This window comes from Poecilia mexicana, unplaced genomic scaffold, assembly GCF_051168715.1.
Source record: "Poecilia mexicana isolate PSO_F unplaced genomic scaffold, ASM5116871v1 scaffold_16, whole genome shotgun sequence".
NCBI classification, from domain to species: Eukaryota; Metazoa; Chordata; class Actinopteri; order Cyprinodontiformes; family Poeciliidae; genus Poecilia; species Poecilia mexicana.
In genome coordinates this window covers 22,909,651-23,482,315 of record NW_028263385.1, presented here as the reverse complement: position 1 = coordinate 23,482,315, position 572,665 = coordinate 22,909,651, and the positions used below count along the sequence as shown (strand labels likewise).

General features: G+C 38.7%; 15 protein-coding genes and 4 long non-coding RNA genes across 27 annotated transcripts in view; 8 read left to right on the top strand and 11 right to left on the bottom strand.

The window, feature by feature from the left end:
- The first annotated feature begins 24,016 nt into the window (after positions 1-24,016).
- Positions 24,017-32,627, top strand: LOC106904226 (protein lifeguard 1). The gene is made up of 10 exons (XM_014968449.2): positions 24,017-24,157; positions 24,998-25,166; positions 25,446-25,524; positions 25,927-25,980; positions 26,168-26,258; positions 26,368-26,405; positions 27,926-28,013; positions 30,357-30,446; positions 31,655-31,702; positions 32,289-32,627. Exons 1-10 carry the CDS (start codon positions 24,053-24,055, stop codon positions 32,439-32,441), a joined length of 915 nt encoding a protein of 304 aa, XP_014823935.2. The 5' UTR covers positions 24,017-24,052; the 3' UTR covers positions 32,442-32,627.
- Positions 32,628-33,643: 1,016 nt separating this feature from the next.
- On the bottom strand, positions 33,644-71,239 carry LOC106904225 (ankyrin repeat and IBR domain-containing protein 1). Of its 2 annotated transcripts, none has more exons than XM_014968447.2 (20): positions 70,605-71,239; positions 67,243-67,538; positions 65,466-65,766; positions 62,838-63,020; positions 61,999-62,116; positions 58,513-58,721; positions 56,821-56,909; positions 55,914-56,058; positions 55,230-55,396; positions 54,507-54,595; positions 53,518-53,648; positions 49,294-49,428; positions 48,310-48,396; positions 47,719-47,785; positions 46,452-46,597; positions 45,113-45,291; positions 44,948-44,999; positions 38,959-39,070; positions 37,026-37,069; positions 33,644-36,547 (listed from the first exon to the last, which is right to left on the bottom strand). In XM_014968447.2, the coding sequence occupies exons 2-20, from the start codon at positions 67,428-67,430 to the stop codon at positions 35,666-35,668; spliced, it is 3,324 nt and encodes a 1,107-aa protein (XP_014823933.2). In that variant the 5' UTR covers positions 67,431-67,538; positions 70,605-71,239; the 3' UTR covers positions 33,644-35,665. The 2 variants fall into 2 exon arrangements, with proteins under 2 accessions (XP_014823933.2, XP_014823927.2); XM_014968441.2 differs by lacking the exon at positions 70,605-71,239 and adding an exon at positions 70,352-70,573.
- Positions 71,240-73,302: 2,063 nt separating this feature from the next.
- On the bottom strand, positions 73,303-78,953 carry eomesb (eomesodermin homolog b). Its single transcript, XM_014967182.2, has 7 exons — positions 78,543-78,953; positions 76,742-77,420; positions 76,498-76,652; positions 76,211-76,332; positions 75,662-75,820; positions 74,799-74,860; positions 73,303-74,659 (listed from the first exon to the last, which is right to left on the bottom strand). Exons 2-7 carry the CDS (start codon positions 77,263-77,265, stop codon positions 73,879-73,881), a joined length of 1,803 nt encoding a protein of 600 aa, XP_014822668.2. The 5' UTR covers positions 77,266-77,420; positions 78,543-78,953; the 3' UTR covers positions 73,303-73,878.
- A 17,192-nt stretch (positions 78,954-96,145) lies between these two features.
- On the top strand, positions 96,146-103,218 carry cmc1 (C-x(9)-C motif containing 1). Its single transcript, XM_014967180.2, has 4 exons — positions 96,146-96,269; positions 96,656-96,748; positions 102,051-102,141; positions 102,336-103,218. Exons 1-4 carry the CDS (start codon positions 96,251-96,253, stop codon positions 102,454-102,456), a joined length of 324 nt encoding a protein of 107 aa, XP_014822666.1. The 5' UTR covers positions 96,146-96,250; the 3' UTR covers positions 102,457-103,218.
- Positions 103,219-105,062: 1,844 nt separating this feature from the next.
- azi2 (5-azacytidine induced 2) lies at positions 105,063-119,421 on the bottom strand. Of its 2 annotated transcripts, none has more exons than XM_014967178.2 (8): positions 118,730-119,421; positions 116,987-117,240; positions 115,948-116,064; positions 115,588-115,693; positions 114,813-114,946; positions 114,275-114,339; positions 110,646-110,770; positions 105,063-108,413 (listed from the first exon to the last, which is right to left on the bottom strand). In XM_014967178.2, exons 2-8 carry the CDS (start codon positions 117,203-117,205, stop codon positions 107,965-107,967), a joined length of 1,215 nt encoding a protein of 404 aa, XP_014822664.1. In that variant the 5' UTR covers positions 117,206-117,240; positions 118,730-119,421; the 3' UTR covers positions 105,063-107,964. The 2 variants fall into 2 exon arrangements, with proteins under 2 accessions (XP_014822664.1, XP_014822665.1); XM_014967179.2 differs by having other exon boundaries at positions 115,594-115,693; positions 118,730-119,420.
- A 1,335-nt stretch (positions 119,422-120,756) lies between these two features.
- On the top strand, positions 120,757-124,390 carry LOC148155086 (uncharacterized). The gene is made up of 3 exons (XR_015765682.1): positions 120,757-120,898; positions 121,353-121,447; positions 123,644-124,390. It is a non-coding gene; the product is annotated as an uncharacterized LOC148155086 (long non-coding RNA).
- Positions 124,391-146,077: 21,687 nt separating this feature from the next.
- Positions 146,078-146,782, bottom strand: LOC106912141 (uncharacterized). Its single transcript, XR_001416827.2, has 2 exons — positions 146,567-146,782; positions 146,078-146,398 (listed from the first exon to the last, which is right to left on the bottom strand). It is a non-coding gene; the product is annotated as an uncharacterized LOC106912141 (long non-coding RNA).
- Positions 146,783-147,727: 945 nt separating this feature from the next.
- LOC148155085 (uncharacterized) lies at positions 147,728-150,030 on the top strand. Its single transcript, XR_015765717.1, has 2 exons — positions 147,728-148,171; positions 148,266-150,030. It is a non-coding gene; the product is annotated as an uncharacterized LOC148155085 (long non-coding RNA).
- Positions 150,031-152,007: 1,977 nt separating this feature from the next.
- On the bottom strand, positions 152,008-153,066 carry LOC148155084 (paraneoplastic antigen Ma1 homolog). The gene is made up of 2 exons (XM_088014025.1): positions 152,123-153,066; positions 152,008-152,034 (listed from the first exon to the last, which is right to left on the bottom strand). Exons 1-2 carry the CDS (start codon positions 152,948-152,950, stop codon positions 152,008-152,010), a joined length of 855 nt encoding a protein of 284 aa, XP_087870151.1. The 5' UTR covers positions 152,951-153,066.
- Positions 153,067-153,519: 453 nt separating this feature from the next.
- LOC106919547 (uncharacterized) lies at positions 153,520-154,224 on the bottom strand. The gene is made up of 2 exons (XR_001418649.2): positions 154,009-154,224; positions 153,520-153,840 (listed from the first exon to the last, which is right to left on the bottom strand). It is a non-coding gene; the product is annotated as an uncharacterized LOC106919547 (long non-coding RNA).
- Positions 154,225-194,670: 40,446 nt separating this feature from the next.
- LOC106926239 (RNA-binding motif, single-stranded-interacting protein 3-like) lies at positions 194,671-326,705 on the top strand. 3 transcript variants are annotated; one of them, XM_088013827.1, is made up of 14 exons: positions 194,676-196,057; positions 238,730-238,902; positions 247,187-247,245; positions 257,030-257,121; positions 290,416-290,573; positions 291,874-291,953; positions 300,660-300,766; positions 302,278-302,321; positions 311,764-311,839; positions 313,429-313,479; positions 321,071-321,187; positions 321,606-321,692; positions 322,030-322,154; positions 323,205-326,705. In XM_088013827.1, exons 1-14 carry the CDS (start codon positions 195,983-195,985, stop codon positions 323,206-323,208), a joined length of 1,248 nt encoding a protein of 415 aa, XP_087869953.1. In that variant the 5' UTR covers positions 194,676-195,982; the 3' UTR covers positions 323,209-326,705. The 3 variants fall into 3 exon arrangements, with proteins under 3 accessions (XP_087869952.1, XP_087869953.1, XP_087869951.1); XM_088013825.1 differs by having other exon boundaries at positions 311,743-311,839; XM_088013826.1 differs by lacking the exon at positions 323,205-326,705 and having other exon boundaries at positions 194,671-196,057; positions 311,743-311,839; positions 322,030-322,158.
- A 157-nt stretch (positions 326,706-326,862) lies between these two features.
- On the bottom strand, positions 326,863-339,114 carry entpd3 (ectonucleoside triphosphate diphosphohydrolase 3). The gene is made up of 10 exons (XM_015001035.2): positions 338,983-339,114; positions 333,972-334,125; positions 333,273-333,390; positions 332,899-333,058; positions 332,392-332,551; positions 332,041-332,268; positions 330,610-330,873; positions 330,413-330,523; positions 329,727-329,864; positions 326,863-328,831 (listed from the first exon to the last, which is right to left on the bottom strand). Exons 2-10 carry the CDS (start codon positions 334,104-334,106, stop codon positions 328,643-328,645), a joined length of 1,503 nt encoding a protein of 500 aa, XP_014856521.1. The 5' UTR covers positions 334,107-334,125; positions 338,983-339,114; the 3' UTR covers positions 326,863-328,642.
- Positions 339,115-347,188: 8,074 nt separating this feature from the next.
- On the bottom strand, positions 347,189-367,943 carry ddc (dopa decarboxylase). The gene is made up of 14 exons (XM_015001033.2): positions 367,760-367,943; positions 365,883-366,171; positions 365,503-365,616; positions 365,254-365,373; positions 363,360-363,494; positions 361,220-361,363; positions 360,709-360,775; positions 360,259-360,353; positions 356,008-356,075; positions 353,042-353,118; positions 352,265-352,284; positions 352,077-352,175; positions 349,602-349,703; positions 347,189-348,664 (listed from the first exon to the last, which is right to left on the bottom strand). The coding sequence occupies exons 2-14, from the start codon at positions 366,081-366,083 to the stop codon at positions 348,464-348,466; spliced, it is 1,443 nt and encodes a 480-aa protein (XP_014856519.1). The 5' UTR covers positions 366,084-366,171; positions 367,760-367,943; the 3' UTR covers positions 347,189-348,463.
- A 2,518-nt stretch (positions 367,944-370,461) lies between these two features.
- On the bottom strand, positions 370,462-454,497 carry grb10b (growth factor receptor-bound protein 10b). Its single transcript, XM_015001030.2, has 17 exons — positions 453,644-454,497; positions 439,396-439,506; positions 427,915-428,011; positions 415,371-415,662; positions 405,333-405,477; positions 388,164-388,320; positions 383,771-383,886; positions 383,308-383,382; positions 379,085-379,222; positions 378,891-379,001; positions 378,551-378,649; positions 378,037-378,105; positions 377,215-377,331; positions 376,818-376,881; positions 376,610-376,697; positions 376,431-376,524; positions 370,462-376,021 (listed from the first exon to the last, which is right to left on the bottom strand). Exons 2-17 carry the CDS (start codon positions 439,444-439,446, stop codon positions 375,875-375,877), a joined length of 1,860 nt encoding a protein of 619 aa, XP_014856516.1. The 5' UTR covers positions 439,447-439,506; positions 453,644-454,497; the 3' UTR covers positions 370,462-375,874.
- A 3,283-nt stretch (positions 454,498-457,780) lies between these two features.
- cobl (cordon-bleu WH2 repeat protein) lies at positions 457,781-510,657 on the bottom strand. 3 transcript variants are annotated; one of them, XM_015001017.2, is made up of 18 exons: positions 510,485-510,657; positions 510,133-510,202; positions 497,770-497,964; positions 495,133-495,343; positions 492,893-493,121; positions 492,239-492,283; positions 491,506-491,594; positions 491,004-491,075; positions 485,948-486,130; positions 473,130-473,700; positions 466,173-466,482; positions 463,863-463,966; positions 462,686-462,874; positions 461,034-462,592; positions 460,727-460,948; positions 460,444-460,554; positions 459,218-459,511; positions 457,781-458,516 (listed from the first exon to the last, which is right to left on the bottom strand). In XM_015001017.2, exons 2-18 carry the CDS (start codon positions 510,159-510,161, stop codon positions 458,433-458,435), a joined length of 4,497 nt encoding a protein of 1,498 aa, XP_014856503.2. In that variant the 5' UTR covers positions 510,162-510,202; positions 510,485-510,657; the 3' UTR covers positions 457,781-458,432. The 3 variants fall into 3 exon arrangements, with proteins under 3 accessions (XP_014856503.2, XP_087869689.1, XP_014856506.2); XM_088013563.1 differs by lacking the exon at positions 492,239-492,283; XM_015001020.2 differs by lacking the exons at positions 510,133-510,202; positions 510,485-510,657 and adding an exon at positions 499,545-499,775.
- A 1,999-nt stretch (positions 510,658-512,656) lies between these two features.
- Positions 512,657-518,023, top strand: LOC106926234 (C-C chemokine receptor type 2-like). The gene is made up of 3 exons (XM_015001027.2): positions 512,657-513,924; positions 516,349-516,513; positions 516,601-518,023. The coding sequence occupies exons 1-3, from the start codon at positions 513,918-513,920 to the stop codon at positions 517,488-517,490; spliced, it is 1,062 nt and encodes a 353-aa protein (XP_014856513.2). The 5' UTR covers positions 512,657-513,917; the 3' UTR covers positions 517,491-518,023.
- Positions 518,024-519,887: 1,864 nt separating this feature from the next.
- LOC106926229 (C-C chemokine receptor type 8) lies at positions 519,888-524,319 on the top strand. Of its 2 annotated transcripts, none has more exons than XM_015001014.2 (4): positions 519,888-520,078; positions 522,598-522,734; positions 522,863-523,035; positions 523,222-524,318. In XM_015001014.2, exons 2-4 carry the CDS (start codon positions 522,602-522,604, stop codon positions 523,918-523,920), a joined length of 1,005 nt encoding a protein of 334 aa, XP_014856500.2. In that variant the 5' UTR covers positions 519,888-520,078; positions 522,598-522,601; the 3' UTR covers positions 523,921-524,318. The 2 variants fall into 2 exon arrangements, with proteins under 2 accessions (XP_014856500.2, XP_087870272.1); XM_088014146.1 differs by lacking the exon at positions 519,888-520,078 and adding an exon at positions 520,817-520,839 and having other exon boundaries at positions 523,222-524,319.
- A 3,076-nt stretch (positions 524,320-527,395) lies between these two features.
- ccr8.2 (chemokine (C-C motif) receptor 8.2) lies at positions 527,396-545,284 on the top strand. 2 transcript variants are annotated; one of them, XM_015001016.2, is made up of 2 exons: positions 527,396-527,534; positions 541,865-545,284. In XM_015001016.2, the coding sequence occupies exons 1-2, from the start codon at positions 527,500-527,502 to the stop codon at positions 542,964-542,966; spliced, it is 1,137 nt and encodes a 378-aa protein (XP_014856502.2). In that variant the 5' UTR covers positions 527,396-527,499; the 3' UTR covers positions 542,967-545,284. The 2 variants fall into 2 exon arrangements, with proteins under 2 accessions (XP_014856502.2, XP_014856501.2); XM_015001015.2 differs by lacking the exon at positions 527,396-527,534 and adding an exon at positions 538,104-538,499.
- Positions 545,285-550,320: 5,036 nt separating this feature from the next.
- triob (trio Rho guanine nucleotide exchange factor b) overlaps positions 550,321-572,665 on the bottom strand; it is a 99,532-nt gene continuing 77,187 nt past the window's right edge. Inside the window, exons 38-61 of the mRNA XM_088013894.1 lie at positions 563,893-564,179; positions 563,644-563,814; positions 561,884-561,979; positions 561,384-561,532; positions 560,438-560,504; positions 560,249-560,352; positions 560,021-560,090; positions 559,820-559,909; positions 559,630-559,722; positions 559,495-559,545; positions 559,290-559,367; positions 558,833-559,024; positions 558,418-558,595; positions 557,065-557,915; positions 555,964-556,220; positions 555,353-555,482; positions 555,220-555,247; positions 554,975-555,137; positions 554,769-554,890; positions 554,583-554,658; positions 554,274-554,474; positions 554,055-554,193; positions 553,687-553,873; positions 550,321-553,106 (exon numbers count right to left, since the gene is read on the bottom strand). Coding sequence (XP_087870020.1) covers positions 552,697-553,106; positions 553,687-553,873; positions 554,055-554,193; positions 554,274-554,474; positions 554,583-554,658; positions 554,769-554,890; positions 554,975-555,137; positions 555,220-555,247; positions 555,353-555,482; positions 555,964-556,220; positions 557,065-557,915; positions 558,418-558,595; positions 558,833-559,024; positions 559,290-559,367; positions 559,495-559,545; positions 559,630-559,722; positions 559,820-559,909; positions 560,021-560,090; positions 560,249-560,352; positions 560,438-560,504; positions 561,384-561,532; positions 561,884-561,979; positions 563,644-563,814; positions 563,893-564,179 — 4,190 coding nt within the window. The 3' untranslated portion in view covers positions 550,321-552,696. The remainder of the gene's footprint in view (positions 553,107-553,686; positions 553,874-554,054; positions 554,194-554,273; positions 554,475-554,582; positions 554,659-554,768; positions 554,891-554,974; positions 555,138-555,219; positions 555,248-555,352; positions 555,483-555,963; positions 556,221-557,064; positions 557,916-558,417; positions 558,596-558,832; positions 559,025-559,289; positions 559,368-559,494; positions 559,546-559,629; positions 559,723-559,819; positions 559,910-560,020; positions 560,091-560,248; positions 560,353-560,437; positions 560,505-561,383; positions 561,533-561,883; positions 561,980-563,643; positions 563,815-563,892; positions 564,180-572,665) is intronic.

The window sequence follows — 572,665 nt, the reverse complement described above, 5'->3', positions numbered from 1 at the left end:
GCTCAACAAAGTATTTATCATACAGGAATTCTTCAGTGAGGAGAGGCTTTTGTCTAAAAAGTCAGTAGTTTGGAGAAAAAATATATATTTTGATATCATTTGGGTCAACAGTTTTCTTTCTGATGAGTAATAAGTTAGCAATCCCTTTTCTTCCAACAACTGTTTCCCCAGAATATGTCAAGTTGGAACAAACATGGGCTAGTAGGTGGAAGAAGCTGAAAGCCTCACTTTTCCACTCATATTCTCTTCATGTTTTTACTCACGCATCTTTAGCTGCACTACAGTGATGCAGGTGCCAAAACATTAATCCACATCTTTCCCCACACCACTCAAAAACCGAAGGTTTACAGTTAGCTTTCTCAAAACATGTCATTTGGCCCTAAAAAGTTGCTTCACGCAAACGCTGTTTTCCGCTTGAAAGGGAAATCAAGATACCGATAAGAAAATCAGACGGCAGCTACAGTCTAACATCCTCATTCATCGACTCAGAACCTGAGAAAAAAGCGAGTCACTGCTCGGCTAATTACTGTGGGTAAACATGCAGGGGGGGAACATTTTGGAGAGAGCAGTTATTGATTTAGTTTTCTAACACAATCCATGACCTCCATCCAACATTTTGTTCTGCCAGACGTCGCAGAAGGAGGAGAAGCCACCCTGAAGCACATTTCCGCGCATTTAAAATTTGGTGGTCGTAAACAACAACGGGATTCTTTGTGGCTGCCGAGGCATCAACAGTGTTGGCTTTCCATTCAGTGTTTTAAACAACATAATTCAACTTTTTCTGCACTGAGGATATCTGAAGAGTGCAGGTGCTCACTTAATTCTTTTGTTGTGTTGCCAGGATGTGCCTACGCACCAGCTTCCTCACAATCAACACCTGCAATCTCCTTGATGGTTCAGATAATAAAAACATTAGACTAACTCTTTGCTCCCCTTGAAGTTAAGATTCTGCTTAGTGTTATAACAGAGAACACAGTGTTGGGTGGGTGGGGGAAACAAAACTGCCTACTTCTCTTTCACGACTCTCGCTCACCTTTTGTTTGTTTGCAGGATTTTTGGAGAAAAATCAGAAGCCTGGACCAATCCTGTTTTCTGTGTTGCCATAAGTGACCTTGCATCCATTTGGGATTGTCCATTTTAGTCAACAAAGCAATTCAGTTTCTGTTTAGAGGTTTTATTACTTATGTTCTGCTGTTTTATGCAATGGATTAGTCTGTGAAACACGATCCATACTGTCCAGTTCCTGTTTTAATGGCCTGCTTCTAAGGGCTATAATTATGGGGGAAAAAGAAATAAATCCTTTTTAAAAATTACTTAAAAGCTTTTTAAAAACAGCACAAAGGCTGTTTGTAATTTGTTTTACCACCCCAAAGGGTTGTAGAGTTTACTAAGATGTGATATTTAAAGAGTACCAATTCAATTTGCACATTTTATGTTGTTTATACTGGCAGTGGCTGAAATTCAGTGCAATCTGTAAAAGAAAAGAGAAATGTGTATTTGTTTTTATGCAGGCACCAGACAAAATGTTTGTTAATCAAACTTGTCCTGGTTTCCAAGGTGATGGGATTTTTGGGTTGATCGACTTCATGCATACAAGTCTATGAAATATACAGAAAGATAAATATGAAATAACTTTTTGATCTACTTTATCTTGCAAACTGCAATACTTGCACCATTCTTTTTCCAAACAACATAGATATGTAATTTTTCAGCCTTTGTGATGCTAACATTTCAGTTCATGCATTTCATTAGACTTGAGGATTTTGTCCACAAATGAAACAATTTTCCACGCACGTTGACGTGTGCACTCGCATATGTTAAAGAAGCCATTACATTCAGAAGGTGCTCAGAATGCAATATGTTCAAAATAATTTGAGTCATAAAACATGGAAGAGAGAGAAAATAGTTAGCTTTCTGCTGTAACTTTGTGACACACTGGATGAAAATAGATTGATTTGTCCCACAAAAGTATTATCGTCATATCGCTCATAGTTTGTCGGGATAATATGTCTTGAGATGAGATGAAGCAAATTGTGGTAATCATAGTGGAGACAGGCTGCAAGAGAGCATGATAGAAATACCAGAGGAAAAAAAAACTGAAAGACAGCAGAGCAGTCAAACACCTGAATGGTAGGAACTGGTTTGATTTGAGGCTCAGGTTAAGCACATGCTTTAATGTCTAAGCCTGGGATTTGTGTGCGCATTACTAATATTTGCCAGAAGGATTTCCAATTGAAATGACTCTGAAGCTTCACCGAGCAGATTCGGCCAACGGGATGATGGTGCGAGGTTAGCTGGTGGCAGGTGGAGATGTCGGAAAGCTCAGGGTGTTTTCTCACCGTGAGTGTACAACTCATTGTAATACAACACGGACTTGACCCGTGTTTGTTCCCCCGAACGTCGCTCTGCTTCATTAGCACTCCGGTTTCTGTGTCGGGGAATCCTCCGAGGGGCTCCTCTGGTGCCCGGTGACGGGTTCATGCCGCAGTTTCTGTACCATGTCATCCTTACAAATGCTTCATTCAGATTTGGTGACTGAGCAGGATGACGCAGTAAGGGGCACATGGGCAAAAACCATGAGTGAAACGGTCACTGGGACTGACTAGTATATATTCCATTGAGGGAATATAACTATAATATATTAATTTCTCGTATGTTAACATAAAGGCTCGTTTTGAAGTATAAGTTGCTACTTACAGGCATCGCTTCGAAGAATTCAGCCTGGAATGCGGCGTTCATAACAGACGCGTGTGTTCATCTGCTCTACCACTAGCAACCGTACTGAAAGTAGTTCCCTAAAAGTCCAACAGATGGCAGCAATGCGCCATGCAAAACAAAACACTCAGTTTACACACTTCCTGCTAAAGAGCCCCCTGGTGGTTGAAGAAAAATCCACATATAAACCTGAAAATAAAAAAAAATCTGAACGCTCTCTGGTATTGTTCAGGGGGCCGGACCAAACTTGGAGGCGGGCCGTAGTTGGGGACCCCTGCGGTAGATGATCCCCAAGGCGCGATGATTGCTGTTCTCATTTATAAAAAAAATTATTGTTTCTACTTAAATGTAAACAGCTATTATTGACTTGTGAAATAATATAAAATTGATTATAATTTTTAATCGTCTTTTAAGTCAAGTTTATTTGTTGGCGGTTGGCGGTTGCTTTACACCATAAAAGTAATAGTTTCTGATGTGCTTTTGTGCCAACAGAAGTATTTCATGTCTGTTTAGTGTGTATTCTCTAAGCTACATGGAACTAGAACTCTACTTTCCTAATTTCCCTGAGAATCCGAGCAGCAGCGTTCTGGATCATCTGCAGCAAGATTGATTGACTCGAGTAATCAATGCAACTAAAAGTAAACACACAGATGAGTTTCTCTAGATCTTGCTGGGACATTAGCCCTTCAATCCAAGGGATGGAAGACCAACTTTGTAATTGTCTTAATGTGTCTCTAGGTCTGAGTCGCTAAGCCCAGAGTTTAAGCCTGTTCACTAGTTTTAACCATATTTTCTATTGCTTGGATAAAACAACAATACATAAATGTTGTTAGCCCTGCTGTTGACTGCTCAGTCCATTTTTAGGTTATGAATTGTAATTTTAAAACAACTTTTCTTTAATAAGAATAATGATTAGCATGATGATGGCCTGTCAGTGTTTTTGTAGATATTTACAAACATTATTATTATTTATTTTTTTCTAAGGAGAAAAGTGAAGTAGCCATCCCTCGACAAGCAGAAGCAGAAAAACACTCTGGTCACTTTGTCACATTTTGTGGCAGCTTTTATGAAGGGGTTTCTAACAGTAAAAAAGGAAAACATGTAATGTCTGAGAATACCAGAGCCGCTTGGGTCTTTCATATGGGACTGACTGATGTATGGACTCCAGAGACACAGGCAGGGACAAAGGTCGAGACACCAGGGCTGAAGGAAGATGGTACAAGAATAGAGCCCAGCAGTCAGGATGTATGTGTGTGTGTGTGTGTGTGTGTGTGTGTGTGTGGCCTGAGGTCTTTATAAGATGCAGGTTTTTGAGTCCTGTAGGATTTCTTTATTGATCCTGCTCTCATTCCTCATGATTTGGTTGTTGCGATACAGGAGGCTGCAATTCGAAATAAAATCCATCGCTGTTCAACCGAGGCTGTGTCTGCAGAGCCTCTGTGGTCGGCACTTTGAAGACGACCACTAACAAATACAACTTTCTTTATTTTAAAACCTTGCTCTATACGGTGAAACAACGGTCTATAGCTTAATTTAAAAGATTTTCTTTATGCTTTTTTGATTTCTTTGCTCTCATACAGAAACTATGTATGTACATTGAAATGATCCTGCCCAAATTCTGCCAGTTTATTTCTTTTGGCCTTTTACATAATAATAATAAAAAAAAGTTTAAATACTAATTTCTAGCGAAAACATCAACACTTCCCGGTGTGACTAAGTGTTGATGACAAACTCCTCTGTCAGGCATTTTGTGTCTCGTGCCATCTTGTGTTTACAGTCGGAGGAATGAGTTAGTCAAGTTGTTGGTTTTCCTCCCATGTGCACGTCAAAGCGTAATGACTTGTGTTTGCTTTCATGGATCTTTTGCTTCTAATGTGCTGGACTGTCAGTTGACTAACTAGCCGCTTTCTCTGTGTGTATTTCCGTCTTCCACTAATGAGCCATTTTGCTCAGCACTCAGTGGCCAGATGTCCTCGGGGTGGTGGACTGTTCATGAATCAAATGGGAAGCTGTTGAGAAAAGAAAACCCCGAGGAACTATCAGTCACAGCTTATGACTATCAAACTGCAGGTAAGGCACTCAGAATTCAAACGAGACGGAGAGTGGTTTTAATTTGTGCTGCAAATTAGACTGGCCTTTCTGGCTAAAGGATCAAACCAAAGAGATTCGGTTCTGGAATATTTTAGCAGCATAAAAGCTTAATGTCACAAAGACAAAGTTGTAGCAATTTGCACGGATTTTTGCTTTGTTTGACCAAAGGAGTAAATGTTTCTTAAAGCGCAGTTTAAAAGAGTGTCGAATTTGATATACTCATTTTAATCTTAAAGTGGATGAATAATGTAAATTCTTTCATTACTGTTTAAGGAAAATCAATTTTTAACCCCCAGTTAAATTGCTCTGGGAAATGACCCGCAGTATACTAAGCAAGTCGGAATAAATTGAGGGGCGGTAAACGGAGGTCAAAAGGCATGAAGAATGCTATCATTAAACCAGTGAGGGGCACTGAGTGCGTGTGTGTGTGTGTGTGTGTGTGTGTGTGTGTGTGTGTGTTTGGGTGGGTGGAGATGGGAGACAAGATTGGTGTCAGTTTTTCTGAACATGAGGGATTTTCGGACGTACCTACAAGATGATTAATAACCATGCATCTCATCGTAAATCAGGAGAAAGATGCATAATGTAAAACTCCTCACTGCCTTGGATCACTGGCACATCACACACTGAGCTGAAATAATTAGAATATTCAGTTGAATATGTATCGCTGGAGTTTTTAACCTTGAAGCGTAAACCAGAAAGGAGGGATTTTTGCTGAAATGAAAAAGCAATGAAGAGCAGTGTGACAGCTGAGGAAATATTCATATCCTCGCCAGAGGGAGATGGGAGGATATCCTACTTGTTTCTGGTTGTCACTGTTGGGTGTCCACACAGCCCAGTTTTGTTATTTTTGTTGTTTTTGTAAGTGTACTTTCAATCTTCTATGAACTGAACAGTCATGCTCTGCAAGGTACACCAAGAAGGGAAAAGAAAAGTGAATTATTTATTCGAGATCCCTCTAGGAAGCTTCTCTGAGAACACGCGACCTTCACCTCCGCAACAGGAAACACCCCATCTCCAACGATGAAATTCTTCGAGTTGCTTGTTTTTCTTTGTAATTATTATAATTTGAGAGACATTTAAAATCTAAACACAATACAATTTATGTAATCTGAAAGTTGGCTATTGTCTCACACTAGAATAAATGTGGATAAATTTGAGCAAAACAACACTTGCACAATAATTACACTGTGCACCAATTACATGTCAGAATATATTTTTGAGTTCATTCTTCTTGGTTGAAGCGTGTGAGATTCTCTAGTTTATCTAAACTTTGGATGTCTTTATGCTGTTTTGTGTTTTTGGCTTAAAATTCAGCAGCAGACATACAAACATTATTTTTGTAATATTTACATAAATGCCTTAAGCTCCATAACGAATGTGCGACACAGATGTCTGTGGTGCGCGTTGCAACCTGCATAGTGTGAACACGATTGACATTTTAAAAGGCGCCTTTTAAAGCAACTGATGCACAGCAGAGACAATTACAATAAATGTACTCAATTCTGTCTGTGCCAGTTTCTGAGTGCTTCGCAGGCATATCGGCTGTCCGTATCAAATGTAAATCCATATTGTTGAAACGCATAAAATCATCAAGTCACTGAGAACTTGACGCATGACGGTAAATCCTCGATTAGATGATGACAAAAGTGACTCTTGCGACGAAACGGTAACCCGTTTTAAAAGTCAAACAATGTGCTCAAGCATCGTATGCTTACAAAAACCTATAATTGCACCTGCTGGGGCGTTTTTATCCACGCTTTAGTGGCAGCGCGCATCATAGGATGCACACAGGAGATCACAAAGCCTTTAACCAATCCCATGTGACCTTGATGCACGGTGGCCCCTCACAATGTGAACACCAAGTCTCCTTTCAGCACATGACAACATCGATCTAATTGCTCACAGGGTGTCAGGCTTGATAGCCCCCCACCCTTGTTTCCAGCAATTAATTGTGGAGATTTTTTTAATTAGCTCCTAATGCCTTGTGACATGCACCTGAAGGGAGCAGAGTCAGTCTGATGAGGAGAAAAACAAGTGGCTGCACACAGCAGGTTATTTTTGTTATTTTGAATGTTTACAAAAAACGAAACAAAAAAAACAGAAGTGTCCCTGTGATCCAGCGCTGGACTGGTGTAACATAAAATCCCTGTGATTGTAAAGTGGTCATGGACGCTGCTGTAACATCCAAGCCTTTACAAAGGATTTCATACAGTTAAAAACAAACAAACAAACAAACAAAAAAAAACACTTTTCTGACGCTTAGCCATAACAGCATTCCTGTGAAACATATATGTCTTATATTTAAGAATTCCCCTCCCAGGATTATTCACAGAAATGAAATCCACAACAAAAGAGCCTGAGCTTGTGATGGACTAATTGGACTACTTAAGTACACAGAAAGCTTTGTTGGCAAAGAGAAAAAAAGCTTTGAAGAAAATTCATCTTTTGTTGTTGTAGCATAATCTCACAGTGACATATTCCAAATAAAAAAGCCAACATTTAATTTGGCATTATGGCTGATACCCCTGCTGTTATCTGATTTGCCAAATGGACAGCGCATATGTAGACTTTTCACAATAATTCTCTTTGATGAGTCTTATTTTCACAATCTCTTTTAGTGGATTTTTCTTTGTTATGCTTGTTTCTCTTCAGCTCCCCCAAAATGTTTCCCAGGCGAATAAAGGATGGAGACGATGGACACCATGAACGAAGGTTCATTCTGAGACCGGTGAACATTTTGTTTTGTATTTTTATCCTATTATATTCTATTTGACCCATTTTTGCCTTACTGGTAACATTCAGGCAGGTTAGCAAGGTTTCCAAGGGGCACAGCATCATACATCCTCCACCATACTTTGATGGCGGGCAGGTGGTGTTTTTCTACATACTTTGTCTTTTACTCATGTTAGACTCACCTTGAATGTTTAGAAAACTCCATGTTTGTGTTTGCGATGGCAGGACAGAGAAACCTATCAGGGAAAGGCTCCTCGACAACCAGCTGAGCATGTAGGTAACGAATTGTTGTCATGACCCCAAGATGTCAATCTTTGCAGCAATCCTCTTACAGTTTTGAGGGAGTTTTTAATCTTCTTTACTCTCCTGGTCACTACTGTGTAGCTGTAAGATGAGTGTGTGTCCTCATCCAACCAACGGCAAAAAGAAATGACTCTTACCCTGCTAAATCTACACCGTATAGTAAAAATGGTTTACTGTAACAGTAAGTTGTTTTTTCACCATTAGCACTGCTGCAACATTAACACAAGCATGATTGACAGCATTAAAACACTCTTCCGGGCTCTGATTGGCTGATTGAGACCAAGTTTTGTATTTCTGCAGATGGCAGTAGGACCACAGGGAGGAGGCAGAGGAGCTTGATTATTTCACAGATTATCAGGATCCTTCTAAAAGCTACATAATGCAGCTTTAAAGAAATTACTCAGTTATACATTTTTATCAAGGATAGCAAAAACTATTTTACCAATAATTTTGTTAAGTATTTTTTAAATATCTTTTAACCCACTGAATACATGTACTGATCATAAATGCTGTATTTTTCAAATATTCTTCATGGGAAGTTTGCTTATGCAATACAAAACATTTTTTTTAATTTGTGTTCTGTTTTATTTTTACATTTTTAACGTTAAAAAAGATGACGAACATCCTGGTTTGACGTCATTGAACGTCAGATGAAACATGTCTTTTATACTCCATAGTTGTGGGGGGAAAAAAACAACACTAAACACTTTTCAGAATATTCATATTGCATCATTCTGGCAGACACAGAGGAGACAGGAGGGCTGCATTTATGAGCCATGAATTAATATGTGACATTTAATCTTGTCAATGAAAAGTTTGAGCTTAATGTACAACCTCTCGGTAAAGCAGCACGGCATGAATCATCGGACAGTGACATTTTGGATCTGTTATCAGGCATGCTCTGCAGACACTGCAACTCATTTTACCATAAAATTGAAGAGCAGGGAAAAGTGTGCAACAAATGATGCTATCTAAGCATATGACTGAACACATTTGTCCTGTGTGGAATAATTACACGGTCCTCTGTTGACACTAATGTGCCACATTGTTGCCTGCGGCGACTTTTAAGAGAGGACAGCTTAACTTGTCTGTTAAACAGACTAGTGAGAAAACTCCTGGCTTTTCGCAGCAGGGATTTGTGTCAACTAAGTGGAAAGACTAAGCTTGGGTTTTGTTTTTTGTCTTTATGTTGGTTTATTTTCTCCTCCTTTAGCTCAGGCGGAACATTTTGGTCACTAAGCGTGAACCTAAATACGTCTCTGTGGGAGGAAGGATGCTACGTGCGCAGTGTGTGAGTAGCTGGTAAGGGGGCAATTTCAGTGTCAAGGATGACTGGCTGGGTGCACAGATAAGGTCAAAAGCAGAAAAAATAAAAATAAAAATCTGGCTCCATTTAGGATTCAGGGCCATTTTGGCAAATAAGAGAGTTTTAAGCAAATGATCCAAATTACAAACCTTGCCGCTTTTTGTTTGTGTCACATATGAGCTGATTCATTCAACATGTTCATGCAGTGTATTGCACAGAAATGTTTTTAGGGAAATCGTTTTTTTTCTAAGATTTCACAGAGAATTTGATGGATGATCCAAACTGCTATTATAATCTGCAGCACTTTCTGAATGTCTGTTTTTTTTTTTTTTTTTTTTTTAGACCGGAGAAGCTGCATGACAAAATGTTTCTTCCTACTATATAAATAAAGACACAACATATTGAGCCAGAGAAGTCTTTTACAAGCACAAGGACTGAAAATTATATTACTTTGGAAAAACTCCATATAAGATGGGGGAATAATGTGGCCAAATAATTTTATATTCTAATATTACTTTGTAATCCTTTTCAAATAACAATATATTGGCAGAACAGAGTTTAAAATGTATGCATTTTTTTTATCTTTTAACCCTCCTGTTGTCCTCGGGTTAAAGATGTGCTGAAACTTTCCAGCCTTGAAAGCATCATTTTAGTTGGCTAACAGATCGGTATATTACTGGAAAATTATGGTAGCATTGTTAAAGAAAATAAAAAATAAAAAAACAGGTGGTGATGAGTTCAAAACTTTATCAAAACACTTTGAAATTTTTATAAGAATAGTAATTGCTTATGCTGTTTCTGTTAGTTGTCATGGCAACGTCTACAGTGAAAATTTACATCAAATTACAGGGTCTTGCACAGGTATTCATTACTCTTAGACCTTTCAGTATCTTTATTGGAATTTTATGTTCAACACACAAAAATAGATGATAATTGTGAAGTCAAAAGAAAAGGTGGTTCTGTTTTTACTTTTTTTTTTTTTCTTACATGGACCTGTTTGACAAGAGCGTCACATGTTGTTTTTGCACTGCCTATTTTCTGTGCCCTTTTCCCTGTTACACAATAAATAAGATCTGGGGCAATGCTTCACAGAAGTCATTAGTAAGAATGTAGTCTGCCTGTGTGTAACTTAAACTCTGTATAAACCTGGTTTTTCTGCCAAAGCCCCAGCAGTGTGCCAGAGAACATTAGTCAGAGGAACACAGAGACCGGTCACAGATAAAGTTGAGAAGTTTTATGCAGGATTGGGCCATGAAACAGCATCCAGCTCTTTGACCGTCTCACTCAGCATTGCTTCAAGTGTGAGATCACGATGTTCTCTTAAGAGCAAAATGCCAAAACAGAGGTGAATGACAAAATGTTCTTTTTTTTCTGCTGTTCTTGTCTCAAACCCACTGAATGTGTTTTTCAAGCCTGTTTTCTGACATTCGCTCAGATATCAACAATGCACTTTATTATTTTGAACTTTTTAATGTTTAAGCTATTAAGAATGCAGAACAGGCACCTAATATCAAAGTGGGCATATCTGGATTGAAAATGGGTTGATATTCCACCTGCATCTGAAAATTGCCAAACTGCAAGTCATCTGCCTAAGATGACAGGTGGGGCAAGGAGTGCTTTAAAGAGAAAACCACCCAAAGAAGCTATGACTTTCAAGTTCTCAGGTTTGAGAATATGTTCACAGCACAACTATAAGATATGCGCTTCATAAATCCGATATTCATTGAAGACTTTGTCGAAAGGAGTCCTCTGTGTAGTCCGTCGTACATGCTGTCCGAAACAAAAGTGTGGAAAAGCACTTTTGTCAGATGAGACCAAAGATGATCGTTTTGGCCTCCTTGCAAAAATGCTTAGTGTGGAAAATAACCAACACTCCACATCGCACTGGAACCCACTATCACCTTGATAGAACAACAGTGGTAGCAGCACGGACTGAGAGGATGGTTTTCTTCAGCACAGATGAAGAACATGAATGGACTGAAATATAAAACAGTTCTGGAAGAAAAGCTGTCAGAGATAGAAAATGACGTTCACCTTTGAACCAAGACAACGCTCTTTACTGAACGACTGACTGACAACGGCATGGTTTTATATCACAGCATTATTATATCAATTAAAGCAGTCCAGTCAAAGTCCAGAGTTAGATAAAATGGAAGACTGTTTTCTTTGACTTCACAATAATGCAGATTAGCTGTTGGTCTAACATGAAATCTTAATAAAGTTAAATGACATCAGTGGCAGAACTATGAATAAAAGGTCAAAAATAAAAGAAGTTCAAAGGTTTTCAATTCTTTGCAAGACACTATCTTGCCTGAAGCTGTTTTTTTTTTTCAGAAAAGGAGCTGTCACCTCAAATTTGTGCCACTCGTCTGTGTTTTCACAAACCACGAAAATGATGATTTCAAATAATCCTGATGTCTTCTTAATCCCACGAGTTCTCCTGTGCCAAAACTCATCAGTGTCCTCCACTCTTTTACTTCTTGAGGCCTTAATGAGCCCTTTAGATCTTTGTTTGATGACACCACCACAGAGTAACAGCAGAGACGGCTCCAGAACAGAAAGTCAGAAGTTTAAATGAGATGAGATCTGTATTTTAATTTCAAATGTCGGTCACTTTCACAAGTTACAATGTTTTTTTTCTGTTTTTTTTTTAAGGAGTTTACTTGTAGTAAATATGTTTTAAAATCTTATTGTTTCTATTTTGCTCCCTTTAAGTTTCAATATCACTTTGGAGCTCACTAAAAGGTTGAAGGTTTCTGCAGTGCAGGTGAACTGTGTTTATTCCCTCTGCTGAAGCATAACTGCAGGCGCAGATGGAAGTTGAATGTGATCTTTAGTTGAACCGGTCCTCCTCCTCCTCGGGTCTGCTGCAGACCAGTATTTTTCTTTGACCGCTGTTTGTTTAATAATCTTTTATTTTATTGTATTTTATTTCCATCCCCTGTTGGGGTACTGCACTCTAATCCAACACCACCACTCTTCCTATGCTCAGATTTTCAAAAAGTTGGCTGCTTAAAGCGAACATGTGGGAGACCTCCTCTGGTAACTCTTAGGTGCATCAAAAACTTTTTGATGCACTGCCTTGGAAAAACAAAAAAGAAAAAAGCGAAAAGAATCCTTTCCCAATGGAATTAATGAGCAGTCGGTGCAAAATGACTTGGACACTTTGCAGAGCTGCCAGCTGGTGATCTGTAAAGTCTCTTCATCTGTTCTGCTCTCCATTAGTCTGTCGGTTCGAGGACTAGATTATTCAGGATGTCTTGACAACTCCTGACTAGGTTACCATGGAATTTTCTGTAGATATTTAGCTTAAAAATAAGTGCTTTTAATGACCACTTCACCATGTGTCATCATGAGCCTGCCATTCTACTAATTTAGAGAGCTGGCTTCTTGTTGACCACTTCAGAAATCGGAGGCTTTACATGAACATTACTGTGGAAATTGAATTCAGTAAAATCATCCGGTTATTTGATATTTTTGCCCCCTTTTTTCTTTGTGCTGGTCATGTGTCATGATAGATGATTTAGGAACAATTTCTGTGTTAAACATTTTGAGTGGTTTTAAAGTATTTTGAGGGGCTAAGTAATATGAAATTTCAAGTAAAACTACCAGACCTGGTGTGTAGCATTAAGACACTCACCAGCAACTTTGTGTGAACAAACTGGAAAATCCTAGCCTGCTCTGATGAGTCTCAATTTCAGCTGTGCCATTCAGACGGCAGCACCACAAATCTAGAGTAAAGAACGTGAAAACATGAATCCATCAACAAGTCAGGTCATTGTGGGGTGAAATCACGTTTTGGGGCTCCTAAGTATCGTCTAAATGCCACATCTTAGCTCAGTGTTGTTCCTGCCATGTCCATTTCTCTATAAGCCCAGTGCGATCCCCTCCTGATGGCTACTTCCCCACGTAATACGACCCCACATCAAAAAGCTGCACAATTTTTTTTTAACATAAAAAATAATTTAAAATACTTCAGCAGCTTTCCAGTTAAGAAATCAAAGTGAAATAAAACAACATTTGAAGACGAATTTGCAGCAATAGTGTGATGTTCCAGAGTTAATGTGGACCAAAATATCAGAGGACCCATTAGCTTCTAACACATCTTATAAAGGTTTAAGGCAGTTCTTCAGGAACTTGATGGTCAAACTCTGAACTTGCAAGATGTCCCTGACATTTGTTAAGTGTTTTTGGTTCTAACCAAAGAAATAAACAGGTAAATCTTTTTTTCCTTAGTTTTCTTACAGTAACAATTGTATAAATGGTTTCCACACAACTGTGCGCCTGTTTCCTGTTTGGGGGACATGCTGACATTTTACCACCATATAGCGACAACAGCACTTCTTCCTGTCAGAGTCGTGGGAGCAGAGAAAGGCCGTTGTCAGTTATCATTCTGTCGTGATTATGACTTATGGGAAATCCATTTTCACAGTTTGAAGAAACTCTAGCAGGCAGAGAAAAGAACCAAACTCAAATCTTATCTGCCCTTTTATGGACAAAGAGCTTTGGACTGCAAATGGCTGCATGGCCTCTTCACAGATGAGACGTCCATCTGTCCTTGGCCTACTGACCACCTCTCACTGAGGCTTCATTTTCTTTTCAGTAGTTCTAAATTACCTTGGCTCTTCCACTTTTAATCATCTGCCACATTAGTGAAAAACGACTACTACCATCCAATCACAGTTATTAAGACATTTAAAGACAATAATGGTTTTTGTTTCTGTGGCCATTTTTTAATTTCTACACTGTGGAATTAGTGTAGAAATTAAAAATCAAAATGTCACAACTGCAGTCTTTCCATTAAATAAGAAATGCAATTAAAATCAAATGTGAGTGAGTTTGTTCACACAAAATCATCCTCCCACCACTTTCTGCCATCTTATTTGCCTTTTCTGCCTGTAGAAAAACAGAAATTTCAATACAGCTGAAAAGCCACCACATACCTCAGCGTTTTTTTTTTGTTTGTTTTTTTTTTATCAAAAAAGCATTTTTGTTTTTTAATTGGCATGCTTTGGTGGCTTCCATTAACCAAATTTATTTTCATAATTACAATTTGCGCAATTATATAGTCAATGGAAACATAGCTTGTCATAGAACATGCCTTTATAAATAATAACCAACAGATATAAATATAGCCTCTTCAGTTCTGTGTTATTAAAAAGATTTCTCTCCAGAAATCACTAGAAATCTGATCTCAAACTGAGGAAACAAATAATAATAAATGTAAGGCAGTGCAACACAGCTGTGGGGGCTGCGTATCCAGAAAGCCCTTAAGAGTGCCCATGTTGACCCTTTTAGCTTCCCGCTATGGTCATGCAAATGTCAGAACAAGACCATTAGTGCTTCAGCGCGATGATTAATATTCCTTTTTTCAACATATGAATGTCACTCTTTGTTCGCCGAGTACCTGGAGAACCGATGTCAGTAGGATGCACCAGTGGAAGAAAGGATCCCGTCACAGGATGTTGTTTTGACGCGTGCTACATTTACAGTTCCTCCCCGGAGGTTATAATCTCTCTCTGCTGGATGATGCACCTTGTCACACAATCTCAAACTATGTGTGTGGGGTGGATCTGAGCGCCTTTAACTTGGTTGCTAAATCCCTTCGACTTCAGTCTGATGGAGTGTGTTGGAAGACAAGTCCAGTCCACGGAGATCCCACTTTGCATCTCTGGTACTGAAAGGAAGTGCTCGGAACATCACAGTGCCCGACACTGTCTGAGGTCTTGGTGCACTTCAAACCTTGACAGGTCTGTTATGTTTTGGCAGCGCAAGGGTGGTCCGCGCGGCATCTCTCACGTCCTCTATGTTGCTATTGACTGTTGGATTTAATATCATTAGCTGCCATTCACACGGTAACAAACACCAGTAATTTGATCATTGTTTGGTGTGTCTGGTGCATAAAAATGAAGCATAAGTAAGGGGAAGAATTATCCGTGATGACAATTGGGCTCGACCCGCAGGGATTTCACAAAGCTCCAGCCTGTATTTGACTTGGCAGCATGTTCTCGGCTTGTCAGACTCTGCAATGGCTTTGAAGAAACTTTCCCTCCACCCTTTTTGTAGCATGACACTCCATTCCACTCTGAGTCAGAACAAACATCCCTCAGCAGCTCAGCATCCTGACGTGGTTGGAAAAGCAAGCAGCCACAATCGGTTCAGATGGTCAGATTAGGAGTTCATAGACTTTAATTATCAGGCTGATGCTGTGCTGTTGCAAATTGCAAACTGTCTCAACAAGGAAGCAAAAATCTGAATAATGCCTGTGGAAACGAACGGAAAAGTTCTTAAATTCAGTTGGTGTTATTCCAGTTTAATTATCATCTTCGATTATCCAGCCAAACAACAGATAAAGTGGGGACCAGATGTCCGTAATGTCCTAAATCCTTGATCAACAGTCATAGATGTTTCTGTGTGGTGACTCAGAGTGACTGAAACAAGGAAAGTCGTATTTATTTGCATTCTCATTGCTGGAGTTGATGTTTTGCTGGAGTAAACAAGAAGTTTGAAAGTTCTCAACATCAGTTAGGTTAATTTGATGCAGGTGGCGTTCTCCCGGCATTTCAAATCGGGAAATAAATGGAACGGTGAAGAAAGTTCATCTAGTTACAGACTGTGAATTTAAAATATTTCATATTTTGCTTGAATGACTTCATTTCATTTGTTTGTGTTTCCATTTTTGCATTTCATTTTTTTTTTGTAAATATATTTCATGCTTTTCACACTGAGGATGTTCTGACATTGGAGGTATTAAGTTATTGGGAGTTTGTCGGCCCATTCTTCAAGCTTGAAGCAAACTCTCCATGTTGTATTCAAATTAATTGAGAGGGTACTTATGAAACAGCATGCAGTCACAGATGTGTTAGTCATGTTGCCCATATGGTGTAGAAGATTAGCGTAATATATTCACCTTATTCCTGCATATTCAGATCATCCCTCCCAATATTTGAAGGAAACTGTTATGACGTTTTTACCCCTTTTAAGATGGAAAACTTGATGTAACAGAACATTTTTATTTTTTATGTTATTTGGTCGGTGAAAGTTATCCAGCGGGTGAGCATTAGCAGAAAATGCAGAGTTGGATCTATTCATTCCTGGTTAACTCTTAACCAAGCTGCACTTCTGGGACCGCTGCTCCCCACTCCCAACCCCTTTAGCTCGGCCAGATGCCCCCACAGCAGTCGGCCACGCAGCTCCTCCGCCATTCCCAGCCTTCTGGTGTCTTCCAAAATCCATCAGAGGTTATCATAATCTCAACTGAGATCAGAATAAAAACTCGTACATCGTAGTTACTGGACCTGAATATAAATGTACTTTTCCTGGAGCAACAGAGGCCACTGTGGAGATCCGCTGAGCCATTCCTGAAAACTGAGCACTGCTTAACATGCTGTCAAAGGCATCTGTGTGTCGGCAAATGCAGTTGTCACAGTCATTAATCCAAACTCCTAGTACCTTAAGTAACACCCGGTACACTCAGTACCAAATACTTACAACTCGTCAACTGTGAAGTTACGACAACTTTTTAAGAAGTCCTGAAAATTTCAGACTGCGAGTCAGTTTGTAACCTTCTTTTCCGGCCTGCTTTTGTGTCATATACCACACCTGTAACCAGGAGTGGAAGTTTATCAAACAAAAAAAAGACAAGACAGACAAAGCTAAAATAGAGAACATATCTCCTGGATACCATTTGGAAGAAAATTGAACTCAGAGTCTATTTAAACTTCAGTGCTGCATACCATCCAGTTTTATTTTATTATTCTCCTATGGGGTTGTGATACTCTGTCAGTCTGGAAGCATAAAGCTGAAAAATTAAGCAAAGGTGATGTGACACTGCTCATTACTCATTTACCAGCTGCTGCTTATCGGCATGGGCGAAGCGGCGGTCGGATAACGACTCGTGTCTGAACTTCAGCTGCTGCTTTCCTTTACTCATCGGTGTTCTAGAGACATCCAGATGTCCATGTTTAACCAACAGGGCCTCGACGACGTACCTCCTTTTTATTCGTGGAGCTCAGGAACAGATCCGACTGCGCACACAGTCAGTACAACCTCGCACAGCTGCTGCGTGTAGTCGTCGACACCCATTAAAAAACGAATGTCACAGCCAGAATCATAACAAGCCAAAGCTCTGTCGTTGCTACGGTCGCGGTGACAGCTGTGTCACCCCCCCACCCCCCTCACCCCAAGCCTGCAGTCATGATCACAGTTACAGCCTGTCCCAGCTGCGGTCAGGGATGGAGCTCCTCTTGTTTCCATCGACTTACACTAAAGACGTCTTCCTGAGACTCTGGCTGTAATAACCAGCAAGATTATATGAATACAAACAAATCCAGGTTAATCTTTAGGTCTAAATTAATAATTATGATTGGAGTGAACAGAAAGCATATGGCGACGTTAGAGAGACATGGATTGCCCGTCTTGTTGGCCTAACTCCAAACAGCTTAAGTTTCAGTTTCAGACTTTCATTTTTCCTGCGTTTGTTTTGATGTTTATAAGTATCGACGTTTTGTGTAGCTTTGAGGGATTTTTCTTTTGCTTGCCGTATGTATTATCTGGTGCACGAAAGAAGAGGATCGATCATTTTCAGTGTTGCCTTTTCTGACATGTCACGTGTACTCAGATATCCGAAGGCATCAAATGCCATTTGCTTGATAAATTCAGTACAATGTTTTATTGCAGTGTTTTCAAGGTCAGTATTTTCATTCCTGAGCTTGTTTTGAATGTGATTCACGAGAGAAATAAGAAAAGAGAAGCGTCTCGCCCAAGCTCTGTCAGCTCGTCTTTGAGAACAAACCCCCACTCCCCTTTTCAAACTTTCTGAAAACTTCTTCCTGCCTTCGCAGAATATTCAAGATCAAACTTTAAACCTTCCAAGAAACTTAACTGCTGGAAATGGCAATTTCTCGAATCTGTAGCAGCCCGAGTCCAAACCCAGAGTGGATTATTAGAGCTGACAGCATCCACTAGAACATAAAGGCCCGTCCGTGCCTTCCATCACTCTGGCGGCAACGAAACATATTAATGTGATGTTTAAATGAGCGTCATGATGCTTTTTCTGCTACAGCTTGTGACAGCAGTCTTAATATGTCAGACAGAGCCTCGGTTTCATCGCGACACAAGTCGGCACTGAATCCTGTCACTTTAATGGATGGGCATACTCTGTGAGTGGGAGTTAAATTTTCAAGGACCAGCTGTTTGGAAGAATTGAACAGATATGAAGCAAATAACAGGTTAAGTCAAATGTTCTCGGTTTCCTTTTGCAGCAGCTTCTGTTTCTGTGTGTCTGTTGTGTATTTGCTTTAGCATTTTGGTTTACTTGGACAGCGTTAGCTTTTCTTCTCATCTCTTTTTATAGTCCCACTGTAATTAACTCTGTTATTTACAGTTCATATTTGTAACTTGCAGACTGCCCCTCTGTTTGTGGAAATGCTGAGCTTTTGACTCGCACACACATTTTCTCGTATAATCCTCATTATTTAAGTTTTTTTTTTTCCCCACAATTTTCTACCTTCTGGCAGTTTTTGATTACATAGTGCATGAGACCCCTTGAGCAAATCTATAACAGCCTTAATTTTTCACTGTTTAAATACTGAAGGGTTGTGCCAAAAATGTATTGGACCAGTATTTCCTTTCATGTACTGAAGTTGAAGGTCAGCCAAGTTGCCGTGATTCAGAAAAGTTTGTTGTCAGAAGCGCTCTCAGTTTGAATCTATCTACATTTACATTGTTAGGGGTGAGACTGTAATGAGATTCCTTAAAAGTGTTTTCTGTGAGTTTATCGGTTTCAAACTGATCAGATGTCAGTGTTGACAAAATGCATGCAAAAGTATAAACTTTTTCATATTTTGCCACATTACAACAGCAACTCTAAGTATATTTGTTCAAGTTTTAAGGTAAAAGACTAACAATGTAGAGCATAACAGTGATACGATGTGAGGCTGCACTCAGCCTCCTTTACTCTGACAATCATGAATACAGTACAGAAGAAACAGGTGCTGACAGAAGTCCCCTAATAAATAATGATTTACTTATTTACTAATTTGCGTTATGCAAATAAACTTCACTTGACTTAATTAGAAAACCACTTCTGTGTAAATTACAGTTGTTCTCTGAAGACTTTGGAGGTTTGTTAGACAACATTACTGAACAAACAGCATCAGGGGCAGAAAGAAAGGCCATGTTGAAAGAAAGACATCAGTTCTTTTAATGTTGTTACAGGCCATGACGGATACATCAAAGATGTGAAAGAAATTGCTCTGACCAGATGATGGAGATGTAGCTTTTTGGCTTTATGCATGCAGAAACATAGCAGAAAATAACTAACACTGCAAATCACCCCGACTCAGTTGTGAATTTTGCTCTGAGCTATATGGGCAGTTGCCCAGGGCGGCCTTAAAAAGGGGTGTGGGAGAGCACTTAAGAACCATTAAATAAATATACTGTATCTCATCTGTTAGTTGTGCCCTGAACAATTTTGCTATTACTTGCATGCATGTGCAGTGGAGAATGTTTCCCTTGCCTGCTGCTGAGTGCTGGGAGAATAGGTTGCCTGGTTTCTGTTTGGAAAAAATAAAATAATTGCTTACCTTTTAGTTATTTTGGGGGTAGCAGAAATAGGGGCTTGCCAGATTTCTTTTGAACAGGTTGGTTTATTGGAGTTGTTTGGGATACTGTTTAATTTGACTTTTTTGAGCTTTATATCGTGATAAGATGTTATTCCCTTATCAAAAAGAAAAGAAAAAAAAACACAAAAAAAAAAAACTGATGTGTTGCTTTGAATCCTTCAAAGGATGTTTGAAAAGTCCTTGAATCTCCTGTGGCAACCATTCGGGGTGCCTGGCCAAACATGGAAAGACAGCATTCAGCTTCTGTGCACCACAAATCTGGAACAAACGTGCAGAAAAAGGACAAAACTTTAAAAAATTCTTTTAAATCAGGGCTTTTAAAACCCACATGCGTAGAGTTGCCTCTGATTAGTAGTAGCTGGAACACTGATCAACATATTTGTGCATTTGCTTGATGATTTTTACAATGGCATTTGAGAAAAGCCACTGAGCTGCCCTGTGGCTGAAATGAGTGCTCGTACAAAAGCTCTGCCTATTTTCACGTCGTTCCTTAATGTGGTTGGAGTACTTTTGTAAAAACACTCTGATTTCCTTCTTAAGTTATTTTCAAAGACAAATTGATGTGAGGGATGAAAAATAACAACTTTCACCTAATGCTGTCTACATATGATGGCACAGTTAATGATAATCCAATAAGCGCTTTGTGAAATATGTTTAAATGAAGTTTGTCTAGAATTATATATTCTCTTTAAACCAAGCGAATGTCAACGTTGTATCCGATGAGGATAAATTCTTAAGTTCAGTGATCATTGCCACAATGTAATGTATTCAGTTTAAAAAAAATTATAAGAAGCATTTATCCACTTAATCATGCCCATTTGTTAAACTACAGCTGTGTCTTTTGTGTTGTACTCATTTGCTTAATCAAGATAATGTAACTTCTCTGCTTCTAAAAACCAGTGCTGTGCTGATTTGGCTTCCATTGAGAGGGATTTTAAGTTTTGCTTGAACTAAACAAAAAAAACCAAAAAACCTTTCCTCACACCAGAGCCGAGGACGTCGGGCGTAAATTAGTGCAGTATGCCACGTAATTTACAGCAACACACTGTACAGCATGAGCCTTCGCTGAACTTTCTCATCAGCAATACATCCTGGAGAAATTCTACATTAGCAGCTCCAGAAGGGCAGTAAATTAGAAATGAAGGGGGCGTCTTGTAGCACAGATCCGCGGACCGGCGCTAGGGCTCTCTGAGGTCACACAAACCACACTTTCAATTCTTCAAATAAATCCTTCTGTGGGCAGGTCGGCCAGGAAGCAGTTATTCACAGCGGCATGCAAAAGCAGAAAGAGAGACTCTCTTGATGGCTACATCTCTTCTTCTCCGCTGACACCGAAACACTCCCCTCTGCCAGTCCCAGAAGCCCCAAAGAGCATCACAGCAGACAAAACAGGACTGTCACCACACGTTAGAGATACACCTCAGTATTTCTATCATCCTTTCTCCATCTTTTTTCTCTCTCTCTCTCTTTTTTTTCCTTCTTTCCTATCCTTTACATGTAGGCAGGTAGTCTGATGGATGGCTGGACAGACCCTATCTCTCTGTTCATCACACATTATGCTTCATGAGCCCCGCATTCCTCTGGTTTGGACAGCTCCGAGGCAATCTGAGCCATTTCAAATTTGGCCTCCCACTGATTGGTATGTCAACACAGGCTTGATTTCAACTGCCTGCTCAAATGTGACTGTGTTTGTTGTGCCGCCCATTCAAATCCAGCCGAGATCTGATGCAGAGGTGGGCGCGGGGCTCATCAGATTTGAGCAGGCATTGTAAATCCGGCCTGTGTTGACTGACACACCAATCAGCCGCGAACAGAACTGAGAGCCTGTGTTTGTGGCGCGAAACGCTGTCTGTGCCTTCAAAATATGACGTCTTCATTTTGTTCTCGCTTTATCTTATTTATTTATTTATCGCTTTGTGAACACAGGAAACGATGTGATTTGTTCTTGCATTTTTTTTGTTGTTATTTATTTATTTATTTATTTATTTTACTTTGGCAACGCTTTGAAAAGAGCACGGATATCAAACGTTGGCGACTGAAATGAAGGATTTGATCCAGCAGATAAGATGAAGAGGCAGCCGGGTTTTAAGAGAGCTCTCTGGAGGATTTGGAGTTGTTGGGTGGGTGGGTGGGTGGGTGGGGAGGTGACAGCATGTGAAGGGCCAGAGCCACAATCAAATGACTGCAATTAGCAGAGGAAGCACAGGAGACTAGTGCCCCCAAGTGTTCACTCGATGTATAAATACATAAACATGGCAGTCTGGGTGAAATTACCTGGAAGGAATCGTCTTGTTTTTGCTCCGTACGCCGACTCTTGTGTGTTGGCACCTGGATGCTCTGAAAATCGTCAGTTTAATTGTTGAAAGGTTTCTGTGTAATCACCACGTGTCTGTCACACCTCTTAATGTGAAATCAAAACCCGAGCTGCTCAGGCTGCAGATTTGCTGGAATGGGATTTAGTTCAATTTCCTTGAACATTTGTTTCTATATATCTTTCAAACTGTGTGTAATCAATTGTAATAGACAGTTTTATAGAAAGTAGGTTCACGCTTGGCTCCTCTCTGATTCATGGATGGATTCCTCTGTATAACCCTTTTAGCGGCAGTTCTCCGTGAAGAAGCACTAAGACTGTATTGACCTATATTATTTCATGTATTTTGGCTTCAAGTCATTCTTTTAGCCATTCTTCTCTCCTGGTGAGACCCGACAGCTGTAATCTTTTAAAACAGGACGGCCTGACGGCATGCATCACTCATCCGCTTCTTCGTTGGTGGATGACTTCCACAGGCAGAGCACTATCAATAAGTAACCAAGGTGAACCATGAAGGCCAGATGACTCAAACGATTTCAAAGACGGCCATTGTTGTTTTTTTTCCCTCTCTCTTTCTTTCTGTTTGTTCTGCAAAGCGGGGAAAGCCACAGACTTATCTCGAACAGCAAGCAGGTCCTCATGAAAGGACATTGACTCCAGAAACATACCTTTATTAAAGCAAGCATAAGCAATGCATATGAAATTATTCTAAAGGTCATAGTAAATCAATGTTGGTGAGGGAGAGAGAGAGAGAGAAAAAAAGAAAAGCTTAATTTATTCTGACTCAGTGTCGGCTTTCTTCATCGGAATATCCCATTAAGCCTAATGTTGCACCCCATCCTCTCCCTCAGGAGCTAAAGTCCTGTCTCTGTGGGAACCAGCTGATATCAGGTAGACTTTGCCCTAAAGAGGAACAACTGCTTCCTGGCTTTCACAGTGGAGGTAAGGCAATGCATTATGAACTACGGTTGTAATCAGCTTCTTTCAACAAATAGCATTAATTAAATACCTCTTAGAAGATTTTTTTAAATACACAAAGGGTTCTTTAAATATTTAAAAAAAAAAAAAGAGCTTTCTTTCTCAATCTGGAAATAATGGCGCTTTTAGAGTACGAACAGAAACCGAGTCCACTTCATGTCTTATCATGTAGTTTCACTTCATTGTGTTGGCTACCTGACAAATCTTACGGAGAGAACAGAAGAGGATTTTTATCTCTTAGATGATTCCTTATCAGAGCAAAAGATGAATTAATTTACAACCCCCCCCTCAACCCCCAAAAAACCCAGAGAATGAATGTTATTGTATCACTGGTGGGTTTATTTTAAAGTGCTACTGTTTGAAGCTATTCAGTGTGCTCTTTTACTGCTCCTCCTCATTGCTTTACCACCACTTTATATTGCATGGCACTGATCATTGTTGGGCTAATTATGACTTGCTGAGAAACACCAACTTAAAGGGGAAACATCTTTTATTTCCTTGCTACTTATGAAACCGAATCCTCAATATTTTTATTATTATTATTATTATTATTATTATTATTATTATTATTATTATTATTATTATTATTATTATTATTATTATTATTATTCGTCCTGTTCTGTGTGCCTTGTCTTTCATGACGACAGCTGGATTTCCTCTGAGATCAATTAACCACGTTTTCTCTGACCATTAAAAATACATACAGCTCTATTAAGTTGGGGGGGGGGGTTAGGGCCGTAATTATGGATGTTAGTCATGGCTCACTGTGTGTTTGTGCTATGCATCATTTTGTAATTACCCATTTATTTGTTCCCCGCTGACAGCACCCCATTTGCCAGTTTAGCATCACTGATGAAACCCCAGATACTGTCTAACAGGATGACTCTGGGCCTGAGCTATCACCCTAACTTACCTTCACGTGTGTCGTGTCTTCTGTCTCTCGTCAGTTTTGTTGATGAACTAAGTCGAGTTATTGAAATTAGTGAAATGGAGCAGACAAATAGCAGCACCAATGAAGGACACGAACTTCGCCCTCCTCCCTACAGCCCTTCGAACTATGACCAAAACTCCTACACAGGAACGGCATACCAGGTTAGTGACATCTGAGTACTAGAGGTAGTCTTGTAATGTACGCTGTAAACTGTATTTTAATTAAAGGTTAATGACGTAACTAATCTCAGGAAAACACATCGTCATCGTGATATCATAAAACATAAAGGAACACTTTATCCCAGTTGTAAAGTCTTTATGCTGACCTCAGGGGTCAGTGTTGCTGTTGCTGAAATGTCTTTTATAAATAAACTTGGCGTGGAAAGCCTCCCTGTCCAGTTGCAGTCTTGTTTTCCTTCAGTTTTGATTAAATTAGGTCTTTTGGAATCTTTTTGCTAATTATGGCTTTAGTTGAAGGATGCCAATTTTATGTTAGATAGCTTTATTTACTGATAATCAGGCTCCCTATAATTCATTATACAGACCCGTTCAATAAATATGAATATTTTTTGAAGAGTTATGGAGATTAAATAAACAAAGACTGATGCTTTAACTTATATCTTTCTTAATCAAGATGGTTTTCTTTTAACAGCTAATGAAAACATGACATTTAAAATCAAGATGTGACATTAGACCAATTTAAAAATATATTAAAAACAAAATTTTGGGCTTATTAAGAAGAATGTTTAATAGCTGCTTAAGGAGTTGGTGTTTTCAAAAAGTACTTTTAACCTGAGAATGAAGACTCATCAGGTTGATATCAGGTATCAAATCAACTACACTGAATGCAGAAACCAAATCAAAAGATACTTCAACAAGGCATAAGTCTAAGGATTTAAAAATTATTTACTAATCTCATATTTCTGCAATATGATGTGCATAAACTTTGGACCTACTACATGCTAATGATGAATTTCTGTAAACTTCTGACCGATGTTGTAGTTTGGCAAGGGGAACATTGCAGTCATCTCTCCTCCTGAGTCCTACAACAACACGATCCATCCGGACGACCCACCTGCATTTGGAGGTGACCAAATGCATATAGAGGCTCCGCCTCTATACAGCAGCGAATCAGAGGAGAATGGTTTCAGTGTCGCCGCGATACGGCGAGGTGAGAGCTAAAGAAAGAGAAGGTCAGAGGGGTGAATGTTTTACTCATGATCGAGGGTAAAACTGGATAAAATATGCTTACTCCATCGTTAGTGTTTTTGTTCTTCTTTAGGATTCGATGCAGAGTCACTGAAAAGAAATTTCATTTTTAATAGTGCACAGCATAAACAACATCGTCCTCCAGCCTGCATTCCTTTGACAAACTCTCCATGTTGTTGTGTCTTTTTCATTTCTCTCTGCTTTGCTTTGCTTTCCGTTTTCCTCTTCTTCCGTTTAACAGGTTTTATACGGAAAGTCTACCTGACCTTGATGATTCAGCTGCTGCTTACTGTTGGGATCATCTGCGCCTTTCTTTACTGGTGAGACACAAACTCTCTAAGGAGTTCTTTGAATCCGTGTCAGAAGTCCCTCCATAAAAATAGCCGCCGCGTGTGAAAGCACGCCTCACGCAAAAGTAACTAAAGTGGAGTTGCCACCACGGATATATGAGCAACACCACAGATATATGAGCAACATCATAGCTTGTCTCCTACAGTGGCACCTAATGGTACAGTAGAGATTATGTATTAGTTTGCATTAGATCGAAGCATGTGTGTTTCGCAGCGAAAGGCTGCAGCAGCATTTTCTGACATGATGTTCATCCCGTGCATGTGAAATGCTCTGTCCTGTGTTACGCTTGCAGCAGGCATTCATTCCTCTGCTTCTATTAAATAAATCATGCCTCTATTAAACAGTGCTCTGTTTTTCTTATCAAATAACAGGGACACACTGAAGACTTGGGTTCATGAGAACTACTGGTTCTCCTACACCATGATGTAAGCCGCCGAAACACTCAGTCGTAACCGTCTTGATCCTTGATCCATGCCATTTTTGGTTCATTAAAACCTTCCACGTAGCAACCCATGGAACCACCAGCTACACAGTGGTAGTTTCACTGCATTTGTCTTTTTATAGGCTGCTTATTTGATATTTATGATGCACGCTATGCTCACCGTTTAACAGGTCAGTGGTGCTGGTCCTTATTCTGGCTTTGTCCTGCTGCGGTAACATCCGTCGCCAAGTGCCCCTCAATTTTATAGCTCTGGGCTTGTTTGTGAGTAGAAGCAACACCATCCAGGCAGCAAATTAAAACACCACCATCCTTGCTCTGTTTAATGTTTTTTTTTTTTTCTGTCTGTTTGTCTCTTCTTTTTCTCCCTCAGACTGTCGCAGAGGGCCTGATGCTTGGATCTGTGGCAGCGTGAGTGTTTGTTTCAGAGGATAACCTCCACCTGATACCAACTCATTTGCACAATAATAATCCGATTTGATCCAAATCTGGCGACGTGCTCGATGCCAAGCTTGAAGGCATCTAACTAGATATCATTTTTGGTGGCCATCCAAAAAACGAAGGACACGGGATCACATTTTCTGGGCTTTTGGCTGGGGATAAACCAGAGGCATGACGGACTCAAACCAATTTCTCTGCACCAGAAGAATCTGTGTATTTACCTTTTATTTATTTATTTATTTTGTTCTGTCAGTCTGGTATCTCTTCTTTACCTACAAGTCAATCTGTTAGACATATCAGCCCAGGAGTGACTATCACTAACCCTGGGAAATTATCATATTTATAGAATTTTGCTCAAATTTTAGATATAGTGCCTTGCAAAAAAAAGAAAAGACACACACACACACACACACACACACACCTTTCCACATTTTGCCACATTGTAGCCACAAACTTTAATGTGTTTTATTAGCACTTTAAGTTGTAGACCAGCACAAAGCATCAGATAACTGTGGAGTGAAAATAATGCATGGTTTAAACATTCTGAAAAGTGTGGCATGCATTTGAATTCAGACCCCTTTAGTTTGATATCTTCAATTAAAAAAAAATCCACATATTGAATTATTGTGAGTAATTGAATCTTAGTGTAAATGCAGGTGTTGTTTAAAGGCATCAGAGGTTTGCATTAAAAAAACAACAACAGATCCAGGAACGTAGCAGACAGGTCAGAGAGAAAAGTTGTAGAGTTTAAAGTGAGGTTAGGCTGTAAAACAACAACCCTCAGGTCACTCTTCAATCTACCATTCCACAATGGAAATCCAACTGCAAATCTATCAAGGCTATTTCCAGGAACCTTAACTAAGAAGGCACTCATTAAATATTTTAGTTTTAATGCAAAACGCTAGCTGTGGCAAAACACTAATACTGTTCATCTTCTTTTATTGCATAACTTCCTGTTGACAAACCGTCTCCATCCTCTTGAGCTTTTTTGCCAAGAGGAATGGCCCAAAAAGAAATGAATAAAAAAATTAGTCTACACTTGTTAAAACCAGGAGATGTAATTGCTGCGATAAGAGGCTCTACAAAGCATTGAGTCCAGAGGCCGGATCCAAATTTCTGACTCAATTTCCAGATCTGATTTAGTAACAAAAAAATAATTATATCAATAAATCATTTTAATACCTCTTCGCAATTACATACTACTCTTTATCAGTCTTGCACAGAAATCCCAGGTAAAACAAACAAAAAAAAAAAAATAAAAAAAAAAAAAAAAATATATATATATATATATATATATATATATATATATATATATATATATATATATATATATACATATATATATATATATATATACATACATACATACATACATATATATATATATATATATATTGGAGTCTGCAAAATGCCAACTACTTACCAACAACTGGTTACTTTCAAGATGCATTTCCAACACGCAGCATCTGTTTTGATATTTCTGTCTGCAGGTACTTCGAAGCTGAGGCAGTTCTGTGGGCTGTGGGCGCGACGGCTCTTGTTTCCTTTGGCATGAGTCTATTTGCCATGCAGTCAAAGGTAAGATCAGTCACACACCCTGGGCTTGTGTTTTGCAGCACAGCCAAAAGTGACATTTTATAAACTGCAGCGGCTTATCGGCCTCTCATAAATATCCGCGCTGCGAGATGTGTTTCCGTTGCAGTCATCTGGAACGTGTTGGCCAGGTTTCCTGATGCAGCGCGGGCTGAGGTTTAATGCTTCGATGGGATTGCTGTCCAGGCAAAACTATGATTATTGCTGAAATCAGTGTTTGTGTCAGTCAAATAATTCCCCCCGTCCACCGGCTCGCCTGAACTCGTCTGGAGCTGAGGCTTTTCACTGTAAAGCTGTGATTACTTGCAAAGTCGCAGCATTTATAATGAATCTGCTAATAAATTCAGTTACTCAAAAAGAACTTGAGAAGAGATTTTGCTACTTTAGCCCCTAGAACCCGACGGACCCACCGGTGGGTCCAGCTGCCACTTGACCTCGGCTCGCTCTGTAAACAAAGGCTCCACGTGCCTTTAAATTTTTTTTTATTTTTTATTATCCGCTAAAAGAGGCTTTAATCTTTCAAAAACTATTCCGCATAAAGGTTTTGCCCAAAATGTTAAGATTTAAATGTATTTATACCCCCTGAGGGTGTAAGAGGTTAGTAACTTTCAGGTAAACAGTGATAGAATTTGCCTGAAGACCGCTGCAATATATGTTTACGTGTATGTGTGCGTTTTCTTTGTTACATTATGATGGGGATGGAAACTTTGTGTACATTTATATGATTGATAAGCCTATTTGCATACATATATGTTCTGTAAAAGTTGTGACTAAAAATCATTGCCTAATAGAGACAAACCGGTTGCTATAACTTTATTTTGGGGATTCGTTTTGGTTAGGTTGAGGAATGTCGCTTCAAATTATTAAGGTGTTGTGTGTGAACTGAAAAACACAACTATTCAGTTTTTGAAGGATTCCTGGAAGCAGATTTTGCTTTGCTTTAGAAAGAAAGAAATTTGTTTAGACACATTTCTGCATTGAGATACAAGATGCCTCAAAAAAAAAAAAAAAAAAAAAAACACAAAGTAGATTCTACATATTTTCCAAAATGAGCTAATGAGTTTATGGTGGAGTTGAATGGGGCGTCTGTTATTCTTTATCAGCTAAAGGTTTTGAGCAGTTACATAAGAAAATGTAATTTTGAAAAAAAGTCCAAGCAAATTAGTGGGGTTGCAGGTCATTTAATTTCTTTTTGCAGTTTTGTTCAAAATGCCTCCACACCTTTTATTTTGACTGGTTATTTACCCACTTTGACCACTGATAATTTAAAGTCATTTTATGTAATCTAATTTTGTCACTCTGATAGAAAGGAGATCACTCAGGTACTTTCTGGTTTGATCAAGAGTCATTCATATCTTATAGAAATTCCACAAAAAGACAAACATCAATGGAAAAAGGTTGTAGTATAAAGTGTTCATAAAATAATATTATGTGGGGAAAAAAAGTGTTAGGCATTTTTATGAATATAATTCACTATAAAGCTGATATGTGTTTCAAATTAAGTACACTGTCTTTGCATGACATAGAGGCAAAAGGACTATTATGTGGTATTTATGCTGCTCCACTCTTTATATCATTAGGGGAAATGTTATATATTTTCCCAATTGTAGACTGAATATTTAGTAAAAGCTGCTGTTTTTATGATTATGATTTTTTTTTTAACTGAAGGAGGGTTCTGGTTATAGTATGTTACTAATGTTCCTGGTTCTTATTAAGAATAAAACAACGTAGATCTAAATGAACACAAACTCTGTGTTGTAAAAAGTGACCAGCCCGCTCGGACCGTATTGGCAGAGTGAGTGGCCACAGTCACAACCAGTTAAGTTTTACAACTGGTCGTTCATCTCACAGCTCCTAACACCTCTTTTGCTGCAGTTCACACTACGCACAGAGCCTTTTGATCTCTGTCACTGCGAAGTAAATGTCAAGCAGGCCACCTCGCATGTTCAGCTCGTCGCTCCTCAGGTGATCAGTGTTCTTCCTGCAGGGGCCATCTTTTTACTGTCCGTTTGAAAAGGCCAGGCGGGCCAGCAGGTCGTATCCACTCTCCTCCTCGGTGCCTCGGCTGCAGCTTGTTGATTAATTGCTCTGGACAATTATATCCAGAGCTATTAGGATGTTCTTTTTATGTGGAACTCCAGTATGTCTTTGTCATTTCACTCTCTGCAGAGCCCCTCAGCTTCGCCGCAATGCCACAGACGGCCTTCAGGATAAATCAAAGAATTCCCGTGCAGCTTTAATTTATTCATTTTTTAATTTTTTTTTGTTTTCAGCGCTGTATCATCATATTTTTTTCTTTCTTTCCCTCTCCTGTTTTTCTGTCATCAGTGGGACTTTACCGCTGGATCCGGGTGCTTGTGGATGTTTGCCTGGTCCTTATTTTCCTTCTTACTGATGTGTGCCATCATCCGCTCACAGGTACCAATGTTGTGCTTATGCATGTATGTGGTAAGACCAGACAGGGCAGTAGAAATGTTTCAGAGTCTGCCTGGTTTTATTATCTGACTGTATTGCCAGTGACCTATAAGCTGAGTGGACTATAAAGATGGACACACGCCTTCCTAAACCTCCAAGGGGCGACACATCTCTTCTGAATGATGCATATCACTATAAAACCCTGTTCTTGGCATTTGCCGGTCATAATGTTTAGAGAATTAGCAAATGTCAACAGTGTTGAGTGTTTAAATTTGATAAAATGGAAGTGAAAATGATTTTACAGTAGCTCTAACTTCACTTTCCATGCAGTGCCTTGCAAAAGTGTTAGTGTTTATGTGATAGACCAAAGTAAGGCAAGTCAAGTTTATCTGTTCAACACATTTTAGCAAAGTGAAAGTGTGATGCATGATGAAAACATAAAAAGTAGAAGTTGAAGTCACTTCAGAAGTCACAGAAGCCAAAAAACAAACAAACAAAAAAACTCAAACAAAACAAAACAAAACAAAGAACAACGTTATGTGTGCACTTGAACCTGAGCACCCCAGCCACATAATGATGGTGGCAGCATCATGCTGTGGGGATGCTTTTCCTTCAGCAGGGACAGACAGGTAAGTTTTAGTGGTAAATGGATAGGAGATACTTTTTTTTAGATATTTATTTTGGTCATTTTTAACTTTTCCATCCACAAGTCAAAAACACACAACGCTGCAAAAACAAGACAAACAGAACAGAAAAAAAGACAAAACTAACACAGAAATAGATTAATGCTATTTAAATTCCTGTCAATGACAAGAGCACAAAGCACTGAAAGAAAACATATGTGAGGCTGCAAAATTTTCTGGACTGATTTTTATTGAACCTTATTAACCATGGCTTGGAATTTGGGTTGAAGAACAATCTGGATTGGGGTTGTAAGCAGAACTGGAATTTGGGTTAGAATGAGGGTTGGAAAATAGTTGGATGGAGGGTTTAGTAGGAGTTAGGGTTAAATTCCAACCCTCCTTCCAACGCCCCTTCAAATTTTCACCAAAAACATTCAGCTGACAGCATTCACACCACATTTTTATAGAAAAGGCATCTTTTTTCTGCTTGTAATTTGATATTTAAATGTGCTTTCATGCATTTGTGGAATAATTACAACGATGTGCTGTTACATCCTTGCTTATTTTACCTCTTGTTTCTTTCTGCAGTTTCTCTACATCTTTTACGCCTACCTGGGAACTGTGCTGTTTTCTTTGGTAAGTACACTCATACCCCCATGACAGTAAGAGATTGTCTGCAGCAATCTGCATCAAAAGTCAAATGACAACAAGTTTTGGAAAAGACAGAAACTGACATTAAAGAAGCTCTAAAGTCAAGCGAATGCCTGTGGCTGAGCTTTGATCCCACAGGCCACGTGGGCTGTCACCAGTGTTAGTCCCTGTCCTTACTGTAACTCAGATGCCCCCTGTGCTCTTTCATTTCAATTATGCACTTCAGAACAGCAGTGGGCTTCATTTCTGCAGCCACATTTCCTAAGTGCTTTTGGCATTAACAGCAAATGTTGTGACCCATCCCGTCAGCTAGCGGAACAGACTGCAACCTGCATGCAGAGCCGAACACGCTGTCAGCAGCAAGTCACAACTTATTTTCAACTGCAACACTCAAGCTGCACAATAATTTATGTCTGTTGTTTATATGCACAGTCTGATCCCTAGAAAAAAAAAAAGTCTGTTTGTTTTCAGAGCCTAGCTAATAAATGCTCTTTTCTCTTTCATCATATAAGTACACCGTCTTCAGATGTCAGGGATGTTACAGCGTCTTTGTCTGCCTGTCTCTCTGCAGTACTTGGTGTTTGACACTCAGCTAATTCTCGGGGGGAAACACAGGAAGTATGAAATCTCTCCCGAGGAGTACGTGTTTGCTGCTCTCAACCTCTATCTGGACATCGTTACCTTGTTCCTCTTCCTGCTGCAAATCATTAACCTCTGCCGCTGAACTTATTTTCTTCTTACACATAAAATCATTTTATATATCTCATATTACATGACGAAAGGTAGACATGTCACATTTAAATTCATACATCTGCTTTACATCATTATTGACGCTTGGAATACTTGTTGATATCCTAGTTTGTTTATAAATGGATGTAAAAACTTAAAAATAAAAATACATTTCATTCAATGTGCTTTCTTTTATTTTTTTTAGTTGTGATCAAGCTTGTAGCTTGCAGGGGTTTTTTATATCCGTGTTCAAAGATCAAAATACTAAAAAGAAAAGAAAAAAGCAAGCAAAAGGCATTTTCAGTTTCAGAGCAGTGATGACAATATGCACACATGGGAGAAGTGGGAAAAAAAACCAAACCCCGATATACAATCAAACACTTTACTCAGTTGGCTCAGACACTGACAAAAAAAAAAAAAAAGTCACTTCACCAGCCAAACGGTGTGCAATCACACAAGAGGAACATTTCAGGTAAGCATCTGATCTATTTAATATGAATTTGTAACATTTTGTACTGTAAAAAGTATACCTCACTTTTATAGTGGGTTTTGCACAATTGAAAATGTTTATACAAACAACATCCGTTGCCACTTTGTTGATCTAGGCTCCATGAGAGCAGTCTGTCCTCTCTGTGGCAGAGGCTGTGTTGCATTTTCTAGCCTCATCCTTGGGTTGTTCCTTCCCTTGAAACCAACTTTATAGTATTTTCATATTCTGGGCACGAGTGGTTTGTTTTCACCTTTAATAATCTCACTGCACAGAAACTTTAGGGGAAGTAAGAGAGCTCACTTATTTTTTTTCTTCTCTGTTGCCAGCAAGTGGTGCCAATTTGACACCACTCCTTTTGAAAGGGTGTTTTTTTTTTCTCCCCCGTCAAGATAACAATCCGTTTTTAGTTTGCAACAATAGGCTGTCACCTTGTACGGTTTGATGACAGATCATCAACCATATGTCGTTGTAGTGGAGTGGGACTCAAAAGGCTGTTTTTATGTAGAAAAAAAAACATGATTTAAAGTAACTTGTCTGATTTGACTAACAATGCTGAGGATGTTTTTTTCTTCCCCTATTAAGTTTTTTTTTTTTTCTTTCTCTTGGCTTTAAAATATTTGTGCCCTCAAGCAACTCAACTGATCCGAACAGGACTCCTTTGACTATTCAAAGATTTTTTTTTTTTAAAGTGACAACTACCAACACAGTAAAACTTAACACAGTTTATTGGCATCACACATCAAACAGTTTTCATATAAAGAGGAAATGTATCAAGTATAGACTATGAAAGTGCAAACAGCATTTTAAGAATTAGTTGCTTTACAATAGAAAATCTTAATGAGTTACAAAAAGTCATTTCTTAAAATAAGTCACCTAGAGATCAGAAGTAAAGTAGAACCTTCTTGAATTGCAACCATTACAAACCCAGCATACTATCTGACCAACAAACACGTCTCCTGTGGTTAGGACCCTTGAATCCATCATAGCTCCATCATCCGTATGGCACTGACAGTTTAAATACTTGAGCCTCTTATGAAAGCAAAAGAAAAAAAAATCTGCTGCTAGAATTAGTGTTCCTCTATGTGTCAACTTTTATAAAAGCTAATTTACTTGAATCAGACATGAGTCTGTACATAAAATGAGTTCTTTAACGTCAAACATGATTGTTTTTCATGTCGAGTTATTCACAAGTCATTAATAAAAGCAGAAATACCTACGTTATATTGCAACTTTCCTCAGATACATGATACACATACAGTCTGTGAACGTACTTCAATGATACAAATGATTTGCCTTTTTTTAATCAAATAAACGTAGGGCACAGGATACTCACAATATTTTAACAGTTACACATTTTATCAAACCATTTAACAATCCGTTTTGTCCATCAGTGTATCGTGTGAACGCACAAAAAGCATCATGCTACAAAGATCTGGATTTAAAAAAAAAAGATTGGAGTTTGTGTTTTCCCACCAAATGTCAGGAGAGAGACACTTCTTTAAGGTAACAGGTGTTTTTGTGTCTGTGTGAGTAGCACTCAGAAGAAGGTGGGGGAAAAAAAAAGAACCAAATCATGAAGACTGACATAAAGGCACTGTAATTTCAGCTTCACAGAGAAGTGCTTCAAAGATATGGATTCCCCAATCACACAGTTGGGAATTTCTTTATGCACTACCCTGCAGAGATTAATCCACCTAAGCACGACTTGAGCAGTAATAATTAATGAAAATAAGACTGGAAGTGATTGCCTTGTTTTCTTATTGGCTGACCTCCCCTGGTGCATACGAACCAGACCTCTCGTCTTTCACATTAAACATTCAGCTCAAACATTATTTTCACACGAGCTGCAACCGAATTCAAAGCATTCTTCTTCAGAACGTGGGAGCCGAATCAAACGGAGCGCTCCCCTTCGCCCCCTCTCTCCCTCCTCTGGATCTGTCAGCGTTTCTCATTTTTAAGCTCTGAGGACGCTTCCTATTCAGGGTGAACCTCTGAGATGAATAACCATTGTCAAGACCATTCTGAAATATTTTTGAGCAGGCCACCTGCTTTTTCAGTTGAACAAATAACCTTTTTTTTTCTCTCTCTCTCTCTCCTTGGAAGTTTCTCATAATATCCACTACTACTTCAGTTTCACACAGCACGCGAAAGCTTTTAGTGAGCGGGATTTGAAAAGAACACTGAACCACAAGCTCAAACAGAAATATGGCTCAGGATGTTCACATTTAGGGTTTCTGAGATTGTGATAATCAGGCACAATTTGCTTTAAAAAAAAATCCACTTGGTGACTGCAAACTGTGCTTTTACAAGTCAGTGTTTGGCACCTACGAAGAAAGAAGATTATTTGGACCGCTATGAGAACCATCTCTCTATCTGCATCCTATAGAAAATGTTGATGTATGGATATAACAGCAACATTTCATTTTCATCAAGACAGAATTTCTAATTTGTTTCAGATCATCTTGGTGCGTTCATTGCAGTGTGTGCTCACGATACTAAAAAAATAAAATAAAATATAAAATAATCAGTGGTCTGGTTTCACTGCTGGCCTACAGTTCCTGCACTGGATTTAAACTGTAAATGCTTTTTTACACGCTCCCTAGCAATGAATAGCCGACAAATTCTTCATTCGCAGTACATTCTACACCAGCAGCTCCAGCAAAGCTGCTTTCTGATCTGTAGTGGTTTTTGGACTTCAGTGAACCTCCTCATCATCCCAGCCAGGCGGCTCAAACCAAGTGCATGTGGTCCTCCCACTCAGAGGAGCTGGTGCTGGGCAGCTGGTCAGAGGCATAGTCAGAGCGTGGACTGTCAACATGGCAGCCCTTTGAGCGCTCGCCATGCTCTCCACTTCCATCAGGCGCCGCAGTGTAAGGTAGCTGCATGGTGTCCAACCCCACCAGATCCAACTGAGTGGGCCTCTCGGCGACGGCGCTCTCCTTCTCCTCCGTGTTGCTTGACCTCTGCATGCAAAACCCCGCGTCTGCCATCGCCTCCTGAGGTTTCCTGTCGTCCAGGAAGCCGATGAAGCCGCCTTTCTCGTTGCCTTGCGGGCATCCTTCTCCGCCTTCGGGAAGCGGAGCCACGTTGGGGTCGGTCGGTGGGACCAGGGTGATGCCCTGCGGATTCATGTCGTGAAACCAAGCCATGATGTTTCCAAGCAGATTAGCATTCGTCGTCAAGGCAGATGACGACGACGACTGGTCATTGCTGCCGCACGTGGTCGAGTCCGTGGAGGAAGAGAAAAGGCCAGTGGAGGAGTTGCTGCCCAACAGAGCGGCTGCTTTATGCGCCCGGAGACGGATGTCACAGTGCTCCACGTAGGGGAAGCTGGGGCCGGGAGAGTACTGGCTGCTGATGTTGCCCAGCCTGGCCAAGTTATCGGCTCGCTCCAGCAGTTCTGAGCTGCTGAGAGAAGCTCTGGGGAGGACGTCAACGCCCGCAGGGGCCTGCTCAAGTCTGGAAGGCAAGGAAGTACCGATTGCACCGAGCGAGGCTTCGTTGGCGAGGGCGTCATGATCGGAGCCGATCTCCGTCATCCTCGAGTCTTGGAGAGAGAGCTGGATGGCCAGCAAAATGTTTGGGTCATCCTCATCCAGGGAGTCCAGACCCTGCGAGAGCAAACAGGATGCAGGATATCAACAATGCAAGCTGAAAACTACCGTCTGTTTTAGGGGTCTGCAACCTGCAGCTTCAGAGCCACAAGTGGCTGTTTCCACAATGGCTCTTAATACCACTGGCTAAAAATGGACAGGAACAAGTTGATGTTTTTAAATAAAGAAACAACAAAAGCAGGATTTTAACTGTGTTTTTCTGAAATATTTGCACTCAATTTCCATAAAAGAAAACACAAAAGGTACCAGCAATGCTTCAAGGTGCGTTTCTCTTGTCACTACAGAAATCTGATAAAAAAGAAGATATCTCAAGCCTAAGTTGTTTTTTTTTTCAAAGAAACTGTTTTATTTTAATTAGGCTAATGCCAAAGTAAAGAGAGCATGCCACCTGTTGTAAATATTGATTATTTAACCTGAAATGGTTTCCCAGCTGAAAGCCTTGAGCTCATATGAACCCTGTTAAATGTGCACTCACCATCAAATGACCTTGTCTGCGGCCACCACCAACATCCTGGGCTTCTTTTGTTGGAAATAAATAGACAAAAAAATAATAAAAAAATACACACACACGTGTCAAAATTACAGTCATTAAGCCGACTCCACAGTTGCTCCTAAAAAGCAATTTAATTCATCAGCAATTATCACATGTGCTCCATTTATTCCCAGTTTAGAGCACATGGCTACAAACACCTGGCAAACTACTGACCTTCAGAGTTTAAGCAGAAAATGTACTAATTATGAGCATTTAACTGAAATGAATAAATGGTCCTTGGCACAGCAGTGCGTCTTTGCAGCCTTCTGAAATGGAAATCACCTCACACGGCCAAAATAAATGTGATGAACAAGACAGACTGATTTAAAATACTGGGTTGTTCAGTTGTAATTTTCCTGATTTTGTTTATTCAAATAAAGAAAAAAAAAGCTGGATTACTTTGGAAATTAGCTTTGAAGTTCAGGATATTTAAAGAGAAGTGCTAAATGCTTATAAGCAGTTAAAATCCAACTTGGAGTAGAAACTATCTTGGGGTCCAAAACTTTGTACAAATTCAAATTAGTTGGTCCAAGAGGATGAAAGTAAAGCTAGGCCACCTTCTCAGGTGTCATCATGCCCAAGTTGACATCCGAAATAAATAGTTAAATGTCTTCACCTAAATAAAATATGGTTTAGAAGTAAGTGTAACTAAAGAAATCTATGGAGTCTCTGGAGTAGTGCCTCTAAAGAACTTTTACAAGTAGGGATAAAATATTACAAATCAACATGTATGACACTGTTGATATTTAGGACACACCCTAAATATTATCTTTAGGGTGTGCCCACTTCTAATATCAGATTAGCTAAGTTAGTCTTGTTATAGTTTCTCTTTCATAAATTAGATAATCTGAATAAATGTCACATTAAATATGGAAAAAAGTACAGAAATAAGGATCATGGTTTTTCATTTTTTCTACAATTTTACAATAATCATAACAGAATGCACTTAAAATCTCCACATCTATGCATCTTTGTCCTGTTTTTTAATATACATATACAATTACCAATAGTAGGTGTCCAATTAGTTTAAACAATTTTCCTAATGTGGGAACAGGCAGCAAAAAAAGCAACACTCTTTAACTAAAGCGAGCAGCATGTGACGAATCAAGAAGAATCCACAGAAGAAATCTTGCTAGTAGCTGAGGACGATTCTCTGTTGATTTTTAACAAACATAACAAAAAGGGGACAAGAAAATAACAGCATGTTGTGACCCCTGGCCTCTTGAGGCTGTGCAGGTTCTTCTGTGTTATGCAGGTTCAGCTGGGAGAGCACACCTTTCTGATTGGCTGCCTGAGGGCTGCAGGAGAGCAGCTACTCCATTGGACCAGCAGAGGCTTGTCAAGCCAATCAGATGTTGATGAGGCTCACCTGCACCATATAAAAGGCTCCTGAAAACATTCCTCTAGGGGGGCAGCTAGTAGTAAGAGGTTTTGTTAAGCTGTCCCCCACCTTTGGTATTTGGAACTGCTTTGAGCAGTTCTGAAACATTTTGTTCCTGTTTGTTCTGCTAAAGCAGTTTGACTTTGTCGTAGTTTGCTTTCTCCAGCCAGAAGCTCGTGTTTGGGAGGCTTGGTGCTCCCCTTTGTGTTCCTTTTTCTACCCCCCCCCCCCCCCTTTTTGGCTTATTTTGAGTTTACTTTGAATTGACTTGTTTGGGCATTTTGTAATTTAATTTGCACTTAACATTCTTGAATTTGTTAGTCCTTTTGTTTTAATTGGGTTAAATTGTATTGTGTTTTGGTTTTGTGAAACCATCTTTTTTTTTTTTGTAATAAATAATTTTACATTCCACTTGTTGTCTCCGGATACATCTTTATGTTACACCCCCTGATCCCCTAGACCTCGGGGAGCGGCGGAGTCGTAACACAGCAGTACCTAAAGTGGAGTTGCTGAGATCATCAGGGTCAGGTGTGTTACTTCGGACACTGGACATGTCCCCTCGTCTTCGCTGCCGATGTCTCCTTCTGTACTGGAACTCTGCATATTCCTTTAAGCAAAACCAGGAAATGCCATTAACATTAGAACAACTAACCCCAGTAGCGTTTGTCATTAATAACCAAAAACGATCTGTAAAACTGGCCACTTTGACTCGTATGTTGAGTTTGATTGGCTTTACACGTGCCAGTCCAGTTCTCAAAGTGAGGCAAATACTTGAGTCCTTTTGTTCTCCAGACCAAGCCTGGAGTTACTGGATTCAGAACAAAAGAAGTGGAACGAAAACGTTTGGGAAGTTCTACTTGTTCAAAACTAACTCATCTCAGGGTAATACCTCAATGATTTTTCGACTGATTTCTAACTAGTGTTATTTTACAAATGGGAAAACATATTGAACGCATCTCCAGATGGTCGATGGTTTGCATATAGCATACATGCACCGTAGGCACTTCTCTCTTTCTCAGAAACAAGAAGCAGCAGCAGCCGAACCAGAGGTTTATGGTTTGATATATGAAACGGTCATAAACTGAACATCCAACCTTACAATTCATGTACCATTTCTTTGACATTTGCTACAGATTCACTTCTAATGGGCAGAAAGTAATGTAGCACCCAACGTTCAATTAGCCAAAAAGCCATCTTCTAATACAGTATTTCTCTTTATTACAGAGAGCGAGAGACTGTGCTGCACATCATCATTATAGAAAGACAATCCAGTGCAATGTGATACTAATGAAATGTACCACTCATTGGAGCATAAATGTTGCAGAATCAATTAAACAAATCTCTTAATGCGAATGCACAGTTTTTAATTGTGAGATAATCTATAAACATTTAACTGAGGAGTAATAATTGAACAATGTTAATATGATAAGGATAAAAGGACTGCGAGGCAATAATGGTATATATGAATTGCAGGTCTTTTATAACAGTGATGCACCTAATTTAATAGATGAAAACTTAAAAAAATAAAATAAAATGTATAACCCAGAACATCAAAGGATTTCCCATAAATATTACTCCTGGGTGATTCAATAGCCACCAACACTTCTGATCATTAAGTGTATGTGTGTGTTCAACAAAGTAATGAAAAAATAATGTTGATTTGCCTTCACAGTAAACTCAAGTTGATGTCAGTTTGGAGTTGAAGCTCTGAGTTTTGGAGCTGCTACATGGCCGAACGCTAAATAAATAAAAATTCCAATACATCTGCCATAACGCTCCCACAACTAGTTAGTGTTCTCATGAATAAGTTACACGTCCTGCATTTTTTAGATCCCGATATTTAAAACTTCAAAAAACGATCAAGAGTATTTCTCTCAGTCAATCTTCTCATTCATTAGCAAAAGTCACCGAGTCACATTCATATATAATCAAAAAGACTGTCAGCCAAATTCTGGCTTTTATGTTTCCGCTTGAGCTAAAAATAGCCCTACTATGAAGCGATGTGCCGGCATTGTAAGAAGCATGGAGCGGGCCCATCTGTAGCTGTGCCTGTGAGGCGGTGTCAGCCAGCTTTGATTAGTTACCACGGTGTTCCAATTAGCTGCTGCAGCAGAGAAACGGCAGCTCTTAATCAGGGGACGGAAATTTTAAAAAGCATCTGGTGAGAATATTTACTTTGTGCCATTAGAAACACAAGCCCATACTAATCTGACAACAAAGTAGCCTCCAACCCGGTTTGTTATTTAGAGGCATGAGAGAACAAGGAGAGGAGGTGAGATGACCATCTGATCTGCATGTGCACTGGTAATTTGTTCTTTTGAAGAGGCGCAACGCTTCTCTGCCTCATTAAATCTGTTCCCCTGCTTTGTGTACTTGTGCTTCAAATGGCCTTCAGATTACAGCGTACTTTGCTAAAAATGAAAATTATCACAACAACGATCTTAAAGAGTGATGGATAATAGTCTTGTAAAATCTCGTTCTGTTGCATTTACGGTGACGGATGCGTTGTGGGAAACTGAAGCGCCGTGGCAGGCGAGTCAGAGGTGACATTGTTTCATGCCAATTTGGAGGGCATTTTTCTACCCTAACATCAACCTAAGTGATCCACACTTTTCAACCCGGCTCTCACGGAAAGAAGATTACAGACCCTGTGCTGCGTAGAGATGCATGGCAAGAAGGAGTAAAATGCCTGAGCCTCCTCGTGGAAACACTCTGCTGTCAGTATTACCGCGGAGAGGCTGAGATAAAACATGAAAGACGATGTTAATATAGCAACAAAGGATTTTTTTTCCTCCCCTTATTTCTTCGGGAGCTGTTTGATACCAGCTTTCAACAAAATAATCTCTGGTCGTGGGTCTTATTATTGTTTTATCTACGGACAACTGCGGAGAAATTATTGGCAGATTTTCTGTTTATTATTATCCAGGAACACAAAGTTTACACACATTATTTATACTGAACTAAAACATTATTACAGTTCTAATATTAGCATTCATGTTTTGATACATAAACACGTGCAAGATAATAGTGTTTTGCCATCATTGCTTAACTTCAGCCACCTACTTAAAAGAACTAATTAATAAATCAGTATTTAACGACTGAGACCAATTTATAGTCTGGCGGCTGAAACAATAGGTCGCCTTGTTATATGTACTTTCTACTTCAGGAAATATACAATGTGATGGAAGACCAAAGAACAATCTTAAATAGGCGACTACTAAATTTAGTAGAAGTTTTGAAAAAAAAAAAAAAAAAATCTGTATATTGCACAGAATATCAGCTCACATTGAACCTGAATCTATTTTAGAAAAATTATAATCATAAACTGTCTCAGCTTGTTGTAATTTATTGTCAAATTGTTTGCACGTTATATATTCCACTTTTATTTTTGTTATTGTTGCCTACTTGTCTTGTCTAGGTCATGATTGTGACAGAGGTCTTGATCTCAATGGGTTTTTATCTGGTTAAATTAAGGTTTAACAAAAAAAAATAGGTTCCTGTTTAACCTCCACAGAGCTCTGTCCTCAATCCTATTAACAACACATAACCTATGATGAAATATTACTATGTTTCATAACTCAGGAAACAAACCAATTTAAGGGGACATTTGAATACAAATCAAGGTAAATGTTTATATTTGAGCTAACATATGATTTTAGCTTTCAGTGGATTGGAGAAATGCACAATAATTTAAAACTCCTTATTTCCAAAACTTCCCTAAGTTGTATGTCATCAGTCCACCATGAAAAAACACTTTTCATAAATACATGGGGAACATAATTAATATAAAAACCATGTCCATATTGGCTGTATATAAACTTCTGACCAGAATTGTAGTAAAGGAGTAGATTTCTCTATTAAGTCTGAAAAAAAAAAAAACTACGTGATCAGCACACATGGAAATTCAACATAAAAAATCCTGGGATTTCATTTTATATTTTAAGTAGATTTGCATAGATATGTGCATTTATGGTTTCAGTTGAGCATGCAGGAGAAATATATGTTTTTAACAAGCACCTGAGAAGAATTCTTGACATTTATTCTTTTGTCAGCTGACCTTTTTCACTGGCAGCGCAGCGGAGAGGGAAAAACTCTGAGGTATTGGTGATGGACACAGTTTAGACACAGGAGATCATTCTTTGTAAATACCGTTTCACTGAAACTGCTTTTTAGGTCATGTAATAGAACTGATCCATCATCAAAATCAATCTTTTTTTTTATATAAATTTAAAACTATACATAAAATAAAAAACTCCCACAGGGAATGACAACCTTACATTGTAGAGAATGAAAACAAAATATATTATTTAAAGACTACAGACTGAACAATACTTATGAGTCTGTGTGTTTATATAGTCTACAGCTCGAGTGAAAACCAAAATGTCCTGACCTAACTATATGGGTAAAGACGGTAAGACGATAATCGAAGCTGATAGTTTTATGACTAAGTGTTGACCACAAATATCTGTAACTAATGCGCTATTACCCAGAGACCCATACTCGGGTTTTTGCATGAGTGTAACACTTTTAATCATTGAAGAGCGCACAGGGGAACACTGTGCCATCTGGCCTGTTCCAGTGTGCAGAAAGCAATGGGGATCTTTGGACTGTCATGGTTTGTCAGTGCTGCTTCAAAGCACATGCTTTAAACAGGAATGGGAACAAGGTTTAGATGTTTGTTTTAATTTCATAAGAAGGTCTTGAGCTCCAGTAATCAACTAAATCAGCAATTTATTAACTGTCATTAGCTGTGATATTAATAGAGTAGTGGTACAAATACATTAAGCAAATTAAGCACCTTCCAATCAAAAATAATTTATACTAAGAAATCATGGGCATTGGAGTTATGCATGTTGCTTTACCACTTCAAATCTAAAGTAAGAGCTTGATTACTGAAGAGCCTTAATGAGCAATATAACTTAGCTTGTGGCAGGTTAAGTCTGCCACAAGCAGACTTAACCTGGAGTTGCAACCATTACCACAAATCAGTGTGCAAAACTGCAAAGGATTTATTTGACTCAATATTTGGTAGGGTGTAATAATAAAGATGTTATACATTTACCTTTTATATTAATAATATATTTGGCTAGTTGGATGGACCGCAACTGTCTTCAACACTCACAATGGATGTAGTTCATGAAGGGTGCTGGGCTAAGTGTGTTAAGTAAGTAATGTCCCACCACTGACATTTTTAATTGAAGAATATTTTCATTCCCAAAGAAGTTTCTCATAGGAAATGAAATCTCCTTCTTGAGAGATAGAACAATGTAAAAATGAACAGCATTTTTGAATGAAAAATACAAAAAACATGTCAAAAATTGTTTATACCCTTTTTAAATAACGTGTGTAAATCTTTTGGCATTGTAGCAACCGAATCACTAACAGATTAGCCAGCTTTCTGCCTGGTTACATAAGTCCTTTTTTTTTTGTTTGGAAAAACGTATTTGCTACAGACAGAGCTTCCCCAAGAACTACAGAAAGAAAAGCACAGCCACTCTGAAAGTGACCTCTGAGCAAGCAACTGAGGATAACCTGAACAACCCAGTAGCTGATAAGAAAAACAAGCTACCAAAGTGTTTGGGACATGAAACTGATCAGTTTAGAAGAGGCCTCCTCTTAAGATGAAATTGCCAGCAAACAAACACAGACCTAACACTTCAGTCGGTTCCAAAACACCATTCACCTGCCTTTCTTACTATCAAGAAGACTCTAAGGTTTTGGAAAACCACAACACAATGCCAACTATCATTACCGAGGACAGTTTCAAACAAATGTGAACATGTTAAAAAGATGTGATCAAGCTTTGAATGACAAAAATAAAAAAATACTTGAACAAGGAAATAATGAGTTCTACACTTATTAAACCTTGTTACTTCATGCCCTTTCATAAGGGTCAAAATAATCGATTTGCAGATCAGCCATTGACCTTTTTCACATTACAACTCGAGTCAAAATCAAACACTGGCTAATGTTTGCATCTTCTGCTAGAAGTTTTTAAGGTCAAGCAACCAATAAAATTTAAATTTTGTTGATTAGTATGCTGAAGTTTTGTATTTGACGGTTTGCATAAAGTATGTTCAGCCATTTTCAAAGCAATAATGAATATATTTAGACCAAAGCATCACATAAATATCTAAATTGATAAAAAAAAATATTATAATGCTTACTCAAAATACAATGCATCAAACCAAGATGCATCACTTTTATCAATGGTGATTACTGATTGATAAAAGTGGCAGCTGATTCCTTGTCACAACTTTTACTGTGCTGTACTTTTTGTTGTGTCTCGACATGCATGACTTTGTCACAAGTGTTAAGATGTACTGAAATAATTAGAAGTCACTTCAAAAGGACAAAAAACAGTTCTATGGTAAATTTCAATGATATGCATCAGTGAAATACACATTATTTGGCTGAATTTGTTATATAGTAAAACGAGTATATTCTTGAGCAGAGTAGGTATTTTAAACAAACAATCCTTTACCTCAGGTGATGCAAAGCCTAAATATTCCCAGTCCCATGTTCCACCTGCAAAACTGTTGGGAAAAAGACAGAAAATGATATTAATAAAATAATTATGCACAACTAACATCATAAAAATACATATAAATATTTAAAGCATTTAGTGATCTGCCTTTCTGTACTCTACCTGCGTCTGGGGGCTTCAGGAGAGTCATTTGGGGCCACTCCTCTTGCCACTGAGGCCAAAAACTCTTGTCTTTTCTGCTCTACAAGACATGCAGCACGGATGATCTTGTGGCGTGGAGTTCGCAGGTAGGGCCTGTTGACCTTCTGAGCCAAGTCCTCAGTCACCATTTCCAAGTCGGTCTAAGAGCAAAAAGATGGTGAGCTGGCTGAAAGACGGTTCCCGAGGAAAATTAAATAAGTGTCTTTAGGAAATGTAAGCAAAGTTTAAAGTTCAATATATCTATGTGTCCCAAGGTTACTCCAACAACACTCTGGTAATCATGTTTTTGCTAAGCAAAGAAAACTAAAACTGAACATTTTTCAGTACCAGCAAAGTACTCAAAAATTAATTCAGAGCCAGCAGAGAAATGTAGGAAGCTAATTAAAACGTAAAACTTTATACTGTAGTTATCTGTCTCTGACATTGAAAAATGTCTCCAACTGATTCAGGTTGCAAGAGAGCAAGACCTTCCCCAGATTTGAGGAAGGCTGGAGAATAATGAAGGTTTTCTGTTTTGTTTTTATGACTAATCTCTGTGCCATGAAACATGTTGGATTTGAAAAGGTTAGCAGTGTTTTGGAAAAGTCAGAGTGAAGGTGGAAATCAACATTTTTTTTTTTAGAAGAAACACAGAGACCTCTGTTTTACTAACACTTGCTGGATTAAGATGCAAAAGTTTAAAATGTTATATTCATAATAATTTTGTATTTATTTTTTAAAACATTATTAAAATCCTGTTTTACAGAATCACTGATTCTGATTTTTAAAAATAAGAGAAAACAAGAGAATAGCTAGAACAAGGGTTTTGAAGTTGTTCTAGCAGCTTCAAAACTCCCAAAGAAAAAAATATATACCGTCACATTTAAGTTGGTATTTAAAATGTATTAATCTTAGCACTGTTGCAAAGTAACTAGTTTGTCAGGAGTTTCACTGCTTAACCTTGTTCCCTGCCATCGCTCTATTCCAATGCTACAATTGACACATCAGATGGTGGCGGTGTACATTCTTCTGCCGACCATTTAATATCCAACATGCCTTAAGATCAAAACCTCTTCAGACCTATAAAAGAATCAGACATTTGTAGTACAAATAGTCAAATTGCAATACTTTAGAAAAGCCCATTCTGTGTCGGTACTGGTATTCATACATCCAATAACAAAAAGATGAGATGTGCTGGTTTAATGGTGGTATGTGGGGAAGATCATGAGCTATAAATCTTTAGCCCCCCATCTGTATTGGCCCATATAAGACAGCCTTGCTGTGGAAGTTGGTATTTCTTTTCAATAAGATGCTCTGAAACCTGCATAAGCTCGTAGATCTCCTTCTTTGTGCTTTTGGGCTCTAGAAAGAACCCATAAGGATAAGAGCACTTTAGGATGCGGCGGGTCTTCAGCAGCTCTAGGACCGCATCTTCGATGAACGTAGTATCAGGGGGGCCTCCTTCCCCTACACAAGACAAGTAGGAAGAGTCAGAAAACACAATTTAGCACAGCCTTTTAATCCCACCTACATTATTTCACTTTAGTTTTAGAAATCCGAGAAACAAAGCACCTATAGAAAATCAATTCCAGGTTTTGTCCTTTTAAGTTACAGATGGGGTGTCAAGAGGTGCACTGCCCTTTATGTGTTATGAATTTTAATTCTCTTGCATTACGCCGACACTAATTGTCTAATCTGAATACATTTCTTTCCCGAGAGGGCTCCGTAAGGAAAAAACTCTACATTTTACATTACCAAAACAGAGAAAAATGCAAGGAGGCACAGTCTTTTATTGGAGTTCAGAATTCAAACCTCTATCCATACAATAATACATACTAATTAGTAAATATGATGACTGGAGATGGTATCTCCAATTATCTAGGGGGGTGACTCTGAGGACGACATGATTTCATGCATCTGATTATAATAAAACTAAATTGCTTTGTATTAGAACAAAACCTACCTTTGCTAAACAGAAGCATATTTTTAGAGATTTCAGTTAAAATGTGTCTTGATGATTTCTAGAAACTGTGCTCAACTTATATTCCATATCTGGAATAAAAATGTTTGTCTTTTAGTTAATTGAGCAAATATCACGGCTCAGTGGTAAAGTTTGACGCATTCAGTGGTGCTCACAGGGAATTTGGGTGCAATTATCTGCAAAGTAAATATAAGCAAACAGTGAAATAGTGGTAATAAGCATCAGTCATTGCATCATTGCAATCTTCTTCATATGCAGCAGATGATATTTTGAGCTTTTCCTATCAACACATAGCATTGTGCAGTAAATCAGCAGGAAATGCTTCTGGCTATTTATGTTGTGTTCCATTAAGCTCTAGAGCTTGAATTTGGAAAATGGCAAAGTTCAAGTTAAGAAATCATAAATTCCAGCTCTGTACTTTTCAAACCTGTGCAGAAGCCCAGTATAGCCTGCTAAATATTGCAGGTGTACCTAATTAAGTGACTTTCCTAGGTATTTTTACTCTCATGTCCCACAGTTTACAAATGTTTAATGCCAAAGATGGCGACAAATTTGCAGATAAATGTGTAATAAAAATTCACACTGTCATGGCAGACTGAACACTCACTTCCACTGAGGGCTCGACTGAGCTGCTCCATCTTCTCTTTGGCCGTTTTTAACAGGCGCTGCTCGAGCTACGAGGAAGCCACAAGGTTGAATTGTTGCATTTAAACAGCATTGGGAGCTTTGCCTCACAAACAATGAACAGAGACAAAGTTAAACAGAGCAGTGCAGAGAAGAGATGGCTTCTGTAATAAGATTGATTTATAGACTTGATACGCCAATCAGCCATAAAATGACAACCAGCCACTGTTTCCTGAAAAGTTCCTTTGTCTTTATGCTTTTAGGACGATAAAGAAAAGCTTCTACTGAAACATTTATTACAATGACCTGTGTACACTGATTGTTAACATGGCGTCAGATGTTAAATACCAAGGTTGCAGTTGTAAAAAAAAAGTTAATTACTTCAGCTGTTACTTAATATCATTGCACATTATAACATTACAGCTGGATCATACAAAAAGGTTCCACCTTAGTAGATTAGGACTTCAGAATGAGTGCTTGTCTGTCTGCGAGATAAGTTTCCCCCAAGGTTTCTTGGCCTGCACGCCTGTCAGTATAATATGCAAATGAAACAACAGAGGGAGGCAAAGTTTACCTGATAGCTGTGCTCATGGTTCTTGAAGCGTGTGTAGTAGTGCATAAAACGATCAAGTTCCTGAAAGCTCTTGTGCTTCTTCTCTGCCTGCAAAACCGTGACGAGACAGTCACAGTCAATAAACTCCTGAACATGTTGTTCTCCCTAACAGACAAAGTGTTAATACCCTGCATCCGAGGAGTCAAAGGAAGCCGTGCCAAAGGTGAAATCTGTACTGATGATTGGGAGGAATGCAAACTGAGACTAAGAATGAGCTTCTTTTCACCTGTGAGCAGGAGACTTTGTGACGGGAAACGTGTGTAATTTGTGTTTTCAATGACTTTCCGCTCATACTATTAAGCAAAAAAGAAGAAGCACTCCTTTAAATTTTTTGATGAAGCATTGGATGATTAAATCAACAGGTTTAAAAGCTGCCCTTGACTACCCCTTAATGAATAAAATATGCGGTTCATGTGGTTTACTACATGTGTTTCTGTTTCATAAATAAGAGGATTAAGAAAAACCCTGTCAGTGCATTACAATTACCTTATTGTCAATATAATTCAACAAAAACACTGCCTTTGCTGGCATAGTTTATTGAGTGCTTTGACAAAATGTATGAACAATATTAACTGCACATATATTTGCCTTCTCATAATCCCCTTTCTAGTTCTTTTTACCATAACAATGCAAGCAGTACCTCCTCTTCATTTTTTCATATGAATCAAATTAAATACAGAGTTGTTCTTCAGTTTAATGCTTTCATGAAAAAAAAAACTAATAAACAGAGAAGAAGCTTGGCTGCCTGCGAAATATTTATTTTACATCATCGCAACAGGGGGCTACTCAAATAACAGCTGCCGTTACGCAACCGTGTCTGCTCCCTGTTGTCACACATGGCTGTGAAATCTTATTTAAGACGGTACATCTTACTGGGATGGAATCACTGCAAATAACGTACAACTCTTATATAACCGAATCCAATTCCAGTGTGGCTGCATGTACCTCCTCTGTCATTTCCTTCGACTGTTCCACCACCTGCTGGATGACTTCGTAACGGGTGCAGCGGTAGTAGCCGCCGGTTGACGAGCTGTGCTTCTTCCACTCCTCCAGGCAGATCCAGCAGAAGTCGTACTTACACTGGTGGAGCAGAAAAGCAATATCTCGTTTACAGCATCTGCTGCAATTAGATGCTACTCCTGAGACTAAAGAGCAAAGTAATAATATTCACTTGCCCTACCCTGTGGTAAATTAGAAGCTGAGATACAGCTCAATTGATTTAACTATTGATTTTTTTTTTACCACTTTAAAACCTTGAAAATTAATTGAATTACAATCAGTTACAAATGATAAGCTAATGGAAGAGTTTAAGTTAGAAAGTAAAATTATTTACTTGAACTAAGCTTCTCATTTATTTGTCTTAACAGACAGAGGATAAAGGAAAATGTATGTTTTGCATCATAACAGCAACTCTTAGGATGTCACAGTTCCTTGCAGTCTGCTGCCACCAGAAGGCACACCGACAACGTTAGCGACCAGTCCCATCGGCATTGCTGAATAACAAACGCATCAAGTGCTTGGATCTGCAGCGTGTTTGCATCTAAGTAATTTCTCTCTGTGTCACAAGTGCTTCTATGGGTGACAAGCTAGCCGACACAAAGGGCTGACATCTGTGTTGTCCTGGTAACGCTACACTTACATGACACTTCAGAAAAACCAATGCGAAAGCTAAGAAGTGGGGCGGAGGGGATGAAGAAGGGAAGGGTGGTAAATGGAAGTAAAGACACAAACAAAGAGGGTGTAAAATGGACAGACAATAGGGGAGGGGAAAAAAGTGCAACGAAAGAACAGAAGGAAGAAGATGGCAGTTCCTTGGCAACACTGTCTCCCATGTTTCCCAGCAGTGAGGTTAAAACCATTTTTTACGAGGTAATAACAGGTCAAGAGGCTCAGCCTCACATGGCCTTTCAGCTCGCGAAGGCAGCTCCATTTCACCAAAGTGAATAGCAAGTCTCTAGTCAGCCCCTTTAACCAGTGGAGGAAGCAACAGGACTGTCACATAGTGAAATAAGCAACATCCCGCCAGTATGACTGCAGTGTGGTTCTTTAAGGGAAACGTGCAACAGTGATAGGAGGAACTGTAGTTCGGACTTATCAGGTAACATGCCATCACAATTTCCCTTCATAAATCTAAACTTGAAACAAAAAAACCTTTAAAAAGTTTAGACAAAAAACAAATCTTTAGATTTTCACCCTTTGTTAAATTTTCACAAGCTGTGTAAAGTACAAATGAAATCGAACGCTTGGTTGAAGGCCATTCTTGTTGCACAAATTAAATTGCAAAAGTAAGAGGGAAAAAAAATCTTATCTGCAAAACAAAAACAGGAAAATACACAGAATCTGGCTTATAGAGAGGCCGGAGAAATCCATCAACATTTTAAACAGCTTTTATCTTTTAAACCCAACATGTTACAAAGTGAACACACTCTATCTCCTAAAAACTATAAAGTCATCTTTTAACATAAAGGCTCTTCAAATAAGAACCTAAATCCCTTATGTTCTAACACTTTAAATAAAGCACATATCTTAAGCAGTATTATTATTTGGCTTGCTACATTAGTCGGCTTACTCTGTTTTCTCTGGAGTTTGCTTCTTTTAGGGAAACGGCCACAGCCTTCAGTCAGAGCTCTCTACAGATTTGTTGTAAGACTGACTGCAACCGGGGATCCTTTCTGCCCACAGAATCACCATCTATGACGACTTGTTGAAGAAACTTGGCTTATATAATAATTACATTATTTATTCCAAAGGGAAATTAAAAGTATTTCTGGACTGAATTATAGTCTTTATAATCACATATTTTACTTTTTACCATGCTGTCATGTTGTGTTTTTGTTAAAAACAAGTCTCTCTGAAAATGAGAGTCAATATCTAAATAAGATTACTGGTATAAACAGTGTAGATGTTAAAGTTGCAAACTTTGAATCTGATCAAAGCTTTGTAAACTATCCTAGCTGAGAGTTTTAAAGGAAGCAGTCTCTCCTTCACACTTGCAAGCATGTTGGCAAAAAAAAAAAAAACCCACAGACTTATTGGTTAAAGGATTTGAACATTTTGGTGAAGCTGATCCCAAAGCCTTTTTAAAAGGTGGAGGTCAGATGACTAACAGAACACGGTCCTCCTTTTAAAGGGCTTGTTGTGCAGCAGAGTTTGGACTGAGTTCACTGTCCTTCAGCCTGACAACACTGAAACCTTTCAGATAAGTTCCTGAAGGTAAAACACAGCACAACTTGACAGAGTAATAAACATGTTGATTGAATATGCCTTGAAATGTGATTAAAAGCATCATCGGCTGGAACTGCATCAAAAACGCCCCCAAACCATCATTTATCTTCAGCTAGATGTGTTGCCTTAGCAATAAGAATTTATTTTTTTTTTTTTTTGGATCATCTGTCTGACACAAACTTTTCACCAGTTCTTCAGCCTCAACTACGTAGCAGACTGTCGTTAGTCATTGCCAGAATGGATGGTTCTTCACTAGCCTCTTCCTGTTATTTGTGAAATCGGTTTCTTCCAAGAAGTATTTTCTGTGTAAGCATGTAAACCTAAAGTCCTCTTCAGGCTGTTGATTCACAGTCAGCCGGTCGCCATTTGTTATTAAGTAGAGCTGTGAGATGGGAAAGGTTAATAATTCACGTTGGTAGTTTTAACTTTTGTGTCTCCATACTAGACGAGCCAGAACAGCACTAAGCAGAAGCTGAGCTGCATATAGATAAGACGTGTATAAATGAAGAAAAAAAAAAGTATGAATCACTGACTCCTTCAGATATTGCAACATTGCAGAGTTATTACTTGACTTCTCAAGAGGATCAAAGGAAATGTAGTATTCCCACATCTTGCCCCTCTGGAACATCTCAACAGTTTCAGGGATGGAGACTGTGTGTGCGAAAATGGATCAAGAGACTTCAAAAGATGTTCGACACTTCAGAATCACGACAGGTGTTCAGCAGAGTCAAAAGTATTTAGTCTGAAACTCCAAAGCTCTTTTTTATGTAAGGTTTTGTTACAGCCTTTTTTTTTTTTGACACTTCCAAATGTTAAAAAAGGTAAATTATTTAATCCATAAGATTAAATAAACCTTCTCATGTCTTGAGCACATTGCTGGGAAATAATCATGTAATTGAAAAACAGCGTAAACTCTGAAAAATGTACCTGGATGGTTTAAATAAAACATCAAAGCAAAAATTAAATGTATTGGTATCGAACAATAATCCACTTAGAGCTTAAAGGGATCCTAAATTTGCAAAAATAGGAAGAAGTGTGTCAGCATATGAGGTGTCAAATTGCTTTAGTGGTAGCTTATAAATTATCTATTCAGACCAAGTTGTTTTCTAAATATAATCTTAAGATTTTGGAGATTTACATCGGCTCATTATCTGCTTCATCAGGTTTAGTTATTTATGATGTTCTTTTTTCAGTTTGAGTTGATAACAAAATACACAATTCTGCAAAATCTTGCAATGACTATATCAGATCTTCATTATCTTCTTCCTTCCCCATCTCATCTGCGTTTCCTACACTGTCTGACCTTTAGCATTTTGAACAATGTCATGTCTATTTGGTGCGAGCGTCTACTACCGTGAAACGCCAACTGATTAAATGTTACATTAGCCTTCAAAATGCAAGTTCATAACAGTTGGTACATATTAGGCGACATATCGCAGATGCACTCCAGTCATTTGCAATATGAATATTGGACCTACTGATATTGTCAAGATGATATATTTGCAATTTACTGCACAACCTTAAGTCAATGAATTTTAAAAACAGGAATTAAATGCACATAATAATACCTAAAAGCTCAAATATTTGCATACATGCCCTTCAATATTCGGGTAAATGTCTCTAATCCAGTTGTACTCCAGGAGGCTGATGTTAATCGGCTTTTTCCTGCTACATCCAGTTATATTCCAGTTTTGATCTTTCTTAGGTTGGAACGTATCAAATTGCTTTCAAATTTTCTAAAGCAGTCATGCCAAGATGGAATTCTGAATAGTTTCTGTTTGATCCCTTAATTGTGGCCATGTATAAATAAGAAAAAAGAACACAGTATAAAGAACTTCTTAGATACTTGTAAAACTCAAAAAGAAAACTGAACTCAATGCCCAGTAGATGCTGTTTTATGTCACATTGGTAAGAAGTTTGTGGAAACCATCTTTTGTAGCGTACCTTAGCACACTGCATGTGATTGCAGCCCTCATTTTTCTGTATTGGAGACTTGCAGGTGGGGCAGGGTTTAGAATTGGAGAGCAACCATAAGCAATTCGCTGCATCCTCATAAGCTTCACTTACGCCAGCCACTGCAACAGGAGTGGGGGAGAGGAGGAGTAAACACAACAAATAAAAACGTAATGAGATCAAATGAGAATGACTATTACACCAGCATCAATACAAACTACTACGCTGAATGGGAACTTGCCCTGCCTGAGCAATGTGTGCTGCTCAGGTATTTCACAGACATCTCCCAGGACGCCGATGCACCCACTCTCAACACGTACACACATTTGAACAGTGTAATTGGCCATTAACAAAGCATCTCTGATCTGTCATTTGAAATGCCAGCATGAAAGAGAATCAGGGGAAATCGAACAGGAGATGGCACCAAAACAAAATAATTGCCATTATTTTTCTCCCGTCACATCAACAAAACTGGCACTCAGGAGCAACTTGGGTCATCTTAAATCATCTATTACATTGCTTACAGTCCAATTACTGCTCTTTGACATTGCAACAATTTTCCAATACATGGGTTAATCTTTTTAATTTATAATTTGTCACGAAAATGGTGCAATTTAATTTGTTTACCAAATTGCTTGTAATTACTATGAAGAAGTACCAGGCAATTTATTCCCAAATCTATCACTATTCCGCAGAAAAATAAACGATCTAAGCAATAACACACCAACTATTCTGTAAAAATAATGTACTACCCAGTAATCTAATAGGGTTCCCAGAACAGAAATTAATTGGAGACAAGCTAAAAACATATTAATAGACTATGCACACTCCGTAGTCATGTGTACAACCATTTCGAATTTAGTAAGAGTACAAATTACCCACATGTGATTTTGTCAGAATTGTGTATGAGCTGTTAAAACTGAAACAACGCAACACGCCTGGAAACTAATGGAAGTACAAGAACAGCTACAAATACTCACATTCTTCAGGTTTCATTTCAGTGACCTTCTGAAGCCACAGCTTCCACGTGTCACAGTCACAGGGTTCATGTGCCTCTCCTCGACATTCCCTAATAAAGTACATATAAATGTAAAGTAGGAAGAGCACGGTTTACATTCTGAATAAACATGAAGAAAGTCTAAAACAAGGCACTCAAACAAGAAAGGTCTTAAAAAATGATATTGAAAAAGCCTTGATTCACCTTCAGACGGCTAAATCTGCATTTCATCTCTACACCCTCCTTGTTATGGAAATGGCTAAAGCTGAACCCATGTTAGATCCGTTTCCCCTAACAAATGCTGTGTCAATTAAACTCCTGAGGGTACCCACCAGCCACTTTCAAGAACGCTATAATGAAGTGAGGTGCACTAAGCTATTATCATTATAAGTAGGTGGGATTAATCATGGTGGGCTAGAGGTTAGACCAGTGGGCAAGAAGGTAAATGCAAGGGCAGTGATGAATATGAAAAACAGAACCAACTCCAAACTTTCAAAAAGAATTAGCAACTAATGAGCTTATCTTAAGGTTTTCTTCAGTTCACAGAGAGCCATCTTCTCAACAAGAGAAAAACAAAACAAGTGTTCTTAAAACAGAAAACAAACTTTTCTTTCACCAGTATTATTTCTCAGCTAATTCTGAAAAGCCAAAACTGCCAATTTTATGAGCAGCATAAACCTAAAGCAGCACTATTCATCTTACTGACCAGCAGAAGAGGTGGCCCTTGCCGCAGTCTACTGCCGGGGCCCGAAGCAGGGGAAAGCTTAGAGGGTCTGCGTTGGAGGTTCCAGGGGCCTGAGCGTTTAGTCGTACTGCTCTCTCACATCCTGCAACAGGACACCAGTGTATCACTGGATTGTTTTCCACAAACGCCTTCAAAAAGGGAGAAAGAAAAGAAGATGTAAATTAGTCAGCAGTTCAACAAAACATTGGTGGTTTAGCTGATGGGGTTAATGAGAATGAAACGACTGTACCAGCTTACAGATTAAAACAGACTCTGAAATGTGAAATGCTGCCATATTTCAGGAGCACAAAGTCCTAATCTTGGTCTATGAATGACTGTATCACTAATGAAGAGATTTCTCGTTTATTCTGTGTTGTATAGAAGATCTTAGCCTTTTTTAATTAAAGACAGACAGGTATTGATTCAAATACACATGTTGACAGGTGAGGACAGAATTATTATTGTTTATTTGTGAGAGCTACTTCTTAAGAAATATATATAAAAGCTTGTTTCTGAGAAGAAACACTTATCTCTAGAAATCAATGTGGAAGTACAAATACAGTCTCAAACTAACATCAGTTTCCAAGATTTTGACCTGAACTCTGAGGTTTTCTCCTCAGAGTTCATCTGCATGAATAACAGAGATGCTTATTAAACTAAATGCACCTTTATGTCAAACTGCAGGTATCGCCTGTCCATCTCTCTGGAGACCACGCTTTCGATGACTTCTACTGGCACCAGCTGGTAACAATCATAGGCTGGACAGAAAATGTTGTGCGCTTCTCCCTCTTGGATCTTTAGATTGAGAAACCTTTCAAAAGGACACAGGTTTTACAGACGTCAATGATTTATGTATGTAAACACTAATGAAAACTTCACTGGTATCATAACTTCAACAAAATTTCCCCTTCAATTTTTTAAGATTGACATTTTAATTTAAAGCCTCAAAACAAATTTGGACACAAATGCAATTTCTCCATATATTTTGTAATATATGAAGCAACCAAAAGTTACTTATTCGCATAATAATCAGAGTAAACACAGACGGAGGAGCAAAACTAGGCTTCACCCTTCAGAGTTTACATTGAGCTCATAAGAAATGCTTAACCTTTGTGATGAAACTCATGAGAAAAAATATCTGAAGTATTTTTGCATCTTTATATTTTATTTGATTTTTTTTTTATCAAATAAAAATGAATATTTATCCTGAAAAAGCATCCATAGAAACACTGCAGTTCGTAGCAGGATTTTCCCTCTTATGCTGCTCTGCAACAGTAGACCAGATTAAACAAGGTGATTTAGAATAAATGAACCACCGACTAATGCTTCATTATTATTGGCATGTTATGATTAACATACTCATTTCACCAAAATAATTACTGTTAATTAAAGTACAAAGAAAACTGTAGTGTTCCCTTGATTAATGCATGTGCAGGTTGTTTTTCCTTCCACCGTTCTCTTCCTGTCTGATACCACAGAACAGCTTTTATTTATCCATGTCAGCCTTGACATTGGTGTTTGTAGGAGACCCACACTTGAAGCAAATCCAGATTTTTGGATTTCTGTTACTTACCCTTCCCAGCATGCTCTGCAGAAATCATGGCCACAGGACATGTCAACAGGTTCCTCAAAGAAGGAGATGGAAGACATGCAGATACCACACTGAGAGACAAAACATTAAGATAGAAAGATGACTACAAGGCCACAATGAAACTTCAAAGTCTTAGCATAGAATACATGCACCGGCTTGTCATTATGTTTGATTTGGGTTTTTTGTTTGTTTCGTTTGGAGTGTTGTATTCAAGCCTAAACACTAAGAGTATTCTTTCTGAGAAAACGTTCCAAAATATTTAGATGTGTAAATAGACTTCATTATCCTCTGGAATATAAACGGACGGGAAAGCGGTGACTAATCAGACGTGTCCGTGGGTGCGAGTCCACACGATAACAAAGGTCGGTTTATGAAAGATAACTCTGCTAAGATTACGACCTCTCAAAATCGACAGGGATCACAGATGACCGTTCTGTTAGCAGATGTATTTTCTCACACCCACGAAAAAAACAAACGGGGCCAGGCAGACAGGAGCTGTTATACTGGAGGACTGCCCCGCACAAAAAGACAAAGAGGAGGCAGTGTAGTTCAACAATGAAACTATTGATTTAGGCTGGAGAACATGATAAAAATCAACTTGCAGACTTAAATGAGTCCTTGAGTGCACTTGGCACAGTGCATTTACGCTCATGAAGAGCCAAGAGTGCAGACAGTGTGAGTCAAATGGAACAATTACTCACCAGACAATTAATAAATTACATTTGTAAGCTACAGTAATTATACACTGTGGTTCATTTTTAAGGCAAACTTGGACTGCCAATGAATGTCCCAGCCAACTACGTATAAATATATCCAGTCTCTTGATTTATAGTAACACTCTAAACTTTAAATTTCCACAGCTATCAATTTTAACTGCAGCATAAGGCAGCCTTTCATCACCTTTATCTTTATATCATAAGCACAGACGTCTTGGTCATTCATCAATAAGAACCCAAATCTTGCCTTTTTACCGTTTTCCGGAAAGCATGTCAATATTTACTCGATTCTCAACTTGTTTAAACCAAAATCATGGGGAAAGACGAGGATGGGTTCTGTTAGTGTTTATTTTTGTGGGTCAGACAACTGGCAAACAAACTTGTTACTACAAACAAACTAACTAATACTAACAAATAATGACTTCTAAACGAATGTAGATGTGCGAGAGCTAATACGATCGACTGGGAAAAAATTATGTGTTTGGAACCATGCAGACTTCATCCAAAATCAGCCAGATGTTACACTGAGGCTAGTATGCTCAGGGCAATTTGTCAAACTGGTCGGCAAAGCCTTATGCTCTCTCCGGACTGCCATTTTTGCATTTCACATCTCCACTAAATCTACAGCTGATTTTATCTGAATTAAAATAAAAAGAAAAAATACCAAACAACCTTCTTTTCAACCCCCTTCTTTGAAGCTAGTGCAAGTCAACTTATTTTCCAGATTTTTTGGAACAAATCCTTACTCATCCCCATGGCGTCTGCTGATGACAGACAGAGAACTACTAAAAGAGGAAAGGTAACGGAAGCCTCCATAAGAACTGTAATGCATTTATATCACAGTGCGTACTGAAGAGAAACCTTATTCCAACCTGAATGTTCTGTATTAAACAGATCAGCGCCAACAAACGTCTAAACTGGGAGAAAAAGGAAAAAAAAAACGTTGCAAATTTCTCACCAGAGAGGAATCGTCATCCCCCGCTAAGAGGCTGATTTGGTCTGGGGAAGTGACGGAGGAGCGGGTGGTGCGAGGTGTCCGGGGCGACGGCAGTGTGTCCCAAGCGTTGTAGCCACTAGGGGGTGGGTTGGGCATCTGCACCCCTGAACGTTGGCAGCATTCCTCGGCGTTACTCATCCAGGCTTCCAGAAGCTTCTCTCGGTCCCAGTCTGACAAAAACATGGAGATGAACTCATCAGGCTTTTTTCCCCTTTCGGTACTGACCTCCCAATTCAGACTTTTACAATTAATTTTTCTCATTCTGAAGGCAGCAACACACAATAGAAAAACTGAGGGCCCTTTGTTGCTGTGGTAGTTTTTAATCCAACTGACAATAAAAAACAAAATCTCCAATTTCCATACATTTATTCATCAAGGGTATCCAATAACTGGCTGATGGTCGCAGCATTTACAGATCAAAAATGGATTCAAAAAATGATGCATTTAATATATTGAAAAATGTTCCAATTTTTTCAGCATTTTACCTACCCATCACAAATTACAGTTGGTTAAGGGAAAAGTGTCAGGATTCATGTTTCTTTAAAAAACAAGCAAGTAAAGTAAGCAAGAGAAGAATTAAGAGTACAAATGATTTTAAGCTTTAATAAGTAATTGTAAGGACAACCAAAACAAAGAGATATAGATCCATAAATAAATAAATCCAAAATTCTTCGCAATTACATCATTTTCTACAAATAAAAAGGCCATAATGAAGTAGAACAAGATTACAGAAGAAGTGTTTTGAAAATGTTACAATGCAAAAAAAAACTAAATTGGGTTGGCCCAGTAAAAACAAATCGGTTTCATGAAGAAGTTTGCATTTTATTCACAAAAAAGTCATTTTAAGACATTCATTTAAGCCCATTTGCCAGGGCAATGCTAAATTAAAGTTGACATAATTTTGGGTTCAATAGACAGAAACTTGCTGCCACCTGGTTTTGTGTTTTAGAACAGCTCCCCTACTTACATAAACCTATTTGAGAGACTCTGAGGATAAACTGGGAGTGACTTGCAGACCGTGCCTCAGTCCAAATATTCTCCCCTCTTAAAATAAGGAACATGACCGGGTCAACTGCAATTAGGACGCTATCAGCCTCGAGACACGCTTCAGCAGCAATCAAATGCCTCCGACTCCAAATGGCCTCATTTAGATAATGAATGTCGCAACAATCCCCCCATTTCCATTCAATTAAAACCAATCAGTGAGCATAACCCTATCTTCCTCCCTTCAGCTATTAAATACGAGTCTGAAATTAAAAGTTTTGTTTCACATTTAGAAAATGTGAATTATTAGAAGCACAGAAAGACTGACAAGCAGGCAAGCAGCAGGAAACATGATAAGTCAACTAAAAAGGCTGATAATGAAACAGAAGTCAGTAAGTGTGGGAATCTGTGAAAGTTTCCAAAAGCGGCGGACGATAAGCCGTTCTTTTAGACGTTAACGAAAATCCTGAAGCGTTTCATCCTCTTCCGACCGCCAGGCGGTATTCCCATGACATAGGCGAGTAAATATAGCACTGCTTGATTTCCTCTAAGCTCCCACAGGCATGTCCTAGCGTCTGCAGCTCAACAGACAGCTACTGCATTTAAACCAGGTTCAATTAAAAAAAAAAAAAAAAAGACGACAGTTTTGAAAAGTTTCAAATCGAATAATGTTTTAAACATTACAAGCTTTTTAGAAGTTGTATCAAATGGCAGATGTTAAGTGAATCCACTTTGAGAATTGGTGTCGAAAGGCTGCAAATTAAATCTCAGCTCTAACACACCGACTCAGTAGTTAGTCCAAATCGACTTGATAAGGGAATCAGTGAACTAGTTCACACAGAGATTCTGACAAAAAAAAATCCAAATGTTTCTTTGTAATTATGTAAAAGTAGGATAATTTAGTTGGAAACATACCTTAGAAAATATGAGTACATTAATATTCAAGAAATTACAATATGAGGTTTGTGCATTTTGAAAATAACTTTTAAACATATCTACATTAAACATACTTCTCATTAAGTCCATATATCTGTACTGACATATGCTTTTATTGATGTGATATAATATTTTCATCTTAAATGTTGTGTTGTCATCATCTGTAAGCAAGAAACAAATGCTGTGTTTCTAACTGGTCTCCATTCAGTGAATGGAGTAACTGAAATAAATGAACTTTTCAATAATATTCTAATTAACTGAAGTCTGTAGATACTTACATTACCACAAATGTATCTAATTAAGATTAAGAAATTTAGAAACAAACAATAAATCATACATTTTGACCAATATTTCCCAAACCTCTAAGACTTTCAGAAAGTCAGGTGTTGCTTGAATACATTTGTAATCTGCAATGAAGTTTTTTTCCACAAATCTATTAAAAACAGACATTTAAACGTTTCTGGCCAGAGTTTGCTTAGCAAGGGTTTGGTTGTTATTGAAAACAATCTGACTAGAGTAAGGAGCATCAGATGTTGCAATCTTGCTGCTACTATGATGTCATGAGGGTGTGCAGGTTGCTCTCAGGGATTCAAATAATTCTGCTTTGTATCAAACAGTGCAGATAGTTTACATAGGGTCATAATTCAAAGAAAAATATCAACAAACCCACAAAGGAATGGTTCAAATGAAGAGACAACTGTCTTGCCAAAGCCCAGATTCAAATTACACCAACATGTTATGTGAACCAGATTTTTTTTAACAAGCAAAATAACAAAAATATCCACCTTGAGCAGGATTTTTTCAGAGTTAAACATTTGAGTCAGAGATCGATTGATGTCGTTTTTCTGATCGGCATTTTTGTTGAAGAACTGAAAAATAGGCTGGAGGCGGGAAACTAGCGATAGTCGGCATGAGTTACGTTATGGGTTCCCAGCTGGTCAGAATCTGGTCCATGAACTTACTGCAGCTGAGCAAAGACTTCAACTTAGGAACATCACTCTACAGTGTAAAAGTTGTTGCTGAAAGTAGAAAAGTGTTTTTTCAGTATTAGTGACTGGTTTAAAATGACGTTAGAGTATGAGAAACGATATGAAGTTGACAGGAAGAACTAGAGGGATGACCACTGCAACAGAGAGAAATTCAGTGGATAACAGGAAGGCTCAACCCAGAGTTGGTCTGTTCTTATCTTTTTGAGAATTCAGCCTATGTCATGGAGCAGGAATGTTTAGAAGATCCCTAAATTAAGATAGGATTCTACATGAATACTCACAGACAAATAGTAAAATTCTGTCTTATTGCAAACCTTCACAAAGGCAACTTCTCTCAGATATGCATAGTGTGACACACTTTTGCTCCTTACATACCGATTTAACCGAATACAAGTTCATGTTCAATAAAATATCCTTATTTTTGTAGTTTAGACATGCAATTTATTCACATATATGAGCTACTTGTTCAGATCCATTGCTCCATGAATGTAAAGGACAGAGATCTCAGATATGTGCCAGTGTTTGTGTCTCACTGTACCATGGGCACGTAGCAAAGCTTCTGCAGTGAAGAGAGGGGCTTGCAGCATGTCCGCTGTCTCCACTATCAGCATGTCCTTCAGCCTCCGCAGGTCCTGAGGCCGCAGGCCCTCATACAACTGAAAAGGAAAAAAAGGCCAGAGACAAGAGAAGAATTACCAAGTTTACGGATAGGAAGGGAAAGGATAGATGTTGAAGGTGGTTAGAAGGTTAAAACAGCAAATTTGACTGTAGCCAAATAAAAACCAAGAGTGTTAGTCTGATAATGGGTGACAAAAGCAGATGACAATGCAGATGAAAGTTCCACGAAAATGCTGATGAAAAGAGAGAACAGAGCAGTCTCTGTAAATGATTACAGGGACGTGACTGTACATTGACACAATAAAAGACACAAGATACAGATCACAAACTTTAGCGCAAATTAATTTCTGTCAATTTGTCTAGACAAGGCATCTCATACAGAAATATGGCAGCAATTCCTTTTTTTAGTATTGGACGTTTGTCTTAACTAGCAGCAGGGTTCATGAGTGCACTAATGTAACTGAAATAATAGATAAAATAAGAAAACTTTTTAAATAAATAGTAATTTTACACCACCAACAAACAAAGTGACACAAACTGTGTGGGTTTAGCAAGAGGAAGGTATCCAGTATGTGTTAACTTATAAAAAGAGCTGTGTCTGAAAGAGCAAGAGCAAAAAGCTGACACTTTTTTTTAGTGCTTTGTTATATTCTCAGCACTACAGACAAAGCTACACTAAACAATGGTCAAGGCAATGTTGTAAATCAAATCAGGCAGCGACAAACAAAATGAACCGTTTCTGAGGGTTTTATTCTGTACCTCTCTTCGATCGAGGGCTGCATACTCTGCTTCTATACCCTCTGCCTCAGGGGCCAGAGAGAAGACCATCTGCGACTCCAGGCTCAGGGCCAAATCCTTGTGGTGCTGCTTCTCGGCACAGTCACATGGAGTCTCACGGTTTTCGTTCTCCACAAACAGGTCTGCTCCTCTTTGCAGCAGTAACTGAGCAAGCGACAAGAAAAGAAAAAAAATGGCTTGAATTATAGGAGATGACTGAAAACACTTAAACCACAACAAGTGATGCAAGTTGTTATCACTTCACACGTCTTACACAGCATCTGTGGGAAGCTCTGCGTCTGCACTTGAACTCCTAACACAGGGCAATCAGTTCAGTTTAGTCAGGAAATTGGGATTGTTGGTTATCTGGGATCTTGACCAATCAACTGTAATCCAATCATATGTAAAATTAAATGCAATAGTATTGTTTTCAGAAGGCTTTATATTACACCCTATTTTCATATATTATTCTTCCCAAGGGCCAGACTTTGGCCCTTGAAATGATTTTATTCAGCCCCTGATAAGTCAAGAAAGGTCCAAATTTGGCCAACAAAGCAGAAAACAATTGATGACCAAAAAAAAAAAAAAAAAAAAAAAATGTGTCTTGGATCTTTAACAATATATAAATTTAATAAAAATTGTGTTTATTGTCGAGCAAGTAAAAAAAAAAAAAAAAAGAAAAGAGAAAAAAAAAATCACAATAAATACATTTTTGCATTTTTAATGTAATGAACTTTGTGGAACTTTTTAAATTTTCCAGTTTTGGCCCCCAGTGCAAAACGTTTGAACACCAGTGTTCAAACGTTACTTGACACTGGGTGACAGAAAATTACTTTAACTCAAAGCCCATCCCAAATGTCCCCATGACATATAAATTTAGGTATGCAAAAAGCTTCTGGGATTGTAAGTGGTGAAATGATCAGCACTTATAACACAAACAGATCTTTTGTGATTAAGGTTAGATTAATTAAGCACCAAAGGTTTTTGGTGATTCTACAAAACAATCATACGTATGAAATAAATGCAGTTTTCCAAAGTGCCAGTACGTGGCACAGTTACATTCCCTCTAGTTTCCAGCACAATGTAGATAAGGAAAATGACAACATCCTAAGAGAAGCGGAATGCAGCTTTGCTTATCTGGTATTTCTTTGCTTCTCGCTGATCATTTTTGGCACTAAATTCTGTGGTAAATAACGTGGTTCAGCAGTCATTCTATCAGTATGTGTTTCTTTGAGATTCCAGGCACACCTCCACATATGAGGAATGTTTTCTTTCTCTCCTCCTTTCTGCAGAACGAGTGCAGTCTCGCAACAACTCAAAGTCAAATCCGACCCTTGGTGAGTGCTTTGTTTTAGTGGGAACTACAACTGGCATCGAGTCACGTAGTGCAATGTTTAACGTTAAGTCTGTCTGATTGATTTGGCCTTTGTCTTGTGAATACATATGTGATAAAACCAGAATATTACTAATTCAACACTCCGTGTGCTGCTCTACCCCTGCATAACAAAAATAAGAACAGACTACTGCAACTTCACAACAGATGTCATCATTACAGCCCATCCAAGAGGTAGAACAAGCGGTAGAGTACTGTCCTGAAAGAAAAACACCACTCTCTTGAGTGCTGCACATATCTCCCCTGTACCACTCCTTCAGGGCAGCATCTTTGAGATACTGACAGCAGATTTGGGAGCTGATTTTCAGTCCTTTTTAGACCTAAAAATGCCCAACAAGCTCTCTCTTAATGAAAACTGCCATCTTCCAACCCAGCTGGCGCCTGACTTAAAGTGGTGCCCTGCATCCATTAGCGATCCAGCTGCAGGGTTCATCTATGTGCTCCATTAAGAGTCACTCTCACTTCATCTAGTCAGAATATGTCTTTTTAAAAATTCTGCCTCCTGGTGCTCCTCTGTAAAATCTTTTTTGGTTCAGCTCAGTGGTAGTTGTGCTCAAGTCTGCTCTACTTAAGTAATTCCCAATTGTTTCTAAATCTAAATACCATAGTTGCTCCAGAATTTTACACCAAAGTAAAGTTACTAGTATGATTTATTTTTGTATTACTATACGATTTAAAATAAATTTAAAAAAAAGATGCCCTACTTTTCCTTCAGGCCCAGTTTTTTAAGAATTTTGTACTGATTCTGTTTCTATCCCAACAGTAAGGGCCTGTCACAGCTGTTATGGGGCTACAATTCAGACTTACACCATATGGGTAAGTAATTTTAGTATCCAAATAAACTAAAATATTGTGGCGTAAACACACATGTGCTACTATATGCTATATACAATATTCAGCTGCAATATAATTTTACAAGTATAAGTCATTCTACATGTCATTCAGATTAATTAGAAAGTGCAGTGTGTTTTTTTATGATAAACAATAAGCTGTGCAGACATGAATAAAATGTATGTGTGCATTTGCTGTGTACAAAGAGCTGAAGGGAACTGTAGAGATAGCTTTTTTTCCTTTCTTCTTTCTTGGAAGACAAATCAAAGTTACTTTTATGATGAGCAACATCAGTTAAAACGATGCAATTTAACACTCAGCTCAGGTTTTTAAGTTATGGTTATAGCTTGGAATATGTTGAAGACAGTACGTTTTTAAAACCTCACCTCAACTGAGGTCCTCATGCCTGAGGCGGCTGCATAGTGCAGGCAGGTGTTTTTCTTGTTGTCCGTGGCATTGATTTCAGCGCTCTCATACTCTCCATGGTCCAGCTTCGCCCCGGTCCAAGACAAAATGATCTGGAGGCATTCCGTCCGACGTTGTTCGTCCTCGTAGGGCCGCGAGATCCGTGGCTGCAGCGCACCCTCTGAGGTCAGGATCTGAGGCCCCATGCAGAGGAGGTGCAGAGATGTCTCATTGTGCACGTTGCGCTTGTTAGGATTGCCATCTTTGTCTATGAGAAACGACCTAGAAGATAAAGGGAAATATAAACAAAGAATGTCAGTGGCTTAGCTCTGGTTTGGTATTTGGTCAATAAGCGCAGGGTTTCCTCCACATGTAATCGATCGTGGCGCACCGCCACAGCAAAATAAAAGCTGCCACACCCAGAATTAAATTGTTTTTTTGTTTTTTTTTATGTAAATATCATGAAACTTTAAAGTTTACTTTATTTTGAAAAACCAACACCTACGGACACTGAAGTAAGGGGAGACAAAAGTCAAAGGAAATGTACCTAAGGAAGGTAGAACTGAATGCATTTTCACTTCAAGTCATTTAGATGTTTAGTTCATATCTCAACGACAGTAACGTAGTTAATTAATACAATCTGGCCTTCATGCGTAATGTTTCAGATACACTTTGAAAAGGCTTTATGGCTTAATGTCTGGTCATTTGTTCCATTGAGACTCATTTCTCATCCAGAAATAGTCCCTTGCTCAGGAGAGCAAGGGGCCTGAGGAAAGCATTGAGGTTAGATGGAGATGCTCAGTGTTCTTTATTGGGATGCAGTTTCCTCAAGTTTTGAGAAATATAGAAATGATGAGTTCCCATAAAACACGGTCTTGGAGCTCTTTTTCATACAATGTTCCGCCAGGCTGCAAATTATGGTGTTAAGTTACTGGAGGACAGTTGTAATTTCAGTTGTACAGTGTGAATATAGTGAATAAGTGTTTTTCAGAAAACATTCAGTCTGAAATGCCCACAATTGAAACCATGTTGTTGAAAAAAAATCCTGGGGGAAACCCTGAAACCGTTTGCAATTCTCAATACCCATTATCATACTCTTATTATTTGAGCCTCTCTATCTAAAACTTTTTTTTTGACAGCTTAGCTCACTGGTAGTAGTTCTAGATCAAGCTCTTTAAAAGTTGATGATGTGCTCGACTTCACAGAAAAATCTACTTTGATTACAAAAACATCCTTTGAAAACTATAAATGAAATTGCTTTTAGTTTATACATTTAAATTAGTTTATATGGAAACTACAAAACTAAACAAATTTACAACCCTCCAATAATTTTAGTCAGGTAAAAATGCCACACAGTCAGGGCAATTTAGTTACAGAATAAAACTAATGGTCTCAGTGAGTCAACAACAAGTGAATACAAGGCTGTTAGCTTATAAGATGGAGAAGCTCTTGGAATCCAAACCTATTCCAACACAGCATGTTGCATTCCTGAGAACAGATGGCTGTACGGCAGGACAGATGGGAAAGGGACGTATAGAGACAAAACACCAACACTTTTCTCTTATAATACATTCATTTTGCACACATAATGATATGCCAGACAGCTATTCAAATAAAGCAAAGGCAATTATGTCTTCATCAATCAATCCTCGCTGACTTCACCTAGTGAAAAAAAAAAACAAGACTGGAAATTTAAATCAACTCTGTGGGGAAAAAAAAAACTTTTCATTACAATTCAACTTTTATTTGAGTTCTGACCTGAGTAGGCACATCATGGCGTGCCGGGCAGCGTAGTGCAGTGGAGTGTTGTGCTGGTAGGACTCTCCGTATGTGGCGTTGGGATCCAGAGCCTCCTTGAACTGTGGGTTGCTCTCGTAGAGCTGGCAGGCTAGCAGCTCGTCCCCGTTGATGAGAGCCTTACGGAACTTGGTCGCAGTGTTCCCCATGTCTTCGCCAGCTGTGGGTTCAAGCTCTCACCGAAGCACAGCCGCCTTTTAACTCTTCCTCAAGCTGTTCAAGTCAAATAAGCCAGCATGTTCCAAGTTCAGCATGCCCTAAAGGAGAGAACAGAAAATACTGTTGAATCCTATTGAGTCCAACAAGACCTTAATAGCTCAAAAATGACCATAAGCATACATCCTCACTGTTGCTCAAGCTACTCTGCGACCAATGCCGGTGTCAGCATCACCAGTGCACTGAAATTCTGTTGATTTTGTAGAACTGAACATAGTGAGCACAAAGCTCACACAGAGCGAAGGACAAGACTTCCTTTGGCATCACCAGGAACTTCCGCCTCCTTGTGCCAACGCTGCCCCTCCCACAGAGGCCAGAACTCATAATAAAGCCCCATAGCTCCACATGGGGAATGACATGCGGCAAGTCAGCATTCTGCTTCCACCAGAGCACCATATGGTCATGACAGTTTGGGCACAGAGAGGCTGATATGTACACGGCATCTACCTGATGCACAAATATGCAGAGAATTGCATCATGGGTACAAGATGCATGTGCTATACATGCTTCTCCACATACAGAAAATACCATCGCCAGAAACTAGTGTTATACTGTGTGATTCCTTGTCACAACGTTTTGAATCTTTTTACTGTCAGATTACAGCCAGATTATAACCACATACTTTAGTGGATTTTGTGTGACAAATCAACACAAATTAGTGCGTAAATGTCATTTAGAAGGACAATAACATATGTTCTTTAAGTATTTTTTTTAAGTTTGTATATTTAGTCCCATTTGCATCAATAACCCAAAATTTAAAAAGAAATTGTAATCAACTGTCCTCTGAAGTTACCGACATAAATAAAGGAAAACAGAGTCCACCAATGTGAAATTTGATTTCAGATGCATTGACATGAGAAACGGCAAATCACCCATTTCTTTCCCTCCCCCACCACCAAGCAAATACAAACAGGATAAGAGTGGCTCCCCGGGGTCACAGAACTTGAGCTGCAGTTTCATTTGTCTACACTTCTCATTGCTTTGGTGCCTTGTTATCAGCAGGCAGAATGCTGGCTGGAAAGGCTCGGAAATTTGTTCTGATAGAGCAAATAGAGAACTCGCGTGGAAATTACGGATGCCAGGAATGTTCATGTAAACTCTGTCCAGCATATTTCTGTCTTTGGTTGGGATGGGAGCTAAGTGGAGTTTAGGGAAAACATTTGAGATAAGTGTAAACACACACACACACACACACACATAGAAAAAAATAAAAAATCTCCATCAACAATAAAAATAACACTCAGTTGTTTGTCATGTGACTACTGATGACCTCACACAAGTCATGCTGCGTGTCATTCAGTTATCTGGTTACAATCTTGTGCTTTGTATTTAGGCAACAGAGGGAAAGGAGACAAGGCAAAGAAATGAGTGCATCTGCTTCACCAGTTACCTTCTTTACAGACAGAAAAACACTCCAGCCTGTGACTCAATGATCTGATTAACAAAACCTTCAGTGAGATTAACTGCTTGAATTTCAAAAGCTAATATGCACACATGGCACAAAAGGGAGTATCAGTTGGGAGCTGGATTTTCAACGGAGGCATATCGCCTGTTTATTTCAGCTGCCACAATGGAGATTTAGATATCAACAGGTAACAGGAAGCTGAAGGTGTGAGAGTAAAGTTGTTCCGCTTTTTCTGTCGGAAGAGTCCATTTTTGTGTTTCATGACACATGCTGGACTGAGAAATGTTTAGGAAATATCACATTTAAGATAAGGATGTACTGACTTGTACACACAGCCTGCTACTCAGAGTTTGTAATATTAACGTCGCTAAAATAAGACGTAAAAGACAGTTTAAGGACTGGGTACGTCGCATTTTTCAGTGATAGGATCTCAGAAACGACCTATTAAGGGGATTGAATATGTTTATATCAGTAACAGTTGATAATTAATCATTGAAATTGATCATAATGTGTTGTTTTATTGACTTTTTGCATCGTTCCAAACTGCATTTTCTTTTTTTTTTTTGCAACCAACACAACTTTGGTATGTTTTTCATCAGCCCTCTTACTGGAACAAGACTTATGGGGCATGGCCCAGGTGATGCGTTTGTTTGGAAAATCATGCCTACTCGGTTAATTTGCCCTCACTGGGACTCAAGTGGCATCCACCCACCACTAGATCTCACTGAGCCTCCTGTTAAGCTGTATTTGTGGATGTGCAATACCCTGTAGGATTTTATTGTCTCTGGAGGTCAGAGCTTATCAAACTTTTAGGAAATCAGCAACAAAATCTCTGAGTGTTTCATTTCCATTACACACTTTAACTATGAATATAACTGTAACAGATTAGGTCACCTGTTTACACCAACGAAGTATGAACACGCAAAGGTAATGTGCTTACAATTGAGGACAAAAGTATGAATTGTCTAAACAGTGCTGCTGCTCTGGAGCACGTTAAGTGTCAAACGTGTCATGTGGGGACAGAGATCACACACGATCACAAGACAAAACAGTCATTCTGCAGAAACAACACGTCGAGGAGAGACAGACTTGATCATTGCATGAACAAAAAAACACACTTGAAGAGTAACTGTCCAGATGTATTACTAATTAATCCGTCTGACAATAGTTAACGTCACTCCCCCAAAACAGCGCCAACCAGCCACATCTAACAGCAACTATCTAAACAGCTCGCTTTCATTACAGACATTAAATGCCAATTTGTCTGCTGAGCTTCAACTTCTCCCAGAACTCTTGATGTGGGCCTTGTACCCTCTCGTGTCGTGTGGTGTTTACCATTTTCGCTAGCTCAAACTGTCAGCGTGTTATGTTGTCATAATGAAAAACCCTCGATATTCGCCCTGTTGTGGTTACAGTTCTGGTCAATAAAGACATTCGCCACTTACTGACCTTAGTCTAGTTTAGCTGCAGATCACTCCGATTGTTGCCACCACTGCTATTCATGAGAAAACACAACGAGTATCGTTAGCAATGTGGTATTCAAAACAAAAAAAAACCCGTGACGCTAGCTTCTGCGTGGACGAACGTCAGTGCACGCGCTAGCTGGGAAGCTAAGGCGCTACCACCAATGCTAGCCAACTTGACGCTAACTAGAACAGTTGATAAACTCAGTAAACAGAGTGTGACAAGTACTGCGACTTACACAGATGGTGCTTCTCCCTACTGGAGACTTGACTTCGTGGAGTAGCTGCAGGTCACAACCGCCCAAAGGAAGGTTCTTCTCTAACGCAATCTTTGTGCAGAAACGCCGCTCAGAGGAGAAATGTAGCCCATGCCAAGTCCCCGTTCATTTTACTGGCTGACCATCGGGTTGCCAGGTTTCAGGATAACCCGGAAACAGGCACAGAGAAGATGTATTTGAGAAGCTATGTATACGTCAAGGACTGTTAGAACTGACTTTTATATAAGCATTTAATGTCATTTTGGTTCCATGGATAAGACTTAAACACATTGGAACTCTTGGTCCGTGCCAGATAATATGTTTTTTTTTTTTTTCTATTTTACCTAATTTGAAAGCAAAAGCAACTAAATAAGTATGGTCCAAACATTTTGATATGGGGGCGGCCAAAAACGTAAAGTTGAAAACCCACCACCTCCCGTGGGATTTTGTGCTTAAATCGCTGCAGATTTACAGATCACTTGTGTTGCATTGTGTTGCATGCCTGGATGCAACACAATATGAGCAGTCCACTTCTTTAACAATAATGGCTCTTGCAGGTTTGCAAGATTACACAAAAATCACCTAACTACTATTTTTTTAGATTATATTTTGTAGATGTTTTGCACGTGTGTGTGTGTGTGGGGGGGGGGGGTGTGCGTGTGTGTGTGTGTGTGTGTGTTTTCAGCAAAAAGAGACTGTAACACTTTATTTGAAGGGGTGTGCATAAGACTGAAATGACACTGTCATACACATGACATAACACCTGTCATGAACATAAAGAAGTATTTATGAATGTTTATGACTGTTGTCATGAAGTGTCATTCAGTAAATAAGGACACTTTTAATGCAAAGTTGCTCTAAAAGTTGCATTGAAAGTACATAAAAAATGCCAACTTTACATTAAATTATCATAATTTACAAAATCATGCAAAGTTGGCACTTTTAATGTACTTTTAACAATTTGTTTTGACTTGGGCAGTGATTTTTACTAAAATGCGGACTTGGGCAAAACAAGTCCGCATTTTAGTAAAAATCACTGGGTGTTTTTTGTCTTATTTTACTATTGAAAAAAATTTAATTCAAAGCAAAAACTTTGATAAATACTTCGTGTTCCGAGGGCCACAAATGGTCCCTGGGCTGCACTTTGGAGACCCTGAACTGAATCATGGAATATACATTTCAAAGCACTGTCAATATACCATCACAATTCATGCACATCCACTGCTCTTTTTCCTTTCATCCTGTTATAACTGTGGAAATGTGTGGTGCTAAATTGCTTACATGTCTATAACTTTGAATCAGCAAAGGAAGCAGTGTGGAAAATGGCATTTAATGCAAGAAAGTGAAATCAGTATCTCCATGTAATTCGACAGCGGATAGAACTATCATCTCTGACCGCTGTTGGTTACGTTCCTTCTTCAACCCCGTTTTTCCTTCCACTCAACTTTTCAAAGACATGCCTGGAAGCAATACAATCTGAGCAGTCCACTTCTTTAATAGTAGCAATTTATGACTTACCCACACCTGTTGCAGGTGTCAGAAACCAAAATTTTTTGAGGAATATTTGTTATTATTATTATTGTTTGTTGTTAAGTGGGATCTATTATCACAATTAACAAAAGTATAGTGCTTGAAATGTATAACTTTGTGTGCAGTAAATATGTCCTATTCCACTTATTGAACTGAGTTACTATAATAAGTTAAATCTTCCATAATATAGTTATTTATCTATGTCTATATATGCTAAGTGTATCACTTCATATGTTTATCAACCCTCTACACTACTGAATAAAGAGCAAAAAAATCATAATCTCTGGCTTTACACCAAAGATCATTGTGGTTAGATTTAACAAAACTCTAACCAGGATTTTTGTCTGTTATGACTGCAGCACACAATCAGCAACCTCTGTTGTTGATAATAAATTAACAAATATATATATATATATATATATATATATATATATATATATATATATATATATATATATATATATATATATATATAAAGGGTCTGAATATGTAGACTTCACCCTACATATTCAGTATGTCGGACTTATTTATTTATTTATTTATTTATAAATAAATAAATAAATAAATATTTATTTAATATATATATAATAATATATATTATTATATAATATATATAATATATTATATATATATTATATATATTATATATAATATATAAATAAATATATATATATATATATATATATATATATATATATATATATATATATATATATATATATATATATATATATATATATATATATATATATATATATATATATATATATATATATATATATATATATATATATATATATATATTCACTTTAAAAAAATAGATTAGATTCACAATATCATAGCAGACAGTTTTGGTTTAGGAAGGAAAATATCCAATAAATATTGGACTTGAATGATTAATGTAGCGGCCCATGTAATGACAAAATTACGCCACTAGAGTGCGACGCAGTCCACAAGACTATCAACCCCGGTTCGTCTGATGAAGTGCAGCTGACCAATCGCAATGCCTCGCGGGCGTCATATACCTGTAAACTTATGAGCTTCATTCATGCTTGAATAGAAATGCGAAATGCACACATTAACCCTTGATAGAGCAAGGAAATAACCTCGGATTTAAACAGCTCTCCTATACACAGGTTTAATGCACAGCTGAACACAAATGCCTTTTATTATCAAATATCCGAACTTTGAAGCAATATATAGCACATAATATTTTCACATTTTACTAGCGCACACATTTCATATAAACAGACCTTCAATAAATAATCTGAAAACACATAATCTGACTGCAAAGGTTGATGCTATAATGTATGCAACAAATAAGAAGTACATTTCTTTCTCTCTCTCTATCTTTTTTTTTTTTTTTTTAGAGAAAATGGTTACATTAATCACATGCTTTAGTACAAAATTCCAAATACACAAACTTTGTTGGGGAATTTGAAAATATTTAGTCCAGGAATAAGTCAGGCCACTAAAAGATTGAATAACTTCATTTCTGGATGATAAAGCTTATTTGTGTAGTCTGATAAATTGTTCTACATGTGCTTGATCATTTTATTTAAATGACAAAGGAAATTAAATGTTTCAGCCAAAACAAGATCAACAAAACAAAAACAAAAAAAAAATAAATAAGGAAAATGTTAACTCCTTATTACTGTGGCAGATGAAAAACCAAGCAAAGTGAGGCCCCTTGTTTTTAAAGTTTGACAGGAAAAGAAATATGAATTTAGGGGTTTGTGTAAAAAGGATAGTAAGACATGCTTTTTGTTGGTGGGGTCTCTTTGCTGTAGGGGCTACTGATGGTAGCAGCAGCCAACTCTTCACACTTGCCGTTTGCAGGTGAGTCTTCTGAGCTTGGGCCGTTAAGAGACAGACGCCTTCGCTTGCAGGCGATGGAAAATGAGTCAGCCTTGCTTGGTGAGAGGGCTGATGACTGAGTCTCTGTCCAGGAGCTGATCAGAGCTTCACTACCAGTCACCTCTTCTTGTACCTGCGGTTTAACCTTTACCGACTCTTCTGGGAAACCGGCAGTAGGGCTGGGCCGGGGTGACCATGGCAGACTTGGAGGGACTTTTCTTTGGTAGGCTGCTCTGGACCCCCACCCTGCTGACATCGTGGTGAAAGGAGAGTCTGGGTAGTAGCTGAGCGCATGGGTGGTCTGCATGGATAGCGATTTGATGCTATAAGGAAGGAGGGAGCTCGAGTACTCCCCCTCATACGGCGTCAAGTCGAGCTTGCTGCTGGAGGCGCTGCTGTTCCCCCCCTGCTGCATAGAGGTGACAAACCACCTCTGCGACGCGCAGTCTTCTGTCTGAGGTGAGAGGAGGCTGCTGGTCTGTGGCACCGCTCTCTCGCAGTTATAGAAGCGGTTCTGGGGGAGGTTGTTGACGAACTGGTCCTGGAAGAGGGGCTGCATGGTGTAGCGGGTGCCAGGCACAATCTGGTGGGCACGGGGAGAGTCGGTCGGAGACGGGGTGAGGCGGTCATTCTCCGGAGCTGTGTACATTCTGGAAAGAAATAATGATGAATTCAATATAATGCGTGTGTGAGATGGGGGGGGGGGGGGGATGCTTGCAATATGTGTTGCCAGATGCAATTATGTGACATGAATGCGATGTAAAAAATACATTTAAAAAAAATACTCACGAATCATAGTTATCTCTAAAACCTTTGGCAAATGGATTGTGATCAATTTTCAACTGTGTGATCTAAAAAAGAAGCAAAGCAAAATAATTAGATGCAGGCATTCAGAATAAAAACAAAGGTCATATTCTCTTTATATTTTTTGGACAACATAAATGTCAAACATATAACCATAATGGTTAGATTTAGGAAAGTATGGGACCCTCAACAGAATTGAAGCAGGGACATTCCAACAACAGCCATTATGTTCAAATGTTACTCATCATTACATCTAAAATGATAATGTTTGCAACTGGAGCAAAACATCAGCCAAATATCACATTGACTGACTTTACAACCAGTTGCATCTTTGCATAGTTTAAATATCCAAAGCCCATAAGATAGAGTGTCTAGGTTTAAGATATCCTTTTTAGTATTAACAGAAATTCAGTTGAGTTTTCTAGAGCTCAGAGAAGAAATTATCTAACAAACTATATCTTTCCTTTCTAGTTGGTTCTTTCAGAGGAACACAGATAATTTGAAGGGGGACACAATATTTTCTTTCCAGTAATTGTTCAGTCGAAAATTTATTTTCTAGTTCTAAAAAGAAAATCTAATCACTAAAATCTTTTAATTGAATATTTTACATAGTAAGAATTAGACATTTTGCTTTACAAATATGTATACACATTAGAGCACTAAATCTAAAGTGCCTAGTTTGCTTTTGCCTTAGAATAATAAATTACACACTCATGAAGTCCAATGAACCAAAAATCCTAAATTGCTAAATTATTAAATAGGTCATAGGTGCTATATTCCCTCTTTACCAAGTGAAGGAAAAGTACAGTCCAGTTGGATAATAAAATGACTTGTGTCCATATACTCACATCAGTGTTCTGGTAGGCAGTGACTGCTATGAACTGGGTTTCTGGAAAAGTGAAACACTGGGTCTTTACGTCACTGTTGATGTCCTCCACTCCATCTTCCGTCACTTCCACAATGTGCAGCCGGGGCTGGTATTTGTGAAGCGACTGGAGCACAATCATCTGTTTGTAGAACAAAAATGAAAATTAAAACACGTAAAAACAAACGAATCGATTTTTTAAAAAGTACTGTCCATTTGCTACCAAGACTCGTGAATTTATGCGCTGTTATAATTTGATGACTTTAATTGAGTATTGCTTTTGTGTTTGCCTAAAATCTGCACAAAAACATATGTTAAACTCTATCGTCAAATGTTTTCTACTAATAACACATTATTTTCTATTTATATCATTTTTGTCGTTGAGTAACAAAAACAAGTTATACACTTTGAACATTTAAAACAAACATTTCGTGCAGGATAATTTCATATGAATTATTTAGACATATTTCATATTTCATTAACGTTTCTTAATGAAAACTTTATATTTGAGTTTTTGGCGGCGCATTATTACCTGCGACGTGTTGTGGCTGGTCCCTTTGTTATTGGTGAGTTTTAATTTGCTGAAGGAGATCTCCTGTCTCATCCAGTGGGCCCCGGTGTTCGGTGACTCAGGGTGGATGTAGACTTTGTTTCCTGATAATATTTACAACATATAAGTGTATAAAACAAACAGGAATGAATGCTTAAAAAAATAATAATGTATTTATGTTTTGGTTATTTGTCTGCTTTAATCGAGGAGCAGATATATATAAGGAAAAATTCAAAATGTTTGGGGTCCCCCCCCCCAGCCTGGTTCACCTTGGTTGTTGTTGTCCGCCTTCCCACATGTGACCCACTTGCCACCTTGGAATCTCCAGTGGTTTGGATCTGCCAGCACCACCTCCACAAACACGTTATAATGCGCCGACACGTTCAAACCAGCCATGTTAAAACTGAGAAAGGGAAACATCCGTCTGGAAACACAAACCATCATTCATAAGCAAGGTAATTCCCATTGTAAAGTTTTTTTTTTTTTTTTTGAGTTTCACCCCTGCCTTCTAACCTGCCCTGCTTGGTGATAATCATCTCGGTCTGGTGCCGGTGAAACTTGAGCCAAAGCGGCCGATTGCAAAGGTAAACCTGGGCCCTCATCCCGGGCCCGGTCCCCGGCAGGGCGACGTTGCTCAGAGCGGAACCCGACGCCGTGTATGGATTGTAAATGCAGCCGAGGTTCTGCCCGTGTTGATAGGAGGCGCCGAAGTGGCTGCGCCCGGCGGCCGAGGAGGAATACCCCGCCGTTGGCAAGACGGATCCCAGGTGGAGAGACGACGAATACCGGGCCGCGCCGGACGGGGGGTACACGGCCCCGCTGGGGGTGTAGGGGATAAAGGAGCAAGGGTTCGCTGTTTCTGGGCTGTGCTTGGTAATCGTGGATGGGATGTAGAAGCGATCGGAGGGCATGCCGTGTTCCGGATACCTGTTGCCCGCCGGCTCATCTCCATCCACGGCTGGAGAGGCGCGCTTCTCGTCCGCCGCCGCGTCTTTTGCAGATGAGTACGCGCTGCTTTCTCCCTCACCGCCCAGCATGACTGCGCCTGCCGTCTCCCTCTCAGTGAGGATGCTTCGCAGCTTTGGTTTCTGTCTTGGACTCCCAGTGAAGACTGCGCTCTTCGGGGACGTGTCTTACCTCTAGAGTCAATAATTGGGCTCAAACCTCTTGAGGGTGTCCACTGGAGTGTCCACTGTTTACGGAGACACAGAGACATTAAAGTTAAAGTCAGTTAAGAACAAAGTGATATGAAAGGCCTGCACGTTTTCAGTTGTTAGGCATCAGTGAAATAGTCGTAAAATAAGATGTCAATAGTGATGCCGAATGAAAACTGAAACATGCATTTCTCTGAGAGCAGGTAACTATAAAATCAAATTACGTTTTTTCTCTTGTTTTTCGTTTATTTTTCAGTACGACGTTAATCCATAGAACTTCATATGATTTATTGTCACAGTTAGTAAAAATGTACTAAATGGTTATATTAAAAGTCCAGTCAAACAGCTTAGATAAAATCATATGATCGATTTTTTTTTTTTTTACATTGTGAAAGTTTTTTTTTTTTTAAGTGTTCATTTGCTTCAGGACATCCCTGCCAATTTCTTGTAAATCATATGACAAACCCGAAATGGGATGCACAGATTTGAGGTGCAACCATGATTGAAAACGCGATTACGGTTCATGAAATTTGTGACATTCACTTTCAGGAGTAAATTGCAATTCTGCAAACAGAAGACGTTTTTTTTTTCTCCCCTTTTTTTTTTAATGCAAATGATTAGTTTTTGTCTGTTTTAAGAAACAAATGTTAACGCGTATTTTGATTAAAATACATTAACAGTTTTTAATATGCATATTTGTGTTAAGTCAGAAAAACGTCGACCCGTTTTTTTTTGTTGTTGTTTTTTTTTTTTTTAGCTTTTCTTTGAAACAGAAACTCCTGTTTTTAATGAATTTACATTCATTCACTTCTGATGCGCTCCTGCGTCCCAACGGGATTTCCGGTAAGAAACGGGGAAATAGACAATTATTTTTCCGTTTGAAGAAACCTGTGATGCTTCCTGCATCAGACAGATCAGACACATGAAATGAAAGCGACTAAATTCAAACGTATAGTGACAACATAGAAAGCATGACATTTTGCATTTTGTGAAAAAACTTTTTAATATCTGGTCTGTTGTAAATAACTATATCTGCAACAACAGATGTAGGATTTAAGAAAAAAAAAGAATGTCTACAAATGCAATTACATCTGTAAATTACAATATTTATTTCAGCTGTAAAATTTTGAACTCAGTCAAAAAATCTATTCAAAACTTACCAAGCAGTTGTTTCCTGATTGGAAGTCAGCTTCAATAGTTCTAAAATAAAATATGTTATTGAAAGAGAGAGAGAGAGAGAGACAAAAAAAAAAACTTCGACGTGTCAAACTATCTGCCAAATTGAAACCACGCCAGAGAGTGCCATCATGTTGTGCGAAGAGCAGTGATGTGAAATTCACAATAAAGCCAAAGAGCCATGTAGAGGCGGGCGGATCGGAGGCGCAGTCGCCGCAGATCTCTCCTTGTGGCCATGACGCAGCGACGACAGCCTTTTATCACGTCTGATCACCAGGGGAGGGGCTGGGGATCCTCAGCATCGCTGCCACGGTGTACGAGAGGGAGTCCGCATCCTCTCCCAGTGCATCGCATTAATACTACAGGCATTAATCTATGCTTTATCACCTACCTCAAGATTTATTGCAGATTCCTGGTGAGTGGATTGTGGCCTAGATTAAAAGACTTTCATCTGGTATCAATTACTTTGTGGGAGCTTCATGACTCTGAGCAATTTTTAAAACTTCTAATTTAAAAATGATTTCAAGGTAATAATAATAATAATAATAATAATAATAATAATAATAATAATAATAATAATAATAATTGCAATTTTCGCTTGAACATAGACAGCTTAGATATTTTCACATGTGAACCTTCCCATTAGGTTCAGGTCAGCCACTGAATGTAAACAGACTGTTGGTCCAGGTTAGATCAAACTATGTGAATCATCAGGTAGAGGAGGATGAGCATATTGTGTGATTTACTGACAAAAGTCGCAAGTAATGATAAAATCCTCACATTTCATCGTCTTTTCACAACAAACCGTTTGTTTTCAGAAGAGAAAACCGGTTCAGAGCTCTAGAATCCCAGTAACACCAAAAGAGGCTATGTTTCTTTTCAGTTTGTCACAAAAGTGACAAGACTTCTCAGAACACTTTAGACTTCCTATCAGCCTTTTCCTGGTTGACTGTTTTGTAGCCTCTTTGCTTCAAAGAAAACCCAACTCCTTCTCTGAATTGGGCTGCATTGCTGTGTTAATGGCACACCTTTTAACCGCCTGCAGACCCCTGTCCTCTCCCAGCCCCAGACGATGCTCAGCCTCTGCTGTTTACTCGAGGGGGGAATGTTTCCATGATAAAGGAGACGAGGGACTTAGTTGAGCAGGTCGCCACCTCTGAAATAAACACACCGCACATCAAACGAGACAAATCAAAACTGACCGAGCCGCAAGCAGTCTCTAGCTAATACGCTTCTGTGGACTGCACTGATAAAGCCGATGGGTTGTGTGATTTGTTTCAGAACCTCATGAATATGGAGCTGGATTTCACATAGCCTGCTGTGGGCATGCTTTTGGCGCGAAATCTGCTTTGAAACAAAAGAGTTTCCAACTGCTTGGTTGTTTCCTAACTTGACAATGAGAGTACTTTGTGAAAGTACTCACACCACTTGAACTTTCCCCCCCCCATTTTCCTCATGTCACAACCTCAAACTTCTGTTCATTTTGATGGGATTTCAGGAGGTTTTCTAGAGAAACAATATAGCATTGCAAATAGATCTACACATCTAGACAGCAATTTTTTTTTTTTTAAAGCTCAGTATGATCAGATGGAGAGAATCAGATCTACTTTAAGTCTTGCCATAGTTTCTGAATTGGATTTAGGAGTGGACTTTGACTGAAGCACATACAGTAAATGTTCTTTCATGCAAACCATTCTATTGGAGGTATAGGCGTAGAGTCATCGCAGTCTTTGCATCACTCTCAAATCTTTCGAAGCTTGAGGGTTTTACTCCACTAGAATCCTCCATTCAGCTCAACCCTTACAACTCTAACTAGTTTCTCCCATCCCTTCTGAAAATAGCATCTCCTCAGCATGATGCTACCACCACCGGTTTTTGCGACCTTGATCGTGTGTTCAGAGTAACATTGTTAGTTTTCTATCAGTCATTTTGTTTGGCATGTTGGCTACCAAAACTGACATTTTTTTTTGTCTCATCTGACTAAAACACCTTCTTCTACATATTGGCTTTCCTGCTTGCATCAAACTGCAAAATGGACTTCATACTGCACATCTGTCCATGTATCATATTTCTTCCACCTAAATGTGCAACTTTTAGTTCTCTATCAAAAAAAAAAATCCAGAGAAGACAAGATTTTTGAGTGTAAAGGGGGAAAAAAAGAATTAATGCCTTGTGTGGCATAAATCAGAATCATTTGTGCAACTCGCTGCATTTATGTTTCCCAGATCCCAGATTCATGCTTAAGTCAAATCACTACCCCTGGCCCTGCTTACTTTTTCTTTCTTTATTTCACACACTAGTAGTCTCACACATGTGATGACATAGATGATGGTAAAGCATTAGTCAGAACCAAAAATACTCAGTGACACATGACGTATCCTCTTTCACAAATCTCTTCATGGTTTCGCTAAAAGACATAAAGAGCAAAAAAAAAAAAACTTCTTTGTGGTTCAGATTCATTCAGATTTTCATTACCTAGATGAATCTTCGACAGAGAGGGTTTGGACAGGTGCAGTTTCACAGGCCTTGTTTTTCTTTTTACACAATCATGACAGGTGCTATAAAACCCCCAGATTGTCTTACAGTAGGATTCATGTTTTAAGAGGTTTGTTTATGAAGAAAGTTTACAGATGAAAAACAGGCATGACATTTTCTAGCTCAATTAGGCACAGTACTGTTTGCATTACTGCATTCATCCCACTTCACTATTTTTTGTTTTTGTCATGTTATTACCACAAACGTCAATGTATTTCACTAAGATTTCATAAGATAAGAACACAAATAAAGCTGAAATGTGTGGAGTGCATTTGTATTCAGTTTACGCCTGTGCATAATTTAATTTCAGCTGTTAAACCATCAAGAAGCTCAAGAAACCCACAACACAGGTCAGAGATAAAGTTCTGGAAAAGTTTGCAACAGGTTATGTTCTAAAACATTATGTCAAACTTTGAATAGTTCACTCTACTCTGTTCAGTTATTGACCAAACATGGACAACTGCACACACAAAGGGCAAACTACGTAAACTGGCGGAGAAGCAGCCAACAAACCCATGGTGACTCTGGAGGAGCTGCAGAGAGTCACGGTTCAGGTGAGATAATCTGTTAACATTTAGTGCCAAGAACAAAAAGATAAAAAAAAAAAAAAAAAAACATAGACCGTAAGAGGTCCTATTTAAACATTTTCCACACGAAAACCTTTTTGGGCCAATGTACAAAAAGCAATGTGACAACACTGCTCACCAACCAGAACACACTTTTACTACAGTAAAACATGGTGACAGACTTTTCTTAAGCAAACGGGGGAGCAGAAATCCAAGGAAATAAGCTGCAAAATTCTTGAAACTGGAAGAGAGGTTCACCTTCAGATATAATGACTCTTTTTAAATGGTCCAGTCAAAGTTCAAAGGATTGTGCAAATGTTGATAGGTGATGTTTACAAACATCCGCCATCCAGTTTAACTTAGCTTAAGTTATTATAAAGGAGAATAACAGGTAAAAAAAAGAAAAAAGTGTCAGTCTCTATATGTGTGAAGCTTGTTGAAACATAGCCCACAAGACTTGTAGTTGCAACTGCAGTGAAAGGTGACAGAACAAAGCATCGAGACAGGCGTGCTAAGCATAAGTGTTTACCTCATTTTTTCAGACTTTTATTTATATCTATTCTTCACCACTTTGTTTTTCGTCACATAGAAACCCAATAAAATTCACAGAGGTTTGTGGTTGTAAGATATCCAAACGTAAACACGTCCTGCTCACATCTCGGTATGCACGTCTGACCATTTAATGGCGTTTTATGCTTATTGGGCGGACAGTTTGTTGAATGGTTTCCCCCGTCACTCTGTAACGCTCAATGAACAGCTTCCTCTAGCTGTGCCTGCTTTTTAGCACGTCTAAAGGGCTGTTTCTGCTGTTTCTGACATCCTGCCATCCCCTTACCCCTGCAGTGTCGGTGCCAGGCAGGAAGAAAAAAGCTGGTGACCTGGCCATTGCAGCCTTGCCCTAGGCCGCTGCCGCCCCGCGGGCAGCAGAAGGTCTGCTCGTCTGGAGCCCCGCCAGGAAGCGAGTCGCCACGCAGCTTGTGATGTCACGACAGACACGCCTTCTGGGTTGTTGGGTGGGAGGGGGGGCATGATTGGCAAAGGAGGACTTACCTTTTTCACCCCCCCATAAAGTTTTACCCTCATAGCAGACCTACATACTGAATAAATTTAAACAATCCAATTTTTTTGCCATCTATAGAAAATCAGCTACTAGCTCAGGACGTATAGTTAAGCACTTATATGAAGCAGCTGACATTTGAGGAGTTCAAAAGTGGTCTAAATGAGAGCCTAATCAGATTTAATCTCACCAATTACAGATTTTACAACCCATTTTTTAAATCCTTTTGCTGATTAGATACCACTGCATAAAACATTTGTTCAAAGTTTTTCTTGCCAAAAGTAAACTTTCGTGTTCTGACACTTGAATACTTCACAGAGTTTTTTGTCTCATTCCAAACTTAACGAAAACATGTAGTGTATGGAAATCTGTCTAAGCACAATATTGAGAAGCATTGTTCTCAGTGTGATATTTAAATGCAAGCAAAAACTTAAACAAATATTATGTATAATATTACAATGCATGTAAGCTAACTTTAAACAGAGTGTATTTATAGCAATCCTCCAAAGGCAGAAGGTGAGGGCCCCTATTGACCCGCGTCCTTGTCTCCCCTGTTTGCTTACATTTATGGTTCTGTCCTAGATCCTGTTAAGAGTAGCAGCAGGAGCGGACCATCACATTTGGTGCTCAGCGTGGGAGCGGTTGGTGAACTGTCATGTTCCAGCTATCCTATGGAGATACACTTCTGCCTCTCTGTGAAGATTGGGTGATTTCTCATTTGCATTCGCTAATGAGATCCTGTTTGCATGACTTTATATTGGAAAGGCTATCTCTCAGAATATCTCTTTCCAAATACAGGATGGAGTCCTATTTGGTTAAGCTGGAGTATTCAGTTAGTCCCATTAAGATTACGGAAGTGCTCTTCAGGAAATTATCTGGCCAAGATAGGGTAATTGAAGGGTGCAGACAAACTAAAGAGCACATTGGGTTTGCGTGAGCTTTTTTTTTTCTTATTTTTTTAATAGAATTTGTGTTCCGCTGGGTTTTCAATTAAAAAAATAATGAAAATAAAATACTGAAGCTGGAAATCTGTGGTATTGCATTTTATTGCAGGAGAAAAATATCACATTAAATTCTAACAAGACCCAAGACTTCCTGGATCACTCATCTGACAGGAACTTCTTGAAGTCTTTCTGAAGCCACTGCCAATTGAGGCCTGTTCAGAGCGGTCCCTCTTTATTATCACCCAATCTGTACTGTTAAGAATATTTGCCCACCAATCTGCCAGTGTCAGCATAGCTCCAAAAAAAATCAGCCACAGTTTGATGTCAGGTCACAATAAGGAGCTACTGACTTAATAAAAATAACACGTGTATCCTTGGAGATATTCAGCCATTCAACACAAGACCAGTAGCAGCACATAAAAAAAAAGTCAACATGCAAGATTAAAACTCAAGTAATCTGAAGGAGTGGTTCTCAACCTTTTTATAAGAAGAATCACCTCAGTAAAAAATAAGGTCTCCAAATACCAGCGTAGTTGCTGATGTACGTTTTGAAACTGTAATGCAACAAAAACTGGATTTGTTGAACAAAAAGGAAAGGGGAAAAAAAGCTCTGATCTGAAGCTGAAATTCCATCAGCCCTGTTTTCACAATTCAAGATGGCCGCTACACGTTAAAAGCATCGTGACAGCTCCTAAAATCTGGACATTTTTTAAACTGTTTTTGCCTAGGAACAATTGTGTATAGGAACAATGTTTTAGGGAACCTCACTCACCCCTCCCAAAAATGGCTCCCAGTGTATTTCCATCTGTATTCATTTGTACAGCAAAAAACACTGTCCAGCTTTTAACCTGACCTATAAGTACACATGGCGGATCTGCAGCAAAGCCTAATTAAAGGTTATATACAGATTCTCCAATGTCATCACTTTACTTTTTAAAATACTTTATGTATATTTCACGACCTCTGGAATGAGACATTGGCGCACTCTTGGAGTATTTTTGGTAACCTTGTGGTTCACTGGAATCTAAAAGTGTTAGAAAAGACTGTAGATTTTCTACACAGATAAATGTCATTCACAATCGTTTCCTCAGCATCATGAGATTTATGCATGGTGTGTTTCTTTTTTTGTTTGTTTTAGATGTTTTAGCCTACTTTATGTTGTCAGACAGGTTCTATTTACTTGATTCCTCTGACACCTGATAGGTTCACACGCTGACCAGCTGCTGCACTTGTAATTTTAATTGTTTGTCAATAATATATAAAGTAGCCCTTTCTCTAAGTCAAACCTGCAACATCTTCTCGCTTCCTTTGTGAGAACAATGTTTGTGAGTTGAAATTTTGTTGTAATATTGATATTGATTTATACTCTCTACAGGGGCAAGTCGGTACTCCTGAGAGGATGTCTTCTTCAAGGCATGTATATAAATGTAAATTTTCTAATATTTAAATTACTGGACAGGACTTGATATCATCTGACAACTTGATGTGTTACCTTTAAAAAGGAATAAGAAAAGAGATGTAAATTATCTTTGACATAGATACTGATAGAATTCAGGGCAATACTTCAGGGTGTGTATATTTACCTGCAGTCTAGGGCACAGTGCACCTGTTTCTTTAAAAGAAAGTCTTCTCAGCACATTACATATTTGTACTTTACAATGGGCCCAGAGAAGTTTGGTTTTCCCTTTCATTTCATCAGGGCTGCAGATCCTGAGCATTTACAAATATAATACCAGAAAAAAAGATGAAGGAACCTCCTAACATCGACTGGAATTGTGTTCCTGTCTCCAGTGGGGTGGAAAGAATATTTTCTGCATTAGTTCTTCTCCTGAAGAAGAACAGCGGGACCCTGATCATCCGTTCCTCATATGGGGAATCTGCTGACGGCGGCATCACCTTTTGATTAACACTTTAACTATGATCCCCTACTTTCCCATTGTTATTCCGAGGACGCCTGAATGGAGGAGCGAAACGCTGGGGACAGAATGCAAGCTTCATTTGATTCATTGATTGATTTATTGTTTTCCATGGTTGTAATCATTTCCCCCCCACCCCGAGGTAATTTGCTGGCTCTTTATGGTTCAGAGGTATAAGCCAGAGAGCTAATTAATCAGCTTTGTTTGGGAGCTTTGAAATAAAAATGCCCCCTCTGAATTGGCGGCGGCTGAGAAGGCAACCGTCTCTGAGACTCAGGATTCCCAGAAGATCAAAACTGATCAGGTACACAGAGATAATTATGTTCGGGTGATTTTTTTATTTATTTATTTATTTTTGACAAATTCTTACTCTGTTAATTTTCTTTGTTGCATTTTGGTGTTAGGGATGCAGCAAGAAACATCAAACTAAAAGTTACAGAATCCAAAAAAAAAAAAAAATAAAAAATAGTACGAGTTACCGATAACTATAGAAATCAAGATAATCACCTTTACAATAAACTGCATGTAGATAGTTTAATTTAAGATTAATTTATATGGTAATTTGAATGTATTTTCATGTAATTCCAGTGATAATAATTAAAACAACACATCTTAAACCACGTTCTGTCATTTTTAACAAAAAACTTAGTTTGCTAATGACTACTAAAACTTGAATTTGTAAATGTGATTCTTGTAAAAGTAAAACAGCACAGAGCTCTCAGTCAGTAGCTGAGCTTTTGGTTTTGGTTTAGCTTTAATTGGCTCATCGATGGAATGTGAGTGGGTTCCTCAGTTTGTGGGTTAAGTGCATCTTAATCAGTGTGTTAATCCAGTCATTACACAAGAAACATGAGGTGTCAGCAGCAACTAGGAGAGGGTCAAAACGGAGAGGCTGCTTCATCGCTCCCTCTGCTGTGATTGAGTGTTCCCGTATGTACTTAGCTGTCTGCCTGGTGCCTAATGAATCTGCAGGAGAAAGGCGAAAATCTCCAAGAAGGAATAATAGCAGACTTCAACATGACATTTTTTGACAATTTTGCACATTTTTTTACACTCACAATCAAATTTTGTCGTAGGAAAGTGCAAAAATGGTACGGATTAAGAAAAGCCCTCGTAACTGAAACAACGATCAGCAGGAGAAACACTTTACAGCTTAATGCTCCAATAAAGCTAATGGTTACAATACAACACACAGCTCCTCCATACGCAGCCTATTCTTCACTGCTGTTCAGCTCTCACAGCCTCACTGAGTTTTTCTCACTGTATATTTTAGCACCTACCCTCCGTGTTCTCCCCGTACCCCCACTCACTTCCCTCTATACCCACACACTCGACACACAGAGTTTACTCACACAGGCTTTCCCAATAAACTCGTTGTCTTTTTATGGCCGCTGATTATAATCAGGCATCCAGTTTTGCAAGTTTTTTTTGTTGTTGTTGTTGTTATTTTGATTTGTTTATTTATTTATTTTTTACCCATTTTAGGGTAATTTGCTAGAGATTTACACACACATGTATCCTGCAAAAGTGCTGCCAATTGGTGTCAAAACTGCAACTGCTCAGGTGATAATATGCTAAATGAAACCCTTAAAAAGGGTCTATTGATATTTTACTGATGACAGAGAGGTAAGCAAGTGAGGAAACAAAGAAAAAGGTGCTGCATTTAATGTATGGTAATGTGTACGCCTGCTGAGACTGAAGTCAAATCACTTTACAGTCACTTTTAGTCTGCTGTATTCAGTGGGGAATGCGAATGTTTGTTCATACTAAACTAGTAGCAAATACATTTACACACTGATTTAATAGTTATTACTTCATATCACACTGATCTCATCTTCCTAAACCTTCGACTGGCGCTTTGTGGCATCAAAGGTTTGATGCTTAGCCGGATTTTCTCTGTAAGCCTTGAAGAATTCAGCTCTTCTCAGCCCCGTCAGTTTTGTAGTTCCTTAGGGTTTTGTTTTCTGGCCAGTTTTATTTTCTAGATAAATGCTGGTTTCATTTTCAGAAAGTGTACAATTTCTTTTTGTTCATGTTTGGATACTGTGATCTATTTTCAGTTGAAGTGCAACCATTTCATTTCCTTTCAACCAGAATTGTAGTGTCTCACTAAAGACACTAAAAGTTAGTGACCTATAAGGGCTGGAAACAATATAATTTTCATTTACCTTTGGGCCTGCACATCAGGCAGGCCCCATTTCACTCTTTTTAAGTCTTATCTAAAAGTACACCTCTTCTCATTGACTTGTTTTTATTGTTTGTTCTGTTTTGCTGTTTTTCTTCATGAGCAGCACTTTGACCAAGGTTACAGTCGATTTTAAGTTCGCAACACACATAAGCTTGAAACCGAACTTGAAGGTCTGCCTGGAAATTGTTTGTGGCTTACTATCTAACAGTTTATCGCTATGTGCTGAGTTTCATCTGCGCACCACTTCTTGAATATACATTTTACCACTCGCTGCATGTGATAAAGAGAGATAGTAAACAGCCCATAATATGATTTGAACAGATTCTCATGCGCATGTGTTAAAATCTATAAATTCTTCACTAACCTTCAAATAAGGATTTTAAAAGGCTGCCATCTTAGAGCCTCTTGAACATTCCCATCATTTTGGTGCTCAGATGTCTCTCTTGTTTGTTTAGTAAAAAATGAAGTCGGAGCAATGTGGAGTATGTTTTTATTTAATCATTAGATTTTCACGTCTGGTCTGTTAGCCTAAAGGATTTAGCTAGAGTCAGATTTTTGTTGTCATATAAGTGACTGAAATTTCTTATGACCTTTCAAAACACAAAGACCCTATCTTTTCTTATTAACATTATCATCATTTTTTGTGAAAATATTTTAGCAAATATGTTATTTCTCATCAGCTATCAAGACTTTATTTTTTACTTACATTTTGTCACATAACAACCACTAACTTCTACATATTTGTTCTGACTGATGTTTTCTGACTGATACAGGGCATAATATTAAAATAGAATGATGGATAGCAGGTACATGGTTTTCAAAAGTTGTTATAAATAAAAATCTAAAAACGAGTGCAATGCATTTGTGCTTGGCATCCCAGAGTCAAAGCTTTAGAGAAACAGCTTTTAATTCATATTTAATGACATAAACTGAAAAAATGTAAAAGTTTAACAGAACAGTAAGTGGTTCCTCCGACTTCGTAGTGATTTCGGATGTTATTTGGAACCAGATTTAACATGGCATTGACCCCTGCGACCTCGTCTTCGTGGTTCACGTTTCAGCCCTCCATGTAACCTCTGTGTCTGCCCCGATGTCACTGCTGTGTAAATTCGGTGTATTATTTCAACGTGTGAAAAGCCCTGATGACAAGACGAACGCCGCTGGCCAAAGTCGACTTCACCCAACAGTTCTGCGCGCGCGACTCTCTCCCGCCGTGAAAGTGTGAAAACATTTAGGAGCCATTTACAGTCCGAGATGATACCTCCTCCCCAGGTCAGCGAGGCACACATGGTCTCCTGTATGAACAGAGCTGACCTGGGGGAGATCAGGCGTCCATTATGTAGCTACATCAGTCAGGTTAATGGGAAGAGAAAAATACTGCAAAACAGAGGCTGTGTGTCTTAAAAACAAGCGAGGAAGCAGAGGCAGAAAACAAAGATTAGGAGAGCAATGAAGCATCCTGACCGGAGGACAGATGAAGCAATCTATACAGATGCATATATGGAGTACCTTTGTGCATTTAGAACCTACAGCTGTGGTTTTAGACAAGCACGCACACTCAGACGCTGGAGGAAATATGTTGTTGCTTGTGAGATATTACAAAAACTTCTTTCTTCTCATCCATTAAAAAAAACTATCGATCTTGTGCTTTGCCTTCTCTCCTTAACAGGCTTTTTTTTTTCTTCTGTCATAATGGAAAGTCTCCCTGGCTATTTCATCCCCCCCCAGCCCATTCTTCATTTGGAGTAATTATAGATGGAGAGGTAAAAGATGTTTTTTACCCTTTTCTTTTCTTCTCTCTGTCCTACCTACCTTCCCTCTCCCCCGACATGCATTCAGAGGAGCTCTCACCGCTGCATTCTTATTAGGGACATGTCTGAAAGGCTCTCCGCAGCATGTGGTGTCCTCTGACCATCTGCTACGGCTGCTTTTTGTTGGCATTAACAAGCCAAGAAACCAAGGATAGCTTTTCAACAGGTACAAACTTTTCCTTTTAGATAATCAACTGCATTCAGAGACTCTGGTACGGCGTAGGAAATACGGGTGCAGAAGCCCGGAGAGGATCGTATTCCAGTAAAAAGGGAGGAGAGATGGAGAAAGAACTTGATCAAAAGACAAGATGTTCTTTTTGGTGTTGTTTAGCGTTAGCGGATTCTATACCAAACACCTATTCAAATGGTTCGCTCTTCCTTTTTTTTTTTTTTTTTTTTTTTTGTTTTTGCTCTTCTTCTCCTTCCCATCCTCATCTCTCTCCTCTTCATCTTTTCACCAAGATGGCGTAGTGTAATGAGTGGAAACGTTGGTCATTGTGCTGTGGTCAAAGGTGTTCTGCCTTAATGAGTGGAAAAAACACAAGAAGGCCCGTCCCCTCTTCCTTCCTTCATCGCTTCGGCGCAGGAAAGCCACAGGATGCCTCCTGAAGAAGGCCTCCTCCATCCTCTGCCTTCTCGTCCCTTGTTAAAGGGGGCACGAAGCGAAAGCAGAGGGGAAAAGTAATTTTCTACTCCTGTCTGTCCATTCTTTTGGCGGGTTCCTTCTACTTTTTGCTGTGTACTTTCATAAAGCTTATAATTATCTTGGCGAGAGCCCCTCATGTGAGAACGAATAGGGTCTTTGTACCCTCCTCTCTTCAGTTTTTCTTTTCCTTTTTTCTGCAAAAAAAAAGGAAGTCGTATTAACATCAGGTCTGCCTTTTACAAATGCGGCGAGAAAGCCAGATGAGCCTCTCCTTTAAAAAAAAAAAAAAAACTTTCAGCAACTTAATTTTAAAAAACTATTATTTGAATGGCCATTACAGAGCACTGAAGCCTGATGCATCTACACACACAGAGCTCTCAGATCCATTTAGTATACTTACTATTCAACTGAGCAAAAGAAAGAAAAAAGAGGAGAAAAAGGCAGGAAAATATCTTTTAATGGTTCTTATTATGCCACGTTGGTTCACAAACATGTAATATATCCAAAAAAAAAAAAATTAAATTAATTTCTATTACAAATAACATCTGCTAGTGGTTTTGTTACCGGTACTAATAGGATGTTACAAGAGATAAGCATCTGTTCCTTCCCCCTGATGCCTCTGACCTCCATCTCTAACTCTTCTGGTTGATTACTCTTAATGTAATTTTAATTAAAAACTGTGGTGTCAAAGGGTTTAGCCTGCCTGAGAAGCGGGTGCAGATTGTGGCACAGTGGCAGACCCCTTCACTTGCATGAGTAAAAATGCATCCTGACATATTCTGGGTAATGCCAACAAAAGAAGGGCTGGAGGGAGTCAAAAATTCTACACGAGCCATTTTCATGTAATGCTATAATTTTATATATGGACAGTGGAAGATCATAAATTACTTTTTTTTTTTCTGGAATCTTAAAAAGGAGAATAAGTGAGTTGAATGTTGTATCTGTCACTGAACTGGTGAAAGAGGCATCGGACAATAAACCGATGATGAAGACTGGTTGTTTGTTGAGGAATGCTCTGAAGCCTTGGTGAAGGCAGAAAGAGCAAGTTGGCCAGGCTGCTAAATTAAATAAACACAGCTAGAAATGTACCAATAAGAATCTTGTGACTAGTTTATGATCTCATGTTTTTGTTTAGATGACACATTTAAAATGTTACTTTAAAAAAAAACAATAGATAATAGATAATAGATAACTATAAGGACAGCAATTAAAATGTTTTTTTTTTCTTTAGCCTTGCAGATTTATAATTCATATAAGGAACAGAGGAGGTGTCATGCCACCTCAGGGCCGGACAAAGTATTTTTAGAATCCTAAAGCATTGTTTAAGTTGGGGCCCCTACACCTACATGTCAACACCAGATGCTATATCGTTCATATGCTACTGTACTAATAAGTGTAACATACGTACTATCATTAGCATCATTTGTAACAGCTTACACCATGTTTTTGTGGCTATTGATTTTAACTGGAGAAGCAAACTGGGATTTTGAAATATAGAGTGGTATTTGAGTGTCCCATAATATTTTAACTATCTAAAAGTAACATCAGCTGTCAAACACTAAATTTACAGTAAACAAGGTAAGATGTTTGATATTTTTTTATTTCCCCAACAAAGGCAACAGGAAACAACAGGAAGTGATTAACCTATTATTTGTGCACCAACTATAAAGACAATATAGAAATCATTTTTCCATGTGAAATAAGATTTAGTTTGTATTATTCAATGTATTTTAAATATGCAAATATATTTTTGTAATGCTAGCTTGGAACTGTTGGGGACCTCTGTTGGTATGGATGTGGGTCTTAAGCTGCTGCTTAACTTGCATATGCCTTAGGCCAACTCTCCACCGCAATTTTGACAGACAATCCCACCCTGATCAAGCCTCTTATTTTCGCTGACCCCGACCAATCAAAATCCAGTAAATCATGTGGATTTTTGAACAGGATAAGACTCCCCAAAAGTCTGTCTGGTGCTTGTTTGCCATCCTTAGAAAGCAATAAAAGCTGTCACTTCTTCAGCTTTTAATACTATGATTTTACTGACACTGGAATTACTCGCCTCAGCCAAATGTCACAGAGGTGACTTGCAGAAGGTGACCCGCAGCAAGACTCAACAGCGGTGGTCTACTTGTGGGTTTGTAATCCCCTCACCCGAGCCTTTGGATTATCAGTTCTCCAACGACCCTGAAGAGGCTTCCCGGGGTTCAGCCTTAAACACTCACTAAAATCTCTTCTCCACACTCCATCTACCGGCTGAGCAAAGTCTCTGAAGACGCAGGAGTGGGGAAAGGAAGCAGCCAAGAAAATCAGAAGGACACAGAGCTTGTAAAAAAAATAAAATAAAATAAAATCTCTATTTAATAAAAGAAATCCATTTCCTCCCTTTTGCTACACATCTTTGAATACCTGAAATTATTCAATACTGTCCTGTGCTGTATAAATAACATACAGAATTTGGATTTTTCTAGAAAAGATTTGTGTGTTGGGCTTTTCAGATTCTGACTGGTAGCTTGCTCTGTGGCCATCAGTGGACAGTTGGAGGAGCTGGTGGTTGGCCCAGAGCAGTGAGGCATGCAGTAAAAGGGTTTAACTTTGCTAACCTCCTTCTGCCAGGTTCAGGGGAACCTGCTGTTGGGGCAGCATTGGATCAATGTTGGGAGTCAGTGCCCACGCCATCTCAGCCAGAATGCTACCTGGGGTAGAAATCTCATTGCACTGTGGAGCCAACTGGACTTGGTCAGTGTTTAGTTCCCATCTTGACCTACATATTCTTAAAATTTCCAACGTATGCCACAGTGACTGCACTTGCAATGGCAATATTTTAAAGGCAACCCATGGAAGGATTATATTTTCTATGACAAAGGAGAAATGTGACCAGATTGGTAAGTTAATGTGTCGGAATGGACTTTGAGTGATTGTGTACAGAACCTCCTCCCCAAAAACGTAATAGATTGTTGTACGTTGATCAAACCTAACATAACTCTGAGCAACTTCCTGTAATACTTATTGGAGTTACGCCATTTAATTTCCTCGCAGCCAATAATTGAAAACTACCTTATATAATCCAGGTGTCAAAGATGATATGATGCCTCCGTATAACAGGTGTGAACTGAAGTAGCGTCCGTCACTCTATGCACACTAAGCTGTTGATTGAAAAAGCAGTAGGTTTGCTTCTTTTACAGCAAAATCCTATGCGCTGTACATTTGTGATTTCAAGCAGATAAAACAAACCTAGACTGATGTCTTAACTTATAAAACACATGGAAATACACATTTCCAATATATGGCTAATTAAAAAGTTTTTAACTTAGTGGTTTAAGTAAAAAAACGGAAGAATGAATAGCTGGTTGATGGAGACAAAACTCTGCACCGTCAAAGCATTAGATCTTGTTCCAAGATCAAACGGTACACTGTGCCCATATGCAGGTCCTTTGAAACAAACATCCTCTTCACAAAAGGTTGCTGTAGACATTTTGTCTTTTAAAATTTCGCAACAGTATACATTGAGATTTCCAGACGTGTGTAGAACGGTTGCATTTTTTGTTTGTTTTGTTTGCAATTCTTCAGGATAAAAAAGAAAAAACAACAACCCCAACTAATTAATATAAAATATTTTGTGGGCACTAGAATATTGTTTTAATCATGTTTGGTTCAGTGGTTGTGCAGTCATTCATGTGAGCTCCATTTGGTGGCCCTGTTGTGAAATTTTGGCAAGTTCTGCATTTTTTTGGAGAGATCTGTTGGTATTAAAACCTGCAGATGGCTGCCTGTTGTCAGCAGAATAGTGTGCTTTCTGGATTGGGGGAGACTTATGCTCATATGTCTGTGTGTCTTTGTGTGCCATGTGAAAAACATAAATGTATGAAGGGCGTACAGGTGATGGCTTGTGGTTTCTCTTCGTTGTCTTTGATTTTTCTCTGTAGAAAGCTTTGTTTTTGACCTTTCTGCCACTTGAATTGCAGAAGGAAGAGCTGTCCTTCTCTACAGAGGAGAACGGCTGTTTCAGCACTACATGGTAGCAATTCGTGAGAACTTTATGCAGACGAGTAATAGCTTCGCTACATTGTCTGCGCTAGTGTGTGTGTGGGTGAGTGTGATTTGCCAAGGCGCACACAGTAAGTGTGTGGTTTGGATGCAGAGTTTACACCTGTTTCTCAATGTTGTCTACAATCTACAAGACTAACGTGTGAAGACCGTTTTTTTTGTTGCAAGGTGTGTGTGTTTGTCTGTAACTGTGTTCCTGTCTCTTTGGTTGAACAGGTGGATCCTTCTTGCATGGGATCCAGACAGCATGTCCGCCACACAGCTGACTGTGGTCAGGTTTACCAGGCTCATTGTGCAGTCTGTGGTTCAAGCTCTGACACCTTGTGGGTGGAAGGTGACTTACTTACTGCGTTTATACCTAAACACTGATTTTTTTGTGCACCTTTGGTTTCAGATTTTTATTTTTTTATTTTTTTTCAGAATATGGATCCTCATGCTTATCAATAAATGGTTAAATCGTCTGAAGGTTTTCAGAGTCCATGTAGCTGGTGTAGGATTTGTGTGTAGGGTTACCTGATAGGAGATGGATTGCAAAATGTTCTGTGGTGTGTGCTTTTTGTTCAAATTGAAGGTTTTTAAAACCAAAAACCTTAAGTCAATTTCTCTCCATTTGACTAATATGTATACTTTTCCCCAGGTGTCTTGTCCTGTCTTGTAAGGAAGCTAGTTGTTTACATGCAATAGGGCATATTTGTTCTACAAACAGATTAACTTATGACAGAATTCTAGTTGCGTTAATAATTTTATATTAAATGAAGACTAAAATAGCACTTATTTTTATTTATTGTTTCCTGACATTGCCTTTTAAATTTTGAATGCGCTTAGAAAATTCTTCAGACGTATTTGGCAGCACCCTACTGATTTTTATCTCAGATAAATGCCATAACATGAAATACGTGTCACTGCTTCAGATTGGTACTTCTACTTGCTGAACAAGTTTGGTGACACAAGCATTCAATCTGACATCACTATGATAATAATTCATTTTCCAATCCAGTTATTTAGGATTGCCAGATGCAGTTTAAGCCTGTCATTGTTAAATTAGTTGGTCTTATGTTCTTAGACTTAATTTACCTTTTTCAAAAATTGTGAACTGTAAAGCTTTTAGCAGAAAGAACAACATTTTTGTTCAGTTCGAATCACACATCAACCTGTAAGTACTTTACTTCTCAGACACCCAAGACTTGATTCAACATGCCTTAAAGAACTAAGATGACAAAACCCAGTTACCTATATCACATGATCACTGAATTAAGAAAACATTCAAATCCATTAGAATATAACGGTTTTCTTAAAACATGCATAACAGTGAAAACAGTGTTTTCTGCATAGAAATGATAATGCACAAGACAAAGAATTTAAGAGTCCTTACGGTAACAGCTAAAAAATCTTTAAGAGTTTAATTAACATCTGCTAAATTAGCTTTCTCTATCAGTAAGGTGCAAGAGGGTGTACTTATTTTACATTGTTCATTTGGGACATTATATTGAGGGCATAAGGGGATGAAAGACAGCTAAAAGATAAACTCATAAAATAAATGACTTGTTTTTGATTTATTTGTTTGACCACAAAACATATCTCTCTATCTATCTATCTATCTATCTATCTATCTATCTATCTATCTATCTATCTATCTATCTATCTATCTATCTATCTATCTATCTATCTATCTATCTATCTATCTATCTATCTATCTATCTATCTATCTATCTATCTATCTATCTATCTATTTATTTATTTATTTATTTATTTATTTATTTATTTATTTATTTTTCTGTATTTATTGATCTATTAATTCATTCCTTGATTCATCTATTACCCTTTTGCTCTCTCTCAGTGAGCCTTCGGTTAAGAGGTCTGTCCCCCCGGCGTTTCTGGGATTTGTAGTTCAGAAACCACAAATTGACGTCAGCGGAAGTCTTGGAGCATACGCGAGCTAGGTCACATTGGTGCAGTTTTGTAATGTTTTGAGCAGCTCTGCTACGATGGAGGCAACAAACACAGGTGCTATTTCGCGTTCCTTAATTATGTTCCTTGCTTTAGTAGCATTTCGGTAATTATAGCTGAGTACTGACGTTTGGTGTCCCTTTCAAGAAACGATTTGTAAAAGTTGTGGCTACAACAGCTACGTTAGCATAACAATGTGTGTGCACGAGTGGTCTGATGACCGATTATTCATGACGTACTGTTGTCCATAGGGCTTTACGTTATTTTAGTAGATTTATCTTGAATTTAGTTCGAACCTCACCGATTTCTACAGCGAAAATAGGGCTGTAGTTTGTAATGAACTGAACAGACACACACACACAAACACAAACACTGATCATTGCTTTTTTTTTTTTTTTTTTTTGACATTCTGTGCTTCTGTTTGTTTTTAACTGCATCACCAGAGGAAATCCCTCTAAGGCATGTGGAGAAGGATGTCCTGATCCCCAAGATGATGAGGGAGAAAGCCAAGGAGCGCTGTGCAGAAAGAGTTGAAGGTCAGAAAGAGAGAAAACTCATCTTTAAGCACTAAAACCAAACCAAAAGTTATTTTCATAAAACAGACCAAAAGTTATTTTCATAAAACAGACCAAAAGTTATTTTCATAAAACAGTCCAAAACACAGTTGTACTCATTGCACCTGAAAAATGTATCCCATCAAGTACTTTTAAACCAGGAGGAGATCATAGTTCTTATAACCTTCAAAACAAGTCAGGAAATAACTAAGAACCGTCATTGCTCTTTGATTTATGTATAGTTTGACCCAAAAATATTAATGCACCTTGCAGATTTAGGTCTTATCCAAACATCTTATCCAAGATGTTTGTTTCTGATTTGAAAAAAATACCAACATCTTTCTAAACATAAGATGTTTTGCAAAAGGTTGTAGTTTGTAAGTGAATTCTCTTTTATTATTGACCTTTTTTATTAACACAGAAAGGCATTTTGGGTATGATTTACGTCCATCTCAGTAAACAATGGAAAGGTCTTAAGTGACAATTGAAAACAATTTATAATTACTGATCAGCTTTCTGCATGTCTCCACTGGGATTTTTGGAAATTAAGAATTGGTTCATGAATCGGTCACCTCAAAGTCATTGAGGTCTGAAGACCTTCCAATCAGCTCAATTTTTAGCTTCTAGCACAAAATCACTATTGGAATAAAGTATGGATCTCTAACTGGACCAGTGCCAAATGTTAATATTATTTTCATTGGAATAAATATGAAAATATTACAAACATAAGTAATTGTGAGCTTAGCTGTATCTATGGCCCGTTTTAACCATAGATTATGTCAATTCACTTGATGACCAATGATGAGTAGGTAATTAATTTACATCTATTTTGTAATTGACATGTACAAAAACCTTAAGCCAATTTTAGTGTGGTGTTTTTTGTTGTTGTTTTTTTTCATTATTTGTAGGATAATTTGTCTTTAGAATCCCCTACTGGGACATTAAAACCTTTGGACTAAGAATGTCCTGTAGAAAAGCTAAGGAGGTGTTTAACTTTAGTTATTTTGGTTTGATCATGGTTCAACTGATATATCAGAACCACAATCAATGGAAATATGCTACAATACAAAATCTTAAAAGTATCTTGCATTTAAAATACATTATTTGAGACATTAACGTGATTATTTCTCAGTGATTTCTTACAATGCTGAACAAGTATGAGAAACTGATTTGCAAAAGGTAGGTACAAGTTTAGGAACAGGTTTATTGACAAGGACAATTTTAAAATTTGAAAGGATGAAATTGTTGTACAAACTGGTGAAAGATCAGATGGACTTGTAGCTGGGATTAGTAATGACACAGGAAATGTCTTCTGGTTTTACCACTCAATGCTCTTTTACATTATAAACTAAATGCACACATGTGCTCAGTCGTAGTTTTTTATGTTTCAGTGGAATGTGGTGAATATCTTCTTCAAGAGAGCTTTGACGTGTGATTGAGTTTTGAACTGACAATTTCTAAGATGGTAGCTACATACATTTATTTCTGAGCCATAGATACTCTGTTAACCTGTAAAAATGAGTAAATTGTGGTATTGGTATTTACATTTCTATGGTATTTACATTTCTGAAAAAAAAAACAGACTTTATTTGCATTAGTCGTTTAGTTTCTCCTTTCAAAATTGTCTCACTAGAGTTTGCTGGAGTTTTGTCCCATTCCTTCACATAGAGCTGCTGTACCTGACTTAGGGTTGCTGGTTGTTCTTCATGGCACTGAGATTAGGTTTTTGTGAATGCCACTCCAAAATAGTGGCTTTGTTGTAACGGTTTTTGAAGTGTTCTTAGCATCATTGTCCTGTTTGTGCCCAAACTTATGGCCAAACACTCGAATTAATGTTTTAGCTTCATCAGATCAAATGGCCTGTGTCCAAAATTTGCCGGCTTTTTGGTGAGCTTGGAGTATTTTCTGTTATTTTTTACATAATGACTTCTTTCTTGCTGAATGGCCTTTCAGCCAACATTGTTACGGGCCTCGTTTTACTTTGAGTAATGACACCACCAGCTCTCATCAGCTTCATGTAGCATCATCAAATTGATTTCTGTTTTTTTCTCTTTTTTTTTTTAATTTTAAGTATTTTTCTGAATATTTCGAGATTTGGCACCAAAAACATGTTAATTCTCAAGATTAAGCTACCTTTTGCATGCTTGACTTAATCAATTCCTTGTTCGTGAAAAAATAATTGTAAGCTCCTCTCCCTCCCTAATCTTATTTTTTAGTATTGTATTTTTTCCCTCTTTGTCGAACTTTTGACCCTTTTGTCTTTCTTTCCTGGCGTTTGCCTGCACCTGCATCCCAAGTCGTCTTCTGCTCCGTCAATTGAGAGCCTATCCCAGTTGACTCGGCAGCTGTCGAAACTGCATCTGCATAAAAAAAAAAACACCGTGGTCGCAGCCTTGCTCTCTCGTGTGCCCTCTTGACTGCAGCGACGCATCAGCCCGATACCTAGTTGTTGTGGTTTGCAGAAATCCGACGGCAGCCTGCATGAGCCGGCGTGGTGCTGCTCTCAGAGGGAGTCCGTGCACATGCACAGGCGGAGGTGATGGGACAGTCGGTGGCTGCGTGTGTAGTGGAAACCCCCATTACGTTACAGGCTTCTCTTCTCACTCATTTTTCACACCTTCATCCCCCGCCCTCTCGTGCTTTTGTTTTTGGGTGTTTTTTTTCCTTTTCTTTTTTTTTTTTACGTCTTGTTTTCTCTGAGCCTCTGAATGTGTCTGTTTGAGATATACAAAAAAGGGTGAAAAACACAAGTAACAAGTATGTTTTCCTGTGCTATCTTTCTCCGCGTATACGCCTCTGCAGCTTGCACTTCAGACAAGTCCCACTGACCTGTATAGATTCTTCTCAGCCTAACGTGACATGATTGTTGATGATTCATGTCGATTCTCTCTTCATGTCAAAAAGCATCTAAAGTACACAATAATAGCTTCTTTCAGGATTACGTAGCATAACAATTATGATGTTCTCTCTAAACTGAGTGTATCTTGCTCCCGTATTCTATCTCAAATATTAAACTTTGAGAAAAAAGTTGGTAAGAATAATCAGCTTTCCTTTTCGAAATTAAAATCCCAAATTTGTAGCACCCTTCACACGTATTGGTAGAGAAACCTTGAAATCTCGAAATATTCAGAAAAATACTTTAAATTAATCTTTGATCGACTGTCAATTTTTACGCTAGCAATTTTAGAGAAAATAGACCTTTTGCTTGAGTTCATTTATTGAGTAAGGGAGTAAAAAAGGTGGATGGTGTGTGATGCTGTGGGCCTGTTTCTCTTCCAGATTTGTTGGTAATCTTGTTAGTGTCTGTGTCATCAGTGCTCTCACTGAATCCCTCTGACAATAAACTGAAAACAGATCATCATGGGGCTTTTCAAAGAGCTCAGGATGCCATGCACTCTAACAAAAGTCCCAGAGCCTTTGAGGTTAAAAAAAAAAAAAAAAAAAAAAAAAAGGTCCTCGGCATCACACATCATCTACCTTGCTTCCTTACTAAAGTAATACATCTAAATCAAAGTTAAACCTTATTTTTAGGCTTAGTTTATGCAACACATTAACATTGCCATTTGATTTCTCTTCACACTAACTGCTGCACTTATACTTTTTTTTGTCTACACAAATGTCAACCCCAGCTGCCTATCTTGAAGGTGGCATCACACATTTGTTCAGATCAGCTTCCTCTGACAATAAACTGGCCACACAGCTGTGCAGATGGTAGAGCTGCCGCGGTGTGGTCAGAGAGGCAACCCTCTGCAGTCTCCATCAGTACCATGGGACCATGGGACAGGGATGAGGCGCCGCTTGATTAGATTAGTCGCGCTCTTCTGCTTCTCTAAATTGGTTTTTTCAGTTGTTTTTTTTTTTTTTTTTACATTTGCATCCTAATGACAACGTCTGTGATAACCATACTGATGTCAGCGATAAGATGTCAGGGCGGCCCTTTCAATTAAAACCTCAGAGAGAGAACTTGCTAACAAGGTGAAGACTCGGTCTTCCACACCTTCCAGTCGGCTCAGTGTGTAGAGAGTTGGGTGACAGTAGCTGTGGTGCATCCCTGAAGGACTCGCTAAAGTGTCATCTAGGGCTGCTTGACTATCGGAGGGAGGGGGGGGAATCAGAGCTGCATGATATTTTGAATCATAATGAACACAGTTTTAATATGTGTAATATCCCTATTTGCAAAGGACGGCTTGGACGCGATATTTTTCAGGCATTCTTTATTCAATCGCTTTAAGGATGAACGTTCTCTGTCCCGCATCTGATAGAAATCGTGGCGACCAACGTGCTAACTGTTTGTTGCTAGACAAGCCTTAGCTAACTGCTAAGAATATGAACACTATGATATGGACGTAGCATTGTACGGTCCTATTTAAGTCCAAAAACCTGAATGAGTGAGTTTGGTGTAACCTTAATCTGAAAATACATTTTAGGAATGATTGAGAATGGACACAGTGAGCCAGGGCTTCGTGTCCAACATCAGTGTCTGACCTCACAAATGCACTACTGGAACAGTGGTTGAAAACTCCTATAAAAACTGTCTTGCAGACCCACAAGAGTTGTAGCTTTAGTAAAAATGATGTTTGTGAGCATGTAAAGGGAAGTGACCTTGGGCTCCTATAACATTTCGCCAGGTTATTGTGGCCTACAAAGTGTGTTTGCGTTCAATTCAGACTCGCCCATTATCTTCACACAAGCTTAACTTGCACAAATTAACACAGTTTCCTGTCTTGCTAAAGGTGTTAAGGATGTGGTTTAATTTTGTCTAAAGAGACACAATTACAGATTTTAAGAGTTGCGAACGGGTGAAATTGTATTGACTTCTGTTCTACATCACTATACAACCTAAATCCATTTTAGTCGTTAACTTGTACATCATGCAGATCACATCTAACTTCTAAAACGTGCTCCTTTTAATTGATGCATCATGAATTCATACATTTTCATAAAAGATGCACTAGTTTTCTTTAAAGTCTCAGCTGTCAATTCTGTTTTTTCTTTTTTTTTTTTTATTGTGTTCCAAAGAGTGCAACGTGTAAGAGGAAAAAATTGCTACAGATTCTTGGATAGATGTTGTTTTGGATCAAATGAGGAAAATGTATGATTTTTCCCATTTACACATCAAAGAATACACCTTTAACCATTATATCATTTTTACTGAAGTAAGAAAAGTGCATCAGTGTGTATGCAATTGGTTGATTTTGGTGCTTTGGTTGGTCCTCTGTATTATTGATCAGAACTGATCTGAGAATTGATGCTTTCCTGTTTTTTTGTTTTTTTTTCCATCCAGCCTTCAACAGCTGCTGCAAAGAGTCCGGCTTCTTTATGGTGTTTAAGTGTCGAGAAGAAAACGCAGCCCTGAAGGAATGCCTGACACAACAGTGAGTATTTTTGCACAACTTTCTACACCACTCGGCTCCACTCGCACCCCAAGGTGTCACAGCACCGCACGCACCAATAGCTCTCATTCAAGCTTTCTGATTTTCTTCTAAACACGACCACTGTTCCCCGTCCAGTCTCATCATTCCCAAACTTGTCCAATAGCGGTGACTCTGTACCTTCTGTTCCCTGCCAGCTACCACGATCCGGCGTTTTTTGAAGAGTGCAAACGACAGTACATTGAAGAAAAACTGGACTTTCAGAAGACGGGGATACCGGCCAAGAACAGGACCCAGAAACTTCCAACCAGCATGTAACAATCAAAACGATAACCACACGTCTTTCTTCTGGGCGCCCAGACTCCAGGAATTCTGGAGGCAGTTTGGCCAAGTTTGCTACTCATACTCACTTCAAGACTGCGTTGTGTGAAAATCTTGGGCATATTTACCATTTCTTTGGTTTGCAGTAGTGGATTTTATTTAAATGATCTTGTTTAATGTCTGGTCCATGTGTATAAAGAGTCGTAGGTGAAGTATGTAGAAAAAATGACTGCACAGGATCACTCCTGAGGAATTTCTGGGACTGCAGCACTTTAACCTGGATGTTGCATATCCAGGTTAAAGTGCTGCATATGTGCTAATTCGACTGCATCAATTGTATCAGTGTCTCTGCTTGTTTTTGCTTTGTCATCAGCACAAGACGTTGTGTGTTGCTTTTTGAAAAATCTGAAAAATATTTGAATATTACAAAGAGAAAAGATTGGAACAACCTCTTGTAATTATGTGACGTTCATACTTTGTTTTCAATACAGGAAAAAAAAACAGTTGCCAGAATTAAAACTAAATAAAAATAAACTATGGCTTTTGATAGTGCTTCGAAAAGACGTCAGCCGATTCAATAAGATTGTAATTTATTTAAGAGTACCGTAGAAATGTCTAGTAAAAAGAAATGGCTTTAAATGAAAAGTGTCTTGCATGTAACACTCATTAAGTCGACGCACTCGGAGTATGAAAAGATTCCACACAATTAGATTTTTTCAGTTTTATATACAATTGTTTTAATTAAATATTGTGATTTTAGCAGGTGTTGCATTCTGAACAATTCACTCTGAGGAACAAAAGTTCAACTGATTATCTGCCATTCCTTTAAAACCAAGTCCCGAGAAATGTCAACATATGAGAACATCATAATTGTTATGCTACGTAATCCTGAAAGAAGCTATTATTGTGTACTTTAGATGCTTTTTGACATGAAGAGAGAATCGACATGAATCATCAACAATCATGTCACGTTAGGCTGAGAAGAATCTATACAGGTCAGTGGGACTTGTCTGAAGTGCAAGCTGCAGAGGCGTATACGCGGAGAAAGATAGCACAGGAAAACATACTTGTTACTTGTGTTTTTCACCCTTTTTTGTATATCTCAAACAGACACAAAAATTAGATTATAGATAGAGATATGTGTAAATATGACCATTTAATCAATGTTTTTTTAGTTAAAAAAATGTTGAGATAATGGACTTAAACAGTCGATGCCCCGACTGGGCCGAAAGAAAGACAATACCAGAGAAGAAGATGATTTGGAATTGAAGATGCCAAGGTACTAATCATGTTTCAATTTCCATTAACAATCTGATTTTTAAAAAAGTTTAAAGTTTCATAAACTGCATTAATGTAGAAAAAAAAAAGATTGATTAAACATTATTTTTGGTATTGAACAAGGCGAATCATAGTTAACCTAGGACAAAGCTAAGCATGACTGAGCATTTTGGCTGAATCACAAACTTCATACGACTGGAATAGTTAGGGTTTTAATGACCTGAATCTTCCCACAACTTAACACTACAACAGGCATGAACTTCCCTGGTTGTAGGTTTTGTGTTTTATTAGACAGGAATATCACTACATGCTACTGCATCTATATTGATTTGCTATTTCTAAGACGTTTATGGTAACTGGATGAGCTGCAGAGCTTTAAGGGACAGGTGGGGGAAGATGTCCAAATGATGACTGTTAATTGCCCTGAATTGAAGTTGGGGGGGAAAAAAAAAAGAAAGCCATAATAGAAACTAACTCTCCACATCACCCTGAGCACACCATGTCTATAATAAACCATGGTGGCTCTAGCATTGTGCTCTGGGGAAGTTTGTTGTGATGGATAGAACTACATACAGGAAAATCTAGGAAGCAAATATCTTCGAGCGCAGAGGCTACATTTTTAGGGTAAGGTTGTTCCTAATTAGATGGAATTACAACAGAGTGGTTGACTTTAGATAAAGGCCTGTACATGCGGTAGAAGCCAAGAGCTAAATTCAAAGAAAAATTCAAGAGTTAAGAATTAAGCGTTAAATATTGCCATTTACCAACACGCTGACTGACGGTGAGCGGTTTTACAAAGATGAATGGGCAAACTTTCACTCTCTTTGTAAAGCAAGTAGAGATATTGCCTAGAAACCTTGCTGCTGTAATAGCAACGGGGGAGGGGTTTGGTACAAATGCATGAAAATTCCAGTTCACCGAAGTTTGGTTGCAACATGTGCGTCTCTGGGTATTAATGCTTTTGCAAAGCACTGAACATATCTTTGATGCTTTATAGGTGCTACGTGTCCATGTTAGCACATCTTCAAAAGTGGCATGTCAAAATATGTCATGTTTCCAGCAAGAGAATGGCAAGTGGCTACGTGTGAAACTTGAAAATTGGACGCAACACAACCCTTCCCCCCCTCCCCAAAATAAAAAAAAAACAACAAAAAACACATTGTGTGTGCAATTTTCCATTTCTTACAGTCATATTTTAGAATTGCAAGGATTTGCTAAGAGTTTCTTCAATGTTTATAGAGCAGCAAAGCCTTTACGTTTTTAGCATTATAGTATCTTAACTGACTAACGCCCGCAGACTGGAACATAGAGCAGCACGCAGTGGGTAGCTTTCATTCATTTATTTATGTAATCATATTTACAAACAGTCTGAAGTGTGGTAAGTCTAAAATATAATCCATATCTACTATACATTGCATTTTGGTTTGCAAATTGTTTTGAGAAGTATGAAAGTCCAGCTGTAAAATAACATTTTAATAAAAATTTAAGAAAAAAAAAAAAGTTTTGAAATTGAAGAAAATTGCAAAAAAAAAAAAAAGAAGCAAAAATTTTAACAACCATGGGGATTTGTGCACCCTATTTTCCCAGTCCCAGCTCACATTTCGTAAGGTCATCAAGTTACTGTCTTTCCACCATCACAGACGGCTCTCAATCAAATCAGAGGTCTTGGTGTCCAGGGAGGAAAAAAACGATACAAAAAGAATGAAGTGCAGAATCACATTTGGCAAAGTACTGAAGCCCACCATTTACATTTATACAGATATGCACATTCTGTTTCTTATGCTCCCCCATGTCTGTATTTGTACACCTGTTTTAGACTTGCCTCATAGAAATCGCCTCCACACTTCTCTTAATTTAACAGCAACATTAACAAGAGCACAGTGCAAAGATTAGATACACTTTCATAATATTCACAAAGCTAGTCTCAGATGTTAAAGGGCAAATATCATATTTAAGAGTCAAAATTAAAAACTGAAAAGCAGATTTTTTTTTTGAAAACAACAAAAGAAGACTTTGTAGTCTCTCCTTTCTTTTAAGCAGGAATTGAGAGACGCACGCGGATGATGATCATGTATGAAGGGTTGCTGTTGGGTAAAGAAAACCAGAGTGATTTCTTAATACAAAAATACCTTTCAAGAAGAAATAGGTGTAATAGATAAGCGACCACTTATTGGCAACACAGAAAAAAAATTGAGAGAGCACTCTACAAAGATCATCTGTGCATCAAAGAGTGAGCTAAGTGGAAGTAAACATCAAGAAGTATCTCTGTTGACCCAGCATTTGGAAAATATTGGCGTATTGGAAATAGAGCTAGAAACAGAAAAACAAACCTGAGAGAAGAGAGTAAGCAGACAGACCACCACAGTGACTACAGCTGTTGTTTGTGAGCATACAGTTTACTGGACTTGGGAAATGCTTCCCTGAATTGAAAATCTTACATTTTGTGCTCTCTGTCAGTACAACATGTCTGTTAATGTTGGAAAATCGTTTGAAATCAATAATTGTTTTGTCCAGAGATATCCCCTAGCATGTTTATGATAATTAGCCTTAGCTGCAAACTATGTCCTCACACAGTTGGCTCATACATGTAAAAGGTAAAACTCTCAACAGTGAAGCTGACTGATTATGTGGAGAAAAATGAGACTTGCATAGACAGACCTCGCTACAATAAAGCAGACTATTGTGGCTTAACGATGTTTCCTTTGCAAAACAAGATTTACAAGGTTGATGGAAACCAGAGGAATTATCTCACAACTAGTCATCAAATTAATCTTAATGCTGCCACAATTTTAGTGTTTCAAGTTACAGTTTAATCAGAGGTCATCTGCCACTGTGGTGGATTACAAGCAAAGGTGGACAAAAATGTACTTGAGTACAGTACTCAAATAAATGTACTCCACTACTTTCCACCTGGATCAAGAATGCAACAGTGTTTTTAAATTCCAGGGTAGGATGCCGGTTTGATAGGTCTTCAAGCTACTGCTTTCAGAGAACTTTTCTCCTGACTTCCTCCTCACTCACTGGAGTAAATAAACACACGAATCACTTCATGAACTTAAAACCAAGCTGCAGCCTTCACTATAACTACTTTTGCATTGAAAATAAATGTACAGTGTTCACTCTCCAGCAACTTTTGGTCCCCTTCTTGGATGCCTTGAGCTTAGCACTACTGTTCGTATTATGATCTATAAACTTGAACACAATGGAAAAGTTGTAAAAATGATATTTGCCCTTTAAGATTGAAGAGGAGTGTTTAGCGGCCAACCAAACAGCGATGCACATTCGAGGTACAACCGAGAACTCCACCCCATCAAGTTCTCTTTCAATAAAATAATCACAGGCGAATTTAAGGAGGCAGGTTGGTGAAACATGATACTTAAAATCTCTTTATATGTAAAATCTCCAGAGAGATGCAGTGCGCACAAGCAGAACTTCGAAATACGACGTTAAGGCCTTAAATGAAAAGTAATTTTTGGATGCAAATAGGTCAGTTTTAATTTGGTAGCTGCTGAAATTTGGAAGAAAAAAAAATCTACTTTTGCTCCTATACGTCCGTCTTCCATCACTGTACAAAAACCTTCATTCCTACACATCTCCATAACACGATGAGACGAACAGGGGCTACATACCTTGTACAATTTACATTGATCCAATGTATAAAGAAAAAGAAATTGCATTGCGAAGGTACAATTATACAAACTCTACTACAGTGTTGTGGCTCTAGTGATCCGGGCCCATGATGTGTGGAGAAAGGAGGCCCCTCTGAGCCCTATTAGGTTTATTACCATGAAAAAGGCAGGCGGAAGAGGCCCACACACACACACACACACACACACACCGTTTCTGCATTCACAGGCACGCTGTTTTATGTGCATTTACACCCACAAACACTCAAATTAAACTGCCTGTATGCATGCTTGCACACACTAATGCATGTGCGTACAAGGACACATACAAATGGAGATATGAGTTGGATTCTGTCAAGGGTCGGATGTTTCTCTGTAAAGTCGGATATGTTCACCGATGCGGCGTGCGGAGACGACAGTTTTTACCTCAAAGGACCTCCTCTGGCCTTATTCGGTTCCCACAACAAGCAGGTCCAAACCAGTTCACCACCACCGAGTGGCTAAATTAGCTTAAGGCAGGTTAGGTGGTAGCTGTGTGGCCAAGCTGGAGACTTTGTCGGTCCCTTTGTTGTTTCTGCCGTGTTGTTACTCGTCAGTCTAATCAATACGGCTTGGCCCACTCAGCACTGGGGGGGCTCATTGGAGTGAAGTTTCCCAGTGACGACGACGAATTGGATCCGTTGGAGTGTCCCTCCCAGAACATGGCGTCAGTGGGCTTGGGGGGGCTGGGGAAGGAGCGTGAGCTGTCGTCCAGGGAGGCCTGATTCAGGGGGGGCGGTGGCAGCACCACGGCGCAGGCCTCGCTGCCGACCAGCGCCTCCACCAGACAGCTCTGGGAGGGCCAAGGCCCGTTGTACCAGCAGTCCTCCCTCAGGCTGTCTGGCAGAGGGGGGCCGGCAGGCGGGCCGCCGACAGCGGGACAAGGACGGCCGGAGCATGAGGGGACCGGCGGGGCGCTAGGGGGGCGGGGCCCTGGGGCCCGTATGACTGGGAGGTTGTTGTTATTCTTTTCCACGTCGTCCAGACACTGGACAGGGACGGTAGAAGCAGCTGGAGGGAGAAAGGTTTGGAGAGATAACAGTGAGAGAGAAAAAGAGCTGAGGGATGAAAAAATGGTTGTTGTTTTTTTTTAAATTATCATTTGAGAACTTATAAAAACATATGGAATGACGGTGGCAATGTCAGTAATGGAAACCGATAAATCTGTTGCTGTGTTTTACATTAGCTTTCCTCTTTATTCAGTAAAATGTTTAGGATATTTAAGTAGGAGATTTAGCTCAGAAATATTTGAATGTTTTGAGATTGTTTTGGTGTATTATACCAAGACCTGTAGTTTTACACTTTGCATAATCTCTGTTAGGAGTTTACATACACACATTATGGCTATTAATGTCATATTAATTTGAGGCCTTACTGATGTTTTTGGCCTGTCTGTTTTGGAATGGCGGGATAATTGCACAATGTACAGCAAGAAGAATCTTTAAAAACAAGAACTGGGTAAACATTTTGAATTTACTGCAGATTTTCTTTCCTCCCATATGTTGATGTGCCCCTTGGCCAGGCACTTAGCCAAAAGTTGGCTACCAATCCATTTAGTGAAAATTTGGGAAACAGCAGGGTCTACAACAGCGAACCCACACATTTAGATGACCTCTACCCTCTTGAATAGGAAGAGCGGTCAAACAGCCATCCGAAATGTATTATTGATGCAACAAAAACCTTGTAGTTTCTCTGGATCTTGCTAAATGAAATGTAAATGTGGGTGTGTGACTATACTGGAGTCCGTATGCATATAAGCCTGTGTAGATGTGAGAAAATCCATAACAAACTCAAATATTTTCACCCAACTCTTGCTTTTAAACGTCACTTAAGTTGCTTGCTGTGTGATTATTCTGGGTTAAAAAAAATCAAAAGAAATTCATGGCAATAATGAGTGAATGCAAACATTTTAATGCTGGAAGACATTTTAATATAACACTCAGACACAAATTATGTTGTTCATATTACTTTAAGCACTGCTACTATGAAATATCTGCATATATTATAAGATATTAAAATAAATATTTCAGCTTCTTTCTTTCTTTCTTTTTTATCCCAACCTCCCTGCATAGACAAAGCCACCTGTCTCTATACGGACAGCGTCTCCATACACAAATGAGATTGTGATCTGAAACACACACCACGGCTTTGATTTCGAATCACCACCTTGGGCAAATATTGAAGTTTAAATGAGACTCACTGTGCAACTGTTTTCCTTTGTTATTAATTTTGCCATACCTCTCTTCATCCACACATCACATATCCATCCATCTCTGCCCTGCTATGCTTCCATGAGATGGTCTCCTGAGTCTAGGATTTGAATAAAAGTGATTCCAAAGGAGGAACATTAGAAGAATACAGATGCACAGAATGAGTGAATAAATAACACAGCACACTCTCCTCCCCCTTTCTGCCTTTTTTCGCTTCTTTCACTCCATCCGCCTCGTCCGAGCCACAAGACCCCTCTGTTTTTCGGTGGGATAAATGCAGCAAGGTTTATTTTCCTGCTGTATTTGGTTCTTATTTTCCACCTCCTGGCCTCCTTCTCTCCCGTCACTCGACAACAGAGGTAATGGCAGCTGGCGGCCGTGTGGAAGGAGGGGAGCGAGGGAGCAAACCGTTTTCATAATGTCTTTTATTAAAGCGTTTCAGTAAGTTTGAGTGGTACCTCGTGTCTCATGACACCTCTGCAGAAACTGAAACAAGACGCGGGCCGCTTTTTAGCGAGCAGAACTTAGTTTTGGAAAATCAGACAGATGCAGCAGTGATCCGCTTCCTTTGATTGATTTTATTTATTTATTTATTTTATTTTAGTTTCTGTTTCAAGAAGCTTCAAATGTGAATGCTTAAATACAAAAAGACGTCTGGACAAAACATAAATTCACTTTACAAATGTCAGATCTTCTAATGTTCTGATACGTGTTTAATTGATAAATTCTGAGCAGAAAAATTGACTTAAATTACACATAATTTTTTCCCCTAAATTGGACGTGTCCAAAATAAATAAATAAATAAATAAAATCTCTCCTGCACAGGCATTAAAAGTATAATTATCTTATCAACATTGTGAAAGCTGAGCTTATCCTCTCTTGCAACACTGAGGGTGGTGTGAAGATGAGTGAGGGGAGCGGAGAAGTAGAATATCACCTACGATGCACAGAAACTCAAACATGGAATGGTGTGGATAAAATACGCCTTCTTCCTCTGTGTGCGTGTGTGTGTGTGTGTGCGCGCGCTGCTCACCTTGTCTCGTCTCGCCGATCAGTGGCCGGAGCTTCCTAACCAGGCTCGTCTGGAGCCTCATCTCTGATTGGAGACGGGTGACTTCGCAGCACAAAGCTGCGTACGTTTGCTGGACGTTCCTTTCCCTGCGGATCGGATGGGACGCAGAGTTTAAACCACACGGTGGAGTCAGAAACATCATGACAGGAAGCATCTTGTGGACCAGCGATAAAATGAGGAAAACCCTTTGTCTTTAAGATTAGGAGTGGGGGGGGGGAATGCTTTTTCACAATTTAAACAGCTTCCTAAAGGAGGAATACGGCTAGAAAAAAAAACAGAAGCTTAATTAAATTATTCATGCGATGTCCTGCTGCTGGAGTGCCTTTCTTTGTGATAACTGTGTCTCTGCTGAATGACTTGTCTCTTCGCTGACACATTTAACACCATCAGCGACTGTGCTTGCACTGAGGATAATCGACTCGCAGCAGAAGTTCACGTTAATCAGAAACATTTTCGTAGAAGCTCAGAGATTCTGAGATAAAACGACTCCTCACCTACAACAGTGAGGCGTTGTGGGTGTCATGTTGTGTTGTTTATTCAACAACACGACACGAATAGTTAAACCAAAAAAAAAAAAAAAAAAAAAAACATGAAATAACTCATACATTATGGTGCCCTTAAAGCACCGAGTAGTACAACTTCACAGAAGCGCACTTAATAAAGTCACACAAGTATTTTCACTCATGACTATTTAACAAAAGAAATTAACTCAACATTCTTCATTTTTAAAACGTTAGGAATGCTATACATTTATAAATGCATGTTTGAATTTTCACACGACCAATTTTGAGCGGTTTTAAACCACTGGATGGAATTTAAATGTGATAAAAAGGTATTTTTAAAAAAATGCATGTTCTTCATTCATCTCAGTTGTCAGTAAGATTATAATAATTCCAGACTTTGTTAATTTTTTCTTTAAGGAGCCTACCTTTTATTTTTTCCACTCTTATCATAATTCCATTGCTCTATAATATGCTTTCTTCAATATATGAAGAAAACTGACACATTATTTTAGGGATCGATTGACATAAATAATGTCAAATTTGTAAATAGTAAATGCACAAAACAAAACAAATGTATTTTTTTTACATTTGACTACTTTTCATGTTTGTGAAAATATGCAAAAACAATATTAATAAAAAAAAAAACAGTCCTACTCTTAGTTTAAACTGTAAATGTAAAAATAATTTAAGAGTGGATTGATATAAGCCATCTACACTAAACAAAATGTTGTAAGGGTTGGGAACATGAGACCAAATAATATCACTTATTTGTTAAACAGGCAAACAATTTATGAACAACTGAAACATCCGACGCATGGGGAGGTCAGAGAAATGTGAGACAGATAATTCTGAGTATAATTATTCTGATTACAACTTATGAACCACCAACCACCTGTGAGTCAAAAGTAAACACAGAAACTGAAACAAAAAAACAAGATGAAACGGCTTCAAAAACAATGAAAGGCAAAGTTGTTTTCCTTCACTATTAGGTTTTAGCAGAAATAGCCTGACATTTGCATTTGCAACCTTCTTAGGAGGAAGCTCTGTCTTTGCTGCAGGCCCGGAATGAACTTTCTACTTGATCTCTTCACTTTTGGTATCAGCATCTGATCACCTCAGCTTACAAAAGCTAGAACCTTTGGCATAAAAACCTCTATAAGTGCAAATAAATAACATGTTTTTTTTTCTGATCTTTGACAGATCAAAAACAATAAAAATGGCAAACATACCTAAAAAGTACAAAAAAGTGAAATAGTTTGTGTCACCAGCAATGAGGAACAATCTGATGGCTTTATATTTTTCTATGCATAAGCCAAATTATATTCTAATTATATTTGACTTATTTTTCAAAATAAAATCACAAAGAATGAATACATATCCTGAGCAAACTTGAAAGGTAATTTAAAATAACTGAAAATATGCTTAATTATGGCAAGCCTTCGAGGACATACATCAACAAATTTAAATAACCTCCAATTAGTCATTGGAGGTTATTTAACCTCCAATGACTCCAATCACCTCCAATGATATTTTAATGCTTTGATATTAAATCTGAAAGAGAGAGAAAAAAAACCCACTACATTTCTTTAAGGTAGTTTTGTTCCTGTGTTATTTAAGTGCTTTAACATAAAACTGTCCAAGCTTTTCAAAGATTTAAGGACTTTTAGTTGTAGAAATTTACTCTGGAATCTAAATTTCCATGTCATTAATGCACACAAAAAATGTTTGTTTTTTTTGTTTTTGTTACATTCATTGTGTGAAAAAAGAAAAAGAAAAAGAAAAAAAAAACCCTACAGGGAACCCACGTATGTGAAGAGAAATTAACTGACGTTAAAATCTCAGAAAGACATTATTAAAACCAAAGCTTAAAATTTGATAAGATGCTCATTATGATCTAACTAAATGCTGAGGAGCTTCAGAGCTGAACAGACTGCTTTGCAGAATGTGATGTGTATTACGCTGCACCCTCCTCTAGTGGCCAAACAGGACAAGTACACTCAACTGTGAAAGCACAGCAAGAGACGGCTTACACAGAATACAGTAATAATGATAATTGCTTTCTTTATATCTATTTTAAAGGATATGTCCAGGGTTTTAGCTAAAAGCAGTGAATGAATGAATTAAACATATGCTACACAGTAACAGCAATGATGTCATTTTAAATATTATTTCACACTGAAGCAGCAAGATACAAAGTGTGCATGGCATCTAAAATATGAGCAGGTGGGAGTTTATGGGTTCAGCAATCATTCAGTTAACTATATTTGCTTATATAAACTAAGTTTCTTAACTTGCATAAAAAAAGTGAAGAAATTAAGATTTATTCCTGAATTTTCCTGAAAATATGTGGGCATCATAGTCTCCTTAGTTTGCATGACTAGCGTATCTAACAATCTGAAGAAAAAAAAAACAAAAAACAACTGAATATTAAACACTTGTTTTCAAGATAAACAGAATATACAACATCTAATCCAGCTGTAGCTTACACAAACAGTGTGTGTTTGTGATGGAAAATTTAAAAAAGCAGAAACTCAAATAGGGTAACGTTTTTACTGCTGATATAATTACATGTCGGAAAAATGGATGTTAATATTTCACTTAAATTACGCAAAAGTCTTCATACCCCTTGGACTTCATCAGATTTTGTAATGTTACAGCCACAGTTTAGTGAATTTCACTAGTTCTTTTTTCTTTTTTTTTTCAACCAACACAAAATAATTCATTAGTGTGATGCTGAGAAAACGTTAATGAATCATTTGGTTTACATGATTCAAACACTAGGTGTGGTAAAAAAAAAAAAACAATCAAACAAAAAAAAAAAACCTCCTCCCTCTGCATGTCGTCCTGAACACAGTATTTTAACGGTGAAACATGATGGTGCCAGCATCATGCAAATGTTAGGTCAAACTTCAGACCTAATTTGAAAACCGTAATTCATTTTGTGTTGGTTTATCACACAAACATCAGAATATACATATGAAGGATGTTGTTTTTTTTTTTTTTTTTGCCAAATGTTACATTTATAGTTTGTAATTGCATAAAAAAATGTTTAAGATTGGATAATAATATCAAAACTTAACACACTACCTTGAACTATGCTTTCCATCACATGTCTGGTTCAAGTCTGGTCCATTAAGGCCTTGTGATTCCTCCTGAAACAGAGGTTAGTTAGAGAAGATAAGAAAACTTTAAATAATCAAACACAACTGGCTAAAGGATATTTTATCTATCTATCTATCTATCTATCTATCTATCTATATATATATATATATATATATATATATATAAGTAATAATAACATGTTTTATACAGTCTATGCACTGATGGAAGGCAACACAGCAGAAATAAACTGTTGAGCTCATTTGTTTTCTGTACTGAGGACGTAGAAACGGCCTTCACTGTGTCCTTGCCTTCTCTTACCTGCTTTTGGGTAAAATGTGATATTTAAATGTATTTCTATTTCTCTCCATGTGTCAGTCTAGATCTTCTGTCCTTCTATCAACACCTACACAGTTTTGCGGTGTAACCCGCTCTTCATAGGTGCTTTTTTCTACTTTACTTATTTTCTTAGTGTTACTTCAGCATCCTCTCCTGTCCACTACTGCCTGCCCCTGTCCTCACTCACCGTGCTTCTCTCCAGCAGCCGGCTGTTCTCCAGCATAACCCTGTCGAGGTCTTCCTGCAGTTTGCGGATCTGCAGCTCCGTGTCGACTCTCTCCATCTGCCAGCAGTCCTGAGGGCTGTTTAGGCTCTTCATCACTGGAAATAAGTCCAACAAAAAAACAAGATTTAACTAAATACAAAAACATTTTCAGATTATTTTTAATTAAGTACAACATTTGGCACATTTATACATTTTATTTCTATTGCTACAAAAAGACAACTTGAATAGCTTAAAGTATTATCTTACATGATAAAAAAAAACTAGCCTTGTTTCAATTAATAAAACTTGACAACTTAAAAAAATTACTACAAAAATTATTTCAATAACACTTTAATCAAATTGTTAGCTTTAAAGGCAGTTTTAAATCAGAAATTAAATTATTTTAAAATATTAAAAACACATTTATATATAAACACATATAGAAAAACCAAACAACATCCAAGGGTGCCAAAACAAGAATAGCAAAAATGTGGTTTTCATGTTATCACTGTGACATGACCTTCGGGATAAACTGGGCTCTCAACAACCAACAAAATCAGATATCACATATTATAACATCTCATGACAGATTACTGTGTTTACCTCTGCGTGCCTCATACAAGCTCATTTTTAAAGGCAAACAGAGGTATAAACGGTGCACATCATTACTTTTCTCTGTGTCAAACGCGTAGCATTTCTGATCCGGTTTCTGCTTTGGTTGTGTATGTGGAGGAGAGAGCGGGCCTGTGTGCTCTACCTGTACCTTGGGTGGTCTCCATCTCAGTCCTCAGCTGAAGTATCTCTAACTCTTTGGCTTGGAGTTGGTCCGTCAGCAACCTCTCACTCTCGCTCTTCTCCTTTTTCTGACAGAACGAAAGAAAAAGGCAGTGAGGTGAAGAGTCAGCATCAATACCAATGCACCAAATTCTGTCTCTCAGTCCAACATTGCCTAGTATATAGAGGGGCTCTCTGCTCTCACTGTTCTGACACAATACAAGAAAAAAATACATTTTAATCAATGTAAACGTAATAGTACGCAGGGTTTGTTCACTTTCTTTATGTAAACAAAATGAAAATAGAAAGTTAGCTTATGAGTTTTTTAAATGAAAAAACAGACCAGCTTATTAAGCTCCATCTGCAGGTCCTCCTTCTCGATGTAGATTCCTCTGTAAGCGCTGAAGGCCTTGTTCACATAATGGGGTCCCTCTGATGGAGGAGCCTCTGGCCTGAAGAGCTACAGTGAAGAAAAATAATGTGCAATATTGAAGAAGAGAAACACAGCAGCCTTTATTTTCCAAGCTGATAGACATTCTTGGGGTTTTAATGAAACGTCTGTGACAGGACCTTGAGATATTTTTCTTTTACTTTGATGCCGATACCGGGCGCAGCAGTCAAACTCAAGCTTCTATTTATTTCGTCTTTTCCAAACAGAATATGCTAACGCTAAGCAAACCTCTCTAAAATGTTAGCTTGTTTTCACACACCTAGATTTTTCTCACCTGCACTTCCCGACTTCTACTTGTCTGTGACTTGCAAGCCTGAAGCATAAAACGCCGTCGAAGGACTGAACCGGTATAACATACCTGAAGAATGCATCAGCATAACAGCGAGCATTGTTCGCTCTGCATACGTTTCACACTAGGAGCTCAGCACAAGAATCGCTACTACGTGTAACGTTCTGATCAGTGGTATTGTGAAATCCGACAAAGTCAACCGACATGTCAGGGATAACATTGTGGAGAAGATTAAGGAGTAGTTATGTTACAAAACAGAAGCAGGTAAGTGTCCCGTGGTCACTCTGGCGGAGCAGCAGAGATTTGCAGAGCTGGTCGGCCGGAGTGCTGAGGTCATAACTTTCTTCTAACTTACGGCCAGATTTATAAAGACTTTTCTGTAAGCCATGTAGGGGGAACAGCAAACATGGAGGAATGTGCTCTGCTCAGCTGAGGCCAAAACTGAATTTTCTGCCCGACATGAAAAGCACTCCCACCAAACCTCACCATGAAAACCCTCGTCACTGTGGTGAAACAGTATCATACTAGCATCATGCTATGAGGTTGTATCTCTTGCCTGACTTGACACTTCAAATAGACACTTTTCAGGCAGCACATAATAACAGTGTAGTTTTAGCTATTTTTAAATATTTCCATCCCTACCTTTTCCTCTAACTGCTTCACCCTCTTCTTCAGCACAGTGTTCTCCCGCTCCGTGTCTCTGAGCCTCTTCTTTATGTCCTCGTAGGCAGTGACCAAGGCGAAGTGAGAGGCAACGGACTCATCGCCGGCACACACAGACACCGGGCTCTCTCCGGCGGGCGTGTAGGCCGTCTCGTGCTTAAGGATGCAAATGTCATCGTCTACTGCCAAGGGCTCCATGTCTTGACAGAGGCCTAGTCCTTAGACGGGAAGACCTGAGAAAGATGGCAGGCACAGTTTTAGTTTACTTTTGTTGTGAAATATCTACATATACAACATCAGACGGGTTTTTCCTGACCAATAATGAGCTCATCTCAAATGATTTAGGTTTTTTTTTTCCCCCTTCCAAGAACTAAAATCGATAAAGAGAAAAATGTATAGAAGGTTCTTTGATTGAAATAGTAGTTTTAAATCTGACAGAAAAAAATATTAACTAGAATATTAGGATTATGGTCACTATTTTACAGTTTTAAAGTATTGGTTGTTTTGTACCTGATCTTTTCAGGCATGAAATGGTGCAGTCAGTTTCATAACTTTTTTTTTTTAATAGACCTCAATTTAAAGTAATTTTCTATATTCTTAAACTATACGGGGGGATTAATCCAGAACCATGTGATTATATGCATCAGATTATATCTAATGAACTCATGTTTGAATTATTCTCATGTGATTCTAATTTTTAAAATGGCAACTAAATGCTGTAGGTAGATGTGCTTATACACCAAACAAGGTGGAAATTCAAACTCTTTAGTATTTGACCTGAAAAACCAGACATGCCCAATTCTGATCTATGACCGAAGCACCTCTAGTATGCTCTCTTCTTGCCTGGAAAATAGAAAACTTAGTAATTACTGTCTTGACACAGAAACTGTTATCATTTTGTGGTTTTCTTCATAATAAAAAAGCCAAACATCCCACCAAGAAAATATCTACCTAAGCTTAAACGTCTGAATTTCTCAAAAGGAGCAGAACAAGAACTATAGCAGTCATCTTCCTCAGATGGGCCAGCACCAGGCAGACTGCAGCTAATGTTAGTTGATGATGTCACCATGCAATGATGCAGCAAAGACAAATCGTCCAAGTTTTATCAAATAAAAAGACAACTGTTTTCATAGAAATACGTTTCAGCATGACAAATGCGCAGGATATTGCAGCTTAAAAAGTCGAAAGCAACCTCAAAAGCACAGCCGCTTACTTTTAATATCCGACTCCGAGATTATAAAGAGAACGCTAACCCGACAAGCAGAGAAAACGAAAGTAAACGTGAGTGATCCATGACGAGAAATGAGGCGTCATTTTGATCAAACTTCCTTTAAAAAACAGAAAAGCTAACGGACAACATTTTATCCATTAACAAAAATAAAGGCATCTTTATAACAATGGAGACAAGCAACCGCCTCAATCTTGATGTAAACAATCGGTTAAACTCGTTTACAAAGGCTGTTGCTAACGTTATAATGTTAGCTTTGGTTCAACAATCATCTCAAAATAAAAAAGCAGCATGTAACAATACAGACAGCTCCATTACATGATGCGGAAGAATACAACGCAATCACGGGATGATGAGTCTCAACGTTACATTTCTCACAAATAAACCTGAACGATCTGTTGTGATGATAACAGCTAGCTAAGCTCTGCTAAAGTCTTTTGGCTAGGTGAATGAAAAATGAGCCCATTATTTGTACACTCTCGATTCGTACTAACCGTGTTAGAAGCTGTCCTCAATTAAATATCAGCTGGCCACATAGGGCTACCATTTATGCTAAAAAAGAGAGACCCTATATGAGAGGGGGAAAACACAAAGAAACGAGGCTGGCTAGACATTCGCAAGTGGTCGCTCCGAATTGACAGGTGAGGAAACAAAAACTTCCGGGAGTCACTTGACTGATCAGGTCCTTTCAAAATAAAAGCGTAATTTTTATTTAGGCGTCCGAGACCACATGTTTTTGGCAACAACTTTCACGCTGAGGTTAACGTCTGTCTGTTGTCAGTAGTTTATTATGATTGAGGGTAAGTTTAGTCTGAATTAACACACACATAGACGCAAAAGTAATATTTTAACGACATGTTTCAGATTTTAAAACAGCATGAAGGCGTACTAAAGCAGCTAGCTGCTAGCGTTACCCATTAACGCAAAAAAATAAAAAAAAATAAAAAAATAAAATACAGCATTGTCGAGAAATTCTGCTGGCATAAATTTCTAAACTGAGTTGTTTATTTTTCAGAAATGGCAATGTTTTAGCACAGGGGTGTCAAACTCCAGTCCTCGAGGGCCGGTGTCCTGCAGTTTTTAGATGTACCACAGGTACAAAACACTGGAATGAAATGGCTTAATTACCTCCTCCTTGTGTAGGTAAGTTCACCAGAGTCCTGCTAATTACCTAATTATTCTATTCAGGTGTGGTGCAGCAGAGGCACATCTAAAAGTTGCAGGACACCGGCCCTCGAGGACTGGAGTTTGACACCTGTGTTTTAGCATTTGAAATTGCCTAATAAAAACTACATTTTGTATGTGGTTCCTTCACTATAAGTAATGGTATGGAGGGCCAACACAATCCACCAAATACATAAATTTCAGTTAGTCTTAATGAAATAAAAAAAGTACAATTAGTTAAATATGTTATGGCTCATTCTATGCACTGATAATTAAAGGGAGACATAAAAATTCAATTATGTTTTGTGGTAAAATAGTACACAGCTATTTCAATATTTATTTAGTTATTTCATATTTTTATGCTGCAGCACATCATGAAATAATGTGAACTGGGAATTTTTCAAAAGTTGTTTATTTTGCACCTTTACCAGATTGCAGGCCAAGCTGTGTTAGCTCCACCTCTTTTTACTTTGATGAGGTAAGGCTAGGAAATAAATTCGTGATGTGCTGCTGCATATCTTTCCACCCATTAGTGGTAGGTGTCATAGCAAATCTTGGTATCAATACCAAATCCTATACCTAACAAATACGGGGCCTGTATTGCCAATATTGGTACCGACAACCAATACTCTTTAAATAGAAATGTCCATATGGTTGAATGATTTTGTGGTTTTGCCAAGCCCAAACTGATCGACATTATGATTATAATAAGATACAGAACAAAGATTTCAGGCAAATTATTAACCAACTTAATATTTACAATTTTTAAACAAATTCCATTTCCAAGCATTAAAGCTGCACGAAATTATTGCTGTACTGGAGAACTGAGAAATCGCAATTTAAATGTTACTTTTTTGTTCATGAACATTTTAACAGTAAATATAAAAATATAAAGCAATATAAAATGATCACAAATACTTCTCAGATTTGATTGAACACTCATTTTTATTTCCTGCTGGACCGGTTGCCTCCGCCTCCTCAACTCAGATAAGCGGAAGATAATAAATGGATGCATAGAAGTTTTTGCAAAAATGAAAGTCGATAGTGCAAACTAACCAAGCAAAAACTACAACTGGCTATCACTCGCTTCTTTTGACTTTGTTCTCCCAAAGACTTATTCCTTGATATTTCTATTAGAAGTACTAAAATACAGTGATTAAAATTCTTTTAAAATAATTAAAAATAACTTTTTCCTTTAGTTTGCTAGGCCTTTGAAAGATTATTATTAATCTGTATGTGTCCATTTTTATTGACACATAAAAAGCAGGAATAACCAGCGCTCCTGAAATATCCCAAAGTCTTAAGATGGGAAAAAAATAGGACGCATTTCGGCTGCATGCCGTCATCAGCTTCCTGGCAATTACACATGTTGCTGAAATAACGGTGAGATGTGTGGTGTAACATAAATAATATATATTTTGCACTAAAAATACCTGTAGGGAACAATGGCCCGATACGTGAAGAGGAACTGGAGATGTGCGCCTTAAAGACACGGCGAAGTAAGTTGAACTCTGGCACATATCAGATGTATCCAACTCATATCCTCATGACTGACATTCCTCCTCTGTGACGCTGTTCTGATCTTTCAAACTTGTTTTCAAATGCCAGTTCCCAACGTAGTTTGCACTAAGAAAAGAACGATGCTGATGCATACAGACGTACCTACATATATTGCTTAGCATTTATTTAAAAAGTGTATGAGTGCTAGAAGTTTTTATTAATAAATCACACAACACAAGAGGCATTTCATCAAAGTTTGAAGTGTTTTACTCCCAAACGCTTGCGCTGTTATTGGCGGCTTTAAAAGAATGTGGAAGCTTCTGAGTGTTCTTGTGTGCTTTGCTACAGAGTGGTCACATGACGTTTCAAAGTGCCGAAAGGTTTTAAGTGGGATTGTTGAAGAAGATGAATTGTGGAGATACCACTTAAAGGTTTCAGTCATTGTCGTTGCAGTGTTGTCAGAGGCTGAGTCGCTTCTGAAAGACGTAGAGGAGATGCTCGACTGGTTTACAAAAACCACCCCGTCCAGACCCAGATGGCATGAAGTGGTATGTGGGAACGCAAATACATGGTCAAACCACGCTGAATAACTTAACTATGATACAGATAATTATTAAATCTCAATCAGATATTTTAGCTTACTACCATAGCCTTGAGGAAACTTGAAATTGTCATGTTTCTGTGTGTCTCCATTCATTTCTTTTTTATCTGGTTTCCTTTCTGGTTTTACTTTCTATTTCACCAAGGCAGATCTATGTATCTTACTTAATTGCATTGTGCTTTCACTTAATGCTAGATTATTATATTCACTCCTCAGCAAGGCTAGATCTGTTCAGATTCCACAAGTTCTTATTGAATTGTGACAATGATTACTGGCATGCAAAACATTGAAACTCACTCAAGTATTTTCCAGTGTAGGACCGAAAGAGGCTTAGTTTCTGCATAGATAACTGCAGTTTTTCAGTGCCTAAAACTATTTAATCTTTGGATCTTTTACCGTTTTGATTGCTTTTACAATTCAATCGTGATCAACAGAAAACGATTTATGTTAAAGTGAAAATGGATTTCTACAAAATAATGACAAACACATACAAATTAGTGCATCACTTCTTTTATATTACACATTTTCAGTGAAGTGTCATTATTTTGTAGAAGTCAGTTTTCCCTTTAACATTAAAGAGGTTCTTTTTTTGTCAAGAAAATTAACTAAAATTAATCATGATTAATTTGTAGAAGTACCAAAAGGATAAGATATCTAAACCTGTGAGTACTTTTTAAAAGCACTGTAATATTAAGTGCAGTGGTTAATTTAAGGCTACATTGGGTCTGTTTCTGTTTTATCATTGATTCCAGTATGAATCAAGCATTTAGTGCTCCAGCAGTTAACTATTGCAAAGTTCTGGGATTAAGTTATCCCTATGTCCTTCACAGATGTTACTTCTGGTTTGCTATACAAATACAAAGAGATAGGATGAAAAGAAATTAGGTAATTAAATTAAATAATTAAATTAGGTAAAATTCATTTTAAAAAATACTTTCAAGTTTAGCATCTTGAGATTGGATATTTGTCTCTGTAAGATGCTCCTGCTCTTTTTGGTACTCCCCCTTCAGGAAGTGATGGCAATAACATTTTTCTGTTAAGTCGTTTACAACGTTCAGAGGAGTGCTGCACTTAAAAGTAATTTCCATTTGCTAAACGCTGTTGCCGCTAGTCTGGTGGAGCTGTGTTGGGGATGGATCCTCTTTGGGGCAGAATCTCGGCTGGAGACTACAGCTCCAAGGAGGAGTGTTGGATAAAATTGTTTAGCAAGTGGTTAGGCACCCCTGGATGGTTATTATAGAATATTCCAGCATTTTTCAAACTTGAATGAAAGATTCAAAGCAACACTCCAGGTGTGTTTTGATGAAGGAATGACATAATGTAATGTGTAATGTGCAAAAATTTAGATTTGACATAATATGCCCCATGGCCTGCTCTTTTTTAACAAGGAGCAGGCCACTTATTGTGAATGAATTAGGAGAGCAGAATAATTACTTCAAAATGCGTTGCTTAAAATGACTCTTCATGCACACATTGTGCGGTGGAAAGTTTTGGACCCTCGCCTGGTGTCAAACAGGGCAGCGCAATAACACTTTTCTCTTCAAGAACAACATTGGACACAGAATGAAATACTACATGAAGATCATGGGGTGAAGCTACTTCATCTAATGAAGCCCCCTACAAGCTGTCTGGGACAGTCTGGAATAGGAATGTCTAAAGAAGAATAGTTGAAGGCTACGAGGAGTCATGTAGGAGGCAGAAGCCCACACACAACTTGTGTGAGTTGAATCTCACACAAGTTTGCCTAAAAAATACTACTACAGAGCTATAAAGAATGGGATCAAAAATAATCAGAGACTATCTTCTCCCAGTAATCCAGGAGTAAATTGGTGACATACAATAATTTGTGCTTTCTGGGGTTTTGTTTTTTCTCAGGATCAGAACATTGATATTCCAGGACAATCAAAGAAACATAAAAATATGTATTGTTAGACTAAATATGTCATTCTCAAAACTTTGGCCATGGCTGTACTTATCCAATGACTTGACTTTACACAGACCTGTATACAAATGATTCCTGCTGATGCATGGAGGTCAGCATCATGGCTGTAGAAATGACCTCATTATTTTATTTGCTGAGGCATAATATACCCGCTGTACATGGTCTATTGTGCCTATGTTGTTTTTCTGGTGCATTCTTCAGGAGGGTCAGGCAGACATCCAGGAGGACGGAGACACCTTGGTCATAGACGGCTTAAAGTTTGTGGATGCAGCAAGCGAAGAGGACCTGAAGAGGCTAAGTTCACAGGCTGGAGTGGAATAAACATTAGATTCAGAAGATCATAAGGCTCAAATGATGCCAAAAGTGATTTGATGCTAGACATGAGGTTACCCAATGCCATCTTTATTCCTGTGCGTGAATACTCTAAGGAACCAAAGCGAAGTTGAACTACGTGGTTGGTGAAAGTATGTTTTGATATTTGTGGTAATTCTTTAGATTCTACAAGTTTACTGTAGAGCTGAGTTTGTCTTGTTTTTAACAGAGCTTATGTTTCAGAACTTGAATTTATATTTTGCTCTATTGTTATATTATATTCCTAATCCTACTTCACTCTGGTTTAGCAAGTATTTCATCGTTTTAGTTAGTATTTCATTGTTTAGGTTTTCAAAAATGACTCTGCGTTCTTCCTTTAAAACGTCCAACTCAGAGGTTCACTCTGAGATTTTGTTGTCTGTTGTGTTCACTGACTCACCTCCTAAGATGGTGTTGGTAATGAGCAGTTATTTTCTTGTATTAAATAGCACTTTGTGCAGGACAGCTACTGGTACATTGACAGAACCACAATTTTAAAGTTCTGCTGTACAAATCTAATTGCACACATAACGTCTTCGTACATAAATGTGATTGTTTTTGTGAAGGTAAATAAAACAAGGAATCTGTTGCTCTAAAGATACACAGTGCATTTTATTAAAAATTAATCAGTTCTGCATCTCTGCTTGTCTTCGATCATAAATCCTGTAGACACAGTTTTGTTCTGAGAACAGCAGACGAGAACTGCCAGAGGGGCAAATCAAGTGTCAAAGCATCAGTGTAACCAATTAACAAAGTCCCAATTAGAACGTTTGATGAACAATTAAAGCCATAACTTACTAAGCATTAACATACTAAACAGACCGACATAATGTATGCAAATAAATCTGCTTGAATGCATGTACTTGTTCAGAGCCTAAATTAAGTGCTTGTTAGGAGCACTTGGGATATGTTTTCAAGAGTGAGCTCTATGACAATATATTACAGAAATAATGGTCACTTGAAAAAAAATCTAATTAGTTTTTACATTAAGCCGCAAGCCATAGTCACTGGAACGCAAACAAGGCCTGAATCGAAATTAGCAACCATTCAGAGCCACGGAGATAAATTGCCCTCTTCTTTATGAGAATAAGGGGAAAGGATTTAATTATTAATTGTGTGGACACGCAACGTTCAGAGTCAGACACGTTCTTAGTAGATGCATAATAAGCATCATGCAATCAGCCTGAGTGGCAGAAAGAGTGGTTGTAAGGCAATCAGCGGATGCTGAATTAAAGATGACTGAAGGTGCCGTTAGACTGTTGATTGTCATGTTTTTGTGCTAAAGTGTGGCATGAATTATTTATGTTTGCGCCCCTGTAATTACATATTGGCGGACCTGAAAAACTCGAGCACTGTTGAGTGAGTTGGCCCTTTTCAAGTTAGAAAACTTTTGTTGGGGATGGGGGGTGTGGATTTGGAAGCAAAAGTCGCCTACTTTCAGCACTAAGAGGTGTTACCTGTCTGCAAATGTCTGCTGCCAATGAGTTTAGACTCACGGAGCTGAGACTGTAATGTCAGAAGGAGGCTGTCATGAGCATTTTCTACCAGGAGAGGGTGCTGTTTTGTCTCGTTTGAATGAATCAAATGAGACAAAACAGGTGTTCAAAGAAACCAAAGGATGTCAATTAGATACTGTAAGGCTTATCAGATTAATTCGTCAGAGATGAACTCAAAGTTGGACTCTGAGACATATGGCCTATAAAACTTTAGAACATTATAAAATTATCAGACACACTAAACAGACGGTGTAAACTCAAATATGTCTGTTGTGTGTCGCTCGTTATTAATCACCACCTAGATACGTATGGATGGCGAGGTCAGCGCATATACCCTCTACAGTCCCTTTCTCTGCAATATAACACCCCATCAAGTACCACCGCGCCACTGCAGTTAAAGTTAAGATCAATGATGCCTGTGGTAGGATCATATATCACACTGCTGTCTTAGAGTTGTTTCACACTGCTGAACTAAACTGCGCCAGCACAAATTACACCTACACTTGGATTTCTCACTCTCGGTTTCCAGGCACAAGGGATGTTTGACAGCTGCGAATCGCAGGCTGTGAGGGCTTATTGCCCATCAACTACAGTGTGAAGGTGCAAAGGGAGGAGCGGTGTCATTAACTTTTGTTTGAGGCTGATTTTCAAGGAATATATTTCACGAGGGACGTATAGATGGCTCAACTAAACATGGTATTACACTAGCCTGAAAACAATATTTTTACATAGAATCCAGGAAACCTTTACAGGTTGTTCTGTTCTCTTTTTTTTATATTGTATTTCAAAACTGCAGTGAACTGAAGTCAGCTTTCTGCTTACTGATTCATTACAGGCCCTGAAACTGTGCCATGTAATCAAGATCCGGCCTTCTTTATACAGCAGAAAGGTCAGCTATATCCAAGGACCGCTTTATGTGCCTCACCACAACAGAGGGCATCCCTGTAGACTGAGAAAACGTAGCTGTGTGGTGGGGCATCCAAGGCTCTTCCTTTGTTTTTTTTCCTTAGCCAATTAGAGAATGATAGCATCTGCTGTGGAAGGAGAACAATGCCTCGTTTGCTGTGTGTTTTGTGTTTTTCAGTCACAGCTATCAGCGTGTAAATACGCATAAAGTTTGCGTGGGTGTGTCTCCAGGCTAGTTAGTGATACTCTGCGTGTTTCTGTCGCCACAACATATGGAGTGTGTGTGTTGAATAGCAATAATAGATAGGAGCTTTGCACACAGCAGAGGATGAGGAGGCAGGAAGACGACAGACAACATATGGCTTCATCTGCTGTGAGATAACAGGGAGACAAATATAAATTAGGAAGACTTTTTACATTTGTGAGCAAGGCAAATGCAGTGTTTTGGAATTAAAAAGCCACTGCTGCTAAGTGACAGTCTGGCCAACGTCGAATCAATTCGAGCCCTCGTTTCAATGTCCGTGGAACTTTCTGACAGGAAGTGCAGCTGCGATTTCACAGTTGTCCATTATGCTCCGTCTAAATGACCCGGGGGCCATTAACCTCTACCTGCTGCTGTTTTTAGATATTCAAAGTTTGATGACTGCTTGTCCCTATCAGAAGAGTGAAACAGCAAAGATACAATGTGTGCACGCCTTTTTTGTGTGTGTGTGTATCTGTTCAACTGAGCTTGCTAGCACCCCTGTCTTGACCAGCCGGCTTCACCATATGGTCACATTTATCATGTATCTCACTATTCATTAAGATTGCCCTTGCAGGTTGCAGAGACACTGCTTGAAGCCTTAACCTCACCTCTGAAATAGTGCGAATAACTGACCGCAGGTGAAACTACTTCAAAAATACAAGTTTTGTCTTTCACTAGCCTTAAAAGAAAGGTTTAATTTAGATCCCTGTTTCATGAAGTAATCCATCCATTTTTTTTATATCTGCTTATCAGTAGTGGGTCATGGGGGATGTGCCCTTCAAGAGGCAGGGTAAGCCCTGGACAAGTTTCATTTAATTTAATTCAGTTATGACTATTATTAGTTTGTTTTATACATTCTTCAGGAGTTCCAACCATTGTTGGGCTACAAGGATCCAATGATGATTAAGCTGGACACTTACAAATGTGTTCACTTTAGGCAACTGCAACATTATTGTTGAATTTTGCAATGGCAATATTGGCTGTGACTTACTCACGTTTCCCCCCATTGTATTCTTTGTTTTTTCATTATGATGTTGTCCCCCCAAATTCACTGTGAGCTTTAGAATCTCACCACAAAAAAAGGAACCTACGACATTATTACAGATGGTGTAGTGGAATCTCAATGTTATTTGAATGGATGGTTCCCTTTGAGACCTTCAAAGCAAATGCTGAAAACATTTTTATTCTTACTTTAGGTTCATCTAAGGCACTCAAAGATACTTCCAGCATTACAGTACATGCTTTAAAGAGCTTTCCAAGACTCAGCTTGTCTGCACTGCTTTATTTTAAGTGTTTCTAATTGTGAGGTGAGGGGAAGCTCCTGAAATGCTGCCACATTTATTAGTAGCATTGGTAAAAATTGGAGGATACAGGGCTTTCCACTCCACTTTGCACAATGTCTCATGATTGTGCCTGTCTTCGCTCCCAGGCTGTCTTCTCTTCAGCTCACCGTACAAGTTTATAGTAGAATTAGATGAGGATTGTATGTCTGGCATCACCTTGTATACAGACCTATTTAATAAATTAAAATAATATTACAATTTCATTTATTTCAGTAACCTCGTCAGTGAAACACATAATCAATTACAGCTTCCAAGCCTTTGTTCGTGTTAATAATTACAGCTTTGCTATGCCAATAGCATGGATGCAATTTAGATTTCATAAATCTAGAATAATGGGGCTGACATTGGATGTTTTTAAAGTCTTTAAAGTTCTAGCAAGATATTGTTTGGCTGTACATTTATATTCAATAAAAAGACTAGAATGAGGCTCATTTACCAGGTTAAAACTACCTTTAAAAAAATAACCGTTAGACAGGTATTAAAAACAGTTTTGATTAAGCCCACATGCACATACATATAATTTTTGTTGTTGTTGTTGGTCTAGTGCAATATTCTAATCTTAAATAATCTTAAAATTGTTTTTAAGATAATTTTATTATCTGTATCTGTACTATCTGTACTTGTAAAGCTTAAAAATTAAAGCGATCATTGTTAATGCGTCAAAATCCTAACACGTTCTGAAATCCTGATATTGATCATATATGAAAGCATAAACCTCTGGAAAACTAAAATCCTTAGATTACTGTTGTGAGTGTAGTTGAGCTTTTCTTGATGATAAACTGATCTACACCTTAACCACAACACTACAAGGGTGCATTGTTATTCAAACAGACATTTCATGAATATGACAAAAAAACTTTATTAAGCGTAGACAAAACACACTAAGGAACTGGAAAAGCATCTGTCCACTGATTAAGACCAGGATCAGGCTTGGTCTTAATCTTAGACCTGTGAGGACTGCAATAAACTGACCTATTTGACAGGCAGCTCTAATGAAAAACAGGGTGAGAGGAATTACTTTAGATAAAAATAGAAACAGATTTAAAATGTTAGAGATTGGCCCTTTTTTGTACTATGTTGAATACAAGTCCTCAAATAATTGTACGGGGTAATTGGTGCATCTTTTAGGAGCTCTGTGAAGCCAGTTGGTGATCAGCACAGCCTTGTTCATTGTCAAAAACATCAAACAGCCAGTATAACTTGACTGCCTTCTGAAGATCACATGCTGTTGCCATTTTTATCTCAGGAAGAAGTCATAGCTTTTCTCTCCCAGTCCGTGAAGCACCCTTGATCTCTCCTCTCTTGCCTGTCTGTCTTCCTCTGTCTCTTCTTGACAGTTTGACAGCGTGATAACAGTGCAGAGACGTCCTCAGTCTTGTGTGGTGATGTCAGCAGGAGTGAGATGTTTGTCTTGGCTCCACTGATTTCTCTCTGTGTGGGTGTGTGTGGCAATCCAGTTATTTATCTTTGAGGCAAGAGATGTGTAATTTGAAATGACTCCAATCTTAGATATATTATTAAATATCATTAACTATTACGTTTGATCCACAGCAACTGGTGAAAAATAATTAAGTTCAGAAAGTAGAAGAAGCATTGAACATGTTAACATTTTATCCCGCTTAAATGTTTCTTTGCCTAACGGAGTTTGTGTGTTTCGTGTGTCCTATTCATGGGTGATAGTTGGATGGACAAATAGGATTTTCAATATCAGGAATTCCTTGGTCATCTGCAGTAATGAGGAGATTGCTCTAGTTTTTCAGGGTCACATAAGTTAAGCAAACAAGTGAATCTCTCAATTTAGTGTCTTAACCATAAAGGTGAATACAACTGGCTCTCCATACTGAAATAAGTTATCAGATGTCTAATTAGGATGTAGGATGCCTCATTGGAGCCTCCCTTTGAAGGCCTTCTGGAAGTGAGAAGTCTCACTGAAATATCTAGAATTTGTTGAAGGATCTGTTAATACAAAGACTTTAGGACTCACCCAATTGAGATCTTGTCAACACAGACACAAGAATATGTGTATCCACAAAGATTTATTGTAAAACTGGTCACATCTGAGTATTTTGGTAGTGCTGTTTAATCTGATTTAATTTGTGAAAATTATGTTGTCAAAAATAAATATAGAATTATGTGCAGGCTGAGCAGAAATAAGTAAAACTAAATCACGTAATTCAGACAAAGAAGCACACATTTTCAAATCTCAAATGTTTCACTGTATAAAATATTTGTAACAAATACTTACAGTAGTTGAATACAGTGAGTGAACCCTGAGTATTTCAAAGGTTAGGGGGGACGGATTATTTCCAGCAGCTAAAATAAATGGTTCCCCACGTTTAATTTAGGCAAATAATGAGCAAATGTTTTCAAACTTCCAGGATTTGTTGTTCATCAAGAGAGGTATAAACACAGTTAAAGACTTGCTAGTAAATACATTTTAATTAATTAATATTAGCAATAACAAATTATAAATACACACAAACTGTATTTGGCTACTGACTTTTTTTTAAGGCTTACATGACAAAAGTAGGAAAAATACAGATTCTCTTGGCAATTAAAAAACACGAAACAGTGCATGAAGACCTCCAAACAAGACCTCGTTTATTTATTTATCTTACAATTTTGTTATTGCTTATTTCATAAACAAACTGAAAGTTACAACCTTGACATGATTATATGAGTTGTTTTACGGAGAAATCCATCAGAAGCGCCGTGAAAATGAACGGATCTGGCTGCAGTGCGCACTCCCGACACAGGGGGAGTACAAGGCCTCTTTTCTCCAGAGGGTGCCATAAAAAGGGCAAGACAAAAAGTTATTTTCACTGTTCTTAAAAGTTTAGAAGTATTAGTACAGTTTTCTAATATGGAAGATTCTGTACTCATTTAGCTGTACAGAATATTTTTTAGTATAATTTTTTTATACCAAAATTTTTGTTAGTATAAAAAAAATTTATATTTTTTATTCTAAAAAATTAAATACTACAAATAAAAATAATGATACTTCACTTAGCGCCCACCTCCTTGTTTAGCAGTTGGTATGTTCCTACTGCAGAACTACTGCGGTGACGGTGAGTTTTGTAACATATCAAAACATCCCAAGTTATCAGGTGCAAAGGAATAAAAAGAAAATAAAAGAGGGAACACGTGACAAAAACAGAGGTATAGTAAAACTAAGATGATGAAATTACGTGTTATCTTACTTAGCAAAGTTTAGCGTAGCAGCTAGCCAAACACGTCGTTCTCAACTTCTGACATTATTTCCTGATTGGCTTGGTCAAAAATCTACTGGAGACGAGCCGAGTCAAGGGAAAGGAGCCAATGGCCAGGTTAGCCGAACATGCAAGCTAAATGAATAGCCTAGCCTTTCATGATTGCTTTCATGCGGGTGTTAACTCAAAAGCCACTTGTTCCTAAACAATAGACATCATTGTCAACTTAGGATCATTATCCTAAATTCTGTTGAATTTTATTGCTTCGTTAAATTCTGTATTTCACTGTGATAATTTCCGACTTAAATTGCATCTCAGAAAATTGAGTATTTACATTTACATGTACAGTATAGTGGACATAATACAATTACTATGTTTTTTTTCCCCTTTTATTTCTGAAATCATAGTCCTGTTTTTATCTGCAGATATTTATTGAGCTTTTTAAATCCCACCTCTGGACCTTTTGCAACACCATCAACACCTGTGGCCACCTCGCAGTCTTATTCATCAGAATCAGGTGAACTGATCAGGTAAGAATATTTTCAGTCTTGGTTATCATTTTGTTTCTAAATGAAGAGAAAATTACAAAAATGAAAGTGTTAAGTGGTTGCGCAAGTAAATAGTGTCAAAATCGCTAGGGCCAGACCTGACACAGTGGAAAACATCTTGGCACTACCACAGAAACTTTTGTCTATCAACTTCCTTATTTTCACTCTTAGGCGTACAGCCAAGCAGTGCCAAGAGAAATAAATGGTGTTGCTGGACTGATTGCTTTGCAAACAGCAACCAATGGCATGTAAAGTAGCATTGCATAATAGTATTTCAGGCTCCCAAATTGCATTTGCTTTCAAATATTTTAGGTAAGCTCTATGGGGAAAAAAAAAAAAAAAAGAAGAATTTGGAGTCATGTTCCACTGAAACATCTGAGAATAGGTGATACTGATCTGCGAATAGGCAGATGTCTACTGCCCTGCAGATTTTGGAACAGTTCAACATACTTCTATTTTATTTGACCCCTATTGGCCTTCAATACAGCCATCCCTCCCCAAATTACAACTTGGTCTTTAAAGTGGGGATTGACCCCAAGCATACCACCAAATCAATTACAAAGGGGCTTAGGGACAACAGTAAAACAGTGAATACAATGAGAAAGTATTTGTGAGCAAGACAATCTACATTCCAACTGTGTGTTGCACACTTAAGGGATACTTTTAGAAACTGTTTCAGATAAATTGTACGTATGCTCTGTAATCCAAACGGTAGAACAAATGAGAGTAATGCAGCTCGTCATATTAGATTTACTTTTGTTAAGCATGATAAATAATGCTATGAGGGAGCTAATAGGATAAGAACAAATCCAATCCAAGAAGAGTGTAATGTTACCTGAGCAGGTTTGTGTGACCCGTTGAAATGTTTTTTTTTTTCAGTAAAGTGCATGACATATGAACCCAGCAGAATAAGAGGATGTGTGTAAGGATGACAGAGCTATGACCTTGGCAGTGTGCTAATGACAGACTTGATCACATATAACCTTTGATCACAAAAGAGGCTGTTGTAACAGTACAGAGGGGAAATCCAGTGAAGCTTACACATCAGCACATATGATAAATTAATTGGTTTTCATTTAGCTGGGTTATGATGGAATTTCCCCAATTCTTGTACTTCTATGGACGGAGTTACCCACCAGGACATCCGATGCCTACTGGCACGTGAAGAACGATGTGTTCTTTATAATCTCACAGTGAAAGAATTATTCCTGCACTGCTGGTCTTTGGATTAAGCTTAGTTTCTGAGTTAGACATTACACAAGGGACTCTGACAATATCTTGCAAAAGTATTCATATAATATTAACCTTTTTGTATCTTATAAAGTTCCTGTTGGTTTATTATGTGATATACCAACACAAATGAGTGCAAAAAGTAGAAGTAGAAGGAACAAGATGAATGTTTTTCACATTTCTACAAATGAAAACATAAAAAGTGTATTTTGTCCCCTCCGTTCTGTAACCCCTAAATGAAACCCTTTTCAACCATTTTGTCTTAGAAATCACTTAGTAAGCTGAGTTTACCTGTGCTACGGTAACTGTGTCCATAGCACTTTATGGAATGGCTAAATTAAAGCATATCCAGGTGTCATACGCCAAATCAAAGTTCAGACTTTATGTATAAATTAAATCAAGCCAAGACCTAAAAGATACAGTGCACTGATGCTATTTATTCAGTTTGACAAAGCACAAGCTATTTTGCACAGGAGTTTAGGCATTAGATGTACAAAGCTCAGGGCAATGTACTCTGATACAAATACACTTGAATCTGCAGAAAATTAGTGTTGCGTGCTACAAATACTCTGCCTAACTTTTTCTAGGCTTGTCAAGTAGAATGAAAACAAAATACGCTGAAGTTTTAGGATGTAACATGATGATATATGACAATGTACCAGAGCTGTGAATACTTTTGAAATTTAATATATGCTATGATATTAACTAGAACCTAGTCTTTGGCAATGGAGAACATGTGTCAAACTCAAGGCCCAGGGGCCAAATCCGGCCTGCCGTAGCTATTTACGTGCCTCACTAAACTTTAGAAGGCCACATAAATAGAGCCTTCAAGATAATGCTTGTGTGATTAAATGTTATTTTATCAATCAAGTCAAAGCTGCTCTGTCTGTGTACTGCCAAATTACATCATGTTCAGTTATATTATTTAACTCTAGGAAGTACTCAAGTCCAGAGGCATCTGTTTATTATTATTTCAACAGTTTGTTAGTGGGTTTTATCAATACATTCTGCCACAACCTACTCTTCGAGGGCATTTGTTATCTTGATGTGGCCCAAAGTGAAAATGAGTTTTCGTTATTCTGCTATAACGAATAAAATATCAAACAAACTGGGAACTTATGTGTTCGGCTACCATGGGGAAAAGTTGTGAAAGAATTAAATGGCTATAATTACACAAAATCTTTTTTTAAAAATTAACACGTTAGCCATTTGCAGCACCTTTGGTGCATTCTGTATACTCTTCCTATTTTATGCCACACAACCATATGTATTGTGTAATATTTTGTTAGATCATAGCTATGTCCCACTCATTTTGTACACACGCAATGCATAGGCACATTCCCTATGCCAGTTCTGTGTCATTATGTGCCTCAGGCCCATGTTATTGGTGTATGTTTGCTGTTTGTGACTGCAAAGAAAGCCAGCTTTAGCTCTGTTGCTTACACACACACACACACACACGCACACACACCGCAGTGTGATGCTATTTTCTATGGTGAGCTAATTGTCCCCGGGGCTCAGTTCTTTCTGCCTCGGATTGCTGTTGGACATTATAGTGCTACATTGTCCCTGGGAAGGCTTTAATGAAGAGTTATGAGGATCTAGGTGTTTGCTGTGGCAGAAGGTATGAAGGGAGGATATTGGTAGATGGAAGCTGCAAGGAATTAAAAAGAAATAAGTTTGAGTTTATCTATAGAGGAGATGGAGGAAAGAAGAGATCAGGTGTTAAAACAGAGAGATGGGTGGAAGGAAAGAAATTAGGGGTCAGAACTTTTGTTTATTCAATGAAAAGATGACTAAAGTTCTGTTACTACAATATAATCATATTTGGGATGCGTGCTGGTTCGCCTAACTCGTGGAACTCCCAGAGGATAACATCTGCTTAAATGAGTACTAACATGAGGTATCCCCTTATTATGTGAGTTGGTGTTCAGGATGTTTCACCCTCAGGCTACCTTAAGGCATATCTGCATCCATTAAATCTTTATAGTTCATTCCACTTATTCAGTAGATGTATGTAAAGTGGTTGGATGAAAGAATGTCAAGACCTTTTATAGAGTCTCAGTGATTGCTGTTTTCTATTTCTAGAAGGATAATATCTCGTTTTCAGAAAAGAAAATTTAAAGGGTATTTCTGTGAGCTACAAACATGTCTCTACGATATTACAACCGGACCAGATATGCGTAGTCACCACTTATTTTGAACACTTTCTCCACATAAGCTCTCACATGGCACATATACATCATGTACCACTGTGACACCATTTACATAACTACACATGTTGTATTACCCATTATTAGCATTACCTAATTTCATGCAACACCATAAATGTCCTCTATTTGCACTGAAACTAACATTGTCTTTGGCTTGCAACTGGAAGTGGAACTGAAGGCATGACCTACTTTATAATTATTTTGGTTAATACTGATCTGACTGCTTGGGGGTCACTCAGAGTAATTACATTTTAATTTTCAGATGACCAGTTAATGTTTTTTTTTTTTTCCATGTAACCTTGATATTGATACACCTGCACCGTTGAGAACAGGAACACAACAGCATTGCATACAACAAAGATTGGGCAGGACTTGAATCCTTCACGTTTAGACTCAAGTAACACATTGTTTTTAGCACTCTAGCATTTACCTTGACACATAGCAGTTTAACAGAGTGAGGTATTTCATGAAACTAAAATAAATGTTCTTTTTTTAAAACTTGCTTGATGACTTCAGGTGTATTGTTTTGAGAAACTCTATCAGCTGCAACCTTTGCAAAAAGAGTCCCCATAGGCAATACATTTTGAATACTTGTGGCGAGGGTAAGGGAAAAAGAGAGAAAAATCATTCCTTTTTCTACTGATTTAAAATATTTGTCAGTGTGAATGACTGAGCTAAGCTTTGTGATTTTAGATGCAGGTGGCCAGGTCAGGCCTTTGGAGGATAGAGAATGCGTATTCTGTCCCCTTTCAGAAGAGAATCCTTTTCTATAACTTCCTCTGTTCCATCTGCCTTCACTATCGTCTAAATGTCAGCCAGCCTGAGAGCAAAACATACAAAGATAGAGGGAGATCCAGTGTCCACTGGGAGGAAAGCTGCTGAAAGCATACACGATGACACACTTCTCCCATTCAGTCTGATGAGCTATTGAAAGGCAATATGACATTTGCAATAATACACCCTATAGTCCGAGAGTTTAGGGATATTAGACAATATTCATAAATTTGTGATGCCTGGCATTTATTGATGTTTGCGGCAACATTTTCCGTCAAATCATTCCCGGTTTCGCTTCTCTTATTTGCCAGGAAATGTAGCGCAGCTTGACAAAGTGTTGAACCACGACACGGATCTGTTGGAAGGAGATATATTACCACATTGTTTAGGTCAAGGAAAGCAAAGAGCCGGGGGAAACGATGTGACAAGATTTATATTGCGACTCCCCTGTAATTATGAAAAATGATCTGACGGGTAATCACGCTCTCTGTGATTGTCGGAGTTATAAAACATCAACAACTGAGTTCAGGCTTCAGCTTCGTGTCCTACTTATGGTGGAAATTCAGCCACATCAGCTCACACACACGCCAGCAAAATCAGTTTTAAATGATGAGAAAAATGATTTAGTTGACACGCTTTCCCTGGAGTGGTTGCTTGAAAACTCCCAAAACTGCATTTTTCACTTAGCGCTTAAAGTGTGTATGAGTGTGTGTTTGTTTCAACAGCTACTTTTTTTTTCCAAGCAAGAGCAACCCACATGCTATGTGGAACACTAACAATATGGCAATTTTGGGAAATCAAATTCTCTTTTAGGGAATTGTGTGTGAGATTGTGCTATTATGCTTGTTCCCATCTAACTCTTTCAAGTTTTCACTTTTCACCTTCCTCTGTGTGACATCTTCTTCTTTCTCTCCTTTCTCCATCAGGAGAGCATGTTGCTTCCTTTTATGTTGCCTAATCGGTGTAAAGTCCTCATGAAGGGTGGCAGATTAGCACCATTTTCATCCAGATAATTTTAACAGCTGCAGCACTGGTGTTGATGCCGTCATCCAAAGCCTCTTGTCTCTCTCGAGAGTCTCAAGCTGTTGTTTGAATTTCTGTTGCTTCATTGCAGCCCAGCTGGAGAAACACTAAGCAGACAGATTTTGCTTGCTCCAACGCTCGTTGGGTTTTCAGGATCCACAATCCAGAAGTTGGAAGTATCGCTGAAATATTGATTGGTCTATTCTGGAAGGTCGACGGGAAGTCTGACAGGGCCACCTGGGTCAAATTTGAATGAAAGTAGGTTGTCAGCAAAAAAAACAAAAAACAAAAAAAAAAACAACAAAAAACTGTACAAGAGGCAGTGGCATTTCTAAAAGAAGACAAAGCAGATGTCACGTTGTTAAAATCATTGTTATCTTTGAACAAGGTAAATAATCAATTTTTTTCACTTTGATATAATGGTTAATGGCTAAATAGTTGATGCCTACAGTAAAATTGGTAGCAAATCTGTGTATTTTCTGAATTTTAAGAATGCTGACAGTTCATGTATGATGTCATTTCGAGCTCACAGCTCTAATTTCCAAGACAGCTGAAAAACTTGATAAAGCTCCTAACTGCTGTTTCCCATTGCCCTTTTTCTCATCTGCTTCCACTTGAAGAGGATCTCGCTTTTCTAATCTACCTCCACAGAGGTCGGGTGGGCCTGACCTGAAAAATCCATCACCCAGTTTTTAACTATGGTTAAAAGACCTGGCTGCTCCATTGGCAAAGAGCAACTACTGCCTTCCAAGAAACCAATGAAAGTCTTCAACTACTTAAAATGCTCTCACTAAGGTTTGCCTTTTGATATCGAGCCTTCGGTCTATTTCCTTTTCACCCGCGCCACAAATTACATATCCCTGGCAGCCGAAAAACTTTAGCGACCAGTTGAGTTGAAAAACAAAGAGAGCAGAGTTAATCCAAAGATGAACTGTTTAAAGTTAACCCAAGAAGCAACCAGGTTGCTTTATCAAGGGACACACGAAAAATAGACTGAGAGGACAAACACTGGAAAAGAACAAACATCCCCTTTTTATTCATATGCAAAGTGAGTTTGCACTAAAGGAGAAATACGACCGGAATGGCAAAAAATTAACTAACTGGTCATGGCTAAACATAAAGACGTAAATGTGAATAGGTCCCTTCTTTTCTAACAACTGTCACTGCTTTTCATACTTTCAATGTATGTATTAAATTGGCTTGGTTTTCAGGCAGTGCAATGTGCAATTCATGTTTGTGCCATCACAGCAGTCATCTTGGACCAGACTGATCTCATGGTGATGATAGCTGTTTGCTCAGAAAACACCTTTATTGGTAAAAATGGCTTTTTTTTGTTTTTTTGTTTTTTGGAAAGTCTCCAGTAAGCTCTTTCTTTTATTTTCATTTTTCATACACCATTGTTCAAATATTTTTCAAAATCTGCAAAACTATTGCAGACTTTTGTTTTAAAAGGAGATTTTCGAAATTAGCATGTCAGGGTATTCAGAAGTGGTACAGTAAAGCACCAGAAGGTTGTACATTTTGTAATTGAAAATCTTTATCGAAGAACGGAGTATATTGCGAGAGTTATCGTTTTGGGGAGGATTTGATGGAGCCAAAACAATGATTTCTTTCACTATCACCATAATGAATATATGCAAAGGCTTGTTACCCAGCATCATTTGCAGCTCTGTGTATTCAGTTTGCATTTGATTGGTAAAGCTCATGGTGATAGCTAGGAGAACAGAAGGGCTGTTAGTAGAACAGTAAAACACTAGATTAAAGACGAGGAGAAAATTGTGATTAAAAGGGGTGATAAAAAAAAATTGAAGAGAGAAAATGATGGTGAAGAAAAGCATTATCCAGAATTACACAGTGGACTCCACAGGGTTACACTGCAGCACACCTCCAGCAGTGCAGGCAAGATTTGCTGCCAAATCATCATCCAGCATCTTCTCCTCCCACTCCCTCTGCTAACTGTTTAAGAACCTAATTAGAGCAATATTTAGCCTTGTTTGTTTTTGTCATAATTACATTTTGTAACACTGGTCAGCTAATAAAAATCAGACTACAGATCATTCCCTTGACGGAAAAAGAGAAAGATATGAAAAAATGCTAAAATAATGAGAAGAGACATAAAATGTGCGCAGTCACTTTCTCAAGGTCTCCAGTGCCTGCAAGCATTATTAGTAGAGCATTGCAAACCAGTATGTGTATTTTTTGACATTATGAGTTTGCATAAACTGGTACAAGATTTTCAATGTATGACAATGATGAGGGAATATATCACGCTTGCAAAGTAACCTGTTAATAACACAAATATTCATGAAAAAAACATCATAGCATGATTTAATTACTTTATTTAAAGGGACTGGTATTTTGAGTTTTCCATGTTCATAGCACAATTTATAGCACAGTCAAGTAACTTATTACTATTTATTCAGTAGTAATAAGAATGCTTTTGTGGGGAACTGGAACCAGTAATTTTTATTTTTATTTTTAAAGGAATATATTTTCACATAGAAATTGTGAAATTCTGATTGGGCAGTTGGAACAAATATTGTGCTGTGAGTGCTACCTGTTCAGTTCAACACAGCTTCTTATAAGGAATATATACGTGTCACATGAGCACTTGGTTCATCGGAGATGCGTTACTGTTTTCTAAATGAGGTGAAAACTAACGAGATGGACGATGGAGAGGGTCACAATCACATGCGTGTTTCAATGACACTCTAAAATCACAGTGCCACATAGTGGCTTGGCATGACAACTACAGTGGATTCAAGGTGTCTTCATGTTCTTCTCAAAATGTGAAACTTCCCCAAACAACATCTGAACATACTGAAAGTTTCCAGACAGAGGTCTCGTGTAAACGTAGCCTGAATCTTAGAAATGGAATGATGGAAGTTTGTGGAGCTGATGCTGGTAACCAGTGTATTCTTCACATAGGCAGGCCATGAAATACAAGACTCAAAAGAAACACTTAATGCGTACTTTAACAGCAGGAACAGGCTCATGTCTACTGGTGCCACTAATTACCAATAGCTACATGGCTTTTGGTAATTAGCCATGTAGCTAAGGCACTCATTAGCGACAGCAGTTGCAATAATTGTGAATGGCCGACTCATAAACCACTGCATGCTTTGTCTCTTCTAGACTACTTTAGTGACCACTTTAAATATAAACCACTTCACATGGTGTACTGAAAAGGCTTTCATTCTATGCCAAACCAATAACTTTTTATACAAGTTATTGCATTTTATTTTAGCCTGAAGAATCTCCTTAAGTTTTTTTTTTGCTTTAATGATTGTTTGTTTGGTCCAACAAAGTTTTTTTTTTTTTTTTTTAACTTGATGCCCGAATACAAAAACTGTTGAACAACTCTCAGGTCTGCATTGATTTATCCTGAGTTGAGTGTTTGACATACAGTAACTAAAGCCAGGTGCACTCACTGGCCTGACTGCAAAGTGGTTTAAGATTTTGCTTTAAATCAATATGAAAAGAGGCACCTCTGAAAATTAGTTTATAGGTTGAGGCTAAAGCGCATACACACTAATGCAGTAATTTTTCACCCTTTCTGTTTGGACAATTTTTGCCATATTTTCAAGCAGTTGAGCGAGTGTCAAAATACACAAAAGGCTTCCAAGCTTTTCCCTTAAAGAATGATGAATACTAGGAATGGTCAGGGGATTCACCAGTTCCTTCGACTTTGTTGCCTTTCTTTGCATTGGCAAGCTGCAACAATTTCTTTTAAATAATCAGAGAAATTCTTGTGTGGAACTGATCACCAAAGCAGATCGGGACTTTAAGTGAGACAGAAGGATCGCCACAGTGTAGAGTGCATTTGCTGAAGTCTTGACTAGATAAATTGGAGACTTAGTTCATTCTGAAGCAACACTCAGTCTCTAGAACCCTAAGGAGGGATTCAAGTCTGCCGAGACACCCTCTCCCATTTATTAAATGATTTTACTGGAGTTTCATAGATGTGTAAATGTCAGCTGACGTGCAGACCCTTTAAAGCTTGTCAGGGAGATTAATCATGAAAGTCTTTCCTTTTTCTGTGTATTGAAAGAGAGCAGTAGTGATGAATACACCTGTTGGAGCACAATGCCAAAAGTACACTTTTTATACATTTGCTCAAAAGCTGTCTCAGTTATCTTCAAAGTTGCCTATTCGGTGCCTTTTCAAGCAGAAACTTAAAGTATTGCGTTTGAAATTTACGTGATAAATCAACTCATATTGGTGTATGAAAAAGTAAAAAATCCAACAAATAAAACCTGCAAAAGTGTTGATTGCTTTTTTTTATTCTGCTCCCGAAAGTGAATAGTTGGAAAACGTCTTGACCAGCTTTCCTCTACTTGTGCAAGACACTGATAACCATCTCAAAGACAAAAGTGATGCACATCCAGCTTAAGATGCAATGACGAATACAGAGCTTTGGCTCTTTTTATACTGATTGCTTGCAGTGTGGCATTCAATGACCCACACTTTCTAGACGCATTGCACTTCCATCTGGCGCATAATATTAAAAATATTGCAGCCGTGTCATTTTTGTAATCCTTCTTCAAGAATTAAGGCTGATGCAACTGCTCCGACTGCGGAGTTCCTGTTAAATGCAACGTGAACATCTCACAAACAAATACACACATGCATGCACAAACAGCCTGTTCTCATTATACAGGCACTCACACAGCCACCAAGGACCAGTGGATTTACGGTGTGTGAACAACAGTTTTTTCTTTGTTATAAAAGACAGGGCTTAGGCAAACAGTATTTGGAGCCAACTCATCGTTATGCTGTACATTATCCTATTTGCTGGAACGTGTTTCTCTGTTTGCCAGTAAAACTGGCTAGAACTTTGCTCAAGCTCTCCAGCCGACCAGACAGTAACCGCCTCTGTTACTGAATGAGTTCAGCCTCAAGAATTTGTGGATGTTTCAAAATGGAGACAGTGCGGACAGACTAGTTGACTGTATCTGCAGTGAGTGTTTTCATTCTAAAAATACTAACCGTAAAGTGCTGATTTGTTGCACAACTACTGTCATGTCAAGAAATGAGGACACTTCAGTAAATACTCAGTTCTTGATTAAGATTGAGATTTTTGGAGTCTCTTGGGGGCCAGTGCAATGGGAATAGAGTTGATATTTGAACTATGCTGTCAAAAATAATCAGCGATTACTAGTTTTATGCCTTACAAAGTTCTTTTGTTTGTCTTGAGAATATGAAAGTGAATTAAAACAAAGGATAAAGATCAGTGGAGCTACTGTTTTTTTTTTTTTTTTTAAAAAACAAGGTTTTTGGGTGGTAGAAGAACACACATGGGATCTGAGCTCATATTGGACAGAAATCCAGAGGGAGCAGCAAAAGTGGAGTTAAGAAAACAGTAATCTGTCAGGTTTTACAAAGGAGTATGATGTAGGAGAAAACCCTGGATGAAACTCTCCTGCTTTACTGTTTGACATTTCATCATTTGCAAGGTCTTTAAGGCTTTCCTACAATTAATGGACAACTTATTTGTTTTCAATTGTCCATTATTTTGTGCTAAATATTGGCTGAACTTGCAGTAATTCTTTTCTTTAGTTGGCAGTAAAAAAAGAGAGCAGTGATATTTTCTTTTATTTCTGACAGAATGTGAAATACCACAAATGTGCTTTAGTTTATCTTTTAGTTCCTTTCTGGAATATTTTGGCAGAGTTAGCTCAACTCTATTGAGGTTGTGTTAGTGTTGCTGTTTTTCATTCAGTTGCACAACATGTAATATAATATATTGCTTTAGCAGCCACAAAGATTTAACAGAAGGTAAAACAAGGAGTAGTGAAAATGATAGCTTTAATTCATTAACAGCAAGTGTGTTAGTTAAACATGTGTCAGCATAAAAAGAAAAAAAAAAAGGTGCTTGTGTGGTAAATTATTCCGTCTGAGATTTACATTTAGGAAAAAACTGTAATTAGTTACGAAAGTCAAAAATTCTTTCAGATGACCGATTTAAAGTATTTTCTGTGTTGATTTTCCACCCTCGTTCTCCTTCTCACTGATAAGAGCCAGTGATCCTGGTGGCTCACACAAATGAGACAAAGCCGTCCAACCTACTCCTTTGCCCTTTGTGTTTTCCGTTAAATCAAGCAATAAATGGCCTTTGACTTTGAAAAAGTTTGTGGCTTTTGCCAAACTTTGCAAACTCCCTGGTCAGAATGGGCAGTTATGTAGCTGTTTATACCTCTAACAGTAAAGTTAACTCTCCTTAAAATTTTCTACCAGTGAAGCAAAAACTGTCTTGGATTAGTTTGCCACAGTCTATCGTGCAGCAGGGTTTGAGTAAACTAAAGCAGAATTCTGTAAGCATAATTTGTAGGGTTGTAACAGTAAAGCTTTGCAAATGGTACATATGTACTTACCCATTACATTACAGACGCCACCCATGGGCGCATGCAGCATCTTAGACCGAGATGCTGCACAAATATACCTTTTATAAATAATAGTCTACACCATCTGTAATTAAATAATCCAAACACATGGTGAATAAACTTCCACAATCCCTCAATTAAGCGCCACCTTGTGGTGTGTGACTAGATTAGTAGCAATTGTAAAGCAATCATTTTTTGTCTATTTTATTACCTACATACCTTATATTTTACATAAAGACAAAAAAAAGAAATCACTCCTTATATATCTTTTTATTTTCTACTATATTTATAGAATAGACACTTTTTAATCAAAACTTTAATAACCAACAGGCGAATTAAAGACATGCATTAAAGATAGACAAATTATTCCCTGCCATAAATAGCCAACTCTATTACAGCATATGCTAAAAGACAGATGGTGTGTTTGCCTGACTCTGTTTTTAAGAGGGCTGTTTTTTTTGTTATAAAAGAAAAAAAAATATGCACACAATTTCTTTTCATTCTCTGTTATCTGAAAACCCATGTTCGTCCTTAGCTATTGAATTATGTGTAAGGATATACTGTAACAACCACAAACTCTTATGCTATTTACCAGTTATGTAAATAAACAAATGACTAAGCCAAATTCTAAACAGACATTAAACCTGTACCTGTCCAGATGCAGGAAAACCTACAAATAGAAAATGTACAGTTTCTATGTGAAAATAAATTTTCCTTAGAAGAAAGAAAATTTTCTGGATCCCCACAAAAACATGAACAACCTTCAAAATCATTGCTGTTTTCAGCATAATAAATTCAGTTATTAATCCTACATAATGGGATTCCTAAAAGCCTTGTGTGGAAACAAAGCCAATAGGTATGACCATTTTTACACGATGGAGATGAGTGCTATGGTGGTATTAGAAATTGTTTTTAGTTGAAATCCCCTTTCCAAGATGGTCTCAGGAAAGACATTATTGGATGCCTTAAACCCAAGCATTTGCACTACACCCATCCACCAGCTCAACACCTACAAAATCTGGCAGCACTGGCACTCTTTATATCACTTTCTATAGAAGTGTTGGCAGCACTCACACCACTCTCTCCAGGTTATCAAATAAAAAGAAACATTTTCTGTCTGTGCTTGAAAATCTTAGGAATTGTGAAAATGAAGCTATGGTGGAGGAAACAGGAAACACATGGAGCCTACTGATGAAATAAAGCCAGGGTTGAAGGAGGTTTTCCGGTGGATCATCTTGCTCATTCATTTGGAGAGGAAAATCTGTATTTGGGGCTTCCATGTGGCTTTTGTATCGGGAAAATTGGTAGAGTTTATCCTGTAAAGTCCTGTTTTAATAATCTAAATTACCAACACAAACAGCAGAAAGAAAACATATTAAATGAAAATGTACTTAAACTTGTGCAGATCCAGCTTCTAAAACCTCTCCACCCTGAGAGGGAGCTTTATTGAGAAGTATACCAACACAGTATTTAAACTTCAAGTAATGGGTTCAGTATTCACACACACAGAACAAATAGGTGCTTTGACTCTATATGTCATCGGTGAGGGATAGCTCATAGTATAGTGTCTCGGCATTATTGTGACCTCAGGCGGCTGGTCTTGGCTGAGCTGCTGGTTTTATGGCACCCGTAATGAGGATCCTGTCTTCTCTTTCCGTCTTTGATTCAAACAGATTGTCACTGTAGGTGGACAGTTCCAGATTCTCTGTGAGGAAATATCACCGTCTAGCATTAGATCATCTTTTCCCTATTTGAGCCAGCACCATAAGCTTTATATTCTTTCATTGTACTAAAGCAGACCAATTTTTTCCCCGTTTTCCCAAGCAAATAGACATCTATTACATCTAGACATACTTAATACCAGGTGCAACCTACAAACGGTTTTCCAACTCTATGTCCTTTGCTATTGCTTTTATTTTTGTGATTTACCTGATCGTGACCCCATAGCTCTGGCCTGTGCCTAGAAAACAGAATACAGTTAAATTGTCAGGAATTGTTGAGGATTAGATTTATTTAAGCAGGACCAAAGTGAACAGAATAATTTTTTACTTTCTGAATATATATCTTACATCTTGAGGAATGCATTGTGCAATTTAATGCAGTGATAGTTTAGCGTGATGTATACGTAACTGAAACCAGATATGTACAGTAACTATAGAAACAGAGTCTGATAGTGTTTTTTTTCCACACTGTCTGACATTAAATTAGGAAGAGAACTGAGGACCTTCACATCTACTTTATCTTTGGGTAAAACACTGAGATGTCTTGAATGTTAAGGTTACAAAGCTAAGAATAATAACCTAATTATAAAGCACATAGGTGGAGGCATCATTTTGTGAAGTTGCTTTGCTGAAGGAGAATAAGATACTCTTCACAAACTAAATAGCATCATGAGGAAACATTATGAGGACACTCTACTACAGCAAACGAGACAACAGGCTAAGAAGTAAAAGCTTTGGCACAAAGTGGTCTTCCAAATGGATAATAATCTCAAGAGTACTGTTGAGTTGATTAGAAAGTAGCTATAGGATAACATTGTTTTGTAATAGGCTTCACAAGTTTGTGCCAAAAAAAACTATTTCTAGTCCTGCTAGTGCGATGCTCAGCAGAACTGGGGCAGCATAGGGGGTTGTCCAGTTAGTCTGCCACTTTCCGAAACCTCACAAACCCCCCTGAACCTCTAGATGATGTATTGTAGCTTATATACCCACTCTACCAAAGAGGGAAGTCATAGGTATATGAAAAGTAGTGCATGTGCCTTGTAGTTACTTTATAGGAAACGGGTAAGTAACTGTAACCCGAGTTACATTTTAAGATTATTAAAAAACCCAAATCAACGTCACTCCAAGTGAAAAACTAGGTTCCAGGTTCGTCTACTGGAGGTAGTGGCAAATTGCAAAACACATACAACTGGAGAGTGCAAAATCAATGAAGTGTATTTATATTTACAATATATACAAATTGTTTCACAGCTTTAAAGTCCAGTTCCTTAAACCAAGGAAGTCTCTGTCGGTGACGAAAGGGAAAAAACAAAAATAGTCATTTAGTTCCAGCTGTGAAGTGGTTGGTTGAATTTTCCTTCCGGTTTGGAGATGTTTCCTCAGATTATGGGTGACTTTCTGAATCCGCTATGGTTAGCTCGCCAGTCCGGTCAGTGTACAAAACCAGACAATTCTTAATGTGTCCCAGATCCTTCAGCTACTCCGAGCGGGGGTGGGGTCTGGAACACACCTGGCCTGCGCAAACAGGCCCGACAATCAATGTACATGTACATGCATTTCTTAATAACCGAATCTGAGCCTACATAATTACATGCAATTTCAATCCAAATGTGTTTTTATGTAGGTGTGTAATCACAGGCTGGGAGGCTAGCGCTAGCATTCTAGCTCCCGAGCAACACTTACCAGTTCCTCTTTTGACAAACAAAGATCGTTTCAGCGTTCAGATGAGCGACCATATGTCTGTAATTTAACAGAGGTATACAATTGATGTATAATCGACATTCAAAAGCAAAACCGCTTTGGGAACAACACCCAAGCCTACCTGCACGTCAAAGTCCCACAGCGTCTGCTACCCAAGGTGCGATTTAGCAGCAATATAAGCAGTGGCTGTCAATTTAGGACTGACGTGCAGCTGTCACATGACGTTAAACCCTCGCGAGAACAACCTTGCTCTCGCCCGGTTAGTGTCGAAAAAGTAAAACAAAGGAGGATTTTTAAATTAGATCTTTAAATAAAACAAAATAAAATTAGATTTAACAAAATAGAAAATAAAATAACTAAACTACATCTAATATAGAAAAATTATCCTGGTTACATCCTCCCCTCTTTAATTCCTGCACGTCCCGTTGCATGGTTACTTGAATTAATTTTTCTGAATATTTACATTAGAAACTTGACTGAGAGCCTCAGTGTACACATTTGCCAAACTATGCAATAGAGTCTGAACTACTGAAATGAGTGGCTTACCCAACACAGGATATGTTAGACGACTAGGAGGTTGACGCTGTCTATCTGATCGCCTGGGCAATATTTCAGCCTCAACTGAGTTATAGGGTGAGCTGACATTTGCAGGACCTGTGGATGACTCAGATTGAACGACCAGATGATCCTCAGCGTCAGGTTCTTGAACCTCAGGTAAGTGTTCGTCAGGTACTTCTCCCTCCATGTGTACTTTCACAGGCTCAGCTACATGTGGTTCAGAAAGTTCCTCTGTCTCAATCTGTTCCACAGGTAGCTTGTCTTCATGGTGAGACAGTGATGAATCAGTTGTTAAACAGGATTCTTCATTTTCAGATGGACTAGCAGTCTCAAGGTCTGTGCTCTGAATTAGAGGTACAGGATGCTCTGGTGTTTCAGCATCACTTTGAGCCAAAGGTGAAATAGGCTGCAAAGTAATGGATTCCGGTGATGACTTGAATTTTCTCACCTTCACACTGAATCTGGTTGGGAATGGGATGAAAACTTCTGGCACATATGGCTCAGCATCCTCATCCTCCTGCATCGCATCAGGAACATCTGGATGGCAACCATCCTGGCTGCGAGTCTTTCGTTGTGAGACAGGCATGGAGATGGAAGGGTCTTCTGTGGAGCAAACTGGCAGGAAACCACAAGGAAGCAACAGGTCTCTATGTAAAGTACGAGTTGGTCCCTCTTTGTGTTCAGGTTGTACAGTGTAAACTGGTACATTTTCAGCTCTGTCAACAACTTCGTACACCCCTGGTTCCCATCTATCTGCCAGCTTGTGCTTACCCCTCAGACGGATGTTGCGAACCAGTACTCGATCTCCTATCTCCAAACTGCATGGTGTAATTTTCTGATCAAAACGGGTCTTGTTCTTTGCAGCTGATTTGAGGGCATTCTCAGAAGCTAGTTTGTAGCTTTCTTTCAGGCTGGATTGCAGATTCTTAACATACTCTGAATGAGAGATGGATGATTGTTCTCTGACGGGTAAACCAAAAGCCAAATCCACAGGAAGACGAGGACAACGACCAAACATGAGTTCATAAGGTGTGAACCCTGTTACCTCATTTCTTGTACAGTTATATGCATGTACTAAAGGTTTGACATACTCTCGCCATTTTGACTTTTGTTTCATTTCCAGGGTTCCAAGCATATTGAGCAGAGTGCGGTTGAAGCGCTCGACTGGATTCCCTCGTGGGTGGTACGGGGTAGTTCGGCTTTTCTTCATGCCTACAACTTCACAGAGCTCTTTAATGAGCTTGGACTCGAAATCTGTACCCTGATCTGAATGTATACGCTCTGGAATTCCATAATAAACCATAAATTCATTCCAGAGGTACTTTGCAACCGTCTTTGCCTTCTGGTTGGGGGTAGGAATGGCAACTGCAAATTTGGTAAAATGATCAGTGAGAACAAGAATGTCCTTAGTATTACTGCTGTCAGGTTCAATGGTTAAAAAGTCCATACATAGCAGTTCAAGTGGTCGGCTTGTCTGAATATTTATTAATGGAGCTGCTCTTTCTATTTGAGCTTTACGCCTTATGCAACGACCACAGGTTTTGACAAAAGTCTCCACCTCTAGTGTCATTTTGGGCCAAAAGAAGCGTTGGCGCACCAGATCAATTGTTCTTTCGATGCCCATATGCCCCATATCATGGTGCAAGCTCTTTAAAACAGCTGGTCGTAACTTGGGCGGTAGGATTAGCTGGTAGATAAGTTTATCTCCATCATGTCTTCTCCGATATAAGATTCCATCCACCAACTCTAACCTGTTCCACTCTCTCAGGAGCAAAGGAAGGTCAGGTAGCTCCTCTCGAACCGATGGAAGGACCTTCTCACCAGTCTCCAGCTGGTGAATGACCTCACGAATAGCAGGGTCAGCTTGTTGCTCTTCTTGGAGATCGACCTGAGATAGAGAGGGGATTAGAGGCAAGCCATGCAACTCTTCATTGCTGAACCCATCAGGGATGGAGTTAACAGAAACAGATAGAGACTCAACCAGTGCGACAGATCGACTAAGTTCAGTTTGGTTCTGGGTTCGGATTATACAACTCTGACAGATGGCATCCACAATTTCAGGGGAAATGTGATGCGTTTTCTCACCATTACCCAACTGACTGGTCAGATGTTGAATGAGCTCCCTCTCTCCGCAGTGCTGATCACTAGAAGTATCTTCATGTGAGCGTCGGGACAGAGCATCAGCATCAAAATTCTGTTTTCCAGCACGGTACTGCAGTTTGAATGAGTAGGTGGACAGTGCTGCTAACCACCGGTGACCTGTAGCATCCAGCTTGGCTGAAGAAAGAACATAAGTGAGAGGGTTGCTATCTGTGACAACTGTAAAGTTAGTCCCATAGAGGTAATCATGAAACTTCTCAGTAACACTCCACTTCAGGGCCAAAAACTCCAGTTTATGAGCAGGATATTTTGACTCACTGACAGACAGGCCTCGACTAGCATAAGCAATAACACGCAGCTTGCCCTCCTGCTCTTGGTACAATACTGCTCCCAACCCATTTGTACTGGCATCAGTATGTAAAATGTATGGCAGCTGTGGATTTGCAAACCCAAGAACAGGTGCTGTAGTCAATTTGGAAATGACTGTTTCAAAGGCAATCTGCTGATGGCTAGTCCATTTATCTCCAAAGGATTGCTTTGGATCCGAGTACTTTCCTTCTGGTTTCTTCAGTTTTGCAGGGCTGCGGGCAGGAGGATAACCACGGGTTAACTCATTAAGTGGTTTGACAATAGCAGCATAGTCTTTAATAAATCTTCGGTAATATCCAGCAAAACCCAGAAAAGATCGCAACTCTTTAAGGTTGCGGGGGACTGGCCAGGATTTTAAAGAATCAATCTTTTCTGGATCAGTTTCAACTCCTTTTTCAGAGACAATGTGTCCCAAATAACGTACAGAAGACTGAAAGAACTTACATTTCTCTGGAGAGAGCTTTAGTCCAAACTGCTTCAACCGGGAGAGCACACGCAGCAGCCGTTCCTCATGTTCTTCCAGAGTGGCAGAAAAGATGATGATGTCATCGAGGAAGACAAGGACTTCTTTAAGATGCAGATCTCCCATGCATCTCTCCATTAGCCGCTGAAACGTGCTAGGTGCATTTGTAATTCCTTGCGGCATCCTGTTCCACTCCCAAAATCCAAGGGGAGTTACAAAAGCTGTTTTAGCCTTATCTTCTTCTGCCATCTCTATTTGATAATAGCCAGATTTTAAATCCAACACAGTAAACCATTTGGACCCTGTCAAAGCACAAAAAGATTCTTCCAAATTAGGAAGGGCATATGCATCTTTGATAGTTTGAAGATTCAGTTTCCTGTAATCTATGCATAGCCGGACGGAACCATTACGTTTCCGAACAACAACTATTGGAGAGGAAAATGGTGATTTAGACTCTCTTATGATGCCAGCTTCGAGCAGGTCTTTAAGATGTTCACGGACTGCCTCCAGATCTTGGGGATGGATTGGCCTTGCTCTGTGCTTAAAAGGCGTTTCATCACTAAGTTTAATGCTATGTTTAACTGCATCTGTACAACCAAAATCCATATCATGATGAGAGAATACTTCAGGCATGCTGTTCATTTTGTTGATAATATGCTCCTTCCACTCAGGTGGAATGGGAGAGTCTCCAAAGTTAAACTCCAAAGTGGTTTGTTGTGAGGTTTGAGATGCAATTTGTTGTGACAAAACAGTAGGTGCTGACCCAATGTCTGCAATAATGGTTAATGGTGATATGAACACCTCCTGCTCTGATTCATTCTTCATGATCACTGGGACTTTATATGGTGGATGCTGTGGCAGTGTAATTAGACAACTCTGAACACATAAACCCCCTGGTAAAGGTGAGCTAGGGTGTTCAACAATGGCCCACTTATCGGCAGATGGAGAGGTGTTTTTAACAGAACCCTCCAAGACAATGGTTTGTCCAGGTGAAATAAGGACTGGAGTGGTGCTTAACAGCCTGACAGTCCCTGCATTTCCTGATTGATTTTGTTGGTGCCTTAACTGTAGCAGTTTCAGGACCGCTCGATATCCTTGGGCCATGGGTTGAAATTGTACATGGTTACTGCTAAGATGTTGTTCATACAGTGGCTCCAGTGTGTTCATGCCAATAAGTACATTAGATGGCCTGTCAGGACTAGTATCTGGGACCACAAGAGCAAGAGTTGGTACCTCTGTGTTTACTCCTATGAAGTCTTCAGGGAATGTGATGACCAGCTCCACATACCCCAGATACGGAACAGACTGTCCAGCAGCACCTTCAACCTGTAACAAATTATCCAGAGGCAGTACAGGTTGGTTGCTTAGCTTATCTTTATAGAAAGAAACTGGGATCGTTGTCACCTGTGAACCAGTGTCTAAAAGGCAGTTACACACATGACCAGAAATGTCAACAACAGCAGCACACTTTGATCTAATCAAACCTTTGGGTAGCTGAGTGGGTAGTTTATTAGCTTGGGCTTGCAGTTTTGTACATTTAACAGTCTTTTCTTTAATAAGGGGACTGGTTTGGCTGGGACTGGTTCCGGTTTGTCCCGCAACAGGAACCATGCCTAGTTTAACTTCTTCTGAAAGACGTTCTGCTGTCGCTGAGCAAACTGTTTCCTTTTTCTGGCAACAAGAGCAGGGTTTGGTTCATTATTACATTGTGGCTTAATATGACCATTTTCACCACACCTGAAACAATAACCAGGTTTAACATGGACTGGTGGGGACTGTTTGGATGTCACTGTATTGCCCCCTTTTTCACCCTGCTTACTGTATGTTACCTTAAGTTGTGATGTAGTCCTGGGCTGGGTGGTTGTGGATGTTAGCTTAGCCAGCTGCCGCTGTACATCTGCCAGTTGTTCTGCCAACTGCTGAGTCAATTTGGTTAAAGCAGCAACTGCTCCACCATCACCTGCGTCAACAGAAACCAATTGTGCATGATTGACTACTTTTTGTTTGTTGGACCCCAAATATTGTCTCATCCGGGAAGTTTTAGCTGCCTCCCTGTCCTCTTCAGTACGTAGAAGTAGTAGTAGTTCAGAGAAACTGGGTGGGACCAATTTCTTTTGTTTTAATTGGAGTTCAGCAATCAAAGTATTGTCCCAACAACCCCTACAGAACTGGCTTATGAGATGCCGGTTTACATCCTTGGCTAACACACCACCTCGTTTCAGGGCTAAGTTTAATGCTACCTGCAGCCGCTGGAGGTATGAAGATGGCTTCTCCCCTGCATCTTGGAAAGTGTCCATGAATTTTGCAAAGAGTTCTTCTCCATCTTGCACTGTGCCATAAGCCGAATCCAATATGTTCAGATATACAGTAGGTGGAGTATCTGAACTTAGATGCTTCAGCATATCAGCGGCTGGGGGAAGTAAACTCTCCACGATCCTCCTTGATCGTTGCAGCTCAGAAACTGATGAGTCTTTTAGTAGCAGATCCACTCCTGAATGCCAGGTCTCGTAGTCTGCTTCATGTGCTGGTCTAGGCAGCCGTCCAGAAAACACTCGGAGCCTTTGTAGATGGTAAGCACTTTCCTCAGTTTTCATAATGTGTTCCACCACGTAGCGCTGGACTTCGGGTGGTTGGATGTCATCCTCATGAAGAGAAGGTCTCCGTCGTGAGGTAGGTTGCTGCTCAAGTCTCTGTCTGGAAACTGTAGGATCAGGGGCGGTTGACAACGTTGGCTCTTCCTTCATTGTTGGATCTGCAGATGCTGCCATAACCTCAGACTTCTCATCAGGATCCTCCATCTTAGCAGCTGAGTGAAGTTCAGCAACTGATTGTCCAATCTGAGTCATCGTGGATTTTAACACCTCCGCAAAATCCATGCCAGAGAGCTTTGCAAGTTTCTGTAACTCAAATAAATAAGAATGAGTTTTACTCTGTGAAACATGTTCTGCATATACAACAGCTAATTCAGAGATGAAAAATGTGTCTGACTTTTCAGATGATTTGAATGAATATGGTAAAATGGAACGCAATTCAGCTACTGCTGTACCACTGCTAAATTCAACCACAAGCTGGCCCTCAAACTCAGAATCAGCTTCAGAAATGATTTCAGTCTTTGTTATCTTACCATATTGTTTCAAAAAGTCAAATACTTCCTCTTTACTATCTTCATCTGAAATGCCTTCAACCAAAACAGAGTTGGGAATTTTTATGTCGAGTTTTTGAAATTCATCCATATTGTTGATGACAGAAAAAAAAGAGAGAAAAATAAATAAATTTGTGTTTTACAAAATGCCAACAACCTCCTGGCTAGCTCGCCAAGCTATGTAACCCGAGTTACATTTTAAGATTATTAAAAAACCCAAATCAACGTCACTCCAAGTGAAAAACTAGGTTCCAGGTTCGTCTACTGGAGGTAGTGGCAAATTGCAAAACACATACAACTGGAGAGTGCAAAATCAATGAAGTGTATTTATATTTACAATATATACAAATTGTTTCACAGCTTTAAAGTCCAGTTCCTTAAACCAAGGAAGTCTCTGTCGGTGACGAAAGGGAAAAAACAAAAATAGTCATTTAGTTCCAGCTGTGAAGTGGTTGGTTGAATTTTCCTTCCGGTTTGGAGATGTTTCCTCAGATTATGGGTGACTTTCTGAATCCGCTATGGTTAGCTCGCCAGTCCGGTCAGTGTACAAAACCAGACAATTCTTAATGTGTCCCAGATCCTTCAGCTACTCCGAGCGGGGGTGGGGTCTGGAACACACCTGGCCTGCGCAAACAGGCCCGACAATCAATGTACATGTACATGCATTTCTTAATAACCGAATCTGAGCCTACATAATTACATGCAATTTCAATCCAAATGTGTTTTTATGTAGGTGTGTAATCACAGGCTGGGAGGCTAGCGCTAGCATTCTAGCTCCCGAGCAACACTTACCAGTTCCTCTTTTGACAAACAAAGATCGTTTCAGCGTTCAGATGAGCGACCATATGTCTGTAATTTAACAGAGGTATACAATTGATGTATAATCGACATTCAAAAGCAAAACCGCTTTGGGAACAACACCCAAGCCTACCTGCACGTCAAAGTCCCACAGCGTCTGCTACCCAAGGTGCGATTTAGCAGCAATATAAGCAGTGGCTGTCAATTTAGGACTGACGTGCAGCTGTCACATGACGTTAAACCCTCGCGAGAACAACCTTGCTCTCGCCCGGTTAGTGTCGAAAAAGTAAAACAAAGGAGGATTTTTAAATTAGATCTTTAAATAAAACAAAATAAAATTAGATTTAACAAAATAGAAAATAAAATAACTAAACTACATCTAATATAGAAAAATTATCCTGGTTACATAACGCATAATTCTGTTATGGTACCATGAGATCCTTGTAGGAACTGTCTTGTGTACTACAGGTGCACTCTGAGTTCTCAGTAATAGAGATAATACACCCTGAACTCTGCAGGCGCCACAGAGGTGCAATAAACTGACTTGCTTTATGAGTACTAACTTCATATGGCAACATAAAGGAGGCACATCAATCTTTACAAACAGAGCTTGAAGGTCAGTCAAGACAATGCACCCCTGGAAATTCTATTCATGTAGGTGAAACTCTGTTTTACAAGGTCAAATGATGCAGGCGGATTTGTCTCAGACAGATGGGCATCTACAACGTACGTGTAACAGAGATAGTCACTAAGACAGTTTCTCCCCGGATATTTAGTGCTCTTATTGACCCCTATTTTCAGCTCCAAATTACTCAGGAGTTTGTTGGGGGGCAATTTATGGTTTCATGACAGATGGAGGATGTTTGTTTGAACCGAACACTTGGTTAAAAAAAAAAAAAGAGCACTTCATGTCATATCAGCCTCTTGTGCAATACTTGTCTTTGAGCTGAAAATGGAAAATGAAGAAAATCAGTTCTGACTGGTAGTTACAAAATCGTCCAAGCTTGACTGTTCCCTGTGTGATAACCATTTCTCAAAAGGCCATGGAGCAAAAAAATGCCATGATAGGGAGAGTATCTCAGGGATGGAGGCACACATCAATTTCTAGAACTTGACAGAGCAAAAGTATTGAAAATGGACACTTTCTGATTTGTTCGTGGCACCTCTGGCAAAAACAACCAGTGCAAAGCAATGTATTCTTGCTATGGTACAAGAAAATCAAGCTGTGACAATCCCTGAAATGGCTTGAATTCAAATCTGATTAAAGTATCTGTGGAATGAACCACAACATATGAATCAAAGTACAGCTCTGCATCACCGTTTCTCAGTAGTTCTTGTAAAGATTTGACCAGCCAATTGTGACCTGGATTTATGAAATTCAAAGATCCAAGAACAAATGTTTGACTTCTCATCTAACAACCTTGAATGATCAATTACTTATTATAGAAGTAGATGAAAAACTGTGATGGAACATTTCACTGGCATTTTGAAACAAAGACAATGATTAGAGAGATTTAAACAAATCGGCAATTAGCATTATAAATTAATGTGTCTGTGTGATTTCCATAAAAAATTTAAACCGTGTCCTTCCAAAAATTTCAAAGACCTGAAGATAGAAATTAAAAACTGAAAACTATAAAACAGAAACTTTTCTGTTCTTCGTTCAGCATGTTAACATACTAATGTGATGTACTCTTTGGCTACTTTGAAGATAGACATTTTCCACTAGGTAAGTTGGAAAAAAATAATCATACCTTCAAATAGCAATAAAGAAAGGAAATCAGAGGTATTGGTTTAGTGTTATCCAAGACACCAAGTGGAGGCTGCATATGGCAGAATAGTATTGATGTATTGGCCTTTTAAAATAACTGTTATGAAGTTGTAAATGTACATTTTGATGTACATGTTGATTCTGCAGTTGGCTCTTCGTGAAAAAAACAACTGCTGCGATGCAGAAGCAGAGGAATGCCTTTTCTTCTGTCAAGGTTGAGACTTATTCTCATCTTGGCTCATCTTAAGCACAAGAACATAGTACTACTCAGACAAACTGCAAACAGTTTTGCTCATGACAAATTGCTTTGTAGTTATTTAAGAGTATTTACAAATGCCTTAATAAAATATTTGTCTCCAGTTATTTTTGTTATATGACCATAATACTGGATGACACATCATCTTTACAGCAGAGTTTTATAGCCTCATATTTACCCTCATGCCTCTCAACTCTCGTCCTGTCCTTGCTCGCCTCCATCTCCCGCTGCCACTCTCCACTGGGTTTGTCTTCTCCTCCCTTCTCTGGGTCCTCTCATCTTCTTTCCTGCCCTCTTTACTACTTCTAGGACTTTCTTCCTCTCTTCCGGTGACAGAGTGATGGATTAAGCCCAAATAACTCATTCATCTTTCAATTAGAGACAGTGTTGAGGAGGTGCCAGCGATAATGAAGCCGTCTAAATATCTGGGGCCAAAGTAGTGATGGAAACAAAACAAAAAAAAAGTAAATGAGTTATAACATTTAGTGACGGAAAGATATGAAAAAGGAAGAAACGCAAAAAATTAGAAAATTTGAGAATAGAGTGCTTGGTAAAATATGTTGGCGGATCTGAGAAAGCAGGTCTAACTATTAAGCCATCAATCCAGTGCTGCCATAAGGACAAAGTTCCTGTGCCTGGTTGACCACCCACACCCTAGCTCCGCATGTCATTTTGCTGGCATTTTTACGGCACGTTGCCTTTCACTGATTTCACTTTTTCCCTTTCTTTTGTTGGTGTATAATGTTATGAGATTGATGATTTTTCCCCCCCCTCTTTTCTGAGTGGCTTAGTCATGTAATTGGATTGTCGAAAAATGTGTATGCGTGCCTATGTGTGTGTGTGTGTGTGTGTGGGGGTGTGTGTGTGTGTGTGTGTGTGTGTGTGTGGCGAGGCCCTTGCACTGTGCAAATATCCAAAGCACTGTAAGGTACGTAGCTGCAAAAGGACCAGCAAAGGCATCTGATAAATCGCAAATTATTTCTAAAGCTTGACAACAATAATGTACAGTCACAGTCATGAATACCCACTTCCAGCAAGGAGGAAACTAAGGACGTCTGCAACAGATGGTGTGGCCCCAACTGAGCCTTCATGTCAACATCATGAAGCCACTCTAGAATTACATTAAACAGAGGACAGTACCGCATATTTAATTCAAAGAATGATACATACTTTTTCAGCGAGTTTACACAGCACTTGCTTCTAAAACAGTCGGTAAAATATGTTTTCAACAGTTGAAGTTTTTTTTTTTTTTTTTTTTTTATGAGCTTGTTCATATCAGGAGCAACCAAAGGAACCCACACATACAAAGAAATAAACTCAAGTTATCCCATAAGCTATACAACAAAGTGGAATAACACAGATTAATAGCTGAGGAAAAGAAACAATGCTGCATGGAAAAATAAGAAGATATTTGAAATCTACCAGTATTTGCAAACCAATATTGCCCCATGTCATCGGATAGATTAGTCTCAATTTACAGACCTCTAAAAAGGAATCTCCTTAATAAAGTATCGAAGAAAAAGCACCTAGTAATGGATTTATAAAGGCTTAAAGCTTTCACAACCTTGTTGTTGGAAATCATGGTGGTATGATTATTTCCAGTATTTTTATACTTCTGAACACTGCTCATGCCGTATGCTGGAAGTGGTAAGAACATTCTTCCTCATTAAATAAACCACAAACAAGAGCTTTACGCAAGATTTCTGACAGAAGAGTCAGTTTTCCACCAGCCAAGCACCATTAACAGAGGGCCTCAAAATAAAAAACAGGAATCAGTAACGCATTCAATGGATTCTAGACACGGTTATTTCGCAAGATTCCAGCGCTGAAGAAAAGGCACATTGAAGCTTCTTTTAAAGGGATCTAGTGGAACATGTTGGCCTCGTCTATTTATGTAGGGATTACTTGGGTCATTATTGACATTTGGTGTGAATTGCATGCCATTAGGCCAGTTAAAACTAGACATATTAAGAAAACAATTTATTTTTAGTTCTTACCCATTGTACTTTGACTGTACTGTTCTAAATGCTGGATGATATGCTTATTTAAATGCAATGACGGGGAAGTGTGAGCAGACAAAAGGAAAAAGACAGTGATAACAGAGTTCTCTTACCAGTATTCTCTTTCCAAAACCAATACTGAGTAGTTGGCATATTTTCTCCCCCCCCCCACTTCTTCAAGGGATATTATGTACTGTAGGCACACAGGGACGGGTTCTAATGAATTTGAATGAGCGTCTCAATTTATTTTCCATGTTTTATTTATTTTTTCAGGGTTCTGGGAGTAAATTGAATCGACGCCGGTGATGCGTGCGCTAGTCAGGAGCAATATAGGGACCTGCTGTTCTGATTAAGTTCCTGTTATGGAGCCGTTCATTATTGATTTCATTTCGTTGCACTTCTCCTCCCTCTCACATTTGCATTTGCTCCATAGCGCTTGCTTCTCAGCGGGTCTCTCCCTTCTTTTGGCGTGCCTCTCGTTCTTTCCTGCTTTCTTGCCATCAAGCTTTCATTTAAGAGCAGCAAGCTGTTATTTATAAAACAGAAAAGGTAATGAGGAAATAAAACTCTGCTGTTGTATTTTAAATTTAATGCAAAAGGGCTTTTTCTTGATGTTGCTCATGCATTTTGGTTTTGGCGAATCATTAGATACACTCGAACCGGCAAAGCCAGGAAAAGTTTAGCTCATCTTGATAAATGGACTTCATAGCAGGGCGTCTTTATTGACCAAAACCATGGATGCAAAGCCAAAGCTTTGGGTCTCAGTGAATCACGACATATGCTAGGGCTGTAACGATTCCTCGAATGATTCAAGTATCTCAATCATTAAAATTTCTCGAGACAAATTATCTGCCTCGAAGTTTCGTTGAATTGTGTTTTGACTGTACTGTACTGTATTTAGCGCACAGTGTTCCGGTCAGGTGATTATTTGAGTTGTTGACGAAAGCTAAATGCTAGCAGCATAACTTCCAATTTTCATGTTTAGTCCTGGGGGATTTCATTGACATTCCAGATTGTAATGTCTGGAGCTTTATCATTTTTTGGGGGATCAATAAGCATTCTTAAAATCACTGGGGCAATGGTTGGAATACGACGGCCTTTCTCCTGCCTAGTGCACGGCAGATGTGTCCATGCAGGTGGAGCGGAAAGACTCAACACTGCAGGCTGCTGTGCTATAGTTGATGCTTAGCATAAGTATAGCTTTACCGATGACTGGAAAAAATTATTTCATACTGGTCGCAACAAATGGGTGGCAGAACACACTGTGGCGGTACAGCTGTCGTGTGTTTTTGTGTATGACAAAGGAGCTAAAGATCCCATCGCTAGCATTGACACAAAAGCTGTAAGTGGCTTGGCAAAGTGAGAGTTCAATGAAAACATAAACTAAAGACTGGAGTATATACACTCTTTTTTTTAGAAGCGTCTTTCTGAGCCTTATTATTAAATTGAATAAAATTTCAAATTTTTGTGTAATTTTTGTCTAGGTTAACGCAAAAAGTGAGCTACTATTGTTACAGGTTAATTTAATAAAAACTACAGAAAAGTAATTGTTAGGGATGCACAAACATGAAAATTTGGGCTGATGTTAATATCTGATATTAATACTGGTGTTTTGGCAGTATTTACCAATATTTTGTTTTATCACATTTTTTTATTCAATTACTTAGTAGTCAGAATAATCCATGCAAATATTTGATTACTGAAATAATTGTTTAAAACAGCCCTAATATGTAAATTTCTTTAAGGTATTTAGAAAGCTAGATGAGAAGAGAAACGGAAAAGAATAGCATTTGAGGAAAACCTTATGATCCTTTGAGTCTTAGAGTTTTTGTTAGAAACATTTCCTTGTTTGTTTATTTATCAATTCCTTTTTTTTTTTTTTTTTTTTTTGCTGAAATCCATTTTTGTTTGCACGGTTGTTCACATTGCTAATTAAATTCGACTTCTATGTGAACGGTTTATAACCCCAAAACAACGTCACACAGCACCGCACTGTTTACGGAAGTAATAATGGATGCTGCCATTTATGGATTGCTTTTAAAGTTTATTCAGCAATGGGAGCCGACATGCCAGCATGAGGAAAGCTAATAAAAAGAAAGCACAACCAATAGCAATGACCTATGGTGGAGCATTGACTGTAACTTCTATAGAGAAGTCTGTCTGGATGTATAGTCAAAGCAAAAGTGGTGGGATTATGGTTTGATGAAACACAGCTTTTCTTTTAGTGGAAGGAGTAACTATTTTTTCATATATTTTAGTCTTTAACCAGATTCTTTAGTCACCTAATTTCTTAACCCTCCTGCAGTCTCATTTGCCGCGCTCAGGAGAATCCCGCACTCTCACGGTCAGACAGTGGGAGATCAGGGGGATGGGCGGTCAGACCATCAGTTTTCGAAACCACACAAATGTATAACTGTGTGAAAGTGTGACCACCGGACCATGCACAGTGTAAAAATCTTGTGAGGTCCAAAAACGTGGAACGGTTAAAAGAACATTTATTTAGGGCTGCTGCGGTGGCACAGAGATAAAGGACAACCCATGTATGGAGTCCTCTGCACAGCTGTCACAGCTTCGCGTCCTGGTCTGATGACCTTTGTTGCATGTCTTCCCCCTCTCTCTTGTCATTTTCTTGTCTGACCACTTTCAAATGAAGGCCAGTAGAGTCAGTAAAACTTAAAAAAAGAACATTTGTTTAATCTGTCCCTGATTATACCGGTGTTGGAAAGGCACCAAACATATTTCATTTTTGTCTTTTTCTCAGCCTCTGGTTTTTCCAAATTATTCTTGATTTATTTAAGTTCAATATAAGTTACAGAGTATAACATTTAATAGCATGATTCAAACTATTGTGTTTGCTTTTGTGCTATGAGCATTTATGAATTAGGAGCAGAGCCATATGTGAAATAATGATTGCATTGTAAAAAAAGGTTTACTATAGCCTAAAACAAATATGAAATGATTAGATTTGACATTTTAATTAGCATAAGTTGCAGCTTGCATGACAAAAAAAAAGGCTCAGAAGGCTGGAAAGTTTTCCAAATCTTGATGGTTCCATGACATGAAAAATATCTAAAGAATAAAACAGAACAACTGTAATATGTTTATCCTTCTTGTATGTTTATCAATCAATATTATTTGTATAGCACATTTCAGCAGCAAGGCGGTACAAGGTGCTTTACGTAATAAAAACAGAACATTACAAAGAAGCTGAGATAAAGAAAAAAGTTATGAAGTCAAACTAAAGTCAATGTTTATTTGCTCTTTTGAGGTTAGTAGTTGAATTAAAAACTTGGAGCAAATGCTGGGGCTGCGATTTCTTTCTGTAGTCTCTCTAAATGCTTATGGCACAGGTTATGGTGGGGATTGTAGGGCATAGCATCCCTAAATTCTGTTTAATACCCTTTAAGTAGACTGTGGTGGAGTCACTGAACGATTTGGAGGTACACACAGGGTAGACTCTTGGATCTGCAGCTGTTATATCCCATCCGAAATCCTCTGTGTGCTCGGATTTTATGACTAACTTCCTATAATCTGACCTCTCGATGAGTCAAGCACCATAACCATAAAGGAAGAACGCAGCAACAGGTTCCATGGAAAAGTAAAGGGGGAAACCTGTTTCTGGTATTAGTCTTCAGTTGATAGTAGTGTAGGTGTTTGTTTGGATTTCAGATTGTTACACTAAGGCAAATAACATTTATTTTCCACTAAATTATTTATATTACAGTGGGCGCTTCCTGGATAATAAAGTCCATCTGCTCTATTTCTCGTGAGCTTACTCACTATATTTGGGCCTGAGTAAATATTTATGGGCTCTGTACATTGCGGTCTTGATGTTTCAAGTTACAGTATCTAAACTTTTCTCTGACGTAGTTATTATTAATCTGTTGTCACACTGTTTCTGATTTTTTTCCAAGTATGTTGTCCATCTTTTGAATTGCCTTTTCGGTTGGTCCAAACATGAACAAATGAACGCCTTTTTGAAACATTAGTTACCTGTCAGATACAGACAGGCTCAAATTAGGTAAAAGCAAAACAGTGGATATTAAAGCATGTTTTTATATGTATATTTATATAGGTCTGTCATGCAAGTTATTGTAAACACTTGATTGCAGTTGTTGCTGTTGAGGGTGGCCCAGCCAGTTATTGTGTATTGGAGGCAATCAGAAGGGTTGAATTATTATTTTTTTTGTTGTTGTCTTATATAGTAATAGACATATTGATTTAAAAACTGCAATGAACACAAGTAAACTTTTCCTGTTTACTTGCGTGTTGTAATTGACTAATACTTAAATTGGTTTGATATTCTATGTGCCTTTTTAGAGTAACACTTCTGTGATCTATACATGATGTACGAGTACCATCCAGTGTTTTGCATAGTTTTCTGCTAAATCAGTAAAGGCAAAACAAGGTCTTTGGTTATATTGGGTACGTCCAGCATTAAGCATCCTGAGAAGAGGGAACTTAGATAGAGCTGGAGCATCGATATTGTTTAATATGAGATTTAGTAACATTTCTATAAAGTTATTGCTATTTTCACACTTGCATACATTTTACAGCAGGTTTTTGTGTCCAAGACATGTCCAAAAAATACAAAGCAGACTCTTAGGTGGGGATCACATTGCAGTTTCTACAGTACTAAATGTGTACAAGGTGGACGGAATATTACTTGCGTAAAGGTTTGTATCCTCATACCCCATTAAAACATATGGCAGTCGTACAACGGAGTGAGAAGTTTACCATAGTTTGTTACATACACATTTATGAGTTTATTTAAAAAGTCAGCTTTATAGATAGTTGCTGATGCATTCACCATGACTTTCAAACACAATAGATATTTTCCCTCTTGTTCCACGCAATAAAAGATGGAGTGTGGCTGCCTAAGACGTTTGTTGTTTCAGCATGGAGAAAATCAGTCCACATAAACTGGGGGTTACGGATTTGAGCTTTGGATTGTGAATGGGGAACAAGAGCTGGGGTGAAGCAGGGGTGAGGATGTGGAGCTGGGAAGCAAGGAAAGCTCCGAGTTGAAAGGTCTGAGTTGAGAGAAGGAGGGCATGGATATCTGAAGGCCAAGGAGAGCGATATGTGTAGCTAAGGCTGGAATGAAAATGTTGAAATTACCATGAAGCTTCTGTGTTTCTGCAATCAGAGCTTGCTTTTTCGGGTCTTCTTTCAGTATGTTTGATCAAAGTCATAAATGAAGCAGCAAATCACTTTAATGCTAAGTCAATATTTTTGTAGCAGGATTTGGTGTTGGAGAGATGGCTGAGGAAAAGGCTTGTGTTCCTGTAATGTGGAGAATGTGGTGGAGCATAAATCTGGAGCTGGTTTACAGCCCATGAATTGAGGTTTGTGAACACCGAGTTGTGTTTTCTTTCTCTCTCTCCCTCGCTCGGAGCTCCAAGTGAAGGCTGTTGTTGCAAAATGTCTGGTGTGTCTGAAGCTGCACTGCATAGATAGATGGATTACAGATAAACTGGGAAAGAATTTGGACTGAGCTGGAACATGTGAGAGCATAGCTGCCTGTCTGTTTTAGAAGCTCTTCTGGGGCCTCGGAGAGGGAAAGAGAGAGTTGGGATGAGGGTCAGTTGATACTATTTTGGGTGTGAGGGCCAAATGTGAAGAGGGTCTCTCTGCTCCCCCCCTCCCAAACACAATCAAAATCTCCTTTCATGCTAAGCCAGTTGCATCCGATTCTGGGGAGACTTTTGGGAAGATGATAATTTGGACGATACAGTACAGAATGTAAGATGACTCAGCCACAGAAATCCCTAAAAACCCACATTAGTTGGCTGGACTACACACAGACACAGAGACAGAGAGATCCTGAGGAAAAGTATGTGAGTAAGATGCATGAAAATCAACAAAAAGAAACTGAGAAAGGCAACCATAGGAATATGTCATTTAGAGCAGCTTGTGATTCACTGCAGTATCCAATTGCAAATGAAAAGAAACAATGCAAGATTAGTAGCAAATACATGCTGATATGTAATGTCAGCTGACCCAACATAAGGCAGTCACTGGTACTGTAAGTACAAATACCATTGTCTTATAACATTATAGTATTAATGCCATATTTAAAACAAAAAAAAAATATATATATATATATATATATATGTATATATATATAATCAGATGGTGTTTAAGACGGGGCTGCACAGTATAGTAAAACTACTCTATAGAGTAACACAAATGACAGGTTGATATTCTCTTTCATAAGGTAAGAAAGAAATTGTAAAAATGGCTTTAGTTCTAAGTCCAAAATGCAGATTAAGGAGTTATGATTTGATTAAAAAGGAAAGATTATCCTTTTCCAATTCCTTTTTCGTTTCATTGGCTCCTTTGTTCAAGTACTCCAAATACCATTTCACTTCTACCTCCTGATGAGCCTGAATCCTTCCCAGGTCCTCAAAGTCATCTCTAACATTATTCTGAGCTATGACACTCCACGTTTTTAGAGTCAAGAAATATTTACAACTGCATTTCTTTCTTTTAGCCAGCTGACCGCAACATGTTGAGGTCATGTTGGAGAGCTAAATTACTCTATAAGCTTCATTAAGCCAAATAAAACTCTGGTCACTCTTTAGGCAAGCAATTAAAGTGACTTAGGAAATGTTTGAACTGTATGACAGGAGCTATTTAGTGGTTTTGGTAACCTCTTCAAAACCTTAATATAGCTTTTAATCACTAATATGCTCTTGCCTGCTGTCAACTGAAATCCTGTCAGACGTGTGTCAACACTACTGATGTGTTCATTTAGGCAGGCTGTTAAAAAAAAAAAAAAAAACTCTGCTCTAAAGACAAAAAAGTAATCTCAGAGTGGTTAGATGCTGAAAGCCAAAAGAAATATTTAATCAGTATTTCATGATGTGTCGTGACTTGCAGTAATAACTGACCAGAGCCATAAACCTCTAACTCAGCACCCCAGAATATTTGCTTTCAAAGTTCGTAACAGATTTTTTTTTTTTTTTTTTTTTTTTTTTTGCAGAAGGCAATGTCTTCTGTATATTTTTGTATATATTGTATTTGTGGTGCAAAGAAGCAAAGTGGTGCAGTTTTTCCAGAACGATCTAAGAGTTTAAAGCTTTTTAGAGGGTGTTGTGGTGGAATAATCAATACCTCTCTGTAAGAGGAGACATCTCTTTCACAAAACTGTGTATCATTTTAGGAAATTCTGTCTTGGTTACAGAACAAAAGCAATACCACTGGTTTTCTTCACATATTATTTCTATCACAGCTTTTTTTGGGGGGTGGTGGGAGGGTCATTGCGCAACATTAACACAGCTAATTTAAGACGAATTAATCAAATATTGAATATTTTTCTCCTTTCTTTTTGCTCCATGTTGTAATTTGGGCCTACACTCCAGGTTCTGTCTGTTTTGCTGCCAAGCTGCAAGAATCCAGAAACAGGCCCGGGATGTGCTCGAGTCCAACAGGCTGTTTCTCTTCTGTTACAGGACACACACAGCTGGAAGGAAGTGTAATCCAAGGTCTTTGTGGCTGCCTGGCTGCCCGTGGATTTTCGATTAAATCTTCTGAACATTGCAGTTCATTAACTAGCAACTTTTCCTTCTGCCCCTGTTAGCTAAATCACAGCTACATTATGGGAGATGGAAAGCTGAGACGGATTCAAGTAGTGAGTAAGGTTTTTACTGTAACTGTGGATAATAAAGCCGAAATTTTATGATACGTGGAAGTGCACGGACCGGATTTAATGCAAAACAGAACTCCTTTTTTTAAAATTGTTCCAAGTGCCGGGGCATTACAAGTTGTATGTAAAAAAAGAAAAAAAAAAAAAAAAAAAGCAGCAACTGACGCAAAGATGTGATTACCAAAGGATGCATTTAACCTTGATGGAGAGAGCTGGATCTGAAAATACTGTACGTGTAACAGGAGTCACGCTTTCTCTTGTGCCAGTCTGGCAAGCAAACACAAGCAGAGTAGTTTCAAAGTGCTGACTCACTGTCGAGCTCCTGGTATCGTGTACCTTCCAAACTTTTGCAGTGTTGCAGTGACCTTGAGCAGTGCAAGATAAAGTGAGTGACTGAGGAAAACGAGGGAGAGAGAGTGAGGGAGAGAGGGAACCCTCCACCCGGCATCTCGACAGATAATCTGTCAGCCCCCTGTGGTCCCCAGACTTAGGGAACATGTGGCACACACGCACACACACGCTGCGGAAAGGACACACACACACGCTGCGGAAAGGACGCACACACTCACCTGTTATCAGCCGCCCACTCCTGCAGCACAGCTGAGAGCCTGACAGGACGCCGTAGCTGGGGGAAGACACGCTCACTTCCTTCTTCTCGTCTTCCTCTACCTCAGCTTCATCCATCATACTCTGCAAACCGCTTTTTTTCCCCTCTATTTCTGACTCGCTGTTTTCTGTCATCTTTTTCATCACCCTTCTTGTTTTCTAACTGTGGGTCTGTTACACTATCAGCTGTCTGTTTCTCAATTTTTTTTAAAGTTTATCTTCTCTGTGGAGACCACATACTGATAATTGTCGTACAGCAGAACTACGTAAAAAGCTGCAGTCTAGACGCACCTAAGTGGCCGTCATTATCTAATTCAAGTCAAGGAAATTGATGTTTGTAGCACCAATGTCACAACAAATGTCAAGTAAAAGGCATGGCACGGGACAAATGGATAATTCAAAATATGAAAATATTGATTTGTTAAATGCCTGCGAGTCCACATGCATGCAGATATAGTCTGCTTTTTTTTCCCCTCAAAAACAGAGGAGGTATCTCAATCTGGTCACTGCTCTTCTGAGTTGTGTTCAGCGTCGGCGCTCAAATTTTTATACCAAGTTGTTGGTGTGTATTATTTGGAGTTCTGATCACCAGACCTGGAGTTTAAGAGAAAGAAGACATTTGATGTCCTTTAGGATCTGATGCCTAAAGAATTTCTAATCATTGAACAAAACAGGAGAACCTCAAGTTCATAGAGAAGGCCACTTACTTTCTTGCGACCCATTTGGGCTTTTGTGTCAGTCTCTGTCAGCTTTCTGGCCTCTCTCTATTTGGTAGAGGGATCGTCGGCCTTGGCTTCTTTGTGGTTTGTCTCTTTAGGTTCAGAATGCTAGGTTTACGTTTCCCCAAAAACCAGAGGTGTGTAAAGTACACAAAAATTGTACTGAAGAAAGAGTAGCACTACTTCAACATATTTTTACTCAAGAAAACGTAAAACGTAGTGGTGGGGAGTTCTTTAGCGTTTATCTAACCAGTTGTTCCATCAGACAACCAGGCAATAACTGAAAATCCACTGGAGTTATTGTGGCTCCTACTTTTCTTCAAAGTCGTAAGCATAGATGCATTGTGTCAAGCCTAAATATCTAACGGTCATATTCTGGATGCATAATCAAATCTTGGAATGAAAGAAAGGAGCTAGGTAGCGCCTTGACTTTGCTTTAAAATCAAATATTGTGGTGTTTATCTTAAAATAGTGAAATGTCATGCCCCAAATCCATTACACCCCTATTGTGCTGGTGTTAGTGATGAAATCTGTGCCTGTAGTCACTGACTTTTAAAAGAACCATATTGTTTTTCACTTTATGTTCAACACCAGCAAATGAGAGCCAACTATTGGAAACCGATCCAGCAGTTTACATGTGCGCGTCTTTTCCTGAGTGGATCAAACGGAGAATGAGTCAGCAGGGTTGATACTAGTCATCAATCATACTGTATGCAAACTGCACAGATGCACTGCAATGACTGGGGATGAATCATTCCTCGAATCAGAGATAATTATTGCCTGTACTGAATCAATTACCACATTTTAAATTTAAGTTCTGTGGAAGTTGTCAGAAAACGAATCAGACTGAAAATATGGCGCACAACTGGTTTAGAAAGTGCCATATATTGAGAGGATGAAGACCATCAATGTCTGCCCAGGGAGAAGTTCTGGCATGCTATCTTTTCTCTGTCCAGATTACTGTCTGGACTTTGTCAGGCTTTTTTTTTTTTAAAGAACTGACACAGATTGTAGTTTGAGAGATGGGTTTAGCTTTTAAGAGAGTGATTTGTGATACATCCTCCTCCATGTGATCATTTAAATCATTACCAGTCAAATTGTTCGCTCTCGGCATCTGCTCCTCCTCTCCTCCATTATTCTGCCAGCATAAATTTTCTTGCTTTGTGAGTGTTAGATTTATAGATGTGTCCCCTTCAGAGCTGCCGTAGGAGGCTTAGCAGAACAGATGTGATCAAGCACTGTCCAGAATCCAAGAACTACAGTCGAAACCCCAGCTGGTGTCAAAAGCCACATGAACACTAGTTGGCAAACTTTTAGAGATGGTGTGAACCAAACTTTGCTGTACAGGGAAATGTCCACTTAGCCTTAGTTTCTGAATGATGATGCAGTTGCTGGTTTTTATTACAGCGTGAATAATGTTCTCTGCACTTGCTTTGCTTGATAGTTATGTTGTTGCAAACTATGAACGCATCTCCACAATCGGCCATTTTTTGACCATAGATTCAGCTAAAATGTTCACATCTAAAATACATTATAATTCATCCGAATCTATTTTAGTAGTCAAATTTAGAAGTTGGAAAACATCCAGAGATGGAAATAAACAGTGTTGCTAAATCTTAAGAAAGATTAAAGATATTTGTAATTTAAACTGCTTTACTGAAGATTTATTGAGAAACAGTTAAATAGTTTTATCGTTTGTCGTTTGATTTACTGACGACAAACGTCAGTAAATCAGACGTTTGTCTATTTACTCATGTAAATCGACAAACGTCAGTAAATCGACAAACGTCGATTTACACAAATGGTAGCATGTGTGTAAATGCTACCATTTACACACATGGCAACAGCATTCATCAATGTCAACTGTATTCCTTGTTAAAAAAAGATGAAAAGTTAGCTTTATTTAGCATTAGAGTGCTGTTGGTCATGTTGTATTTGTTTGGTCATGTGACCGTGATAGTTGATGAAGCGCAGGATTGTGGGGATTTTAGTTGAAGCAAAGAAACAGTGATGAAGTCAGCATTGTGGTTGTTGTTTTTTTTCAAAGTATCAAAAGTGTTGTAAAATATGTAATATATGCAATACAGTGAATATCGGTTGTTGTCCATAACAGCAATATTTGTGTCAGATATTGATATCGGCACAAATTTTCACATCAGTGCATCCCTAAAACTATTATATTTTTATAAAAATGCATTTGTGCCACAATGTTGGTAACATTGTTAACAGCAGATAAATTCTCAGAAAAGAGCTGAGAGCATGATTTCTAGTTATGCAAACTTTCTCTGATTTTTTTTTGTGTTTTTTTTGTGTGTTTTTTTTCTCTTTTTTTTCCATTTTTTTGAAAACATAGAAATATATTGTAGCTGCATGCGTTCTACTGGCAAGAGCATTATTCTACATAAAGTTATTTCTGTATACTTGAGCGCCTTCTCTGTAGCGTGAGACAAACTTTGCTTCCTCTTAAACATTATTGGCAGACAGCTGTCTACTTAGGCTGGTAATTGTTTTTGACTTTCTGCTCCCAGGAGACACGAGGCTGGTGTGACTAGTCCTCCGTTTGAAACCCAAGCCGCGCAGGTGTGCCAGAGCCTTGATAGTTGAGACACCTGCATGTGTGCAAATATGGCATGTGTATCTTACAGATAGCAGGCAGTGCAGGGTTAAGTGTTGTTTTATCTTCTGGACACTGATAGATGAAAAGATCTGAACAGTGTGGACACCTGCTCTTCAAAAGAGAGGCACAGTCATAACGGCCCCTGCATTTAAAATAAACAGTCATAGTCTAGCCAGAGGGAAAAAAAATAAAAGGTTTTTTGTTATCAGAACTGCTTTTCCTGTTTGAAGTGGGGGTTTTCTGGGAAACATGAGAAGAAAGGGTGGAAAAGCTTGAAACATATACATTTTCCACAATTTTGGAATGATGCATCTCAAGTTAAAATCAAGAAATTCTGAATTAAAATCCTCAAAATAATTTGACGATTATTTTGATAAACTTTATTTGTCATTAAAGGGACAAATAAAGTTTATCTTGGGTCTGGGTTGGTAACGTTAGAGAAATAAGTAGTTCCTACAGATTCCACACCATTTTTTTTACTTTAAATGGGTATAAGTCTAAACGTGGGTTTTCCCAATAAAATCTTAACATGTTACAGTATATCCTCACCTTTTGTTCTGAATGTTGCACCTGAAAAATGATCATCATGTAACCAGAACCAGTTTTACTATAGTTCCTGTTTTACTGCTCCTCCGTATCTGTGCTGCCACCTTTCGTCAAACATCTCTGCATAAACATTTGAAATGGCATTGCTGCACATGGGCAGTATAAACAACATAATCCCAGAAGTTTTTATTTACTCAGCATTTGCTGTGCAATTTCTTGCTCATGCAAAATAAGAAATAACTTTAAGCCTCTCTTGTCTTACTGAGACAATAATAACTTTATGCAATGTCTGAATTCATCAAATTAGTGAAAAAACAAAAGCCGTGGCTTTTCCATCATTGTTTTACCAGCCCTACAGAATTCCAATGCATCTTTTTTTTCTTTACTTGATGTATGTGAAGCGCAGCAGAGCAGCATGTCTGCATAATTTTAGATAGAAGGCTCTGAAGCGGCGCCTCAGTGTTCACAATGGGTTCGTAATGAGAGTCAATTCTCTTCTGCAAAGAAATGACTGATGTGTCTGTGTATATGCTTGCTCGGTATATGTGTTTGAGAGGAACAGACATAATTGAATGTAACTGGTGCTTATCAACTGTGACTGTATATCTCTATGGCAGCGAAACCTACAGAGATTTGAAAACTCATTTAGCTGTGCCACTTCAAAGAAAGGACAATATTATGGAAAAATGCTGCTAGCTGTGCTGACTTTTCCCCCCTCTTTGTTAAACTGAACAAAAGACCTTGTATGGTTAAAAAAAAAAAATTAAAGCTCCTGTTTTTTTGTTTTTTTTTTCTGATGTGGTTCTTACATTTGCATTTCTAGGCATGTGCACGGACTTGCGTTAGAATGCATCTGAGAGTGCATCTTAGCGCCAGCTTCCTGCGTGTTAGCAGAAATGCTAATTGGTGTGTCGACTGAAAGAACAGGAAGCCATTCTCTGGCTACAAAGAAGAACATTAGAGTTGAGTCCAGTACTTCCTCCCTGGTGTATTGCTGCAGCTTTACAGCCTTTCGCAATGAGGTCTCGGACAGTCAGAAAGAAGCATAAAATTCACAGACTCCCCAAAATAACAAAATCATCATGTTATAAGTGCAATTGTATAGCACAATCAAGTAGCAGTGTTACACACGCACAGACATGCAGACATACACACACATGCATCTGAGAACCATACGAGTCCTGTTTAAAGTTAACTAATTATGAAAAAGAAAAAGCTTGACAAATCCCTACTGCAGAATTACAGGCCAATCTCCAACCTCCCATTCATCAGCAAAATTATTGGGAAAGAAAGCTATTTGAACAGTTAAATAGCTTTCTAACTATAACCAAACCAGCCTTCTAGTCTGGTTTCCAGTCTCACCATAGCACTGAGACTGGCCTAGTCAAAGTGTTCAACGACATTCATATATCAACTGTGACTGTATATCTCTATGGCAGATATATCTCTATATCTGTGAGGGCCACAAATCACAGTGCTGGTTCTATTGAACTTCAGTGATGCTTTTGACTCTAGTTATCATGACATATTACTAAAACGGCTGGAGAGTCGGGTAGGTCTTTCCGGTCCAGAACTCAACTGGTTTGAATCTTGCATAAAGAACAGGGATTTCTTTGTTTCGATAAGAAACTCCTCATTGAAACGGACAGAAGTCACATGTGGGGTACTCCATGGCTCAATCCTAGGACCTCTTATTCAATATCTATATCAGGGATCCCCAAACTTTTTCCTGTGAGGGCCACATAACTTTCCCCTTCTCTGGTAGGGGGCCGGAGTCAGTTTGTAACAGAAAAAGTGTGATGATTGCAGGAGTGCCTAAATGTAAAAATGTATTGTTTTCCAGAAAGGACAATCAAATAACTCTCTCTGGGTTCGTCACAAAAAAATCCAGGAAATAACACTATTTATTAAATAAATGCTGTATTTTTTTCAGGGCTATAAGCCACAGATATCTCTGCCGCTCTAGGTTTTCCATGACGATGTAGCAGCAGCAGAAGGGGGCGGACACCTAACATTTGAGTCATAACAGGTCAATTGAAGATCACATTTATTATGGTTGAAAAAGAAAAGTTGCCAAGTTTAGATTTAACTGAACTGATTACGGTAGTTTCCGAACGGTAACTGTTACAGTAAAAGTGCTGATCCTTTGTGTTTGCTACTAGCATGTGCTAAATGAAAATAGGCTTCTTCTTCTTTTTCTTCTTCAGATTTCAATGGCAGCTTGCATCCATTATTGTTGCACTACTGCCATCTACTGGATCCTAATATCTATACCTCAAATTCTCATAATGATCCCAGTATCATTAAAAAAAAAAAAAAAAAAAACTAAAAATCTGATTTTTCCCCTCAATGCTATTTAACTGATCAACAACATTCTCAAATTTCAATTCCCTATTAAAACCTAATTCTGTTTTAATGGGCGCTTTCTTCTTTTATTTCCAATTTTGACTTCCAATGATTCACTTCCTACTAAAGAGCCCCCTGGTGGTTGAAGAAAAATCCACATATAATCCACATGGTTCAAAGCTTAGGAAAAAAGTAGCGGCTTATAGTCTGGAAAATAAGGTACATGAAAAAAAAAATCTAAATGCTCTCTGGTATTGTTCAGGGGGCCGGACCAAATGTGGAGGCGGGCCGGATCCGGCCGCAGTTTGGGGACCACTGATCTATATGGTCCCACTAGCTCAGGTTATAACCAAATATAAGATTAATTACCATAACAACGGGGATGATACGCAGCTCTACATTACAATGTTACCAGGTGACTCAGAACCCATCCAATTACTGAATAAATACTTAGAACAGATAAATGTGTGGATGTGCCAAAACTTTCTCCAGCTGAACAGAAACAAAACTGAAATTATTATCTTTGGACCTAAAGAGGAACAATCTAGAGTCAACGCACTCTAGATCGTAATTACTGCACAGCTTCAGTTATTACAACTAAAAACTAGCGATGAGGCCCGAAATCTGGAAGTAGCAATGGACTCAGACCTGAACCTTCAGAGTCACATAAAGACAGCTACAAAGTCAGCCTTCTATCACCTGAAGAACATTTCCAGGATAAAAGGATTAATGTCTGAGCAAGATTTAGAGAAACTCATCCATGTGTTTATATCTAGTCGCATTGATTACTGCACCAGTCTCACTCGTGTCTAGTTTGTTAGTTATAAAAATGTTCATCAGTAATTGTAGAAATGTACGCTTACATTGACTTTAGGATGCTGTACATTGGGCTATTTATCAGATCTTGTGAGTTTTTCCATCATGGGCTACATAATAGTAGCCCAAAGATTGCAGCATGAGTCCTGCTTTATTTTCTCCTCATTGCTCCCTCTCTAAGGTGTTGGCCGTCCTTAATCAGTTTTTGTTTATGTGTGATTGTTGCCAGTTTTAAATGTTACGGTTATGTCATCGTGCAGCCGTGTGCATGTGAGCAGATAACAAACCTAGAGAAAAGACAAAGAATCATTTTGTACATAAAAGAGTGTTCCTTATAAATTTATTGTAATATTTTTGGTCTATAAAGTCACAAGATTCGTAGTTTATTGTGACTATGAATTTGTCCTTTTTTATTTTTTACAATGAAACGTCAGGACTTTTATTTGCTTTTCTTTATACATGCCATATGTTTGTCCTTAACTTGAACTTTGTTAGCACATTAGCTCCACTTTCCACCAAACTAACTTTTAGCCACATAAAAGAGATGGTCTTCGTCGAGTAACAGCTGAATATGTAATCACATCTTGCCTAGAAAAAAGACAAAGAAAAGATAAAGAATCGTTTTGTATATAACAGAGTGCTCCTTATACATTTCTTGTAACATTTTTGGTCTATAAAGTCAGAAGATTCATATTTTCTTTTAAGAAGGACATTTTAGTTCTGTTCGTCCTTTTTTATTTTTTTGCAATGTAACATCAGGGCTTTTTTTGTTTGTTTTTTCTACATGCCGTATGTTTGTCCTTAACTTGAAGTTTGTTAGCAAATTATCTCCATTTTACACCAAACTAACTTCTAGCCACGTGAAAGAGATGTTCTTTTTCGAGTAAAAGCTGAATATGTAATCACATCTTTAATTAGTCAAATCGCAGATTGTTAAATTGATCATTTGTACATTTTAATGTGTGTTTTTGGCCTTCTTGGAAATATGGCAATGTTCACAGAGCAAGCTGTGTATTGCAAAAAAAGAGGGAGAAAAAAATAAAACAGTTTTCAAAAGTATGTGATGTGTGATTACATTAAATTTTGCTCTGTATTCAACAAGTCAAAACAAAACAAAACATATTTGTACAGTCTAATATCTCCAGTGATAACTTTGGAAAGCAAAAATACCTTTACTGTACATTTAAAATATTTCTTTTGTTGTTGTACTTTTTTAGCACAAATGCCTAAACAGTGACCTGTCCCGCCATTTTGGATGTCCAAGTTACAACACGGGTCGTACTGTTACAATTCTCAAAATTTTCCACGCTTGTAACCTGCGCACTCGAACCTTTATGTGCACTTTGACTGAGTCCACACTTCGTAGAGGGGGTAGGGTGAAGCCTGAGTGAATCATTCTCAGGTTTTGTCATGTTGAGTTTATTGAATGTTTTCAAAATTCTTAGACATGAATTTCACACACCGGTAACTCTGCCATGTTTTATCCTGTTATTCGTTGAAATTTAGAGGAATCCTGTAAATCCTCAGTTCACACTGCTCTTTACTTTGTCATGAAAATATTTGGACTGAAACGGATTGACTGAGCAGCCAGCAATAAAAACTGCTAGATGTACAAAGAGCCTGGAGAACCACGGATCAGACGTTAGGGGCGGCTCTGCCAGGCTGGCAGAGATCGGTGTCCGTCCTGTGATTTTTTTCAGATTAGTGTCCGTCCTGTGATTGGTGGCTTCCTGTCCAGCAGAAAGTATGAACAGAGTTTAAAAGCTACTGCAGATATTCACATGAAGCTGGACCAGCAATGGCTCTGCAGAAGAGAGTCATTGGAGGTGAGAACTGTAAAGACGATGAGCGTCAGTATTACGTGAAGATCCGTGCATATTTTCAAATATACAGTGATATTTGTGGAGGATCTTTGATCAATGATCAGTGGGTTCTGACTGCCGCTCACTGCTGGGTGTCAGACCCAGGATGGTGAATGAGGAAAAATTTTACTGAAAAATTACCAATAACTCTTATTGTTTCTTTAATAATTGTGTTTTATTTGCTAAGGGTTGTTTAGGCACATGTAGGAGTTCATCCTAAAAGTGCTCCAACGGAGATGTATCCAATCACTCAACATGTGAATTACAGAGATGGCAACGGTCGTGAACATGATATCATGCTCCTGAAGCTGCCACGCAAAACAACAACCCAGCCAATCAAACTACCAGACTGTCCAGATACTTCTTAACATAAGACGTGAGATGAATGTTCATTGTTTTTGTTATTACCTCAAAATGATTCAGATGATTCAAATCAGTTTTTAGACTCTCTGCTGAAGCTGAACTTGGTAAGCTTGTTGAAGATTTGATCATCAAAAACTCTGAGATAAACAGCTTGAAGTTGAAATAGGAAGTTCTGACACACATTACAAGTCCCTCCCCTGTAAAGTGAGCAGGGTGTACATGAGCATTGATTGACAACACTAAGACCCTCCCTATCTCTGATTGGTTGTTTTTGACCTGGAGTTGTGCATTTCTGCAGACAGGTAAGACAACAGGGAGGAGGTGGAGGAGATCAAGCTTTTCATAGATTATCTGTCTCATATTTACCATAAGGACGTAGTGACATTTTTCATAAAAAAAAAAAAAAAATCATACAAGTAACACACTGCAGTTTAATAACCACATTTAACAAGGTGATATCCTGAGCAAAATGTGTCAACATTTAAACTTGTGTGTTTATGCTACTTTTTCTCTACGGTTCCTGCTATTACACAAGATCTTCAGTGCGCAGACATTAAGATTGATAAACATGAAAAGTTGGAAAAGATACTGGCAAGAGACAAGGACTTTCAGTACAGTTACCAGAAGTGGTACAGTGCGAGAAGCTCCAAGAAGGATGTAGCTTACGTACGTCAGTCTTTAAACCATTTTCTGCACAGAACTTAGACGTTGTCGATTTTACTGGATAAATCACGGCAGAAAAACAACTAAACGCTTTGTGTTTGTGACAGGGCGACTCTGGTGGAGGATTAGTGTTCAAGAAGAGGCTGTATGGTGTTTTAGTCTTCCTAGGAGATCCAACTTATGCGTTCAGTGCACCAAATGGCTTCTTGGATGTCTGTGGCTACAAGAAGTGGATACATGACACAATGAATCCACTAAAAATAAGCTCAGTGTGAACTGTGACTAAATGCACATGGTCCCAGCATCATAAAATTACAAAGTTCAAGTTCATCTTTAAATTTCAGTTTTCAGTTGATTCATTTTCTGATTTACAGCTGAATTATTGGATTATTAAAGTTATTGTGTACAAGTTGATCTGTGATATCTTATTTCTCAACAAGTGAAGCTGCTGTTTGTAGTAATCTGTAACAATGTCCACTGTTACATGACTAGACAATAAATGGCTGTTATCTGATCAGATTGTCTCTCTTGTGTTCATGTCTTATTTGTGAAGAAAATAACAGATTTTAAAATACTGAACACATGTTGATCAGTTAAACTCGCCATTAAAGGGACCAAAACTAAAAAAAAAACCTGCGGGCTTCCATCAAGCGTTTTCGAAAACAATGTTGTCATTTTTACACCATCCGTTATTAGATGTATTCTGGTGAATTCTGACGGTTTTGAATAAAGTATTTCCAAATAACTTGAATTTCGGAAATCTTTCAAGAACAGACATGGGAACCTTTTCATGAATCAGAGATTCTGGATCTCGATGAAAGGGCGTTTGATATTATGATATATTTAATAAAATTAGACAATAAAAAGGCTTTGGCTCTACTAAAAAAAGGGAATACAGAATTATAATTATATTCTATATTCATGACCAGCAAGTTAAGATCTGCTGGTCATGTTATATTAAATGCTTGTGTACTCTCACCAAAAGAACTTGTTTGGGCTACACACACAAGGCTGGAAGTTGTTTTTCCTGTAGCTGCATGGAAACCAGACGGTCTCTCCCATGTTTGGGATCCTTATCCTTGGAATAAAACCTATGTGTTGACTCTGCCCGTTAGAGCTTTTCATTCGAAACTGCTTCATTATTGATTGTCTCATAAGCTCTCTGTATTGCACACAATATACAAATAAACCTGATTGAGTGATTTCACCTGACAGTGCTTGGTAATTAATTTGTTTCCACAACAATTTGGCGCTGTGACCCAGATTCCTCAACTGGACATACGAAGACATCAACGTGCAGCGTTTGGTGCCGACCTGAACACTGGGATTCAGCCTCAAACCTCGATTAGGACTTGAGAGAGAAGAGGGCTGCTGGTCTGCTCCGTGGCTCCAGCGCTGTTAATTGGTGAGATACTCAGTGAGGTTAATAAATTAACTTTGCAAATTCTAAATTATGTAATTTAAAATAGCAAAGGATCTGATAAGCTTTTCTCCCTGTGGATTGAGATTGAGCAAGAACATCAGGAAGAAAAAAAAAAAAGACCTACATCACCTCCAGGCACTGAAGTATTTGCTGATCCTAATTTTTTTCACTCCAGAGAACTGTTGAAACATTTCCATTAAGGGGACTACTGTCGGGTCTCCTGTTGGACATTCGGACTGAAACGGTGTGTGACTGAGCTTTAACGACCTCCGCTGGCATGCTGTCCAGTATCAGCGTAGAGAAAGAAAAGACAGACAATATGGAAACATCATGGACATTGACTGAGGAACAGTCTGGACAGCCCAAAGAACCAACGCCAGAACCAGTTGGACTGACAGGGAGTCGGAAGATGGAGGCGGGGGAGGATTACGCTGCGGAGACGTCAGCAGCAAGAGAGGGAGCGAGAAGTGAAAAGACATATGAGATAAGTTATACACACACACAAGAAAAGGTGTCTCACACGTGCACACACATATACATTTATATATACATTTAAAACGAAAGAATCAAAGCTACTAGCAAATACATTCCTTTGTCATACTGAGCTAATGGAAATTTAATTGTAACTACATAATGTCACTGTGAAGCTCTTGCGTTCAGGATCACTTTTGAAAACTGAAAGATTCGGAAGCTTCTGCTGCCTTCCTGTATTTCTGGATGGAGATGTATCTCATTGCGGCACCTTTCATATATTAATAGGGCTCTGTTCAGATTTCCTAAGAAGCTGACAGGGAGTTTATGATTTAGGATACTAGCCTAGGGGATGAGTATAATTACAGGAATAATAATTCTAGTTTTGGTTAGACGTAAGCCACAAGTGGCTAAAAGGGACATTTATTAAAAATTTGCCTGAAATTGTTACATAACACAAACTCCAATGTTTCTTTTTTCCAATCCCACCTACTTGTCCATGCTACTCAGGTCTGTTTTGCAGTTTTGTTGCTGATGATTTTGTTTTGTATCTGTAGCATCTGCAGTAGTTGCTAAATGCTGCAATCTTGCCAAAAAATTTTTACATTTTATCGTACTCTAACGGTGAACAAATAGTGACTGAATAGTTTTGTGCTTAAAACTACTCAGTAACAGTATTCATTGGGCTATTGCCACTAATATGAAAAAAAAATACTCTGCTGCTTTCGCAGAATATAAAGACACTTTTTCAAACTGAGTGTTTCATATCTAGTTTGAGGCTGGTGCTTTAAAACATTTAGATAAAAAGGAGTTTAAATAAAACGGATCACTTTTCAGTTTACTTTCATCAATAACAGCTGACTCAGCACAAAATGCTGCACGACTTCTGATTTCAAGTTGGATGTTAAAGCCTGCTGATTAAATGCTACTGCATGATGGGGACAGTGTAACATAATGGCCTCTTTTTTACTACAGATAATAAATCTTTGTGATGGTCCCTGCAGAGTAATGCCTCCATATTCAGCAGTAGGAAACGTGAAGGAAACTGTTTTTACTGATTCTTCTTTTCAAGTTAACAAGCACAGTGCATGACATATTTCTGCATTAACAAGGGAAACTCAATCCCCCTCTTCCAGCCTCCTGTCCCACCTCTGATCGCCCCTCTCCAGTTAAAAGCCACAAGGGTATGAGGCAGAAGTTGTTGCTGTGTAGATTGAAAGCCATTGAGTTAAGCTTGTTGGGTTTAATGGAGCAGGGAGGCGGCAGTGGAAATAACAGCCGAGGTTGAGCCGAGCTACAGTTCAGTGCGGTACCACAGGTATAGGGAAAACGACTTTTTATTGTGGAACACTTTTGTATCACTTTACCTATGACATCCATTTGTTGTTTTCTAATAAATACTATTCCTTTCTTGTTGTTGTTTTTGAGGTTTTGAGGTACAGTTGTATGGAGAAAAGAGGAAAAAGAATTTTACTGAAGAGTTTCTTATAGACTTTGCCATAATTTCACAGCGTTTTTATTTTATTTCTTTTAAAAGGATCCGTAATTTTTCCTGGTAGTCTAAAATGGTTAAAAAGGACTTCTCAGTTAAATGTACAACACAAGCATAAATGCATATATATGCATATATATTGCGCAGGTAATTTGTTAATGCAAATTGCCTTTCACCAATTGACCCATTGATTATCATCTGGACATGTCATTGTTGGCGTTATGATGATGCCGATCCCTTCTGTTCACGTCTCCTTAGTTCTTTTCCTTTCCTGACCACTTTGAGATGAAGGTCTTCTGAGAAAGGTGCATATTACTCTGCTTATACTAATGCAAAAACCTATGCACCTTTATGAGAGTTTCTCATAAATCACACATATATTTCTAATGAGGCTATTGACAGGATATTAACACAAGTTTTGGGTAACAACCCAATGTGACCCACATACAAAGAAACCACAGCAAATTACTCCATAAATTTTGCGTAATAAAACAGAATAACACATGGAAAAAAATACTGAACACAGTTACTGAAATGTATTCCGTACTTAGAAGAAAAGCCTTTTATTGCTGAGGGCAACTTTAAGAGGATTTGGAAGCTTAGCTCCAAATTTTGACCCATTCTTAGACACAAATTGTCTTTAAGTGCCAAAAGCTTTGCAGGGCTTCTTCTTTGTACTCTGATCTTCAGTTCTTTCTATAGTTTTTCAACTGGAATAAAGTCAGGTTGCTGACTGGGCAGCTTTATTTGTATTTCTTTTGTCTTAGTTTGTTGGGGTATATTGTCTTGCTGAAATGCTCGTCCGTGTTTCCTCTTCAGAAGTTCCTCGTACAATAGATAAAGTCTGTCAGAACCACTTACTGAAAGACAGCAGCACACCATGATGAACCCACCTCCAAGCTTCGCTAATGGCGTAGCATTCTTTTTAAACAATATACAGTGGTACTCCTTCACACGTCAAGTGTGGAATGACATCCAAAGAGGTATTTTTGTGTTGTATTTTTGTCTCATTCAACTAGATTATATTTCACCAGTATATCCTTGACTTTTTGGCATTAAGCTTCAAACAAGCTTCAAAATTCTTTTTCTCCAGTAATGGACTCTTGTGTGCACAGGACCACATTGTGATGGAGTGCATTAGTTATTGTTTTCACTGGAATCAGACTGTGCTCAGCTGATTCCAGTTCTCTTTGTGAGTGGCCATTGGCTTTTGGACAACTCCTGTGATTGTTTTTTTTTTTTTTTTTTACTGTTCTGTCAGAAACTTTGCAAGGAGTGCCACTTTGTGACTGGTTTCTGTTGAAATTATGATCTTTCCACTTACAAATTGTGGCCCCTATACAATTTGTTCCAGTGACCCCTACGGTGGTCACTGGAACATTCACAAGGTTTGAATTCTGTTTGTAGCAATTGCAGCTGTGCAGGTCTTGATAGAGCCATTTACTTTTTCCCATTACGAGACACTTGTTGATCATGGTACGTCTTTTTACATGCTCTCAGTTACGACAAAAACAGGTGTGAATTTACGCTAGCGGAATATTGACATGTTTTATCTATTTGTTTTAATTCTTAGGCCTTTTGGTACCTCATTTTCATAATGTTTTCAATAATTTTTTATTGTACTATTTCACTGCATTGGACAAAATTAATGAATTTACACATACATATAAACTCAGCAGATGCCCTCAGAGATTATTTAAAGAGCTTATCTACAAACAACACTTAACATCCAAAATTACTTCTTTGTTAATATGTCAAACAGGAAGCTATGTCTTATTACTATCGTAGCTATGGAAACAACTGTTGCTGTTGGGCCCCTCATATGCCCATATTAGTTTGCTTTCTGTGGTTTACTATTGTTAAAGCTGCCAAGTGCCAAGGCTGGCATACTGCTGTCATATGGTCCTGCAAAAGCTATAAAGGGTCCTGTCATACAATCCTGCAGATCTATAAACCCCCAGGCTTGATGTCACTCAGTAATGTATGTCTAGCTGTGAAAACACCGACATTGAGGCAAGCTGTGTAACTCGCTTTGGCAGGGGGAACAAAGCCGACTGGGGCTGAAGCTCTAATAGTCTGGCAACCTGATATTGTTAGAGGCAAACAGAAAGGTTTTCACAGCACTTGGCTGACCGAGCGCCGGGTAACTGCAGTGTGGCCCTGCACTCCTCTGGGTCTAGAAATTACGAAGGAGAGGGGAGGGGGAGCAATGCTACATGGTGTTGAGTTATAGTATCAGCCGTTTACAGAGACGCCTCACTTTATTTGATATTTCACTGTCACTTTGCAGACATAAATCATGAAATTATTACAGACATACTGACTCTATATTGGACGATGTAAATGGAGGGACTTCACAAATGTTGATAAGTGTGTGCACGACTGCAACCCTGCTCTATGGTAAAGGCTGCTCCTAACACCACAGCAACCAAAACTTTTGCGAGCTTAATTTAGTTATCAGCTTAAAATATCAAAGAAGCTCAATATTTGTAAAACACCCCATACCACTGCCCCTCTTCATCAGTTGAATATTTTTTTTTTTTTTTTGCAAAAGTAAGCGAATGGGTCTTCTTCATCCTCAGTTGTGCTTTTTCTGGATTGTTTTTCTTTTCAGCTGTTTTGACAATGCAACTGTAAAACCTTATTTTGCACCTTGTTGCTCCCCTGTTGAAGGCAGATATTACTAACATTTTGTTGTTACTTCAAAAGAGATGTACCTATCTTGCAGACAAAGTTGTAATGGTATTCTGTGCACAGACTGACTATTTTGTTGGCGCCCCTGGCAAACGGTTTTTGGGAATTTTCTACTGAGCAATCCGTCTTTTCGGCTGCCTGGAGTCTAAATATGATGAGACACAGACACGCCTGTCCTTCAGCTAGACAAGGATCTATGTTATTCTTGCCACAACGCACAGTGAGCAAGGCGATAAGGAGGACTAAAAATATCCAAAGCTCAATGTTAAAGATAAGCAAAAATTAACCACTAGATGGTACCTACATGTCAACCATTTGTTTGGGAGAAACGCCAGCGTTTGCTAATCTACAATGGGACTTCAACTGGAAGCATCTGCTTTAGTAAAACTTGAAATGTTTCAGCAGCAAACACTCCAGGTGGAGTTGGTGTGAACAAAAGACAAATGTGTGGAAAAGCACTTCTTCTTTAAGTATGGTAGAGGATCTGTAATGCTTTGGGTCTGTTTTTTTGGCTATATTCCAAGGAAACCTTGTTAGTATACATGGCATCAAGAGCCTTTTGAAATATCAGTACATTTAGAGAAATATCTCTCTGATTCTGCCAGAATCCTCAGACAAAATGGGTTGTCTGAGGTCATATAGGGAACATTGATCTGTTGTTATGACTCCTGTTCAGACCTGGTATTAACATGCGTTGTGGCTGATCAAGATGCCAGTAGAACAGCCCAACAACAATCATCGTCACATTATCACCATTAAAAGTTATCCTGAGAGATCAGATTACAGTTTCCCCACTTTACATGCAAATAAACACAGAGCCGTGTCTCTGTTGGCTCTCTGCTGAGCAATCAACAGGTCCGCTACACCACACATACATACATCATTACTTAAATAGAAGCTTCCCTGAGATTCATCTGAGTCACAATTAGGTAGAGTTGAGCTTAACTGTGTAGCTTAACAGATGCGAGAGAGTAAATAAAATTGAAAAATAGCATAATGTGTAGACTTTTCAAAGCTAAGCATCAGCGGACAGATATAGTAGAACTAGAATATAACTGCTGACCACTCATTTGTACAAATGTATTGTGCTGCATAAATGTAACTGAAGATTGCTGCTTTGCATGAGTAACTGTGTAATGTAGTGACAAGACAGTTTGTTTTTGCAACAAGTAAAACTTTTAATGAGGGGGAAAAAGTTGGTTTTAATTAACAGAAGTGCTAGTTTTGACAATAGCTTTGTTTTTTTTCTCCTTTTGTTGGCACAAAGATCCATCAAGGTAAGGGTGTTATGAGGAATCACATCACGCCATTTTGGCGTCCTTTGATGTGCCCCGAGGACGCGATACGTTCAGCCAAATAAATGCAGACACAATTGCGATGGTGGTCCAAAGAAAACTTCAGTGTTTCACGAGTGTGTTCACACCTGTATTTGATGCTGTCTGGACGCAATCAACTCCCTCAGACGCGTTTTAGTGCCAGGCGCGAAGTGAACGGGGTCCAATTTGTGTGAACAGTAAACAGACATGAAAGAACGTAGAATGAAACTCTTGAAAGTTTATTGTGGAAAAGGGTGGTCCGTTGTTGGGAAATTACAGCTCTAAATGCAGTCAGTGTTTCCCCGATGAGGTTGATGCAGCGTGCGTAATCCAGCCATTGACCTTAACAAAGGGAAAATTAGCCAGAGCAGGTACATGTGCCAGAGTGTAGGAGAAAGCAGTCAGTTTGGGATATCAAATTAAGCTCCGATCCAGAGTAATATCATCTAACAAGAGTACGAGGATGATGTTTAGTCCATCATGCCACACATAATTAGCAGTGATGATGTTGGTCTTTGATGAGGTCTGATGAGATGTAGTGAAATCTTCCATGCATTCTAATTTTTGTGGTGAGCAACAGAGTAGGCGTTGAGAGAATTAGCTCCATGAATATGAATGTTGGGCGAGCATCATGAGAGTAAATGTGCTTACTCTATTGATTAAATTTTCCATCAGTCACCAAGCCGCATGGTCCCCAGCCCCTCTCCTCACCTCCGCCTGTCTTTCTCTCTCTCCCACACATAACCTTACACATCTCTGTCAAGGCGGGCTCAGTGGAGTGGTTAAATTGTCCATAGCGCGTAAACGCTCGTTTATAAAAGCCGACAGACGTGGCGGTCGTTTGCTGAAATTAATTACCCCTTCGAGCCACAGAAAGCATGGGCTGTTGTCAGTCAGTAATGGTCCATCACTTCCCAGGCCCTGTACCTGCAGCGAGACTAAGAGTCGGGCGGCAGGCAAAATGACTCAATGTTTTTTGCAGGACTTAATCTGATTTCAAAGAAAGGAATAAGTAAAAAAAAAAAAAAAAGAAAAGAAAAAGAGAGATAATTACTATTAAGCAGAGACATGTTTTTCTATTACCACTAAGAAATGATGGCATGAAAAGTACTCAAGTTTCTAGGAAGCAATATAAATCCCCAGAAAGAAAAAATACAAAAGACACAAAGCAATTTGAACTTGCACAGTATTAGCTGTGAGTTACCACTCCTTTCCCATATTTTACTTTGGCATACGTTCCATGGGGAGCTTTGCATTGACGCAGAAGATAATGTGATACAGACCATGATGACATCAAACTAATAAGAATGCATTCGTCTTCAGCTGGAGTCAGTTAATGAACTTCAGCAGTATCTGATGCAACACTTTTCTAACATTAATAAAAGCTTCATCTCCTGTCTGTTTTGCAGAATTGTTCAAATGAATCCACTGACACACGTTTTTTTTTTTCCGTTTTTTTTTTTTTTCATCTGTTTTAATAAAGTGAAGATTTGTGTAAAAGTGAGATGTGGCTCGCTGTTGAGAGGAGACGGTGGGAGGAAAAGCAGGAGGCGGGATGGAGTGGAAAAGACGATGGGAGGAGAGGGATTTGCTAAAGGCCTAAGGTGATTTGTCTGCAGTTTGATTCTGTTCCGCAATGAATTACGCACTGCTATACAAGAGCTTATTGGATTGAAGTGATACTTCAGATGCTCTCATTGCAATGAAGATCATTGTAAATGCGGCTGTCGCAAACTGTAACCTGGTTTCTCTTTGGTCTCATACCATTGCCTTGACCCCTACGTCTTATGATGTCCACTGCAAACTATGTTCTGACTCAGTTTATGGTAAGAACCCAAATTGTTATGCCACCTCCGTCTGTATCATTCTGTTTTAATTATGCCTTTTGTCTGTAATTTATTGGTGAAGGTTGCTGAGATCCTGTTCAAAGAGGCTGCTTTGAAGTATAAAATGACCCTTAAGTGATGCACAGACGTCTACATGATCTCTGGGATGACTTTGATGGCATTGATTGTTGATCACAAAATTATAATTTAACAGACTGAAAGTTCTGAGTGATGTCTCTGGCACTGCATTAGAATGCCTTTTTTCCTTTTCGGTCTGATGGGACATTTTCTATCAGGGAAGACAATTCTCCCGTGTTTCCACCTCTATACACAAGGTTTAATTGAGGGTTGATTATTGTTTTCTCTTTATGTCCTTCCATTAGTTGGCAAAATGTTATGGTTTTTCAATTTTCTTACACAGATGACACCCTCTAAAGCTTTTAAAGTCCTCCAGCTCTAGTAAGATGAACATTTATCTCAGTTTAGCGAGCTTGGTTGTAATTTGTGCTGATAGTAAACACAAATTACATCTTGTCCATCAATCTTTACCCCCCTCTCCCATCTTTTACTGGGTCCCAAATTGCCACCATATAAATAAATTGAAAGTGGTAGGGATACATTTTAAATGCATGCAAGCAAGTGTTGTGATGACCATGAACAGATTAGCACTTGTTTTAAGAGAGTTCAACTATAAATAAAGGTAAAGTAAATAAGCCATTAATTTGAGAGGAAATATCTTGAGCAATAAAATCTGTTACTGTTGGATGTCTTCTCACCAGTAGTTGCTTCATGTTTAGAAGTTTTTTTTTTTCTTTTTTTAATACTGATGTAACATTTTTTGAACCAACCTGTGCCTCTGTAAAAATTTCATTGGAACATTTAATACCCAACATTTTAGCAATGGAATAAGAGGCGTCTGCCAAGGGACAATTTTCATTTTGGCATCAGTTCCTGTACCACCAATGTCGTTATATGCATCTAATACATGTCATTTTAGTTTGATCGTGGATCATAGTCTGTCACATATTTTATTAGTCAACTGGGACAAATATATGGAAAAAAAAAAAATATATATATATATATATATATATATATATATATATATATATATATATATATATATATATATACTTAAAGAGGGCTGTGCAGTAGAGCAGTTTTTAGCCCTGCTGTCGCATAGTGTGTGCCAACATCCTATTAAGCCTTATTCATTAAGAATAGGATGGCAATCAAGTACATATGTGTCAAAGTAGAGGAGCAAATAGTTTTGGCTCTATATTTATGTATGTAGAACCACTTTGATTTTCATTATGTTTTCAACAGTGGTTGATTTTTGCGTTGCTCTGATTAAATAACCACACTGCAGGCCAGAAGTGTGCTGAGACCGTTTTAATGAGTATGTTTCGGCTTTTACTATGCTGAACGTTTTTTTAGACAGTTGAGTTTTTCATTTTATTTTACTGTCATCTAAAACTGTGTAATTTAATTTTCCTTTGTATGTCTCCGTGCGTTTTCTAAATTTACAAAGTCACCCCATGGTTTGCTTAAGCATTTTTCTGATTTAAGGATAAAAAATATGTAGTTTTGAGCTCAGATATTTTATAGAAAAACAACTCGGCTCCTGGTGCAACCTATTTATGTCAAAATTTCTTGTTTTGCTTAACTTTAGTGAACTTAACTTGCCAGACTTAACTTGGAGAAAGACTGAGAAGAAAGATACAAATTAGGTCCAGCAATAAAGTTCATGGAATTATCCATAGATCCTCGAAATGTTTCTGAGGCACTTTCACTTAAACCAGCTTTAAGTATGTCCTGGCACATTTTTACCTGCATTAGATTAACACTGTGGGCATAATTTATCCTGGGTCATAACAACGGACTACTGACCTGATGTGACTCCCCTCAAGAAGCAGACTTAATACGTGGATTGCTCTCAAATTAAAAGAAAAGTGTAAACAGCCTTGCCAAAATAAGCATCACTGGCAGTTTGTCAAAGGTGATCAAAGACAAGCTGAAAACGGTTTCGCTTAGTGAGGTTAACTTGACTCATAATTATGGTTTTAATTCCAAAATAAAATATCTCTCAGATAATGTTCACTATTGCGACCTATTAAATGTGTACCATTACAGTAATGTTGTGCCATGATTATAGTTGCAAATTTATCACAGCCATATCAGTTTTAAATCAAAATCAGTTTTACCATTATTATAGGTAGTGTCACGAAGTGTGGTGCAGATGTGGTGAGGATGACACAGAGAGCCCATGTTGGAATTAAATAAGGTTGGTTTTAATGATGAATCCAGAAACACAACGTCCAAAATCCAGGCAGCATAGAGAGACCGGAAGGCTAAGGCTCATTAACTCTGGAATGATCATGGACGAAGCAACAAGACGACAAGACGAGACAGATACAACAAGGACCCAACAAAGACACAGAAACATAGGTGACATTAAATACACAGAGGATAATCAGACACACCTGGGAACAATCAAAGAGTAGACAGGACAACATGGATACTCAAAAGACTCAGAAACCTAAAATAAACACAGAAAAAACTCAAGTCACCATAGGTAATAGTAATTTCATAATTTCATCCCACAATCACGCCACACTTTTCTGTATTAAATTATAATTATAATTATAATTATATTGCAGCACGGACAGCTGTGTGTTTTTATAAACAGAGAGGATACTGTGAAAGGTTTTCTGTGGCTTTATGCTATTTTCAGTTCAGTTCAGAGAACTTCATACCTCAAAAAGTCTCTTATTGTGAAGGTTTGCTCTATTAACACTACAAAGAGGCCATTCAAAAAGCATTTCTTGCAGAGATGTAAAGTTAAGAGTTCAGCTATATTTGTATTTATTTGGTGGTTTAGGTATCCTAGCCTTACCTTTCAATGACCTCTTCTTGCTGGGATGCATCTGTGTTAATGTGTTTGATGTTTGGTAAAAAAAAAAAAAAAAAAAAAAAAATATATATATATATATATATATATATATATATGATTTGCTTTAGTTGACTTCAAGAAACTAAAACTGTTTATGCAGCATTCTTTTCTTTGCTTGTATTCCATGAGACCGACAAAAAAACTGTTTCCCCTCATGCTGTGTGTGTGTGGCAATTTCATGTAATAGCCCATTTACCAGTGTAAATCTGCTCTGTGCAAATACCACACTGTGCGTGTGCGATGATATCTCGGCCAGTATTTTCCCTGAAAACCAGAGCAGCTTCTGTAAAGGAGGCCTCTGGTTATTATAACCTCTTATGTTTTCCCAGCTGTAACAGAGCTAAGATGTGAGCTTTTATTTTTTTTACGTGACTGTTTCTTTCCTTTTTCTTTTTTTCTGTCCCTGTGTTTGTTGTACATCTGGTGGTCAGTGATGAGAGGAACACATCCCCGGGACGCAGCATGGCCTTTCCTGCTCCATTTGAAAACTGCTTTGATGACTGGGAGCATCACGAATACACAGTGTCAATGCAGACCCTTTGATATTTGGCTCCAGCTGTCGGGCTTTGTCTCGAATCTGTCAAAGAGCGGACTAGAAAAATCTATCTCTCTTTAGAAAAGGCTACATATACTCTCCTTTAGAACTTGTAACAGACAATTACCTTCTGCTTAATGGTTGTACTGAAGACATCATTTGATATTAAAATTAAAGCAATTATTCGCTGTGTATTTACCACCATCGCTGTGGCTGCCCTGTCAGTAGACATGGTAATTAGGAAGCTTTACTTTGGTAGCAGATGTAGCGATGGCTCCTCTTACAATAGAACCGTGTTATGCAGTTAAAGGAGTCAATTTTCTCTCTTTGTGTTTCCAGACTGCACTGTCAGCTGAATCTTAAGATCCCTAGGAAAACTTTGCCTCTTCTGCTACTCATTTATAGCGCACACACACGCACACACACACATTCCTGAACTCCCTGGTTGGTTGGTATTCTGTGCATGGAGTTGGTGAATGGCTGTCAAACTGCTTTGGTCAGTGTTTGTACCTCCTCTTAGTGCAAAGCTGTAGAGAATGATTCTTGGTTTGGATATTTTCCCCCAACCAAGCAAAACTACCACACACACTACTGTGTGGTAGTTTTCCTTAAAGCAAAACTACCACACAGTAGTTTTGCTTTAAGGAAGGGTATTATGTAAAATCTACTTTTTAAAGCTTTATATTATGTTATGATGTTATTCCCTCAACAAATATATACCTGCAGTGTTGATTTGATTCTTTCATGCACGTTTGAGAAATCCTTGAATTTCCCATTGCAACCATTCGGGGGTGCCTGAACGCTTGCTCTCACAAAGCGCTGCCTATTTTCACACTGCTGCATGTGAAACAAGGCTGTGTTTTTGTCTTTGACTTTATCCATAGCAACCTCTTTGATTCTGCAATACAGCTGGATGGACTAGTGGCGCTGGTAGCTACCATTCATTTTGTGCGGTTTCTTAACAGTCTTAGTAGAAAAAGTTAAGAAAAACTATACATTTCTGAAAATAACCTGGCAGTCACGCTTAATGGGTCCCTGAGATTGTGTCACTTTCTGGGTGAGTGCTTTTGAGAGCCCAACCAATGGGTGCTCACAATGAGATGAAAATACATTTTAAAATACTCACTATCCTCATCCCAACTCATCAGAATTTTTTTTCATACCTTCAGTTTTTGGAAAATAAAATTCCACTTCAGGGAAGCATTTCCTCACTGAAAAAAAACACAAACAATTCTGACGCTTCACTTCTAGAAAGCTAATGTTAACTCTGTTTCAGGCAGCAGTCTAACAGAATTGGAGTTAATTTTACTTTAGTTTCTGTCTGGCAGATAATCCACATGCTGTTTGATTTACATTTTTACAGCGTGTTTGAAAATTTTACTCTAACCTTTAACTGTCCCGGTGAGATTTTCATGAAAAGCACAGCTTTATTCTCCATATGCTCTAAATATTTTCTCTAGGTTAAAATGATTTATTCTAAAGTACAGACAGCGCTGTTTTCACAAACATTCCTTCAGCAATGAGTTTCCAGTTGCTCTCACATAAATTATGGTGTTTAGATTTTTGGAAAAACATTCAAAAATGAACCCACATGGATAGTAAACTGGGATACAGCTTATTATGCCCATCTGACTTTCTGTGAAGTAAGCAACCATCACCGTCATTTGATTAAAATGTTGGTTTCACTGACAACTAAATACCTTTATGTCTACTTATATGCATGTTAAAGTTGACCACAAATTCCCACATGGAAAAAATTAAGATGGTTAACACAGTGATAATTATATCTGTGAGCTGACAGCTCGTTAATGCTGTTCTGGCAGACGTACTGATATTTTAGCTCAAAGCTGCACTCCATTTAACACCGAACCGTTGCTCTGTTCTCTCACTTCTACCTACGGTTGGCAATTTCTTCTCTTCTTTCTGTAGCGCAGCTGCTCCCCGATCAAAGCTGCATTTTTGCTTGATGAGTGTGCCTGACAACGCAGCAACCTGCGTCACTTTAGACCACGCTTGATATTGTGTATTTACGCTTATCTCAACTACTTGTCAGGTGATGGCTTCAGCCTGACCACTGCAGCTGCTCTCAGTTGTGAATTAGTCACCCACTGACTCCTATTTAGATACCAAGTTTAAACTGAGTAGCCCTCTTCCTGATGAGTAACTTCCTTCCTCTAGAGAGCTTTTGATATTATTTATAGATATTTGCATCAGGATCAGTCGCCTCCAAACATTCCGTTTCAACATTTTCAGAACAGAACACATTAGAAATGTTCAAGACAGGGAAATGGCTCAAAGATATGCTGCAGAAATTACAGCATGTTATTTATGCAGTGCTTGAGACACTCTTGTGTCACGAGGAAAAATAAGACAGTCCAATTTGTGAAACGATTAACAAGGCAACGTAGATAACGGCAAATAATATATAAGCAAATTATAGTGCTTTGTCCAGGCCTGCCTGCGGGCATGATGCTGACGTTGTGTTACAACAGAGACTCAGAGCTGCCTTCACTTCACACATCGGTGCATAGAGAAGACAAGGGGGCAGGGGTGCAGATGGGGAGAATCCTGTCGATCTCCTGAAATCTCAATTAGGACAAAACACACAGTTGTGAAGAGTGTGATCATTGTGTTTACTCGCCAGTCAGATTTAGAGTAGCATTTATGCTAATTTCATCACCCAGTTATGTATTTGCCACATGGTGTGCTGTACCATAAATTTCATTTTGAAGGTTTATTTGCTATATTTATCTGCATCAAACATGGTGACATTCATATCAGTTAGTTTTCTAACTGCGCCACTGCTTATCAAAGGCATTTCATGTAAACACTGAAGGCATCTCAATGTTTTCATGTAAACATTAAGGGTGTTTTAGTGTCCTATTGTGAGAAATGAGATGGGAAGACTGTATGTAGTGCAGTAATGCGCCTTTTTGTTTTATGCTTTTCAGCGTTTAGCATCTGTCTGTCATTGAAGATGCTGGATTTGGAAATGTTGGGATGTTTTTTCAAATTTCTGGTCTTAGGTAAGTCTAAGGTTTCACTAATGTAGAATACAAAAGTCAGTTTAAATGAGAAATAGTAAAATGCTGTTTTTAAAGCCAGTACATAATTATGTATGCCTCTTTACATCAGGATGACTAATATATATATATATATATATATATATATATATATATATATATATATAATATATAAATCATTTTTTTTTTTTTTTACAGAGAAATCCAAATCAGCTAAAATGTGGATCAAATTATACTTACCTGAACTACTCTATTGTCTTACAAAAAAGTTCCTGAAATAGATATGTACAGTTCCTCCCTGACTAAATTTGCTATGACAACAGAAGGTCAACACATTGATTCATTGTCCTCCCCCTCCTCTACTGATATCTATTCCATTAGTTTTTTTTGTAAGTCTCATTTTTTCTTTTCACCATAGTAACATCTAGGGTTTGGGCGGATCCTGAATTAAACATGTCATTCATCTACTTAGCCAAAATCCACCCACTGAATTGCCAAATCCAGTAGTTGTCATATTTCTGGCGAAATGAACAAAACGCATTGGGACATTTTTACGGTCTTGCTTGGTTTGTCCTACCTGCCTATACTTTTGCTCATTGTCCTCCTCATTCCCATGTTTTACCGATTAAACTTCAGTATCTTAGAAGGCTTAATTATCAGTAACAATGGTTGAAATATTCATGAATGTCATGTATTTATTCAACCCTAACCGTGTTGCCTGTAACTGGGCAAACAATCCTGGCATAATGTTCAATTTTAATCTGTCACCACCACTTTTCCTGAGTCATTAACAGAGCTGCTATGTGTGCAGGCAGGTAGTGCAGCTCAATTAATTGGCTCACTCAGATATTGGTGCTTGCAACATCACAACTCTTTTTTTTTTTTTTTATTGGCAGGGCAAAATTGAAAGTGGCACATTGGAAACGGTAGTGGATGGTGCTATGTGACAGCGACAGTGTGTGACCTGTTCTGTAATTATTACTACCCGTTTAACTTTCACATGCTGTCATATAATAGCAACTTTAATGTATTTTATTTTGATTTTGTGTGATAGACAAATATAATATAATCTATAACTCGAAAGTGAAGGGAAAATAATAATACGTATCTATTTATAATTAAGAACCTGAAAAAATACCTTGTAATTGCATTCAGTGCCATTTACTCTGATACCGCCACAATAAATCAACTCCAGTGGCAGAAATTGCTGTCAGAAGCCATCTAATTAGAAATCAACATGAATGTGTGTAACTGAATCTCAATGTAAGCAAACAGTCTGTGAAAATCTCATTGTTGTCAGAGAAGGTTAGTGAACTAGCAGCAGGAAGCAAAAGAAGACCAGTGAACACAAGTGACAGGTCAGAGATTGAGTTGTAGTGAAGTGTAAAAGTAGGGATAGGTTACAAAACATCACTAAGCTTCTCACAGAACTCTTAGTTGCGCCAAGAGTATGGCGCAACTACAAACCTGTGGAGTATATGAAAAAATGCATGTGTGGACCAAAACTGAAAATGGACATCACCCTAAACACACCATTCTATGTGAAACATGGTGGTGAAAGCATCATGCTGTGGGGATGCTTTTCTTCAATATTCACCAGGAAGCCGGTTAGACTTGATAGGAAGAGAGATGGAGTTAATACATGACAACAGGCCGTTCAAATATCTGGAGACATTGCAAAAACTGATTTCGCAAGACAACAAGTTGCGTAATAATCAGCTTCTTTTACTTGCTCTCTCTGTTTTAAAGAAACTTAATACCAACCAAGAACGGAAGTTCAAAAGATTAATCAAGGACACGAAGACTCTGTGCACCCTCATTAGGTAATTCCCCTGCCAATAAAAGCCACCCAGCCAATAATGATATACAACAAGGTTGAAGGAATTCCTATATAGCCTCCCTATAACTCTACATGGACAAGCAGCTATAGACGGATGGAATTCCTATAAGATATCAACATAAACCTAAACATCATAAAAGGTCCCACACAAGAACTCGACGTTGCTCTCCAACAGGCTTGTTGGAGAGCAACTGACCATAAGAAAAGAAGGTAGTATCTTGGATAAGGGTGCATTTTTGCATTCTGTTCCTGTGCCCTTTTTCCTCTGCAGTGTGCTTGCATTGTTTGGCAACCCTTCTCACACTTTCACTCACACACACACACATATATACACGCATACTGCTGTAGTCAGAGGGCAGAAGAACCTTTTCATGCATGGCTCACTGTGCTTATGTAAGAGCGCTACTTAAACCTGGTTACATGATGTAACAGGCAGCACTGTGTCAGTGGGTCACTGTGCCACACAGCCACTTGACTCTGCACCCTCTCCAAGTTGTGGCCTTTTGCTGGGCATGTGAATGGAGCGTTGTTGTGGGCTTTTTGCCTGGTCATACATGTCAGAGTTTTCTTGCATGAGTGAAATGTTTTAGGTATTAAAACATCCTCGGAAATTTGATTCAAGCTTTGCTGGACCTACAACATGCCAGTAGGGGGGGTCTCTCTCTGTTTCCAAGTTGTGTGTTGCCTTCTCACTGGGCCAATCTCAGACTCTTCATTCTTTCCTCCACATCTGCTTCCCCAGCCGGACAGTCAGTGCATGTCTTTCTCAGCCTCCTTTGAGAGCAAACGCACTCACACAAACTTGAAGGAGGGCAGGACCGACCACTCCCACCCTCCTATAGTTCCGTGATGAACACAGAGGGAGAGAGAGAAAGACACAACGGGGAGAGGAAGAGAGGGATAGAGGGAGGAGCGTAGCTGCGCCGAAGCCTAGCCCCTCTATGCCTCCGCACGCAGAGCGGAGCAGACGCCAGCAGCCACACAAACACGTTCCCCTCTCAGTTACATGCACAGTCACACACATACCACACCACCGCCGCCGCTGCTGCCACCACCACCACCACCACTACTCACACACACACAGTCACAGACACAGTGACGGCTGCCAGGCTCAGTGGGAAGCAAACCGTCAGGGAAAGAGCCTGAGAAGAAAGAGAGGGATCGCCGAGGGGAAGAGAAGAAGAGAGAAAAGAGTTGAAGGGGCACCTTGTGGATGAGGAGGGATTTTCCGTTTTTTTCTTTTTTTGTGAGAGAGTACGTCTGGATAAGGCTATCTGCCTTTTACCGAGGCTTTTTCCTCTTTGCTCATCCTCCGTGCAAGACTCCAGCGATATCTACCTATCTATCCCTGGAGCTTAACAAAAGAGGGAGGGAGTGAGGGGGGAAAAAAAACAGTCACAGCTTCAGCTCCAGACCACCCTCTCTCCTCCTCTACTCCTCTTCCTCCTCCTTCTGTTCTCTCTCCGGTTCCACATCCATGTGTGAGTTCATCGCTGATTCCAGTGTCTTTTGAGGATAGAGCAAGAAGGACGCCGTGTGTTCTTCAGGATACAGCTGGGCTCCCCTTGGGATCAGGCTCTTCATCAGATTTAAGAGGGGGAAAGAAACAGGGGAGACTGGATAAAAACGGATAAAAGAGACAAAAAAGAGAGAGAGAGACATTGGAAGACAAATTGAGGGGCATGTTCAGGGCACCAGAGAAGAGGAGTGAGTCTAATTTCTAGTCCACATAGTGTCAAGAACCGGGAAGCAGAACGCAACCATTCATTCCACATCCTTCTCTTCCCTCTCCTCTTACTCCCTTTTAGTCCTGCGCTTCAGTTTTTCTTTATTGTTCCCTCTTTTACTACTGTCTTTCTGAATTTTTGCTCTCCTTACCCCACACATCCGTCTCCTCAACCTCTCTCTTCTGCTACCCTGGCTCCACGCTTTCCAAACCCTCAAAACGACAGCTCCTTGCAAGCTCCAATCAGGCTGAGATCCCATGCACAGTGCGTCCTCCTGTCCACCTTGTTTGCCGTGCATCTAACACCTTACTAGCAAGAGAAGAGCGCTCTCTCCTTGCATCCACTCTTGGAAACAGCCCTCCTGAAGGATCCAGGCCAGTGGTTGGAAGTGATTGTACCCCAACCTGTGAGCTTCTATCTCCAGCCTCCAGGACCTTCGGTTGGATTCTAGCTACATGGGAAAACGTTTGGAGCAGCAGCCAATGTACCCCCACTACACCTACTACTACCCCCACTATCTCCAGACGAAGGTAGGAGAATCCAGCCAAGTTGACCTATTTTAATACTCGACTGCGCAAAATTTATCTTTCTATCCTGTAAATGGCTTAAACCCACATCACAATTACTGATACTTGCTTTTTATCTTTTTTTTTTCAGTTTTACTTGTAACTATGTAAAGCTTAAGCTCAATCGGAAATAAATCCACATAAGACAAAGTTTTTAGTTATTTTTCAAGTTCCCCAAGAGGTTGTAGACATTTGCCCCAAAATGGACTAAATGAAGCTGTTTGAAGAACACATCCTGAAAGAAAGGGAAAGATCTGAAATTCTGCACTTTAGGTCTTGTGAGGAAACAATTTGGAAGGTGTCAGACTAACTGCTGGACGTGTTTATGAAACAAAACAATGCCTTCCCCCGTCCTCCATCTGTCTTGTAACCAGAGGACACCAGTGTCATTCAGTTGGATCTTTTCTCTTCTTCCTTTCTGGGTTCTTGACCCTGTCCTCCCACCTCCAACCCGCCCCACCTCCCACCAGCTGGAAGTTCAAGTTCAGGGCAGGGGGCCCTCACTTCCCCCTCGGTGCTTTTTTTTTTTCAACACCTCCTCTTGATTTCCCTTTCTCCACAGCACCCCGCACCCTTTCCATCTACTACCCATTGATGGCATTTTGGCAGAAATGATTGAATCTTATGTACTGCTCGAGTTACCTAGAATGCAGGAAAAACGGGCTCACTTCTTTCTTGGTTCTTTCAGATTTATTCCAGTTCTCCTACTTACACTTGCATGGGCTATCTTGATGAATACATTTCACAAAAGCACACACTGACACACTCTGACTATCCCACCACCAAGAAGCAGAAAATGGATTGCGAAGGCTTGATCGATTACTCCTGCATCATATCACCCGCCGTTCCCTTTGTTTGCCGCTATTCATCTGTTTTTCTCTTGCACGATAGTAAACGTGAGGAGTTGGCAGTTTCGCAGCAATATTTAGCAAACGTGCATGTGTCAGTGGGCAAGAGAGATGGGGAGAGGAAAAGGAGAAAGTCGGTGTGGGAGTCGGATGCCGTGAAAATAGAGAGATCACGCTATTGAGTGGACTCGATGTGGGAAGAGCAGGTAAAAGGAATGATTGTTGAACTGTGATCCATCCAGCACATTTTGGAATTACAGTTTTGTTTGAGAAAGGAGCACAAACATTAAAGACTGGAGATTTTATAGCCACAATGAAAGCAAGAAGCTTCAAAGAATATGACATTTTCAAGGACTAAAACAAGAGCATTGCAAAAAAAAGAAAAAAAAAATCTATAACCTATAAACTTTTTAGGTTACAAACGCACACTTGATTATAAAAATTCCAATCAGTAAACTTTAGATGTAATCTAGTTATAAGGAGAGTTAACCTGTGTGCAATTTCATCTGCTGTTCTATGAAAGCCTCAAAGGTTTGATAGAGAACATTTGATAGCAAGCAGCAACATGAAGCCCAAGTAACAAGTGGAGAGATCAGGGATAAACTTGTGGAGAATTTCTAAGCAGGGTTTGGTTATAAAACAAATTCCAACTTTGAACTTCTCACAGAGTACTGTTTAATCCCTCCTCTGGAACTGGAAAGAGTTGGCCACAACAAAACATGGCTAATCAGGGATGCAACCAAGTGGCTTTCTGGGAGCTGCAGAGGTCCACAGCTCAGGTGATAGAATCTGTTAACAAGACTTTTTTTTTTATCTGCCTCACAAATCTGGTAAAATGGAACTAAAGTAATCAGAAACCCATTTTCCAGTTTTCCACAAGCCTTGCATTACACATTGTGCCTAGTATGTCCATCATTTGTTCTCTACAAGTGATGGACATGCAAAACCTTATGTGTATATAGCGGTAAACTAACTCTGTACATCAACATGAACACATCATCCCCATTTAATTCTGATTTATTTTGAACATTTTCAAGTGTTGGTAAAATTATTATTTCACATTTTCACACATTACATTTATTATATGTTCAAAGGCAAGTAGGTGTATGTATATACTCATATATTCCTGGATGAAAGTGTGTTTTATTGAGTTAAAATGGCTCAGTCAAAGTAAGAATCTGGATATGTATCATTTTCATTCCACGTCACAATAATACATCCATTTGTGTTGGTGCACACACTACAAATGAGTGCTTAACATGACAAAATGCAAATATTGAATTTAACTTTTGCAAGCCATTCACAGAAATAGGCAGCTTTAAAACAAGTAAAGGATGTTTGATATCTTCATTTGAAACGGTTTCATGTTGGCATAGATTTTGACTATTCTTTAGCTCCCTACATCCTATGTCTCACTGCCACAAATTGTGAATAATGTCAGTTTATAACACTGATAAAGACACGTAAAGTCTAATGCACAAATATGCTTTGATTGGTGGAAATATTGCGTATATAATTACCGTATTAGGTAAACTGACAAAGCAAGATTTTGAATAATACTGATATGGCTCTGAAATGTTTGGTTGAACCACCTCGACATACTTTTGCCTCTTTTTTTTGGCTCAAAACAGTTGAATTAATCTGAAAAATTACTCACAGGATTTTGGCAATCACATTTGCATTTCATATTTTGAATAGCGTCAGCATCTTCCACTCATCCGATGATCCCAGGCTGTCTGTGTTCACATTTGCAAGATGACTGATGTTTTTAAGGATGCGATCCAGACAAACAAACAGAAGCTGGGAATAATTTCTTAATGCACATCAGGGATTTGGTTGTCATAAACAACGTCTCTAATGACAGGCGTGCCTTTTTCTCTGCTAAACTGGAAGGGTAAATATATAGACAGCTTCCCGGCAGCAGTAACGGCTGCCACTAGATTTCCCCTTCATGTAAAAGACAGTCGAGATAATGAACGCGTCGTGCAAAATAGTTTGTTCTTCAAAATAAATGTGAAAATTGCTCATTATTGTTTAGTTCAGGTTTAAAGCTGCAGTCGGTAACTTTTTCTTAAAAACGTTTTTTGATTTGTTACACTGTAATTATGTCCTGACAGTATGACATGAGACAGTCTGAAAAGATCAAGCTCCTCTGCCTTCTACCTGTGGTCCTACAAATACACCACTCAGTCAGAAACCACCAATCAGGGTCAGGAGAAGGGTCTTAGCACTGTTAATGAAGCTTGTGTATGCACTGCTCACACCCTCCCACTTGCTTTCTGCTATGCTAAAGCTCCGTCGCCACATTGGGGCCTGCTGTTAATGAGCAGGCTAGCACTTGTGGCAACCAATGATGGTGGATAAATGGTTTTCCTGTAACAGTACATTGTTTCTCTGCCATTAACACATTGAGCAGCGTGTACACACGTTTTATTGCCAGAGGTAAGGCCTTCCTCTTGGCTCTGATTGGTTGGTTGAGACTGGGAGCTGTTCATTTCTGCAGATGGCAGTAGGACTACAGAGGAGCTAGATTTTCACAGATTGTATGTCTCATGCAATACTGCCATAACATGATGACAGTTTTAGCAAATGTGCAAAAAAAAAAAAAAAAAAAAAAAAAAAAAAAAATCCATCTGTTTTTAAGACATTACCTAGTACAGGTGTAAGATGGCTGGTATTGTTTTTGTCTTCTATTAGTGCTGTATATTTATAACTCTGTGAGTTTGATTTTTGGTCAATTGATGTCCAATATTCAATCCATAAATTTACTTGTAATTTTCATCTTCAAAGCAAAAACATACAGTACTGTCTTGACAGAGCGATGTGGACTTTCCCAAAACTGTTCAAAGAGCCAGTTATCTTTGTGTATGTAAACTTGTGACTTTACAGAAAGTGAAAAAAAAATCTAAAAATAAATTCTTATTATTGTAATATCCAGCAAATAGAAATGGTTACCTCCTAATAGTTTTTGTTTTGCTGTGCTACCCAATGGTTATCATTGGTCCTCATCTGGCCACCATTTTCTTTTACTTAACAGCCAAAACTGCTAAATAGTTTTAGCAGTTAAGTACCTAAAGGCAATGAGGCAGCACAGCCCATTGTCACACCTTACTGTGTTAGGTATACAGCAAACAAAGTTGTCTCCTGTTTATTTTTCTGTCATTAATAATAAAGCAGTGTTTCACTATCATTTCAGTAAAGCTGAAGATTTATTCAGTGATCCGTACTTTTATTACCTAAGACATTACACCACATGCCCACGTAGGTGGGATTACCTCCGGTGTTTGATGCATGCCTGTCACCCAGTTTTATGTGTACAGATGTCTCCATCCCACATGGCTCTCTTGTTTCCATGATTTATCTCCATCCTATTCAAGGTCATGTAATTTCTCTCAAGTATCTGCAACAGGCATCTGGCCCGGACCATCACTTCATTTCTTACACCACATCCATCCCTCAATCCACCGCTCTTCCCACCAGCCCACTCTGCTTTTCTTTCTCCTGTCAAGGTCAAATCAAATTGGATCCTACCTCCACCGAGTGTACGCTCTCAGCTGTGGTTGCACTGTGAAGGGTGCGTGTGTGTTTTAGCAAATACGTTTGCAGATAAATAAAAGCTGCTTCTGTGTGTGCGGTTTGAAGCCGTGACTGTACATGAAAAGGCAACTTTTCCTCACAATTCATGTGTGAGACTGAATGCATTTGCTCACTTCTGTGTGGATGAAGCACGGGAGCCTATCATGCAGGTAATATGAGTGTGGGGTCTGAGCAGTGACTCCCCCCACCCCCGCCTGACCCTGTTCACAAAGCAGCTTGCTGTCATTAAAGCTCAGTGGGTCGCAAAAGAACAGTGTTGTGTGTTTAGCGCACCAAGAATAACTCGCTTATACATCTATATGGATCTTGGCAGTGGCTTTGTAGATCAATCTAGCTGTGTAAGTCTGACTTAAAAAGTCTGTGTGTAGGTGTACAGTAGTTCTTTTTTTTTTTTTCACAAGAACACGCAACAAAACAGACTAAACCTGCTGCATTTACTGTGTGATCTGTGTTGAGCTGCTTCTTTTGTTTTGCTCACATTTGACCTATTGTACTATGCTGAAGTGTGAACATGTCTTAATTTTTTTTTTTTTAATCGCATTGCAAACACGGTATTTTCGGTGTATTGTGTGTGACAGGCCAACACGGAGTTGTGCATAAGAGGATGAAAAATGATATAAATTGAAAACTGCAAAAGATGTCAAGCTCAGACTGGATGAACAGCGTCTTCAAATTGACTGGATTTAATTAAGGTTTTGAGAGGGATTTTTAAATAACTGAATATGGTTTGTCCCAAACGTAACCTAGCTCTGGCTACATGTGTAAGCATTGCTGTCTTGCTTAAAAGGGAACCTCTGGCCCAACCTCATGATTTTTGAAGGCTTTCCAAGTTTTCCATCATGACTGCTCCATGTGTAGCACATCCATCTTCCCACCAGCTCTGAACTGTTTGTCCTTAAGAAAAATATGTCCACATCATGATGCTGACACCTTCATGTTTTACTGTGGGGATGGTGCAGTGTTAGTTTTCTGCAACATTCAAGATTTTACATGCTGGCCAGACGTTCAATTTTGATTTCATCTGATTGTAGTGCCTTTTTACGCATACTTCTTGTACTTCAAAAATACAATATTTGAAGGGATAATGAATTTTAATTGACATGCATGAGTATTTTGCACACCAGTAAAATATTTGCTCTTTTGCATCGACTCCCACTACCCTTGATGCCCACTCCTAATACATAATTTATTGGCTGAGATGGCAAAAATCACAAAGAGCGATGGGGAGGGAGGGGCATTGTGATAAAAGAAAAGAGCCGTATAGTAAAACACAGGATAGCAAAGGAAAGGCATGTAGCACCTAGCGAAATGTTCAAAAACTGGGAGATTTTTTTTTCATAACCCAACCTTGCTTAATATTTCTTCACAACTTTATGCCCCATCAATTTTTACTGAGATTCAAATTTAGAGAAGAAGACTATTTATTGATGAGATAATGCTAAAGGAAATTGTTTCTAATATGATTTTATTTAGTGGTGTCAGACTAAAGGAGGGTGAATACAAATGTATGCTACGTTTCCTAGATTTTTAAAGGAAAAAAATGTAAATGCATCGCATTCATGCATTAATTCATGGTGGTCCTTCACCATGAAATATGTGAATGTAACACGACAAAATGTGAAAATGTTGCACGGGGTTCGAATACTTCTGCAAGAAACTTAATTAATTAATTATTCTGACATAAACCCTCTTTACTCTGTTAGAGTGCAAGCCCTCAAACATACTTGGCTCCTCACACTCAGGCACACAACACATGACCTTCCTATGAACGCAGTTATTATGAAATGACTAGCTTAAACCAACAACGATAAGCCGGCCAGATGACGGAGCCTGTGTAAAAGGGTTGCTCTCAAACACAAGTTTGCTCTTGCTCTGCCTCCATAATGGGCTGTAGGTTCACTCAGTGTACATTAGCAGGGAGTGTGGAGGGACGGCATGTCCTCTTGTACAAACTCAGTGTTCCTTAATCAGGACTATAAGAGGGTAGGAGGGGATCAGTTGAGAGCTGATGCTCGCATACTGCTCTCTGATTTGTGTAAATCTGTTCAGGGGGATACAAGAGATTCTTGGGATTTTCCTAATTGCCACATGAGCTGCTTTCAGTCGGGGTATTTCTGACGCACGCTCTCCTCCTCACCAATCATAAGAAATTACTGAATAAAAACATCTTACTACTAAAAATAATAAGCACATCGAATAATCCCATAAGAAAATCTGCTGGCTTGTTATTGTTGCTGTGATCTTTGTTAGTGTTGTCCTGTGGCTGTGCTGGAATGCGTTGGCACAGCGAGTTTTAAGGCAGTAACAATAAAATCTGAGATCTTGGCTTTTTATGAAGTCAAAAAGTGGAATTCATTATGAATATGACTTCTGGCTTGGAAAAGGCAAATGTCCTTTGGCGCACCGGTATTACATATTACTCACTTATATTGCTCGGTACCCAAACTGAGATCTTTCACTGCGAAGCGTCAACCTGCTGGATACCTCATTTAAACTGTGTTTAGACTCGTATTAAATGTGCGAGTTACGTCATCCAGACAAATTTAAGTCCAAACACTTTTGCCAAAATTAGGTTTCATAGCTGTAGGAGCAGCATGAGGAAGGCAAAGTTCACGTCACACAACGGAGTCCTGCCTCTTCACATTAAGGTCCTTGTTCATGGATATATTGCAGAACTAACCTGTAAGTTGTATAAGAAGAAGTCTTTCTAACATGAGAAAAGAAATCTTACCAAATGTTTAACTAAAAGCACATGTTCATTAAAGTTTTTAAAATTTCACAAGAATATATAAACTTTTTTTTTTGGATAAGAAATGGATCAGTTTTCCACTGTCAGTTCCTCCCTGGCTTGGAAACACACTTGAGCCAATTCCACTACCAATGACTTGAAGCGATTTTCCATGATCTGCGTTATTAAAATTGTTAGGTCGTAACTTGGAGCTTACTCACCTGAAACAACAAGCTGAACGTCAACATCACAGACGCTGAAGTAAGATTAGCTAATGTCCAAATCCAAGCAGCCCAAACTCCACTCATCGTTATGGGATGCAGGTTATAATACTAGTATTAAAACTTAATAAAATAAATTTTAAAAAAATTACATATTTTATATATTTGTTTATTTTTCTTGATTGAAGCAGCTCAAATCATGATTTTTTTTTTATTGTACTGCTGCAGCGCTAGTCAGTACACCCTTGGCTAGCTCCAACACACTTCATTAAATTGGTGTAAATATAAATAGAGACTTGCACTAATTTCTGTAGCAGCCTGCTAAATGCACATATATTTAAATGCTGCATCATCCAGCAATAAAGCAACACATACAGAGCACTAATTCTTCAGGACTGTGGACCTCTTGTCTGACGCTTTACTTCATACCATCTAGTATTCTTACACACAGCAAATAGTTTTAATGATTACAACTGCAGAGACATATTTTGGAATTGGCTTTTCATGGCTCTCATACTAATATTGACATTTCTTCTAATCTCGCTTTAAGTCTTTATTTCTCTGGTCTTCAATCTGTGCTACTGAACCTCATATATTTCTGTGTGCAGATCTTCATCAGAACAAGCACACGTGAAGCACATCTGAACGTAACTGTTCTTCCCACCGGTTTAAAATCTTTTCATCCTCCGATGATGATTGGATGGAGATGTGAATCTTTGATGAGTATCACAAAGAGTGAGATTAGAGCGTCTAAAGTGGGCGGGGGGATGCGGCGGGGGGAGAAAATAAAGTGGAATTATCAACCAGCCGATCATCAGCTTTCCACAGATCAGTGTGCTAATATGCTCAGCGGCACACGAGGAGCTTTAATTAAGGTAATGAGAAACAGCATTCAGCTGATATCAAAGTAATGACACATGCGGACACGCCTGGACATCCAAGTGGAATATCGCCTGTCTTCAAAAATGAGCTTTTCACATTCAATTACTCTCCATCATGCTCTAGATAAATGTGGTCAGTGGTTGGCTTGGCTGCGATGAGCAAACATAAAGGCGGAGGGCGGTGGGGGGATTGGTGGGGTACTCATAAGATGGAAGTACAAATCTGTAAACACAAGGACAGCACAAAGAAATTGATTAACTCATCGTCTCATCTTCCGTTTCATATTAACTTTCTCCTTCGTTCCTTGACTCCCTCTGTGGCTGTGTCCCCTTCACCCCCCTTACTCCCCACCCACCCTTTCCCCCTCTTCCTCAAACATAAAGAACTACGCCTCAGCTGAAAGTGTGACTATAAATTATGCAGCTCACATCTTGCACACGCACCGACAAGGAACTGTGTGTGTTTAGCGGGCAAAGTAAACAGGGGATAAAGGGTTTATGGCCGTGCATGCATTCTGCCCAGGCCCTGTTTCTTCTCACACATCTGCATGTCTGCATCGGTTGGAGTTTTACAGCTGACAATATTAGCATGTGCACTTTGTTTAAGGAGCCATCCGTTCTGTTTGGATTTCAGCCCTGATCTCAATAGCGTTGTGTGCCAGTTTCGACGCGAGAGAGTGGCCTTATGTTGCCGTCTTTTAATGCCCAACCAAACACTCACCCTGGTTTTTCTATGCCCCTTTCCCTGTCTTTCTCCCACTGTGTTCTGGGCTCTCTCTCCCTCTCTCCTGCCATCTGTTCATGCTGCCTGTAGTTTTTACTGCATAAAAGGGACTCTCCTAACCACCCATATATGTCCATTTATTACTCTCTGTGGGCTGTTCTATTCTGGTACCAGTGTTCAGTAGTGGATGCTGACCGTTGCCCCACTGTGCAGAACAGTGTTGGAAAAGCTTCGGCAGGTCGGCACATGCACAGAGCCGTGAGAGGAGCTCACCCTTTGCAGTTTCAGGAATAAAAGATATGTGGGAAGAGACAGAGAGAGAAAGAGAGAGAGAAAGAGAGAGAGAGAGAGAGAGAGAGAGAGAATGAAGCAGGGAAGAAAAAACAAATCTGAAGTAATGGGGAAATAGAGTGAGACAAATCAAAAAAAAAAAAAGAGAACAGATGGTGGTGGCAAAAAAAGGGAGAAAAAAAGACAGATAATGTTCCGATGGGAAATAAGAGTGATGCTGTGAGAGAGATTGAAGTTGCAGACTTGGTCAGGGAATAATGGGGCTGCTGCATTTTTAATAGTTGGCCACTTTGTAGCGACCCTTGTCTAATGGATTCTCTTCCTCTTAAAAGCTCCTGTCAGAGCCTTTAACCTCAGACAGTTATTCTATGGAAATTACCCAGAGCTTCAACAGTCACCAGCACTTCCTCATATCAGCGTCATAATCAAACCGGTAGCCAACGTGCTACAAGTCTAGTTTGTACACAGATGTCTTGGCAGTTGTCTTTAAAGCTTAGATTACAAAAGAGCTATGATTTTCAAAATGCACTACTAGCACAATTTGTGGTAATTGGAGAGCCTTTGGTTGTGCTCAATGGAGATATTGAGCTCAGCTATCTTGAAGGGAATTATGAACAAATTAACTTTTGATGTAGAGTTGGGAAACCCAGAACCATCTCAAAAGAGAAACGCAGTGAAAAACAATTAAAATCTTCTGGTATGTAAGTGGAGAGTGGTGAACCAGGAGCACACGTCGTTGGATGTCCATGCTTTGATCTATTTACCTCTGAAGTCGATATTTGGAAATGGGAATAACATCAAACCCAATTTAGCTGTGTTCCAATTCAGGGAAAGTCCACTGAGATTTGATCATTGATATGCTGGCTGACCAGGCTAATTTCAATTAGCCAAACAGGCCGAGAACAACATATTTCCTTGTGTTTTATACCTTCAGACAATGTAGCAGGAAACCCACCACAGAATATTGTTTGGTATTTATGTATATGAACAATTTGATGAGATACAAAATGTCATAAGTGCAGCAAAACGCTTTTTTTTTGTTTTTGTTTGTTTTACTGCGGCTGTCACTATTTTAGGTACAAGGCAGCCATATTTAATTAAGAGGTCAGGGAGAAACCATTGGTTTTCTCACTGAATTTGTCTTTGTGGTAGTCTGTCTTTCTTTTTCTCTTTGTAGAACAAAGTGTAACTAAGTGTGGATCTATGATTGTACAAAAAAAGATTGCTCACTGAGATGGCTCTTGTTAAAGAAAGTTTGAGAAGCACTGAAGGGGACAAAAAGAAGCCACTAAAAACTTCAGGTAGGAGGCTCTGACTGCCACTTCGTATTTTACAACAGGGTACATGTGAAATAATACGTTTTCTGTAATCCAGAATGGATATTTAGAATGTTTAAGGTTTAGAATGTTTATTCCTTGGCCTTTTCGTTTTTGTTTGGTTTTGTTTGTTTCTTATCCAGCTTTTTTGGGGGCACCAACAGGAGCCAGTTTGTACAGATGGCTAGACAATTCAAATCGACCTAAGGGACATTTTGTACCCGCTTTGACAACTGGTGATGCAAAATAATTTTCTCCAAAGTCCACAGTAAGGAAATAATGTTTACCAACAACAGATTGCTCATGGCTGTCTTGGTTCTGTCAGCAGTTATATTTCAGAGAGCTGAAAGAACAGAGCTACAAAATATATTCAGTATCTGGATAATATATACAAGGTAAAATATTCATCAAAGATTTTTTTGTTTGTTTGTTTTAATGTCTCCATAATTCATAATACTAGTTAAATAACAGAAGACATAAGCTGATAGGCAATGGTTCAAGGCATATAGGTACAAAAAGAGTTTTTACAAAACAGAAGTAGGAAGAAATTAAATGGCAGCATTGAGATACAAACTAGAGGCTATGAACTGGCAAGATTCTGAATTGCTTAGAAACCTAAAACTCTGGGATGGCATTTTGTGATTATTGGCTCTCTTACACAAAATAATTTATTATTAAATAAAATCGTAGGAAAATCTCTGGTTTTTCAGTGTGACAGGCTCACAGACGGCTGATGTACCTCACCTGACCGAGTCCTAGTCTAATAATAGAAAAGATACACGTACGTTACTGGCATTCATTGCTGAAAAGAAAAATAGAAAATCCTACCTTTGTCTCCTTTTACCTTTGAGTTTAGATCAGGATTTTTTTCTTTAAATAGTCTAAAGTTGAAGTACATGCTTTTCTAACTCTATAAAGGAATTAGTTCATAATAATCTACCACTTTTTCTAAAATTCCTACAAGCAATTGAGTTTCCTATTATCTAACTCCCTTCTCTCTGAAGCGTTTCAGGAACAGACGAAAAAAGTCTAGACAAAAAAAAAAATAGAATAGCTCAAAACAGAAAAGACAGTGTTTATAAGGCTGCCATGTAATGAAGGGATAACAAATTGCATGTGACGTGTCTATTAACTTCCCTAGTGGACCTCTGTGGACAGTCAGTATTTGTATCTGCAATCAGAGTTGTGTTAACCTGGGCTGCTTCCCTGCAAAATCTGCAAAATGCAACAAGACCATCCCCAAAGGAGGACGCCTCCATCCACTCTGCAGATTGGGAAAGTATTTTAAAATAAAACAACCAGTCAAGTATTTTGTCCGGGCTTGGTTTTACTGCTCGTGATGTTGTAAGCTGTCAGGCAAAGAGGCGTCTCATATGAATGTAATAGTTACCGAATGAAATGTATATGTGTAAGAAAGATGTACTACAGCCTGCACAAGAAGGGAATGCGTAACAGGGGGAAAAAAGTGCTGAATAAGGGCTGAATGGAGAGGTGCTGTACTGTAATCCAATTGCATGTTAAGGCAACTGGAAACCCAGGTGAAAGTTAAACAGAATGACAGACTATGACCTCTAGCTGTTTGCTGTCTACCTGTGCCGTTTTCAGACAAAAGACGTGATAGCATTTGTTTTTGATAATGTGCAGAAGAAAATACTGTCGTAATGAACAATCAAAAATATTCTACCTTTAAGACATGGCTTAATTGTAACACAGATAGTGGTCTTCAAAGCTTTATTCAGAGATGCTGCAGCTGCAAAATATTTACTTGGCATGAAACTCAAACGATATAAAACTTGTCCCGTGGTGTAATAAACCCCTTGATTCAAATATCAAAGGTTTATTTCTGGAGCACAGTGAATGACTACAAGTCTGTCTGTTTCTGTGTTTCTTAAGCTCATGTGCCTATTTATTCAATAATGATTTAGCAGCAAAAAGGGGTTTTTGAATCAAATTGTTTCTTATTTTGTCAGTATGTAGTTTTTGATTAAAATGTGATTAATTAATTACAGACTCTTCGATTAACTTGCTTACAGATTTTATTGAGTCCCACCACTAGTGATGAAGCTTGTGATATAATTCATGCACATCGCTGTCAAGTTCGATGGAATTTCGCCATCAGACTTTATAAAGTGCCCATGTCAAACCAAGTACAAATTTTAAATAAATGACTGAGTTAACTTATTTGCAAATGTTCTGCATATTTATTACGTACACCTACATTCTGCCATAATCAACACTTTGAATTTCATTGTCACCCACTCACACAGCACTTACAATCAGGACAAAAAAAAAAAAAATCCTTAAGTGTGGATGGCCAAATATGGGATTTTATCTGAGTGGTGGATGGAGCAGTTATTATTTGTATCCATGCAGTGCGTTAAATATTTCATTATAACAATCAGCATGGGGAATTTGTGTGTTTCCCCGTTCTCATTTTTCATTCATTGTCTGAAGTCCCAGATCGGTGTTGGTAGGGCTCCTTCATTGGTGGGTGGGTGGGTGATCCCCACTCTAGGGACCATCGGCATAATTGAATGAACGGCTTGAGGGATTTTCCCTACATGTTTCCCTTCATCATGCAACGCTGCAGTGAGCTTATGTCTCTTTGTTTGCTCTCTTTCTTTCACTCTTCTCTTTGTATTTTTTTTTTACATTCATCCTTGTAACAACATAACAAATATACAACTATTTGAAATAAAATTCCACAAGTTTAAAGTCTCTTTCAAGTTTCCTATTTGGGGGTTGTAAATTGTATATTTAGTCAATTCTGAGTTTAAATTGGATTGTTTTTGTTTTTAACTGTGTTATTCCATGTGCAGAGCAACCAATCAAGTTTTTGTCTTTCAGTTAAAAAGACAAAGTATTTTCAGGCAGAATTAAATACATATGGCATCCTGGAAGAGTGTTTCAGATTGCAAAATTTTGTTAATCCTTTAATTTATAGTAAGAGGAAATACACAGTTAATCAATTGACTATTGGTGTGTTGGTTCCCCAGCTGTCAATCATGCACGTGCATGAACATGATCGACAGCGCTGAGACCCTCCTCCTGGCTCTGATTGGTTGTGTCTGACCTAGAGGTTTTCTACTGCGATCCCTGGGAGAAGGCACAGGAGCTAGAGTGTTTTAATATTTACATATTTAACAAATATGTAAAATGCTAATTTTTTATAAAAGTTACATATTGTGGTTTTAAGGAATACCATTTTCATTAAACTGTGTTGCACTGAGTAACATCACCTCACAGTCCATGGTTTCTAAGTAAATCATTACCCAAATCATCGGATTACCTTTACCAACTAGCATTCTTTACATTTGTTCCCTGGGTAAGCAAAATTCACACAGATACTACTAATGTGATGTAAAACAATAAATGGTTTCTACCTTCTTCCGTTGCTCTAAGGTTCATATCGAGCTCTAACATTGCCAGCAACAATTTTTAGAAGTATACAGGAGTCAGATAACAGTCTTTGCTCTGCAGAAGAAACGAGGACCCTTGACCTCCATAACCCTGACAATGGTTCACTGCCAATGTTGGGGACCTTTTCTGATAGACACTGACCACTGAACACCTCAGAACTAAATCTTCTGGCCACCACATTGGGGATCTTGTCAAACTCCATCAAATCCTTCGGTTTGCCCCTTTTTTCTGCTTCCAACACATCAACTGTGAGAAGAAAACGTTGATATGCTGCCTAATATATCCCACTAATGGATGTCTTCAAGACATTATAGGTCACTTAGTCGCTTCACCTCTTATTGGTCAAAATGTTTTGCCTAATCGGTGTGCAGCAGTCTTAGATGCTGATTACTTCTGTGCATAGTGTGCAGTGGAGTTTAATAATCTATAAACCATTTTGTTTATTTCTTGGTACCAGTCATTAGATTGCTGTTCAAAATTCACATTGACTACAGAGTCAGGATTAAAACAAGATAAACTGATCTTCCTCATATCTTTCAATTAAATATCCTTCAAGGTTGCAGGATACAGAAACACATCTAGGTATTTGCAAATCTTTCTTGTTTAATCCTTCCAGGAAGAAGTAAATGACTTGGAGGGGGTGGGGGATGAGTAGTTGCGTAAGTGCCTAAATACACATACTTGTGCTTTCTCAAGCGTGTTCAATGAAAGAAAGACATGCAAGAATTAAACTCGGCATGAAGAAATCCATCACATTGCTGGATGAAGCACTTGGACATGAGCAAACTGAATGTTGCTTGCCAAAATGACAGATGCTGTACAACCTGATTTCTTGAAGTATGCTGCATCTCCAATATGTATTCATTCGTTAGGCTCCAGTGGCCTTTATTTAAGAGTACCTGGATCAGTACAACAGAAAGGAAAGGGAAGTATCAAACCAAGTTCAACCACATTGAAGAGTGCATTTGCACATATTGCACGTCCACTACCAAGTGAGCCGCCCAGACCCCACAAATATATATTCTTTTAGAGACTTGTATTTTATTCTTTAATCATATATATATATTTTTTAATAAGTGGCATTTCCAGCTGGATCTAATAGCAATAAAAACAAATAAAGCCCAGATTCTCTCCACAAAATACAAAACTCCTGTTAATTCATGCTTCAGTAATTGGGACTTCTCTTTAATCCCGTAAGTGTATACATATATATATATATATATATTGTTTCTTTTTTCTAATCAAGAAGCTCATGGGGACGACGTCTTGAAGAAAATACTTCGCAGTTTGCCCTCTGCACGCTTTATCTCTCACTTTTCAAGAAAAATATATAAAGAAGCGCAGTTAAACTCCATAAAACTGCCACAGTATTTGCCCTTGAGCACAATTTAGCTGGGTTACAGACAAGCTCTTGTCTCGGAGCCAGAGGTTGCTGGCCAGGCCAAACATCTCCTATTCCCTGCTAATGAAATCCTGAATAAAACTCTTCACTACACACACACAGACACACGCACACATACATATCATTGCACAAGTACAAACACCGAACCGGTACAATCTTAGCCAGGGATTACTTTATGAAAACACTTCTTTTCTTGGTCTCCAGTCAAATTACTTCTGGGAGCTTTCATGCTTTAATCTGAACTCCATAACTTTACTTTTAAGCACACACACATGCCTGTATATTCAATCATGGGGAAAATAAATTACAGCATCTTTAAAACTCGATATAATAAAAAAAAAAAACCTTATCTTTCCCAGGCTGTAAAATTATTAAAGTCCAACCTCAATAACCCACAACATATCTCGCGCTGACAAGTAACTATTAAACTGAAACACAAGCAAAATAGAAATTTTGGGTTAAAAAACATAAGCACTTAAAAAAGGTTAAATCGCAGCAAAGTGCTGGTTATCGAGTAGTTAACCCACTCGATTAACTGTTCATGTGGGAGAGACATCAGCTTCCCCAGGTGCCCATCAATCTGGACAGAGTTTAAACTTATTCCCAAACAATTTGAAATCCATCATGCTCCACCAGGGGTTGTCCAAGTCCGTTCCTGAAGGGCTCACTTTCTGCAGGTTGCGGATGTGTCCCTGTTTTAACACACCGTATTCAAATGGTTGAATTACTTTCTCTCGATGTCACCGAGTTCTCCAGAGACCTGGGAATGAACCGTCATTTTGATTCAGGTGTGGTAAACCGGGGAGAGGCATAAAATCTGCGAGACACGAGCCCTTGAGGACTGACCTTGGAGATTACCGATCTAGAATGAGAATTTTTTTTTATTCACCAGTAGCTAACATTAAGGGCAGTTGGTAATCTTCACAAAAATGGACGAGCCCAGCAAATTCACCCCAAGGTCGCACCGTATGATTTTCAGAGAACCTGATACAAAAAGCATGAGGTGATTTTAAAACTTTACAGGCCTGAAAGAGCATCTTCAAATGTAAGGTTAAAGACGTTAGATTAAAAGTAAAATCGTAAAAGCACAGATTGGTTGGAAAGGCTGTCATCTTCTTTCAAAAACCACTTTGAGAACCTTGTTAACACCAGGGTTTATGTTTTATTGTCCAGATACATAAACCACTGGACTTAAAAAAATGGTTTACGTTTTTTAGCGTCAGTATAGCTTATACTCAATGAGAATGATTTTAGGGTTTGGTTTGAGCTTCTGACATCCAAACAGAATGTTTTCTTTTTTTTTTTTAAATATGTTTCTGTAAAAATTCAAAAACAGCATTTATTTTTGGTGGTACCAGCCACTGGCCAGTTCAGCTGTATGGGAGTTGCTCTAAACATTTTTTTATCTGCATTCAAAGTTTATCCATTCACACTGCTGGTCCGAGACTCGCTGCCTTTTTCCAGAGCCGTATATTATAAGTTTCACCACGCCGAGCTCCGCATGTGTGTTATGCGTTTCTGCTTTTGCCTGAGACACACACACACACACACAGATAGGTCAAGGGAGCCATAGTGAGAGATAAACAGAAACTAATACCAAAAGGAGAAGTGAAGCTCATGTATGTGTTTGCAGGCCACGTTTGCAGAGGGTGTAATCTAGCTGTGTGGGTCTCAGCAAATTGTTGATTTAAGTGGAAGTGGAAGGAGGAGATGGGATAAAAGGCCTTTCTAGATTAGGCTGGAGCACACCACTGAGACGTGTTTTCTGCCTGGCTTTTCGGAATGCTCCAAGCTTGCGTGTGTGTGTGTGTGTATGTGTGTGTGTGTGTGTGTCTGTGCGTGTGAGATGAGTAGTTGTGTGACAGAGTTCGAAATTGGTTTGTGCGTAAACTGTTGGATGCAGTTACTCTGCTGCTGATATTGGTGCGGCTGCACAGTAAATCAGCAGATTAGCGGAGCCACCAGAGCAACTATAATACCACCGAGAAGACTAATCATTGCTCTGACATCACAGTAATATTCTGTCCTGCACACAGTGCAGTTAACCCTGGGATGTGCTGTTATAAGGGAGAAACTCTGAGGTTTTACGATCACACAACTCGCACCTAATGTCTGGCCTGGATCTATAAATTGCAGGCGGTGCATCTGTTTTCATCGTTATTTATTATTTTTTTTTAAACATTCCTATAACGTTACGCTTACTACATATATGTTGGTGTAGCACCAGCTATATCACTCTAAACACTCGGAAAGTCCAGTGCTTCGAGTCGAAGTAGTCCCTCGCAACAACAGATTTTGCCTGAATCAGTTTCAGATCCGTCGTTCTACGTTATTCTCCCTCTGTGTGGGAGTCTGACAGCCGATGGTAAAAATAACACTAAAAACAGTCTTAAAAGGTCTAGGTGTGTTTGATTTAACTCGAGCTAAAAACAGCTTGAAACAGCTCGGATAGTATTGTTTTTGAAAATGACAAGCGATCCAACGTCTTGTCTTTTCATATTTCAGGTATCTAGTCTATTGTTCTGCAGCAGATGTTTAAAGAATGGCAGGTGCAGTCCTTTTAAGGGCTGGGTGTTTTAAATATAAGTGGTAAAGCCAAAAAAAAGCATTATGGTGAATAGAGACCCATGACTTCTGAGCAGAGATGTTCACAAGTCATATTTTCCAATCCAAACTTATTGGATTGGAAAATAACCCAATCCTGGTGGGGAATGTTAATTCGAGTCTCCATCTTTTGGTTTAAAGTGATGTTTCAAGTCTCTCAAGCATGTATGTTAGATTAAAAAAATTTATCCTAAGGCCTAATTTAGCAAATTAACTTTTAACATCTTAAGCTCTAGCTTTTTCAGAACACCCAATAAATCTAGTAGGTAAAAAAATTATTAAATGGATATAACTTTTTTTTTAATTTTGCAGGAATACCTTAATAAACTCAAGTCTTGAAGAGCTTATTTCTCTGTTTTTTGTTTCTTAAGTATGATTAAAGTTTAATTCTCATACTTGGTGGATAATGTTTGTAACGTTTCATTATTCTTAAATTAAAAACACTTTTAGCAATTGCCAATAAATGGCTAATTTAACATGTCGTCTTTGTAACATCATTTCGGTCAACTTGGACATTATGTTATCGAATCTGAGCCACTGTGTGCGTTTGGGTTGTGTTGATATGGTTGCTTTGATTTTATATTTTCGTGTTTTCCAGAATGAAGTGGAAATCTTTGTCTTGCTTTGGGATGATCTTTGGTGTGAATTGGAACCATATGAGTAAATTTGAGTTCAGTTGTAAACAAAACATGCAGTAAAATGTGCAAATTTTTCCAGAAAAATTGGAGCGGACAGGCGTGTTTTTTTTCCGTCACATGTGGTTCAGTTCAGGAGCAATTCACTTTTTTCATTGATTTTGCTTCCTTCATGAATAATTAAGACCGTATAGACCATCTTTTTTTTTTTTTTTTTAAATCATGCACTTGTTTATGTCTGCATATGCTTAGTTGTCTGGCGGTGAAAGTAGTGCCTACTGGATGTGTGTATTTACAGGCCTGCTTAGTATGTATGTGCATGTGTCTGTCCTTGTGGATGTTATTCAGAAGTTCATTAGCATGTACTTTGTGTATTTTTATGCGGCACGCTTTTACAGGCATGCAAATGTACTATCAAGCATTTAGACACTTTTATCAAAGCATCACCTTGTTGAGGACTCTGCATAATTGTGTCTGCGGGTGTTTCTGAGAGTTTCCTGCTGTAATTTGTGCAGTTTTGGGGGGCTGACCTGCGATTTCGGTTGAGTTTCAAAGTCGATTGTCACAGGATTTTAATAAAATGAGATCATTTGAAAGTGGCTGTAATTATAAGAGGAAAAACATCATAGCATTTTGAATTTATTTAATTACTAGTCTTATTGCTATCCTGTTATTCTTTATTGGATGCCTGTCAAATATATCTCTTAAATATGATTTCATCCTGGTGTACAGAAAACATATGGGACTATAAATGCAGAACTCCGACCACAGTGGGACTGATGTCTGGCTCTATTATAATCCCTTATTGCTGCATTCCCTGACAGGAAATTTATACATTTTGTCTCTTGAATGTCTTCTTGCTAATCTATTTTTATTATGTTGCTGTTTCACCTACTCTGTTTATTTTATACCAACATCTTACCCTGTTTGCCCTTCTTTATCATGTCTGAGCTGTCGCTGAACCCCATCTGCTTCCTTCAGGCTGCATCAGTAGTATGAAAATGGTTATCTAGTGATTTCTCATTGGTTTACATTTTTAAATGAGTTCCAAAATGTCAAGCTGTTCCTTAAACCAATATTGTTATTATTACTTAAAGTATTCATTCAGATATTGTGCATATTAAGGTTATTTTAACCACAAATATTTAACTAATTTAATTTAATATTCATTTTATCTAACAGCTTTTGTTTAAACAGAAAAGCAGAAAATACTGCGACTGCTGCTAAATTCATTCGAGACATTTACTACTAACGTTATCAAGAATAAATGACTTTTTTATTTTATTTTATATTTGATAAATAGTCTTAATATGTAGATTAAGCTTTATTAGTTACTGTTGCATTGAATAATATGTCTTTGCCAATATTTAACTATCAGATTCCTTGTACGTGCGAGTCTGTTTTATGCGCTATAGAGTCATTGTTCCTGGTGTTTCCTAAAAAAGACTGGATTGTCAGAATAACAACAAAAAAATATTTTAGGATTTGAAATAAAAAAATACAATAGGGTCCATTATCTTTATTGCTTTTCAGAAATAAATATTTTCTTCGATGTTCCTATTTGTCTGATTTTCTTCATTTAGTTGTAACTGCTTCAAAAATGTCAAAAGTCGACATTTTAGAACGTCGCTAGAGTCATGACTTTTGATTTTTGTTGTCACATGGAACCAATCAGAAAGGCAGAAGTTGTCAAACTAGTGACCTAGTAGGATGTAGAGGAGAATGTTTCTGACCTTATTTGTCCATCCCACGTTGAACTCATTTCTTACATCAGATGAAGCCAAAAATGTTGCGTTAAGACGGGAACACACTCTCCTTTGTAGAAATTGATTGGCTCTTGCCGAATATGGCTGGCCACTGTTACACTTTTTATTTTTATCTATTCTAACAGGCTGTGCATTCAGCATGGACAATAGATGGGAGAGCCATCTTTTCTTTTTTTTTTTTTTTTTTTTTGACAGGCTCATAAGCGCTACCCATTGCACCATCAGCTGTTTTTCCAACACACAGGAACACTAGGAGACATTTCCTAACCCTGTCATAAAACTGAATTCCTCAAAATCTACCTTAAACCTGTAAACAGCCCTGCTTAAAAAAAAAAAAAGTGTTACATCTTCAGTTTGAGGATCTAGTAGTCAATCTGGTAGGAGTACCAACACACAGAGCAGCTGCACTGGAAGCTCCGGGTCCAACAGGAGGCACGTTCAGTGCACCACTGTGACAGAAAATACTGACTGTAGCACTCTTACCAATACAGCCCTAGAATTATCCTCTCAGCAGATGTCTCCTGAGAGCTCCCTGTCTCTCTAAAAAAAAAAAAAATACATTGATGAGGGGGGGATACTCAGCTTGGTTTGTGTGAAACCTGTTTTCGTACAAGGTGTCAAGTATCCGCTGATCTTTTTGGGGTGGGATTGAAAATGACACAGATATAACCTGATAATATAGTTTTTTTTTGTGGACAGGGTAGAATCGACTGAAATATTACCGATTATAAACGCTGATCAAAACAGAATAACCATGGACAACCCTTCTGCTGGTAGATATAATTTATCCGAGTGGTACACCCACATCTCCCTACAATAAACTTTGAGTACGTCATAAAGAAACAGCTATTTTAAGTCATTGGTTGTCAGAGCAGGCATGAAATGTCTTCCTAGTCAGTACAAACTGAACTCTTTAAATGAAATATCTTTGTGGCTCCATTTTGTACTGAAAGGTTCCAGTGGGATCAATTGTTCTGTAAGATTCTCAAAGGGAACCTGATGAGTGATGAGAGAAAAACGGTCAGAAAAAAAGAGCAGTTTTTGCAGTTATTTTATCCCTTTCATACATGAATTATGATCCTTTGTGTCAGTATTTTTTTTTCCCATTTTTTAAATTTTCTTAAGTCATAAAAAAAGGTAGGCAAAAATATTTGTAAGAAATATATATATATTTTTTAGATGATCAATTGTAATTTTCTCCAAATACAAAGTTGTTATTTGAAAAATGCATCAGCAGTATTGTTCTTTAGGGGTTATCAGATGTCACAATATTTTTTTTTTACCTGGAAGAGTCGTCTACAATAGAAGGAGGGACCGGGTCGGTTGGCATGCTTTTTTTGGCTGTCGGCCATATTGGATTTAACAAAAATAATTTCTTGCATTTGCAGCTGATGGCCAGTAGTTGATAGTGTATTTTATTATGCATTAGTGTCTACTTCAGCGGTCTGTGTGCATTTATAACATACAAAACCACAAGAAGCACAAGAAAATGGCTTCTAGATAGCTGTCCACTGTAGTGACCACTGTGCATAAAAGAGTTAAAGGAGCAACCTCTCTTTTTTGGAGTAAAAGAGTTTCACACACACTCAGTGCCATTTTCCTACCTCTGCAGCATTGAGGTGTACACCATCCCTCTCCCTGGAAGATAGATATCCCCAGAGAAGCGCTATGGAAGACTCCGTTCTTTTTAAAGTCAGCATGGCAGGCGGAAAGTTGAACTGCAGTCATATTTTACCCAAGCACAAAAAATATGGACTTTGTACCACTCACCCAGAGACATGAAGTCTAAATGAACTGCAGATTGAGAGGGAAACGCAGACAGAGGGGAAGTGGAGCTGACAAAAGTATGGAGTGGCGAAACAGAGACAAAGCAGCAGAGACAGACTTTTTGTTTTCTTCCAGAGTACAACCACAAGCTGTTGGTCGCAGTCTGCCAGCCCAGCTCAACTCCTCTGCCACAGATAAGCTTTTGTCAGGCTCTGTGTATGCATATGTGTGTGTGTGTGCGTGTGTGTGTGTGTGTGCGTGTGCGTGTGTGTGTGTGTGTGTGTGTATGTGTGCGTGTGTGTGCGTGTGTGTGTGTGTGTGTGTGTGCGTGTGCGTGTGTGTGTGTGTGTATGCATGTGTGGGTGCGTGTGTGTGTAGGTGTGTGCGTGTGTGTGTGTGTGTGTGGACATAATTCATAGGCGTAACCAAATAGAGATGTAAACATAATCTGAGACGCTCAAACACAAAAGGAGGAAAGAAAAGGGAGGGGAATTGAATTATAACTCAGCACTCACCTGGATGCGTCGCCACGTGTTCATGTGTAGGTGCAAATTTTCTATGTTCTTCTTCAAAATGTTATTGTTTGTCCATTCTCTGGGCCCCTTCTGCTCTTTTCTTCTTTTTGTTTCTGCTTTCAAGCAAGCAAGCATGATTCCTCTCGTAGCTAATGTGCCGTGACATTTCACGGTGCAATAGAGTTTGGGAGATGCAAGGGATTCTCATGCTGCCAGGGTCTGCGTGATAACCTCGCCGTCTGCGTGACTCGGGACTGTGGCAAGTCTGCAACTCCGGTTTTTATCTCACTCTGGAAATCTAATTCTCAAGGCAGAGTTTTCGATTCCCCCACAAAACAGGCAACATAGGCCACACATCGGGAGTCTCTGGTAAACGGCTGCTGTCACGCATGTTTCTGAATGCTCTCGCATTCAGAAACATGCTGTTAGCAACACATGATTCACATACTTGACGTGGCATAGACTGTGGTCTGAGATTAACTCTTTTTTTTTTAAGTTGTGACACAGGTGACTGCCACTGATATCATCATAGGTACATAGTGGCACATTGTGAGGAAGTATAGGCTGTGAATTAAAAGCATCTTGTGCTTTGCAAAAAAATAAACGAGCATCTCTGGTGTAAGATTATTCAGGAGACAAAGTGATTAATTTAGAATATTTCATTCTCAAGGAAATGATGCAAGCAATCATACCTTTTGAAGGAAGTGGTTTCACTTATTCAGTGTTAAACCTATTTTTCCTTTTTTTTATTTTTTACATATTACAACATTTTTATCCAAGTTCACTATAAAGGTTTGTTGTAGTCAGAAAAGCAACTGGACCCGCAGAAAATGTATTGTTCTGTTTGAAAAAAGTTGCATTCAAACAATCAAGTAAGCAAGAGTATGCGCTTTTAAATTGTGCCTGCCTGTAATAAATAATAAAAAAAATAATAATCTGTTGACATCCAGTCCATGTGGACACCACAAACAAAGCTGTTGAAAATCTTCACTTTTAATTTTTTTTTCTTTTGATCTCAGTTTCTGACACCAAAATGATTTTTTCTAAGATCTGTGAAGTGTTTGTTATATTTATGAAAACACCAAAAATATCTATCACTTTAAGGTTTTGTTTTTTGTTTTGTTTTGGGGTTTTTTTAGCATTGGGACCACCTTATAACGAGACAATCATAAAAACTGCAATACATGAACCTCTGTAATATTCAACACTGGTTGCCAACACATTACAGCCGATGACGTTCAGCTGCACCTCCTAAGGTTCACAAACTGTCTTCTTTGATTGGACAAACAGTGGTTAAAAACTATTAGAGTGTGACCCAGAAAAGCTGAAACTCCTGCTATTGCAGCAGACAGTGACGTGCCTGACATTAAAAAGTAACAGGGTGATTTAGCACTCTAATGGAAGCACAGGCTCCAAAATACAGGTGTTATTTTTGATCAAGCTTTTATTTCTGAAACATCATTTAAACCCATAAAATCGTCTTTTATTTTTATTTTTTTTTTTTTTTGTAGAATGTCTCCAAACTAAGATGAAAGGTGTCAAAAACTGAACTTCAGATGATAATTCATGCTTTTTTATTTCTTTTTGTCTCTGCACAAATTGAAGTATTGTAATGGTCTGTTCACTTAGTTTATTAAAAAGATTCTGGCTCATTTCCAGGTTGTTTCAAACTCTGCTGAAAGACTTCTAACTTGCTCTAACAGAGGCACTCCTCCACCCTCCACCCCTCTGTTTTAAAGTTGATAGATTGGCTGCTGTTCAGATCTTTATTATTAAATTTTAATCATAACCTTCAGAGCTGTCCATGGAGAGGTTTGTTCGTATATTTCAGATTTGATCCATATATATATATATATATATATACATATATATATATATATATATATACAGTTGTGGTCAAAAGTTTACATACACTTGTAAAAAACATAATGTTATGGCTGTCTTGAGTTTCCAATAAGTTCTACAACTCTTATTTTTCTGTGATAGAGTGATCGGAACACATACATGTTTGTCACAAAAAACAGTCATAAAATTTGGTTCTTTCATAAATTTATTATGGGTCTGCTGAAAATGTCACCAAATCTGCTGGGTCAAAAATATACATACAGCAACAAAATTTGTCAATTTTGGTGATGTAGCGAGTTGTGTCAATCAAATTAGCTTCATGTCATGGCCTCTTCACTTCTTGTAAGTGATTCTGATTGACTACAGCTGTTGACTTCTCATGAGCCCATTTAAATAGGGCTCATTTGACCCAGTGATTAGACTCAGCTACAAAAGCTACAATGGGAAAGTCAAAGGAACTCAGTGTGGATCTGAAAAAGCGAATTATTGACTTGAACAAGTCAGGGAAGTCACTTGGAGCCATTTCAAAGCAGCTACAGGTCCCAAGAGCAACTGTGCAGACAATTATACGCAAGTATAAAGTGCATGGAGCAGTTGTGTCACTGCCACGATCAGGAAGAAAACGCAAGCTATCACATGCTGCCGAGAGGAGATTGGTCAGGATGGTCAAGAGTCAACCAAGAATCACCAAGAAGCAGGTCTGCAAGGATTTGGAAGCTGATGGAACACAGGTGTCAGTCTCCACAGTCAAGCGTGTTTTACATCGCCATGGACTGAGAGGCTGCCGTGCAAGAAAGAAGCCCTTGCTCCAGAAAAGGCACCTTAAGACTCGGCTGAAGTTTGCTGCTGATCACATGGACAAAGATAAAACCTTCTGGAGGAAAGTTCTCTGGTCAGACGAAACAAAAATTGAGCTGTTTGGCCACAACACCCAGCAATATGTTTGGAGGAGAAAAGGTGAGGCCTTTAATCCCAGGAACACCATGCCTACTGTCAAGCATGGTGGTGGTAGTATTATGCTCTGGGGATGTTTTGCTGCCAGTGGAACTGGTTCTTTGCAGAAAGTAAATGGGATAATGAAGAAGGAGGATTACCTCCAAATTCTGCAGGAAAACTTAAAACCATCAGCCCGAAGGTTGGGTCTTGGGCGCAGTTGGGTGTTCCAACAAGACAATGACCCAAAACACACATCAAAAGTGGTAAAGGAATGGCTAAACCAGGCTAGAATTAAGGTTTTAGAATGGCCTTCCCAAAGTCCTGACTTAAACCCCATTGAGAACATGTGGACAGTGCTAAAGAAACAGGTTCATGCAAGAAAACCATCACATTTAGCTGAACTGCACCAATTCTGTCAAGAAGAGTGGTCAAACATTCAACCTGAAGCTTGCCAGAAGCTTGTGGATGGCTACCAAAAGCGCCTAGTTGCCGTGAAAATGGCCAAGGGACATGTAACCAAATACTAATGTTGCTGTATGTATATTTTTGACCCAGCAGATTTGGTGACATTTTCAGCAGACCCATAAAAAAATTTATGAAAGAACCAAACTTTATAACTGTTTTTTGTGACAAACATGTATGTGTTCCGATCACTCTATCACAGAAAAATAAGAGTTGTAGAACTTATTGGAAACTCAAGACAGCCATAACATTATGTTTTTTACAAGTGTATGTAAACTTTTGACCACAACTGTATATATATATATCCTCCTTTAGTCTGAGGTTGTTGAGCTATTTAGTTGTCTACACCCACTGGAGGAGACCGATCTTTCCAAGCTGTTGCACCCAGACTGTGGAATGCACAGCCAAGCTTCCTATGGCGTTTGGACTATGTGAATACCTTTAAAAAGCAATAAAATACATTTCCAACCTAAGAAGCTTTTAGCTAATCTAGAGCATTTATGTCACACATTTATGATGGTTTTGTGTTGGTGTCCTGTTTTGTTGATTTATTTATTTATTTATTTTTGTGAAGCATTTCTTTGTCTCTGTAAATCACAGATGTGCCTCCTCACTTATTAACTGTATGCTGAACCGAGGTTGATGGCCAATATTTAAAAAAAAAAGTAAAAGCAACTTAAATTAATTGCCATGCTAATTTCTTACTCTAACTCTAGTGTTAGGGATTTTCTCCAACTTCAGCACAAGATAAATTGTTTCTCTCACCTAGAGATACGACGACTTCAAATATTATATTAATGTTGATATGTTAATTTAGGTTATAAAACTGTTTCCTCTTGTGTTAATTATGGATTAATGTAATTTATGATTACCAATCTGTTGTTTATTACTTTAGGTTGTTAGATTATGAGCAACAGAAGTTTGCAGCTTCCTATTTAGTTCATCTGTTGATTGAACACTTAAGAAAAACTTAAATAATGTCCACATTTTAGGTGGAAACACTAACTCTTTGTATGTAATTAAAAATCTCAAAGAGACCAAAATATAAGCAATATTTATTTAATTATAACAGTTGAATGTGTATCTGAGCCTTCATGATGCGTAATTTTTATACATGCAAAGGAACAATAAACCTAATTTCATTTCTGTGGGTAAAAAAAAAAATAAAAAAAAACACCTATGTGTGTTTTTAACTAGAAAGTTTGTGCTTAAATTGTTTCTAATGGCTCACTGGAGGTCGCACAAATGTGCTCTCACCAAAAAATAAAATAAGAACAAATCATGGTTCTCTGGTTATTACATGACTATAATGACTTCCCACTCTTATTATTTCCTCAAAATTCAAACGGCAGCGAAGCCTGGGGTCTCGAAAAGGCTAATTCGATTTACAGGCTGTCATTTCTGTCTGTGCTAAGCAAAGCCGTAAATCATTAGATGATTTCCGAGCCGGCTTCCGGGGCTGCGCGGGGCCATCTTCAGCCCCGGCTAATGGCAGATTACAAGTGAAGTGGGCCAAATATTTATCTCACTAACAACCACACCTGGGGACTAACATCTTGTCGTTTTGATTTGCCCTTAGATTGCGTTTTGGAGCGTGACAGGCGAGCGTTAGACAGTGAGAAGTGTCACGCCCAGATTCATGAGACGGTGTTTGGCAGGGCCGATATTGCTGTTTTGGCTGACTGTAGTATACCTGGAGGGAACTTGCTGCTGTCGCTGCTACTCTGCAGCCAATTTAGCTGGAGCACAGCTGCTAAGAGGCTCCCCGAGGTGTGTGTATGTGTGTGTTTCAGGATTAGACACAGCACCAATTAAAGCCTCACACTGGTTTTTAAAGGATAAATTATTAACAGCAGAAGTGACCTCTCCGGTGGCCTTTATTCCCCGCTCTGCTATCCACTTGTACGCTCGTTCGTCTCTCCAACCTTCACACACCTTTGTCAAACTTGTAGCTGTTTTATCTTTTCTTCCCTCGCCTGCACTGTTTCCTCAGCAGGACTGCTGTGCTTACTGTTTACCATTTTATATTGCTGTGCTTCAGGCAATGGACAGTATGAGATTCTCGTGGTATGATAACCTTGAGTAAAAATGTAAAAGTACAGATAAGCACAAGATTATTCTTACCCCTTGGCAGATTTTAGAAGTCATTTGCATTCAACCAAGAAGTTTGCATCTGATCGGAAATTTGACAAGCTTTCTCTCTCTTGATCATAAAACAGGCTTTGCATTAAAGAATGGCATTGCAATAGTCATACTTCTGAGCTGTTTGGATGCGTTACCTAGTATTTTGACAATTAGTTTCAGGGTGTGAGCTCTAAGTCTGACACTGAAAGAAAAACTTCTGCAATGCTCTGCTAAAGTGACATTGTTTACATCTTTTGGGTGCATCAATTCACTTGATCTTGTCAGTCCGTTTTCAGATTACCAAGATTGGAGTAGACTTTTACACTTTGCATCTGATCTGCCTGGTTGATAAAGCCAGTTGCCATCACCAACATAACATTAGCATAGAAAAAAAAAAAAACACTCTGTTGCAAAAGCGTACAAAGTTAATATCTACTTATATAATTTTATATGCTGTGTAAATGAAAATTTCCAGTTTAAGTTGTTCTAAAATGTGGAAATCATTTCAAATGGGAGATTATTTAGATTTCTATAAAGTCACTGTTATGTAACATCCTCATAATGGAAGTGCTACATATTGATTCCTGAACAGAGCCTCCCTTCAAAAATCCAAAATCTTCTCTTTAAAAATATTAATGGTTGGTGCTCCTTTATTTTCCACTTATTGATTGCCTGTATTTTTTATGTAAAAAACGTAAAGACCTGAATTTGTTCTTCCTGGTAGCAGGAGATGAATGTGCTTCTTTTTTATTGTTATTTTTTACTTTGCTGTATCTTGATGCAATCATAGCAACATGCCTATCATGCATGTCTTTCTCACCATTATATTCCATTTCAATTCATGAGTGCATGTTTTCTACTGCCCTCTAGTTACTTTTTCAACTTGCAAATTAACGGATGAGCCGATGGAATTAAAAGAAAGATGTCTGCTTTAGAACGGTAAACCTCCTTTGTTGCCTTTTTGAAGCTTTACCTCTTTTCCGAACGCGGTTTCCTCCTGAAATCTTTTGTATTATCGATGCCTCCAGGATGCAGTTGGGCTTGATTGTTGCTGTATGGCTGCTGCTGCTGCTTTGTCCTTTATCTCCCTGTGTTCAATACAGCAAAAGCATGTTAGCCAGTAATGGATACTTTTAACCTTTTCCGGGTAATTTGATCAGACCCTTTAAATCAATCCGAGCACGCACAGTGCCTGGGTTATGATCAGTGAGCATGTTGAGAGCTGCTCTCGCTGCTCGGCTTTAGGTTCTGAAACGGGCAAAGCATGGCAGTGTTGGATGTGATGAATCACTCAGTTCCTGAATTAGTAATGGTGGCCGCTTTTAAGAGGACAAAAAAAGGAAGAAAAAAAATGGGAGGAATTAGAAATTGGTTTGAAATGTAAAATCTGTAGATTAAGTAGCAAATGTCATGTGTACAGCTTTTGATGAGCATAGGGATTTTTCTTTATACAGATGCAGTTGGCTGAGTTAACATACTTCTAGTGCATTTATATAAAATACCGAATCTGGGTACGGAAGTCCTGTGTGTGAGATTTATCATGCTATTCTGTTCAGCTGTGAAATGGATTTCTTTTTTTTTTCCCTCTTTTCTTTTTTCCTTACTGTTTCTGTTTAATCTTCCACCTGAGATTTAATTTTTTATATATATATATATATATATATATATATATATATATATATATATATATATATATATATATATATATATATATATGTAGATGTATATCTGGGTTCTACCGTTGTCTTTACAGATTTTCCCTTCAGATATCCTCAGGTCATCATCTGATCTGTGAACAGTCTTGGATTCCACTCAATATGTTCCTGCACTCTGATCTCTTCCTCCCTCCCTCCTTTCCACTTACCCTCACACCTTCTCCCCCTCCCTTTTTCTTCTTTCATTCTCTGAATATTTTGCCCCTCTCAGGTTTGATGAAGGAATTTAATTACAGCTGAGAGAGAGAGAGAGAGAGAAAAGGGAAACAAGTCAAGGAAGGCGGCAGAGAAATAATGACTAGACAGCGACCCTTAGAGCAAGGAAGGCAAAGATAACAGTGTGTTTAAATCAGACCTGGTCAGTCTGAAGGAGAGAGACGTATTGAACTGAAATTAGTGACGACGGTATAGATTCTGTGGTGAAACACAGAATCTAAGTGTGAAACACACACTTTGAAATTACCGTAAACCGCCCTGCAGTGCCTAGAAGAACCGTGTGTGAAGGGTAATCTGTGCAGTGCATCACACCTCGACGTTTCACATTCGGTTCGACTGCGTGTGTAAGGTGATCTTTAACAAGACTTCTTGTTTATGAGCTTTTTAGATGGGTCCCATTAACTGCATGTGGAGAAGGATACAGCAACCTTGAGTTTGTGTACAGAACAGCTCAGTTGGTTCCCATTAGTGAGTGCCTACACACACTTCCTCCTACTGATGAGAGATGACTGTGTATTCGTAATTATCGAAATCCCAATCTTGAAATGTATGTGATTTGCATAAATATTAAGAGCCCACCAGAGTACAAAGGGCTGCAATGCAGCTTGTAGCTCAAAAGTTACAAACCTTAGATCACCACTTGTCAAAATTAGTTTTATACGTTTAACAGATACTTGTAGTTTTTAACTGACTGAATCCATTTCACCAATTTTAGGGAAATCTTTTGCACCATAGCAAAACAAAGGGATATGGAGAGAAGAGCATCTTACATTATGTTATGTCACCTTCTAGCAAGTGAATTAGAGGCAATGCAAGATAGGCGTCGGCCTCCATGCAATAGAGGTGGGCGGATTGATCCACAATATTGATAAAATCAATACCAGTATCGATATAATCAGTATTGGATTGAAACTAAGATGGTAAGATCAATACTTTAGTTTCAGATTCCCTCTTGAAAATTGCTTAGTTTCTCAACTCTACCTTAAAAAAAACTGTTTATGATTTGCTCTTAAAAGACACGTTTTTCCACTTTGTTTATTTAAGAAAAATTGCAATGTGTTCTTAAAGATTTTTGTAGTTGTCCTACATATTTGTCCAATTTCTGTCTGAGGCTTGGACAAAATAATTCAAAGAACAAAAAAGCACAAACACCTTAAGGTTGGAAGTTTGAGGACATATCAGACTAAAATAAAAAGTATCTGTATCAGTATTGGAATCAGCGATACGGGCCTTGTATTAAGTTGGTAACAGATCGAATGGACAAGATGGTGTAGGAGGAGAAAGATGTATATTTTTACTCTTATTTTGATTTTAAATGATCTCCAAAGTTACGAACTTTTAAGCTTTTTTTATTTTACATACATTTTGGAAAATTATGACATTGAAACCTACTTTGCTCATGCCTGTTTGAAACCACGACAATGGTATCATTGCATTTAGTTATTTTTACTTCACTTTGCATAAATTGTCCATGTCCTATAATTATTAAACTCTAGTTTTGTTCAGCTCAGGATAGCCTTAAAGAAGCAATGGGAAATAACATCAGACAATAAAAGGAATCTATTTTTTTTTGTATTTTCCATATGCACTAAATCATTTTCTTCCTAAGCTCTCAGTTTTGTGTAGTTTCTCGGAAAACACATCGTGCGACCTGAGCCGGCATCTTCACTGGTGGTGATAAATAACAGCAAATAGGTGGTTGACTGGAGCAGCACCCACTATCTGAATAAAAAGTAACTGAGTCATATTATCTGCCACCAACACATTTAACCCTTTAAAATGGGAGAATCCGACAAATACTTTATGTAGAGCGCTCGGTTTAAACCCCACTGAGTTCCACTGATCATTTCCTGTGGTTAACATGCTTTTGTTATTTGAGGTAGGCCTGATGTGAGGAGGCTGATCGTTTGTGTCCATGTGAACTGTTTTTATTGTTATTTATTTTAAGAGCTGAGGACTCTCCTGTATATTTTGTAATGTGACACCTTTTTCACCAGCACTTCCTGCTAGGATTTCCGCAAAGGATTTCCTCAGGTAATGCGTGTAATGTTGCCCTGCTTGTGCAGCGCAATCACTCTAATTGATTCGCTGATTAGAACATTCCTCAACCCCCAGATATAACCGCAGACAAACGCAAACGCGTCACTTGCTGTTGCTCGGTTTCTCATTACACACCCGAGCCAGCGCATTCGCAGGACAGATACACACACTAAATCCTATCTTTTTAGCTTCTCATTGTTGCCTTGGAAAAACATTATTCTGTCTATAGTCTCCATTCTTTCACCAGCCGCTATATAAGCACTCTCTCTCTTCCTTGCGCCCTCTTATTCTCATGGTAATTTGGCTGCCTGAAAGGACTGCCGGAGGATTGTTCCTTCTCATTCAACAAAATACGGTAAAAAGTCATTCCTGGGATTAAAAAGAAAGAATGAAAAAAAAAAAAAAAGCTTTGCGGTGGATTTCCAGGGCTCCGTTGTCATGTCTGCAGTAGCCCGTCGTCTTCCCTCCCCCTGTTCTCATGCTAATGAGCCAGAGCTTGATTGTTTCCTCATATTTTAATCTCCTGTATGTGTTTGAGCGGAAAGGAAGGTGGGCAAGAGCTCGGTGGAGGGCGTCGGGGGTTTGGACAGAGTGAGACACACGGTGGACGAGGAAGACAGAGGAGGGCAGTGGAGAAAGTTTAAAAACGAAAGACGAGGAAATGAAGGAGGAGGAGAAATGACTAACTAGAACACTGAATAGGTGAGGGACATGAGAGGAGATGAGATTGTTATTATGTGGGGTAGGGGAGCCGCCGGGGCCGAGCAGGCGTGCGTATTTTATAAGAAGGCATCTTCAGCTTATTTGCTGTTACAAAGAATATTTTGATAAAGCCTTATTTAAAATTTACAAAAGATTGCTGCAGAACAATGAATCATCTGTGCTCTTCCCTCCTCTGAAGGTTTTCACTAGACCAATCACGGCTGCGAAGCCCCATCCTCTGCCGCTGTCCAGGCACATACCTCTGGGTTGAACACTAATCAGGGCCAATGAGAGGAGGAGTGAGAGAGACCTCGCTGAATAAACTCACATAGCATTTACATAAATATACATAATAAAGGAGCTCTTGGAATGCTCCCCCTCCAATTTGTGTAACGAGCGAGCCAGAGGTCATCCAATCCACAAAGAAGAATGTTTCGATTTCTTGCTTTTTGGAGCCGATTCAAAAAGGTGGAGATACAATCATCTGGGTGGGTTCTCAAAAGTCTGAAGTAGTGAAATGTTTTCCTTGGATATGACGCACGAAAGGTTTTCATTAGGAAGAGTGTACTGTAGGGCAACCACTGTGGTCACAGTTGTTTTGTTTGTTATATACAAAGCAAGGACCGCATTTAAACAGCAACTTGTTGGACTCGGCATAAGAATATGATCAGCGGCTTTGAATTTCAAACAGATTCAAGGCTTTCTATTGAACTGGTTTGTTCTTTTTTCCTTTTTTTTTTTTTTTTTTTGGAAATGTCTGTGGGAAATTTTGAAATGAAACTCCTGTCAGCTTACATTTATTCCAGGTCATAAGGTTGTCGCATCGATAAGGGCACGTGGATTGAAATCTGACAGGGTTTGTTTTCTTCGGGAAATAAATTGGAAGCTGTTCTTCCACATTGTCACTTTAATTCAATTCATTTCAATTCAGTTAAATCCATTTCAATGAGTCAATTAAACGTTTAATGCTATTATATTGCTTTACATTGATGGCTCACAGTTAATTTGATCTGTTTTCAATTGTGTTTAGTTTTTAGCTCAACTTCACTCAAATGAGTTCAATTAATCTCCATTCAATTTAATAAAGTTTATTTACTTTAGAGACCCAGTTCACAGCAAACTAAGACTCCTAATTATTTCTTTATAATTTAGTCTAATTCGCCTTATTTGAATCCAGTTAATTTATCCAGGTCAGTTCAAGCTGTGAGCCTTTGTCATTGAGTCATCTGTGAACCCTGAATACTAGATGATGTTTATTTCCAGATTTTAGATTGCTTGACGTAAATAACAATTTTATTTTAGGTGTAATATGCAGTCAGTCAGTGTGGCATTTCTTTTCACTGGTATCTTCCTGGTAGGTCTATGAAGACTGTATTTTGTTAGCTTGAACATTTCTAATTCTCCTAATGTCCTGATCCTCTCTAAAGAATCCATCTGGACGTCGTACATGAACCCCACTGGGGTCAGAACAGTGTCCCAAATGTTTCACATTGTCTTTGTGGAACATTTCTTCTCAGTTTACAAGAAATCTTCCGAAACAGAGGAACATTCTTCAAATGTTGTGGTTGCGATGTTAAGTAGCTGCGTGTTCCCTGCAAACATTCAGCTAATCGGCCAAAACCAATAACAAAAGCCTGTAATTGGCGAAACAAAGATGGTTAATCAGCTGCGTGTTTCCCCGCCTCCCGAGATGAAAATGTCTGTCAGTCAGATTTACGGTGTCAGCAAACTGAATTCAAACACAAACTTTACCATTTTAAAAACAATTGAAACTGCTATTTTGCAAAAAAAAAAATGAAAAAAGAAAGAAAATCACTATTTTCTCAAAAATGGTGGTAATGAGGGGAATAAATGCTCCATGCTGCTGTCCTAAATATCTTGGAACAGGATAGAGGATTTTATTGCATCAGTTTTTACAATGCCAATAAATGAAAAAAAAAATGCTAGGGCTACACAAACTGCCACAAATTTTATTGTCATTGCAGTATCCCTGAACAGAAGATTAATATCGCAAAAACCTTCTTAATGTACAATAGAAGCTAATTTATTAAAAATGATACATTCGGGTTCTCCAAACTATTTTTTTTAATGCAGCAGAAAATGTTTCAGAAAAACAATCAGAAATTCTGATAAAGTCATCAAACAAAACAACACAAATGTTGCCTGATGCACCTCTTTTCTTATAAACCATTTTGTTGAGGTAAAACATTTAATTTTCTATCTAGATGGAAAGATTAATCACTGTCTTTAAGAATTCAAATCTCTAGAACTACGTTATTTGCCCACACACATCTACAAGTGCAGAATACCAAATAATTTTGCTCAAATTACCCAAAACTCTCCTGAACTTTAAAGCTGACGTATGTAACGCTTATAAAAAAGATATTTCTCTTTAGATATTTGTTGAGACTGCACTCTGTCGCAGCAGCATGATATGAGACAGATAATCCCACACCCTTTGCTTTGTGCTATGCTACAGCTAGCATAGCCTGTTATTAATGCTCAGTCTAGCTAGGTTAGCCACCGATGACTGCAGATAAACAACTTTCCTGAAACGGTAACTTGTTTCTCTACAATCTGCACATTTAGCAGGGATTAAACGAGTTTGATTGACAGTGCTAAGCCCTTCCTCCTAGCCCTGATTGGTTGTTTTTCTTCGGGAGCGGTGCATTTCTTCAGACAGCAATAGTAAGTAGCTCAGAGAGGAGGAGGAGGAGGAGCTCGATCTTTTCACAGATTCTCTGTCTCAAAGCTTCTTACCGTCACAACATGATGGCAGTTTCAACAAATATGTAAAAACATATTCTTCATAAAAGTTACATAGGAACCCTCACTGAGCCTTAATCCCAAGAGCGACGAACTGACCAGGCTAATTCCGATTCAAATCAGTCTCGAGTTAAACAGCTTACCCGTACGCTCTCGCACAGCCTACGCCTCACCTCTTTCTGACCTCCTCAACATCGCTGCCACAGGAATTCACCGAAAGTTCAGCAACCCACCGCAGTCACTCTCCATCACCTCCTTATCTCTCGCCAGGTCACTGAGCACCAAGTGCAAACCGGGTGTCCTCAGGGAATGTTTGTGCAACTTGTTTATGACATCCCAAGTGTGTGTTGATGCTGTTGCTGTCGATGTTAACAAGAGAGATAGAGAGGTAGAATGCTGGAACACGCCGTTCCGCCGGGGAACAGTGTAGCCGACCTGATCTTCTGAGGGGGCAGCGGGGACGGAGTCAGCTGGAAAGAAAGCGGAAGGAGAGATGACGAAGAGGACACAAGGGGAGAGCGAGCGAGAGTGAAAGTAGCTGAAATATAAAAGTGGCGAGATACACTGAAAGCAAGATAAAGGTACTGAAAAAAACAACAAACCTGTTAGCAGTGATGTTGCAAATCTTTTTTTTTTTCTTTTTTTTAGTTGAAGTATGCACTCCATAGTGAGGTTTCACTTGATAAAATTAAAACCTTGTCATCAAAAGGGGGAGAAAATTTACTCACAAAATCAAATATAACTCTAAGGTCCGGGTTTAGATTTCAACTTTAATTTGATTCCGACAACCTTCAAAACGCTGCAGACACCCCTCGCACTACTGCTTTGATTATATTTAATAGGTCATAGAGGGTACATTTCAGATAGTCTGCTTTCTGCATTTTAATTAAAGAGCAACTTTTCCATTCGGACTGGCCTCAAAGTCATCTAAAGTGTCGGCTGATGAAATTTGCAGACAGCCCCGTAAACCCTCATATCCACTCATTTGTATTTGAAAACGAGCATCGTGCCTGCAGGGTTGAAAACCCTTAAGTTTCCATTAACGTTATATTATTTTAGTGTTAAGTGAGTCCAGAGCTATTTTGGTGTAATTTATTCCTCGCTCTAGCCGACGTTTGTCCAGAGAGAGGAGATTATCATAGTAATATCATGGCTCCAACAAAAGCTCAAACTTTTAATTAATCAGGAAAAGGAAACAGTGACATTTTTCTGAAGAATTGTGACAAACTAGTGTTTTCACATAAGACGAGGATAGCTACAGAGGGCAATTCAAAACCTCACAGACTGAATAAATTGAGTGCTGCTGTTTTTACCTGAAAACGTCTGTAAAATCAGCACTTGCTCTCTTGTTTACTGTGGCCACATGCCGTGATGCGGATAATCATCCACAGCCATCAAACCTTTTCAGATTCTTTGAAAAAAAAAAAAAAAAAAAAAAAAAAAGTAGAATTAGCTCAGAAATGTATAAAAGGTGGTGAAAGATGAAATTGGGTTACAAAAATAAGCAAAGCAATAAAAAAGAACCTTAAGTGAAAATGAGTACAAGAATCTGGCTTTAAACAGGTACGAAACATGATAACTGATGTTATTAAGCAGAGCCTGGCCTTCAGTTTTAAAACTGAGAGTGAGTCAGCTGCAGATGTAGTTTAGCAAAATCATTTTTTTTTTTTCTGATTTTTTTTCTAAGAAATGTCTTTGTAGAAAGATCAAATGGTTTGCTTTTTGTATAAGACATCAAAAGCTGCAACTAATACCTGAAACAGCAGATGTTATTTTCATCAAATGATCATAACCGTGAAACTGAACCTCATGTAAGAACAAAAGACTATTTTCTACTTTCTTTATAGACTCTTTTCATGTTCTGCTATTATGTTAGCAGACACCTGTATTAGATTTTTTATTTTATTTGTGAAAACCATAGTATCAAATATTCATTATAACCACATTTGGTAACATTAAAACAGTAACTTTCAATCAATATAATGATAGAGCAAAACAAAGTAGCACATGAAATGATACTTACATTTTAACCTTTTTTATCCCTCAAATCAAAATCTGAATAATGTGTTGTGTGTTTTTATACAGCGTGCTTTATGCCGATACAATATCATGAAACATAAGAAACGTATGAGACAGGTCAGGGATAAAGTCGTAGAAAAAGTGGTTGTCAAAAATCCCCAAAAACATGTTAGAGGCTGCAAAAAACATGAGATTAATGTGAAGGTTCACTTTCTTCCCAGTATGCAATACTTATGCTTAACTTATAGCCATAGCTACAGTGGAATAGCTTAGATTAAAAGATACATAATGTGTTAGAATGGTCCAGTCAAAGTCCAGACTTAATGTGGAATCTGTAGAAAAACCTCAATCAATGCTCACAGCTTCTTTCCATTCAGTCTGACTGAGGTTGAGCTGTTTTGTAAAGAATAGAGGACAAAATGATTTCAGTATCTAAACATGAAAAATGTTAGAAACACAAATGTTTACCCCTGGAGCGGTAATGAAATGTAGCTCTACAAAGTATTCGCTGTAAGGGTTTGAATACAAATGCACTCCCACTTAGCAAATTCTTAACTAAAAAAAACAAAAAAAACATGAATATTTGTTCGTAATCGTGCACTATGTACTGTTGGCCTATCACATTAAATCATCCCAATAATATTCTCTAAAGTCTGTAGTTGTAATGTGACAAGATGCAAAGAAGTTCAAGAGCTGTGAATGCTCTCGCCAAAACGTGATATGTCTTTGTTTATTCTTCATTTCCTCAGGATATTCTAGCATATGATGACTGTTCTTCTTTGGTTCTTGTAAGATCTTGCAGCATCCTGAAACCCGCGAGTTGTTGCCTCCTCAGTATTTCTGGCAAGCAATAGCCAAAGCTTATTTTAGCTGTGTATATTTGTAATCTATACCCTGTTTTTATTCTGCTGTTTTCATAAGCTCTTCCTTAAACCTTTCCGCCACTGTGCTTAAAGGCATAGTGAGTATGAGAGAATCTCAGAGCTGGACCCAAAAGTAGCCCGCATTCTTTCCTCTGTGTTTCAGGAAGCTTCAGAAGAGGCCGGAACAAGCCTCCCCTCCACCCTCTCCGCTCCCATATCCCCCTGCTTTTCCTTTGTCTTATCAACCCTTTTTATCATCACCAATAGCCATTTATGTTTGGTCCAGCGTGTCACCCAGAGTTCAAGCTTTTTGGGGACTGTGCATCACCTTTAGCAACATCTCTATTAGCAGAATTACCTACAAAATGTATTCAGTTCAGTTCTCTGTCCAATGATAACAATAATAAAAACATTATGAGTGATGATAAATGGCCTGCACTTGTAAAGAATTTTATCAAGTCCAGAGGACTCCAAAGTGTTTTACACTACATTCAGTCACACACACAACCACACGCACGCACACACGCACGCACACATGCATTCACACACTAAAGATGGTGAGCTACTGGATGGTAGCCACAATTGTTGAACATTTTCACACCTTTCCAAAAGTAACCTACTGAATAAGATTCAAGAGGGCAGCCAGACAAATAGAGGACAACTTGGCATGGCGTTGCAAATACAATTGTCTGCAGATCTGTGTGGATGCACACTTTTGCTTTCGGCAGTTATATGGACGTTTTGGATTAACCTGCCTACATGTGAAATGTCTGGTTAGAAAAGAAGGGTAGGATGGTGAAAATAATTCAAAAAGAATTGTATTTGAAATTAGCATGATGAACTAAGTCCATAATGGGAGCATATGTGTATGTTTCAGATGTGTAGAAGTATTTTCACATTAAATCTGTATTTCTTTAAAGACTGACATTTTCTAAGCGTTTTTGTGATTAGCAAATTGAACTTGCTCCCGGCTGCAGTGTCAGGGGCTATCTCACCAGCGACGGAGGCACACAAAGCAGCAACAGCGGTAGTCAGAATCACTTAGCGTCTGGTCATACATATTTCCTCAAGATAAATTTAGGAAAGCTTTTGTGTGTGTTTTTCTTTGCTGACAATTAAAAATGCAGGAAAGGTTCAGATAGATTAGGGAACACAGGAAAAAGTAAAAATTACAAGAGACAAAATTTGCTACTTTCTTTCTACTGATTCTGATCCAGTTGATTTTAACATTTTATGGTTTGCCATTCCATGACTAAAAAGGGTTATTCCACTTAGATTATGAACAATATCATGACTCAAAATGATCCTGTTTGATCCTAGTGATTGCTCACATTGTGGATGTGAACAATCACAAACATTCCCTGGCAGATATAGATAAGACTGTGCTAAATCTAGAATTAATCTATATTAATCCTTCTCCCCCTAAAAATGTTTCTGGTTTCACTTGAAAATGTCCTTCGACACTATCCACCTCTTGTGTCACTAAGAAGGTCGGACATGTGCTCACCAGGGAGTCAGCAACACACACACACACACACACGCACACACGCACACACACACACACACACACGACACAGCGGAGCTGCGTTGCGATGTGTTGCTCCTTCACGGCTCAGTCATGCATAAAATCCAGTAACTGTTTGCTTTGTGTGACAGTTTGTGTCACTGCCTCTGAGCCTTTTTCCCACTGCGAGAGCTGCTCCACTGTACTAAGTGTGTCAACAACACCAGCTGAGAGGCAGCCTTCAGTCCACACGCACAACTCAAGACGAGTCCTTCAAAGAGCGAAGGGAGAAACTATGGGAAAGAGCAGACGGAAGGGCCAGTGGACATACAGGGGCTGTGTGTGGGATGCAGATAGGCGGAGGTGAGAGGATCAAGGAGCCGAACGGTGACGTGGTCAACATTAACGCTCCGTGATCAGACAGGAAGACAGGAAGAAGTGATGTTATGAGAAAGAGAAATATTCAAATTTTTTCAAAGACTTTCCCATATCACAGCCTCTGACACACAGCTCACTATCATCCCCACCCCAACAGCTGCACAAATTTGCTGAAAGAGGTTCCCTGGGCAAGGCCTTTGATCAACTGTGTATATGTATACACACGCGTGCGCGCGCGCACGCGTGTGTGTGTGCGTGTGCGTGTGTGTGTGTGTGTTATACTGTGTCAGTGAGACAGGAGAAAAGAGATTTTACACATTGTTCCATGCCTTGATATCTGTGTACACAAGCACAGAATATGTTTTCTGCTCCAGATCATAATGCAAACGGGCAAAAAACATATATATATATATATCTATATGTATATAGATATATAGATAGATAGATATTTATGTCAGATTTTAGATTCTTTTGTGTTTGTAACTTTCCATCACTCAGATTGATTTTCATGTCATCTGTCAGAGGCAGTTGGACAACAGTCCCACTGGTAAAGTGTGTAGACTGAGTCAGGCTTTGATGCTGCGGGGTTTCAATCATCGCAGCCACAAGCATGCCAACACAGATTGTACAAGTTTTCTGATCTTAAGTATGATATTTTGAATGAGACACTCAGGAAGGGTCCAACACAGAGCAGCTGCTTCTTGTGTTTTAAATCCTTTCACTGGTTAGTTGTGTGTGAGCGCTCATTGTAAAAATACTACTCTAAAAAACATCCAAATGTTTGCATACTCAAATATTTCTGTTTCAAATCCTTTTTTTTTTTCTTTTGCTGTAGGAAGTCTTTTCTACATGTACTGAATCCCGTTAATAATGTCCCTCTGAGCTTTCACCGTGCCTGTGCGTGAACGCGTGCGTGGGTGTGTGTGTGCGTTCGTGTGTGTTCATCCATCGGAGTGTGATCTGAGGAACACTCAGGTAATGGATTAATATCAGAGTTGGCTCAGGCTTCACGTTGCTCTGCAGTGACAGCCTGTCATTATCAACAACACCGATGGCTCACACATGCACAAACTCACACACAATCACACCAACACACACTATCCCATCCCTCACATGTACACAGAAAGTCTCCCTTTCTCTTCCATTTCTGTCGCTTACGTCTACGTTTCCCCGTCTTCGAACTTGCTCGGTGCGCTTTCGCACAGCAGGACTGACCTCTGTGTCGAAAGAGCGTAGCTTCACTCAAAGATCAAGACAAAGTCTTTCCAACACTGTTGTCGTGTTTACTTCCAACAGTCTTCACTTAATACTTTGCCTTGGGCCAAAGCAGGGATGGATGTTTCATCAGTGCCAGACACTCATTAATCCTCACACTTGCCTTCCTCCCTGCCAGAGCTGGTCATCTTATTGAGCCATTTAGCCAGTATTGAGCTGTATAATTAGACAGGGGAGGCCGATATGAGATGTTTTAGGAAGTTAAAGAGCGACACAACGCTCCGGCAAGGATTAAACTTTGTGTGTCCGCTTTTGATTCCACATAGCCACAAGGCATGGCAACAATATTTTGAAATATGTCAGGCTATTGAATTTTCTTTTTTATTCAGCAGTGCTTGTTAAAATGACAAAAAAGTTTTACATTTGAAGCAAGGACCAACACCCAAAGGTGAACATGATTGAACAAAAAATGCTCAACAAATAACTTTTGTCTCAACTTAAAAAGTGAATGGATGCTTTTAATTATAACAATTTAATTGATCAGCTGTTCAGATTAAAAGGAAAAACTTTATAAATGCTTTGAATTTGCTGCAATTGTCAAACCATATCTAAATGCAATGTTTCTGACCATGATACTAACATGATAAAAGAATTATCACGTTCCAATGAATTGCACTTTCAAGACTTTGTCATTTTGAAGCTTCAATTTATGTTTTTCTAAAGAGCTGCAGTTAATGGTGTGCAAACATCCTACTTTGACCTAAATAAATGGACGTTTGTGGTTGTTCCGTGTTATAAAGCTGAAAGGGTGTGAATCCTTTAGCAAGGGACAGGAAATGGTTGGTGTTGTGATTCGTGCAAGTTTCTGTTCCATCTTGGCCTGTTAATCTGTTCGCCTCATATCCTGCCTTCTTAATTTGATGTGCTTCCTGCTGAATCAAGCAAATGGAGTGGTACAGGAAATGATAACTAAGCAGGATGAGTTTGGTGGAAGGAGGATGTTTGATTAGGTAGAAATAGGCTACATTCTTAAAACCCAAACGAACCGTGTGCAGACTCGACGGCGCACCAAAAATAAATTAGCCAGAAATTAAAATGCACCTTTCTCATTTGTTCTTCTCCCCCGTTTTCCGCAGCAGTCCTATGCTCCTCCTCCTCAGCCCATGGCTCCACCAAGTCCAGGCACAACAGGAGGAGGGGGTGGAGGTCATGGAGGTGGGCTGGTGGAGCAACTTAGTAAGACCAACTTGTACATCAGGGGGCTGCCACCTGCCACCACAGACCAGGACCTCATCAAACTCTGTCAGCCGTAAGTTTCGTCCTCTTCCATTCTGTTTTGACTCGCCACCAGCTTCGCAGTTCACTTCATTACCGCTCAGCTCAGTTCTCACTGGTTTAATTAGTGTTGTGTGAGTCCAACAGCAGCATCTAATGAGCATCAGCAGTGTGCTGTTGACCTATGGGTTCCTTTCGGCTTCCTCGGGGGGGGAAAAGAAACGCACACAGCCCACATGGGCCTAACCCTTCCTCTCCTTTCTGGACTGTGTCACATGCTCACATGGGGAGAGAAAAATAAATACCCGTCTGTCTTTCAGCAGAAGTTTTAAGCCTCCCAGATTTTCCAAGTCAATTCTAAAGCAGTGATAGTAAGTAAGTAAATCAGTAATACAGTTTGCATGCTTTCATCGCTCCTTAGTAACAGCCTGGGAACAAGCTGATTCTTTGACCCACAAAACAAAATTTTAACATACACGATTATATGTATATTGGTGGAGCTGTTTTCTTTTCTTAAACATTTTTTCTTATTTTTATTTCCTTTTTTTTATATTAAAAATGGATCATCTTCTAAAACACTGCCACCGCCATAATACAAGAAGTTTTATGAAAAAGTAGCAAGGCAATAAAAGATTTCTGATTATTTTAGTTGTAATTCAGTAATCATGAGCATTTTTAATTCTGACACCACTTATCAATAAAAGTTGCTATCCACTGATTGGCTTCAAGTTAGAAATAAGAGTAGATTTTAATGTTTTTTCCCTAAAAAATAAATATCTGTAAAGATTAGCACATTTCGTCTCTAGAAGTGACTAGAGCAGACAGAAATTGTACACAAATATGATAAGCATTTATGTAAGATATCTTTGGTAAAGTTGAAAAAAGACTTTGATTACATCATAAAAAAAGTTTGGTGCAAATGTTGCAGGAAAACATCATGACCAGATAAATTCAGACAGAAGAAACTCACCTTTCCAAATCTAATTGTTTAAATAAGATAAAGCTTTTGAAACAATACACATACTATGCATTGGGAAAGTATTCATAATGCTTCACCTTTCTCACATTTTGTATTACAGCCTTACTCTTATTATTTGTATTAAAATAAATCTCTTTCCTCAAAATTCTCCACACAAATAAGCCGTTTTGACAATGTGGAAAAAAGTTTTTGAGATTTTTGCACATTTATATAAACAAAACAAAACAAAAAAACAAAACAAAACAAGAAACCCCATTTATGTAAGTATTCACAGCCTTTGCTTAATAGTTTGTTGATCCACTTTTGGCGTCTGTTGCAGCTATAAGTCTTTTTCAAAATGGTGTCACAAGCTTAGCATGCTTATCTTTAGGTAGTTTCATCCATTCTCTTCTGCAGTTCTTTTCCAGCTCCATCCGGTTGGATGGGAGCCCACGCTGTGCAGTCATTTCCAGATTCTCTCCCTGGCAACTCCAGGACATTCACAGAGTGCTTTGGGTCATTGTCCTGTTGAAAAATGAACCGTCACCCCAGTCTGAGGTCAAGATGATCAGTGGAAACAGCTCCGTTTTAAGCTAAGAATAAGGCTGTAACATAATAAAATGGACAAAAAGGGAAGTGCTGAGAATACTTAGTGTGTGAAAACACTACACAAGTACTAGCAGAGATAATATATCCTGTTAACTTTATATTCCTCTGACCTCCAAATGCTGCCGCGGTCTCAGCAGATGGAATACGGCATTACAGAAAAACGAAGCTTATGGAGAAACAAGAAGTCTCACTTTGACAAAAACTGCGTCTGATAAAATTTTTGGCTAGAACTTGTTGGTACTTCCTTTAATGAAGTAACTGGAGTTGGGCACAGTATTCAGTCAGAGTAGAGTTACTGCAGCACAACTTAAACATAATATTACTCAAGTGGAATTAAAAGCACAGTTGAAACCTCTTCTAAAAGTGCTTTTCTTCTTCTTCTTTTTTTAAGTTTCTCAGCTGAATGTAAGAAGTAAATGTACCTGGTTAATACTCACCTCTGATGAGCTCTCTCACTGCTCCTGTGTGTGTCAGCTGCAGTTCAAGTCAGCTGTATGTCAGTGTAGCCCTGCAGGCATTCTGGGGAAATTGAGTGAAAAATAGGGGCCAATAAAAGCTGCATTAGGGGCCAAGTCAGCTTGCCAAGTGGCCAGTAACATTTAGAAAAGGTCAGAGTGGCAGAGGGTTGTCAGTGGGGGCTACTGGACAGCAGTGAAAGCTTTGGGGATCTAATACACTCTCCAGCTTTCAGAAATAGACAAAGTGGCAGCTTCCTGTCACTCGGTGACATGACGGGTTTTGCGTATGCGCGCAGAAACCAGCTCACAGACAATTTTTCATACGCGCACACTGATACAGTAAGTTAATAGAAGAATATTTAACCGATAACACACAGACACATTCGCAAATTCCTTCTCTGGCCTCAATGACATCCTCATCCTCAGCTACCAGGCTCGGGTTGTTTGTGGGCACATCCGCCCCCTTCCATCCTTCGCTCCGAGTTCCCCTTCTCCCTCTCTCTGTCTTCGTGCCAGTTCTCAGAGTGTCAGTGAAAAGTGCTGTTGTCAGCTGACATTTCCAATCACTCCCCTGGTCGCCAAAACTATGGACACACTTTTAACGTCTGGGGACAGAGCAGAACGTGAGCAGAATCTGAAGCGAGGAACAAGGGCAATTTCACTCACACTCTCCGGCTTTAACTCACACTTGTTGTCTGTCTCCCTCCCTCACACTTGTCACATCTATCTATCTATCTATCTATCTATCTATCTATCTATCTATCTATCTATCTATCTATCTATCTATCTATCTATCTATCTATCTATCTATCTATCTGCAAAATAGCATGGCAAACCACAGGATTATAGTTTTATCGATTTAGTTTAGGGACTTTGTCCTGCTGGAAGGCAAACCTCTGTCTGGTTCTTAATAGCTTTGCAACTTCAAACGGGTTTTCTTTTTAGCAATTCTTCTACAGACTGTTTGCCATTGATCCATTTTCCTATAAAGATTGTTGTTTGAGCGGGAAAATCCTAATAATAAATATTAGTGTCTGCTTTGGAAGATCAAAGACGTCGGCAGACTAAAGACAGAAAACGTGTCTGAATGAGAGGTAGAAGGTTTCGCTTCGTGAACGTGCGTTTAAGTAACCAGGATCGGTCAAGAGAAGTGAAGGAAAAAAACATAATTCAGGAAGAGTGGAAAGCAAAATAAGAGAAGACGTCAGTGAATCCTGCTTTCGTCTTTGGTTTAGAGATGGTGGCCGTTTCAATGCAGGAGATGTAAATATTATTTGTTGGAAGAGCCCAATATGGACAGGGATGTAAATGAGGATATGAGTGGGATAGCAGAGGTTGGAGACTCTAAAAAGAGGGAGGGAATTAAAAATGTTTCTCAAACCAATTCAAAAACAATACAAAACACCATAGGCTATCTGGAAAAGGCAGTCTCTTTCTCAAAAATCCTTAATTCATCTCTCAAAAGTAAACATCTGTGAGTGAACATGTTAATATGTCAGAATGGCAAGTCTTGGTTGTGCGGTATATGCATAGGAGAGTCAGATTGCTTAGTCATATTGTTTAAATAACTGACATATAAACTGTTATGAACTGTGACTAACGTTTTGATGACAAGTATTGTAAATTGCAATTACGGGTGATCAGTGGCAAGAGTCTGGACAAGACTCACATTTACGCTTTCATTATAATATGTTGACAGACCGTTTCGTTGTAATACAGAAAGGAAAAGGCAGTACTGCAGAGCATGAGGACGAAACGCTCAGAAACGGGAAGATAAGACAACACATGTGCCGCTGTTTGAACTACAGAGCCATCTTCCTGTTCTTTCCCTCACCATGCTGAGGACAATTCCCCACCGGAGTGAAAGAATGAAGATCAGGGTGAGAGGAACTCCATCAACATCTTGTTGCGGGTCGCAAACCACATCTTGGTGATTTTGAAACGATGGAAACCGGCATATGCCCTTTGCCTCTTCTGCCTCTTCCTCTGTTTCGACTTCTTCTCTACGGCTGTTGACTCCGTCCAAATCCTTGTCTTTCCATTGCCAGAAATGTAACATTGTGCTGTGCTCTGGCTATACGTGATTAATCCCTGTGAATTCCTGGCTTTCCCCTATGAAATCCCAGTCTAAACAAAAGCATTTTCCCCCCCATGCGATTGTTTATTGTATAACGTCCATAAAGCATTTGACCACCTACCCTACCGCCAACTCCAGTACACATCACTGCACTCGCATCCCTTCCAGCTTATGATTAAAACTTCACAGAGAACACTTTTTAGTGCTTAAACTCAATGTTTCGGTGAAATTAAGCCGTCTTCTAAACTCCGAGTAAATTGCTTTCTCGTCCTGGAATCAGTCCGAGGTTTCCGATGCTTTAAAAGCGCCTGAAGATGTTAAACTGCATATGGCAACAGATTCAAAGACTTGTGAAAAAGCTACACTTTCTCTGTCCTCCCTCTGTGTTTGTCTGTTTGAGTCTAACTAGCGGCGAGGCAGAAAAATGAGAGAAACGTAAGAGACAAGACAGCTGCATCAAATCCTCAATTAGGAGCTACCTCACACAGAGACCAAGCTGTGTGCGGATGCTGACGCATGCGTGCTAACACGCAGCTAAATGCACAGAGTGCACACGATTCGCAAACATGCAGGATTTGCACATACATTTGATGTACACAAAGACGTCTTGAGGGGAAGCAGAAGTGAAGGTTGTGTGTGTGTGTGTGTGTGTTGATGGGAGTGGCGTTTCAGAGGACATCAAACGTTGAGAATCCACTGGCTGTTGACGTTGTTCCACCAGGGAATGAAAACATGGATCTGAAGCTGTGAGGGCCCTCTGAGAACTGTCATTAACGCTTCACTGAAACACACACTCAGAACTGTGGTGTGCACAGATTTTGTCAAGCCTGCCACAAATGAGCGTGCTATTTTTTTTACCGTCATACCTCCTTAAATCTCAGCAGTGGAGAGAAAAAAAAAAAAAAAAAACAAGAAACAAGAACGCCAATTTTTGCAGTTTTAGCGTTGACTCTAACTGGAAAGCATTCCTTTCTGTATGGATTTCAATTTTCTCTTCCTTCAATTTTAGGACTCAGGTCTTCCTAAGAGGAATGTCGTGCTGAAATCCGTCAGCCTTGGCCTGTAGCAACGCAGCCTTGACCGATCTCTTGACAAGGCATCCTTTCTTGGCTCTGTAGTGTTTGGTGAAGCCAATACAGACTTTGAAGCTAAAGAATTTCGAGCTCGGAAAGCGATTGCTGTTTCGTGCAGAGAAGGAGATATACCGACCGGATTGGCCAAAATCTGTTCAAGAGGAAAATCTTTGGGCCTAGAATTTCACAATATTTCACTGCATGACCCGTTTCAAAGACTTTTCTTGGGGGAACATTTAAAGTAATGGAACGAGGACACGCTGACCCGAACCATCTGTCTCCGGTTGTCTGTTATTGGCGTGTTTTCTGTATTCCAGCAGGTTTTTATGAGTAGCTCACCTTACAGGCTTTAGGTAAAATCCAGGTTGATGTTTTTTCAAGTCACAGCAGGTGACTGCCAGAGTGAAGGGAAAAGTTCCAGTTGGGTTGAGAACAGGACATTCTGCACTCTTCTCGCTGAACTTATTTCATGCTCTTCTCAGTCACATTACTTCATAATTTGATCTATTATCAACGGTTTATTCAATTTCACTTCGCAACAGCAGATTTGTGTTGCCGTCTAAATCAGAAAGAATGTTTACCACAGAATCAAGTCCAGAATGACACACCATTTTGGATGTTTGTTTTTTTCTTGTCATTTTAATAAGGCTATGTTGTATTTGACTCTTTCCCCCCACTTTAAGTTTCAAAAGCCAAAGATTATGATATTTTTTATGCATTCCAATTTAATGATGACACTCACAAAGGCATTATTTATTTGTCAGGGCACTGTAAATGTTTTTTTTTTTTTATCATGGCTCTTTTTGTCTCAAGTTTGAATTTGTAAGTTCAAATACAGTTTTCTATCAGAGGAAAAACTGCTAAAATTGTTTTTGATTTGTGTTGACGTCTTGTTGTCGTGTGCTGCTAATCCCCAATTCAAACTGCAGTTTATGTGTACAAATGAAAAGACTTTTTTTCTCTCTCAACCAAAAACAATTGTCAAAACTAACTAGAAATTTCTGCCAGTCAGAATCAGTGGATCTGTAAACAGACCACAATATTAAGAAAAGCCAAAGACTAAGAATTGTTCCAGAATCAGAAATTTGACTTGCAAAAAAGCTGTGATTTTTTTTTTTTTTTTTTTGTCTGCCAATTTCGAGATTATAAGCTTCTCATCTGTCATGTTGCGTCTGATTAAAGCCTTTTAGAGCTTTTATTCTTTCTTTATCTGGAAAGTCTCCTGTCCCAGTAGGTTTGATGCGAGGCTGTCAGGCAGCTAGTCTAAATTCCTCTCACTGTCAGAAGCCGTCGGCTGACAGAGAATCTCTTGGTGGTGACAACTAAATGATCTCTTTTTTATTAAACACCTCTTGCTATCTCTCCATCTCTCCCTGACTATTGCACTTCCTCCTCGCCTTTAGTATCTCATTTAATGATTTGACTGACTACTCTCCTTTCCTATTCCTCATTCATCAGTCTTTCACTCCCCTTCCTTGCTTTTTTTTTGTCCCCAGCTGCTCTGCTCTGAGCCTCCTATGTTGTATCTTTATCGAATCCTTTCTATCTGCACCGCTTTTTTTTTATTTTCTATAAAAGCAAAGAGGGAATATAGTTCCCTCTCTCACCTGGAGCCATCAGTCAGCCAGCAGCTCTCAGGCTGCTTGACAGCCGACTAGTCACTCATTGTGCAGTTTTGTGAACACATTAATTAAGAATGTCTCATCCACAAAGCAAGAAAGTGATCCCAGCTGATCTCAGTGATCCAAGTATTCTGTCTTACTATTTTTCCAACCCCCACCTTCACTTCTTTGTTATTCCCCGTCTTCTTACCTCCTTCAGTTTGGGGCTTTAATTTATTTATTTTTTCTTACCCCTTCCCTTACTACTGAAAGACTGGATTGATAGGAAACACTGTTAACTTCTTCAGGCCCTGAGACGCGAGAGCTCGAGAGCAGCTGGGACAAGGGGAAAATAAGCAAAAACGATAGTGTTGGAGGTGTCAAATAAAGAGAGGATGACTGCCTTGACATAAAAAATAGCGGAGAGAACAGACAGGAAGAAGCAAAGAGGTTGTCCAATCACCTTATGGACCTTCTGGGGATCAGTTCATAAAGGTCTGGTTATTATAGTCATTTATTAACCAGCGCTGTCAAAGTTGTGAAGTCTACTTGTTCTGAAAGTTCAAGAACAGCAGCGTATGCAGTTGGAAACCATTCATTTATAGGCACAGCTTTGTATTGTCACTGTGAGACATTATATTGGATGACATGTTTTCTTTTTTTAGGTAAATCAGAATTACCAAATGTATTTTTATTTGCTAAACCTTTCCTGCGTTAAGCTGAGGAAACTCTAACTCACTAATGGATGTTTTGGACTCTCTAACTCTGTGACTGCGGTGGATTGTGGTCAAATGGTAATATGAAAATGCAAAGTTAACAGCTATAAATCTAATGCTTTGGACACAAATAATTCTTCCAAACAGACATTGGCTGTAAGAACATCCAGATTAGTTAGAAAGTTACTTAAGGACACCAAAGTCAATCTTTTGGAGTGGATGCTACAAAGCCCTTATCTCACTCCTGCCTGTAACAAGTAAACCTGCAAAGTTGACACGGGAGGAATTTACCAAAATTCCAATAGACTCTGCAGAAGCATCCCCCAAGCTTTGTTTAACCTGACATAAATTCAGGCATCAAAAGTCAAATGTGTGAAAGTAAAATAGACAAAAACACCAGCTTTCCTTCTTCATAAACTTGAATTTTAATTTGACTGACAGAAAGTTTATTTACTAGCGTTCTGCCTGTGCTCTACGCAGCTCTCCCTTAAACTGCAAGCTGTTTGGGGTAATGTGAAGGCAGCACACAGAGCAGGTTACATCAAGCACACGGAGAGAAAGTTGCAGCATCCAATGCAATCTGAATTTCACTGTGACATTCATTGTAACGAGTGACTGCTAGGCAAAAGAAAAAAAAAATTATGAGATCAACAAAACAATGTGCAAGACCTATGAAACTGTTTTGCCACCATTATCCACAACAGCAGTGGATATATATATATATATATACTTGGAATTAAATCAGGTCTTCCCTGATTACTAGAGTTTTAAGGAGGCTAGGAAGTTGATCAAAAATGTTTCACAAGTCTTTCTTTCTCTTTTATAGATATGGGAAGATTGTGTCAACAAAGGCCATCTTGGACAAAAACACTAATCAGTGCAAAGGTGAGTGAGCATCAGTAGACTGATTTTGGAGTGAGCATTATTTGTAGCCTTGAATAGACCTGAAAAACCTGAATCCTGAAACGGAATTTGAGTCTGTAAAAAAAAAAAAAAAAATCAATAAAAATGCAGGTTCTTTGGCGGCTTAAAGGCAGACTAATCAATGTGTTTTGCTGGGAAGGTTTTTTTTTTTTTTTTCATTAATCCCTTCCTTTTGCACTTTTTGCATCCCTTAATCAATCACAGCCTAAAAGTTATTGCTAAAAAAAAAAAGAAAAAAAAAAAGTGCGTGGTTGTATTCAAGTTTTGTTTGAGGAAAAGTTAGGATTGTATTAGATTTCCAGCACAGCAGTGCTGACTGCCATAGAATCCATGTTACCCACTAATCTAAACAATGGACTAAGAGCATATTACTTGATTAAAGCCAGTGTGTGATTTCTAGTCCGCTGCCTGATGATGCTCAAAGTTAAGCAGCGTTTGAAAGGAAGATGTGGGCATTGTTGTCACAGGCCAAATCAAAATGAAGGACATAAAATAGCCACAATGTGTTTTCAATGGTCAGTGAGTGTCTATTGAGAAGCGTCTGTCTGATTGTTAAAGTGGTCTGAACAAAGCACTAATCAGAGGGATTGTTGTCATCTGCGTTTGAAGAGGCACCCGTGAGCGTGTGTTCACCATGATTACAGCTCATCTACTGGGGCTGTTCTCAGAGGTGCATCAATATGCTTTAGGACAACATCACGGATGCCCTGTAATCAGAGTGTTCGGTTTCGGCGACAGGAAATCCCTCTGTAATTGGCTCTGACGGCATTTCTAAAACTCTAAATTCTTACACTTTTGGTGATTCCCAAATGTGCAAGTGGTATCTTTACACCTCTCTTATCATTCCACATTTAGTATAAGTAATTAAAGTTGTCAGTGCCATGTGGACATACAGATGCCTTTTGAAAAATAACAACAAAAAAAAAACGTTAAAAATGATTTTTATTTAAGTAAATCAATTTAAAACTGGAACTTAGTTGCTTATCATCTATGATAGGCAATGTGATAGATTTTGAATGTTGCGTGTTTTCCTGTTACTTCAGATGACTGTTGGTGCTAAAATGTATTTACATTCTGTAGTTGGTCGTTTTCATGAGTTACTGCATCATGCCATAGATTAGATCAGTCTGTGCCACTACTTTTAAGGAGGTGCTAAGGAAATTTAGCATTGCTATGAAGCTTGTCAACAAAAGAAAGCATGAAGCGCTCTAAAATGTTGTAAAGTTTGGACATCATAAAATACACACAATTTATTATGTACATGCTCACTCTTCTTTCAAATTTTGAAACTTTACTTTCCAAATGAGATACAAAACCTACTTTCATCTGAAAAGAGACTACTAGGCCCATAGCAACTCCCCAATCCATTTTCTCATAAGTAAAGGCTTTTATGACATTATTCAGGAGTGACTTAGCACAAGACTTTTATTAGCTGCAGCCTGCATATCTTTTTCAGCTACATGTTTTTCTTCCACGTAACTTTCCAGTATTATTGTTTCTTTGACTCAGTCATTGTCTGCAGTCATTTTTATTTTTCTTAGCCAAGAGCACTTGGTTAAAAAAACGACAATTGTCTTATTGACTTTTGCTAAGCATTTTCCTACTTCATTTAAAGTGCTCAGTCTTTTTGTTTGGATGATCTTGCAAATCTTTCCTTCAAATCAAATTAAAATGGGTTTTGTGGTTACAGTGAAGCCTTTCGTGAGATCATTCCAATTTGGACCAAAATGGGGAGCAGAGTCCTATAAAACCCACAGATGATTATCACTTGCTTTTACTACTAATTTTCTCAACTAATTATATTTTCCACTTCAGTTGCGTTTCACAATTTTGTATCTTTTTCCATTCACGGTTTCCTTAGTTACGCACTCCTGTACATTCTTGGAAGTATTTGTTTATGATCGCATTACATTAAATTCTGAAAAATATAAGCAAAACCCAGATACATTTTGGTCTAAATTATGTGTGTGGGGTGAGATTATTTTCCTAACTGAAACGTGGCGGGATATCAAGTTTTGATAGCTCCGTGCCGGCCCTGAGATCCAAACTGTAAAAACAAAAGAAATTCAAAGTTCACATTCACCAACTTCTAGAACTACACCAAGGGAAATAGTACTCCCCCTCTTCATGAGCTTATCACACTTAAATGACTGTGAAGGGGTTTTAATACTCCAGTCACCTAATCCAGCTTCAGCCAAACTTTAGCTGTCAGCCAGAAGGTCTCAAATTTAACTTAGGATTAGTCAGGTACACAGTGGAGTCCATATTCAGCTCTGTGGCTGCATGATTCTCAATCATGTGGTTGTGAAACAAGTCCAAATCAAAAACCCCTGCAGCATCGTTCCCGACAGCTAGTTTGAATGGTTTCGATGTTGTTTTGAAAACGCGGTACAGTGAATCAGCGCCTAACTTCTCAGTTTTGTCCTCATCTGTCCAAACAATGTTGTTCCAAACCTCTTGTGGTTTGGTCCTTTTTGCAAGTTTGCAAAGAAAATTTCACATACAGGAAAGAAGCTTTTCACTGCCATCCTATTAAAAGCCACCAGCAACAACTAAAATTGTAAATTTGCTGTTGAATATATGCCGTTTAATATGCTTACGCCCTTCCTTTAAGACATTTCTCCCCCTTACTGTTTTTTCACAGCCTTCGTAAGTAGGGTGGGGTCCTGAGTGCAGCTCTGTTGTTTGGTCATTTTTCTGAACATTTCATCGTGTGACCTCATGGGAAACTAGACATCCGTTCCTGAGAAGACTGTCCACTGCCTGAAATTGTTTCCTCTCATAAGTCATCGTTATCTTTGTTTCTGTCACAACTTAAAGTATTTAGAGAAGGACCAGAGTGTTCCCACAACGGGAGAAAAGGAATTAAATTGTTTCATTTGAGTTATTTTATTAAAGGAAAATAGACAATGCATTGGACACTTCTATTTAAAAATAATAATGGTACATGGTGTGCTTTCGATTTTTTTTTCCCAAGCACTATGAAAGTATTTTGTAATTATTCAAGCAAAGGTTTAAATAGAAAACTTAATGAAGCTATTATGTTGTGTTTTCCTGACAATTGGAGTCATCTGCAGAGTGGTGGTTTTTATTCTTGCTTAATTTTATTCCTGGTTTCAAGATTACAACTGATCAAAGTGTAAAGCATCCAGATAACAAAACTATTAAAAATTAACAAATTAATACAGTTTTCGTAAAATAGTTTAAAACTGAGGAACATGTTTACGTTTAGTTTTCTTTTTTTATCTTGAAGCATTATTGAAATTACTTTTCTAATGAAGTCAGATTCTTAAAAATGCGACTTATCAAACATGCCGAACTAATCAAAATATTTAAAAAAATATATATATTTTTTTCTAAAGCAATAATAGCTGAAGATATTTTTTAGCACTATGTCACTTATCTCAAGACCAGGCATTATTTTGGCATTGTACCCTTACTGTACTCTCCATGCATTTTAAGAAATGACAAAAAAAAAAAACATCACATTCCTAAAAATAATGGCCAAAAGTGATTTTGTCAAAACAAAATTGACTTTAGCCATTATTTTAGGAAAGTGGTGAAATGTTACCGCATAAGATCAAGCTGCACTTTTAATTATATTCCCATGCTCCACTTAGATAGAATCTAACAGCTGCGGCAGAAGCAACATAGGCGCATTTTTCAGACTGTAACTCTCTTAAGCAATTTCACCGCTCATGGTGTGGACTTCATACATCTCTTAGCCAGTTGTTAACTCACAATGAAGGAGTTTCATTATCAGTTGGCCATTAGAGTGCTGTACAACCGGATAAGTGTTGGTTTGATTGCAAAGGCATTCAGTGGGGACAAGATAATTGCTTAGCGTGACTAAGAGCGTACAAATTGGCTCGGAGAGCTCTCTTGGAAAGAGAGGGATGGATGGGCGGATGTAGCGAGTGGCGGCAGGAGGGGGTAAAAATAACCTGAGGCTGACAGAAAAGGAAGGCGACCCTTTGAAACTGATGATTTAGCAGACAGTCTCATCTTTTCAGGAAGGCTGGTGAGGGAGGAAACAGAGGGTGGGTTTTGTTTTGGAGACACAGAGGTAATGAAATCAAGCCATCTGGCCCGGATGATCCCCTCGCATGTCGCTGCTCCCGTCATTTGAAAGCATTTTTCAGATCCGAACTGAGTCGATTCATTATTTCCTTCGTGAAAAGTGAGACTTCTCATGGAAGCACTGTCGAGGCATTACTTCTGCTGGCAAAAGAATAAAAGTAAACAAACAATAAAAATGGTTTTTAATTAGGCAAGCAGCAGTGTTTGCTAAAATAAACAAAAACAACTATTTTGTGAAGATTTTCTTACACTTTCCCTGTGGTTTGCAGCAACTTTGCAATGACAGTTTTCTTGTTAGCAGCGTGGGGAGCTGTGATGGAGCGAGCGGGCACAGAGCGCAGGATGGAGGGAGGGAGAGGAAACCACTTTAGATACGAAAGGATTTCCATTTCCCAGAGACAAGCAGCCTCCCTCTCAGTGCCTCCTGCCCACATCTTGCTCTCTGCTTGTCCCCGACTGTCTCCTTCTCTACTTGGTTGGCCTGTGCCTTTGTGCCCAGGCCAGGAAATCTGAAGGCTCAGGAGATTGCATGGGACCTATAGTGATGTTTGTGTGTCCGTCTGTCAGTCTGGCAGGTCTTCTTGCATGGAAAACTACGTGAGATGAGTTAGGAGGGTATATTTTGATGTGTAGAATACAGTATTTATTTATTTTTTTTCTTACAACAATGTCATGATTTAGATTATGAGAAAAGCACTAAAATCAATGATAATGTGAATAAATGTAAAATGTAGTTTTCATAAAATGATTTCATTAAATAACGTTAAAAAAAAGCTACTGTAAAATGACCAACTCTGTTTGAATAAAATATCTCCATTGTTAAATCTAAATTATAATTTTAATTTAGTACATTGTTTAATTAATTTCACAGGTTACACACAGCCACAATGTCTTCCAAAAATGTTCATATAAGCAATCACGTTAATGGATCACATCTAATAAAACAAAGTAGGGTGAAAGATTTCAAATATGACATATAGACTTACAAGACTACAGAAAAATCTTCAGGAATGTGTGTGTCCGGTTAGATGTGGTGTAAAATTAACGTAGCACATGTTTTTGGTTAAATGCTTCATGCATACAGTTAAACCTAAGAATATGTAATAGTATATACTCTTAGGGCCGTGGTGCTGCTTCACGGTCTCAACACCATGTTGGAACCAGGAAGTTTGCTCTCTACCAGGGAAAAGGAAATTTCATCAAACCTTCAATCTGATTAATGCTTTGGCATGACCTTAAATAGTTAGTTTGTAAACCTTCCACTGTGAACAAATTAAAGCAATTTTGCAAAGAAGAGTTGGACAAAATCCACCCAAAGTGGCGTAAAAGTTACATTGTTATTGTAAATGGGTAATGATAGTTTGGCACAACCACTCGATAGGTTTTGAGGCTCATTGCTTTTCCATTTTGCTTGGGACAGCTTCTTTTTCATCTTTTAATCAACAGTATTTTAAGGCAATACTTCATATTGTGTGCTCTCAGGAAAGGGTAACTCAGGAAAACCAGAAGAAGTATGTAAGGGTTAGTGCACTTTTTTTATTGGATCTGCATGTTGAGTTCAGATTCGCTGAGCTTTCAATCATCACAGAAGATGAGCATCTGCTCCCAGATTTAGCAAGTGTCCGTCTGGATTAAAGGGCCTTGAGCAAGACAATGAATCTCCAGCGGCTCCTGGGGTCTGTTCTGTTTCTGACACTTGACCCACGACCTCAATAAAGCCACAGACAAAAACCTTTTCATAAGAAATTGATGAATAGACTTTGAGCTAGCGGTTAACTCGGTTCAAGGCTATTTAGCGCCACCAAACATGTCAGGGAGACGGACACTTAGACATTAAATTTCCTCATAAGAAATATTAATATCACTTGGGTTTATGTGTAACATTTTGTGTCCGACCCAACTAGATCAAGTGCTGTAAAAAGCGCAGCCAGCCTCAGATGTCTTTAGAATAACTTAAGACCTTCAGGGTGAAACTAGATTACATGCCAACATCTACAGTGACTCAATATTTTATTTAGGGAGCATGTACCAGACGCCTGAGACATGGATTCAATTTTCTGGAACTGTAATACAGAGAAGGCATTTGATATTGGTATATCACTGTAAACAGACCTGCTCCCAGAAGTGGTTCCTGGTTACGCTGCAGATTAAATCTGCAGCGTCTAGTTTCATGGCCGTGAAGTTCATGTGTTGTAATCACTGCTGTGTTTCCAGTCTACCGGCATCTTCAGTTCTGACTAATGAAAAAGGAACAGCTCACCCGCTGTAGTTACCGCGTTCAGGTTATTCAAGGAATACTCAATGTTAAAGACCTCAGTTTTAAAGCTATTCACTTCTACCCTGCCTCCTTTAGAGAGATACGTCTTTTAGTATCGGTGAAACTGAAATTCTAACTGAGATGAGATCAAGCAGACATATTTTGAATTATCAGACAATGATTTTGCTCTGGCCAGCTGCAACTCAAGGTTCAGTGAAACAGAGTGTAAAAGTTGTATTTCAGGATTATGTTGTGGACTTTCCTATGTTTATCTGAGTCATAAATTTTCCATATCTGTTATTGTGTGTTAATACTACTGATTAGTTTCTCATTAGTTTTACTGCCTTGTTAAAATTAATGCAACAAAATGGCTTTGAACTTATTTAAAAGCAGTTTACTGCATTCACTTTATATATCGATGTTTCAGGTGTAAATCCAGAGGAAAAAAATGACTGCAAAAATTGAGGGCTCTTAAAATCAAAAATGCAGTTCATCTATCTGCAAAATATGTTATGGCACTATATAAATAGTTGACTTGTGAATTTTTTATTTTTTTCTAAATGACTCTAGGACAACCTAACTCAAACAGCTGACATGAACTATTCATACCTAACTTAAAAATGCTGATGATGATAATAAGTAGAGATGTACTGAGCAGAATAAATATTTTTTATATATTTTATCTGTCAATTTGCATTTTTTTTTCAGGAACTATAATCAGCAGCAAAATTCATTATTCTGCTTTCTCTGTTAATTTAAAATGAAATTATCTGTGATTTAAAATATGCATGCATGCTTTATTAAAAAAAAAACAAAAACAACCTTTTCTCATAAACAACTGAAAGTTACAGACCTGGCTCACCAAGCCTCATCAACAAATATCATGCAATCCCTCAGGTTATGGAACAATCCATATAAATATTAGACAGCCTCCACATCATGAATAATCAATCAGTCATTAGCGGCGACGTCACACTGTGTGAGTTGGCTCTGTAGCTTTAAACTATCTTCAGCATCTTATATTATTAGTTACTGTGGTTACCACGCTTATTCGATGCAAGCCGTTTGCGTTACCATGGTTGCGTCAGATCTTTACCTTAATTTTGAGATCGTCAAAACTCGGCCAACATATCCAAATTCAGGGTTCTCAGTAACAGAACTTGACTCGTCAAAAGAATAAAACAGAGCATTGTTACCGTTGGTCCTTTTAGCTTCCTGTTTTCTGATGGAGTCTCATAGCTCTGTATGAATAAATTGCTGACATTCATTCAAAGTACAGTTTTGTTCCGAGAAGTTTGTTGCACCTTTTCTTACTTTATTTTTCAACACCTAATTTATTCTTAAAAACTCATTTTGTGTGTAAAATGGTCTGATTCTGCTCAACAGCAGATTTCTCAGTACTTGTATATTAATTAAGCTGCGCCTAATTAGAAAGTGGAGACCCACATTGGCTCAGTTAGCAACACTGTTGCCTTTCAGCAGGAACTTCATATCCCAGTGTGTGTTTTACCCATATAAGAACCTTATGTGTTCTTATATGGGTATTTGTGTTTCTATGCTGCCCAGTGACAGACTGGCGGCCTGTCCAGATTGTACCCGACCTCTCACCTTTTGACCTCTAGAGACGGACACCATCTTATCCTTCAAGGACAAGCAGGCATAGGCACCGGATGAACGGATTATTTAGAAAAGAGGTTTAAAGGTTTTGCAGACTTGTAAACAGCTATTTATTGAATTGTGTCTGTTTTTGTTTTAATAGAAACTTTAAAGCTTTCCTGCTCTAAATTTTTAATTAGCCATGATTTTTTAATCATTCAGGCATATTCATTTCACCGATTTTCAAGCAGAGAACATTATCCAGGCTACACAGGAATAAATCAGCCTGGCATGCATATTATGTGATGAATCAATCAATTCTCTGTGTTTAAACAGTAACTTATCCGTCAGAGTAACAAATGCCAACATTTTCTAAATCCGGCGGAATAAAATAAGGACATTTTATCAAGGTGATAAATACTGTATGCATTGATATCTTCGTAAGATGGGCATTTGTCTCTTCTTGCACTAAAATTGATAAATAAGCAGCATTGTAATTCTTGTGCACATAGACCATATTTTTAAAAATCTTGCTTCCCTTATATCTTTGTATTTGTGCTTGTCTTTACAAGTCAGAGTAAATTGCATGTGCATTTTGTATGTTTATGTATCCTCTTTGCTGAGGTTGCGTAACCCTATTTTGGCTAAATTCTGGTTTTCTCATTAGCCAGCGTATAAGTATTTGTGTGCGCAGGGCAGATCTTGCTGTGAAAGCAGCTTGCTGCCTTTGAACAATTAAAAAAAAGAAGAAAAAAAAATCTGCTGCTTATCAGCAAAACAGAGTGCGGCTCCAAATTTGGGAGAAGGAAGAAGGAAAGAAAGATGGGAGCAGATGTTGCGAGTGAAATGTTTGTCTATGGGTGAATGTGCAAGAGTGAATCCCTCATTCTAAGCACATTTTTTATTAAAAATTGTAGCAAGTTATACTGTAAACATCAGGTTTGCATACTTGTTTTAGGACTCAGCCCAGTCAGTTATTGTTCTTTTCGAGTGTTGATGTTTTGCCCTCATCCGTGGGGCATAAGTTTCTCGTAATTTGCTCACATTTTCAACACACAAGCGCATGCAATCTTTCCGTTTGGTTTCAGAGAGACTGAGGACGGCCTGTCTGTTTGTTGACATCTCCTCCCAGCTTTCAGCCATGTGACCTAGTAAATCTAGGACATGCACTATTTCTGAAAGTGGAGATTTATGAGTGCGTTCGGACCTTTTGTCCTCCAGATCTTCCTGTAGGGCCCAACCCATGTCCCCCGGGCCCCAGCGCTCTAACAGATGCACGGACACTAACAGAGACTAAATAAATAAATAAATAAATAAATAATGCACTCTGTTTAAAAAAGAAACAAAAAACAGGAAATATATGAAGTGCAGAAATAGAGCGGCATTCCATGAAACGCAGTCTGATACTGATGTTATCAAATGACAAGATGTAAATCATATAGCTAAACATTGAAAAGGCCGTACAACTCCCCCCCAAAAAACAGAAACTTGCTGAAAATTGAATCCCCAATCAAACATCCTAGGCTAAAATCTAAATCAGCCAGTTTTGAAGTTTTCATGAAATATGTGACTTGACTAGATTTTGACACATTAAAACATTTTACAACTTGCTGAAGACAAAATAGGATCTCTTTCCTGAGCAGAATTGCACTTGCTTGCCAACATATTTGAGAATTCTCCCTGATCCCAGCTTTTTGTTTTCGTTCTTTTTGTTCTGTTTTGTCCTAAGACTACTTTCCTTTCCCATCACTTGTTTCATTTTTTTGTTTTCTTTTTCATTCTTACCTCTCTTGTTTGGTTTTCTGTGTGCAGGCTATGGCTTTGTGGACTTTGACAGCCCTGCGGCAGCCCAGAAGGCTGTGGCCTCGCTCAAAGCCAGTGGAGTCCAGGCACAGATGGCGAAGGTAAGGTTCATCTCACTCGCTCCCTCTGGTCTGATGAACTTCTGGGTTTGTGTTTATGGATGTAGAAGACTACCTAAAATATACAATAGAGGATAAACATTTCTACAGTGATTTTTGGGCTTACTGTATGTAATGGTTACTTATATTGGACTGACTGGTGCCATTCCCATTGAGTTAAATAGCATACTGTGCAACTGGTGAATTTCGTAATGTATATTTTCTTTTTGACATTATTCAAGAATTTTACAAGACAGTAAAATTGGAAGCCATCCTTCATCCTATAGTCTCTTTATTTTTTTTCTCCGATATAGTATTCCTATTTCTTCAGTTTTAATTATAAATTAAAACAGAATTTGCATGCCTCTTGAACCGTTCTGCATTTTGTGAAATTAAAACCAAAATCATGTATTTTATTCGGAAGAGAAGCACAAAGTTGTGCCCGTTTATGAAGAAAAATGAAAAACAACAACAAAAACAAGTTTGTTCTCAGATTGGATGAAGAGTATTTGTGAGTATCAGTTTTTAAATATTGCCCCAAATTAGCAATTGTATTCATGCCATGAAAGAAGAACATCTCCACAGCATGACGCTGTTGCCAACTTTTTTCAAAATGGGAGTGGTGTCTTCAGTAACAGACTCTCTTCTTGCTACTTTTCTGTGAAGATCCAATTTGTGGGAGACTAATGGTTGTTGTGTTGGCAGATTCTCCCAACTTGATGGTGGATCTCTGCTTCTTTAATCTCATGTGTGTCATGTAAACATTAAACAGAGGTGAGAAAGACATGATTGCAACTTTATTATTCTTTGCACATAAGTCTTAAGCAAACTTACTAAATCTCAAAAGTGGTGGAACTGCATCCCGTCTGATGGCGGCTGAGCAACACATATAAAACACTTTTCAAATAAACTCCTATTGAGCAATGTCAGATTCTCTAATGACACCCTCAAAGGCGATGAATTTTACCCACAAGTCATTATGGTGCCATTAGCAAGACTCACTCACTCCTTCTAATCGTTATGGTCCACTTGAAAATCATCCAGTTATTAAAGAAATATTGGGTCCTAAACTTTCGGGTTTTTTTTGTTTTTTTTAATCTGTCAAACACCTGCATAGATATGGTCAAATCTGCCTCCCAGGTCTACGATGATAGCTTCAAAATACAAAGCTTAGGATTTTCAGACAGCAATTAGCTGTGCAGTAGTAGTGGCTGAGGCCACGGTCACATTTTGTGAGTTTCTAAAGAGTGAAGGAAAAAAGTATAGGTAATAAATGGATAGAGAGATGTTTACCAATAAACATAAATGTGTGGTGTTAAAATTATTTTTTTTTTTTCTTTTAGGGGTGACTTTTAAGAATTCAAATTGTTGCTACAGTAAAACAAAAAAAAAAAAATGAAAGGAACTATAGAAGTTTTTTTAACGATGGTTTTTTCCCCAAAACATCTTAGTAGTAACGCAGAGCAGCTGTACATAAGTGGAAGCCATGTATTGGTGTCGTGATAATATGGATGATTTCCATGTTCTAGCATTATCCCTTGCATTTATAACACTCCTCTCATTATCCACCGGCACCCAATTTAGGAAGTGGTTAAAATATGACACTGATAAATGGGACGTTCCTTCAGAAAGCATGATGGCTGATGGTTTTTATATCACCACCTGAAGGAAGTTTCAATAGACACTGGAAGAGGTTGGGTAATCCAAGAAAATTAAATTCAGCGTAAATTGTCTGTAACTTTATTGCCGCATACTTCCCTTTCTGAGGCAGAAGAGTACAATTAAGATGGGCCAGTCTTCAGGCAGCCGGAGCATCCCACTGAATTAAACAGCAGCAAACCTCTAGGCCACCTTTGCCATTTCCTTCCATTAAACCTCTTTTCATTAGCCTCCCATCTCTCATTTTGTTCCTAACGGATTTCGGAGCACGAGCATTAGCAGCAGAGGGGTTGTGATGTGTTTAGCGGGTGTTCTAGGAAGAAGACCCCTACAACGCCTCAGGGATTAGGCTTTCCAGAGAGATGGAATAGAGGGCGAAAAGTCAATTCCAAATGAAATTACACATACTTCTTACTGTGTCATGAGCTAATTATGGAGAAAGCCACTCATTTCCCACCTAGTTTTGTTGCAGTGTGCAGCTAGCTGACTCAAATGCGGCTCCAGCGTGTAGCATTTTGTGTTGGTGCGCTAATTGGGTTTCGCTGAATCTTGATTTTAATTAAACTGGGGAGAAAAATGCTTATTATTTTCTTTAAATTGTCTTCATTAGACATAGTCTGATGTGAGATTGTGAGAGCAAAAATGCTGTTGCTTTGGGAAATGTTGAGAAAAAAATTAAAAAACTTTAGCTGGGTATTGTGTGGCACTGTGTCAGAGCAGGTCCACCACAATCAGGTTGTAGTGCTTAATCAATGTACTGCTACAGAAGTGGGCTCTTTACTGCATGTCTTTGGCCTCTCTTTCTGCTCTTCTTCCTGTCAAGTTACTAATAAAAAACATCCCCTTCACCACAGAATCTAAAAAAAAATGCCTGCCATGAACTTGTTGTACCTGTTTTTATTTAAAACAGAAAACCAAAATGATTCACAGACCTGCTAAATGATTAGTACAGCCAAGTTAATGCTATCTACAATCTTTAGCTATTTATTTAATTATTATTATTAGTAACTTGTTAATTAGTCGGGTTATCTGCATGGGTCGGATGTCTTCATATCTGTTCTAATTGCAGCTTGTCATTTTAAAACAGGTTTATCCTAATAGAGGTGATGGATGGCGCTCCTTTACTTTACTCATGATGTCTCATGTTTTTCACGACCAGAAATGTGTCTGACAGCAGAATTTCTGTTTTTTTATAAGCAATGAAAAATGATTGAAAGCCAAATAAGCTAAACAAACAACAACTGATCAGCCATTTAATTTTTGACATAAGTCAGTAAGCGTCTTCCTCACTTGTTCAAGATATTCAAAGTGGACAAAGGATGAGATTTGTGAAAACTGCAAATATGATCAGGAAGACTGTAAAACAACTTGCTCCGATACAAACATTCCCTGAAGTTCTTTTAGTTCTGAGTTGGTTCGATATTTTCGACTTTGCGACTGGAAATGCTGAACCTGAGCCAAAGGTTCATTCTCAGTCTCAGGAGGTTCTGCTTCTGAGAGAAATCTCTGGACTGTAAAGGTTGTGCTGGAACTGGGAAGACTTTGAGGCTCTAAAAGACGGGAGGTCATCTTGAGGTAGTTTTCACTGAAGAATGTGCAGATAGTTTATTGACAGATTTATCCAAATTTAAACAACTGATTCAGTTTCAAATCAGCATCCATGGAGAGTAAAGCACATTTTTGTTGCTGTATTTACCGTCATTTCACTAAGGAGGCCATTTCCGTCTTGTTCCCATATACATTCACATGTGGATATGAATGTATCCACATATGGATGTGGATACATCCATATTTAGCACAAATATGTTTTATTTATTCTCCAGTTAAATTTAAGAGTTCTTCTTTTTCTTAGATCTTAAAGTGTCAGAATATCATGACATGTTCCTTGTTGGAATTGGTTGTGTACTGACAACATTTAGGTAAGCAGATCCATCTTTGAAAAAAAGTTTCAGATTTTAAAAGACAAATGACAGGATATAAAGTGCAAGATTTTATTTTATTTTTCTTACTTAACTTATGAAAAGTTCTTTCCTCGTTTAGATCGACCTCCAAATAGACTGGACAAATGTGGCAGGAAGATGAAGCAGACGCATATTAAATTATATTGGTGTAATGATTTGTAGGTTATGATAGGAGGATCAAACTGTCAAATTTGCAGAGGTTAAGCCCACACTTAAACCCTCGTTATCAATGTGGCTTACATCCTGCTGCTTGTCTCAAAAAAACAGTAATTCAAACATGCTTCAAGATGCTTCGTTGCTTACAGAATATTTGCAGCTCTACAGACATTTTCTTACATTAAAACATTCTCCAAGGACTCCATCATGACAGCATAGCACAGGAGAAAAATGGTTTGGTCCTTTCAAACATAGACACCTGATACCTGAATGAAGGTGCCTATGTTTATAGTGACCTAGAGACTCAATATCTCACACATAGCAAAAAAAAAAAAAAGAGTCTTGTATAACCGATCTAAGAAAGTGGGAAAATTACAACATGGACGTTTGTGCAATGTAGTGCTCAAGCTTATGCAGAAATATGAAAATGAATTATTAGTTGAATAAAAAAAAGTGGAATCTTTCTGTTACTTATATAATTTTAGGTGATTTATTTTTTACAGTGTTTTTCTTTAATTTGTAAATAGCTTCTGCTGTTAACATTTGCATGTCTCTGTTTCTTTTGCTATTTCCTAATTGCTTTTGCCTTTCCTTCTTTGATTTTGTTGTTTTACTGCTGCACGCATTGCACTGCTTAAAAGATTAAAGAGCTGCTATTTGCTTATAGTCATAAAATGCTATGCGTTCTAAATTTCTTGTCAGTGTTATTAAACCTCTTCAGTGTTTCTAGTATTAAGGGTCCTTAATCATAAGACCCAAGATGGGTCTTAAATCCCCTCCTACATAAATATACCCGTCCTCTGGCAACTATTTGGATACGTGAACACATTTGACCATGCGTCTAAATTTGTCCACGCTGTTTGTACTGTAAGAACACCCCCAAAAAAGGAGACCGAGTTTCTTCTTAGGCACCCAGAACTGGTGCAAGTGGAAAAGATGAATTGTATTCTTGTGGGTGGGGGTGTGTGTGAGTGAGTGTATGTAAAAGTCAAGATTTATTTTACAAGTTAGCATCTAATCACTTAGCATTCTTTTTTTCCATATTCTGTTGTTCATGCACAAACTGTTTGATAACTTTTTGAGAAGAGCTGCTCTCACACACATGTTGTAATGCTTTCATCAGCCGAAAAGAAAACTGGAAAAGTCAATGTCACGATCCATGTTTCTGTGTGTTTATTTTTGAGTTTTTTCCTGTGTAGTCCTGTTCCTGTGAGTCTCAGTCCTGTCCTCCCCATTGATTGCTCCCCAGGTGTGTCTCATTCCCCTGATTACCCCGTGTGTATTTAAACCCACCTGTTGTCTGTGTTCCTCATCGGGTCCTTGTCTATGTCGTAGTCAGTGTCGTCGTTCAGATTCTAGTGTGCTTATGCGTGTGTCGCTCACAGTTGAACTAAGTCCTGTGTCGACTCAGCTCTCGTTTTCAGTCTTATATTCAGTTGCTACCGGTATTTGGCTGTGTGCCTGTCTCTCTGCCGTGCTGCCTGTTGGACTGTTTCGAGCTCATCATTAAACTCATCATCTTCACCATACCTGGGTTCTCTGCGTCTCTCCTCACCACCACCAACCACACACCTCATGACAGTCAAATTTGATTGTAACTGTCAGGATCTGTGTTTTTTCTGTTTTGTTCTTTGTTTCTTTTCCCTTTTTGGTTTTTGTTGAGTTATTTTCCTGGAGTACCTGCTACTTCCCGTGGCATCCACCAGATGCCGCCAGTGTACAGAGCCCCTGGAGAGATGCGGTTCCTGCAGCGCTGTCTGGGTGTATATAAGCAGCGGCTGAACGACTTCTCGTCGCCTGAGTGTTTGCTTACCTTGGTGAACCCGCTGTCTCCTCGTTGTTCCCCGAGTGTGCCGTCTGCCCCGGGATTCTGCGTGAGCTGAAGTTGCCCATTGTTCGTGAGTTCCTCCCTCGTGTGTCTTCCCACGACGCTGTTAGTTGTACCAGCTGGACACCATTCCTCGTGTGCTCGCCTTCCCCCGTCTTCGGTCCGTCTCCAGTGGACTCCCCTTCGTGACACCACAGGTTATACCTGCCCGTGCCCAAACCCATTTGGAGATTCTTTACAACTGGACCTAGTCAGACTCCGCTCATTCAGCTATTTACAAACCTGTCCACCCTCCAACGAAGCCCTCTTACCCAGCGCTCTGCCAGCAACCATAATCATCCACTCCAAGTTAGACCTTGTCTGTTTACTCCTGGAAAGACTTTCAACCACTCTCCCATTCCCCTTTCCCCTGGATTCAATAAACTTATTATTGTTCATTTACTCGCCTCTCCTGATTGTGTTCTCGCATGTGGGTGAAGAAACTTGGAACCAACATGACAGAACACTCAGGCCAAACCGCAACCTCAGCGGACACAATCAGAAGGGCTTTGTCTGAACAACACTCTCTAATTCAGTCCCAGGACTCCGCGTTAAGAGAACTGGGAAACTGCCAAGCAGAAACAAATCGTCAATTAACAGAACTCTCTAACTTTCTACAGAGCTCAGTCCAGCAGGTTCCTAGCACTCCATCCACTCCATCTGTGGCTCCTGATCCGCCGAATCGTTCCATGTTTTCGGAAGTCCGTCCATCTGCACCAGATAAACTGCATCTCCCTTAACAGCTCCTACCTCCACCAAGAAGGTGTTTGCCTGGATCCCTCAAGCTGATGCCGCCTTCGCCAAGCTCAAGTCCTGGTTTGCACACGCACCCATACTTATCCAACCCAATCCCAAGAAGCAGTTTGTGGTAGAGGTTGACGCCTCCGATACCGGGGTCGGAGCTGTAGTTTCCCAGACCAACGATCATGACCATAAGCTTCACCTATGTGCCTTTTTCTCCCGTAGACTCTCGCCGGCCAAAAGAAACTACAACGTGGGGGACAGGGATCTCCTGGCAATCAAGCTAGCTCTGGAAGAATGGCGTCATTGGCTGGAGGGAGCTGAGCACCCCATTCTGGTCTGGACAGATCACAAAAACCTATCATATCTCCAATCCGCTAAGAGGTGACCACCATTCTAACCATCATCGATCGTTTCTCCAAAGCCTGTCATCTTATTCCACTCCGTAAATTGGCTACTGCTGCCCAAACTGCCATGCTACTGATTAAACATGTGTTTAAACTTCATGGAATCCCTCAGGAGATCCTCTCAGATCGTGGTCCCCAGTTTGTCTCACAAGTCTGGCGCCAATTCTGCTCCGTTCTGGAGGCCAAGGTGTCACTCACCTCCAGTTACCACCCCCAAACCAACGGACAGACAGAGCGTATGAACCAGGAGCTAGAGGCTACCCTGCGGTGCTTGACCTCCACTAACCCCGACGATTGGGCCTAGTACCTTCCATGGGTAGAGTATGCGCACAACAGTCACATCTCAGCAGCCATAGGCATCTTCCCATTTGAAATAGTACTTGGGTACCAACCACCATTCCTGTCCTCCGATGAAACGAACATCTCGGTCACGTCAGTGCAGCACCACATTCGTAGAAGCCGTAAAATCTGGAATGACACCATTGCTGCTCTCAACAACACCTCTGCACTTAATATGCGCCTGGCTGACCGCAGGAGAACTCCTGCTCCCACATACTTCATAGGCCAAAAGGTGTGGCTATCTACACGTGACATCACTCTCAAGTCTGTCTAAAAAGTTGTCCCCTAAGTTCATTGGTCCTTCCGACCAATGAACCAATGGACCAATGAACCAATGAATGTCATCAGTCATTAGCCCCTCTACTGTGCGCCTTATTCTTCCTCCGTCCCTGCGCATTCACCCGACCTTTCATGTGTCCCAGATCAAACCTGTCCTGTCCAGCAAACGTTTTTGCTTACCTTGGTGAACCCGCTGTCTCCTCGTTGTTCCCCTCATGTGCCGTCTGCCCCGGGATTCTGCGTGAGCTGAAGCTGCCCATTGTTCGTGAATTCCTCCCTCGTGTGTCTCCCCACGACGCCATTAGTTGTACCAGCTGGACGCCATTCCTCGTGTGCTCGCCTTCTCCCGTCTTCGGTCCGTCTCCAGTGGACTCCCCTTCGTGACACCACAGGCTATACCTGCCCGTGCCCAAACCCATTTGGAGATTCTTTACAACTGGACCTAGTCAGACTCCGCTCATTCAGCTATTTACAAACCTGTCCGCCCTCCAACAAAGCCCTCTTACCCAGCGCTCTGCCAGCAACCATAATCATCCACTCCAAGTTAGACCTTGTCTGTTTACTCCTGGAAAAACTCTCTCAACCACTCTCACTAACCTGTTGCCTCTCGTTGACAGACGATCCGGTCATCTGTTCCAGAACTCATGCCCATTCCCCTTTCCCCTGGATTCAATAAACTTATTATTGTTCATTTACTTGCCTCTCCTGATTGTGTTCTCGCATGTGGGTTAAGAAACTTGGAACCAACATGACAGTAACTGCAGTCACTTTTAGCCATTAATGCTATCAATTCAGTACAGTTGGATGTTTAACTCAAAACATCCAAAATTTACTGAATAGCTGCCAAATACTGAAGGCTGAATTTATATTGGAGAAAAGACTTACTCAGTTAATGTCCGTCCATCCATTGTCTGTACCCTCTTATCTTTGAAAGAGACCCATTCAAGTACTGAGCAGAGGAATAGGACAAATCAATGCACGGGTGTGTCGGAACTTTCTCCATATGAATAGTAAGAGGACTGAAGTTAACGTTTTTGTGGGGTACATTTGCATTAAAGAGGAATTATGAAGATTTAGCATGAAGCTTCAGCTATTACAGCTAGAAACCATTGATCAGGTGCAAAATAAGAATTCTGCTTCCAGCTGGAAGGAGTTTGTTTGTGTGTGCCATTAAAAACGGCATTAGTTGTTGTTTTTTTTTGTTTTTTTTTGTGAGTTGAGCTTCAGACAAGAGTTGTTATACCGTAATTAAGTAACTGTCAAAAAAGTAAAGCAAAGCTAAGTTGCCCAACTTTAATGCATAGTCAAGTTTAAGGAGTATTGCCATTATAAATCCTCACAAACCTTTCATTGTCTATGCCCACATGTGTGCACAGACACAAGCCAGCAGGAAACGCTGCTGCTTTTCTCTGTGAAATATCTGAAGTTTGCCACCAGAAACACTTCATTTGCCCCTAAGCCAAAGTACTGGTAAATGATGTCAAAGTGAACTGCATTGCAATTAGAAAGGGGCAAAAATGTGAGCTCCATTTGTGAATTTGTTGACTTGACAGTGTTTATGCGCAACACAGGATACATGGTCATATGACCTTTAATTTTCTTTAGTATGACTTACTGAAACTGTGGGGTATATCTGTATTAAGTACACCAAATTGTTCCTATGTTAGAAGCTTGTTGTTCAATAAAAGTAAAGAACAATTTGAAAAATGTGATTTGCAGCAACAATAATCTTGCTTTCCTTTGGATATACTTGAGAAAGCACTGAAGGTCCACAGCATCAGATAAATTAAATCAGTTCAAATTCACTTTTAAGTTGGGTTGAACTCGAGACTTTTTAGAGACTTTTACTGAGGTCAGTTTTGGATTGTCTTTGCAAAATTTAGTACATTGGTGAAATGTGAATGTTGTAACTAACTTTTTCTGCAGATTTCATCAGAATTTTTTCAGCCTGTCCAACACTCAGTTCTCCAGACTCAATCACAGAAAAAATAAATAAATTAAAAAGCAAACCATTCCCAAAAGAAAGATGCTGCCATCAACACATTTGACTGGAGGGATAGTAATAATGAGGACTTACTCAGTATGCATAGTCCACACACGGAGATGGATTTCATGGCCAAATAGGCAAATATTTGCCTGATCATATTATAAAATGTCTTGATGTTCTCAGAAACACAAATCAATTAAAAAAAATGTGGTTTCGATTGTCATTGTGTGTGTAGATTATCATACGTAGATGTACTGTATACAGACAAGAAAATGAATTCACTTCATTGTAAGAAGCTGTAGAAGAGCAGGAATAGTGGGAGTGACATACACGTTATAATAGTGGGAGTCACGTTAAGCCTCTGAGGCTTAACGTGACTCCAGGCCATTTACATGATGACCGATTCAGGTGTAAGGAGGCATAATAGATCAAAAAACACTAAATGTTGTAGCAGCAAAACATAAAAAACAATAAACGAAACCAAAATTAGGTATATAAACATTCCAAATTTTTACTTTGAAGTAGATTTTGTGGGGTTTGGTGCACCTACAAAAGAAATCCAATTGTGATCATGAGGTCTACAAGTTTGTCATATGAATAGATTTGTAAAACTTATATTTGATTAAAATATGACAGCAATGTTTTTGACCCGATCTGAAGGATCTCTTGCCAGGGCATTGTGAGTTTGTCTCTTTGTATTCTCTACACATTAAAAAAAAAAAGAAAAGAAAAATACTTCAGCTTGGTCCTGATTGAGCTAAAAGAAATTCTCTACCATCTATGACTAAATATCGACAGTAAAGTAAAAAGAAACAAATTGGATAAATGGGTCTGTGTTTATCAGGAGAGATGGCTGTATTGAGCTGTGTGTCATTAGGGTAATCATTCATCCAATGATGGGACCTAAACTTGAGCCTTGTGGGACACCATATATCATAATATTCTGATAAATATTATCCTGTATTTAGAAAAACAAAATTATTTTGTTGAGATACGAGTTGAACCACTTGAATACTGTGGGAGCTAGTTTGGTTAATCAATCAACAACTGAGAACAAGGATGTTCCTAGTTGAATGCAAATATGTAGATGTACCATAATAGGATGTACCACAGTTCTCACAAATGTTTGCAATTTTGCAGACATTGATATTAGTACAGCAATTGATCATATTGAATCTGATAAGCTTCTCTTTAAGATTTTAGGTATTTTTGCATTGCTGTGTTGTCTGAAGCTTAGAAAAAAAAAGCAAATAAACTTTTGTCGCCTTCACTTGGAGATCCTTCACTAAGTTGATTTGAGATGAGAGTTGTCTAAAAGATGTTAAAACATCTGCAAGGATGGATGAGCCTTATACTTTCCTCAGACAATCGGGAAATTTGAAATAAGATTAAAACGATAAATAATAAACACAAAAATCTATGTGGTTCATAAGAAATCATATGAAGTATGTAAGAGATAATTGCTGCCTGAGAGCCTTGAAAAAAAAAAGGCTGTTTACCTCTCTGTGTAAGCAGGCTGAAAATTCATGTGGCAACTTCAAAGTGAACCACAATTAGAGTGACTTCCTGACAGGACCCATGAATTAATTAGAAGTCAGCCAATGCAAGATTAGTCCTGCATGTGTTCAGATCTGCTCGTGGTGAGAAACCTTTACCCACTAAACTCTGCTTCTTGTCCCGACATCTTCTCTGTGGCAGGTGTGTCTTGCTTGTGAACTAAAAAGGGACGAGAAGAAAATTGAGTGAGACAAGGCGGTGGGTAAAAGAAAAACTGTGTGGGGTGTGTGGGTGTGTGTGTGTGTGTGTGTGTGTGTATCCTGTAGTCACAAGTCTTCTTGGTAATTACTGTTGACCTGAAAGATGATTGCTGCTACAGCTGTACTCTGTCTCTTCTCTGCCAGCTCACTCAGAGTTAGTTTTTATGTCTGCTTGTCTTCCTTCCTACTGTCTCTTTGTGTTAGTTACCCTTGTAATAAGTTCAGTCTAAGAGTTATTACAAGTTTTAGACTTAGATTTAAACACAGTTTGGATTTAAACACAGTTTAAATCTTAGGTTTTCTTTCCTTTTCTTTCCATAGTAGTTCTAGTTAATTTAGTCTTAGATTTTATTTTTTCTATTCTCTTTGTGTTTTCACTCTTTGCCCTAACTTCTCTGTTGGATTAGGCAAAGAATAAAACAAGAAATATGTTCTGATATGTGTGACATGAATGTGAAATACTGCAAAAGCAAACACAGGGAAATTGATCCGTAGTGAGAAATGTTTGTGTTTTAGTTCAATTCAACTCGGGTCGTTACTTGTTATTCCACAAACTCTACAAAGCTTCTAATATCTCTCACTATCTCTCTGTCTCTGTGTGTGTGTGTACAATAACATGACCACAGGGCCAAGGTCACTATGTTAATTAGAGAGACGGTGCCACTAGCAGTGACACTTCACACCTCCCTCCATTAGTCTCTCCATTTCTTCTTCTCCCCTCCATTTTGTCCTTGACTACTCCTGTCTTTTTCTGCACATCTGATGCGTCTATTTTTTTGTTTTTTCCATTCTCCTCTTTCCCTTTTTATCCTCTTTTGTCTAACCCCCTCCGATCCCCTGATTTAATACATAAAGCTACCATATAAGGTTGTTAAATGTCACCAAAACACATAGATTCATAATTCATATACTTATGCTCAGTAGTTTTCTGTAGTGCTAGGCTAATATTTCCTCTGTGTTTTGATATGCCTCCTTGATAATGCAGTTCATCACATGTTCCAGGTTTCAGTAAATTGTGTGCTGTGGATAGTGATGGAAAAAAAGAAAATGTTGTCACCATATTTATCCACAGTTGACTATATGGTATAACTTTATTTTAGCAGTTTTCAAAGCCGGTACCAGCATCCCTAAGGTGAATACAAACTGGCACACGGCCAGAACTACTCAATACAAAATAATGGGTGAAATGACCAGCACTCAAAAGCAATGGTATGAAATTAAAAGGATTAAAAGAATGCATTGCTAATATTTTCATCCTTATTAATGATAATTACCTACTTTTATCTCCTATGTTGTGTTACAATCAGTCAAGAAAACATTTTCTTCTACTTGACGGGAAAACAGTGAAGAATAGCAACGCTTGGTCGTAAATTGTAGCTGTCTTTTCTCACTGTCTAATTCCTTCATCTTTCTCCAAATTATTATCACCCGCCCACAGGCAGCAAAAGACAAATGCACCCGTACGCTCACAGTACGGGGCTGCTAATGCAAGGTTAATGCAATTGTAGTGCAGTTGATGGTAGTGCATGTTTAGGCCAGATCAGATTTAATTCAGTCTTGTTTCTGTCATGTGCGATCCCTCTGTCTCCTCTTACATCAGCCCCTCCTCATACTGGCTTAGGGAGTCAGAGGCCACAGAGAAAATCCAGCTAAAAACGTGCAGCTTTGCGTATTCTCTTGAAATGACTCACATGAATTAGTGCAGTAGTTATGCTGCAGCATACGGTTTCAAAGAAGTTTCAAATTTGAGTCTCCCAGATAACAAGGTGGCAATTTTATATTCATTCAGGTACCAAGTCCTGACTGGTTTCCTTGTGACAAGACTTGGGTCTTTTTTTGTTTTACTTGCTTGTGTAAGAGAAAGATGTGTTGTGCTTTAAAAGAAAAACTTTAAATACGCCAAAAAATGTGGATGCCTTTGAGTCAAGTGAAGGATTTGTAAATTGTTTAGAAGAACAAGTAGGTGCAACAAGACACTCTTATTAGACAAATAGAATTTCTTCCTATTTTGCCACCTGGGTGACTTTTTTAATGACTGTAAACTGGCTCCCCTACAGCAGCTTCTGTCCTAATTTTTGAAAAACCAATGACTTCTGCAAAAGAAGGAAAAGAAAAGTCCAACACAATGTGATGGGTATTTTTCTCGAACACAATGCGAGTTAGAAACTACGCATGGGGTGTAAGAACCAGGAGAGAAAGACAACAGAAACCAGCGCTGCCATAAACTTATGAAGTTCAAATACAATGTAACTTTCAGTCATTACAACTTAACATATGAACATTTAACATATATATATATATATATATATATATATATATATATATATATATATATATATATTTACATATGAACAGCAATATTTGTTTGAAAATATTAGAAGTGAATGGCTAATCATATACCTCTTTAGTTATTTATGGTCATTTCAAACTACATTTGTCGAAAGCCTCATATTTAATTAAATATGTCTGGAGTTCTCGCACATGTTCTTGCAGTTTTAGTTTCCCCCGAGTTCCACAGAAAGAAGGAAGCAAAAACTGACACGCATGGCTACGGTCACAGGAAAAGGGAGTATGAGGCTGGAGTGCACACAGAGGCGGCGCATGGTTTGATTCTGTACAGATCTATAAGCACGGAGATAACTGGAAAGCACTTTAAAGAGGCTATCCTCACATTCTATCTCTCGGTGGAATTAGCCTTTCAGTGTAGCACCGAAGCAGCCGAGGATACACAGAGAGATTGATCGAGCGAAAGCTCAGTCCAAACCGTAGCATGAGGGGTTAGAGGGAGATCAACAGAATGTGGAGTGGTCAGCCTTAGATGGAGAATTTCAGAGTGATAAAGGAGAAGGAGGAAAGACATAAAGACAGTTAAAATGACCTAATTAAAGAAGAAATTGGAGAAAGAAAGAAGAAAAAAAGTGACGTTTATCTCAGGCACATATTTAGGCATATATGCACAGTGCCTTGCGAAAGTTGTTCACACCACTTGACCTTTTTTACGCTCTGTCTCGCTTCAGTTGCGAGCTTGAATATATTTTCTTGGCTTTTATATCCCACACCAACAAAAAGTAGCACATAATAGTGAAGTGCAAAGAAAATAAAATGTTTAAAAAAGAAAGAAATTGAAAAGTGTGGTTAGTTTTTGTATTTGTTCTTGTTTGCTCTGATGTCCCTGCATAGAATAATTGGCAATGAAGTGTCTTCAGAAGTTAATTAATTTTGTCAGTGGCTTTCATAGTCTTTTTTGGGTGCAGGTGCTCAAGCTGGCAAAAAAAAGGGTCATCTTGTGTGGCACATGGAACCGCCGACTCCCTTCACAGTGTGAGATTTATTATAGGCACAAGATGAATGTCATATATATATACTTATTTTAAATTGATAGCAATATGCTGTCTGATTCAGATGTTTAATAGTATCTGCCAGGGGAAAAAAAATCTACTCAAAACAAGGATGCACTTTTAGCAACCAACCTTTAAACTCTAGGTTCATTTTTGTCCAGGCCTGTTTTATTAGTTGATTGTTTTAGGATGATTTTGTTGAACTACATATTACAGTGTCAAAGTTTCATTGGTTAATTTTTTTTAACCAACAATTTTGTCCGTGTGTTTACAACCAGAGGTACATTGGAACCTTTTACATCAAAGAAATTTCATGCATTAGAGCGGCTGCATCCAGGTCCGGTCCTAAATTAAATTGAGAATGCGTGGCTAGACTTAAAAATCAATGTTTATAGACATCTATCTAACATTGCGCTCCTTAACAAATGAGTGGACTAGACACAAGAAATGACTCAGTAAGGTGGAATATAAACGGACACCACTCTTTCCAGATCTTTATTTGCTAAAAAAAAAAAAAAAAGACACTGGAAAAACAAGGTTAAACATTGGGTATATTAATCCTTCAGCAAGTCTTTGCAATTAAGCATAGCAAGGCAACCCAAATAACTTATCTTCACAAGGAAACATATCCTTTCACAACCGCCATTGTTCTTGGTGGCTGAAAGTGTGTTTGTAGTTCATCACTGAACAGACAGCAGAATCGGCTCCATTCACATTCCGACAGCATAATTCAGCCATCATTCAAACTTTGTGGACAGCAGCAGCAGAAGAACAGCTCCACCAGACAGAGAGTCTTTGGACTGGAATATCACAAATCAAATGCTGTAACCTTTTAGGATGTCTGAGTCTGCACATGCACGCTGAAAACCAATGAAGATTTTTCTCTCGCATTGCCTTTCAATCTCACCGCTCTCCATCGTCACAGCTCTTTCCATATTATTATATTCTTTCTTTCATTCGGATATCTCCATTGTACCGGTTGCTCATGAACTGTGTCTTCGGTGTCTTGCCTTGGGGTCAGCTTGGGTCTTTCTTGCTTACTTAAGTATACTGGGGGGAGAAAAAAAGTAGAAAAACCGTGGTGCAGGCAGTGCCGGTGGCTCCTAACAGCATTTACTCAAATGAAAGTGGCTCTGGGGAGAGTAATTGCACCTGCATGGAAGAAATGCAATGAGTTTCTACATCAGCTCTGGGTACTGTTACTTTGTTTTGATGGTTATTTATCAAGAGCAATTGCACTAAAATGTGTGGCGGATTTTCAGCTTCGAGAAAGGACCGGATGTGTGCATTTTGGATGGTGGTAATAACAGATAGATTTTCATTTTTTCGGGTTAAGACAGATCCAAATTACAGTTTCTCAGAGTTTCTCTTTCTCTTTTTGAATTCTGCGATTTTTTTTCCCCATGAAATCGCTGTGCCTACAAGCTTTGATTAATTAATCTGACTGTTTTCCAAAACAAAGATCGTATTGAAAAAGGAACCGTTTCTTCTACACAATCTACAAATCCTTCACTTGACTCAAAGGCATCCACAATTTTTGGCGTATTTGAAGTTTGTGTTGTGCTTTCTATTAAGGCACAACACATTTTAATAGAAGAAAAAACTCTAGGCTTTTGTAAAAAAAAAAACAAAAAAAAAAATCTTGAATTAAAAAGCCCATGAATAATTAAGACTCACACTCTGCTAGCTGGTCGTCTAACTGCCTTTATCTCAGTTGGTACCTTCCTCCTTCCAGAAAGCTGTCACAGCCAAACGAAACGTAGCTTCTCTTCAGGAGTAAAAATCCAACAATGATCTCTAAAATAACTTGAAAGTTAAAATTATTCTGCTGAACCACAGTTCAAAACCAATGTCTGCTTTTGATTGGCTAATTTTCAGTAAATATTTACTTCTTTTTACTTTTGTTAGAATCAAGTTATTTCAGTGACCATTGTGGACTTTTCATTCATTAACAGAGGCTTCCCAACAATTTTATCCATGCCTGTGTCAGGATCTTGGATGGTTTTGGGTTTGATGATTTGTTAGCTGTGTTTTGTCTCAGATGTTATTGATGGCCTTAAGTTTCGGTTTTACTTTGGATCAGTCCGTTCTTACTTATTTTAGTTAGATTACGTTTATTTCCTGCATTTACTTGTTAGATTCATGTTCCTGCTCCCCTGTCACTGTTCCCCCTCCTTGCTCCCCATAAATCTCATGAGTTTTAAACTCTGCTTATTTACATGTCGGTGGATTTTGCAAACCTTTGACAGAGCCTCATGACTTTGCAAATGAGAAGCTGTTCTTTGTTGAAATAAATGCATAGAGCATCAGTCTTGAGCCGTCCTTGGCAGAGGATACGATGGTAATTAAACTGCAGTTTCCTTAGTGGTCTTCCATAGAGACCATCTAATTTTGGCTGGTGCATATATGTGTATTAGGAGCAGGGAAAATGGTTTGAGCCTGTGTGCACATCATTTAGATGGAATAGCTTCACTTCCATGTTTCTATGCGTGCTTTTGCTCAGCTTAACGTGTATGTGTGACCACCCTTCAGTATTCAAGGACTCAAAAAGGTTTCCTCTTCCTAAAAGCAAATAGTCTTTGTACAACAGACTGTCAAATGGCCCCACTGTGGCCTTGTGCTGACATCTAAAGATCATAAAGGAACCTGGTCTCTCTCATCTGATTACCACAACAATACACACCCACAAGGACATTTTCAAAGAGCTTGTATTCAAGCAAAGAACTTAGAAAAAACACTTCACATAGCACAACAAGCTGCTGGAGCTGTAGAAACGAGTGGGATGCTAAACCAGAGGTCACAGTTTGAACTCGCACACTTGAGCTTGAAAGGACTGTTTGATTAGCTGTTTGTTCAAAGAGTTTGAAAAGTTTAAAGACTGCTTTCTATGCCAAACACCAGACAGTGAAAATGCGTACGTCAGCGAATATGCATCAAACTTCCATCACAATTTAGTCCCAACATATCCCCAACCAGAAGGGGCCTATGGAGCCACCCTGTGTCTCTTAGACTGAGCCCAGCAACTTGAACTTATCGCCACCATTATCAACTTTATACAAGGCGTAATTCTGTCTATCCATACGCTGCTTCATCCTACTATCACTGCTGAACAAGACACCGAGAAACTTGACCTTCTCTGCTTGGTGTAGTGATTTAACTTTAAAAATGTTGTGAAACAGTTGTAAAAATGTTGTTTATTCATTTATGTTTGTTGCCATGATAGCGAGGCGATAGCTTTTTGAGCCAACCTAATAAACAAAGAATGATGTATTGGTTGTCAGGAGAAAAAGACAACCTATTAACCACTGCAGTTCTACCCTTTTGTTTTTTTTATTATTATTATTATTTCATGACACTGAGGATACAGACTGGGATGCTTCATTTTGTCTACTATGGTTATTATATTTTTCATCCTTCCTTTGTTTCACATTTATATTCCTATGTGAAAATACTGTATTGGGGGAAACTAATGCCACTACTGGATAGTAAAGACTTCCACTATCAACACATTTTAATTCATAGCCTAAATACTCACCCAATATTTTAGTAGATAACGGCCTTAACAATTTCCAGAACAAGAACCTACTCAAACACATTTGGCTGAGATTCATCATAACTTGGGAGACAGGAATATGTTGTGGCGCAGAGCTGAGGAAGGACACAGGAACATTTCTGTAACATAAAAGTGCCAAAGATCCCAACAACGTTCATCATTCTGAAATGGAAAACTGTAAAATGCCAATGCTCTTCCTAGATCTGGTTGCCCTGCCCAAAGTGAGCAAATCAAATGTCACTTAAAATGTGACCCAGAATTGCTGAAAACTGTTCTAATGAATGTTAAAACCTAAAACTTGAAAGACAAAAAAATAAAATGAAATCTATTGGGCTTTCAAAAATGAAACAGAGACAATTGGACCTTCTCCTGGATATTTAGGTGTGTGATATTGATGTACTTCATCCAGAAATCCGATGTTAGGATAATGGATTATACAAAAGTCACATTCAAAAGAGAAATAACACCAAGGTGATGATTAACCAACCAGACACTGTGGTTGAAGAAAAAGGAGACAAGAAGGCAGGTGTGACTGACAAAGCAATCCCAATGTTAAGAACAAGCAAAAAAATAAAAAAATAAATAAATATAAATAAATAAAGAATCCCAACGGGAAAGGAGAAAGTTGTTGTGTCAATTGTCATTGATACATTTTAATGTGTGATCCTCAAAAGTGATTTCTGGAGATTCCAGGAACAAACTTTTTCCAGCGCAGTCCTTTTGAAAGCTAACATGCTGCATTAAATTCCAGGTTGAAAACATCAAATGAACTCAGACAAGTGAGAAGTTTAATTTTTTTTTTTTTTTTTTTTTTTACAACTTTTTGATGTTCATATTTGCCGATGAAAACAGCGTTTTAATTTTTAGAAGAGAGTTAGTGGAAAAAACTTTTTTAATGACTATTTGTGATGTATTTTTTACGCCACAGGAATCTGGAATTCCAACAGATGTTTGATATAAACATGATATAAAAATCCACGGAAAACGCAGGATGTCTTTCCCATTTGTCACTTTTGTCCTAATTGTTTTCTGTCTTTAAACTTCTCCCTCGTACTTGTTTTTCCCTGGCTGTTCTCCCCTCTTTCAGTCTTTATCTCTCTTTGTCAGTCTCACTAACCCAACCCATCCCCTAGAGGTTAATCCCTTTGGTTTCAAATAGAGATAACCATGGCAACAGGCCACAGTTTTCAAGCTTTGGCTCCATCAAACAGCAGCATTGATCAGAATGAAACAGTGTCAGGCAAATGCGAAAAACACACAACAGCCTAGATGTATATCCACATTTCTGCATTTGTGATGTTTTTGGTTGGAGAGAGAAACATCTCTCTACTTGATAATTTAAATTAATTACAAAGTTTTTTTTTTTAATAATACAAAGGTTCCTGCTAGAACCTTTGTATTTGTGTGTTTCTAGTACACCCATAAATCTGACACACAAGCGAAGAGCGAAACAACAGTGAGGGATGACAAATATGCTTTCCTTTGCTCACTGGGTGCTAATTTTTGCTTCAAAAGACCAATTAATTGGACGCTGGAAACAAGTTGTTGTTTGAAAGTTGTGCAAAAAGCGTTTGGGCTATCAGGCCTGAAATACCACATCGATGCAAAACACATTTCATCCATCACAAAATGCTAACGTCAGTGTCCACATTTCTAAAAAGTATACTTTCAAAGAAGCTACATTAATGATAAGGAGATCCTGAAACACTTGAAAACTGAATAAGTATAAAAGCACTTTGCACCAATCTGATGGTCGAATAAACTAAACAACAGATTAAAAACAATGTCCATATTGTTGAGCTAATATGTCAGCACTTTCCTATTTCCCGCACAGAAGCAGAAGAGCTAGATTGTTGTGGTATTTCTGTTTACTTTTCAGTGATATTTCAACTTTAGATACAGATTGCTGCCTTTAGGGCATTTGTCGCCAAGCAGACACCGATGGTTTGCATTGCTTCATTAGAAATCATGGTGGAGTGTTTTGGATATGAGAATTATATCACTAATTTGCATTGCCTTAAAAACTTTCATGTGTTCCCTGGATTTCATTTCCCCAAAGATTTATTAGTGGACAAACCATTAGCAAAGAAAAGACATAGCACAATAAACTCTTTCTTAATGTTTCCTCAAGAAGCACTTTTATTAATTTTCTCTTTTGCATCCAAGGAGACTTTACCTCTGTGATAATCCAGCGACGGGGCAAGCCTCTTGGTTTATTGCATTTGTGTAATGAAATCTTCTGACAGACAGCCAGTCAAGAAGCAATTTATTGAAAGGGGAGGAGATGGAAGGGATTAAAAAGGCAGTATGTGAATCAGTTTAGGAGCCGAATTTCAATCTGTTCAATTCTTCTGAGCTGAGGTTGCGAGGGGAACATTGTGGCAAATATCAGTCTGACCTTAGAAGTACATTCTGAGTGTGCCCTTGGCAGCCTGTCACTATTATCGGCATCAGCAGCAGTCACATCATGTTTAGCTGATTTTACAGCATTTATTTTTTTCTAAAGTTGTAGATACACACCATGGCGTCTCTAAGATGTCTTGCTGTGTAGTGTGTGCTTAACAATGATTACGTTGTAATTTCCACCTATCCACTGCTTCCCCTTTCATAACTGCATCCTTCATCATCTTCAGTAAGTACAATATGTCCCATAAAGGGGAGTGTTGGATTTTTATGCATGTTTATACGCTCGTCTCTGTATAGCTGCCATCATTAATAAGTCTTTGTGAACTGCTGTGCAGCGGGTTTTACTGTAACGATGCACACAGCCACACAGATGCAGCTCTCTCTTCGGAACGGGTTAACCGGGGTGTGTACCTGTGCCACCAGAAGCAGATACCGCTCCCCTTCTTGCTCCCAGGCCCCATAAATCATTTAGAACGAGGCTAGCCCTGAAGCAGCCTGTCTACCCAGGCAGACACTGTGACATCAGACTGAGGAGGCCTTGAATGACACAGGGACACATTTATCAAACACACGACAGATTTGTTTCAAAATCTCTTCCTCTGAACATTAAGTTTTGTCATTTTCTTAATCTCCTTCTTCCTCCTCCACATTTGTTCGTAGTGGACATTTATGTTAACTCCTCATACAGACAGACTTTATTGCTGTTTGTTTTATATTCTATTCTGCATTTCACTGAAAAGTTTCATTGTTTTGACTTTTTTGTAAGTCCTTACAAATTTCACATTTTATTTTTTACTACTGCCTGTTTTTTGCCCCAAGAAAATAGCTCGGGAAAAGACAGTATGAGGCTGTTATTCTGTTGTTTTTGTTGACTAATTGACTGCTCTGCTGCACTTATGCCGCCTCATTCTACGTTTACCATGTCAGCACATGGAACCACCAAAAAGCAGCACATGCTGACTCAAAACAAATAAAAATACACGTCTTTTTAATGGCAAGTGTATTATAAAATTGCTTTCCTTGTGTGTATGTGGTTTCAGCTGACCTATATACAGAGGAAACATATTTACATGCATTGTGTGAGAACACATAAGCGTTTTCTCCTCGCTTTGTATAATTCAATTTTTTTGTAATTTGCCATTAAGGATTACAAAAGTCATTTCTACTGATTATTGCCATAATAAAAAGCTGATTTTTTTTTTAGACCTTGAGTTTCAATGAATTCTCCAGTGTTAATAAAAGTGGGATAATTCATCTTTTACAATTTGTTGCTTTGCTCATCACTGGTAAAAGCACTTTGGGTATTAATTTTTATTAATCACACAGATTTTTTTATCCTTTTTGGATTTCTATCCTTTTTGGAAATTACATTCAAGCTGCAGCTTGAATGTAATTTGCTTTTCTGTTTTAGTTGCTTTTCTATGGTGTTTTCTCCCATTTCTTAAAAAAGTGAAACTGAAAACAGCTCCACTCTCTATCCTCTCCTCTCCACCTGTCTGACTCGCCGATATGATTTCACTCTTGTGGACAAAACAAAGGTAGGAGAGCAACGTTTTACATGCAAATATCCACGACTGTAGCAACCCTAAACCTCTGTATGAACAACGATATACACAGAAGCATCAAAGACATGAGAAGTGATTCCATGTTTTGCCTGTTACATCCTATTTTAGTCGGTTGACAGCCCCAATAAAAATATTTTGAACTGATTCATTAACTCGGTTCATTTTTTTAACTTTTAATTAATCGTGATTAACTCACAGCAACCCTGTGATTAATCAGATAAAAAAAATTTACATATATGATAATCATAACACATTTTATTTAAAGCGCCTTTTAAAACCCTCGAGGACACTGTACAAAGAAGAGAAAATCAGCATAATAAATGATCAGAAACGTACATGGGTCAAACACTACAGAGAATATGAGGATTTGAAAAGATGAGTTTTGAGGAAGAGAATCAGTGCTAAGGATAGGTGGCAGCTAATTCCAGAGCTGGGGGAGGCAGAGAAAGAGAAGACTGTGGTCTCCATGGTGCTGAGATGGACAGAGGGGACAGAGGTCAATGGAGGTGAAGGACCAGGAGGGCATGTGACGGGTAAGATGGGGCCAGACGGTGGTGGACGGCCTTGAAAGTAAGGAGGAATAGTAACAGTGTAATTGTTACTGAATGGGAGAAAAATAATGTGAAGGATGGAAGGAGCGGGTTTGGTTGGTGATACAGGCAGCAAAGTTCTGACTATTTGAAGTTTACTGAGAGATATACAATATAGAAACATCTAAAAAAAAAAAAAAAGAATATTGTTTAAAAGTGCAATATTTCTTGAGACTCATCTCAGAAAGTGAAACTCGTATATTTTAACCTTTTTGTTTCTTGTCATTTCGATTAACCTGGCTCACAGAAAACGAATCCCCAAAATTCAGTGTCTCAGAAAATCAGAATACTGTGAAAAAGGTCATTATTGAAAACTCGTGTTGTCAAACCCTCATCAGCTAATTAAATTAAAACGTATGCAAAGGTTTCCCGACCCTTTAAACAGTCTCTCACTCCGGGTCAGTAGGCTACACCATGATGAAGACTGTTGACTTGACAGATGTCCAGAAGTCATATCAACACCTTTCACAGGGAAGGTAAGCTGGTTTTTCACAGAGTTCTGTATCCAGGTACATGAACAGAAAATTGAGTGGAAGGAAGATGTGTGGTAAGAAAAGGTGCACTAGTGAAATCCATTGCAGAATTTTGAGAGACACTCAATTTTGGGGTTTCTTTACTTGTAAGCCATAATCATTAAAATTCCAAAAAAACATAAATAAAAGCTTTAAATAAAAGCTTGATTTTTGGAATCAATCTTAATAGAACTATCTTTTGACTTTATGAGATGACTGGCCAGAAATATTGCACTTTTACACAAAATTCTCATAATGTAATTTAAGGAATATGCAATGCATAACAACAATATATAGAACAACATACTGTACAGGAGCGTTTCTCAATTCCGGTCCTCAGGCCCCCCTACCCTGCATGTTTTAGGTATTTCCCTTCTGACATACACCTGAATTGTATCTTTGGGTGATTAACAGGCTTCTGCAGTACTTGATGGTCATGCAATCGTTTGAATCAGCTGTTCTGGAATAGAGGCACATCTAAAACATGCAGAGCAGGGGGGCCCGAGGACTGGAATTGAGAAGCACTGCTGTACAGTAAGGGCAAAAATTCAGCATAAACACTGTGCATTTATTTTAATATATTTATAGACACACTTGAAGATACTTGAACATATGCTGCATGGGAACTCTAAGCGTATCTTGGAACTTCTGTGCTGTAAGACATGTAGCAGTCATGATCTGCATTAGAATAAGCCTGTGTGTCTGTGTGTGTCTCTGTCTCAAAGATCATCCGTCTGCATTCCAGGTAATTAGACTGGCCAGCAGCTGAGTCCCATTAGCCTTGATTACAGCATTCAGTATGAGGAGAGGGGGAGAGAGGAGAGAGAGAGAGTGTGTGTGTACAGGCTGCAGTTTTAAGACTTTAAGAGGGGTTGTTTGTGTGTGGAATGTTGATGCATAGTTGCGTTGCCAGCACCATGGCACGTGCTTTCTGAGTCGTTTCTGAATAGTTAGCAAATGTTCAAAGTGAGAGGCAAAGAGGCTGTTGTTTCAAGTTATGCAATGCGGAGGGAGGTATAGAAATATTGCATCCGTTCGATCATTAGTTATCAAAATGGGATTATGTTAGGGAGCAAACATTTGTGTGATTTGGTTAAAGGGTAGTTCACAGAGGAGGGGAATGTCTTTCCTGGTTTCTCAGAAAACGTGAAGATATTTCATTGGATTCTTGACAAGAACGTTTGGGGCTTTGGCTCCATTTCTGCATTCCTATAAAATTACTAGATGCCTATTTAGGAACTGATATCCATTGTGCATCCTGATATTGTAAGAGCCTTCGTAAATATCAGTTTTCTAACCCTAAGTAGAAAAATTGGCAGATGAACAGAAATAAGACGGCAGTCTGTTTTATAACCTGTAATTGGCAAATTAAAAATCTGGACCCGTGTTAAAGACTCCTAAGATTAAAAGTAGCTTCATGTGATGACATTTTTGGATCATTCTTGAAATTTCAGGAATTCTGCAATTTTTCTCTGAATTTTACCTCGGTAAGATAAAAGTTATTCACAAGATGCCTTAAGGGAACTCATAAAAGTGAGGGGTTGGGTTTAGTGAGGAGGATTTTTAGCGAGCCTAAGTGTGTCAGTAGAAGAGAGATTCTTCATAAAACCTATAGTGCTGTGCCAACAGCAGGCAATGTGTTTGAATTTTGTGTTCTTTGCTTCAGCGTTTTATGTTGGTTGTTTCGCCTGATCAAACAACTTTATACAAGCAGGTAATCGCAGCGAATTGCTGACAGCTGAGCGTCCACTAGATGACGTAGTCAAAGGACCAGCATGACGAGAGGCCGAGACGAATCAAAACAATGATGAGGATGTAAATGCGGCACAATCAAACGTGTTGATGCCATGTGGCGATTATTGTAATTTTGTCATCGTCATGACACGCTTTTGTGTGATCTGTTAATTTCTATCAGTTGCCTTCTGTAGGGGTACTTGAGGTTTTTTTTATGCCTTTTGTTTTGCGTATCAACCAGTATGAGCCCCTGGAAAACAGCATCTCCTCGCTCTCAGCAGCTGACTGAAAATCTTAAGCTGACTCCTTGGCAGCAATATTTAGGCTAAGATTGGAGCTCTGTAACAGGACTCAGAATCCTGTGCTTTTTTTTTCCCCTCTTAAGTGAACAAACTCTAAATAAGCAGGTGATGCTGACAACACTCTTTAGTGTGGACGTCGTCACTGAGGGGACAGAAAACGACTGATGTTTTCATTATCAGAGATATGTTTCACAGTAAAGCTTGAAGAGTCAAAAAAGTTACACGGAACTTCTAGGGAGGAATCTGTATGGGAAACTAGCTATTCTTCTGTGCATAATTAAGTAAAAATTGACACTTTTTTTGTTTTGTTTTTGGATCATTATCACCATCAATGATTGCCAATGATTAAAAAGAGGTAAGAAATGTATTGCAATGTGAAAACTGAAGCCTTACTGTCACCTTTGATCATCTCCACATATCTCACTGATCCCCCCCAAAGAACTCATTCTACCATTCTGAACTTTTTTTGTTTAAAATTTATATATCTATATATATATGTAGAGAGAGAGAGATTAGCGCGACCACATTCCCACAAGAAAGCTACACCATTTCTGCTTGGTTTGCTTTTGTGGTGACTTTGAACACTAAACAAATGCAATAACAACAGAACATATCATTACAATCAGGCCTGGTTGTTGTTTAATCTATGCATCAATCAACACTGACACAACACAACACAGCAGTCATTTTTTTATTTCGAATCACAACCAAAGAAGATTGGATTGCATAACTTTCTTGGCCTGCTGATTTGTATTCAGCGAAGGGAATGTTTATTTAATTCACCCGTGCAGGGCTGCTTTGTCTGCATGTCGTCCTCCACACTCTCTTCATTTTTCTCTGGGCGTGTATCTCTCTCTTCCCTCTGTATCTGCATCTGACCCCCTTGGATGATTTCAGCATCTCAGGATGCGGTGATTGATTCCTTCTCTGGACACCTGGAAGACAAACAGCCAGCAGACTGCTTTGCAGCAAGGACTGATTTTTGCCTGGACTTTGTGAAGAATTACTGGCCTTTTAATACACACCAAAGACAACATGAGGGGAAGACGAGAAGGGATGAAGCCATGTTGCATCTGTTGAGCTGAAAGAAATAGACGATGGTGTTAAAAAAAAGGGAACATTGCTGCTATATATCGTAAGAACTCTTTGTGTAGTCAGTCACCTGTTCTCTGGACATTATGTGTTACTGTAAAAGACTCTTGCAAAGTTTGAGCATAAAGCATTTGTAGCCTGAGGCTGAAAAATTGAATTCACTGGTTGAACGTTGCCTCCTATTTGGTCAACAGCAGCAACACTTTTTGGAATCATTTATTTAGTCATTGACAACTGTTGAGTGTGATTGAAAAAGTATTCATAGTATATATTTTGCAGCATTAAATTCAATAAAATGTTCCTACACCTTGGACACTGAAATATGTGATCTCAAGCTAGGTATCGTAGTTTTTTTGATGAAATAAGTTTTTTTTTCTCTCTCTCTCTGTCTCTCTCTCTTTTTTAAGCTTTAGGGAAAATGTCTTTACATTAGTCAAACCATTGTATCCAAGAACTGTTTGGTCTAACATCTAAATGCATGTGAAAAAGGGTTGATTCTAAACCAACGATACAGAAAGCACACAAACAAACCAGCAGCCTTTCACGATAGCAGACAAATGAGCAGCGGTTGAAACAAGAGTCTATTAAATCCAAACCATGTTGTTATAAAACCCACTCAGTTTAGGCTGCTCAGGAACAAAACAAGCATTGCACATCAAATTACCAGAAACTTGGTCGGTTGTGAAAGCATGCTGATTACTGTCCAAAAACAAAAAATGCAATTAGTTCTGACATAACGGTTAAAGGAAAAGAACAAAACAAACACAACAATCAAATAAATCACCGTTTGATCACAAATCAAACTGATCATCATGACGTGAAATCATGAAGTCAATAGTTTTGTTTCTTATGGGGTCACTATCTGATCTTCTAACCTATAAGATCCTCCTCAGTGTAGGAGTCTTAACTTCACATGTTCATTTCTGAGTGGACTCTGCTGACTCTACAATGGGAAGTATGTACATCCTCAGCTGTGATTGGAAGACCCTAATCCAATAGAAGGCTTTCTCAAATGTTTGATGATAAATAACCAGCTATTGGAAGGACACAGAGGGTTTATTTTACATTACATTGTGGATGGGTGATTGACTGAATGTAGTGTGAACCAGTTGAGGGTCCTCTGGGCTTCATAAAGCCCTAATCAAGTACAGGCCCTTCACCATTTTTACCAATGAGACCTAAAACAATGTACAATCATCCAAACCCTGAAGTTGAGAAAAGGTTTGGAAATATCGTATTCCATAATCACTTTTCCTTTTCCCCCAAAACTTATCCAGATCTTGAAGATGGTTAAAGAAAAGTCCAGAGTTTTCAAGAGTCAGTAAGAATTTTGTATGATAAAAAAAAAAAAAAATTATCAACATTTTCTCAAACAAAGCTCAGTGAAGAAGCTTTACTTTTAAGTGACAGAAATTGAGAGGCTGCAAGATGCCCTAGGGTTATGCTGTTTATCAGGATAATACCTGCTCTGTTATCCACTTTTATTTTTAACTAATTAAGCTGCCAATGTATTATGTTCATAATGATTTTTAATAGAGCAGGATTAGGTAAAAAAAATAAAAATAAAAAATGTTCCTCGGAATTAGTCATTTGCTAAAATAGATTAAAAAAAAAAAGAAAATCTCTTTGTCCTTCCCTTCAGACATAGCCAAAATAACCAAACATTGAATTTTGAGTGTACTATTGGATGTTTTCAACCCCGAAATTCAAGAGTCAGTAAGTATTTTGTATGGTAAAACAAAAACATACACTGTGTATGTTTGTAGGTGATGAAGTGACATCACCCCCAGATGTCTATTTTTACAACATGGTAGCTTCACTGTAAAACTAATTTCTGTCTGTTCCATTTTTGTTTTTCTCATGAAAATATTGCACAAAGCCATGTCTACTGACTTTAAATAAAATGGCTTTTGTTCCATGCCTATTGCACAATTCATCGTTGCCATGGTGACACAAACATGAGGATCTGTACTGTCAAAAAAAAACAAAAAAAACAAATGGGTGAAGTGGCTCAAGATGAAATGTATTCAGTGTCTGGTGTTGATTCCACCAACATGGTAGTCATCATGAAGATAAGGGATAAAGTGTATATCTCCACAGTTAATGACACCCCCGGGATTTGGGGGGTTAGCCTTCATAAAGTATTTATGATATGTTCATTAAGTATTGATTAAGCCGTTAGGAAGCGTTTAGACACCCAGACAATCCTTATGAAAGATTAGAACTTGGCTTGAGGATGAGGAACCCATAAGAATGAGAAATGCAGATAGAGAAGAAGGCTGCTGTGAGAGAGAGATGTAAATGAAGGAAAATAAAGATGAGTGTGGTGTGCAGACGTGCAGGAAGGGAAAGAATGAGGGGACACATAGATTAGGAAGAGAATGAGAAGTGTGAGGAGGGAAAAGTTCGCCTCTTTAAATATTAACTAAGCATTCAGATAGTGTTTTAGTCAGCAAGGCTACCATTAAGGGAGATTAGGTTTTAATCTTAGCGGGAGTAGGTTTGAATAGCAAGTAAGACGAAAAAGGAAATGAATATGAATGAATTCAAGTTTGGAGGAACACAGGGTTGAGGGAAGAGGTGGGCAGAGGGAGGCCAAAGTCAAGAGAGATTCAGACGTAGCAACAAGGAAACGTGGAAGAATATGAATGTTTCAAAGTAGAAATAAGAAGCAAACTCATACTGTAATGAATGGGAAGTGTTTTCCATAATCACCGACTCCCTCTCTCTGAAAGCGCTCTGGCGTTTTCTTTCTAAGCTTCTCCGTTCACTTTGCTGTACCTGCTCATTCCTGGCAGTGCTGCGAGAGGGCTGAGGTTTCCAATTTGAAGGGTTTCTACTTGAGACGCAGAAAGGCTAAGAAATGGGATTTTCAAGTACTGTCTCGCCTCGCATCCATGCATGCTGGCGTGCAAACAAAGCTGGCATTTTCAGTCGGTGTTTAATCACTGCTTTGCCCTCGGTTTACCCTCTATCATCAGCAGGTGTTGCCGGGTGGCGGGGTAACTAGGAGGTAGCGGGATAAGAGGCGCACACCTTCTACAGTAATGCAGAATTGAGGTTTAATGGGGCTGAAAACACTAGCTGACTGGTTGGCTGGCAGGCCAAACACAGTAAAAGGAGAGGCACAGTTGGTGTGAAGCTGTTTCCAGAGCATGACAGATGTTGCAAAGAGAGAGACAGAGTGACAAAGAAACAGAGCCAGAAAGGGGACAACAGCGTTAGAGAGAGTGACTCATCTGCAACACCTGCCGAGCGAGAGATCGCCGTCAGATAACTTTGTGCAAACAGCAACTTTAACCAAAGTCAAGAAGAGTTCTTTTACAAGTGGATATGTCTTTCAGGTTTCTGTCACCCGTTTTCACACCAAAGGTGAAATAAACAGCAGTGAGTTTAAAGCCTATTTGAAGCTTAAATAAGGGTTTTATTCTCAGAGATTTCATGAAACATTTGCAGCTTTATGCTCTGTTTGACTTGCCTTGGGATGTCTGAACGTGGATCTGGGAATAAAATATCAAAAGCTAAGTTAAGCAGATTTTAGTTCCGAGTTGTAAAAAATGACTTGCATTCTGCAAGTCTGTAAAGTTTGACCTGTCAGTTTCAGTTCAAGCCTAGTGTGTGATTGTTTCTTCTTTCTTTCTGAGCAGGTTGTGGTCATCCAACAACCAAATCAGAATTCCAACTTTAGGGGAAACTTTTTGTGTACTTTTTGTTAAAATATGAAATGTTTTGAGATCCACTCATCCACACTAATCGAGAAAAGTAACAATTTAAAACAACTGTATTGCAGTTGATTCTCGCTTGCATTTCCATTTTTTTTCTGTGATTTTCTTTGACAATTCTCGTCCTTGCAATTTTGTTCCTGCGTAGTGCACCAAAACATAGTTTCATCTATCATACCAACCATGCTTTGATTCATAACCTGCAGGGAGATGTTTTGTACCCATGTTGACGAAATATGGAAAGTAATTTTCTGTAATCTACTTATTGTCTCGGAAACGTGAGTGTGTGACTCCGGGTGATGTCTACCAGCAGAAAGTCAATTTGAGTTATTTTGGTCTAATAAGGGTTCATCACCCAACATATTTTAAAAGACCAAAATTTCCCCCAAAATGGGTCAGAACCAAAATCAATGGGAGTGGTGTTGTACAGTTTTTCTTGGGAAACATGATTGGGTAAAATTGCACATAAGGGGGAAGAGAGTAAGGGGCAAAAAAAAAAGCGAAATGCAGGTGTGAATTAGCAAAGAGGTGAAATGGAACAAAGCGAGTTCAGGGTGTATTTCCTTGCAACACTTGTGCTTACTCTATTTGACCATTTCACTACTTGTTCATCTTCTCAACCAGAAGATGTTCACTCATCACTCACTCCATTAGTAAATATCTCCCTTATAAAAAAACTAAAAATATCTTTTAACTCTTCTTATCACAATTCATGCTGCATATTCCCAGCTTGTTTCTGCTGTTATTTCCTATGCATTTGTCTTGTAGTGAACTGTGTTTCTCATTGCATTTTGCAACACCTTCCAGTACATCTATGGTAATGCCACACAGTTGTCGTAAGAAAGCGTAATAAGGACTACATTTTATATTTGGTGCTATTTAATGTATTTGTTTATGCATGTTAGTTAAGGAATAAAATCTGCTGAGGTTGGTACCAATCTGTGCATAAAACCAGCAGTTTAGTCTGGTTATTTGTTTCTGTTGCTGACCTGGATTTATCCAATCAGATTTGTTCTGCTTGTTTTTGGTTTCTTTTCCTAAGTTCCCCTAGAGGAGTGCTGTCATAGAAGACATTTTAGGAGGGGGTTTTTTTTGTCCCCCCCCCCCACACACACACAAATTTCTTTTGCTGTGAAGCTTTTTTTTTAGAAAAAAAGTTTCTGTTCTTGTTCAAGAATGAGCAAATTGATCCCAAACACTGTGCCCCGGTGTCCTCCTGGTTGACATTTCACCTCGTGACTCTGTCCCAGAAACATTTTAATAAGGACCGAGTTGGAAAGCGTTGAAACCTGATTCACTTTAATCATGCAAGATGATCCAAGAATGATTTCAGTGACGTAACCCTTTCATGAAGATGATGATTCTGAGACCAGTGACAGATTCCACAGCTGTTACACTCGACTCCTTTGATGTTCCTTCTTTCATGTGTCCCCCTGCTTGTCTTAATGTGACACATAAGCATGTACGCAAACCCAACAGCTAACATTCAAAGCCTGTTGCCCATATGTGAAGACAACCTCCCCAGTCATTAGGTTGGAAACTGACAAATGAAAAATCCTTGTCTGCCGCGCACCTTGCACGTAGATTTTCAGAATCCAAAAGAAAAGGTGATTTCAGAATTTTCCACCTGGGCTGTTCTGCCTGCACTGACTCAATTCTTACACGGACGGCTTTGGTCGCAGTCTTCTCGGCTTTGAGCTCACTCCCTTCAAACATCTATCAATCCTCCATGGATGAAAGCAATATTTGGGTGCTAAGGGAGCCTAAAGGGTCTTTATTTTTTATGTCACAGAAGCAGAAGGTGTTCACATAGCAGGACGCATATGTCACACCCACATAGCGTGTTTTTCTAATGACTTCAGTTAAATTTAATTATCTTACCTCGTGTCTCATATCCTGCATTTTTATAACAAGTGAAGGTAACTTAGCTACATGATTGTGCGGTAAAATAGCATTGTGTGCCTGAAAAATACGTAATAATGCCCCTTTAATCCTATATTCCTTTATGTCTGTTGTCATTTTCAGTATGTTTGGGATTGCAAGGTATTATCGTATAACAAATGTTTTTATATACAGTTATAATTTTCACCAATAATAATAATAATCGGACACTCAGTTTCTTTAGACCTGTGTGTCTTTCTTGCTTTTAGGAAACTGTGAAGTGATTTATTGGAAGCGTGTCTTTGTAATTTATGGAACATGCATTTACTCTTTCCTTTCTCTGCAGCAGGTTGCATATCAAACCATCGTTGCCGTACAACCTTTCCATGCAACCCATCCCCCTTTAATCAAGAAACACCAAACGGAGACGTTTTGGCCTTTTGCAGAGAGTCATTTGCATTGAGATCTGTCTGTTGTGATTTGAGTTCTTTGTACATTTATTTTGAGGTTTTTCTGTGTCTCGTTCTGTTTCCTGATAGTCTCTGTGTTGTCCTGTCTCCCCTGTTGATTGTGCCCAGCTGTTTCTAGTTCCTGTGATTACCTTCCCCGTGTATTTAGTCCCTCTTCTTGTCTGTGTTCCTTGTCGGATCCTCGTCGAGCGTCGTCGTCTAAGTTTGTTCTGTTTCCGTGCGTTCTCTGCCAGTCTCCTTGTTCCTGTGTTCCTGAGTTTTCATTATTAAAATATTCACTTTCTTCATAGCCTGGACTCCTGCGTTCGTTCTCACCACTTCCCAACACCGCCCTGTGACACTGTCAGACAGAAAAACCAAACAATATCAGTATACACATCTTAACCCACTGAGTGACACACCAGAGGGAGGCCCCCCACTTACCGCATGAAGATTTACTTCAACTTTGATAGCATTTCTTCATCCATAGGGGTTTTCCTTCTTGCTTCAGGGGTTTTGGAGTGTGGGGTTAGTGTAATGCATTTTCAAAACAGTTTCCACTCCTCTTAGGAGTATGCCTCTTGGGTTTAATTCGCTGCTATTTTTCTGTGAAATATTCAGTCATAAATATGGAAATAAACAATGCATCCGTCAGTGGATCAAACGGCAATCAAATAAGTTTTTATTTTAATTTTTATTGCCTTATATTTTTGAAAGGAAGAAATACATAAAGTGCCACAACATTGTAACAATTATTTGTTTCTCTGTAGTCAGTTAATGGTGTTTAAACAATAAATGTAAAATTTATTTTCTAATGAAACTGTCAGGGGCCTCCCATTGTTCTGAAATATTATTTTTTGTATAGTAATTCACCTGCAGTTTTTTTTTCTACGTTTTCTTCAAGGTGACTGGGTCAAATTTGTCTATATTTTTTGTTTAATTCTTTGCATTAAGATTGATGTTAAACACTCCATCGTTGTCTTTCACTGTCTCTCCACAGCAACAGGAGCAGGACCCCACAAACCTCTACATTTCCAACCTGCCGGTGTCGATGGATGAGCAGGAGCTCGAAAACATGCTGAAGCCCTTTGGTCATGTTATTTCCACGCGGATACTGAGAGACGCCAACGGTCTGAGCAGAGGAGTCGGCTTTGCTAGGTGCATACACAGTGAAATGGAAAAACGCCTCACTCCGAGAGTCCTATAAAATTGAAATTTCGTTTGTTTTTCTAGCATGTCGGAAACGAAGGTTATTCGTTTCATTTATTGGTGCAAAGTCAATTTGTTAGTGCAGTCGACTGGGCTCCCACACATCATGTAACTATGTCTTCACTGAGTGTAAACTGGTTGGGCTAATTACATTTAACTTTTTTAATTTATTTATTTTTTTTTTTTTTTTTAGCTGATTTCATTGCAAAACACAAGGTTTTTTGTACAGTAACCAAGCCTTGGCATATTGGGTTTTTGTATGTAAATGTCTGCAAATGAGAAAAAACAGTATTCATAACTTTGGTCAGAGATTGAACCTGTACGCTAAGAAAATGCAACTATTTGAGAAATGTGGTCATTAACTGCATGTTGTGTGAAAACGACACAAGATCTGACAACCGCAGGGCCTCCGCAAACTAATGTCGTGCTAATTGTGTTTGGAGTTTTGAAAAGGTGGTTGCAGGTTGGACATGTGCTTCCTAGTAACTGGGGAAACAAATACCAAACGCTACAATAACCACTTTTGCTATAGAAGTTACAAGATAAGCAATTTGCAACCAAATGACTTGGAGCTCCAACAATAAAAAAAAGGGAAATTCCACCTCTTTCTACCTCAAACCCTTTTGTCCCCTATGTGTGTGCATGTGTGGTCCTCTCAGTTACACCGTAGAGTGTGCCAGTGATTAGAATGCAGTCAAGTATGTATTCTGGGTCACTGACTGTACAAAGAAAACCCAAGACCCTCACAGAGACATACATACCCACATCCTAAACTCCCCCCTCGCCACTCTCAGTCTGTGCCCTCTGTCACCGTCTTTCTCCTCCGCTCAAACACACACACACACACACACACACGCGCACATTGACACACTGGCTTTTGCTTGCCAAGCAGGCAATTAGTCATTGAGCTGTGATTGGGTGAGCAGAGCTGAATAGGGGCAGACAAAGAGGACATGACACACAACAGATCAGACTGAAAGGAGCTTTTAAACTGGGACAAAGGGGAGGAAACCCCATAGAAAACAGACACACACGCGCATGTACGCACACATTTTTCACAGGCAGAGAAAGACACCTAAGCACTAATCCTTTAACTGGCAAGCGTTTACACACTTACTGAAATGTAGGACGCTTTTGCATGCGCTCGTAGCCGCATACGACGCATTCACTTTTGATGAGCCATGAAATCTTTCGTGCTTCCTCTCACCTAAACAAAATCCAAAATCACCGTTCTTTCTCTCCGTTGCAGGATGGAGTCGACGGAGAAGTGCGACGTGGTGATCCAGAATTTCAACGGCAAATTTCTGAAAACCCCTCCAGGCATGACAGGTAGGTGCAAACTGAGAGAATAGAATACGCTTACACTTACAGACTACGTTGAATTATATTCGCCGTTGTGTTTACTCAACACATTTTGGTTCTTATTAGTGGTTACCTTTGCACTACTCTCCCCTCTCAGTACAAGCAGGAATGTTTTCTTGTTTTCAAGGTGCTCTATTTTGTTTAAATAAATAAAAAATGTGACATCAAAATTCCAATTGCTACACTTGGACTTTCCTTCAAGCCCTCATTTATTGAATTTATAAAGACCTTTAGTTTTCCAGGCACCCAGTGTTTATGGAGGAAGAATGTTTTTATCAGTTTTCAGTTTTAGCAATTGTCTGAGCATAAAACTACACAAGTGTGACTGATCACACATCATTATCTCCTCTCTCTTTGCTTCCAACTCTTTAGGCCTCCTTGAGTTAATTTGGTATGAGGATTTGTGTGATTAGTCTTTGCTCTGCAGAAAAGGGAAAAGGGAAAAAAAAAAGATATTCTGAGACTAACCCTTGCTTAGGCACATGTGCACACCCAGACTGACATCGCTTAAAGCAAACAATCTGCTTGTGATTGTCCCCAAAGTAATTGGATAAAGAAGCTTGTTTTCTTTGAAGCGCACAAAACAAGCCAACAGCATGCAACAGATATGGAGAAAATGAGGGGACACAAAAAAGAAAGTGGCAGAATTTGAAAGAAGAAGAAGTGAATATACAGAAAAATAAAACATGGAGCAAGAAATAAATTGAAAGAAGAGCAGTTTCCCGGCAGCATCATTTGTGTTTGGAGCTGATTATCATTGATTAAAAAAAAGCTCAGAGTTGGAGGTTCTGGTTCCACTTCATTTTAATAAAACACTTGTAAGGAAAACAAGAAAAGCTCACACAAGTATAAGCATATTGAATAAGCGGTTAAAGATATCATAATCTTATTCTTTTATGTATTGTGTCTGCAATGCATCTCTCCAGTCTTTCTGATGGGTTTACTTGCTCTCTTCTGTCGCTGTCTTTAGGCCATACACTGATCAAAGAGTTGAGAAACTTATGAGAGGAATACCTGATTGGAATCCTAAAAAACACAATGTGTCCGTACAAATCCCAAGACTATCCACCGAGAGCAATTCGGTATAGAAAAAAAAAATGAATAAAGTGATATTAGGCAAGGCAAGTCTATTTGCATATCACATTTCAGCATCAATGCAAATCAGAATGCTCCATGTTAAACCTCTTTTATATTTTAATTGATATGATTCAGAGGCAGATTCAGATCTATTTGAAATATTTTCTAATGCAACATGCTATTAGATGAAATGGAAACTGCCAGTTCTTAAATGATCAATATCTCCAAAACAAATTAAATTATTAATTACCTCTTTTGCCTGCAGCAGCATTTTTATTTTTTTATTTTATTTTTTGTAATGCAAAATTAAATGTATATGTGATTACAACCCCCTTAATAAAACACAGATTACATATTATTATAGTAGAGCATGCCCAGTTATTGGTTATTGCAAACACGTAAAACACATGTACACGATTGTGCTTCTTTAAGTTTTATTTCTTATTAAAATTTGCAGTAGGTTATACAAAAATATACTGTAAAGTTATCAACCCTCTTCTGTAGGAAGACCAGGATGATGTTGTTGGTCGAGACATAATGCTCCACCAAAGGATAAAAGCTGCCATTGGTCATATTTATAGAGCAAACATCTCTCAACAACCGAACCGTTACTGATTTGCTGCTTTCTGACTCCTCCGAGCAGCGTTTTTTATCAAACTTAAGAAATAGTTTTCTCTGCGCTTTACTTCTTTCTCAGACTAAACTTTATCAGGTCGTCTCATCCAGATCCATACAATGTTGATTTCTGTTTGTTTCGGATGTACAAAGTTTATTGAAGGAAAAACGCTGGAAAAATGATTGATTTCCAGAGGGGGGAAATAAATGTGCTGGAAACAGCTTGAGCTCTCCCAACGTATCAATGCCTTTTACTGAGCCGAGCAAGATCCAGCACTCCAATCTGAAATGTAAATCAAGTAATCACAAGTTATGCGACTGGTTGCCTGCTGCATTTTCTTCTGTGTTTTTGCGGCTCGTGCCTCCATACAGCGAGTGTAAAAGTCAGTGCCAGTGGGAAACCTTTCCGATCCGTTCACCCGCTGCACAGTTTTGTCAAATGGCTTGATGTCAGAATGTGATGTTAAAACAAATCAGAGGGCACGTCGATTCAAGACATTTAAACACAAGGACGTCATCTTTGACAATCTATTCACTAACCTAGCATGAAAACATTTTTACTTCCTCAGATTTCCTGGACTTTAAGACACTGCCCTGATTTATTATATATGAATATAAAATCTCGATTCAAATCTGAGTCAGAAGACACTGATTTCCTGTTACTCATTTGAAGCAAGGAGTTTTTAAAAAAAAAAATAATTTTCAGAACTTATTCAAGCTCTTTTTCCTCTCTTTTTTCCAACTTAATTATTTCATCCTTTCTTTCCCCTCGTATGTCTCACATTTAAGATTCCTTGCCAGTTTTCACCACTGATATGTGTTTTTTTTCCCCCTCTCCCCCCTGGGGGCACTGCTTTCTTTATACCATATTTCCCCCCAGTTGTTTCAGCTGTTTTGTTTGCCATCAGATTTGTTTTAATGGCTGCTGTTGCTGTGCTTTGCCCTGTTGGAAACACATGTAAGCTCCAGAATTTGATCAACAACTAAACCGGGCTGCCTCGGACTTTTCTGGCATGTTGAAAGCAGACTTTCTGTCTTCACACACGCTGGCACGCTGGATAGTTGGAAGACGAAGCATTTTTCTCCATCTAATGAAATCCAACTTACTTTCTGATCATTTTGGCCAATTATTTGACCTTTTGAGTTCACAAACAGACTGTTTGTGGGCCACTGAACTAAACTCTTCGCATTTTAAGTATGGAAGAATAATTGTAGTATCGCAACAAAAGTAACCTACCTCATCCCAATGAAATTAAACCTTGAGCAATTTTACGTTTCCTTCCATAAAACAAGTGCAATGTAAAAATGGGGAAACGTGGCTGAAGGTTAGCTTCTACATAAATTAATGCTTCATATGTAGATGTCTTTTTAGATTTGTTCTTGGTGAGATGGAGGAAATATGACAGCTGCTTTAGTTCTCGCCCTTAATTTTTATTTTTATGAATTTATGATGAATGTGTCTTTTAGATTTTACCACATTTTATACACCCAGTCAGCCGGCCAGCCCTGTTAGAGGTGATGGGTTACTCCTTGGACAGATCCATGAATTTTTTAGTCTAGGTGTTTTAATTCCACAAACAATTTGTCAGCATCCGCTTGTCTTGATCCTTGACCAACTAACCACCTGGAGCACATGTTGTTTTCTCAGAGAGCTTTGAAGGGCGTTGCTTCACCTCACTGATTTTTTTTTTCCCATTTAGTTGTTTTTGGAGATTAAATCACTTTTTTTTTCTTTTTCAAATGAATATTTTAGCAAGTTGTTTTCTAGTGGATATTTTTCATAGCACATTTCCTGCTCCAGATGTTGGGTGTCACACGTTGCTTACATGAAAGAAACAAAAGGTATTTCTGCTGGATTCCTGCTTATTTGTTGGATTTGATCTACCAAAGCTAATATCTGTGTTGGTTAAAAAAAAAATAATAATAATTGCATATAATAGGATTAAACAATTTACAAGTGCCACTGTCACAGCACAGATTATTGATTTAATTATATTTTGGGTTAATGACTTTTATGTGGATAATATTTCTAAGAAATGTTCTAGCACCTCCATGTAATTCATTGCTTATTTTCAGGGAATAGTGAGATAATGTTTCATTTTTGCAATAAAATGTAATCTAAAATTTTTAAAAAGGCAACATATCAAAGAAAATATGAAAGCTAAACAAATTTTTTTGAGTAACATATTGAAACTAACAAATCCTCATCATTTATTGTTCAACAGTGAAATTATTGCACTGTACGGCTTAAAACCTGTGCACTGCTTCATAGATCTGCTGATTTTTTTTTTTTTAGTTTCAACCTTAAAATCATCATCACTACATATATTTTAATGCTTCTATAATTACCAGTAGAAGACGTTGTAAATCCATTATAAATGCACTTTATACTCCAAACTGAGTGAAAGAGGAGTGTGTTTCAGTCTGAATTCCCTTCTCTCATATCCTTTAAACAAGATATACATAAAATGTGTTCTGCGTTGGAGTTGCCGCGGTTTCTTTATTTCCCTGCTAAAGTTTCCAGTATCCCGCAGCTGCACTAACAGTGTGTGATCTGCTCCGTACAGTACAAGCCACCCACCTTCTTACCAGTAAACAAGTCCTGCCATTTGAGCAGAAAAGGTCAAAGATTGAAGACTGTAACTCAGTAAACAATTTTTTTTGTCCACTGAATTCACCTATACACATTTAAACATGTACAAATAAAACTCTGAAAGCAAGCAGTCAAACATTTTAAAAGTTGACTGTTTATCATGTTAAAAGTTGTTTCAGTTGTTTACTTTTTTTTTCTACTTTTAGACAATTTAGCGCACAAAGGGATGATCATTTGATCTATAAGTCATTATCCTCATGCAAGTCGTTAAAATATACATCTTCTTTAATGTAATGTTTTGAGTGTAGGTGAGGATTTCTTGTTTTTACTTTGACTTAAAAATATAGTTCTGACTGGACCTCAGATTACAACACTGTTAGTCTGTAATGAGCCAGTCATTTTAGATGTAATCAAACAGAAACAAGGATTGGAATCACAATGTGTATCAAAACAAGTACAATGGCTGAAAAGAAGAAATTAATATCATGAGCTGGTGTTTCTCCATGGACATTCTTCAGTGGGTCTTACTGGAATGGCATAAATATATAGGATCATGACAACAGGACACGAGGAACAGCTTTAAACAAATTATCCATGTAAGCGTAGTCATTATTTATAACTTCCAACCAAATGCTGCAGGCTGCTGAAAAGCAACCGTGAAAGGAAGCAGAAAAAACATACACATTACAAGTAACTATGTCTACATACAGGTGACCTTTGCTCTTGTTGATTTGTTTTTTATTGTTGTTCTCTTACTGCATATCAAGTTCTTAATTAGGGAATAACAAGTTGACTGTTGTAGGTTTCATCATGAGTCTCAGAGGGACTGTCATGATGGCTGTTAATGCCCATTAAGTGAATTTAGGTCCTTGGACCATTTATACCTCTTCAATTTCTGCCTTGCAGGCCCAGTTTTACAGTCTGTCTAATAAAATGATGTCAATACTCCTCCCCAAGCCAAGCTATGATTTATTTGGTGTATTTGGACAACCCAGAACTTGATTGTCCTTGAATCACTTCCAAAGGAGAAACAATATACTGGAACAGCATCACAACCATTACATGAGTCTTAATCATTTACCTAAAAATGATGTCTTTCATGTAATACTGTAATGTGGAGCAATCAGAACTTGTTATATACTTTTTTTTTTTAACTCCTAAGCTTTTTCCGCTTTTCCCCATAATGGATCTTGAGTCTGACACTGGCCTGCTGAAATCTGAGGACCCTTGTATATACAAAGTTGTAAAATGTGTTTTGCATATTGTTTTAAATGTCCACAATCGACCTGATGTAGAATCCAGTCAAATAACTTGCCATTCCACATCGTTTTGTTTCAATGTAGTGAACTTTGGTGGATTTCCTGGGGTCAAATTTCACTTTTGGTATATGGCTCACATTATGTTAAAGCACTCTTAAAGCTTGGGAGATTTTATATTGGAATCTGTAACAGTAAGAGTTTCAGTCCATAAGGCATAAAAGCAAAGCAAACCAGATTATTTCCACTAAAGTTTGCCTGGAATAAAACGTCTTGCTAGACTGGTGCAGCACATCGCTATATTTGAATCAACTATCCAGCTCACATTATTCCTGAAGGTTTTGGTTTTTTTTGTTTTGTTTTTTCTGGGAGTTATACATAGTTTAGCTTTAATGTTGATTTTGGGAAGCCAAAGCTCACCGTACAGGTCAAATATACAGAATGCAATCTCTGACCACGTTATACAAAACGTACAAGCTGACAGCTGCAAGGCATTCCTGCAATTAATTTTTTAGACTCTTTGTGACTTCTGTTTGCCTCGGTGGAGTTTTTCTGCGGTTTAGCTGTCAGATCAACGCAGACTGGCCGCTGGCATTGGTGTTCTTTGGTTAAGCACAGACAAATGTTTGTCAGACATTCACAACCTCACGTTTTATCTCAACATACTACACGTAGAACCTTCACAATTCAATGTTTTCCAATTCTGTTTGAGAGATGTGTCTGCTGTTTGTTTAGAAGCTAGACGTTCCTATTAGGACCCCGATCCAGGGTCTTTGGTGTGTGCTCTTTACACGTTCGCCCCAACCACACATTGGCTCTACTGCTGCTTTTTTATAAATAATATTGAAGTTAGTTGGTCACTAAGAATTGACTTCTCATGTGTGCGTTTGGTCCGTTTTGTATGCATTTGTGTTAACTTGTGGCGGCTTGTCCAGAGTGAGCCCCAAAACTTACCTTATTTATCTGCAAAAAAAAAAAAATGTTGGATTCATTTATATTGTTTTTTTTTTTTTTATCAACTTTCCATCTGGATTTATTTTATCGTATGCAGAGTGTAAACATGTTTTTGCATTTAAATTAATGTCATTTTGCAGCCTTGAAACCAAAAAACAAGTAGTTTTTCTTTGTTCTTTGCTGGGGAAAAATATTTTTAAACTTACTTAGAAGTCAGTTAACTATAAAAATATGCAATTTAATTGTATTCAAAAATGTTTATGCCAACACCGCTGCTAAGTAAAGTAAGAATTCCTGTTTACTTCAGAGGACTCATTTTCATGCAGGCACAACAAGAAAATAGTAAACAGAGTTTCAGCTGTTTTTTGGGGGGGCGGGGGGGTTCTGCTTCAGAAAAGACAGATAAAAACATGCTCTGCCAGAATACTTGATGTGTTGTCAGCTGTTGTCGCCGTGTCTTACTCTGTTCGCTCGACCAGGGAAACAGAACAGCTACTGAGCACAGATACAGCTTTCATGTCTGTGCTAAACTTCAGTTTTGTCATGGTACAACATTTCAAATGTGTGGTTGAAATTCAATTTTTTATATATTTTTTTCATTATGAATCATGAAATTCAGAGTAGCCTTCTACTGTCGAAAAAATATTGTTTTCCATTTTGACTTGTGTTGACACATAAAAACAATTTGGTAAAGTTTGTTCTGCTTTTGTCATTTCGCTGAAAAATTACTGTGTCCTCTGCTATTGTTCAGATGAATGAAAGGATGCATGATAAAATCTATGAAAATGTTGTGTCACAACTGTGGAAATTTGCAAGGCTACTGCTTATTTCTGCACTAGATTCACAAAGCAAATTTCACTGAATACACACATGCAAACAAGCTACACGGTAGGTGCTAAAGTGATGAAAAGGGAAACAAATATTCTTCACACACGGGTTTTATGTTGAAACGGAGATGTTTAAAACATGCAGGACGCTCTGCCTCCTGCATGAGGAGGTCTTTTAGTCATTTCATCCCAGTATGCTGGAGTTGGGACACTTCCGGAAGTTGCAGGATATCAGTGCTCAAGGATTAGAGACTAAACCTCCTCTTCCACAAGTTGGAGCTCAGTATTGAAGGCTCCCTATAATTCCAGCAACAAACGGAGACGGATAGACAGCTGACAGCGTTTCCCAGGATACCGGACAATATCTTCTAAATGTTGTAGCTTTCAACATGTGTTGGGCTTTTATGTCTCAGCCCACCTGAGGTGTTGAATTTGATTATGTTTCTTACATTATATTAAAGCGAACAGCTTTTGTGTAGTTATGTAACTACATAGGAGAATATGGGTCCGTCTGTTCACTCAGTATGACAGAATAACAGTCTTCGTACAGCTAAATTTGTGGCTTATCAAACCGCAACCAAATCTCTTTCACATTACATAAAAACATCAAACTGTCTAAATAAATAGCCTATTATACTTTTAAATGTGTTTTTGACTCGTGCTGTTGCAGAAGAATTTGCTTGTAACAGAAACTGCTGTTCACCCTGACCCGTTTTCATAAGATATGCCCTTAAATTAGAATAATTTTGTATTTGCCAAGCCTGTTTGTTTTTTGTGTCGACACTGTCACCAGACTACTTCTCTTTATTTAGCATCTAGTACTCTAGAGTTCAGATAGAGGTCCAATGGAGGGGTCACACTCAGTTAATCCAGTTTGCAATCAAGTCTTTCTGTTTTCTCTGGTCCAGAAAGAGGCTGTGTTTTCTTTGAAGCAGCTGTAATCTGCACCCATTGCCCCGGGGTCAAAGTGTGGGGATAATTTGGGGCACTGAGCATGACTGTTTGGTTTGTTTTGAACCATGCTTAGCATGCTTTGATGATTAGCCTGTGGCTTTGATTCAGTGTCAAGGCTGTTTTCGAGAAAGCTAAGTTGTAGAAATTGTGGCGATAAGACTGTTGTTCAGATGATTTGATAAAGCTGTGGAGGAGATAATGGTTCTGCTGGAGGTTAAGTGTGGTTTCCAGGTCCATTTGATTAACGATATGTTTGCTTTTAAGTCGCAGCATAAAACTCCCTTTATTCATCTCATCTTGGAAACATTCTGAGGTTTTTCTTACGACTAAGATGAGTAACTTATCTTTTTTTTTTTTTTCCTTGTCGTTGTCTCCATCTCCATTTAATTGACTCTAGCTCCTGCGGAGCCCCTGTTGTGCAAGTTTGCTGATGGAGGCCAGAAGAAGAGGCAGAGCCAGGTTAAATATCCCCAGAATGGACGACCGTGGACAAGAGAAGGAGAGGTGAGCTGGAGCTTATTAAACAATCAAAACAGGCCTTGTATAAATTTGAAATATCGCGTTTCTAAACTTTCGCAAAGTCACATTTTTTTTCTCTTTGTCTAAACTTTCACCTCTACATTGTCATCTCTGTATAAAATGAAACCTTGTGCTGAGCACTGAAAGCAGATTGACTGCTGCACAAAGAGTGGGTTCAGATTTAGACTCTGGATGCCAAACCTCTAATTTAAAGAACAACGGAAAAGTGCAAAATAATGTCGCCACCCACGCACAGAGTAAAATTTTCTCAGCTCTTGCGGTGCAAGGAGGTTGGGAAAGAGCAGTGTGGTGAAGTGGAACGAAACGGCACCAGGCGGCGACTTCATCGCGACGGCCAACCGTGATGTTTGTGTTTGACCTTCAATCCTTCAGGATGTAACGGATCGAAACTCCTCCTTACATGCATGCAAACAAATTTCAACAGTGTTGTATTTCTTCATTTTAAATGCCTTGGTGGTAGAATTTCACATTTTCTCTCATTTTTCCAACCTTTTGTGTCGATGTGAAATAAATGTGGAGCGTTCTCCACAGAATTCTTCACACAGTTTCCAGCCGTCCAGAGTTCTGACGAGGCTCGCCTGGCCCCAGAGCATCTTGTTAGAGGTTTATGCATTTTCTGGAATTGGGTTTAAGAGTCCAGGCTGACTAATAGAGACATCTCACAGTGGAGATGCTTGAGGTGCTTCATTGCACGCTCGCGCTCAGCTCGGCTCCCTGAACCCCTGTTTTCTAAAAGAGCCTGGCCTTGAGACAAGGATGCACACACATTTTTACACACACAAGTAAACACCTGCGTTCAGAGAACCACACACAGGGTACATGTGAAGCTTGGAATCATTTCTTGACTGTGCTGCAGGTGAGGAGGAAGAAAACAGCAGTGCAGATAAATAGCTTCTTACCAAAGTCAGTTTTACAGCTCTGAATATTTTATTTTACTTTTTTCATTAGAAAAGTTGCATTTTTAACATGATAATTCTACTTTTCACACATTTAATGAAATATTTGTTAGTGATGTGGTGTAAAGATCCTTCAGTGACAGATTTTCGATTTTGCGACTTAATAGGTTTTATATTTTGCACCTTTTTGCTGTTGATCCTCGGGGTGTTTCTTTCCTGGAAAAATTGTTCCAGGTAATAAAAGAACTCTTTAGCATATTTTTATTTTAAGATAACGGCCCAGTCTCTGAAGCATTGTTTTGAGCATTTAATGTTCACGTTCACCACAATTAGAATTCAGTCATGATGACGAACCCTCACCCTGTTTATCATAATGATTAATGTAGCAATGGAAAAAGATAAAAATTGTTGCATTTTTAATTGTTCACATAAAGGTGGCTGATTGAAATTGTTTCCAGTGTGATGCTGAAGGATTTTTACGTTAAAGATGTGGAAAAAAGGCAATTTTGACTGTATTTTCTGACATTTTTGCAAGTTTATTTTTGTCATTAATGTTTTTCTCTTTTCTTCTGTCAACAGAGTGGCATGGCATTAACATATGACCCCACAACAATGCAGAACGGGTAGGTTGTCTTTTTTTTTTTTCTTGCTAAAGTACACTAAACATTTGTATTTTAATTCTGAGGGCAATTTTCTGCAAGATTTTGTTATTGAGAATAGCCATCGGTATCAGTCACATTAGACGGCTTCGCAGACGAACAAAAGTGCCACAAACATTTAAACCTGATGAGCAAAAGCACCTGAAGCCATGGGCCCACATTGCGTTTACTAGCGCTGAAGCAGAATGCACAGGTTGGTGAGGCACACATTTGCTCCGTCAATCTGGCTCTTGCAGATGGAGCATTTATTTATGCACCTATGCATACCAGCTGTCAGACGTGTTGGTTCTGATTGCAGATGGGGTTGTTGGGCGGTGTTGCAGTCCTGCTGTAAGACTTTCGTCAGCTTGGCTATCTTCAGCACTCCTGGGTTGAATGCAGAGAGCAGAGTGTGTGTAGAGTTTCAGAGGGAAATTGGAGATTGGTCATGTCTGCTAGGAATGCTTCTGGTGATGCGTTCCCAGGAGGAGATGCTTGCTCCCAGCTCTATGTTCCCTTTCTTCTCCTGTCAGCTCAGTCAGCCGTCCTTTTTTTTTTTCATTCATACGTTTCCAACTATCACAGCTAGATCTGCATTTTGCTGTCCTTTGCATTTTCACCTCATCTTAAATATCCGTCCCCCTTTTTTTTTTCTTTTTTTTTTTGCTCACTCAGCCTTATGTTCTACGGTTGAAAGAATTATTTTTGACATTTTGGGCTTTTCAACAACGTTTTTTTGACTCATCGCTGTCTTCTACCCCTTCTTGCTTTCAGTTTTCAAATAATTACTTTAGTTTTGGTCCATGCATGCATAAAACCATGCTCACGCACAAGCATCTGTGGACTTCAGGCTATTTAAGTCCTCGCTGACCTCTCTTCCGAGGTCATCCAAGCCTCTTCCGGCGAAGCACTAAACGACTGTGAAATGCTAATGTTGCTAATTAGAGAGGCAAAAAGAAGGGAGGGAAGGGGTTTGAATAAAAATGGAGGGATGAACAGGGTCAGAAGGAAGGCAAAGGCAAAATTAAAGTCAGCCCAAAGAGAGAGAGGAAGGCTATGAATCAATTACAGTTTCCCCAGCCACTCTGAACTCGGGAGCAGTTGATTGTTGAGACGGAAAACCACATTTGTGTTACTGGAAATTGTGTCATTTTTGCCTCTAATTGGAGGTTTTGGTTTTATTTCCCGCTGGGTGAAAATCCCGGGGATTAACCGAGGACCCACTGGCTTGGGAACACCTTGGAATCCCCCAGAATGAGCTGGGGGGGGGATGTTGTTGAGGAGAGAAATCCCAGAGTTTGCCTGCAGGTCTTGTGAGCCCCCTTGACCTCTGCAAAGTGGAAAACAATGAATTAATGGATGAATGGACTGACTTCCACATCATCTAAACCCCAAATCTCTCCAGGACTTTGCAAACTCTCACCATTTTATTTGCTTAAAAGTTACTGACATCATAAGTAAATATGTCGCTTGTCATGGAAAACTCCTGACTTTGCATTTAGATTGCACCAGAGATTACATACACTGCTGCATTGGTGTTCCGCTCACCATTACATGTTAAGTGCGTTGTTTTAAATAGCTGTGCTTAAGTCGCCATTGACAGTTTGCTGCTCAGAGCTAATAGCGTCTATCAATAACCTTGGATTTGTCCTCTGTCCACAACTTCCTACTCTCAATACCCATCAGTCTAATGAAAAATACAATAAATACAATCACAGAGCAATATTGAATAACCCTGCTGCTGTCCCTATTTGTATTCATCAATGACAGTAATACAGTATCTGTAATGCATGTCATATATTAATTGTAGTCTAAAAGATGGATCCATGCCAGTACTTTTTTTTTTCAGTAAGGGACCTTGTTTTCGCATCATCAATACTTCTTCAAACATGTTTCAGTTTCAATTTCAGTTCGGTTCAATCTACGTTTAGTCAGACATTTTCAATATAGACTCAAAATCTTTAGGCCTGGAAACGTTTGGCAACTGACATAATTGCTGCGATAATTGATGTACTTTACGTTCTCAAGTTTACTCAAAAACTTTTCAAGTAGATATAAAACTGAAGATTGGCTTTAGGAGACCTCCAACTTTAAAAAAAAAAAAAAAAAGGTTTCAGCAGATCTACCTCCTTCATGTGAAGAACCATTTCAATGGCTGACATACAGCTGGGAAAGTTAATCCAAGTCAAATTTAGTTTTGCAGTGGGAATCATTTGCAGACTGTGGCTTTCACACAGAACACCGGTTTTAATTTAATATGACTAATTGCCAGACTTTCAGTGCAGCTGTTTTCTTTTGTTGTTTATCAGTACTTTGGAATTCTGCAAGTGAAATGCACCTCAGCCATGTTGAGATCAGTTGACTGACTCCTATCTTGGTCTTCTATTGGAAAATCAATAAACGTTATTGACACAGTGCTGCTGGAAGCAATCCATGCCTGTGCCCTTAGACTACTTTCATGTGGTTTACACATGATGTCTTATCCTCTGAATCTTTGCCCAACGATACGAGCGTAGTGATTTTTCCTAGTTTACTGGCAGGAGTCGACTAGCATTGCCAGAATCCTGTTTCCGGATTACTTTTCTTGTGTTTCGTAAACACAAGAAAAGTAAAGTGATCAATGTGATCCTTGTGGTGAGCTTTCTCTCTAATAACAATTAATTCCTTTCTTTACTAATTTTGCACTTTTCCGAAAATTGAGGTTTTGAATTCCTAAGCTATAGCAATGCAGTCAAATGAGATGGCCTGCATGTACTTTGAAAATGGTTGTTTAAGTTGTGAAACACTTGAGACTCCTCTTGGAGTGAGGGTTAAGACTTGAGATTTGAACATTCTCCTCAAAGGCTTGAAATGTGATGTGGACTTGATTTGATATGTTGATATGATATGTTAGACTTGATATGTTTAAGGGGATCCTCCTCACGCACAGTTCAAAATAGATCAAGCAGATGGCTTAGAGACAGTTTCTAAATGTGACTGATGTGTCTAACTTCTGGACAAATACTTACTCTATAAAACACTTGTATTAATTTGTTTGTTTATGGGCATTGTCATAGGTAAAATCTTTGATTTTTACACATATGCATGAGTTGAAAAACAGGAGAAATACAAAACTTAAATTTATGCACATTTATTGACTTGCATTCACAAATTTAAATGTCCACACATGCATTTTTTATTGAATGTAGCCCCACCTTACACATAACTCCTTGTGTTTCCATAGCAACTAAAACAAACAAGAACCTGACACAGGTTGTTTGACATCATCATGTCATCAATGTTCTCATCGATGATGTCATAAAGGTTCAAAAGATTATTAACATTTGGAATACAAGAATTTTCAGTTTGCTTTTCAACTTCCTTGGAGATACAGCATTTTCAGTTTCAGAGAGACAATTTCAACCAGTGACTTTTGAAACCATTTCAAATTACTGTGAAAATGTTGCTTACTATCGGTTGGGGCCTTGGCTACCTAGTCACAAAAGGAGTTCAGAAACTACTGGGAAATAATACCGAAGAAGTTGTTGAAGAATTCAGGGACTACGAAGAGGATAACAGGAGGAGATACTTTGGTTTTGAGGAAGCGATTCCTGAAGACCAAAGTGACACGGAAGCTTCCACCATCATTGTCAGTGCCATTTCAGGTGTCGTGACAAGTTTAACAACCTTTACTCCAGAAGATATCGTGGCTTTAGAAAGCATCTGTGGACTGCATTGGGACACTTGCTCTGGGGACGCAGACACTGATAGTGAAAGTTCTGATAAAGACCAAAATGACATGGATGCTTCCGCCAACCTTGTTAGTGCCACTTCAGATGTCTTGACAAGTTTGACAGCTTTTACCCCTGAAGATACTGCGGCTTCCGAAAGCATCTGTGGACTGGACTTGGAAACGTGCCCTGGGGACGCAGACACTAATTATGAAAGTGTTGAAGAACAAAGTGACATGGACGCTTCTGCCAACCTTGTCAGTGCCACTTCAGGTGTCTTGACAAGTTTGGCAACTTTTAATCCTGAAGATACTGTGGCTTCGGAAAGTATCTGTGGACTGGACTTGGAAACTTGTCCTGGGGATGCAGACACTGATGTTTGTAAAAGTGTTGAAGAACAAAGTGACATGGACGCTTCTGCCAACCTTGTCAGTGCCACTTCAGGTGTCTTGACAAGTTTGGCAACTTTTAATCCTGAAGATACTGTGGCTTCGGAAAGTATCTGTGGACTGGACTTGGAAACTTGTCCTGGGGATGCAGACACTGATGTTTGCAAAAGTGTTGAAGTTCCCCTTGAAAAAATGGACCTGGCTGTTGAAGCGAGCTGTGACGGCCAGGAAGATGCAATAAATTTTGAACAAATCTATGAGGATTCATTGGTAGAAGCAACTTCTTCTGCTGATGGAAACTCAAAAGATAGAGTTCAAAATTATGCAGACCATTTTGATGGCATGAACCCTGCATATATGGACGATTCCCCTAAGGAAATCCCTTCTACAAGCACAATTGCTGATAATGTTGTGGCACAATTTGAAGAAGTGTCTGAGCATTCTATAGTAAGACAATCTTCTTCAGAAATATTCACAGAAGATGATATTGAATTCTCTGAAAATTATGACAGGAGGGGTTTTTCCTCTAAAGAAACATCCGTCCTGGGATATTTAGATCTGGAAAATTATGTGCCATATTTTAACAGAATTTCTGAGTGTTCATCATCAGAAGAAATATTTTCAGAAGAAAGCTCGGAACATGATGTTCAACCTAAGCCACAACATCATGAAAGCATGCATGCTAAAGAAATGGATGTTTCCTTTGAGGAAGTCCATTCTGAAAGCAGAAATGCCGGAAATTTTAGGTCACGAGTTTCCAAGTGGCTTCGCCGGGTAGGGAGTAGGTTGGGAAATCTCCGACCAAGGAGAAAAAACGAACTACTCTCTTTCTTGGTGAAGAAAAGTTTGAGGAAGCTCCTTAGCAAGTTCTTCACCTCTGGTTCCATCCACTTCGGAGGAAGTGGATGGAACATGGCCCGCACAGAGTCGTTCCCCAACTCCATTGTCAATGCAGCTTATCGGAGATGTGGCCACAAGATTTCCTGTGCCTGTTTTAGGGACAACCCTAGAATCAGCTCGTAGGCACCAGAAGGGAGGGATGCTGTCAAGCCAACACAGAGGGGAAACAAGAGACAGCTGAAGACAACTAAGGGGTAGATGGTTGGACGAACTCCCACGCACCGCACCTGTACGACCGATCCAACTCTCACTGAAAACGAGCCCGACTTACTGCTGGCAATGCGGACCAGACTCTGACACCCGTCATACAAGGACCTGACAGCGTCTATCAAAGGGCCCGGTACCCCATACTCCCGGAGGACCCCCCCCACAAGACTCCCTAAGGATGTGGTTGAACGCCTTCTCCAAGTTCACAAAACACATGTAGACCGGTTGGACAAACTCCCATGCACCCTCCAGGATCCTGCTGAGGGTGTAGAGCTGGTCCAGCGTTCCACGGCCAGGACATAAACCACACTGCTCTTCCTGAATCCAAGGTTCGACTATCCGATGGACCCTCCTCTCCAGGACCCTTGAATACAACTTGCCATGGGAGGCTTAAGAGTGTGACCCCTCTGTTAATTGGAGCACATCCTCCGGTTCCCCTTTTTGAACAGGGGGACCCTCACCCTAGTCTGCCGATCCAGGGGAACTTCCCCCGATGTCCATGCGATAATGCAGAGTTGCATCAACCAACACAACCCAACAACATCCAGAGCCTTAAGGAACTCCAGGCGATTCTCATCCACACCTGGGGTCCTGCCACCGAGGAGCTTTTGGACCACCTCAGCGACTTCGTCCCAGGAGAGAGTCCCCAGGCTCAGCTTCCTCAATGGAAGGCATGTTGGTGGGATTGAGGAGGTCTTCGAAGTATCCTGCCCACCGGCCCACAATGTCCCGAGTCGAGGTGAGCAGCACACCATCCCCACTATAAACAGTGTTGGTGCTATACTTCTTCTGCAGCACCAACACTGTTTATAGTGGGGATGGTGTGCTGCTCACCTCGACTCGGGACATTGTGGGCCGGTGGGCAGGATACTTCGAAGACCTCCTCAATCCCACCAACATGCCTTCCACTGAGGAAGCTGAGCCTGGGGCTCTGGGTTGGGCTCTCCAATCTCTAGGGACGAGGTAAACGAGGTGGTTAAGAAGCTCCTAGGTGGCAGGGCCCCATGGGTGGATGAGATTCGGCCGGAGTTCCTTAAGGCCCTGGATGTTGTTGGGTTGTGTTGGTTGATGTGACTCTGCAATATTGCATGGACATTGGGGACAGTTCCCCTGGATTGGCAGACTGGGGTGGTGGTCCCCCTGTTCAAAAAGGGGGACCGGAGAATGTCCTCCAATTACAGAGGGGTCACACTCTTAAGTTTCCCTGGCAAGGTCTATTCAGGGGTCCTGGAGAAGAGGGTCCGTTGGATAGTCGAACCTCGGATTCAGGAAGAGCAGTGTGGTTTTCATCCTGGCCGTGGAACGCTGGACCAGCTCTACACCCTCAGCAGGGTCTTGGAGGGTGCGTGGGAGTTCACCCAACCGGTCTACATGTGTTTTGTGGACTTGGAGAAGGTGTTCGACCACGCCTCTCAGGGAGTCTTGTGGGTTGGTCCTCTGGGAGTATGGGGTACCGGGCCCTTTGATAGATGCTATTAGGTCCCTGTATGACCGGTGTCAGAGTCTGATCCGCACTACTGGCAGTAAGTCGGGCTTGTTTCCGGTGAGAGTTAGACTCCGCCAAGGCTGCCCTTTGTCACTGATTCTGTTCATTACTTTCATGGACAGAATTTCTAGGCGCAGCCAAGGTGTTGAGGGGATCCGTTTTGGTGGCCTTGGAATCGCATCTCTGCTTTTTGCGAATGATGTGGTCCTGTTGCCTTCATCAAGTCGTGATTTGCAGCTCTCGCTGGAGCGGTTCGCAGCCTCCCATGAAGCGGTCGGGATGAGACCTAGTGCCTCCAAATATGAGGCCCTGGTCTTGAGCTGGAAAAGGGTACAGTGCCTTCTCTGGGTTGGGGGGGTGTCCTGCCCCAAGTGGAGGAGTTTATGTATCTGGAGATCTAGTTCACGAATGAGGGAAGAGGGGAGCGGGAGATTGACAGGCGGACTGGCGCAGCATCACCAGTGAAGCGGGTGCTGTACCGGTCCGTCGTGGTGAAGAGAGAGCTGAGTCAAAAAGCAAAGCTGTCGTTTTACCGGTCGATCTACGTTCCCACCCTCATCTATGGTCATGATCTTTGGGTCATGACCGAAAGAATGAAGTCCCATATACAAGCGGCCGAAATGGGTTTTCTCTGTAGGGTGGCTGGGCTCTAACTTAGAGATAGAGTGAGAAGCTCGGTCATCTGGGAGGGACTCAGAGTAGAGCCGCTGCTCCTTCACGTCGAGAGGAGCCATTTGAGGCTCGGGCATCTGGTCAGGATGCCTTCTGGACGCCTCCCTGCCTAGGTGTTCCAGGCACGTCCCACCATCAGGAGGCCCCGAAGAAGACCCAGGACATGCTGGAGGGACTATGTCTCTCGGATGGCCTGGGAACGCCTTGGGGTTCCCCCGGAGGAGCTGGACGAAGTGGCTGGGGAGAGGGAAGTCTGGGTCTCCCTACTGAAGCTGCTTAGGCGACCCGCCCCCTAAGACTGCGGCGGCAGGAGGCAAGAAGACTGCAGCGGACGGAGGCGAGGAGACTGCGGTGGACGGAGGCAAGAAGACTGCGGCGGACGGAGGCGAGAAGACTGCGGCGGACGGAGGCGAGGAGACTGCGGTGGACGGAGGCAAGAAGACTGCAGCGGACGGAGGCAAGGAGACTGCGGCGGACGGAGGCGAGGAGACTGCGGTGGACGGAGGCGAGGAGACTGCGGTGGACGGAGGCAAGAAGACTGCGACGGACAGAGGCGAGAAGACTGCGGCGGACGGAGGCGAGAAGACTGCGGCGGACGGAGGCAAGAAGACTGCGACGGACGGAGGCGAGAAGACTGCGGCGGCAGGAGGAAAGAAGACTATAAATAAAAGAAAAAGAAATCGGCAGAAGTCAGTAAAAACTGATCAGAGCCAGGAGGAAGGTCTTAGCACCAACAAATAAAGCTTGTGTATGTGCTGCTCACATCCTGCCTCTTGATCTCAGCTCCACTACAGCTGGTTCACCACAACGAAGCCAGCTGTGAACACTCTGGCTACTACGTATGTCCACTGATGACGGCGGTTAATTAGTTTTTTTCTGTAATGGTAAATTGTTTCTCTGCTATTATCACGGCTACAGCGCATACATGAGCATGATTGACCATGCTAAGACCCCCCTCCTGGCTCTGATTGGTTGTTTCTGACTGGGAGCGCTGCATTTCTGCTGATGGTAGTAGGACCTGTGTAATGTTATATAGTTTTAAGAAATATGGGAAAAAAAACACACAGGTGTTATTTAACTGTCAAAACATACCCAAGGCAACCGTGGAAGTGATGACGATAAAAAAAAAAGAAATAAAATTTGTTTTTAATCGAGTTCCTTCTGTAAATAAGAAATATCGCATTTTTATCAAGCAAACCATTTCTATGAAATCACAAGTGACTGTGTCAGAGACGGGTAGAGGAGAGTTTCTCCTTTTGTCTCTGGATCTCTTTTGCCTTCCCTCCCATACACCATTATTCAGCCAACAGACACTTTAGGATCGATCGGGCACAGCAACATGGCCTGGCGGATGAAACATGTCCTCTCTAGGTACACAATGATAAATAAAGCACTGTGAGCCACAGCATTGTACTGCTGCAGGGTTATGGGGGTGAAATAAAAAAAATAAAAAAAATAGACAAAAAGAAATGGAACAGATTCAGAAGGGCAGATAGAGGTATAGGTCGAAGAGTAAACAGAGCATAAAAAGCTGATGCTACATATACAGCTCATCTACCATTTGTGTAGGTGGAGGCATAAAGGGCAATATTGAAACTTCTCACCCACTCACACATTAAGGGGGTAATTCATTATCATGCATGGCAATAGAACAGACTCCTTTGTAGAATGATGCGCACTCAAATGCAGTGTCAAGTTTCATTCTTGGATGACTTTGATGGTTTGACTCAGAATGAAGCTGCAATATTTATTGTTTCCAGGACATCTTTGATGATGTCTGATTCGTTTTGTCAGCGCTGAGCTAACATCCGCCTGGCAGTTCAAAACAAAGAGGCGCTCATTTTCACCTTTGCACGAAGCGACACACGGTTTGTAAATCAAGAGCTAGTTATGCAGAGAAGCCTTTTAACTGATTATTCTTTTTTTTTTTTGCATGCATGCATTGTTTGGAATACTTCTGATTTAGGTTTGCTCCACTTTGAGCCTGTTTGATGCTGTACTGTAGATGATGAAAATGACTGTTTGTCTTGTATGCTTCATAGATTCTACTCTTCACCCTATAGCATCTCCACCAATCGGATGATTGCACAGACATCAATCACACCCTTCATTGCTGCCTCCCCTGTCTCCACATATCAGGTGGGTTGACCGTCCCGTAGTTGCATGTCCATGGTGTATTTGCCTGGGACTTTGTATGTGTGCAAGGTTTTTGTTTGCAAAACATTTTCCAAATCATGCACCTTTTCTTACATTTCATTATTATGTGATACGTTGTGTTTGTCTATTACAGAAACATCCCAATTAACAATGTATAAATATGTGTGAGAAAATGTGACAAAGCTCACGTGGCATAGATGCTTTTCCGAACCACTATCTTTTCAAATAAAAATGGAAAGCTAATATTTTGGAGGTGTTCTACTAACACCTGGCTTATTGTGTGATTTTGATGTTGACAATGTGAATGGCTTAATATACATCATGTATGGGTGTTTCTGCCAAAATATATATTATGGATTTGAAATAATATCTTGGAATAAGACAAGCAAATCTGCAGAATGTAGGGGTTAACTTTGCCTACTCCTATCCAAAATCCACATGAGAACATGTTGCAAGCTAAAAATAACCATCCATGTGTTTGTTGTTAATGCACGCATGCACACGCAAACATAACACCCCACATTATCTGAGGTATAGTCCCTATGCTTAAGGGGAATAAGGCCTTTTGAGGCATCCGGTGACATATTCCTTCTTACCCTGTCCGCCTAGCTCTGATCCTAAAGTTCTGTTCCACTTCCCCGTCCCAGTGTGCCCAGCCTGCTCCCCTCATATCAAAACAAGTTATATCAAAGCTGCCTGATAATCTAAGCTGCGGTTCTTTAAAAACCTGAGCAGGCTCTTGATCGACAGCTTGTCAAACACAGATTTCGACACAGTCACCTCGCCTCCCACACAGCTTTAGGAAAACAAATGTAAAACACAAATGCAAAGGCACACGTTCAGCAGAGCAGAATTCAAAGTCACATCCTGCTTCCTGCAGAAGACACAGGAGGAGACCTGGCGATGTTACGCAGCCTTATCTCCCCGCAGACACACACTTACACATACCGTAGATAAACCAACATGCGCATTTGCACTATATTGCAATCTGTGAACCGTACAGTATCTTACATGTGGCAAAGTAGCCTTCAGGGACTGCAGAAAACAGAACGAGATGAAAGTAGTGATATGTGACCAAGAGAGCTTTGATGATGTAACCCTCACTGTGAAGCAGTAACTGGTGGATAGTTTTGCTCTCCGTAGTCTTTGTAACTTGTCATAATTACAGCTTAACTTAAAGTACAGCAAAGCCTCAGCTTCCGCTGTCATGTTCTGCCACAGGGACTGATGATTAAATCTTCTTTTCTTCTTTTGTTGTCTCATTTTGACTCTCTTCCTTTTCGTTTTGAATGCCGCTTGTTTTTTTTGTTTGTTTTTTTTCTGCTTTCCTGTCATGGATACAAAACATTTTTACCAAACTCTTCTCTTTTGTCTTGTCTCGTGGTCGGCTTTTTGCTTTATCTTGCCGCTCATCTCCAACTCCCTCCTAATTAATCGCTCTAAGTTTTTTTTCATGTCCTCTCTTGTCCTACTCCCCATCTCTTCTCTTTTTCTGTCCTTTATCTGATATAACTGGCGTCTCCTCCGGCTTTCTCTTCTCTCGGCTTTTCCCTTTCCTTGTCTCTACGTAGGTCCAGAGTACATCATGGATGCCACATCAACAGTATGTTATGCAACCTACAGTAAGTCTTCAAAGCCTACTTTTTCTTTTGATTTTTCATCATGTGTTATCATGTCTCGGTGGAGTCATTTTCTGCATTCGTTAGTCCCTCGCTCTGACTCGTTTTATGTCTGTCCTTCACTCCGTAAGCATGTCTCATTATCGGGCCTTGATATTAATGTCAGGATTTAAAATATAGCCACATTTCTTTTTTAAAGTTAATTCTAATAGCACTTTTACATACTCTTAAAAAAATAGATTTTACTTATTAGACCATCTCCAAAAATTCAGAAATTAAAATAAAACTAATTACAGTAAATTATTGGGGAGGAATAAACCAAGGGATGCTAGAAAGATTTCATTAACTTTATCACATGTCAGCTAACTCCTATTGAGGCAGAAAGGTGAATCGTAAACTAGAATATTAAAAGTTTATTTCTGTGATTCAATTCAAATATGTTGATAAATGTCAACATTTCAAGTGATTTTATCTTCATTTAACCCTCCCACATTCTTAGCGTGATACTCAGGAGTGCGGCAGATGTCACAGTCGGACAATGGGAATGTGTCAATTCCTGAAATCATAGAAGATAAACCTCATAATGGCACATGCGGGGTCAGTGTGACCCCTCTGGGACCGCACACAGGGTACAAACCTCACGCGGGGTCCACTGGAACCCCTCTTAGGATTGCGAGAGGGTTAAAAAAAAAACAATTCTTAATAGAGATATTTTTTCCATGGCTTCCACAGTTATGGGGAAGAGTGCAGATTTGACCGTGGTCCAGCAAACAAGTGACAAATGGTCATTGCTATGAAAGCCAACTGTTCACACACATATGTAAACTTGAATAAAACTGTTTTAATCCACCTTTGAACTAGAGAGAACAACGTGAAGAAGGTCTGAACTGTTCCTGTAGTGGCAGCACATTAATGTGCCAGAGTCTGGATACAGAAAGGAGAGGCAAACTGAGCCACAGCTTGGGCACGGCAGTCTACCAGAAACATTTTGACCCGTTTCATGTTTTACTCTGCTGAGAAACTTTATGGAGATGCACAGTTTATTTTCTAGCATCACCTGGCACCTGTCCCGCCAAACGTAGCAACAACCATGGCATCACTGGGGCCGATTCACCAGCAGACTGGTCTGATGTAAACCTTATAAAGAATCTATTGGGGGTATTGTCAAGAAGAAGACGAGCAACATCAGATCCAGCAACACAGGAGAGCCACTGTTAAAGCAACTTGGTTTTCCTGACCTCCTCAGCAGTTGCTGCAGGCTGTCTGGTCACATTAAAGCAGTAATTCATGCAAAAGGAACTGGGACCAATAATAAGTGTTTATACTGCACAGTGCATGGACATACTTCCTAGCAGATGATGTTTCTCTTTTAATTCTGTTTAATTTGTTGTATGTAATTTTCTGAGAAGCTGAATTTGTTTTCTTTTTGTTTGCCGATACGTGAAGTACATCAGCGTGTATTGAATATGCATGAGAAGTATGTCTCACACATTCAATTTAATTTCTACAATAACATTACTTATTGATGGTGTTTAGATCTATTGACACACACCTTTACATTTCACTCTTGTTCTGCTGATTCAGTTTCTGAGCCGTCTCCTTCGAACGGCAGCTTGGAAAGCTCAGCAGAGCTATCTGTAAAATCAACGATAAAACATTGCTCCCTGCTGGATTGAAATGGAACTGCAAATACAGAACTGCACAAATGCTGGACATTTTGTATCTATGCACATTTTCGAATAAAAAAAATAGGACGGATAATATTTTGCCAGACAAACAAAACAAAGCAAAGGAAAGCTGTTGGAAAAACACACCCACACATGCTATAGATTCTCACCGGCACTCATATATTGACTCTGAGAGTGGGTGTACAGTCAATAAACTCTGTGGAAGAACTACCAGTTCCTCTTTCATTCTGATACTAATCATTTACACAATCTTGATATAATTTTTTTTCTCCTTTTGGCTATTCAGGAACTGTAATCAATTACATCCGATTGAGTCCCAAAGGCTTCTCAATTAGCCCAACACAAAGTCTGAGCCAAAGCCCATCCTGTGTTATATTTTCTCTCCTGAGGTAGAAATATAAAACCTGTGTCCTTGTTGATGCACGAGGCAGAGTACTGTATTTAATTAGAGGAAGGAACAGTGTTGTCTTGCCTGTACTCATCTCGCAAGCTGATTGCTGTTCGGCGCAGCAGGGCCAGTGGATTTCAAAATCATTGGCAGAAAAGATTCATGTTGCAGTCGCCTTAGAGGCTCCGGTATGCAAAATTTCTGCCAGATAAACTGTTTAGAGTGGTTGAAGATTTGTTAATGCATATTTAGTGATGGCGATTGATTCAGGTTATAAACTCAAGATCTACAGCTAAGCTCTTGGCCTTGTCTCTGAGCTTTGAACATCTTGTTCTTGTAGATACTCCAGGCTTCACGTATGGAATATGACAGACCTGGACGACGATGGTTTTCCTGGTAGCTGCATGCTTGATTCTTCTCAAATTCTTGGCTAGCGCCTTTTTCCCCCCTCAACATGTTTCTTGCGATGCTGCGGACTATTTACAGTAAAACATTTTATGGTTCTGTGATCACCCCCTCAATATCTTAGCAGCTTCAAGAGTGCTGCATCCCTCTCAGAGACGTTTGGTCACTTTTGACAGTCAGTTAAATCTCTTCTTTTTTCTTTTTTTTTGGTCCATTTTGCACTTTCAAATAAATGTCCCATCTAATAATTTGGCAGACTGCTTGATATGACAGCTTAAGACTTGGAAGAAGTAAGACAGAGATAACAGGAAGGGAAGGCCGAGGGCTTGTTGAAATAGAAAATAAATAGCAAAAGTGGGGCTTTGACAGTGCAAGGAAAAGGGAGAGAGACGCGCACAGAGAAAGGAGAGAGAGAAGGAAGGGATTACAAGGGATAAATCGGAACAAAGAAAGGAAAACTTCTGCAGAAGCATGTCTGGGCTGTGTGCTTTTTGCTCCCAAACCCCGTCTGTGCATCCGCAAAATCCCAACGCGAATACATGGGGGAAGGCTAGTCATTGTATTTCCTGGATCCAGAGCTCGGCAAATTAAAGCTGCGACGGAGAGAGAGAGAAACGGGGAAAGACACCGCAGTTTAAGTGGTAGCACAGGGTTTTTCTCTGCTGCGCCACGGTTAATAACTCCTAACTTTGATAAATGATGCACGCCACTTGACACATTTAGGCTGACACATTTATGTGGGCCTCTCATTCTCAGTTCATTGCATACTCGGTTTCTTGCACCCTCATTGCACAAATCTGCCAAATGTGCTGAGATGGACATGGGCAAAAGAAAACATAGCGACTGACTAAATTAATGACTCATGAACAGGTTAGGATTAACGAGAAGTAAACAGAGTTGAATCCTCTTTTTTGACAGCTTCAGAAGGAAAGTACACATAGGCACACACACAAGCACGCACACACACCTGCTCACATTCAGGATTCGGGAGCTTTATGTTCATTCTTTCTGAGATTAAGTGAGAAGCACAAACATTAAACACACCAAAACACACTTTAAGCAGCGCTTTAAAGACTGTGTTTCCAAGTACTGGATGAATGCTAGGATTACTTTAACTGCCTGTCTTTACAACTTACTCAACTTAAGGTAAAAAGATGTCCTTCTGCATAATTACTTACAAATCCTCATACAGGAAATTAATGCATTGCCTTAACCGACCATCGGAAAAAAAAAATGCTGCTTATTTGAGAGGCCTGAAATTAGACATGTGAGGAATTAGAATTTCAGATTTCACCAAGTTAAAATACCAAAATTAGTCATTTGGATGCCCGGGAACTTTAATGCCCAGAGTTTATATTCCGTCATTATTGAGTAATGAGCGTTTGTTAAGAATATGACACAGGATGTCGAGATTTTAAAAAAACATCCAAAGGTTTTAAGCCACCGGCTGTTGAGGACTGGAGTTTGAGACCCACTGGATTAAAGGCTGTATTTTTCTACCTTTTTTGTGCGATAACTTTTTTTTTTTTCACATATCTACCAAAAAGGCCAGTGCATTTGCCTGTGCCGGTACCCAGACTTCTTACTCTATTTTTTTTTTTTTTTTTTTTTTATACTGTCATCCTGCTTGTGTCAGCCATGCATGCATGCAGGTGTGCGTGGAAACTACCTCCAAGCAGTTTCTGTTCTGCAGATCACCTTTGCTTCTGTGTGTATAAACAGAGACAGCAAGGGTGTGTTTTCAATGTGGAAAAGGAAGTTTTAGGAACAACAAAACCACCTGGACATAAAAGCACTCTAGCTAGGGAGGGAACATGCTAACACAGAAAGGAGTCCTGACAAAACAGCAGCAGCTTTTTTTTTCTTTTTTTCTCCATCCGGCGATGCTACTATTCCTAATACTGTGTCTTTGAAGCTGCATAGTGCCTGCAGCACACAGGGCTTAAAACATTTGAACTAGGTAAGCCTTCAGCTTGTCAGGCATAAGTTCTTTAAATGAATGCAGACAAAGAAAGAGGAGAAAACGCGAGAAAGGAACAGAAACGAGTGAGCCGGTCCAAGGTGGAAGGGGATTTGCTTCCCGGTCTGTCGTCCTCAGGGAGAAGATTCATGTCTGTCGGCCTCGCTCGTCCATTTATTACCCCAGCAGCAACGCCTGACGCATGAAAACTTTAACACGTACACATGCTCTGCAGCGCATAATTAGACTCATCACATTCCAGCTAATGCTTTGTGTCCACGTTGAGGCACATGCAGAGATAGCCCGTTTAACTCGTGTACAGCTATAAATCAAAGCGGGCAGTTACTCATTACGGCTCTCCTTCTTCTTTGTGCAGCTCCCTCTTCCTCTGTGGGAACCTGCTGTGAGACTGAATGCAGAGGAAGAAAAAGTCATTATGACAGCAATCAGTTTATTGAGGTGGATAAAAACCACAGTTGTTAGCCCGGATTGTGTTTGGTAAATCTGACTGGCAGAGGAAAACGCTTTTTTTTTTTTTTTTTTTTTTTTAACTCTTCTTCTTCTTTCTTCCAGGAAATCTGTTGATGCATCTGTTAGCATTCCTTTGTGTCCCATAGAGACATGGTGATTAGATTGTGATTCTGGGTAGCTATAACTACACGGTTGTAGTCCTCAAACAGATCGCCTTGTAAATACAGCAGCTACATCGACGTGCCTTAGCACCGCTGTTCACAGCTCTGGTAATCTTTCTCTGTAATGTTCATGAGGGTAAGCTGTTTTTCACCTGACGGACTCTATGTAGGTTGAAAACATTCGAAACGGCTTGTGTCTCCGGTTTTAGGTGCATCTTTTTTTTGTTTAGCAGCGCTTTTAAGCCTCTGCAGAGCAGCTCGTTGAGTGTCAAACAGCTTGGGCCTGAAATGCCAAACTTCTTCTACCCTGCCTCAACACGCATCCATGGAGGCGCTGACGGCTCGGCTCCCCGGAACAACGCCGGCGCATGGCGTCTGTTCCCACGGGGAGTGTAGTTAAACAGTTGTGTTTACATCTGCTGTTATGTTGTCAGGCATGCCAGCACACACTCGTATTAGGTCGTTTTGTTTTTTTTGCAGAGCAGCACAGGCTGTAGCCGCACCGTACTGGAGAAACGAGGCTTAGAGCATCAAGGTGTTAGACGGCATCAAAGCCCTTCGCATTCAGGAGATTTACTGTAAAAGCCTCTCTCCTCCTTTCAGCAAGCAGGTGCTGTCAAGCCTGCCGAGCGGGCCAGCTGAGTTGTTTTATTTCCGTGCACAAAGTCGAAACATTTGTAGTCATCAAGTTTAACAAGACCTGGGAGTCCGAACATCTTTTTTCCTGGCTGTATTTAGACAATTACAACCAGCTCTTATCCCGGCAGTCAAAGTGGGGCTTTCACACACTCACCGCAAAGAACGAGCTGGTCAAAGAAAGAGAAGAAAACAGCCGTGCTTTTCAAAAGTAGGAGATAAAAAAATAGTAATAATTAAAAAAAAAAAAACTCATGTACATAATAAGAGAACTTGTAAATTCCACACATAACTTGAATTGATTTTCAGACTTCATTATACTTCATGCTGTAACCCACCATTCCACCATGTTGCCTTTTACTCGACTTGTATTTGCTATTTTAATTTTTAATGTACAGACTTTTTTGCCCATGTTTCTGCATCCTGCATCTTTATCCTTCCACTTCACAATTTTGCACTCCTGTGTATTGGTCTGAATTGCTCTTTCTGAATGAAGAACTCTGAAGTAAGGCACATGAGTTTGAAAAAGAACATTTCAAAGGCTATTGATACAGATAATAGTAACACAGGACAAAAATAAAATCTGTGTCCTTTGCTGGGCCTCTTATGAACAGGGAGGAAGTTTTCTTGAAGTGACTCCAGGCAGTTTAGGTGCATGCTAACCATTATCTCTTTGTTCGGGAGTGTCTGTTTCTGTTTTACAGAATACTTCATATTTGTTTCTTTTAGGGAATCTGATCTGGCTCACTTATAAAGTGCAGACTCTGGCGTGACTGAGTATGTAACCCTGGAGCTAAACAGATGGTGCTATTGACTGCAAAACAAATGAATTGTGAAGCAAAAGAGAAACTGTAATGAAGGGCGGGGAGGGCCGCCCTAAACACAAGAGAGAAGGTGAAGTTGCCACGCTGTCTAGCATAGTTAATTTGCTCCAACCCTGTCAGTTCTAGGACCTTAATTTGTGTGTTTTAGTTGTTTAGACAGCCACTGCTTTTGTTTTTCAGTGTTGGAAATATGAGTAAAATACTTAGAATTAGCTTCAAGTCATCCACCCATCTTCTATACATGCTTGTCCTTGTAGGGTTGCAAGGAGGGCCTGCTGACTATCTCAGTGGTCAATGGGTGAAAGGCGGGATACACCCAGGACAGTTCACCAGTCCGTAACAGGACACCACAGAGACACGAAGGACAAACAACTATTCACACACACTAGAAACCTAAGGACAGTGTAGAATAACCGTTTAACCATGTCTTGTTTTTGTACTGTGAGGGGAAGCCAGAGTACGCAGAAGCAACATGCACAATCCACGTAGGCCGGGATTCGAACCCAGGACCTTCTTACTGCAAGACAACAACTTTAAGGGCACGTCTCCTCTGATCAAAGAATCATGAATTCATTCATTGGTTGTCCACACCACAAACCCGGGCTTTGGTCAGGAAGGACAAGAAGCAAACTTTGTTGAATGAAGAGAATGATTAGTTATGTTTTATCCAAAGGGTCAGAGCAAAGATGTTGAGAATAATACCTTTAACCTTGGTTAATCTTGATGTTGGGTTAAATCACTGATTCATATTCTGGCATGACGGATATGACTGATGCCGTTCTCTTGTACCATTATCTTCAAGAATAAAATTTCAGCCACAATCCTTTGTAGATTCCTCTCTACATTAAGCAGAGATTTCACTTTTATGTTACAGTCTTAGTTTGAGATTTAAAATCCTCTTGTCATCACTGTGTCTTTTCATCCCTATATATATATAAAGTAGTCTTTGTACTGTGAGGTTAAGCATGCATATAGACATGGATCATTGCAGTATGTAATATTTCACAACTGAAATCCGTAATATTGAGAAAAGCCCCGAATGCTCTGTTCTTCTTCACCAGGGCGCCGTGATCACCCCAGCAACGGCCATAGAGCCCAGCTTGTCTCTTCACCCATCCAGTGTCATGGCTCCTCTCACCCAGCAGATGAACCACCTCTCTCTGGGCCCCACAGGCACCGTGAGTCTCTCTTCCAACGTATTTCTCTGAACACACCATCCACACAATAACCCACGGCGGAGGCAGCGTCATGCCACGGAGACGGTGAAGTCGGTCAGATTTGATGGGGGAGAGGATGAAGCTAAACACAGAGTCGGCTGGTGTGGAAGTTTACTTTGCAACATGACAGTTGCTCTAAAACAAACAGGCACGACTTGCATTAGACTCTTGTCACACAGTCAAGCATGCTTTCAAATGACACCCTTTCTTTTATTTTTGGAAGCTTTTGCAAACGTGCAGCTAGAATAAAACTGTTTTTTTTTTTTTTTCTCACATTTGGTTGCTAGCAATTAACTACAAACCCAAAGACAGATTGTAACATGTTTGCACCAGGCTGTATGTATTGCTTCACCGTGTGCCCCGCCTTGTGTCTCTGCAGTACATCTCTGCTGCAGCGGCTGCTCCTATGCAAGGAACCTACATTCCCCAGTACACTGCAGTGCCTGCCTCTGCTATTACAGTGGATGTAAGATGTTTGTTCACCCTACTGTGCAGAAAGATTTAGATAATCGTTTTAAACAGTATTTTTTTTTTACAATTTCAGATGTGTGAAATTTTGAATTCATTTAGAGTTGCTAATTTTAATAGGGGGAAAAAATACACATTACATTCACTTTGTCAAAAATTAATTCAGAAAGTTAGAACCAACCTTTACTTTTCATGAACTAAGCAAGTTATAAGTTGAATATGTGGTTAACTTATTTATCCAAGGCTGAAAAATTGGGGTGGAAAAAAATTGCTTATATCACTCTCACTGCAGCAATTTACTTTGACCTCCTTTCTTCCACTCTGTGTCCAATCAGGGTGTGGTGACAGACCCATCTCCACAGACAACTGCCCCCTCCTCACAGGATGCCAGCGGGCAGCAGCCTTTATCAGTGGAGAGTTCAGCAGACCATGCCACAGCCTACTCCTACCAGCAGACAAAGTGAGTTTACAAAAAAAAAATCTTCATTAATATTTTCTCACCTGAATACAATGAAAACCTAAATGTGCCAAATTGTTTGGACAAATAAGCTCTGAATATGAATTGCAGTGACTGATAAAAAGACAAACATTTATCAGCCAATTATATCTTTAGATAATTGTCCAATGTTTTTGATATGTGGGCATAAATATGTTTAAATGTATTGTTTTGTGTGTTTTTTTTTATCTGCTAATCAATAAACTAAGCATGTAATTCTCCAGTTAAGGTTACAAAATAGTTAGGTTCTTGTAGGAAAGCAACTTGCTAATCTATTAATCACAACTGGACCATTGAATCCTTCTTTTGCTTTAAATTCTCTTTGATTTAGTAATGAAAACCGTCTCTGCAGATCATTTTTATGCGACAGAAGTGTAGTAGTGTGCTTTAGCCCCTTCCTAACTCCATGAGTCTTTCTTCTGACCATCAGGTAAACTGTAGCTTTCACTAATTACGAGCAATTTTAATAGTGACTAACTATCTAATGTCTAATTTCTGATGCAGAAATTATATATATATATATATATATATATATATATATATATATATATATATATATATATATATATATATATATATATAGTCTTGCACCTGGCCAACACTTCACTTTCTTGAGAGTTTCTGAATTGACAGAGGAGAGAAAATGAAGGAAAAAAATGTTTACAACAAACTAGATGCAAATGCTCTAAGATACCTATAAAACTTAGACTCAATATTTTAGAAAACAACAAATGTAATGTACTAAATTGAAAGTTTTTTACTACTTCCATTCACTTGAAAGACAATCGGTGTGGAAACAGATTGTTTTGTGAGCAAAATTACAAAGCTAAACTGGGGATTTATTTTTATTTTTATTTTGCTCGTAACTCTGTTGTCATTCTTTCTATCGCTCCTCTTTATGGTGTTTATCTTGTTTTCGCCGCCTCGGTAACTTGATTTTATTTCCATCCAGCTGCGTTCCTGAAAAAAAAGTCTTGGTCATCTAGTTTTTTCTGACTTCTCTGTCTCCTTCAGGTAGCTGGTGGGAGTCATTGTTGCAATGCCTTCAGAAGGACTGCACGAAGGAGCCGGAGACAGACGGAGAATCAAAACAAGACCGAGGACAAAAACACAGCAGTGAGGTGGACGTGGCAGACAGGAAAATGCTTCCACTGTGCACAGGAACCAAATAAATGAAGAAAAAAATATGCTATATTTTATAGCTGTTTGAACCAAGACAAAGACAGCTATAAAAAAATGAATAAAAAATAACAAAGAATGTTTGTTGAACTACAAGACAATGGAATCAATCACAGTCCAAGACTGATTTGATCATTTTTTTTCACCTTGAGACTGGACTTTCCCCTCTGGAGGGGTTAAAAAAAAAAAACAAAAACAAAAAAAAAAAACTATATAAAAGACTGAAATCAAAACTCAACCAACTGTAAAGAAAAAAAAAGGAAAACGTTTGAATGTGCAGGTAGAATTTTTGACTTTTTTATCAAAAAATAAAGGAAGCAATGTCTAGGAGAAAACAGACTGTCTTCCTCTGATATGAAGCTCTGTTTTTCTTTTTCTTTTATTATTTGAGTAGTTTTTTAGAAAATCAATGTTTTCTTAAATTCTTATTGCCTTAATTTTCTCAGACTTTTGGGGGGGAAAAAAGACTCCATAGTGTTAAATTCTTTAAAAAAATGATTGAAAGTGTGTTGTGGGAGTCTCAGAGAGGAAATCTACAAAGCTATCTGTACAGGTTTAAAAAAAAAAAAGATATTACAATAGTTTGAAGATGACAAGTGGTGAAGTGCAAAAAAAGTCGATGGATTAGATGGACAAAAAAAAAAAGACTTTAAGTGGCTTGTTGAAAGAGTTGATCCGCGGCTTCCTGGGCAATGTGGTTTGGTGTGACGGTGGGATCAAATCTCAGTTTCTCCGCCACATTGTCTCATTTTCAGGTTTTGTTGTTCTTTTCATTGCAGTCCAAATGTTCTTGTTTTTGTGCTTTGTTTGTCTCACAACATAAAGAAATGAAAAACTTCATCAACAACCAAATTGAAGATAAGATAAAAAAAAAGAAAGAAATTAGGGTTTATAAATGTGTGATAAGCAATAGTTTGAGTAAAGCTGTCGACAGTTTCTTGAGTCTTTCTTAACGGTTGAACAAACGCTGCCGATGGCATATTTTATACCAAAGACGAAGAAATTATGTAGAGAAGAGATCTTCCTTGTTGTTTGTTCAACTGTTTCACTTTTTAAAAGTGAAACACATTCTTGCTTATCATGGTTTTTAGTGGATGAGAGTCCCCAACGCAGCTTGTGAGATTAAAATAAAATATGCAGTAGGTCTTTAACTCGACTGCCTCAACGAGAAGAGCAGCTTAGTTTGCCGTGATGTTGAGTTCAGCGATGATTGAAGAGAAGCATCGTTCTCGACAGAGCGGTGGCTTATCATGAGGTGGCTGAGTTGCTGAAATTAAATCCTTGTTTGCTAAAACACTACAGATTTCATTAACGCAATTTGGAATGCAAACTCTGATTTGCACAGATAACTTTGTTTGTTTAAAATGTGGCACTGTGGAGCAGTTATAGGCCGCCAGCATCTTACCTCCAGAAGACAGCGACCAAAAGTAAAAGTGAATCCCTCAATGCTAACAGAAAACAAACATTTTTTGTCATTTCACTGAATGAAAAGTTATACATTCTATCTGTTTTTTTTGTTTTGTTTTTTTTATCTGGTTTCTGATATCAAATGATCACTGAAGGAATATGTTGCAGTCACATGTACATGTAGGAATAAGATTTTAATATATTGATAAAATCCGATATAAATATAAATCTACGTTAGTAACCAAAGTCATGCGATGCATTTTCAGGCAAGACCAGCATGGTTTTTTAAGGAAAAAAAGTCAAATACTTTTAGGAATATCATATTACAATAAGATGAAATTTTATGGGAGATTATACATTTTAAAACACTCTTTACGGAGGGCATTAAGTTGGCATTAACTTACGGAGGTAAAGGGCATGACGCAAAACATTTGAGTACATTTTATTTTCCTAGCTGCATACATGCAAAAATAATTTACTTGAACTCTCAAAAGAGAGCAATTATTTTATGTTTTAATTATAATTCACCCAAGTTTCTGCAAACTGAGATTACTCTCGTCGCTGTCTTCTGCAGTTGAGACACTGACTACACATCCTGACGTGCCATTCACAACCCACTTTAAACAAGCAGAACTCGCTCTGTTAATCTGTTTTGTCTGTCTTGCCAAACACATGTAATGTGTAAACACCAGTGACCTCTGTCAGACAAAAGGGCACTTCTGCAGAACAAAACAGTTTCAGCTTATGAACATTCTTCTACAAGGGCAATATTTTTTGTGCAACTTTTTATTTTATTTTTTTTACTGTCATTTGACAATTACTTATATTTGAGCTGCTAAACACTTTTCAGTATTGGGGAAAGAGGGTGTCCTGTGTTGTGTATGTGTGTGTGGGGGTGGGAAAAATGCACCATTGAAATACAGCAACTGATTATTTTAAGGCAGAATGAAGACTGAAGAAGAAAAAATGAACAAAACATTTGTTCTGAGTACGAGTGCATCAGATGAGTGGAAAGAAAGCAGGAGAAGAAGAGTACGTGTTGTGGTTCACACTGGTTCTGAGTCCACATCCATCTAGACCGACATCACTTTGGATGGAGGTTAAAAGACAAAATGGATGGAGAAAAGGTGATTTTTTTTTTTTTAACCAAAACTAAGCAGATACAAACTTCTCATGGAAAATAAACTATTGGAAGCAAAAGAGGAGGCCGAGGAAACAAAGGTAATATTTATGAGGTTGTTTTTGTTGTACAGGCGTGTAAAAGAAGATGCAAAACTTTGAGGACGCTATTTTTTTATTTGCTTGGTCACATGCCTCCAATGTCTTTCAAAGTTGTGATTTTGAGTGTCTGTAGAACCAGTGGGTGTTGCTGTAGTTTCACACGTGTGTTTTTTGTTTGTTTTTGTTTTTCTTTTTTGACAAAACTTTCAATAAATTTTTTTTTTTTATAAAAACAGCCAGTGCCCACATTTCTTAATGGCTTGTACAACATCTTACCACTAGGGTGCAGCATTGCTTTCTGCATACAGACTAAAGGCAGGTTTATTGCATGTGCACGCATACTGCTTCAAGCAATCATAAGTTTAACTCTTCCAGAGTTATTTGAACAACAGATTGAGTAATTTTCACTTGGAAGAGTCAAAAATGATCAATCTCTTGTTGAATAACTTGAAACTAACTAATACCAATTCTGAAAAGGCCCAAATAGATTCAGCACAATGTTGCTTCAACTCCGACAAATTTGTTGTGTGCTCAAATTAAAACCAAGCAGCTTTCATATGAATCATCCTATTTTGGGGAATTTGAGTGTTTTCAAGATTGTTGGTCATTAGTACAGCAAAATATGTTGTGTATTGGTGGGCTGCCTCTGTTTTTTTCATGTGTTTTTTACAATTTACAATAAACTGAAAGGTATGTTGTAAGGTTGCATACATAGTTTGGCAGTGCTACTTTCTGTGATGTGATCAAGAGTAAATAGTGTACATCTGTGACTGCAAGTAATGTGAAATAAGGCAACAACTTAATCTTATATTATGGGTGAATAATGGGTGAATAATTCTGAAGGTAATGAGATAACTACAAAAGATGCAGTGAAAGAACATGTTTATTATACAGTTATGTTAGTTATCAAAGCATTGAAACAGTGGGGGAAGTAAAATAAAATGAAAAACATGCATCAGTTTTTCAAGTACAGTCAAAATTGTTCTAAAATGAAACACCCTCAAGAACAGACAGTTATTTTTAATCAGGAACATTACGTAACCATTACTTGAATGAATTTGGAATATAAGACATGACGACATCTAAGTGTTTTTCAGTGATCTCATGTATGAGAGTTGGTTTTTGTGTTACTCCATAAGTGGATCTTCCACATCTAAGTATAATACTTCAAATGTCTGATATAAAGTGTGAAAACGTTGCAGACAATAATCAAACACTAATGTTTATTTTAAACTTTTGTTCTTGGAGCTTTACCACCATAATCTTTCTATGATCAAAGGAGGGATGAAGAAAAAACAGAGATGAGTTTTTTGGGCACTGCCCTGTTTATCGCTTAAAGCTGCAACATATACATATTTATTAAAAGTGTTGTAACAGTATGACACAGAAAACTTGTGAAAAGATTGATTTCCTGCACCTCCTTCCAGTGCTACTATCGCCATCAGAAAAAATTCAACACTCCTGATCTGAAACAACAAATTGGAGCCAGGAGGAAGGTCCAAGTGCTGTCAATCATTCTTGTGTATGCACTGCTAACTGTGCTAATAGCGGAGAAAACAACTTACCAATACAGGAAAATTGTTCATCAGCGGCCATTATAACTAGACTGAGCATTCATGGCATTCTCTGTTGTTGAAAAAATTCTGTTATGTAGCATAGAGAAAAGGGGGTGGGGTGAGCGGCTAGTACACGAGAGTGATTTACAGCACTAAGACCCTCATCCTGGCTCTGATTGGTTGTTTCTGACCGAGCGCTGGATTTCTGCATTTGGTACTGGGAACACTGGGACGAGGCAGATGAGTTTGCATGGGTCATTGTAGTATACTGTCATAACACAGTGATGGTCCCAAAAAACATTGTTACTAAATAAAAGTTACGTAATGCGACCAAAAAATGCAACCAAAGCCTAAAGAGTGCAAATGAGCCATTTCCTGAAGGTTTTATGTCAGCGCTACGCACCTCCTATACTGCTTGATGTTTTTCTGAATACAATTATAACAAAAACATTCACAATTTTATTATTTATTACAATAAGCAATAAAGATGTGTCATTATCAAGCCAGGTAGGAGCACTGCTGTTCCCTGATACTGCGACTCAGAGGCGACTCACCCCTTCATCCCTTTCTAATTCATTTTTGTTCAAATAAAAAAGGATGGCCTGTTTATGTCTGCTTACATAGATGTGTGATGAATCTCTGACCTAAAAGTAGAACTGACACCGGAAGTGGAGGGGCATTACCTCATCATGAGGAAACAGGACAAATACTGATAAGTTTCCTTGATGTTCCCATTAGAACAACATTTTGGATATTTTCAACAAAAAAAACAAACAAAAAAAAAAAAAAAAACACAATTTTTCTGTGGATGCTGAGAAAAAAAATCAACCAGTGCAAGCAAAATATGTGTTGTCCTCCTGCAATGTGATTTATCTTTTGCAAGCACTGGGAAAAACGAATGTTTAACCATAAACTTAAGTGCAAATACATTTTCTATGTAACTCTTGCATCAGAAGTTTGAACTGAAAAAAAAAAAAACACATCACTTAATTTAGTGATGTTCCATGCTTGATCACATGCTGCTGCAGCACATTCCAGCAAAGAACAAAATAATTCCCTATGCTCTCCTTAATTTCCTTTCATCACCTATCAATAGCAAATACGAATGAGGATGATAAATCCTAAGACTGCTGTTACAATGATTAGAGCTGAAAATAGAAAGATGAGACCAGCAAAGACCGGGTTTGTCATTGGAGTGATTTCTTTCACTTCAGACGGGATCATGTTGGACATGCTCAGCATGTAGCCCAAACTCCAGCCTATGCTTGTTTCCTTTATCTGAGGAGGGAAGGAGAAGGGTTGCACACATGCATGTTTAGTCGTGCTTTCTTTACTCCAAAATCAGTTTGAGCTCTAAAGATGGCAGAATCATGCACAACAGAAGGAGGCTAGATAGAGTTCTGACTAGGAATACAAATGCACGGCACATTTTTGTTCTTGAATTCGTAAAAAAGCTAGATGTTTCTGATTTAGACTTATGTTGCATTTTCTTTGAGCCTCACCGTCGCACTGCACATACATGACATTTGAAGTTTCGGATACTGAATATTTTTGTGCTGAAGCAACACAAACAGCTTTAAGACACTAGATGAGTCATAACATGCAAAGAACACCCCAGTAAAAAAAGAAAAATTCATGTGTCTGGTTTTTGGCTCTTTCTATAACGACCTACTGACGGTCATAATACCTCAGGGAGCCCCAATGAGAACATTAATTCTTTGTTCAAATCCGGGAGTGCCTCAAGTATTTGAGGAACAAAAATGCCTTGTGCCTAAAGGCCAACGTCTGAATGAGTGACAAATGGCAGTCTGGAGTTTAGATATTTTGTAGAACCGCTGTCTTTCATTTTGTCTTATGACTGATGGGCACAGTGTAATACTTGGGAAATCCCACTTCTGTGAGGGTCTTTGTCGAAACATGCTCTTCATATGTTCCACTATTTCAGAACAAAATAATTAGCGAGTCAGTGATCTGTTATACGACTCAGTGGGTGGCCCCAAGCAATGTTTTACACAGCTAAAGATGGCTTGAGTCCCAACATGGATGCACTCTGAAGCTCTAGTTTGACAGCAGTTCATTGATTTTCAGAAACGCAGAAAATAAAGCAGTTGATAGAAGCAAAACTTTCAATCAAGACAGGCTTCTACGTCGTTTTGGATGTTGTCCTACTTACCTTTTGTTCAAAGTGAATATTTTTCCAAGTCTCATTGTCAAACTTATAGCCATCTGCCAGAAGAGTGAGGACATAGTGACTGGCAAAGCAGTAGGTCTTGAGGTATCCGTCAGAGATCCAGGGCTTTTGTAGTTTTAGCTTAAGACAAGAAACAGATCAAAGTGAAAATTGTAGTTTGACAACAAATAAAACCAGCTGCATCCCTAAAGTCAGAGTAAAGAGGCACAATGTAATTCATGCAGAGCTGGTCTTTTCAACAGATTAGCGCCTACTGTTGGTTGGAGGACAATAAGTGCATTTCCATCCACACAAGACAGTTTTGCAATGCAACAGTAGCACACATACTAAGCTTTTATCTTTCAAATAGTGGTGTATACTATTGGTATGTGGAAATATTGGATGCAATGTCTCAGTGTCTATCAGTCAGGAAGTTAAAGGGTGAGGGAAGACTGTTCTTTTGAATGAGCAGCTATCAACTTCAAAGAGGTTAAAGGTAGTGGTTTTCACAAAGGTCTGAGTCTCACATAAAATGTGTTGGCAGGGTTGCAAATGGGTGTGAGGACCCATCAGCTATTTTTCACACATTCATGAACACACTGCTTTATTTTTCTGTGTCCGTCATCTTCCTTTATATTGTTCTTCTTTGCACTTTCTATTGTAGCTTCACATCAGTTCGGATGGCCTACCTCGGCCCAGTCAGTGTTGCAGAAGTTCCCAACAGCAATGTTGAACTGATCAAGGTCGGATTTCCCACTCTGCTCCAGTGCTCGAGCGATGAAGAAGAATCCAGCATATGCCTAAAAGAACCATAAGAAACAAACATTCATTTATTCTGGATCAACAACTACTTACTTGTATCTGCAGTTGGATCTACAAGTGTTACCATAAAATCTCCGGTCACTGGCGGCTGCTCCACCCCGTTGAAGGAGCACTGCTTTGAGGAACAGTTCTGAAAGTTAAATATGGACTTCACTATTTCCCCGCATTTTTCCGAGTCGGCCCCTCCAACCATGTAGAACTCTTGATCGGAGTTGTAGTTTTTGGGTTTCAGTATGCACACCGTGTCATAAATGGATGAAGCTTGTATGGTAATGTTGAAACCTTTGGGGTAGCAGGGATTTATTACGTAGGCTGGGTCAGATGATTCCTGAAAACGTCCAAAGTAAAGACATGTCATCATGAGACAAAAAGAATGAGCATGAAGGCACTTGATTAGAAGACTAACAGAAGCCTTTGTGTTTTAAAACCTTAAACCCATCTTTCCATACAGGTAACAGATTGTAGTGTATTCACATTAGTTCCACTGTACACCAACACAATATATCTCTTCCTATCACATTGTCATTGATTTTGAAAATTGGGCTGTAAGTTACGAGAAAGTATGATTTTGACACAGGCTGCTAGAATGACATTCCAATCAATATTCTTAATGACATAATGCATTCTTGACTGGTTTTCCTTTGACTGTTAGGAACAGCAGTATTCACTAATCTATTTTTAACAGGGCATTAATGGACATCAGCTTTCACATGAATGGGATTTCTTTTCTTGATGAATCTCGGCTAGCTCTTCAGTTATAGTTAGCTTAGTCTGAACACATTCACAATGTTTTTGGGCCAGTTTGGTCTTTGCGGTCTGACAGCCCTGCTGCAAATTCCAGTAAGGTGCCACTGTTTCCAGTCGCATTTACATACAACAATATTTTCTATTTTGTTTAGCTTTTACTGCCTGTTTTATGTTGTTTTGTCAACATTTAGTGCTTTGCATAAGTACCCTTCACCCTCTTTTTACGCCTTGCCACATTACAAGCACTAACTTTCAGTGTTTCAGTGGGACTTTTAGGCAACACCCGTGAATAACCTACGCTGCAACCAGTTGCCTTCAGAAGTCACATAACATGCAAACAGTATGAAATATTGAATCATGCAGCTGATCTTTGGAGACCTTATAGAGTTGTTGCAGAACATTAATGAATAAATGTTCTAAAATATATATTTCAAGTCTTAAACATCTTTCAGAAAACCAGAGGAACAATGGAATGGTTATAATATATTATATATATTCATATTTTGGAATGGCCAAGTCAAACTCCAGACCTGAATTCAATTGAGATTCTGCACAGGACCTGAAAATTGATTTTCACAGATGCCCTACAGCAAATCAAAATGATATTGAGCTTTTTAGATTTTTTTTTTAATCAGTATCTTGATGTACTAAGAAGGTAGATACAAAACTCAAAAGGAATAATTTTAAAGCACTGATTCATAAAGACAGAATATGAAGGCATTAAGAATACCTAGTAGAAGTTGCATACCCTGATTACTTTGTCCAAAACCTTCTTGTCAGCCTCATTTTTGCCGTAGCAGAGGAAACTGTGTGTGTAGACAGTGTAGGGATAACCATACAGCTTGACACTCTTGTAGTCAGCCCCCTCCCCACGTTCCTGAACTTGGAAGGCGATCTGTGTTGATGCTCCGCCGAGATCCATAGACCCGACTGTCTCTGCTCCATTTGGACGAACGTAAGTGTTCCACATGTTTTTCTACAAATGTAATTGGAATAATTTAGGGAAAAGCAACCATACCTTACCCTGCTCCTGTTCACAGAGCAGTTGTGTTTCTATAATTTAAACAGTTAAATGGACAAGTACACTCTCAAGTCTCACCTGTAGGAAATTTTCCTTCAGGTAATTCACTGTGATCCACCCGTACAGCCCCTCTTCCTGTCCGGTGATGATGGAAGCATTGTGGAACTGGAAGTCTTGTTTACTCAGGAAGTCTCTGAGTTTTCCCATGATTTTATTGGCTCTTTTCTCATCTTTCATTCTTAAAAGCAAGACACAAACAATAATCAATCGCACAGCAAATTGCTATAGAAAGTGCAATTCTGACCAGTTTAAAACTATGTCCTCACAATACGGCCTGTACCTTCTCTGAGTTTATTCTGTGCTTTCCTAAAACCTACCAGTTAATTTATGTATTTATCTTCTAATCAGAAACTGAAACCCTCTGCTTCTTATAATTTTGGAAGTAAATAGGGAGAGCAGTACCTCTTCTAACTCCATTCCTTGATTTTTTCTTTGGAACTGATAAACAAAGACTTAGCATTTCATTACTAAATATAGCACAGTTTAAAAACAACGGTGTAGTTTAGGATATTGTCTCTTTCTTACTCTAACAGACGCATCCCAGCTGTCGCTCCCAGAAACAGGGGTGTGGTTTTGTGCTTTTCTCCAGGAATGTGTCTCTTGATTTCATCCATGCAGTCTTGAAATCCTTTAAAAGTTTTTTCATCTTCCTTGGAACTGACCTCGAGTTCTGAGATAGGAGCCCCTGGAGGCACAAATCTGTGTTTGGGTTATTCCTTCAAAAACAAACATTGCATTTGAAACTGTTTAACGGAGGTTTATGTGAAACATTAAAAAAAACCAAAAAAAAAACCTCCAAATTCATTTGGATTACACTAGTTGAATATTTTGACTTTGCTGAGTTGCTGTTAGAAAAAGTTGAAACATTTCTACCAACGTTATGCAGCCACTTCACTTACCTTTAACTTTACAGTTCTTTCTTTCAGTCACCACCCCGGTCTCGTTCTCCTTCTCCCCAGGCCATTCGTACAGGTAGACATTGGAGCGAGAGGAACCGGAGTCTATCACAATGCCAAACTGAGGAAAAAGCATGCAGGAAAACATCAGCCCTCCATGTGAAAGTTTTGCAAACTGTATATGTAAAGACTACATCTTTTACAGTGAAGCAAAGGTGCATCTAACTGCTGGCTGACCTTTTTTGTTGTTGTTGTTGTTATTGTTGTTTTCTTGTCTCACACTATAAACCAGTGGAACCAGTAGCTGAGCTCTACCTTGATAATGTCTTGAAAGTGTGTGATTGTGCAGGTACATTGTATAAATCTGTAGATATTATTCTTCTCATGCATGTGTGTGTATGTGTCCTTGTGCGATTGATTAATGTTCGATACAACGTATGGACCTTTTTTTCAACTAATGCAATGCTGTGGGGACCAACTGCTCCCTATGGGGCCCTAGCATTGAGCCCCATAGGGAGTAGTGCTGTTTTTGCAGTGTAGGGTTAGGCACATACTGGCAACAGTTAGATTCAGGGTAAAACTCAGGTTTAGATTACAAAAATGAATGAAAAATGAACAGAAGCCAAGGCAAAGTCCTTGAGAAGACAGAAAGACTCACTTGTGTGCATGTGTGTTGATGTGCGTGTGTGTGTGTGTGTTCACCTCTAATCCATACTTCTTAACCTTTAACTTGTCCTGGACGACAGCAACAACAATAAGAGCAGCAATGCTTCCAATCAATAGGAGCATCACTCCTGCTATGCGACACTTGTAGCCCATTTTCTTTTTGGAACCCATTTCCTGTTGGCAAAGCGTGCTAGAGCCAAAACAAAAAGTAGAAGTGAAGCTGTCACTAAAAGGCTCTCAGCTGTCATGTTACAGTGATGAATATGGAGGTCTGAAGAGTGATGATAAACAACGACTGCAAGCTTTACTTTATATACTTTGAGCTGGGGTAAAAAAAAAAAAAAAAAATGTTGGCAGCAATAATAGCAATAATGGATGAGAGCCAAACAAGCGAATGTCAGCAAATGAGAAGGAAAGTACCCTAATAGGCACAAAACAGCTCTGATAAGCCACATGCAGCATCTGAAGTAATGCCTTTAACAGGACAACCCTGCTTTTAGGTTTGGTGTATTGACTCTGAGGTTACAGTAAAACAAAGGATAGCAGCATTGTTTTGTCACTGAAATGAGGTACGTCTTGAACCCAGCATTAATTATGCCCTCAGTGCAGAATAATATTCACGCTCAAATACATGTAGACTCTCAAGTCTTTTAAAGAACATATGACATACACAAACACACAGACAAACAACAGATAATCTGAAATATTTGTGATTATATTTGATTGCAGCCTTGGACAGGAAAGTCCACCTCTTTAGATAATTAGATATGGTCTCTGTTACCCATTCCAACTTTCTGTCTATGCAAACCACGAACAATATGGATATATATTCTGAGTAAAGGTGTGCCTGGAACCACTCAGCCTGAGTTGTTTATATTCAGTGACAGAAAGGAGTGTTTCTCTCCAGATAAGTTGGGCTGTAACGTAAATACATCTGGAGAGAGATTTCTGGTACTGCAAAGTCTTATACATTGCAAAAAATAAAATAAAAAATATGTGAGGTGAAAGTAACTTATAATGTGTGATTTCCATGCCCTTAAACAGAGGGAGGTAATGTCCTTTATTATTATGACCAAAGCGATATGGTCTCCACTGATTGATCATAATCCGACAGACTGGCGACCTGTCCAAGGTGTACCCCGCCTCTCGTTAGCTGGAGGTGGGCACCAGCAACCCCCCCGAATCCACTAAGAGACAAGGGTGCACAGGTACACAAATTGTCGTCGCTGAAGATTTTATACCATATCAAGTGTTCATGAGTCAGAAGTGACTGTAATGGTTTATCCAGAATGTAATCCATCAACAGGTATAAAAATACTTTGTTGTGCACAGATTTGGAGATACTGGGACATTGCACTGAGAATTCACTATGAGTAATGTTGGAGTCATTAATAAACTGAACCCAGCACTCCCTGGCATTAACAAGCTGAACATATCTGCAGGAACATGAGTTCCTATAAATCAAGGCTATAAACCCACCTGTTTTGAATTGCCTTTAATTCATAGTAACTGGAATATATTAAATGTGTACTTGCTTGATGATGGCATTTGACAAATGTAATTTTTATTGCTGTTTTGTAATTGCTCACTGTATTATGCTTTCTGGTGTAAATCACTTTGTTGCTGAAATGTGCTACATAAATAAACATGAGTTAACTTGACTTGACCTGACATATCTCTCCATGACTGTCAAAGAGATTTCTGACTAGAACGCTATTGCATGTAGCCAATCTATTCTCACTCTATAAAATTGTACTGTTAATTTGCCCCTTCTTTTACTTCTGTTTGTTTTGTCATTTTCATTATTGACTGGTGTTTTTTTTTTTTTTTTTTTTGCAGAACCCTTTGAATGGGTTTATTGTTGTCTCTGAGGTCACAGAAATCTGGGCTACTGTAAGTGTAGCCCAAGGTCCTACCAGGGAACATGTGACAACATTTATGTCACATAGGCTTCACAGAAGAGTGGAGTTGTAATTATAACTGAGGCTTTAAAAGAAGTTATTTCTGGCAATAAACAAAGTTATAAACTGAAAATTTAGGCAAAGCGTAGCAAAGAAAATATTTCCTCAAAGGTAAGAACCTGGTGTCTGCTGTGTGTCTTCATATTGCTGTGGTTCAGGAAGCAAGATACACACATTTCTTTACGAGTGCTGAAAAAATGCATGCATCCCCCTTTTCATTAAACAAGACTATAAAGAGTTCCTAATAGCTCTAAATTGAAAAATGATGCCCCAACCATCAAAAGTGAAAAGTAATGCTGACTTCTACTTTGGCAGTTCTGCTTTTATAATGCAGAAGTCTGCTGCAGGGAAGGATTGATCTGAAGTATTGCTAGTTTCGCGATTGCAAGCAGGGGAATAAAGCTATAGCTTACTATATTATAATAGGACATGTGTTGCGAATTTGCCCAATTTAAAATCTAGTTCATGCAACACACAACAACCTGGCTACGTTTGTGTAGCCAGGAGAGAGAGGTCACCCTTTGACCACATTGCAATTAAAATATATGCAATGCATATGCAATGTTTTAATTTGCATATGCAAATTAAAGCATATGCAGAAGTTTAAACCAGATCAAAAAACTGTTTAAAAGCAATGACACTGATTGATTGAATCACATTGCATGTCAGAAAAACATTTCTGTTTGTTCTTTTTTTTTTTCTGCTAATCTCCTTCTGCTGGTATGCAGTGATCTAATTTTGCATCTCAAAAAGACATTAGTAAAAATGTCTAATGTTTAGTCATGTTCAAGTTCTTGAGTGTCGTTCCTCATTTTTACGTTTTCTGACTGTTATGCAATTAATATCATTTTATCATAGTTCATACTGCACCCACTTCTCCATAAACGGTTTTATAATAATATAATAAGAAGAAATTAGTTTTCATTTTATCCACCATGAACGTTTAAAACCATGCTGGATAATCATGTGGTGAGACGACTGACTGATTTTATCTTTCGTGTGTCAGAGCATATTGTGTTGGTTAGAAAATTCCAGTGACTCAAGTGCTGATCTAATCAAGATTTTATAAGTTGTGTCTAACCACAAACAGTGTTGTTAATGTTGCAATCTGACAGTCTAGCAAACCTAGCATTCATATTAACATACAGTAAAAATTATATGGTTTAGGATTCATTGAATAAGACAGAACGCAAAGAAAAAGAGAACAAAAAGGAAAAGTAATTACTCATTCTACTCATTCATCAACATTTAATTACATCAAAGGGAAAGATTAAATTACACCAGAACTCCGGCAACAAATGCTCCCTTGAGATTAACTATATATCATTCATTTTCCAGATTACTTTAATTGATCACACAGAGATTTTTGTGTGTTTTTTTTATATATATACTTTTTAATATTATGGCATTGTCAGGTCATGTTATTTAAAAAGCATGAACAGAGAATTTCCAAAATGCAAGAACTTAAAAATTCAAATGATCTGTCTAGAAAAAGAGCCAAGATTTAGTTATCATTTTACACATTTGAGTCCTGCATATGTCACATTCTGAGTTGAAAGTCTAAGTGTCTGTGTCCATTCTACAACATGAAGTGAATTCACTCCAAAAACTTACACTGTTGATAAGCTGAACTGGGAGAAAATAAGTGTCATTGGTGGATTTCCTCTTCATTTTCTAGTATGTTCTACAGTGTGGAAACACCTGTCCCACAGAAGCAGCATATCATGTCTTTTTCCTGACTAGAGAAGAAAAATGGATGGAAATATATGCAAATTATAGTGGAAAATGATTGAAAAACAAAACAGTTTTAATTGAGTTCTTATTGAGCAGATTTGGGAAAATAAGAACAGTAGAACAGTTAAATTAGTTTGAACAGTAAATTACATAATCTTCCAGAATCTTAAAGTCTGAGAAAATGTGATACTCACTCACACACTTTTCAGCTCAAATATTTTTGAATAAAAAATAATATTTAGTTACTATACTGAACTTTTATTTGTTAAACGCACTTGTTGCTCATGAAAGCACTCACAGTTTCTTACCTCTACTTTAACAAATAGACATTTCTCTTGGGGAAAATTGTCTTTTCCCCTGGAGAAATCCCACCATGGAACTGATAATTATTCTCTCTGAAGGAGATATACAGCAGTTTATCTGACTTATTTTTCTTTTCCCATGTCAGCTTATCTGAGTTAATGTTACATGTTTTCAGCTCTTCAAGAAGCTTTCGACCCTGAAAAGTGAAACTGGACGCTATTTGGTTTCTGGAGGCTACAAAGGCTTTTTTTTCTACTTTTAAAGGTAAATTACACTTTTTTTAATCCCTTTGCATTTTTTTTTCAAATCTTCTTGACTGTCTAAAACTGCAATTACACTTCAATGGTTTAGCCAGATCATAGATAAATAAAGATCTATTCATTTATTCATGTATTTATTTAATGTAGCTCAACTGTGTAATGTCAGTCTCTGTTTCTAGGCATGCGTTGAGCCTCCTGAGCTGTGAAAGAATACGAAATAAATAACCATAAAATTCAATCAAAAATGATGCAGGGTACAAGTTAAGAATCTGGGTTGTTGTAAAGAAATAATGATTAGACCAAAATACTGTGAACCTAAAACTTTTGCTTTATCCTACTCTACAAATACATTTAGCCTTTGCTTAACTAGAAAAGAGCAGATGTTCTTTCTCACTCCCATCACACCCCTTTTCCACCACCCTGTCCACAAGGCAAACATGATACGCTGTGCAGCAAAATTTTAATCTGTACTCACCGACTGAAGGAATCTAACCACTGAATAGTTCAATTGCCCATGTATGACCATTAAGATTAGGATCTCAAATCTCCAGCATTTTCTGATATTTAATCCCCTGTGCTTCCACAAGTTGATTCTTCTCAGCATGAGTATTTGACATTAACAGTCTTAGGTACAGTACAGTAGATCAGAGTGAGCATTACAACAGTACAAAAAAAAAGATCTGTATTCATAAGTCCAGTTTAGAATATAAATACATATTTCATTTAGAAAAACACAGTGCGTGATGACATGTCAATGATTGCATGCAACAAAGTGTGTTTTTATCTTACCGTGCAGAGCTCGCTTTGCAGATGAGGGCAGGGAGTGGGAGTAAGATAGCTCACAGGACGGGGTAACTGAACACAGCAGGAAACGAGGGAGCAACTGAGAGATGAAAAGAGAGGAAGCTAAGAAGCAAGGGAGTTGTGTGAGGAGGAGAGGCTGAAACTGTGACTTCCCCACAAGAATATGAGTAGTGAAAGTGAGGGTGAACAGAATAATGGGAGGAGCAGTATGTTCTGTACACATGCCACACTCCACGTAAACCTGTTCAACAAACCAGCGAAAGTGAGCCGGAGACGGGTACAGGACCGCTACAGCTGCCTGACTGTCTGTCTGGTCAGCAAATACAAAAGTAGAGTTTGTGAAAATGAATAAAAACTGTGATGGGCTAGGGGGCGGGGGGAGACAGAAGGAGTTAAAGGATACAATCAATATAGGATAAAGTGCAGTGTGGCTGAGCATCTGCGGTGAGTGTTATCATAAAGTCAGCTCTTATTTAAAAGCTCTGATCTGAGGGGCAATCGGGGAAGCAAATGCTAAAAGACTCTGCCAACACTGAAAGATGTGTTGAAACCTGCAGACTCCTCCTCAGATGCCGGGTTGAATTAGTGACAGTGGATCCCATGAGTCATTTACGGGAGATCATTGTCTTAGCAGGGTGTTCGTTGTGTGAACATATCCTGTTGTATGTCACACCACGCTGGTGTGTTTGCTTAGCCTGCCGATCAGACTGTCAACTACTGAAAGTTTGCTTTTATTTGGGTTCACGGTTTCTGTGCATACATGCAGAGACATGTTCCAATTTTGCTTTCTATAGAGATGAGAACAGTTTTTTTTTTTTTTTTTTTTTTTTTTTTTTACATGTCTACCCATGCAATGTCATTTAACAGAAGATCAATAACATTGAGAGCAAAGAATAACAAGCAAAGCAGCTCTTTAAGTGTAACATATTCTTTGCGGATAGAAATAATCTTTCATTGCTTCATCTTTCTTTGATACAATAAACCTGAGTTGGTTCTCACACTTTTTGCAATGGCACCAGCTGTTTGTTATTAAAATGTCCAAAAATATATAAAAGCAAAAGATTAAGGTTTTGGCTTAAAGTTGGAATACTTTTTTTGTAGTTTATTGCACCATAGATTATTTACCCATCAGACACTCTATGTCACTTTGAGACAATCAACGAAACAGCAAAGATGACTGACCCCAATGAATCAGGGAGTTTTGGTTGCAAAGCTTTCTTTATTTTTCTATTCAAATAGAAGCATTACAGCCTCCAAAACAACCGAAAATGGATTCCACAACACAAGAACATTTTTAAAACTTATATGTACTCGTGATAATTAAGTCAATAAAAATCCTCTCTTGACAAATGTGGTTGTGCAGTATAATTGTGAACGTTTTAATGCCATGAATACCATCAGAAGAGAAAAGATCCATGTTATTAAAACAGCTATCGCAATATCACAGACACTCTGGAGCCATATTGGATTTGAGGTCAAGGTTTGTGAGAAAAGTTAGAGTCCTGTAAAATATCTGTCCATACTTGGGAAGTTTTGGATTTACTGAGGTGGTCCTTATCTTTCAAAAAAGTCTACAACCACTAGTGTGGATTGAATACTCTGGATTTCTTTAGTTTTTTTAGTTTTAGAAATAAAATCAATTAAGGTAAATCCACTATAGATGTATCTCAAGTGAAAAAAATGATTTTTCTAGTCCAAGCATAGTTGTGTTGTGTACCGGAATGACAAGATGTAGGTACTTTCTGTTTCAGTGTTTCAGTGAGTTGAGCATTTCTAGTCAATGTACAGTAAATGTCACCGTCTCAAGTTTTTTGCAAAATCAGACCAGTGTCTTGTGCTTTTCAATCATAATGTTTGGTTTTGGTAGTTGTCTGGGATCTTACAGGTTCCCGTGTTTCTTCTTGGGTTTGTTGCCTAGTTTTTGTGTTTGTGTTTTGTTTCTCAGAACACTATGTTCAAGTTCTGTAAGTCATTTCATTTTAACTGAGTCATTTATTTACCTATGCTGATATTCAGTGAAAGAACCACATCCAGTCTGGTGAGTGCTCTTGTCAAGTCATGTTTTGTGTTCCTCCTTTTAGCTTGGATTCCCTGTCTGGCCAGGGGAAGAAGAAAAAAACTCTTTCCAAATTGGTGTTTGGATCCTGATCTGCTTTCAGGCTTTCAGAACTTTGCAAAGCAGATTTGATTACAAAATGAATGAAAACAATCATCGTGCTGTGATAAACATTAAGTAATGTACAACATGTCGCAAGCCCAGCAGGGGAAGCCAGAAAGTTGAATTGTTACAATTTGAAGAATAGGGTATCAGAATTTACATTGAACAATTAAACATTAGAACAAATGAATGACTTTATTGCTTTTTTTTTATATTGTACTGTGAAACAGTACAAAAAATTTTTTGTACTGTTTCACAGTACAATAAAGTTAAGATCATCTATCCTACAAGGTCCAATCAATAAAAGTAACAGATACATCTGTTACATGTACAAAAAAACATGTTTTTTTGTACATGTTTTTCATGTACAAAAAAACATGAATGAAAACCAGACACACTCCAGTTTATTAGTAGCCATGTAAAATGTGATCAAAAAAGAAAAAGTTAAAACCAAGTCATTTAGTTTTCTGAGATTGTTCAGTGAACACCACCCAGTCAGAGTGGTTTTGATAGGCCACTCATCTTCTTATGAAATGAGTCCCGCTGCTGTGGTGTCATCTATAAACTTCATTATTTGATTTCCTGGAAATGCTGGCGAGTGTGTAATGAGGATATAGAGGAAGGGAGAAAGTGATGCACAGTGAGCTGACAATGGAAAACACCCCTGTATGTATGTTGACTTTTTTATGTAATATTTAACAAATCTGTCTTCTCATTGTCTTCATCCTGTCTTCAAAAAGAGGAAAGTATCAGTTCAGTCAATGTGAATCACATTTCTCTTTCGGCAGACAGTGCATGTAGAATATTTTTAGCTGCCAAATGTGAGACCTGAAACCTGCCGGTTGAAGTGAACCGGAAAGGCAGCACTTTTAAAATTTAATTTCCACAATGAGAAGAAATAGAAGAAGCACGGTGGATGCAGATTACAGACATCTATTGAAGCTGCAGGGCTGTTTCTTCCAAAGTGAGGCTGATGTGTGTTCATTCTAGATCTTCTTACTAGAAGATCTAGAAAGAAGATCACCTGCATGAATTCACCTGCATGAATTCATGCAGGTGAATTCATGCTGAAGTAGTAAGTGTAAATCACCTTGAATTATCATCTTGACTTTGTTTTTTTCTTTTCTTGACTCATATTTGTTGCTATTTCTAGAAGATACTTTTAGACAATAATAGAGCAAGTCCAAGCGTCAATGTCTCTTCAGGATACAAGCGTTGATGTTTCTTTCGTTCCTCAATTTAATATTTGTGATTTCATTTTTTTCCCCCTTCCTCCTGACTCAGGCTTAGGTTGAAGAGGCGTCTAAGTAGAGGGCATGTTGGCTGGCACAGGTCTTTAGAGTCCTGAGGGACATGCCATCGGGTCCTGCAGCCTTACGCTGATGGAACCTCTCCAGCTGTCTCCTGGCCTGGTCTGTGGTTATAAGATGCTTGCAGGAGCAATAATCACTAAAACATTGACCAAGCAGTCATAAAGGAGCAAAGCTATATATATATATATATATATATATATATATATATATATATATATATATATATATATATATATATATATATATATATATATGTGCAAATGCAAAAATCATAATTGTGCTTTTTTTTTCCTCCTGTGAGAGCCAGCTTTGCCTTTTTTTTATCACCTGTGTAAGTTGACCATAAAGCCTTAATCAAGCCAGACTGGTCACTGTTTGAGACTGTTTTAGGTAAAAATCATTTATTTTGTTAACACTGCATCTCTGTTTGATGCTCCAAATACCACACATCCAGCAACATGTGGTATTTTCACTCGGATGCCAGGTGGGAGAAGCCCATTTTATTGCTGTGAAATTGCAAAAGAAAAGCCTTTCAGAATACTAACTAAATCCTGATTTTCAAATGATTTCTTTTCCATTCCTCTTCCCAAGAGCAAAGCTAAAGGCTCAATTGAGGGGTGTTGTTCTGACGATGGCAGAGCGCTGGAAAGAACAGGAGCTTCTTAAAGAGACAGAGGCCCAATTTCAAGGCGTTAAATGCAAGGCCAAATTTCCTTTGAGTCACATTTGATAAATACTGCATTTTTATAACAGCTGAGACTTGAATGTGCTATTAAATGGCACTATGTGTTTAGAAAATACATAATACTGCCCTGTTAAAAATCAGTGCCAGTTCATTATTTTAGACATTTACTCTTTAATTTGCATTAGTTGAAGCAATTGATCATAGCTCATGTATATACATTTGTGCTTGTTTGTTTGCTTGTATTTATAAATCTTAAGTACACATATCTTTATATTACATTAAATGATAATAGATTTACAAGTTCATTTCTGATAAACTTAGTTGGAGTGTGCTTACCTCTAATTGATCATAAACTACATTAGTGAGAAATACAATTGAAAGAAACCTATTTGTTTCAAATGCATGACGGGAAAGCAACAAATTAATTTCAGACTGATAACCTGATAAATAATAAATGAAAAAGAATGACTGAATCACAACTGTTATTATTTAACTTGAAGCCGGAGCTAAAAGATTGGTAAGTACGGCATTTTAAAATGTCAGAACAGGTGCAATATAAGTTTGGGATCTTGCAAATCTGTAAGGAGAAGGGGGGAGTTCATGAGGGGTACTGCTGTTAGTTTTTTTTTTTTTTAATCTGTTGAATTCTGGTTATCTTGATTTTTTTTTTTTGGTATCAGATCAAACAGCAAACAGTGAGTTATATTCTGTTATAAATCTGCATCACAGGGTTCACAACTTGTAACTTAAAGTTCGGCATGCGCAATACTGCTCAGACAACCACACTGGACACATACAGGCACGATTCATAATGGGCTCCTTCAGTTGTTAAACTGGCAGAAAATGATCTCTCATGTCTAATGTGCTGTTTATTGTGTGGGCTGGTGCACTTTCAACCCATCTTTTTACCATCCCTCCCCCTCCACCCTCCATCTTAATCTGCCTTCTTTCTTTTGTACATTTCAGAAGACCGTCTTCCTCCCAAGAAGTGAAATTACAGAAGAATCTCCACCAGCGAGATGTAATAAAATCCTATTCATCTCGCACGCTAAAACTGCCATACACTTACCAGGAAACTCTCATCGTAACAGAATTATCTATTAAGTATTAGAGTGAACTGCAGCCAGTGTACAGCTCAGCACCAACCATTAAATGCTGGCCATGTAATGTGATCTCTGAGGTTTCAAGTTGTGACTTAAGATTCAGTTATGTGCTGATGACCACCAGATTGCAATATTTTCCCATCTGATGCCTCCCAAGTGAAAAGTGTGTCCTGGACGAGCTTTCAGCAAATAAGCTCAAACAACAAATGACTGAGAGAGGTAATTCAGGCCGAGTTTGTTCCTCAGGAACAGGAAGGGCTCCGGGAGGTTGTTCTTTGTTGCTGCTCTGAGACATGCCGCCTAAGTTACATCCTGAAAGGCTGTCATGCATTTTTGACATCAAAGTCCTACTTTGCAGTTTGTGAAGTGAATGCAAGATATCTATGCGAGCTCGTCTGAGGTACATTTCCAAAAATCCAAAACATTAGAGCTGTTGGGTTTTCACAGGATTCGACTGAATTGTTATCTCTTTTTTTCCCCTGAAGTTTTTAACCTCAAAACTGTTCTTGTAGAAAAAAAAAAAAAAAACATAAAAAAAAAGTTAGGAACATTAAGAATTAAAAATGACAATGCTGTGTACAAAACTCTGTGGGACCTACATTTAAAATACTCAATGGATATTAAATATAATAAATAGACAATGATGTGAAAGCGTATTTTTTTGCAAAACATAAACTTCAAATAATGTTTATTAGGTAACAATAGCTTCCCGAACTGTTACTGTATGTGAAAAAGTAATTTTCTCCTACAACCAGTAATTAATTGGACTTTTGCCTGCAGCCACTCACCCTGGTCATGAAGGAAGAAAGCAGGGCAAGACCATCACACCACCACAATGTTGTTTCATTGTGATGTTCTGTTTTTGAAATGACAGAGTGTGTTTTACACTAGACGTAAAGGGAAGAACCAATAACAATGTTTCTACTTTTGTCTTTTTGTCTCTTCCTCAGACAAAATATTCTCATAGATTGCCAAGATGTTATTTGACACAGGAAAGGTGGTAGTTTTTAAAAAAATAAAACAAAAAACCTTTTTTATAGGAAAGCTTTGGAACTCTTGAAAACCGCTTTTGCCAAGTCGCTTTCTGATTGCTGAGTCATAAACTCTGGGGGGTAAGGCCTGCAATGCATTAGATATTGTTCTGGTTTCTTCTGGAATCCCCTGTATGGTCAATGATGTGCTTGTGGACTAATTTTGGTTGGATTTTCTTCTAAAGGTTGACCACTGTTCCATGTTTTCTTTTCCATTTGTAGATAATGGCTCTTACTGCGGTTTACCTTACACATGACTTTGTAACCTTTTTAAGACTAATAGATGTGAAATACAGTTTCTTGTCTGTTGCTTTTTCAGATCTTTGTTGCTACTTTTTGTGTCTCAGGCATGTTCTATTTAATTATGTTTTTAATACTACAGGTCAAGCCAGGGAGTGGCTAATGAAACTGAACTCCCGTAATGTCCAGGTCAGTTTGGGCTTCAGAATTGTAATTTAAAAACCAAATTTTAAAGAAAGATAAATGTTTACATGTTTCAGTTTTAGGCTGTTTTCAAAGCTTGCATTTTATTTGTATGAAATCCATGGATGGTGAATTTTGTGTAATTTATGGCGCCCCCTTGTGGCAAAGCTGTAAAGTGCAGCTTTAATGTTTATTTGTAATGCACACAGACACACATACCTCCAAAGAAATAAGATGCTCAATAATTTTTAAATGTTGTACAATATTTCTAATACAGATTAAAGACTAACTTTACCAATTTTTGCCTATTTTCATAACTCCACAAAGAACAGTAATAGGCCTACTTAAAAAAAAAACAACCTTACACCACCTTTTACTCAGGCTTTTTGTCAATTCATGAGTCACTTAAGATATCTTATCCTCTATTAGAAGACAATGAAGAAACTTGCTATTTTATTTAGCCTGTTTCTTCTTGTTTAATCTAATGCTTATTATATTGGTATATAATACACAACTTAAAATCTTGTGTAAATATTGTCTTACCAAAGTTAAAAACCAAGCTGTTGTGCACAATAAGCAACCCAATAGAAAAACAATATGAAAAATAAAACAGATCAATGAAATTCATAAAAAGTAAATATGGTGTAGAATGTCAAACCTACATTTTCCTCTATTGAGTGTATTGTAGTGCCTCCAGTGCATTGTTTTGTGTGTGTTTTGTCCAGCTCATCAAAATATTGAGTAAAAGTCATCTTTTATTCATGCTGGTTACATGAGTCAAGTGCATAATTATAAGTGCTTGACCTCTGTAATAGTACTTTTATGTCCCTGTAGTCTTGCCATGATGTCTTATCATAGACTAAACCTGCCAAGAGCCCTTCTCTCTTTATGAACTCTAAAGGAGATGTTACCCACATCCATCCTGTCTGGCTACTATGCATTATATTATGAGATAAATAAATTAACAGGGCAGTGGAGCAGTAATCAGGGACTAAGCATTAACATCTAACAGTGAATCCCCATCTGTATTTATAGAAGGCTGGTCTTCGTCTGCAGGGATTAGGATCTTCAGAGGAGGCTGATTGGTGCAGCATGTTGGAGAGAAAGTGTGTACTCCGCCTGCCATCTTTAATCAAGCAAGGACTTCATAATGTCACATCTGTAAAGTAATACTTTAGAAAACATTTGACTAAATCCCTGGATGACTATGGGGGGAAAAATAAATAACTGATAATACCTAAAGCAATAGTTTCATGGCTGTTTGAGCTATAAACAACTTATTTATGACATAATTCAGTAGCTATTGTAGCTCCACTTTGAGGCACTAATACATTTCTGTCTGTGGGAGTGAAACAAGTCAAGAAAACATAAATCATATCTGGCAGATTACAGCAGACTTCATTAAAAAAAATGTATAACAATGCATGGAGCACACAAAGAAAACACTCCTGCATCAAAGACGGCAGCTCACAGGGAGGTGTTGATTACGCGCCATAGATTTATTTTTTTCCCAGACAGATGCAAGACATCAATGCTTTAGTCACATTTGTTCATTGCAACAGTTCATATTCATACTTCTTGATCCTGAAATTTAAACATAGGCTTTACGATGAAAAAAAAAATACATATACAAGCTTCCAAGAGCGAGTCCCATTGAAGACAGCAACAGATATGACTGGTTAATTAAAGGGAAACCATGGATTTTATTTATCTGTAGTCAAAGATGTCGTATCACGGTGGGTTTCAAAAACCCAAAGTAGGCCTATTTTTGTAAGCACAAATTCACATCATATGTACGCAGTAAGCACATTTGCTTAAAATTGTTTTCTTTTATCTAAACTTACGGAATTATCTCTGAATGAGTACAAAAATAACCTATGATTACAATTTCCAATAAAATGAAAGAAAATTATTATTAGTGCTTTGCATTTGTAAATTAGGAAACATTCGTTCTTCCTTTTCTTATTTAAAAGAATATGACTATCCTGTGCTACAGGTTGCAAACGCCCACTGTGCATAAGACAAATAATAAAGAAAGTAAAACAATGATTACCTCATCTGTGCCAGTATGACTAAAACACCAGTGTCTTTACAAAATAGATATTGAATGTGGATTTATCCAAATTAGCAATACTGGAGTTTTTGAACCTGACATTTTATCTCTTAATTTTCACTAACATTCAGATACAGTACATTGAGAAGCTGGTTCTAGATTAAGCAGCATACATATGCTGTCTAAGCAATTTATTTTTTGCACCAATGATGCATTTGCTATAAAGCTAAGCTGCAGTTCAATCAGCCATAAATCTTTGACAACCAGAAAACACAGAATGGGCACAGAAAAGCCAGCAGAGAGGTAAATGCACGAGTTGAGAACAGTTACAAAATCACCAAACAGTCACAAACACAAGCTTAGACAACGCATGAAGAAACTGCAGATGTAAAATGTTAATATCTTCTCCTTTCCCTTTTTATTTGTTTAGGACTTTTTGCACAGCATGGATGAAGTCATGCTTACCTCACACATGTATCTTTAAGACTGTCAAGCATATGCAAAAATAATTACAAATACTTCTCAGAGTTACCAACATGACTGCAGACAGAAACTTTACTGACAGCTACAAAAAAAAAAAAAAAAACCCTCCACAAATAAGCACAAGGGCATTTTATATCTGCAAAATTCACACATCTTTTGCCTAAACTTTGCTTGTCATTTCAGCATCAGAGTGGAATGATGCTTCCTAAAGTCATGGTCAATGTGGCTGCTCCTGCAGAAGCTCAAAAGCTAGCTGTGTGATGTGGCGCCATGCTTGCTGGATGTGGCGCGACTCAGTACTGCGTGCACAGATGGCGAAGCGCAGGACGAAGCGCCCGGAGAGCTGGCAGGGCACCAGGTGCAGCTCTCTGCTCTTTGTGATCTTTTTCAGTAAGTTCTGGTTCAGCTCATTGGAGCCCTAAGAGAAGGGACAGCCAAACTTTTTAGAGAGAGAAGAGGTTTGTTACATAAAAAAAAATGGACTAAAATAGGTCTTAAAGAACAAGAATCAGGTTCACGCTTTTAAACATTTTGCAGACTCTAGTCTAGAAGCTGGATATACACATTCCCTCTTCTTATCAGAAATGTTAGAGTATTATTTTTAGTGATTGGTTCATTGGCAAAAAAAAAAAAAAAAAGGGTTTTAAGCATAGTTCAAACATTTTAATAGCTTTGAGGTCAGAATCGTGTATAAAGCTTAATACCCTGCTTTGGGATCATTGTCCTTTTGGAATACCCAACTTTGTCCAGCATCCGTATCAAATATGGATTTGAGATGGAGGATGTCCTTCTGTTACATCATTTGAATCACTGTCTGAAACCACTGGCAGCGTAATGCAACCTTTAATATCGGTTAAATGTTCTTTGCCTTAAAGAAACACTTTGCCATCCAAACATACTTGTTGTCATTGTGGAAAATTCTCCTGTCTTTGTCTCATCAGACAACAAAATATTTTCCAGTTGCTAAGTCCAAGAGGACAGCTTCAACTTTTTACAAACTTGAAGATGTGCATTCTGGAGGAGGAGATTTTTTTTTTCTTGGTCAGCATTCATCCATGCATGAGAATGTAAAACTAGTTTCATCATGGGTAGAGGCACCGCAGCTTCCTGCTTAACAGGCCAGCCAATAGCAGTTTTTGAGTTGATCCTGAACTTCCTAAACAATTTCATTTCTTTTCCTTATTTGGAAAACTGAATTTGACATTTTCAAAGTCCCTAACCTAATCCTGTAGGCAGGGAATGGATTGCACCCAGATTTAGAGGAACCTCTTCCAATTCTATAGTGAAAAGAGGACAAATATTACAGGAATGAACAGATTAGAGAAAATTATTGGGCTGGTGTTGTATGTTATTACCTTAAGCCTGAAGCAGACCAGTCCGAGGACAACTTCAGCACAGATCTCAAACCTCTTGTCTGCTCTTACCAGGCTCTCAAACTCTTTGGCCAGCGCCACTTGCTGTAAACAGAAGACACCAAAAATGCCCTAAAGTTCAACATAAAGTGTACTCAGGAATGCACAGTGCAAGTAAACAAATATGAAACTTCATTTGATGATTTTTTTCTTTTCTTTTTCTCAAAATGTCAAGATGGAGGTTTAAATAATTAAAGGGTCTAACTTATAACTATGCAAAAATATTACTGGGTCAAGAAAGACATTTGTCAGAGAAGACAATCTTCTCTAACAATTGTTTTCTAATCGAACATGAGATTCAGTAAGAAAACCAACTCATGAAACTGAAGAAGTAACATTTCTGAAATAAAAGTAAACTTTTCGATGAACTTGCTGTTTTGTTGGTGTTGTTCTGTTTATTACTGTGGGGAAGCAGCATAAGAGACTAAACATTTGAAAAAAAAAAAAAGGTCATATTATTCCACATTCTGATGCATTGTTTGGATATTATGTCCCTTTAATTAAGTTAATATATTATTGTGTCTCAAAAAGCACAAGAAAACTGAACTAAAAGGTGCAAGTTGCGTCATTTTCCTCACTAGGTGGCAGTGTTGTGTTGCGTAACAAAAAGCGATCTTTAAAACAACCCATCTGGGAGTATTCAAGAACTGCATGTAATTGTCAGTAGTTTGACATCTGATGAAACAAGCTAGTCGTGTAATGGTTTACATCAACAAAGAGGCGAGTCCCGGGAGGCACAACATCAGCCATATTAATAGATTCTGCTTTCAACAAATATGATTTTCAGACGGGCTGCGAGTGATCAGCCATGCTGCTGCATAATTTATCCACTTAAGATCAGAGAGGCCCTTGAGATGCTGGATGAAAGTGAGCATCAGTCTAGCCATGATAATAAAGAAAGGACACTCCTTCACTTTTCCTGCCATTTCCTGTTGTGTGAAACGACATGCTGAACACAAGCAACGGCAATTCATCATTTTATTTATTTGTTTCCAAAAGGTTTAGTAGATAATTAACTGGAGTAACCTTATTTCCTGTCTTGTACTTATTGTATGTTCATTAAATATTTATTTCAAAACATGAGGGTAACTTGTTAGTGCATGCTGCACATGTAGTTTTTGAACCTTATAACACTCCCTCAACCCATCATCCATCAGTAAACAGAGATCTATTGCTTACATCCTGGTAACCGGCTGCTCAGGTTACCTCCAGTGGTTCGGAGCTTATGTCATCATTGCTCATCAAGGCTATTTTGTGGACAAAAAGAGAAGCTACTTAAAATAAAGTGGCCACAATATTGTGCCTTATTTACGTATGTAGCTGCAGTAATTCTTCTCAGAAGCTGCCACTTTATCTAAAATGGAGAATAAACTTGAAACAGGCTCATTTGATTGACGGAGCAGACCAGAGGGAGGAGGAGGAGGAGGAAGGGGAACGCAGAGAGCCAGGCATTCAGCCATGAAGGATTTAAAGGGAAAAAAAACGAGCAGCAATGCGGTCAGAGATGGGAGGAAATGTTGCTACCGAAAAGGAGATATCAGTCACATGTGTTCTATGTCTGACAAGATGGATTACGGTTACGCTGATGAAGATGAGTCAGGCAGGGGCACAGAAGAGGGACGTTATTGGCAAAGAGGATTTCGAGGGGTTGGATGTGCAAAGCGAAGATGGAGATGGCATTTATCATAAAGCTCAATTTTAGGGATGGGTAAAAGAGAAGAATGTCAAATAAATAGAGGAAGAAGGCAAAGTCAGTCAGCTCAAGAACTGGACTTTTTGCATGAACGGAAATAATATTTCCAGTGTGTTCATGATTGGCCTGTCTTGTATTTCTCTGTGTTGGCTCAGTGATGGATTGTTAAAAAAACAAAAATAAAATACTTTATCTGACACCCGGTCATTGCTGGGACAGATTCCAACCCCAACTAATCCTACACCATAATAATTATTAAGGCAGTCTGGAAAACAGATGGACTTTATTTGCACTGTCATGATGAAAAATTATAGATTATTAACAAATTATTAACAAATACCACTATAAAAGTCTACACCTGCAAAAATGGAATTTAATCAGAATTGCAAAAACATTCATAGCAACAAAGAAGACCTTAATTTAGAAGAGAATGAAAAAAAAATGAATTTCAAAGAACATTACACATAATACTGTGAAAAGTGTGGGGTTGATATTTTTCAGGGAAACTGGTCAGGATTTATTTCTATTAGTCAAAAAAAAAAAACTGGAAGCCATGTATCCTTTTCCTTCCAATTCACAACTGTGATCCACTTTGGGTTGATCTGTCACATATCCCAGTGTCACCAAGACACAGCAGGGGGGGCAATATTTCAGATGAATCAACTCATACAAAGGCAAAGATACATTTGGAAGCATCATACTCAGCCACTCAGCTGGTTGCCTACCTTTCGTATGTGAGCCTGCAGGCCCTTCAGCCCGTACATTCGAAACACAAACCACAACTTCAGAGAGCGAAACCTTCTTCCCAAGGGAATCTGCCAGTGCTGGAGTTTGGAGACAGAAAAGTGGTCAATACTACGACATTTGTGTTACTGCAGATATTCTGGTCTTTTACAATGATGATTTCTCTTACTCTGTAATCTGTGACCAGCCCTGTTAAAAGAAAAGACAATCAAATGTTGGTGAGACGATAATTTTGTATTCACACATGAGGTGGTCAAAATAACATACTAAACTCTTTGAGGAGATGTTCTTAGTTCACCAGACAGTCTTTTTTTTTTTTTTTCATAGACATGAATCAATTCAGTGAAACGCCAACACATTTTAGCTTCGGAATCATTTCGCTGATAAAGTTTCAGGCTTATTTTTTTTAACTGGCCAGGTGTTGTTCCTCTCCAATGTGCCCACCTTCTCTATCCTACTGATCACAGCCTTGTCACTCCACATCGCCTTCAGGTAGCTGATCTCTGCAGAATGGGGCTAGCTTGTGCTAATAACCACTAATTAGATTGAAGAGTCCGGCTTTTGTAAGGTGCCTCGATGTGGAGGGTGGCAGCTGCCTCTGCCTTTCAAACAAATTATAGTGCAAATCTGAGCCCATCTGCAGACTGAGACAATGCTCACCCCCCACACAAAGCACGTATAACAGACATGTTCACAGAGACATGGGTTATATCATCAAAGGTGGGTAGAGTTTAAATGCTTTTAAAAGTAGTCCAGCTAAGCATGTTAATTGAACTGACGTGAAAATAAAATCTTGTAAAGGTGTTTTTCGAGCACTAAATTGCTCAAACACAACATCACTGTTTGAGGTTGTAAATATATAGATTAAAATTCAAAGTACTTTTATGGGGTCCAACTGCTCTGCATATTATAGCTGAAGGTGACTGAAAAATGATTCAGACTCTACCTGATTCTTGGTTCTCATGTTTCAGGTAGAGAGGTTCCATTTTAAAAGCTCCAATGATGTCTGCCCTCTTCTTCACCCTGTTGATAATCAGGTAACATTTGTACTTCAGTAAATTCACCCAATATATTTTTGACCATTGTATTCTGAAATTCATAAATTATGGACTGTTTTTATGATTGGTTACTATAAGTACTACATGGCTTGGGTTCAGCGCAGGGGCGTGGAAACTAACAATGCCAGAGTTTGCAGCAGCATTTTCTAACAAGAAACAATCCCATCGTTTAACTTGTATTTTCAGATATTTTATTGTACAGTTACTTGGAAAGCCAAGCATTCATATGCCCTAGCTTGGTTGTCCTCTAGTGCTAATATTGTTCGCAGCTAGCTCAGTGCCAAGTCACAAACAGAAAACATAATGTTTATTCAGTGGGACTTTCATGCTAAAAAAAATAAAAACAAAAAAGCTAAATAAATTAAATAGAACCTATTCCCCCACATGCTTCGTGTCTGGTCACGAACAGACATGAACACGGGGTTTCTGTAGATCGGTGCGAATCGTTGACCTAGATTGGACCTGAATACAGAGTCCTTCAGTGACTCAACATTAACTCTAGCATGAATTTGGGTTTACAGAAGCTAAATAAATTATTTACCAGGAGATTTAAGCTCATAAAATAACACGAGTTAGTTCATTGTTAGCGATAGCATCCTTATCAGACTAAAATTACTTAAAATAGCACAATTCACTACTCACTCGGCAGATACAAGTCAACAGCCATCTAATGCTGCTTTTCATCCTATATGTTTGACCCAACTTCTGGCTCATCGTATAATATGAGGTCTGCAGCTCCGGGTAGTTAGATATGTGGATCGCCTCAATGCGGCTAAATCCTCAAGATTTTAAGAGAAGTCTTTTTTATACCGAGATAATACGGATCATTTCCTAAATATACGCATATTTTTTGAGATACCTCGGCTGTTCCAGCCTATTTAGGGCATTAGCTACTCGTTGTGATCAACTTTGCTTTGTTTTGAACCATAGAAATCCCCTTCTGGCCCTCCATCTGAATGTTGTGCGTCATCCGGGTCACGTGACTGAAACCCAGCAATACAAGTGCTTTTGGAGCAACAATTTAAGTTCTGTAGCACTAATTGATACAGAAGTTTTTTCCTTATATAAATCATCCTAAAATGTTCCCGTTTCAGATCATCAAACATTACTAAGGCATAATAATCAGTGAAGAGTGCATTAGATAGCATTCCTTCCTCGCTTAGAGATTAATACATTTCTGAATTTATATGTATTTATATAAATTCAGAAATGTCAAAAAAAAAAAAAAAACTACTGTCTCAGGATCTTTTATATTTTTCAGAAACTACTCATCAGACAAAATTTTTACAGTTTCACTTTCTATTTATGGTCTTTTTTCAGTTCAGTTTTGAGTGTTTTTACAATACATATTGGGATAAAACCTGTTGTCGAGAAAAGTCGAGCTCATCCCACTTCCCCATGCTGGAGATTTTAGTTTAATAATAACAATAAATAAAGTTATCTTTGAAACTGATTACACAGGTGACATCAAGACCCAACAGTAGAGTCAGACGGTAATAAAATTAATCTGGTTGTGTGTGTTGTTATTGTGTCCTGCTTTAATTCTACTTTTTTCTATTTAATCATAAAAAATCATAGTCAGGCAGAAAGAGAGTCATGCAACAGGAAAAGCAGGTTTCCTGGAAAAAGAGGAAGTTTCCAGCCTGCAAGACAAGAAGGAGAGGGCCGCTACGCGCATGAGGAAGTCACCCTGAGGCCCAAGATCTGCCACTCTGACTCAGTACTCTTCCTGTACTGGGAGCCTCCTGCTGCTGCAACACCTCTTTCATCATCAGGCCAGTTCTGGGGTTCAAAATGCCAAACTCCGTCCCTCTCTCTCAAAGTTTTTCTTTTTTAGTTCACAGTGTCAGCATTAGGGAAAGATAGGCTAGATTATTGATTTTACTTATTTGATTATTTCTGTTACTGATTTAAGCTGTACTGACCCTTGCAAAATTGCCTTACTAATAAAATACTTAGCATTAAGAAAATCTAAAAGATGTTGTGGACATTCAGTTAATGAGTCACCTTAAAGTTCTATGATGGTTGTAAAATAGCTATGAAGTTTGATTCTGGGAGGAGAAAGTGGAAAATGTTTTATAGGTTGCTTTTAGCCAAAACTAAAACACCCTTGGGACTCGCCCGAGTCACTAAAACCAACCTGGTTCAGTAACAAGTGCAAGTTGTAATAAGAGAAAGAGCGACCGTTAACAGGTGTGCTCTGTGAAACTAGTTGATTGTGGGCTGCTCACCCTAATTCACAGAGTGAAAAAGGGTGGGACATCTGGATGGAGGTCGTCAGAAACCAGGCTAGTCTTTCTCGACGCCAGCTTAAACAGTTTACTTCAGTTCTGGACAGGGTAAATCCCGGCAGATTTAGGAAACTCAATTCACCCGTTAGACGGAGAGCTGGTAGCAACATCTCCCTCCTTTGACAAGGGGAAGTAGAGAGAAAGAAGGGGTGGGGGGTGTTGTGCAACAACACTGTAGAAATCATTTTTTTTCTCATTACTCATTACCACATGCACATTCAATAATGTCCCCACTGCCCAATTTTCTATTTATTTTGTTGTCAGACTGAGGAAAAAGGTTATTTAAAAACCTCTTCTGACGCCATTTTTATCCTGTAGAGCAAGCACTATTTAGTAGATGCTGATAGATGGGCCAGGTGGAAGGCAGGATTCTATTTTTACAGTGCAAATGATGAAGGTGTAGATGGATATCAGTTCTCATTGTAGCTTCATGGATCCATGAGTGAAAGCAAAGACAAATGTGAAGCTATTGTGTCATATAGCATGAACACTGACTTTTGAAGAATGGGTTACTTTCTTGGAAAAATATTTTCAGAAAGCAAAGCAGAGTGTTGGGCACTTACCACATTGCAGAACAGTCAAAGTTGACTAAAAGAAACTTGTGTGGGTTGAAGTTGAAAGAGTCTGCATACTTTAAAATAAAGACAAAATTATTTATTGTGCAACATCATTCCTTGATTCACGTGAATAGAATCTTACAAAAGTATTTACACCCCTTAAACTTTAACAATTACTGGGTTTCAGTCAGGTGACCTGGATGACGCCAAAATGCAGATGGAGGGCCAGAAGGGGATTTCTCCGATTCAGAACAGAGCAAAATTGATCACAAGTAGCTAATGCACTAAATAGGCTGGAACAGCCAAGGTATCTCGAAAAAATACCCGTATATTTAGGATATGATCCTTATTATCTCGGTAAAAAAAAGACTTCTCTTACAGTCTTGAGGATTTACCTGCATCGAGGCGATCCACATAACTAACTACCTGGATGTATTTAGTTTCAAGTTGGGCCCGGTGAGTAGTGAATTGTGCTATTTTAAGTAATTTTAGTCTGATGAGGATGCTATCGCTAACAACGAACTAACTCATGTTATTTTATGAGCTTTAGTCTCCTGGTAAATAATTTATTTAGCTTCCCAAATTCATGCTGTATGTTAATGTTGAGTCGCTGAAGGACGCTGTATTCAGGTCCAATCGAGGTCAACGATTCGCACCCATCTACAGAAACCGTCATCTGAAACCCAGCAATATTTAACATTTATACGTCAAAGTTATGTATTTTACTTGGCTTTTTTGTGATTGACAAACACAAGGTAGTCCAAAACAAGGAATAATAGACAGCTTTTAAAATGTTTTACTAGTAATAATCATAAAAGAGTGGAATAAATTTGTATTTAACCTCTTTTACTCTGTCATAGCAAAACCAAACCAAACCAAACTCAGTGTAACTATCCCCAGAAGTTACAAAATAAAGTCCTCCTGTGGGCAATTTATTCTCAGTTCTTTGAAGGCATCAATGGTTTGTTAAAGAACCACTGAACAAACCGCATCCTGCAGATCCAGGAAGTCACTAAACAGATCAGGGATGAAGGGGTGTACTAATTTAAACAAAATAATCCCAACTCTGAAATATGGTGGTGAAAGCATCTTGCTGTAGGGACGCACCAAGAACTTTCATAAATAAAGTTCTTTCAGATGCTTTATTTCTAAAAGAACATAAGATCTGGTTAAAGTTTTGTATTTTGTATTGGTCTTATCACATGAAATCCCAATAAAACATACTGTCGTTCGAAGTTGAAATGCAAATAAATATATTTTGCACCAAACAAATAAATATCATTGTGATTTGGTGTAAGTTTGAATAACTAATTGTGAAAATCACTTTTTTTTGTAAAAACAAAATATATAACTTCATCCATCTCAGTGGTTGCAGAGGAAATCTAGTCACCAACATTAATGTCTAGACTAAAGGGGACCCAACTTATTTGCAATGCAAAAGAGGAGCATCCAGTCGGCAGCTTGAAGAGTGCACTAGATACCATTTCTTCCTCGCTTAGAGATGAGTTATTTCCAATCTGCTTCCATCTTTTTGTTACCTATCTTTTGTAATATCCTTTCCTCTACCGCCACAAATGCAATAACACAATGCAGAGACAATGTGATTTAGAGTCCTGGCTGACAGTTGCCATGCTGACTGACTCAAAGGATGCTGGTTGCCTCCTTATGCATCACTCATATCCTAGCAACCAGACAGTCAGGGAGGTGTCGTTCTGATGCAAAAAGGACCTGGATTCTACCTCATGTTCCAACCCAACACTGCAATACTGTTTTATGCTCTCAGCTCTGAGATGAAAAAAATATATAGACTTTGACAACAAATATTGCAAAATGGAAAAGACAGCAAAATTACAGAACAACATTCAAACTTAAAGTGTATTTGCGTTCTACCAGTCAAAGAAAAGATCAAACTGTTGGCGCTTTTAACATCAAGACAGCCTTCTCCTATCTCCTTAGACTGCTCTTTGAACTGGTGTGTCTAATAAACGGTGATATATAAAGGTCCAACGCTGCCTCAGGAAATTACTTTGTCCTTATCTCTGCATCTCTGCACAGCGAGGGGAGCAACAGCTGCTTGAGTAGAATCAAAAGGCACATTTATGGACTGCGTCTTATGCCGATTGTTTGCCCTGTTGCTCTGCTTTGCATGCGTCCTCCTTGACATTAGTCCATCCTTGACGTTATGCCCTTTTCAAGGACCATAAAGTCAGTGTTTTGTCGCAACAATCCAATAACAGGTAATTCTTAGGCAATTGAACAGAAAGTGTTTTTCCTTGTTAGTAGTCGGAGACAGGCTGTCCCTATGACAATGGATGAGTACTCCTACTTGTGACCATGATGAACAAAAGAGTAATTTTGTTTGAATATTTAATATTATTGTATTTTTACTAGGAGGTTTATTGATGCAGCTTGATTATTATATTATGTTATGCAAAACTGGCAATTTCGCAGTGGGCTATGTAGTTCCCTGCATTCATACTGTTTGTACATTTCATTTAGTCAGACTACAACCAAAAATCTTGTTACATTTCAATAGGATTTCTCCTTAGAGAAAAGGTGAAAGTGAGGCATAATTGTGAAGGGGAAGGAAAACGATTCATGGTTTTTGGTGCATCTTCTAATACAGGTGTTTTACACTATGTCTCTAACAGTTCTACACAGCCACAAACTAAATGGTTTGGATGGAGAGTGTCTGTGAATTATCATTTTCGAGTCATGTAATATATTGTCAATTTGATTGAGGCTTGGACTTTGACATATTAATAATCTTTTACACAGTGGTGGTACTGTACTTAAGTACAATTTTTGTGTATCTGTACTTTACTTAAGTAGATTTAATAATGGGTACTTTCTACTTTTACTCCACTACATTTTACAGTAAGTATCTGTACTTTCTACTTCACTACATTTCTACAAAAGTGTCATGTTACTCGTTACATCCAAGTCGCGTTGCGCTTTTTGTCCGTTAAAATGTGAGAGCTCCAGACATGCGCAGTGGTTTCCTCAGAGCGGGAGAAGATGTCTGTCTAATAGTCAGTAATATAATAGTGCTGGATAAATAATAGATATGGCGACATGTACAATCAGCAGCGCTTCGCTTTCACAGACGGTGGGGACTTAGTCCAACTTTTAGCGTCACTTCGAAGGAAAGCTTAAAGAAAGGTAAGATCTGTGGATGTGATGCTAGCAAAGCTAGCTGTACAGAGACACATGTTGGATCTGCGATGAAAAAAAAGTTGTCACTCATGCACTGAATTATTGTGTGGAAGTGTTGACTGAGGTGTCGCAAATATGGGACAACACTGTGACCAAAGTCTCCTATATAGTGATATGACATTCAGGAACGATCCGATTCTTCTGGAGGGATCTTTACTGATTAAATTTATTTCAGCTCTAAGTATTTAATATCTAGGTGTTTTATGGGGATGTGGATATTTCAGATCAATTTGAGAAGCAATTTCGATAGGTAAAACTTAATGTTTTTGTGTCACGTAGCGCGGGGTGCTGGTCTTGACTTGGTCTTCGGTAGGTGGTCTTGACTACAACGCTGCTATGTGGCTCCTTGGTTGCATGTCCTCCCCTGCCCACCTTCTTTCCATCCCCTTTCTGTTGGATTTCTTTAAAAATAAATGCCACTAGTGGCATGCTATGTTAGGACAGGAGACAAGATGTGTCCATCCCTTAAATTATGATGCATAGAATCACATATCTAAGTCTAAACTATGTTACAGAGAGTAAACATAATAAAAACATGCTTTATCTGTGGCATTGTTTATTAAAATGGCACATTTCTAATGTATTAAAATTAAATACCATCGGTTCAATTAATTATATTGTATTAGGGATTAGGTATTATTCAGCAAGTACTTTTACTTTTAATACTTAAGTATTTTTAAAAACCAGTACTTTTTTACTTTTACTTAAGTACAAATGTTATTAATGTGGTAGTTTTACTTTTACTTGAGTACATTTTTGTCTGTGTATTTGTACTTTTACTTAAGTACTTTTTTGAGTATTTTCTCCACCACTGCTTTTAGCAGCTCTGGTTCAATATAGTGTTGTTGTAAATCTGGAATGAACATCAAATGTAAAAATGAAATGTTGAAAACTTTGTTTTCTTCCACTTAGTACCTCAAATATGAATACCAGTTTGAAGTTTCTGCTTATAGCATTACAGAATTTGAAAAAGTTAAAGGGATGTGAATACTTTTTGCATAGTAGAGCACGAACAAAGCACTTCCAAGGATTTCTACTCACCTCAATGCCATCCAGTAAAGGCCTAAATTCAGGACAAATAAAGGCACTCCCAGCATAAGCTGCATCAATGTGCATCCACATGTTTTCCTTATTACCTGAAAAAGATGAAGAAGTGGCTACATAAACTCTTAAAGAATAAACTGGGTTGGGAATTTTTTAATTTAAAAAAAATCCTGAGCCTCAAACATTAATCTCTCTCTAAATTAAAAGCCTAAAAATTAAATACTGAATATACATTGGAATGGCACTGGTACAAGTAATGTAATAAACATTTATATTTCCTTGGTCTTGGCTGAATCTGTTTTTTTCCCCCCAAACATCCTCCTTCTTATTAAATTTATAAAGAAAATAAAATAAACAATGTGCCTATCTAAAGTCAGACAGAACCATCAGAGCTTCCTGCCATGAGTAATCTGAGGGATCCTAGTTGGCTGCAACGTGCTGACTTACAAAGCGGTCCCAGCTCCATGATATGATCAAAAGCACATGATGGTGTGGTACCAAGAGTCGCGCAAAACTGAAAAACACAGATATCGATAATCAGAACCTCGAAGCATTCGGTATGTCATAGTCTGTTTTCACTTCCACCACAATAAGGCTTGAAACTGAAGATTTCTACACAAGAAAAGTGAATTCAAATTATTTTTTTTTCCTGGTATGTTATTCTCTTAAATCCATCTGAGGGTCTGATTTTGTTTTGGAAAGCAACTACAGCCTCCCCTTGATTGTTCGTTGATTTAAGTCTGTGGGTCCAGATGAGGCAGGAATTATTGCCCCTAACAAGATAGACATACATTAGTTCAGACAGAAACATTGTTATCTTTCAGCAGAAGCCTTGGGTGCATACAGCTGCCTCAGGAGGAAATTACATCATAGCTGACAGCCACAGCTGAGTGGCTGGAAGTGTATCTAACATGTGCGTTAGGTACTGTGGGTAGATGTGTTTTGTGTTGTTCTTTACATAGAAAGGGATGAGACCAGCTGCTTTGTCTTCCTCCAGCATCTTCCTCAGCATTTCCTCTCTAACAGCGTAGTGTTCGTCAGTAGGAACCTTCCTCATCATTACTGCTCCGATCAGGGCGGCCCGCTCCACAGAGGAATGAGCCTGAGGTGGGAAGACATATTTAATCCTTCTGAGGGTATTGATTCCCAGTTTTTATGCCATTTATCTTCCTGGTTTTCATGAACATGAAAAGTTCTTTGTCCAATACTACCCAGTGGGTGTATTTTGTTGTCATTAAATGTATTCAACAACATAGTTGTGTGATGGATTTAAACTGACTTAGGATTTATAAAGGCCTTTTTTTAAAGACCTTTATAATTCTTCAAGATCAAGAATTAAACTAATCTAAATATTAGCTAAAAACTTGGCAGATGAGCAGGTTTCGATCAGTTTTAACCCCAATTCTCACACATTGACATTGCATCTGAGTTTGGCTGTCCATGTTTGAATCAGTTTCACTCTGATGAGCCCAAAGCTCAGAGTGATGTTGCCGTGGCAGGTGCGGCTGAACCATAAAGTGAAGATGGCAGCAATACTCTTGCATCTATAACTCGTACAAATCAGTTTACATCCCTGCTTGACCTTTCCCATCTGTGTAGTTTCCATGTGTCTACCAGCCGTGAAATGACCTAATGCTGCATTCTGCCTTTATAACCCTCTGCACCTCTCCCAGAGGAAAAAGGGGGAATTTTTCAATACAATGTCAATGCAAGAAATCATACTTTTGTGGTTTAGCAGAACATTTTTCTTTTGAACTATGACGCAATAAAGAAAAGCCCTGTTTCAAAGTCTCAGATATGTAATAAAACAAAACAAGCAAAAAACACACACACACATTTGTTGATTTGAGTAGATCTCACTGGGAAAAGAATGACCTGCTCAGAATATTCTGCTCAGAACCTATTTATTACACTATTAGAGACCTAGTGCTTCATTACAGGGCAAAGCAGAGACATGGCGGGTTTATGGATTCTGGCCAATGGAGCTCAAGCTAACTCAATGTGGAGACAGACCATACAAACCACCACAATGAACTCTGTTTGGCAAAATGAGGCTGTTTTGGTTTTAGCTGAGCGTTTCAACAGTTATGAAGTAAAAGTGCAGTAAAATATTTGACTCATTGTTAAAAATAATTGGCTTCGGTGTCCCAGAAATAAAAATAGTGCATCAATTTGTTAGAGAGTTAATCTGATCAAAACTTAACCAATAAAAGAAAGATTTGCCCTATGCTGCTATGATTCCTTATTTTAGACTCGGGTTAGAGATCTGGTTCTTCAGAACCAGAGAAAAACAAGAAAAACACAGAAGGACATACTCAAAAGAACTTTGTCTTAAGCCTTATGTGATGTCACCAGATGCATAAGTCACCAGGGAGCTCGTCTTTTGGATTTTGTCTTGATTAAATGACCATCAACAACCAAATAGAGAAATAAATGAGAGCTTTGTGTTCCATAGATCTGATGCGAGTCTGATCGATTTTAAGAGGAACATCTGGACAGTACGATGCTTAAAATGCATTGGTCTAAAGAAACTGTAGGAGTAAAATAAATCAAATAAGCTTATTAATTATTAAAGCGTAAAGAAAATACATCCCAATTTTGTGATTATACTTTGTTTGGCTCCAAATTTTTGTTCTGGTCCTCCACTGAGGCAACCATCACTTGTTTATGTTAAGCCTGTCATGGTAGAAATACTTCTTCTTACTTGCTGTTGAAGAACATGAACTGCATCCCTGCTAAAGGTCTCTGTGGCCCTCAGGCAACTTCATAATCCAATCACAAAGTCAGTCTGGTTTCAAACCTGATCAGCAATAGCTACTGCCTCACTGACCCCCCACTCTGACTTTGTTATTTTTCACCCTGTGACGCATGTTGGAATAAATGATGACGACTTCTTAGATAAAAAAAAAAAGAAAGAAAGACGATAAAAAATAGTCACATAAACTTTACAAATACAAAGCCTGGTTCTCTTTTGAACCGTAATGTAAATGCTGTCAGATTTAATATTGTCAGCTTGGCATCCTCATTTGCAATTTAGGTAAACTAGAACAATGATTCTTGTCTTTGAAACAAAGGCTTTTCTTTACTCTTACACTTACCTGGTCAGATGTATAGGCCACCAGTTTAGAGAGGATTTCAGATTCAGACTTTTTAGAGTCTGTTGCCAAGACCCGTCGGACCGTTTTACACCGCGCAGCGAGCAAGGCCATCAGGGTCGCTTCACTGGCTGTGCCCTGTCAGACAATTACAGGTTCATCTGCATGTGACAAATGTTTGAAAAAAATAACACAAATAAAACGGATTCAAGAAAACAAGGCGTGTTCAGGCATGCAGGAGAATACTGTGGTTGGGTTTGTTCATATGATCCTTGTTTCTGCAAACCACTTTGTGTCTAAAAAATTAGTCAAATCTAGCAGTATATTGTGTTTTATATATCCGCTATTTTCTTTCACAAATAAACCCTAACTGCAATTAGTCATGTGTTTTTCTCTTTATATTAAATTTTGAGAACCCGATCAGTTTTAAAGAGGAGTTATTGAAGTTGGGGAAAAAAATTCACATTTTGAATAAAAGAATGTTATTCCTCCGTTTAGGAGCCCTTTAGTTTTATACAAGTCAATTCAAACTAATTATACAGACAGAATTCATGACAATGATGCATCCCAGACAACAAGCTGTTTTTAGTTGTTTATGTTTTGCTGCTTCAGTTTAAGCACATCGGTCAGAGTTTTGCATAGTTATAACTGCTGCGCCATACAGAATATAAAAGGAACTCCAAAGTCACCTTTTTTAAAAAAAAGTCCTTCCATTTCCTCTGTATGGTGACACACGGTTTGTAATAATAGGCTGGCAGTGTGCTGTCACAACACTCATTAACTCTGCAGCAGCAAGAAGAGCTCCTTTGGTTGCCATAGTGAGCTGGTAAGCTGCTATAAAAAAAAAAAAGCGAGAGTGGCAGGACAGAAACAAAAAGACGATGAGCCAGATGAGCATGCACGCATAAACGCGCCCTCGCACTCAGGTGGAAACAACAGAGGAGGCATGAAACGATCTATCATCAGAGTGCACTCTCCTGCCGCACCATTCACCGTCCCAATAACGCGTGTGCACGCATCTATTGCTTTCTGGGTTTCTGTCAATGGAACACTAAACTAATGCTTAGCCTTCTTCCACACGAAACAATACCGGCACCATCACTGTCATTTTTCTGTCGTGTGCCTGGAAATGACACAATCAAAAGGCAATTTCCTGCCAATTTTCCCCCGGTTTGAGCCAGTGAGAAAAGAAAAAAAGACAACAGATCAATAGTGCATGAATTGCTGATGATTGCAGGCAAATATGTCAGTCTAAATAATGGTTTCTCAGATATTTGTGCGTGTAATAATCTTCAAAGTCATTTAAAATGTTACCAAAAGGTACAATTATCTTCTAAATATGTGTTTCAATTTAATGTTTTCTTTCTTTGCCACTTTACTCAAACTTCAATGTTTTTTATAATATTTTTATGTTTTATACTTAAGTAAAGTGAATATATATGAAGTGGATTAAGAGAAGGTTATTTTTTGTTTTTGTTTACAAATAAAAATCTGAAAAATGTGATGCTGAGTTCAGCTAATCACTAAGCTCCACCCCTTTGTTTGCAAGTTTGACGTCCTATGCAGCCACTAATTATGCCACTGTTTGTTGGAAAGTGCCTCAATTTTTATGCATTTCTTTATGTTGGTCTTTCATATAAAATCCAAATAACGTACAGAGAAGCATGTGGTTGTCAATGTAAACCTCCGATAGTTTGATGTATTTCGTCTAACTTTTTTTTTTCTTCTTTTTATGGAAACACTTTAGAAAGAGATATTGTCTAGCAGGCATAAAACAGCATTGTTTCAGCATATACTCCAATCAAATCAAATGTTTTCGTGATTTATGGAGTGATGGCAGCAAGCCTCGGCTGTGGGATTTTAAATGGCAACCGAGACGCCACAAAAATATGCTCACCTGAATAACACCACCTCCATGGCCTTGTGTCCCGGCTATAAAACTCTCAGGCAGGTGCAGCATCTTCCCAAGCCAGTCTAACATCACTGTCTCCAGCTCGGTGCAGGCTGGACTGGCAGCCTAAAATGTCACCGCAATTCAAAGACACACATCAAAAGCTCGTTTCTTCTCGAAGGACGTGAGCTGAGGATAGAATCTGGAAATGTGGCGTCAATTAAAGAGAGAGTGCTGCATATGTGCACAGATTACCCAGGAAAATCCAATGCAGCCGATGGCCCCACACAGCATATCAGCCACCATAGCAGGGTAGGAGGAAGCTGCTGGAAAGTAAGCAAAGAAGTTTGGGCTGTGCCAGTGGGTGACCTGGAAAAAGATATATTAGATAAACAATGAAACGGTAAGTACTACAAATAACAAATATGAAAAGCCAACCTCGCTTTCTAGAGACAATATGCTACATTATGTTCTATCTAATACGTGAGTTAGGATTTATATTTGTCACTACTGTAAAAAAAAAAAAATTACACTTTTTTTGTGGGTAAAAAAACAACAACAAAAAAAACAATAGGAAAATCTTTGTAAATTTTATTGTGTTGACCAAATAAAAAGAGCAAATGGTGTCACCTCACCCCAGGCATTATGACCCTCTCCACATCGTGCATTATTTCCTCATAACTCTCAGGCTCAAGTGGGGCCTCGGTGGGGATTAAAGAACGGAGATATCCTGGTTCCAGATCCGGGTACACTGGTCGCTGTTCTATGTTTTCCAGGTAGTCTGCCACGTAGTCAACCATCTCCTTACCTCTGCGTCGGAACTCTGCTGCATCCATGATGTGACTGGACAGCAGTACGGATTATGGATTTGGCAGGACGTGGTGTTGGTGTTTCAAGCAGCTGGATGTGATTTCTTTAGAATTTCTGAATATTTGGGAAAGAATGCACACACACACACATTGCCTCTCAAGATTAACCTTTGCTCTAATAGTGGGGAAGGGATTGAGCATTATCGAATTAGCCAGATTTTTGACAGCAAGAATGGCTTAGAAAATGTTTTTGTCACTAACCCTAAATATAAAAATGTCACATTATCTGGTAATACCTGTCTTTTACACATAGAAACACAAAGACAAATGAAAAGCCTTCAATGAAATGTATTTTATTGCATAAATATAATAGCACATTGCAATGATAGAAAAATCATTGGTGCAACATTTTTTGGTGCAACATTTTTTGGTTTCCCTACTTTTAATGCTTTGTACAACTGACTTTTGCCTACAGAACAGCATTCAGTCATTTCCTATGAAACATAGGTTGGACCATGCAAACAGAGGATTTAGATCTAGAGATTAAGATATTCAAAACATCCTATAGTGATGGTTCCTATTATTATACGTTGTGTATATAACCTTATTCCTGTGCTGCTGTATTGATGTAACTGTTGTCGTTTTCCACTCTGGATAACTGTGCTGAAATTTAAGGTTTAGATTTTTTACATTTCTATAGCAATAATTAATTATTGCTAATTAATGAATTAATTATAATATATGTAATATCTGACTGATATTTTGCTACTAACTCTACAAATTTATTTACCGTGAAGCTGACAAATTAGCAAATAAAACAGAAAACATATTTTTATTGCTTTTAACCATCTACAGTTTGTCTGTATTGAACTACCCAGTCTAAACTTCTGCTCAAAATAAATATTTGCAGAGAAAAGCCTAAATAGATAATGTAAAGTTACACATATTTTGTGTTACATGAGCTAGGGGGATCAGTAGATCACAAAAAAAAAAATAATTGCAGAAGTTACAGTTCATTCAAAAATGACAATAAAGTCAGCTGAGTTAACGCAAATAAGCAGGATTTAAAACATATATTTAAAAGTTTCAGGATTATCTTTTTATTAGTGCTTAATATGAAGGGTTTGATCATTAAGTCTAAGAGGCTGTCCTTTGAGGCCTTTGTCCTAAAGGCGGCACATTTTAAAATGAATAATTGGACTATTGACCTCCCTACTGAGCCTTAAGCCACTTTCACAGTCTATTTTCCTTACACTGCGGTGTGACTCTAAAAGGTTTTCCTCAGAGCACTCTGGTTTGATACTCTCCTATAAAAATGTCCTGACAAGATATTCTTCTCTAGTCACCTGATCATATTTTTTTCAGCATCTAGTAAAATGAAAAACAACCTCATAAACATCCCTCCCTATACAGCTGACCAGTAGCCGAACATGACCTATACTTTGGGGTAAATGATTTACAGAAACACAATGACAATTTAATTCAATGGTAGGAGGAAAAGGTTGTATCTTATTCTCGTGACGGCCGTTCAAATAGCACAACAGGACATGAACATTGCCCCCTGCACCACGCCATTCAACAAGTGTTACAGAGCGGGTCTTTATTTTTTGTTAAGCGTCAGAGCTCTTATCCGAAGCCTTATCTCAAATAGGATTAGACATGCTATATGGATGTGAGTGTGGTGTGTGTGTGTGTGTACTCACACTTTTAGATCCAGAGACCTTCAGCAGCAGCGTTTGGATAGTAGATCCTCGCCTACTTTTTGTTTTGCGTCCAGGAGCAGCCAGGCGGACAGCCAGGCACGTGTTGAGTGTGTTTGTGTGTGTAAGCAGGACAGGAGACATTTGCTCCTTTTATCTCGCCTCTTACCACCCCCAATCCACCAACCCCCACGAGGCCAGCCAATAGGAAAGGGGATCATTGCCAACGCAAGGCAGAGTGATTCATAAAGTGTTCCTAACCCAAAGCACGCACGGATGAATAGAACCCAACTTTGAAATACACTTCACAAAATAATAACCACGATCTGATTGCACACAAAAAAATAATTTAGTGCGGTTATTGAATAAAAGCTGATGTTCCTGTCAGATGTTTATATGAACTCATTAGCAGCACTGCTGTCATATTAATTTAGGTTTGAAATCAGCATGAGCTGAGAGGATACTGACCCAAGAAAGAAATGTTACAAGGTCAACTGAACCCTGTAGATCACATACGAACAAGCCAAATGTCCTGTTGGTGAACGCTTACGCTTAGACAATACAAAGTTTTTCCTGTTTAGACACATTGACTTGAATAATGTTTGAATGTGTGAAGTTGAGTCCTTTAAACCCAAGATATCACTATATCAACTTTCAAAAAGTGGTGGAAGTCCTGTGCTCAGGGTTCATGTTATGGCTAGTTGTATTGGGTCTTTGTTCACAGTATTTAAAGTGAAAAAAGGAGAGAGAACTCATAATTCTTCACCTCAGATTAACCACTAATTGGCTGAAATTAAACACTAAGTGTGTAAATGATTCACAATACACATCAAAACCGATCTTTTTTTCAATACAGATGCCTGAATGTTTGTCTCTACATACCCTGCATGGCGTTTTATTGGTAAATCAATACAAGTTTTGACTCAAGTCTTGTCAGTGTTGTCCACAGGGGCTGCATTTCAGAATGCTGTTTCTCTGCGTGAGTCCCGAGTGATGACATGAACAAGGTGTTCTGCTGAATCCCAAAGAGCAAAGGTTTATATTGTTCATGCTCACTTCTGCACACCTCGACATGTTCCCTCCCCCCCATTCTGTAGATAAGTGTACATTAAGTATATTTGGACATGCATGCACATAGTAGTGATTGTTAATTTGAAATCATGCAGGCAATATGTAAAAAAACAAAAAAAATTAAATCCAATTGTTGCAAATTAGTTTAAATATACAAAATTTGGCATAACACCAACCAAAGCACATACAATTCTTGGAATTGTGGTATGTACATCAGCAGACTTTAATGGCATATATAAATCACCTTTAATGCATTTAGATTTGCTTTATATGTAAGCAAATCCCTTTTTGGTGTAATACTCATATGGTTATTTATTTACTGAGGTAACGGGTCTTCAGATATGTTAATCTTTAGTCATATTTTTCTATACACATTGACAGCTTAAGCTGCCTCATTTGCATGATTGATAATCCAAGTGGTGTGACACTCAGCTGGGGTCAAAAGGTCAGGCTCCGTGATTTTAAAGCTCACTCCCTATTTACCAGCTATTCACAAGACCAATACCCATACATTGTTAGAGCTCTGCTGGAGGTAGACATCTCCTAAGTATGTTTAGAGAATGAGAAATTTCAGTGGCACAATTTCATTTTATTATCCCTTAAGCTTTTTATAGAGCAGCACCATCTTGTGGATAATCAGAAAATCTCAGTTCCTTTAGAATTTGACCCTTTTCACTAATAACTTTCCACAAGGATATTTGCTTAAGTAAACCTAATCCTAAATCCTAGCTTGTTTGTTCTTGTTGTGTGTTGTGGATATAAATGTACGCTTGGACTCAGCAATGCGTAAAAAATTATATCCATGTTAATCTTGAGCTTTCTAGTAGTTAAATGTAATTTATTTAGAATTTTATCCACCTGAAGATTCATCTGAAGAAGAGTAAGCCCAGAGCACTCTACTGCCATCACTATGTTTTACTGAGGATGCAGTGTTTTTGGGTGATGAGCTGTTTAGTTTCATTCAATGGCTATCTTCAAAGTGTCACACGATATACAGCCCTAGAATGTACTGTGGTCTTTTCAGATTCACATTGTTGCACAATCATTGTCATCCTTTGCAATCTCTATGATACTCATGTTGAAAAGTTTGGAAAATCGAACAAAGTCACCATTAATCAGTCTAACTCCTTTCTTTTAAGTACTAATACTGCGGGCATCGAGCTTACTGGATAGACCCACAAGAGACCTCATAGCATTGTCTGTGCCAGGAAGCTAAGATTTTTAATTAATTCTTCAAAGAAATTTCAAAAGATTTTTATTGAATTTTCCATTGGGATCAATAAAGTAATTTTGAATTTGAAAGGAAGTGGTCAAACATCATGGAAGAATAAAACCAGGTGAATTGGTTGAGGTCAAAACTGTTAAACAACAGCCAACCAAATATCAGTGGGTTGAACCATACACCCATGATGTGTATAATTTTTGAGCCTCTGTGGACTGGGGAAAAGAAAACAAAACAAAACAAAAAAAACCCATAATAAATTCAAACTTTTCTTCAGATTTATTAAATGATTTGCTCTGTTATCAGTCCACCCTGTAAAAGAACAGTTCAAATGCATAATTGAATGCTCGAAAGCTCAAAATCAGTACGACATTCATGCAGGTGATGAGTGCGTATGACTCTTTGACCAGGATTGCAAATAAACACACATTTAACTTTATTTTATATCAACGTATTAACATTTTATTCTAATATCAATAAACAGAATATATCAGTCCCTTATTTATTTTATTTTATTTTACAAAAATACCTGAAAAGATTACAGTAAGCCAACCAACTATTTACAGACTGAAGCAAAGCACATCATTAAAATATAGAAGCTCTCTCAAAAAAAAGAGAGAAGTCAGTTTTCCTGTTCACATTCCCTGAAATGCATGGTAATTCTCATAGATTTTATTGTATTATTATTTTTCTTTTACTCTTCTCATTTGAAGAACCAGATTATCTTGTACTGTGACAGCTGAAAAACCTTCATATGGATTTTAACTCATTCAAAAAGCAAAAAGGACAAAGGAGCTGAAAAGCTGACAATTTGTTCTAGGGTTGTATACATTTTAGTTGGGGTTAAGGACCATTTTTCCCAATTCAAAATGTCCATGAACTTTATAAATATAATTTAGACCTCATTCCAGGCCTAAATGCTCACCTCAAAGTTAATTTACAGCTTCCATGGCCACCAAAACTGACTGCGCTACACCAGTACTATTGGTGTTTTTTTTTTTCCTTTTTAAATAGCTCTGTGTTTAGAAAAAACGGCCGGATCAGATTTATTACAAATTACAACAATTAAACATACAATGTCCCATTTTTAGGTTGCGTATTTTGAGCTCGCTTAAGTAGTTTCATCTCAGTGTGACACAATGGGATAAACACTAGCAGAGACTGACACAGCTTGAGAGTTCTTGATGAAGTGAAAGTGTTTATGGTAAGTAATATTTTTTTTCTCATAAACCTAGAGACCTTTTCACAACAGCCAGTTAAAGATTAATAACTTATTTTTGGAAAAAAGTGGAAATTAATTTCACAGGTATTAGATTAAACCTTTGAACAACTACAGAACAATCCACTTGTTTTATTGTGATTTCACCATGGACATGATCCGAATTTCACCAATTTCAACTCAAATCCAATTAAGCAAGTGATAAAACATAATCAATTAAATATTGCAGTTTGCCTAATGAATACATTTCTCAGAAAAAAATGGAAGCTGTTGGTTTGAACTGAAATGGTCTTAAAGTTTTATAGTGAATCTGTATGGAGCAACGATCAGCTTTACAACCATATACGGATGTTTGTTTTAGCCAGACACCGTCTGCTCATACATGCTTTCAAGACTTATTTTCTAAGTTTGTTAAGGCTGCTTGTGCTGTATTTGATTCTCCACTAACTAAAAAACTTTGAGGTAAAAAGGGTCCGATAGAAAGATGCTTCCTGTGTCTATTAAGGCCAGTTCATACCTGTTATCTTCGCAGACTCAGTTTTTTGACACTGGTTTTGAGTTAGGTATTTGCTTTGACTTTCTATGTTTTAGATGTAAACTGCTGCTCTATTGTGACACCTAGTGGTTTTCTTAAGTTGCACATTTAACAGACTTGGGAGTTGTGAGGGCAGCTTCAGAAAAGAGGTTATCAAATACGCATATTTATTGGTGTTTTCCTCTTTTGTGTTTTTATTTTTACAACATTCATCTTGCTGTTCATTCTCAAGGTTAAAATTGACATTAATATTGTCAGTGTGCTTTAACCATAACGTTATGACACTTGTCATTTGAATGTATGTGAAATGAGAAATCATAATCTGCAGATTGTCATCTTGATCAAAGCCTCTTTTTCAACTCACTGTCTGCACCAAGCTAAGCGGTACCTGGTACACCGAAAGTAATACTCTTCAGGTTGGAGACAGTAACAGAGGGTAGGAGAATATGTCTTACCAATATTTACTATCAGTAAGGTGTTTAAGATAAATTCAAAGGAAGGAGACAGGTGAAAGCATTTCAGAAAGGAACTGAGTTTTCAAAGACATGATGGGACAGGCCTGTGGTTAAATTACGCTGCAAAGGGTGAGAGAGAGCAAGACTTTCAGCAAATAACAGATGAGCTAAACAAGTACAGCAGTGTTAATCTCTTTTAGATCTTAACCTCTGTCTGTCTTTCCAAGAACATGCTGGATTTGGAAATGCTGGGAGTCTCTTTGGAATTCTACATTCTCTAGAAAATACAGGCTGTTTTTAGTTATGCTAAGAATAAAAAAAGCACACAACGCTAACATACGTTGCTAAAACCAACTTAAAATGCGAACCCCATAATTATTTTATGTTTGTTTTAAATATTTCTGCCATTTTAGTTAATCTAATTATTCTAATCACTGATATCAGTTGTTAAAGCAAGCTTAAAATGTGAAATCCTTTATCATTTTGCCTTTGTTAGAAAATATTATCAGAATAGTTTTACAGTGAGAAGCATGACCTAGGATCTGCTCCTATTATAAACAATTATTGAATGCCCACAACAGGAAGGGTTGAACAAGGGGGATCTAAATGCTTCTTTTATCTTCGTATTTTATAGTTCTCAAAGAGAAGCTAGAATAGGCTAACTTCCATATTTGAAGGTCAAAGCAATTGTACAAAAGTAGGAGAGGAAATTGGCCACAAAAAATTGAAATGGGTGAATCTCAATGTTTCTTTTGGGAATATTTAAAACAAAAAGAAAAACATAATTTCAGGTAATGTCATTACAAATATAATAGTCACAATGATTTCATGGTAATGACAAGCGAAAAACAGCAGAGACAGCGCTAGGACAGAACAAAAATAAAGTCTAAATTTTTCAAGTAATCAGACACATCCAGATAAATAAATACACACTGCTGCATCAATAAAAACCAGACAATCAAATAGAAAAAAAAATGTCATTGCATCTTAGATAAATTATGATGACCTTGCACAGAGAGACAACATAGTGCTGCTATTCTGCATCTCAGGTCATAGACATAAATCCTTTAACAACCTGCAGGTCAATAAAAGATGGCTGTTGATGTACAAAAGTACACATATCTAAAAATCCGCTGGCTGTTTAGCTAAACAAGGCAACCAAAAATGCCCTGAATTAAAAACAAGAAAAAGAAAAATCTAAAAGCTCAGGAGTACAAATGATAAAAAAAAGAAGACTGCTATTTATGAGAGACATTTCACAGCAGGATACTCTACATATTGGCAGCAACTTGTGAGAAGTGACAAAAAAGGAAGTAAAAAAACAAAATGGACTTCAAGCTTACACGTTGAGTTTAGGGTTAAATAGATTTTGCTTTTCATTAGGTTTTCTGTTGATATAAAGTAAAAATCCAACTCTAACAATAAAACTATTTTAGCTCTTGTTAATTACAGAAACAGGGTCTTAGCCAATCACAAAAGGGAATCAAGTAAGACACATTTTAAGCCAACATTTCCAACAACTGTTCTGAGAGTGAAAGACAAATAAACAGACATCGCTTAAAGAACTAACATAGCCACTAAATTTATCTCAATCAATCCATTCCCTACTTGCAACATTCGGTAGCAAGCTACATACGGTGTAACGAGAATGATGCAGAAAGAGCCTGTGTCCTTTGTTTTAAATGCATTTCAAATGTGCTTCTGTTTTTACACATATAATTTACATGATACCAGCAGCTTGTGTAGAGTTTTGCCATTTAAAATTATATGGAGACAGCAGAGGTGGTATTTCATATTGTCTGTGTACAAGTAAGCCAAGAGGAAAAAAAGGCCACACTTATTGAATTATAGAGAACATTAGTTTATGGAACAAATGTTAAAGTTGCAGCACAATCTGGGTCTAATGTTTTCCACGCAATCTACAGCATTGTGTTTTGTGTGTTCCATGTCATTTGAGAAGGCCCACTTCACACTGGATTAAGAGAGCATTACAGTCTCCAGGAACTCAATGACTTGTCATTCAAACCATTTGATAAATCATCTCCATGCTGAAGGCAATGATGATGCTTCTCTTTTCGCAGCACTCAACAAATTACAACATCTACATTAGGAGGTTGTTTCCACATAACCTAGAGTTTCTTTCTGTGTCTGGGAGAGATTTTTCCATCTCTACCATCAGCGTCAGAACAGCTTTGCAGGAGGAGACGACGCTGTCCCTTCGAGGTAGCACCCTGTAGTTTATGAACCACTTACTTTATGAACCACCACAATCCGAACACTTAAGTTCTTTTCAAAGCAAATGAGCTGAATTTCACACTCTATTACGCGTCTTACGGATGCTCACTGCAGACCTGTCCAAGAACGTGCAAAGACAAATTTTTATAATTGCATTGGATTCTTAGTCCATCGTGAAATGGGCCATACAGATGTTTGCGGAAAAGTGTTTCATGAAAGGCAGAAGTTATCCGAAGCGAATCGACTCTTTAAAACAGGCCAGTTTATGGCAATATTTAAGTGAATGCAGTAATAGTCTCTGAAGCTCCTTTTACCATACCTGAATTAAAAAAAAACTGAATAATACAATCAGCTGTCTGTTTAGTATAACTGCTCTGACTTAGTTGCTAATGACTGAATGGCAAAATGAAAAAGAATTGGACTGTTTTGTGGATATTTCAAAGCAGAAATTTTGGAGATGGTGTGGCAACCCAGAATGCTGAGCACCAAGTGATCTGCTGTGGCTAATGTGACCCATATAGAGCTGCAAACATTCAAATGGTGGGGAAAACGGATGCAAAAACGGAATTTTTAGAGGAACTGTGATAAGGAAATGTGTAAAAGGAAGGACAGTGCAGGTTTGACAAACGTAACGTTTCAAAGACTGAAAAGAATTTCACGCAGGACCGCCAGGTGCCTTCAGATCTAATTCACGGTAACATTTGGGCATGCCCATTCATGCCAAAAAACGACATGGTGTGGTGGCACCACGTCTAGTTGAGTAATGCACCAAAAGAGATGCCATGCACCTTTAAAGGCCGTGTGCACCGCAGCAACTTTTCAAACCAAAAGAACATAGTCTCCATCCGTGATATACATTTTGAAAATGTGCCATCAACAGCGCAAATGACACTGCAGTTAGTTAGAAGGAAACTAAATGGTCCACACAATAGCTTCAACTGTCCTGCTGATTGTCCAGTTTAAGGGAAATCAAGTCGATTCTTGGGAGACAACCCTTGAGGCCCCACCCCCAAGCTTATTGATGAATATTGCCGGCATCTCATGAAGCATTTTTGCAACAGTGACGACACAAAATGGCAGTGTTCATTTCTTTTATCTTTGCTTTGTTTTTTTCTCTTAAAAGTGGAACCCCATGAGCAAGTCGTGCATCGGCTTCCGCAAAAACGTCCAAGAAAATCAGGAGAAAAAAAAATTCCAGCCAGTCAGCAACGTCCAGCACACTCACAATAGAAAACGACAACAGCGAAACATCAGTCAATTCACCAGCTTCTTGGAAAGGTAAGAACAAACGACAGAGAGAACAGCGATCCCCTCCGCTTTGTCTGTTAGTTTTCAGGCAGAGTCAGGTCAAGTTTCAAGACGGTCACATGGTCCGAAGATGTCATAAGGCCACGACGGTGCACGGATGTTTGAGTTTGCAAGGCAGGACGCCCCTGTTGAGCTGGTAGAACTCCACCAGCTGAATCAGGTCTGTGAATTTGGTTTCGCCGTCATCGAGGCTGAAGAAGACCTGGCCGTCCTCTTCACACTGAATAAAAACAAGAGCACCACATGGCATGAGACAAAAAAAACCAAGAAAACCCTTTCTTCTATAGACAAAAAAAAAAAGGTTATCTAAAATGTCTGCAGGAACTTGCCTGTAATTATGACCTCAAGATTTAACAAAATAACATTTTATGTCAAAATTCCTTATTTTTCTCAAACGGATAGATAAGCAGACAAGCTGACGTAATTGACAACACTCTTATCTTTTCTGTACGTATGCTGATCCCAAAATACTATGGTGAAATTCTAGACTTTCAACTATGTGAGAACCCTTTATGTTGTTACATCTCGACAAGGCTTTTGTTGTTTTGTTTTTTTTGTTGTTGTTGTTTGGGAGGGTAGGGGGGGTAGAATCTTGTAGGAGGAAGACGTCATTAAGATAAAATGCTTACCGGTAGGATCTGAAAATGTTTGATTTTCTGATGGTGGCACAAAGTGAGGACAAAGGCCTTTGGGTTACTCTGACTGACTCTCAGCAGAAACAACCTTCACAGTAGAAAGAAAACAAAGTCTGTGTGAGGAAAAAAAGATTTTCGGGATGCGTTTCCTCCTATCACCTCAGCTGACTCACCCATCTACTTGTCCCTGCTGGTGGATAATACGATGGGATTCCTCTCTGGTTATCCTGCCGTAGAACCACAGCTGAGCTATGTGGATGACTGCACAGAATGCAAAAAAAAAAAAAAAAAAATGTTTCAATGATGATTTAGAACAAAAAGAATACAAAAAGGTAGGACAAAACACCAGGTTATTCACTTTTTATATTACTAGAGATTTACCTGAGTTAAGTGAAGACTGGTGTAAGGGACTGTGGGAACCTAAAGCATTCACTCGATTTCTCTTCTGAAGGAAATGTCACAGAAACAGAAAGCAACAGTCATTAATTTATGACACAAAGAGCTGCAGAGACATTTCTAGCAATTCTATACAAATACGACTAAAGTTTGAATTTGATTGCTTAAAATTCATTCTCATAAAATGTTAAAATGCAAAAGTTACACAAAAATGAATTGAGTGAATGCAAGAAACGTTAATTAAAATAGTAAAATAATATTAAGCTCTTGCCTCACTATCAAAGAAAAAAAAATAGTTATGACATCTCAACTTTCAAATATCACATAAAAAATTCATTTATATTAAGATTTTATTTGTGAATGTGCAGTGTCTTTTTCTCACCCTCCACATATGTCCCTCCTCCAAGGCAGCACTCTGAGCCTCGACTGGGTTGTCAATCACCCGACCTATCCTCCCTGAGAAATCCATTGCCACGAGGGAGTTTTCCGATACACTCCTCTAGGGGGAGCCAGAAACACACAGCAGTTACAAAGGAGATGAAGTTACCAATGTGAACAAATCCCTGCCCAAAACATGACAGTATACAAGGCAAGACGTATTTAAGAGTTTAGATTTTTTTTTACATAATGTACATAAATAAATGGAACTGCAGTGCTTTAAATGTGTCAAAATGCATTACTCTTGTGGATAAATAACAGTTTGAATTAATCACATAGGATTATTACTATTATTTTAATAGCTCTTAAGGTGCAACACAGCATTAAATAAATTCAAATGAACCTTTCACTTGTGTAACAAACTCGATCGTAGGCTGGTTAACCCGTGAGCCAAATTCAGACCAAATCCTCTTTAAGTAAAGTAGTGTTACATGTAAGAATCCGACAAATCTTCAAGATCCAAAGGCTTATGATTTAATAAATCATTAAATTTTTTTAAATCTATGAAAATGAAAATAAAAAAATGATAATTAAAAATTAACTTAAAAACACATAAAATGATTTTAACATCTAATTAAGCACTTTATAGTTCTGTGCTGTGCAGCAGTATGAATTTATTGCATCCGTCAGCCATAAACATCAAAGACATACTGGGCGTGGCTAACCCTGATTCACTCAAGATGATTTGTCTGAAGTTGCCATTTAGGAATAATTTATCAGATATAAATAAATAAATAAACAATGTAAAAAAAAAAAAAAAACTTACCACAGGAGCTGAAAAGTGTGAAAGCAATGCTTTTCTTTGCTTATAGTTCTGGTACAATATGATCCTATACTGTCAAGGGGGGAAAAAGACAAACATGTAAACACCAAAGAAACAATTTTATTTGTAAACTGCTGATGCAACAATCACGGTTTTCTTGGCCAGTATAGATTTTTTATTTTATTTAAGCTCCGATTCCACCAATTCCATTTTTTTTTTTTTTTTTTAAGGATTCTAACACAAAAAAGAGAAACAAATGGTGCTCTGGCTACATATTTGGTTCCATGCACCTAATGTGCCTCATCATTGATTAAAACCAATCTAAAAAAAAGGGCTGATACTAATTTCTAGCCGTTTAGTTCATTTCTATATTAAACATATTGCACGTATCTTGACAGTTTAACAAGATAATCACATTACATCCTTTTAATTTTAGTCTTGTTCCAGAAACCATCCCCACATTGTAGAAAGCTGGTAGTAGGATAACATTACATCTTAGACAGTGTTGATGAGGTACCTTAAAGATTCTGAAAGCAGTCATCCAACACGTCCTGCTTTGTTCGTCCTCTGCACACAGCATCCTCAGCTCCTTTGTTTCTCCTATGGCTTTATTAAGCTGCAAATCAACAACATGTAGAGTTTAATCTCATGGCATGGTCAACTCCCTATTTCTAGCACATGTGCCTAAATGATCTACTTTGCTCATAGATAATTTAAAGGTAAAGCATTTAAAAAAAAAAAACATTCAGGAGAGACAGGTGAGAGTTGACATTTCCCAGCTCATAACATTTCACACTTTCAGCTTCCCATAATGACATAAAACCAGCTTCATCTGACTTGCAGTGTCTGACACTCACTTTGAAACAGAAGGTGTAGTCTGTGGGTGCACCATGTTGCTTTTTGCCCGTGATGACAGTGAAGATACTGTTGTCCTCCAGGTCTGCTAGCAACTGTAAATATCTGGGCTCCTGGAGACAGAGGGAATAAAGTCAGGAAAGGAGGGCGAGCATCGGCCGCCGTCAGTACTCTCTTCTCCTCGGATTACATTTACCTTTGAGGTTCCTCTCGTGGAGCAGTAGAGTCCTGAGCGGCGCAGGAACATGTAAACCTTTTTCCAAGACTTCCTGCCCACGTCTTTCATGTACAAATATCCCTGGATTTCTGGGCAGGTGGTGGGCGAAAGGAAGTTCTGAAAATGGAGCAGCAAGATTTTTATTGTTTGACTCCATCTGAAGCCTTTAAACTCCATTTTAGCAGCAGGTAGCGCAAACAGAAAGAACACAGAGTAGTCTGGGGTCTCTGTATAAAAGCATACTTTGCTACTGTGTGTAAAAGAAAGAGGGTCATTTATCTACACGTGAAAATAACATTCACTTTAAATGCTTTGTGTTGACAATATGCAAGTATACATATAATAAAGTAGAATCTTATTGAAAATGTATTTCTGTAACTCAATTCACAAATTAAAACATATTATATAAATTAATATGAATACATTGATGTTTTAAAGCCTTTATTTCTGTTTGTTATGATGTTTCTTTTTTTGCTTGCAGGTAATGAAAACATAATATTCAAGATTAGAATATTACCATTAAAACATTTTTAATACAGAAATGTATTAAAAATGAACAGTATATTTAATAACTGCTCAAAGGTTGTTATTTCAGACGGTATGCATATTCTGACTTATTGAATATGACTGCATATTTATTATTTAGCAATTTATTAATCCAGAGATGGTTAATAGTAAGAAATATAGCCATGCAAAAGACATTATATAGTAGGAATCTTAAATATTAACAAAGAAACTTTGACCTGAGATCATGGATATGATTAGGATGAACATTAGACAGACTAAATGGTGATAAGAATTACATTCCACAGACAACATGTGTATAGATGTAAAATAAAATGTCATACACTCGGTGTGCAAAATCTGCGTTTTGCACAGGATATTTACCGGCCACATTAAAGTCGATCAATTTTTGTTTTTCTTTAAACGTTACAGTTTAAAAACTAACATTTTCTACAAGTCAACACTAAGATAGCAGAGACAGCGCTTGAGTAACTGAGTTTTCTCTGTATGTACCAGAGCAATGCAGCACTGCCCCTTTCTCGCTTGTTACGGCTGCATCTGGAACGCAGACCACTAAAGACTGAACCTGAGCAACTCATCAACTGGCTAATGTCAGCTTGATACATTCTGTTTCTGTAAAAAGACTACAATGGTAAAAAGGTATAACAGTCTGTTCAACAAACGTGCTCCATTACAAACTAAACTCACCAAGGTTTTGCTACGTATTTTTCCTTAGTTTCACATATCAGTTTCAAAATAAATAAATTAAAGGAATGTGGCTACGATGTACATTTTTGTGTAAACACTGTGAAGTGGCTTATCGTACTGTTAGAGCCTTGCAGCAGCCCATGCTTAGCTGTTGTGTACTGCGGTGCTGAGTGATATCAAGGGTTTTCTGGGGCCGTCTTAAGTGATAGTCGAATGTGCTCTGCTGTCATCGTAATACCAGAGGAGTGAAATGTATTATCTATAAAGCAGAACAGTTATTTCGAGACTTCCCGTCTTGCTCTGACCCAAATATCTACAGGGTGATTCTAATTTAATTTATTTAGCTCTACGAATACATTTATTGGTACTGGAAACATGTTTGGCGCAAACGATGCTCCCACAGGAGACCACAGCACAGCTGACAGAACTGGCAGCCACAGCTCTATCAGGTTTCTGCAGACCAAAGATCTTCCTACGTTGTAGAAGGCCTTAAGTCCAGTTTGGTTTTTTTAGCACTAAGGGCTTGTATGTTACCTTGTAGAACTATCCATAGCCGTCGATCTTTTCTGTACAACTGTTTAAATGTGACATTTATTGAAGAGAGACAAAAAGATGGCCACACAAAGTCCCTACCCAGCTGAGGAACCGAGTAGTTCTGGTAGAAGAAGGGGAATTAGTCAGAAATCAAACCTGAACTTTAATCAAAGCGTTCATATGTTAAAATGACCCAAGTCCAGACCACTCCAATCCAATTGGGGATTTGTTGGCAAAATGTAAAGTTTGCTATTCGAAGACACTCAGTATCCAATCTCTACTGTAGGGCTCATTGTACCAAGGAGAATGGGCAAACAAATTTAGCTTCTCGAAGTGTATTATATTGGATATTTTTGCCAAACGACATACAGCAGTAATTCTAGTTAAAGGTAAGTCTACAAAGTATTGCCACAGGGTTGGTAATGTTGAACTATCAGATAAAATCCCAATTAAACACAGTGATGTTTTATTTTATCATATGTCAAAATCTAAAAAAAAAGCTCAAGATGTATAAACACTTTTGCTCGTAGCTGAAAGAACAGCAAGAGATGAAAGAAGCTCTATTTGTGGTCCAAAGTTGGTCCAAAACTCCCATCTTTGTGTCCTGGGTGTGAATTCGACGAGACCAGGTGGGTGAAGCAGGTTAGGTTAATAAGTGAAGTGACAGCTTGAGCTAATAAATCTGATTTGGAACTGTGATTTGCGACTGTAAAGACAAACTGTGCCAGAAGCCTCTTCAATATTTGAAGCACATGTTCCACAGTGTTTTTGAAAAAAAAAAAAAAAAAGAATATCATCAAGGGCCTCATGCATTTTCCAACACTGGCCAAGCACACATTCACACGCAACGATATCTCAAACAGCCTTCTTTCAGAGCCACAGCACCTTGACTTCCCACGGTTAAATATTTCTTGTGTAATATGGATTATTGCAGCCACCTGGATGAGCTCAGTTCGGAGAGCGCCTCGCTTTTGTTCTGTGCTCTAATTGAGCAAAAAGATTGTGAATTTAGCAGAAGTCAAACAGAGGGAATTCCTGACACGGCTCCAGCTCATTCCAATCCCTAATGTATGTCGAGCGCCACGTCTCTATAATCAGAAGGAGGGCCAGCAGCTTTCTCTGAGTGCAAAGGATGAACAGAAGGATCTGTTTCTGACAGCTCTCCAAGACAGAGCCAGGCTGATTTTTTTTTTTAAAACCAAAGCCCCTCAAATTCCCAAGAACTGAGAGGCAGCTCTGTCGCACATATGCAGACCTGCACAAACTTCCAATTAGTTAAGGAACTTCAGCGCATTACAAAACTATTACAATCCTTCAAGCTTTGCACGCTTTGTTACATTAGAACCATTGTGTATTTTTGCAGACATTTATGTTCCTGTATTTGTGGTCATTTGGAATCATTTCGCCTCAGTAAATCCTCTCATTTGCATATCAAAAAAAAAAAAAAAACTTAAAGAATAGTGTTTCAATAGCAGCTTCAAAACATTGTCCCCTAAGTTGGATTTTAATATCTTAATAATCACTACCACAGTTTTATTTTTTTTACAGCATCCCTTCTAGAAAAAATACATACCCCATCATGATGCTGCCACCAACATGTTTTACATTGAGGATGGAATATAATATTCCTCAGGTTTGCTGAAGTGTGATCTGAGGCCGCACTTCAAGTGGGACTTTATGTGGTTTTCGTTCAGCCATCTTTCTCTTCTTGCCACTCTTCAAGGCCATAAGCATAACTACTGCTTATTAACATACTCTACCACATCAGCTATGAAAATCAGTCATGATTTCTGTCTGATTTTAACTCTCTTCTGAAAACCAATCTTTCCAACTTGACCTCTGAGAAAATATGAAATGCTGGTTTCAATTCATTTTTATGTTATCTGTTTTTAGTTAACTACAAAGGTTTTAATTTGTTTTAATCCTGTATTGTTTATTTTATTTCATTGTCGTTTTATCGGATATTGTCAGATTTTTTTTTAAAGTATTTCTGTACTGAGATTAAATTGCTCACAGATTGACTGTTTAATTTTTATGTATCACTTTTTGTAAATTATCACATAAATTTAGGATAGACTCCAATAAATCGATGTTTCTAATATTACAAAATGTTCAAGGGTTGAGTCGGTTCTTGCAAGGCAGGGTGTACTTTGCGCTTCAAATGGCCTGATTCCATCCATCACAGGTGGTTGGGCTGTGGTGCGCGTATCGAGACAGTCGTGTGTCAACAAAGGATCAACAGTAGTTATTACTGTTGCCTCTGACGAGACATGCTGTCTAAGGGTCAGGGGTGAGGTGTGCCAGCTTGATTGTACAGTACGCGGCAGGTGGTGACTCTGAGCAAACGACACTGCGTGCGTGTCAAGAGAAGGAAGAGGAGGAGGAGGAGGAGTGACAGTCAAAGACAGACACGCAAATGGAGAGAGAAAGAGAAAGAGAGAGAGGAAGGTTCGTACCTGCAGGAGTTGAGATGGTGGAATTTTATGATCGTTTTCCTGGCACCATGCAACCATGTGGTCCGGGAAAAATGTCTAGCAGAGGAGGGGGAGGAAGGGGACATGTCAGAGACTGTGACAATAATTATAGGGCGGAGGTGTTGTGACAGCAACAGACGTCAAGGAAATGCCATTAGTTCAATTGCTGTCATAGCGTTTCACAAGGGCAACAAAAGAGTTTCTCAAGAAGCAGACCTGTCACAACAGGTCGCACCGTTCAAGAACAGTAGACAACTGCATCAGATTTTGTTGGGGGCTTGGCTGTCACTAGTGAGGTTACCCAAAACATCTTTGCTTTTACAGACAGTAAGGAACAATCAACACAGCTGTAGTTGCTTTATGTGTTTTAAGATATCTCTATAAGAGTTTTTCAAAAGTTACATTGCAGATGAAGTGACGTCTGGCAAAAACAAGTACTACTAACCAGAGGGTTTCTGAAGAATTCATATTTGGCATAGTTCTTCCTGAAGAGGAATCTACTGTCGCTACTCATGGAGGCCTGGACCTGAACCACCCGCTCGTGGTCTTCTAGACAACGCTCTGAAAACAAAGAGGGCACTGTTTACTTTACAGAATAATTTTTGTCTGAATCAAAACACAAACAGCAAAAAAATAAAACAAACAAAAAAATAAAAATAAAAATAAAAAATTTCATAAAAAACTGCTTAGAAACACTGACAACAGCACAAAAGTCACATTATAAACAGAAAGTCACTGGGATTTATTTTCAGACAGAAAGAGAAATAATTAAAAAAAAAGCGACATAATGAAAGTGAAATAAAAAGCACAAACCCTTACTGTTGGCTGCTCTAAATTTAGGCTCCTGGAACCTTTAATTTCCTATAAAAAACATTCCAGTAGCGTGCGACTCCCCCACCTGTTCCCGATGCAAATCAAGCAGTTTTTTCCCACAATCCGCGCCTTGTTAGTCCTCGTTTTAGAAGCCGAACGTCACAGTGTTGCACCGTTACTCATTTGCACATTAATGGAACACAAGTGTTATGAATGAATAAATGAACAGGGCTGGCATACTCTCAACTTAATCATACATCATCTTGGGCAATAATGAAACTGCTGCCCACAGGGTTCAGAAACTGTGTGAATTAAACCAGAATGCTGTCTTTTTTGTGTGTGTGTGGCTAAAACAATCTTAAATTACAGGCTGGTTTTACAGCTTCAGGTTAAACCAACCAACCGACTGCTGATATTAAAACCAAAAAGCTCCTAATTTGGGTTAATATAAAGCTGTGATTCAAGAGCAACGTCTGCTCTTGTATGAATATAGTCACAACTGTGGTGATTTATTTATTTATTTATTTTTTTTGTTAAAATCAATTTCCTAAACAGAAACTGAGTCACACAGTTTCTCCACTCTATCAACTTCTGCTACTCCCTGAATTGGTGGCTTATTTTTTATTGTTTTTTTTTCAACGAGAATCTAATAATTAGGTAAATAACAGATCTTAATTGAACAAAGTACAACAAACAGGAATAAGACGCTGTGGTACGTGATGTCCAAGCTTAATTTTGTTGTTTGCTGTGTGTGTTCCTTCCCTTTCATGCCCTCTGTCACGATCTCCGTACGCTGTCACGACCAATTTCTTCCCTTCCACTTCAGCCTGTCGCCCCATGAGTCAGGCATGTTTGCAGCTGTGACTCACCCTGGCAGCTCCAACTCCCTCAGCCATAGTTGTTAACCTTTTTTAATCGGACAAGTAGAGGTCAATGTTACTTATCCCAATGAGCCATTTCACCCTATTCAACTGCATGCCAGAATTGGGCTGCGACACAGGAACAGGATCTTTTCAAGCTGCGTGCTGCTCCTTTATTGTCTTAACCTATCATGCATTATAGTTTTTTTTTTTATTAATCTTGTATTACGGTAATTGTTATTATTTTTTTTCCTTGGGGTCACAATAACTTATCATTTAACAGCTTTTGTGCTCAATGCCAAGCCTTTGGCCGTTGCCGTGTAAGGCGGGAAAGTACAGTGTCAGCTACACAGCAGTTGTCAGCGCATTAGTGCAAAGTAGCGTTAACTAAAACGTCTTCAACAAAAACAACGAGAAGCAAGATCTAAATGAAAATAATTTTATTTGCTGCAGTGAAGAGACTTTTTTTTTTTTGTTGAGTGTCATGCAAAGCGACCTTTGACGAAGGGTAAATTTGCCGCTGCTTCAGTATATGTCATTTTCAGAATCCTCTAAACACTAAAATGAGGTAAGCAGCTATTCTGGACGACAAAAGAATACAGTTGCAGAACAGGTTCTTTATAACACAACGACTATAATAGAACCGAGGGACGCTGTGAATGATGTCATTCACAAGAAACCAACACAATCTGACAGCACAGGGTTGGCAGCAGCGATGAGAAAAGCACGTCGATCATGATAGATGGTGAAATATTAGGTTAGAGCTTTGGGAGCCACACTTTGAATAATGCAATATATTTCCTAAGATTTTACTCGCCTGACAAGCGCGGCAGTCTGCACAGAGAAGCTCTCAGACGTTAGCTGTCAGCTTAAGCAGCAGAAATGAAATGTTTTTACACCATGTCTCTTTGGGCGATGTGTTTCACTCCCAGAAACACAACTCCTTTTAAAATTACACCCCTTCCTTCCAACATCTGGGTAACTGCGCAGACATGAGTCCTCCATAAGTGTTTTATAATCGCCCTCCCCTCTAGGGGAGGCCTGGTTTTTAACATTAAGTTGCCTGAAACTTTTTTGGGCTATTTCACGCCGCCGAGTTTAACACAATTCTATCTCGAAAGAAATGCAAACCAAAAAAATTTTACAAGAACAAGCTTCAGGTGTTTCCTACTTTTTTTTTTCTTTTTCCTCTTTTGAACCTTATTTGGACTACAGTCACTCTGATGCAGTAAGTGCTTCTATTTTCAGGCTCCAGTGCAGAACTAAAGAAAACCTCTAATGCGAAAGAAAGGTTTTTAAACCCGTCATCAATCATCACCTAGCTGGCGTGTCAATTACAGTGCTGGAGCTATAATGTTACACAGGCGCTGACGGTAGGGGAGTGGGGGAAAGTCGAGAAAGGTTTTGTTACATTACTCATCAGGTACATCACATCTCCTGAGCCGTAACGATCAATTACGATTCTCTTGACCCACTTCATAAAGGCTGAAAAAAATAAATAAATAAATAAACTTGGCACTTCAAATTTAAAGTTTGTATTTTGTCAGTGACTTGAAACCTCAAATGTAAGAGTTAATTTAGGAAAGAGTGTCATTTGCTAGTGTGTGGTTCCTCCTCTGTATACAACAAAAAACATTTTATTTCTCTCAATTAGCTCAAAAACAAAGCTACTTAGATGGTAAAAAGGAAATCTGGAGGGTGATAAATACAAACCCTTAAAGGTATATGAATGAAAATCAAAACCTTCAATGATAGTTCAAACCCAGCAACTTCAACTACTTATTTTTGGGTGACAAATCTGATGTAACCACAAATTTAGATCAGTCAACTGCTAGCTAATCACATTTGTTGTACATAGTGTCAAGCACAGAGTGCTGAGGTTAATATGTTTAAAATGATTGCATTAAAATAAATACACAATCTGTATGGAACTGTCACAAGGCCTTTTCTGAGGATGTATCTGTGTTTAACCAGGTTAGTGACAACACAAACGCAAAAATCAGACTTGCTAGCAAGCCAAACTTTTTAACCCGAAGGCAGTTGTTGCAGATGAGCGGCACATCTTAGCTGTGATCGTCAGGGAAAAGGTTTACAGGTCACCTTATTAGATGAAATTGAAAAAGTGCTGCTGCGCCAGCAATACACGCCTTCTAATTATTAAGCATTTAATTTTAGCTAATTTTCTTGAGTAACACAATTTCAAATTTGTCTAGAATTTACTTCAGTGAGTGAATTTTAGCTGTTGCTCTTGCATAGCTCCAAGAAAATTAAATAAAATTAGAAATGCACCTTTCAAGCCACCAGAGATGGGAACTGGGCAATTTTCCACTTGACTGATCATAATAACCACTTCATATACTAAACAAACTATGCATTATTATCAGAGTACCAAACATGTACTTTGAATTTTTTTTCTTTTCTTTGTGTTGAACAATAATATGATAAAAGACATCTGGCGTGAAGCATAAATAGACAAAACCTTGTATATCTTGTATTATGTTTGTATTTTCCATTGGCTTAAAACTAAAAGCTCTGTTCAAAACAAGCAGCATATTGTCTCTTATGTGTTATAGTGTCATCAGAAACATTAATCAAAATTAAGATCAGCAGGTCAAAGAAAACTGGAAATCTGTCATCGGTGCTTCTCCAATTAAAATCTAACCCAGTATATAATAGTTTCACCAACATTTCTGGTTGAATTCCAACAGTTTGTTTTGTCTGTGTGCTCAAAAGACTAAAGCGCATTACAGCTATGATCTCAGTCATGAAGGGCTTTTCATATTAAGCACACTAAATACTAAATTTAAATTATGCAACAACAAAAAAAAAAATATTTTGTAAATTAGAGCCGCATAGATATAACTCAGAGCAAATTACATTTTGTTAAAAGCTTGTTCCTTACATAAGAAAACACAGATGAGCTACAATGACTTCACTCTGTATACGTTACCCTTGGACAGTGTGCGCTTATGTTATACAATATGCTCATCCACTCACGCTTCAAGAAATGCCTGCATTAGAATATGCGTCTATTCTGCCCACCCAACTATGCAGCCGTAATTCCATGCATGAATGTGGCGCAGAGACAGGAATGCACTTCTGTAAGGCAGTGATAACGCTGCGACATCCTCACCCACCCAAGGGGGCTTGAGCATGGTTTCTTACCTAGTCCTAGCAGTGGGTGGTGTTCAACAAGTGCCCAACTGTTGTCATCCACACAGTGGCTTTTATACACCAGGAGCTGGCACAAATGCCTGACCGTCATGTCGGCTGGAATCTCCACAACTTTGCACATGCCGTCCTCGCTAAAGATCTTCACAATCTGAAAAGAAGACGCAGGGGGCAAGGTTAGAAGAAATAGAGTGACGATTGTTTTAGTAACATGGATTGAAAACAGGGGCAAATAAAATCTGAAACAAAAGTTCAACAGAGCTGTCATATACATTTGTTACTTAAGTTCAATCAATCAAAAATGTTTGGAATTATTAAAAAAAGAAAAACACAATCAAGAAATTCAGTCAAACCAGCCTAATACATGGTCAAAGTAAGCATTCCCCCCCCCCCTTCAACACAGCGATAACCTTTCATGAACCATAGCATACAATACACAAGCTTGTCATTATAACACACAATGGAAAAGAACAGATATTCAACACTGTGTAGCAATTATGGCGTTAGAAATCACAGGCGAGCATCTCCTAAGCCATCTTCTTACTGTAATACAGAGACAAATATACCATAGTGTATTACAAGCATCTCCTCTTTTCAACACAAAGTCTAAATTACTATATATGGACTGTATATATATATATATATATATATATATATATATATATATATATATATATATATATATATATATATATATATATATATATATATATACACAAAATTACAGCGTCTAAAGAAAATGTATGGAGAGAATTAAAGAAAAAGGTTCAATGCGGAGCACCAATGACCCTTTGGAAAAGAGGATTTTATTATAAGCATAGTGAAAAATGACTGAAAAAAACCCATATTTTACATAAATGCATTATTGCAGCTGACGTATAAACTGCTAAACAGATGCCAACCATCCATGTCCAAGTTACCCCCGTCAGTACCAGATGTGTAACATTTCACAAGTTCTTTTTCCTCCACATAACCCAGAAAATGCAGCTGCCAAATACATTGTGGTTAACGGTTCTAAATTTACTTAAATTACGTGTCTAAGGGTTATTTTAAAAAAAAGGATGACATGCAGGGACAGAGAATACTCACGTCCAATGGCATAAAGAAAAAAAAAAAAAAAAAAAAAAAACTGGAGCTGCAAATTAAACTAAGCTCGTTAGCCCATAAAAATATCCAGGCTGCCAGCACTTCACATGAAAAATATAAAGGTTACACCAAAATATATATCAGGATAAGCAAATGTTCTCCTTCCCCCAAGTAAAGCCCTATCTTTAAGCATCTTAGTCTGCACAAACCAAGCCTGAGGCTGTCTATTTTACATTAAAACGGCTCAGTCATTCAGCTGGTGAAATATATGATTCTTTCTTTTGTTGCTCTGCTCACATCTTTGATGAAAAAGTGAAGATTGCCAATTAAAGTAAGGTCTCCATAAATCTATTGGCTCCAGTTAAGCATGGCTGTACCTCAAAGAGAAACAGACAGATTGTAAAAAAAAAAAAAAAAAAAAGATAAGAGATGGGGGAGCAAAGAGAGGCAGAGCCACCCCAAGGGAAAGAGGTGAAACGCAGAGAGAGAGTGGTCTTACCTCCATGGCCCGCAGCAGGCAGCAGTCCGGGGAACACGAAGGCATTTTTGGAGTGAGTCTGTCTCCGCAAAACTCACAAACACACAGTCCACCTCAGACCAAAAAAATAAAAAAATAAAAAATGCTGCCGCTTTTCTCTCCAGAGACTATAAGAGAAATATGAATCAAGGCAGCTGACAGCTGAGCTGCCTGTGTTACAGCTAATACCTTAGTGTATCCCAAGGCCGCTTGCTGTATCAAGAAAGGAGGAAAAAAAAAAGAGACAGAGAGGAAAAAAGATGAAGAACAGTCTGGTTGAAGTAAAGCCGGCGTGTGCAGCGGCACACAGGGCACACGGGCAGTAACAGTCAGCGGCTGGATGGCAGCAGGTACAGCGCAGAGCTCCCAGTGCCGGCTCAGTCTGACAACTATCGGTCTTCCTCTCCTTCCTTCCCGCTCCCTCCCCCTCACAAAGGGTTACAGCCTCAGCCACGGGCTCCGAGGCGCACCGAATCAAACCACACACTCACCAACCAATCATAAAGCTCCAGCGGGCTGATGTAATCATTCCCACACAGACCTGAGCACGCAGAGGCGCACACACACGCACGCACACACACAACGCGCACACACACACACACCCTCCCTGAGAGGCATGCACACTCCAGCAGACACACAGACGCACAGTCATGCACAGACACCGCCAACTTTTTCAGAGCCCCCTTCGAGCTCTCTGCCTCGGTTTCTTTTTAGACCTTGATGCATGAGGGATCATTTGAGAAGGGCGTGGGGCTGAGAGGAGCAGCTGGGGGAGGAAGAAAAGGAAGGAAGGAAGGAGAGGGGAAAGTTTGTTGCTTCTCCTGCCTCCAAGTTTTTTCAGCGAGAACTTCTTGGCTTGTATGCTCTTCACCTCTCCTTGTTCTCTCTGTCTCTCTCTCTGTCTCTCTCCAGTCCTCCTATTCTCCCCTTCCTGCTGTTTAGCTCTGACTCAAAGCAAATACAATTAAGCCAAAGTGGAGAACGACACACACACACCCCGTGTGTTCAGGCGCCTTGAACTTTTTCACGTTTTGTCGCACTACAAAACCCAGGGTATTTCATCGGGATTTCTTGGGATAGACTCACACACAGTAGCATAGGCCTGTGGAGTGGAAGTGGAAATGACGCGTCGTTTTAAAACAATGTTTAAAACGGAAAATAAAGATAAAAAGTGTGAGTTTCATCTCAGCATAAATGTGACTGTTTGTGCGAAAGCCACAAAGTGTATAGCCCAGCCACAAAGCAGGGTTGGGCTATAGAACAATGTTCCAAGACTTAAACATTGCATGAGGCACTGTTCAACCTGTCACTAAATGGAAAGAGTATGACACACCTGCAAGCCTACAAAGACAGAACTGTCCACCTAAAGTACCTGTGAAAGGAGAGTCTTAACCAGAGGAGCAACCTAGAAACCAATGGTAACTCTGGAGGAGCAGCAAAGATCGTCAGCTCGGCCTGAAAAACGTCTTGACAACACAGCTACACAGGGGAAGTGTTATGTGTTTCCCAGTCACATTGTATCATTTTATAGTACAATCAAGTAATGCTGTACTTGACTTAAAAGAAATCTGACTGCTCAATTTAACGCCTTGAAATTGGGCTTTTGTCTCTTTAAGAAAGCCTCGCTCTTTCTATTCTACGGCCTTAATGAATTTATCACAACATTGTTCCTCTATTAATCCTTTGCCCACAATTTTACCAGTGTTGCACTGAGGAATAGTTTACTGAGTTCAGCATATGCGCAGTTCCACCAGGTGAAGTTTGCTAATTGCTGCTGACTAGTCTGAAGGAGCTGAGTGGAGGCGTAACAGGGGAAGGGAGCTCTGTGTGGCTCTGTGGCTCGGAGGAGGAGCTGCGTCGCCTAGGAGGTGCTCGAACCGACCAGACATTTTGCACAGCTAAATAGTTGCATTGGAAATAAGACCGGTATTTGTATTTGTGCAGTCGTGATTGCTGCGACATGCAGTCAGCCGTTCAGTTTACCAACAAAAGACTAAGAAGTTGTAAACAGTTTGTCATTGTCACTTTGTTGTCACAATAAGTACCACGAAATATCATTTGGCTGTAATTGCAACAAAATATGACTGAACAATGTATTGACTCGGGTTTACAATACAAATGAATGCTTCCTAGATTTCTACTTCTGAAAAAAAAAGGATGTATCGTTTTCTTTCTACTGCAACAACTTTATGTTAGTCTGTCACACAAAAGGACATAAAAATTTATGGTGAATGTGAAAAATAAGAATGAGTTCTAGGGAGTATCGGTACTATTTCAAGGTCCTTTATTCTCCTTTTAAACTCGTATATTTAACACACCGGCAGTGAATGGGCCAAAGTCTTGATGTGCCACGTCTGGAATAAAGTTACAGTAACTTGGCTGTGTTCATTTGTCAGGAAAAGGTGTGTACACGAGTGAGTGAGTAGCATTAAAAAAAAAAAAAATAAATAAATAAATAAAAAAAACTTTTCAGAAATTGCATAACAGTGGCAGCACAGGTAGTAGACACAGAGATTCCACTGAATTTCCTTCAGCAGGAAGCTCTGAGTAGAGATGCTGGCAGAAACAGGAAGGGTTCGAGGCGAAGAGAAAGAAGGCTGTAAGAATACGCATGCACTGAGGCACGTATGTGTGGGTGTATGTGTGTGCGCGCGCGCGCGTGTGTGTGTGTTTCTGTGAGACTGTGGGACAGGGGAGAGACTGACACAGACGGATGTGAGAAACGAAGGAAAATGAGTGGGAAGAAGAGGGAAGTGCGAGCGAGAGACGCAGTCTGGTGACACACTGCAGCAAAATGCGGAGCATGAATGCCGTCCACTGTTAACCACATATCTAGCCTGCACAGCTGCGTTCCTGCCCACCCCCTCTCTGCCACAGCACTCGCACTAGAACGGACGAGCACACACACACACACGCACACAGACAGACACACACGCACACATGCACGCGAGTGTGCACACGCGCGCGGGTGCACACTCCCAGGTCTTTGTCACCGCTTCTCGAGAAAGGGGGAAAGCCCAAGCAAGGCTGCAGGGAAGACATTGCAACATACATTCTAAAACAATCTTTTATTCAGTTCTGTTGAGAGAAAGTAAGACACATGCACTGAGACCATTTTTCTTATCTTTTGAGAAGAAAAACAATCATAAAAATTCCTTTTTGGTGGCAATTTTCTATAGGTTTAAAGAAACAGGGACCTAACTTATCATGGCAGGCTCAACAAGATTAACATGCATTTTTATTTAAAATAACACCAAGAATTGCTACAGAGCAATACATGCATATTTAAATTAGTTTTTCTACAATGAAGACTGAAATGTTGCTCATGTTCAGGATCTGGTCCTGCTGTCATGTATAACAAACCAGACAGGGATCTGCAACAGGTACAACAGAGAATAAATGAAGAATGTACAACTAAAAGCATACGGCTCGTAAAAACCTTTTGATCTGTTTCCTTTTATGTCGATTAGCTAATTTAATTATGCAATATAAACACAAAATCCCCATGTAAGCAAAGTCATACCTTCCTAAAGCAATCTATCGAGCAGGAATTGGTTGTGTATTATCATGACAGGCATGCTGCAGCTGAAATAATGAGCCATTTAATTTCTTGGACACTCTGTGAAAATGTAATACTGTTGAAATACATATTATGTAACTGTAATGCAAAAAGAAAGAGATGAAGCTGGCAAATAGAGACATGAGCGGTGGATGGAAAAAAAAAATCAGGACAGAGTGTAGGCAGCAGGCGGTAGGAGTTAGCAGAACATAAAAGATGTAATTGGCCACCATGAAGTCACCCACGGGTTTGTTGAAAAGCATTCTGAGGGCTAATTTTGGAGAAAAGGTCGATTTTGGACAATTGTCATGCCTGTGGAAATTTCCAGTTGATAGCGTTAGTTGTATTGAAGAAACATGTTTTGTGTTAAGATGTCCTGAGGCTACTGAGTTCATTTTGAACTCAATAGCACTTTGAACTGCCTCGTTGCTGAAAATGTGCTGTATGAATTAAATTACCTTACCTTGAACAGGCTGAGCTACTCAGATCCGGACCATTGTCCAGCTTGTGTAAAACTAAAACAAGTCTATCTTTAACAAAGCTTTAACTCCAAATTAGTCTTGCTTGACCCTGAGCTGACTGATTACTACTGGCCTGTATGTCATTAAGTAGGCCTTTGTATCGTCCTACAATATTGTAGGACAACAATATTGTCCTACAATTATTGCTGTAGGACAATCATTTTGTCCTACAACAGCTCCTTATACACAGAGTGATGCCGACTCTGTTTCTAAGAAATAATTACTGACCGAAGAAAAGACAGTTTTGACATTAAGAATCTGCTGAAATCCTAGTTTTGAGCCTCTCAGAATCACACTGAAATTAAAGGATCCGTGTGAGAAATACAGAGTTAATATACATTACATAACCAACATGTGATGAGCTATATTTTGGGTGGCAGAAAACCATAATTTTAGATGTTTGATGTGCGTCTCTAAATCTACAATACCGGTAAAAAAAAAAAATTAAATCACTCGTGGCAATGAGCATTTTTCACAAATGATTCAATTAAAACTGTGACCCTACTTGCAAATATTTAGCTCTCTTGTCGCTGAGAAGGTTTGATGCATACATTTGCAATGCATGGACTTTATCTAGTAATATATATATATATATATATATATATATATATATATATATATATATATATATATATATATATATATATATATATATATATATATATATAGTCTCATAAGTTTATTAAAACACAGAACAACGTTACTGTGTACAAAGTGGACTCAGAAGAAGCCGAAATGTGAAATCTGACAAAAATGTGACCTTTAAAAGGCAGAAGTAAGATTTCAAATGTTTAGCAAAAAAAAAAAAAAACTTTTCTTTTCATGCATATGCGTGCGTCACTGGGTCCCTTTGCAAGGGAAGAAAAAAAATAATTAGATGACCACATCGCTGCACACAGGCAAGCAAGTAAGCAAGAAAGGAAAGATAATTTGCTGCTTTTAAACTAGTCCTCATTTAGCTGGAAGAGCAGAGCAGGGCCACTCAACCACTCTGATGACTCAGGTCTGATAACTGCCCTGTGATGTAATGCCTCAGGGAGAAACTGAAAGCTTCAGGCAGCACACAGACATACACACACTCCATCAGACACGCTGGCACCCAGACGTGCAAACTCACACATCAACACTTTTAAGGTAAATAGACCCACTCGCCCTGCAGGATTGAACTGCATTTTACTAATTTACTAATCCATTCCTCACACACTGACAGAGGAATAACACAGCAGGACAGGTGGAGGACAAGCACAGGCAGACAAAGAGATTCTGTTTCGTGTGTGTGCACCTCCAGCGGCCAGCTCACATTCACATCAATCTTTTTGTCTCTGACTATATAAATAGCTACACCGGTATTACGTTCACATTACGAGCCATTACATCAGATAGGAGTTACTAAAAGACTATTGGCCATTAGGCATGCTCTTCAGGAGCACATTAGACACGAATGATGCGAAGCATTTGAAAGCAACCTGTGGAGCAGCTGTGTTAGCGAGAGGAGTCTCTGTTGGCAAAACAGTGGAGGGAGAAGAGAGGAACAACACTCCAAACCACAGTTGGAGCCAAAAATAGACGTTTTAGATAGAGTCTCCAGTGTCCATCCACGCAGGCATATTCAAATTCAGCACTGATGCCTGCACCAGTGTGACCTTTTTCTGGAGAAGTGAAACAAAAGAGGAATTATATTTCATTAGTCTGTCCGGGCAGGGACTTTCTAATCACAAGATAGGCTTTCAGTTTATGCTATTTCGGGCCTGACCAAATCATAAACACAGGCCTTAAATGAACCGGAGCTGCTTATGACCAGAACATCTGTTTTTTTGTTTTTGTTTTTTTTTTTTTTTTTAAGAATAAGGGTGTAACAAGTGTCATAAAACCTTGTAAAATTAAAACATTCATGAACGCAAAGTATGTCTCATAAGCTATTATGAATGCTGGATATGAAGGATTTCAACATTAACAACCTATTTGAGACCGGCGATTTCAGGAAAAACAAGAAGCAGTTCCTGAAAATACCTTGATTTTGTTAGAATGCATCCAACAAAGTCAGAGTAATGACTGCACCAGTCGTTGAGTTAGACAAAAATTTGTAACATTAAGGAGGGCACATATCTCGAAAATCATCATACACTGCAAACACTTGCACTTGAAAATCTGCACTTGGAACCTCACAGAGAACCCGTATCCACGTCTTCTCCACTCAGCTACTCCAGACTAGCGGCAGCGGCAATTAGCAAGCACCTGGTGGAACTGGAGTCTGCTGAGCTCATCACACAAACCATTTCTCAGTCCACCGCTCATACAAACTGATGCTGACGGCACAATGGGAAGCATTGTTGTGACGATGTGCTGAAGGCGGAGTGTTGAAAAGAGCGGGCGCTTCTTAAAGAGACAGAGGCCAGTTTCAAGGCTTCAAGTTATGAAGTCAAATTTCTTTTAAGTCGTGTTTGATAAATTCAGCATTTTTATAACAACTGATGGTAGCACAGTTACTTGATTGTGCTATAAAATGACGCTATGTGCCTGGAATATACATAATACCGCCCCTTTTGAGACGTTTCATTTTTTCACAGGTCGTCACGTCTTGCATGTGCTGCAGAGTGAGCATTTTGCTCTACCAGCCGCCTCTGCTTTTCCAAACGTCTGCGTGTTTTTCCAGAAAAGAACTGGAACCCTTGATTGCTGGATTTGGCACAATCAACCCACGTTGGCCCCCCCAAATTCCCACTAACAAGTAACTTCCATAAAAGCCCTCTCTGACTGTAATGCTGTGCTGTGTGTGGTCTGGGCTGCCCCTGGAAATGTCCCAGATGATGAGATGGAGACACAAAAACCTGAATGGGCCTTGGACAATTGGCTGTCCTCACTTAGCGCCTGCAGTCAGCAGGAGTGGGAGACACGGGCCAAGAAAACTCTGCTGACTCAAGAGGAAGACCCACTGAACTGTCTATTGTCATCTAATTACAGCGTCAAATTGGGACCCTAGTTACAGAGGCCTGTCTGAGCTCTGGACCACGAAAAGGCTCAGAGATGTTTAGTGATATCCTTATAAATGAAGTGATTAAATCTAGATTTATTTTTTCCCCATTAACTTTCCAGCAAAGGGTGTCCAATCTTCAGTTTGTGTCACCATCACTACAGAGAGTCAACAATCTGAAGGAAGTAGAAAGATGGAGGATGACAATTCAGGATATGTGTGGGAGTGAACAACATTCCTGTTAGCGCTAAGCTAAAAGGCAATTTCATTGCATTCAGTCTTCTCTTGTTCAAAAATACTTAGACAAATCAAACTGTAACTGGTTAATTCTACATTGATCACATACATTTTGAAACAAAGTTTTAATATGTAAAAGCACAAGAAAGAAAACATTTTTGGCATGGCAGATGTTCTACCAAAATATATTTACAGGAACCTTCCTTTCACCGACTGCCAGCAAAGCCTGGGCAGCAAATGTTCTCTCAGACCACTGATGATCTGAAGCCATTGTCCGATTACAGCAGGGAGGGGGTAAAAGGACGGAGACATTCTAATTGGGCAAACAAAGAGTGACACTGCTGACGGGATTTTATGAATAGCGTGGAAATGGTCCACTTGCTCCATTGCGAGCTCCGGTAGTTGTTGTGTGGTCACTGGTTGAATTTAACCATAAGCTTAAAAACCGTGTTTATGTTTGATTTGACTGAGAAACTCACTTGTGAAATTGCACTGTAAATCGAAACAAAAAAATTTATGTTTTACTACACCAGGAAAAGTCAGCAGTACCAAAAAAAAAGCAAAGACACTGACTCTTTTACCAGATATTTGGTGTAGGGCAAGGTTCTCTTTGCCAAAAGGGAACAGGACCATAATAAGATATGAAATCTTCACACATGCATAATTTTGAACTATATTTTTAAAAGATGGCACTTTTTTAACAACAGTAAACAATACTTAGTTGCACTTTTTTTTTTTTTTTTGCTATGTTTCCATCTTGGCTATATTAAAAGGTGGTGCTTATACCAAAAGGCAATGCAGCTATTCAAAGACTGAAAATGCCTTTGTAAAAGAATCACTCGATTAACAAATGATTTATCTTGCTGTAGGACATTGTGCATTGTCTTAGTCATAGATCCTTAAACATTAATACAACTTGTAACATATTTTCTTTAGATTTCTAGTAGATCACTTCCTCTCCTGTTCTACTGAATTCCTGCTTTCCATTCTATCCCTTCACAGCAGCAGTTTCAGAAATCTGAGCTGTCCTACTTTTCCCAGACACAGTAAGAGAGACATAGAAGGAGTGAACCAGAGAGAGAGGATGGAGAGAAGGCTAAGAGAGAGGAAAATGCAGTCTCCATGACCTACATGAGTCCGGAAGCTGTGCTCAGTTCTGGCCAGATGAAATAGCTACAGGCAGCAACACATAGCTGTCTTTGTGAAAGGCTCAAACACAAACAAATACAGACATTTGCATATTCAAAGCTGCATGAAAACTCTTGAGCACAAAAATTATTAAGGAAGAAGCTTAAATACGTCATATATTAATAAACTCACCATGCACAAGCTCCAAATGTACAAATATATCCACGTAAATAATAACTAATTATTCTTAATTCGTTTTAATAATTCAGCTATAAACTCTAATGTCTCAGGTTTTCAAATTAGTGGCAGGAGTAATGGATACTCATAGTTTCACGTGGGAATAGCATGATCTTAAGCAGGAACCAGGAATGGGCCAATAAAGACACACGTTCCATTTTTTCCATCCAATAAAACAACATCCAGTCATTGGGAGTGATGCCTATTGCTGTTACAGATAAAGCCTGAAGAAAAAAAAGTGGTAAATACTTTCTCTTCTTTCATGTTTTACTTCCATAGTAGTGCCTGCACAAAGCTAATCTCACCACACACATTGCCCTGAAAACACCGTCTCCATAGCGACATGCGGTAGCGACGTCATGATACCGTAGAAATGTTTGCCTTCAGTAGGGACAGTGAAACTTGTTAGGATTGATGGGACAATGGACGTGGCCAAACAGAGGGAAAGGCTGGAAGAAAACTTTTAATAGAAAGAGGAGTGCTGTCGATCCCTGTGTGCGGCGACCGGCTTTCAGAAAAAGAATGCCAGTTTTCCAGTTAGACATGGTGGTGTTACGGTCTGCAGCTGCTCTGCTGCCTCAGAATCTAGAGGACTTGCAGTTTTTGATGGAATAATGAATTCTAATTTTGACCAAATAATCCTGACGGAGAATGCCAAGCCAACAGGCTGTGACCTTAATCTGAAGTGCTCTTGGGTTATCCAGCAGCACAATGATCCAAAGCATGCTAGCAAAGTCTGGAATAAATGGCTAAGAAAAAGGTTTTGGTACGGCCAAGTCAAAGCCTCGACTTATTTCTGACTGAGATGTGGGAATGTGATTCTTAGCTGGTGATTTGTGCCAGAAATTTGTAGAATGTGGCTCAATTAAAACAATTCCAGGAACAAAAATGGGTCCAAAACACCCTGAGAGCAGCGTAGAAGATTCATTTGCAGTTAGAGTAAACTTGCGATGGCAGTCATCGGCGCCAGGTGCCACAACCAGTTGATAGGTTTAGGGAGAAAATTCATTTTCACGTAGGGCCAGGTTAATTTGGGCAGTTCCTTCCCTGAAACGGAAATTTGTTTGATGATCTGAAACATGTGAGTCAGATAGAAACAAAAAACGAGAAGAGACAATGGTACAGAAACATTGTTAAAGCTTAGCATCTTCCACTCTAAGCATTCACTGTTTCTTTCATTAATAGGTATTGCAATAATTAATGCAATTCGCCAGATCTGCATTGCATTCCATGCAGTTTTTGACTCTATGCGTCTTGGCGACAGGTGAAGCACATTTTGCACCACAAATACATTTACACAACCTAGAACCTGCTGCTATAATTCAAATGGCATTTCGCTGATGCGAACTGAACAGGTCTATATTTCTTAAAACTAACTCTTTTCTCAGACTAATCATCATGTCTTACTGTAGTTGTAAACAGAACATGTGTTTGTGGCTGTTTGTGTTAGCGTCTCTGCTGCAGTGGAGCAGTAGCAGGTCTCGCTCGCAGGTCCAAGCATGTTTCTATTTAGCAGCTGGGGAAGAATATGGCGCTGACACATGAGATGTTCCAGACTAAACCGCAACCTGTCTGGCTCCCCTCCAAGTCAGATTTGTTCAACAGCAGTGAAACAATTTGTATTTCACAACATGAATACTGCAAATCCACTCAGTCACTCAGCAAACCAGCCTGCATGTAAGCTGGTTTGCTTTTGTCTAAAGGTACAAGAAAGCAGGGCTATGTTTGCTGACAAAAGGTTTCTGTAGAGCCGAAATGCTCTTTTTTTTCTTTTACCTCTGCTACAAAGCATGCGAGTGAAGTACGGTCTGTGTGAGACAAGATGCAATACTGGGAATAATGGAGCCAACAAGCCATGCATGGTTTGAATTAGAACACATGAATGCACACATACACAAATTCAATAAAACCGAATGCTATTTATACTTTTATGTGTGCAAATAATCACAAAGAAGCCAGGCTTCCAAGTTGCAGCCACACAAAATCACACAAACTTTGCTGTCCTGTGATTACACTGTGCAAGTACCTATATGTGCGCATTTCATTCCATCTCATCTCACTTTAAGATCCATTGAAAAGGCAAGCAGGCTGCAGGATGAGTGAGCCAGCAGATTTCCAGCACTGCATCACCTTTGATCTCTGCACACAGCACAGCTTGCAGAAAGCCTCAGCAACGAGAAGCAGAGCTCACACAGACATAAACACACCGTCAAGCGCTCTCGCAAGGGGCACATGCGAAAGTGTTTCTGCTCGTAAAGTCGAGCGCACATGCACGTTACACACACACACACACGCTCACACACACAGAGTACACAAACCAGAACCGCCTCATAGGCACGGCCCTGCTCTTAAATACACACACTTATACACAGGGCCACAGATTTTCTCACACATCGAGGCCAACAGTTTGGCCACTGATAGCATTCCAATCTTTTACAGTGGAAAAGTCTGCCCTTTGACACACACGCTATTCCTAACGGGGTAGCAGCAACAAGATAGCGTGCAGAACTGCAGCAAGTAGGCGCCAATCTGTGCCCATCATTTACATGTCATGGACAGTATGTTCAGTAACATGCTGTTGATATGTCCTAAGTAACTGAACTCTCAATACTGGATAAAGTCACTTCAGCTAAATCTGACGACGCTTCATCAGCAATTTTTGCTGGATTTCACTTTGTGTTGTCTCTTTTCTTCCTCAGTCACAAGGTACCCTATATTTGAAAAAAGACATGTTCTAGTATGCCACTATATGTATATCCCTTTCTATTTCACAACATTAGAGTATGACACACAGCTAAAGTCATGTTGGTAGTGGTCCAAAGAAGAGACAGGAAGTCAGAGTTTATAGAACATGTGTGCAGATACTAAACATCACAGTGGACTGCTGTCAGTTCTTACAAATGGCAACTACCCGGTTCTATATTCTGAAACATCCTGCAGATTAAAAAAATATATATATATATTCAAATAAACCACTGCACATTTCCATGAGACTGCATTTAAAGAACAGTACAGAATTGTTTACTTTGAGTCTGACGCTCCAGTTCTGCAGATCTCGGAGAACTGCCGTCCTTTCAGAGTGTACATTGAAAAAAGGCAAGCAAGGGAGATGAAGGCTGAGTCTTGAGAAATGAGGGAAAACAGGGATGGGGGTTGGGAGTCATATGGTCATGTCAAACAGCTTGGCCAACGATTCCTGACAGCGCCGCACTACATCCTCATGTCTACCTCACAGAGGCTGAGGAATGAGGCAAGGAGGAGCAGAGAGAGACAGGCATTAGAGTCTGTCAGAAAGCGCCGGGAGGCTGGAAAATTCAGTAAACTTAAACAGAGAAACTGAAAAGCAATTTGGCAGTGGATATTTGGAGGGCAGGAAGACGGATAGACACACAACAGACAAGAAAACGACCTCGGTGGAGAGACGGAGATAAGCGAAAAGGGGAAAAAAAAGAGGCTCTAAATAGGGCACATGTGGTTCTAATGATGAAGGTCAGAGGTCTTGGAGAGTGGGCACAATAATTTACCTTCTCCAGAGCCCCCTTGTCAAACCTAAAACAAATCACCATCTCCTTTATGGATCCTAACCACTGGAAAGCAGATAATATTTTTTTTTTTTTTTTTTTTTTAAGTTAATACTTCTCGTGTCTCTAAAGTCGGTCCTGTGAAGATGTGAGAGTGAGAAGGCTCCTTGGGAGAGTTCTCTGTGGAAAAAGGTGCTGAGTTGAATTTCCACTGAAGAACAGCTACAATGAGCCATACTTTCCATTGCTATCAACAATGTAGAGACACTGCCAGTGCTGTAAATAGTTTGCAGAGCTCACAAAGGGGCTCGCGAGTGTAAACACACATGTGTCTAAATGACTAACACCCGAATGCATGCATGGATGCACATCACTCTTACATGAGTTTACTTGAGTTTATATACAGTGCGCTGTAAACACAAATAATCAATTAAAATTTCCGTTGCTTTGCACAGTATTGTTCTCTCTTGGTAGTTTGGAAAACAAATTATGAGGGAAAAGTTCATCACCTTTCGCATGTTTTAGGTTTTTTATGCATTCAAAGCGGTTTGGAGTATATTTAGCCACATGGTGTCTTTGCTTACATTCATGGTTTTATAACAACTAACAAAACTGATCTGTTGTAATTAAATAAAAACACATTTTTAAAACGAATTAAAACAAACGGTTATGTGACGATCCAATCCCGGGTGTCTATGTTCTTACCAAAGCATGTAAAAGTCACATTATTCTGTACGTTTTGTTTGTGGAGGATTAACTGGGACCACCCTGAAATATGCTACAAGAAAAAAATTCCAACAACACTGTATTAACACATCGCCACCAGGAAGCAGATGTGAATATACCATACTGAAGACTGTGGCTGTAGAGTGTTTACCACACCCAGGTTTGTTTCTGTCAGACTTATAGAATCAAGAAATCACTCTTATACAGCATGTCTGACAACATGAAGTAGACACAAAGATCTTATGATTCAAAACTGACAGAGACTGAAACAGCTTCAATGGCAGAGTTTTAGGGCTGAATCCACTGCTCACAAAAACAGCATACAGAGAGTCAAACACGGTGGTGGCAGCGTGATGGTGTGATGGTGATGCTGCTTTTCTGCTTGACGACTTGCCGTAATTGATGGCAATCACGAGTTCTTCTTTCTTTCAGATAATGCTGAAGGGGAAGCCCCATCCAGCCAATTTCTAAATCTCAAAAACAAGTTCACCTCTGAAGGACAAAAACAAAAACACAAAACGAAATATTTCAGAAAGTCATCGTCAATGTTTGGATTGAAATCCAACTGATATGCAGAGACATGACTTTAAACAGAGTGTTCATACTCATAAACCATCCAATTCGCCTAGACTAACAATTTCTGCAGAGAAGAGTGGACCAGTCATGCACTAGGCTCATTACCAATGCTCCTTGACAGTTATAATGATTTATTGGATTTAGCTTGGTTGTTTATAATGCCAGACACCACAGATGAGTAATCAACACAGCATGTAGAGCCACTGCTCATCCCTTTCTAAAAGCGGTGTAGTAAATCTTTTAATTCTGTTTTATTTCACTCCCTGCAGTGAGCTACGATGAAGTTTTTATCAAATGCCATCGTATTTTATCTTTCTAACATTAGATCTTTCAGTATTCATATTCAGTGATCATAACTTTTTCCTACACAATCATGTTCCCTGTACATTCGACTGATACTCCAAACAAGAACATTATACATACATTCCAGAGCCATGCCATAAATAGCAACATGGTGTGATTAATGCAAGTTAGTTAGCTCTGTTTGTACTCCTCTGTCTGCTTCAGTCCCAGGATTTTTATTTTTTTTACTGTGCTACTAACAGGCCATGTGAGAATGACATTCCCAATCCCGAGCCACAAGCTACAATAAACTGGCGTCTAATTATTTACGAGCCTAGCCTGCTTTACTTATTTACAACCGGGGCACAGCAAGTCATTAAATTCACAACAACTTTGTACAGCAATAAACTTTGACCTATTTACCATAAGGAAAACCTGAGCTGCTGAGTTTGTACCACAGCTTGTAACTCAAGCTTGAAAATTTCCCCCAAAGAGAAAAATCCCCAAAACATTCCCACTAAACGACAACGAAAACGACTCGAAGCTTCCAAAACCTTATTCCCACATTAACGAGCGACACTTTTTTTTATGTAACTGATGCTAATTAAAACCTAAACCTCTCCAAGTTTAGGTGCTAAGTGAATGGGGAGGTTGCATCAGTCCACAAAGTGAAAACCGAGATGACATCTGAGAGGGCAAAATGCGGCGCACATTGAAGTCAGACTTGTGTTTTGGTTTATAATGAATTAACTGGAACTGCAGTGTGTGATTGTGGAGGAGAAGTAGTAGAGGCCTTGAAAAGAAAAGCCCCAGATCCCAGCCAGGGGAAGTATTTATGAGAAACCGTCTGCCCTCGTATTACTGTAAACCGCTATGTTGCCGTAACCAGAAATGGCTGCTTCCATATGAGGACCATTAACGGCGAGAACGACGGTGGGTGGGAGGGGGGCGGGGGTGTTCTGGTTTCCAGTAACAGATAGGAGAGCATAAGTCCAGACGTGTGTGCAGGTGCGCATGTAGACGAACACAAAAACCTTTAGCTCCTCGCTTTATTAGCTTTTCCACAAGGCAAAAAAAGAAGTAAAAAACAAACAAACAAAAAAAAAACAATCAAATTATTCTATTTATGCACTTCACCACCACTTTATTAGGCACACCTGTCCAACTGCTTGTGATCAAAAGCAGCCCCTTAGCCAATTACTTGTCAGCAACTCACAGCCTGGCAAAAATGAGTTGCTGATGTTCAAACTGAGCTCCGGGTTAACTGGTAGCTAAAATAAGTACCTGTTACAACTCAGATATGCAGAATCCCATCTATGAATGTAACATCAGCAGATGAGCTACAGCAGTTCAGAGTCACAATGTTGACAGTAACAGAGTATTTAGAAACCCCTGGAACTTTGCATGAGATAATCCGACAAAAAGAAATGCATCATTTTCTATGAGAATCTCCAGCATTTTGCTCCGTCCATCTTTCTATCAAGTCTGACCAGCTTCCCAAAGCAACTACTTTTATTTGGGGTTTTCAGACTAAAAAGGGCTCAATACAAATGTGCAAATTTGAGTTTTTTTGAATTACTATTACTTCCAAGGAAAATCAAAAACAATGTTTCTATTTCCTTTTAATATACCACTATGCTACATTTTTGTTGGCCCATCATAAAATTCCAATAAGAATAGTAGTTTAAGATTAAAATGACAAAATGTGACAAAGTTTCGTAGGGATATAAATGCTTGGCACCGCACTGAACAAATACAGTGTCTTGTGCCGCTAAACAGCCAGGGCGTGATGTTGGACTCACATGATTTTCTGAAGAAGATTCTCCAGGAGGTAGTGACCCAGGACTGAGGACCGGGGAACTCGCAGGACTGCACAGCTCAGGGAAAGGGTTGGGAATGGCTGGGAGAGACGACGTCCTGAACTGCTGCTCCTCCTCCTGCAACTTCCTGAACACCGAAAAATAGAACAGAGACCTTTGTGTTGGAATTTTCCTTTGTGAAGTTAGCAGGTTTTTTTTGCTCATTTTGTAAGCAACAGCACAAAAAAACAAAAAAAAAAAACAAAGCCAAAAACCACAACCTGGAGGTGCCTCCAATAAAGTGAAATGGGAAAAGTTTTAAATGAGCTGCTGAAACATGGGAAATTTGTGCTGGAGAGACCCACTGCGGTAGACGATCTCATCTGCGTTTCCGTCTGATCTGGCCATAATGAACGTTCCCGAAGCAAGTGGAAATCACAGCCTCCCATAGCCCGCGCACTAATTTCTTGAAATATTTATCATACATCAATTCTACAGGTGCTGGTCATAAAATTAGAATATTGTGATAAAGTTCATTATTTTCCATAATGTCATGATAAAAATTAAATTGTCATATATTTTAGATTCATTGCACACCAACTGAAATATTTCAGGTCTTTTATTGTTTTAATTTTGATGATTTTGGCAAACAGCTCTTGAAAACCCAAAATCCCTGTCTCAAAAAATTAGAATATTATGAAAAGGTTCTCTGAACGAGCAATAAAAATAATCATCTGAATCAACAAAGTAACTCTAAACACCTGAAAAAGATTCCTGAGGCCTTTAAAAACTCCCAGCCTGGTTCATTACTCAAAACCGCAATCATGGGTCAGATTGCTGACCTGACTGCTGTCCAGAAGGCCATCACTGACATCCTCAAGCAAGAGGGTGAGAAACAGAAAGAAATTTCTGAACGAATCGGCTGTTTGCAGAGTGTTATATCAAGGCACCTCAGTGGGAAGTCAGTAGGAAGGAAAAAGTGTGGCAGAAAACGCTGCACAACGAGAAGAGGTGACCGGACCCTGAGGAAGATTGTGGAGAAGGGCCGATTCCAGACCTTGGGGGAAGCAGTGGACTGAGTCTGGAGTAGAAACATCCAGAGCCACTGTGCACAGGCGTGTGCAGGAAATGGGCTACAGGTGCCGCATTCCCCAGGTCAAAGGTCAAGCCACTTTTGAACCAGAAACAGCGGCAGAAGCGCCTGACCTGGGCTACAGAGAAGCAGCACTTTGGACCACTGTTGTCCAGTGGTCCAAAGTACTTTTTTCGGATGAAAGCAAACTTTGCATGTCATTCGGAAATCAAAGTGCCAGACTCTGGAGGAAGACTGGGGAGAAGGAAATGCCAAAATGCCAGAAGTCCAGTGTCAAGTACCCACAGTCAGTGATGGTCTGGGTGCCATGTCAGCTGCTGGTGTTGGTCCACTGGGTTTTATCAAGGGCAGGATCAATGCAGCAGCTATCAGAAGATTTTGGAGCACTTCATGCTTCCATCTGCTGAAAAGTTTTATGGAGATGAAAATTTAATTTGGTCTGGAATCGGCCCTTCTCCACAATCTTCCTCAGGGTCCGGTCACCTCTTCTCGTTGTGTAGCGTTTTCTGCCACACTTTTTCCTTCCTACTGACTTCCCACTGAGGTGCCTTGATATAACACTCTGCAAACAGCCGATTCGTTCAGAAATTTCTTTCCGTTTCTCACCCTCTTGCTTGAGGATGTCAGTGATGGCCTTCTGGACAGCAGTCAGGTCAGCAATCTGACCCATGATTGCGGTTTTGAGTAATGAACCAGGCTGGGAGTTTTTAAAGGCCTCAGGAATCTTTTTCAGGTGTTTAGAGTTACTTTGTTGATTCAGATGATTATTTTTATTGCTCGTTCAGAGAACCTTTTCATAATATTCTAATTTTTTGAGACAGGGATTTTGGGTTTTCATGAGCTGTTTGCCAAAATCATCAAAATTAAAACAATAAAAGACCTGAAATATTTCAGTTGGTGTGCAATGAATCTAAAATATATGACAATTTAATTTTTATCATGACATTATGGAAAATAATGAACTTTATCACAATATTCTAATTTTATGACCAGCACCTGTAAATCAAGACATCACATTAAAGCAGTTTTTTTTTTTTTTAAATAAAACAGATGCAGTCGGAGCCTCAAAGGGATTATTTGACAGATGGGGTTTAGTTCTTTTTATTTCTTTCTTTTTTTTTAAATGAGCAGGTCAGTTAGTGAAATTTCAGATCGGAAGTTAAAAAAAAAAAACATTGCAAAAGGCTTTTTTTTTTTTTTTTTTTTGCAATTCTCTTTGTCTATAGAACCCAGTGAGTTCAAAAGGGATCAGGCCTTTTGATGTTGTCCCATATGAGCCTGAGAGTAGGGTTATCCAGAGGTCAGTCCTGTATAATAGGAACTCCGGAGCCTGCATATGTGTGGGTGTGTGTTTGAGACACACACAGAGAGTGGGAGAGAGAGCACTCATAAGAAAGAATACTCCATTACCTGATCATCCCCCTCTGTTTCTCTCATACAGTCCGAGGGCGAAAAATAGGAACTGACACCAGCTTCCCTTTGAACCTGTTTGTGTGTAATGTATGCGTGAAGCTATACTTCTGCAGCCGAATTGTGTGCGTGCGTGTGTGTGCGTGTGTGTGTGTGTGCGTGTACGTGTGTGCGAGAATACCTACTTTTGAATGCACACACGTAAGGAGAACTCAAACAAAACCGAGTTTTTACTTTCTCCCCCTGCTGGTGTAGTCTGAGGCAAAGAAGGAGTGACAGGGAGGAACGGGTCATTCACAGGTTACAGACTAGAAACAGGGAAGAAATGTTATACCCAATTATAAAGAGGGCGTGAAAGGATGATAGTGTGCAGAGAAAGCTTTATTCTTAAATGAGGGGAGAAAAAAGGCTTGAGCTACGCATCAGTATGTGGCTGTGTATGAGTACAGAGAGGCTGAAAGCAGTTTCAGCTTGAAGTTTGTTGCCATACTTTTCTTGCCATAGGTACAAATAAAGCACTTTTTTAGACTTTGAACAAGTCTTTTTTTGTCATTCCAGCGGTATACCAGCAGTTTCACTTTTAGACTTTTTAGTTCTGAAAGTGAAAATCTGACATTGTGATAATACGGTACTTCCTTTTTCTAACTACAGCATGAAACAGAGATGGACAGAGAAACAGTCTGGTGATCGGCATCCAACATTTTGAACACACTCTCTGTTTATTGATAAAAAAGATCTTTTGTCCCCCCCTCCCCAGATCATTAAATATGAAATACATGTGTAAACATCGGCACTCTTCAGTGTGGAAGTTGTTACTTCTTAACTCGGTAGTATCTACAGTGTTTCAAAATTAAGTTAGATTAAACTATAAAGCATAAGAAGCTTCAAGAATGGAAAACGTATTTTCTCTGGGGGATGCTGACTGTTCTTTTAGTCTGCCATAATGAAATACATCTGGTTTCAAACAATCCCTTTTTCTCCAGCTGGACTACGCCTCGCATGCACGGTCTGCAGGGGGAGTGTCCTGTAAATTTGGCCCGTCGTAGATATCATGCATTTTTTGTATCAGTCCATTCGACAAACAGAAAGAGCAGCAAGGTAATACGAAAAGCACAAGCAAAAGTGTAGTTGAGTATAAAAAGATTTGATTTATTGCAAAGTGCTCCACAAACTTTAAGAAGTTTGTTTTGTGGGCTCTATTAGAAATGCTCTAACTCCATATCCATCTACTATCAACTGAGATTTGACATAGGGTGACATCCACTGTTTAAGTTAGGAATTTTAGTAAAAATATACACATCAGTAGGAAAGTCAATGACTTTCTTCGCATTCACATCAAAAATGTATTTTGCAATTGTTTACATAAAAAATATGAAAATTCAGCAGTAATTTTTCAAACAAACCTGCCTTTCCTACTAGGCTTCACAATCAGTAAGGGAAAGATCTATCCGGTAAGATGTCATGTACAGTTTCCCCATTTTTTTTTTTTTTTTTTTTTGTCACTTTATTATGACTCTCTCAAGGGATTTGCCAGGCATCCTTCGACTCCAACCACATATCTGGCAACCTTCAGTGAAATCCACTTGTGCTTCAGAGTAATCTTTTAACGTCATTAAGAAGGCCCACAAATTCTGTCTAAGGTCTCCCAGTCAAAACAAAGCTACGAGGTTCAAATTGCAGATAAATGGTGCAACAGATCTGCCGAACAACTCGCAATGTTTCACACGAAGCACTTTAAAGAACAACAGCTTAGTGAGTCGTAGAAAAGTGGCATAAAGCAGAATTATGGCATTTGTCTGCTTAGTTTTATTGCATAATCCAGGACAAAAGTACTTTGAGATAAAGAAAAAATAGTTAATCTTACTGAGATTAAAACAGATGACCTTTAATCAGAGAGTTTGTCTTTGGTGGATGTATGTTTGATTGAAAGAAATTGCTTGGGTATATTATGTCTTTTTTGTGAAAGAAAATGTTCTGTACTGTTTTTTTTTTAAAATAGTTTTTATTTAATTTTTTTTGTTTTTCTTAAATAAAGGATATTGTGTCAAGTAAGAAAAAATATAAAATAAGGAGGGCAGGGTTAAATAAGTTTATACTTTTGCCTGCTTCCTTTTCAAACAAATAGTTACAATGAGATAATCTAAACCAGAGGTTCCCAAACTGTGGGGCGCGCCCCCTAGGAGGGGCGCCGTGTCATTGCAGGGGGGGCGCGGGAAGCCGTCTGGATGAAAAAAAAACAAAACATGAACACTGTATGCACTGGGTTTTTACCTTAGAATGGCCAACTCTCTGTTATTCCTATGTCAATTTGATACAGTAGAGCAGGGGTCACCAGCCTTTTTGAGTCTGGGAGCTACTTCATGGGTACAGAGTAACACAAAGGGCTACTTGTTTGATATAGACATATATTTTCTTAGCTCACTCTTAATAACAATAATACATGTACACATGATTACATGCGGTATGATCATATTAATGTTAGGGATTACTCACTATAGTTGTCAGTAATGATTTACCATGGCAGATATAGTTAATTGCTATTATGTGATCAGAAGTTCGTAGTTCAGAGTTTTAAGTTTAAGTCCCTTTTGGAGCTTTTCTGTGTGATTCTAAATTTCCTCCAAGTGACCGACAGTATGGATTATTGCAGCAGCAGCTGCAGCTGTACAGCTGTTTACACTTTGAGTTCCTTGAGATTTTCCTTTTAAATAAAAAATAAAAGAATAGTTATTGGATATCTTATTATCTAATCCTCTTTACTATTAACAAAATTGTGGAGAAAAAAACATTTTGTGTCAAAGCATCTTGTACGTAGCGCACATCAGCGTGAGTCTGTGGGGGTCAAAGGGCACGCAAAAAGGCTAAATCATATTGGTCAGTTTACTTTTGTTAATTTGGCGCTTTTTCTGTGAGCTAAAAATGAATGAGCTCCTCCCGTTGTCCTAAGATCCTGCCTGAGCTTTTTACCCTGCGCGGTTCTGACGGTCGCCGGTTTATTAGCTTTTTTTGTGGTTTCGCGAACTGAAAAGCTGACGGGTCAACAGTCAAAAAAAAAAACAAAAAAAAGTTAGACAGGTTGGAGAGTAGCACAAAACTATCACTGTCTGCACCTAACCAGCACAAACCTAAACCGTAAAAGCAGCGGATTCTTTTTTTTTTTTTTTTTACAAACGATGCTAAATAATAGACATGAAAGCGAAGCCTACCCGTATGATCCACGGAAAGACGGAATGTTGATTCCCAGGTTCAGGTGGTGTCAGACATCCAGAGGAGGAGAAAGTGATGCAACATTGTTTGCTTAATTTTTACTCTTTTGGGGACTAGATTAAATTGTTTAACCCGCAGTCTGAGACGCTCAGGGTGGCAGATGTGACCCGCCAGAACCGCACACGGTATAAAGCTCAGCCGAGATCCAAATGACCGCTGTTAGAACCAGAGTGGGACAAACTCCGCTCATTCATTTTTAGCTTACAGAAAAAGCACCAAGCCGCCAAATAAACATAAATTGACCAGTGACATTTAGCTTTGACGTGCCCACCGCCATAGACTCGCTACTACAAGACGTTTTGAAAAAAAGAGGGTTTTTTCTGCACAATTTTGCTTATAGTAAAGAGGGTTAGATAATAAAAAAAAAACATATTATTCTTTTCTTTTTTTAAAATGGGTACAAAACATTTAATTGAATATTTTTTGGCAGTGCTCCCTAATAACAATGGCTATTTTTAGAACTTGCTCACGGGTGACTGACAAGGTCCCCTCGGGCGACCTGGGGCCCCACGGGCACCGTGTTGGTGACCCCTGCAGTAGAGGCTTCCACATTTCCCATATCTGTGTCCTCTGTCACTTTTATCAGCAGTTAAATCTGTTTAATCCGTTGTTAACATGTTGTAACCTGTTTTTCCGAGCCGCCTTTAAACGCAACATGAGCGCTACGACGCTCGCGCTGGGTTTCCACCTGTGAAGGAGACCTGCTGCTGCTGGGCGGAGCTACGCAGGTGTGTTAGAATCACGGCAGCAAACCAGCAAAACGCAAAGAACTTTTCACAGTTTTTCCCTCCAAACTAACCGACTGAGTTGAGTAAAGCTGTTGGATGAAGGCAATGTTAGCTAAAAGATGACTAGCTAATATCAATACAGAACCTTAAGCTTAACAAGTACCTTGTAGGCTACCGATGTTGGTGTCTATTTTCAGCTACATACATTTATTTTGCCCCCAAAAAAGTCGGGGCAGAAAATGTTTGGAAACCACTGGGGGGGCGCAGAAGAAAAAGTTTGGGAACCACTGATCTAAACTGTATTTGAATTGTGAGAATGTGAACATGTTTAAAATAAGCTACGATAAGCTAAATGTCAGTGCAGGCCTCTAAAAACCAGGTAGAGTGGTTGAACAAAACTGCTACTGATTGAAAGATGAATCCACTCAGAGTTTGTCAAAAAGTACCTGAATGAAACTTGGATCACAATATACAAAAAGTTCTTGTCTGCATTGATGAAGATTAAATTGTTTTCTATGATACGTATCAAAGAAAAGCAGTCAAAGTCACTCATTTAGCACAAGCTACAAACTGGGATCGTTTAAAGATATCACGAGGATGTTTGTCTGTAAAATGAACCGGGAAATTAGAATATTTTACACAGAAAAGTCTTTTGTCACAGTCTCCAGGCTTAAGGGCATACTAGAGATGTGCATTTCAACGAGACGATATTCTGGGGCAAATCACAAGACTGCAGTGACACAACTCGAGTTTCAGCCTGAACTCGGCAGAGCAACTCAGGACTCTCAGGCCTGACTGAGCTCGATGTTTCTATCAGGGAAATATGCACTGGGCTTGTAAAATCACTCCAAACAAAGATCTGTGATAACTATTGCTGCAAAAGATGAAGAAAATATGCTTACATAAATCAGTGATTCTTGAGAATAGGGACAAAATGGGTTTTAATTTTCCCATATTTTTTTTAAATTATTTCTCAACCTTATTTATGCAAATATGACAAATAATGTTTAGAAAATATGAAGATGCTAAGGTACAGGCTCCCAGTTGCGATTTTTTTTAAAAAAATTACATTTTTAATCGACCTGACCCAAAACTTTGTCATCAGCATCTGACAAAAATAAATCTAAAATGATTTTTAAAATACCCCATTAGTGATATTTTTACTCAATTTACAGACAAATGCTTCTCAAGAAATAAAATAAATATTATTTAAAACAAAAAACAAGAAAAAGTCCATCTGATGGAGTTGACAGTGCATGACGGAGTTGACACAGAACTGAAGGTGGTGACAAACTAGTGAATAAAATGAAAAACTTGGTACATGTGAAGTAATGCAATTCATGTAAAATACATTAAAATGAATTAATTGCACAATTAAGTGAGATTTGACAACAATTTCACTGAAAGAGTCAGAAAAACTCTGACGGAGTTGACATCTGACGGAGTTGACGAAATGCCAAACTACCTCAATTTATATGATGTTATTCTGAAGGAGGCCATATTGTAGCTCGTCAGGTCCATTAAATCTTTACAGTATACCAAAATTAAGCTTTTATTTCGCAAAATTTCATCAAAGTTTTGTAAATTGTCAGTTATGGAGTTGACACATCATGGTTGTGACAAACAACTTAGGAATAAAACAGAAGAAAAAACTAAAGAATAACTTAAGCTAACCATAGCTAACTAGCCCTCCTAGCAAAGGAAGAGAAAAGACAACGTCATGGGGTCCTCAGAAGTTCTGGTGCCCCCCAATAATGCCTGATTTTTTTACATTCTTTTCATTTCTGACGGTGTTGACAAAAACTAAGGACAAATTTTAACGGAGTTGGAAAATATCTAAAAATTATTTTTAATTCAATTTATCGATACTTTTATAATTATTTATATGACTACTTATACTTAATTGTCATAATATATAATTTTAGTATTTCTTTAATTGTTTTAAACTATAAGAATGTATTGAGTTCTGCTCCTGGACAAGGGCTTTTACAGGCATCATCCACCGACTACAATGTTTAAAATAAAAAAATATTCAGCAAAAAAAAGAAAAATATACATTGTTGTGCTCACATGACCCAGGTTAGTTTAGTTAGATATTTGAAAAAAATATATTTTGTGTATATTTTATTCAAATTTCATGCTTTATCCATAGGACCTGTTTTGTCCCTATTCTCAAGAATCACTGAAATATGATGTGGTGTATTTATTAGAGAAAAAGGGTTAGCTAAAAGTTAGAATTTTTGTTGTTGACCAATGAATTAGCGGTAAACTCTTTGATAATCTGGTCAGTAGGTCAGGCTACTTTTTTGAGATTTTTGTTTTTGTTATTTGCAGAGGTCACACCTCTGAAAACAAATCCATTAGAAGACTGAAGCCTATGTTGGGTGCAAAGGGCTGTTGTATCTGACCCATAAAAGTTTAAAATGCAGCAGCAGTGGCTCTGATGAAAACTAGAAGGAGAGATCAGATTTCTCTGGCCTTAGTTTATCTTCAGAGGGTCCTTGTTCTTAATTACAATCTCTATCTCATTTTAAATAACTCACAGTTTCTCATATTCCTGACCCGACCATTTGACTCTCACACTGCAGATTTATTTGGGGTTGCTCTGGTATCGAACAGTCTAGTTATCAGGTTCTCTTCAGGACAGAAGGACGGACATTGTGACAACTTTCAGGGCCAGGTTAAATATTAGTCTGGTTCAAGTTAAGTATGCCTTCAGCTTTCCTGATATGGACCCCAACCAACAGAGGAGTGGATTATCACATTTTATTTTCTATTTACTTCAACCACGTTTTGTTTTTAACTTTCTTTTTTCACTCGGCAGTTTCTTATTGCCAACAATCAGCAGCTGTCTTTGTCTATTCTTTCTGTGATGTTCAAGGCAGATGACTGCCGATTCGGAGCCTGATTCTGTGCCTGTTCTGTCTTTTGTTGTTGTTTGTTTTAAGTTGATCCTTTCTCCTGTTGCCCTGCACCTGGTCAGTTTAATAGGGGTCTGTGGCACTCTCAAAATTCAATGACATCTGCTGGAATATTGGACTTTCTGGATGATATAAAACTAACTGTGACTGAATTGAAAGTAATGAATGTCAAGTGCCTCAAGATTACTTTTGTTGTTATTTCTCAACACACCTCTTTGTAGGAAAACGTATGCCAACTTTCAACAAATCAATTTTCTGCAAAATCAGGAGACATAAGTTAGACATTTATTAGAGCTAAAGCTTTTAGCATAAGGAACAAAAAGCCGGTGATCATGCGTGCTGCCTTACAGCAGGCCATGGACTAACGATTAGTTTTTTTTGTTTTTTTTTCTTTATCTTTATATGATCAAATCTGATGTGTAGTAACACTCATCTGTGACAAGGAACTGTTTTTATCTACTATTCCATTCATAGCTGCATAACAGATTTTAGAGAGGTTTCTCCATCCATCCATCCATCCATTTTCTGCCGCTTATCCGGGGTCGGGCCGCGGGGGCAACAGCTTCAGAGGTTTCTAAATTAAAAAAAAAACAAAAAAAAAAACATTTATCTCCCCACTAACCTGACAGCAAGAATGTGCATGGGCTGCGAGCGCCTGAGCTTAGTCTGAGGGGGGTCCACATTCGAAGAGGAGGAAGATGGAGGCTCTGGGGAGGCGTGATGGTGCCGTGGCTGGCTGTGTTGTGTGTGATGATGATGATGGTGATGTTGGTGGTGGTGGTGTTGTGAACAAGTGTTCTGTCCATTGTGCAGTAGCGGGGTTATCTCTGTCTGCTGGCCGCTGCAGGTGGAGTACAGGCTCTCCAGCGAGGAGTTCATGTCGTTCACCAAGGCCTCCAAGTCGACGTCGTCATCTGACAGGCAAACGACAAAAAAACTGGATCACAACAAACAGCACCCGGCAAAAGCTTTTACAAGCTTCAAACATAAAACTTATTCAAGTCACAATAAACTCCAAATTATATTTTGTTTTCCACCACAATTCTTCCAGATTGTTACACTTTTGTCCAGAACACCTTCTCTCACTTACTTTTCCACTTTTCCCTACATAGAAAACTGCAAAATTTGACTTGTTAGTGGCTTTTGTTCAACAATAGCTTTCTTCCTGCCACTCTTCCATAAGGACCAGACGTACAGAGTGCACAGCTACAGGCACAACAAGGCAAGTTTATTTATTTAGCACCATTAATACGCAAGGCAATTCAAAGTGCTTCATAAAACATCAAAGGAAAGAGCAAAAGAAAACAAAAGCATGGCATGAAATAATAATGTTAAAATACAGACACTAAAGGCATGAAAGAAACAAATGTTTCATACAGTTCATTAGCTGGCTGCTTTGATCAGAAGGTGTAGAAAGCCAAGATATTTTCAGTCCACGTTTAAAGTATACAACCGCTTCTGAAAATATCAAGTTTTCAGGGAGGTTGTTCCAGATTTAGGCAGCATAAAAAAAAAAAAAAAATGTTTCTCCCACTTGAGCTGCGGATCTCTGCATCTCTTCCAGAGTTACCGTGGGATTCTGGCCCAGTTCACTGATCATTGCTCTCCTTTTCCGGGGTATCAGTTTTTACGGACTGCCACGTCCTGGGAGGCTTGGCAGTTCTGTCATGTTTTGAATTTCCAGATGTTTTAAAGTTGCTGGACAATACATTTTTAAAGGCAAAAAGTTAAAACATGCAAGATAATGCTTAGATTGCGCTAAGCAAAAAATACGTCTTAAGTATTTTCTCATTTCTCCCTTATCTTCATTATCTATGTTTGTAGGTGTGTCAAAAGACCACATAGAAACACACTGATAGCTACCTAGTCTTGCCCAGTTGCTTCATCAGGAAGACAGTCTTGACTACGTACATTGTTCTGCCCAGCGAGTCCTAATCTCCAGAGAAATCAGGTGCAGGCACAAACCTGCCCGTTGCACTTCTGAACTCCTTACCACTGGGACTCCGAGCCGAGAAGCCAGCCTTGGCTCTCAGTTCACCACGTTTCAAACATCTAGCTTTTAAATGTATTTAGAAGTCAAGATGAGAAATACTTCTCGGAGGAAGAATCTATCCTACAAAGCCCTTTGGAAAACCTCTAGGCACATTGAAATTCAAGAAGTGTCATCTCGGCTGAGGGAGAAATTCTAATCTAATTGCTTTATGCTATGAAACTTTCATCATCTGGGGTGAAATGGGTGTCTAACTTTGCACAATTTTAAATTACAAGCTGCACTGGTGATTAATCTTTTAACAAGTTATTCATTTTGAAAAAAGAAAAAAAGAAATCTTTAAAAGTTTATCATCAAGCTGGTGTATTCACACTTCACAAATGCAGCTGCAAAAAGAGTCCACCACTAGGGGGAGACAATCTCTAATCATAAAAAAGTAATAGAGGATGGAAACTACCCAAGGGATTAGACCTGTTATCCTGCAGAACAGAAGACATATACATACAGACTGCCTGCTTTGTCTGACCTCTAATAAGGAATTTTTTTTTTTTTTTTTTTTTTTTTTAATTTAATTTTTATTTGGAAAGGCAAGGTACAATCATCTTTACATTCCAGTTTCCACCATATTGGAAGGAAGAAAAGAAAATACACAAGCCAGTCCAAGGTTTTTGTATAACAACCGAACAACTAAAACAAAAGGAGTGAGTGGGGGGTAGGGAAGGGCCAGGTCTAGTTTTTCTTTTGTTAGTGGTAAAACACAGTCAAAAGCAAACATTTCCCATAATCCTGAACTAAGGTATAGTAAATAGCACAACAGTACTTATTTGTAGTGGACATATTTAGTCTACTGAAATAACCGACTTTACATAGTTTGTCCATTTAGACCAGATCCTGAAAAAGGATTCTCTCCGACCATGAACAGAAAAAGATAACTTCTCCAGAGTGTAAATGTCCTGTACAATGGAAACCCAATCCTCCACTGTGGGTGTTTCGGGCTTCAACCATTTTCTAGTGATTGTCTTTTTACTTGCTGCCAGAAGCACTAACAGGAGTTTTTTGTCGTCCAGAGTCCAGTTATCAAATGAAATGCTTCCTAAATATAGGGATTCACAATTACATGGGATTCTTTCAGTAAAGATGTTATTTAGGTGAGAACATATTTGCTCCCAGAAGACCTTAATCACCGGACAAGCCCAGAAGATGTGGTGATGATCCGCTCCATTTGTTCCACAGAGTCTCCAACATGCATCTCCGCTGCCCTGATGTTTTTTCTGAACTGGAGTTACAAAATATCGAACAGAGTTTTTCCAACTGAACAGCCGCCATGTATTGGAGCTTGAGGTCATCCAGTGTAATTTATTAATCTGTTCCCAGTCTTCAGTTGTGATTAATAAATGTCCTTCTTTTACCCACTTGTTTCTTATGTAGTCTGTATCACCTTGTTTAGACAATAGAATACCATTATACAAAGTGGAAACAAGTTTTTTGCATGAACCTGATTTCAACAGGGATAGAAACACTTTAAAAAGTCCTGGTTTGGCCGTATCCCAATTATCACATATATTTTGATTGAAGTAGGACCTAACCTGCAGATATCTAAAGAAGTCATCCTTCTCCAACCCTTTGGACCTCTGGAGTTCCTCAAAACTCTGAAACACACCCTTCCGGGTAAATGTATAGTAAGTGGTTAATCCTTTTTGGGTCCATCCTCTAAATCTTCCATCAGTCTTGTTTGGTTTAAAAGCTGAGTCAAAGGCACACCATCTGAGTATTCTTATCTGGTTACCCAAATTACACATTTTAACGACCTTATTCCATGAATCCAGCATGGTGTGTAATATTGACCCATATGGTATACTCAGCCCTTCTTGTAGGTCCTTGTCCATTAGTACTGATATTAAAGGTATTCCTTCCACTGTTGCTTTTTCCAAATCTTTCCACTTAGCACTGTAAGAAGGAGAGCATAGACAGAACACTGGTCGTAATTGAGTTGCAAGGAAGTAAACCTGTAGATTAGGAAGACCTAGTCCACCTTTGTCTTTCTTTAACTGCAGCGTACTATATCTCACTCTTGCTTTTTTCCCCTGCCAGATATATTGTGATATTATTCTTTCCCACTCTATGAAGCGCCTATCTGGGATTAGAATAGGTAGACACTGAAACATATATAGGAAGCGCGGGAGAATGTTCATTCTGACCGACTCAATTCTTGAGTGTAAATTTGAAAAAGGAATCAGACTCCATCTTTTCATGTCTGATCTCAGATTTGAAATTAGGGGCCCATAATTGACTTCAAAAATTCTGGAAAAATCCTTGGGCAATGTGACCCCTAAATATTTTATGGATTCTGCTTCCCATTTCCAATTGAAGAGGCTCCTAATATTGCTTTGTGGGTTATAGTTAATTGTTAAAACCTGAGTCTTGGTCATGTTTATCTTGTAACCCGAAAGCGAACCATATTCCTCAATTGCTCCCATAAGTATAGGTAGGGTTTTAGCTGGGTTTGTTATGGTCAACAGTAAATCATCTGCGAACAGTGACAACTTTTGTTCTCCAGATGCCATGAGAACTCCAGCTATGTCCGTCCTCTGTCTTATCCACTGACCTAGAGGCTCAATGAAGAGGGCAAAGAGGAGTGGAGAAACACAGCATCCCTGCCTCGTACCCCTTTCCAGAGTGAAGCGGTCAGATAGGTCTCCATTGATTTTTATCCTAGCGGATGGTCTATCATATAAAGATGCGATTACATCTATTATGGTCTGGTGGAACCCAAACCTGGACATAACTTTGTAAAGAAAAGACCATCTGACTGAATCAAAAGCCTTCTCTGCATCCAGACTCAATACAAGAGTCTCTATTTTTTGATGGGTTACATGATTTAAAATATGCAGGGTTTTCCTGATGTTATCCTGAGTCTGTCTCTGCCTGATGAAGCCTGTTTGGTCTTTATGGATTATCACTGGGAGGATGTCTTCCAATCTCTGTGCGATTATGGCAGTAAATAATTTGTAATCAATATTTAACACACTTATTGGCCGATAATTTCCGCATTCCTTCTTATCTTTTCCCTCCTTAGGGATTAGTGAAATGATTGCGTCTCTCCATGAAGGAGGGATTATTTTCTTTTCTAGTACATTGTTGAAAACTCTTACTAAAACAGGGACCAACTGATCCTGCATTTCTCTGTACCACTCAGAGGAAAACCCATCTGTTCCTGGAGATTTCCCTCCTTTCAGCTTTCTAATCACTAATTTTAATTCTGCTTCAGTTATCTCTGATATTAATTGTTCGTTTTGCTCGTCTGTAATGCTAGGCAGGGTGAGTTGGGAAAGGAATGTGTCCATTTGTTGTTCATTATTCAATTTGGGTTGGGAGTATAGAATTTTGAAAAAATCACTAAAGCACTTCTGGATCTTTTCTACTTTTGTTTCAACTCTATTTGTATATATATTCTTTATTTTGTGAATAGCTCTGTCAGCTTGCTGTTTTCGTAATTTAAATGCTAGGAGCTTCAGAGAATTCCCCCCTGCTTCATAATATTTCTGTTTAGTAAAGAGAAGTTTCTTTTGTATTTCTTGTATGTTTAAGTCGTTCAGTTCTTTTTTCACCAACTCAATTTTGACTCTTATAGCCCTCTTTAAGGTTTTGTCTAATAAGGAATTTTAATCAACGCAGTGCTTTATAAAAATGTTCCACAATTATATACAGAGTTTTGTTTTCATTACCTGCAAAACAGTCATAAGAATTTACTGAAATAGGCACTGGCATTGTCCACAATGAGAGTAAGGTACAAAATGTCATTGCTGAAGAACTTGACTATTAAGACAGTGCTGTACCCAGTGTTTTCAGAAGGAAAGTTTGGTGGAAGGAAACATTTTTGAAGAAAATGGTGCACAAGCGACTGTAATGATCCCAGACTCGAGAAGGTTGTTAATGGAAGTCCATTCAAGAGTTTGGTTGAGAGTCACAAGGTGGGTATTGCAGCTGGAGTCAGAGCTTTAATATCCGCCACACGTAGACGTGAAAATAAATGTAGAATTTCATTTGGCAGTCAATGTCCCACAACATTGGAGAAGAGTGGAGACAGTCAGAACCAAAGTAGATTGTTGTTTTCAGGCTGATCACCTCCATGACACACTTTATGTTTTTCACATACTGTCATTTTGGTAAGAACACCATTTGATTAATATAAATAGTTTTACATAATCTTCTAATTTTGTAAGTTTTTATTACCTGGAGGGTTAATGAATGAATTTAATGTTAACATTTTTGACTGATGTAAATTAACCATTCAACAGTTCTCAGGTGTATTTAGACGAAGCTAAAGCTTAGCGACTTCACAGCTCCGGGTTCAAACAGCTGCATCATATGAGGTGCTGCAGATGTCAGGCCACTTTAAAGTTAGCAAAAGTCCCATTCCTAAGCAGAAAGGCTGACTGAGGAAACACAAACAGTAATTTGATGGATGTAAGGTTTCAGGTTGCATCTGAGGGGCTTCAAAGCGACTGCAGAGATACAACAGTTTTCTTTTTAAAGGGAGAAAAAAAAAGAAAGAAAAAGGCCTGGGGGAACAACAGCAGTAGGAGCTTTCAGAGCTGCGGTAAATATTCTCATCTCTCTCTTCCAAGCTACCCATTAAAACCTTAAGTGTTGTCTTAGCGGAGATTTTCCTGAAAACGTGTCAGGCAGTCGTTTCACAGGTGCCTGTGAGTCACAGGTGGTTAATCTCTGGGTATTAATAGTGACAGGAAAGCTGAAGCAGCTACTTATAGATAACCTGGAGAGCTAAAGAGCTATATACCACTAGACACATGGTGCATAAAAAGTCAGACTGAAGGAGCAGAGGAAAGCTGCCGAACTCGCAAAGAGCGCCTATAACAAACACATTTCCTAATATAAAGCGGAATCAGTCCAACGTCTAGCACATAGTGTGAGAGCACTCCACTTGAACACATCAATCGGTCTGCATCTGGCATTCTCCTTAGTTCAGCCATGTCCCCTTAAGCTAGTAAGCAATAACAGAAGAAAAAAAGTTCTGACCTACTTTGGCCTTTGGATTAGCAGAAGTGTTTGCACACAAAGGAAATGCAAGTCTTAAACTACTTGGGGAGGAGGAGGAGGGGGGGGATGAAATATTTGAGCGTCACTATCGATCATACAATTAAAGTCACCGGTGCATTTCACAATCGCACAACCAAACAAAGGTGTGCGTCACTCTCCCTGGCGTAAGACAGTTTGATGACACTGAGAGCATGCACCTTGAGTGTAGGCAAGCATGCACGTTATTAAAAACGATGAGGTTTTTAAATCCGAAGTGGACATAGTAAAAAGTGTGATTTGAGGTGTAAAGATCCGTAGGATTCAAACACAGTGAGAGCAGCTAACAGAACTCAAATCCAAAATAAAATACCAAACCTTCACTCGACTAACAAAAAGGCTGTGCAACCAAGCAATCAAGGACGAATCAGCAACAGGTAAAAACATTCCTCAAACAGGGACAGCCGTCATCAACTTACACTACAGGCATCTATATGGAATAAAGTACTAGTATTGATGAACGAAGATAACCTGGGCATTAATTCTGGTAGAAATTGAATTAGGGAGTGACACACAGAAACAGTTTGAGCAGTAAATAGATATGAGGACACCAAACAAACACTCCGTCAGGAAATACATCGCTAAAATAAAACACTCTTTCTTTAAGAGGTGTGATTATCCCAAATCCTATCTGCTTAAAGACAGTAGACTCAAGTGGAAGCAACTACACTTCTGGCTCATCATTCATCAATATTTATAATCTAGCTCCCACATACTCCTCCAGAGTTAACATCGGCCTCTTGGCTTTCATTCTTCACACGGCCTCTTAGTTCGTAGGGACGGCCACGTTTTGGTGAGTTTGCAGCTGTGCCACGTCCTGTCGGTTTTCAGATGTTGGATTAAACAGCGCTCCAAGAACGTTCAAAGCCTCTACACCCATCTGCTTTAAATACAAAATCAATTTGTCGAAGTTTACAATCCCAAAGAACCTCTTTGCTGTTTTTATTTTATTATATTTCAAGGGAGATGCAATAAACAATATATTTGCCCAGTTTAAGGGACTTTCATTGTCTTTGATGCAGAAATTTCACGTAGATGCGGTCGACAAAATACTCCCGCTCACAGAAAGTGGTGAGAAAATTGTGAACGAGGAGAAAAAGTCGTAAAAAGTTAGTTAATCTAAATTTCCAGCAACTATATTGCAATTATTTGTGTTTCTGTTATCATGCAGCCCCAGACTTAACTATGCTCTAAGACTGTACTCCATCCACTGTTTTATATTACAAATACTGTGCCAGTCTGTTCTAAATATAAAACCTTGATTTTTCATAAGATAGCAATGATATTACAGTTTTTGCTCTCATAAGTTGAATCCCTTTACGGCCGCTTTCTTCTCGAAGGATACCCCCAACACCCTTCTTACTCTTCTGAACGTCTACAGCCAGCAAATAAGTTTTATAAATAACACAGCTTACATCGATTTCCCACCTAAGCCACTCCAAATAACAGTTAGACACTGTAAAAGGGAACAGCTTGGTGACAATCTGAATTGTTCTGAATATCTTTTTTGCTCATTAGTCAGCAAGTGATGGACAAAAACAAGACTATTGTTGAGAAGGGCAGCCCCATGTGGCCCTTCTTAACCCTGGGATGTAGACTATGGATTCTGGACTTGTTCCCTCTAGTTCAAAACAAAAAGGAGGGGTCTTTCTCTCACAGACAAAATGGGGACAGTATGGGGTTTACATTTACAGTACAGAAACTGAACACACACACACACACACACACACACACACATAAGGGGGATCAACGGCCCGTCATTACAAGCCTGGCAAAGGGGTTTCTATTCAAAGGCAATCTGTGGGAGCGATGCCAGAGCAAGTGCACTGTAAAGCATGGCTCTGGGTTGCTCGCTACAATACCTCTGGTGACAGCACACACACACACACACGCATGCGCGCGCACACGCACACACATACTGTGGACCAAGGCTCCAGATTGGAGGGAGAGGGTCAAAGAGGAGCAGAGGGAGAATGTGAACAGGACAAACAGGGGAAAAAGAAAAAAAGAAGCATGGGATAAGATCAGGACGGAGCATATATGTATGTAGTATACAGTTAATTATTCATACTTAGGCTCAGGGTGAAAGTAATGCACTGTAATATTAAAGATAGGTTGTGTTTTTTTTTTACGAGAAGTAATATTAATGCTTTGTAGGGTAATTTGAAATTTTAATCTTTCAAGGCTATGAATAATATTGGGTTTGATTGTATCTGAAAAAAGGGAATCATTTTCTTTGACTCAAGTCTGAAGCTTAGACTTTAGACTCAAGTCTCATAATCAATCTTATGACATATAAACATCATTTTGGTTAAACGTTTAATGCTCTTTCCTCTCAGTTATTGAAATGGATACAAACAATGTAGTGATATTATTGGTTTACTCTAACAGTTCCTGACAGAACGTGCCAATAAAAGGAGATAAAGGCAGCTTGTCTTTAATTTCTTGTTTAATGTTGCCATTACTCAAACATTCAAGGTGATTAAGACCACAGCTATGATGTTCAGCTGAAACCAGAGACACACAGAGACAAAAAACTTTGTTTCTAATTATTATTTTAACTATCATTACACTTTGCATGTTTCAGATCATTGTTACAAGCCAGAATAATGGGAAATGTTTAGACAATTCTTTTTTTAAATTGAAAAATATATAGAAAGGGAAGTTTTTGCTTTTGTTTTTTCTTTCAACAACCTTGTGAAAGGTCCTGCCTGAAGACAATAAAAGCAGTCCTCTACACGGGCTAAAAGGCCACCAAGAGAGGAAGAGTCATTAACTTTAAATACAATGTAAAAAAGCCAAGTTACAGTTTACAACTGTACTCAGTGAAAAAGACCCCGATTTTCCACTCCGATGAAACTAAAACAGAAGTTATTCCCCATAATGACCACTTATACAGGCTGTAGAAAAGGGGAGACTTTCAAGCCTGAGACCACCATCCCTATGATGACGCATGGGATTGGCTTGTTTTTTTTGTTTTTTCTGCCAAGTTTATTCAGAAATTGTGTTTTGTTTTTGACCAAGCACTAGATCATTCCCTAACTCTTTATTTTGAAATTTATTCTAAATTTTGGAACGTTAAATGCAGATTTAATATATGGTTTCCAAATGATCTTGCAGACCATCATCTGTTTCAAAGTAGGGAGGTGGGTAGCCACTAAACTTATATTTTGCTCTGTAAGTAAAAGAGTGGACAATTTACAAGCTACATAAAGACATGAATGGTTCTTCAAAATAAAAGCACTTCCTGTTGTTAACACTGTTAGCATATTATCTACTACTTTTGAGCATATACACAACGTTTTCAATTTTTAATGGGATGAACATTATATCCCAATAACTTGAAAGACTAAGGTTGGTAGATGTTCACGTCAATAATTTGAAAGCTTGACCTTCAGAAAATCGCTGCAATAGACGGGACAGAAAACATGCATCCTATCTGAGATTGATCATTTGCAACATTAGAGATTAATTAACTGAGTTGTTGAGTGTAACCCTGACTATCTCTGTCTGCTAATTTTCTATGGTCCAAACAAAAATATCCCAACAAAATACAGAGGTATCCTCAGTCTGGAACAGAGTTGGCATTTCCTGTCATTTTCTAAAGAATTTTTCATGCACCTATCACTACTGTCACTGTACAGTCTACAACATATTTATATTCTTGCAGTGTACTAAGGTAATTAGCGCCACCTCATTTCTTCGGTTGCATGCTTGCGCTCACCCCTCAGCTGAAGCTACGCTACTGCTTGCTGTGAATGCTATTACAGCTGCTGGAAGCTTTTCAGTCCCTTTAGAGTTTATTACCCACCTGTAGGATAAGATCCAGGCTTTATATGGTTCTTTACTTCTCGAGCAAGTGCTGCAGGAATGTATGTGTGAAAGGATGATCATGGCATGTGGAGGGAATGTTTTCAAAGTCAATAATACTGGCGATGGTAAAAGAAAAAAAAAAACCTACTGAAAGTGTTCTGCGTTTACATAATAATTGATATCTCATCGGTACAGCCACTTTGTCTCCATGCAAGGAAAAAGTGTTAAGATCCATCACAGCAGCAGGGATCTGCTTGAGTTCCCCATTGCCCTGAAAAGGCTATCGTTATCGTTTCACATAAACAACGTGTGCCATTCTGACACCATCAGTGACTTTGTTACAATAAGGAACATGATGTGACCGCCGCATCTCAGAAAGATATCTTGAGAACATAACATTCTGGTCATTCTAAGAGGTTGCCAATGAAACCACAGTCTTTACAAAGTCCCCTTTAGATAACTTTATCTCATAGTTGACTAACAACTTTATAGCCACAGTCAATGCAAACAGTAATACATCACCTTTTTTTAAAAATATATATATAAGATTTCATATGTGAGAACGTAATAAAAAAAAAGTGTGCCAACCAAGTTTTACAATCAACTATCTCAGATAAAGAGCACAAGACGTCCAGATAAAAAAAATAAATAAATAAAAAAAAAAAAGAGTCGTTCCTCCCAGTGATAAGGTTTAATGTTTCTAAATGTGAGAGGGAAAACAATGGGATCCTTCCAGGTTAAAATTAAAGGGAAACAATAAGAAATACATACATGCAAACATCTGTATTTTTGCAAATACAGATGTTTGCATGTGTTCAATTGAAACAACTGTAGTGGAGTGGAGTTTTGATTTGAAAGTGAGCAAACACATCATTTATTGACTAAATTCTGACAATTTTAAGCTTTTTGGCCCTGAACAGCGGTTGCCTGGTTGGAGACGAATACAAATCTGCATCCAGTCAATGCAGAAACCTGTCCTGGTGCAGAAACCTGTCTTGGTGCAGAAACCTGTCTTGGTGCAGAAACCTGTCTTGGTGTGTCAAAGTTGTCACTGAACGAAAATGATTGACAGTTTGCCGGCAAGGTGTTTGCAGATGAAGTCAGAGGAAGCACAGAGATGTAAGAAAGTATTTAGAAGTAAACCAAGCCTCATCTGTACAGGCTGTGAAAAGTGAGTGAGAAAGATTTTCAGGATAATATTGGAAGGATAAATGAAGCAAAGGAAAGCTCTGCCTTGTGCTGTTGAGCTTCCAACCTGTTTCTGTGACGAAACATCCTGGACTTTGAAAAGTTGGCAGCCTTCGAGAGTCACAGTACCGTTCTGCATTTTCTAAGGAATATGTCCAGTTCCTGCTGTTTTACAAACGTAGGCTGCAGTAAATGAGCAAATTGCTAACAAAATAAAGGCAGTTTAAAATGTCAATTGTGTAACTAATTTGTCTTTGTTATAAAAAGCTCCTTTGTCCTCCCATATTTCCTAAAGAGGATTCAGAATCTGCACAAAACTGGAGAATCACACATCATCAGCAGGTCAAACTTTAACAATAAGTCTTGTTACTAATCTATAGGCACTTCTTCGTTTTAATCATGTGACGCATTCAAAAGAACAGAGAACAAATTATAAATGATTTAATGCTGCTAGATTATTACCACATCATTACACAAACACCATGTACATTGCGCTGTTTGAACACAAGTATTGCTGTATTACAGTCATCTGTATTCCACTGTTTGGGAGATGCATCCAACCTGCCTGATGCTGAAAAATGACAATGTAATTTCTGCTCCATTTACTCCCCATGCCCGAGCCAAGCGCTCTCATTCACTGACTGAGCCTTCACAGACTCCCCGCCTTTACCTCTCATGCTGAGCCAATATTGTACTTAAATCTCATGCTCCGATTGTCATGGATGGACCCTGTATGGCACAATTAGTTACACAGAACAATTATATTGGCACACAGTGTCTATGCAGAACACCCTTTGAACAGCTTAAATGTTTACAGTGCAAGAAACCCAAATATAGATTACAGGCGGTGACCCAGGTCTGGCATACAGTAGAGAATAATAAACAGCCGCCCGCCCCCCTCCCCTCCCTCTCTAACCTCCCAATCCTTCTGTGGCAAGAAAATCTGTCAACATGTGTGTATCTTTGTCATAAGAAATTTAAAAGTTTCATAATTAAGTTATTAAGCATGAACATCACCATACATACAACAAAGAATATGTGTCCATAAATGTTGTTTTGGTAGAGAGCACTAACTAACCTTGATGGTTTGGAGAACTCTGATTGGTTGATGGCTGAAAGCTTGGACGAATGAGGTCAGCCTGTCGGTGATTGGATGAGCGGTCTATGTTGTCCTGCTGAAATGGGTTAAAAGAAAAACTTTTGTGAGATGGAATAAAACAACACAAAAAGAAACTCTTAATAAAGATGTTCTAAAAAATTGTCATCCCTCATTGGTGAACAAGATTGCAAAGGGAGACGGATTGTTCTGGAAGCACAATCCATACCATCCGCTAACTTGCGCATGTGCTAATAGAAGTACTTCCAGGAAAGGTATTTTGCTTGATTTTGATTTAAAGATAATAACAAGAAATAAAGTTTAAAATGGTTTAACTGCATTTTGCAATACTGCTTAAAAATAAATAAGTAAATGGGCCATTGGACAATAATCAAGTGTTAAGAAAGATACCAGGTTACTGTTTCCCATGAACAAATCGTGTGTAGTTTTGTACAACCTGATAAAACATTTAGTTCATCTCATAAAAGATGTGACCATTGTAAAAATAAAGGTCCTTTTTTCATCCATGAGGAGTTCACCAGAGGGCGCATAGATGGTAGCTACTAGCTAACAGTCCAGCGAGTCCAACACACAATTTCTTTCTTATAGTTTTTTAACTAAATTATGACAATTATTCATATAGAAAATTATAATATTCTCTAGGAAAATAGGTAATATGTATAGTAGTATGTTAATTAATATAAATAAGTATGTTACACTTTGCTGATGTGCAGGGATAATTCGTTAGGATTTCTTCGGCACATGCGCAAATGAGCCAAATAAATGGGTTGCACTTCCTGAACAGACTGTGCAGAGAGTGCTGAGTCAAAATGTTTTTGTCAGAGCTCCTCCCTACTGCAGCATTAACAGGTGTCTGGGTGGGAACAAACAGCTACCGGTAAATTAAAAAAACCCTCAAACATAAGAAATTAGATTTTTATTTCACTTACCAACAAAAAAAAGCTAGATTGAACATTGAAAGCTAAATTAACACTAAACTAAAGTAGCATCAGATCACAAGTAGGAAAAATAATAAGGTGAGACAAATGAGTATTTTTCATTTTTATGTAAGTGGAAGAAATACATGGATGTCTTGTACCTTTGCATTTGTCATACATTCTTCACGGTCACAGAAAAACAAACCTCAACGATAGTAAAAACACACAGACACTCGTGTGATGCTTAAGTGTTTAAAGATGGATCGTAATGGGACCAAGGTCAGACAAAGTTTGGACAAGGAGCTTAAAAAAACCTGTTCATATTGAAGAAGTTGAAAGGAGTGCTGAGGAGTCAAGAGGCTGAAGGTACAGCATTTTGAAAGGGGTCAGAGGCAAAGTTAAGGCCCTGAAATTAGGGCAGAGACAAAGTTGTGGGGACTGAGCCTCAACTGAACAACAACAACAAAAAAGATCATGTAACTAATTACATGTCAAATTACACCTTTAAAAGATGTCAGAGTCAGGTTAAACGTAATGGCTGGGATTTGGTTCAGTACTGAGGTCATCAAGACACTTTAGGCCAAGAGGGAGCAGCTGAAAATGATCCAAAACAATACCGTTGGTTCTATGTTTATGCTGGCTCAGGTTAAGCAATAAAGGCTTCAACAGGTCAAATGATGTAATTTCATTACGTTGCCAGGCTGTTTTCACTGTCTGCAGTTTGTCAGACATCTCTTCAACTTAACCGGAGTTATGTAATGCACAAAAACAAAAGGGAAAAAAAAAAATCCACTGGGGAAAACATCTCAAAAATGTAAGCAAACCTATAATTCCGAATGGAGTAAAAATATTCAGAGAAATCTTTGAGTTGGAAACATCGGCATGGGTTGAGGAAAACAAAAGCTGCAGTCACATTGTTTTCTGGCGCGCCGTGTATTTTGTCATCTCTAAAAACCTGTTTCATGCTGGTGTTAAAGACATGTTGAGAATTAAGTCCTTTTTGAAGTATGTGTTTATGAATATTCTGTGTAGCTCAAATCTAGGTGAAGAAAATCTGCAGCTGCGGACTTGATTTAAATCAGAGAGTGCGTTATAACGCCTGTAGCAGCTGCCTTTCAAGCTTTTGGTAAGCTGAGGTGAATGCATCACCGTCAGTGCAAACGGCGCATGTGCACAGTGTAGCATGAAATAGAAGAAGGTCTCGTTGTTGCAGCAACATTTGAATAGTACTTCAACTTTAAAGCAATTGAATATATTTTCTTGTGTCAATCAGGCTGTTAAATATTTCTATCATGTCCAAACTAGCCTAGGTAGCCTAGCTTAGTTAGTAATCAAATTATTTAAGTTAGACTGTAAGACGGAGATGTATGTAGGAAGACAAGGCTGATGTCTTATTTACCTAATTTACTGTATATTTCCGACGTACAAGATTGTTAATGTCAGGGACCTAAACCTCCATTTCTTGTCCATAATGAAATGTGACAAAATCTACAAAACCTTCCAAAATCCAGTGAGTAATTAACTGTGACAAATATATGTGTATCAAGTGGAATCTGAATCTTATTATATCTATTTTTTTAAACAAACAGAAAATATGTTCACATACTTTAGCAACGCATGTAATTTCTAGTCCAAACCCAAAATGATTCAGCTATCTGCAGCTTTCACTCAGCAAATGTGAATGTTTATCCAAGTGATCCAACAAAGATTTGGAGGGGCTGACTGGTAGTTTACAGAACATCTTGTTTCTTTGGCAAACATTCCCTACGTTCTGCTTGCACAGCAGTTCAGTGTTTCACTTTGGTTTAGTTTTACTTCAGCACACAAAGAATTAGGTCACACTGTCGTTTCTAAAAATATTACCAAAACGTATTACATCAATTATCCCCCCCAGTCCCCCCCGCTAACAGTTTTCTTTCAAATTAGAGCCAGCATAAAATGTATTCACTTTATAAAAAGATTAACGTTTCAAAACAATCCTCCCTGTTCGGCATCAATGCTATCTTCACGCAAATCTGTTTTGGATCATGGCTCTGCAGTTTTATCAAGGAAAGAAATCTTCCATAACTCTGGAATTTCACACTGAATGGGTTTTCTCATTCAGCAAGTCAAGGTACATCTGTTACAGCTGAACGGTTTGTAAACAGCCCAGTGAGGGCTTCTGTGCATGCAGACTGCTATGCACGTTTGCTTCTGTGCACCGTGCACACGAGAGTGTACATTACCCTCCATACACCGACCCAAACTGTTGAGAAAGAGATAAAACAAAAAAGGTGATGCCCAGCTCTATCCAAGAACTCAAATCTTTAAGTCTCAACTAAACAAAATGCTTTGTGTCTATAAACTATAAGGGGCATTGAACTCTTTGGCACTATGACGGCATCATTTCTGACAGAAATGGAGAGCAGGTGAAATGGACTGAAAGAGATTTTGTTGCAGAACTTTCCATAAAATGCAAGAGAGGAAGTTTGGAGAAATGTTTCTCTCGGGCACAAGATATGAGACCGTACATTCCCGCAGGGAAATTTTGTAGCAATAAAAGATTCACAGAGAAATCCGCTGCCGCCGACTAAATTTTCAGCTTCAACAGCCTCAACAATTCAAAAGAATTTTCCGATCGGTGAACACATCACACTGAATGTCGCCAGGTCACAGTGGCAACACGACTCTTTAGTGCGGACGCCGTTACCGAGTGAAGACTTGAGAAGCTCAGCTGCATTATGTGTTCATAAAGTGTTCAAAATAAAGTTAGGGGGAAAGCAGGGATATGTAAGAATTGAAAAGCTATTTTCCATCCTATCTGAAGATATGTCTGCAGGTCATTAAGGTTGTGAGGGAGTTGTGAGAAAACGGGGCTTTCAGAAGTTGAGCAGCGCACAGTAAGACTGAGCTGCTTGATGCTTTCCAACTTTCACCCTCTGTATTTGACAGAAAATTCAGGATATGGAAATGTTGGCAGAGTTTTGGATTCAGATATAAGGTATGGACTTCATTCTGTTGAATTTACGTAGTTATTGTTTTTTTTATAATACTCGCCATTGTAACCATCTTAATGCTAACAATCAAACTAGGGCTGAAACGATTCCTCGAATGATTCGAGTACCTCGATTACTAAAATTCCTCGAGGAAAATTTAGTGCCTCGAAGCTTCGTTAATTTATGTTTTATTAGTTAGCGCACCATGTTCCGGCCGGGACTTCATTTGCGTTGCGCGGAGCTCTCACTTCCGCCTCTGAGTTGTTGACAAAAGCTAAGTCTCAGTGGCATAAAGTCCAATCTTCAAGATTGGCCCGTGGGGATTTTATTGATTGATGATAATGCCCGACTTTTTATCGTTTTTGGGGAACCAATAAGCATCCTTAAAATGACTGGGGAATGCCTGGAGTACGGCAGCATTTCTCCTCCGGGGCTGCTGGTTGAAAGCGAACAGCGGGAAGAGCGCTGAGGTGAGCGGATAGACTGAACAGGGCGGGCGGCTGAGTAGCTGATGCTTACCGTGTAAATGTAGCTTTACCGACGAACCGCACAATAAATTTCATATCCCGGTCTGAAGAAACGGGTGGTGGAGCGCATCGTACATGGCTGGTAGATGAGTTTCTGAGTGTGACCAGTGAAGGTGTTGTAAATATCCCGTGTTGCTTCCCCCCGTGTTCGTCCCCCGGTCTAACGGTTCGTCAGTCCGCTGGTCTATTTCCTCCCCTCCACCCCATCTTACGTTCGTTCATTCGCCCTCTCCTCCCACTCCAGACGGCATTTCCCGTATTTTCAAACCCAAAGCGTGACAGGTTAGGTGGCAAGGTGAGTTTAATTAATCTATTAAACTCACTGAAGATGAATACATAAACTAAAAGCTGGATTGTAGACATTTTTTATAAGCACATTTGTGAGCCTGCCTCTTTGTTATTAAATTCAATAGAATTTCAGATTTTTCTATAACTTTTCTTCTGGTTAACTCAGAAAGTGAAGGGAACAGCGAGAGATCGGCTGTGCTTGGACAACGCGTCTGGCCCAGGGTGTCTGTGTTCACAGAGCGACAGTGCGGCTAGCTTGCTGCGGCTAGCTTGCTAACATCGCGGCTGCTAACCGGGACGAGGCCAACGCCCGGCAGCTAACCGACCTAACCGAGAAAACAACCAGTGGAAAACGACGCGTTGGATTGACAGCAGGCAGAGGTAAAACTCTGCCTTGTCCGTAAGTACCGCTATCCACCACAGTCAGCTGAACAGCGAGAGATCGGCTGTGCTTGGACAACGCGTCTGGCCCAGGGTGTCTGTGTTCACAGAGCGACAGTGCGGCTAGCTTGCTGCGGCTAGCTTGCTAACATCGCGGCTGCTAACCGGGACGAGGCCAACGTCCGGCAGTTAACCGACCTAACAGAGGACAAAACCAGTGGAAAACGATACGTTGGATTGACAGCAAGCCGAGAGAGACAGCGCAGTGGCCTCCAACTGCTGAGTAGGAGCCTTAAGGAAGCGACAGGCAAAAAGAAGCGAAATAATGCCTCCAAAAGGATCCAAGACCGACGGGAGACAAGATGAGGACTATGTATCACTCACGCAAGTCAAAGAGTTGCTGAGCCAGCAAAAGCAAATGTATATGGAGTTACTCCAACAACAAGACAATTTTAAGGGTTTTGTTAAAATCATTGTGGACACTACTAACACCAGAATGGACGCAATGACACGAGAACTACAGGACATTAAAACCAGCCTGCAATTTACACAGAAAGATATTGACGACATTAAAGTAGAAAGTGCTAAGCACAAGAACCGAAGTGACACGGTGCAGTCAGACATATTTAAAGTATGTGAGGGTATGATGACTATCACTGATAAAATGGAGTACCTTGAGGGGCAATCAAGGAGAAACAATCTGGTTTTTGATGGAATTACTGAATCACCAAATGAGACTTGGGCTGAGACTGAGGAGAAAGTGAAAACTATTTTAAATGAAAAGCTAAACTTTCAACATAAGGTTGATATTGAGAGAGCTCACCGCACCGGTAAACATAGAGGAGACAGACCCAGGCCCATTGTTGTCAAATTTTTACGATACAAGGACAGATCAACTATTCTGCAGAGCACCAAGGCACTTAAGGGATCTAAGATTTTCATTAACGAAGACTTCACGGATGCAGTAAGGAAAAGGAGGGCGGAACTAATGCCGGACTTAAAAGCAGCACGTCAAAGAGGGGACATCGCTTACCTACGTTATGATAAGTTGATCACCCATCCACGTACTAGTACCCCTAAATTATCCAACAATGTATGACAGACAGCCAGACATAGCTGACGTTCACTTCTGAAAGAGAAACATGAAACAGATCACGGCCTATGAGGATATAGAGCTACCAGTATTCCAACACAGAAACTATCATCAGCAAGATATTGAAACTGACATTGATCCTGATAACAACTTCTATAATGTCAGCAATGATAGTTGTCACTATTACAGCGATGATCAGTTCAACAACAGCATTAAAACGGATCAAAAGCTGTCAATAATTCACTTTAATAGCAGAAGCCTTTATGCAAATTTTGACAGCATCAAACAATACCTCCAACAACTTTCACAGACCTTCAATGTTATTGCCTTATCAGAAACTTGGCTCAATAGTGATAAGGGCATAGATTTTGAAATAAATGGTTATGAAATGGTTTGTAAGAACAGAGAAAACAAAAATGGAGGGGGAGTAGCTTTATATGTTGACAAGAAGATTAATTATAAGTTGATCGAAACAATGTCAACTGTGATGGACAACATGTTTGAATGTGTGACTATAGAAATACTCGTGGAAAAAAGGAAAAATGTCTTAGTGAGTTGCATTTATAGAGCCCCTGGATCAAACATTGAAGTACTCAACAACTGGATAGAAGAAAAATTTATAACAATTAATCAAAAAATAACATTTTTCTGTGGGGATTTCAATATTGACCTTCTCAATCCAAATAAACATAGAATGACTGAAGAATTTATTAACACCATGTTCAGTTTAAGCCTGTATCCTAAAATCACCAGGCCCAGTCGCATTACATCGCACTGCGCTACCTTAATTGATAATATTTTTACAAATGTGCTGGAAAATAATTTAACTAGTGGAATATTAATGAATGACATAACTGATCACTTACCAGTGTTCATAGTCTACGACTGTAAGTGCAAAACAGACGATCAAAAAATAGAGACGCATTACAGACGGGTTACGTCTGAAGAGACACTAAAAGCTCTACAAGCTGAGTTGTTGGCCTACGATTGGAGATTAATATATAAAATGAATGATGTGAATTTAGCATATGAAGAATTTTTAAAAACATTTAAAATATTATATAACAAGCACTGCCCAATCAAACAATATAACAGGAAAAGCAATCAAAAAAATGAACAGTGGATCACAAAAGGAATACAAAAGGCATGTAAAAAGAAAAACAAACTTTATAGAGAATTTCTAAAACATAGAACGTCTGAATCAGAAAACAAATATAAGAAATATAAAAATAAGTTAACTAATATTATAAAAACATGTAAAAAGGACTATTATCATAAATTACTGGATAGGAATAAAAACAACATTAAGGAAACATGGAATATTTTAAATAGAGTTATTAGAAAATCTAACAATAACAACTATCCAGACTATTTTATAGATAATGAACAGAATATTACTGATTTGAAAAGTGTCGTCAATAATTTCAATAGATTTTTTGTTAATATAGGACCTCAATTAGCAGAAAAAATACCGACTACAAAAACTGCAACTCAGCAATATCTAATTGAGAATAATCCCAGCTCCTTATATCTCAACCCTGTACTAGAAGAAGAAATCATAAACATTGTGAATAACTGTAAAAATAAGACTTCCACTGACTGTGATGATCTGGACATGAAAACTATTAAAATAGTAATTAAAGGAATCTCTAAACCACTAACTTATATTTGCAATTTATCATTTCAAACAGGATCATTTCCCAACAAAATGAAAATAGCTAAGGTCAAACCAATGTATAAAACTGGCAACAAACACCTCTTCACTAACTACAGGCCTGTCTCTCTTCTCCCACAATTTTCTAAAATCCTGGAAAAACTCTTTAAGAAAAGACTGGAACAATTCATAGAAAAACATTCGCTACTTATTAGCAGTCAATATGGATTCAGAGCAAACCGGTCAACATCGCTGGCCGTAACTGACTTAATAGAAGAAATAACCAACGCAACAGATAGTAAGAAACTGGCAGTAGGGATATTTATAGATCTAAAGAAAGCTTTTGATACAATAAATCATGAAATCTTACTTAAAAAATTAGAACGCTATGGAATTAGGGGAGTAGTTTCTGACTGGATGAGGAGTTATTTAAAGAGCCGGAAACAATTTGTGAAATTGGGAGATGTGGAATCTGATTGGCAGGAGACTGTCTGTGGAGTACCACAAGGATCAGTATTGGGACCAATTTTATTTAATCTTTATATAAATGATATCAGTAAAGTGTCCAATGTATTAAAATTTATCTTATTCGCTGATGACACAAATATTCTAGCCTCTGGCGACAATTTAGAGCATCTTCTCTCAACAGTCACTTCAGAGATTAGTAAGTTAAAGATATGGTTTGACCATAACAAATTATCCCTAAATTTGGACAAGACGAAAATCATGGTCTTTGGGAACTGTTATAAAAATACTGAAATCCAAGTTCAAATAGAGGACGTAACTCTACAAAGGGTTTTTGCTAATAAGTTCCTCGGTCTAATAATAGATGACAAAATCAGTTGGAAACCTCATATTAAACATTTACAGAGTAAACTCAGTAGAAGTATATCCATATTGGCTAGAGCTAGACATGTATTGAATGCTAAATCACTTCATATTCTATATAACTCTCTGATTTTACCATATCTATCATATTGCTGTGAAGTGTGGGGAGTTAATTACAAGAGCTCTTTACATCCGGTAACCGTCCTACAGAAACGAGCCATTAGAATCATCCATAATGTCGGTTATTATGAGCATACAAACCCACTCTTCATAAAATCCAGAATTCTCAAATTTGACGAGCTTGTAGAATTTAAAATGGCTCAGTTTATGTTCAAAGTATCTAAAAAGTTGTTACCTGAGCACATACAGAGCACGTTTTCTGAAAGAGAAGGGGGGTATAACTTAAGGGGTCACTCAAACTTCAAGATCCGCAATTTTAGAACAACAAGAAAAAGCTTCTGTATTTCAATTAAAGGTGTAAAGTTATGGAACAAGTTACATGAAGATTTAAAACAAAGCAATAGTTTAACACAATTCAAAAGAAAGTACAAAGAGGTAATTTTCAATAGATACACATATGGGTGACAGAAAGCAATAAGGTGTGTATTGCAGATAACTTGGTGTAAGGGTTTAGAAAGACAAACCAGCATAAAATGGGAAAATGTATAGGTAAATATTAGTAACTGTTACTTCTGACTGCCACTTTGATTTTGATTTTTTTAATGACAGTAGGACTCTAAAGTTTCAAGTGTTTAGGGGGTAGGAGTTTATAAGTTCTCACTTCTTCCTACCCCATTTTGAGCATGATATGTTAACTGAAACAAAAAAATCTGTATTTTCTCTTCTTTCTTATGCACTTCTTGTTACTGTGCACTATTTTATTTTTATATTTGTATCATGTTCGAATAAAATTTCATTTCATTTCAAATTTCATTTCAAAGTGAGCTATTATTGTTACAGGTTAGTTTTCTAAACTACAAAAAGCAACTGTTAGGGATGCTCAAATATGAAAAATTGGACTGATATTGATATCTGATAGTAACACCGGTATTATGCCAGATTTACCAATATTTCATTTTATAATTTTTTTTTATCCGATTACTCGATTAATCGTAAGAATAATCGATAGATTACTCGATTACTAAAATATTCGTTTACAACAGCCCTAAATCAAACTTTTAAAAAACCCAGAACAGAAATCTGGTACAGCAGTTTGATTGATGCACCATCAATACCAATCCATCCAAAACTGTGTATGAGCTTTGTTGCTTATGTTTTTTTGTTGATATTGACATCATATTTATCAATATATTTGCAGCAGTAATGAATGAATGGAAAACAACAAGCTAATCAAGTGAGCAACACCGACTAGCAAACAAAATGTTATTATCGCAATGGCTGTAAATTATTTTCAAGAATCCTAAGAGAGATTGCTTGTGATCAAGCAAGCTTCTCTTCTTTGGAGAAGAGTGTTTTTGTATTTATAGGTCTGTACTTTTTGATTCTACCCAAGACCACGTATTGTTTTCTGCATTCAAAACATTTGGAAACCTGTTTGTGTTTACTCCAGCTGAAAGACATCCTGCAGCTTTTTAATGACGCAAGTACAAAAACAAAATTATAACCATAAATACACAATGAATAAACACGAAGGGTGATCATATGTCTAGATATTAGATGTTATTTATACCCTCTTAGACAAAGGCCTACAAAATTAAATAAAAAATGTTTACTTCTGTGGAACAGCAAATGAAACTTCACTCTTCCACAAATATTCGTATGCCCAATCAAGGATACACATTCACATCCAAACGCAGCCTCCAGCAGTTCCTGGGTTTACCGCTCTTTAAGGTCTGGGCATTAACACCAAACTCTCTATCTCATTAAGGCCGAACTTGCTAACCTTTTGCTCTTGGTTCAGAGGGTAAAGTATAAACCTTGGCCCAGGATGAGGAGGCTAACAATATCCAGACTAGGCTAATAGCACCACTTTTCTAATCCAAAGGCATGCCTTTTCTACAAACTTTTAATGTTCCTTACTCTGTATCCTGGTGCTTATGAATGATCAACAGACTGATTAAAAATAATAATAATTCACTCCACGTCCCGTGGTTTCTTCAGTTTCTAAAGGTAGGCTGATTTTTTAACCAGATTGACGGTTGGTTTCATTTAGCTGCTGGTTTCAAGAACTTTCTACATTTGCTCATTTAGCTTTTTCCCCAGTTCTGCAATTGTGGGGAAGACTTTGGTGTAAGGTCCTTATGGAGTCCCGTTTATGTTCATCTATGTTATATAAGGTAGACTTAACAACAGCTCAGTGAGAGGATGGCTCAACTCAGGAGAATCAGATCTACAGGTCAAAACCCAGCAGTCCACCTGTATCTGACGGCTAAAACCCAGTCTTTTAAGGACAGCCAAGTAAAAGCTTCAGCATGGGTCTTCCCATGGCTTTAAGATGGAGCTGCATAAATGCACATGCTCCGTGGCTGAAGTTACTCACGACTGCATTGGTGTCTGCTGCTTGAGTGAGTGAAATAAGTGTGGAAAAAAAGAAAAACATACACAATTCACGTCCTTCATGTGAATTTTCTCTTGTTTAAGCTTTTGTAAGTTATCCAGTAAGGTAGGTTCTGGAACATTTAAAGTCTGGCTTTGCATATTACCTGGAGTCATGTATAATTTGACCAAAATCACTCAGTAGTTCATCAAACAACCACTAACAGAACTGGTGGACTTATTTGAAAAGATTAGAACTAATACACAGGAAATTGGTATTTACCTGGTAATTTGGATGATGCAGGAAGTAATCCGGACATCCAGCCACAGCCATGGTTTCAGAGACCTCTCAACGATTTTTTACGGCTGGAGAACAGGGTGTACAAAGCGGAACCTGAGTAGTAAGTTAATAAGAGAAAAATACATTAGTGAAAAGACATAAAAGCGGAAATGTGTTGCGATGTGGTAAAGTCTGAAGAGAGGAGAGAAAAAAAACAGGAAATCTGGTGGTATTTTTATTTTTTATTTTTATCAGATTTCAGTTCAACGTGAACAATTAAACCAATTTGCAGATATGTGACAATTTCTTACTACTGCTACAACAGCAAACAAAACCCAAATATGGTCGGCAGTTTTAGGACGCCAACGTCCCCGGCCATCTTTGGTCAAAATAACCACAAATTCAACAGTGAGACTTTATTTGAACATCTTAAAGTGGGTAGCCTACTAACCTCCAGGCACTGCTGCTGCTACTAAACAAGCACCTGTAAACACTCAACCAAAAATACCCTGCCGGCATATTTCCAGATCTGAAGTTAGACCCCGGGGAATATTTAGAGCCAAGCGGCCCGGGCTCATAACTGTGATGGGCTTTTATACAGCAGTTCATGACCCCGGGTCTGTATTTAAAAACATGAGCTGCTGTTTCAGAGGCAACTAATATTATCTCATGTTTGCATTAGCGGTCGCTGCTGGGTTGCCCTTGTGGCCTTGCTGTGTTTATACTGAATGTGTGCGTTTCTGCTTGTACACAATGTCCTGCAAGGAGAAGTGTTAGCCTCGATTACCTGCAAATTAATCGTAAATGAACGTGCAGTTGCGACGTGTGAAAAACTGTAACTGTAAGCACAGGAGTGGACGCAGTTCACCGCATGTAGATGCGTCGTTGCTGGTGGAGTCTGACCCAGAACCCGGGTTATAAGTGCAGTACTAGCTGCTCATTAATAAATGTGAAGGAGAAAATAGTAAGTAAAAGAAGTGAGAAATTACATTAAGGCTAAAATAAGTGTGAGAAAGATATTGTAGGTAAAATATCTCCCACTGGTTGAAACTGAATTAAATCACAGTTCAAGTGAAAGACTTAGCAAATTATGCTTGAAATCTGTGTCCGTGCCAAACCAAGAAAAAGGAAACATTATGTCAAATGGCAAAATAATTTGAGCAAAAAATCATCTTGCTGAAGCGCTACGAGACAGAGGGCTTACTGGACTAGTTTTGATGCCTCTGAACTGAACTGGTTCCAAAAGGTGTCTTTGCGTGTCATGCCTGGGATTTCCCTGAGAACATTCATCAATTAGCTTTTTTCTGCTTCTGGAAGAAAAAATAAATAAAAAAACTATAAAAGGAGCTTACTAAAGGTTTTGTTGCACACACAACCGCATGCTCTTCTGTTTTTCCGATCAAGTTGAGGGGTATGATTTTGCCAGACACCTAAGACACAGTAACTTAAGCAAAGGACACCCAAGAGAAAATGAGTTGCACTCAACTGGCTCTGCTGGATGATGAAAAATTGGAGATCCACCTTTAAGTCCACAATGGGTGTGTCCAAGTTCCACACACTTCAGAGGAAGCTCATATTTCCTCTAAGTCATATTCTGTGGTTTATGACTTTAAGTAAGGATAAAAATATATTCCTATCTCTCCTTCCATTACAACAGATTAGCGCCGCGTCTCTATTAACGAAGAAACATCTGTCCGGAGTTGACAGGATCCCTGTAAAGGTCACCAACACACGTGTCAAGTATAAAAGCCACACCGCTTGCTTGGTTTTTAAAATTCATCCTCAACACAGACTTTCAGGATTGCAACTACAGCTTAACCTTTACAACCAAGACATGCAGAGAAGCATTTCTAAACACACGAGGACAGTGAACGAGTTGCCGATCACACACTGACTTTACATTGTAACTCCTCCAATGTTAAAATGGGAATCTTGTTGTAAAAGCTGCATAAATTTCATTAAAGAAATTTCAACGGAAGACACAGCTCTTCTTTTGACTGTAGTGCAGTTATCTACAGCATCCACAATTCAAGCTCTCTGTTGGCATACATGGAAAAAGCATTAAGTAGGCGACAATGTTCAACAAAATTAGTGACAGATCAAAATCTGACGTTAAACCATATTACAAAGTTATTGGAGTTATTTTCAAAAGCTTCTTCAAGCTTCTTTCATACTTCAGTATGCTTATAATGACTTTGCGTCCATTTTAAAAGAAAAACAATCCAGTACCCCTGAAAGGACTGTGCAGTGTGAATGAGCGTTCCATGTATGTGGCCTGAGAGGCTGGCAGTTAAGGACAACTCATCATTTGCACATTATTTACAGACAAACAGCTTAAAACAAAAACTTAGCAAATTAATGGTAGCCCATGCCCTCCAAGCAAGCCCTCATTAAGTCAGAAAAACTCTTGTCCCCATCTGTGGAGGGTAGAACTGTGCAACAGATGAGCTTGTCTGGAGTAAAAGGCAGGGACAGACGGATGTTTAACAGACGTGTTCCCTTAAAAATTGATACTTTTCAGCCCGTGAGAATTCCTGAAATGTGGAAAAGAGCTTAAACATTCCACGTAACTGCAGGTGAATTTTCAAAGTTCTGATACAAGCCTCAGCAACGCTCCCAGATGAATACACTGATCCAACATGCATGCACCTACACTAGTGCAGCTGACATAATCAAAGCCATTCCTGTGCAGGGATTAGACTCTCTCTGAGCCCTTTGACTCAATAAATTGCACTTGAACAGTGCTCTGGGGTCTAAGCATCCGTGGCCCTGACAACTCAATTACTGTCAAAGAAGAACTTGGAGACTTTCGGGGGGGGGAGGCAGTGACTGTACTGAGCCGGGAAGTTACAGCATGAGGATTAATTAAAGTAATGTTTGGTCAACCTTGCATAGGGGCTCATCTTAGATGGGGTACTTCAAATGTTCAAATGCAAAGGTGGACTTGAATTATGTGTCCTGTGTAAAAATAAGACTGCCAAAGGCAAGTTTTCCTCTGATTGACCAGATGGTTTGAAAAACTATTTATTAGTACAAAAAGAACCTAGTCAATTTCATGTGTAATACAGATCGTCCTAACTTTTAAATATTTTTTCTAAAGATTCAAAAGGGTCGTTCAAACTGAAGACATTTTATTATCTTTCTTGTAACGCAGCAGTTGAAAAAATCTTTTTATGCAAATAATGCAAAAGTGCTGGCTTTTTCTAGCCATGTGGCAGTCATCATTTATGTGTACCTCAGAGAACAAGATTATGCGTAATGGATTTTTCTTTCAGAATGTATTAACATGCATGTCTATTTTTATGCTTATTATCCGTTTACTACTGACCACTTTATATGTCTGGAATATTGATGAAAATGATGATGACGATAATATTGTCATCCACAAAAATGGATTTTAGGTCATACAGATTATTTTATTAATTCAGCAAAAAGAATTCCCTAATAATCTCAGTGTCTGTTGATTGAGTAAAAGAGACAGAATTGGCTGCTATTGCACACACTTTAGTGAGCGTGACCAGCTCTGTTCTGTATGTAAAAGTCTGACACTGACCTTGCAATCTTACAAAATTAGGAACCTAACGCAATTAAACAAAACAAAAAAGAAACTAGTTTGTGCAAATAAGCAGAGTTTGTGCTTTTTATTGTTTTTGTAGACATGCAGTGTTTCTACAGAAGAGGAAGACAAGGTTGAGTTTACTCAAATATGCATTTGTGAAATCATTGTTACTGTATGTTACAAAAGCAAATTATAAAGTGGGCATTCCATGGCGTTCCAAACAAAGTTCACTTATTGAAAATGAATTCAGCCCCATTAAAGTTCATATGAAAATTTGTTGTTCATGACCTACAACGGCAATATTATACAGCATTGCACTTGTGTTATTAAGCCATTAGTGGTAAGAGAATTATCTAATTGGGGGATTCCTCTGCTCAAGTTAATTTCATTTACTTGCAATGAATGGCAGCTTTTAGAAATCTAATACAGCATCCACTTATTGAGTCCCTGGTACAGTGAACGTCTTAAGTTTTCTGAGAACTGCAGAATTTGACCTTGGTTCAAGAGCACGGTTATCAACTAAGACAGCAAGATGTTGTGTAACTGATCATTACAAAGAACCCAGGGACACAAGATTAGTTAGTGTAGCAGTAAGTAACGTGCTTACATCTCAAGGATCCAGCTTTAACAATGCAAAGTGATAAACCGTGAAGAGATGCTATGAAGCCTCGGACATTTGCTAAAGAGCTAAAGATTTCTGTTTTCGTAGAGGTGACGCTCCGTTGCTTAGAGACTCACCAGATCCCACAGACACATCTAAAACACGATAAGTAAAAACAATGACGCTAAAATAGTTCTGCTGAAACACCAAAGTGATAAATGGATCCCCACTTAAGTATTACAGTCAAAAAAGTTATACGAGTTGATTTATTAACTTGGTACATTCTCATTACAAGAATATGTAATGAGTAGTTTCAAAAGACCTGCAAAAAGTAGATTTTATTTTTTTATTAAAATAATGAATAATGCACTCAACCATAATGGCCTCTATGGATACTCACAGCACCAGACTCCAATGCTAAAGAGAAATTTTTATTTAAAATATATATTCCTCAAAGCTAAGCACAATAAACATCACATGTTGTCTAACTTGGTTTGGAATGAAGTTAGACAAACCAATGAAATAAAATTCATCTCTGGGTTCTAGAGACATCAGAAGACTGGAATGGACACAGCTTAGGATGAGACGGTTTAGCTCTCCTCAGTCATCGTTGGAACTGTGGAGTAAACAAAATATATGAACACAGCAAGCTCCAGCCTCATGATACCGCCTTCCAAGAACTGCAAACAGGATGGCTTTGAGAAAGTTAAGAATGGCAGATTATTTGAATGTTTGCGAGGACACCTAAGATACATACACACCCACACAGAAAGGGCATGAAAGCCTCCTTCCCGGCTTCCACGGGGTCAAAAGGTGACATTTGTTGCCCTAGGAGGTCAGGCGGTGTGCTGACATTGTTTAAAGAGATTAAAGTAAGTGTTTTATCTCTCAAGCTAGGTAAGCTTCGAATCTACATGGGGTTGTTTTCTATCTTACACTCAAAAGCTCTTTTGCGATGATAACCCACTTCTGCAGATGGTCAATTTCCAACTACTCCACTATGGTTCAGAATAACTTCCCAGTCGCTCCCTGATGACTTTACACACAGCATTTTTAAATCGAGAAATCTTCACGGCAAATCTGTCAGGAAAAGGCAAGCGGTTATTTAATTAGAAACTGTAGATGAAGGGAATAAGATAAACTGTTGAAACTTTATGACGGTATTGCGGTGTAGCGTAGAGGCTGTCGGTTTCAATTTATTTCAGAACATTCACGCCAAGTTAGTTCATTTCGCAATTAGAAGGTGTCAAGTCCTCAAACAGAGTTTAACGCGCAGTGATTGATTTTTTTCCCCCCTTTGTTTAATTTACCCTAAGATAATGAGGCTCAAAGCACATGTGTGATCTATGGAGTCCTGCTGCAGCCCTCGGGCATCCCTCGAGACACAGTACAGCTGGAATGGGCTTGACGTCTCTCATCCCATAGTAGTGATGTTGAAGGCCTTGAAAGACACAGTGTTGCACCCGGGGGGACGGGGAGAAGGATCTGCCTCGAGCATGATCATGCAAACCAGAAAGAATAAGAAATGTCTTCATCTGGCACTGATTGCTGACAGTTGCACTACTTGCAACAGAGAGGCCCACACTGATTAAGAGTGGGCTATTTTAATGTATCTTAATTAGGCAGATGGCTTTTTTAGCTGGAGCAGCAGAGCACTAACAGCACTGCCTGCTCCAACTTAATTAAAGTTTTAGCAGCACTGATAACGATAGCAGTGTGTCCTACAGTCTAAATGGACATGTTTCAGGCGAAGAAAGCTTAAACGCAGCCTGAATACTGGAAACAGCCACTTGTCGGCTTGACTTGTTGATCGTTTACCAGTTAGCGAACGTACCATACGTAGCACAAGATCTCCAGTTGAGCCACATTCCCATGTATGTTTTACACCCATGCATTGACCTACAAGGCTACATATGGTACATGTTTAATCCACAGCTGCATGATTTATCTAAGTGCTGTGCAACCGTGGCAGCTATGCTTGGGAGACGCTTTGTCTGCGCCGTTGATGATCAACTCACATTAGCTACTTTCTGATTAATTCTGCAAACCCCTTTATGACCAGTTTTGGGAACATTTTTAATTAAATTACAGATAGTTAGGTGATTCTCAAATATGGGTTAAAAAAAAAAAAAAAAAGAAAACTTGAGATGTACGCTTCAGAAGAAAAGCAATGTACTCCTCCTGAAATAGTGCAACAATGTGAATTCTGCAGCCTCCATCGCAAGGCAGACGACTATACGCCATGGGGCGATAGAAAACGAAACATATACTTTACAGAACATGACAGAACTTGTTCTGCAAAATGCTCATTATGACCTCACTTTCAGACACACATGGATACGTCAAGCCGTTTGACAGCCACTGAAGGAGTAAGCCAAAGAAGTAAGGTGTTTAAAAACGAACTTAGAGGATATGAAAAGGATTATAAGGCTATTAGACAAGAAATCATATCTGAAAGTCAGAAAAGAGCCTGAAATCTGGTGCCATTATCATGCCAAAAATCAGTGAGTTTATGCTGTTAGCCAATGAAGAAGTTTATTTTCTTATTCTGCTCTAATACATTTCACTATATGAAGAGAAAGTCAAATCATGTATGTAAAACAGTAAATCACTGAGAAAATCCCATATCAGCAGGCTGAAAATCTAGAAATAAAAATCTCCCTGGTGCATTTCCACATATATGAAGAGGGTTTATCAATAATTTATACCAACAAGAAGAGCTCATATGTCAATGTATGATACAAAAGAGTTTCACTTGCACAGTAGTCCCCAGAGTAATCCTCTGATCCTGTAGCATTTAACGTCTTCTGTTTCACTGCTTTGATTTTCACTGCCCTCACATCCAGGCTGCTGTTATTTTAAAGAACAGCTTTGGTACAGTGCACTCGTTAGATGTAGGAAATAAACACGATTTACAAGTAAACTTGTGGAAGTATATCGAAGAGCAACATAGGGGTTGTACTAAAAATTCAAACATGAAAACAAAAACCGTCGTCCTGAAAAGACCGAACAGATCAGACGAGGGTGACGCCCCCTCTCACTTACCACACCCACCAAACTGAGCTCCCACATGTTGGCTCCCATTGCAAAACACAACCAGCTCTACCCCTCCCCTAAATACATTCACCCGACCATAGCCCAGGACCCCCACCACACCCCCCTCCGGTCTCACTCCTCCCCTCGTCTTGTACACTTTGTTCCACAACATAAACAGCGTGTTCATTGAAGAAGCGGAACAGCTCCAGTTCAGTGTGCGTAGTGGAGAAGGGAGTAAAATCGATGCACTAAGTGCAAACTAAACCCAGGAGGAGCTGAGGAGGGGCTCCAATTATTAGTAATCAAAATAATTTAAAGAAGCATGTTTTACACGTGGACAAAGAGCTCCATCCGCTTGTCTACTACATGATCCTCCAGTCACTTTAGAGCCCTGCGACTCTTTTGCATAAGTACCTCCAAGTTTTATTGATTTTTTTTAATAATATACTTTTTCAATGGTTCAGCGAGGGAACATTTCATTTAGCCCCTAAAAATACAGGAAATTCATTTGTAAATTATGAGATTTACAAAACCGTCAACCCGTTTCTTCAGCAACCCAGTTCTCCGTTATGGAAGGAGAGAGTTTAACAGAGCATCCTTGTGTTCTGCTTCAATCAGCAGATTAGACGGCAGTCACTCTTCGCTGGACGTGCTTGTTGCACATGTTGATTAGTCATTAATTGGCAGCTTTCATTATTTGGGAGCAGCAGCGTAAAGTGGGGCTATAAGAGAGGGCCTGATGTCATGCCGGGGGAGGTTTGAATAGCGCCACTCTGGGAGAAAAACCTTTTGGAAATCCGGACAGTGCCTAATTGGATGAGGATGTCATTCGGCCGCCTGGGAGAACCGCGAGTTATGCAATAGCACAGATGAATGAACGAGGGTTGGAAGCAGCAATGCTCGTAAAGTTGGCCGCCGTGTTGGTCTGTCTGGTGCTATAGTGGCAACATGACTGCAACTAAATGATGAAGTACCCCCCACCCTCCAACGGCCAATGGTAAATAAGAGCTAATAAAGCCATAACTGCATCTGTGCAAGTGTCACGGCTACACCACAACAGACTGTCAAACCCAAATAAAGTTGACCTTGATTTACTTAAATGAAACACGCCTCCAATCTAGGTGTCCAGTTAGAGGAAAGTGGGGAAGAGGATATATTTAAGTTACTCAGGAATGCAAACAAGTTTAGAAAAAAAAACAAAACATATCAGCAAGGACTTAGTATAAGTCTCATTTAAATGTACTACTGTGTAGCTCATTAAAAACCTCAAGAGCCAGTTCCCTTGGAATAATTATTAAAAATGAAAAGAAACTCATAAACTCATTACTTAGACTGTAGACCGTCAAATATGCAAAGCCTAAAACCATACAAGAATGAAACCCTTTTTTTTTCAGTATCATTTGAACTTATGTTGACTGGCTTTACAAGTAGGACAGCTTGTCCGATGGGTGAACTCTCTGCTATGTAGAAAAATCTCAAAGTTAACCACTTTCTGTGCCACTCAGGCGGTCAAAAATACATTTAGAGGGAGAACAGAGATTAGAAAAGCTATTTACCAGAAAACATGTTTTCTACGTATTGAGACAGATCATCCATTTTCAAGAGAGCAAGGCTTTCAGCACATAGCAAGCAGGCAGATCAAAGTCAATGGAAGTTGTTCCGTTTCATCCTATTGAGCCTCTGCAGTGAACAATGTTGATATTGGACGTATTAGCAGGCTTCTCTGAAATATCAAAGTTAAGGTAGATAGATGATGCCGTATAGTTCTGCAAGAGAGATTGAAATCGGCTAAAATATAAATTGGCAGGTCTAAGGTTTACAAAATATAGAGATCAAAAATTAGGCACTATGTTAGGATTGGTGCACCCTAAGTTTAACAAAAGAAATCTTCTTTTATCTTTTGGCATATTCCATAAGGGCTCTGATCAACAGAGAAAAAAAAAAAAAACTGGATAAAATGGAGAAACTACACCAAGCGATGGGGTAAACAGATGAATAATTGGGTGAAAGTAAACCGATAAAGAGAGGTGTCGAGTTCAGCACTATACATACACGAAGAATCGTTTTGTCAACACGTTGCATCAACATTAACACTACCTGTAGCCACCTGAGCCCACGGTACCTCAGGTGTTCAGTTACCCACCGAATAAAGGCAACATTCTTAACTCTCACTCAGGCACTCAGCCATATTTGGACCAGAACCAGACATTGAGAAACTTAATCCACTGTACTTAGACAAGTAAGCATTGCATCACTTTAGGTCAAAAGTGGAAAGTGGTGAGAATCTGGTTTGCACAGGTCCATATTTACAGGGTGGAAGAAGAGGAGGGACTAGGGTACACCACAAGGTTTTTCATTCTGGCAAAGATTTAATCTGTTAGAAACAGACTATCACTAAACACGCTCATTTAATAGTTACACCAATTGCGAAACAAACACGCACAAAACAGAAACAGTCTTAGGCTGCAACACCTTGTGGAATATGAACGTGTGCTAAAGTAAGCCTGCTTATGCAACAGCGTCAATACTTAAACTTGAAAATAAATAATTAAATAAAAAACAGTTCCCAACATGCCCAGATTATTTTTTTGCCAACACTGACAGCCATGCAAAGCATTCTGGTACGTAAGGTGTCATTGCTTCACATTTAAATCCAGTCAGATCCAATGACATGAACTGTGCTGTGGATTGGGTTAATGGAGTCATGACATCAGTGAGGGAGTATTAACAGCGTATAAGCCCAGCCTGACCAGTGCTGAATGACCGCTGGCTGACGCAAGACCTGATGGAATGCTGCCTGCAGCATGACCAGAAGCTCATATGCCCCAAGTAGAAGCTAAAAGGAGCTTCTAAACGTTTGGATACTCGGGACTTTGCACACACTGTACAGGCAGAAGACAGCATCTGAGTCCAAAAGCAAGGGTTTGACTGTCTGAAACGAAGGCAATCCGAGTAAAGGTTATTGTATAATTACTTGGAATTGCAGCACTCATCAGCCTTCTGGCAGCCAACAATCGCGCAAAGTTCCTGCCCCATCATGCCTTTGCTTAACATGGACTTGAAATAGCAGAATGGTGAAAGAAATCACGGCTCCACTGGTTGGTTGCCATGCACACAGTGATATGACCACAAAACACAATTTCAAGAAAACAGAAAACAATTAATCTCCAAGAGAAGACAGCCACAGCAAGTGTTTGACTCTGGTTAGTAGCAGTTGACACACTATTAGCCTGTTTACCTATAGCCTATACACATATCAAAGGATTATACTGAATGTTTTACATCTGTGCTGACTGCAGTTGACCTATACTTATTTTAGAATCCTAGCCTTACAATTTAGACTATTTGCAAAGAGGTAAAATAGTATAAGTAGTTTAGTTTTCAATTGTGAAGAATAGGAAACCATGAGAATAACCTAATGGCTAAAGGCAAGTACTGCATGCCAGGTAGTCAACACTCTGAAGAGGCTGCAGTGGCGTCAAGGTGTTTAGGTCGTCCATCGCTGCTTACAATTAAGATGCTTTCGTTATTTTAAAGTTGAGGTTCTCAAAAAGTTGCATAAATCATTGTAGTTAATCATAGTCAGATCCATCCAGGACACAATACCAGTCCATCGGAGGGCATAACCTATTACCGTATATTCCGCACTATAAGGCACACCGGATTATAAGGCACACTTTCAATAAATGGCCTATTTTAAAACTTTTTTCATATATAAGGCGCACCGCATTATAAGGCGCATAGAATAGACACTACAGTAGAGGCTGGAGTCACGTTATGCATCCACTAGATGGAGCTGCATTAAACAGAATGTCAACAAAACAGTCCGACTCTGGTCGGTGAGGAGAGCCTTCTGCGACTGGGCTGGGGCGTGGCCGGACGATGGTCACCCATAGCGCTTCTTCTATGGGCGAAAATGAAGTCGGCGGCTGCTTACCGTAGTTGCTAGACCTCTGTTGGCTCATTATTGGTCCATATGCAAGGCGCACCGGATTATAAGGGGCACTATCGGCTTTTGAGGAAATTGAAGGTTTTTAGGTGCGCCTTATAGTGCGGAAAATACGGTAATTAAATAAGCTACTCGCTTCATAATCCATCAAAATTTGGTTAAAATAATTCTGAATGTTTGTTATTCTTTCATATCTTGCATGCTAAGGTTTTCAAACATATTTCCCAAACTTCAGTGGACTGAGAAGGTACATAAACAATGAATGTTTTCAGTTATTAATATGTACCCTGAGTAATGGCTATGGGGCAAAAAGCATAAATAAAATAACCACAAAACCTTTGAAGCTCTAGCTCGAGTTTTAAACCACTACTTTCCTAACGTCTAGGCACGATAAGCACACAGGTAAACAAGAAAAAAAAAAATTGAAAACTGAACTTGAGTTTATTTATTCATTCAGGAATGTGTAAAATAATAAAACAGATTATATGAGCTGTACGAGATTTAGTGTTAGTTTTAATCAGTGGTCTTTGTGGCAGGTAAAACCATAAGAATGTGGTGCTTTTGAAATATAAGACTGAATGAGCTTAGAGCTTAAAACAAGGCACAAGCAGGAGATTGATCTATAAGGTATTCACAAGCGGTGTTACAAATAGTAAAACATGAATAATTATGGGAGTTTTCCCTCATTAAGTAACTTTACTCATGTTAAAGATTTGAATTTTTTTTTTTTTACCTGTATTTAAATCTACCAACTATGTAGTGTTGCATTAATGTGTGTAATGCAACACACAATACTGCTATGCAGCGTAATGCAACACTACATAGTACTACATAGTATGTACTACCGCTATGCTCTCTTAGTATGAGTACTTTGGGGTGTTTAGGAAGGGGTATTTGCTTGCTGTTATCAGTTTCTGCTACTAGGCGTCTCCACATCCTACACAGTGGACTTATCTTTCATCTTTTCCTTCCCTCTTCTGGTTTCATTTGTTACTGGACTGTAATTTGGACCAGTGACTGCATCAATGCTAATATTTCAATGCTGAGATTTGCCGCAATACGCTTTTAAAACAGACCAAATAAAAGGGAAGTGTGCAAGTTGAAGCGTGAAGTGGCAATGCGATTTCAGCCGTACGTGTTAACATACCGTATCAAGTAATGTTTCCAAAAGTTTTTTTGTACCAGAAAAAAAACAAAAAAAAAAACATATTTTGTTATGTCACAAAAAATGAAAAGAAAAGTGACTTGCTATCAGTTAGCGATGTTTGATTGGTTGAAGGATGAGCTCAGATATCTGTAACATTTTACCCATATGTTGACATTTCCACATTCCATTAGTAAAATGTTATGGAAGGAAAAATCAAGAGTTTCTTACAATCTTTGACGATGAATTTCAATGTGACTGCCTTGAAATAAAATAGTAATAGTTGCAGTAACACTGACACTAAATAAGCTCATGTTTATCCATGTATACATAAATTGCCACACTGCGATCCTTAGGACACAAAAAAGAGGCCCTTTTGAAATCGTCCTTATAAAGCTTTCAGTCATGGTCAGAAGTGCAATATCAGTGTGTGCAGTTGCATAGATCCAAAGGACTGCCTGGATATATTTTGTAGGAAAATATATTTCAATTGTCAGGCCTTCATGCTCTGCATATCAGTAATATGTCTCGTCAGTTGGATGGAGTCTAAACTGGCCTCATTCCCCACATGTGATATATGTTCAGTAGCAGGGATGATAAATCTCAGAGTCATAAAACAAAGAAAAGTGATGCAGTTAGTCTCCTGATAATGTGCGTCCCTGTTTCAGTTTTCACCATACAGAGCAAATGTTCAGGAGTTTTCAAAAATTTTACATCTAAAGTTTATTTAGCTTTTTTGTGTTTGGTTGTTTTCTCCGTGTGTGTGTGTGTGCGCGCGCGTGCGCGAGTGTGAGAAGGGGGCAAGATGACATGTTAAAGGGGGATTAAACTGAAATTTTACATTAGTTGCACCTATGGCGATAAATAATAAGAGATAACATTTTGAAAAGGCAAATCAGATCTCCCATAATGCATTCTGAAAAGGAGTCAGAATGCATTATCAACTGCATAAATTTGCAGATGGGTAACAGACCACTAGGCTAGCTTAAAAAAGGGACATGTAAAACTTGAAGAAATAACCAATTAAAATCTAATTCACCCCAGATTACACAATCTGGTCAGATTTAATCCAGTTGCTTCAACAACCCAGCAGCTGCAAGATCTGCAGGGGGGCAGGGGGGGGATTAAAAAAAATCAAACAAACACAAAATGTCCACGAACCCAAGACTATAAATCTCCTGGAGATAAGAGAAATCTCCAAAATGCAGTTACTTCAAGAGATCCTTACACAGTTCGGATCAGACCCCCTGGAACCATCCCATGGACCTCATGGGGATCCCCGGAGTCGACTTTGGGAACCACTGCAGTGAAACCACTGGAGTGTCTCTGGGAAAACGCCTCCCCCCCAAAGCCTAAAGTAAATGCTACCCAAAGGAAAACCAGCGATAAGGCGAGACTAGTGGAACTCCTTCAGAACTGAGGTGTGGGACCGGGGAGCGTCGAGGGGTGGGGTGAGGTGAGGTGAGGTGGGGGTGCTGGTGCAGCGTGGCTATCCACAGAATCCCGCCGGAGGGGTCACTGTGTTCTGAACCGTAAACAAGGATCAAAACCCTGCTCCCCCTGGAACACCGGGATCAGAGTCGGAAGTTGATTGGGAAGCGCGCATGAGACTCGGCAGTTCGTCGGCATGTTTCGAGACACCGGAACAGGCTGAAGTGTCTCCAGTGGAAGATTCCCACTGGTGGGACTGCAACGGTCCACTCCGATGAATCAACTTGGCTAAAAGTCCAATGACCGCTTGGTGGCTGATGTCAGAGAGAGGGAGCGGGGCTCTCGCTGAGCGGTTACGCAAAGTGCGCACATGTGTTCCCAAACAGCATGTGTCATCATATCGGCACATTAAACTTTTGCTCAGTGTACTAAGGCACCCACTTTCGTTTTTGTCCTGCATCCACTTACACACAGACACACGCAAACCAGTACGGAACATAATACATGTTTTATCCGGCAACGTGCGCTCACCTTAAAGCCAGATCAGATCAGGACGGCTCCGATCCTCGTGGGACAAAAACGTCCAGGCAGGGTGAAGATGAATCTACGGAGCTCGATCAGGCCACGTTGGTCAACATACCCAGATTGGACAGATAGACAGAAGCAGCGGGAGGAGGAGAAGAGGAGGAGGAGGGAGAGAAGGAGGTAGGAGGAGAAAGGAAAGAAAACAGTGGTAGCAAAGACTGCGGGGCAGCTCATCTCCTGCAGCTGAGGGAGGAGGACACACGCACGTACACGCGCCCAAACATACAGGAGCGCAAAACAAGCTCCTCCCACTTATGCATAGGCCGCTCCCACATGAAAATGGTTCAATAATGAGGCGGCTGGGTCTTGCAAGAAGAAAAGTGCTTCCCTGTGTCTGCTAAAGAAAAGTGTCCACCCAGCCCGACACGGACACCTCCGTCTTCCAGGTTTGATAAGAAGGATGATGACGTCGGGGCATTATAGTATGCAGAGTTAGACTTCTGCCACACACAGTGTTTTCACCGCAAGCAAGACTTGAACATACGTTTGTCAACAAAGGCCTTGTTTCTTTCCTCTCTTCTGTAGAGACCACGTTTGTGGAGTGCCTCTCTGCAGCTTCTCTCGTTATGATCATGATTGTTATGACTTTTCCTTTCAGAAATATGTGTTCCAGATTAAAAAAACACAACTATAAAAATAACTTGCAACATTTTACATCTACTTTACCATTACAACTTTTGTTGGCCTTTCATTATAGCCCTCATAATACTCACTCATATATTAAAAACAGGCCAATTCTTACCCATACAGTCCAGTCTTAGTGACAGATTCGGTAACATACAGTCCAATTCAGTTGTAATTATAGTGCAGTCTGATTATGCCATGCAAATTATATTTGTATGGCTTTATAATGCAATTATAAAGTCAGTTGCATTGAGTACCTGAATTTGTACCACTCCCTCTGAACATACTGACCATGAGCAGCTATTTTTGAAGATCATCAAGGCGGAAAACATTTGGGTTCCTGTTTCTGTAGGAACCTGATGTGTCTCATTCAAACAAAAACTAAACTAAAAAACAAAATAAATAAAATTAAACAGCTGAATCTGTTAATGATGATGAAACTTTCATTCTTTTGCCTCTTAGTTTTTTACTCAACAAAACTTAGAAACCAATAAAATGTTTTCTAGATTTGGAAAAGCTCCAATTTTGCCATTTATTGTTTCTTCTCTTCCACTAATATGTGCTTTTGTTTGATGCCTTGTGTCACTTTTAAAACAGTGCATGTACATAAGGTAAAAACTGCAATTAAAGAACCATGTTGTGTATCTTTTGTATTATTTTCAAATGAGTGATTATTTATGACTAGATCATAAATGATCTCATGTAGACTTTAAGCACCGGAGCAGAGCACAGCGCTCTATGATACTCCAGAAGCTCAGGGCGAGGGACAACCCTCCAGTTTTTATGAAAGTCTTGTTCTGACGAGCACAATCTGCAGTGAAAACACATTTTGCCACAAGGTGTGTAAATTGCACAACAGGGGGTCAAATCTCATCACACCAGTTCACGCTCACAACTGTTGTCTTTGTATACCTGCGAGCGTTGCCGAGTTGCACAAGACCGTGGAGTATTTATCGTACAATTTGAGATCAACATCAGAGCTGCTCAACTGGCTTGTTTTTGTGTGATAAAGTTCATGAGCCACTTTTTAAATACGTGGAGCAAAGTCCACACATTGAAGCCTTACTGAATTAAACAGAACGGAAATTTATCTCTGAAGCAAAACGTAACATTTTGTCACATTCAACCCGCAAAATTACCGTATTTTATTCTGACTTTATGTGATCAGCCAACACAAAGTGGTTATAAAACAAACCACTCATGCCTTAGCAAAACTGGGAGTTTAACACTAAAAGGCAGTTGCACGCAAATGACTGCAACACTTTTCAGTTGTATTTTTTTTAAGTCAAAAATGTATCAAACGTGTGGATATTTTTGTTGATCTATTGCAGAAAATTTTAATAAGATACCCTGAAGGTGGCATGGTGATACTGTTGAAAAGTTTAAAGGGCTTTGCAAAGGATAGATGGATGGATGCTGAAGACTTCTACTGCTGGCTGAGAGAACATGAGGAGTAACAGCATTGGCTTCATTTTTTTTAATGCTTGGTAGAACATTTCAGATTTGAAATTTGAGTGCACAAGTACACAGCGGTAAGCTGTTAGGATCAAAACGAGAAGGCTCCTGCTGGGCACAGGCTGTCCAGGGGTTTGGTGCAGTTCAATGTTGTTGAATTCAGATGTTTACAGATTCTGTATAAAAAGACAAAGTAGTGCTTTTATCCTTAATGTCCGACATTAAATGAGACCAAACGTGTCCTATGTAGGTCAGAATTAAAAGATTTATGTCTGACAAAAGCTAAAGCAACTTCAGGAAAATGTTTTAATTACTTCTAAATATTCTTTAAATTCTGAAGTTTGAATAGACTTCCTTGATATTTGTAATGACACTGGTAGCATTGCCTCTCTCAAAAAAGTAATTCTGTGACTAATTTGGCAGTGTGCTGTAGGTCATTGGTCATTTGGAAGACTTATTTGTGCCTAAGCTTTCACTTCATGAGTGACGTCAAAAAGTTGTTTCAATATTTGCAGTGCACCAGTCAGTCCTGAAGCAAACAACATTATGCAGTCACCCCCATACTTCACATGTGGGAAGTTTGCAAATTTCAGTAAAAGATTCCTCTCAAGCCGTGTCAAAAAGGTCTTTCCTGGAAAAACAGTGCATGTAAAATTCAGATGCATAATCTCAACTTAGTGAAATGCTTATTAAAATCAGAATCTACCTTTATAATTAATTACAGACATAAGCAACATTGCAAGCAAGCACCATTTTTAAAACTTATTAATCCTTTGTGGAATCTGAAAACAGAATCTGAACTGTGCGTTTCATTCTGCAACTAATGGGCATATTTTGTGTCCCTTCTTTGCATCGGGGGTGAAACGTAGAGCGAAACGGTGACTAACATTTCAGGAATCAGGAAGTTCACGGTCCTTTCTTTAAAAGTAAATTTGTATGACCGCACAATGATGAGTCAGGACCATGAGCTGCTGCTCGGAATAGCAGCTCCTCTGTGGTGTGCCCGAGAAGTTGTATTTCATAAGAACAGCAGGATGACCACAGCCTTTGGACAACCTCAATGCTGAAAGAGGCTCCAACACACAAATACATCAAATACACTTCGTGCTCTAAATACAACAGCCTTATACAATCGAAAACCGTTCACAAAGCACTCTTCTTTTTCTTGATTAAAAAATTATTTATTGAATCAAAAATGTAGGTAAACAAAAATAACTGTGCAACTCCCAACAAGGAAAAATGATAATAGCTTATAAAAGACTCAATCTATTAGTATCATAAATCAAATCTATGAAACTATCTTAAATTTTCACACACAAAAAAAGAAGAAAATACACAATTGTGCATTAGGCTTAAGTCTGTATACAATCTAAAAGTATTGAAACTGTAGTTGAACAAATCTCTACGAAACGGTCAACTGAACTCCGTTTAGTCAAAAATTACCTTTAAATATACAGCAGCAATTAACTGTACCTGAATCTATCTTCATTCTAAAGGCGATTAGGTTTGAATCTACTTCAACAGCTGTGCAATGACTTATCAGGTTCATTACAAATCCTGGATTCCCCTTAATATCACTAGGATGGGTGCAGAAAAAAACAATAAGCTTAAATTGAGGCAAATATAAGTTTACCTACAGCTTTACTTAATGATCTAGATGAAAAGATGAATCATTATTAGTGGCCTTCTAAATACGACACAAAACAGTTCTTTGAAACTGTTCAAAACAACAAAAAAGTCTTGAAAAAGCAGCTTGAAAATGAACATTTCCAGGCACGAGCGAGTTATCTTTAGTGAACTGCACCTCAGATCCTAAAATTGTTGATGGTGGCAACAAAAAAAAAAAAAAAATTATATATATATATATATATATATATATATATATATATATATATATATATATATATATATATATATATATATATATATATATGCAAGCATTGCTTGTCATAGTTTCATATGCTTGAAATAATCTTAAAATGCAAAAATATTAAATACTCCAAATCTGGAAACATCATCAGACACTGTTATTGCACTCATTCTACAATTTACGAAGCAGACATTATAGACATAACACTGATTCAGCAGCGGCGTAAGGCATCCATAGCTTACAGCGGTACAAGGTCAACAAAAAGAGGAACAAAAAAACTAAGTAAAAGTCCGGTGTACCATAGCTTTCATTGGCACATGTTTGCACAATGTTCTATAAGAATAGATTTGAGTCCAAATGGCAAGGTATAATCAGAAACATCATCATGGTATAACACTGGATACAACCATTTTCCAAAGCGTCGTGCGAGGTTGATCCATCTCATATCGTGGGTGTCATTTTAACTGCAAACATTTTACATTTGACACCTTTCTCAGACTGTTCCAAATGCTACAAACAGGCAAATATTGTTCTCAATAATATCCCCTCTCTCCAGTTCCTCTAAAACTGCATTGATTTAAGCATAAGGCATCGGATGCTCTAGATGTAGTCAAAGTAGACAGCTTAAAATAGGAAATCTATTTATTTAGCTATTGTAGGGCAAAACCCTTCTCTATGATGTCCAGTGACTCAGTCCAGGCATGTCTTAAAAATAATTTGAATGTTAAAAAGTATCAATCGCATTCCAGCTTGAGTCCTTGTTGCTGTGATCTGGAAGTCACCAGCTCAATGCTGAAGGATCGTTGATGAGGTTTTATGAATAGTTCCCAGCCTGCCGTTCACCTGGACAGTCTTTCTGGGGGCGGATACCTATTTGAGGGAAAAATAACATGTCACTTTTGCATCACTCCACTATGAGGAATAATGGATTAGTGCCTAACAGTGCGCTGGCCCTCAACAATATTCATATCTCTTTAGTCATGTGCAAGATGGTGCACCAGGCAGAAAAGACAAAAACGGAACTTATTTTGTGTACGTGTAATGCTAAGTGTGGCTAAAGTAAAACTGCACATCACTGAAAATCACCTACACAGAAATACTGAATGTTGTATCAAGTAAAATCCTAATGAATGTTCTAGAAAATAGTTTTTACATAGATAGAGACTAAAAGCACAAAACAGACTATCAATATTTCTGTGCTACAATCTGAAATCCATCCCCAGGGTTCATTAGTGTTGACTGTGAGATCAAACCATCTGAAATCAGACCAAAGTTGTGGGATGAAAGGACGCTTTCAGCTCAATATGTTTTGTTTTTCTGCTGCTGTTCCAAGGTTTCTTCCCTGACTCTATCCTGACTTTGCCTTTTTGTACTTGTATTACATCTGCAAATCAAAAGACGGAAGAGATTTTTTTTTTTTTTTTTTGATGCGGCCATTAGCAGCATGGGAAATGCTGGCATCTTTCAAACATGCATCTTTCAAAAATGAAAAAAATCATTTTCATTTTTGAAAATGATTTTTCAAAAAATCATTTTGAAAAATGTAATAATGCTAATCGATTATTCATTACCTTTCTAAGTTTCTCAGCACCAGACCCAGAGCGAATGGCCTCCAGCAAAGCCTCCCTGGCCAGGGCAGGGTTCAAGGCGGCGTTGGCATTTAAATGACCCACAGGGTTAGGTTTACCCTGGGGAAATACAGGAGGAGGAGGTGGCGGAGGTGCACTCATAGGTGGAGGTGGTGGGGGTGGAGTGAAAGCAGGTTGGATCAAAGACGGAGGGGAGGGGGATGACTCCACTGCTTTCTCCTCCTTTGAGCACTCCTTCCTGAACCGCTCAACCTCACTGGCGGCCTTAGATTTTGTCTGCAAACACAAAAAGCGAGACAGCTTCATTTGTAAAAGCGAAATCACATGACAGAAGTATGTGATATTTACTCTCAGTATGTGATGAGCAAATACCATACACTATATGTATAGCTATGTGGCTTTATTACTCGAATATACTTTTTTTTTTTTTTTTTTTTTTACATTTAAGTGACGGCAGAAGTTATGTAAAAGAAAGATTTTGAGCTCTGATCGAAATGGTCACCATTTCAGAAATGTTATTGCTGCTGGGAAACCTCCAGAATGAAAATGTTCTCTTTAGATTAGTTCTTACTAGTGACGTCTCCTTCTGATCCAAGGTCCCGATGACAGCATTTTTATTTATCTGTCATTTCAAGACCTGGAATTAACGTCTGATATCGATTGTAGATCTGCTGTTTCAGATCACGTCAGCCGCTCCCAGAGCAAGATGTGCACGCTCTTTCTGCATGGAAATTGTTCAAGCACAATGGCCTTTTTTTATGGTACTCGGTTTGCTTAACTGTTAAAGTTTGTTGCCATTATATTGTTGAGTCAATCAATTTATTTACTTTTTTGCTCTTTACAATGCTGTTCACAGATTCTAAGGCTACAGATCCTTGTTTGTCAGCTAAAGAGCAGGACACATCTGTCCAGAGCAGCTAATACTCTAGTCATTACATTATAACAGTCAGGAATTACATATTTTAAAACTGCGGAACAAAGTTTTCTCTAAGTTTCCACCCCAATGATATGTGTTGGGAGCAAAATTAAAATCTAACAGCTGTTGCCTATTTATAAATGATTTGGCCAAGTATCAGGAATGTAGATCTAATCGAAAAGCACAATACGTGATAAAGATTAACAAGTTAATAAAATAGCTCTTGAGCAAGACTGACATGCTCACATACAACCATAGTGATGGTGCATAAAAAGTCTTTAGATTGTTTTACCTTTTTCAGTCTGCTGCTGTTCTGGGATCTAAGGGCAGCTAAAAGAGCGGATCTTTCATTGCCTTCTTCATCACAAGCCACTTTCTTACCATTGTCGGCAGTAGTGGATGTCTAATAATAAAATAAAAAAAAAAAGAATGACATCAGTCTATTAGATGAAGATATAGCTTAAAATATGAAGTTAGAATCTCCAGTGACTGGTTAATTGCAGTACTGCGAACGCCTTTGCTGATTTTTGGCATCTATCCATTCACACAATGCTCCGCCTTCAGCTTGTCCTTACCTTCCTCAGCCTCTCCTTGCCTCCACCTGTCTGGATTGCTTCCATCAGGCTGCTGTGCAGAGACGTCTCTTTCTCAACAGATTTACAGATGACTGGTTTGAACTTTTTAACAGGCCCAAACAAGGTCACACCTGCCACAGACCCAGACCCAGGTGTCTCAGTGCCGTCTGATACTGCAGTGGATGATTGCAGTTTCACTTCATTCACTACATCCTTTACTCCCTGTAATATCAAGGTACACTTTAAATAAGAAATCTGAATTAGAGTTCATTTGTCAAGAAATATTTGCAGTCAAACAGTTACTTACACCTATCTGGTCTTGTGGTTTGGTCTTTGGGGCTGTGGGCGGTTTGAAAGATGAGTGTAGGGCACTGCTTTTTGTCGGGCTGGGGCTTCGAGGTTGATAGTGTTTAATGTAATCGCCACTGCTGTTGCTAGAGACTTGTATTTGTGGAGATCCGTTGTAGTGACTGTGATTTTTCTTGGCCGTTTCTTTGTCGGCTGGATCCAAAACATGTTTCTTGGCCACGGCATCATTTTCAAATAGTTCCCTGCTTATTTTCACCTGAGCAAACTCCCTCCGACTGTCTGATATGTACTCTGGGAAGCTCGTGGACCTCTTGGAACAAGTAGCGTTGACTGTGGAAGTAGAGTCATTCTCCGTAATGTCTGACAAAGATACCTGAGAGGATTGGAGTTGAGCGACTGGTTTCTTGGAACTTTCAGCCTTCTCTGTTTTCAATGAGTCAGGGGAGTCTGTAGTTTTAGGGATGTTGGAAGGTTTCGTTGAGGTCTTTGGGGTGTACTTAGTGAGGGCAGACGCCACATACTGGCTGGATGTCCTCCTGGATGGTTTAACAAAGTTGAGTTGCTGTTTTCTGTCCGAGTGCAGAGGAAGGGGCAGTGAGGGTTTATTACTTGGCCTCTGAACATTGTTGGACACTGAAATCTTGCTCTCCACCTCGGTCAACTCCCTGGTTGGACTCATGTCTTTTCGAAGCAGTTTGTGATCTTCTTTCACCGCCACTATAGTTTCGACTGTTAGTGTTGCTTTCTGGTACTCTGGGTTGCTGCTCTTTAATTTTCCTTCCAAGCCAACAGAAGAGGCAATGCTCAGGACATCTGTGCCCTCCTTAAGTTTATCAACTTGACCTTTTCTTTGAGTCACCAAATTTTCCTTTCTGCCGTCAGAGCTCCAAAGTGCTTTGGCATTTTCACAAACAGGAGTGCCATTTTCAATCTCCGATTTAGGTGGATCTCTGGATTTTAAGTGAGGTGTGCCTGCTGCCACCATATTCCCCTGATCGTCGATCTTAATAGCAAAACGACCTCTTGAGTCGGTCGGCTCCGTCTTGGTGACGTTTGTGACGGAGGGTTTTGGAGGGACCACAGTGAATGTTTTCATACCAAAGCGAGATGTGGCGTTGTGAGTAATTTTACCGTGCAGAGGACTGAGACTAGAGCTGATCTGGTTTACTTTATGTGGCGCTTCATCCTTCCCAGGAGAAACTGACCTCTGAATCTTTGCTGGAAGTTCAAACTTCTGCTGGACGGACTGAGTGTTATGTTGCACAAGGTCAGTTGTGATCACAGGAGGCTTGCTGGTCTTCTGTGGGTCAGCACTGGATTTCACTGCCACTGTTCGCGTGCCCTCCTTCGCAGTGCTGCTCTCAGCAATCTTTTTCTCTTTACTTTTTTTGTCTTTTGCCTTTTTTTCCTTTTTGTTACCTGTAGATTTGATCTCCTGTCGTGCAATAGACTTTTCAGAGGGTTTAGAACTTGCACTGCTTATCTTGTCGGTAAGAGCAGCTGTGTAGGCGCTGTTGTTTTGGTTCTGTTGCTCATCAGCAGAGTGATGAACAGAGCCTGTAAATCAGACAAAAACAACAAAGACAATTAGCTATTTTGAGACAACATAAAATAGTTACTCTAGATGCCGGTCCTTTGTTTTTGTCCTACCTTTGCTGTCAGTTGATTCAGTCTTTGTAAGTGGTTTCACTCCACGCTCTACAACAAATTCAAATTCCTCCAGTACCTCATCTATGGCTGTGACTGGCACATCCATGTCCACTACAGACACAGGAACGTCGCTGCCGTCTGTGGACTTGGTATCAGTGCCATCTTTGGCAGAGATGATTACTTCATGTTCTGAAAAGGGGAACGGTTGTACATCAGTGTATGTGCTGGGCAGGTTGTCCTTGAAAAACTATTTAAAGAAAATATTCTTAATTGAGGAATGTCATTTCTGGATAAGGCTAATCTATCAGGCTCAGCATCAACAGTTTCTTGCAGAAGTAGACCTACCCCTTGAACTATGTGTGCATTTGTATTCACCCCTATTTACTCCCAGTGCAAGCAACTTTCTGCTAAAGTGAACCAAATGACTGCTATTTAATCTAATCTTTTTTCCTCTCAACAGGTTTGTTGGATAACCTCAGTGAATCACAGCATCACAAAAGGCCAATGAACACACCAGACAAGTCATGAGTAAACTTCTGACCTAGTGAATGCAGTTCACTACATGTGGTAAAAAGCTAACAGTGCTCATCAATATCAAGCCACATTGTGGTACGAGGGTGTAGCACCATATTTATTTAAGCAGGGGCAGGGAAGCTGGTCAGTGTTTGATGTGTGACCTAAGACTTAAGTCTGGGGTGGAGGTTAACTGTAATAGAATAAAAAAAAAACAACAAAAAAAAAACAGATATACAAAGTAAAATTATTTTTGATCAAAGCAGATTTGAATGTAAGAATAATTCACTCAAGGTCCAAACCTAAATCAAATTAGAAATTGAAATAAAAAATGTTTACATTTTGTATCCTATATAGCTGAGCTTGACACAGACTTGACTTTATTTTGGAAAAAATAAAAACTAAATAAAACAAGGGCAATGATTTCTGTAGCTATACATGAGACATACTCTCCAAGTTTTACAGCTGTTATGTTGGAAAATACCGACTCAGGGTGGCATCAAAATTAGTAAACAGTGTTTGAAAATGTGTAACGTTCACCCCATTTGACAAATATGATGCCAATAAAATACACTGAAGTATGTGACTATAATTAAAAAAACACATCACTACTTTTGTAAGGTCGCATAGCTGCACTGTGTCTTTGTGATGTTGTGTCTCTCACCTGCAAGGTCTGCTTCCAAATCTGCCAAAGTCTGATGAAGCTGGATTGTGAGCTCAGAGTCGTCTTTAAAGCCATTGACCGATTCTGGACGAGGGCTTCTGACACTGTGCCGAAAAATGTGTGCAAACGTAAAATACACAAGACACTTGTAATATGACACATGACGAGTGTTTTGTAACAGATAAAGGACAGCAGTGTACAGCAGAGAAAACAACACTTCATAGCTTTTAGTTGGACTACTGAGCACGTTATGGCTTCTTCTATGATTCAGTTCATTCACCGCACCTCCAGTTACTGATGTAGCTTTAAAAAAGTAAAAAGGGTTGGTGTAGTTCAGTTATAAAAGAAAGAAAAATCTGGCATTTTATGTCTCTTTCAAGGTTCAATAGGATTTTTATTGAAGTTTGTTGGATTTCAAATATGCACTTTATCAACTTCATCAATTTTTCTTTCAGGGTTCAAAAGAGCGTTCTCCTAAATTAGTGCCGTATTAGCCATAACAAATTGCAAAATAAGGGCCAAACCAAATAAAATTTATCTTTTAGGAGACTTGGATTGGATCCTCTGTTCCTCAGTGATTCTGAGAAAACAGTGCTATAATGCTTTCCTGGAATACCAAGAAGCCAGCAGCATTAAGCCAGACTCTGGATTCATAGCTTTTTTTTTTTTTTTTTTTGGTTGTTGTTTGAGAGCATCATTCCAATATCCTTCGTCTGGGCATAGTACCATACAAATATTTCACAACAAGTCGAAAAATCAACACATCTGGAGGAGAATTTTCCTTCCAAGGACCTTTGAACAAGGGCCTAAAACCATAACCATGAAAGCCCAGCTGAGCAAGCCAGCTTTGGACACAACTCAAGTATAATATAATGGAGCTGTGCTTGGTTATAAAACCTACTGTAGTAAAATTCTGGAAACAAGTTGGCCAAAATGGACCACTCACAATCTTAAAGTGCAGGTGTCAGACAAGCCATGAGAATTATTTCAAGTGGTATTTTTACAGTATTATAGATCAGCTGGCTCACATGGAGGAATTCCTCACACAGTCTTATTATCAATTATTCAATTTAAAATTACAAAGCATAAGGTTATAACCCCTGTCCCTACTTTTACACCTCTTTTTCTTATTCTCCATCCACATGAAAGGTATAAAGATTTTTGAAATTAGGTTCTGTTTAAAGTCTGCAGACGACATGTTTTCCCATCCAAGTCACAGCAACACTACGAGACATATTTTAGTGTTAATAAAAATCTCTACACTGTCTCTAAGATGTTGTGCCAGCAGGTGGCAACAATGTTCACATTAATTACATTCAAATTCAGAAGAAGAAGCTCAGGCTTTGCAGCACAGAGTTAGAGTTAGCATGAATAAAGTACAAGTACTATTTTTACGATGCACCAGAACATAAGTTTGTAATTTTGTCAGCAAATTCATTATTAGTAATATATTTGTGAACATGTTCCTGTGATGTTTGAACATGTGAAGAAGGTTTATTGTTATTATTTTGGGTGCCAGTAGTTTGCAACTACAACAGTTTCAATTTGACTTCATTCTGAATATTTATTTATTTTTTAAATCGATCCTGTGTTTACTTCTAACATTGTCTATTGATTTGGACTTTTTACTGTCGGAGACAGAGATAGACTCTTGACTATCACCCAACTCTAAAATTGTTGGAATAGATCTGAGCTGAGGGACCGTACTCAAATGTACAAGACTAGGTCAATACTAAAACCAAAACGGATATTGGAGCAACAGAATCACCCTCTCAATAAGGACTTCTTTCTGGTTGTTTCCTTCTCGACGCAGGAATTTTTTTCCCCAGGATGTAGAACAAATAAGACTTAAAAATCATTTGTCCCTACACTTGTAACATTTCTTAATGATTTCAAATGGCTTCATCTCTCAAGTATGTATGGTATGGGGACATGTATGAATGACTGTTTCTTTTCCCTAATGTGCGGCACAACAATTGACGGTTGGGGATAATAAAGATGACTGAATGACTAAAACCAAACTCAGCATTAGGTCTTTGTTTTTAACCACTCTTCATTGTTGTTTCCTGTGTTCCCTCCTGCACTCCCCCAAGTTTCACTTAGTATGTTTTCATATGGTAATAAACTCTGGATGATGTTTGGTTCCACTATAACCACTCTAGATGTTTTCAAACAAGATTTTTAAAATATATTCATATATTTTCCCCATATAGTCACATTAAATAACCACTTAAACCAAAGTAACGGTTCAAAGCTTTCTAAAATAATCAGAGAAATCTCAAACTGAGCTTTTCATGACTTTCTATTTACCTGTCTTTTTCTCCCCAAGTGGTATTTTCTTCATCACTGTCACTTGAAGCCTCCGTAATGAGTACTCTCTCTCCTGTGTCACCGGTCTTTCCATCAGCTGATAAACTCCCCTCAGGAGAGGTCATCTGGGTGTCAGATGGGGAACTGACAATGCCAGAGTCCTCACCCTCTGCCGCACCTTCAGGATTATAACCTTGGTCGGGAAGGCTGCTGCCAACGCTGCTGCTGCCTAGAGAAAGAGTTTCAGCCTCAGGCGCTGTGGTTTCTTGTTTCTGGACAATGGATGAAGCCTTTTTGGAATGAAGCCAACCTGGAGGACAATAGGTAGAAATGATTTGTGTGAATACAGAGTGTTAACACACAATTTTGAAGTTTTAGCCAAGGTTTAAAAAAAAAGAGAGAGAGAGAATTAAAGACTTTCCAGAGCACACCTTTGTTAAGTAAGACAGCGGTTATACACAAAAACAATGCCAATAATTCTCATTCCCTATGCATCCCTCACGTTCAGAAATATAACCCATAACCCAAAAGGATGAGAAAGGCAAGAGCGTTTTCGTGTAAAAAAAAAAGAAAAAGAAAATGAGAGGTTCTGAAGATGTGGTTTACTGGAATAAGTTTTAAGATTGATCCTGACATCACTCACACATACATGCAAACCAGAGAGCATATGATAAATATGCTAAGCATGCTTGGGGCACAGCCCTTTGTGGTTTAATAAAATATTTTATATCATGTGCAGATTGACTTACTGTAAACAAACCCTCTTATTTCCATTTTTAACATAGTCCTCAACTCTTTTTGGTTTAAGGGAAAGGGTGGAATTGCCTCATGCCCTCTCATCTCTTCAGTACACTCATTCACTGGTCAGTTCTGTGGCTTCTGGGAAATGCATTTAGTGTCACTGATCTCATTGAACCGTCAGCCAAGTTAATAAAAAAATAAACGTTCTGTTTGTCAGGCCTTCTGTAGTTACGCCTGGTCGAAATGCCTTCAACAGTGAGTGACCTTGTTTTTTTGTTTTGTTTTTTTTTATCACCGATGTAAGTGAGAGCTAAGCATCACTCTGGACATGCACTGTGGTGAAAAAAAAAAAGGAAAAAGTGACCTCGAGTATTTTAATGTGTGTATTAGGAGTGTAAGCTCTAGGCCTTGTCCGAATGTTGAGCAGAGAACAGTCAGTTCCAGGAGATGTGGTGATGACTCATAGGGCTGTCCTCCCAGCTCCTTCCCAGCAACTGCTGAATCATGCCAGTTACAGCCACAATCTGCACACGTTCACACATCACACACAGGGTAACACACACACACACACAAACGCACGTATACACTCTACCATTTACACACAAGTAAACAGACACGCAGCGTTCTCAAATCTTCAGCTCAGAAAGGACCTTGAGTACATGCATCTGTTAAAGATAAACCAAACACGTCTTCACTCCCAAGCTGTCAACTAACTATACACACACACGTGCTATTAGTCAGGACCTGACAACGGCTGTCCATGCAAGAAGCCAAGTTAAAATAAAACTGTCTTGGTTCAGTTTTCAGTCGTTTAATTACAAAATATGCTTCAAAGGCAAAAAAAAAAAAAAAAAATGAAAAAAAAGTTCATTGCCACATTTCTACTGACCTCGTAATTAGACATCCTTTTAAAGTTTGCAACATACCTCAAAAATTCAAATAAGAGAGTTCTCGATAAGATACATGCAACATAACAGAGCACCACTGGATATTGTATTCACACACTTCACAACAAGTACTGCTTTCAATAAGATAAGTTTAAACAGTTACCTGGAAAAACAAACTATACAGCAAACAGAATACTCTCATAACTGTAAACATGATTCCTAGGGAATTTTGCTTAAGGCTAAATTGTTTTTATTTCCATCCAAGATGTCAGATTTGCAGCACAACTCAAAAATGTATTTTTATATATGACTTTTGAATAAGAAAAATAAAACAAAACAAAAAAAAAAAAAAACTGAGGCACTGACATGTCAACAACTGTGCTACTTATCTTTTCAAATCAAAAACCTTTTTGGAGGAAATATGGATGAAGTTGTCCTTATAAAAAGAGTTTTAAAAAAAACAGTCAGCTCCCTGATTGGCTCTAATACTAAAAAATCAGATTTATTTATTTTTTTGCCACTGTTCATTAAAGGCATCTGAATTACTCAAACACATTAGCTGACATTAGGCACTTTGCTTTTAGTTTAGATTAGATAAAGGTTAGGGACGGCAGGAACAATCAGGGTCACCGAGTCTTTAGGATGAATTTACAGTGGCAGTGTATTTTGGTATTTGATTCTTTATTTTACAACAAAGTGTGATATTTGTCTGTAAAAAGTGTCATAAAGATAAACTTTCTATGATTACTTAACTCAATTTTCTATTGGATTCAGATTCACCACTATTAAAGAACATTTAGCTCATGCTTTTTCTTATGGTCAATGTTTGCTACATTTAACTCTTGAATTATATATAACAAAAAATATATATATTTTCTTATTGAATCTAAAGCTTATATCAACAACAAACAAAAAAAAAAACAACATGCTTCACATAGATTACAACCTCTGACACCAGCACCAATTAAAGCATTTACTCAAGTTTTAGATTTCCAAACCAACGCATTACACTAAGTACTCAAAGACAAACTGTCCACCTATTGATCTATAGCTATCGCATATATCTGCAGTATCAGATAGCTTTGCCTCACTCTCCTCAAACCACATTCCGAGTCCACTCACAACATGCTCTGAACTCATACAGAATCAAAAGAAATGTGAAACCATGCAAATTATGTATAACACATATCATTTCTTTACGAAAACACCAAAAGCCTCCTTTGAAATGCTAACAAGATGTAGATATGAAACTATAGCTTTCAACTAATGAAATGGAGCAGCTTACAAAGGATGTAATAGAAAGTCCAACAGAAAACAAGGCAGGGTTTAAGCAGTAAGAATGAGTTGATGACAGAGGTTTGCCAAGGTGAAGAAAGAACTGAGCCAGAGAAAGACTTCAGGAGTGTTTGGGTCGCAGACGCACAGGTCCACAGCAGTACACTACAAAGAGGGTGCGGGGCGGGGAGCAGAGGAAAGAACAGATCAGATTAGAGGAGAAAGCATCAAACATTAAATTGAGATGGTACAGAAACGACAAAAGGGCAAATAAGGAAATTAAACAGAAAATTCTATTTTAGTCATCTGCCATGGCAAGGCTGAGAACATGTACAGTAACAGATGGTGGCTCAGCATCACTCAGCAATCTCCTCCATTATGCATTTCATATACTCTGAGTTACTGAATAAATGTACACAGCAAAAACATTAAAGACACTCCAACTGATTGGTGTTGACCTTAACTGGACATAGCAGACCCAGAAGGACCAACATGGCTTTGAGATCGACAGTCATAGATATGGAGCATGTTGACCTTGTAGGGACCCAGCATCACTCGCTCAGGAGAGGAGAAATGGAAAGTGCATTAGGACACATACATTTACACACATGTAAACGAGTTGGATATAAATTCAGACAGACGTCCATTTGTGTCTCAGGAGAGCAGCTTCTAGGAAAAAAAATAAAGCAGAACTACAAAGAGAGGATGGCAACAATCCATGCGGATCCCACACAGGGGAACTGCTTCTTCCACTTCCATGTGATCCTGTGGGGTCATGCAGTTTGAAGCACAACCGGAGGAGGGGAAGAGAACACGAAGGAACAGATAATCTAGAGGTTAGGGCAGGCTGTTTTAGCTCTCATGTTACGGGGCTACAGCCCATTTTTTTCAAAGTCAAAATTCCACATTTATCCACAATCAAATGTATGAAGTTGGAGGGCCTTTTAAAACACAGTTTACCACATCTATGCAAAGTTAATAATGAATTTATGGGCAACATTTCTCCATGGGAAATACTGTAAACATGGTGAAAAAAGACAAAAAGAAAGAGGAATGATAACAGAAATGAAGGAAAGACTAATAAACACGGAGACTGATGGATGGATGTAAACTCGTCTCAAAGAAAACAATGTTTGGGTAGTAGCCCACTGGTCAAACTATCTTTCTTTGCAGGACTACATCTTTGAGGCCAGGTGCTGCTCATGGCCAGACTTGCAAGGTGAGGAATCTTTTAATAGTCAGTTTATCCAAGTGAGAAACAAAGAACAGGCAGTCCCTCTGCTGTTTTCTATTCTTACTGAACAGGAGCAGCAGGATTAGGGTTACGGCCATTTTGGGGTTCTGCAATTTTGCACATTTTCAAATGTTTGTGCTGCAGTAACCAAATAGAAGTTGGGGGAAAATAATTTAAAAAAAAAACCCGCATAAGATACAGTTTGGTAGATATTTATATCTACGAGCCTAACCATAGAAAGGTTGAGAAATTCTGCTTGGCATAATTATCTCCCATTTTAAATTTCCACAACAAGAGTATGTGTATCTTAGTAAATTGAGGGAAGAAACCACAAGCATTTCATTAAAAGAAAAACAAGCCGACAGGCAGGATTAACTGAGCGGTAAAAACCTAGCTTTGGAAGCATAACAGAGCTGTGACAGGTCGCTTTGTTATAACTTGGTGCGAGTTGATGTATGACAGGAAAATAATGTGATCACCACATGAGCTAATGAAGACGATCACTGAGACATTTATAATAATACGAACACCAAAGGGGCACTTCAATGAGAGACTAGTTTTAACATGATGTATTATTATTTCTACCCTCGAGCTTGTGAAGATTAAATGATTTGAAAGGGAGACTTTTCTGGCCTGTAGGTAAATTTGTTCTTCTGATTAGATTAATTTGTGTTTTCAGCTTTCTAGCACTGTCACCGAACGCGTGTTGCATGTATTTAATTTGCTCTTACTGACAGAGATATCAGATTGGCACCACGCTGCCGTTGCACAAGAAAGAGATATGAATCAGGTGCGTCAGTTCGCTTCGCAAAAACGCAGCCAACTCGCAGACGTTAAATCTGCTTTTGCAATGGCTCGTTTAAGCGAGCCTCACACCTGTTTTGCTGCTCCTATGGCATCTTGTGAACTCTGCAGTCACTGTGAGAGCCCAGTGCCAAGGAGACGCACAGGTCACGATTGTGCTTTGTCAAAGGAGTGGAACGAAAATACAGCTCCAGTAGAAATGCAAGTATCACTCCTGTGAGATTTCATAGCACGGTAAATCTATCTTGGGTACCAACGGTTAACAGAGGATAAACAGGTTTAAGAAAAGTGACACCAAGGAAGTAAAAAAAAAAAAAAAAAAACATCCAGCAGCTAACTTAGTGAAAGGAAAATACAGTTGCTAAAATGTGCACACAGTTTGTGTGTTACCAGCAAACAACAGCGGACTGAGTAACTGGGCCAAATTTAAAGATGGCAGACTTGATTTTTTTTTTTTTTTTATGACGTATAATAGAGAGGACATATGGAACATGGTGTGCTGAGAGGAGGAGACCGGTCTGCAGAGCCATTAGATTAGCACGATTCAGTGCAAACTTGCAGGAAGCAACTATATTCAATTTATGTTCAGACCCTCAGATAATGGGAGAGATTGTTTGAAGTCGAAAGTACAAATTCAGCACATAAAAATGAATGAGACAGGTGTTATTTTTGATCATCTCTTTAACAACATCCCTGAATTCAGCTGCGTGGCAGGCAAAAGAACAAATTCCAAGGCTATGTGCCTGTCTGCTAATACAGTGGTTATTATATCAGAGTAAAAACCCAAACAGAATGTGTTGACTATCCAAGTTAACTGGCTGGAGATCGTGCTGGTTACCAAGTTAGCATTAAGAATGAATGCAGAATGGTTTTCTGCCTCGAAAACTCCAACTGATTTCCAAATCTGCTGTACAGCTGTCTAGTAGGGGTATTCGGCAAGTCATCCTGCTGTTGGCCATTTGGATGTGTAACTGGTGCTGCTCCCCTTAAGTGCTGTTTGATCATACAGCTTTATAGATGTCACTCAGACGAAAGAAAAAATATAAAAACATTTTTTTCAATAAATATAATTGGAAAAGACAGCTTTGGCACTGTATTTTATGGATTCAGTAATTATCTTGATGACTACCTCTCATTCATTTTTGCCTTATAAACTAGTCATCTCATACTTCAACGTTTCATCTGCTTTTATCTGCCTTTCCAGCAGCCTTCTTCTTCCTTAAAACTCTGCCAGCCTCGGTTTTTCTGCCTCGTTACCCCGCCGTTTCTGTCAAAACCTTCCCACGCTCTCCTCTCTACACTTCTGGCACTCTCACCTCTTCTCATCCTTTTTGAGGTCCGTGCATCTCTCATCTCTGCCCCTGTCAGACACGCCAACCCCCCGCGGCAGTCTCACTCTGCCACTGAGAGTATTCTGGGTTACGTAGAAGTCAATAAAAAAGGTCACCTAAAGGTCAGAAAATGTAAATCTACGACAGATTTATCTACATGCAAATCCGCCACGTCTCTGAAATCCTGAGTGTGATTGCACGCATATGAAAGAAAGACAGATAAAGGAAAAGAAGGCAGAGACAGACAAAGCTTGAGAGATTGATAAGCCTAAGTTCAAGACAAGGACTCCATTGTGTCAAGAACTGCGATTTAAAAAAAAAAAGAAAGAAAGAAAAAAGTTCCACAAGTAGCTATCAAACACACGCAGGCATACAAGCCTCCTTTCTCTTAGCTGGGTATATACGTCACCTCTCTGACAGGTAAAGAGTCAGATGTTCCTGCAGTGTGACAGCTCAGTTCTGCAGGGCAGACAGGTAGAAAACCTCAACTGGTAACTTGTGACTGCCTCACAGTGTCGCTGCCACGACTGTCAAAAGTTAAGTGAGCGCCACCTGAAATTTGTTATCTTTGTTCTTCAAATATATCTTGAATTTACGGTTTAACAGGAGTTCAAGAATAACACTTTATTGATTAGGATTTCTATTGTTTTTCTGAAAGCAATTTAGAGTCATAAAAGACATTTACCCATTCCACTGTGTCTGTTCTCCGCTTCGTCCAGTGTGAGATTCAGGGCCGACTCAGAGTCTGACCTGGAACTGCTGTCAGAACTTTTCCCTTTATTTTGTCGGGTGGTCGTCGTGCTGGACTTTTTTATTGTGGGCTGGGCCTGCACAGGCCCACTGACCGCGCTACTGGTGCTGCAGCGGGAACCAGCCTGGTCAAGGTCAACATCCGAGTCGTCGAGGCTGCGGCTGAGCTCGGAGCTGGAATCCTGCACAACCAGGCTGTCTGTGGTGGTGGTGCTGCTGCTGGGGGACGGAGAACTTCGGGGTGGAGTGGCATCGCGCACGGGCGGAGATTTTGGTGCCTTTTCACAACGAGAAACTTCTGCTGCCTGCATGACCGCAGAGTCAGAGAATGTGGGCGACTGTGGTGTTCTGGTACGGGGGACCGGGGTGGGAATTTCGATGCTGCGGTGTTTGGAAACAGAAACAACAGTTCCTGAAGGATCATCAGAATCCAGAGCGATGGGGGAAGGCGTGGGTGGAGGAGGTGGAGCCTTTCTCTTCGTTTGGCCTTCTGAACTAAGGCCCTCCTAACAGAACATAGCAAAAAGAAGATAGTGTAAGATATTTTATGCGAAAACCTTCTTCATCCAGAGTCTTAAGACAGTATTCATATGGTAATTTTTCACATTTTGTACAAGACGACCATGAACAATGTATTCCAGGGGATTTTGTGTGACAGACAGAACCGTGAACCATAATAATGGAGAACAATGACGATCAAACTTCATCTTATGTTGCGATTTCAACTCCAAGACTTTTGAGGAAAGTCTCTACCAACTGTCTCCACTGACAAGAAGCAACTCCATAGCATGATGCAGCCACCACCATATTTCCCCATGAGGATTTTGCATTAATTTTGATGCGTGATGTTAGCTTATGACCTACACAGCATTTTGCAAGTAGGCCAAAATGTCTTGATGATGCTCTCCTATCTACTTATTCTAACATCAAATTATGCATAGGTGGATTCTATTGGAAATTTAGCTGATTGAAGTTTTTCATTTAATGTATAATATTGGCCTTATGTAATCAAGTAACATCTTCCATGTATGCTGGGTGAGTTAACAGTGTTAATGTCTTTCTGCTTTTGGTTCATAGTAAATATAGACCCTATACTATTAGCACCTCTCCAGCTCTCTTTACCTTCTAAAACATTTACATGCTGCAATACACAAGTAGTGTTACCAAATTACAGGCGTAAAGAGGCTAAACGCTTGGTAGTTACACCTCTGCTAACATTTACTGTAGTCCAAGGAGATGCATATTGCATACTGTAATAAATATCAATTTAAACATAATGTATAATGGCATCTTTCCAACAATGGGTTTCATTTGGTGTGAATTCTGCCTTCACTGAGTCTACATGTATAAATTTGTCTTGCATCTTTAAATTAGGCCCCTCTGCTGTTGAAAGGAAGGAACAGAAAAAGAGATGTACTCCAAAAAAGAGTAAATTATCAACGGAGCACAACAGTCCTACATACACACCACTTTATTTTGGTGAAACTGGACACATATTTGGTGTCCATACAGTAACTAAGAGTCTTCCTGTCAATAGCTTCCTTGATTAGGCCTGTCGCGATAAACGATTAATCGCACGATAAATTAAACCTTTCGGCCTCATTTTAATTATCGGCTTTATCGTCTCTTCCTGCCTTTTTTCTTTCTGTTGATGACACTGAATGAAAAAAGGCTCAGCTCCGGTGCTCTCCACTGACCCTCCCTTCCTCATTTCCTTAGTGTAATGTCCAGCGGCCCATTTTCAAAACATGAGAGACCACCATTATCCGACAGAAATCCTAGGTATAACGGTTCGATCGGGTTCAATTGTGCCGTGTGGTGTCCAGCCACATGGACACAAAATAATGGCTACAAGTCCAGTTAACTAATTTTAAAATCAGGCATTATCAGGCAATGCTTTACTAGAATCTACCTGTGATGCATGTGGCTAGAGTCAGCGTAAAGTCCTGACTGAGTGAAAATCATTATAACTTATTTATGTCACATTAACGAAGAACAGCTGAAAAGTTACCGGGTTCATCAACTGCGGTAGCAATTTGGCTCCAACTCCTCCTCTTGTCATTTCTATATTCTTTGCATGAAATGTTGAATAAATATTAATGTTGTTTCCACATATAATCTCCAATGTCCGCTGGACTTCGGGTTGCACCGTGTCAGCTGTTTGGGATTCCCCTCATAATTTCCCTTCAGAAAGCACGGAGGAGAATCCGAGCTTTCTGATTGGCTACCTGACACATTCAGCGTTAAGCTCCCAGTCGGGGAAAACCACGACGATCTACCATAACACACCACACACTACAGGATAATCGGTTACGAAATCACCAGCAGCCAACGTTCTAAAATTATCGTAAGGGGAAAACAGGGGCAAAAAATCATCTAGTGTGAACTATTGCGTCAGGATGTGCCCGTTTTCTCTATTTAAATCTAGTGATTACTGAAGGGCAATATAGTATACAGACTTCATAATCTGCACTCTTTTGGTTGAATGCAATATTTACTTCCACTTTGGCTTTATGTTGTTTACTTTTTATTCAAGTACATTTTTTGTTACTGGAGACTGAGAATCCATTTTATTTTTGTTTTTGGTTGTTTTGTTTAGTTCATCAGTTCCAGTGTTGTGTTCTTTTGAAAATAAAGTGCATCTATCTATGGCAGGAAATCACATGCATTATTAGTCATTTCCATTAAATCAGTGTCAAAAGGTCTTGAAACAATATTATCGCTTATCTCAATTTTTTAGACAATTAATCGTCCAGCAAAATTTGTTATCGTGACAGGCCTATCCCTGATCTGGGTTGTGAAACTCCACAGCTCCTCCAAAGTTACAATGCTCCATTTGGTTGCTTCTCTGTTTAATGCTCTTCCTCCTACCTGTCCTTGTGATTTACATTTGCTTACCACTGTTCTCTAACAAACCTCAAAGACCTTTTAAGGGCAGCTGTGTTTAATTTACACACAACATGACTCTGCTTACATATTCACCCTGAAGATAGATGGCTGCACTGAATTTTGTAAAAATACTAAATTGCTACACCCAACATAGAATTCCAGTAAAATACATCAAGCATCAAGTTCTGTCACTGTAATTGAAAAAAATGTAGAAAATATTTCTGGATAAATTAATAGTTTTGCAAGTCACTGTATGCGTCTGGTTTAAGCATTAATCGTTTAGTAAATTCAGCCTGTCAGGACTGAAACAATTTTACAGCCAAGTAATCAAATTGAGTGGAGTGCTGGCAGAGGTCTGAGTCTTTTAGCCATTAGTGTGTCAACATTCTTCTTCAATCGAAGACATTTAAGGTCTCCCAGCAATTTATTTAAAATGATGCGGTGGTATTGTAACAGAACACCAGTGTGAACTTTTAACTGGGATATTTCTTAAGTTCCAACTTATAAACGAATGTCATTTAAAAATTAGAAATGTACGTTTTCTTTTATTCAAATGACAGCATTGTCCGGATTCATTGCATGCCATACACCAGTAGTCCTGAGTTTAAAATGATATTACAGCCAACCAATAGTTTCCTATTAAGCTACACTAATGAGTTTTTAACATAAAGTTAGCATTCTGAAAGAAAAAAATAAGCTAAACCAGATTTCTTCAATGTAAAAGCAAGTGGAAAAGAAGTGAGTGGATAAAAACAGAAAGTGAGCAAGACAAAAGTTCTGAGTCTAACAAAATAAGCTACAAATGAACTAATTTACACTACAGGGAGACAAAGCCATTCACTTTCTCCACGAGGTCAGCGCTAAAAAATTCATTATTATTGTGATAAGACGTGGTATAGCAGAATAGATTTTAAATTTCCAAGTGGCTCTTGCCTTCTATTTTTGCTCTCTCTGAAACTCGACAGACAACATGCCCAGAGTTGCACACAGGGTTGCATCATTCAGCAGGGCATAAAAGAGATCAGGCCACCTTGTCTTTCTGCAGGCACACAGGGTTCACACATGAACTCAGTGAACCCGGTGCATGGCATTCTATAGAAACATGAATGTCCCCCACCACCCGTTCCAACTAGCTGTCCTTTTCTTCAAGGCTCTCCTGTTTTTCTCCCACCCCAGTATTTATATATACATGGAAATGGGCCAAAGTTGAACTGCAATGCATGATTGACTTGCTTTGGGAGATGGATGTACATGCGTGAGAAGGCCCATGTGTTGTTTGTGTTTGTGCGTGTCTGTCTGTGTACATGAGTGTATTTCTGCATGTATACTAGTTTGGGTGATTGTTTTCTCGACAGAATAAAAGTATGGGACCTCAGTGAAGCCAGTGTCTTGAAAGGAGTATTTCATGGGGTCCACCTGATAAGCAGTTGGATACACACTCTCATTTCTAATCATAATGATACTCTTGGCTTGAGTTGAACAGCATAGATAGGATTGTTAAGCAGCATTAAATGCGTGTTGCTCTCTTGAGCTTATGGCGCCGTGACTGGGAATGCAGCATGCACTTATGAGTATGAATCAGAGATAAGGCTTCAAGCTATATTAAACCACATTTACAAGGCAATCTTTAGCCTCAAAAGAATTTCACTGCAAGTTCCAAGTCATTTTTATGTGCCAAAAGTTTAAATTGCTAAGATCAGCATTTACAGATTTTTATTTTTGATCTTAAACAGACTTCACCACAAAGATGCTCTGTTTAGTTTCAGTAAAAAAAAAAAAGGAACAAACATGTAATACTATGATGCTTCAAAGAGAAACCTAATCAGTGACAAACTAAAGGATAACAATCTTTATATTAATGTGAAGAACAGATAAGAGAAAATATAAACACTAGCCATGTGAAGACATGGAAATACCAGCAATTTGTATTCCTTTGGCTTTTGAATTTGATTTTTTGATTAAAAAAAAACAGCCCAACAGAAGATAAGAGACATTCCTGGTTTATTTAGTGTCTAAATAAAAAGACTACAGAGTAAGTTTACAGGACTTCGGAAAATTTTACACTGCTTTACTAAACAATTTATTCCATTAACTGAGTCATAGATTTTTGACAGAAAGCTTTTGCTCTGGATTTGTCTAGGCCTAAATGTATATCCACATTACACTATTCAGATTTTTATTTGAAAAAAAAGACACCAATGTATACTTCTTTCATTTCAAATTTGTGCACTACTTTGTGTTGGTCTATCACGTAGGGTTCCCCTTAAAAAATACATTGAAGTTTGATTTAAAAATGACAGAATGAGAGAATTTTCAGGTGGTACCAATATTTTTGTGAGCCACTGTGAATGTAACACGATTCAAGCACACTAATCACAGCTGTTCAAGTCAGTAAAAATACAAAGACAGAGAGACAAAATGAACCAGAACAGACTGGTTTGTCTTTTACTTGTTCCACTTTATAACTTGTGAGAATAAGGGCCCAATGATTGAGCATTATGACCATACAGAGCCACGCAAATAGATGCTTAAACCTGGCCAAGCTACCATTCGTCCGTTGCAGATAAGGGTCTTTTTAACGGAGCAACATTACAGCACTAATGTGGAATGCAAACTGGAGTATGACCATCTATTAGACATTTTATTTGTGTGTGCTCGGGCTTGTCTACATACAGGGGCTTACTCACAACTGCACGAGTTTGTGCAAACGCATGTACATGTCAAAGGTAAAAATAGCAGCCAAACACGACGGACTCCAATGTCATAAACACCCTCAAAGCAGCAGGCTGGAAGACAGCTGCTGTGCGTTTCAGTGTCACTGTCATGATGAAGATGTAGGGTTGTGAGTGTAAGATGAAAGAGGTTTCATGTAAAAAGGTTTCAACAATGTGTGTCAGTGAGGCACAAGGGTGGGGGCGAAGGGTGCAGAAATGGATCAGGAGACGCACGGCTGACCCAGTTTCATTGTTGTCCAACCTGTTCTGCTAACCCACTGATATTTCAAGTTTTTTCTTACCTCTTTCTTTTCATCAGCAAGGAAAGATAATTACATTTATTTGCAAACTGGATGAAATTACAGCAGAGAGGTGATTGAAGCAGTAATTTAACCTAAAAGTAACCAAATCTGTAAAAACAGAAAGTTTCATCTTTGTCATTTATAGTCAACAACTCCTCCAACACAAAAACATTCCGTTTACAAAAAAATTCTAATTTAGACAAACCTTAAATCAACCCCAGTAATGCTCACACGAAAAACGAAGCCTCAGTTGCTTTGAACCCGACACAAACATTCACGTGTTCCCATTCATTTGTCCAATCTGCACTGAATGACTTCATACATAACATGTTTGGACAGCCTCACGTCCAAAGAGAACGTGTCCTACACAGGAGGGGCCAGGTTCCCCTAATCCTGGCCCCTTCGTCGTCCTCTCTCAACCGTCAAGGACTATGCACAAGAAAAGAAAGCGCATATTGTTTTCTTGTAATGAACCCTAGACTTCGTTTTCGCTCGCATTACAGAATTTGGCTTCACAATAACCGAGCACAACAAGAGGGTTCGGGTTTGGCGGATGGAAAAGCACAACGCTCCCCCAAAACTCATTCACCTGTTGCAGTGTTAAGGTGGTTTCTTGAAAGATCAGATATTTCTCACATCGACACTAAAATAATGGCATATGGGTAATGCTGTGAAAGTCTGGACACAACTAATATATAAAAACAAAAAGAAAATGTACCATCAAACTTTTGACTGAAAATTGACTTATTTTGTGGCTGAGCTCATTGCTCTTGAAGAATAGTGTCATTTTATAGAATATTCAAGTAACTATGTTGCCTTAAGTCATTGTAAAAATGGTGTTTATATCAAACTTTTAAAAAAAGTGACTTCTCAAATCTGGCCTCTGTCTCTTTAAGGAGCTCCTACTCTTTCTGACACTCCACATGGTTTTCACATTTTATTACAAAAAAAAAAAAAAAAAAAAAGAAAGAAAAATCTGACAATGTTGCACTTATGTTCAGATTCCTTGTTTTCTATGACTTTTCACTTCAATACTAACTGTAAATCCGTATATCCTGTTGCACTGTGTCTCTACTAGATTTGCACATGAACATTGACTAGGCCGTTTTAACAAATGAACATTCTTCGATCTAAACCATTTCATTGTAGCCCTGGCTGTGTTGTATGTCTACAGTCCAGCTTTGGTCTAATCTGGCCAGACCACCGTAACTTGCATCCATGTCCCCCTTCCCAATAACGTATTAGTGACAACCTTTAAAAGTCAGCTTTTAAACTTCAAAAGCTGACAACAACTTGTTTTCTTATCACTCTTTTGTAAGGCCATTTCTCTTTAACTTTCAAACAAATAAAGTTGTCAGGTCCAGAGAGTCATCCACCTGAGCTGTGGATCTCAACAGCCACTCCATATTTAGAATTAGCTCTGATTGATGCCCTCTTTGCTAGCTTGCTAGCATGGAAAGCCACATCTTCACAGGTTTGCTTTCAATTTTTAGAAGATAGTCTTAACAGTGCTCTATGGGATGATGTTTACTCAAGATGTTTGAAAATCTTGCATCTTTTATTCCAGTTCACAGTCATGCTCTACTTTCTGCTGGGAGCAAAGTTTGGGATTTTTCCATTACAAAATGTCAAAACAATTGAGGGATTTAAATATTTTTGCAGGTCACTGTACTGTACATCGGTGCACAGAGACAAACTGTAACCTAAAGAAACCTACTGGAGAATGTAAAATACAGATGGATCTACAGGACCCAGAGCACCTGCTGTTTTCAGCTGTAGCACTATCCAACCAAAACAAGGGCTATAAAATAAGGACGGATATGGATAAGAACGTGCAGAGGAAGTGCTGCCTGTTGGTTTTGGCACCAGTGAACTTCTTTTCTAGTGCTTCCAACTGATTCAGGAAAAAAATGTTTTGTTCCTGAAACATATTTGGAGAGATACTATAGCCACGAGGCAGGTGGGTAAACATCCAGATGTCTGTTCATTATCTGACCGAAACAAAGCTGCATGTTAGATTGCATCAAAATTCGAGTTGATTATTTTCCCCTCTTCAATCAGCAATTTGCAAAGTGAGAGATCGCATCACTTTGTAATCTTTCAGTCCTTTATTAAATGACTTAATAGATATTAAGTCCTTTAACTTAGAAACAAAAGTTCAAAAGCTGGTTATAAAACGATTATAAATGCATATAAACACATTATGTTAAAAGTACAGAGAACAGATGGTCCTGTTACAACCACACCATCCATAAATTCTACTGAGCAAACTGGAAAGCAACTGGAAAACAAATTCCCACAGCTGACGTGCCGCAACCATGACTGCCAGATAACTGAACAACCTTTAAGGTTCATGTAACGAGATATATCATTCGATATTATGGCATGTCAGGGTCTGTAAACTCGAACAGACATCAGCACAGATGCATGTATGACATCACAGTTCCCTGATCGCTCTGGCAGGTAGGCGAGTGGACCCTGAACATTTTAATTAAAGTGTGTAATTAATCATATGAATGACGCACATTAAAGACAAAGACTAAAAACAATAAAACTGTATTTATTCAATGTAAATGCAGTGTGGGTTATGAAAAACCCACATTTGTAAGCAATAATCCAAGGAGCAAAAACTGAAAATCTCTTTTCTGACAAAACTGAAATATAAATGAGAAAAATGTCAACTATTCGTCTGTTCTTTAAAACACAAAAATTATCAGATAAGAAAGCATAGCTTATCTTCTAAAGTTTTTAACTGGATTTGCTTCGAGGCTGAGAAATTAAGGATTTCCAGAAACAACTTTAAAATTACATGTGTTTTTCTTTTAAATGAAAAATGTTAATTATCAACACTACGTCTATTAAAAATGTTTTAACTCAAAAGTAAATACTGAAATATTTTAGATATGTGATCCTATAATATGAGTAACTTGCCTCAATTGCAACTTGATCTGTATTCGATTTGACTTTCTCAACGTCCCGTCATCATTTCTGGCTCTTTTTTTTTTTTTCTCTCCATACTTCTGTCTGGGTTCATAAGAGAATCAGCTTCTCAGAATACAGCCAGAAGGTTCTGTAACAGTAGCTGCATGACTCCATTGCTGAAAGGGAAAGCGTGGGAGCACAACAACCGAGATAAGAAGGCAAAAATCGAAATTTAATTTGAAATACAATTTACTGACAAAGCGAAACATAATGAGGTTGCAAGGCCCCCCTGCTGGCTTTAGTACTCCTTTACTCCGACTCTGTAATGCTACTTAGCCTGTTTTGAACTTTTACCCTGCCGTGTCCTTCTCGCGTAAGGTGAGAGCGGTCCCACAGGCAGCCATCCACACTGCATGCTGTACAGGATTTTTTGTTATTAAAGTTTTGAAGTAGTAGTTTGGGCAACTTTATCTACTGTAGCTTGATGCATTAAGTACAAATAATGTAATGTATGCCTTAATATTTCAGCTACTAAAGTAAAGGAACAGAAAGTACATAAAACACGGTCTGTGCAGAGTGCTCTGTGTAACAAAACCTTCATTTGTTGAAGACTGATCATTTGTAATAGTTTGTAAATACCCACTTGCCTTGAAATCTCCACTAAAATCAGGAATAAAGAGATTCTAACCCATATAATTCTTTCATTAAGGCTGATTTAGTTTTTTTTTTTTCCTTCTTCTTCTTTGACCTGCCTTCATTATCTCCATTGTATTGGCTTTATAAAGCTTTGTTATAGCAATCTCATTATTTCCATTACCCGTTTTTGTGATGTCAGTATCCATTACTACATCTTACACATCAAATTAGTTGACCACATAAGCTTCCTTTGATCAGAGGGACCTTCGTAATGAGGACAGTCATAATAAATAGCTGTCCTCAGAAGACCTGCTATTATGTTCCCAATATGCCTGTCTCTCCCAGAACACCCACGGATATGTTTATAACTGTATTTTTGCTGGTATAAGGCAAAGATAGAGGTTCTTGGATACAGTGCAGGGTGATTGAAACGGGGGAAAAAAAAGGGACAAAAATATATAATAAAGCCTCCACAATTGCAAAAGTTTGATACGCTTAATGAGTGCACTCAAAATCGTGCCAGTTTTATAAGTTCAAGTTCTCCTCCACAGAATATCCAATTTCTTCAAACGCCTGCAGCAAATACATTGCTACATTTCAAGCAAATAAAAAAGCACAACTGTTCACTGTGAAGCGATTGGATTCGACACGTTCAGTTGTTTGACAGTATTAAGTCATGCAGGGCTCTTTAAAGCCAATGCCCTTCAGAAGAGTTCTTGATCAGACCTGGCTGCTCTGGCAATCTTAACTGGCACGAGTTGAAATCCTTTTTAACAGCACGGATAAAAAATTTACAGGTCAGGCACAGCTGTAATCTTTGAGCAGCTCATATTTCAGTTCTGTCCCAAGATATATTCCTGCTGATTTAGAGTTTACAAGCTCACATCATCTCAGCATCTAATGTCAATACGCTATTCTGATGCAACGATTTGCGTACACTTCAAAAAACACAGTGTACAGGTGGCGAATTGTTGATAAGACCAGCTAAGCCATCAACAGCTTGTCCTTGTTACTCTTTAACAAGAGAAATCCTCAGACAAGAAACATGAGATGCCACCAGCACTACAGTGACGGCACTCTTGCAACAAGAGGACCTGTATAAATACATATGACACAGTTGACAGACTTAGTAACGGTGCACAACAGCAAGATGGAGACATCTATTATTAGACCAGTCATCGGGTCGTCAGCTAACCTTTCCAGCTCCTGCTCTGTTTAGCAGCATCCCAGAGGTGTTGTTGTAATTTGGATCTGGTGTCAGCCATAACCCTCAGTCTGACAGGTGCAAGGATAAATATCAAATCTCTGTCTGAGCAAGTCAAATTTACAATCCCTAAAAGTAGCAAAAACAATTACACCGAGTGTCTTTGGAGTCACAGTGCAAGGGAAAGAAAGGGGGGGATTTGAATATTAAACATTTATTATTTAGTAACAAATACACTGAAAAGTGTATTATCAGTGTTAAGTTGCATTCACATAGCACCAACAAGAAGTTTTGGCCCTGCTGGTAAATGCATGCAAAAAGCCATAAAATATGTATTAAAACAACATGATCCCATACTGTAACAAAATGATAAAATCCTATAGTTGTTTTGAGTACATTTATGAAATAGGTAAACTATTGCATTTGCAATAACAGTTACTGTGATAAAAAAAAAAAAAAAAAGATTTAAGACCAATTTACAATTCCTCTAGTGCCTTGCAAAAGTATTCCCACCCCTTAAACTTTCCATATTTGATGACGTTGGGGCACAAAATGGCCAAAACCTACATACAACTGAGAATCTGTTTACACTCTGCAGTCTTGAGGTATAACATGAGAAAATGAGTTAAATATTCAACAAATACTTTTACGAGAAGTTATATTTCCAGTTTCCACTTAAAATAGTACAAAGAAGAAATGGTCCCGTTACATCCACATCATCTCAGCAAAGTGAGAAAGAAAAACTAATTCCCAAAGGTGACATGATGCCACAACCAAGACTGCCAGATAATTGGACAACTGAGATTCTAACCCTCATAATTCTGTCATTACGGCTGATGTAGTTTTTTTTTTTTCCTCCTTCTTCTTCGACCTGCCTTCATTACCTCCACTGCACTGGCCTTATAAAGCCCCGTTATAAAAATCTCATTATTCCCAATGCCTGCGTTGTGATGTCGGTATCCATTACTACATCTTGCACGTCAAATTTGTTGATCACATAACCACACACCGCAGTTGGGTGTGGTGTGAAACTAAAGAAGGACATGTGAAAAAATAAGTTCATGTTCGCTTTTTAGAATGGGAGAGGATACGTCATGCTGTGGGCTTGTTTCTCCAAAAATAGTTCCTGGTAAATTTGTTAATAGAAATCTGGTGTCCTCCACAGGAACATAAGTGTTGGGGGTAATGTATATCTATAAGCTCATCTGGTATGAAATCAAATGTACAATGGAAAAAAAAAAAAAAAAAAAAAAAAAAAAAAAAAAAAAAGTTCTTGTCTTATTCTCTTTTTTTTTTTTTTTTTTTATCTCTCTGGCTTGAGCCTCCATCACATCACGGTCAGCTGTTTGGAGTCGGTGATACTTTCTCAGAAACAACTTCTGCTTCTTTGTACTCCGTTTGTTTGTGTGCTTTAATTAAGCCAGTGAGAATAGCACAATTGTCCATGTTAACATGGGAATAACGTTTCTCCTCAGTAACACTTATGAACACAGACTCCTCCAAATTCACAGAACCCTGTAATCAAATGAAGTGAGGACGGATATTAGTTGCTAAACAACATTTTCCACCACAATGCCACTTTGTAGAGGACACAGCAGAGATGATTCATTCCAACGACGTCACCCACATGGAAAAAAAGAGGGATAAAGCTGTTTTTTGCTTACATCAAGGTTGACAATTTAAAACTGTTTTTTTTTCTGTTTGTTTTAATGCCTGACAATTCTTTGACTATATATATATATATATATATATATATATATTTTTTTTTTTTTTTTTTTTTTTTTTTTCAGTCAGACTTTCAGAAGAACTGGTCAGGATTTGAATATGGATGCATGGATGAAGATCTGTGCAGATCTACATTGTAAAAGGACAAAAGTTTGGAAGAGTTGTTTTGCATATGTACAAAGAAAAATTACCCCTCTGATGTTCTGTACAACACCAGAGAACTAATGTTTTTAAAGACAAATGTTAAGAAAAAAAAACAGTGTGTATCTACATCAACAGGTGTTCAACAAGTGCCATGCTTCGTCTCGCTAATGGTTCTAAGTTTGAGCACCGCACAGTGTCAGCGTTTTTATCTCTTCACCTGATTGCTCTTAAAGCTTGTGTTTCCTTGGCTGGGTACTGGGACAGCAGGTGGTGCTGGGGCCCTTCTCTTCTTGGACTCAGCTTTGGCATGCATCGTGGGAATATCGGTGACGGACTGAGACTGCTCCAGGGAACCTGGATGTTCCTCTTTATAGGAGACCCCTGACACAGTGGACAGACCCTGTGGGTTAGAAGAAGAATAACAGGAGAGAAGGAATCAAATCTCAAACAAGAAAAAAATACATATGCGTATGTGTGATACACAAATCTAGGCTCTATTTAATATCTTTGTCATAAAATGCTGAGAATAGAAATAGATCTTGCACTATTTCAAGATTAAATCTACCTTCAAAGGATTGTTTTCATCTTTTTAATAATGATTTACTCATTTCAATGTTTAGCTTTAAGTCTACCAAGTTTAATTCAAAGCTGCTACACAAAGACTTAATGATTTTCACATTACTGGCACTTCAAGCCCTGTGGGAGCATAAAGCTGTCTAAATCTGTCTAAATAAGGATCGCAAACACACACGGATACTCAGAAGCACAAAGAGACCGACAATATAAGTAATTCTTTGGTCATAACTAATACTGCAGCATTTATGTGATCAAGCTGAAAGTGCATGCTTACTTTCAAAGGGTGGCTGCTCTTGACTGAATGCACTTTAACAGGAAAAAAAAAAAAGGACTTGAATGTGTGATCAAAGACAGCCTTGAGTGCTCCTGAAAATCTGAGCCTCCCTGTGGCTCAGCTTGGTACAGAGCCTTGGCACAACAGGGGCACCACACCAGGGTGCGCGGCCCCATGATCGAAGTAAAATGTTTAAAAGCAAATTAAGCAATGGGTTCAGACAATGCCTGAATGTGAGATAAAAGAGCAAGAAGGAACATTACGTTCCGATCACTTAAAGTAACAATACCCATGGTGAAAACATGCCATGATCAAGAGGAGCAAAAACAAGAGAGAAAAATTTAAAAAAACTTTAATAATGGCTTTAAAGGCGGTGAAGAAAAGGTATTTCTTTAATAAAGTCTCAGAAACAGAAGAAAAGAGAAGCGAGCTCAGACGACAACCACAGTGCACTAGAGAGGCTTTTTGTATTTTGCTGTAAAGAAGCATTTTTCTACACTGTAACGCACAAAACATCCCACAGTCCTGACCTTAACTGACACTAAAATATGAAATAAATCAGTAAAATACTTGCAAAATGGTACAACTCTTCTTTGACTGAACAGTTGTTCTCTCTGTGGTCTGACAGATACGTTCACAGGGTGACAGGATAAGAGACAGACAGAAGGAACTGTGGCAGGCAGCAAACTGAGTGATGAAAACACAAAAGGGACGCTTGAGGGGAGGCTGATACGATATGGAATCCCCCAAAAAAGAACACATTTCAAGTCAAAAAAAAAAAACATTTCAAAGGAAGAAATTCGAATGAACTCTATCTGACTTTTTCACCTGCTCGCTCCTTCTCCTTCGACCTAGTTAAAAACATGAAAACCGCGAGTGGGTAAACTAGATCAGAGGCACTTGGGAAGGGAACACAAGTCGGCACCGCATTCATAATAACGATGAGAGCAACACAAACGGAACCAAGAGGAGCATCATTTACATACTGCATCTTGTAGTGATGCCCATTACTGAGAGCTATATATAGAAAACAACACATTAGCAAATAACTTAAGGTACTTAAAAACAAATGTGGCTTACGACGACGATTAAAAGCGCCGACGCCTGCTGCGATTTGAACTTTGAGGACTTGTTTTTGTGCTACCATTTAAAAGTCACTGAATGTAAAGTACGCAGCATTTCTCTGCCCTCTGGTTGAATCTTTCAAGTCGGTTTCATCTAAGATCACAAGTGCAAGTGTGTGATTGGAGGGGAAGAAAAATGGGGGGGGGAAAAAAAAAAGAAAGCTATAAAGGCTGGGTATTTTATAGACCTCAGAAAATGAATAACTGACAGAATGCATGAGGGAGAAATACAGAAACCTTTTTAAAGACTTCAGCAGGGCTTGGCAGAGTGCAGAGGGAGAAGACACATGCTCTCACAAATATTATAATTCAGCAGAGTTCATGCAGAGTTTATGGGCAAAGGGGATTTAGATCTCGAGTACTTTCAGAGAATAATTATAAAACGGTAACCTACTAAAACATGAATAAGTATCACCCAATATCAAGATGAAGCATATTTATTTATTTATTCCCCCTTAACTTGTTCCAAATCTTTAACTTTAATCTGACATCCCTAAATAAATTAAAGGCTAAAAATTTAAAGTAAAAAAAAAAAAAATCTGTTACAGATTTTTTTTTTTTGCAAAGTAGTTCTGCAAATCCTCAAAGGTTTATTAGAGTAGATTAGGCAAGAACCCCACTAGAGAGAAAGAATACAGACAAACTGTAAACCAACAAAGAGACGGTGTGTCCACTTGGACTGACAGGCCGAGCAACAACGCGTTAATCAGAGAAGCAGCCACGAGACCCGCAGCAGAAAACTGCGGCTCAAGAATCTGCCGACAAGACAACTGTTAGTCTTACAGTCCACAAATTTAGCCTGTATTGATGAGTGGCAAGAAGAAAGCTTTTACTGAGAAGGGGGATATAAGAAAAAGTCGAGTTTGCAGTTTGACACAGACCACATAAGAAACAGCAGCAAATGCGGAAGGAGGTGTCCTGGTTAGATGAGAGCAAAACTGAACATTTTACATGCAGAGGAAGACTAATGCCGTCTGCTGGCAGTGGCAGCATCATGCTGTGGGGTACTTTTCTTCAGCAGGGATAGGAAAGCTGATCGGAGTTGGTGTGAAAATGAAAGGAGCGATGGTTTGCGTTCCAGAAGGACATAATGCCAGAGGTACAGTTAAGCCCATCATTTAGTTTTAAATATATTTTTCATTCAAACTGGATTCTTTTTTCTTATCCTGGTTGGAAACGACACAGGCATATCCTAAAAGTAACTGGGGTTTTTTTTTTTCACCATGTGGAAAGTCTTGTATAACATTTATACTGGGCCAACTGGAAGACACTTGGATACGGCCTTGTAGCCCTTTATTGAGTTGTGCTTACAACTCGGCGCCTTTGGCTGATTTGTGAGCCATTACAATATGGACGATTGTCCATATTGTAATGCATGGACAGTTGAGTTGTCCACTCATTAAAACATCATGGTTAGTTAGAGTGATGTAGAATCTTTCATTTTTCCACAGACACACTTGAAGGACACTCTGTTACATAAAATGTAAGCGAAACAAAAACATTTTTCCTTTTTTGTGCTGAAATCTGTGGCTCACTTTAGCATTATAATATTCTGTCACACAACTGAATTAAATTAATACTTTGTTTTAGTTTTTTTAACTAGCTTCCATTTGAAACAGAATTACCCAAATATAGAGGACATGTGAAATGTCAGAGTTTCTAGGACCACACACTCTTACCCTGACCTACCCAGTAGTTTAGCCCTTAATGAACAATTACAGATAAGAGGCTGGGCTTTTACTGCTAATGTAGCCAAGGTAGTGTAATTTGATGCCTTCAAGCTGATAACACAGCGTGTATGCATGCGTGGAGGTGTGTGTGTGTGTGTTTTGGTGCACAAATGGCATGTGTGTGGTCTGATAACAGTCAGTGAATGAAGAACAATCATATCAGAGACGAAAGCCAAGCTGCATTGAGGCCCACTGATGGCGATAAGGCTAAGAATGAAAATATCTATAAATCAAACTTAGCTGCCACTGCCTTAGATACATTTTGGTATTTGGATTACATCATAAAGATGACACAATGCCTATTACATTGCGATTTGCACGCATAAATCCCATCCATGCATTCCTTCTTTTTTTTTTAACACTTCCTGACTCAGTTCAAACGTTTTCATTCTCAACATTTTCAAATAATTATGAGGCATACAATGAGAAATATGCTATAAAGCATCATCAGCAAGCAGACCAAAAATGGAGGCAATGCACAGTGTTAGTGATATGACAGAAAACAGGAGGGTGGAGTCCAACAAGCAGCTTTTTATCTCAGTGAAACTGAACAGCAGAGAGCCGGCCAGTGTTTCTCTACCTAATGCAATTGACTCCCTTCTTAATGAAGTTATGGGTGTAACAAGCAGACCTCAGCAGCTGTGAATCTGCCTTGCAGTGGCGTGTGGTTACGGGAAGTTTTACATTGATGCTTAAACCTGAAATAATTAGTTGCAAACGCATCTATCAAGGAGTCTAATTTTACTAAACATTTTCAGATGTTCAATCAAACTAAGAAGCTGCTGATCTTAACCTTCTGACTGTGTTTAGGAATAAGGTTCATTGCTCTCCACTTACTACTCTCTATTAATAATAACCGGTATACCCGTCTGTTGTAATTGTCCAACTTATAATTAAGTGTTTGCATGTAAAGCAGGTTATTTTTCTACATTAACATGACAGAGGCCTGCTTACAAATGTAAAGACAGCTGCTGCCCTCTGGAGGACAAAAGAAAACAGTGTCCCTTTACTGCAGTTACAGTGACCAACATTTTAATGACCCAGCTTTAACTAGAATAAACATGTACTGCAACTCCGCATTTGGACTTTCATCAAAAGGATGTGCATAAGCCACAACACTGTTCAAGCATGCAGTGCTTCCAGTTGCATGTTAATTTATGCCTTTAAATGACAAAGAATGTTCAACTTTTAATACTGGAAATTTGTGCCTTTAATCAGAAAAAAATAAAATAAATAAATCTACCCTTTTCTTGCAAATTTGCAACTTTTCAACATAAGGGATTTTTTCCGTGGCCACATTATTTTTTCTTTGGTACAGTTTGATCCTAATGGATTAGACCTATCAACATATAAATGATTTTTACCTCACACAAAACTGCTGAGCAAGAATAAAATTCTTCACTGATTGGAAACAAAGCAACATTACATTTTAAACTATATACTAAGGACAAAGTGAGTCCAACAACTTGCCGACTCAATACATCCTGCAATCAACTGTTATGTTATCCACTCATAAAAATGGATAGCACTGGTTCAGATGAGATTAATAAATATATTTTAAATACTTACATTGAATTTTGTGTCTGAGTTTTGAACTGCAATGTCATCAAAGCCATCCATGTCCAAAGACTTATTGTCAGTCTGCAAATGGAAAGGAATACACACATGCAGCATTCAAAGACACACACGTGCATTTAGTGTTTTTCAAAGCATTTTCTCTAGCTGTTTTACATTAGAGAGCAATCTGATCCTCAACCTCATCATTGTTCTTAAGAATGTAATCTTAAAAATGCATCTTTCTGATGAAAGATGAATTTTTGAGACGGCCTCAAGCAGGAATCAGACACATTTGTGTTTAATAAAATGAGAGAGAGCAGATATTTTCAACAATGTAGAAGAAGCCATTTTGTATCTGTCCAAAAGTATGACCGTAACTCAAGGAATGTGCCTTACAACTTTGTTCAGATGCTTTAGACTTATACACAATACAGGTTTACTTTTAACTAGGAAAATAAATTAAATACAGATGTTAGGTTAGTTGACTCCCTACATGTGACATTTAAAATCTTACCTTTGATTTCCTTTTGCTGAATGGGAAAATATTTAGCAACCCTTTCTTATGGGGTCTTCCCAGACTAGTAGTACTGGAATAAAAAGAATCTACAAAAACAGAAACAAGTAGAGGAAGTGAAGTTAGACATGGCATCAATTTTAATATAATGAGTCATATTAAAAGAGTTAGGGGGTAGTGTTATTCTGAAACTGTAGCAATGCATAAATCACAGTTATAAAGAAGTCAGAGTGTTTTTTATAACAACATTCAATTTAAATTATGTTATTTACATTACTTTTACACAAGAACATCCAAAAGTGGTTTTAATTAATGAAAAAACGAATTCAATTGCAATATCTTATTTTATTGCCCAGCAGAGGGCGCCAAAACCCAATTGTTTTCTACCAGTTTTATTTAACCTTCACATGTTAAACTGATGTGTCCAAATAAAAATGCTATTTTCGTGCTAAACTACTGAGCAGTGATGTGATTGGGTCTCTAAATTAGCAAAGCTAATTAAGTTCATTACAATTATTCAGAAAAAAAAGGTGTCAACAAGGTTCACACGTATTACAATAAGAAATTCACACCTTTTTTTTTTTTTTAAACAGTCTTACTATAAGCATCCTACGAAGCTTAATAAAAGCATTAACAAGACTTTGTTAATGAGGAAGCAGCAGTAGATTGGGTTAAACAGCCATTGGGGGTTAGCATAGACAACATTAGCACCAGCAACATGGAGGACGTATACCTGAGTTGTTCAGAACAGGGGCAGAAGCCATTTTAGGCTGTAAAACTGGAAAAAAAATGTTACAAACAGACTGAGTCATTGATACATAACCCGCATTGCTATAAACTGATAAATCGTTTCTGCTCTGTGGAGACTTTCAAACATCTAAAAATGCAACAGACTAAACTAATGTGGAGAATACTCACGCAAATAAACAATTTCACAGTACCCGGGTGAAAATATGCATGCTCTTGTGTTTGAAATATACCAAAGTGTGATGTGATAATGCACATATTTAGGACACTAAGAATAGTGAAAAAGTCTGAAATGACGCTCCTCCTGCCAGGAGACTGCATGCATACTAGTGGTTAACGCAGCTGGTTGCTAAAAATTACATAACTGCATTTGACCATAAACATGACATAATGTTTTGCTTGCATCATTCTGCGCCACACCAAGAATTTCTGTGATAAAAACAGAATCTCTCTGGCTTTGGTTTCTCAGCATGACATGAATCATAAAATCTGACCTTGAATCCAATCGCAACTGAACAGATAAGACAAAATATCCACATAAAACAAACCCTATTCCACCCAAGGTTGACATTTGTCACTGAAACAGCCATCGTAAGTAAGCACCACATTAGAATTAGCGTTAAATCAGGTTAAGGTTTACCTAGACTCTGATCGTGCACGTAGAGTTCTTTGATGCCCAGCTCTGTCAGAGATTTGTCCAGCGGTAACTCGTGGCGACTGACGCAGTCTTTCAGGAGCAGGACATGTGCCGGGTCAAAATCACACTTGTCGCAGATGGCCGGTATCAAAGCCTGGAGCGGAACCAGCGGGTTGACCCGTAACACGGCCTTCTGGTTGCCGTGGAAGTTCACCATCAAACGCACAGTTTTCTGACACACAAAGGAGATAATGATGGAGACAATTGGTCAGTAAATCCAGGTCTGCCGGTCAGACAAATGCCTCATCAAGTAAACATGCGTCAGTCAATTAACAAATTCCAATTGTTTAGTTGGACGATGGGAAAGTAGAAAAATATATGGTTGCACTTCTAATAAAAGAAAAAAGTTGCCGATGCTTGATGGACAGATTGAAACAGAAAGCATCAAGTATGTGATGCTTTTAAATGACTAGCGTGTCGTATGCGACATGACAGGTCTGTTTACCAGTCCACATCTTTTCTGCACCTGCAAGTCTTTCTCCATCATCTGCAGATCACAGAGAGTTTGAGACTCACAAATTATCTTCATTACTGACAACGTGACGACTCTGGAACAATATCTGATGAAAACGTTGATTGAGTCCATGCCTCATTGGATCAGAAGGATTTGGCAGCATAATGGGAAATAAGTGTTTGCAGCTAATGATTATTTTAGTAAGCACTTATTCTATCAAATATTCTGACGATAAACTTGATTTAAAAAATTCACACATTGTGCAGATTTTTCATTTAATCACTTGCAGTTTATTTGATTAAATATTAGAAATGCATAGAAAATGCAAAAATAAAAACAAAGAATTCAACCTGCTTTTTAAAATAGAATAAACAATTTATTGTTTAAACATAGCATTCCTTTAGTGCGCGTTTGATCATGTGGAGCAAAGAATGCATATAAAGCTAAATAAAAAATGTTTCTAACGTAAACCTGTGAAATGCTCAAGCTCTTTTGCTTAAAATAGCATCAATATAGAGCAGGGCTAACCAGTTGAGCATTTTTTTTCTAATTAACCAATTAATAATTGGATAACAAAAGGTGATTATTGTAGGTTTTCCATTTTACAGAATTTGAAGCAGGAGAAACTAGAATAAGTTTCTAGGAGTTCTATATATTATGTCTTTACATAATTTGTTTCTTTTAAATGTAAAATGTATACATTTACTGTTTTGGCTCAAAGTGTGTTGTTCTTTCTTCAAATGACCTTTTTTTAAAGTCTGCACACTTGACTACTAAAATAGCTGATGATCATTTCAATAATTGATCTAGCATGATTAATCCGATGGCCAATTAGGATATTTTAATAGGGCATACCTATTATTGATCAGCTGAGTACAAACTGATCCCACAGCAGTCTGACTTTAACTGCTGAAAAGCCCAATGGGTGAAGGGATAAAACAGTAAATGACTGACAGCAGTTGTTGGAGGAGTGTTGGCCTCTGGCCTGAGGCCAGGTGGGGTCACAGGCAGACAGAGCTGCCACTGAGCCCTGAGAACAGCAGAGAAATAATGCATGGTAACTAAAGGTAAGGCACTCATCAAATATTGAAACACCTGAGGATAGCTAAGGAGAGGCAGAGAAAAAGACACAAAGAAAGAAACAGCTGAAGAGGGGGAAAAAAATAAGTAAAAAGCTTGAATGTTAACACAACCTGTAGAGTTTCCACTCAGAAAAGGCACACAAAAAATAAAGAGTGTATAAAATTGACTCTAGTATGTACAGGCCAGCTTACAAGCAACCAGTTTCCTACCTTAGCATGAGCCCTTACAGGTTTTACTGGCCTTGCCTTCTGCCAGTGGTCATTGGTACAAAGTGGACAGGGTGGAAGAAAGATTACATGGGGCCTCATAGCAGCAGCATAAAGCACATAATATGAAATATTGTTACACAATGTAATCTATTTTTTCTAGGATCTTAAATGTATTAACTGATAATTATTCATATATGACTGAAAAAAAAGATGTTCTCCAATTGTAATCCTCTTTTATTATAATATCTACTTCATTTTAGGAAAATACCTTTGGCCACAACAGAACATATAAGAATCGTGGCCAATTTTAAACGATTTCAGGCGGTAACGTATGCAGTATTTTTTAAATGACCTCAAATAGACTTCAAAACGCAATGTGTGCACAACAAAAAAAAGTGGGACCTGCTGCAACAAAAGCGAGATTCCCCAAAACTCACCTCTGGCACTTTAGGAGCTGGTCTACGCGACACTTTCTCCTCCACGACTTTCTCCTTGATGAGCACGCAGGCCACATTGAAGGAGCCAAGCAGGGCGTTGGGCTTGAATCCCAAAGAGTGACCGTCGGGGGAAAGCAGCTCCAAGGTGTGCATTGACGGGTTAAGATGGTGGTGACCACACAGATCGACCAGCAAATCCATCAAGGGTTTACTGGGAGACAAGAAAAGAAAGAGGAGTGAAAGTGTGTCCAGATAATATGCGTGTGCCCGTCTGTGTAAGGACAGAATATTGGGTTACAAAGCCTACCTAGCTTCAGCTTCACAAAAAAAAAAGGAAAGCAAAACGAACTCTTACCTAATGAACTGCAAATAAGCAGGACAATAAGTTTTTTTGTTTTTTTTTTGCCAGAATTAACTGACGTTTTTCCTTTGCTTTTCGGAAAACTCAAACATGTGATGTGTTCATATCTAACTGTGGAGTCCATAGAGGAGCACTGCACAGTGTTGTTCTAAAAGTATCCAAGTCAAATTTAAAACTAAACAGCAATAAGTTATCAATAAGCAAAACGAGTAGTAAATAGATATATATTTTTTTTCCTTTTAAATACTGACTAATATTGCAATTTGCCTTTACTTTACTTGGTCAGTTTGTCCATGTATCAACTATGAACTACAAGGTTTATCCAAGAGAAGACAACAGCAAAGAAAACATTAGTGCAACAAGACTGGCTCTGCCCTCTACTTATTCATTTGCTTTGCAATCCAGTTGGAGAGGGCAAGTGATGATTAGGTCTATCATCTGTCAATCGTCAGACAAAGAAATAAATGCTCTCCTTTTGTGGGAAAATCCAGATCAAATGACATAACGGAGACCGATGGCACAACAAAGACCGCTGAAGAGAAAATCTCTGACTTTGGAATCAGTGAACTCCATATGTGGGCCTGAAAAGGCAACACAGTGGCATATGATTTTCATAATATTAAAACACTGTGGTGCAATTCATCAAAGTTAAATAATCGGCTATTAGCTGTCCTAACGATTCCGGGTTTCTGAGTAGCATGCTACATGTTATCTACCCGGTGCATAACATGCAACAGAAAATAAAGATATGAGTTACACAACTAAATTATGTAACCAATTTGATAAGAGTGCTGTACAGGGGCATTAAAAAGGTTTTTGACATAACAGAGATCAGTATCAGCTCAACTCACAAACACTGATTCTTTTAACCCTTTTCCAATATGCTGTCAGCTTTTTTCTACATAACTGAGTATTCTTATACAAGAGTTAGATAGAGATTTCTGTAAGTCAATGCAAATCATGATATCAAATGCTGACCACATCTATTTGCATTCAATAAAAGAACCAATTTCTAATATTGTGAAATTGTTTTTATCCAAAACCTTCTAGAAAAACATGGCTACTGCATAAAACATAATGTCACGCATTTTTTAAATTGTAATTTTACAAATGACCAATAAAAAAACAAACAAAAATGTTGTTTTATGGCCTAAACAGTTACGAAGACGACTGCTGACTTGACAGATATTAATTTGTAAATAGGTAATCGTCAAAGAACCTGGTTGTTTACAAAGTCCTGTATCCAGGCATGTTATTGGAAAGTTGAGTGGAAGGAAAATGGCTGGTAGACAAAGGAGCAAAAGCATGGAAAAACTGCAAAAATGGGCAAATAATTTATACTTGTAAAGCCTCTGTTGCTAGAACTATATTAGAAATGTACAACCTGTCACACAATTGTTTTGCTATCAGCTGTTGAATACAGTGAGATTTGCTCTTCCACAACCCCCACTGTTAAAAACAGACACTGCTTCAAAAGGTTAAATGTCAAAGGGAAACTCTTCATGTTTGGATTCTCTCGAGACTCTCCATAAGGAGACTGACAATGACTTAAAACTGGACAACAGTCCAGACAGTATAGTTTAGGCAACAACATAGAATTTCTGAATTAAGAATAACTTTTTAACTGGTTAATAAAAGCTATAATCATCAACATAAAAAAATATTGTGTCTTTGCATTAAAAAAAAATACATGTACGAGTTACATTTCTTGAAATAATTTTACTTCTCAATGATTTTCTAACTAACCAAGAAGTAGAGGAAAACCAGAGGAAAAAAACAACAACAAAAAAAATAATTATTTTTGTACACTGGTGGGAAATACAATGGAGACATCTGCTGGCCTTAAGATTCTACTTGGGTAATAGAGAGGCTTGTTGTTTTTTTTTTTTATCAAAGACGTCCCCAATTTTCTGCCTCAGCAGCAGGAACCTCATTATGGAGTGCATTAGCAGGTCAGCTGACCGCACACCAGGACAAAGGCCAGTGCACTGTGTAGAGAATGGCATGTGAACATTCACCAGGCTCCACAAAATAGGGCAACATCCATTTATCATATTCCAGTTTGGGAGTTTAACTCGCATGATCCGACTCCAAGATTGTAATATTTACAGATTTATCAGTTTAAATAGAATAGCAGTAGATTGTAGAACTTGTATCGGCATTCACAGCCAAAATATCTCACAGACAAAAGCAATGGAAGAACAAAGTGAGTGAACAAATACCACTGGAATTTGAGAGATTAAACATGTGCTTCAGTGCACTCTCATTGGACTAACCTTCCATCCTCTGTTACAGAAACCTGGTAGCCATGTGGCAGAGTTAGCTGGAAAACGACGGTGGGCCTGAGGATGTTTTCCTTGATATCCATGGCTGATGTCCCTCCTCCTTCAGGTACAGAGTGCCTGAACAAATGACGGGGAGCAGGTTGGGGGGCCTGCGGTGGAGGTGGGGCAGCAACTTTCATTCTCCTCCTGGATAATGACAAGTCCAAAGATAAAAAAGAAAAAAAAAGAAAAAGATACGGGGAAATATTAGATGTTTCCAGGTGTTTTCTATTACCGTTTTAGAAGTACTAATTTTATTTTTGCTTCTATTTCAACTGAGACACTTTTGTTTCTCTTGAATTCAGCACTACTTGCATCACAACCCGGCCTTGTGAATGGATTCCACTGTTGCCACCTCAGGAGCAGCCTGAATACCAATGACATTTTTTTTTTTTCTGCATTTCTGTCTTTGGTGCAGTGTTGCGCCAAAGACATCGTTCATACTACAACGGAAACTGAAATCATCTGTTTGGCTATCAAGATGTTTAATCTTTGAACAGCTACTGATCCCACGCGACTCTGAAATGACTCACAACAACAATCTAACAATTTCTGCGGATTCTCCTTCCGCTATCTCGCCTATATCCCAGACTGCCCACACTTCTATGAAATGCCTTTGTGTCACTTAGTTCTCGCCTTTGAATTGCATTCCATTGCACCCCTCATAAACATCTCTCTTTTCAATCTTATTGCAGCTCTGGGTAATTATTTTAAATAAAAAATATGCAGTAACAGGTCATTATAAAAAATATAGTCACCTATAAACCTATAAAACACCCGATGAATCATAGTTTTACTAAAGATGAAACCTGGAAAGGACTGGTTACTGGCATCGAGGTAAACAAAGGGTTTAAAGTGTGAGCATTTCACGACTAAAACTGGTTTCTGAGGTAATAAAGAAAATTTCATCTGTATGCCTGTAAGTGTAGATTAATGTAGTGCTGCCCCTCCCCCACTTACTGCTGTGCAGACATTTTTTGATGTCTGAAAGGCTCCTAATATGCAGGCTTGGAGACAAGCTTTAAATAAGTTTGTAATAGTACTGTTATATGTTGACTTCATCATACTGAAGTTTTTTAAAATTTATTATAGATATAACATTGTTTTATGTCTTGTTTCTGCTCACATAAATTTTAAAGAAAATAATTATAATAATTAAGGTGTAACATTCTGTGTGACAAGTATCTTTATTTAAAAACTGCTAAATTTAACAGGGGGTTTTACGTTATTTTTATTAAATCTATGTGTCAAAAAATAATAATAAAAAATATAGATAGCATTATTATAAGTAAAAATCAATGACATTATTTTAGCATCAATAGAAATAAGATACAATAATTGTAATTATATTGTGCATTTAAGTATGTTTTTGAATAAAGACTTCAATACAGTGGAGCTTAATAAATGTTATCCACCAAGAGAATTTCATAGCAGACAACACCCAGTTCTTGGGATCACCTGGTTTTCCTAAACCACATTTCAAAAGTAAATAAAACTTAATCGGCACGGAAACTACTGAAAACAGCTGCATGTTCAGACCATAAGAACAATAGTTATATTAAAACAATCCTCCTGTGATGATCTTGTGAAAGATATTATTGACATGGACTCCTGAGGCTACAATCGGCAGCCCAACAGAAACAGTAGATTTCAACAAGTCATGCACTGTATGTACACAATGGCAAATAACTAAGCATGTTTTCATAGAGTACGTGAATATCACTTACATCAAAGAAAATCCTTGCGTTAAGAGTGTCCAAACAATTGGTGTTCAGAATAAATCTCAACCTTTACAAATGCTATAAGATTCAGCACGCTCCTCTAAGTAATCGATGTATCCGTCTTTAATCGTCCAACCCAGCACTGTAAAATTCAACGTTCGCCGAGGTTTTTCTACCCAGTCCAGAATAGAAAAATAAGAATAAGCATGACAGCGAGCGGACTCTAACCCGAGCAAGGTTAAACATTGACAGGCTGTGAGACATCGGCTAACTATGACCCAGAGGACACAGAGAGTCATTAACTCATGCAATGCAGAGTGGTTTCCGCTGGTTGTGTCACTGGGATGACAGCCCACAATTAAGGTTATGACAACACTGATTATAACCCACATAGAAGTAACAAATTATAGAGAGGGGTTTGTTTTATTATTAAGTTTGAAGACTGTAAATATAAAACTCCTTCAAACATATGGGTTACCCACCATAAACATAGTACTGCATTGTTTATTACATTGTTATTCTTATAAACGCTTAAGGAGCTGCAAAGGCATTAGGATGTGAAGCCTTCCTGGTAGGTCTGGTCTTTAAAGGTAAACAGAACCAGGCTCTGTGGACCTGTGAGACTGGGCCTCAGCCAGACTTAGCACAGTGAACTAGTATCCTCCTCTCCCTCTCTTTTTTAGAGCAACATTTCACTTTCCCGCTCTCTCCTTTCCTCTCTCCAGCACAGACAAAGACGCCTTTAGGAAAAAGTCTGGTCTCCCAGAGAGTTGGAATCACCGTAAGCAATGAGAAAGATGAGGAGAGTAAAAGAGAAGTAATGGAGGAAAAGTAGGAAACCCTGCTCTGGCACAGGGGTGCAGTAAGTGCAGTGCTGCGATGCTGCAGGAACTTGGTTACAAAAGTGCTCTCTCTTTTTTTTTATATATATATACACACATGCACAAATACACACACATTACTAATGGACCTTTCAGAACCACCAAGTCCCTTTCACTTGACTAAACATCATTCACAAGGATACATTACTTCCCCCAATTCACAATAACACCTTTTACTCTTTATTAAGTTTTTTTTTTTAATAAGATTTAAAACATCCATTATTCACAAGAGGAACTATTCTCTGATTTCACTACTAAAAAAATGTAGTTGGATAAATATGTACCTGTTTCAACATTTACAAAACACACACCTGAAGGCACTTTAGATGGACCAATTAATCCAACACATGCGTCTTTTAGGCTTTTGGAGAAAAAGAACCCACAAATTCACAGAGAGAACATGTGAACTGCATGCATAAAGGCCCTGGCTCAGATATGTACATATGATCTTCTTGTTACAAGAAAACATGGCTAAGAGCTGGGCCACTGTGCAGCACAATTTTAAATGTGAGCAATAGACAAAGTTCGACTCAGTTTATTTACAAAGTGCAGAGTCAATGACTTTGCAGTCATCTCTATCGAACAAGCACACAGTGACAGCTGATGTTTTATAGAAAGGAGTAATTCAAACAAAAAAAAAAGATATCACCCTCTCAAAATAAAAAAAAAAAAAAGAAACACTTGCTTTATAAACATGCAGTTACATTGCTTGAAGGACATAGCTGCAGCATAGCAATGCTAGTACAACTAGTTTTTTCACATTTGATAAACAACATCATAAACGATGCTGAAAAACACAAATAAGACAACCACTGGTGATTGTGAACTAATTTGTTTCTGACTCATTTCTTTTACTTATTTAATTTAGTGGCAACTTGTCCACCCGCGTCATTGGGTGAGAGATGGAGTAGGCACCAGCATCCCGACAAGGATGTCCTTAGAGTCGAGGACAATAGAAGTTATGATGTGCAACCCTGTAATATAAGACATTATAATATCCACATACACACTGACTGATCAGGTAATTGGTTTAGATGCACGTGATACAAGTTCATTTCTTCATTCAAAACTGACAAATAGTGGTTATCCATCCATTCCCAGGACAGACAACCATAGATACACACCTATGTACCATTTAGTACAACGTGATGCTTTTGATTATCAAAAGCATCACATTGAGTTATTTGAGTTGAAGGAACATGACTCCAGCAGAACATCGTCAAAATCTTCCCCTAAACAACACTGGTCTTCATTTGTTACAGCAGCTTCAGCATGTTTAACATTACAAGCATAAAGTAAAGTATGCCAAATAAACATCGATTTGAAAAAAAAAAGACATACAAATGTCTAAAATAGGTCAGGGTCGCCAAGTTGGTATGAACAAATTTTAACTCTTGGTATAAAGATAATGTCCACCAGTTTAGCTGCTAAAACAGTAATGCTTTGAACATCACTGCTTTTCATTGCGTTTGCTCTTCACATAAAGTATTTTAATAAGCAATATGAAGGAATAATTCAGCAACTCCTTTGGCAGATATTAAAAGATAGCACAGAATACAATGGCTACCTAGTATAAGGTTTACAGTTTTATAACGGCAATCAAGATTGGTTCCCTAGCCTTGAACTCTCAGATCCACCCATTCTTAAATAGAGAAGGGGAAATGTATTTCAGTGGTGATAGATGCTTTAAATATTCAAGTCTTTTTTCTTATCTTCTGTCATTTTTTTTTTCAACATGACTGTCCCCTGCTGTCCACTTGGTCATCTTAAGTTGTGAGTTATTATCCAGGAATTGAACAAAGCATCCACCCTCAAATCTGTCCCAACAAAGTAAAGGCAACCCTGCAATTAGCATAAGGCTGCTACTTACAATTAGCAGAGAGAGAGATAGGGGAGGGCAGAGCACACTCAAACACAGCCGAGTACCTGAGTGAATTATAATTTATTAAGAACAATTTTGTTGCCCACATCTTTTCTAAGTATTAGGATGAGTTGGCTAAATAACTGACTACAATAATCATCACTTTATCTATGATAATCAAGTACTTCACACAGACGGGTGACATAGTTCCCTACTGAAACAATACAGTAATGTCTATAATCAAGGTAAAATGACAGATAGCTCAGATGGTGCTGACTACCTGTTATAACGTCAGATTTATAGTTTTATTACAATGATGGTGATTATATTTCTGTCTTTGGACTCTAAGCACCAACCGTAATTGAGCTGAGCTGTCCTAGATCAAGCTGAGTATTGGTACTGTAGGAAAACTTTGCTGAAAGACCATCCACTTGTGTATTTTGTTTCACTAACAAATTATCTCAGATAATAAAATGATTGTCATGAATTTAAGTATGGCTCTCCATTATAGATTTTACAAAATATTACGTTTTCTAAAAGACACATTGACGCAACAGCTAACTGACTTTTTGTGAGTATAAGAGTTATGGCATCACAAGAGACAAGAACTGGTTTATTAAAGACAATAGCGAACAAGTGACTGACAAATTTTCATTCCAAATCAATTAAGTGATATCTGATTTCAAAAAGGTTGAAGTTTACGTGTTTAGCTATGACATCGCCAGAAGCACTGCGTGCAGTCTAAGGTCACGCTACTTTATGTGAGCTTCCCTATTCAAATGTTTTTCCCTACTAATTTTCCCTGCTGTTCAGAGGAAGGATTGTGAAGGTGTAGGCTGTACTGCAAGTACAGGCAGTTTAGAGCTAAGTGGTAGGAACAACCTGGTAATCAGAAAAGACGTGGTTGTTGACGCAGGAAACACTGTTGTACACAAGTTTAATGAAATACCAGCTAGACCATATGGTTTATTTAACAATTTAATCACTGAAAATATTTGATCAATAAATCTGGACATTCCAGTCTGGCCTGGTTTTCTTTATAGAACTTTCCTCAAACTATTTTTTTTTTCTTTTTCTGTCTTTCACATTTAATTTTCTCCTTTACATAAGACTAAACAACTGACTGCAGTTGAAAAGTGACCAAACACCGTTTAGGTACAGGTTGAGGATGGGTAATTTTTTAATGATATTTACTTATAGAAAAATGAGTTACATTGAAAACACAACATTGTTTAGTTGTTAGCTTTGTCAGAAACTCCAAAAGACACTAAGGTGGGCCTCAACATTCATCTGGATTGGCCACTACCTAACAAACAAAAACGTGCCTGATGGGACATCCTGTATATTAGAGGAAAATTTTTTATCTTGCGTTCATATTGCACAGCTGCTGTTAGGTTTGACAAACTTTTTTCTGGCTTGAAGAATTAAAATCCTCATTTTTCTTTATTGAATACAGATATGCAGTCAGTACGTTTAAAAAAAATACTTGTTTAAAATAAAAATTCAAATGGTAAAAGCACTAGAATGAACAACAATCATCAGCACCATTCTTCACCTTCCACTGTCCTGTCTCAGATGAATGTGAGCACATCCCAGACACTCCCTCACTTCACCCTGGACCCACACGTATACACCATCCTGCAACCCAGCCAGCATACTTCTTCGGTGTCATGGTGTCCCCATGACAACCTATATTTACACCGCTTGACTGCAGATGAGAGCAGACCTCGGTTCAGCAGCAGCTGTGGATTTTGGACGCATTCTCACAAAGGGCGTGTGTCCTAGAAAGGCAAAAACCAACAAGGATGGCAAGAAAGAAAACCAGCAAAGAAGCTGTGAAAGATTTTTTTCTGTTAGTACAATAAAGACATCTAAAACACGAGCTCTCTACACGCTGCTAAACCATGTAGCAACAGGTAGCACCTGCTTAGCAACCCAAACAGGCTCTAATTCAGCATACGCCTTGATAAAAGCATTACTGACCACATAATTAGCAACCTAAACGCACAGCAAGACACACATGTAGACTAGTTGTGACATAATGAAGGTCATGCCTGCAGATACAGTTTTTTCATTATTCTGAACTGGACTGCACATTATATTTCTACATTTTTTTTTAAAGACACTGAGGCCACATAATTTGTTTGGTGGTTCTTTATAGCATCGCTAAAAGCACTGCTTTCCTCAAGCACAGCAATAAAACAGACACTGTAGCATCACATGTCTCTGAGCGTTCACACTTGAATGAAACTCGCTCTTTGCATATGGCTGCTAGGTTTCCTTTAATATGGGACTTTCAGACTGTTAAAGCACTCTACTATTAATCTGTCACCCACAGCATGTAGTAAATCCAAGCCACAATGTTTTTGTATTGCTATGAAGGCCTGGGGATGAGTCAGCCACCAACAATCAAGGACCATCTCCTTCACACCTAAAAAGAGGAAGTCCACTTTCCGTAACTGCTCTTCACTCTGTTATATCTCTCCTCTTATAACACATGGTGTCATTGCTTCCATTTGTGACCAGTGACAAATAACCATGTGGAAATCACTTCACAAAAAAACTCCAGGACAACCGTAATTCTCCAAAAAAGAAAAAAGGTGACGCCTTTTGACCAGAGAAATTCTGATCGTATTGCGTGCAAGTACTCAGTTCAGTCTTCTCAATTTTATTACCATTTTCTCACTGAAGCTGTGGGAGGATCTATCAAATGCTACAGAAAATTCACCTTTCCACTAAACTAGAGGTGCAGAAATTATTTTGCACTTAAACAAGGACAGTTAAAAAAAAAAATGCAGCACGTGTGCACCACAATAAGTCAGAATATTTATTGTATCAATTTGAAATTTTAGCTTGGACTAGTTAGTCTATAGACTAATTTGAAAAATGTTAAAATGAGTGAAAAATGTATTTATTGCAGTAACTCCATCAAGTCAAGTCAAAGTTCACTTATATAGCACATTTACAACAGCCTCAGCTGACCAACGTGCTTCACAACAAAACATCACAGGTAGATAAATGATCAAATAGAAGTAAAATTAGGTTTAGTAAAAAAATACCAAGTGAACATATTATATTGATTAGTTAGAAAAAAAAACAAGTAACCGTACATTATAAAAAATAAAGTAGCAGAAAAATTGATAGTGACTTAAGTGAATATGTTCTGAATGAAATGACAGGAGTCTTTGCAATATTCCAGTTATATGACGAGTTAGACTTATGAGTGACAAGCAACCGCAGTAGAAATAAGAAAAAGGAATAACAGATGTTGGTAGGAAAAAGAGAAATATTTGACGATGCAGAACTACAGAGCAGAAAAAGCAAATAGGCGAAGAACAATGGAGCTGATGGAGAAAAGAGAGAGATCATGTAAAAGCACAACAGCTAGAAATGCTAATTAGTCTGTTGTCTATTCCCCAAGATGATTGTTCAATTAGAGACTGCTCCCACCAGAGAGACTCGAGGAAAAACACTTATGATGCAGACATTGCTAGAACAGCTTTCACAATGGCAATGCCCAACATCTATGCCCGTTTAAAGACTAAACCAAGTATCCATCTTCATGAAATGGGATTATTTAGAGAACAAGAGGTCAAATAGAAGTTCCACTTGTTGTGTTCATCTCAATGTACATCACAGAAACACCATAAACAGGCTCTGCACTGCAGCCTTCAACCGTTTCTCACAATAAAACCTCAAAAAATGATGTTAGCACAAAATGGATTATTTTCTCTGCATTAGTGGATAAAACGTTTCACCAGCATCCAACAATCTTGGAGTGTCCACCAAACTCCATTAAATCTGTACGCGCAAACGTGCGGTCCGTCTGTCTTCCTCTCCTACCAACGCACATACCGCAGTGACTAACATATGACAGCAGGCTTCCAGAAATAAACTGACTCATAACAGCTGCTTTAAACACACAAACACTCTCTGTCTGCCCGCTGTCGGTACTTCACATTGTCAACTGTACAGAGAGGTCTTTGTTGTTAAAAAAAAAAGCGTCTGCCACTTCATGTGTTCAGCACCAACAGCGGGGTCGGCATACAACATGTGTGGTGCAGCCCATGAAGCAACTGCCTACAAATACACCCAGCGTAGAAATGTGATAAATATATCACCGCATTGCTCTGGAGTGAATGTTCAGAGCTGCGTTTCTGTTTTAATGGTACACAGAAGGGACGTTGTTGGGTGTCCTGGCCCTTAAACAAACATCCATTTGACATTAAACAGAAATCCCATTATTACAGAAAATGATGCTCAACATTTTATTACCAATCTCTGCCGATTATCTCTAAATTTATGAGTCGAGTTGAAGTTTGCAAGCTTTGTGGAAACCCAACATGCACACATTGTTCAAGTCAAAGTGGTCTGCTAAATGGTTGATGCTGTAGAGCTGCAAACAACACGACCTCAAATGAGCAAATGAGTGCTCTCCTGTCCGTCTCACATTTCAGAGGGGTTTAATTTAAGCTACCATAAAATAAGCCTAAATATACTGTTGTGACCAATGGAGACTTCCCTCTTTATATAAACAAATATTTTTATTATTATTATTAAAAAGCATGTTTCTACCCACTCTGTTTTACACTCTTCTATAATATATTGAGTCCTTATGTGATGGACTAACTAACCCCAATTAGTTAACAATTGTGAAGTGAAATTAAAACGATATATAGTTTTCTTCTTTGCAATTTTGTGCAACATTTGAAAAATATGCATGTTGATGAAAAGCGACAAACTCAAAAGACTTGTAGCTGTAAACACTGAACCTTCCAAATATGTGTTGAACTTCAAAGTATTAACTCGGGTAGGCTGAATACAAAAGCATGTCACACTCTATAGTATCAATTAGAAAAAAATTAAAGCCTCGGTCATTTTCACAATTAAGCTAAACATGAACAGATGCAAAACCAAGTGCATCACAAACAATGGAGGCTTCCAAGACAAAAAAAAAGAAGTCTAACACAGCTGTGAAGCAGAAGGCAGCATGTGTCAGTTGCTGAGGCCTAAATATAGACAGTTTCTTCAACATGAGTTTTCCATATGTTTAAAGGAGGAAGTTCATATTTAGAAAAATGCATGTGGCCTGTTTGAAAATAATTAAAGTTATGTATGAAATACAGACTCATGTGACTAAAATTAAGTCTATAAAAGACAGCCAGAAGGACTGAAACTCCTTATAAAGTTATCACAGCTCTATAAAGCACTTTGAAGAACAAAAACCCACACACGTGAGGGAAGTTGTAAATTTAAGGAATATCGCAAGTCGCCCCAGTTTAAGTTCGTACATCTGCCGCTCCCTTACCGCTTCTGGAAAATGAAGGCAAGGCATATGCAACAAAACCACATTATTAAAAAGCCTCTTGTATAAACCTCAATCAGCACACAAACAAAACTCTCAGGAAGTTGTTCTCTCACAAACATGTGCACAGACACAGACAGCCACACACTAGCTGCAGTCATGCAGAGGAAGACATCAGTCTGTTAATTAAAAGATGTGCATTTGCTGCAGAGTTTAACAGGCCAGACTTCAACAAATCTAGTCTAAATGCAATTAGCTTACAAATGCTGCAACACACAGTCAGAAGGAACAAACTTTAAGCGTTTTCACGTAGTGGTTTCATTTCAGAAATGACATGAGGTGCACAGATGCGATTGCTGCCAATACTGGTTTTTATTTCTCTTTAAGATCTTATCCGCTTCTGATTTTGGGCTATTCTTACTCGTTTCCTAAAAAAACAAACAAAAAAAAAAGTGTTACTTTAACACATATTGTTCACACATGTCCCTACCCTAGTTCTTTTATATTTAATGAATAGGAAAAGAGACATTCAAAAACATAATATTAATTCAAATATGGCTCATTTGTCAACTTAAGTCCTTTCATTTTGACTAATCCCGTCCACATGTCCATTTTAAAAATGTTCTTTTATTGGTCTAATATATACTAATATTAAATGTTATTTTTTTGTTAATCGTAGGTGGAAAATTTTGATTAAAAAAAAAATAAAGGATTGAAAATATTCCCAGGTGTTGTTCTGTTTGACCTAGCATTTTCATTATGTTTTTAATTTAGATTTACAATCAGTTTGCTTTCTTAGCAAAGGCAAAATGTTCCTTCTCTGACCGACAGTAAGAACATACAGAATCAGAAGCTTGCCCACATCCTACTCTGCCAAAACTGGTACCACCAATAAAAAACACAATTGGGCTCAAGCTAAGCAAAATTTAAGGTCAATTTAACCGCAACAGATTGGAAATTGTTTTCCTTGCATTTATATGTCTGATCTCGGTTTTCTGTGAGAAATCAAGGAAGTTACCCTGAATTTATCGCATGTTTTTTTAATGCACAGAATTCAAGTTTCATTCAGGCCGTCTTCCCCTCCCACACCTGAAGGATACACTCTAGCTTTCTAAGTACTGACCCACACCCGCATAAAGCTCAGTGCTCAGATTTCAAAACTACTTCCCACAAAAGAGTAGTCTTGTCTTTTTTTTCCTCCATGTCTGCTCAAGAGACCATGCTGGGTGAGTTTTGGAAGAAAGTTTGTTGGCGAGGTTATATAAGCAGTGTTTTATTAGGATCACAGCAGCAAAGAGGCTAGAGAAAGAGTGATGACGAAGGAGAAGTTGTAACACAGTTGTCATGGCGATGTATGTTGAAAAAAAATGTCACACAGGCGAAAAGGATGAAAAGGCATTTTGGCTCCGGTGCCAGCAGACTCAGTGGTCAGTCACTTTGTAATTTAGCTAAAAAAGTGCTTGAGACTCTGAAATCTCTGTAATCAGGTTAAACAGGCGTGCACTTGAAATAACAGACCAACGCGCAAAATGTTAACTTTACATCATCAGTGCTGTTTCTAACCACAATCTAAAGCGAAGTCTTTCTTATTACACTACAATGTCCCAAGCTTTGGGCATGTCATGAGACACTTTTCAGTCAGTAGAAAATATGGCACAACGTGAAAGGCGTGAAGAAAAGCATTGATCACAGAAACTGATATTCTGATATGAGCTGCAAAATTCAACAGCTCTGGTGGTGGGAGACTGGACATTTTCAATCATGAACTCCACAAATCTGGCCCCTGTGGCAGAGTAGTAAGACGAAAGTCCTCGTTGACACATGGTGACCCCAAGTCTACCGCTCATCAAGGGGGCCAATATCTGGGTACTTGGAGGAACTCAAAGCTCTGAAATGTTATTCTCTGATGGTCAGTTGATTGTTAAATATAATGAATAAATAAAATGCGAAAATGGCATCACAGAAATAGTTACGCAGCCCACCCTTTTGTAAAAAATACTGAGATCATCGCCCTTGATTCTTACCCACATGCACTAGTGAGAACAGGAGAACATCTGCAGCATCACACATACTATAAAGATGTGACAGAAGGCCATGTTTCACAGGACCCACACGTTTTCCATGATTTTCAACATCATGGAAATGCCTAATGGGACCCATTTTCATAATAAAAGTCAGTGCAATCCACTGCCTTCAGAAGTAATTCTATAAGTAAGCGTGGTTATAACAAAAAGTTTCAGGTAGTGCAAGTGTTCTTGCAAGGTACTTTTTCTTTTTTTGTCTCTTTCTTTCTGTGTTTATTTATTATGTGTTTACTGGAGTATTCCTATAGACACATAATTAAACGGGCACGTTAAATTAAAAATAAATCCCAACAATAACTACCAAAATTTAGCACACAAAAGTTGGAAAAAGGTCAACAGAATTGATGTCGTTGTGGCTAATTAGGCGAGATTTCACGTGCAGACTAAAAACGTAAAAGTTAATTTCAAGTTACATAAACCGGTAATAAGTCAGTGTGCGTGCAGTCTGTGTTCATACACTCACCCTGAAGGGGGTTTGGAGGACTCCGTCATGACGCTGATTAAGATATCCTCTCCTCTCCAGACAAGCCAGACTCCCCAAAAAAAACAAAAAAAAATAAATAAATCCGCTCTTCCTTTTAAATATGCTGAATATCCATTACGTTAACACCGCAACATCACCTGGACAGTACCCAAAAATAATTTTTAAAACGCCCTGCTCTTTTAAACAGCATGTTTTATTTTAGAAGCTAATATCTACACGTATTTAAAGCATAGGCAGAGCAAGTGATAAAAGTTCACGTTGACCTGAAGCACAATGGCAGCATAGCGTCCGTCTCTGCTTGTTAGGCTCGGGGACCGATGCGGTTACTTACTGCTAAGTCAAACGCTCTTCCATAAGAAATTAGAAGTTGTTTTGGTTCTTTTCCAAAGGGTTTACTACTTGTCAAATCCACTTGATATAATCCCCGTCTCCCAGTGGCTGAATAACCTCTAACATTATCAAGTTACAGAAATACATTGAGCCACAAAACTACTTCCGGAAAATATTTTCAAAATGAAACTTCGACAAAAGTCTTACCCAGAGATGGGCAGTGTTCTTTGAAAGTATTCTGTAAAGAAAAAAAAGGCTATTTAAATACTGAGTATCTCAACATCATATCTGATTTAATACATAACAATGATGTCACCATAAAGACAAATAATAAAGAGGTATGTGCAAATTCTGAAGACTAATGAATAAAGTAATGCCAATAAGAAATGATTACAAAATAGCTTTGAAGCAGATGAAAACACTTTTTGTAATAATTTATTTCCAGCCATATGTGGCCGTGGCGTTGCAGGTTGAACGTAACATCTAAAGAAACAAATCCACAGAACAACAATGAGAACACATGAACTGACACAAGAGAAAAAAGTATAGAGAGAATGGTGAGCTATATAAAAAAAAACACTACCTGATCAAAACAGAAACATAAATTAAACTAAGGACATCTATGAATCATAACGCTACTAGTGTTAATTGAATATGTCCATTAAACTTAAATAATGGACATTATTTACTTTTACTTGTACTTTTAAAAAGGCAGTATTTTGACCCACTTTTTAGTGAGAATTTTTTTTTCCTTTGAGCAGGAAATTTGTTAATTAAAAAAAAGGAAGTGAAATGCCTTTAAGAGAAGTGAAAAGATCTTTAACATTTACAGAAAGTCCATTCGGTAAATGGTACATCTTCTAGTGGTGATATTTAAAAAAAAAATCTTAAAAATAAGACTTATTTGTATTTAGCCCACTTTACTCTTGATATCCCTAAATAAAAAAACAGTACAACTAATTACATTAGCAGGAATAAAGTTGTGGAGAAATAATAAAAAAAAGAGTTGGGGTATAAACAATCACCAAGCATTCAAACTAAACAATTCTTTCAGAGACTTAATTTCTGCTATGTGAACATTTTAAGCAAACTGTTGTAAATAGGTTTTTATTTAGGAACATTTATTTTTACGCAAGTAGTTCCAACTGGTTTTTCTTCAGGAGGGTTTTGTAATTTCTGCTAAACATGTGCAGCCCCCAAATCAACAATTTTATTCTGAAGGCCTGCTAATTAGCTTTTGTTTCTCTGTTGGCAACTTGGCGCAGTTCTTCTAAACCCGCCTTCGTCAGCACATCTTACGCCAATCATTCTCATCGGGAATTCAATGAGCGCCAGCTGGAGAGCGGAGGCGCAAAAATAGCTCGCAGGAGTTGGATTTACCGCCAATTAGGCATTTTTGTAGTTTTTTGAGTCTCTTGAGTGAATTATCCATGGGTTTCGAGAAAGCCTTTGCCAACTGAATTAAATTTGTTATGAATTAGCCATGCCCGCACAGGCGATTTTCATACCAACACATAGTTGCACTATATTTTTCCACCACTAGAGGTCACCGTTAAAACACAAAATAAACGAGTAGTTTCCCCAAACCATGGGTCTTGAGGGCACGATGTTCCGTTTTGTTTTCCTTGTCGCAAAATCGGCCCCAATTTGTATGTAACATAAGGTTGAATTTCATAATAATGATAATAATAATTTAGTAAGTTTGTATTGAATTTTACATTTTCCAATCTGAAAGTGTGTCCACCATAAACTTAAATCAGTTTGGTTGAAACAGGAAACCATCTAAAACCTTTTAGCAAGTACAATATGGTCTGATATGGTTAAAAAATACTGATTGTATGACATATGAAGGACAAAAAAAGAGAGAAACAGCTCAAAACCCCGAAGGAGAAACTGATGACTAATATGATACTATCACTTAACCTCCAAATAAATGAAGGCATTTTTTGAAGGCAATTTTGTGTATGTAATCTAAATGTGCTAGACTAAAACTTCCCCGCAGGCCTTTTTTTATTTTTATCTGCTTCGTGTGCAGAATTAAACAAAGAACTGATGTTTGCTCAGCACAACAAACACCCAAAATTAGAAATGCACCAATTTCCTGTAATACTTAAAATTATGATGTTAACCAGTTCTTGTATATTTTTTTCTAAGAACATGAAATGACATTAAATAGATTAACTCTGTTTTTCCAATAAGTAAGGGGTTCCCTTAACTATACACGCATGCTTTTTTCATATTACCTTAAAGGCCATATTGAAGTATTTCCTGCAGATTGAAGTGTTCATAGACCAAAAGTAGTGGAAATTTAAAGATCAGTCCATCCAACAAACAGGAACAATCTGACTCTTTTTTTTAATTTTTTTTAGATCATTTGATTCTGATCTCTAGCAGACTGACTGGTGCATCTCTACCCTCAATCTTGTTGACATGCTTTGCAAGCCAGGAAAGTATTTTGATTTTAAGCAGAGGCAAAAAAAAAAAAGAAAAGAAAAAAAAAACTAACATTTTAACAATGTAAAAAAAAATGTTCGTTAAATAAAAATGCCTGAAAGTGTTATCCAACAAAAGCAGGTTGGACAATTCTTAAAGTAATTTGGTCAAGCATCTGTAAATCAGTACCGAAGTTGACCACACATCACTCTACAAACTATTCTCAGAATGTGTAATTTTTAAAGATGTTTTGCGTGTCGACCACTGAAACTTTGTCCTTGTTTCAGTTCAGTCTGTCCCTTCGACTGCTTCTAAGTAAAAAAAAAAAAAAAAAAAACGGTGGCTCTATATCTGCATACAAATGAAACCCAAAAGTGACATTTATAAAAGCAGAAAGAGGAACAAACATATGAAGACAGTTCGCATGTCACGAGAGAAGATATATATTTATAGAACTTAATAAACTGTGTTTTTGCCGAATAATAAAATGGCCTGAAAACTGATTTTTGAGACAGAATGATCGTAAAAGATATACTGTTGATATAAAGACAAGAAACTATCCGGTACAAGCTTGGTCACATTTACTTGCTATGCAAATAACACTGCCCCCCTTTGTTCCATCATCACTAAACCCCACAAGACAAAGAGCTTTTAAATCAAAATCAGCAGGTATAACGTGCATGTCAAAAAGCTTTGGCGTGTTTGTCAGCATCTGGCACATTTTCTCACTTGTTTTATAAGTTATTGAGTTCTATTTTCTGCCAGGTTGTTGTCAGAAGTGCGCAGATAAAGATCTCGCCCAGGGACGAACAGGAAACAACATCTGCACTTCAGTTTCTCACTGTTTCTAGTCACATTGTTAAGGCTGTGCTGGTTCGGAGGCAGTTCATCCTCTCTGCTCATTTCAGAGCATCACAATCGCAGTCATCTAGAGGCAGGCGCACCTCATAAGCGAATTTGGATTTTATCTGATTGAAGAAGGTTATCACGGAGACATCACCATGTCAAGTAAGTGCATTTCAACAAATAGAAATAACTATGGAGTTTTTTTTTTTTACTTTTTAAAATTAATTAATTTATTTATTTATTTACCTCTACATATGTTTATTTTTAGAAGTTTTAATCTTGACTCCTGCTAGTGCAAAACCTTTGAATTGTATTTCGTATTGTACTCAGAACCTAAGTTTTGAGTACAAAAAATTAAGTTTTGAGTACAATACAATGCAATAAATATTTTCAGTTGGGCTTAGATAAATTCAGAATAATTCATAATAAAAATAAATAAACGAAATTACTGAATATTCTCCATCTTTAGAAGTCATTTTTCCATTAAACGGGACTTGTTTGTTTGGATTTTGTAAAATAATACAGAACAGATGAGCGTACAGAAACCTATGGACCCTATGTGTACAATTCACACCACATGAATCACATGCGTGAAAAACAATACAAAGGTATGTGGTGAAATAAAATGACGTGGAACAGTATCCTCATGTTCTTGCCTTTGAATGCGTTATCTGCAATAACCAGCAGATGGCGTAAAAGGTTTCATTATGAACTGTTTCAGAAGTTTGCCTCCAGGATGTCAGCAGTTTAAGCAGATAGATGTTTGGACCAGGCTAGGACTTTGTGCTTCTGCTTCAATAAAAATTCTTTAAAACGTATGCTACTGGCCTCTGATGTTAAATGAAACTACATCTTTGAGGTGACCTGAGCACATCATTGTATCCGGATTTGTTTGGTACCCTGCAAAAGAGTTCATAATGCTTTAAGGTTTTAGAATTTTGTCACATTAAACCCACAAAATTTATTGCACTTTATGTGTTTTTGTGTTAGACCAACAAAAGTAGTTTGTAACTATGAAGTGAAAAGAAAACAACACGCTGATCTTAAAAATGTTAGCATAAAAAATCTGAAATGTGTTAACCCCGTTGTATTTATTTTTTGACCCCAAATAAAATCTAGTGCATTGCAGTGCAATTGCATTCAGTCACCTAATTAATAAGGAGTCCACAATCCACATGTGTGTTTAACCTCAGTAAAAAAAACAAAAAAAACAGCTGTTGCCTGAAGGCATCAGAAGTTTTTAGAAGCACTGAAGAATAAAGAGCATCATACAGGTCAAGGAAAACAGTTGATATAAAACCCTGGAGATGTCTAAAGTGGTTTTAGGCTTTAAAACAATATCTCAAGCTTTGAACATCGGCCTAAGGCTAAATCTGGCTCCAGGCCTTATTTATTTCTATCTGCAGAATTAAGCTAAGAACTGAAGTTTACTAAGCAGAACTAAGACCCAAATTTAGAAATGCACCGATTTCCTGTTATTGTTGAGATTATGATCCTGACCAGTTCTTGTATTTTTTTTCTAAGGACATTAAATTATATTAAAGATACTATTCCTATTTCTTATATTCCGGTGCTTGTACCGGTGTTATATTCTTTTTTTTTTTTTGTTATTACTTCAAAGCCACATTGACGTACTTCCTGCAGTTTAAAGTGCTCATAGACCAAAAATAGTGGGCACCTAAAGTTCACCGCATCTAGAAAACAGGAACAATCTGAATCTTTTTTAAGATCATCTGATTCTGATCTCAGGCTGCACAGTGGTGCAGTTGGTAGAGCTGTTGCCTTGCAGCAAGAAGGTTCTGGGTTCAATTCCCAGCCCCGGCCTTTCTGCATGGAGTTTGCATGTTCTCCCTGTGCATGCATGGGTTTTCTCTGGGTACTCTGGCTTCCTCCCACAATCCAAAAACATGACTGTCAGGTTAATTTGCCTCTCCAAATTGCCCCTAGGTGCGAGTGTGTGTGTGCATGGTTGTGTGTCCTGTCTGTCTCTGTGTTGCCCGGTGACCTGTCCAGGGTGTACCCTGCCTCTCGCCCGGAACGTTAGCTGGAGATAGGCACCAGCAACCCTCCCGACCCCATTAAGGGACAAGGGTGTAAACAAAATGGATGGATGATTGTGATCTCCAGCAGACTGACTGGTGTATCTTTATCCTAAGTGTTGTAGACATGCTTTGCATGCAAAGAAAGTATTTTTGATTTAAACAGGGGCAAAGTTAGGACAGATTAACATTTTAACAATGCAAAAAAAAAAAAAAAGAAAAAAGTTAAATCAATTATAATTATATAATTATTATAATTAATTATTATTATTATGTTTGACCAAATTAAACTAATTTGGTCAAATGTCTGCAAACCAGTACCACCAATTGACAACATATTGCAAATTTCTTAATTTGTAGAAATGTATGGCTCAGTTTGGAGGATAAGCTGAGTATTAGCATTCTCATTAGTTGAGAATGCTAATACAAGCCACATATTTTGTTTCTTTAAATTGAAAACCGGCTTCTCTTGGATGAATATTCTTGCAATAACGTTTGAATGAACTGACATTGAGATTGATGTTTAATAAAAAATCTCTAATTGCAGATGTCACTGAAGAGCACCTCACATTCACGACGCCTGATTATTCAGGCTATAACGACGACGATAACCCCGAAAACTTTAATCCATGTGAGCTGGGTGATATGGAGACATTTAGTAAGGGGTTTCTGGTGACCATCTACACTTTGGTATTCATCCTGGGCTTCTTAGGTAAGTGTATAAATAAAGCTCCAAAGACACTCCTACTACAAACAATTCTGCCAGGAACTAACATGTTGATCTCTTTCTGTTTGAAAGGAAATGGCCTGGTCGTCTGTGTCCTAGTGAAACACCGCAACCAGACCAACATGACTGACATGTGTCTCTTCAACTTGGCCTTCTCTGATCTCATCTTCCTCCTCACGCTCCCATTCTACAGTCACTACGCTATGGTTGGCAATTGGACCTTCGGTGACTTTATGTGTCGTTTCCTGTCCTGCTCCCACAACACTGGCTTCTTCAGCAGCATCTTCTTCATGGTTGTCATGACGCTGGACCGCTACGTGGTTATCATGTACGCTCACAAGGTGGCACGGTATCGCACAACGAAGGCGTGCTTTTCTCTGATTGCGTTGATTTGGATCGTGAGCGTGTGCGTGTCTCTGCCAACCTTCATCTTTACAAAGTTAGGAAATGACAGCGAAACTCAAAGCTGTTCTTACAGTCCGGACAGTCAAGGCTGGGTCTACTACGATCTGTTTGCTACAAATATTCTGGGTCTCTTGATTCCCATTCTGGTGATGGTGGCTTGCTACTCGAGGATAATCCCCACCCTGGTGAAAATGAGGACGGCCAAAAGGCATAGAATTGTCAAGCTCATCATCTCCATAATGATAGTCTTCTTCCTGTTCTGGGCGCCGTATCACATTTCCCGCTTCTTGAAGTTCCTGTTTTTCAAAGACCTACTAGCCGGCGGCTGCAGCATGGAGATGCGCATCAAGGTGTCGATCGCAGTGTCCGAGGCAATCGCGTTCACACACTGCTGCCTGAACCCCATCATATACGCCTTCGTGGGGCAAAAGTTCATGAGACGAGCCATGCAGTTGCTGAAGAAATGGGTACCTGGCCCAGTGAGTTACACGGAGAGCTCATTCAGGAGAAGTTCAGTTGTGTCCAAATCCTCTATCACCTCCACTGTCATCATGTAGGAGGTACAAGTGGACATTTGGGTATTGGTAGAGACTAATCAGGCACTCCATGCCACTTGGTGTCCTTGTTGTGGTTTCATCTTTGAGACGACAACATTCATCAGTATCTAATCTTCAATACAATCTCTGTACATCCTTTGAACCCTTTGTATTTTGTTTCAACCAAGACACTTCCTCCTCCTTATGACGTTGGATGCAGAAAGGGTATCAGACAAAGTTTACAGTTTGTAACGGCTTGCAACCACAAAGATCTTCACAGACACTTCAGATAACACCGTTTTGTTATTTCTTCCTCACACCTTTGTGAGCTGATGCTAAATAATAATAATTAAAAAAAAACGTCTTCCAGCAGAGAGCTTTTGCATCCTGCTCTGCACGGTGTTTTGCATTCATTGAATAATTTTTGCTTACTGTGCAGTTGAACAATCTGTAGGACATTTTTCAAAAGTTATCAAAAAGAGTTGTATTGTTTTCCTGTCTGCTGTAATATGTTATGCTTTTTTATAATAAAATTACTTTCCAGAGTTTTCAAATCTGTCACCTTTTTACTTGAGAATGTTTGAGGTAGTATGTGATCTTTCTCTCAGTTGATGTGGCAGTCTGCTTTGTAGGAGTATTGCTCATCTGAAGACTGTAAGGCAAGTGGGACTTTTTTCTCCTTTTATCTGCCAGATTAGCAAAATCTGCTAGCTTTTGCATCGTGTTAGCTACTTTCATATATTGAGGTAGATGGTAAAACCGAGAGAAGAGGCATGCACCGAGTGGGGCTCTCGCAAGACAAGGTATGGCAGGATATTTTTTGGTGTACAGATATTTTCTTTATTTTGCCACACAATATGTCCTTCAAGTAGCTCAGCTTATAACAGGAAATAAGATTATCTACTGTAACTATGTGATACAAATATCTACATTACAATGTCACCAGGTGACTCTGAACCCATCCAAGCGCTGAACAAATCCTTAGTACAGATAAATGTGTGGATGTGCCAAAACTTTCTTCAGTCGAATAGAAACAAAACTGAAGTTATTTTCTTTGAAAACATAATCAATGAAACATTAATCGACATTCTGATGTGCAACAACGACAAAATGTAATGTTTCGATTGTTGACTGTGTTCTACAACCTTGTACTTTTGTTTATTTGACAATGTAAAGTACTTTGAAATGCCTTGGTGCTGAAAGATGCTATGCAAATAAAATTTGATTGATTTGATTGATTTTGTCACATTATAACTGCAAACCTCAGCACATGTTCTGATTTTATCTGACAGAGCATGGATATGAATCAGAAGAGTACAGGATAGAGGAACTGTTCCTTCTTGTAGGTGTTTCTCGTCCGCCAGTCTCAAAGCTTTCGCAGCCTCTTGTTTTCTTTCAGGCTTGGTTAATATGTAGCTCCATCCACCTTCCAATGAGGCCTGACCATGTTCCCTGCATCTGCAGATGCATGCCCGATGCATGTTCCCTGCATCTTCAGATGCATGCCCGATGCATGTTCCCTGCATCTTCAGATGCATGCCCGATGCATGTTCCCTGCATCTTCAGATGCATGCCCGATGCATGTTCCCTGCATCTTCAGATGCATGCCCGATGCATGTTCCCTGCATCTGAACATGCAGGGAACATGCATCGGGCATGTACATGTACATGTACAGCATGTACATGTACATGTACCATGGTACATGATACCATGTACATGGTACATGGTACATGGTACGTGTACCATGTACCATGTACCATGGTCAGGTACATGGTCATGTACCCTGACCATGTTGCAGGGAACATGGTCAGGCCTCATTGGAAGGTGGATGGTGTTCTGCGTTTAGGCCTAAAGGTTCAGTTTTTGTCTCATCCAATCAATATTGAGCCCTACATGCTTTGTGGCAAAATACAAATACTGCTTCTTGTGGCTTTCCTTCAATGATCACTTTCTTCAAGCCATCCTTTTTTAAAAGCCAAATTTGTGGAGCATCCAGCTAGCAGTAGATTCACCTTCCCGAGCTACGGCTGTCTGCAGCTACTCAGGAGATACCGTTGGCCTTCTGGCTGCCTCTCAATTTAAGCTTTGTGTTGACTTTCAAGCAAAATCCCAATAAAATACATGCAAATTTGGGGTTACTAAGATTAAAAAAATTCAAAGAAGTTCAGGCATTACGGGAGACATAGTACAACTTTTACGTAGTAAGACTGTTAATTTCTGCAAATCCCTGTCAAAGGCGATAATCTGAATGAAAAGCTTGCTGTTTTGGAATAAAGATTAAAGAGAAGACCCTTCAAAGATCTCTCTGATATGAGTAAAGAAAACAGCAAAGCTCCCCATGAGCAGACATTTCCGCCCCCTCCAACTCTTTCTGTACACATCAAGGGAGAATTCTCAGAATACCGCACTGACACCTCTGTGCAGGTTTAACACGATGCAGAGGAAACAACAAAACCCAGAGTTCACGTTACCAGAAATGAGCCTTGCTGCAGGATTTGTCACAAAAACTTTGCAAGCATGTGGCAGGATGACAATGAAATCTTGATGCACCGCTCAGCAACACACACACACACGCAGCTCAGCAGCAGCGACTTTGGCAGCCGGTGTGGTAAGTGCCTCAACATCTCAATTTCTAAACTTTTAGTTGCCATTTGGAACACTTTCTTCTCGTTCACCTCCTACACCTTGAACACATAGCGTAGTTGTTGATTATGTGTGCGCTTGTGGCTGAGCTGCCTACCTGTGAGTGTGTGTGTGTGTGTGTGTGTGCGCGCGCTTGTGTTTTCACGTAAGCAAAGTCAGCCACAGGAAGTGAGGGTCGGCATAAGTGTCAAAGCGAGTGGTTCAGGGTATGTTGACAGCGAAAGAAAAATGTCTGAGATGTGGTTTATAAGATCACATGATTTTGATTATGGTCACAACAGTAGGAAGTTTGTGCTACACATGTGTTTCTGTAACTACAACTCATTCAGGGGAGTAGGAATCTCTAGAAGAGATTCAGTGATAGTGAATTTGTTTCAGATTTATACGACCGCTGACCCGACTTCTAAAAAGTGGTGCTGGATAGGCCTTTCCAGTGTGACTCATGAAATGATGATGGTATCTGAAGTTCAGCTGAAAAGGGCAGAAAAGTCCAAAAACACTTATACAAATTACCCCCCCAGCTGAGTGTCAGCCTGTACAGGGTCCAGTCCTCGTGGTGGTGAGGAAGAACGTGGTGTTCTGTGAAACAGAGAGGCATGCTGTCTCTTCTGGTTGTGCCTTGAAGATCTCTGAGAGGAATTTTAACAGAAAACTCAAAGATAATTAGTTTATATTTTTTGATATCACAAGACGGGAGTATCAGGAGTCAAATGACCCAATGGGAAAGTAAGTACAGATGTCCAAAATTATGTTTGGATATTTTGTCCGCTTTGGCTTGCTATGAAAGTATATTCCAATTATTAATGTCATAGAGACTCAATAAAATAAAAATGCCTGTTTGTTTACCTTTTGACCACGAAAGTACAAACTCCGTTCAGTATGTCTGATGTAAGTTCTCTTTGTTTGAGAGAAGGCTTAACTATACTGGGATGTTAGGTGACAGGAAGCGGCAGATGTTGCGCACTGAAAAAATGTTTTTCACTGAAATGAAGAAAAAATGATCACTTCTGAATTGCCTGTTTCCAATGTTTAGTTGGTGTATCAGATATAATGGTGGCTTTGCTGTTCATTATAAATTCAAATTTGAAAATTTTGCAGAGATAAATGAGGAGTGTGAATATCAAAGATAACATTACCCTGAAAAAATTATTTGCCCGCTTACATCTGTTTTTCAGATTTTGCTTTTTTGTGTCACTTACATCTTTTAGATTATCAAACAATTTTACTTGCTGCAAAACCAACTGACCAATTTTTACATGCTGCAAAACCAAGTCAAGGGTGGCGTCTTTCGCCGCCCTTGACAGCAACAAGAGTTTGTGATAACTGGACATAAATCTTACATCTGGACCCACTCTTCTCTGCTGAATTATTTTTTGATTCAGCTACAGTAAAGTGTTTTCAAACATGAATGTCCTGTTTAAGGTCATGCCACAGCATCTCAATCAGATTTAAGTTAAAAGTTTGAAAAGGGCTCTCCAGAACAGTAGTTTCTTTTTTTATTATTATTTTACTTTAGGGGTCATTTACAAAAGTTTTCACAAATCATCAAGATGTTTCTTGGTAAATGCTCTTCAGAGCCTCTTACCTTGGAACTATGCCAAGGCAGCTTTTCTTTCTTATACTTGAACTGATGCAGGTGATGTCTGCAGTACTTCAAATGTAGTTCAAGGTTATACTATGACCTTCTAGATGAACTGTCAATGAGCAATAAAATATGTTTTTGTTCCCCGTTTTGCTGGAATCTCAAAGCCTTACAAAGGGCTATCTAACTCTTTATTATTTAAAGGTTTTGTTAACTCTAGTGGCTTTTATTTGAAAGTAGCTTGACAGGAAAGAGGGTAAAGAGAGAGAGGGAAGACATGCGGCAAATGTCGTCAGGCTGGGAACCGAACCTGCGACTACTGCCTTGAGGACTAAGGCCTCCGTACGTGGGTCGTGCTTTGCCCCGGAGCCACCACTGCACCTCCAACCCTTTATTGACAAGCAGATATCAATAACTTCTTTTTCTCTTATGTGCTCTTGAATCTTTTCAAGACCAGATGCTTGTTGAGATCGTTTAGCCTATTTCCTGTTACCAGGCAGGCTCTAGCTGAATAATTTCCTAATTTCATGGCAATGTCAGTAATCACTAGTCAAGTGTGTGACTAGTGAAATCAAGGTCAATTTGAAAGAAAGGAGATTAATAAGTGTAAATTCATGATTTTCTGATTGTATAAATTCTTTTTCATATATTACCACGTTATACAGGATAGCTTTTGTTGAATGTAATCATCATTTGAAAGTGACCTTGGTATTTTTTTGGGTTCTCATTGTCTGATATTCACATCCAAAACATTTATGTGTGACAAAATGCAAAAAGAAAACAAACTTTAAGGAGGTAAATGCTTCACAGTTTACTTTTTATGTTAAGGAATATGATTGGGTTTTATCTTTCATTATCTGTTCAATGTCTTATTGACGAAGCTCCTGTTCTGTCTCACACAGCACTATGAACGCAACGGAGAATGTGTCCGAATATTATGACTATGATTTCGAATGCAATGAAACAAGTTGGGTCTCCACCGGTGGGTCTATGCTCATCCCTGTTCTTTACTACATCTTGTTCTGCGTGGGCCTAATGGGTAAGATTACACACACAAAAGTCTAACCTGAAAAAACCCGAATATGATATCTTAGGTAGACATACCTGTTTGATTTGGATTGTCTAACCTTAAAAAGCTAAGACATTTTATTGCAATTTGTTTCACAGGAAACGGGATCGTTCTCTGGGTTCTCCTCCGGTACACAAAGATAAGGACTATGACTGACGTGTTCCTGCTAAACCTGGTCCTGTCGGACCTTTTAGTGGCTGTGTCTCTGCCTGTCTGGGTCCACATCGCCCAGAGCCTTCCATCCTGCAAACTGGCTACTGGGTTCTATCAAGTGAGATAATTTTTCTATTTTTTTTTTTCTTTAATTCAGAAAATGTTAAAAGTTCTCAGAAACTAGAGCTTTTTTAATGTTTTTTTTAAACACCCCCTAAGTAAATTACAGAACGTCTAACCAGTTTTGCTTCATATTCTGCCACATCTTGTTCTCACTGCACTTCCTTTCTGCCCCTCCAAACAGCTGGGTTTCTACAGCGGGACATTCTTTGTGACCATGATGAGCGTGGACCGCTACCTCGCCATCGTCCACGCAGTGACAGCCATGCGAAAACGGACCCTTCGCTACGGACTCATCGCCAGCTTTACCACCTGGGTCACATCTGTGATCTTGGCAACTCCCCAAATGGTCTTTGCCAGTTTAGAGTCGCCGGACAATGGAAGCTTCCAGTGCCATCCCATCTACCCGGAGGAAACCACAGAGTTGTGGAAAATGCAGCGAAATTTCACAGAGAACGTGGTGGCCCTTTTTGTCTGTCTTCCTGTCATTCTTTTTTGCTACGTGAACATCCTCATAGTGGTCTCCAAATCCAGGAACTCCAAAAGGGACAAAGCGATCAAGTTGATTTTCACTGTGGTGTGTCTGTTTGTGCTGTGCTGGGTGCCCTACAACATCGTAGTCTTCCTGAAGACACTGCAAATGATCTCTGAATACCTAAACAACTGCGAGTCGTCACAGGCCATCGATGCAGCCATGACCTTTGCTGAGATCATCGCTCTGTCTCACTGCTGCGTAAATCCAGTCATCTACGCATTCGTCGGGGAGAAGTTCAGGAAGACGTTGGCCAAAGTGCTTTCCAAGTATTTCCGTTGGCATTACCAGACCACCAGCCAAACCACAGACAACGAGACCTCCAACACGCCCGTACGATCAGAATATTGAAACTGGGTCATCATTGTGATCGAGGCGGGATGTGCGGTGCATTTTTGTTCTCTGCACCGAGAGACTAAATAGATAAAGATGCGTGCCTGTGTGTGTGTGTGTGTTGGTGTGTGTGCGTGTGTGTGTGTGTGTGTGTAAGACAGCATGGTGGCAGTGGTTATGGCAGAGGGGGAAGGCACGCGGTTTCGGCTCGCAAAGGTTTTGGCGCATGTATCAAGTTCTTCCTTGTCACATGTGAGGTGATGACTCATTCGGAAAGTGTGCAAGAACTACCTGAAACATTTAAATGCAAACTCCAACCAACCCATGTCTTTCTGTCGTTCTGTTCAGCATTTAACAAGAAGTACAATTGCAGATAAAAAAACTTAATCATTTAATATATATATATATATATATATATATATATATATATATATATATATATATATATATATATATATATATATATATATATATATATATATATGATTTAAAATGTACAAGAATATCATTAATATTAGATGAAAATGCTTTTTCATTTTGTATAAATAGCGCTTTTTGTGAATACTAAAATGTATTAAATTGTGTTTGTGGTGTTTTTTGTCAGCTTCCTTTTCAATAAATGTCAAATGCCTTCCACCCACACAGTCTTTTAAGATCTTGATAAGCGTCTGACAAACTCTTTCTGTATCATAAATGAAGTTCAAACTTTTCCAAAATCTTCAACTATTGCACATCTCACATCTCAAGTTTTAGATTAACCAACAAGTGACCTGTTTCAAAAGATTTCAAGTACTTCATAATCATTCAGAGATTTGTTCTGTTTTTTTCTCTAATTTCTCAGGGGTAAAATTCTTACAAGCCAACTTAATCTTGTGTGAAAAAGTAATTGACTCCTAAATCATGCCACCATGGCAACAAACTTCTATCAAGCATTTACAATAACTGACATTTTTTTAAATATCAAATTTCTGCACCCTCTTCTTTGCATGGTTGTTTTTTTTTCAGCCACATTGAAGAGTTTTTTTGAGTACGGACACCGCACTTTGACGATTGTCATGGAAACATACCAAATCAACACATACTAAAAACTCAGGTGATAAAGTTTTACTTACTTTAGTTGAGATTTTAGACGACCCAGGGCTCCACCACTGGTATTAATGAAGTTGTTCAGTGGACTGATGAAAATGCTCCTATAATGAAAACAGCACAAAACAAAGAAATTGTGTATCATTTCATGATTGTCATACAGTTCCCATAGCATTCATAATGGAGAAAACAATAAGGTACTATCCAGTAAACACTTAGAAATCATAATTAAAGAAACAGTGTTATTTTTTTAACATTTATAATTGAATATTCCATCACATTTCCTTTCTGTCATCTGTAGAAATATCCTGCCCAGGAATGACACTGAAAACAAAGCACAAGGCTGGAAGGCTGGACTAATGTGATTCTTTACTATCAGGAAGTCACCAAAATGCAGTTGAAATCCATCAGTTGATCCAAAACGCTGCAGTGGCAGTTCTGATGAAAATTATATTTCTCCTCCTATTTCAGCTTCCCTTCATTGGTTCCCTGTGAAATACAGAATAAAATGTAAGATTCTCCCTCTCATATGTAAAGCCCTTAATAATCAAGCTCCATCAAACATCAGAGAATGATTTAAAAAAAAACAAAACAAAAAACACGAGACAGGGCACAAAGCAGATTATGTGTTCTCCGAGGAAGACAATGATGTCGGATATCAACCAGAAAACCAACACATCGGATGAAGATTTCACTGGTGCACAAATTGATCCCATTCCTACTGAAATATTCGGCTCCAAGGGTAGAAACCTCTTGACATACAGGGTAGGAAAGCTGCTGTGGATGTCAAAACGATCGCTTTGGTCACAAGATTCACTCTGAGAAGAATTGTGACATCAATAGATGCTTTTATTTGTTCATGCCATTGTCATTAAGAAAGGGGTTCTGCTATGTCTTATGCTTTTCGCGTTTGTATTTGTATTTACAAAGTACAAGAAAGCAGAATTTTTCCTGAAGTGAACAATGAGGTCAAATCTGACTCCAACACCATACGGCATTCTAGTTAATCATATTTGAAAAGTCAATAAACACAATAGATTTATTCAAGAGAAATGTTCTAATAGTTCTCTGTGACAGTTAAATACTCAATCAATTATATATCTATGGCAATCTCTTAAGGTGCATTTCATTTTTTGCAAATTAAAAATGCGGTGAAAGTTGGAAAAAAAAACGTCGCTGAACCCCACACTGAAATATTTAAACAATATTTTTTGATAGAAAAAGAATCCCGATAACCAAGAGTTACGAAAAAAATAGGAACTAAAAATATCTTGAGTATTTCTTTAATCACTTATTTTTGTTAATGATACAATTGGAATCAAAACCTTCCACAAACACAGTGGATAGTAGCATAAACCATAGAGTAGAGGAGGTATGAACTGGCAAGTGATCCAGTTTTAGTTTTAAAATAAGCTAATTGAAGAGTGAAAGTCCACAGCGGGAAATCAGAGCTCACTTTAGCCACTAGAAAAGACGAGTGCAACAACAGGAGCTGTCTGATTAAAAACGCCCCTCAATGTCAAAACGGTGACAGCATGCAGTCAAATGTTTCACTTTCCAGTGTTTTCCAATGCCAAATCTCTTTTTGGATGTCAATGCAAGGTTTCACCGTTTTAGCCACATAGTTGTCCACCTTTGATGTGTTTTTTTGAGATTTTCTGGATACCGCAGAATGGTTAGTGTGACATTTTTAAAAGGCTTTTTGAGGCTCGGATCTTGGTGTGATTGTTCAGGTGAGGAAACAAGGTTAAGGTTATGGTTACAGTATCTGAAGTGATGGTTACAATGAGGGCAATGCAATGCAATATGTCATTCACAGTAACCTAGAAAGAAGACAATGTGGTATAGAGTGTGCCTGTTGTGTGATAGGTGAGAATTCCACAGGACATCGTGTCACCTCCGGGTGATATTTCCATCATCATCCTGTCATGATTTGCAGCGTGTGTCTGTGTGTGTCATACCTACAAGCCAACCAGAGAGCCAGCCCACCCAATAAATTTAATTGCATCTGAAGGCTGTGTCTTACAGTGACTAGCAGCATTTGCAAAGAAGCATAATTTGTTCCTCAACCTGAAAGAGTACAACTTCCTACTCAGCTTAAGATATTTATTTCCCATAAGCGGCCATGTTTTGAAACTACTTGTACAGACTGCAGCACTGTCTATTTCGGTAGTATCACTCTTGTGCAAAACAAGTAAAACCCATCATGCCCTGCAACCTTCCATCTACGTGCATCTGCAGGATTTGGTCAAAGTCAGTATGTATTTAAGCGAGCATATGTGGACTTGCGGCTCCGTGTGGGTTTTTGTTTTAAAGTTTCAAAAGCTCACTGAGGAAGTACCTAACCATATAATTTATATGCAGACCCACCTGCCACTCTGGTTTAGGGGGTGGGGAGTGCTTTGAGAGGTGTATCAACCATTCCACACATTCATACTGTCTGACTGATCATATCGGATACACAGCTGAGACGCTTTTAATATTACTGATTACTTCATTTCTGGAAGCAAAATGAATTCAAGTGATGTTTTTTACACCACTGATGGGTAGGTCTCTGTTCAATTTGTATGCACAAGTTGTAAACATATAATTTTAATGCGAAAATATGCAGTAAAAAATGTATAGTGTCGCTGGATTTTACTCTTATTTGATATTTCCCATTGTTTGACTTGTACAATATTTACTTGTAGTTACGCAGAGAATAACTGTTTAGTTTTTTTCATTATTGGGGCATGCCATTAGCAATGCATAAGGAGAGCAGTGACTGACCTGCGAAGCAGGTCAGTCACTGCCTCCATGCATTGCATGGCAGGCACCTATTGTTCTACACCCAATAGAACGCCTGGATATTACTAGAAAAATAGCTGTTCCTAGCGAAACAGCCGTGAGAATGCATATTTGCAGAATGACTGCAGCAGAAATGCAACCAGTGGAAAACCAGTGGAAGTTGAAGGCATACAGAAAAGTTGAAAGGCAAAAAGATAGTAAAAACCAGTGGAATTTGAAGGCATACAGAAAAGTTGAATAGTTAAAAGATAGTAAAAACCAGTGGAAGTTGAAAGCATAAACAAAAGTTGAATAGCTAAAAGATAGTAAAACCAGTGGAAGTTGAAGGCACACAGAAAAGTTGAAAAGCTAAAAGAAATTAAAAACCAGTGGAAGTTGAAGGCATACACAAAAGTTGAATAGTTAAAAGATAGTAAAAACCAGTGGAAGTTGAAAGCATACACAAAAGTTGAATAGCTAAAATATATTAAAAACCAGTGGAAGTTGAAGGCATACAGAAAAGTTGAAAAGCTAAAAGAAATTAAAAACCAGTGGAAGTTGAAGGCATACACAAAAGTTGAATAGTTAAAAGAAATTAAAAACCAGTGGAAGTTGAAAGCATACACAAAAGTTGAATAGCTAAAAGATAGTAAAATCCAGTGGAAGTTGAAAGCATACACAAAAGTTGAATAGCTAAAAGATATTAAAAACCAGTGGAAGTTGAAGGCATACAGAAAAGTTGAAAAGCTAAAAGAAATTAAAAACCAGTGGAAGTTGAAGGCATACACAAAAGTTGAATAGTTAAAAGATAGTAAAAACCAGAGGAAGTTGAAAGCATACACAAAAGTTGAAAAGCTAAAATATTAAAAACCAGTGGAAGTTGAAGGCATACACAAAAGTTGAATAGCTAAAATATTAAAAACCAGTGGAAGTTGAAGGCATAAAGAAAAGTTGAAAAGCTAAAAGAAATTAAAAACCAGTGGAAGTTGAAGGCATACACAAAAGTTGAATAGTTAAAAGATAGTAAAAACCAGAGGAAGTTGAAGGCATACACAGAAGTTGAATAGCTAAAAGATATTAAAAACCCGTGGAAGTTGAAGGCATACAGAAAAGTTGAAAAGCTAAAAGAAATTAAAAACCAGTGGAAGTTGAAGGCATACACAAAAGTTGAAAAGCTAAAACAAATTAAAAACCAGTGGAAGTTGAAGGCATACACAAAAGTTGAAAAGCTAAAAGATAGTAAAAACCAGTGGAAGTTGAAGGCATACACAAAAGTTGGAAAGCTAAAGGACAGTAAAACCAGTGGAAGTTGAAGGCATACACAAAAGTTGAAAAGCTAAAAGATATTAAAAACCAGTGGAAGTTGAAGGCATACACAAAACTTGAATAGTTAAAAGATAGTAAAAACCAGAGGAAGTTGAAAGCATAAACAAAAGTTGAATAGCTAAAAGATAGTAAAAACCAGTGGAAGTTGAAAGCATACACAAAAGTTGAATAGCTAAAAGATATTAAAAACCAGTGGAAGTTGAAGGCATACACAAAAGTTGAATAGTTTAAAGATAGTAAAAACCAGAGGAATTTGAAAGCATACACAAAAGTTGAAAACCTAAAAGATATTAAAAACCAGTGGAAGTTGAAGGCATAAACAAAAGTTGAATAGTTAAAAGATATTAAAAACCAGTGGAAGTTGAAGGCATACAGAAAAGTTGAAAAGCTAAAAGATATTAAAAACCAGTGGAAGTTGAAAGCATACATATAAGTAGACAAGCAGAATGCACTGAAACATATAAAAACAGAGCACAAGAGAAAAATACATTGAAAGAATAGGAGAAAGTGTGACATGGTTGTACTCTAGAGAAATTTGACAGAAAACAGTAAGACCTGTAGCAATAATAGTAATAATTCCATAAAGTAGACACACGTAGCTACATTTTAATGCATAAATTATTTCTCTACAGTGAAATATGTAAGAACAGCATCAATTTGTTTGTCAAAAAGCAGAAAAAGTTCAAAAACGTCAGTTACCAGAGTGTACACTCTAGCAACTGATGTCAGTTAGTGAATTCCACCATAGGAATGAATGGGGCAATAAATTTGCACAAAAGGGCAATTATTTCAAAAAGTGCAATAGTGAAGTTTACCAAAAGATAAAGCAAGATTCTCCTGAAGGAGCTGAACGTTTTGATATATGAATTAGTAGAATTAGTGAAAGATAGTAGAAATAGTTAAACGACAAAAAACGTACGGAACATTATATAATAATAATAATAATAACTAGAAAAATAGCTGTTCCTATCGAAACAGCCGTGAGAATGCATATTTGCAGAATGACTGCAGCAGAAACGCAAGAAAAAGTAGAGAAAAGCGTAAGAAGTAGGAAAAAGCAGAAAAATTTGAAATAGTTGAAATAGTTGAACAGAGAAACGTAGCAAAGACCAAAAATTAGATGAAACAGAAATCAGGACAAAACCACAAATACTTGAAACAGATGAACAGTGAAACATAGCAACATAGGAAAATAGCAGAAGCAGTAATTATTACAAAGGCAGAAATATTTGAAGAATTGAAACATAGCAGCACAAAAAACATAAAGGAGCAGAAGAGGCTGAACAGTTTGATATATGAATTGCTAAAATTGATTAAAGATTGCAGAAGACCTTAAACAATATTACAACCAGTAGAAGTTGAAGGCATACACAAAAGTTGAAAAGCTAAAAGATAGTAAAACCAGTAGAAGTTGAAGGCATACACAAAAGTTGAAAAGCTAAAAGATAGTAAAACCAGTAGAAGTTGAAGGCATAGAGAAAAGTTGAAAAGCTAAGGTAGTAAAACCAGTAGAAGGCATACACAAAAGTTGAAAAGCTAAAAGATAGTAAAACCAGTAGAAGTTGAAGGCATACACAAAAGTTGAAAAGCTAAAAGATAGTAAAACCAGTAGAAGGCATACATAAAAGTAGACTTGCAGAATGCATAGAAACAGATAAAAACAGAGCACAAGACAAAAATACATTGAAAGAATAGGAGAAAGTGTGTCATGGTTGTACTCCAGAAGAGTTTGACAGAAAACAGTAAGACCTGTAGCAATAATAGTAATAATTCCATAAAGTAGACACACGTAGCTACATTTTAATGCATAAATTATTTCTCTACAGTGAAATATGTATGAACAGCATCAATTTGTTTGTCAAAAAGCAGAAAAAGTTCAAAAACGGCAGTTACTAGAGTGTACACTCTAGTAACTGAAGTCAGTTAGTGAATTCCACCATGTATTTCAATGGGGCAAATAATTTGCACAAAAGGGCAATTATTTCAAAAAGGGCAATAGTGAAGTTCACCAAAAGATACAGCAAGATTCTCCTGAAGGAGCTGAACGTTTTGATATATGAATTAGTAGAATTAGTGAAAGATAGTAGAAGTAGTTAAACGACAAAAAACGTACGGAACATTATATAATAATAATAACTAGAAAAATAGCTGTTCCTAGCGAAACAGCCGTGAGAATGCATATTTGCAGAATGACTGCAGCAGAAATGCAAGAAAAATTTGAGAACAAAGAATAAGAAGTAGGAAAAAAGCATAAGAAAGCTACAGTCATATATTGTAAAAATCCTTTGCCCAGTAGTGGAACTTAGCAAAGGTGTTGCAGAATTCAGCTGAAGACGCAGAAGTTTGTGTGCAACCTGAATTATTTGAAAAAGTCAAAAAGTGAAACAGAGCATAAAAAAGACCATAGTTAGCTAAATTATGGTCTGTATATATATATATAGATAGATAGGTAGATAGATAGATATAAAATCAGTGATGTGCTGTCAGATGAGGCAGGAGAGCCAGAGCCACACCTGTCATCATTGAAAAATAATATATAACAATAACCTCATTTATAAAGATTTTTTCACCCTGTGGTTTGTCCTATAAAGTCCCTATTTATCATTTGACTAAAATATGATGATGTTTTTTCTTCAAAATCGCTGAATTTTCCCATTAAAATGCTTGGAAGCGAAGTCGGTGAGGCAGCACCGAGCTGAGCCTCACCTGTGATTGCGCAACCTCTCGCTAAGAGCACCGGTTGCCATTCTATGAGAGCAGCTCCTCCTGTCTGTACGTCGCCAATAAAATGGTTAAAAACATTTAATGTATGAACCTATTTTCCATGATTTAGCTTATGTATTTAATGTACTGTGTTTTTATTTTCACCAACTGTGTGTGTCAACATGTTTCGTGTGCTGAGGAGCGATCATAAATGGCATATTATTTGAGACGGCAAACGCCATACAGATTAGAGGTGAGGCAGGCAGTTCTCATGCCTCATCGCTGGGGGCGCTCATGAACCCAGACATTGTGACTGCACAACTGCAGAGTAAGAGATGGTAACAGCGAGCCGTCCAGCGAGCTACTCACACAGTAGTTGTGCTGATACAGAGAGCGAGAAAGACATGGTTTTGAGTTGCACTTTAACGGTTTCTCCCTTTGCTTTTAAGGACAGCACGGAATTAATAATATCTACATGTCTAAGTTTGATTGAGATCACGGAATCATGAATGGCATGTAAAGGAATAGCCTTTTTGCCCTCCAGCATTGTAGCATGCGAGAAATTTCCTTATGTAAACAATAACATGCAGGGGGTCTAGATTTGTAAATCCGATTATAATTAAGTCGGTGCCTAACCAGGTATGAACCTCACCGCAAGTCACTAATCTATCTATCTATCTATCTATCTATCTATCTATCTATCTATCTATCTATCTATCTATCTATCTATCTATCTATCTATCTATCTATCTATCTATCAAATTAGTACAGATCCAGAAATATTTGAAGGAGTGAAACTTAGTAAAGGTTTTGCAGATTTCAGCTGAAGGAGTAGAAGTTTTTGTGCAACATGAATTATTTGAAAAGTCAAAAAGTGAAACAGCGTAAAAATATCATAATTAGCACAAGAGGAAATTAGTGCAAAACCATAAATAGTTGAAACAGTTTAACAGTGAAAGAGCAAAAAGCTTACATTAAGGGAAGCAGAAAAACCAGAAATATTTGAATTAGTAAAACAGCAAAACCAAAAGCAAAAAGGATCAGAAGAAGCAGAACATTTTTATATATTAATTGCTAAAATTGAATAAAAATTGCAGAAGAAATTAGAAGATAGTAAAAACCAGTAGAACCAGAAGGCAAAACAGAAAAGCAGACTTGCAGAATGCGTAGAAAGAGATAAAAACAGTGGAAGATGAAGGCATCTTCATCTTGAAAAGGTGAAAGGTAGTAAAACCAGTGGAAGGCAGTAGAAACCAGTAGAACCAGAAGGCAAAACAGAAAAGCAGACTTGTAGAATGCATAGAAACAGATTAAAACAGAGCACAAGACAAAAATACATTGAAAGAATAGGAGAAAGTGTGACATGGTTGTACTCCAGAGGAGTTTGACAGAAAACAGTAAGACCTGTAGCAATAATAGTAATAATTCCATAAAGTAGACACACATAGCTACATTTTAATGCATAAATTATTTCTCTACAGTGAAATATGTATGAACAGCATCAATTTGTTTGTCAAAAAGCAGAAAAAGTTCAAAAACATCAGTTACTACAGTGTACACTCTAGTAACTGATGTCAGTTAGTGAATTCCACCATAGTAATGAATGGGGCAAAAATTTGCACAAAAGGGCAATTATTTCAAAAAGTGCAATAGTGAAGTTTACCAAAAGATATAGCATAAATCTCCAGAAGGAGCTGAACGTTTTGATATATGAATTAGTACAAATAGTGAAAGATAGTAGAAGTAGTTAAAGGACAAAAAACGTACGGAAGACAGAATAATAATAATAATAATAATAAAGAGAAACAGAAACACTAGTAGTGAGAATGCATTGAATGCATTCTCACTGATAATAATAATAAAGGGAAACAGAAACACTAGTAGTGAGAATGCATTGAATGCATTCTCACTGATAATAAAGGGAAACAGAAACACTAGTAGTGAGAATGCATTGGATGCATTCTCACTGATTATTGGGGCATGCCATTAGCAATGCATAAGGAGAGCAGTGACTGACCTGCGAAGCAGGTCAGTCACTGCCTCCATGCATTGCATGGCAGGCACCTATTGTTCTACACCCAATAGAACGCCTGGATATTATTATTATTATAACAACTTCTTCCATTACCGTTAATGCGGCTCGTACCGCTGCGTGCCCACCCACAAAAGTGGTATCAAAACGTGTGTCTCGATCCCGGCATTGGAGCTATTACTTTTATTGGGGATCGGAGTTACGACGGCGACGTAAAAAGCGAAAAACGAGCGAAATTTCCAACTGCCGAAACCTTAGAGTGTAACTGAAACCAACTGCCGCTTTTTAGAGTGAGAAAAAGAGTGGAATTTTGACCCCAAAATAATTTTGAAATCGCTCTCATGGGTGCAAAAATTGCTCTATTGGTATGAAAGTCGGTCATGACATTGATACGAATGCCTGCTCCGGTAAAATGTTTTCAAAATTTCCCTAGGGCTTATGGTTTTCGGTCCAGGTGCTTCAGAGCAAAGTTTTGGGACAGGATAACTGACGCTCCTCTCCAGTGTTTTACATACATTTCTGAAAAATCTCTGAGCTCAGCGCACACCATTTTTCTCTCATCACTGCAATTACTGTGATTGAGCTACAGATATGAATCGCGGTAATAGATGAGATGAGAAATAGCCCTCTCATATGCTTCAAACGGTTTTTGGATCGGACTTACGGAACCCGAACGGGAAGCAGTCGTTCGGACTGCTTTTTCCATTAAAACTGACTGGGTGTCTCATAAAGATAGATAAGTCTGACACACACAGGGCACTTTCATCACTATAGCAACAGAATGCAGAGAGGGAGAACTGCTGGGGTTTGGACTACAAAGACTCTGTAGTTCTAAATATGGCGGAACACTTTAATGCAGAGGGCAGAGCAGAAGGTCAGAACTACAACATGGCGGAACACTCAATTATTACAGAGGAGGCCTGAGCTGGCAGTTAGAACTACTTCCTGTTTTGGGCATTATACAGGTGGATTAACCAAACCACTGTTACACATTGGATTAGTGTGGTTATGAAAATTAAGTTTACTGAAAGTTTCAAAATAAAACTCTGAAAATTGCACTGACAAAAGTGCATCGCCGTAGGCGATGCAAAAATGAAAATCTTTTTTTTATGTTTTTTTTCTCAGGATAGTGAACTGCCTTGCGCAGCAAGGCAGTTCATTAACATTAGCATTTCATGGTTGTCTTAAAGATTGAAATCCTTCCCCAGCTTTCTGTCTCACACACACAGCAGTTGGCTGAGGGCCAATCGCTAGAGCAACAGAATCCAGAGAAAGGCTGCTGGTTTGGACTACAAACCAGCAGCCATAACTGCCATAACTGTAGTTCTATCTATGGCCAAGACTCAGTTAAAATAGAGGCCTGACCAGCATGTCAGAACTACAACATGGCGGAACACTCAATTATTACAGAGGAGGAGTTGGCTGGTATTATAAACAACTTGTGCTTTGAGCATTATATAACTGATTTAACCTGATCACTATTACACATGAAATTAGTGTGGCAATTTCAAATGAAGCTTATTGAAATTTTTCAAAATAAAAGCCTTGACAATTTTTACATCATGTAATTGCTCTTTTTACATACATTTCTGCAAAAAGTTCTGAGCTCAGCGCACACCATTTTTCTCTCATCACTGCAATTACTGTGAATGAGCTACAGATATGAATCGCGGTACTAAATGAGACGACAAATAGCCCTCTCATACGCTTCAAACGGTTTTCGAATACGTATCACGGTTCCCGAATGGAAAGGAGTTGTTCGAACAGCTTTTTGGAGTGAAACTGGCTGGCTCAAACAGATAGAATTGTTTCTCCCCCTGTCTGGAGAAACACAGGGGGAGGCTTGATCACTATAGCAACAGAACACAGACAAAAGCCAAACTGCTCCTTAGGACTACAAAAACACCATCTTTGTAGTTCTAAACACGATGGAACACTTTACTACAGAGGCCTGAGCAGAAGGTCGGAAGGTCAACATGGTGGAACCCTCAATCATTACAAAGGAGGGCTGAGCTGGCAGTTAAGAAGTACATAATGGTGGAACTCTGACTTATTACAGAAAGAAGGTGAGCAGAATGTTATAACTACAGACAGGGCAGAATGTTCTGGGCATTATATATAAACTGGTTTAACCCAACCACTGTTAGATATTGGATTAGTGTGGCCATTTAAAATGAAGCTTACTGAAAATTTCAAAATAAAAGCCTGAATATTCCTCTTGGGCCTTTATTATGTTTTTCTCTCAGGTTAGTGCAGAGACAACTACAGATTTAAATCGTGTTTCCATCGGAGACAAGAAATTGCCCTCTTATATGCTTCAAAAAGTTTTCGGATTGCTCTTATGGATGCTGAACAGTAAGCCGCTTTGATCAGAAAAACTAACTGCTTCAAACAGTTAGAATTCTCTCTCCCTGTGTGTCTCACTAACATGATAGTTGAGCTGCTCTTTAGAACTACAATGACTGAAGGTCAGAACTACAACATGGCGGAACTTTCAGATACCACAGATTAGGGCTGAACTGGCATTTAGAACTACTTGCTGTTTTGGGCATTATATAGTTGGATTAACCCAACCACTGTTACACATTTTATTGCTGTGGTCAATTAAAATGAAGCTTAATGAAAATTTCAAAATAAAAGCCTTGATATTTTTCACATCAGCTTTGGGCTTTATGTGAAATGTTTAAACAAACTACTTTTACACATTGAATTGGTGTGGTGGTTAAAATGAAGCCTACTGAAAGTTTCAAAATAAAAGTCTGCATATTCCTCTCATGCTAGTGCAACGCCGTAGGCGTTGCAATAATATTAAGCTTTTTTCGCATTTTTTTTCCTCAGGATAGTGAACTGCCTTGCGCAGCAAGGCAGTTCATTAACATTAGCACAAGTTTAGCATTTTACTGCCCCCACTAGTGCACTGCCTTGCGCAGCAAGGCAGTGCATTAGCATTAGCATTAGCCTTTTCCCTAAAGGTAGCTATTAGATAATTTTCTTACTTATTAGCGATGTTCAGTATACTGAATGGAGTAAATCAATGACAGAAAACATGCTAGTGATGCCACACATCCTACATGAATATTAGTCTTCATGCTAATATTAGCATTTTGGCTTATGCATTAATTTCAACATACTGAATGGTACAGGTACAGTTTAGTCAACATGTTTCTGACTCACCACAGGTTATTGACTACATTGCAGCTTTCTTTAGCATTAATGCTAATTTTTTGCATCAGAAGGCTTGATTAAAAAGCGACGGGCACACTTTGGCATGCCCCTCAAAATTTCTGCGGAATTTTCTAGTTATTATTATTATTTTCACCGACATAGTACTAAAGAACATGCAGGATGTACACTATTTTTAACCTTTGATATATTACAGTAAACAAACTGAGCAGATTTAGATATAAAATTATTTTTAATTTAACCAGAAAGAATACTGATAATATGCATCTGTGCAAACATTTTTGTTTTTATTTACAGTCCAAGAAAAAGTGTGTGTTGAGAACAGATCATTTTCTTTTCAATAATTATTTTTGCCTCAATTTTCTTTTACCTTAATTTGTGCTAAGCTTTTTCCCCAAGTCTCCACTGGTATATTGGTCCATTCATTTTTGAATGGACCAAAAAAAAAAAAACTTCCTGCAAATTCCATGATATTTACCTCCTTTCACAATTTCACATTTAAGTCGGGGCAATGCCGAATCACTCTTAAATGTTCATTTCACTTGAAGTAAGAACAAACATGTTGGTCAAATTTAGATTACTTTCAGTCTAAATCAGCCAGGGTTTATAACCACGCCAATTCATCTGCCATCATTATTCATTTTTCTTTCAAACCTGAGTATGCTTATAAGAAACCATTGAGCAAAATGCATAAAAACGAACCCATATGACTTATTTTGATATTTTTCACTTACCTGCGTCCTCGTGAGATAATCATCGGCAAGTAGTAAAATGAAGTGATCCCTGCCGTGATGTGGTTCCAGATCTTAGTCACTGTAAAGAAAAGAAAAAAAAAACTTTATTTGTCAAGCACGATCGTCTGTGGTTTATTTATTTATTTATTTATTTATTTATTTGATATTTCAACTAAAAACAACTTACGTTATATATATTTTAAAAATCTGTATATTATAGATAGTTTAACCTCATTTGTGTTTGGTTAAAGATTGCTATCTTTAACCAAACACAAGATTGCTATCTTTAACCGCTTTTCTTATCCCTGTGCGGTCTGTCTAACCACAGATGCACTTTTTTTTTTTTTTTTTTTTTTAAATCATAAAATATTTATAGTCCGTGTTATTTCTGATATGTGACTTTTTCTTGTCAAGGAACATGACATTTACAGAATGTTTGCTAAGCACAATTCAGCAGACATCTCTTTCACAAGGGTCCTAATTTTTGTTTCAGTTCTTGATTTTGTGCAGAAGTAGCACTCCATAGCTTGAAATCAAAGAGAAAAGCAAGAAACTAGGAGAACAAGTTCCTCGACAGACATTTGATCCAAGGCGTCTGCTTTTGGCTTGCAGCCTGTGGGCGTTCAGATGGGATTCTTATTGAAAGTGTGATCGGCGGTTTTCTTCCTCAGAAACTGGGTCGTGGAACCCTTTTTGTCAGCTGAACAGATGAATCCCCCAGCTGTGACAGCTTTCACTTTTACTCTCTCTAATACAGGCTCACCTGGGTAAGGAAAAAATGTAAAGCTGCACGTTTTATTTCTTGTTGTTTTAGCAACAGTCTTTAAAGCTAACTGGACTCTGCTAGCCGTCGGCCGATCTATTTTCATTTCAGGAAGTTTAGTTCAGTTTCAGTTCAGCTGCGTCTAAGTTTTGTGATATATACTTTCGCAACTTTATTTTGGTGATAGATTTGTAAATCCTTCTCTGATCGAGGTTGTACGTTCTGTGTTGTATTTGCATATTTGGCTAAATATATAGAAATAATAATTAAAAAAAACAACTCCCAAGCAGGTTTAGTCTGTTAAAGAGAGGAATAACCACAGGACTGTTGTATCTTTATATTTTACAGTACATAAAACGAACTTTAAAATAACTTTTACATGTAGACCGAAAAGTATGCAGCCAGGTCCCTTTAAATCTTAAAAACAACAGCTGTATTTTCAGCCATAGAGACCTTCAAAGGAACTCGCATGGAAACAACCACAATTTGACATGTCTAAAATAGTTTCAATGTGTTGAAGTTATTTATTCTCAAACTTGTTGCAGTTCATGTCAAATGAAGTTTAAACACACCCTGTTAAAATATTACTCTTTACCATGGAAATGAGACCAGGAAAAGTACGTTTCCAAGCTTTTTATGCCTTTTAATTTAACATGTCTTCTTTATTATTCAGCTGAACAACAGGAAAAACTGTTAAAACATAGAAAAGAAAAATAAATAAATAAAAAAACCTTCCTATAAGCTGGCTCCACAAGTGTACACCACCCTAAACAAATACTTTGTTGATTAATTCTGGGTTTGAGAGTCGTCTTCGGTACAGTCAGGCCATCTGTTATTGAGAATCTGATTAAGAATCTGAAATAGATATGAGCTACTCTAAAGGTTTCCCAGAATTTCCTCATTTGCATGCTTTATCATGTAAACACGAGTCCGGTTTATTTATACCACTTTTTACAATTTAAAATACATGCATATGTGCAATATAAACAACACAAGTGCTGTAAAGAAACAAATTGCAGTGCGGGAGGAATTAGGAACGCCTTTGTAAGCAGATACATTCCAAGCTGTCTCTTAAAAATCTCGGAGGTGGTTGGAGATAATTGGAGGCTTGTTGTGAAAACGCATTCCATTACATCTGGTATGAAGGACAACAAGTAAATACTGATCAGATCAGCTAACCTAAAGGACGTACTGCAAGTGAAGCGAGTCAGACAGAAATATAAGTTACTGTCTCTACACCAAGAAGACCACAAACTTTAACATGGATAATGGAGAGAGTGGAGTTATGTGATAGAAACTGATCAGAAGCTGGAGATTGTAAACAAAGTAAAAATAGAAAGTCTTCATCGTACAAAAAGGATGAAATGGGTAACCTGCGTAAAGGTAACAGTCAGGAGAAGAAAGCAAAACTTCAGTATTAGATACGCACAGTGAATGCAGTAACCAATAATGAAAGCAGTGACATTTTGATCCAGAGTCACAAAAACCAACTCTCAACTCAGTAAAAAATAGTCCGATCCTCCGCTATTGCTATTCTTCAGATAAACTGGAACTTTATCTTGAATCTTCTGAATAAATGTCAGTTTGAAGAAAACTTTACAAATGACCCAACCAGAATGCTCTGCTATTTATGGGCTAACCTGAAAATGGGTGTGGATTTCCACACAATCTGACAGATATCGACAACAAGCATCGAGCAGACTGAATACTGGAAATGAATTTGGTGATTCATAAAACATGAGTTTAAAGGTGTGCAGATATATGTAACCAAGCTCTTATTGTTTATTCTTCTTCTTATTATTATTACTACTATTATTATTTGTGTTTTCCTCTAACTGCTTGTTCATTTCTAAGTTGAATTGTACGGGGGATATTAACTAAAGGTAGAAAAACTCTCAAAATGATTTATCCTGTGTTGTGTGCGGATTTGTTTTACACTCACTAAATTATTCATACCCCTGTCAGATTTAATTTCAAAAACGTATTCCTCCTGCCTGGCAGTAATAGTAACATTTTTGGAGTGGTCCAGCTGGAACCCATGGAGACGCCTTAAGTAGAGAAATAGTAAATATCAAAATGAAAATGTGGAAAAAATACACCAACTTGACTGGCTTGATCTCTAAATTATTAGGCTTAGATCATGCAATCGTGACTAGACAGACGGTCGATGTGAAGCTCGCGCGGCGTGGCATGTTCAAGGGAGGATTGGTTTACTGCGAAAGAAACTCCAGAAGAAGACACGGATTGATGTCCCCAGTGTTAAAATGACTGCCTTACAAACATATGAATGTTGGCGTGGGGGTTGTTTAGTCTGTTTGAGAGTCAACCCCCAACTCAGACACACAAACCGTTGAGTCACTAAACGGTTTGTTGTCTAAGTGGTCAGCGGCTCAGCAGTACAACAGGGGGCTGTACTCACTCTGGTGTTTTTCAGTCAGACTTTCAGTACAAGTCAGAGTCCTATCATCTGTAAAAAAAATGAAAATAAATAAAATACTCGGATGACTCTGCAGTTGTCAGGTTGATATGATATAGACGAGAAGCTGAGCATAGAGAGCATGGTGGACCCCTTTCTAACAAACTCATCTTCAATGTTGAAGTAAAAGATTTTTGTTTGATTTTACAAAGCATACGTTTACATCAAAGTGAGTTTTTAATCGAGGAAAATTTCAGCTTCACAATCTAACATCTGGACTTCTTCTGATGTGGTGCAGCACTGTCCAAAACCATAGGCATTGAAAAATACTCTATGACGAGACTTAGTTAACGAGAGCTCCATCAACATGGACTTGACTACTGAAAATAGTGGGAGACAAATTGTGGAAACGAAGAGCATTTCTTTAATAGTCATTTCTAGAGGACTATCCCGATATGGACTCACTGAAGCTCAGAAAGAGCACACAGTCTGATTAGTTGCATGTGCAGTCGTACATGAACAGTTGCCACAGACTTATTGATTACTTTGCTCTTTGGGTAAGCACTAAAGTTTATTCCAGCACAACCTGAGGATGATGAACATTGTTTTCTAGTACAACAGCCAGTTCTTTTAAATCCTAGCATTTTTTAATTATTTTAAAATTGCTATTCATAAAGAGCAACAACATGTACTTTGTAGCCTAGTCTATTTTGAGTCAGGCACTGACGAGGGATACATGGTGATGGTCTAGTAATGACTTCATTTGCTGTTTGAATCACAGCTAATGAAGCACACTTCTGTGTTATATTTAACCGGGAGAAAAAAATGAGATCAATCTAAATCGGCAGGTCAAGCTTTGAAGAAAATCCGTATTCAGAAAAACCTGAGCAGTGTGAAAATGAAATATTTTGACAATACTAATCATTCATCTTTGTTTCTCTCTTTCCTTCTAGGTATAATTCTTCTATGCCTTTTACTGAAAGCACCACAATTGAATATGACTATCCAGGAGAAGACGAAGACTTTTCAGGGTGCATTTATGTGCGATATGGGGCTTACTTTCTTCCACCCCTCTATGTCATTTTCTTCCTCTTAGGTCTCCTTGGAAACTCTTTAGTAATTTGGGTCATCGCTTGCGGGGTTAGACTCCGTAGCATGACTGATGTGTGCCTGGTCAACTTGGCCATAGCTGACCTTCTCATGGTGTGCTCTCTTCCCTTCCTCGCCCACCAAGCCAGAGACCAGTGGCAGTTTGGTGATGCTATGTGCAAGTTGGTCCTAGGCATTTATCACATTGCCTTTTACTGTGGGATCTTTTTCATCTGTCTGATGAGCATCGATCGTTACCTGGCCATAGTGCACGCAGTTTACGCCCTCAAAGCACGCACACGCACCTTTGGCATTGGGGCAGCTGCTATTACATGGATGGCTGGCTTTTTGGCCTCTTTTCCGGACCTGATCTTCCTTAAAACTCAAACAAATGGCAACGGTTCTCAGCACTGCTACCCTGAGTTTCCCAAAGATAATATGCCCGACGTCCCTAATTTCTGGAGAGTGTTTAGTCACTTGAAAATGAACTGTCTGGGCCTGTTTATCCCAATTTTCATCCTAAGCTTCTGCTACTCTCAGATCATTTGGAGGTTGCTATCAACCCAGTCTTCCAAGAAGCAGGCCATCCGTTTGGTAGTCGTAGTGGTGGCCGTTTTCTTCTGCTGTTGGGTTCCTTACAACGTGGCGTCCTTCTTTAAAGCACTGGAACTTCTGCACGTCTACACTGGATGTGAAAGCAGCAGGGCCATCACAGTGGCTTTACAGATCACCGAAGTCATCGCATACTCCCACAGCTGTCTCAATCCCATTCTGTATGTCTTCGTCGGGGAGAAGTTCAGGAGGCAACTCATAAGGCTGATAAACAGAGCTCCATGCAGTCTCTGCCAGGTGATCAAGCTGTACATTCCTCAAGACAGAGGCGCCTCGGTGTACTCGCAAACTACCAGCGTGGACGAAAGGAACACTGGGGCTGGCATTAATCTGGGTTCAGCTAAATTCATTTAAATTCTGTTGCTTATGCCAATACCTTTTGTGAACATCTTTTATACACAGACTGTTCATGTCAAGTCAGATAAGGTCATGCTAGTTTCAGGTTAACGGTGAGGTACCTTTGACTTGTTTTCTTGTTATGACGAACGACGGTGTATATGTAGAGACTAGACTGAATGTAATACTTTCCCATGCACAGTGTCTTTCAGTGAACCTTGTGTTTCTTAATGTACAGCATTTTAAAATATCATCCATGACAGTGTTTCTGTCAAAGTCTTACATTTTATAATCTCATTGTAAAGCTGTAAAAAAATGTTTTATGCTCAGATTTTTAATACTTACGTTCCATTCCATTTCAACATTTTAAATAAAAAATTCTGCTGTTCATTTGGTTTGGAAGAATTGGGCTCCTAAATCCTGCTTTTTTAGGGATTAAACATTTTCTTTGTTGTTCACTTGCAGTTAATTTATTCTGGGGAATTACAGAATTAACAATTTATTTTCTTGAATTTGGATTGCCAACAGCTAGCTAAAAACAATAACCCTTGCAAATCTTAATATATGCAGCACAAAGGTGTCAAAGTTATAAAAGTCACGAAACTATCAGAGCCAAAAAGAGCAAACTTAGGTTGGTCAAAGTTAACTCGCTTAAGTTAAGAAGCTTCTACATTGCACTAGTAGTTTAGATTTAATGTAATATCATAGACATTATGTAATAAACAAAAAATATTCAAAAACATTCAAACATGTTAATACAATATAGGAAATTAATCAACTTTACAAGCAAAATGTTTTAAAATATAATCACATAGGTAAGTCTGTTTTAATATACATACTCTGTAAAACACATAGGCCTTCAATCATTTACATTTAGTTGTAAAATGTTTCTTCACATGAAATTCTTACTAAATTCATTTGAGGCTGCGGTTATCATGCTTACTTGTCCTACCACAGTTTTTCTTTCCACTTGACTTTCTACAAATAGGCGTTGATGCATCAATCTTTGAACAGGCAGCTTCTTTTGCATTGACTATTAGTGGGATGCTATACCTGTGGTGGTTTTCAGTGGCTCACTGTTTGCCCAATAAGCAGTCTTCCCCATATGCATGTAGACTGTAACACAACATTTTTGATTCAAAACAATCTTTTTTTTATTTTTTATTGATTGGATGTAATATTTGTCATTTCTGATGGACCGAGTTTCTGGTTTTGTCTGTAAGCTTTTTTTGGATGACGTTCTAGTTTATTGTGATGCACCTGTGTTTACGCTGTGCATTTTACTGAACATATTGCAGATTGTTGAGAAACTGAAAACATGACATGTGTCTGCAAAACATCACATCAGAAATATTTTTGAACTGAACTTCAAAAATATTCTTCCTGAGATAAGTGTGAAACTCTCACATACAGCAACCATGTTGTTATCATTCGCTGCATTCATCCGTAAGCAAAATAAACTGAGAAGATAATTTCCAAATAAAGATCGCGATAGAGTTCTCGGTTCGCTTGTTTAAAGTTGGTGCACAGTATGAAGCCTCTAATGCAACCTGCAGCCTTAGCCTGCTAGATTCAGAAACATGTTCTGCAGAGGATCTGTACCTCACCTCTACCTTAAAAAAAACAAAAAAAAAACCCACAACCTGAAAGCGGAAACATATAACCGAGCTGTCAGTTTAACCTTTTCAGGCTTTGCAAACACCCAATAACTTTTATATTTTTGTATATATTTTATTTGTATTGCTCATGCATGTTTTTATACACGGAAGCTGTTGTTTTTGAGAAAAAAAAATACAATTCACTATCTGACAAAAGGACAAAGTTGACTAATTCAGAAATGGCAAAAACAGAAAAGTGAATAATTAATGAAGCCAAAGCAGCAATAGTTTTTTCACTAATATGCACCACCTGTGCGACAACAGACCCAGGTTGTAATTTATTTATATTTTTCAAAAAGAAGGATCTTTCAAACAAGAAGTAATCATGCATTGACCACAACATCCTTTTTACTCTCACCCTGCATTTCCTGCCTGTTGCTGGCAGATAAAGTAATAGTGTCAGAACGTTCAATGCCTTCAGAAAAAAAAAAAAAAAATTTTTATATTACATGAGGACTGGAATACACAAACATATAAATTGTGTGATTTGTCTCTTAGTCAGTAATGCTGCTGCTTATAGCCTTGAATTAGACTGTGAAAGATACGGCAGTAAGCCTATTCACAACAGTACTAAACATGTATATTTCTTAAATCTTGTGTTTTTTCTTTATTTTTTTACATTTGTATAAAAAAAACTGTATGTTCAAAACATTAAAGATTGTATTTTTTTTTTATCCATTTCTTGTGGTACCAGTCATTATTATTATTATTTTTATATATATATATAGTACTAGAAAGAATTGGTAGCACTGATTGTAGTCTTTTCGTTCTGTGGTCTCTTGTGGTGGAGTCTCTTTCATGCAGAGAGCCCTATCGCTATTAAATATCTGCAGATAAGCACAGAGGGAGCAGAGATTGCATATGTGCCTTTTATTGCTGACACACAGGAAAAAAACCAAAACACGGGTTTCCCCTAAGGAGGCCATCTTTCGCTAAGGAAGGGGAGGGGAGATTAGCGATTAGAATGGGATGAGGTGACAGAGTTACTATGAATGACATGAGTCAGGAAGGAATGATGTGTAGCAGGTGAGTTTAGTCGGTCTGAATAAGGTGTTTTCATCCCTTCTGAATGGTGAAACAGATGTGTTGTTTCTCTGAAAGTGCCAAATATACAAACTCTGTCACGTCTGCAACTGATTGGCCACTAAAAACTAAACAAGGATCTCTGAGTAGAAACATATGTTGTACTTTCATTTGCAGTCCAGGTCTTTGACAAGGAATAACAAAAGTTGACTAAACAAACTAAAGTGCAGGTAATATTGCAGCAGGATGCAATAATGTTTCAAATCATCATTAACATTATCAGCATTGGTTTTCAAAATTTTTCATGTAGGTTGAATTTTATTCAACAAGAGTTTACAATAGCTTTCTTTTGCGCACTTTCTTGTTTGTTGTGTTAACACCTTATTCCCATGTGACACATTCTCTGGTTATTCCTCTCCTTTTATAACCTCCAATTGTTTACTTCACAATGTTGACCTGTTTTTAGCTGGGGGTTTTTTTTTATGCCAAAATATAATAGGAGCAATGGCAATATAATCACATACAAGAAATACAGGAATAGGAGCAGGGATGTTGGTGACTCCTTCTGACCACACAGTTACATATCAATGTGGACGTCAGTATCTGGATGAAATCTATATCCAATTCAAGGTATTTAAAGACAAAATGGTTTTCCTATTGATATGCATCTTGATTATGGAAAGACAGGCATTTTAAAGTCCAACTGAACATTCAAACAGAATGGCAGAAAAACAAATCGGCAGAACTTCCCACTGTACTTCTTGTAAGAACGGAATGATAAAAACAAACAAAAAAAACTGACAATAACAAACCGAAATAACTCAGAAAAAAATGGTCATGACTATGATTAACTCTGAAACAGGAATTAAAAAGGTTCCTCGGAAAACCTAACGAGAGCGATTCCCAGAAACTGCAGCCGAGGCCACATACATTTCTCTCTAAAATAATTTGAGCTCCGTCTTGTTTTTTCCTCAATTGACTAAACAGCCAAGGCTTTCTTGGAAAATTTTTACTCGCTCACCAAACAGAAACTTAATTTGAATATGAACTCCTGTTTTTACTTTCACACAATCTTCAACGTCTGAAACCACATTATGAAAAGAGTTAACATAAGGTTTCTTCGTATCTCTTGGCGACAGTCTTGGCTTATGCAATCATGTATGGCGGTGGGCATTTTATTTACCTTCATGATTGGCCCGTGGCTTCACCTGTGGGCGTCTGTGCAAATCATCAAATAGTACATTAGCTCTCTAGCCCCATCTAGTGGATTAGGCGGTTCACTGAAGTCAAATTTGCTTTGTGGTTTATATCTTGCATTGCATCAAGTGTGTGGTTTTGTTTGTCACGCCATTTCCAAAGCAAAATAAACGACCTCATTTGTTAAAAAGCCTCACGAAAAACTGCACGGTACATGACAATTAACTTAGGTAACAGCGAAGAATATTCTAAATTGTTCTCAGTTTGATGACAAAAGCCAGATAAGGATCTTTGTGCGTGAGTGAATGCTGAATTCAGTGGGTGAGGGATGCTCAGAAGTATGAGGGGCCCCTCATACAGAAGGGTAGGTTGTTCACAACGGGGAAATGATGAGAGCCACGCTGGCACGTGGTTAAAGAGACAATTCAGTGTTAATGTGTTAGTTTAGCTATTTATTTAGCGTACCCATGCTAAGCATGTCTTGTAGTACTTTTAAGCAACAAAAATGCATCATGCTGAGTGGGGATACCATTTTGTGAAAAAAAAACATTCATATCCACAAGAGAGTGCTGTATACTTAAGAAAAAAACATGAAATAGCCAATGTAAATAATAAACATTTCATCTCAAAAGTTTAGTATTTTTGCTTTTATTTACTTCGTGTTGATTCACGACTCTGACCCCAGATGTCTGCAGTGATTTAGATGTTGTTCTGGATTCCTTTGAGACATCACGGATCAGCTGTCGGGAAACGTCAGTGAATGTTCTTGAATTTCTTCAGAACAGGTCGTGGTGTGTTGCTTCTTGGCATCTTTTGGCCCACTTCATCCAGTCAGACCAATTCCGTTTAAAAGACGTCTTGATTCGACACCTCAGACGTGGGTGTGCTTAATCACAATTAGTTCATATGCCGCGGTATTCTGATTTAAATAATCTGAAACATGCACGTGTGACCTGAGAGCAAAAAATGAATCTGCAAGGGAGAAGATGTTGTTTTACAGTACTGCAAAGGTTAAATCAATTTGCATAGTGTACAGTCTGTAAAAAAAAAAAGAGAGAGACAAATAGGGAAGACATGATATGCAGCACGCATCACCTTCACACTTCACAGGCCTTGCATGAGATTTTGATGGCGAGATAATCTCTGAAGATAGCACCGATACGTCCCATGTGGTTTCATGCAGCAACACAAAAGATGTTGCCTCTGCTGTTGCTAAGAAAGGCAAAATAGATGTCACACCCGATAAGAGCTTATGAGAACAGGTTTCAGTCAGAGCACAGGTGCCTTTAGGTGAACAGGTTATGGGTGTAATTTAAAGAAGAAGAAGAAAGATTCCATTAAAGCAAAAAGTGTATGACATGAAAATTTCAAGGACTGTAACTTTAGAACAAAACTTGACTTCTTTCTTGTTTTATTACTTAAGGACAGCAGTTATCATTACCCCCCAAAAAATAAATAAATAAATAGCTTCGGGTAACTCATGCGTTTGGTATTTGGTACCTAGACAGTATGTGACTAACAACACGAATGGATTAAGAAGGTGGGGAAACTGTTTGTACCATGTAATGACAATATTCAGAGTGCACCGATTCTTGCATATAACTGCAGACAGAGATAAGATCTGCATCGCCCTCTTTATGGTTTCTTTGTAGGTCATCGGATATAAAGCTCTTCGTCAGAAAAAAGTACTCACCTTGGATTACCGAACCCACTTGTTTGTTTTTGTCTAACTTTTTCTTTTTTTTTCTCCATCTTCAAGATTCTCACAGACACAATCCTGCAACACGGAGTTTATGTTCTCTTGTTTAAATAAATAAAAAATATATATATTATTGAGATTTTATGATAAAGATCAACACAAAGCGCAAGGAAAACGATTTATTTCTTTTTGTTATGAAAGAAATCTGGAAAGTGTTGTGGGGATGTGTGTCTAGCCCAGTTTACCTCACACCTATAAAAACAATCAAGTGCAACCAACTGCCTGTAAAAGTCATTTAACTACGGAGTCCGTACATGTGCAATTTAATTGAATCCATCTGATCTGTGAAGTTTACTGGAGAACTTTAGTGAACTAACATCTTTAAAAGACCAACAAACACAGCAGACAGATGGTGAAAAAGGCTGAAGAATACGTCTTCTGAACACCTCAAGCTCAGAAATATGAAGAACGTTTTTTTGGAAAAAAGATAAGGTTTTTATTCAGGAGAATAAAAGCCTTTTATTCTCCCGGAGAATAAAGGTTTTTATTAATAAGGTTTTTATTTTCCAGGAGAGAATAAATGTTTTCTACAGGAGACAGTAGGAATTTTGGGGGGACAGTTATTGTCCCCCAACTGGACAATTACTAAAATCAACTTACCGTAAAACTGGGACTTTCAAATATCATTTGATTTTATTTTATTTTATTTATGAAATACATCATTAGGATTTAGGGGGAAAAAAGACAAATTAGCCTAACCATTGAAGATTTATAAGTACTTGTGAAAAAAAAATCATGATATGAAAAAACACCTTTATGCTAACTTTGACAAAAAAAGATTGGTCAAAATGAAATTCCGGGCTGAATCAAAGTAAACTGTGCTCAGTGTTGCTTATTTCCTTTTTTTTTAGAAAATGTTATATCCTCCACTAAGCTCTGCTTCCCTCTCTGACTCAGATGACTATTATTCAGATAGATAGATAGATAGATAGATAGATAGATAGATAGATAGATAGATAGATAGATAGATAGATAGATAGATAGATAGATAGATAGATAGATAGATAGATAGATAGATAGATAGATAACAGAGAAAAAGCAACACTGCACATCGAAATGAAATACCATCCCCCGAAGCAAAACATGGAGGTAGTAGCCATGTGATGCTGTGGGGATGCTTTTCTTCAACAGAGACAGGGAAGCTGGTCAATGTGGATGATGAGATGGATGGAGCAAAATATGAAAACCATTTAGGAGCTGCAAAGGATTTGAAACAGAGCAGAAGGTTCACCTTGGAACTCAGAGCAAATGGTATTTATCTATTAAAATGGACAAAAACCATTTATCCCTTTTTCTTCCACTTCAAAATGACACTCTATTTTCTTTTGGTTAGCTTTAACATAAAATAAATTAAAGTTTGCATTTCCAGCGTAACAAAAAGTGAAACCATTCTGCGGATGCGATGTGAAATAAAAAAAAAGAAAACCGAAATTAAAAAAAGTTTCTGAACTCACTGCTTTTGATCTGACTTTAAAACAAAGCAAATGCTCAGACAATCTTTGAAATTAGGTCCTCATTAGCGGACCCATTCACTTCGACAGCCTCTTCAGGTTTTCCCCTCGCTTTCTAGTTATTCCAGTAATACCTCACCGTGTCGCCTTACGCCCCCCCTCCTACTCTCCCTACTCCCCTCACCCCAAAGGTCATGAGAACCCAAGAAGAAATAACTGTAGTTTCAGGACGAGCCAGACGTTTCCTCATGTGGGTGTGAATCTGAGGCTACAGCAACATCCCGTCGGTTTCCTTGCACATTTAATGGCAAAATAACGAGAGGACAAAATAAAATTATTTACAACACGTACGGTTTGTTACATGTAAACACAATCTTCTGTACAAAGAAATATACATGCAAAAGTAAAAATGAGTCATAGTGAGACATTCAAGATGACATTGCTGCAGTCTTGTTTGTTGGTGTATTCAAAATATGACAGGTTTACATCCCGGGCGCCGGGCAAACCGCCCGATCCTCTCTGTACAACTTTACATTAAAAGTTGACTTTGTTTCTCAGAGGCTCTTCAGCACTTCAGTCAGGTCCTCCGGTGAGGTGGCTTTGAGAGAATCTGATTAAAGTGAGTAACAAGCACATGTTTAAGAAATCGCGACCGACGCGTATAAATAATAATAATAAAAAAAACAGTCACACAAAATGAGAGACTCCACAGACCAACAAGTGTCAACTTATTTTACAGTAAAGCAAATGATCCGACGGTAACGCTCACGACCTTCAAATGTGACGATAAACGATGCCCTTTTTTTAGTCTCTCCATCATTCTAAGGTTCTCTCACTCACCTGGCACTTTTGAAAATAAAGATCTCCACAACATCCACACTCAAAGATGTTAAATAATTTGAATTAAAAAAAAACAACAAAACAGAAAAACTGGCATTAGGGGTATATTCAAAAGAAAAAAAAAAGTTTTTTTTTTTCTAAAATCTGGAATGCAGAGCTTTTTTTTTTGCTTGACCTATTGCTTGTTGATGATGTAAAAAAAAAAGTGTTTCTATAAGGTTGAATGGGAATGCAATAAAATAAAATAAAATATTGAGAAGGGGGAAAGAAATACTACTAGCTACTCCGGAGAGAACAAACTCACAGCAAACTACTTTGTGCACAGCTTGAAATCAGACAGGTGAAATCTGTTTTCAGCAAAAAAAAAAAAAAAAAAAAAAAAAAAAATAATCACCAAACAATACCTCTTTACATTAAGAATAAATAAATCCACACCGAACTTTTGTAAACACTCACATTTCAGTGTGGACCGATATAACTTAACACGAATAACTTGAAATTAAAAAAAGGACATAAAACTGCAGGGAAACAAAGCATAGCCAACTTTGGTATAGTTACAGAAAATAATAATAATAATAATAAAAAAACAAAACATTACAAGGACAAAATGAAAGCATAAGTGTCCGTATTTCATAGATACATGTCTCTATACATTGTTTCTGAAATCCCTCTTTTTTGTCTAGGAGGTTTTGCAGATATTAATACTGAACTTAATACATAAGAGTTAACACAATACAGACATCTATTGCAGTACCAGGTACACACATGCCTTTTTTTGTTTAAGAATACGGCTACAACACAAGTCTTCATAAATAGTTGCATACATGGTAAAGCTGCAACATTGCACATGAGAACTGATGCAGAACAACGAGTGCATTTTCTAGCAGCTGTCTCTGTTCAACGTGAGGATCCAGCCACCATTTAGAGTCCTGCAAGGACTCACTACAGCTCTGCACACAAAATAGCGTTGTTGTTTTTTTTTGTTTGTTTGTTTGTTTTGTTGTAAATTTATTTGAGATAAACTCTTGAGGGACTGCGGAGGGAGAGAGGGGGAGGGGGACAAAAAGGGACAACCTTGTAAAGCAGGAAAAAGATTATTTACAACTAAGGCGGATGCAGCTGGAGATCCGGGAAAGCTTTGCTGACTATAACGTTTGTTCAAGTTGTGTTCTTGTCTAGGTTACAATCCGAAAAGACTGGCTGAAATGAAGCGGGGTGATAAAGATAAGCAAAAACTATTGCACAAACGGTAGCTTTAACGTATCTCTGGAAAACAGGATTTTGGTAGTTTCTATCTTGCGTCAGAACCGACGAGACCCTTCGCGTCGCATTCCCCTTCTTGCTTTCGTTTTCCAAAAACCGCCGAATTAAGACAGTTCTCCATTTTCCCCGACTGTACACGATTTCATTTACAAAAAGTAATCTCTCGTTACAAAAAAAAGTCCTCTTTAGTTTAACCGAAAGCAGCCTGAATTGTTCTTAATATACAGTACTCTATTTTCTTTAACACTGTCCAAACGTGAGATTCACTCGTCTCACGTCAGATCGCTCAGAAAGCTCGTTTCTTTCTGTGTTTTTTTTTTTTTTTTCTCCCTGCTGAGTCAAAGTTTGAAATCTCAAATCGATTCCGTCAGGTCATTTGTTGTGCCGGCATAGCGAAAATATGCCAAGGTAAGAATAGGCTGTGGGAGTTTATCATTCAGTCAGTCAGCAGCAGCAGCAGCAGCAGCAGCAGCAGGACTTCTGTGGCTTAGTGAAGGAGAAAGAGTTCATAGTGGACTGGCCCCCCTGGTGGTCCCCTATCAGATTTGACCGCTCTGTCAGGTGTGGTTGTAAAGTCGGCTGTGGAGGAAGGCCTGAATGGCGCCAACGGGCCGGACGTCGTTCTGGTGTTTCCGCCGCTCGATGAAGGAGATGAGCCTGGAGGTGTCCAGATGTGTGCCGTAGTGACTCGGCGACGGAGGCTGCATGTGATTCACGTGGCCATACCCGCCGCTGGCTACGCCCTGGGGCTGGAGCCACGGGTACTGCAGGCAGAACCCAGCAGAGGGCCGTCGCTCCAGCTCGCCCTGGAGGAGCAGGCAGACAAAGTCCTTGGCTTCTGTGCTCACGCCCTGGAAGTAGTCCTCGGGGAAGCTGAAGTCCAGCCGACAGATGTTCAAACACGTCTCCTCCAGGCTTTCGTCCAGGAAGGGAGAGGCGCCGCTCAGGAGAACGTAGGTCACCACGCCTGCAAAAACATTCGGTAGACAGGCGTATGCTGACAGTTGTTTTTTTTTTTTTTTTTTTTTTTTTTACAAAGACATTTGCCTTAAATTCATTGCACTGTTTTATTCCATTTGATGCACAAAGCCTGTTAATTGCAATTCCTTTAAATTACATGTAACCAAAAGTCTTTTTGTTGTATGTAATAATATTGCTGAACATTGTGATAAATAATACAGTGACAAATAACCTTGTAAAAACTGAAATTAAATAAAAAATAATTAATTGTGTGTAATTTTGATGTTTTTTTATTTTATTTGTAAAGTACGTTGAGGCAACAGTTATTTTGAGCTCACAAAACTTAATACACTGAATTTAATTGAATACAGAAATGTTTCTTTCTTTCGGAGCAAACATACTGGAAACAACAGGAAAAATAATTTGTTAAAAATTTCCATCTCAAGATGCAAATGCTTATTCTAATAAGTTGTCCTGTGTGTGATAAAGCCGCATCACTGCAGAAATCAATCAGTTATGATATATGTAAGGGGGAACTAAAGGGCAAAAGATGCAAATCATGTCCTCGGCTGAACGTGTCTACTGACCTAAGCTCCAGAGGTCAGACGTCAGAGAGACAGGCTGACCCAGGACCAGCTCAGGTGCAGAGAACTCCGGGCTCCCCAGCAGGGGATGGATGTGAGAGGAATGAGGGTCCAGTTGAACAGCGTCACCAAAATCAGTCAGCTTGATCACTGGCTGGGAGCACACCTGCTCCACCACGATGTTTTCAGGCTGCAATAGGGGAAGGAAGGATCAGGGTAAATCCTTAGCAGGAGGATTTTTTGCCAGATTTGAACTATTTTTAGCGTTTCTTTGAATATACTTATGACTAGTTTATGGGTATGTAAAAAAAACAACAAAAAAAACAACTAACTTGAGAAATGTGCAAGTAAAGTAAAGATCGCCCACTTACTTTGAGATCAAGGTGTGCTACCTTCCAGCCGTGCAAGTACTGGAGAGCTTCGAGGATATCTCGGAGGTATAAAGCCACCTTCTCCTCAGTCAGGTTCCCCCAGCTCACGATGTAGTCCAGGAAGCGACCCTGGTCAGCCCTGACAGCGGACAAAAACACGTCATCGGTCACATTATCATCAGCTTATACATTAAACCAAGGTGAATCCAAAGTACTTACATCTCCAGTACAAGGACGTAGCTGTGGGCTGTCTCGTAGGTGTCCAGCAGTCTGACCAGGTTTGGATGGTCCAGAGTCTGGAGGAGTCGGATCTCCTGCAGCACCTGCTCTCGACACAGCAGCTTCTTGTTGACGTGTTTTGCTGCGATGGTGCGTTTACTGCCTCTCTGGTCACAACGCTTGGTCACTGAGAATCGCCCCCTGGGAAAAAAAAAAACAAAAAAAAAAACTGAGGAGAGTCACTGCGATGTTTAACAATACGTTTGCACTGACCCTGATGCGGCGGAATAGGCCGCGATGCTGGCTTACCTTCCAAGCTCAGTGATCTCTGTGAAGTAAGACTCAAAACTACTTTTCCAGATGTCTTCGCTGCCGTTATTAGGAGCTGCAGAAGACATTCACGTACAGTTTTTAGACTCTGTCAGTTACGAAACGCTGTAAAAAAAAACCCCCAAAAAAACTCAGTGAAACATTGAACCACGACGCAAGTCTCACCTGACACCGTGAGGCCGGCGGAGGAGGTGACGGTGCCCGCTACGTTGGTGGCCACACACGTGTAGACGCCGCTGTCCTCGAGAGACACTCGCAGGACATGCAGGGATGCCTCTCCTGTCTCACTGCGGTGACCCAGAGTCAAAGGGCAGCAGAGCATGAGGCACGCTTCGGACATCAGAACACGCTGACCTGAGGCGGGGTCGTACCTGTACGTGACGCTGTAGTGTCCGTTGTTGCTCAGAATGCTATTGTCGGGTCCACGCCATGAGACGGCGGCGCGAGGTCGGCCACACACCTTACACCTCAGGGTGACGCTGTCGCCACTCTCACATGACGCGTCGCTGAGAGGGATGAGGAACTCCGGGGGGGCTGCATGAAAACAAGAGGTATTTTGTGTTGCCTTTATCTATTCATTTTTTTTTTATAAACGGATTGAATTAAATCAGCTTACCATCGTAGATGAAGTTGGGATTCAAAAGCTGAATGGAAAGGAGATAGATCGAGTTCAAATATATATTAAAAAAAAAAAACAGTGGCAGAGAGTGAATTGATTTGAGCACCGTTGTTCTCCTTCTGCTTCCTACCTTGACAGAGACCTTGTTAGCCAGGCCGTCCTGGGACTTGCGGTAGCCGTTTTCCAATTTCCTGCCGTCTTTATCTCTTTTTTCAGACTTTCGACGGATACGCAGCGCAGTGTGCCATGACAGGGATTTTCTATGCCAAAAAAAGGACACAATGTTGAGAATGTTTTCATTTTAAAGATTTGAAAAGGTGTTTGCTTAATAGGCTGTCACAAGTAGAGCTATTGGTTGCCATGACAAAACAAAACAACAACAACAACAACAACAACAACAAAAACTGGCCATGTGAAAGCATAACTGAGAAAAGACTCAAAGCTGGCAATTTTTAGTTTTGGAGAATTTTCACTTTTTAGATAAGCATTGTTACAAAGGAAGTATTTGCTGACTGAATGTAGCTGGGAAACGCTGTGATACCGTTGCCTAATCTCCATGATTGTCAATGTAATTTTTATTTTGTGTTTCACTTTGTATTTATTTACTCAGACACGATTACAAGTCAGTATGAAACCTAGGAGAAAATGGCCACAAAATTCTGATTGGTGCGTCACTCGTCAGGTGCTTTTCACATCCTGTTTATACCAAACAAACAAACAAAAAAAAAAAAAATCTCTTACTTGATGGTTCCTTCAGGGAGGTCGGGTGTGGTGGAGGATGAGGTATGTCCCAACACGTAGCCAGGGATCCAGCCTTCAGCCGCTGGGGAGTGCTCGTTGGCGGCCCGGTACACCAAGAACATGTTCTGCTGGTTGCTGGCGAGCATTTGGACCACCTCACCCTGCACCACGCTGATCTCATCCTCCTTCACCGCCACATAGTCCTGGGTCACCAACATGGTGGACACACTGCTGCTGCTGCTACTGCTTTCACTCTGCTGGAGAAGAGGATCGTGGAACTTAGCGCACAACTAAACACTCCTGAGAGTAAAACGATGTTGAAATGAAAACATTTGTCAAAGGAAAGTTGGTCAATAAGCCATCGAATGTGTGGTTTTTATTGATGGAAACAGTTTATTGAATGCATGCGGCTACAACGGCATTGCAAAATCCCTTTCTTTTTTTCCAAAAGAAAAAATAAAATTAAATCTTGCAATTGCACGGATGTTATCATTCAAAGCGAGGTTCGACAAGTCACGACACAGAAGTGGTGATCCTCAGGTGAGAGGCGCTGAAATGTTCAAATGTTTTTTTTTTTTTTTGCACTACAGGAATAAAAACTAAAGCGACAAAAAGAAGGGTTGGATACAGAAGAGACGATGAGAAAAACAGAGTTGTTGCAGACGTGCTGTCCGACAGCTCCCTGATCAGTCAGATCATTGGTTGTCGCTTGTCACACAGAAGAAAGAGAGAGAAAGTGTTGCTTTGCGCCCTCTGAGAAGTGTCTGAAAGTCACAGTTGAAAAGCAAACACCAAGTGCAGAGAGAGCGTCTCACAAAGCAGATATGACAGGAGCCCTGTGAGTCAGATCTGTTAGTAAACTCACGGAGAGCACCAAGTATTCTCCACTACCGCTGTCAGTGAAGTTAGTACACGCCGGTCGGTAGATGTTAATCTCCTGTCAGTGTTTCAGTAGTTGGAGTTGCATGTGGAAGCCATTCTCAGAGCCAGCAGCAGGCAGGGTGGCTGGTTGAAAGCCAGTCAGTAAGTTAGGAAGTGGTTAATGACTAGTGAGGAGCGCCGAGGCTCCTTAAGAGTCGTGACCTCGTCTTGGCGTCTTACCCCGTTGCTCTGGGTGGATGTTACCGACTGCTCACTGGTGGAGGAGCAGGTGCTCATTCTGTCTGTTTCCTTACTGTGGCCGGAGTTGCGGAGGAAAGGCGGCATTCCTCTGCCCAGGGAGTCCCCACCACCGCTATTGTCACTGGGGAAGGAGAAGGAACCGGGCTTGCCGGCTGGAGAGGGAGGCATGGGGGGAACGACAGCCCAGAAAGGATTCCCTTTATGTGCTGGGCTTGAAGGGACGAACGGTTCCTTTCCTCCTCCAGGGGTTTGAGGGGATATAAGCGGGGAAACTGTCCCAACTCGAGGGCTTCTGAGGGAAAAACTCAGAGGAGCCACTGGCATCTGTGGCACTGCAGTTTTTTGATGTGTCTGGGTTTCCTCGTACGCCCCATAAGTCTGTCTCAGACCCCCGTCCGTGTTATCTGCCAGCCTGTTACTGTTATTATAGTTACTCCCTTGCGAACTGTCCGACCTCTTCAGAGTGAAGACCTCAGAGGCCAGCAGCTCTCCATTTGTCGGGCTGTCTGAATACGGGTAAGAGGGAAGGGGCGGGTGGCTGGGGGACCACATACCTGCTGATCTGTCAGGCCCCTCGGGGCCCGGGGGGTGGTGGTGGTGAACGGGCTGGGGGAGTCGTGAGGATGGCTGTGGGATACGAGATGGGCGGGAGCGAGGGCCGCACAGGGAGGAGGAGTTGCCCCCTGATCCTCCAGAGCCACCGCCTCCTCCTCCTCCACCCATGCTGGAGGTGCTGTTGGTGCTGCTACCTCCTGTACTGCTGCTGCTACTGCTGGGGGGTCCTCCACCTCCCACGTGGTTCCTCTGGTACTCTATGGGTGACGTTAAAGCTGTGGGACAAAAAAAAAAAAAAAAAAAGATTTTTTTTCTCATGTCGTTAAGTGCACTTTGAATGTTTTCACTTTTTTTTTTTTACAGTGTCACTCTTTCAGATATTTTGTTGAACTATTGTGTGACAAGAAAAATAAAGTATTGCACAACTGTGGCATAGTAGAAAAAAGGACAAATGGTTTTTCCCATTTTTAACAGATACCTTCTGAAAAGCTTGAGATGTTTGAGTGAATTATAAGCCAAGGGGGGGCTTGATGGTGAACGGCACAAAAAAATAAACTGTAACTAACTACCTTTATTGACTTGGATTTTTAGATGAAAATTAGGATCAGATTTTTACTAAGGCATTCTAACACAAATATTATCTTCACACATTTTTTTATCTTTATTTTTATCAAACCATGTATTTTTCATACAATCACAATAAAACAGACAAAAGCACTACAGTAGCTCCGAGTATACATATTTTTTGTGCGTGAGAATCAGAAAATTTGTGTTTACCATTGAGGAAATTGCGCTGGTTCTCCAGAATCTGGCTGACCTGGTGGACCCAGGCCTGACTGACCCCGGGGCTGGAGGAGTGGAGGGTGAACCTTTCCAGGTTACCGCTGGATGACCTGGAGATCAGCGTAAACTTACAGGGGTCGTCTGAATTTTCCTCCAGACCCAAGCAGCTCACCTGCAAAGAAAAGAAAAATCCAGTCCGGTTAGGTTACCCAGGTTATCTATCTATCTATCTATCTATCTATCTATCTATCTATCTATCTATCTATCTATCTATCTATCTATCTATCTATCTATATATATATATATATATATATATATATATATATATATATATATATACACTTAAAAAAAATAAATAAAAAAACAAATAACTTTCTGTGGCTCTGTGATTTTACTGAGCTGAACTCACCTTGATGCTATTTTTGAAGAGGTAGCCTGGCGTAGAGAAGCCCTTCTTTTTGTCCAGAGGCTCACTGAATATAACTATCTGCTCAAACAGAAACACTCGCCTCTCTTTCATTCTGGACAGGAGGCCTCCATCTTGGTCTGAGACCATGAAGGTGTCCTGCAGGAGCAGTCTGCCCTGAGCTACAATTTTACCCTAAGAAAAAAGGAAGGAAAAAAAGCACCAGAATCATAAAAAAGTGTCAAGTAAAGCAGAACTACACTTAGGAAGAAACAACAGCTTCATCTGACACGCCGCCAACACTTCTTATTAAAATAAATGGTCTCACACTGACACCTGGTGGCAATGGACTTACTTCAAGTAATTTATAATGGGCCACGGATTTACTGTAATATATTGGCAAACTTTTACATTATTGATTACTATAGAGAAACTGTGAGCTAATAAGTAGCAAACTTACGTCGAAACCCTGAAGGCGTCCAACATTCATCATGTCATTGCAGCGTTTTGGGACCACACACATCACTTCTACAGCTTTCTAAAACAGGAGGAATGCACACTTTTAAGACAAAGCGCTTGCACAAGAGTCAAGAAGAAATGTAGTTGATTACAGAAATGTTGGCATGACGGGAGATCAGTTTCTGGTTTTGCACTGAGCGCTGTACCTCCAGCTCTGTCGTATCCGCTCCTGCTTTTTTGGAAACTTTGAGAAGATCCTGTTGGGGTGAAGAAACATACAGATCAATGCCATTTGTGCTGTTTAATTATGCACCGATAACATAAGGAGGTTTTTGCAGTACCTTCAGGAGTAGCTGGTACTTCATAATCCGTTGAACTGGTTTGATTAGCAGGTCTGTGATCTGTAATCTGTGACCCAATCGCTGCTTAAGGTCCTGGGCAAAGATATAAATATGTCACATTCATGGACCAGACATCAACTAGACGACATGGGTAAAGAGCTACAGGCAGAAAGTTCATAAAATGTTTTACCTCAAAGTAAGTGTCGATATATTCTGACACAATGTGCTCAGATTTAGGCTTGTTCTGACAGTACACGATGTACATGTGCAGCCTCCGCTCCTGGAATCAAGAAAAGAGCAAAATAAAATGTTATTTTATGTAAAAAAAAAAAGAAAAAGAAAACATTTAACAAATAATGTTCATGGAAGACAGAAGCTTGCTTCTTTTAACCTGTTTGACAAATAAAGGAGCTAGCCGTTCAGGATCCTCCAAGCACTTTTCAAGCTCTCCCAGGAAAAAACTGTGGATATATAAAGAGATAAAACAAAACTATTGATTTTACACAACAAGATGCATCATATTGACAATCCTTTTTGAGTTTTTCTTTTCGTTTTGTTGTGTAAGCCTTCCTGCTGTAGCATGCAGGGTGGGTTAACCAGAAAAAGGCCGTGCACGTACTCTTTGTGCCAGTCGTAGATCTGATGGATGTTTCCAAAGACCATCTTATCTTTCCCCCTCATGTCATCCGGAACTCCTTCCTCTTTCATCCTGCTCATGTAGCCCTGTGGATAGGAAAGCAAACACGTCTGCAAAACCAACAAGAAACGTTGATCGATAACCTGACTGTAGATTTTTGTGTGGTTTTACCTCCACTACAGAGCCCAGGTCTCTGACATAGTCTCTCTCAGTCTCCACCAACTCCAGAAGCACATAGCTGAGCAGGAGAAAAGCGAAAATGTTACCGTTTCAAAAAAAATTAAAGTATGAACGCCAATAATGCTCCGGGACTCTGCGATGTAGTTGTTCCTCTCAAAAGTTTTACATTTTCTCACCATACAGCCACTAAATTCAGTGTATATTTTCAGAGTTTTATACGTAAATCTGGAGACCCATCGTTTGTTACTGGATTATCCAGCATTTAGTCTCATTTATCTCTCTGTCAGCTGTGACAGAGAGATCCCTTTACCTGCTACCAAACACATAATTTCCCATGTAGGCAAAAGGTCTAGTTTTGGCCTCATTTGATGAGAAAACCTTGTCTGTCATCTCTTACATGACTGGAATCCAAATGTAAATAAACTGCAGTTATTTTTTGCTCCTTGGGCATTTGTTGTTTTTGCTCTTTCTTGTCATTATTCTGTAATAAACAGAACTGGAATGCTTTTATGAGCGTTTCCCACTCTAGCTGTGGATCCCGGCGTAAGACCATTTGTTCACTAATGTTCTCTGACAAACCTCTCAAGCTTCCACATATCAGCTGCATTTATACTGACATTAAACAATATACAGGTGGATTCTTACTTGCAAATTGAAGAGAACTGGTTGCATTGGAATTTATTTAAAAATGTCAAAGTAAGGGGTTAAGAATACAATGTCAAGCTATATTTATGTACTACTCGTGTTGCGTATTATATTAAATTAAAAGGCCACTGCATTAACATGTATGTTAATGTAGTGGTTCAAATATGACAAAATGAAAAAAATTGAGGAAGCTATGAGTATCTCTACAAGCCACTGATTAGCCTCATGCAAATGAGGTCAAATTCCACCCTAAGCGTTCATGGGAAAAAAAAAAGAAAAGCTTGTAACTCACTGTCTCCTTTTGAGGAAGTTGGTTTTTCGCTCGTCCATCTCGTCGATGGGCGAGGAGGAGGAGAGCAGAGAGTTATCGGAGGGGTTGAGAGAGGGTGAGCTGCTGTCGCCTTGCTCCACTGACAGAGAACTGGGACGGTCCTCCAGGGACTGCGCAAGAACAGAAAAGACAAATTGAAGATACAAAATGAGTGAGAAAAAAAAAAGACACGTACAACAAGTTTTAACTTGTTTTCCATCAACATGAAAGATTTGCTGGATGTAGGACAGTGGCCACGAGTGTCTTAGGGATTAGAGCCCATTGGTTGGAACAGAGGACAGCTGGCACAGTTAGTCAGAGTTTTGACAGATGACAAGTAGGCTTGGATGTCATTCTGCATCACTGACACCAGGAAAAAAAAAAAAGTGTGTTCTTTCGTGCACATCTATCAGAATTGTTTTGTGTACATGTGTGCCAGATTTACAAGTACTAGTGGGTGTTGTTGACAACTTTGGACTCACCATCTTGCTTTTCACCAGCTCCTCGATGGCACTGACCAACTCTGCGGCACTCGGTGTCTCCGAACTGCTGGGACGAGCAGACAGCCGAGATGCAGACTGAAAGGCAGAGCGGGTAGAAGGAATAAAGTAAACGACTCAAGGCGAATACATAGGTCGCGATCGGTACAACGTCTAAAATGCCGCTTTGCATCTAGAAGGCATCTAGAAACTGGGAAACGTTTGGGCTGGCTGCTCACATGTGAAAACCGAACTCTTTTTTTTTTAAATAAGAAGTGAATGCTTCTTGAAATCATAAAACACATTTGCAGTCTTATAATTGTGCATGCATATGTTCATTCTAGATGATCATCACTGCGAACGCTGATCAGGCTCACCATTCTGGTGTTTGGACCTCGATATTCCACATGTCCACAAAAAGAACTGCTTGCGTGTGGTTTTATCCTAATGACATGATTACTTAAAGGCCAACCGGGAGTCAATCACAGGGTGGTCTCATGGAAAAAGGGATCATTACGTGGGTATAGGTCAGGGCAATTTTAAGGAGCAGAGTGCTTATAATTAAGTGCACGTGCAGTGACTGGTCAGACAACTCATTTATAGCGAGCAATGTTCCTTAATACTCCATTAGACAGTTTGCCTCTGCAACAGAGCTTAGAGAAAAATGAGAAAGGGGATGATTAAAGCAGAAAGGATCATTTGGGCATAACTATTAACTCTCAGTAATACCTTGCTTCTGCAGACACAAGTAAATGGAGTATTGTCAATTAACAACAACAACAACAACATTACATTCCAAAGGAGAGAAACATAGAGAGAGAAAAGAAAAAAAACAGGAGCTAAATAATAATGAAAAAAAAAAGACTATTAAGTGCAATTACATGGAAAGATGTGGAAACTGGGACAGGAGAGAGGCTGAACAGAAATCAACATAATGCTGAAGGAGCAAACATGCAGCCATTAGGAAAATAAGAGCAAAAAGAGAAAAAAAAATATTAGTGCAAATTTAAGGTTTTAGGTGGTGCAGAAATTTTGTTAGTTCTTAGTTGATGGAAAGTGAGACAGTTCTACAAAATTCTCCCAACATGAGTTTAAAATATGATTATATAGATCATCTTTTTCAGAAGAAACTGGCCATTTTTGGAGCAATAACCCTTACTATAACTCTATACAGTGCTGTGAAAATGTATTTGTCCCTTTCCCTATCCATCCATCTACTTTGGGCAAGAGGGGGGTATGCTCTGAACAGATTGCCATGTTGCAATACACAGACACACAGGGAAGAACAACATACACACACCAATACCTAAGAGCAATTTAAAGAGACCAATTAACGTTTTTTGGTGGAGTACCTGGAGAGAACCCATGTGTGAATGGGGAGAACACGTAAAGAGGCTGTCCAAAAAATCTGCTTGTTTGCAATAATCTACTAGGGCACACTTATTTGTTCGCATTGAATCAAGTAGCTCTGGATAGAATTTGAAACATTAAATGTAACCAATAAAGCAAAAGCTGAACAACTTTGTAAGGAAACAAAATACTTTTTTACAGCACCACACTTTGGCACATATCTTTAACAGCTGCCTTCCTACTTAACAAGAAACACTGGCATTTATGAGGCATCTGTATGATAACATGAAACAATAAACAGAAGACTAAGGGAACTGAAGTGCAAACACAGAAAGAAATATTCCTTTTATTTGTTATAATGTCCTACAACAAATGATAAATTAACAGAGAAAGAGATAAGCAAAATAATCCACCTTATCATCTTGGGAGTCAGGCTGCAGTAAGCTATGCTGCTGGATTGCCATAGGGGGCGGTAGAGGGACAGCGTCGGCCCCCTCCTCTCCTTCCTCCTCGCCACAGCTCTGCATACCTGATGAGGAAGACTTGGAAAGGGTGCCACTGCTCAGCCCTTCGTTGCGCATCCGCTGGAGAAAGAGATTGAACAAATGGGAGACTCCGTACTCTGCCAGGTCTACTGACAGTTTCACAGCATCTGTTCTTACCTCCTCCAGGGTCTCATCTTGTGGCGTGGCGGCGCTGTCGTCAGAGTCTTTCTGCGAGCCAGGTATCGCGTCCATGTTCTTTCTCGTGCCGTCGCGATTTTTCTTGTGCTTGTGGGCGAGTTTCTTCACGTGTCCGTCAGCTTTCCCGGAGCTCAGCCTTCGCACCGGGCTGGTAAGCCACTTTCTCAAGGTGTTCCCCGGACGTTTGGGGCCAGGGGAGCTATGGGGTCCGAGAGTGTGGCTGGACCCAGGCTGCAAGGCGTCGTTGCTGGATACAGACAATGTGTCTAAATGTAAGGGAGAGGTAGGTAGGGGGTAAGAGAAGAGATTATTAATTCAACTGGCGACAACACAAGCAATGCGAAGAGCAACCAACGCTAAATCATCTAAAACGGTCAAACATCTGTTATTGTTTTGCAACCAGTAAATGCATCATTTTAAGAGCTTCGAGGTCATACTGACAACAACACAATCTGGCAATGCAACAAGAAGTTGGGTGGAAGTATTTTGTCAAGACATGTCTGCTTCAATCAAGTTGTGTGACATTTAGAGAGAGCAAAACAACAGGCGAGTGACAGGAGGGCTGAGCAGAGTACAGTTACGTTGCCTCATAACAGTTTTTTTCTTTCCCCCCCAACTTTCACTTTGTGATGAAATATTTTGGACATGGACATTTTGGTAGGTTTTCTTTGGAAATCTCAGAGTAAAAGATCATTCTACATTCTTTGAGGGATACAGATCAAGAGTACAGTTTTGGCAATGTTAGCCTTGCTATTATTGCTAATTGCTAATATGCTAAAGGTGGGTCAGAAGGTAATCTTTAGAATTTTACTCCGTAAAACCCTGCTGAATGACGACTGCTTTCTGACACAGGACAGGTGAAAGTTTTCCAAAAAAGTGCAGACTTTAAATGAGCCACAAAATGGCGAACTGCATGTCTGCAATGAGCCCAGAAAAGTCAAAGACGTAAAGTCAAAATATTACCAAATTTCAATTTTTGTCTGTTATTTTAGAGGCAATACATTCAATTCAGCTTAAAAATCCGGAAGTTTAGGTATTTCATTGAAAAGTTAAGGAGAAAATAGAAGAAAGGTCAACACAAGACTGAGATTACTGGCGTGTATTTGTGTGCTTATTGTTCAGTAGGCAGGCGAGCCACCTCCACACAGTGATGACGCTCCTTGGGGAATCTGTAGGAGGAAAAAATCTTCATCGAAGAGAAACGCAACGAGGAAATAAAACAGGATAAAGAGAGGCTTCAGGCTTTGAATGAGTAAAGTTATATTCTTCTGTGTATTTTATTCACCTATAATCTTTTCCTTTAGTTTTTCAGGAGATCATCCTATTTCATTCATGTTGAAAATCATTCGTTAGAAGCTTCATAAAAAAAAAAAAAGTATGAATGTTACTGGAAACCACCCAAAAATCGGATTAAAGATTGCAGCCTTTGGCATCGCCATCACTTAGCCGTTTCATGGATGCACATGCAGCTGTTAAACATTAATTCAAGTGACTCACTTGAGCAACACTTATGAATGGCAGGTGTGTGTGTGTGTGTGTGTGTGTGTGGAGACTCTGCCTGTTCTCACACAGCCTGAGAAAATGCGACTGCGCTACATGTAAACGTGCGTGCCAGCGGTTGAGCCTCTGGAAGACTTTTACTGCTCTCCATTTATAGGAAGCATGTGTTCACGCTTCCCGTGTGAGCGAAGAAAACAATGTAATTCCCAGAAACGCTGACACTTCGGGCATTGTGAAGAAACCATTAAAGTCGTGTCCACTGACGTGATTAGCGTGACTGAATAAAATCGCTGTCTTTGGACAATGTGAGCTTCCGATTTAAGATTATATGATCGATTCGTCATGACGGAGCACAATAAAACGTCAATTTGTACCTTATTTCGATTCAGTAATTATTTTTCCACAGAAACACATAAACACGTATTTCAGTCCTCCTCTCCTCTTGACTCTAGCAATCTATTTCAGGACAACAATAAAGTGAAGGAGATATGTTTGGCTTGCTTGAAAGAAAACCGACGCAAAATTATGTTATTAGATTTTAGAGTTGATGTGATGTATGCCTGCCTGCAACCACAGAGTGTTTCCAATACCCACGTACTCTGTAGTTATTCCTTTGTGATCAGGAACATGAGATTAGTCAAAACAAAAAGTCTTTTTTTAACTTGCTATTCAGTCCCAGGATTATGTCTTCAGTTACCAGTTTGGAAAGTTTTATTCAGCCACCTGTGCTTGTGATTTCCAAACTGCTTCAGCAAACCAGATTATTATTTATAGCATCTCCAATATGCTATTAACAACTGATCACTGCTCTGTTCTGTTAGCATTTGTGGCAGGCTGATGAATGAACTCAAAAATAAAACCTAAATCCTCCAATAGATTGTGCAGATAAGTTGCCCTTAATTGAACTCTGGACTGCTGTGATGAAACAGCCTAGACCGTTGCAATTTTACCATCTTTAATGCTCTTTATGGAGAAGTGAAACACTGTCATATGACTAATCAAACCAATGGGGATGTATTCTGATGTCTGAAAGGGAAGGGGGAGTGTGGTTTCCAATCATGAGAAAGTTCTCAAGCCACCAGGAGTGAAAAGCATGAGCACCTCTAATAATGTTGCATTTTTGTAAAATAACGTTGGCTTAGAAAGCTAAACAAACATACCAAACTGCACAGTTACAATTTTTTATGTATGTCCAAAGAAGGCATGATCTGGTATGAGAATCTGTTATGGCTCAATATTCTTAAAATACCACAGTTTTACAGGTTTTGCAAAAAAAAAAAAAAAAAAAAGGTAAATGACATTTCTAATATGCTGCAATTTGTTTTAAATTTAAAACTTAAAACCCTATTTAGAAAACCCAGCTATGCAAAGCAAAAGAAAACTTGTGCTTTTCAAGAGTACAAGCCAGGGGAAGTATGCATCAGTCAGGCCTCTCATGTATAGCTAACAGACCGTGTTTCCTGCAGACATGCTGCGCTCACACGGGAACATGTAGCCACAGTTAACAAGTAAATTTAACATGTGTTACTGTGCAACGAAAGGTTTAGAAAGCATAGAATTGCAGGAAGGGAGTGCTGCACCAATAACTGTCTTTAAATTCTAGATATTGTGATCATAAAAAAAATAACAATCAGACGACTTTTACCCGGCTCTAAGTGTGGTTCTGTTCACTTTAAAGAGTAAAACAGCGTAGAAATCAATAACTTGCACCGCATGTTGCATGTTTAAAATGCTCAAGTCCCAACTAAACGAGCACTTATTGGTTGTGATGAGTTAGCAGGGTCCTCTAAGAAAGATGCAAATGGGTACAACATGGAGTCAGCAGCCTTGACACATTTCTCCTTGGAGAGTCATAACTCTTCAGACACATGAAGATGGTCGAATGGGAGCCCTTTCCCCCTGCATGGACTCTCTTTCACTCTGGAGAAACCTCAAGGACAACTAGTCCTGACCTTATGTGCGGGAACCCCCTCCTCACCTCGCAGTCCAAATCTCACAATTCCAGCACGTCCAGCTGTGTTCAAGACAGCCAACAGATGTAATATCTGAGACAAATCCTAGGTCTGTCCACAATTCTCCTATCAGTGATACATGCTCAGACAATCTTTCCTGGAAAACCCTAAGGAGCTCTTGCGGGATGTGCAAATGGCCTTACATGACTCTCCTAGAGACAAAGGTAGTCAGAGGCCCAGATCAATGTTGCAATGTTATTTCAGCTGCTTGTCTCACAGTAATCCTCTAGCTTCATGTTTTTGCTATTTGAGATTGGAAAATGCATGTGTGTCCTCCAGATTCACCTCAAATCTACGCCCTTCTAAAATCCTGAACAAACAACGCGCCTGCATCAACTAGCATTTCATTCAGCTTCAGAGTTCTGGTGACAAAAAACATGTATTCCTTTCAGGTGTCTTGGAGAGAGAGGGATGCATCTAAAAGTCGCAGGATACAGTAGATTCTGGAGGGACAGGAGTTGAGCTCCCCTGCTTTACAAAATGTCCTAAAATGCTTTTTAATCTTCTAATATCCTCCTGTTTTCATTAGGGAAGAGCCGTCCTTGTCTACTTTGCTTCCTGTTTAATTCATCAGCAAACTCATTTGAGCATTAAACTGCTGATGCGACTGGGACAGCTTTAGCTGCAGGACTATCGATGCATATCTGCACTGAGCAGAAACACGGTGAACAATGCAAACCTATCAAATGTGCATACACAAGCAACAGCACGTCCCATGCAACCCAAATTACCAGCAGATATCAAACTTCATAAAAACTATCCTCAAGTCTGTCTACCACTTAAAACCTATTTTTTTAAGACATATTGGAAATGCACTAAACTGTGTTCATGTAATGTCCAACACAACACTGTGCATAATTGTGAAGTGGAGGGAAAACATTATGAGGGTTGCAAAATGTTATAAACATTTCAATCCTCCTTGATCTAATTACCTTCTAATAAAGCCTGGAGCACTAAGTTGCTTTCAGAAGTTACCTAATTACTAAATAAAGTTAACCTGTGAATAATTTAATCTTGTCATAAACAGCTAATCCGTCAAGGCTCCACAGGTTTGTCAGAGAACAATGGCGATCATACAGCATCAAGAAACATGCCAGACAGGTCAAGAATAAAGTCGACTACCTATCGCAGGATTAGGTACATAAACAATGCCATCACCCCAAACTGAAGCAACCAAGACACCCATGACAATTCTGGAAGACCAGATCCACAGCTAAGAGTCTAAATTTTTCAACGGCATAGCTATTTTTTGTTACTTCAACAAAACTGACCTTCACTGGCGAAGAAGAGAAGAAAAGTAATGCTAAGAGAAAGACAGAAGAAGTCATGTCTGCACTTTGCCAAGAGTCATTGAAGAAAAACATGTAGAAGAAGGTGCTGTGGTCAGATTAGACCAAAAAATTAAATGTTTTGGCCAACATGCAGAATGAATTGTGTGGTGGAAAACTTAAAAAAAATAAATAAAATAAAATAAAAAATCCCTCCACTTAAAACACGGCAGTGGCAGCAACCTACTTGCTTTTCTTCAGAAGTTTTGTGATGGCCTAAAGCAAATAATATTCGAGAAAGCTCAAAATAAGTTTGCGACCAAAATCTGAACAAGTTCACTGAACAAGTGGCAGCGCAGGCCACCGCAAAGAACTTTGCAGGTTTACAAGGTTTGCACTAAGAATACGAGTGGGGCTGCATGTGGGGGTCGAACATACAACTGCAGTGATTAAAAAGGTCTGTGCAGCAACACGGAAGCATGCCTGGGATTCCAGAGGTCTCTCCAGGAGAGCGTTTTTTGGGTGGTCTTATCTTCCGCAGGAGAATTGATGCAAAAACACACGGCTGGAAGATGTGGTTAAGGACCTGCCTTCGGGGGAAGAGGTACAACGTGTGGGAAAGCGCTGGGAGACTTGACATGCTTATCTGTAAACACATGGAGAAGGCTTTAGAGGGCTTCCCACGGCAGTATTCATGGAGCACAGAATCAGTCAGAAGTGGATTTTGTTTAGCTTTCATTGTATACATCTGACATCTGCGGAGCACTTGAGGAAAAACTACATCCTAAAAGCCTCGTTCTCTTTTTGCTCTTATATTTTTCTTTCTTGCTGGGGTTTACAGTAAGATCCACAGCCCATCTGTGCAGAGCCTGTGTGTGTGTGTGTGTGTGAGCCCACACACACAGTAACATAATCTAGTGATAGAGATTGCAGCAGATTTAAAGCCGCATCACATAATAATGCATCGTCTAAATTAATTTCAGCGCCACAATGCCACCTGATCCAGAGATGAACTTTAAAATGACTGAATAAGAAAGATGCACGAGAAGCATAACACAAAAAAACTAGCTGTTTCACACACATTAAAGCTTCCTTTCCCACACGTAGAACTTTTGAGATGAAAGGATACATTTTTGCAGCCTGGCTCATATTTTTCTTTCAACAAGAACAGCTTATCATTTATTAGACTCGGCTTCTATTGTGACAAACAACCCCGTTTTTAAATGCCACGATTACGTACTCCAAATGAATACGAATGAAAGCTTCGATGAGAGAGACTGACATTTACACGTGTCCTCCTAGAAAATAACGTTTCTTCCCTCATGTGTCACGCATGATGGAAACACCTACCCAGATCCAGCAGCCAGAACTTGCAGCTGTCTGAGGGGTCTTCCCCTGATAAATCCATTGAGAAAAACGGGCTCAAAGACACCAAGGACTCGATCCCACGGGCCATGTTCGCTTAGTATATAAGCCTCTTGACTCCCGACTTATTCTGTTAAAGCATTTCCACACGTATGAGAGTTTTTACGAGGAAGAAGAAGGAAAAAAAAATAATCAGCCTAACCTAATCCGAACTGCTTTGGAAAAGGTCTTGTAATTAAATAAACGCTGCCGATATTCCACAGAGAGAAAGTGAGAAGTCCAGTGTGAGGCGAAAAGAGAAGTCAAATGCTGCATTATAGTGTAGGATGTTATCCTCTCCCTTTCTTTGTATCTTCTTTTCCTCCCTCCCTCCCTAGCGAGTGGGCTGCTGTGAGGATATCTCCTGTTCCAAAGGGACGTCTGGAAACATGCAGCTCATCTACCGTATTACCCTTTGTAGAAGCGCCCACATGAGCCGTGTGGGCGGGTGCATATTTTACAGGCATTAGGATGCATACAAGTTGTGCAGTATGCTTGGAATAAATATAGACTCTGTTATGAAATCCATCTGAAGTGAACAGGAAAAAAAAGGGTTCATCAGCAAATATGGAGGTGAGACACACAAAGATGCCTCAGTGAAGCTAAATGGGAGCCATAGGCAGCTTCAAGGCTACTAACAGTGAGGATATAATTAATATGTGTATGATTGTCAGCAAGTATGTACAAAAAAAAAATAGAACACCAACTGCTCTGAAGACCGATGCCTCTGTGTGGGCGCTTCACTAGTTTGTTAAAAAAAAAGTTAACAGACAGAGAGGATGAAAACGGAAAGATTCCTGGACAACAGTCTGATTTCCTGAACAGTCACTTTCTCAAGACTTGGGCAAAAAAAAAAAAAAAGAAGAAAAAACTTACTGATCATTAAAAAAGAAAGAAGATGAGAAAATAGCAAACATGTTTTCCTCATTTTTTTTGTCCACCTCCTACACAGAGGCATTTTTTTTTTTTTTTTTACTAGAACAACCCCTGCAGGGAGAGCTTCCTTTTCATTACTTTCTCCGGTCACATGAAAAACAACACAAACTGAATGTGAGGGTGCAGTCAAGGAATCAAAAACACGACAGGACAAAGGAACCTAACAGCCGGAGTCGAAAGTGTTCAATAAGTGTTTGGGAAATTCGTCCCTATTTTCTACTGGACTCTTGTAGTAAATCATACAGCTAACTCCAAAGTCCGGGCAAGTTGTCATTTAAATACAAATGCAAACTTTTCTTCTACCAAGTACAAGGAAGCTGCAAGCCAAATATTTCTATGCTTTATCTCCATAGAAACAAGCAGCCCAGCTCTCACCCACTCTTCCAGATTCCAAAAACCAAAATGCACATTTAGAAGATAAGACAGCAACCATCTTACATTTTGGTCTCTTTTGTTGTTGTCATCGTTGTTTAATTTAATCAGTCTTCAGGCAAATGATTTCAAGTGTTCAGTTGACAGGTAAAAAGACTAGTATACGTAACTAGACGTACAAGCAAGTATGCTATTGTAGAAGCTGGGGATAATACTATCAATTTTGTGCAAAACGTTTACTGAGTAAAGATGTCTCAAAGTTAGCCATTTTCAGAATCAACAAGGTGCTTAAAATACAATCTGAGAACGCAGATATATGAGAAAATATATAATAGGGAATATATATATTCAATATCGTTTTTTTTTTCCTCAGGCAAGACTTAGCAGATCGCAGGAAGGCAGAATTACAACAAAATTGCTCTGCTTTATCCTCTTACAGTTTCTACCTTTGTCAAGACGCACGCTAAAGTTAAAAAATGTCCACAGCCTTTGGAAATTCTGAGCTTTAAGGTTCTTAAGAAAATACACAAGGCCACTACTGTTTTAGTAATGCTAACTGTGCTAATCGCTAATATATGACGATGAAGTCAACTCAATGTCTACTAGATGATTTTTACAAAACGTTGCTTACAGCGAAAGAAAGCTCGCCACGGGAAGGCTTTTTAAAAAAACTGTTCTTAAATAACCTCACAGCTAGTAAGACATCAGAATTGATACCGGCAGTCAAAACTTTACACAAAACTGAAATTAACCACACAAAAAAAAATTGATTGGTGCAGCTCAACTGGAGACCATTCCTCAAGAGTCCGAAACCAACACCTACATGACCAAAAGAAGAACATTCCGCACAACGCCATGAAATGGATCAGACGGGGCTTTCTAGTCTCTCAGCGAATCGCAGGATTGCAAGAAAGCAGATGGCACCGGATGATATCATTGCACTGACCCACAAAAAGCTGAAACTGAGCTGTCCCTGAGGACAAAGAAGCAGCACGAGGGAATGAAGCAGTGGTTAGACTCTTATGCTGGGAAAAAAAAATGCATAAAAGCGCTTTTAGCACCACAACAAACATGCTAACAGCTTCTCATAATGACTAATGGAGTTTCTGACATCACATCCTCTGTCATTTCGCCACATGCTGTTTCATGTTTAAGCCAAGAAGAGGGCTTCCAAATGTAATGATAAGGTAGGTAGCTGCTGGGAGGAAGTGAGAGGAAGTCATGAAATTTTCTTAAAGATAATTATTAGAGCTGCGCTTC

What these genes read in the sequence shown, in the direction of transcription:
- LOC106904226 (XM_014968449.2), top strand. Translation starts at nt 24,053, where the DNA reads ATGGAGCAGACAAATAGCAGCACCAATGAAGGACACGAACTTCGCCCT. An exon ending in TTATAGCTCTGGGCTTGTTT is followed by an intron (nt 26,259 to 26,367) that starts GTGAGTAGAAGC and finishes TTTCTCCCTCAG; the next exon opens with ACTGTCGCAGAGGGCCTGAT. An exon ending in TATTTGCCATGCAGTCAAAG is followed by an intron (nt 28,014 to 30,356) that starts GTAAGATCAGTC and finishes TTCTGTCATCAG; the next exon opens with TGGGACTTTACCGCTGGATC.
- LOC106904225 (XM_014968447.2), bottom strand. Translation starts at nt 67,430, where the DNA reads ATGGGGAACACTGCGACCAAGTTCCGTAAGGCTCTCATCAACGGGGAC. An exon ending in TGAAATGAAACCTGAAGAAT is followed by an intron (nt 53,649 to 54,506) that starts GTGAGTATTTGT and finishes CTCCTGTTGCAG; the next exon opens with TGGCTGGCGTAAGTGAAGCT. An exon ending in GCAGACAAGGTCATTTGATG is followed by an intron (nt 36,548 to 37,025) that starts GTGAGTGCACAT and finishes TTGCTCTCGCAG; the next exon opens with GGTCTGGACTCCCTGGATGA.
- eomesb (XM_014967182.2), bottom strand. Translation starts at nt 77,265, where the DNA reads ATGCTGGGCGGTGAGGGAGAAAGCAGCGCGTACTCATCTGCAAAAGAC. An exon ending in ATTATCACCAAGCAGGGCAG is followed by an intron (nt 76,653 to 76,741) that starts GTTAGAAGGCAG and finishes TTGTGTTTCCAG; the next exon opens with ACGGATGTTTCCCTTTCTCA. An exon ending in CTGCCTACCAGAACACTGAT is followed by an intron (nt 74,861 to 75,661) that starts GTGAGTATATGG and finishes CTTCTTTTTTAG; the next exon opens with ATCACACAGTTGAAAATTGA.
- cmc1 (XM_014967180.2), top strand. An exon ending in CTGTGCAGAAAGAGTTGAAG is followed by an intron (nt 96,749 to 102,050) that starts GTCAGAAAGAGA and finishes TTTTCCATCCAG; the next exon opens with CCTTCAACAGCTGCTGCAAA. An exon ending in AAGGAATGCCTGACACAACA is followed by an intron (nt 102,142 to 102,335) that starts GTGAGTATTTTT and finishes GTTCCCTGCCAG; the next exon opens with CTACCACGATCCGGCGTTTT.
- azi2 (XM_014967178.2), bottom strand. Translation starts at nt 117,205, where the DNA reads ATGGAGCCCTTGGCAGTAGACGATGACATTTGCATCCTTAAGCACGAG. An exon ending in GGAGACCACCCAAGGTACAG is followed by an intron (nt 114,947 to 115,587) that starts GTAGAGCACACA and finishes ACTTATTTCCAG; the next exon opens with TGATGAAGAGCCTAAACAGC. An exon ending in GGCTGCTGGAGAGAAGCACG is followed by an intron (nt 114,340 to 114,812) that starts GTGAGTGAGGAC and finishes CCTCTGTTTCAG; the next exon opens with GAGGAATCACAAGGCCTTAA.
- LOC148155084 (XM_088014025.1), bottom strand. Translation starts at nt 152,950, where the DNA reads ATGGATTTTGCGGAGGTGTTAAAATCCACGATGACTCAGATTGGACAA. An exon ending in GTACTGAAGAGGACAGGGAG is followed by an intron (nt 152,035 to 152,122) that starts GCAGCTAAAACT and finishes CTGTTGACGCAG; the next exon opens with GTGATGGTGGAGCAGTTGCT.
- LOC106926239 (XM_088013825.1), top strand. Translation starts at nt 195,983, where the DNA reads ATGGGAAAACGTTTGGAGCAGCAGCCAATGTACCCCCACTACACCTAC. An exon ending in CCCCTGTCTCCACATATCAG is followed by an intron (nt 311,840 to 313,428) that starts GTGGGTTGACCG and finishes GTCTCTACGTAG; the next exon opens with GTCCAGAGTACATCATGGAT. An exon ending in AGTATGTTATGCAACCTACA is followed by an intron (nt 313,480 to 321,070) that starts GTAAGTCTTCAA and finishes CTTCTTCACCAG; the next exon opens with GGCGCCGTGATCACCCCAGC.
- entpd3 (XM_015001035.2), bottom strand. Translation starts at nt 334,106, where the DNA reads ATGGGTTCCAAAAAGAAAATGGGCTACAAGTGTCGCATAGCAGGAGTG. An exon ending in TTTTGGACAAAGTAATCAGG is followed by an intron (nt 330,874 to 332,040) that starts GTATGCAACTTC and finishes GGACGTTTTCAG; the next exon opens with GAATCATCTGACCCAGCCTA. An exon ending in CAGTGACCGGAGATTTTATG is followed by an intron (nt 330,524 to 330,609) that starts GTAACACTTGTA and finishes TGGTTCTTTTAG; the next exon opens with GCATATGCTGGATTCTTCTT.
- ddc (XM_015001033.2), bottom strand. Translation starts at nt 366,083, where the DNA reads ATGGATGCAGCAGAGTTCCGACGCAGAGGTAAGGAGATGGTTGACTAC. An exon ending in GCTGCATTGGATTTTCCTGG is followed by an intron (nt 365,374 to 365,502) that starts GTAATCTGTGCA and finishes GTGACATTTTAG; the next exon opens with GCTGCCAGTCCAGCCTGCAC. An exon ending in GGCTGGTCACAGATTACAGA is followed by an intron (nt 352,176 to 352,264) that starts GTAAGAGAAATC and finishes TCCAAACTCCAG; the next exon opens with CACTGGCAGATTCCCTTGGG.
- grb10b (XM_015001030.2), bottom strand. Translation starts at nt 439,446, where the DNA reads ATGGCTGTGGCTGGATGTCCGGATTACTTCCTGCATCATCCAAATTAC. An exon ending in TGCATCATCCAAATTACCAG is followed by an intron (nt 428,012 to 439,395) that starts GTAAATACCAAT and finishes AACCCATTTCAG; the next exon opens with CAGGACAACATAGACCGCTC. An exon ending in GAGTTCTCCAAACCATCAAG is followed by an intron (nt 415,663 to 427,914) that starts GTTAGTTAGTGC and finishes TTTGCCTGTCAG; the next exon opens with ATGACGACGTCGACTTGGAG.
- cobl (XM_015001017.2), bottom strand. Translation starts at nt 510,161, where the DNA reads ATGACGGAGTCCTCCAAACCCCCTTCAGG. An exon ending in TCTGTAACAGAGGATGGAAG is followed by an intron (nt 495,344 to 497,769) that starts GTTAGTCCAATG and finishes CTTGTCTCCCAG; the next exon opens with TAAACCCTTGATGGATTTGC. An exon ending in AACCACAAGACCAGATAGGT is followed by an intron (nt 460,949 to 461,033) that starts GTAAGTAACTGT and finishes TTGATATTACAG; the next exon opens with GGAGTAAAGGATGTAGTGAA.
- LOC106926234 (XM_015001027.2), top strand. An exon ending in ATTCATCCTGGGCTTCTTAG is followed by an intron (nt 516,514 to 516,600) that starts GTAAGTGTATAA and finishes TCTGTTTGAAAG; the next exon opens with GAAATGGCCTGGTCGTCTGT.
- LOC106926229 (XM_088014146.1), top strand. An exon ending in GTTCTGCGTGGGCCTAATGG is followed by an intron (nt 522,735 to 522,862) that starts GTAAGATTACAC and finishes TTTGTTTCACAG; the next exon opens with GAAACGGGATCGTTCTCTGG. An exon ending in TGGCTACTGGGTTCTATCAA is followed by an intron (nt 523,036 to 523,221) that starts GTGAGATAATTT and finishes CCCTCCAAACAG; the next exon opens with CTGGGTTTCTACAGCGGGAC.
- ccr8.2 (XM_015001015.2), top strand. Translation starts at nt 538,441, where the DNA reads ATGAATCCCCCAGCTGTGACAGCTTTCACTTTTACTCTCTCTAATACA. An exon ending in TCTAATACAGGCTCACCTGG is followed by an intron (nt 538,500 to 541,864) that starts GTAAGGAAAAAA and finishes CTTTCCTTCTAG; the next exon opens with GTATAATTCTTCTATGCCTT.